We start from the raw sequence: 499,745 nt of genomic DNA, 5'->3' as shown, positions 1-499,745 counted from the left end.
ACGTTCAATATTTATAGATAGATTAATTTTGTAATGACAACGCGTTTACTTTAACAAATAATTACCCTGTCAATTATTACTTTTCTTACGTAATTGCACATTTTTAGATAAAATTTATGTTGTATACATTTTTCATCTATCTCTTTTGAATGTTGTTATTTTTCATAGCCATAACGGTAATAATAAATAAATAAAATTCATGAAACAAATCTTATTTGAAAGAAGACTAGGATCATATCTTACGTACATTCCCCCATCAATTTCAATAATTCAATATACATATTCCATAAAAAGTAAGATGGATTGATTGTATACGGTATACCCTACTCGATCATAAAGATTTAAATAGTAGGGACGTGACGGAGCATGGAAAGAGATGAGAAGCCATCGGAGAAGTTATTCATACATATAGGAGATACATAAGTTGAGGTACGAACAAGGAGACGTTCGTTAGAAGCTTCCTCGATAAACATCTCACGATGGCGTTTCCTCCAAACGTGTGTACGCGTAACTCGCGTTAAGCTTGTCAGAAAATTAGTAATTCTAAGCGGCGCATTCTTTCTCAATTGAACGACTGTGTCATCTGTACATACGCACTACGTTTACACACGTGTCCAACATACGCACGGATGCTAATTACTCGGCGCCGATCGTACCTATTTAAACTTCTTTTATTCTTTTCTTTCATTTTATTCTTTTCTTTTTATCAAATGTATGTATATATATTCACTTAATTATATGTAATATATAGTAATACATTTTTGAGAGTTGTATAAGAAAAAATCCTATAGATCAGTGGTGTCAAACTCATATATGATTATAGATTACCAAATTTAATTTAAGAAAGTATTTGACACTACTACTATACGTTTCGTAAGTTGATTCGTAGAATCGTTTTAGTTTAATTAAAGGTACCTATTACAGTAGTTAATGAAACAACAAAGATCTTTTTGTCCCTTAGAATGATATAATCAAGCAGTATACTTATACATATATGCATATCATGTACGTACAATCTACATCGAAGCAATCGTATTAGATGGAACAGAGCAACTTCCTAATAATCACCTTTCTTCCATCGATACGTGCCAAGAATGTCTCTTCTTCCATCAAGTTTCCATGAAAGTTCCTTCGTTCGTCGTCCACGAAATCAGTCGATTCATCGAGCGATTTGCGTACGCATTTTTACAGTCCTCGAATGACTCGTAGTTACGTTTAATAAAAATACAAAAATTTCTTGTGGTGGAAGAAAGAAGAAGACAAGCGCGCGACTTCAAGCAGGTGGTACCCGCATTGTTCGCCAAAGTGGAGGAAAAAAGAACAAAATGGAGAAAAATATAAAATTAAATGCATTAAAGAGGAACAGGAACGAAGGGTAGCGTCGATTTATAACAAAGAAGGGTTATACTTTTTTTTCTTATACTTACTTTAGATAAGCAAATTGGTATAATTATCTAGTAACCTTCACACAGTAACAGAGACTTGAACAGTCGATGTTACGATATTTCGTAATATAATGCACGATTCTTCTTAAGTATTTTCGTGCTAATTGGCTACGTACCGTGTTTCGATTAATTAGCTACCTTTTCACATTAAAACGTATCAATAAAAACGCCGATCGACATTTATTTTAAATTTATATAATCGTTTATAAATTCTCACTTAAAAGTGCTAAATCGAAGGATCCGAGTCAAATGAGTTCTTTCGTTTATAAGCTTTTTTTTTCTTTTCTTTTTTTTTTTTTTTTATAACGTCGTTCAATGTTGTTACAAATAAAGAAGATAAAGTGTAAAAAAGCCAAAGGAAAGGCATCGGTTGAGTCGGTTATATTTTTTCAACGTTCTCGAGGATGACGAAGTAACAATATTCACATAACCGGTCTATAGCTTTTATACTCAGCACAGGTACTTCTGTGTATCACTTTCCGCGCATTGCAATGCGCTATCCTCGCATAACATCTTGTTCATTAGCGCTCGCGCGTCATTCGAAAAAGCTTGAAAACCTCGGGCCCGCCGATGAAGAGATGATTCGACGTTTCTTCTTCTTCTTCCTTCTGCGAAGAAGAATATGAAGGAGTAGAGTAGAAGGAAACGCGCGGTGAGAAGAACCGAAGCGATTAACGAAGTTACCGCCATCTTCAAAGCCCGTATGCCCATTCGAACACATCTCGCATCTGTACTTAAGACAAATTAAATGTATCTACCCCTGAGCGCTGATACTACTTTACATGAAAGAAAAAATATATCGTGAGAACTGTTTGATAAATTACATTTTGTGTTTTATTCATTCCAATGAAATAAGAACACTGAATATTAATAATAGTAACGTTTTGATCGAATTTAAATTGAAATTCTTTAACAGATTATTATTTACATTCATATTACATATATAAAAATTACAATGGGTCTTTAATCTAAATCTAACGATTAAAAATAAATAATATTATATTTGATAAATAAAGAATTCGTTCGAAAGCTGGAAATTATGTTAGACAATTAACTCTTCCTTCTTCTCGCGAGCAACTTCCGGGCGTTAAACTTAAGTTACGTTTTCGTTAGAAGACTCGATAGATCCGGTCGCGTGCGACGATTCTCGTAAAACCGCATCGTTTTAGCGAGATTGATCGTAGTGAGGAGTCACGCGAAGGGAAGTCTCTAATCGTTGATTATCGCGACGAGAAGTCTCCTCTTTGAACATGTGGAAAGAGAACGTATATTTCCGACTATACGTTTTCAAGAACGATTCGTGGACTTGCACCTGCGTTGTCAGTAAGCGCACCTGGAAATTCGTGGCCGACATCCCGTAAATCGTTTTAGTCTTTCCTCCTCATCGACTCGTTTCCATTCCCATACAAAACAAGTTTTTAATATTTTATTTTTTTTTTTTTAACATTAGCATATAACAAAAATGATACATGTATTATATTATATTATATTTATAAATTTTTAGATTTATAATAGATTCATCTTGTAAATGATGTCAAATTTTCCAGAAATCTAAAATACGTATATAAAGAAATAATAAACTATTTGATCGTACTCTATCTAAAAGCTTTTGCATGCAAAGCAGTCATAACGTCAGTGGTTCGTTCGTATACAATTCTTTGTTCAGTCGTTTAGACTGTATCTACATAAAATAATAAAATATCAAAGATCATGGAAATAATTAAATAATTTAATTTACTTTAATAATACAAGTTTTTGTTTTGAAAACAATAATTGATAATGAAAATTTCCAAATAATAATATTATTATCTATAATTTTATAATTTGTTAATACCAAATATAACATTAATTTCTTTTTTTTTCAGATCACTATTGCTATTGTATGCTGTCGTGTCTTTTTTATCTACAACAACGTTGACCTACCTCATTTTAAATCTACTATAGATCGACCTACCTCAATTTCAACCTACAGCACAGACAAGTGTTTTGGAGTCGTCAAAGAACTACCGAAGTGGTAAGTGAACAAATCCATGTTTTTCTAAAACTCATTATGTCGAAAATGAAAGGTATAAATACTATTTTTTTATTTAATTGTTTTAATAACGCCAAATTTATCCAGCGGCATTCGTATCGATTGAATCTTTGAAATCGATCATTTTCTTATAAATTTGAAGAAACCGGTAATGTAATTCTTTTAAATTTTTTAGTTAAATACCGGTTACGTAGTTTTACGCCATTTCAAAATCTCCGCATAAATGTTGATAACATAGTCCTTCACCATTAAATATTGAATTTTTATTGCTAATTTATTTGTTCAATTTTGTTTGATTGTTTTTTTTTAAACTTATTACATTGTAGTATTATCGTTCAATTTAAAAATATATTGAATAATATATTTATAATATTAAATATTTAAAAAAATAAAAAATAAATTTTACATTCATCAAAAATAACATAACTAAATCATAACTTATTATTTTATCTAATCTAATACTTTGACTTTAACAATTTTAATTTTACTGACGTTCGTAAACTTTAGCGAGTATCGTAAGAACGCGTTCAAGTCAAGGGCCCTAAATAAAATTAATTGATAACGTGCGGGCGAAGAAAGAACGTGTAATCAAAAGGTCAGGTTCAATCAAGGAGCAAAGAGCAATTATGAATCGTAAGGGTCGATTCAGGTGAAAGAGAGAAAAATTAAAAGACAGTCGATTTTATTTCCTTACGATCTTTCACTTTCTCTCTCTCTCTCTCTCTCTCTCTCTCTTTCTCACTTTTATTTTCATTTCAGTAAGCATATTTAATTTAATCCTTTATAAAAATCATATAAATAGTTAATCTTATTATTAATAAGTTTTCTTATAGTAATTCGATCGATAGACAAAAACGTAGATTTATGTCATGAAAAAGTAAGAATTATAAAAGCATTCGCTTTATAGTATATTTTATATACATTCGTTTTCGCCAAGCCAGAGATGCGTATCGCCAGTGTTTCCGGTCTAAGGTGGGTCAACGTTGTTTACCTCAGAGTCTCCTCTTCGTTTCGTTTCTTTGCTCGCTCGTGCAGTACACGAATTACCTTGTTCTTTTGCTACCCCATAATTCGAGTCTCACGAGCACCTTTGTGCGGTTCGCTTTGGGTTTGCGTGTACGCCAACTGTCGTTTACCCCAAAGATTCTGCGCGGAACCGTTTATCGTTTGACTGTGAAAGAGAAAAGAGAGAAAGAAAGACGAAGAACAAGTTGGTGTACTCAAACCAAAACATTGATGTAAAACAGAGATATATAAATATTACATATACGACTGTTTTAAAAGAAACAATTAATTTTCCTCCTTATACATTATTTAACATTTGCGAAATAACAACTGTTTTTTATAATTTTATCGACCTGTCGTCGGTAAATATTAATTTGCAACCATAAATTACTAATGAAAAATGTTTGTCTTTTGAAAATTGATCTATTACTAGGTGTATCTAGTTCGTTCATATGTGAAAAAAGGAATGTATTTATTTTTAATGATAGAAGAAACAAAAATAATTATGATTTCTCTAATATACGATTGCTTTTATTTGTAATAAGTATTATAAATTTTATTGACTTTTTAAATTAAGCTCTTTTTAACCATTTTTCGTCATCAAAAAACGAAAAAAAAATGCGTTAATTCGATGCGAAGTATATTCATGACAATTAAAATGGAGAAAATATCGCAAAAATTCATATTCGTTATTCGTATCTAAATTTTAAGGAAGATCAATCGTGATACTTTGCCCTAGCACTCTTCAAATGCTTACATACGTTTCTTTATAAATATGGATATTATTAACTGTTATGTCTTCGAGAGGTCGCTACTCGTTCGTAAGGAAATAAAAGGAATGAATATTTATTCGAAAAGTATGAAAGGCGCCGGTCTTTTATCCTTTAAATTTCCTTCTTCTGTTTTTTTTTCCTATACCTACCTTTGTAAGAACCCTTTTTTATTCGCGAACGTTGCGTTCATATACTGTAAAGAAGACACAAGAATCGTGACTGGTAAAAATATTTTTCCATTCTCTTTCTTTTTTACTAAATTTCCTTCCTAATTATACTTTATCCTTTTCTTTTTAATTTACTATGACTAATATGACTTTTTAACTGCAACATTTAAATACAAATATTTGTTAACGCACAAAAGATAGAAATAGAAATATATTATTATGAATTTAGAAGATTAATAAAAATATAATATATATATATATCATATTTTTATTGTAAATAATATACGTGAAATAATTTCTAAATTTGAAAATACATATAGAAAATAATATGGGCAAAGAATAGGGGAAGAAATGAAAGGATTATCCCTCAAGAGTATTATTATGATTTTGTACTGTACCTATGCACAGGATAATGCAATGCGAGCTCGTGGTTGAAAGAAGAAGAAGAAAAAGAAGAAGGAGGAGGAAAGTTCTTGGGTGCATGGTTCATTAAGAGCGAGAGAGAGAGAGGAGAAGAGCGGGTCGAAAGCTTCGTTCTGTTTCGTTCGTAAAGGAAGATCGCGAATTCGCAGCTGTCGCTCTCAGCACCTGCCTGGCTCCGTCGCGATCAATCCCTCCTTGCTCCTTCTTTCTTATATACTTCGTTCTTTCCTTCGTCCATGTATACACAGGTTAGTCGTTTGTGCGGGTGTTAGTACCGAAGGATTTGAGTGTGCTTACCTGCAGCCTGCATCCTTGCACGCACCTACCTACGATTTACCGACATGTGCCGTCGTAAGAAAAAAAAAAAAAAAAAAATAAAGAAAATTATACTCAGAGTTGTAGAAAATATTTTTTATTACATATTTATTACATGTAATGTGTGCCTGTGTGCAATCAACTCATTTTATGATTTATATTCTTATCCAATCTTATGCAATGATATTTTTCTTTATGTGCATTTTTATGCAATCAATGTATAAACATATGAATAGTATATTATTTTTAATACTAATTTTTTATTCTTAAAATTATTAACGCGTACATTATTTTGATTATAAAAATATTATATATGTATATCTATAGGTATAATGACTTTATAAAAATCTATAAATCGTTAGTTATTGTGTCGAGGGGAAATTTTGACTAATAAATCATAACAAACAAAAGAATTAAACAATACCGACAATCATGAATACGTAGAAAAGATCGTGGTAAGCGAATTGGTTCTCAAAGTTATACTGTACACGACAACCCTCGGTGAAGGTTCTTTTAATGATGCATCAGTGAAGAGGAGTCGGGGCAGGAAATCTTTAATCGTTGAGTCACCCTACGCGGAAGAAGATGACGATGGGGCGACGCAAAATTTGCACGAACTTTTTTCGTATTCGGAAGCTGATTTCCCCTTCTGTCTTTCATTATACGATTGCGTGATACGCATAAAATATATTCGTACTTATCGAAATCTATCGAAGGGTCCACCTCTTTTCGCTACTTTCTTTTGTCTTCCCTTTCGATTAAAAAATTCGTATTTTATAACATTCACGACTATCAAGGAATAATTACATTTATATTCTTTTATTCGTTCAACGTACCAGTCTACGAGTCAAGTCATTCATTTTTCCAAACGACTTACTCGTTACATAACGTTTTCTTCCCTCGAAGCATCACGATTCTCAAAACTTTTCCGCTTCGTTCTCCCGTACGACATTTCATCGATTTGCATTCTTATTTGGCAAACATCCGGTTCGCATTTTCGTGAGTTCGCCAAATCGAGAACGGTCGAAGAAAAGCTGGAGACTCCTTAAAAATTGCTTCCTATTTTTGGTCCTACAGGATTTGTCTACCTTTCGAGCAATTTACCAAAATTTATTATCTTCTAGAACAAATATTTGATATCAAGGATTATTTGAAAAAATTCGATAATAGATTTAGTAAATCGAAGTATCGCCGATATGCAACTCGATATCGAATAATTTTATATATATTGATCTGTTATTTTATTATAGTTATAACAAATATTACGTAATATCTTAATGTTTATAAGGCTTATCAGTATCACTGAATACAAGCTCTCATTTCTACTAGAAAATATTCGAGGAATTCAAGTTCAAACGATATCACTTCTATTTGAAATCATTACAACACTCTTATCACAATAAACATCATTTCAATTACGTATTTCCAATGATTTTGCGAGTACACGTGTACTTAACATGTAATGACATTTTTAATGCATGTTTCTCGATAAAAGAATTTATTTCATAGTATCATGAAGATATAACATTTTCATTAGATCTATTTTTGTTTAGTCTATATATTTGTTATGTATATATATATATATAGGCAGAGTATCTCTATTATGTATTCAAGACGTTGTTTGGTCAACATGGCTATTTCTTATCTAAACCATAAATATTTTGTAAAATAAATAATACTGCAAGAAGTAAATACACAAAACTGATATCCTCGCCTAAAAATAGTTATGTAGATATAGGATCGGATACACAAAGATAAAGCCCTCAGTCCCTTTTGTGCAGTTACTGTGAACAGATCAAATCGGAAACAGAAAAACCAACATGTAGGTACATCGTGTCCTGAACTCGCAGCTCAAAATGGAAGCACGTATACTTCACCAACGAAAAATAATTTCATATTTGTAATTGATACTGTTGTTTGATAATAAACCATGTCAATACTAATACATAATATCAATAATAATTTTTAATACATGTTTTTTTATTGTCTGTTTTATCTCTATAAATTTAAGCATTTAATATTAAATAAATGAAACAATATATTTTTTTTTTCGAAAAACCGCATTATTAAGCTTCAATTAGTTTTTTTTTTAAATTTACAATATCTTAATTTTTCAAAAAGTTACGATTTTGTGAGTAAATTACTGTTTTTCTACCGAGTTGTTCCATTTGTTTAAAAAAAAAAAAAATATATGCACAAATAAATTTTTTGACAATTAAATAATTGATATGTCAAGTTAAATTGTTCGAAAATATGTGTGTGAATTTTAAAAAAAATTTTTTGAGTACATTAAAAGGGCGAAAAAAGGGATAAACGTTAAAGATTCACGTATAGTGTCAGATGGTACCAAAAAAACGTCTAGCAATTAAGAATTAATAATATTATTTATAATTAATCACGTTTACAATCGTTAATTGTTTCATTATTTCCCTTGTAGACATATATATGTTTAAAAAAATACAAATTATATAAATAAAAATGTTTAAATATAAAAAAATATACAAATATATTATAATATAATTTCATTATATATATATGTATATATATTTCTACACGTGCCATTATATTTATTGACATTATTTTTCTTCTCCGTAATTTTGTTGGCGTCGAAACACACACGTATATGATTTCCTTTCTTTAATAAATATTTTCCCTTCTTCTTTCTTCCTCCCTTTAGCTCTCTTTCTTGCTCTTTCTTTCTTTTATGATAAAAGCAAGCATAAGAAAATTGTTGCGCACATGTCGTGCGACAAGGCGCGAGCGGGATGTCGTTCACCTTTTTTCCTTGCGTGAATCAGTCCAGCAAAAGCTGGAGGTAAGGTGGCGAACCATCTGCCTTTTGGATCGTGGCTCTCTTCGGGCCGAAAAGAGGGACGTATAAAAATCAGGTCCGAAAGCATTACCCAGCTGGCACGCGTCTACCTCGCAGCCATTATCGTTAAACAGGATCACAACGCGAGGAGTCTCCGCAGGACTCTTCTCCTTCTTCTCCTTCTTCCTTTGCTTCTTCTTCGACTTTCTTACCCTCTTCTCTCTCTCTCTCTCTCACACTCTCTCCTTCTTACTCCTCCTTTTCCTCTTTTTCTGTTCTTCCAGCTCGTGCTCGTTTTGTTGGGAAGAAGCACCTGCCACCACCATTGTGTCCCGGTATTTTCATCCCAACGCGATGCGCCTTCGGCAAGACAAACATTTTGTATTCAACATATTCGAAAATCTGAGGATCAACGATCTTCCGAGTTTTATATTTATTTTCTTTTTTGTTTCTTGTATTACATTGACATTTTTCGAATTAGTCAAATTTGTTTCTTTTTTTTTTTTTGCTTTTTAAGTACAAATGAGTTTAAAACAGATTTTGGAAAAAGGATTAAAGAGTTTTAGTAATGATTCGTGATAATATTTCAATAATAATTGTAACGAACGTTTTGTATTTTTGTTACATTCTTTTTTTTATTATTATTTTCTTTATTTTTTTTTGGGGAGGGGGGGGTTCATTATGTATTCTTAGTTCGTTTCTCCAAACGATCGACAGATCGTTAGACGAGAAAGATAACTACGATGTCTAGTCGCATCGTTCCGAACAGATGCTCCCGACTGATCACCACACGGAAAGCTAGTCGATGTAATAATAACGGCTCGCCTAATTGGAATATCGTTAATCTTCATTGTGTATCGTAGCTAGACCGTTGTGCGTACAAGTAGATGGAGTCGAGTAATAAGAACGAATTTCAAGGAGCTACTCTTCTTTGCATATATGTGTGTGCATGTATGTTTGCTAGGAATCTAATCCTTCCTTCCTTCCTTCCTTCCTTCCTTCTATTCGTGGCCTAAATCCTGCTAATGATTTCGCGTGAATATCTTAAAAAGAAAAAGAAAAGATTCGAAGAAGCTGTTCTAGCGCCACTAATGACACAAACACACACACACACACACATAAACAGGACCCTTCTTCTTTCCCTTTCTATATTTCTTTTATTCTTATTTATTCGAAAAGAACGAGACACGATTTCTTTCTGTGAGGTGCAAGCCGACAAAAAAATTGCGGTTCGGTATGGACCCAACTCTTCTCGAAATCTCCGATTAACGACGAGTTTACCCTTTTCTCTTTCTCTCTCTCTTATTCTCTGTGATTATGTGAGCGAAAGAGTAAAAGAAAGAGAAAGAGAGAATGAAAAATAAGCAGGTGAGAAAGTTCGTATTTTCGTGGCATGCATGTTTTTTCTTTTTTTTTTTTCTTTTTCTCTCTTTCTCTCTCTTTTTTTCATTCGTTCTCCTTTCATCGACTTCCTTTTATTTTTTTCTCTTTCGGATACAGATATAAGTACCCGTAGGGCGGAGTATATCGTTCTCGTAGGAACTCTCTCTCTCTCTCTCTCCAAGTGGACATCTGCATGCACAACGAGAAATTCAAGAGACGGGCGATCGCTTCTCTAAGGAAATTTGCGAGTCGAGCTACGAGTTTTACCAGGCAACTTTTTTTATCCTCCCTATTCCTTTCTTCTAACTTCTCGAGTACGTAACGAGCGTATATAACTTCACGAGAATGTATCGTTTGTAAGGAGTATCGTTGCGAGCCAACAACCGCACGATGCTCTTACAACCCTCGAGACACTTTTTTAAAGATTATTTAATAACTCTCGTTACTTTCCTATCATTATTTTTCAATATGGAAAATGGTTTTCTTTTTTATCGATTTCTCTTATCTTTTTCTTTTTTTTTCTTCTTTCTTTCTTTCATTTCTTATTCATATCGCATCTTCTTCGATAACCTTTCTTGCTAGATTTATTTTATAAAATGAAGATAAAAAGAAAAAAAGAGAGACATCTCGTTTATCTGTGGACCGTCTGATTTAGTTAGAAATCTTTGGTGGTACTTCAGTGAAAGAAAGAGAGAGAGAGAAATACGAAGGTCATAAATTTAACAATTCTAATAGCTTAAATCCAAATGCAGTGGAGTATGTTAGTGACTTTAGGGATACTCGTGAAGCAAAAGAAATAGGGATGAAGAATGGAGAAAAAGTTTGAAGAGCAGCTTAAGGGTAAGACAAGGGATGCCGTACGAGAGAAGTACCTTATTTTCGTATGCTCTCGCAATCAGTTAATTTCCTTCTTTTTATTTTTTTCGAATGACCATTACCCTCATCATTACTTCTACTTTCATTTTTCACTCCACTTGGAAAATCTTGCAAACATTTAAAACCATTTTCTCGACAAAAGAAATTTATAATTACGAAACATTTAACGTAACCAAGTCATTAAGGTAATATAACATTTTAAAATGTATTTTTTTTTTTTTTTTAATCATAAGATATTCAATATTTACATCTAGTCAACACACATTTTCATTTTAACAAAACAAGATGGTAATGTCTTCGGGGTTGGGTATGTTACACACAGATCAGATTTCTATTTAATTTTATTGGAATACAGAATTGACTTTAAACATAACACACGGAAGGTGTAATTTCCGACACGTATTTCCACCGGAAACGAGGTTCAGAATCATAAGTAGCAATCGTCTTCGCACCAAGTTCGTCGATTCTTCTTCCCTTTCTTTTTATTCTCTCTCTCTCTATCCTCATTTGTTTTGCTCCTTTCCTTGATGAATGACTTATCATTTTATAGATTTTTTATTGAATCATATTAGTTAAGAGTGTGTTTATTTTTAATAAAAAAAAAAAAAAAAAATTTACTCTCATCGGTTTATAAATCTACAAACAAAGATAAGAGAGATATCACTTAAAATTAGTTTGAAGTAAGCGGAACCTTTGCTACTTTTCAATAACAGGATGCATCGTCATTTTTCATCTTTCCATGTTTAAACAAGATCATTCCTTCGACAAATTTCGTCCTATTTATACATTTAGTTAGATACCCAACTTTACGCAGGTAAATTCATTCGACGTTTCCTGGCGTTAAGATAAACTTTATCTGAACTTCTAAATCATATGATAGAAGAAAGTCAATAAATATTTCTTCTCTTTATCTTCAAACAAACGATAATACAAGAGAAATCGTCATCTTTTCCATAGAAATCATACAACGCGATGGATTATTAGATATTTAGATAGAAGTGCGAAATATCGTAGAAAATTCGCGGTATAGATTATCGTCAAGTAAGTATGTTAGTTGAAAATGTAAATAATAAAATCACCCAATAATCTCGAACAAACAGTAAATCAAGAAGTTCTGCTTACATTGCGAATATTGAATTTGTATGTTACATTTATCATTATTTCATTTTTTATTAACAAAGATTAGTAATCGCAATGAAGTCATAACATTTATATAAGTTTAATTTCTGCTTAAAAGAAAAAAGTTCTTTATATTTTTTTTTTTTTTTTTTTTAAGAGAAAAAAATAAGACGAACGGAAAAATAAAAGAGGAAAATGAGGACGAAAAGAAGCATTTAAAATGGATCGATATCAATTTTCTTTAGCCGAGAGAACCCCTAACGTAAACACCGATTCGCCTTCTCGATGTTCTCCATTTCTTATCTCGTTCCCATGGGGAGAAGATTTCTCACAGTGACGTGATTTCTTTTTACACGGAGAGATTTTTTTTTTTTTTGCTGTCTCCTAGGGGCCACCAGATAGAAGACCAACCAGTCGCAGTGTTTATTTGTTTGCGGGTAAACAATTCGTACTTACCGGTAAAACGCGGTAAAATCTTACACAGATCATGAATAAAATAATAATTGGAAATCTAAAGAGAATTACAAGGCGGCGTATATCGAGAAGTTACTTGATAAGAGAGATTAAAACGATCAATATGATTAGTTTAATAGTTTATATAATGCAGATAGTGATGCGGTTATCCGTCTATCTTCTAACTACTCAAGATTAAAGAGCCAGCATAACGGCGGGTAATCAACTTTTTCTTGACGGAATAAACGCCATCTATTTCTAAGGCTAACCATTCAAGAAAATTAATGCACCAATCAAATAGCACCGACCGGTTTATTTTCTTCTTCTTCTTCTTTCTTTTTTTTTTTTTTCTTTTTCGATCACTCGACTTTATGTACATTTTGTTTTATATGTAAAACCATGTACCGAGTCCAGTTAAAAAAAAAAAGAGAAAAAAAAACGATTATGAAAAAGAATTTTTTTTACCCCCCCCCCAGACAAAGAAAAGGTAATATTCAAGCGTTCCTTTTTTAAGACTTCTACAGAATTTTGACAAGAACGAGGCAGACAAGTAATATGAAGAAAAATTATTCCGTTATTTTCTTCGCTCGGCATCATCGGCACGATATTGCATTATTCAAGAGTAGACGTAAGGGAGAAATTTTTCCCGTGGAAGTCTATGAAAGCAAAACTCTACGTTCGTTCGTTTATTGTTATTTGACGAAAAAAAAAAGAAAAAAAAATAGAAAATAAACCAAATTCTTCGTTTACCCATGAATCGAGCTAAATCTACATTTGTACAGGTGATCCAGAAGAATCGAATAGAAGCTTATTTTTTGTATCAAAAAAAGATAGATAATCGAAAAAAGAAAAAGGGTATATAAGAATGAAAAAGGAAGGGATCTATCTCATTTTTTCAAATGAGTTTATAATATTAGCATAACAAAGTTACCGATCGCTTTGACAAACAGCTTCGTTTCGTTGCTCGGCAATGGTCACATAACGAGGTGCAAAAGAAGGAAGATACGTTCCGCTTGAAATTTATTTTTAAAGATCAAAATGGGTTGATTCTCCTATCCGGAGAGTATCACCCGTGTCTTTGGTAAAAAAAAAAAAAAAAAAAAAAAAAAATACTGCTATTACTGACCACTTTCACAGAGAAATGTTACTACGATTTATTTTTCAATTCTAATTGTTTCATCGAGGATAATAAAAAAAAGAAAAAGAGATATCGCAAAAAGTTGTTCGACAAAAAACGTTGAGACCGCGAGAAGGATTTTTATTTTGCAAATTTTTCTAGACTATTTTTTATTCCTTCGAATATTTTTTACCGCTTAGAAAATAATATGAAGATTGATCACACACGTCTAATTGTAAGATCCATCAAGGAAGGTTATGAATTATAATAGATAATCAAGATCCCTAAGCAATTAATGTTTCTTCTTTTGTTCTACCTAGGCGTAGCAGCACGAAATGAAAAGAAAGAAGTATTTCTTGCTTGAAATTCATCGCTCATCTTTCCTCGAAAATATCCCCGAGAGATAAAGCTTGAGAAAATGCCGCAATTAGTGGTCACGAATGCTTGAGAATTAGTAAAGAACAAATCGGATTCTTTTTCGGTCCACGCCTTAAAAATATTTTCATAGCTTCTAACGTAAGAAAAACAGACGCTGTGTGTGTGTGTGTGCTGTGCTGTGCTGTGCTGTGCTGTCCTTTTACAATAAGTATCCACTTCAACTTACATTTAAAACGCCTGTATTCTATTTAGTCACGATAATGTTTACCATTTAAGAAAAAGTGGGAAAAAAATAGAAAAATGGAATTACTTGGAAATGCAAAAAATAAAAGATAAATTATTTCCCTTAAGTAAATTGCATTTTATTTATTCGTCAGAAAATTTAATATCACGGTAAACGATGATAGAAAATTTTCTAAAAATGTTTAATCTATTTTTACATTCTAGTCGACGACTATGGATAAAAATCATTCTTTAGTAATAAAAAAAAAAAAACAGAAACAGGACGGAAACGATTTAGTTAAAGGTCATGAATTTTAAATTAACGTTCACGTTAATAAGTACTCATATTCTCGTAACGTTTTCCTTTGTCTTCTATTAAACGTTCGACAAACTAAGCCGGATATCGGTCGTTCCTATCCCGCGTACGGAAGCTAAAAGCTGGCAATACCGAGGGTTCGAACTTTTTGGCAAGGAAAACTGCAGCGAAGCGCAAACGCCATCGTCGTCGTCGTCGTCGTCGTCGGTACGACGACGGTCCTTCCCCTTGAATCTCCGCAACTGGTGCAACGTGTGACGCAACGTGGCGCAACGTGGTGCAACACCCTCGTGACCGCGACCTGTCTCAAACTCTTCTTCTTCGATCGATGCCCAACCAAGCATCGCACGATTTCCAACTCCGAAAGGAAATACGATTTACCTTATTGTTAGTGTTCTTTTTTTCGTTGTTTTCGTTTTCTCTTTTTCTTTGTTACATCGTTTGCCGTAAAAAAATGCAACTAAAGCACCTGTTCTTATTGCGAGAAATTGTGCAAGCATTGTTGCAGCCAATTGCGTTCCCTCTAAACTGGAGAATAACGTTCGGCTAGTTACGTCGCAATTGCGAGTCATTTTACTTCCTCTATCTGTTTCTTTCTCTTTCTATCATTCTCTCAATCTCTGCCTCGCTCGTGTACAGTGCCTTACTGCTACCGATTACGTCAAATTGAGACACGAGAGAACCGTAAAGCCCGCAATATCTGCCCTCGAAGCTCTCGATTACTATCGACCCTAGTGAAATACGAGTCTGCGAATAAGTATACCGTGCGCAGGAGTTTAATGAATCTTAGGAAAGTTTCCACGACGAAGAAACCCTCCCATAGTGATTCAAGATTGGATAGACGTTCGTGATTTTCAACTATTTAGCGACAAAACTTATTATAACGATTCGAGCACAAATGATAGGTACAACAATAGTGCGAGTAAAGGAAGTTTCGCGCAAGATTTGTTTGGATACGTTGCGAGGACTTGAATACAATCGAGAACTTCAAATCCAATGAGCGGTTTTGATGGCAAATAGAAATGAGAATCTTGTTTGTAATAGGGGGATGAAACTTCGACGGAAACTATGAAAGCGTATACCCTTGTATTCATAAATATCATTAGTATAATTATCATCATATTAACTATGTTCGATTGCAATTTATTATTCATACTTTTTTTTAATGCTTAATAAAATGTATATATTTTCATAAGAATTAAATAAAAAAAAAAAAAAAAAAAAAAAAACAGAAATACGAAGAATAAATTCGAACGAATCAGTGAGTGTTACTTTTTTTTAAGTAGTTTGGTCTGTAGAGTGAAACACGTTTTATCGCGAATCTCGGCTATCGGTTTGTCCCGTAATACCTTTAACGTGGATATGTGATCCAGTATATCCGATGGCGTGTCATGGCTTTTCCCACGGGTCACCGTACACATTCTGTCGACAGGCGTACTTTATTCGTTGACTAGATTTTCTGCTTTTACATGGTTCTCTATCACGCGTTCTACTTCATTTTCTTTCTTTCCAATAAGAGAAAACTGATTTGATAAAAAGCTTTAAGAATTTTTTAATCAATTTTTCGCAAATCTTTCTATTTATAAATCCCCTTTTCCTTTGTTAATGTACTTTTTGTTTGATATTTAATGATTTTCGAAGTTCTTTTGCTTCGTTTCTGCTGCTTCTGAGTATTTTCGATTTTTTGAAACTTTTGGTAATCCTTTAAATCAATAGAAAAAATATTTCCTAAGATAGGTATGATCGATCAGTTAAGGCCAGTGCATCTTAAAAATATCTTTGAAACAATGTACATATTCCGAACATCATGCATACAAAACTAGACACGCCCAAAATCAATGGGAAATCAATCCTTCCCTTTCCTCGCCATTCCATTGCAAACAGCAAAACATCTTTCAGTTAATTAGTTACATTTGTGAGCTCATTAAAAACAGTCGATTATTGTTACATCTTTTTGATTTTTATTTTGAAATAATTGATCTTAATCAATACATACAAGCCCATGTTGGCCCGAACCAGTGTACTTACTTACCATACACATTATTCAGATCATCTGTTGATGATAAAGTTAAATAATCATAAGTATCCTAAATCGTAATAAGTACACGATTGTTTGAGTAACTAATTGAGTGCCTGTTGCACGCATACAAATCGTTGAAAATTGTATTGAATAAATCTACGGACTATTTTTGATAAAAACCCTTGTTTATAGTCTTTACTAATTCTATTTATAAAATGGTATTCCAAAGAGCATAACCAGTTCTCATAAGAAAAAAGGTTATAAATTGTATATTTTATCTTTTTAAAACTACATATTCCTTGGAAACAAAAAAAAGAAGAAAAAGGAAATAATATATCAGACATTAAAGTTAGACAAACATATGAGTAATTCAAAATTAAACATATTTATCTTAAAATCGTACAATACAACATGAGTACGTAACGTAAATTGACTATCCTCGTGAAAATGATTGTAGTTTGGTAGACGTACCAGCGAGATTAGTTCTCCCTCGCTCTAAGAAATTTCGCTACCCTTCACGAACATCGATCGGAGTTTCTCTGGAGAAGGAGCTAAGACCCTTTCGCTACCCTCTCAACAAAAATGGAACGACGCGTAAGAATAAACGAAAGAAAGTAAGAAAAAAAGTAAGAAGGAAAGAAAGAATTGGATGAAATTTACTTCGATATTCGTAGACCGATGTTATTGGTATGATATGTAAAAATTCGTGAATCTTTAAAGAGGGGGAAAAAAAAGGATGATGGTTTTTGACAAATGAGTCGGGAGTTGGGGAAAAGAGGCGAGTGTCGCGAAAGGACGATGTTGGAACGACCTTCGAGACAGGGATAAAGGAACGAAAGTGAAGTCGAAGCTTTCGCCGGGACAGGGACGAAGGAGCAACGGAGCTTCATGGGGAAATATCTCGGGGAATAAAGGTATGGGGACGTCTGTCTCCATGGTGATTCCATCGAGCGGTTTCGAGCACGCTGCAGAGCGGGAAAACGCCCTTCGGACTGCCTCCGTCGCATCCTGCGCGCCAAACGAAGGGTCAAGAAGCCTCTTCTCCCGTTCTTGCTGATCTTCGAATAGATAGATACTCGTATATGTATATATATGTATATACATGGGCACGAACGTAAATGTATATTCTCGGTTACACGAGTATCCACATTCCTGTATTTTTGGTCGAAAGGAAAAAAGGAAACTCGGAATGAACGACCTAACGTATCTGTTTATTTTCTTTCAGAAATCAAACAAATGGAAACGATTATATTATTATTCGCACAAATTGAATTTCTTTCATATTATTTAATTATTTTATTTTTGTTTTGTATCTTCTATATTCTTTTTCTTTTTTTCGTTTTCTTCTCTTTCTTATTCTTTTCTTGTCACTTTATATATTTCATTAGCTTTCATATATAATGAATTTCAATCTTCGATCAGATGAAACCCTGCGAATGATGTGATACGTACTCAAGGAATATTGGAAGAAGTTGGGGTAATTTTATTTTCTTCGTGTTGGTCCGATAATCAAATTTTCAACTACGTATATCTACTCACACGAACGAAATTACAATGGAAGAAAATTAAAATATAATAAAACGATCGAGATAGTTAATGACAACGTTAAATCTATTGTAATGCGATTCTCGTGAATTTTGTTCATCTGGCAAATTAGTACGAAAATATTGAACGATGGAACACGCCCTTCGTCTTTTAACGCCATTACAAATGGTCACGCAATCTGTCTATGCGTGGAATCATTATATCTCCAAATGTAATTTTGACTCTGTTCAAATTTCTTATCACGATCTTATTTTAAATGTAATTTCTTTGCTAACACGTGAAATACTTTTAAATAGATAACGAGAAAAGGGAAAATTGTAAAATTTCCCTTCAGGAATGTCTTTACTCTTCATTCCAGTTTTGAACTTTTTAATTAAGCATAAGCTAATGGTACACGGGGTAAAAATACTCACGCACCGTTTGGTCTTTCATTGAATTTGAGCGACATAATCGCAGATGGAATTTATCGAATCGAACTTTTTATCGAAGTCAGAATTGAATTTTCCCCTGTTATTTCCTTCCTCTAACAACGATTTCAATGACGCAAGAATTAAACAAAGAAAAATAAACGGTCAAAGTTCTTTCAATGATTATTATTCGAGGGACCCGACCCGGAGAATTTAGGACCCAAATAAAAAGAGTTCAATTAATTGAGCTCGCTTGATTATATGAGTCATATTCTTCGCCAAATATAAGTACGTACTTTCTTTCGAATATGCTGGTACACATTTATATACACGACTGACCTTTTGTACGTTATACTTACTGACGACCATTAATTAGTATCCTGATCATTAACGTATGCGCGTGAATAAGCTCTATTTACCAGCACGTGTACCGACATAACCATCCTTACTCTTTTTCAAATTCACTACATCGCCATCATCCTTTTTCATTTGATTCTTCTCCTCTTAAGTATACACTTTCATTACCTCGTCATATTTCTTCTTTTACTTTATATTTTTGGTTAATATTCTTAAAATTCAAAGTTACCCTTTTTTATCTTATTATTCTTTGAACAATAAAATCTCTTTTGTTCGTTACCTTTTAATGAATATTCAATAAACTACTCTGTATGAAATGAAATATCAATTATTTACGTATGATACCAACGAAAATATCGTTTGTTACTTTATGGTAAGACAAAAGGATCGACTTCTTCAGTCAAGTTTTTAAGATACATCGCTTTAAAGCTTTTACAGAAAGAAATATTCTCATTCTAGAACCAAGTTTCTAACACGTTCACTAATATCATAACCTTTCTTGTTTCCAATTTCATTCTTTTCATATCTCAGTAGAATCTATATTATATACTTGTTCGTACTGAAAATTAACGTAAAGACTAAAATTGTAAGTATGAGAATACTTAATCGTGTGTCTATTCGAAAATATAATGATTCTAACGTTGTTTAACAAGACATTAATTAGTGTGTAACTCGTGTGAGCGACTGACCATGGTAATATTTACAGCTCTTAACTAACTCACATACATCCGGAATACATTATTCTTACTAAAAAATATTACTCCGGATTACATTTGACTACCTCTTTGTTACTTGTTATTCACCCTTTTTGTTTTCAAAATTTATATGGATTACTTGAGGAGCCATGTTTTCGATGATCAAAACGGAAGTTGAAAGTTTCGTTTTATTGAGAAAACAGCAACAAAATAATATGAAAATCAAACGTCTGTGTAACGTAAAAAACGTAGCAAAAAAATTTTTTATTTTCTTAATCTTAATTTAAAATTAAAAAAAAAAGAGATCAATTTTATTCGTAAGCACCTCTGACACACAAAATTTCAAATCTAAATTATACGTTCGTACTTTTTGTACGATCTCTTGACACTAATACTTCTCCCTCTCTCTCTCTCTCTCTCTATCTTTCAAAAATGGTAAGCATGTTCGTTCGCAAGGGCTATCTTATTACAGTTAAAGGGTAGAGATCACGTACGGTGCACGTGGCAAACACCTGTCGTACTCTCGGAGGAAAGCAACGCTCGTAATGAAAGAGGCGGAGAAATGGAATATATGGAGAAAAAGAAGGAGATATGAAACATTCGTTGATGAGACAGGCACGAACAGGGTAGGTAAAGAATAAAGAAGTGAGAGAGAGAGAGAGAGAGAGACTGACAGAGAAAGACAGAAACAGAGACAAAGACAAAGACAGATGTATTGAAGAAAGTAACGTTTAAACATGGTTCGAATGGACGAAATAGCATTAAATAAAGAATGAATAAGTTCATCGAAGGTAACCATTGTGACCCATGTGTTGATTTTAAATCCAATTCCCTTTCTGATGGCAATTTTTTTAGGAACTGTTATAAATTAAGTACACTATCTCTCATTGACCTGTCAAACATTTGAAAAGTAAAAAAGAAAAAAGAATAAAGGAAAAAGGGAAATAGAAATTCATTTGAAAAATAAAAAGAACAAAAATATGGGAAAAAGAGAAATCAAAATTGATTTGAAAAGAAACTTTTTTATGAAAAACAAATGGAAACATATGGGGAGGGAAAAGGACAGGGAGAGAAAATGACAATGAGAGAAAGCGTGACGAATAAGGATCGAACAACATGACTATTGTTTTCATACTTTTTCGAACATGTGTCTCCTGAATTTTGTACAATACGTCTAAGGTAAAGGACACTGTGTGACCTCTCTCTCTTTCTCTCTCTCTCTCTCTTTCATTTTCTTTCTCTCTTTTTAACTTATTCGTCAGCTCGTTTGGTTCGCAGGATCGCAATACGTTCTCACGAAAGGGGAGATCTCAGTTTTATTCGTTCGCATAATTAAGTGGATCCATACGAAATCCCGTAATTAAGCGTATGAATATATAAAAAAAAAAAAAATTTGATTCGAAAATTTTTGATTGTCTGTCAGTCGAGCTTCTCGTTGGATTTTGAAAGAATTCTTTTTGATTGTTACCTTGACGGTTAATCATGACTATGATATTTTCTTTTTCTTTCTTGGTTATTAATAATACGACCATCTTGAAAATTCGATTTCTTTCGTATCGGAGTAATAGTTCTTAACGTTTGTCGTTACTCAAAAATTTATGTAAAACCGTGACGCATCTCGGCCATTATATATGTATGTATACCAATAGCAACACGGTAAAGGAGGCACGAGTCATCAATAATTTTTATGCGTGCTAGCCGAGGTCGTAATAAAACGACACGATGAAAGATCGAAATAAAATTGCTTAGTAAAACGAGACGCCATTGGTCACGCGATCGTATTGTCAGTTTTAGAGTTGTCGATACCGCTGGAAAACCTGTCGTCTTGAGTTGAACGAACGAGATAATGGATAAGAATAAATTGAGTAATAACCATAGGAAAACGACCACTACAAAGATACGTAAAAAATAGAAAAAACTGGATAATGCAATATTTTCGATATAACATTAAAAAAAAATTCATGTGAGAATAGACTAATAAAAGACAAATAAATGTATTTGTATAAATGTATAAATTTGTATAAATACGTATGGATATTAAGTATATATGTTGCAACTATTATACATTATATTACATTAATACTTATATCGAAGGTCTAAACAGCTGCTATATATATATATATATATATATATACTTGGTGATTTTAACCTCGAAAATCCTCCTTCTGTGATATTATCGAACGATCATTAGCTTTTCGTAATTCGATCCCGTCGAGTCGCATATTCAACCACACAAAAACGGATCGTTCAATGTTTCATTTATACCTTTAAAAATGTCGCTTCACGTCACACACATACACACGTATTGTTTCGCTCGAGCGTGACCCGTTATTCCACGCTCCTCCCTCTGCATATATCGTGATACTTCTCGCTGTTAATTAAGCGCTTTCAGAGACAATGACTATGTCATCGTAGCGGTAATTAATGCGTTTCAAATCTATTCGCCTTTCTCATTTGGCAAATTGGAAGCGAGGGCGTTTTGATTTCGTTTTCAAACAATGACTTTTGGTACGAGTACGCATCGTTGCAATAATAATTGGCAATAAATGCTAATGAAAAATAAAATTATTATATTGAGTTGCATTGTCAACTTTGTCGGAGTGAGGTAAAAGATAAATGAATTTATTTTATTTAGTGTTACATTGTCCTTTTTTTTAAGGTAAAAAATAAATCATCTTATTGAAATTCACGTTGAATATCATTAAAATTATTAATGTACAAGGAGGATAAAATTCGACATCGTTAACGAGTGAAATTCCTTGTCCCATCAAAGAGAATCGGCTTGTTCTTTGAAGATGTTCCGAGGTTACGACATTCCTGAGAATGGGTTAACCTGGACACCACCATGGCGAAACAAAGGGAGGCGCCTACGAGGACGAAGATGGCCCTTTTCAAGAGAAGAGAAGAGAAGGGAAGAAAGAGAAGATGAACGGTCGAGGAAAGAGATGAGGATACTCGAAAATTGCTGTTGCAGGCCAACCTGTCTGCGAAAAATAGAGAACTCTTTGACCGAGAGAGACCCAACGAAAAACGAAGAAGGGAATAAAAGGAGAGAACGGAAAAGGAGGTTCTACCTGGTCAGGACCGAGCCACCGAGTAGTGTCGACTGGTTAGGAACCGATGGGTGTTTGAGAAAAAAAAAAAGATTTCATTGAGTAACTCATTCGTGTAAAACACTTGCTCGTAAAAGGACAACTTTTTTTTTACATTGATATAACATCATCGTTTAAATTTACTTTTTTTTTTCTTCACTAAGTGTGTAAGTTCATAGTTCATTTCTAAATAATGAAAACAAATTGAGTAAGTTTTAAAATTAAAGCTTAATGCATTAATATGTGTAACTGTTTAACAATATTTTATATCAAGTAATAAAATGGTTTCGATTACTGTAAAAAGACGGCGGGTAAAGAATAAGAACGTTGTTGAACGTGCTTTCTTCGATCGAAGAGGGGACGTATCTATCTCGAAGGCAGATGTCCTCGTTCGTGGAGGATGTCGTGTAGAGAAAATGGCAAGGAGGATGACGAGATGGTTAAAGAGCCAGGTGCATTCGCGTTTCCGGAATGATTCGAGTCTCAATTCGAAGCTCTCTCGTACTAAGGAGGCCTTAGATTGGAACGCGGTCTCGTGGCAGAAGATAATTGGTACGACTAGCATGGACACAACTTCTTTTTGTTGTTGTTGTTGTTGTTGTATTGGTCAGGCCTGTCGCTTGTCAACCGGGTTCGATATGTAATCCAAGAAACCGAACCGACGATGAACCACGAAGCGTGCTTTCGTTCGGCCCAACTCTCCCTTCTCCTTCTCCTCCTCCTCCACCACCTCATCTCATTTCCTCTCGCGATACTGGTTTAACTCGCTGTCTCAACTCAACGAGAAAAATCCACGATCAGGTTTCTAATTTTGCTTCCTTTTTTCCTCTTTTTTTTCTTCTTTAACCACGCTTATATTCTAAGATCACGGTTTCACTCGCAATCATTATAAATTACAAGGACCGGATCTGGACTTGTCGAATGATCGTTATCTCAAGGATAAAGATATTAGAGAAAAAAAAAAGAAGTTCAATAGAATTCTTTTCTATTACAGTTATTGGAAGATAGTCCTCTGGTTGCAACCACGAAAAATATATAATAAATATATTTTACGTATAGACTTGGAATTATTATCAATTGTGTTTTAATTAAAATTATAAATGAATATCACCCCGAAAAGAGAGGAAAGGTTCTAAGAAGAAGGGAGATAGAAGATAAGATAGGTAAGATCAAGTTGCCGGTTACTGTGGGTGGAAGCTCGAGTGAAAAATTCAAAGTACCCTTATCCCTTTGTTTGCATTAGGATAAGACCGGATGCATTTATCAAATCGGCAGATAAGAAACGCGCTATGTAAGTCTCCGTTCTCTCTTTTTCTCTCTCTCTTTTTTCGTTTTCTTTGGATTTCTCGTATTTACAATATTTGAAGTGCCGGTTTCTGGGTACCAAGCGAAGTAAAGCACGCTATCGAAAACGCAGACGGTCGTTCTCGGCTATACGAAAAAAAGAGACCCAAAGGATCCTCGAAGGATCTCAGGTAGACAGGACTACCATTCATACTCTTTCTATCTCTCCTTCTCTCTCTCTTTATTTTTTTTTTTCTTATTTTTCTTCTCCCACCGACGCGTTCTACGCCACGATAGAAAGCATCGAGCACGAACAGGAAACGCAGAAGGCTCTCAGAGATCTTTAATGCTATTTAGGTCTCTTCAAACGAGGGCTAGTTGCTTCCGAAGGTCAACCATCTTTTTTTTCTTCTTTTCTTTGTTGTCTCACTACCACTATCTGTTTCGATCACAAACACAAAAGAAAGATTCTCGGATTCTTCTTTGATTTCAATGTTATTTAAATTTTGGGCTATTTTTCGAAATAAAACTTTTAACATTACAATATCTACAAAATTTGATGAAATGACTAAATTAAAACAAACGAAGCACTTTAAACGATTGTTTACTAAAAGTACCGTCTATAAGTTCAAAATACTATCCTCTTTAAAATACACCGTTATACTTGCTCATTGTTCTTTATGAAAGTTCTTTTATTGATTGTTGTTTATATTAATTTCCGTAAGAATAAATTCTATTTATTTTAAATATTTTCTATTCCCGTTATGCATATGTATCCTTCGAAAAGTCATATAAACAATAATCGATAAAAGAACTTTCATAAAGAACAATGAGCCAGTTTAATGAAGGATTTCGAAGAGAAAGGTACGTCGATTTTATACTCTGTGCTTTTATTTTTTCTCAATTAATTAACAATCATTTAAGGTATATATCGAATACTCTCATTTACTTTATTAATATCTTGAATTGTTTAAACTAAACTACATTTATTTGAACTTTCTAAGCTAGTGATGATGACTTTGAGTTAAAAGTTTTCATTTAATAAAATATGAAATTGTTTAATATTCGAAGTATATTAATAGATACATTATTTTGAAACAAATGTACTTTGTATTATTTTTACTTTAATGAATATTAAATTGATTCTAATACTAAAAGATATTTAAATAACAATAAAAGCAAAGAATAACCAATTGTTAGGTATGACAAAGTCGAATATTCCCGTGTTTTTATATTTATACGAATATTTACGATTTTAAGATATGGGCGTTTCTTATACATTATTTTCTTATTTGTTTATTTCACTTATTATCAATTATCATCAATAAGGACTTCAAGATAAACTCATTAAATATATAAAAAGATATACTAATGTACTTATTTCTAAATTTTCTTTAACCTAAACATGTACCCTATATTAATAGTTTTTTAAATATTTAGTAAGCCTAACAATTATCGATTTTAAGAAACATTCACTTTATACATGAATCAATTGAATATTAAATCACATGATAATACGAGTTTAACTTTTATCGCACGTTTGAGGCAACTCACATTTTTTCTTGTTTAAATATTTTCACGTAATCGTGGGAAATTTTATGTGCAAACTTTACCACGTATTTAATTGTTTCCTCGTGAAAGAGGAAAGCTATCATTAATCATATTCTAATCAAGATACTATCGTTGTTTTTCCATCAAGAGGGTTCGGTGACGAGTTTGAAAAATAGTAGAATAATGAGAAGGGAAGAAAAAACGTTGTAACAAGCACATAACCTCGATTTTTCTAATAATATAATATATTTTTGTTATTCCAAATGGTATATACGCTCGATTAATCGTAAACGATTTCTAACCATTTTCTTCGTATCTCTTGACACTCCTGATATATTCACATTACTTTCGAACGATTTAAAAAGAATTAAAATAGCTATCACGAAGTAATACCTATTATTGATATTCACTAAGATCGTATCAAATTATACGTTACACGTTTTTTCAATGAAAAAAAAAAAAAAAAAAAAAATCTAGAGTACTGATATGAAAATGGAACTGGAAAATCAAGCTCTGTACGTTTTCATTTTGTCATCGTTTCTTTTTAGTCTGGATCTTCAAGAAAACAGCAAATTCTGATGATCTATTCCTTTTCTTGCTTTATAAAATATTCAATTTACGATCAATGAGCAATTTATCGATAGAAATTTACAAACCTATTTGCGAAGCATTCATCTAAACACCTTAATAGAATTGTATATCTTAATCAATCATACGTTGACTAATAGAAAGAAGAAAAATAGACAAAAGTAAACTAGAAAGAAAGATAGTAGAAATGTGTGGTAGGATGGGGGATTATAGGAAGATTGGAAAATCTTCCGTGATTTCTTCTCAAATAACGATGATCTAAGTACTTAACTGATTCTCGATACACGAATAGGCGTCTGTACTCGTTCACGTTCAATAATGTACCACCGAATTCCGATTATCAATCACAAGGAAGTCGGCCATACGCGAAAGCTACTGATTTATTACGCTTCTTCTCTTTCCCCACCATCTCTCTGGCATCTTCAAAATGGTATCCATCTTCTTCTTCATCATCATCTTCTTCTTCTTCTTCTTCTTCATCGTTGTCGTCGTTGTCGTGCTGTTCGCTTAACTCCTTATGAGGTAATCTTCGTCGTCCTGACTTCGAGGAACAAAGATGAACCATAATAAAAAAGAAGATTCACTGATTTTATAAATTAGAATGAAACGTCTGAAGGAATTCGTGATATCTAATACATACTTATTCGAATCTTAACAAACGATCTAAACCGTTTGATTAATATAACGAGTTTAAAAAATGTGCCCATTAAAGGTCGTATTGCGTAATTAGATTTAAATTATTCTTCGTCATCGCCAGGTGTCTGACCAATTTCAATATCTACTTATTAAAATAATCAACTGCTATGAAAAATTGTTGCCTTGAAGAGTATATTAATTGCTCTTGTTTGTGTAACGTACTTCCGACATAATCATTTCTAATTTTATTTATCTTTCATTTCGAAATTTGTTCGTGTGATCTCTTTTTTTCTTACAATAGTTTATTCTACTCGTACTTTCTTCTTAGATCTCATTGATACAAAAGATTAATATTTGGATGTTTATTTTAATAATAATAAAAAGAAAAAAATATATATTTATATAATAGTTTTAAATTGATGAAGATAAATTACATAATAATTTGCTATAATGCTTGCTGCTGGTTAGTAGTCCAAAAATAAATCAACCATCTCGAAAAGGTGGGAAACCGGATAGAATTCTAAAAGTATATTGACCCGGGTCTTTGCGATCTGGAGCATAGATCTCTTTTTCTTTCGCACACATATCTACTTCCACGTTGTAGGTGGTCCATAGTATCAACGTCGATGACACGCATACATATAAATCAAATGTAGTATAAATATCAGACGTGTAGTACCGTTTAAAAGTTAAACGAATTGTAGTTTGCATCTACATGTTAACGCGCTTGTTCACACAGACATTTAAATATGTGATGACCTCGAGAAATACGTGGCCGATCCGCGCGACTCGTTCTCTTACTTCCCCTTTTCTCTTCCTCTTCCTATTCAGCATCTTTTCCCTTTCCCGTTATATTCTCCTTCTTCTTCTTCTTCTTCTTCTTCTTCTTCTTCTCCTTCTTCTTCTTTTTCTTCTTCCTATTCCCTTTTTCCTCGCTAATTCTAAACGTCTACTTTATCGATCAATTCATTCTTCGGCACGTTCCATTTAATTTCAATTAAAATCGCTTCAAGAAATTTCATTTTGTTATTTAAAAAAAAAAAAAAGAAGAGTATATATTATATTCCAAATAATTGGATCGTTTTTTGTTTTAATATAAATGTACATTTTATCAAAGTTATATTCGATTATGTCAGTCACGTTATAGCCGTAAACTTGATGTATGTTAAGTATTCAAAACGGTTTTATAACACGGTCCATGTTTAAGGTAAAAAGTAACTTTTAAAAGAATCGATCAAAAACGTTTAACCGTACGTTAGAGCTTATTTTTCTGATTTATAGATCAAGGAACCACAGCATTCGAGCATCCTAATCCGAACTATGCGATAGCGGACCCTTCATCTTCTAGATTGGAGCATGTGATTAGAACCAATATCGTTAAAAGTAACCTTTCATCAGAAGTACTTGCTAAAACTGCACGATCTTATGCACGAATATAGTTAGTAGATCGTGGAATAAGATAATTTACATAATTAGGAATAATCATACGAGAACGAGCGAACGGACCGAGGGCTATCGATTCGAGACGTATCTTCGTTAACATAACTGCAAGAATTTTAAATTCTTTAAGAATCGAATTATCACTAAGGATAGGAATTGAAATGCTTTATTAATCAGTTTTAAATTGATTACCTGGTTAAAGGACAAAACTATGACTATGGAGGAAAGTACTATATCAAATTTATTTTTTATATCAACGATCACATTTTTTTCAAGCGATAAATTAGAAATGTCAAAAAGTACTTTCAATTTCAATTATGCTATTAATTATTATATAATCTAATTTATGTTTCGTGTCATTTATTATACACGATTAATTATTTATATAATTTATTAATATTTAATATATATAGAATTTATTTTATTATTTAATTTTATAGAGAATTTAATTTTATAGAAAATGATTTATATTTGACAAAAGTTAATTTCAGCATATGACCTAGGAATTTTGTTTCAGGTGAAAAAGGGTGATTAAATAGATATTTGTAGGATATTGATTGAATTACTCAAAAAAAAAAAATTAATTTACTGATTTATTTAATATAAAATACAAATAACAGTAATATTATATGTATAAATCGTAAAAATCAATATTTGTTTTTCATTTTTCAATTCAGTCAGTGAACTGTCATAATTATCGACGCATATATGAGTGCGTAAATGGCGTCATAGACATTTACGTATCATAAATAATAGAAATTAATGTTTATTATCTAATTAAATGATCGAACAATAAATTCAATTAAACTAATAGATAACTAGATCAATACAAACAAACAAAACAAAAACAAAAACAAAAACAAAATAAGTGAAATAAAAATAAAATCATTCTAACACATGATCATGTTAGAGTTCGTGGCAAAGAAGATTACAGTAAAAAGATTCATCATCGTCTTTCTCGCGCGGGCAAATAAAAAAGACGTAAAGAAAAAAGGAAGAAGAGAAAGCACAAGGAGGATCCCAACCGTCGAGAAATTCGACGTCGCCGGTTCACGGACGAAACTTTCCCACTGTCTGCTGAACAAGCGAGCGTGGTGGTATCGAACGGGAGGAAAGCGGCAAGAGACGCGCGCGGTTATACACGCTGAAACTGCGAGAACGCGCGCGCGCATGCGCGCGTGCGCTCACTCGCGCGATCTGCCCTTCGTCGCGACGAATTGAAAGAAAGGAGACCCTAAAAAAACTGGTTCTTTCTTTCCCCCTCGTAGGTTTTCGGGGCCGCACCTGGCCGTACCGCCGGTTCTTTTGCGAGTACGCGAGATGAAAAGAGAAAGAAGGGTGGTAGGGGGAAGTGTGGAGGGGGGAGGGAGGAGTTGGAATAAGGGAGAGAGAGAGAGAAAAAGAGAGAGAGAAAATGAAAAAAGGGAGCTTCGATTGGATCTGACCAACCAGCCAGGACGTCGATCTTCGAACCGAAAATTAATCGGCGATTAGTTCAAACGATAACGTCCTACTCTATTTGTAACACCAAAATCAAAAAGTATCTGTTTGCAGGAGTCTCTTCTTTCATCAAAAAAGATATCTTTGTCTAAAAGATTACTCTATTGATGATTGGATGAATTTGTTTCGTATTTTCTTTGTTTAATGATCCAATTCGAGCAACTTAATATTCATTTGGTTTGAATTTTGTGTAAAAATATAAACGATAGTATAATTTCCCTCTGTAGTGGGAAGTTTTCAAGTGATTCTTGACAAATTACAATAGGAATAGTAAAGAGTTCTAATTCTTAAGTTAAGTCTAACAAAGTAGAATAATTCTAGCATCGTAGGAGTTTCCAACCGATAAAGGGTCGAGGTGTTAACTTTGAGTGCTAAATAGTGGACCCCAATTCCCTCTCTTCCTCTCTCTCTCTCTCTTTCTCTTTCTCTTTCTCTTCCTTCCTACGACTCTTTAAGAGTCTTGAAGTGCTTAAGTAAAGGGTTGGGAGAGGGGGATCGATTATATGGCGTTGAGTTAAATAGTACTAAATTCCGTTTCGCTCTCGAAGCTCAAAAGATTTCCGGGGTGCTAAAGTCTACGGCTTTCGAGTGTTCGCGGCTCTTTGCACGTGCACGTTCGATGCTTAGCAGTATATACCTTTCTTTATAAAGAAGCCGACTCGCCCTCTATATTTTTTCCTCTTACGGGGAACCTTCAAGTTGAAAAAAGAAAAACTTTGGTTAGAGAAAGAGAGAAAGGAAGAGAGGATCGAGGCCTTGCATGAGGTGTCGCGCTACCCTCTCGTGACTTTTTCCCTTTTGCTTTCTCGTTTCTATCTAGTATGAATATATACCTACTATATGTATATATATATGTCACTTTGCACCTACGACCGGATTCAGATTTAAAGGAGAACTCGCTTCTACTCGAGAAAGTCTAAACTAAATTAACTCAGGTAGAAACGACTTTCTATTGATTAAGAATAAGAAAACCATTATCGACATTGACGATCGTGAAAGGTGAAAAAAAGAATAAAAGAAAAACGGAATATCGACATCGAGATCTTGTGCAAGTCGGGTAATTATCATTTTTCGTATGCTTACGATCATTAAAGGATACAATTTGCATGCGAAAAGCGTGATAAACTGTTGTGTGGCGAAACGATGATTAAATAAAACTATACTAGTAATGTTGGAAAAAGACAATACAACGAAAGCAAGTCGATGAGGGTCTCGAAAAAATGAGCTGAGACGCAGAAGCGAATACAAAACGGCATCGGCGAAGGATCAAAGGTCAAGAACCTCGAAGACCCTTTGCCACTCGATTAGCGACTCGTCGTATTCTTGGATGTGTGGTCTCCTCTTTTTTTATTTTTTCGTTTCTCTTTCTCTTGGTGTGGGTCCAGAGGGAGGGAAACTTCCGGACGACGCAGTAGCTTCGCTCGCATATAGGTCCAGGCCTCTTTTTTTTTTTGGCGTCTCCTCTCTCGCGTATATCATGGCTGCATACGAAATACGAAAAAGGACAGAAGCTCGCACCGGAGGCTCGCGTGCGTTCATCCGTTCTTTCGCTCTCTCTTTCTCTCATACTCTTTCTCTTCTGTTCCGTGCGTGCGTAAGAGTACGTGCAACGTATTTTTGCAGGATACACTCCTCCTTCCTCCCTCATTCCCTTCTTCCTCTTCTTCTTCTTCTTCTTTATCGTCCTTCTTCCTTCTTTTTTCGATCGACGTGTTTTACTCTCTTTCTTTCTCACTCTTTCTCTCACTCTCTCTCTCTCTCTTTCTCTTTTTCTTCCCCCTTTTTTTTCTCTCCTTGAACTGTGTCCGTAGTTTCTTCTTTCTCTCTCTCTCTCTCTTACTCGTTTTTTCGATCATCCCATCTTTATCCTTCAAAGAGGACCGCTTCTCCTTTTTATCCCTTATCCTTTATTCTTTATCCTTTATATCCCGGTGCTAGGTAGACAAACGTCCAGAACGCACCGCTCCCGAATGGCATAATGCATCTCGAACTGGTTTTCTACCGACGAACAGCTACGAAGAACAGCTACGACGAAAACGTCGAGCGAGTGGCACGTCGTCTCATTTTTCCCATTACTCCCGAATTGCGCCACTCTTTTGGCCCTTCCTTCCTTCCTTCCTTCTTTCTCTTCTCTTCTCTCTTCTTCCTTTCCAACCTCTCTCTTCGTTCTTTCCCTCCTTCTCTCTTTCTTTTTCTAACTCACTCTTTCGTTCGACCTATTATCCTTAGCTCGTTTTCTTTCATTCTTTCTTTCTTTCTCCTTCTTTTTTCCATATTTCTCTTTCTCTCTCTCTCTCTCTCTCTCTCTCTTTCTCTCTCATAAGCGCGTTCTCTCACTCATCCAACCCTTTTTTTTCTTTTCTCTTCTCTTCTCCGTTAAAAGAGTCTAGACCGACACCTGTGTGCCCAGGAGAACCAGATTCCCTCTCCGTCCTCCTCATATCCCCTCTCTTTCTCTCTCTTACTCCTTTTCTTATGTTCAGTACATTCGCCTCTTTCCCCCCTATCCTTCTTACACCCTATTTTGTTTTCCTCTCGTTTACTACCTTCGTGGAGGGTGAACCGGAGATGACGCCCGTCTCCATCGATTTTACACACTCAACCCGGAACTGAATTTTCGTAACACCTCCCTCTCCCCTCTCTCATTCTTTGCTACGAAAGAACAAGAAAAAGGAAGTGGATACAAGGATCTTAAGAATATTATTACCTCGTAAACGGAAGTAAAAAAAAAGAAAAAAAAGGTTATACAATATTATTCGAAATCCTTTGTATATATACTTATTTTTAGTACACATTTACTTCAGTAATAATAAATCTTCTTTGGCAGTAGGTCAGAATCAAATTGTAAATATTGTATTTATCAATTACTTGATAATTATGTCAACTGATAATGAGTAATTTAAAATATATAAGTAAATTCTTATTAAAAATTTTTAATTAATCTATAATAATAATAAATGTGAAATAAAAATAAGAAAATTTACAGAAAATAATTCGAGTGTTTTGATAGAATAATAACATCTTTTTAATAAATATGACAATTAAACTTTAACATTTTTCTGTATCTATCTTTTTTATATGTAGTAATTTAACAAGATATTATACGCGAAAGAAAATATTTGTTCAATAAAAAAAAAAAAAAAAATTTTGCATAATTAAGAAAATTTGGAAAACGTTGAAAGTAAATTAAAAAACAAATATTTATTTTATTCTATAATTACTTGTGTATGTGTAATTCTTATGCCTAAAATAATAATTAAGACAGAAATAATATATAATATTAATACTACTTTCCTTGTCGATATGAATCGTTTTAAATAATCTTGTCATAAAAGAGTTCACTTATATAATAAATAAAATTAAAAAAAAAAAAAAAAAAGAAAAGCATGGAAATAGTAAGATCACTCTATCAGAAACCCTAATGACAGGGTCGACGTCACAAAAATCGATAGAATCGACCCTGAACCATCAGGAAATGTTTAAAAAGCTCCTCCTCCTTGACCTCCTATCCTTTTTTTCCTTTTGGTATAGCATTCGTACGCTTGGTGTGCTCGCGCGAATCATGTCCTTTAACGAAGCGCGGCAGGATGCACCAAAGATCAAGATCGCTGCGGACTTAATTGGCTAATTAATAAAGGCCCCTAATTACGGCGTAAGTAACGCGCCGTCGTTTTTAGGCGCGCCCCTCGTTATAATGTGCGCGCGCAGGTCGCGCTCGGTTGCGCTTTCTTTTCTCTCCTTCTCCCCCATTTATTCTCTTCTTATACGGCCCTCACGCTGCTAACCTTTATTTTTTTTTCTAGTCACTTTCTTCCTTTCCTTACGCATATTCTACCCGCGCAACTTTCCTGCTCGGATTAATGATTCCGTTTGTAGTTTTTGTGCCGGTAACTATGAATCTACCGCTTTAGACTTTTGTAACAACTGATTCTTAAGTCTTTTTCTTTTTCTTTCTTTTTTATTATTATTTTTTTTTTCTAACGAAATTTAAATACTAATTAAAATTAACATTACAGTAAGGAGAATAGAAAAATGTTATTTTATTTTATATTTTAATTACAATTATGTTATTTTTTATTTTATCATATACTTAATTTCTACTATTGAAATCTACGTTAAGATATATAATGTTATTATCTAATCTAGTTTATCCCGATGTTAACTAAATAAGTTTATAAACTTAATTGTGTCGATTGAAATTCATTCGCACTTTGTCACGTCAATGATCTTCGTTTGTAAATCGAAACAATACGATGGTAGGGTATTATTAAAACTGTTCGGATCTGGTTTATATTGTATGGTTCTACTACGTCCTCTCTCGAAATTCCGAGCCAGGTAGAATTCCTTTGTGCGGAATTCCTGGCGTCCTTATTCGGATATAAAACCAGCCGGACTTCTGCTTGTTTTGGATCCATTTATTTTCATTTGCTGACCGCTGTGTTGCCTCTGCGTGATAATTAAGGCATAAATTTTAGTCTGTCTCCTAAAACTAATAAGACTTTCGATTAGATATGTCAAACGCATTATTTTTCAATTAGAAAAAACAATCATTTTCCAATCCTAAATGTTATATGAATATCATGTAACAATTATGTGAGATTTTATATTTGTTCAAAAGGTTTTTCATGTCTAATAACTTTAAGATTGTTAATTTCTCGAGAAAACGTCAACGTTAGATAATTACTGCAACTAATTACGACGATTTGTATTTTCTTTTCGCTTTGGTAATTTTATAAGTTTTTGACGTTCGTATAAGCTTTTGCTGACTAATGGTAAAACACAAGGTCATTAAAGTGACAGGTGATGGTTTCTAATTAACTTCTGATTGCACGCGTTTCTTCAATATTTTCTCGAAACATTTTTCTGTTTAATTTACGGTTTACTTTTTATTGTAGACTTTTTGATCATAACATTTCATGCACGCGCAATAATTCTTGACCGTATGATGACTCTATCAACCGTTTATTAACTCGATAGCAAATAACACAGAAAGCAATTAATTCAAGAGATCATTAACTAAATCATCAATCTCTGATTAATTTCCATTTCATCGTACGCGTAATGCACACAATTTCTCGTGGTATTTAATTTCAAATCAATAAAAAATGAAAGTGAACAATTTCGGTGACAATTTATCAATCGAATTTACGTTATTCTCTTATCGCAAGCGCATGCTTTTTTAAATATAAAATCGTGCGCAATTCGTGAAAGTTCGTACGACTCTTGACTCTCAAACGATAAAAGAAATCTCAAATTTTAATAAGATGATTTCACAATTAATCGTATCGCTTGCCAAAGGAAAAAAGTAATCATTTTAAAAGATAACATATATATCATTGAGCTCCATTATAGGATCATCGTTTTATTGAACACGAATTAATACTTCTAATGTATAAGTAATAGTACGTGTGTCCTATCAAATTTCGATCTTTCATAAACGATAAGCAGACGCCACGATTTCGAGGTAAGACATAGTAAATTCTTTTTGCTTATCGATCAGATTCAATATACTTATCCGTATCTATTGGCAAGTTTTTATTTACGAAAAATCACAAAAGTATCATTTCGTCGAATGATCAAGCATAGACGATTAATTTGAACATTTCTCCACACAACTATATTATTGATAACATTAATAAATCAAAATATATGATTTAAATCTTTTCATTTGGTTGACGAAATAGTATATGTTCGTTAAAAGACATATGAAATCTAACCTTCGCAAACGTTATCAAGAATAGGACTACAGAATAATTTTACATTTGAGAACGATAAAAATTTCGAGATCGAGAGTGGATGTTATCTAATGTACCTAAATTATAGTAATATTAGGCATTGCTTGGCTTCATATAACGATGATAACGACAGAAAACGAGATCGAGTTTAACCATTGGCCCCATTTTCTTATCATACCGTGCTCCGGTCACGTGAAATATTCTCAAGGTATCAAAAATGAAAGACAGTTGATCATTACGGACTTTTAAACAGTTAACGATTAAATTTCAATAATTAAGACATATGTAAGTAAACGTTCCTAATTTTTGTTTGAGAGATCATTGAGATGACGATAAGAAACAAAATAGTGATTAACATTTAATCAATTCGATTTATTACATTGAAAACCTATATGATTGCAATAAAAGTAGATAAGATAACTAACATAAATAAGACTTACATAATTACTAAAGATATGTAATAATGTACAAAAATAGGACTTTTTTTCATTGTATTTCAAAATCACTATAGATATCAAAAAACTTTCTATCTCTGACAATTGGTATAATACAAAGCCACATCAAGTAGTATTACATATGTAGCAGTATAATGTATGTTCACTTTTATGTCACATTTCTTAAGAGATCGTACTTTTATGTTCTAAAAGTGACAGTTATTGTTAGTGCGTTATCATTAAAATCAACAAATAGTATTGAATTTATGTTCGCATTAAGTTTATCTGCAAAAGTAATGCATCATATTTGAAACGAATTGATCGTTTACTTCGTGTACCTAATTCTATCCATTTAAATACTATCTTTCTTAATTTTTTAGAAGATTTTTCCTAAAAGAAGTCACTATTTATGAAAATCCGAGAAATATTTATGACATAGGATCGTAAAGAAACGATTTTTTTGGGGGGATTTTTCGATACACCCTCTTAAAAGTTCAGGATAATGTTTTGGCCCACCCCTAACAACAAGGACATCAGCCTTCCTTCCCTTCCTCGAATGATGTCCGTCGAGATCGAAACGTATATATACATATATACGGTTCGCTTGGTAAAATAGCAAAGAACCTTGGCCACGATGTTGGCGTCTCTGAAGCAATTTATGACTTAATAGAACGAAGGTCAACACCTAGAAAGAAATAAAAAGAGAAATAAAGATGTAATACCCTGTACACGTAATATAATAAAATAAATGGTTTCAAAAGCTGTTTATTGGACAATAGAATTTAGAAAGAAATAAAAAAAAAAAAGAAACAATTTTTAAACTACTAAAAAAAGGAGAAAGAACTTTTTTTTAAATTATTAAAAAATATTTGTACAATCAGCCATTGAAAAAGGAAAAAGAAATACAGAAGAATGATCTTTACAAGCCAAAAGAATACTAGATAAGATAGGTGTCCAAAAACCCCGAAATTCTGAGTGACTGTTTAATCAGCTTATCTTAGACTATCTCGAACTATGAGCATTCTTTACTAACTGTGTTAAGTTATAGTGTGTAAACTGTGTAAAACAATTAAATATAGAGATAGAATGGAATCTTTGACGAAAACGTATGCACACACACACACATATATTGCATTTTGTATATATGAATAAACTTTCAATAAATATATGTATATATTTAAAAGGAATAAGTGATAAAGGCAAAAAATAAGAAAAAAAAAATAATTATCTTGAAATCACGAGAAATAACGTTTATTTTATTTATTTTATACGTAATCATCTTCAATTAGATCAATCACAATATCCACAAGTAACATCAATCTACAATCAATTTAAAAGATATATACATGTGTATATTACATGTATATATTAATCAACATTCGTTAGTTTATTTTCGTTTTCGTTAAAATCGAGAAACCTTTTACCGAGAAATGAATTTCTCGTACGACCTCCTCCGAACTTCAATAGATTCCTCTCACCTTTTCTCTATTTCTTCATTCGGTCATCACATAACGTCGTTAAGTAAGTCACAGTAAAAATGAATAATTTAAAGACCCTTAACTCCTATGAACGATTTAGAAATCATTAAGAAGTTACATAGCCGTGTGGTTGCGTAAATAAGGTGACTTTATCGCAGGCATCGCAGGCATCGCAGTAAAACTCGCGATAAATTTGCTTCTACGATCGTTTAGAGAGATTGTCTCGCTCGGCTTTTCCATATACTCCTTTCAAGTTTAAATACTATCTCTTAAAACATATTCTTGATAGAAATAAGGACAAGAAGAGAAAAAAAGAGAAAAAGAGAAAGAGAGAGAGAGAGAGAGAGACGGAAAGTTTTGACCACGATATTCTCTTGTGTTGATTTCGTTTAGGTGGATCATTGCGTAATATTGAAACCTCCTTTTTAATAAGTATTCCTAAGACAAGGAATCCTTTCTACAATAGTAACATCCCAATTTCGGGATCTCCTTGGCTACCTGATTAATCTCTCTTCTTTCCACAACAAGAAGAAGAGACCATCATCGAGTTTCAATGGACCTGTTAGCGATTATTTCGAGATTTACGAGACGACATGTGGCTCCACTTCAAGGAAAAAGAGAGAGAAAGATAATAAAAAAAAAGAAAAAGAGGAAGAAAGGAAACGATGGCTTGTGGCCTTTCTCTTTTTATTTCTTTATTCTCGTATTCTCTCTCTCTCTCTCTCTCTCTCTCTCTCTCTCCCTCTTATTCTCTCTCTCTCTCTCTCTCTCTCCCTCTTATTCTCTCTTTCTTTTTTTCTTTCTTGTCCTTTCCTTCTTTCTTTCTTTCCACAGTGGATGGAAATTCTAAAGTGATACTTTAGGGCGTAGCTCGAAACTCTCGTGAACCTCATGCCTGGTTCCTTTCCATTTCTTTCCTTTTTTCCTTTTCTTCCTCTTCTTCCTCTTTTTCATTCTTTTTTTGCTTTTTAAAGCAAAAACAGACTATTCGAAAGAAAAAGAAAAGTCGACAGAGCGGCAAATAGAGAAAGTCCCCACCACATGTCGTTTATATGGTCGAAATCGTGCTTTTAACTTGACTCTGTAGCTTAGATGAGAAAGCAAAATAGTTAGAATAAGAAAGAAGACATTTTCTTCTTGATGATTTTTTGGATAAAGATGAAATCTTATCTTTTTTACCTAATCATCTAACGAAAACTTATTGCGAGTAATCGTGAAGGGTGCTATTATCTTATGAACACACATATACACTTACATATATATATAAATATAGGTATATGTGTAGATGTAATATTCGAAGTCAAGGACAAACGACAACACAATGACGAAAACGATGTGACGCTCGTAGTTTTTATATCGGTTAAAATAAATATGAATATAAAGTGGACGTTAAGTAAATCATTGACAAAAAGTACAGCTGTGAGACGCCATGACGGCGGTGGCGGTGGCGGTGGCGGTGGTGTTGGTAGTGGCAATACTATTATCGAAAAGACGACAGACAGACAAGAGAATCGTGGCCCGTTCGATTGTAAAAGCATGTGATTAAAATTACCTTGAGAACCCGGCAACCGATAATGATCGTGCTCGCGTAACGATACCAACCATAATGTGCTCACGCGATTCGTTTACTTTTCTTTTTTTTCTTCTTTTTTCTTTACAAATATAGATTTGTATTATGTAATATGAAATTGTGTGAATTGTAAATGAGATTTTTTTTTTATTATCATCAATTTTATATTAAACGACGACGGACAATTTACTATACTTGAATTTGTTTTTGTTTTTTTTTTATTTATCTAGATGAAAACAAAAAACAAATGAAAATGACATTTGTTTTTAAGGTTTCATCGTAAAAACAAGTGTTAATTCGAACTTCAATTTCTTACGGACATTTTTTAAAAGAAAAAATTTCCCAAATGAACTGGACTCCATAATTCTTCTCGACAAAAGAGACAGCAAAGGACACATGCTGTGTTCGTTCAGAAAAAGGAAGTGTTGCAAATGTTACCGTCCGCTACTGCCCAATACCGAGGTAGTAAAAGGATTTATTGCGGATGTGCTGTCGGCATCTGATACCGTTAGGGATCAATACGGACAAGGAAAACAGGCTGTTGCTTAGCTTAGAAAATAAAGGTTTCTAGGTATATTCTTTCCGAAGGTTTCGAAAGGACCTAACTTTAAAACCCAAATTTTCCCAATTTCATAATACTAAACTAAACATTCGACTACATTCCACATTATTTTTCTGACAGAATTTGATTTTAAACAACAACAAAAACAACAAAGAGTTCTTTTAAAGGTAAAAATGTATAAAAATTCAAGAATTTTAAGTTTAAAAAAAAAAAAACGATTCAACGAGCACTGTCTAAATATACATTATACTGTATAGAAAATAACTATAGTATTTTTAACCATAGCTTGTCTGATTGTGAGTAGATACTTTAAAAAAAAAAAATAAAATAAAATAAAATTGAAAAAAATTTATAAAATACGTGATTTTTTATTACAGTGATGTTAATGTTCATTCGTGGAAAGGTAAAATTAAAAGGATATATGATAAAAAAAATGTATCATTTTCAAAAGTTAAAACTTAAATGAATAAAAGTTTGTAGAATATGAACGTAAATTGTGTCTAAAGATATTAGAAACGACAAATTTTCTTCCAACTGAGGTAGACGCTTGTTGACCTTGCGTTCGCGGTCATCCGCCATCAGGTTATTCACACGGTAGTGACGAATAAGAGGAACACAGAGATGGAGAAGGGCGTGGAGACGCGCATGCTTGAATCAACTTTGCTACCTCTTTCGTTTCCATCTTTTCCTATTCATCTTCTTTTTAATAGACCAACGTATCTATCGCTGTCAGCAAGATCGCGAATCAAAGAAAAGATCTAACATTACTAATTTCTAACATCGTAAGTAAAGAGAGCTGAAATAATCATGTTTTTTGTAGAATAATATACAGTGATTACGAAAAATTTTTGGTCATTGCAATATACCTAATTTCACGGATTCATATTTCAGTTGTTTGCAAAGCAATTGTTCCAATTATTATTTTTAGCAATAAGTCATTTATATCTTAGTTAACAAATATAATTTATTTTAAAAATTGATACATATATCGCGCGATTGAGAAAATTTATTAAAAGAAAATAAAATGTAAAGCTTACAAAAATAAATATATATATATATATGTGCTTTGTATTAAAAATAGCTTACAATAGCGTACAGAATTACTTTTGCAAACAAAAAAAGAACAGAAGAAACACAAAAGCAATGTTATCATATCGTTTCTTTCCTTATCGCTATAATTTAAAAGAAAACTCAACAAAAAATTTGTCAGTCATATTGCACTTTGTTCAATCAAAACTCGACGGATGTCGTTAGTTTCTCACCGTGATCGAGTTACATAGGAAATCAAGAGCAATAAAATCGATTGGTCACTCGTAGACGCATAGAAATACGTTATTTGAAAAGTCTTGCTTTCGTTATTAAATGCAGATAAAAGGATCGATTTTTCTCTCTCTCTCTCTCTCTCTCTCTCAAGAAACTTTTAACGAAAATATTAAATTCCCCCGTATGGGTACTCATATTAAAGAATGATTCATTCATCATTCTTCATCAATCTTATTTTCATTGATGCTTATAACGAGTTGTTCTTCCGATTAATGTTATCGATTCATTGTCCATGTTCTTTTCAAATTGAAAAATTAGTACTAGGGAGAGAGAACAATGGTCGTTTTTTTTTTCCTAGTACGTTGAACAACAATGGAGGAGTAAGACAAGTGAAAAGAGGAGGAGGAGGAGGAGGAGGAAATAGTGGTGGAAAGGAGAGGAAAAAAGCAAAAAATACTTCTGTCTCTCTAGGATCCATTGCTAGGTCTGACCACGTCTTTACGAAACTGTCAAAGACGCGTTTCGAATAATCCATCAACCAATCCAGATTCTATCTCTTTCTTTCTTTCTTTCTACTACTTCTCATATACTACCACCACTGTCAACTATTATTACTACTACCTATTTTCCTCATAAGCTTGTCAAGATTTACCATCAAATGGTTCCCTTCGGCACCGCAAAAAGGGATGTAATCCTTTGGGATTTATCCTCTTGGCCCAACTCTCTTTGAACACGTTCATAGTCCTTTCTAAGGATAGTCGAGAAAAAAGTATATTATGTATTACATACCGAATAATAATAAATTTTCGTTCTTTGAATCACAAAAATTTTTTTTATTTTTTTTTAACGTTTGTTACTTGTAACGAGAAGAAAAATGAAAATAGAAAGAGAGGTAAGAATTGACTAATGAAACGCCGATTTTTAACTCAAACCTTTTTCCTCGTTGGTAGAATATCGTATTTCCGGGCAGAAGAACGAACTGAGTCTCGCCCTTGAGAAGGCAAGAATGTAAATACGTTGCTAAAAATATATACGAAAGTCTTCCTTCGTTGAAGTCTCTTCCCATAACGATTACCACGAGTAGCACGTTCGTATGTATATACGTATGTACATATGTACACCTGTTTAAATGTACAAGCGATATTACGAAATTAAGTCGTATCGTCAATTGATACTTTAACCTCGTTTTTATTCTTTTGTTCATTCTCTCATTTCTTCTTTTTCTTTACAATTTTTTCTTACTTCTTCTTTTTTCTTTTTATTTTTACTTTTCGCTTGTCATTTCTCTTACAATCTTCTTTTAAACAACCTTCAAGAATATTTACTCTTCCAACCCAGAGAATATACGAAGAAAGTTTCAACAATGGGGCCAACCTCAAATAACCAATACGAACAGCTGATCCTTTCGAGTTTAGTTTTCACAGGTGCAATTTTCGAAAAGATTAAGAGAGTTCCGGTCGATTTTCGAAAATCCTTACAATCGGCCTCGACCGTCATTAATTGTCTTTTCTATTGGAAACTTTGAGGAATTAGGACAAGAAATTGAAAGAGATAAATTAAAAATACTCTCATTTATTTTATTATATCTTTCAATAAAAACTAACATTTTTTTTTTTTTTAATATTATTTTTCATTGATTTCAAATTTTGCAATAATAATTGAACAATAAAGAAAATTCAGGTTTTGTTAAAAAAAAAAAAAAGAAAGAAAAAAAATCAAAGATTAATAGTTATTGAACGTTTATAGCATCTCGATATCTCGTGGCTGTTCAGTTTAAAGCTGATTCTTGTGAAACAAGGAGAAACATTTAACTCGTGAAAAAAGCCGAAAAATTATCGTCGTACGTAACTTACTTGCTAGGAGTCAGATTTATAGGAGATTAGCGATAAAAGATTCGTGAATGCTTGTCAGGAGGGAACAAGCGTTTCGCGACCTTTGAAACTGGATCGATCTCCAACGCTATCAAGTTTCAAACTGACTTTTTAGGACCAGAATGCGCCGCGCGGTGCTTCCGAACGAGCTAGCCGAGTGTGAACTGTCAGGGGTGATCTGCCTCCGCAAGTTTTCCTTCGACTTCTCGTAACTTTACTACCGTAAATCGTCTTATTCTATCTATCTCTCTCTCTCTCTCTCTCTCTCTCTCTTTCTCTCTCTCTTTCTCTCTTTTTCCCGCTTTCTATTTCTTTGCTTTTCTCCTAGTCTTTTGTTATGTCATACACGAAGGATTCGGGCCGAAGATTTAGCTCGTTTGTTTCGACATTTGCTAGCCCTTAGAATTTTCCAGGTAGAAAAAAACACATTCCATTCTCGATAGATTTACATTCTTGTTTTTGCCAAATGTTACTTTTTCTATCCAGTTTTATACTTAAGTTTTTAGTAAATAAACTTTGTTGAAAATATGACAAATTATTTCTTTACTATTTGTTCATGTTAAATTTATTTATTTATTTATTTATTGATGAAATCTTTACGCGAGAAAACTCTACTACGATGTACTTAGGATTGAACAAATTTTCTTAGTAATTTAGATGAATACAAATTCTTGTCTTTTTCATAGAAATATTTGTGAAGAAATAAAAAAAAAAAAGACCCCTTCGAAAATTACACAATTTTAACCACAAGCAACGGAGATCAAAAGATCGACCGTCGAGCAGCGTCCTATTTGACCTCCCAATGCTTATCGACTCCGCAGTAGACCCCTTTTTTCCTCTCTTCCTGGGCCCACAATATTATACTACAGCCCTTTTTTTCACCGTGGTATCTACTATCCGTGCATAACTAATCTAATGGTCTACAAGATACAAGCGAACTGCGATCGCACGATCGGCTATGAAAAAATATAGCTATCTTTACTGCTTTCATATTTTTAACTTAAGTCATTTATCATCGTCGATAAAATTTTTTAATTGCAAAAAGTATTTAAACAATATATTTTCAAAACTCGGTATACGGTGTTCCTTTGTACGATTAGAAATTCTTTAAATTATAGTATAAATTATCAAGAACACTAATTGGTTTTGTTATAACATTAAATGATATTCTATCTTAATTTATATTTCTATCTTATTTTCATTTTCTAATTATCTGTTTGAATTTTGTAAAAAGTACAAATGATCTATCTATTAAATATCAATTAATAATTTATTATACAAAATCTCATTAATAAATAGATATAAATTAATTAAAAGATAACATTATTTTAGTACTATACTATATGATTATTTAATAATTTATATTATTGTATAATAATAAATATCTAGCGGCAATAATATCAAATAATGATTTATGACAATTTAAACTATTATCGTTATTTATACATTATTGAAATAATTTTCCGAGTAAGATTAATGATGTCAAAACTATTTTGAAAAGATTTAAATAGAATTCTCTTGAAAATATTTGAAATGGAAAATGTCGGAAGGTTTTGTACTTTACTTCATTGTCAACTGATGCATTAAAAATTATTTAAAAATGAAGAAGAAAAAAATAAAAAAAAAGGGAAAAAGAAATAATCATCGTTCTATGTCAGAACATGTAGGAGATTCGATTTCGCAACATGTCGTAGTCCGCCGTTTTCCTGTGGGCGTGAAGCACACGCGTTGTTAAATTGTTCAGTGGCGCCTCTTTCGCGCGTCACTCGAACCCGTCGCTTTGACGCGCAAGCGAACCGCAGTGCGCTTGACGCTGCTTCAGAAAAATAGTCCCGTATATTAAATGAAAACGAAAAATCTCTTGAAGTACACCAAGACATTCGCCGATATAACTTCCTATGATTTCCTTCTAGCACCCACTAATACACGAACATTCATTTTTCATTCGCGTTAACATAATTTTTGTAAAAACTCGAACATTATGGAAGAGAACTCTGGCGGGCGCGGCCCCCTTAGAATACAGGGCCGTAGCATACCCCTACAAAATAGAGTACCTCAGTAGATCATTTTTAATATTTCAAAGAAAACTTATTTATTCAATGATCAAATTTATTCATTTTATTAATAAAACGATTAAATGATAGTCTATTGATCTGTTTTATTTATTTTATGATAAATTATTAGTATTATCTTATAGAATAGAATACATGCACTTCTTGATGCGCTACGGAGGCCGTATAATAGTTGAGTGGTCGTTAAGAGAATGATAGTATATGTATGCGAGTATTCGCAATATTACAACATCGACTGCAACACGCTCAGGGTACAACAGACACCTGACATATTAGAAATAAGTGACATGGAATATCACTCAGTTGTATGTGACGTACTGACAGTGTTTCGGCTTTAAAGAATTTTCATTAACATTTAATCCTCTTAACGTCAAAGTATTATATAATTAATATACAAGTAAGTACAGATATACATTAATAAACGTTATAATTTTGATATGTTGCATCATTTGTATAAGTTGTAACAGTTAGTACGTAAATGGTTGATTTTTTTAACGAAATCTGGAAAAATATTTCTTATACATTCACACACATATATCTATCTCTATATTATATGCAGATTAGAAGAAGACGATAGAAGTGACATAACGTTGAGGCTATCTCAACGCGCGCTTTCCGCGTCGATTCGGTTGCACAATGTTATGTGTCAAGGGCTAAGCCGTTCGCGCGCGTACATTTATAAAAAAAAAATGATAACTAACATTAATGGATTGTTATGTGTGTGCGTGTGAATTCACGATAAAAATACGATGTTAGTATAGTATTTAAATATAGATGACATTAATCAATTTCTTTGACTTTTTTCATTTAAAAGAAGAAATTCTTAGATTAATAAGTAGTATTAGACTATATATTTAGTTTATATTCAGTCAATTTGATTCTAATGCCATAGTCTACGTCGTGATGATTCGATGGAAGTCGTGGCATCCGAGCAACCCTCTAGCGTCACTCGGCTGACGACGAGTCGGTCATTGACGTGCGACGAATCGATGCTTTGAGTCTAGTATCTGTTAACGTGTTTAGCGTGCCTCCTCCGTTGAAGATTCTGCTCTGGTAAGCTCTCTCCTCTGCGGTACGGCACGTTTTTGATCGATCGAAGCAAACACGCGTTTACTATAACATCCATACATACAAATCATACACATAAATATATACACACACTATTGATATATTCATAATATCATATAATCTTTTGCTACGTGTTTTCAAAGTGAATAAAGATAAAGAGACTACTATACCATTGGCCAAGTCCTAGACTGTGCCAAGATTTTAATTACAAACTCAAAGGTTTATATACAAAAGAGTGGATGTCTTTCAAGTAAACCGCGTTTATTACAAAAACGATAGGCTAGCTTGTCTCGTTTGAAAATTAAAAGGTCCCCGTGTTTGGTAAAGAAAGAACGATAGAAAACAAGAGAGAGAAAGAGAGAGAACAAAGTAGGAGGCGTAAGAAGTTATCGGCGTGTAAATTTATCCGGATAAACGCGATCGAGGAGTATAGACGTTGTGGGAGCATGATGATATCAGGAGGGTAAGGCATAATACATTTGCTCGCAAGTATTAAATCCGTACAGGTTCCGACAGGTTGCCAACCGCAAGCTCTCGCACCACATGTGGCCTCCACGTTTCTCCCATGACAAACTTACGCGAGACGGCGTACATCAAACCATAACATATTCCAGAGGACGAATGCCTTTCTCGTAAAAGGATGTTCGCAATATTCGAGTTTCATCGTACGAACGAAATATTAACGATTATTCGTTCGATCGATGATCGTAAATAATGTATATGTATTTAAGATTGTAATTTATTTAAAATAAATAATGGAAAAAAAAACGAAAAAAAAAAACAAGAAATAAGGATAAAATATGAAGAGAAATTGGATGGATGGTAAGGACGGGGTTCAAAATTGGAGCGATACGCTTGTGGCGCCGGGTCCCGTAGCAGTGGATATAGTCGCGGAAGATGGGAGGAAAGCGCACGGGATCGCACGGTTCAGTCGCCTTTTACCGGCCTTACCGAGAGGATCGGATTGCTGTTAATAAACGTGCGCGTACGTACGACTCCCTTCGAGAGTTAAAACAGTGAGAGAGGTTGACAATACGTATTAAAAGACGTACAAAGAGATACGACAAATAGAGAAAGATAAAAAGAGAGATAGAAAAACAATAAATTGATAGAAAGAAGTTTAAAGGCTTACCACCTTAAAAAGCCTTGTGCGGATCACTTTAAGAATGAAATTCTTCCTCTGCCTGGTCGAAGAAGGCAGCGGTAGTAGATGTTCTATAAAATATATTCGAAGTAACTCTATTGATTGTAAAAGAAAACGACAAGGGAGTTTGTGTCGAAATGCTAGTAGTACACGTTGCTTCAAAGCTTAAAAAAAATAAGATCCCTTTGTAAGCTGATTTTCTTATTCTCTCTTGTATCCCCTGGAGAGAAAGAAAGAAAGAAAGAAAGAAAGGAAGAGGCGTAAGATTACGCGTCGTTTAAAAGCAGTGCATGTGAAAGAGAAAGAGAGAGCGTTTAAAGAGAAAGATTACGTTTCTCTCATACCGGTGAGCGTGTCAAACGAGGTATCGTAAGATTCCTCGTTTATCTACGAATTTCGTAATCAGTGTTAATACTATTACTATTACTACACTACACTACTACGGTATCTCTCTCTTTCTCTTCAATAAAACCGCGAAATTCGAATTCGCGCCAAAGTGCGTTCCACAGTGGATACTATCTCGCATTTGGATTACAACACGAAGTGGTGGCTGTCAGGTATGTGAACATATCCCGGCTTTTTTACTACAATTATTATATTATACTATACTATACAATACAATACTATACTATACTATACTATACAATACAATACAATACTATACTATACTATAATTTTCTATATATCGTAACTACTTAGACTGTCACTTTAATATTCTATTTTTTGTTTCTTTTTTCTTTTTATTATATCTATTTCTTTTTCTATACTATTATAACTTATCTTTGTCACATAGTCACATATTTTATACTAGTGTGAGATATTAGTATAGTAAAGTATAGTAAAACATAGTATAGTATACTAGTAGATTTTGTAGAGAGTAAGATTAAATAAAGAGAGATAGAGAGAGAAAGAAAGAAAGAAAGAAAAGGAAAGAAAGAAAGAAAGAGACGGGAGCGTCTAAAATTTATCTATAGCTTCGTCTACGTCCTATATCTGTCTTTATCTATTTATCACACGTTTCTTTCTCTTCTAGTTCATCTCTTCATTTATCTCTTATCTCGTATTTGACACCTCGTTCCTTTTACTTTCGTTTTCTTCTATCTCATGTTAGGGTCTTTCCTAGTCTCTCTTTCTTTCTCTCTCTCTCTCTCTCTCTCTCTCTCTCTCTCTCTCTCTTTCTCTTTAATATCACCATTGAGAAGAAAAGAGGGAGAGAAAGTTGTGGGTAGAAAATCGATACACGAAACAAGCCCTTCTAACTCTAACCAAAATATTTCTTTCATAGAAATAGGCTCTATGGGAAAAGTTATAATTTCTCTTGGTCGATTCAAAGTTGTTATATATATAAACTTATGTACATACTATATATCTTATATATATATATATATATATATATATATATATATATATATATATATATATATATACGTGTGTGATATATACGATGAGAATTGCCGTAGGTTACGGACTGTCCGAAAAGCGTGAATATTTAAACGCGGTAGAAAGCGCGAGATTCTCGCCGGTCGCCCACGCTTTTAGCTAATTTCACGCGGCGTGCACGTTCTACGGCATAACTATATATATATATATCTATATATATATATATATATATATATATATATATTTTATATATGTTTGCATACGTATATGTAAGGTACTCTAAAAGTGCTATTATTTCGGAGTCGCGATGAGTATTTTAAACCGAATGGGAACATTTCAGCTTTATTCGAATTGACTGTCAAGTTTATCATCAATCATATTTATTCTTTTTTTTTTTAATTTTAAGTTCTTTATATCAAATTATATATATATATATATATAAATAAATACATGCCAATATATTTATAGATCTCAAAAACAAAAAAAAAGAAAGAAACTCTGATCTTGAAATAGATATCGTGATCCCATTGTTTTTCTACGTGTAGAGTAGCATATGTACGCTCGCGCAGGTGTGTGTGTGTATATGTGTGTTTATATGCATATGTATCGATTTCACGGGAGCGGAAACTAGCTTCGAATTTTGTCGTTAGAATATCGTTCTTTTACTTTCGTGTCTCCTCTTGCACCTCCTAAGAATGGTAATAGATAAAGTATTTTATTGAATTATGCATTCATCGAGTTGTTTATTATAAAAGACGCGTTTTTTTTTTTAGTTTACTTATTACGCTCGGAAGGACTCTCGCTTATTTCACGAGTTCTTTACAGTTAACTTAAACTTTGGACTCAAAGACTTGACCCTTATACCTGAAAAAATTATACAGAAAGGTATAATAAATTTGTGAAGGCCGATCCTAAATAAATACCGTTATCATTTGAAAGATCGCATTGATTTGATTGGTGCCGAAGCGGAGACGTTTAGGCTGAAAGGTTTAGAAACATGAATCGTTATTGGTGGCATCATAAACAAATACACCGAGTTCTTCATCCCTTTTGCAAAGGAATTTGAAAAACCATTCAGAGAGATAAAAGAAGAGAAAGTTAAGAAGGCAGAGAGGGGGGAAGAAGGGAAAAAGAAGGGAAGGAAGAATTGCCGCTTCTGTATTTTACAAAAGAATGCCACGCCTATTTAGGCCCTAAAATTTTTCCACTTGTTATACTACACCCCCCCATCCCTACTATTTTTCAGCTCTGTACCTGATTTCACTGAAGTTTCTTTTAGTTTCCCAGTTTTACTGAATTCATTCATCTATCCATCTTCGAGAAGTAAAGTCACTTCTAGAGATAGGTGCCACTTAGTTACAAAATTTTAGTTTATACTTTTTGAGCTACAGTAGTAATGTTCTTTTAATTTGTTCATTCGTTAGTGCTGTTCAATTAGTGTTCAGTTCAGTGTTCAGTTACTGATATTCAGTCAATATTTAATAATGTGTTCTTTAATTGCGCCTGATAATAATACGGAGCTGAGTCCATTCTATGATCGTAAGCATTAACAAATTTTATTAAACATTACTCTGTTCTATATATTACTAGTTATCGTTAAATTCGTCAATAACTCGCTGTTATTTTAAATTTTATTGTTTATAGAAAATATTTGAATTTAACAACAATCAAACATATGTTTCCATAATTATGAAAGTGCTGTAATTGTAAGTCGTATATTCGTTGTTTCGAGATATTTAAAGAATTACATTTGAACGCAACATTTTATTTCTTCTCGTCTTAGCAATTAGATTCGTTGACAAAAAATGGTTGAAATTTTTTTATATAAGCAAAGCTTGCCGACTATTTCATTGTGTACATTTGTATTTATTCTGTTATGTAAGAAATTTCTCTAAAAACGAGTAAACATTAGAAAAACTGACGCTATTTGCGTTCTCCGTGCTCTTCAAAATATTCATGATCGTATTTATCGTACGTAGTTAAACAACATAGTGTTTTCTGCAAGTGTTCTTCTCTTACTCTCAGTAATTTTTTTTTTGTTGGTTATATAGTTATAAGTTGCTTCGAAGATATAATCTTGGTTCGCTAGGATGCAAAACTGACCTGAGCATCATCGGTTCTTATTGTCCCGGTTAAGGTTAGGCTCCCCAGAGGCCAGAAAAATAAAAAAGGATTCTTTTGCTTTTTTTCCTTTTCTAAGCTGCTTTTTTTTCGATGGTCATTTTACCTACCATCTACCCATGCTCTTTTGTTCGACATTCTTAGCACTGTTAAGAATAAAAAGAAATAAAGAGAGACAGAATTTAGGTCATGTATTTGTTTCGTTTAGTAAAATTCTTCAGAAACGAACAAGTGGACGGATATTTTGACAAAGGAAAAAGGAACGGACTCATTCAGTGAGCCTTCGTTTCAATAAAAAGAAATTCCTTTTCTAACGAACTATTTTTGGATTTTTCGATATTTTTTATCGTTTCTCTCAATCAATCAAAAATCCTCAGTTGACGAAGTTTTTATTAAACCGATATTTTTAATAGACGGTCATTATAATATCTATACAATTTCTTAGGTATCTTTGAAGCTGTGTTACCTCTTATTCTCATATTTTTGTCTTCATACAAATAAATTTAGATGGTTAAGAATATATCGTTGTAAGTGTCATCATGTAAAAACATTCAAAACATATACATTAGGCATATTCTTATCGTGTTTAGTTTGCTTTAACAAACAATAGGGAAAAAAAAACGTTATGATAGAGAAAGAAAAAGAGAAAGAGAGAGAGAGAGAGAGAGAGAGAGAGAGAGAGAGAAAAGTTAGGAGAGGTTGACAAAAATAGAAAGTTTACTTGAAAAAGAAAACATTGGACCATAAGATAAGATAAATATTCTAACTATATTAGTAAGATAACAAATACATTAAGGGTAGTACAAGATAAGAATGTTGTTGTCAAAATTAACCTGTTATTTTGTAATATTATTTTCTAATAGTCAAAAAAATAAAAAAAAAGCTAATATTCAGTTTGTTGTACGATTTGAATCATCTTGGTTGTCAACGGTAGAGGTCTCTACCTTTAGAGAGATTCGATAAGGAGGGCGTTTCCTTCCTGAAAATCAAGGTCCGTGGGTGCGCGCGCGCGCTCGCAATTTCGTCGGACAGACGCCAAGAAAAAGAGCGGAGATGTAACGACGAAAGGGGGGTGTGGTATGGAGGCGAAAAAAAGGGATGATGGTAGTATGTAGTAGCATAATAGCATAGCGAATAGAACCAAATAGCAGAAGTTTATTATTGTCGTGCGATAAAAATTCGTTAAGTTGTTTCTTCTTCTTTCATCTTGTTTCTTCATTATTATTTCTCTTTCTCTTACTTTCTCTCTCTCTCTCTCTCTTTCTTTTTCTCGTAATAAATAATTACAGTAGACGAAACGATAAGGTCTCGTGGAATTCCTTCATTGATCATGAGTCATACATGTAAGCTCCTTACTAGTATGATCATAACTCGATATTCTCTATTTCTAGCCGAACGGCTTCTTTTTTACTCATGTAAAACCCAAACCATTGGAATTCCAGAATATAGGAATAGAAAAGAAGGATAGAAGGATGAAAGAATGTAAGAATGAAAATATGTAAGAATGAAGAAGACAAATGATGTTTCAGGAATTTTTTGTAGCCGATCAAGTTTCTCTTAGTCTATTTAAATTGAATTCCTCTTTTTTCCTTTTCTTAATTTTTCTTTTTATTTTTCTTTGGATTTGCTAGACTTTTGTTACAACCTTGGAGGTCCCTTCCTATTATTCCTAGATAGATTAAGAAAATCGTAGAAAATAAAATAGAAAAGAATTTTTAGGAAAATCTATTTTATTTTATTTATTTTTTTTTATTTTCTTAACTTTCCTTTCTTTTTTTAGGAAACCCCCGACACAGGATTTTCTTTAAATATGAAAGAATAAATCCTTTTAAATAATAGCTGTCCCTTTTTCCTTTTCTTTACGTTGAAGTGATTTATGATTTATGACCGTTTCCCTATTATCCATGTATTTTTTATTGTTTGTAGAAGAAATTCTTTGCTTTGTAGAAGACAAGAAATTTTCTATAATAAAAAGAATAACATATGGAAAGAATTATTTGAAACATTTGGTCTACCTGAAAGTTCTGTACGTTCTGACAAACACCGATTCAATTTTTTCATTTCTAATGGATAAGATATTTTTTAAAAATAAGATATACAAATGATCATCATGCTGTAGTAAGAAGTTATAAACAATGATAATAATTATATTATTCAATTCAAGAGATATGAAAATTTATTATTCTTGTTTTATTCTGAACACGAATAAAAATTTTCCGGTAGACTTAATAATATTAAGAATCGTTCTAATTAGCTTATGTTTAAGATTGCGACGAAAAATTTTCTTCTATGATATCTGATCAAATGTAAATGTGTAACTATCGTAAAATCCATCACACCTGTCGATCGATCGATCGTTGCGAAAAAATAATAAGACTTTTAATCTTCTCTATTCATTTTTCTTTAAACGCATGACATGTTCTTGACGCCACTTGCATTTTTTCTCAGAATTTATTACGGAAGAAAATAAGTGACTTATTTGCAATTTAAGCGAATATGTATATAATATGTCGCGATATTTCATATATACATATATCTAATACACATACATATGTTTACGTAAATACATACATCGGCCGAGCCGTCCACGACGAAGGTCATCTAATTTTACCGCTAATATGCAAGGTTAATACGCGACCTCCATTCACATGTTCGATGTAAGTTGTTGATCTTCGCGATAATACATCAATGTGTTGCGGCACGTGGCGTAAAGTAAACCGTTAAACATGTTCTCACGATATATACGCGTAACGTTACATTACAACAATTTTTATTACACGATTTTTATCAAAAACAATGAAATAGTTTCTAATCGTGATTATTTATATTGTATTAAAGATAAGAAAAATAGGATAGTGCAAATAATCGATTAATAATCAGATCAATAAATAATTTTATTAAATTCGAATTATATGTATCATTTAAAATGAATAAAAATTGATAAAGTAAATAAATATTTGTTTTTCATTTGTTATACAGCCAGAATGCCAGTGCCATGGGAAGATGAGGACATGGATCCTGTAGACCGCTCCTTGGATACAGTGAGCGTCGTTTCAGAGGATATCTGGAAGAAATTTGATGTGGATTATTCAATAAATACCTATTACAACAAAATAAACGAAGATTCCGTTTTATTAGAAGACGTTTCGGGACTAATTAGTTGGAGTAAGCAATCTCGAGAGATTCGTCATCATGATTGCATGTGGGCCGGCTTATGTATAAGTCAAGAGCACAATAGAACTTTGCCTGCCACCAGAAGTTCTCAGTCGCAAGATATACCAATACCAGCTGGTAGAAGTGTGCTAATATCACGAAAACATCAATTATTACATCATTGTCGTGAAAGAAATTCAACAAGCGATGGAAATTTCTTAAGACCGGACACGCCACCAACAGATGAAGTTCCTGTATTTAGACACGATCAGATCGATATACACGAAAAGCTATCAGAATCCATGTCTGACATGATAACCAGGTCAGTCCCGGTAAGCGCGGTTACGAATCAGTTTGTCAGACGACGTAAAAAGAAGAGAGAAGAAGAAATCAGTGAGCAAGAGAATTTGATGAGAACTACCCTTAGCGATCATAGCTATCATCTAAATCATTCTGATCATAAGAAGAAGATTGAGTCCCTCGGCATACAAACACCTTCAGAATCCGGTAAGTTTTTTCTTTGTTTTTTTCTTTGTTTTTTTCTTTTTTTCTATTTAATTGCATGATATCCTCTATAATATTAGGGGGACCGAGAAAAGTAATCAAAATTTTTCTTTGCTGGCGGAAAATATTTATTTATTAAATAAATTTTAAATACTAATCAACACAAAATTTGTTTATCATTTTCTAACACTTTTTGCCTTATGCAAAGGAAATTGTTTAATTACATTTTTAAAAAGTCCTTCGATTTTTCATTGATATAAACTGAATCTGAGTGTACTCATCGAAGATATTTTGATTACTTTTCGGTACCCCTAATATATGTATATATGGACATATTTTTGAGAAATATTACAAACAAGTTAATTTAACAGCATGTCATAAAGCATGTCATAAAGCATGTCATAAAGCATGTCATAAAGAAGAAATTCTTGCTTTTTTTTATTTATTATAATTTGTTGATAATAAGTTTTGTTAATTTAATTGGGCGCGAATATTGAGCTAAACCATTGGCATGCTTTCGAATTATCGATTTTAAAAAGCCGTTTTACGAGGAATCCCAAGGTCGCTCGTAATTCGGGGAGATCGATGGTAAAATATCACGCGTATCTCTTGAATTTGGTACCCGCATGAGTATGCTAATTCCATGAGGTTATTCGTCATCGTTGAAGCACGAGTAGCGTTCAACCCAAGGAGGAAACCCGTTTCAAAGAAGAGAAAGACCGCGAGAGAATGAGAGAGAGAGAGAGAGAGAGAGAGAGAGAGTCGGAGGTCTGTACACTAACGTCCTCGGGCAAGTTATTTATTACAAGACAGAATCCCGTGAGAATTTCGTACCGTCGTGAAATTAATTCGTCGGTTCTCTATTTCTCTCTCTCTCTCTCTCTTTCTCTCTCTTTCTCTCTCTTTCTCTCTCTTTCTCTACTTAATCTTTGTATTATCGATTCGAAAGATATATAATAGCATTTTCATATTTTTCTTTCCCCAGTCCCGTCATGTGTTGTCAAAGAAAACGTTCTTACAGAGATTAAAAAAGGTAGGCAAAGTAATCTTTTTTTTTTTATTTAATTTTTATTATTTTTTTTTTTATTTTTTTTTCTTATTTAAAAAATCTCCTTACGCTCATATTGCTTTTCTCTAGAAGGCAATAATTTTTGAGTAATATCTATTTATGCATGTATAAACTAATATGTAACATTGCATGCCGGAACTTTAAATGCGATCGAGGTCACGTCAATCATTGCGTTAAAGTAAATAATGAAATGTAACGAGAGATAAGAGAAGCTACTACAACGAGTTTTCTTACCTACAGTGCTTTATCGCAGAAACTTCAAATTACTCGATGAGAGAGAATAACTTTCCTGATAAAGAAACGTCGCATTTAGCACGTAAAGATATTTTTCTAGACGTTAATGTAAATCACGATAATTGTAGTACCATATTGCAACACGGAATGAACAAACTATTTTCGGGAAGTTTCAATTGACCAATATTTTATATTGGTTGATTGTACAGTACCCACATCTAGCAATAGCCTAAAGAGAAAAGACCCCTTTTCAGAAGAGTCTTACTATAAAATTCCCCCTAAACTTCCAATCTCACACTCTCCCCATTTCCATTTTGCCTTTACTAGAAACTTCCTTAACTATTCACTGCGTTCGATACTTTCAAAAAAATTTATTGATTTAGAGATATTATTAAATTCATTTCTTTTCTATTTTTGCTATCAGGAGTAATTAACGCTTGCATATCAAACAACACTCGAATGTTATTACTTCCTACATTCCATTTTTTCAAGTCGATCAATAAATTATTCGTTTGTTGTCCTTTTTTTTCATTTTTTATTTTTTATTTTTTTCATTTTTTTTTTTTTTTTATACGAGAGCAACGATGATGACTTTGTCAAGTTATCGAAGAAATGATTATACTTGAATTATATTTTATATATATGCAGTTCATAAACTTGTGTATGTTGGTATTCAAGGTTATAGAAAAATAGATGAGTTACATACATATATATGTAAGTGCATACTTCTTAAAGGAAAATCAAGTATATTTACAGTTTTCTTCAACGTTGATAGTTATCTTCGATTAAAATATTGTTTTGTAATCGCAAACTAGGAACGATAATTCAACGTTAGAAGGATTCACGATTATCATCATCATTTGCTTCTTCTTCTTGACGGTAGATTTCTGCGAATATTTCCATGAGACGATCGTCGATCTAAGAAAATTTATATTCTTTCACTTTTCAAATAACATTAATTTACGAAATCGATACTCGTACACCGTTAAAGAACAAATACATATACCGTAGGATTGTAACATTCGAGGAAAATCATAATACCGTTGATTTACTATAACTATATTGCACCATATGTCGACATTGCTCGTGCACTGTTTTTTTATGCAAATATTACACGCTTACATATGTATGTCAATAGGTCGCGGTTGTAATGACGGTCGGTTGTCTATTATTAGCTTCTATCTTGGTATCTTTTATGCAGTTGCATCTTATCATTTTCATACCGGAACACTTCTGATTTAAATAGCAACAGTATCGATTTAAAAAGATAATACAAAAGTATATACACGTATGTATATATGTATGTTGTTGTTACTTTTTGAAATTTGTTAATTCGCGAAATGATCAGCTTAACCCTTAAAATAATTATACTGACCTATTTTAATGTAAAAAAAAAAGCAGAAATGCAGTATGCATGAAAAACATACTTCAACTAACGATAAGTAACATATGAATTTTAATAGATGAATAGTTATGATATGAGATTGAAATTTGATCCTAAATATAAGAAAAATATTTTGTTATTTTATTTCAATATTTATCTATAATACTGCATTGTTAGTACATCTAGAGACAAAAAATATTTATTTCTTCGTTTTCATGCGAAGGTTATCTAATCTCAAGATAAAGTGTTTCTCTATTGATTTAATGGATTAAATTAAATTTCTTTCGTAAACTACAAAAACGAAAATCAGATAAACGCGAATGATGAATTCTTTTAGATTCTTTCTTTTTTTCTTTCTGTCCTTTGAAAATTGGCTTTTTAATTAATCGTGTTATTATATTGACCTTTTAACTACATTCGCTTCTTGTAATAAATTCATATATAATTCTTCTTATTTCCTAAAACTACTAGTTTTACAACTAGTGTATAATAAAAATCTTCTGTTTTATATGCTTTCCTCGAAACGCTTAGTTATTTCGGTTACGTAAGTCAGGATTTGTACGATTTGACATATAACAATATAACGCTGACATATATACATAAATATCGTAATCGATATAAAACAAAAAGGGACGATCTTTTTCTATTGTTATTTGTTTATTCAAGTTTTTTTTTTTTTTCGAGAAAATCGTAGGAGTGTGGACGTAGCTTTTTTTTCGAGATAACAAAATGAGCCGATGACTGTGAGATTTTTCTGAAGAAGAATAAGCGAGATAGCGCCGGTGACGGCGACCTCGTGTAGGTAGACTTCACGTGCACGTATATAAGATAGAGGAGGGAGAGAGAGAAATAAAAGAGTAAAGGAGTAAGAGTGTAAAAGATATATAGAGAGAGAAGAGAATATGCGATGAAAGGAAAGAAAGAAAAAGAGAGAAGTAGTGACAGAGAGAGAGAGAGAGAGAGTACTCTTCTAGAGACAACGCACGTGTGTTGCGGCTCTTACGCGCGCACGTGACCTAGGCACGTACGTTGCGCCTTGTAACTTGATTACTTTACCGTCTTTTGCCTCTTAGAAGGTGCCACTTCGGCTGCTTGAAAGTTTCATTTCAAAGTGTTCGTGTATATACACGGGGGGCTGACTTAGTATTCGGTAGGTTGTAAAGACGCGTCTCGATCTCATTCCTTCGCGCGAGAAAAAAAAGAAGGGGGGGTGGTCCGAACCTGTCCCTTCTCTCAAACAGGAGGAGGAACCTTTTTGCCATAGCTGCCAGCAACTCGCGAATAACGAATATTCGCCGCTTGTTCTTTTAAAAATTAAATGATATATTTAAATAGTTTTAGGTATATAAATTTATACTTTTGTATTCTTCCTTTTTGAATTGAAAATATTTGTAGTGTCCCGTAGACGAGATGAATTTGTTTTTTATTTTTTAACTCTAATTTATTTATTTTATTCGTCTTATCGCGTATATATTTCTTAAAAAGACGCGCAAAACGACGAGAAATTGAAATTCCAAGTGACGACTATTATCGTTAAGAAGGATTCCTTTACTTCCTCTTCTTGCTCCAACTCTAAACGACCTTGATGAATTTCTATATTTCTGTAATGGTTCAATCTTGTGAAGCTTAAAGCGAGATAATATTGCGCGATCTTGGAAAAATGAACAATTTATTTTCATCGAAGATAAGAAGATGTGTTCTCCTTCTTCCTTTCTTTTTCTTTGCCATTTAGAATCTAAATCAGTATAGACGGAACTCTCTAGATGTTATAATAGAAGAGAGGAGGGGAGAGACATTAGAAGGGTCTCAAAATGTATACGCTTTTCGTCCTCGTTACGTCGGCTCTCTCTTAATAGGTCGTGAAGAAGCTCGACGATACCGTGCGACCGGACACACTGCAAATTTGATCTTGGCGCAGTCGGATCTCTACGTAATTGGTAATTGCTTGAATCACGACTTCTAAATCGCTACTTTTGACGCTCTACCGCCGCCTCAGGATATATAACTCGATGTTTGACGTTTAAAAGGCGAAGAAAGCTTTTCTCCTCTCCATGTTGCACGGTGTATCTTCGACAAAATGGCGAAACTGATATCGTAACAATTATTTTCGATAATATCTTCATTCAAACAAGCTTAAATAGAATTTCAATAATTAGATGAACTCTCTTTCTCTATTTGATCGATTTATTTAATTGGAAATTAATACGAACTTTTATGCAATTTTTATGTTATTGATTAAAACGAAAACAAATTCTTGTTTATTTTTATCGTTCTAAAACTCACTTTGCTTCTTTTCCTTTTTTTTTCTTGTTTTTTCTTTTTCTTTTTTTCCGATATATTTCCGAATATTCTGCGCAGATCGAGATGACCTCTGTTTCTCCTCTCCGTTCGTTGTCCTCGCTGATTAATCGGCTCCGATATTCCTTTTATTCTCCTTTTATTTCGCGCCAGTGGGCCGACCGAAAAAGGTAGATGCGAAAAGATCGAAAGAGCGGCATGGTATGTATATATATATATATCTATATATGTATATAGATACACATATACATAGACGTACGCATACATAAGAGAACCTCTTACATAAGTATTGCAAAGTTATATGAAATCGTTCGGAGTGAATTGAATCAAGATAGTAGAAATGTCTACTACTCTACAACTATATCAAATAAGAAATCATTTCTATCATTTTATATAAAGATTTATATTATAACGACCAGTACAATTAAAGGATGTGGGAGAAAGTTATTAGGGGGATAGGGGGGAAGGGGAAATATAAGAAAATTAAATAAATAAAATGATAAGAAAACTTATAAGACTTCTAAAGGAATAGAGACATTTGGAAGTGTCTGCGCATGCGCGTCTTGGTCGCGCGGGAACTCGAAGGTCACGCGGTACCGCGTGACGTCAGTCGATAGCCGGTCGCCGCTTGCGGTCAGGCGTGGGACCTCGCCGTGGCGGTTTAAATGGTCGCCGGAATGCGGTTAAGCCTTTTTGCCATTCGCGCGCAGTCGCGCTCCGGGCGGTGAGGGATGCTCAGTGCTGTCTGCTGCGGGTACCACGCCCCTTCGGTATTCTCTTTTGCGAATCTTCCTTATTATTGCTTTTTTTTTTGTTATAATTCATTCGAAATTTTACGTAATATATTATATTATTTATCTTTTCGTATTATATTAGACTTTTGTGCTTTAAATAATAGTAATATTTCATTCAATATCTTCATATAAATGTAAGAATTATACTTGATAAATCGATAAATGTATTCAATATATATATATATATATATATATATTTAATATGATTTTTTTTATTCGGTGAAACTAAGGTTCTAGATATTTTAAAATGTCTTCGGTGGTCGAGATAAACGAGATTTATCATAACTGTATTTCTTACATATTAAGTGTAACGATATTATTACTTTATATCGTTAGCTGTGTAACGTTATCGCGCCTATGTCTTTTTTCTTACTATCGATTCGACCTACGCTCCGTACAACGATCTCGATAGAAAAATTTTCCTATGAAGCCGCAACATCCGCGTTGTATCTACATATGTATGTTTCCTCGTCTAAAGGATGGCGCCAATCTAACGCTTTTCTCGAACGTCACACTACTACTGAGAGATTACTTAGTGCGAATAAATTTGTTCCTGTTTTTATGAGAATCTTTTTAATTTTATTTACTTTGTGAAAATGAAAGTTATAAAGAACAAAATATTTTTGTAAAAGATAATCGTAGAATTCCTTGAAATAGATCCTTCCCCTTCCATACTCTCTCTCTCTCTTCTTCTTATTTTATCCAGTAGATTAATCATCCTGACAGAATCCAGAGAAGGTTAAACGGTTATTATAAAAAACCGATGCACTTTGTTCGCCGAATATACATATATATATATATATATATATTATTTTTTTCCTGATACAGGTACATGTAACACACTTACCTACAGTCGACGGTAGATTACGATGACGCTTCAAAAAAAATATTTTCCCGGTTCGTTTAATATTGCGAAATATATCGTGCCAATACTTACATGATCTGCAGTATAAACAAAATAGAAATAATTACAATTTTAATTGTTTGTTAGAGATCAATTCGTAGTATTGGGTGCATTGTGTTTAAGAAATAGAAATTATACCTTGACCTTTTGCATTTACTTTGTTAGTTCAGATATATCCTCATTTAAATGAATTTCTCGTAGCTGGGTTTGAATGAGCTTATTCTTCGTGTAGGTATTCTTATTCTTATTTCTTCTTTGAAAAGAAAAGAGGATGTTGGTAATAGAGTTGGTGGTAGGGGCGAAATGGTGATTCCCACTCCACATGCAAATTATTCGGTTAGCTTCCAGGAAAATCGTTGTGGAACGCGTCGGTCAGCACCGCGAAGGTGTGCTCGGTCGTTCGTTCATTCGCTCGCGTCCGCATGAAAATGCATACGATGTCGTCGTTCCGCTTCGTTCGTCCGTGCTACACGTTTCTGGAATTCGGTGGGTGCAGTTACGTGCTCGGCGTTTCGACCAAAAGTATAATTTTTCGATCGTGTGACATCAATTTGTTCCTTTCATTTGTTTCTTTTTTTTTTTCATTTGTTTAGAAAAACTTATATTAGTAAATTTTTGTTATTTTCATTTTTTCCTCATGCTATTATAAGCTTGCAACTTACTATTACATAACTATATATGTCCCGCAAATATTTTGAAAGAATGACTGATATTGTGATAATTATATAAGTCAGGTAAGGACGGGGGAGGGGGAGGGAGGTTGATAGATAATGTAAGAGAAAATTAATAAAAAATAGAAAAGAAGGTAATGACGAAATTCTCGATAATTTAGGCTTTCAAATCGAGAAAAGGGAAGATTTAAATGTAAGAATTTATTAGCGATAAGCATTGTGTTCGCAGAAACAAACTTACAATTAGTGATTGTTTATGTTAATATATAAAATTTATTATTTATTTTGTTAGGTGGATAGTTTATAATTACATCATTTTATTCTATATCCTGTTCAATTCTTTCGTATTTATGTATATGTTACCGCCAAAACTCGACATTACACATATGTAAAATGCTGCTAAGATATGCTACTATTATTCTTGAGTCGTTATAAATATTTAACGAACGTGAAAACAATCGAGGTTTATTCAAGTTGACTGTCAATTATATAACAATCATATTTATTCAATTTTTTGTAATCTAAACTTCTTTAAATGTTCTATATACTATATATAGAACTTGAAAAAGAAAGAATAAATCTGGTTAAAAGAAGAAACTATGATTGTGAAATCGATATCGTAATGTCATTATTTTTTGTTTCGGTTTTTTTTTTTCTAATGTCTACACGCTTCACGTGTGTATGTGTATATGCATATATGCATCGATTTTACGAGAGCGGAAATTAGCTTCGAGCTTTGACGTTAGAATATCGCTCTTCAACACCGTCATTTTTCCTCTTACACCTCCTCGGAATGCTAATAAATAGTAATTTTGCTGAATCACGCATTCGTCGTGTCGACGATTACAAAAGACGCGTTTTTTGAATTAAAGACCTGAATCGTCGTCTTTGGCGCCACAATTTTAAATCGTCGACTGCGAGATAAGCATCCCTTTCGTGCGCGCAATTTGAAAACCATTGAAAGAGAAAAAGAGAAAGTAAGAAAGAGTTAAGAGGAAGGGAAGGGAAGGGAAGGGAAGGGAAGGAAAGGTTTTCCCACTTCTGCATTTTACAATACAAGGTCATGCCTATTTCGAACTTAGATTTTTTTTTCCTTTTTACAACCCTATTTTTATTATTTTCTGTTTTTACCTAATTTTGTTGAAAGTTTCTTTAGTTTATAAATTTTCTTTAACAATTCAGTCTTTCAAATGTCTTCTAAACTGAAGTTGCATTTTAGTAATGAGTGCTAAAATCACAGTCTTGAGAATAAATATGTATATTGTAGTTTTTTTTATTTTTTTTTTAATAATATTTCTTGATTTGTTCATGTGTTAGTTTATTCTTCAGAAATGCAAACGTTTCCTTTCGTTAAGTTTTGATAAAAGTTAACAAATTTTGTTAAAAATTATCCTTTTCTACGTATTACAAGTTTATCGTTTAATTCGTGACGTGCTCGATATTGTTTGAAATTTGTTGTTAATGAAAAATCTCGGTTCTTGTTTTATCGATGATATTTAGATTTCTTTTTATTTTATTTTTTATATCAAATTGACATTTTTTATCATTCGATCTTCAAGAAAATATTTGCACGTATGGCGTGTGACATTGTATTTCTCCTCGTCCGTAGTAATTAGATCCGTGGAAAAAAATGATTGGAATTTTTTCATATAAGTAAAATTTTGCTGACTATTATTTTTTCATTGTGTTCGTATGTATTTATTTTGCTACATAAGAAATTTCTCTAAAAACGAGTAAACATTAGAAAAACTGACACTATGTGTGTTCCCTGTATTTTTCAAAATACTCGTATCGTGTTCATCGAACGAAGCTAAAACAGCATATAAATGTCTCTTTACCACATTTTCTTCTCTTATTCTGTACTATTTATTTAGTTGTATCGTTATGGGTTGCTTAAAAGACGATGTTAGCAAGTTTAACAAATCTGAACATCGTTCCTCTGTTTTTTTCCCCCCTTTTGTTATCTCCATTACGAGAAAAAGAAAAAGATACGCTTGCTTTTTTGTTTTGTTCAAAGACCCTTTCTTTGTGTTAATTCTATTTTGTTCGACTAAATGGAGTAAAATTTCCAAGCAAAAGAAATATTACAAGAAAATGAATAATGTAAGGAAATAAAAAGCAACTTTTTTTATATTCGTATATGAGCTGTTTATTTTGAAAATGGCCTAACTCTCCATTTATGTTTGAATCGAGATATTGATGATGGGTTTGCGTTTCAATGCAATTAAAAATATAAGTTACAGGATAGTAACGAGTCATACTGCTTAAGTGTATCTAAGGGTGTTCAATTTATAGTTGCTATTAAAACAGTGGCAATTATTAAGTGAATGATATGCGTTTTCTTACCAAGAATGGAGTTAGGCCACTTTTAAAATAAACGGCTCATATATTTTTCAGGTAGACAAGTTGTTCATAATCGGACAATCGGATATCTTCACAAAGGTTTGCTCAGTTTCTATTTTTCTTCATCACCCTTTAACTTCGTGTGACACAAATCATGATATCAAAAGTGATATCAAACTCAAATATTGAAAATCGTTGATTCAAATTTCGTTTAAATTTCTTAGATATCTTTCAAGCTGTTATTACTCTTTCTTCTTAGATTTTTGTTTCTCTACAAATAAGATTAAATAAGCGATGGTAAATAAAATTTCATAAAAATCGCTATGAAAAGTAATCAAAACGTATATCATATACATATCCTTTCGTGTTAGATTGCTTTACAAACAATACGAAAGAGAACACGTTTTTACTAGTTATTTTCTAATCTTTTGTGATTTTCTTACTGCTTATTTTATCATTGATTGTGAGAAAGATTTACTCGTGATATTTAAAATATCATTCTTAAAAAATTAAAACAACAATTTGCAAATAATAATCTTTAATAATTTCAAACACACCATTAATGGATAAAAAGGATAATTTTATTTCTTATTTATTATTAAATGTAATTTATATTACTTTTCGCTAAATTAATTACTAGTCAACCTTATATTATTTATTAACTGTAGGAAAATTATTTAAATGATTCATGCATTAAGGAAAACAGAAAACGCATTGTACTTGCGTCCTGTTATCGAGATGTAAAGTCTAGAGAACAACGTGAGCGGTATCCTAATTTCATTGAAATGCAGTTTCACCGCGAACGTAACTCGTTCCTTCTGGTTGTTATTGCAAAACTATTCTCTTTCGTAGAATCGATCGCAAGTGGGTTTAATACATCTCGATGTCTCTTTCTCTTTCTATCTTGTTGTATTACGAAGGTAAGAGTTAAAGCTTCTAGGTATTCTAGGAGTGTAAGAACGAGTCTTTTCTTTCTCTTTTCTTCCTATTTCTTTCTCTTTCTTTCTTTCTTTATTTTCCCTCTCTTTCTCTCTTTCTTTTGCCGGTTTCTCCGCTTAGTCGGTCTCCGGTTTGCTTTGGCTATAATTACGCTTTTCCTTTACTAACAAGTGGGCGCCTATTTTTGTGGAGAGGTTGTGAACGTAAAAGCGCATCTCCTTGATGACGTGACTCGTTCATTCATTATACACATCACAGCTGCGTAGGAGGGTCGATCGGATATAAACATCGAACGTAAAATTATCATGACCACCACTCTTATTCTAAAGATCCTTTTATATATGTATTTTTATCTACATGAATATATATTTTCGATCATAGAGGAAATTTTTGTTTGAAACGTCATAACGTTTTTTTTTCTTTTTTTTTTTCATCGACTTAAAGAAACAAAAATTAAATCAATCAACTTGACATTCTAGTCAGAAAAAATAATGTCGTAGTAACGGTAACACTTGTTCTTTAAAAATAAACTCGCGGAAACCGGTTTCCATAAATTGTTCTAAATGGTATAATATATTATATTAGATGTTGCAGTTGATTCGATCCCATTTTTTAACAAATTTAGTATTTATTTACAAAATAATTATACGTTTGTTAATTGTTTAAAATAATTCCTATTATTTTTGATGATTTTAGGTCCATCTTTCGGGTAACCCATCAGCGAATAGAAGTCAAAAAACATTTTCATTTTCATTTATTCGTTTCTCGCGAATAGTGTTTTCTTTTAACATGACGTATCTCAAATAAATTAAAAAAGAAACATTTAACTTTTTTATATCAACTTTCCACGAAATACTTTTAAGATTATCTAGGCGACTTTTTTCAGTGTCAGACAATCCCATGTTTAAAATTGGTAGTTTGTTTTCGAAAAATTAAAAAAGAACAAATATTTATTATATTTAAATATACATAAAGCATCTTCTTTTTTTTTTTTGTTTTGTTAAATAAGAGTTTTATATTTGGTTATCTGATCGAGCAGAATTTTCTCGAATTTGACAACGTCAAAATATGTTCAATTTAATATAAATTGAAAGTTTTATTCACTTTGTTTTTATTTGTTGCATCTCTTTCTCTTTCTCTTTCTCTTTGAAGACTTTGAAATCATTCGTTTATATAAATATATCGAAAACGTACATAGGACACGCATTCAGCTAGTTAACTTTGCACGAAATTGATCGGAACTAATTCCACGGCGGTGAGTTGTAAGTATCCGTCCAACTGAAATGAACGAGGCCGACAACTTTCTCCCTTTGGCGCTTAAGAAAACGGTTCGATGCTCGAAACGCGATCGTTCGAGAGCGGTCTCGGCGGCGGTGGACTCTTTCACCGTTTCGTCGGACATTTTATATATATATATATATACATTGTTTTTTATTTATTTCTTTTGCAAATTCTTACGCTCAATATCATTTAATTATCTTGGAAGGAAAGAAAGAAAGCATAAAAAAAAGATATAATAATAATAATAATAATTGTAATTATTAGAGAAAAATAACAAAATTGAAAGATTAATAAATAAAAATCAATCATCCGAGTGAAAGTCCTTTAGAAATACTATCAGATTTCTTGAGACGTTTTAAATAAATGAAAGTAACGTTTTGTTCGCGACAGAAAAGTAAAATTACTCGGATTAATCGTCGAATACTTGACCGAGAGAGAGAAAGAGAGAGAGAGAGAGAAGAGGAAAGAAGAACGATGAAGGAGACGCACGCGTGCGCATCAGGATTGCAAGGACCTTTCTTTCTTCTTCTTCTTCTTCTTCTTCTTCTTCTCCTCTTTCTTCTCTCTCTTTCTCTCTCTCTCTCTCCCACCCATCTTTTCTTCTTTTTCCTTCTCCTTCTCTGCATCGCGAAAGAGGAGGCTATTCCTTTCGTCTCCCCGATTAGTCGGCTAACGTCCTTTCTTTTCTTATTGCATTTCTCGTTCGAACCAGCTTGCCAGTTCGCTCGCCTAACCACCCTGCTATCGAACGGACGGAGAAACGCAACCGATGTGAGCGCGCGCGCGCGCGCGCATGGTACAGTGTGAGAAAAGAGAAAGAGAAAGATCGAACACCACTCGCAAAACTATTGGCATTTTCCATGAGTCAATCAGACGATGATGCACTGTTGTCCTCGTCTTCGTCTTCGTCTTCGTCTTCGTCTTCGTCGTAGTTGTAGTCGTAGTTATAGTCACAATCGTAGTCACCCTTTCTCTATTTTTCTCACTCTCTCGTTCTGCCCGGATGACGTTAGCGCATCTCATTTTGTGGGCGGATACCGCCTAGCGTGTGGGCCGCGGTTTCTCTCTAATGCCGTCTGCTAAACTGGGACGCTTCCTGGGTGTTATCCTCTCTATTCGTTCAACCCGTCTCGCAGCTTAGTCAAATCTTCTTCTATCTCTTTCTCTCTTTATCTTTCTTTCTTTTTTTTTTGTTTTCTATCCTCGTAAAATTTCGCGACACCGATTGTTTAAATCCTTCCTTTTTCGTTTCTTTTTGTTTTCTATTTCATATTCTTACACTATTTTATAACATAAAGTAGTTAATTTTTCTTTTGCATAATGTACTTATTTTGCTTGAAAATTTATGTTTTTTATTTAAAATTAAGTCCTTTAATTTTAAATCTTTTTGACTGATTTTATGTAACTGGTACAATGATCCAATTAAATGTAGATAACTTTTTACTAGATTAATTAATAAATAAAAATTTTTTAATAATTACAATTTTCGTAAAGTCTAATGAAACAAAGTAAATAATATAGAATTGTAGAATTCAAATGAATAATTTATAATTCATCATTTTTTATCAGTTTGAATATATTATTATTTTCTTTCCTGATTTGTTCCTTTTTACTTTCTATTTCTTCGTACGCATCGCAACGTGTACTCAAACGGAATTTGCCTATACTTAAAGATATTTTAGGTTTTTTTTTATTTTAATATTGTTAAGAGTAAAACACGACAACTAGCCGATAAACTTGTTCACGCGAATAGATACGGATATATTTGACCTCGTTCGTATATATAATTTTCGAGTTTTAAATCTTTTGCCATAGATAACTGTCAATGAATCGAGAGCATTCGACGATTCGATCTGGAAATACACGTAACATATCTAGCTTATTATTTTTTACTAGATATTCTCTTATCCTAATTTTAATTCGCTTTTCCTTTTCTTTTGACATCAATTAATGAATCGATAAAATACAATATTTAATGAGCATTTATATCTTATCTATTACGTGTTCATTCATCAGGGCTACTTCGGAACATCTGTAGGAAGTTTATAATCTATTCTAAATCATATAGAAATATATTATTGCAATGTTTTTATTTTAAGAACGAGATTTGTTAAGTATCTCAACTAGCTGGTAAATCTAGTTCGACTCTCTCGATCCGTTGATTTTGCGTCAATTCGACCGATCGCTTTCGTAACTGGATCGGTCGGTGATGATGGTAAAACACACAGACATATAAACACACGTATAAGAGTTTGAAGGCAGAGAGAGAAGAGAGAGAGAGAGAGAGAGAGAAAGAGAGAAAGAGAGAAGTATCACGAGGCTCGACTAAGTTGAGATTTATGGCTTCGTCTTATATTATATACTTGTGTATATATGTACGTACTTACTTACCGAGTGACTAGGAAGAGAAACGTGTGTCGTCACCTGCAACGCATTGCTCGGAGTAAAAGTATCATCGTCATTGGACGAATACCTTAAACCGTGGGATCCCGTTGCTCCTATACTCATTTATTTACAATCTTATTACAAATTCTATTCAATTATACCTTTTAACGTGTTATACGTCGGACTGATTTTCGTTGATTTCTTATTTGAACTTTGTGGGCAAAAATCTCAATTAACCTAAATAGAGAGTTCAAAGTGGAACGTATACGATCCATGCGATACGGAACGTGTAAAACTATTTTTTTTGTTTTGTTTTGTTTTTCTTTTTCCATCTTTCACCTTTTTTGCAACTTCGTAGAAATTGATTTCTCGGTGGACTTTAAAATAGACGATCCAGAGAAGAAGTTCGCACAGGTCACGGATATGCGAGCAAACTCGTCTCTACCGTAGATTTCTAGGCGGACTCAACACGGATTTCTCTGGTGGTATCTTTTCGATTTATCGCTTTGGCAACGGGTCGTCGAGCGGCGAAGAACCTCGCTCTCTCGTTATCGTTTCTCGTTGCTTGAAACTTGGCTCGTTGAAAATTTCATCGTTTGGTGCTTATCAAACGGAGTAATCATTCTTTTTCTTTCTCTCTCTCGCGTTGTTTCACGCGAATGATATTTCTTAAATTTTGTCTTTTTTTTTTTTTTTAGACATATAATTTATTTCTAGGGCAGTAATCATAAAAAAGTCGTTATAAAAAAAGTTTGACAAAATAAAAATGATTGTAAAAAGTTCTTGAAAATTATTCGCAAAAAAAATCATTATAGAAAATTATCTCGAAAAATCATCAAAAAATATAACACAGAGAGGTAAATCGCGAATATGATTATTATCATTCAGAAAAATCAATGAAAATTCGCTAATACAATTCGGTTATAAAACACATAATACAAATACTGTTACTTTAATTTGTAGGAATTTAAAGAAATAATGGAATGTGTATATCACGTGGAAGAAAGTAGAATGAAAAAGTGGTCGCGATCGTGAAAGGACGTTTACTGTGTAGTAGGGTGCGTCGACACCGAGTGAAGGGCGTCATAGTTGCGTCGCGACGACTCGGGCCGAGGGCGCGTTGCCCTGCTCGGATCCGACGCGCTCGATATTTGGCGAAAAGCTTCGTCCTCCTCTTCTTCCTCCTATTCCTCTTCTCACTTCATCTCATTCCATCCTACTCTACCCCACCTCAACTCAACTCAACTCACCCTCACCTCACCACACCACATCACACCACACTTCACCTAGCTCTTTAGGTTGCCTATCTCAACACGAGAGACAGAAAGAGAGAGAGAGAGAGAGGAAGAGAGAAAAGGACAGAAGGGGAAAAGAGAGAGAGGAGTGGGAGGGAGAGGGAGGTGATCGGATCGATATGCGTCGACGTACTACTATGGCCTGCTTTACAACGCGAGAGCACTGACCTCCAAGGTCGCTCTTACGCGGCTGCATGTGCCGTCGTCGTTCCAATCCCTCTCTCCTTTCCTCTCCTCTCTTGTGTACTCTTCTGCCACTTCTCTCCCCTCCTCTCCACTGTTCGTACGAAGGCAGCTTCCCCTCGAGCGCTTTTTGCGCGGGCATGAAAAAGAGATGGAGAGTGGGTTAAAGAGGATGAGAAAGAAAGGAGAGAGAGGAAGAAAGAGAGTGAGAGAGAGGGAGAGAGGATAGTGGTCCAGACTCTTCGTAGCCATGCCGCCGACCCTTCCGCAGCCTCCCGTCGTTATACCCGCGTTCCATGCAAGTGTATTCTACGTAGTGTTATTAAAGTTCAACAGTCGAAGGATTTACTATCAAACACAATCGATAATACGATTATTTAATTTTTATAAAAAATAATTATTCTTTTTTTTTTTTATTAATTAAATTAGCGATTTATTTCAATACGTTCATATGCCGTGAAATACGAAATATGAATGTTTAATTAATTAATAATAAATTAAGTAGTGTGTGTGTTATACAAAATGATTGTGATAATCCAATGGAATTTTATTTAAATTTTCCAATATCTTTTCTTCTTACGACTTCTTCAAAATGATTAGTTTAGTTTTATATATATATATAATAACTTCTTTTTTACATGCTTTTAATCGTGAGAATATTACGATCAAGGTTTTCTCTTTATCAATACATTACGCAAGTGAGCACGCAATACATTTGAAACGACATAAAATTTTTCATGATATTATATTAACTCTTATCATTGAGAAAAAGAACAGTAGTTGTAAAAAAGAAAAAGAAAAAGAAAAAAAAGAAAAATATCAAATAAAACGAGAAAGAAATATTACTGCGTGCCAGTGACTCTCTGAGTGAATGATTGTATGATCGACCGACAAGTATAATGTCATATGGGGCAAGGTCAATCGCGATCGATCAATTTCCGCGTTCTGTTTTACTTACTTGAACGTTTTCTTATACTTTTAATTAGAAATTAAATAATAAAAAAAAAAAGGTAAAAAACAGAGAAAAGAAAAATAGATAAATAGTGTGACCGATGCTAACAAGGACACGGCAATCATGTACAATCTCTGATTATTGTCAAACTTTTCACACTTGGTAGTGGTTCATGATGAATGTGCATTATGTGTCCTTGTTATAAAATTAATATAACATAGGTAATTCAGAAAAATAAACAAAATAAAAATAAAGTGAATTATAATTATACTTTATACAATAATAAACATGAGAAATAATGAAATAAATAAAAATATTTACTTCGTCGCAGATTCGATCCAGCGATATTAGGAATACACGACCGTGCCGCACTCGTTATGCTACCGAAGCAAACAAATATAAATAAACGTAAAAATTTATATAATATTTCTATCACTTTTTTTTCACAATTTTTAAAGGGTGCAATGTATATTCCTTCATAAATCACTAGAAGTGTGGAAAAAGTTTGACAAAAATCAGAGTTTGTACATAATTACCAGTGCTCTCTTATAAGACTAAAATGTTTCTCGCTGAAGATTTTTGAAGAAGCGAGAAGGAAGAAGGAAATTCGAGATGGGTTGGTTGGTTGTACGGTTGGTCGGTTGGTCGGTTGGTTGGTTAGTTAGTTGGTTCGTTCATTCGTTCGTTCGCTCGCTCGTTGTTTGCTAGAGTAGCAAACACGAAGGTGTTGGAGCATGTTAAATGGCGGAATTCGGGCGGAACGTGCGGTTTCTTCGTTGAAATTATAAAGAATGATGATGACACACGTGGCGCCTATGAAAAGCCGGCGCTAGTCTCGTAAGAAAGAAAGAGAAGAAAGAATAATAGAAAGAGGAAGGTTGATGGAGAGGGAGGGGTGTTCTGAGATATAGAATGAAAGAGGGAGAGTGTTACGGATAGATATCGAGAGCCGGCCGGTTCCTAATTCGGATATAGGTGTGTAATGATGTTATTTTTAGAAGTTTAGCGCCTTTTCACTCTCCGCTTGCTTTGGCCGAACGCCAGTAACGCTCGCGCGCCCGAACGGAGGCCATGCGAAACACGTGGAAGCATTGTGGGTCTTTTACGCATGCGCTTGCTCTGTCTCTTCATTTATACTCATCTTTCTTTCTCCTTTTTTCCCTCTCTCTCTCTCTCTCTCTTTCTTTTCTTTTCTTTTTTTTTATTATTTTTTTTATTTTCTTTTTTCTTATTTTTCCTCCCACCGGTAGTCTGTGAATTTAAGCGCGTCGACTAAGCGTTGGCGCCTTCCTCGTTCCTTTTTGCTTTTTCTGCTAATAAGAGTCGAACAGTTTCTTCGTGTATATGAAGTTCCTTGAGGACAACGAGTTTTTAAAAGTTTCATACTTTTTTCTTCTTCTATATCATCGGTTTTATGTCTTTTTTTTTGTTTTTGTTTTTGTTTTTTTTTTTTTTTTTTTTTTTATTGATTCACGCACGTGTTTCTTGATATATAATTGGAGTGATACATTTATCGAGACAAGTAATAAACGATTTCTAAACGTCGTGAAAAAACATTATACGCTCGTGAAAAATATGTTTATTTAATCGATACTTCTACGTTTTATTGTATCTAAACAACTAAACTTTAATGAATGTGCATATTATTAAATGAGTCCGCCGGTATAATTGATTTTTATCAAAAGCTTATAATTATAGTTAGACGTGATAGTTGTAATCCGATTAGAATAAATAAAGCGTGAATCGACGAGGCAAATCGTCGACACCTCGGTTTGTTTCCGTTCACACGAAATTCGTCGCGTTTACTTCGTCATTTCTTTTTTTTTCTTTCAGAATTCTCTGTTTTACGTAATGCTTTGGGTCAAAGTGGTCAGGGTGAGCGAAAATATAATATTGAATCGTGTATGCAAATCAATGCAAGTAGTTTCAATATTAAACACTATACTGTCCTAGTGTTAAATACAACGTGCACGTGTAAATAATCTCTTTTACATAAATATGATTTGAAAATTGAAGATTTAAAAATGTATTATCTTATTAATCGAATCATCGATCTTTTTACTTTAGATTACTGTCTAATTTGTATTTTTAGTCGGAAGTAGTTGATAAGACTTTTCTTAATGAAAAGAGGCCGAATATGAGTATCTGCGGAAGTAGAGAAAAGGATATGATTAGAGGAACGTACTTTGGTTTTGGCCTTGACAAAAGTCATCATTGTTCGTATCCGGGTTTGTCAAAGAGAGAAAAAGGAAAGAAGGAAGAGAGATGAAGAGAGTAATCTGGAGCAACCGGATTTCCAGCGATTGCGCGGAACGTCAGACGAGTACAGAAACAGTGTACGCCTACATATTCTCTATCTTCCTCTCTCTCTTCCTCTCTCTCTCTCTCTCTCCCATTGTCTTTCCTTATTCTTTGATCAGCACGTGGTATCGTTCGCCTTGTCAAAGGGTGTCCTTGCTTCTAACGGTTTGGTTCGTGACTCGTCTTGAACTCGAAAGAGTCGATTATGCGTTTGCCCTTGTAAACGACAGGAGTCTTCAGATAAAACATTATCGAACATCCGCCAAAAGACGATTAAGGCGCCATGTACTGGCCCGGACGTTGCTCAAAGTCTCATTTTTGGCTGTGCCAAGTAGTTCTCTCGTTGAGAAAGAATAAGAGAAGGAAAGCGAACGGTCAAACGATCGTTTCCGCTGTTTGCAGCTGACCTTCGCCTTGATCGTAAGAAGGGTCGAGGGAAGTGACTTGGCCAGTCAATTAACGGGCTTGACTGCGGTCTCTGAACTGCGGTTCAGTGATAATGACTTTTCGAAGTATTTTGAGTCGATCGCTTCGCACTTTAAAGAGTTTTTCGTTCATCGAGCGCTAAACAAATAATTATTTATTCATCAAAAGATTTCAATCGAATTAATATCATTTTATTTCTAAATTAAAATTGTTTGATCGTTGAAAATATTAACCCTTTTGCACTCCGCTGCCTCACCGTATTTATGAGACATCGTGATTCTAGTCTATCACTCCGATGTCTCAACGTATGAGACATTAAAGTTTATTAGTGATTACGGGGAATTGAGTTATTTCAGCACAACTTTTGGAGACATGCATGTTTTCCTGATGTTTTCTCTCAAAATAGCACAAGACATCGAATCAAAATATAGTAAAATAACAAAGATATATAAAAAAAAATGTCAGCGGGTTTTGTGTTCTAAGAGAATGCGAGACACGGTGCTCACGACGGTCCGAGAACTTTTTGGCGAAATTTGAGAAGAGCGATAAGAAGAATTTGTAGAAGAAAGGTTTTTATAGAAGCATATCTCGCATTTTATAGTGAGATTTATAATGCACAAAGAAATATTATTAAATAGCATCACATTTCAAATACAATGGAACACGCTCGCTTTTTTTTTTCAATGCAACGCTATTACACGCATAAATTCTCTTGGTAAATAAGTTCTTTTGGTAAAAGTTCTGTAGGTAAATATGTTCCTTGATGTCTACAGATTAATATAGGTCCAATATCATTAGAATCCGTTACTTGGTTCCAAAGTTATACTAAATAATACGAGAGTCTGTAAATGTGCCGTTTCTGCCGTGAAGTCGCGCGGAGTTGCTGCTACCCAGCATCGAAAGTAGTGCGGAGTGCAAAGGGTTAACTCTTTGCGGCACAAAATTTCAGATAATAAAATAACCCTATGTTGCATAGAGAAATTTGATTACGTTTTAAATTAAACAAAATTAGTATATTTTTTATAAAGGTATTACATAATGTAATAATGTAAAAATATAAAAAAAATAGTTAATAACCAATTGCTTTGCGTAGATAAGACGAAATATAAACTTATGAGCATGTGTAGCTATTGCAATAATATTTCGAGGTGGGACTAAAAATGTCCCGTACACCGTGCATTATGGTGTATCAAAAAGGTGTGGGACACTTTTAATCCCACCGAGCCACAAAGAATTAAAGGACACAACTAGTGGTGACCGTCTGAAAAAAAGATGATTTTAGAGAATTTTTTTTTTTTAAAGAAAACTACTACTTGAAATGTTTTAATGTTTGAAGGATATATTTATAGGATATTTAATAAATACGTGATAAAATTTTTGTGGACGTTTATTGGAAATTTTGCGTTTAAAGTTTAAGTTATTGATTTATAACGAATATATAATACTAATTATCTTATTGCTTTTCTGTTACAGAAGAAGATGAAGAAGTAGAAGTAGAAGCAGTTGAAGAAGAAGAAGAAGAAGAAGAAGTAGAAGAAGAAGAAGAAGAAGAAGATGAAGATGAAGATGAAGATGAAGATGAAGATGAAGATGAAGATGAAGAGGTCGACGTAGAGACGTATGAGAAGCCTAGTCAAGATGAACAAAAGCAGAAGAATCACTACAACTCATATTTACAACGATCACCGAACCCTAAAGAAAAGAAAAATACGATGGTAACAAATTGTAAACAAAAGAAAAGTATGGTGGTAACGACAACTCATGCACCGAAGCCACGAGGCAGGCCACCGACGAGTGCAAAACGAAAACGAAAAGCTACATCGAACGCTGTTTCAACAAATAACAAAAGAAAATGTACGAGAAACACTACTAGAGGAAGAATGACGAAAAATAATAAAGATGGCGCTCTTTCGAAAAATTCGACTGACGATGAGGCAGATAAGGACAAGCGACATATACATAATAACATGGAAAGACAGAGACGAGTCCAACTTAAGGATTATTTTGAAGGTCTTCGTAGTGCAGTACCTTCGCTTGAAAACAAGGAAAGAGCTGCTAAAGTGGTGATTCTTAATAGTGCTAAGCAATACGTTCAATATCTAAACAGTGAATTAAAAATTAAAAATAAAATGTTAGAAAGGTTAAGATATGAACAAGAGATGTTGATGAACCGTCTCAAATTCCTTAGATCTAATTTCGTTAGGATTCATCACGCAGATTAAATGGCAAAATAAAAGAAAAAGTGTCCAATCACTTACAAATTTCCATGTTACAAGTTCGCCTATATAAACATACATATATACATGTATGTATTTACATTTTCGTCACTACATGTTAACATTTATCAACATAGAAATGCAATTCGGTTAGACATGAAGATTAGAACGAAGAAGAGGACGACAACTATGATGAATTTTTCAGTTTTCCGACATGAAAGAGTTTTTGTTAAACTTTTTCATTTATTCCTGATTATTTATTGAGGAAGGAGATCGTCATGAATTGACAATGAATACTACGATTGGATACTAGTAAAGGTTTATGACAAACCACCACGACTACGCGCCTGCAATTTTTGTGGAGAAACAAAAGTACATGGAGAAAACATCTTTTTTTCTTTTTATTAAAAGAAAAAATGCGAACGTTGAAAGATCCAGAAGAAGATGTCTTCACAAGAAGTTTTCGCTTCATTTTTATTATTTGGAAAATAGTTATAAAAAATAATCGCGAAATAGATAGGAAAACACGAGAAATGTAATGGATGAAGGTTAACGATAGGCAAAGCACATCCAAGAATTTACATGATTTAGACGTATTTTGTACTTTTTTATTTATAACTTTGCTTCGCGTATCGTTCCTTATGAAAACAAAAATCGACATAAAGGTAGATAGATAGAGTAGAAAAAGTGAGAAAGAGATAAGTAGGATAGATAGATAGAGATAGAGAGAGAGAGAGAAAGAGAGAAAGAGAGAGAACGTGAGCATGAGCGAGAGCGAGAAAGAAAAAGAAAGATAAAGATAAAGATGTACGTGAATACGATTAATCCGCATCTCGATGTTCCTCGTTGGGAGTGTCTTGTTCATTTTTAAAAAAGGCGCTACGTTTGTTAACTTTTTTCTCTGAAAACATTCTGCTCACCCACAGACTCCACAATTTTATACTATATTCGCCGGACTAATAAATACAACAGTTGGTACGTATGCCATCCTCTCGGTAAGTCCGCGAATATTTTTTTAACACGTGCGCCAAAACGTGATCCCAAACAAAAAAAAAAACAAAAAGAGGAAAAAACAAAATAGAAGAAGAAGCGAAGAGGAATAAAATCTTTCGTCTAATGATCAAGATGATAAGGGAACATATTTGTGCATTACGATGCGGTCTTGCACACAGGCGTGTATTTTAAAATGCCAATATTGATGAACGTCACTTTATGCGACTAGTTTTAATTTCCCTAGTTTAACGACGTAGGTAAAGCGTACAGTTTAGGAGTACGAAGAGAACGAGGAGACTTATTAGGATTGTTATTAGTCAAACGTTTCTTACCGGTTAATTTCTTCCCTTTTAATTTCATCGTTTCTTTACTCCTCGTAATTGGAGTTGTGATACGTCGAATTTATCTATTAAGTGTATACAAATATGAATACAAATCGATTTTAGTCAGCTCTAGCTTTTATTCTGCTGATATTAGAGAATTTTGATTATTTATGGGAAGGGACAATCCGGTTAAGAAATTTTCATACTACTTTATTAATCCTCTTTAAGTTGTTCGAAATAAAATCTCGAATATATTATTATCATTACTTTTTTTTTTTCATTGATTTATTTATCTTTGCAAATAAATAAATCTTTGTCTTTATTCTCTTCATAATAGGAGATTCATATTGTTCTATAAAAAAAAAGATTTTCACTCATATCCAAGATGCTAAACACGTAATCATTATCCTCGTTCTCTTTGACAATTAAGAAAAGTCAAAAAAAAAAAAATAAACGCAAATAGTAAATCGATCTTCTATCAATGACTTTTTCAAGATGATGTGTGATTTAGATGTGTTATTTATTTTTAGAGGAAAAAGTATAAGAGAATTAGGGAAGGTCAAAGTAAAATATCGTTTCATAGATAAAAATTAGATTTCTGCACTTAATTAATTCATATCATCTCGACGGATTTTCAATTTTTTCACTCTTTTTCTTTTTTTTTTTCTTTTTTTATCTTAGTTGTTATTTTTCACTCGATGGACCATCCGAAATCTTTACTGGAACACCACCCACACATCATACGTTTCTTATTTTACACTTGTTCTATATTTTTTTTTTTTTTATGCAATATCATCTCTTCTGAAAAAAGTTCAGAAAAAAAAAAGGAAGAAAGATGGATAAAGACATTTTTATAAATATAATTGTCTTATGCATACACACTGATAGATACAAACACACATATACAATATATATCTCGATCGATGTTTTTTGTAAGGGTGCAATAAAGTTAACAACAAATTGGAGATTCCAAACGAGAACTAACTGGATCCTATTTGTTTATGTTATTCTATATTAGCAATTTTAGGAATTAATTGTTATAACGATCGAGGTATATGTACTGATGGGTGTCGTAACCAGGATCGGAGATGGAAACGGGATCAAACGATTTTTTTTCTACACTTGGTCCCGTTCGCAAAATGAGTATCATTATCTTGATTTTGATTCCGTTGGGATGATATATATCCGTATGTGAAATGAATTTCTTTCACAAATTTTTGTAGTTACTTCTTTATCGTTTATTTTTGTTTTTTTCTTCGTAAAGTACATAAATAACGCGAAAAAGGAAATTTATTACAATTAGAAAGATATTTCGAATAATATTAAAGTACGCTTTTTAACGTATATATATATATATATATATGTATATATATATATGTATATACATACATTGTATATATATACACATTACATATAAATAACACGTGTAATATACATAGAAAGATTTCTAAACAAAAAATACATGTATATTAACATAAATTACTTTCATATATAAATATATATATGTTAGTATATATATCCATATATACTATCGTACGTAGATAAAAATATATATGCCTATATATATACGTATGTAGAATAGATTCTTAAGTGTGAATGTCGCAAAAAGAGATAGAGAGAGAGAGAGAGAGAGAGAAAGAGAGTGAAAGAGAAAGAAAGAATAGTGTGTGAGAGAAAGTAAAGAAAGATACATTAACTATTGACATCAATTATTAGTTCGCGGTATGCATTAATTAATATTATCATTATTATCGGTTTTTAGTTAATTATTTTGTTCATCATGCTATCGCTAATTATATCAATACGATTATTATTTACTACTAATTATCGAGTCATGGTGGTATAAGCGATTGTGCTAATCCTATAAGATTTTCAGGGGAGAAAAATATATAATATTAATATGTTTATCGTATTAGATATTAAGAATTAACACGGTAAAAAAAACACACATAGTGAACACACAAAAATGTACAGACTTATGCACACACACATACCACACACCCCATATAGGTACATTCACACAGAAAAACAAACCGACAATTTATACACAACGATAGTAGATAAATTTGAAAAATGGAAGAGAGCGTGATTCCCTTTTCAAAAGGGAAGGAGAAGATGCAACATAATGTGTTCATTACATTGTAGGTGACAGTATTTCTATATATATAATATATATATCTATATATATACAATACATATATTCATAAGCTTTTTACAAGAAATAAAAAAAATAAATAAAAAGAAATAAGGAAAGAAACGAGGAAAAGGACGACTGATTGTTTTCGGGGAAAGCTAACGTAATGTACGATATAAAAATAGGTATATTTACACATGTGCGCACACACACACACACACACACATACGTACACATACAGATAATATACATCAATCCTTATTACGCATACATATAGGCGATAGAATAAAAAAGAAAGAGAGGCATAGATAAATAATAAAGAAAAGGCCAGGTGTAGACTGGAATAAATAATGTTAGTGCTGTTAATGACTCGGAAAAGGATTAAAATTTAAGATGATGAAGGGTAATCGAGAATAGTTTCTTGGTGTGTTAAGGGACGGATGAATAGCAATAGAAAGAGAAGGACAAGGAGAAACGATTCGAGTGTGCACGTGCGTCATTAAATAAAGTCTCGAAAACTTTTGACATTAGTGACGTTTCATACATATGCTTACTACAATTACACATATACACACGGGTATACGTAAATTATGGGCTAATTATTGGTAGAAAACGAATTGCGACCTAAGTGCTTCGGATATTATACTAAAATACATACATACACATATACATACATATATATGTTACCGTTAAAACATGAAATCCGTTAGTTCGTAAAATAACCATCCAAATCATGAAATAACTATTCTAACTAGTTAAAGTATGAAAGAATTCAGAATTACATACTTCGGCTATGTAGTATAAGAATTCACGAGAGACCAGATTAGTTAAATTATGAAATCGAAATTAGATCCTTAGATTAGATTCGGTAGAACAGCACGACTAAATGAACATTGGTTTTTAAAGTATAGGAACAAATAAGAAGTAGATAATTATGAGAATTGTTGGAATAATAAAAATAGACTTTAACATTTAAATCGCTGCGTTATCCACAAACGTTTTGAACATACCTCGTAACCCGTACATGGGTAATGCTTAATATTGACTTCCTACCAAAAATTATTAATAGGTAATAAAAGGATATTTCATATAATATATAATAGGTCTCTGTGTGTTGAATCATTTTAAAAGAAATATAAAAACATGTTTTTTTTTTATTTTATTTTTTTTTTTTTTAAGAAAATTATTTTAAATAGAAAATTTCAAAATAGTCTATACACGAATTTGTGATTCTTCATTTTCTCTCAACTTTGATCAATTTAAATGACGTCTCTTGTTTGAGTAAAATAATGTACATGTGCATTTAAATCTTATTAAAGAAGCATTATTTCGAACGGTAATAGTATGCTTAAAACTTGTAGAATAAGATTTTGTTGACAATTGAAATTCCCAAAAAAAAAAGATTTAATAAGTTTGTTCTTTATTATTACTAGTTTATTATACTAATAAACGCCTTCGTTTTTTTTTTTCGACATTGCCAAAAATTTGGGGAAAATTTTTAACATATATATATATCACTCGTTATTACAGCATCCCATATAGTTTTTTTTTTGTTTTTTTTTTTTTAAACACAAAGAATACATTTTTAAATCTTAGATGTTTCACCCTCGACTACTGATTTTCACTTGAGTGTGTAAATCTCTCTGTGAATTTTGTTATGTATTTATTACAAGACTTCTTACACACTAAGAATAGATAGAAAGAAGGTGCAATATTTATTCACTAGAAGGGATATCATAATCTTATTGTTATAAGTCCACTTTTTATATAGCATTCCGAATCACTAAACGCGTTGCCTGACGAATATTTTCTTGTTTTTTCGCGTGATGGCTTAAATATCAATTTCATACTTTAATTATTCCCCTCTCATGAATTTATATATATATATATATATATATTACTTGTGGATATTTCATGAATAACCCGAATTATACATTTTAACGATAACATATATATATATGTATAAAATATATATATATATATATAACTTATACAGGACAAGTGTTTTTAATGGGCTGGCGGTTACAGCTTATAACAAGGGACGTAAAATGACGATAAAATAATTTGTTGCCGGGAAAAGGAATAAAAAAGAGGGTCTTTAAAATAATAAGTACCAAGCATTTACATAGAGTATATGATAAATAGATGCAGTTTGAATTTCGAAGGTAATATTTGAAAGAATCGCACCGACGCTTTTCATAAGCCGCGATCATTTTTTTCGCGGTCACTTGCACTTCGCTATATTTTTGAAAGACTATTGTACTTTATTCCACGTTAGAATGAAGAATTGTTGAGCTTTTTTAGAGAACAAGATAGAGGATCAGATTTGTATAATAAACATTGGATCTCACTCAGGATAATATTACGCGCCTTAAATCCGTATCTGTTCTTATTGTCGGTGAAATAAAAAGACAGAGAGGGAGAAAAAGAAAAATAAAAAAAAAAGCATACAAACACACACACACACAGACAGACACACGAGAAACTGTGGATATGAAAAAAAAGTAAGTTATAGTAGGTACACGTTATAATAGTTCGATTGCGTAGAAAAGAATATGACGTTTTAAGATGGAAATTCTAATGATAATGGGAAATGATCACTAAATTATCTTTCCACTAAATAGTAATTAATAATGTCGAAACGATTCGAAAGAGCAGCTTTGCAGTTTAAAGCTTCGCAGTAGCAATTCGTTGGCATCTTTCCCTTATTTTTTTCTTACTTTGGAAAACAAGATGAATCCTACCCTTTTTGTATCTGTGCCAGCAGCGATATTATCCACTTCTTCGCTAAGATTTTCATCGTAGCGCGCTAGGAAATGATATATCGGTCGTTCGAGAATTTTTATTACAATGTACTACTGGTATCTAGATAGATAGATAAATAGAAAGAAAGAAAGAAAGAAAGAAAGAAAATAATAGTTATCGTCTCGCGAAAGCTTCGAAAGATATTAATCAGTTTCACAATATAATTCTTCGAAGTAATTTATTTTATATTCTCTTACATTCGCTTTGCATTCTAAAGTGTTTTATATATATATATATATATATATATATATATATATATATATATATATATATATACATATAAAAGAAAGTAACAATAATTGCTCTGCGTCCATCTTTCTCGTTTCTTCTTCCACAAGTTCCACGCGTAAACGATGGTTTTTGCTATACAACTATTTCTGCTGACAAATTCCTCTCATCTAACTTTTCTTAAATCAACGAATAAAATCTTTTCATTATTTTAAATAAAGCAAAAGATTTTGTTCTTTACATGAAAATTACGAATATACATACATACATACATACATACATACATACATACACTTACTGCGCGCACACCACACACAAAGAGACACACATAACGTACATAGAGAGAGAGAGAGAGAGAGAGAGAGATAGAGAGAGAGATACACACACATGCTGTAATATATGTACATACGTGCATATAAACATATATAAATAAATATATATATATATAAGATATATATATATAGGATACGACTACAGGAAACTCGACTATGTATACCTCGCAATAGTGGTCGTCTATTATTTTTTTTTTTTTTTTTTTTTTTTTTGTAGATATAGATAAACCCTTAACGTTTATTTTCGTTTCGGTGATGCCCTTTCTTTCTTTGCTCCTTATTTTCTTCTTACATTTTTTTCCTCGTCTTTTTCCTTTTCTTCACTCGCTCGTGTGTTCGGCCTGTGAGTTCTCTGTATCGTGCCAAATCACGGGAGAAAGGAAGGCGAAGTAAAAGGGATATATGAAAGGGACGAGAGTTCGTTGTATATTGTCGGGTGTATTTTTCTCTCTTCCCTTCTTTGTTCTTCCTCTTCTTTTTCCTCTTATTCTTATTCTTCTTATTATTATTATTATTAATATTATTATTAATATTATTATTATTATTATTATTATAATTATAATTATAATTATTATTATTATTATTGGTCCCTTTTTCTTTATTTTTTTAATCGACTGGAGTTTTAGGCCTTCTCTTAGCAAAAACTTCTTCAACGGATTTTGCTCAGAGAGAAAGAGAGAAAGAAAGGGAGTGAATGAGAGAATGAAGTAATGTGAGAGAGAAAGAGAGAGAGAGAGAGAGAGGTAATGTAAGAGAGGGAGAGTGAGTGAGTTTATCCTGGCGGATTTTGGGGGATGTTTTATCATTATTTCATTTTTCTTTCTTTTTTTTTTTTTGCTTTTGACAACACAATTAATGTATAAACATATATATACATATATATATATATATATATATGTATCTATTCTTCTTTTCTCTCTCTTTGATAACAATTTAAATTTTAATTAGTGATCATCGATGCGTCCACATGATTTATTCGTGGAACTGATTAAATGTTCTCCTTTTTTAATATTTCAGTAAAAAAAATGAAGAAAAAAAAATGAAAAAAAAAAAGAAAAAAAATGAAAAAAATGAAAAAAAAAAATAATAATGATAATAAAAATGCATAAAATAGTTTATATGACTATTTTATTCGTGGACGCGTCGATAGATTTCCTAAGTGATTATAATCGTATCGATAAGGATTTTCGTATTGTTCAATTTATCTTAAAATAAATTACATACAAGGTTTATTATTACGTATATAAATTAGCAAAAAAAAAAAAAAAAGAAAAGCGAATGTGATGATTTTGTTTATAAATCTTTCTGTTTTTGTTTTTTTTTTTTTATATATATATATAAAATATAATAAAAATTGTAATAATCGTTCTTTCTTTTGATAGAAATTGAAACGTTGTTGATAAAATTGTATAATGTAAAAGAGTACAACGTTAAGAGTAACGTGAAACCGTTTCCGTTTCTTCGCTCTATAATTTTCACGCATTATCTTTTTTTTTTTTTTTGACCGATTCGATTTTTAAAACGATATAATGGAAAATGTGTAAACAATTATACAAAACTTGTTAAAAAAACATCATCAATTTTGTCATACCTCAGGATATGGATCCCCTTGATCCGCTGGTGTCTTGAACGAATAAAAAACGTACCTGCTAGTTATATAGACATTTTAAATATTAATAATAATAGATTATTGTAATGAGAGACGGAGGCGGTAAGAAAGTGAAGGCGCGTTTGAACAACGACGTGTGAATATTGGTTTAGAATTAATATCAGATATCGATAAAGGGGAAATTATCATTGCCATTAGCGATTAAAAGTAATAATAAATAACTGCAATGATCTTTTCCACAATTTCGATGAATTATAATATAATTATATATGTTATAGATACGATTCTATGATAGATATCTATCTATCATACATGATTCGTTAGGATTCGTTTCCATCGTAACTTATGATTACTTTTTATTTTCGTTTGTCGTTTTTGAATTTTTTACCAATCGTATATCTAACAAGACACGAGGCTAATCCGGCCTTTAATTTATTTTTATTTTTTTTCTTTACGTTATCTCCATTGACTTATTTCCTACTTACCGGATGCATTATCTACCAACTGAGAAAATTGTCTTCTCCTTTAAAGAAGTTAAACGTAAATCCTTTCCACTTTATCGTTGATTTTTTAGTTTTTTTTTCTTTTTCTTTTTTTCGTAGCTTCTTTTCGAGAAAATTGAAAATTTTTAGTTGAAACGACATTATTAAACTTGTGGAAACGAATCGTACGATTATTTTCTTTTTTTTTTTTTTTGTTGTTGTTGTATAAAAACGTGTATAATACACAAAATACATACATACATACATACATACATACATACATACATATGCATCTATGTATATCCCGTTACTCTCGGCCCGCGTAAGTCGTTGGCGGATATTATTCTTCATCTTCTTTTTTACTTGTTTTCAATTAAGAAAGCAGAGGTGAATGGTTATGATGATTAGCCTTCGCACGAGGGCTAATAAGAAATTAAACGACAAAAAAAAAAAAAGAAAGAAAAAAGAATAATAAAATAAAACATAAAACATTTTTAAGAATGATAGAGTTTTATAAAAAGTGTATATAAATAAATATATAGTTTGCTATACGAAACTGTGTATAGTTGTTCTGGACATTAATTAAAGTTAAAACGATGAAGGAACGTGAGAGAGAAGTAATAGTGGAAAAATAGGGTTGGAATGCAAATAAAAAAAAATTATTAGTCGTCGAGCAAACAAATTTCTGGATTTTGCGAAGGAACGCTCGATATTCGATTAATGACGATTGTTCACGTAACATTAGGTTTTTTATTCAGAGCAAAACAATATTTTTTATTTGTCCCTTTATTTTTATATGACGTTGCTACTGAGATAAATTGTAAGCGATAAATAAATAAACGAAAAGAAAAAAAAAAAAGAAAAAAAAAGAAGAAAATAAAATAGATAAAAAGAAATCAAGAAAAAATAGAACTTTTCTACGATGAAAAATAGTTGAGTATTTAATATATGACATCAAACACACACAATGAAAAACTTTTAAGGAAAAGCGTGAAATACCGATAAACAGAGAAAGAAAATAATGAGTGAGTGTGTGTGAGAGAGAGAGAGAGAGAGAGAGCGAGAGCGAGTACGAATTTACTTCTGAAGTGGGTGTTAAATTTCGAATAATTAAATAATAATAACAAATAATAACGTTATAGCGTACTATTACCCAGGCACATGGATTTTTTAACTGCGATATACGTGTATATGTATTATATACATACAGGTAGATCGATAGAATCTCTTATTTTTGCAAGAAAAAAACCCGTTTTAAAAATGAAAAATGCAAAAAATATATTGACGTTCACTCGACGACGAGAAATTACACGAAATAAAAATTGTCAACCGTTTTACTTATTCATTTTTCTTTCCTCATTATCATAATCAACGCTTGCTTATTCGCAAAACGTATTTTTCGGCTATTCCGAATTATTTTCTTTCCCTTTTCCTTTTGTTTTTTTTTTCTTCGCTTTAATGCAGTAACTCGTATTCATGATCGATCGGCGTACGAAGAAGAAGAAGCCGTGTGATTTTTTGTCGTGAGGAAAAAAAAAGCACCACTAAGAGACTTAGCCGCTTTAAATAAAAAGGGATCGTGTCGTTTCGTTTGCGCCTCGTTAGTCTATTAAAGTAAAGAAAAAGAATTTCTCATTCGAATATTACCGAACTGCTAAATCATGTATTGCCGCTTTAATAACCATTTTACAATATATTTCTCCTTTGTATATTTTTTTTTTTTTTTTTTAACTTTTCGACAATGGCGCACGGCGTAGGACTTTCGAGAGGGCTCGAACGCGTCGATCCCGTATTCATTGTACCTATATCTCGAACATTGTTAAATTAAAAATTAAAAATAAAATTTAATATGATTCCACTGAAAATCGTTTCTCGATTTATTCCAATCGAAATAACCAAGGATTGTTACTTTTTTTTTTTTTTTAAATTGTTTTTATCTATTTTTTCTTCTTTTCACGATAAACTTGCAAAAATTTGTGTTCGTTTGGAGTATTTCGAGCGGAGGTTTTAAAAACAGCCTAAAAAGTCATCCTTGTACAATTGCTACCGATATTATATACATAACTAATGATAATAATAATCTAATAAATAGGCACAAGCGCAAACAGATTAAATGGAATCGGTCGGTTGAGGCACAGTTCATAATTGCTGAGAGTATAAATAATTATATATGTATAACTATATGTATATATATATATGTATGTATATGTCTATGTATACATGTATATATACATACAGTTATAGTAAATGGAGAAGTAATATTTATGCAAGAAGTTAATAATATTTAGAAGTAATATTTATATCTCTACACTCACTATATCTACATTATATACAGCCCTCGCCGTTTTTTGTAGGATGGATTAGAAAAATGTATAGGTCGAATGATGATTAATTAAAAAGAAGATAAAAGCGAGAGGAAACATGGGAAATAATATTGCTTGTTTGTTGTACCATAATATTATAATAAGCTAAAAACTGAATGAAAGACATATGACAATTCTGTTGTACTTACATGTAAAACAAAACAAAACAAAACAAAAAAAGAAAAGAGAAAGAAATAAAGGAATTTTTTTCGTTGTTATATCGACGTTCCTCGTTATATAATATAGCGTGCGACAATGCATACAAAAAAAAAAAAAAAACAACTTCAAAATTCGTTTTAAAGAAAAATCGCGGATAAACCAAAAAGAAAAGAGGCGTGAATAAATTATTAAAAAAAACATATATATATATATATATATATATATATATATATATATCGTTTTTTGTTTATGCAAAATCAAATTTTATATTAAGATTGGGGTTGAAGGAATTGTATGGCCGTTCGTTTATTCGCTGACCTTTTTGATGATCTTGTAACGCGATCTTTTTTTGACGAAAAATCTGTTAAAAAGGATGTTCAATTATTATTACTACTATAATCACTATTATAAATTTCGTTTAAAAATCAGAAAGCGTAAGGAGTGAGAGAGAACGAGAGAGAGAGAGAGATAGAAAGAGAGAGACAGAGAAAAAGCAAGATTCTATAATTTGACTTTTTTTCTGGAAAGAGAGTAAGACAGTTCCTTCATGTTTATATTTCAAATTACCTTATTATATAAATAAAGTACTATATCATTTAATTTGCATTATCTCATAATTATTTGTTTTACCAACGTTACATAACCTTACATCGATCCCCATGTAATTAATATTATTGTTATTTCAGGAAATACATCGATCATGTGACATAATATGTATATAAGTAAATATTATTAATAACAGTCTACAATTCATTTATCAATAGTTGATTGAATTTTATCGTAATTCGTCTTGTTTTAATGTAAATATATTATGATGTATAGGTCAATGTTAAATTATATAATTCAGTTTAATTGTGGAAATTCAAGGTTTTACTGAAAATAACTAGACATTTTAAAGAGAAAAAAGAAAAACATATAATAAAAAGAAATTTATATTATATACTAAAATTAGTAGTTTTTAAAAATAACGATATTACATATATATTTAAAATAGGCGAGTGGGATTAAAGTATGAGATTGAAATTTGATCCATCTTTAAAGTCTGCTATTCTTTTTACATCAATGCTCATAATTATCCGTTTTTATCTTTTTCCGTACTTTAAGAACTAATGTTCTGTTAGTCATGCTGTTCTATCGGATCTAATCTATGGATGTCGGAACAAGTCAGTATAGTTATTTCGGGCTTTAGCTAGTCATTTCACGAATTAGCGGATTTCATAAAGTAACGCTGACATATCTATGTATAATACTTACGTAGGAGTATGGGCGTAGGTCCTCATTTAAGAATATTTAGTTATGACGTTTCGCAGTAAGATCAACGACCCAACGAGCCTTTATTTCGGCGGTTAAATTAATTCTACATCGTAAAGACCGATGTAACACTGCCTGTGGATGCAACGAGCGTAATATTGAAGTGCCTGACCAACGAGAGAACTTTAATGACGGTTTGTATAATGAGTAGGATGATATTGTAGATAATAAAAGTAATATACGATAATCAACGAGACAAAGAATTGACGATTAAACTGAAATTATCGCTCTTGAATTTTCAAATAAATTTCATTGATTTATTTTATTTTATTTTTTTTTTTTATCGTTCTTCTTCTTTTCCATTTTATATTTGATTTTATTTTCTGTTTATCTACTACATTTCGTGTGTCCTCGTAGAAGTTCTTTAATTCGGTTCGTACCGCGATTAGGCGATTAAATGTGAAAATTATGGAAAACAGTGGGCTAGGCCATCGTTATTTCGTCATTGCTAGTAAAATTGAACGACGAGCATCACACATCTCCCGAGTACTTCTATATTTACGTACATACATTTCTTCGATGGGATCGAGCAACGACGCAACCTTTGTTAGGCGTAAATTTAGCACACGAAGACTGTCACGATCGTTCATCGTCTTACGATCTATTACGAACCTTGTCTGATTTGCATCTTGTAAATGTCTTGCCAAATTATTTTAAACGTACTATCAAATTATTTTCGAATAAATTTGTGACAAATGATGGTAACTTTTGTAAAAGTTGTCTCGTATTATCATTATAATTATTATTATTATTGTTATTGTTATTATTATTATTATTATTATTATTATTATAATTATTATAAAGAATAAATTTATTTTTAGTCGTTATTATAAAGAAATATTTTTTTATCATCATTAGAAAGTTGAAGGATAGAAGGACAGAAACAAATAGTAAAATCGTTTCACGCTTCGATTACTGACCTGAATAAAGATAAAGGAAAACATCTATCTTATCTAAGAAAAGTTGCGAAAGATGCTGAATAGATAGCCTTCATCGACTTCGGTAAGAGATAATTCGATAGATCAGAGATACGCCAATGAGATTTCGAAAGTACGAGGGCAATGACTGATAGAATAATCAGTCCGTTACGTGGCACTTGCAATTGCGTCGGCTTTTCTTATCTCATCGTTCACTAATCCAAATGTTTTTAGCGGTAGAATCTTATGCCATTCACGGATTTCTTTGACCCTGACTTTTAATAACATGTTATGTTACGTGACATTTTAAATCCCTATATCGTTCTATATATATATATTATCTTTATATTATAATCAATTTATATACGTATATATAAAATTGTGTTTATATTGTATGTGTGTGTGTGTATTTTTATATTATTATGTAATTATTATATTTACTATATTCGATGTAATGTAAATCACATTTTTTTTTTGTAAATTGCATAATTAATTCAAGTCAATTAGAAAAATATTCGACCAATTTATTACTTCATAGTTTTAACTTGTTCATTTATTCAGGTAGTAGAAAACTCATTAGAATCACGATTGATAGTTCGAGGAAAAAAGGAAGAGAGACGTGAAAGAAATAGTTGCAAACATGAGGGGTTCGTTATCATTCCACCATCGCGTTGTACTTCGGAGATATGCCGAGTTTGTCTTCGTTCATGTCAAAACTTTACGAAAAGTATAACTTTTATCGAGGGAACTTTTATGAAAGCTGTTTTAACCGAACGATCCGTTAGTACACGAGGGCGACATTTTGATCAGTAAAATATTAAACGCCGAATATTTTACTAGTAGGAGGATAATTGATATTCAGCTCGCGTGACTAAAAGTGCGATGATAATTAAAACGTCTTGCATAAAGCGTCCGGCCGACGGTTTCGTTCATGGCGGAACGAATTCACGATTATTTCGATCACGTTCCCTTCCTCTCGAAATACATGTATATACATATATCCTATGAACGTATTTTTGTACGCTCCATGGTAACTGATTCACTCAGGGCTCTCTATAATTAAATTACGCCACATCGTTCGCGAGAAAATCGGTAAAATCGGAAATCGATCATTTATCCTTCGAACGAATGTAAATCAGTTTATAACTACGTTGCAAATGTTTTGACACGTTGCCAAGAAATTTAGTACGATTTGTTGTATCCCATAACAATGCTGTAAAAATTCATTGGATTTTCCCTCGAACAATTTTTTCGAACAGATAAAATCGTTAAACGTTAGTCGTTAATCGTGATGTAATCTGACGATAATTTCGAGATGTAATTCAAATTCGTTTAAATTGTTTGCCGGCATTTATCGATTCATTTATTTATTATCGAAGGCGAGAAAAAAACATATGAGTGAATAATAAAATACATATCGAAATGCAATTTGTAATATTGTGTTAACGATGAGATTGTGTCTGGCAATATTTTATAAAAGTTAAATAAAGATTTATTTTAAAATATGTGCTCGTTTTATTCTTTATATATATCACGCATTCATATAAATATGTACAAACAAGTTATCGATAAAATATGAGCTTTTGATGACTTCGAGTAAATGCATGCAACTGACCTCTAAGATCATTTATCCTGGATTTGAATAGTATGAGAGAGATAAAGGTAAAAATAAGCATAAACATACACATACATATAGGCATAGACATAATCATAGACAGATAATTTGCAAGCAAAGTCATCGATGACGTGGCATGAGAATGTGTTAAATCTAGTTTATTTCTGAAACGAATCGTTTCAATCACGATATATGCTTTTTTTAAAGAGTATATTAGAATAACCATAGATTTTCGACTAATTATTATAAATAACTTTCAACATTTTTATAATAATGAAACGACGAAATTTGTAAAAACAAATTATGATTGATAATAACCCTAGTAGCACAAAATATTGAATACATGTGTATTTAATATTAAAAAGACATTGAATCTCTATTTAATATTAAATACATAGGTATTCAATATTTTTCAATATTTTGTGCTATTAGGGAAGTTTCATGTATAATATAATAAGAAATTTTTTATTTCGTACGTGATGAAATAAAAGAGTTAATTTGTATTTGTTTATACGAATTACATCCTTAATATCGAGCATTGTATCATAGAAATTGATCTAGCATTTATCGTAAGAGGTGTGCTAAACTTGTCGCTTTTGTAATTCCCGTGGGTGTTAATAACATGAGCCGAGATACGTGTATACTGTATATACATACGTAATATAATGTAACGTCATTTTATAGGAATGTAAAATTCACTTTATCATATAATCAAAATTTGTTAAAAGTCTTGTTATACTTCTATTCAATATTATATTTTTATTTTATTATTCATTTACGTAACATTTTTCTGTTGTTCGCATATAAACTTAATGGTCCGTTTAATTTAATAATTGAAAAATTTTAATATTGAAGCTATAAAAAGAATTTTTTTAAATATTATAAATTATCATTTAACATAATATGGTTAATTAAAAACTTAAATAATTGTCAAATTTATATGAATAAAAAATATTTTGAATTAAAAATTAATTGAATTAATAATATTCATTGAAATGTTCTTTAAAATATTAATGTTTCTATTTGAAATTTACTGAATTGAATAAATGAATAAAAATGTTGTACTATTATGTATTATACGATGAATCTTTTATTTTGTTGATCTCTTTACTTAGCAAAAATATGATATATAATAATTATGACCATAATATAACTTTAAAATACGTAAATACGTGGGACAATGTTATACATGAATTTGAAAAGAAGCGCGCTTGATAATCGCGTGCCATCGAGAGTTTCGAATAAACGGAACGACCGGAATTGTATGGAGCGCTGGTCTGTAGACGCGCATGCGCAGTGAGTAAGATAGAAGATGTACAAGGCAGTAAACGAAAATGTCGCGAGTGCCGATATTAGTGATTTTGGGTTCAACTGGTTCAGGAAAATCTAAACTTGGAATTGAATTGGCTCGAAGATTCGGTGGAGAAATTATTTCGGCGGATAGTATGCAAGTAAGTGATTAAATATTTTCTTTTTCGACAATGCAATTCGACGACTGCATAGCAAGGTTATGTTTCTCCTGTAATTCGTTTCTTTGAGATTTTTGTTATCTTATTTTCTCATCTTTTCTCATTTTCTTCTCGTCGAACTAAGCTGCATTTTAAAAAGTAAGAAGTACTCTCATAAGAAATCCGAAATTGCTACTGTAATTTTGATTAGTAGGAACAACATTCTCCTCGTGAAGTAACAAGCGCGTGTCGATGACCGGAAACATATATAAATATGCGTGTGTGTATGCGTGTGCCTATATATGATAAGATACACGTTATGTGCGTATAAATATGAACGCGCTTTGATTTTTTTACCGTGTTGACATTCACATTTTGTTAGTTATGATATTATGCACTTACGATAATCTCCTTTTTTCCATTACTGTTTTTTTTTTTTGTATTTTTGTATTTTTTACTTTTCATTATTGCAAGGTAATAGTATTCGTGAGTGGGTTGAAATTTTTCTACGTTAAATTATTTGTGAATAAATTAGTTAGTACGACTGTTAAAATGTCATTTCTCATTATAATTTATTATCTTTAGATAGTTATCTATTATGAATTTTTATCTTACGACAATGTGAATGTTGTTGTTTGTTTTATCATGTTCGCATTATTGTTTTGTTGGTTGAGAAAATTTCGGATTTTTCCTAAATCCTACAAAAGGTTACTTTCTAATCTTAAGTTATTATAATCTCTCATAGATTTCTTTGCTTTGCTTTCGTTTCATCTTTTGAGGATACTCAAGCGTAACGTTTTCCGTTATTTGCTTGTGTGTTTAGGCACAGCCATGCGGAAGTGGCTCACTTGTAATTAGAAGTTAGTTCAAAAGACGTTTCTTCTCGTGAAACAAATGGTTGCTTGGATTAAACGTACGACTGCTTCTTGGCTTACCTAAACGTCTCTTAATGCGGAGTTTATTAATAATCACCATAAGAGTACTTCTACAGTTGTCATAACGTTCTTCGAGCTCATAAAGCTTTGAATATAATATTCATAAGCGGGCTTTAACTATTATTAGCTTACCTGGATAATAATCGCTTTTATGGGCTGATGTACTTAGAATAAATAATTTATTATTGAACGATATAGACGGATGATTTAAATATCAAACGTACGAGAGAACAGTCCTGAATAAAATATTAAAAAAGGAAAAGGTTGCTGTTAATTTGCATTGTTTATTAGTTTCTGATTTTTCGTTTTAAGGAGTTAAAGTTCATTTGAAATTAATGCTTATCTCATTTACAATTAATGTAGCAATAACGGCATTTTCTTTTTTCGTTATTTGTATTTACGTATATTATTAAAATCATGTATTTATGCATAATTATTTTTATTATTAATTTATAAATATGTAACTATTTGTTTCTTTTTCAATTTACAAACATTGTTTTGATTTGTATGGTAATCGTGCTATAACATTTTTCATTATTTCATTTTATTTTTAATTTTATAATATTTGAATCCTTCAATGTATGACAAATGATATGAATTCTACTAACATTTACGGTATTTAAAGAATAGAAATCATTGTCTATGTATATGCGTTTTAGTAGAACAATGATTTTTCTCGCGGAGCACGCACACCAGTAGCGAAGAATTTTGTTAAACATGTTACTTTTCGGTTTTCGTAACGTCACGAGACATCATACGCTCGAAGAATGTTTAATACCGTTTACGCCACACGTCTTTGAGAATTCTGACATGAAAGGACGCGAATACGTTGAAAACAGAATGGAATTTAGCCGTGAACTTGGTCGGTCGTTCGTCTTTTATTTTTCCTTCTCTTTTGACTCGCCTTTGTCAGCATTCGCATATCGCTGAAACGTCCAAATTGTTTGTACTTACTTCGATCGAGACCAAAATGTCAAGAGAAAAAACGAGAGAGAAAGAGAGAAAGAACAAACAAGGTCACACGTGGGAGTGTATGGATGATTCTCATTTTATTTATTTATTTATTTTTTTTTTTTTTTAATACCTTCAGATCTTTTTTGTTTATTTTCTTACAGAATTTCATTATGAGTAAAAGATAAAATTTGTTTGAAGTGCAAATACTTTTAAAGTATAGAAATAATAGAAAATATTTATTACTTTTTTTTTACAAATGATTTTTCCTAATTACATACACAAAAATGGATCTTATATTTTTGTTTAGTTAATTATGTCAGATTGATGCAAAAGTAATTGCGAATTTTTAGGTATTGAAGCTTATATTAAAGACATTATATCTGTTGAATGATTAACATAAAGAGCTCTTTTGCAACGTTTCGAGTTGTTTGACGTTTGTTTACTTCGATAATATTATTTAATTAATTAATTACAGAGTTAAGGAGACGTTCGCGATAATTCTCATCTTTAACCCTTTTGTTTTTATGAAATATTTATAATTAATGCTCAATTGTATTCCTTTCAATTGCATCTTTGTTAAAAACATAATTTACATTTTGATTTGTTTCTACTGTTGTTTACGTCCAAATTTCAAGACATATAATAAAATAGCGCGAATTTGTTTTTTTTTCTTTTTTTGTCAATAAAAAAAAGTTTCTAGTACTGATTTGGTTCTTTACATGATGTATTAACATGACCAGAATTAGATAATCTAGAATTAGATAGAATAATATAGATATATATATATATATATATATATATATATATATATATATATATATATATATAAACCTTAATTATTTTTCCAATATATATATAATTTTATTTTAAATTAGAAATAAATTAGTAGTAATTATTAAAAATATACAAGAAATCAAAACACGTGCTCATATGTTTCACCAAAAAAAATTAAACGTACAAATGTGTCTTATGTTTTTACAAGGGATTAATTTCTGTTCTCCTTTTTTTTTTTTTTTTTAATGTGATACTTTAAGTATCCTCGTATCGGATTTACTTCATTTTCAAGACGAACAGAAAGGTTGCGGATGAAATTCTTGTCAGAGTAGAAATTTTTCTTGATCGTTGGATATTTGTGAAACATAATACTTTAATTTTTCCACGTACGGTATCACTTTCACTGGAGGCATTTGAAAGGTTTCTAGCTCGTCTCTACCAAATCGTCTTCGAGTTCTCTCATATTCCTTCCACTTGTTATTTTACGAACTGTCGACACGTAACACAAGTACCGATGCTTGTACAGTACTAGAAAACTATCCTAATGAACGTTTTAGCAAAGTTGGTAATATATTTTAAAACTTATCTTTAACTAGTATCATGTAAGAGTTACATGTACGTTATCAAAGTTACGTTCGTAATTTGTCAATTCCATGAACGTTAGATTATATACGTGTGATAATAAAACATTCACATTTTATTTATTTATCTATCGTAGATAGAAGGTCACGATCATTTTTTTTTTTTTTGAATATATAAAACATATGCAGATAATAATGAAAAAATCTTTTAAATAAGAATTATTTCTAATTTTGATTTATTTAAACGATGTAAATGAAATCAAATCTTTGATTAGAAGTTAGTTAAACATTATTTACATTTTATTATTTTAATCATCTTTCAGAAATAATGTATTCCAGATAATATTAGAAAAATATGTATATAAACGTCTCATTTAGGTGTAAATGTTTTTTTCTTTACAATAATTTTTGGGTCATTCACCTGATCAGCGCAGGATTCTAACGTACGAGTTTATTCGCGTGCATAAATCACACTTTCTTTCCAAACCAGAAGAGCATTTTTGCGCAGTAGTCGATTTTTTTTTTGGTGCGACCATATGATTGCTCTTCTTCTTCTTCTTCTCCTTCTTCTTCTGATCGTATGCGCATACATAATTATAACGAGGAGGAGTAAATGGAGGAGGCCACGTGTACTCTTTTCGTCTGCCCACACGCGTGCCGAAAAAAGATATCTCTACAAATTTCCACGCGGACATAACGCCACGCCTGAAAACCTTCCCTTCTATTTCTTTCTTCTTTTTTTTTTTTTCTTTATTATTTTTCTCTTTTTTACTTTTTTTCTTCCACACAAAGAAAGATTTTGAACATACAGTAATAATCATATGGAAAATTTAACTTGACCAAATTGTCAAATAATTATGAATCCATACATTTTTTCGATATTACGATATATATATAGACTATCCTGAAAGATCATGACCAAACTTATACGATGTGTTAATGAGTGCTAAAGTAGGTCCAGGAAGTTTATAGAAATATTATGTCAGAAAATACTTTATTACAAGATTTTCAGAAAAGTGAAAGAAAGTGATGAATATCCATATGCAACCCTAACTTTGCATGTACTGTATCAAATTTTTTAATAAATTTATAAGTTAAGATCCGAAGCGACAAATTAATAGCAATTAATAAAAATTCTTACAGGATTTCATTTGTTTTACGAAAATGTGTTAGAAACTGAAATTCAATTTTGGGAATGCATTCAAAATATATTAAAATATAAACATTCTGTAGATGTACCTATTTTTGTTATATTATGATCATGAAAAGACCATTTCATATTATATTATCTGTTACAACTAATTACCCATATAAATATTATCTATTGAACATAAATTTTTCTTACATAATATGATCCACTTGTAAATTCGTTCTGAAATGTAATAATGTTATCATTTTCTTCAATACTTTTTTCTTATTTTATTTTCATATTTCCTTTTTTTTTTATTCTCATGGGAGACACGTTTCTGGCAAGACACCAGACGCCCCTGACAAGAATCTCTCATGGGGATGCTTCAACTGTCAAAATTTGATTTTGCGAGCGATGATTAATTGAATTACGTTTTATCTCTCTAAAAAAAAAAAAAAAAGAAAGAAAGAAAGAAAGAAAAAAACTTCATACGTTTGAGACATCTTGCGAATTAATTTCTTGCGATAAAAAGGACAGGAATTCGACATGGAAAGCATATAATTTATACGTCAGTTAGAGATGAGTATCGTGAAAGAATAGTCTTGTCAGTTTGAACAGAGTCTTTTCTCTTCGGGAGAACTCGTGAGATAGTATTTTATCCGACTTTAGCCAGCAGGCTATAAACGGTTAAGCGTTGTACGCATAGAATATTCAACGTGTAGAATTTTAATGTCGCGCTGAAGTTTCCTAGAAAATCGTATAACGTCATGGTTACTATTTTTCTCAAGAGAAGAATTTTTCTTTCGTCATTTTAATTCATCCATTTGTTCATTATCTACGATGTAAATTCCATATTTTAACGTATCTTTTTCCCAAACATTTGCTTTCTTTTTAATCGACTTATATTAAAATTCGAATCTTCAAATGATAATACTCAAGATATTCTGTTCTAATAAATTTACAGGATTATGGTTATGATATTATTAGATGGTGTACTTAAAAATGTTTTAAACGTTACTGATTTTCTACATTATACATATTTATCGTACACATTATATTCTCGAAATGACAATTATGAAATTTGTTAAATTTACTTAAGGAAAATTATATACGTCTAATGTAAAGTTGAATAAGATTATGAGGGAATAAGTAAGATAAAAAGAGAGAAGGTTAGAGGGGTGGGGGTGGGGAATAAATAGACACGAGAAAGTGAATGTTTTGCGCGAAACCTTCCATTAAACACGCGCCACAGGAGTTTAGCGGTGTTCGCGTAAGGGAGCATGAAAAGATAACAATTAGTTAACAATTTGTGGAACGGCCAAGCGTCTCGTAGTTCGCATAGTGGTATCTCGTTTTCTTGCTGGTACTGACAGAAAGGGTAATTGCTAACGGTTATAATATTAACCAGTAAGGATCTCTTTTACACTGGCTCTCCACGTGGAAAATGGAGCGTCACGATTAGATACTCGATCTTTAATAGATATTCTGCATACATGACGGGATAGATACTAATAGCTTGAAAAAGCAAGAAAATCGAAGAGAAGGAAAGCTGCTGCTGCTGCTGTTGCTGCTGGGTGATAACGATCCAATAAACTCTAACATTCTTTTTGTTTCATGTAATAGGTCGACTCGAACACCCACGTCGAGAAAATAGTTTTTATTTTTATGATAATCCCTTATCGTAAAAATGTATTTTATATTATAGATGCAATCAACTGAGGAAAAAGGAAAGATATAAGTTGATCGAATAAACTTTAATACTTATTAATAGTTATAGACTTTGTTAGGTAACTTAAACGTGGATAACATAAGTTAATTTAATTCGAAGATTTAGATACAAGAAAAATATTATCTTCATATTTATTCGATATTTTGTTACATTTTATATTTTCTAGTTGTTTTACAATGTGTTTTTAATGATTTATTTAACAGTAACAACTAGTATGATTAATATTATTTTATATTTTCTTTAATTTGTAAATCTAAAATGAAACCATGATATTTGGTAGTTTTATGTTAGGTAAATTATATGGTGTATTTAACTAATTGTTTGAGTACATATACTAATGTACATTAAAATTAAAGATTTTCATATTAAATAGAATATTTTTGGTTAGGTTGTTAGTTAAAAAATAATTAGATTATGAAGTGTTAAATTTATTAATGTTTGGGGAGAATCGATAAGGTGATGATTCATTTAATGTTTCATTTTTGAACATGTAATTGAAATTTTTGTTTCTTCTTATTTTTCGAGCGAGGCAAAAAAAGCAACTGAAATTTTCTTGTCGGCAAAGTATTCTTCTTTGACCTTAGTTTAATGACGCGTACCAAGAGAAAATATTTGATTATGAAAATTTGCCGACATTAATGTCCCGTTCCGAAACGTTTTGTGTACTTACTAGCCACGTTCTATGTTCAGGTCTAATGTCGAGAGCTGTAAATTAACGTGCACGCATACTTTTTAGTCATTTTATCGATACGAGAGTGTCATTCTCATATGTCTCTTTCAACATTATTTTTCATTAATCGATCAATATTACTTCTAAAAACAGTATTTTATAAGAAGATTAATAATAAAAATAAAAGGAAAAAAGAAACAACAGTTGAACAGTGAATCCTTCATTATTTATATTTTTTTTCATTTAAAAAATAATTATAAATAATGTAAAACTATACAAATGGTAATTTATATTTAGTATATACAGTAGAACCTTCAGTATCCGAATTAATAGGGGGACATAAAACTGTGTTCGAATGAAGTTATGTTTGTATGATAGAACAATATTTTTTATCATTAATGTGAATTTGTATTTAGAAAAAATTGATGTAATAATAATTCAAACAAGTTATACAACAATGAAATGTTTTTAATATAATTAATAAGAAATTTATTACAAATAAATAAGAAAGATAGAATATTATGCAAATAGTGGAGTATGCGAGTAGTAAAAGGTTCAAATACCAGATCTTTGGTTACTGGGAGTTCCACTATATCAAATTTGACATGAAACAGAAATTAATTTAATGAAATAAAAAAAAATAATAAAAAAATAAGATAGACGTATGAACATGCAACCGCGAAGTTGCATGCCATTATAAAAGATTAAAAATGAATTAACGTATAATAATATAATAAATCGAGTAATGATTATTTTCTTTCTTTCAATTTAATCAAATGTGTTAGTGATTTGAAAATAGATCTGTAGTATCGAGAAAACGTATAATTCATTGCAATTTTAAATAAACAGACAGACCTATATATCTATTGCACAATTAAGAAAATGAGTACGTGTCATTCTCGTTTTCGATTGACGAAGCGGTTTAAAACGAGGAATAGAAATAGTACGAATGTTGAAAACAACAAAATAAATATACCCGTTCGCGTGCGCGCGCGCGCGCGCGCGCGTATGCATACACACATCGGTCCTTTCTTTGCCCTTTAAATTCTCGTCTATCCAGGGGCGTGCCAATGTAATAGTGGAATGTTGAAGAACCCTGAAGGTACGCAACAACACGGCAAACACCTACTATTACTGTTGTTTCTATTTCTCTATTTCGTTTCTATTCGTTCTTGAATCAAGATGAAAAAATTTGATAGTCCTCGAATTCAAAATAACCAATTAAAATTTATCGAACGATTTGTTATACGAAATTTAACTATTACTAGTATTCACACATCGAACGAAAGTTATAATTTACATAGATTTTTGTTTTAATATACATATGTATACATGAGAGTAGATATATTTTTAATAGACATGCATTAATCAAATTTCATTCATTGTAATTATTTAGATTTATGTATGTTATGTCTAACATACATTTATGCATTTATTAACATATTTAATCTAATATGCTTTATAATAATAATAAATCACTATCTAATAAATTTAATATATTTGAAGTGTTAATTATATTTCACATTTATAGCGAGTGTCTCATAAAATTATACACCGTTATGTTTATTAGAATTTTGCTAGAAAACTATTGATATAATAGTATGTTACCGATTAATTATATATTTCATAAATTTAACTTGAAAGCTTTATTTATAACAAGCGAATTAAACATAACTATATATATTATATAGAAGATGTTTGTATCTTAAAATCATAAATGTTGATATAAGTGGTTGAAATTTAGGTTTCTTCAAACGATGCTCCGAAGGTCAACCATCCTTTTTTTTCTTCTTTTTTTTTTTTTTTGCTTTCTCGCAACTAATATCTATTTCGATCATAAATAGTGAAAGAGGATCCGCGCATCCTTCTTTGATTCTAACGTTATTTGAATTTTCGGTAATTTTTTGAAATAAAATTTCTAAAACGACGATAATTACAAAATTTTATAAAACGAAATGAAAAGAGACTAAGCATATATAGATACGGAGAGAAAAAGGGAGACTAAATTAGAACACACAATGTTCGACATACTTTAAACGATTGTTAAATAATCGAAAAAAATTATTTTGTTATCTAAAAGTACGGTGTATAAGCTCAAAACACCATTCTCTTTGAAATACACCGTTATACCAGGTCATTGTTCTTTATGAAAGTTCTTTTATTGATTGTTGTTTACATTAATTTCTGTAAGAATAAATTTCATTTATTTTGAATATTGTTTATCCTCGTTTTATATATACACATATGTATCCTTACAAGAAAGTAATATAAACAACAATTAATAAAAGAATTTTCATAAAAGACAAGGAGCCAGTTTAATGAAGGATTTCGAAGAGAAAAGGTACGTCGATTTTATACTTTGTACTTTTAGTCTACAATATATACATTTTTGTTTTCGATTAATTAAATATCATTTAATGTATATTTAATATATTGCTGTATTCTAATAATATTTAAGATTGTTTATAAATTAAACTATATTTGTTTTAACTTTCTAGGCCAGTGATGAATTTGAGTTAACAATTTTCATTTAATAAAATATGAAATTGTTTAATATTCGAAGTATATTAATAGATATGTAATTTTTAAATAAATGTATTTTGTTTTATTCTCATTTTAACAGGTATTCAACTGATTCTAATAAATACTGCTATTTTGTATCGCGTTTGCTCGAATTACGGTAAAAATCGAACTCAGCTGGTCACAGGAGAGGTTGGTACTCCGAAGTAACCGGTTTTAAATCCACGCTTCGATGACGGGAATTTACGATCTTCTTCGTCGACGTGGTCCTTAAGAGACTCGACTCAAATGCTATGCCAGACTTGCTGACTCGTTTCGATCATGTATTTTAAAAGGAAGATGTAGTTAGACTTCAATGTATTTTTTTTATTATTTACAATATAGAAAATATCGCTATACGATTATTATTTACGAATTTTCTTGATTTTTCAACGTTGATTAAATTAAATTCGAAATTTAAATCGTTTTCAAGTTATATCCATGATATGATGGAAAAAAATAGTTTACTCACCTTGACTTAAGAAAAATGATTTATTACAGTTTTTCTAACGAGAAAATCGAAGGAGAATAATTACATCCTTGTTTATCGGAATAGCAAAAGATACATATTCATTGATTCGACAGATATTCTCTTTATTATTATTGGTAAATAAAAACGATTTAAACATCGATTGTTATATTGATTTAAATATAGATAATTTTTTCTTTTCACGCAATAAATAATTCTTATTATGTAATCATAGTGTTAAAGGGCGAGGAAATATAATAAAAGGTGTTTACAAGACAAATTCTCAGATGTGTTAATTTTTACTTCTTCTCGTTTCAAACGATCTGCATTTTGCATAAGGAAACTTCAACGAATGTGCATAAATGTTTCTTAAGAAGTATACATGATACATAGGAAAATTACAAGTATATACGGAAAAAACGTTTCTTGAGATTTTCAATTATAGAATACATAATCTGTTCGATCGCATTTGGAATATAACTATATATTTATATTTTATTGAATATGACGTGTAATTATGTTAGGGGAATTTTATATTCTTAATATCTTTTTCTTGATATCAGTTCCGTGATAAGCTCGTTGAGTTTAAATAATTTAACATACCAGACAAGTATTGTTATTGCAATTCTAATGATGTAATAATGTAATCTAAGAAATAATAGATTTTAACCTTCATTTATGCATGAATGTATATATTCTTACTTGTCAAAAAACATGACTCTTCTTGACTCCAATGTTTCTAATTTTATAATATTTTTGTAAACGTTCCAAATATCAGTATATGCATTCACAGTTTTATAACTTTTGAATACTGTTGATATTATGCTATTCAAACAAGAGAAATTACCATTTACTTACATCTTAATTTGTTTTTAATCATGATGATTTACATTATACTTAAATCTGTTTTTGTGTAGGTGAATAAGGACCGCATAAAATAAATCTTACATAGAATACAAATTCCAAATTTCACGATGTAATTAGAAATTGAATTGAGTTCTTCTTGGTCACTAGTAGAAGATCTGTTACATAATTCATAATATTACTATCACTTACATTTTCAATAATATGGTAATAAAGTTGAGACGTTTTCTCGATTGAATTTCTATTAATTACACATTACGCAAATCTTACGGTAAAATAATCTTCGAAATATTTTATTTTTTATTATTTTTTATTTATATTATGCATTTTGATGAATATTTTTTAATATACTTCATACAAAAAGATCGAGAAAACAAGGAACGAATAAAAACAGGTTTGAGTGTATATCTTATTTTTTCTTACTATTTAATTATTTCAATCTGAATTTGTTCGATTTAAAAATAGATCAATTAATCTAATATGTTAATTGTAAATATTACAGTTAGTAAAACGATTCGTAATTATATTTCCTAAGATATGCAATTTCAAGAGAGTCTCTCGATGTTAATTGCATCGGTTAAAAGGAAACGAGAAAAACGCGTCATCGTTTTGATATCACATCGTTTTCCGAGAAGAGCTTATCGTACACTTATGATTAACGGCATAACGAGTCCTAATTCATTCTTACTTCGACGAGCCTAATGGCGGTTTTTTTTTTATCGCGTCTCACGGTTAGAATGTCGACTTATATAAGTCCGCAAATCTCAACTGTTATGTGATAATGTAATAACACATATAATCAAAGTGACTCTTTTGAGTTCTCGTGAAAAAGATTGCGTGAAGTTGAACAAAGTACAATCATTTCTCTCTCTCTCTTTTGTACGTTCTGTTACGCTCTCGTTATGTTGTGCTGAGATAAGTAACCGTGCTGATTCATCAGTAATAGCAATCACTTGGCGCCGGCTCTCATCTCGTGGTTTTTCCGTAACGATAGAAGACGTAAGAGCTTCGAGGAATGTACAAATGCTAATTTGATCTTCCTTGAAACATCGTTAAACCTTGCTTACGCGCGAATCTTACAGCCTTTTTTTTTTTTATAAAACTACTTGTACGATATGCATTTTTTATTTTTCACGATAAAAAAGAAATATAATAAATATTATTAAATGTTAAATAATGAACATTACATAATTAGCATGTGCAATACGTTACTTGTGTAATTTATTTTTATTCCGAATTTCAATTGCATAAACGATATATAAGGAAATGTAATTAAAAAAGATCCTGAGAAATATAGAATTAGATATATATATATATATATATATAGAATTTTGTTTACATTAATAAATTATATTTGTAGGTAGAGATAGGTAAATAGATTTGTATTCGAAGCAATGAAAAATTCAAAATCATTTAATCCAATAATTATTTAAGTCGATTGAGTCATTTATCTTATTCAATCTTTCTTATCTAATTGTGAAGCGGTAATCACGGGAAATAAGTCGAATCGAGTCAGGTTACCCGGACAGAACTATTTCTATCCGCTACGGAATCGATCCCATTCCACGAGGCGAAAACTTCAGTGGCAAGTATTTAGTTCAGTGTTGTTAGTACCGGTGCAACGAGAAAGTGGAAAGACGTTAATGAGAGTTCTTTTCTGGCATTTGCAAGCAAGTCTTTTCTCTTTTAGTGGTAATTTTGATGGCAACGTCGATGGTATTATTTAATGGGAGTGTGGGCGAGAACGAGTTAAATGCTTGAAGACTGAAATACGCATGGTTTTCGAGAGGTCATCGAACGTTCTAAAGCTTGAAACTTTTTTTTTTTTTTTTTCGAAACGCTGACTAATGGCAAATGTCGTTTTCTTTCGGTAGACAAACCGTCACACTTCCGTTAGATAATTTTTGACGAAGATCGATACCCCATTAATTACGATTTTTACCAGTTGAGTTTTTTTGCTTCGTTTTTCTTTCCTTTCCTTCTTGTCTCTCTTTTATTTATTTTTATTTTGCTTTTTTTTTTATTTTTGTTCTAATATCGTTCATCATTTTTATATATCAACGTTTTCTAGTTCTAATTTTTAACATTGTTCGAGCATCTCACATCGTCGGGGGATATTAAAAGAATACATTTTTATACATAATTTTAGAAAAGAAGAAAATAACTCGTTAATCTTCTAGGGATTTCGAAAGTAATAAATACTGTCTTTACCGTGTAATCATGTAAGGTATAATATTTTGAAAAGAATTAGTTTTGGAATAAATACTAAATTTGATTGCCTCATGGTATATATTGCAGAGAAGAGAATAGATATTGAAAATTGAATTTATAGTAAAAAGGATCGTTGTCCATGACAAAAAAAAAAAAGAGAGAGAGGTGGAAAAAGGAAATAATTAAATTAATTTCAAAAAAATATTTATTCATCTACTAGATGTTAGATATTTAATATATTTAATTAAACACATTAAATAGGATTTGAGATAGAAATAAGGATAAAATTATAATTAGAGATAAAAGAGAAAACAAAGAAAGAAAGAAAGAAGGTGAATGAAAGAATAATAAAGAGTAAAGAAAAATGTTGAATTTATCAAAGCATAGATCAGGATGTTGTATCCCGGAATTCGGAGTGGAAAACAATCGTCGTTACTCGATCATTGGCCGATCGTTGGCATTTGGATCGAGCACGTGAACGGGATTTCGAAGTGTTTCGTGATCAACGCGAAAGGATCACGTAGTCGATGACCTCTCTTCGGTGATTGCTCGCGCAATTGACACATCAAGGTCGCGCTCTTTCGGCCACCCAAGGTTATCTCTCTCGAGTAGTAATCTTTTTAATTCTCCTTGTTCGATCGAATAATTTTACACCTGCTAACTTTATATCTTGTCACACCTACGCTGTTTTTTTTTCTTCTTCTTTCTTTATTTTATGATCCTGTTAGTGCTCGTTACGTACGTGCGAGATTTTTTTTTTTTTTTTTTTCTTCTTTTTTAATTTTATTTTACAACTTTTAATCAAGTTTCTTTTATGTCATAATATAATAAGATCGTTAATTATTTATGGTATGCGAATTTTAATAATAATATAAGATAATTGAACGAATGATTCGTATAATCGTCTTTATTAATTTATTCATTCCTTCGAGACGGCGAAACACGAGTCTCGTGCGAGAGCAATTTAAATAAAACCCCTTTCGTGTACTGCTTTCCCACGTTCATCTCGTCTTTTTCATCTTCGTTTTTTTATTCAGTTCTATCGATTCTGTTTGAAGAAAAGATCCGATATGAGAATTTGAAAAGATTTTCTTTCGATAAATTTCCTCCGTACCTTTTATTTTTTTTTCTTTTTTTTTTTTTTAAGTTCATCGTAAGTAAACACGAATGAACGTCTATCGGCATGAATTATCCATATGTAATGGAACACGATTGGTACTTTTTCTCTGTATATGTTTGCACTTACGTCGATGTGATTCTCAAACTACTCTGTGGTGGCTAGCTTCGCAAATATGATTTAACGATGATTAATATTCATGTATCTAATAATAACTACGTACACACGCATACCACGCGTACGCGTTTTTAGAGATGAACGATGACAGCTTAATTCTTCTATATGGTTCGTGAATATTACGAGTTATGATTTAATAATTTAGTTCTTTTGTTGTCCTTACAACATATTATTATTATTCGATAGTTATTTTTTGTTGTACGATATTAAAATATTGTTATTCTGTTCTTTTTTTTTTTTTTCAATTTGACGAAGAACGTCTTTCCAAGAAGCTTGAACCGTAATGAATAAGTCATCATTTTTCTCGTTAATGTACGATGATTCGTCTTGCTATTTTTGCAATTAGCTTACTGTTAGTAAAGAAATATTCACGATGATACGGTGATTTTGTTGATGACAATATCATCTATGACATTTAACCACTTGGGTGGGCTAGTAAAGATCATTTTATATTCGTTAATAATGCTTCTTACGATCATTTTCTTATTTTTGAATAGATTTCGATTGATCGTATAGTCAGATAAATTAATATACATGAAAATATAAAGGACACGTTGTAGAAATGTTTATTTATTTCTTTTTTTTTTTTTTTCTTCACTTTATGTAATAGTTAGAAAAATGTTATTATTTGATTAACGATCAATTTATGCATTTAGTTAAAATCTGATTCTTACGAGACACGAAATTTCATCATATTTCAATTTCTATTTTGACGTTTATTACTCCTTTTGCTACAAAATAAGAATTTTTACGAGCAATTTAAGATTGAAAAGTTTGTCACTTAATTGGTGAGTATGAATCGAGTTGATCAGATACCAGCTTTAGAAGCTGGTAAAATGAAAAAAAAAAAAAAAAGAAAATAAAAAATTCGGATCGAATTGCATAACAGAAACTAGTGTCAGGAGGTCCGTCAAGGAGAACTGGGTTCGATGATAACCTTCTTGTGAAGTTTTAATTATGCTGATAGAATGAATGCGTGCTCACGACTACTATTTATTATTAATACCATTACTACTACTATTTTATTATTACCATAGTTTATACAAAAATCATGCGATTGATTTGTAAAAAAAATTCATTATAAAATATATAAATAATATTTTACAACTGATTCCATGGAGCAAAATAGAGTACGAAGATCCAAATATATTTTTGAAGTTATCTCATTTAAAGATCAGTGAATTTTCAATGTACGTAACGTGTGCAGGAGATATTTCAAGCGAGCGGCTTTCTCTTTGAGTGCTACTTCAATATCAGCCTCATTAGCAAGAATGAAAGGATAAGAAAAAAAAAAAAAAGAGAGAAAAAAGCGTCATTTGCTCCAGATAAATAATTTTTCGTACGATAAATAGATGGAGTGTTATAAAAAAATATATATATATATATATATTTGACGACACTTTTTCAAATAGGAAAATTTTGGTTTGCTTCCAAACGCCTTCACGTGACATCATCATCGTACTCGCCAACGAAGGTTTTTCGTACCGTCACATTTATATACATAGTAAATGGTAATTCTTAATGAGCCGTGCCAACGAAATTGATCGGTACACGAGGTTACCCACACGAGAAGCGATAAAACTGACGCAAATTCGAATTTGTTGTTTCGATGGCGATCTCCTGATTGGCCGATCTATCCGAGTTGATCCGACCCAATTAATGATTCGGTTAATTAGCTATTACGGCATCGAACGTTGTTCGAACGATTTGCTTGGATTTATCAATGAGTCCTAGTTTCATTCTCTCTCTTTCTCTTTCTCTTCCTCTTACAAACACACACACACACACATATATACGCGTGTATGAACGTAACACACTCGATCTCCAAAATTGGGCTCTCTTTTGCTCTGATTTAATACAAAATTGATTATCGTTCAATGCGATTACTCTTTCACCTTTCCACATAAATTTAATATCGATGATCTAAATTTATTCTTTAAATAAATTTTCTGCGTTATCTTAAATGACTAAATTATAGGATAGTTTTGTATACTTTAAACGTACGTTTCGATTTATTTTTTTTTTCTTAAGTTGATTTTATAAGAGAAAATTCGAATTGATTTTATTATAAAATAAAATGTTACATTTAAATATAATAAAACACGAATAATATGACATTGAAAGTTTGTAGAATAGAAAAAAATGTTTAAAAAAAAAAAATTCGATTTCGTCTTTGTTAGATAAGTATCGTTGATTTATAATTTCAACGAGACACGTCTCTTTAATTCTTTGGATATTTAAATACTCGCGGTGGAAGTAATCCACGTGGACGGCACGCGTCTAGTGTTTGTGATCATTGTGAATGAAATACTTTTCTTTTTTATCTAATGTGAATAACTTCTGGGATGGCCAACTTTATTATACATGCGATTGATCTTTTTCTGTCCTAAAAATGTGTCGCAAGATATCTATTTAACTTATTACCCGCCAAAGGTCTTTTTTAGGACGCAATTTCAATTTTTTTTTTTTTTTTTAATAAACTGAATTTTCAGAACGAAATAAATTAATATCATGAGATCATACCTCGTGGTTCATGAAAATATTAAAAATTCTCCGTATTTTATTTTAAATCAATAATTAATGATATAAAATAATTTTTATATTTAAATACAAAAAATATTATACAATTAATTTAATTCTTTTTTTTGCATTTTCGTATTGTGGCGAGTAACGGGTTAACCATGTGTCTTGCGTACTAATAGGTGATAATAGAGAGGGGGTATTAAATCAACATGATATTTTATTAATGTTTATTAATTAAAAAGTTGCTACAGAAAAAATACAAATTAAATTATAAATTTTTAATAATAAAATTAGTGGGATGTCTGAAATTGCATATTTTCATCCAAGCGTTCGTAATTTGATGTGTATCCAGACAAAAATAATGATAATGAATTTTTAGTGTGGTAATCAGTAAGTAGGGCACGTTGTTTAGTCTTCGTTAACTTTCAATATGAAATAGTCGATTTACATAAGTATGTAGATCAATAAGTATGGATTAAATAAAAGAAGAAAAGAAAAGAATCTCAAGGAACGATGAAAATTGAAACAATTGAAACAATTGCATACGTCACATACGTGCACATATGCGTTCTTAGTTTAAAAACAAATAAGATAAAAAATATATTTTTCAAAGTATACAAAATTTATAATATTTTTTTATATATAAATTATACATTTATTTAATCGTGTTATTGTTAGAGAGTCGTTCATGCAGTTGTGGAATATTGCTTATGTAGAATTTGTCGTTATCAAAGAAATATCATATATCAAATTAAAATGAAAGAAAACTGGTGTCGACGTTAAGACAAAATTTTCAAAAATATTTATCTGTTAGCAGCATGAAGTTCGACTTCGCGAGGACTAAATGAGAAACGCACTTCACTTTCACGCTAATTAGCATCGATTTAACTTCGCTAATGATCTCTTTTCTCTTTTTCTATTTTTTTTTTCGCCTTGTCTCGTTTCATATTATCAATTATACTGACGAACGTAAAACATTATTTTCTCTTGTTGAGATGATTTAAACGAAAGAGTCAAAAACGTGTAAAATTTACGCCGCCAACTTTTTATTATTATTAATGAACGTATAAAAAGAATATTCAAGGATTAATAAAATCACACGAGATCATACATTTTAATCGCGTTATATACACGATTTCGAATAAAGAATAAATTAAATAAGAGGATAATATAAATATTGCGTGTTGAAAGCTCATCTAACGAGATAACTAGCCTATACAATGTATTATTGTAATGAAGCATACACCTATGCTTTGAAATGATTACTTCTTTTATTCTTTTCCTTTTTTTTTTTTCATACTTTGATGAATATCGACAGTGATCGTCTTCTTCCGGTGCACTCGAATTGCACGCAATGAGAGTTGATAGAGATCTCTCGAGGACTCTTCTCGTAGATCCTTTGTCCCGATTCTTCGTAACATTTCGAAGCACCCTTCTTAAAGCAGTGCCTCTTATCCTTCACCGATCTCTTATCAGATCGCATTACTTTGACAAGTGAAACACTAATTCGTTCTTTTCTTTTCCGAATCACGTAGAAAATTATCATCTCGATTTTGACGCTTGCTTTCTTTCTGATCGATAAGAAGAGGTGTATAAACATAACAACAACAAAATACTAACAATAATAATAATGATAACGATGAGAAATTGTACGATCCGTACATATTTGATATTAAGTGCATAAAACGAAACAGCAAATGAAAGAGTTATAAATTATATACTTTTCTTATCGTTTTTGTCAAAGGAAAATTATGAGATATCACATAGTCTCTTTTATGTGTATTTAATAAGAGGTATATGTAAATATATATGTATACATATTACTACTTAAATCATATCTTTGACGTTTTGATTTTAGTATCATATCAATAATGACTTAGGTTATAGGTGATACGATTTACATTAGGAATTTGATTCCTTAGACGTGTAATTTTCATTTATCACTTTCTGTTATCTGTAAAAGGGTATAAATATTTCAAACTTCATTAAAATGAATGAAATTAATGTTAAATTCATGAAAATTACAAAAATCTTTTGTTTATATATATATAAAATTACATATTTTATATGCTTCTTTTTTTTCTAAGGGATATCATTTGAGTAACCTTACAATAGATATTTTTGTAGTTAAGAAAAAATACATAGAAGTAGAAGTATGTTGAAAAGAAAAAAGAGAGAGGGAGGAAGAGGAGGAAGAGGAGGAAGAGGAGGAGAAGGAGGAGGAGGAGGAGGAGGACCGGTTCTTCGAGTTGATAAGAGGATGACGTGAGAAACTCGAATACGATACGACGAAGGGTTGCGATTCTACCGGCGGATAAAGCGAGACGGGTAATCAACGGTGGAAAAAGGAAGGATAATCATGATGAGCGTATACTCAAGAGAAAGAGTGAGAAGGAGAGATCGTTTATATGCAACATCCCGTTCCTGGACCAGTTTTCGTACGCGCAGGTATCCTAAAACTATAGAGCGGCTGAAGCCACCAAGTTAGGTGGAATACTTAAAGAAAAGGTAGAGAAGTGCACCTTCTTCTCTCTTTAGGAGATCATCTTGTACTAACGTGCCACGGATTAATTTGCTTCTTTACCCAAAAGTTACCGCGCTGTTGGCTACTATTCCAGATATCATCCAAATTGTTGTTTTTTTTCCCCTCTCTTTTCGAAATGCGAAAAAGGGTGAATGGGCTTTGACCGGTCGTTAAGATAATTCTTCTTCGTGTAGATATTCTACTTGTTTTTTTTTTTCTTTTAGTTTAAGAATTTTCTGACGAATAAGCTGAGTTTTGTAATACAAAGGAAACGATTATAATTGCATCGTGAATATTATTATTCGAATGTAATGCCTATGAACGTATTTATGGATTAATTTGCTTAAAATTTGAATTTTAAAAATGAAGAATACGCTTATGATGTTTCAAAGATTGTACATTTATTTCTTCGTTTTATACGGTATAGCAAATGAATTTATTCTATTTTATTAATTTCATTGCAAGAAGATTAAATATATTTTTGTATTCTTTTCTTTTTATGTTTTTTTTTTTTTTTTTTTTTTGTGAAATATCATTATCTTAATCTTTCTTTTACGAGGAAACTCAGCATCGTAGCAATGCAAGATATGTATTCACGTAGCTGTGAATAATTACTTTAACGATCCCTCACTTAACTAACTTATCTTTTGATTAATCACAGATGCATGTCTATTCGTGCAATCGTCTCTGTCGCATTTATAGTCAACTTTCTTGCGTTCTGGTTTTTTTTTTCTCTGAGTTCGAGGTCGAGAAGATCGATCGATCTTAAACGACGTGATTCTCGATCAATTTGAAGTCTTTATCTATCTTTTTCTTTCCTTTCCATTTCTTTTTTTTTTTTTTTTTTCATACGGTCGTTAAAGCACTTTGGAAAACGTACGTACCGACAAAGGAAAGTCCGCATCATCGAGGATCTTCTTCAGCAGGCTTTCCAAGGAAGGCCTCCGAAATCTTTTCGTTATTTGCTCTGCAAGCTGGTTTTAAGAGTTTTTCGGTGCTCTTCACGGAGGTACTTCTTTCTTTCTTTCTTCCATCACGTCTTCGAATATTTTTTTCTTTTTTTTTTTTTTTAAATCTCTTTCTACAAACACAAAAATGAATTATATGACAAGCGTAAAATTATAAATTGCTAAAAAATATTTTTGTTAATTGTAAAAATTGAAATAGAATAATAAAAGCATATATTTAAGTACATACATATTTATCATTTCTATAATATATATTATGGAAATGATTAATATTCTATATATAATTATATTATTACTTATATATATATATATATATATATATATATATATATTCGGTAAAGTGTTTTCATATAAATAGTAAAACTTTAATAGTTCCTTTTTTTTTTTTTACAATCGTATTAAAAAACTTTATAGGAAAAAGTTGCAGTACTGCAGGGCATTGAGAGATCTAATGATTGTTAGAATTTTTTTTTTAAGATCATATTTTTTACAAGATTTGTAGGTCAACGTTGTTTTTTTTTTTTTTTTTTTTTAATGTAACTGTGTATATTTTTGTTTGCGATATTCTTATATAATGTGAAAAAAAAAACAAATAAAAACTATCTTCACGATCATATCATTCTAAACATATAATATTTATATTATGTATTTAAATATTCTTATAGACGTACGAGTTTTTTCTTGTTTATTTATTATTATAAAACATCAATCATATTTAATTTTTTTTTTTTCGAACATGGTTATTAAGCGATATTACGATTTAATCGAAAGCAAAAAGAAGAATTTGGAAGGGGAAATACATTGAAAATCTTAAAAGAACGAGTTGTAAGATTATAAATTGCTTTTTTTCGAGAGTTAGATCATCATTTCAAGTTTGGTAGAGCATAATGTACTTTCGATGAATATTAACACGTTGATGTACACTATTTTTTTTTTTTTCTTTAAAACTTCTTTAGAAACAATTTTTTCTTTTTAGTATTCTGTCGTTGAAGAAGTTAAATGTAATATAATAGTATTTATAATAGTAATTTAATACTAAATTAATATAAAATAAATCATAAAAATGTGACAGTTAGTTGGATCAACGTGTTAATAAATAAAATTGGACGTAAGATTGTAACGGGTCTTATAAAGATTCGCTAGAAAGAAACAAGAATCGGCTTTCCTTTGGATATCGTTGCTCCGGAAATCGCTGGATACACTTCGCAAGGCGTTCTTCGTAACATCTTGCGCGAGCTCGTTCCATTCCTTCGGCTAAATGTCCAGCGTTATTCGTGCCTAACATACTTATATCAACGTTTCCTGGTATAAGCTATTCTACCGTAAGAGTCTCTAACCAATTCTAATGCCTTAGCACCGATGAAGCCTCTCTACGCATAGCTATGCGTACCACCAAGTTTTCTACTGATTAAGCATTCAACGTGAATTTTTTTGGCTAATTTATTAGACCCCCTTCTCCTTTGTTCGTTTAACCTCGCTCATTCGGACTTTTGCCGAGTGAAACCGAAATGGTAAGCCGAATTAAGTAACTTTGGACTGAGAGAGACCCGAACGCTCCTAAATTTGACTTAATTTAAGTGCCGAGAATTCTAATCGATAGTTAGATACAAAAAGACTCGTCAGCTTAACCTCGCTTCGCCGGACGTTCGTCGAATGAAACCGAAATGGAAACCTGAATTTAGTAACTCTTATACTGGAAATCGAACGTTCACAAATTTGATTAAATTAAAATCCCGAGATTCGACTCGTTATTTCGATTTAAATCAATTTGTTAATCGTACAATTGATGTTTTTAATCATCATTTTCTATTTTCCCAAATATTCTTTCACAGATCTTACCGATGAGTGAACGTGTTAAAAGAAAATACGTCTAAAGATTTATCGTTTCTTCAAGAGAGATAAAAGCTTTCAGTTTCTATGAAATAAACACTTAACTTCTTTTATCGTTCGGTTTACTGTTACTTCTAATCAAGAAGGAGTTCACCGAGTGGAACGCTACTTCCAGCAGGAACGTTTCTTTTTAAATCTCTGCATCTTGCTAAATGTTACTCGCACTTTCTATTAATCACGTGCTTGATTTGTATCTCCTTTTATTTTCAGAAAATTAATTATACTCTTAACACTTCTAAAGCAACGATAATGTTATTCTAATCGGCAATCTTTAGTTTATTATCATATATTAGCATTAGTATTAATTAGTATTTAGATATTTTTTTCTTTACTACTCTTTCCCCCCCCCTTTTTTTTTATTATTATTTTGTGTATTCGACATTCGTACTTAATCGATAAAATAAATCGTTCGAGTTATGCTTTGTCTAGCGTAATGCCGCTTCTAATGATATAAGCAGGATAATCCTGGTATCATTATATCGTAAATCCTTGACGGAAAACGATTGGCATTGATGTATGTAACAAATGTCATCCGGACACGGTAACTTGCTAATCATAATCTATACTCTATCGTATTATGACCGATTAGAAAACATACGACGGAGTTGCTTGTTCGCGTGTGGAGGTCAGAAGATATCACGTAAAAAGAGGGGAGGGGGGAGAGGAAGAGATTAGAAGGAAGAAGTTGTACGATGTTTTCCGACAATATCCTAAGTCTTATAAATCATTTCTTTCAGCTATATTAAAGATTATTGATAATATTTAATATGGTATATAAATTGAAGACAGAATTGATATACAAAGTATCCCAAAAGTTATCTTATCGAACTAAAAAATTAACAATTATTTTCCAATGATATTTGGAATAGCGAAACCCTTTTTTAAACAATACTAATATATTAAAATGAAAATAAATATATTATAATTTTATTAATAAATATTGTCAGCTTCTTGGGTGATCGACCGTTTGTTATTTTTTTTTTTTATTATAGAAGATTACAGGACAGTTTATTATGTGTATCGATGTAAGATAGAAAAATCCTAGCATTGATCAAAAGTGTGCGTTTGTTCGTGTCCAGTTGGGATCAAGTAATTGACAGTCGAGAAAAGTATGGAAGATTCTACAGTTTGCTGTGTGTTTATGTATGTGTGAAATACGTAGTCATTTTGACGACGATGTGCATTTGTTTATAGAAGTGTGTATATATTAAGGGCCCAAATGGGAAATTACGGAAGTTGAATTCTTATAAAACGCGTGAAAGAATAAATGACTAAAGTTTTAGATTTTAAATTGTTTACAATATTGGTTTTTAATTTTGTTTTATTTCCTCGATATAAAAAGGTTCCTTTTCGGACGTATTATATGTAACTTTATTTCATTGTCTAATAATTTATTTTTCTTATTTTCATGAATTTTGTTCATTTGAAATCTCAATTATATGAAATTTTATAGACATAAAATGATTGAATAAAAATACAGTTTATCATTATTCGAAATCATAAATTTACTTTTATTAATTACTTGTCAGATATATAGTATTTTTTCTTCGTGCGAATAAACAAAGTTGAATGAACGTAGAAAATGACAGAGAAAGACATTCGATATTTTTCAATTTCTACAGTCCTATTATTTATTATTCCTTGCTGTAAGTTGAATCAAAACAAGTTAGAAGATATATAAGAGCGATTATTAAGTAGATTTAAGTAATGACGTTAAGCCAAAAAGAGATTACATTTTGCGTAATTGCCTCACCGATGTGCCGGTGGTTTTGATAATTGCTTCTTCTAACAGTGGGAGGTCTCCTTCACTCGGAGTTCCTTTAAGCGTTACAAATAAATCATCGTGCAGGATATTCTAAACGGGTGAACTTCCATCCTCTTTCATGGACCGTTAGAACAGCACGTTTCTCTATTTTATCTTTGATTGGACGGCTTGCCTTTCTTTTCCTAGTCGCCTAGTCCTTACTATTCTCTGTTCTCCTTTTCTTTCCTTTCACCTTTCCTCCCTCCCCGACCACACTTCCTCATCTTCTTCTTTTGCTTTTCTCTACATTACTCTCTGAGGCGACCTTGAGTCTGGGAAACGATTAGAGTCAAGCCTTCCTTCTCACCGTCTATTTTTAGTATCACGAATTAGGTCTCTCGCATAGTTTCGTACCGGCTTCTATCGTTCGGAATTTACGTATAATTACAAATTTTCTACGTGAAATGTCGGAATCGTATATAATGCAAATAATTATCTTTCTTCGTAATATTATTTATTTTTTTAACTGTAGAAACAGTAATGTATTTCGTCTATCTAACATTTATTCTTTATTATTTCATTAGAATGATTCAACGATTTATGGGTAACATTTGAACACGTTAATGAGAGAACCGATGTGTATCGATGCGAAATACATTTACAAGTTTTCTCAGGGAAAAAGGAACTTGGCGAAAGTTCGGTTATGACATTCGTTAAAAAAATGACTTCGTTAATTAATTATTTTTTAAACGACTATTTCGAAATATTTTCACACATATAGGCATAAGCATATCAGATATATACACACAGAGCTTATATATGGAAGTCTTTCGAGGGATACTTTATCGTTGGAAAGGAAAGTTAGTTGGTAAGGAAGGAAAGCTTTTCGATAGCCGTGAAACGATAATTCGCGAGTAAGAGAATCGTGGTTGAAATGGACTGCCTTGAGGTGATCGTCACGGAAGAGGGTCGACAACGTTCGCGTGCGTTTTCTTGAAAGTTAATATATTAGTTACGGGTGCGATAGTCCAACCACGACGACGACGACGACGACGACGACGACGACGACAACGACGACAACGACGACAGACAAACGTGTTAATAAATAACGTTCCTGACAGATCGGCTTACGGAATAGTGAAATATCGTAAGTCGATGATTAAATAAACTTATGCCATGCTCGAATGCTATTACACGAATGGGATAAGTTAGATACTTTTTTAGATCACTGACTTATTTATTAGATTGCCTTATCTTTTTCTCTCTCTTTTTCTCTCGTTATCTTTAACTATCGATTTTTCTTTTCGATTTTTGTTGTTGTTGTTATTTTTAAATCTCTCTTCTCTTCCTTTTGGAAATACAAGTTTTCATCTTACGGTCTGGAGACGCCGATTAAAATTTTGTCAACTTTTTTTTTCTTCCTTTAAGGGGTCTACCATAATTAGAATTTTCAAAAAATCGATTTTTTTTTTTTTTTTACATTTTTCGAAAGTATACATATTTACAAATATCATACTAAAATTTTATAAAGATCGAACCAGTGTAACTGTACTTTTTTGCGAGCTTTACCTTACTCCGCTCGGTTAGATACCGCGCGCTTTCTTGTTCACCGAAGAAGCTGCTATTTATCGTCCCTATTGTGGGGGTGGTTTCAGACAGAGAAAGAAATATATATATATATATACCTAACTGAAGATGATATAATATAGTTTATTAAATTATGATGATGTGATATTTCATAAATATTATCATAAAATCTCAACTGATAGCAACCCTCAGTATTCGTACTGTTCCGACTCTTGGTGCAAGTACAAGAAAGCTGTAAGAGACAAGACAGTTAAAAGTTTCAAACATCCTCCTGCTCTTGCAAGAGATGTTCAAGAAATTCTAAAACCATTCTACGAAGATTTAACAAAGCAAGAATTACTGACTTAATATTTATTAATATTTTTGTTAATATTTTTATTTTATCATTGTAAAAATCACACAATATCATTCGTCTTGCTAATTTATTATACAGTTTATGTATGTGTGTGTGTGTGTTTTTTTTTAATCAATTTATACCGTGCGATCGAACCATTTAAGGTAGGTAACGCTTTTGGATTTTGACTTTCACGAACTGAAGACTTTTTATTCACGATCAGGGAAAGTTTGTGCACGGTTTTCACAAGTTTGTCCTATCGCGATCGATAACTATGCAGAAACAAATGAAACAAACGATTCTGATTAAATTCATTAATTAATATATTTGATTAAAAATAAAATACGATAAGATAGATAAAGTGTTAAGGTTATACAACTAACTATTCTTAAGTGTTTGTTCAATTTGAGTATATTTTTAAGCATGTATATTTGATATACCTACAATAGATAAGACGAAGATGTAAATGAGAAAGTTATGGAAATGGTTAAGCTACGTGTCATAATGATTTATAATAGTATATATCTATCAAATTATCGATAAAAAAAAATGATAATATTCAATACCTCCTTTAACATGTCTAGATAAGTCAAAAGATCTGATACATTGGAATAAAATATCGTTCAGATAAATAATAGATCGATTGGGTGTAAAGTATAACGATATATATATATATATATACTACCAATTGGCAAACCTATCATTTCTATTGCGAAATTTTCTAATCCAATCTATAATGTATAATACTGATGTACAATGACGTCACAATTAGAAACGAATTCCCGGGCCTAGGCCGATGAGAAGAGGAGAAGTTTCTACATAGTGAAACGAAGTCGGGGACGTGTAAAGTAAAAGTCAAGGAACGGTTCTATTGTTGGAGATCGCTCGAGATCTTTCAACGTTGAGAGAGTACGAGCGACCCAGAGAGAATTCGGAGCGAGTGCGAGCCGGCTTCTCGTTGCGTTCCGTTAGCTGAACGAGTGCGCGAATATATATACACACACGCACACATATACATACATATATATATATGAGGTGAGCCAGCCAGTCGTATATACATACATACATACATACATACGTATAGTCGGTGGATGGAACAGGTTTTGAGAGAGGCTTTCGCTCCTCTCGCAGAAAAGGTGCCCTCAATGGTCTCACCGCCATCCTCTTCGATCTTTGCCACTTCTTCTATTCATTCACCGTTTTCACTCGACGTCTTATGATCGACGATGATCACCAAGATATCTTCGTCCTTGTGATAAATTTATCAAAAGCAACGTTACGTGTGGTATATAGCTAGTTCTGGACCTACTCTAAAGTTTCTTATTTAATATTTGATTTCTTTTGCTGAGATATACGTTTGGTTAGATTAATGTTGGCATGATCTATTAGAAATAGCTTGGCTATGTTGATGGAGAAAGACTGACATGATTAATTTTTTTTTCTTCTTTTTTTTTTTTTGTTTACCTATGTTAAGAATTTACTTATTTTAAACGAAAATTTATTATTTTATCTTGTATTTTCATTGTGCTTATAATAAATCCGACAAAAGTATGCATTATTTAAGATTAACATTTTTTTTTTAATAATTGTTACATTAAATAAGTATTGACACGAATTATTACAGATTTTTGCATTAGTAGTAAAAAAAAAAAAAAAGGCAATTGATATAACATACAATTACGATAAATTCGATAAAATGAATATTTTATTTCATTATATAATATTACATTCTTTTTATAGACGCTTAATGATAATATTACATAAATATTATTATTGATTAATAATCTGTCGTCGATAATTTATCTATGATATATACGTTTACGATTAAAAATAAAGATTTATGTAATCGATTATTAATTTTGTATATGAAAAGTTTCTTATGTCTCATATATAAGTAAAAATCTCTCTCTCTCTCTCTTATTTTCACCGTTTGGCGAACATACTTTGTAAAGAGATCCTGCGGATCGATTTAAGGTTCAATAGCGAACCGGTGGAATGCGGTCTCTCGAGTTCGGCGCGCGTGGAACGAGCTGGTCGCTCGTACTTCTTCTTCTTTTTCTTTCTTCTTCTTCTTCTTCTTCTTCTTCTTCCTCTTCTTCTTCTTCTTCCTCTTCTTCTTCTTCTTCTTCTTTGTATACCTTTACCGGCAGAAAATAAGAGTAACAGAGACTTATAGATGTGACTATATATAAAGGGTCGAAATTTCAGGTAAGGAAAATAAGAATAGTTTTGTTTTTGGGGGTTCAAACTGCGTTTGAGTTCATTCGCACGAAATCGTTTTCGTACTTTATTCTAGTCACAAAAGCTATGAAAAAGTATAAAGATCGAAGCGGAACGAAGGTTGAAGACCGCTTTAGAACGTCGGAAACCTGTTCAAAGATCGAAGACACGGCCGTTCCGGCTACATCTGGCGGCCGGATCGGAACGTTGAAAACCTGTTCCACACCGAGCTATGTCGTGTGTACGTAATGGAATGTTGAGTGTAAAGTCGAAATTCTCGTAATCGGAAACGTTCTTGGATTCTCGTTTATCCGTCTTAGTGATGCGCATCGAACTTGAACGGACGGAAGAGAAGGAAAGCTCTTCTTACCCTTTTTCTTTTTCCCCTCTTCTTCTTCTTCTTCTTCTTCTTCTTTTCTGATACATTTATGTTTTGCTTTTTTTCTATACCTTCGTAAACACCCGATCTGATGTTTTGATCCAAACGGAAAAATGTAATGTCGGAAATGAATGTTTCTTTTTTCTCATTTTTTATAATCAATTACTATTTATATTATACAGATTTTGGGCTATGTGGAAAATCTATGTGAAATATGTAAATGGGGGAGTCTATGTGAAAAGATTGAAATTACATTTTTTCGTACAAAGTTTCGTTCCTAAATATAAATCGTTGTTTAGGATTAATTTTTTCTTTTTTTTTTTAATGTTTTAGTATAATTTATTCATATTAACCTAATATCTAAGGTTTTCATTTGTTGTAAAGCTGTCGGATGTAGGGCTGTCGTTCAACATAGATGATATTTTAATAATGATAGAAATAGGTCCTCACTTTATTTGTATCTTGAGGCCATCGTCGCAAGATAAATATGATTGAGTGGAAAGATTTGACAGATGATTTATGATTCTATATACTGTCTTAGATAGATAAAAATATTTGTAATTGAAATAGTGATATTTAATACGATCTTTTTATTTACAAAAATCCAAATTATGTACATAAGATCGAGTTGGATACAATTATGTACGTAAGATGGTATGGACCAAATTCATATCAGAAAACTCTACCCTCTGTATTGATACAAGTGTTTATTTATTTTTGCACAGTCACTCGTAAGATTTCGAGATGTACGGTTCAAAGTTCTTTTACATTAATATTTTCTTAAACTTTAATAGTATCCAAAAATATACATATTATTATTTAGTATTAAATTTTGAAATTCAAACAGATTCAATTCAAACAGAGGTTGAAGTTATTCCAGAAATAACTATTTCAAATTGTTATATACCAATTTTGAATGAAGCTTTTACAAACGTCAATAAAAAGGTTTATAACTTGATGATTATAATCGTTCTCGTCTATATTTATTTTAATGTCGGTTCTTTAAAATCGATAGTATAATATAAAAATATTTTGGTTCTCTTAACCATACCGAAAACTCAAATCAACATAATAAGTATTTTCAACCCCTAGTTATGAATATAATCAAGTACCGAAGAAACCAAAATAAAAAAACAAGAGCAGACAAATATGAACTAAAGAGAGTTTCCATAAAAATAATGATAATAATAATAATAATAATCTTGAATTTTTCATTAAAACAAACGAGTTCGTTTTATCTACTTTCCATTGATTTCGATTTCATTATTTTGTTGATTATTATCATCACCAATTTAGCTTTTTGAAAACTCATAACTATATCGGATGTTTCGGTTAATTAGGTGATTTATCGAAACGGCCTTAACTCACTCATTCGCTGTCTTACACGTCGAAGGCGCACGCGCGTAACCTAATTAATAAAATTTACGCGGTAAGTAGCGAGGAGAAAATGAGATAGTAGTAATGTATATTATATATACCTTTATATCCTTCTATCCATAATATTTTCTACCCTCCGTCATTATCTTTTCAATTACGATAATCTAGACTTCATGTTAATCTGCAGGTGTATAAGTATCTGGATATCGTTACCGCCAAGGTGACCAAGGAAGAAAGGCAAATGGCGGTTCATCACATGCTGGACGTCGTTGATCCTCTCACCTATTTTTCCGTCATCGATTTCAGGGACAAGGCGCTACCAATTGTAATGAATTTATATTATCACATTATTTCTTATATTTTATTTTTATCCTTAAGATTAAGCAAAGCTTTAGATAATTAATTTGTTTTTCTTATTAATCTTTTTAACAATACGATCGCACGTCTACAAAATTTTGTTTTCTTAACCACTCGTTTTTTACCCGCTTGTATGGCATCGTAGATAAACTTATCTGAACGAAGCCGAGTTCTTTTTATTTATTTTTTTTGCAGTAGTAGCAGCAGCAGCAATCGTTTTATGAAAGACCTTGATATTTTTGCACCAATAAATTAGCCATGGTCTTTCTTGATGAAATACATAGCAATGACATAATCATTATTTTTTTATTTGTTATAAGTATTATTTATTTTTGATTTAAATAAGCTATTTAAATTATCGTATTGAAATAAATTATATCGTTAAAAGTAGACTGAAAATATTAAAGATTAATTATGTATGCTATTTTACAAATGAATTAACAATTTTAACCCTTTATGAGCCGAATTTTTATGATAAATAAAAGAACATTGTTGGAACTCAAAATCATCGATTATTAACTTATATATGCAAATGAAAAAAAAAATTTCCGGTTTAAACAATTTCATTACAATAAATTAAATATGTTACTTTCAGGTAACAACGGCCCATAAGGTCTTTCTTCACTTCTGCCTAGAAAAACTTAAGCATGAAATTCTACGAAGCAGTTTTCACTTGAAGTCAAATATAAATGTATTTTCTACTTTGAACATTTTATTTTCGGAATTTTTTTACAACCCGGTTTTTGTGCAGCGTCCTCTTTTGTCCGAAAAAAATTGGCCAATGTGCTACTTCATTTTTTAATGTAAGTACAGTACTTGGTCTTTTTTTATATTTTTTTGTAATTGTTTATCTACATTGGTGAAAACAGGACCTTCTTTTCTTTTTTTACGTATTCCTTGGTACTTCTAATATAAACAGGATGCAATTTTCATTTTAAATATCAATAATTTATATTGATTCTTGAGACTTATAGAATGCAATGAACAATCTCATTTATATAACAGCCAAGCTTTACACCACCGGTGTAAACTAAGTAAATATCTATGTTTTTCGTAAAAATCTATCCTTCTGGTATCTTTGAATCTTTTCCGCAAACAAAACTGATAAAAATGGTCAGGAATTGTTTGCTGCAACAAATTCCTCAACTTCTTCCACTATTCGATGATTGTTCAAACATTCGATACAAGTTTTATCCTAAATATACAGAAGATTCCTTTATGGGCCACTGTTACTTCAAAGTAACAGAACTTTATTATAAAAAAAAAAGAAGTAATAAAATGATATTTGAATTAAAAAAAAAATAAGTTTTTATAGATATTCAAACACAGAACTACTATATAGATAATTTTTTATTCGGTAAATATCGACAGAAATAAAAATAAAATAAAAAAAAGGTTTTGCTTGCTTTTACTGCTGACAGTTTATACAACATTTAGTTTGTTATTTTATGTTGATTATACTAGCGCAACTATCATGAATATGGTTCTAGTTGTTTCGGAGACATTATAAAATTTATTTGGTAAAATTTCGTAAAAAGAAATATGTTACCTGCAAGTAACATTGGCTCATAGAGGGTTAATAACTTGACAGATGTAGTAAAACTAATCATTAATTCATTCCTTGTATTAATCAACATTTTAATTAACTTTATTTTCCATATTTTTTACGATTAATACATTGAGTGCGGTGTCCCAATTTTGATATATTTTCAAAAAGATGATCACCAAGAGACAATCAGTATGCTTGAATGGAAAGTTTACTGTCAGTCTCTGGAGACTGACACATAGCACTCAACGTGTTAAAAGAGACGTAGCTTTGTTTTGTTTTGTTTTTTTTTTATAATTGAGTGTTTCGATTATTACACTTATTAAATAGATTACGAATCAATTTTTCTTTCGATCGATATAGGTGGAGAATTTAATATCAAATAAGAAGATCCCGATTATCGTCGGTGGTACGAATTATTACATAGAGTCATTACTTTGGAAAATACTTGTACCGAATTTGAAGGAGAAAAAGGATCAAGAGAGTAAGATTTTAAGTGACAATGACAGCAATAATGAAGATAGTGATGGCAACACTCAGCCAATGTTGGAAATAAGCAAATCGAAAGACGAATCTTCGTCTGAAAAGATCGACAGAAGGATGAGTACAAGTGAGGAGACGAAGGAGGAGACGAAGGAGGAGACGAAAGAGGAAACGAGAGTGGAGGAGATGAACAAGCAGACGAACGAGGTACTATATCGTAGATTGGTCGAAATTGATCCGGAAATGGCGCGAAGACTTCATCCTAATAATAGAAGGAAGATTATAAGGTGAGTGACATTTCGGTCTACTTCGTGTAACATCGTTTTTATCGATATTTCTTTCGAGTAGGTACATAGTTCACAGATCGACGTAAATATGGTTAAACAAAATTAGAGCTAAATGTATTAGTATTGATAATGACAAGAAAAATTCTTGTAATCTCTTAATTATCTTTTTTCCAACGTTTTGAAAAAATAACTTAAAGTAAATATTCTTTTTTTCTGTTTTCTTTTTTTTTCCCCCATTCGATTTGAACTTCACTTCGATAGCCAAGATTATGTAATGATTTTTTTTTTAACTGCGTCTTTTTTTTATTTTATTATTATTTTTTTTTTTACGTAAAGTGAAGAAGCCACGTGCGAGAATTTATAATATCGATATGTAAGAAATATATGTGTTTACTGGATTGATAACATACTCTGAGACACTTGAATTTCTATTATTTACATCTCGGTGATAGTAATGTCTCTGCTATTCGATTTTTATGAAAACTTCATAAATAAATGTACATTTCGTATTGTTCATTATATTAAAATGTAAAATCTTATTTTTTATTCAATTATTTGTTATTCTATCTATTTTGTTTCTTTTTTTAAATTATCGAAAATAATTTATTACGGTAGAATATTATTTTACTTCGATCGTTGTTCAACGTTTGAAGTAATACGTATTTTGTTATTTGTTAATTTATAACATTATTACGACGATTGAAAGAGGAATTGATCTATTTATTACGAAATTATCGTAATTAACAAAATAAATCGAGTATTGTCCTTGATATAGAAAAGTAGGGCCTGTGAACTGGTTAATTCCATGCCCTATTGTTCCACCTATTTGAATAATTAATCGGACGATTTCTATTGTGAAAGAAAACTTGTATCCAATAGAACTATAAGCTTATATTAACGATATCGAAGTCATTGCGTTTCTACATATCTTTAAATATTTATAGTTTCGAATCGGCTGTTAAATCAAGTATGAAAATAGACCAGATGAAATAGCAATAATTTGATCCTCAAAATATATTCTTTATATGCATATGTATGCATTAATATAGTTCAATTGCATGATTTTTCGATCAAAATGTATTGTTAAATACCTCGAACGACGAATTTACTTTAATTTTCTTATCGATTTCAAATCTACTCTAAATTTTTGGAGGATAATGATAACAGAACAAGTTAAACAATTGTATCAATCGAACCAGTCAATCTCCAATCAATACAGACAACGCATCTTATCTTTTCATAATATTTTATTGTAGTTCTTATTGAAATCGTTTTTTTTTTCATTCGTAAGCTTATCTCGAGATATCTATTTGAACGATCAAACTCGTAGACGAATTATTAGCAAATATCTGTTATCTCTCGTTTATAGATTAGTAGATTTTTACGTTAGATCGAGTATAGAAACGTTCCTACTATATATTATATGTGACTATTCTCGTTTGTCGAATAAAAAGATTTTTCATGGACTAATAATTCTTTTATTCGATAAACTACTTTGATATATGTATATACTTATTTACATGTCTTCTTCGTGCATGTTTGGTAAATGAACATAAACGTCATTAAATGGGCGAAAGTATCTTTCGTGTAATAGTCTCTCGCACGATCACACGTAAGATGCATGCTTCTTGATAACCATCGTGCTTTACGATAATGATCGACCATGGCCGAAGTGTCGAACTTCTCCTTCGATATACATTCGTAACGGGATAGAAACGAGGTCGATTATTTTATTTTACTCTTGGGAAACGTACCAATTTTGCGATTCATCTGCAGGCTAAGTTTCGAATTATACGATATAGAGAACGTGCGGATTAATTGTCGACTGTCGGCAGTCGGTAAATATCGCTTTCTTCTTATCTAAGTATATACGTGTTTCATATTCGATATTTGATAGACTCTAGATAGACATAATTGATACATCACGATAATGTTACGTTTTATTATAATAGAAACTTTCTTATTTCCTCGAAAGCTTAGAAAATATATTAGGTTGGCAACTAAGTCATTGCGGATTTTGTTTTACACCTAATTGTTTTTTGATCTTGAGCAAAGATCAGAAATTGAATGTACGTGGCATTACGACACTGCTTGACCGATAGCAAAAGGCCATCAACAACAAATGGACAACAAATATATATATATATATATATATTTCGTAATTATTTTATTCTGTTTGTATATTCATTTTACATCAACGAAGTAGATACTTGCATTATTTGTAAAATAGATTTTTGTGTTTTAAATTTACGTATACGTGTATATATGTAGGAGAGTTTTAAGTGTAGAAGAATAAACATAGATAAGCGGGTAGGCGACGAAAGAATAAAGGACAAAGGAACTGATAGTCGAAATAAAGAAAGACGGTGTGTGTGGTCTGTTCTTTGTAAGTTGTGTAAGTTAGTGATATCAATGCTATGTATATTGCATCGAATCGGACGTTGGGAAAATTCGAGAACGATGCGGATGGATATAAAGGGACGGGGATTGAATCGAAGGGCTGTTAGTAGATCAGTGGTAGTCCGTAGTAAGTCACAGTTGTATTAGAAATCGTCATCAGTCGTTATTAAGTTGCAAGAGTGCAGTTGCTTATCTCAATTGTTATCTTTGAAAGATTGTGAAGCTACTATTGTACTTTTTCTAATACCTATTGTAAATATATCTTATTAGTAGGATTAAACTGGGTGTATGTACACCTCGCACCTCTAACCTAAAACAAAAATCCCTACATATATATATATATATATATTGAAGTAGTTTCGTTAGGTGAAATAATGTATAAAATATTATATATTTATTATATATCTATGTTAAAAATGTTGTTATTGTTGTTGTTTTCGTTATTACGAAACGTATTTAAAATATTACCTTACAAATGTGTACAAGCAGCTTTCTTTTAAATTGAAAAGATAAAATAAGAGAGCAAATGAAAGAGTAACTCTTCCGAATTTGATCGATGAAAGTTTTTAAGTAAAATCGATTGTGGTGATGCTCGACGCTAACCAATTAGGCCGTCGAGAGGAAGAAGCCGATCGTTGCATTTCGACGTGGGCCACGCGCTTTCACAATACGATTTTGTGGTTTCCTTATGCAGCTGACTTCTCCAGGTTATATATATTCACGTGCACCGAAGGTAGTAGGAGCTTTTTATTCTCGTCTTGTATAATAGAAGAGATGTCGACCGAGTCGAAGAATAATCAATAGTCTCGACTAAACTTGGTATAGGTCATGAAAAAGATCCTTCCGTGTAAACGAGAAAGCGAAAGGACTAGGCAGCCAGCTGCGAGAACCTTTTCTTCTTTTATTAGTATTTCCTTCTTCATTCTTATTTCTACATATGTATATGTGTATATATATATGTACACACACATAAACTTTTGTTCGACAGATGTATACTAAAGCTTCGTTTCTTTTCTATATATTATGAAAAATGCGCTCTATTACAGTTGCTTCTAATTTTATCTTCACTTCGATCATCGTACAAGAAAATGTTACAATTGTTAAAGAAATTTTTTTTTTTTTTTTCTGAATATTTTCTTCTCTTTTTTCTTCTTCTATTCTTCGTAAGATAAATCTGTTTTTTTTTGCCTGCCTGTCGTTCTATTCTTCACGGCCCGTTGCGATTTTGTAAAAATTCTAGAATAGATCGCTAGTGAAATGTTTTGCGATATTTTAGAACATTTTTCTTTTTCTTTTATACACGCAAAGATACAAATTATGATAGATTATTGCGTTTTACAAGAATTGGATAGTTTAAACTATTATATAATAGAAGAGAGTGAAAAATCGTGTGGATAAATGTTTCTTTTCAGACGATCGTCCACGAAATGGTGCAATGTCGTGCATAATATTCGCGTGAGTACGCGATTAATATACTTTTTTGCGCTTTTTCCGCCCAAGATATGTAACAAATAATTTATTATCACGAGTAAATGGTTTGCATAAATACCATTCTTTTATTATAAAAAGTTTAGAGAAATCAACGAATATTTCTTATATTTTCATATTGTTGATATTTCTTTGCGTATTTCAACCCTTTGTGCTTTACGAACTTTTTTCTTATATATTAGATCGATTAATAATTCCATGCTATTTTGATTGTTTATTTGCTTAAAAAAAAAACCGCATGGAATTGTTAATCAACCTAATAGATAAATATACAAGTTTTATATAGTTATATAAAAAATAATAAAAATTATCTAATAAATTATTTAATTTGATTTATAAGTATTATTTTAATATACGTTTATTAAATATGGTCAGTCATTGGAATATTCGTAGCCGTTTCTACTATAAATTTAAAATAATTGATATTTGCTTGTAATGCAAAATTTTTATACATTTAAAGTTAATTTTAAGATTATTTACATATAGACATTTTGACATTTTAATTCAGGATACCCCCTTTAAGTCGATTATATAATTAATATACGTCAAACTTCGAATTAAACGTATTTCTACGTCGCATATTGAACGATAAATTCTAACTATAGCGAATTATTATTTTTGCACATATCAAATGACGATAGATTTATTTAGATATATGACTATTTAAGTACGTAAAATACGAATAAAATAGGTACTTTCCAATATATAATAAATTTTTCTTGAAACGAATAAAGTTTCGAATTTTAAGCACGAACTTTTTCACCGCTAAGTGTACCTTCTTTTATCGTACGTACATATGTACGTATGTATGTACATACAAACTGTATGTACGGAAGGTAATTTCATTCGTGGTTTGTAAACGAGTGTCGATATACTCAGGAAGAATGAAAAAATACATTACTTGAGTTGCTTTCACCACGATGGAAACGCAAAGTCATAACGTTAGCCTCGCCTCGCCCAGTTCATAAAAAATAATGCGTTAAAAGATGTGCATTATCAACAGCAAAACAAAAACTTGGCTGACTGTCAAGACGTAAAAATATTTGTAAGCTCTTTTACAAGATGACTTTTAAAATTGATCGAATATATTCAAGCGACTTGCTAAATGTATAATTAATAATGATGAGTTATTACATATGTATAAATAGTTATACATTAAATGTAACAACCCATTTGGTATGGAATAGGTGTTAATTAGAAAGATTTATATATAAATATCAATGCAAGTAAGTATAAGTTATTTTAAGTTACAAAGATGGAAAGCTATTTTAAAGGAACTAGATTATGTTTATTAATATCGATGTTAATTGTTATTGATGGAGGTTTGAGGGATGAAGACGTACAGGTGACATATAAACTTTTATAATTCGTAATCTTAATCTTTTCCATTTCTTTGTCATTTTTATTTGGTTATTTGTTTCCTTTGTTTTAGTTTTTTAAATAAATCTTTTATTTTTATATTTTCATTTTAGTTGATCACGTTAATCAATTCGATAAACCTTGTCAGGTAAATATTTCAATGGTGGACAGTGTTAAGGGAATTTTTATGGTCATTAATCTTCGAGAATATATTGAGCACCCAATGGCATCAATTTGTTTTATTAATTTTTCTTTTTGACTTTTGAAATAATTACATTTACGAAAAGTTATATTTTCATTTTATTTTTATGAAAGTTTTTAAATTCTTCTCCTATAAAGTAATTCATCCTTGGAATCTAAATACTTATTCAGAAGAAAGAACTTTTTGATAGATCTAATATAATATTCATTCGTTTTTTCATCGTCTGATTTTAGTAATATTTTACAATTGCGTGTAACAAAAAACCTAGAAAATAATGGAAGTTCATTGGTAGTCATAAATCATGGAGGAATTTGTAAAAATTACATTTCATTGTTTTTCCTTTTTTTATAGATTCGTTTAATTATTCTACTAAAAAATGTATTAGTTATATGCAGATATAAGAGAAATATATATGGACAAAAAAAAAGACTAAAAAATATGATTTTAATTTATATATATATATACTTTCAAAGGGCAATCTTTCTTAATTTTCTTCTTCATGCGTCGAAACCATTCACACAAAGTATAAGGCAAAGAAAGGAGGAAGCTTCTTCATATTTGGAGTTTTACTTTGTCGTCTCTTTGACCTCGAAGGCAACTTGTATACTATACAATAACGTTGACAACGATAAAGCAGATTATGAAGAAGACGAACGAGGGGTTTACTCGTATTATGTGTTTACACGCATTTCCTACTTTTCTTCTCTACGGCCTCTCTTCGTGCTTCATTACATTTTTCATAGTATCGTATATTCGTGAGCCACGTGGATATTCGAATATTGTGTTATATAGCAATACTATGTCACGACTTCCTGGCGCCTTAGGGGCGTGTCCTTCCGGAAACGCTACTCTCCTTGTGTTTTGATAATCACTTGAATTTCGTCGACTTCTATGTATATGTATATGTACTACATACATATCTAAGCCATTAGACTACCTCGATTAGACTATTCGATAGACCAAAATAAGGTTTCTATGTATGTTTAATGCAATTTCCGATGATTGTTCTAATCGTTTTGCAATGTTACATATATGTACGTATTGGAGAATTATATCTGTGTATGGGTTTCTTTTATGTTTTATTAATGAATTCAATTGATATTGAATAATAATATCTTATATGATTTTCATTCTATTAGATTGATTTAATGAAATTAGACCAAAGTACTTTACATTCAGATAGGTTAGATCGAAATCGATGGGTGTTTTAAACTTTAGATGAGAAAATCTATATTATTATAGTTCTCACGATATTTTGGATAGATATAAAATTGATATAACATCGAAGATGTCAGAATAATGGACAAAAAGCAAGACAAATGTGATCCCTCTGGTATCGATTGTAGAATGTCCCCCTATTTAGATAATTATTAATGAACGTGAAGGCAATCAAAATGAATGGTGTACATTAGCTATGATTATAGTGCAATAAATCTTATGTTAGAAACTTGTGGAATGTAAGATATTTATGGTCTTTCTTATTACAAAGAACGACGACTAGAAAAAGGAAATTCTCATAGATATTTTTCGATAATATTTGTTATATAATTTTGTGTCATATAATCATTTCTTTAATAGTGATTAATTATTTATGTAATATAATGAAATATATAGTTTTCATTTTAATTATTGTTTATTTAAAATTTATTTTTTTTTTAAAACAAATTTAACGGATGACAAATTTTAATTTTGAATTGATTGAGAATGGGCACGAGTATTAAATCATTCGAGATTGAAAAATTCCGGAAAGTATCGGGAAGATTTGGAGAAATCATTAATCATCGAACTTATGGTCAATGACAAGTTTTACCTTGGCCTATTTTTTTACTATCTTACTCGCTTTCCATGCTCTCTAAATTCCTACATAACGATAATCATTCTCCATTTCACATTGCTTTCGTCTCATTGATTTATAATGATTTTCATTGGTTACATTGGTAGACATATTTGTGCCCATAATTATGAAAGTGATCTAAGTCCATATATCTCTTGTTTCGAGATATTTAAAGATTTATACTTGAACACTATATGAATTCTATACAATATTGAAATAACAAACATTATCTAACGATTAATTTTTGATAATATCGTGAAAATTACATTGAATTTACTTAATTTTTAATAATGTAGTACGTAATAACTGATAAACTCATTTTTTATTAATTTTGACTTAGACTACTTTTATAATAATGGGCACATTAGTACTTAGGCTCTTAATCGAAAGTAATTTTCAATTTTACGATTATTTTCTGAGAGATAAACATGTTTATGGATCCTGGATGTAACAATAAATCAGTGTCATTCGAGTGTCTGTCTGTGCTTTACAATGAATTTATTTACCACCAATTTTGATCGGCATTTAGGTGATTCGTTGCGCTCGTTAACTTCTGTTCATGAAATAAATATCTTTGTAAACTGTGTCATAATATTATTTCAGAAGATTTACTCGTGATGTAACGAATAACTGTTGTAGATTCATCTGACTGATTCTGTTTTTTTTTCTTTTCTTTTTTTTCTTTTTCAATTAACAATCAATCATTTATAGAAAAAAAAACGATCGGAGAACGCGCAGGTAACCCCTTATTGATATATACTAATTTTAGTGAATCAGCCCTAGCGAGATAAGCCGAGACGTGGGTAATGATTTATAATCGTTTCTAAACAAATTATGTAGATCGTGATATTTGATTAGTACGGTATTGGCACGACTGGAGAAGTAACGAAGTCTACAGCTGAAAAATGTTTGATAAAAAAGGAAAGAAAAGTAAGAGGGAGTAATATGATCCTATCTTTACACACATATGTGTATATGTTCACATTACCACTTGTCGAGTAAGAATACTTTCATATTTCATTATTTTTATTTCATATTTTTTATCGATAATTACGACAATGTATTAAGTCAACAAATTAAAATACAAATAGTCTTTATTATTTACTATATATTACAAATTATTAATATTAGAAAATAAATTATTAATTAGTAGTAGCTACTAATAGTAATCTAACTAAAGTAGCAATAAAATCATTAATTAGGTAGTCGTGAATAACCCAGATGGTAGCGATGCACTATCCCATCACGACTACTAACCATCATAGGATCGAGTCCCAGCAGAGTGTAGAGACTATCCTTCATTGACTTTGACCATGGGTGAAGTCATGAGGCCGAAGTTGTGGATAACATCCTAACGTCGCACTTGACGTCAATCTGGGCTCTCATAGCGTTTAGCTCGTTACGCTGCATGTATTATTATTGGTGCAAATAATGAGTAACAAAAGAAAAGTAAGAATAAAGTTATTAAACTTGTTCTGAAAAGAAAAAGTAATTGTCTCCACTCAGTGGAAAAACAAACCAGATAAAGAGTAAGGTTTTTGTTAATCCATTGATCAACTGCTAAGAACGACTCTTCAGTAAGGCTTAAACAGGTTGATCCTACCCCCCTCCCCTTTCTCTTAACCCAAACACGTTTATTCCCTGCTCTTCATATTAAATGGTGTTGTTGTTGTTGTGTAAAGCTTGAGAATGTGATGAAATAATAATAACTGATGCTTCTTCTCCTTTTTTTTATTTTTCTTTCTTAGGAGAGATTCGAACTCCCGATTTGTTGTGGTTGTTAAGAATTTAAGATCACTAGTCGAACACCTTGCACTCTTCGCAAACACTCAGCCCATTTATATTAATTAGTAGTAGCTACTAATTAGATGGTTTGGGTTGAAAAAAAAATGTTTCGAGTTTTGATAAAAAATAAACTTTTACTTCTTTTTTTTTTTTTTTTTTTTTTGAAATAAAAGTAAGTTTAACATTTTTTATTAACGATTTTTAAACCTACCACCCGTAATCATTTTTCTTTCAATTCTTTGACTTTTTGTCCATTATCATAATTACACGCATATTGAATTTCTTTCTTATATTCTTGGTAAGAAATATTTCTGCTTTTGAATTATTGAATGCAACACTTACGTCATTAAGATTGATAATCATTCGTTTGTAGAGACATATTGTTAGTCATTCGAGTATCTTGCGATGAAAAAAAATAAAAAGTATTTAAAGGAGAGAGCTCTCGTCGACATTATCGCTCTCAATATACACCGTTTGACCCCGTCTGCTTAATAAAGCATCCGCTTTTCGACTCGGACCGCTCGGACACGCCCAACGATCCTTTCACGCTCCTTTCCCAGCATCTTTCTTTCTCTCTTTCTCTCTCTCTCTCTCTCTCTCGCAGTTCTTTTTCTTTCTCTTTCGGTCTCTTCTTGCATATTCGACCGCCTTCCGCGAAATGTTTTCGTAAGTAAGTTTACCTGCCTTTCTCTGAAGGACTCTCAATGTTTCGGTTTTGGGTTTCTCTGATTATTTGAAATCCTATTAGTCAGGATATGAAAGGTAAGATTAAAATGAATAATAACGATAATAGAGAAAAACGATTAAGAAAATGATAAAGATAGATTTGTAATAAGAAATGTAAAATACAAATACTGAATAAATATTTATTGTATAAAGTAATAATTGTATTAAGAGGTGAAGGGTAGTCAGAATTTTCAAAAGAGAGGGGGTCTAAAATAAATTTTGTCTATTTTTGGAAAATTTGATGAAGTCAAATTGAATCATTATATAATAACTCTATATTATATTTTAGGTTTATAAAATAAATTAAATTATTGCCTCTAAAGAAAATGATAAAAAACATTTATTTTTTCATACCTCCAACTCTCTACACCTAACTCCTTAATGTGTAAGCATTAATAAAATCTTATAATATCGGAAGGATTTATGAAAAATTAATCTTACTTCTGCAGATGTTAAACGAAAAAAAGATGGTCAAAATTTATTCCAATGTGAATCTCGTGAAAAATGTTTGTAGTTTTTTCGTTCTTTTTTTTTTTTTTTTCTAACAAAAATAAAGTAAAATTGGCAAAGTTGGCGAATCGGATGAAACCCCGAATTGCTGAGTTTTGGCAAAAATCGTGATCGATCGGTTAGAAAAAAAAAAAAAAAGAAGGATGATAAAAACGAAGAAGAGAATAATTTGCAGAAGTGCAGACAGATTCAAGTTTTTCATGGCTTTCGGTAGTTTTTTTCCTAGACGGTCGGATTAGTTGTTCCTTTTGTCTTTCTATCATTGAACGAAGGATGATATATTTTGAGGTAGTTCACGAGACTGCGCACAAAGAGTATTAGCCGAGAGTCTGTTGCGTGCTGTACTTGCGTTTACTGCGACATGTATGATTGATAATGCGGTGCTCTATAACCGACAGATACTTTAAATCTTCAAGATAGTATCGCGAATCACTGAGAACGATGTTGTCCGGTTTAAAATTGATCTTTACACGCCTTTTTCTATCTTTATCGATAGACCTGTCGAGTATTTTCCATTTTTTTTTTCTTTTCTTTGCGAATCAGACTTTGTAAATGAAAATAAAACTAAATCAAATTTTCTTGTTAAATACAAAAGAACGAATACAATAAATTATCTTAGCTAGTTTATAACGCGATTATCTTTGAGTTTGAAATAAAATATAAGATTATAATGAGAATTATTAAATAAATTAAAAACAAATTTAGGTCAAACGGCGGATGGTTTTCAATATGTATGCAATTAAACCAAACGATTTTAAATATAACCCATGAATGTTTTATACCATCAAGGAATTTTCGGACTTTCCAATATTAAATGGAAAATGTAATAAAAAATTATCTATCTATACTAATAGCATAATAAAGATAATTTTTAAGAAATTCTATATCTTAATGTTTCATTAAACGATAATAGAACAACTATATCATAACGTTTTATTGCTGCAAGGAACGATAAGATTCAGTGTAGTTTCGAACGATCATCATCGGAAGATTTCGAATCCCACGTGAGAAGAATTACGATCGGACAGATTGTAACATTGTTTCGATGTGGAGAGCGCGTATATCAAAGAAGGACATTATTCATAGCGGAGAGTTGGCCGTAAGGAGAACGATAAAATCGTGGAAAGTACATATCGTTGATGGTAGACGATAAAATGAGAGAGAGAAAGAGAGAAGGAGTAGGCGAATGAGGGGTGAAGTAGGGGGAGAAAACATAAGGCTGCTTTCGAAGTCTATCGAGTCAAATTTCTTGTCTTTGGAGTTTCAAAGCTTACCAACATAGAGACAAACGTACGAATAAAGTCGTTAAATCTTAGTTCAGAGCCATTCATCTTTGGCCGATTCGATCTCTTTCTCAGTGCATATTTCTCTATTGCATTCCGCTCGCTCACTCGCAGATAGGAAGCATTTAACGCAGGGAGGAAGCTCGTGATCGATAACGCGTTGGTATCCGAATAATGTGAAACTCGAAATAGGGTACTGCTAAAGTTTTCGAACCGTTAAAAAAAAGGGAATCGATAAGAACGTAAAGGAAAGGGGAGGGTAAAAAGGGGGAGAAAAGGATTCAATTAAATGGACATACCATTCGATTATTTCTATCGCGATAATAAATTTAAATGTAATATTAATAAGTAATTAATTAATAATAATAATGACGATACGCACACAAATATAGCAGCTAGAATAATACACAAATGAATTGTGATTTAATGGAAAATTGGATAAAATAATAATGTATTATATATTATAAAGATATATCAACAATTATCATCAAAAATGAAATATATAAACTCTATTAGAATATATCAATACACACAAACGAAAATAAAATAAAAGGCTGAAGATTTTATTGGATAAATGGAAACTGACTGCTCTGTCAGTATCAAATCATCATTTGCAAGTTGGACACTTAAGCAATACAAGGTAGAGTGTTATTGGGTCAGACGATTTTGGATGGACAACATTAATGATCATGAGGACAAGTTAAATCAAGAAACGGGATACTTATGAATAAAAAACTCTTGAAAAGTTCATGTATCGTCTTTTAAAAAAAATGTAATTTGAAATTGTTGACATTGCCAATTACGTGTAATTGATGATGGGAACTTTAGATTGAAACGTTTCCTCCATGGTTGGATTTAAATTGCACCGGCACGACTTTTATATAATTCGTACAGCTCTCAGTTCTCTTTACCGGGTACGATGCTCAACGTTCTTTGTATTAATTGTATAAAGATAAAAAGAGATACTTTTCATCTCGTTTTGCTTATCATTTTGTTCAACTACCTTTACAGTTATTACAAGAAGAACGTATAAACGGCGAATGACCTTTCACGGTTCGATTGAAACGCGGAACGAAGTTCTCCGTTTACGTCCAAAAAGATTCTGGCTCTCTCTCTCTCTCTCTCTTTCTCTCGTTCTTTCATTTTAAATGCATTATATCCCTCCTCGTGGAAGCTGTTTTGTAGTCAAAGAAACCGCCGTTTGTAATACGCCCTGAATTCTTTGGCTTCTGTTGTTCACTATCTAACAGTCTAAACCATGCTCTTGCTAACGTGTTCCCTTTCGTGATGTATTTATTTCTTTACATTACTTTATTTCCTCACCGCTCTACTTCCTTTCGATAGATACCATACCCTCGTTATTTTTTATCCATCTAATATAAATACAGATATCTAGTTCACGTTATTTCGCATTTTGGTCAACCGATAATATCGTCCTCTTGTGCTGTAATAAATAAATAAATTCTATTCTATTTCGAACTGTGAGTGATTTTTGTTCGAATGAATCACACTATCTAATTTTTCAGTATGCTGAATCATTTTGATATTTATTTTATCAATTCAGTATTCTCGAAATATAATATCTTATATTTAAGTTTATTAATTAAAAATGTACAATTCCATTTAATAAAATCTAACAATTATCTTCGAATAACAAACAATCATTGTTAGAAACGTTCCCTTATCTGATACATATCTATGATTATTTCAACAAAAAGATAAGACATTCTTTTCCTTTCTCCGATCCATTTATTTATCACAGTTTATTCACAATTTATATCCATTTTCGAGAATACCTGAGAGGAAGTGTAGGTAAAACGGATTTGATTTTCGAAGAAGAAGAAGAAGAAGGAAGAAAAAGAAACGGTAGTTTACGCCATACAAATCGTCACTGAATATTTCTTTTCTGAACAAGGAAGGACTCGTACACACATAGAAACAAAATGACTTGAGAAGGGTAAAGGAAACGTAAAGAAAAAAGAAAAAAAAGGAAAAAGGACGAGATCGTCGGATGTAGCGCTGAGTGGAAGAAATAAAATGTCCAGACGCTTGAGAAAGTAAGAAGGGAAAAGTAAGGAGAAAATATTCCGAATGCGCAACGCTGAGACAGGCCCTCGCAATCACTGTTTGAATCTTTGCCAAGTACGGCACTACCCCCACCCTTAAAATCTACACAAATATACGAGCGAACGGGCGCGCATGCACACACACACACACACACACACACACACACACACACACACACACACACAGATGAACACATATACAAAGAGACTTTCATCGATTTGGAACTACCCCCTTTCCGTGCACTTCTACAGTCGCCGTCTAGCATTTCTCTTTTCCTCTTGTACATACCCAGAATCGGCAGTTTTCCTAAACACGAGACGATTTCACGAGACATAACCGCCAATAATATTTGACGAATATATCCAGTTTCTTTATCCGGTCTAGACGACATTAAGCCGTCGTAAAGCATAAATGCACATAAGTTCAAATTCCAGAACACAGTTAACTAGACCACGTTTCTCACGTTCGATTTACTCGAATCTAGGCACTCCTTTTTTGGCCGATATACAATACACACTTCACAGGGGTGGAATGGATTAAGTGATTATTCTTCTTTCTTTTTTCTTTTTCTCTTTCTAGTACCTTTTTTTTTTTTTAACGTTAATTCGTTCCTGTTCCCGAGATGAGAGGGTGTCTTTTTCCTGTTCTCGTTCAGTATTGTTGGGGGTTGTTTAATTAGTTTTTTCCTTTTTCCTTCTCCCTTTTTTCTTTCTTTTTCTTTCTCTCTCTCTCTCTTTCTCTCTTTCTTTCTCATTTTTCTCGTTTGTTGAAGAGTTCGTTCGATACCAGGCTAATTGCTTAAGATCGAATTCATTTTGTCGATCTAGTTATCGGAGGGTAAGAGTTTTGAAAAGAGGGAGGGCAAAGGGGAAAGAAATCTCGAATTGTTTTCGAAGGTTCTTTTTCTCTCTATTTTGTGTTTATTAATCCGTTAAGTGAATTCATAAACTTTACTGAATAAACATCGATAAACGTTATTGCACTCTTTATGATTGTTTTGCTTTCAACTTCATTAAGTGCGATTGAATATCTACATTATCAAAAGTAACTTTAGATAGGAGAAATCGGTACTCGAGTATCTGTTTCATTGGCGATAAAATTAAACGATCTGCAAACTCGAGCACGATTGTGCTAATGTTGCAATTCCATGACTTCTTACATCACTATTATCATTATCAGCTGCTACTTCAATTTCATCATTATTATTATATTTTCATTCTTATGTTTCTATTTTTTTTTCTTTGTTCAATCCCATTTGGTTACAATAGATCATCATAACAAACAATCAATTTAATGTACACTATCGGTAGGGTATGATCAAATAATCGAAGAAGAATCGAGATTTAAAGTCGACGATCGGATCGATAGTATTAAGCACGTGGCCTTGTTCTTCTTTTCGATCATCGCTTTTTAAATCGTATGTTACAAACGTAACAGTATTGCTGTCATCGACCTTAAGTTTTTTATTTTATTTTATTTTTTGTTTCGACGAACTTTCTCATATCCACAGCAAGAGATATGTTTTTTAAGGGCGCTCGGAATATTTTCGTCGAATAAAAACGCGTGGGGTATACCACGTGTAACGATCAACGAGAAAACGTTCTGCAAATGAGTTCGATTTATACTATAATCATTCAGATCATTTGTGTGGTTAGATTTTTATTAATATTTTCAATCATCAAAAAGAACTTTCAAAAATAAATCTAATAAAGACATGTATTTTACTTTATATATATATATATTTTTTTTTTTAAAGAAAGTTATTTATTCCTGAAGTAACTAGCTCTCTAGTTTGTGTTACGATCGATGTATTCGAACATTGAAACGATTGAACTCATTGGAACGCCAGATAACCATAATGCGTAATATTTCCTGCAATTCCGTTACATAATCCTTTAGGTATATAATACTTATGTGTAAATATCTATCTATATATATATATGAATTGTATATCGAGTGAATTTTACTTTGCCACTAGCTCGATCATTATCGAACAACGGTGATCATTCACGTCGTTAAATAATAGGCGACATGTCTCGATAGAGTAGACTTATCGGTAAATTAATACATTTTCCGTTCAATAGAATTCAAACACATCATACTGTTTTCTAAGTTGTTTAAAACATATTATCATTTTTTCTCTCATTCTTTATTTTTCTTTTTCTTTTTTTTTTGTATTTTCCATTCGTTACTCGCTCGTATCGGACACTTATGTATATATTTATTCACATGGTCTTATAAACTATTATTCAATCGGATAAAAATAGTATAAAGAATATAATTAGAACTTGGATGATTTTTTGGAAAATGTTTATACAAAGTGGAACGTTTTATCGTGTTATGTCAGAAAAAAATATATCTGATTTGTTATCACTGATGACATCGATTATGATAATAAGAATATAAAGATGATATAATGAGGTAAATGCAAAGACAAAAATAAGGGAAATCACCGTTAACCGTTTTTAGTTGGAAATCTATTGTCGAGGTACGAGTGGGTGTTGCAACATGACGTGTGCATGTACATATATGTTTGTATATACAATATATATAAATATATATATATATATATAGATGTATGACACAGAACGGAATATACTGTTTAAACGTTCCAGGAGAAACACGAAGAACTACATCGCGCATAGCACCGTTACGTAACGTTCGGGTAGGGCGTGTTCCAGCTGATAAATTCCATAACGATTGGAGTATGCGATAAGTAGGATTTAAGATTGAGAGTGTCGATTTGATTTTCTCGAAGAAAAATTTTTGAGGATGATGAGATTGAATTTATTCTATACTTGGATCGATTATACATAATTAAATAGATTAGAAAAAGTGTTTTATTTTTTTTTTTATTTAAGAATTAAATAATCATACATTTGTGTTTATTTTCGAAACTGATATGATTTGTTGACAAAAATTTATTTAATTATTATTTTGTAATGTTACATATCAATTGAAAAAAAAAACCAGGATACTTGTAGGAATGATTAATTATTAATTTTAATTATATTGTCTATTTTTAATTGAATTTAATAATAATGATAAATATTCGATTATCATTATTTACAAAGTTACGTGAAGAAAATAATATTTTTCAAGTTATAAATATCATCTATATGATATTATATCCGTGCTTTCTTGTATGTACTGTCTTATCTTTATTTCTTTCTTTTTTTTTTTTTTTGTACATTATAAAAATAACTATTTGCGAAGAAAAACGTCAGAAGTCGAAGTTTTCATACGGAAATGATTCGTATTATACGTATCGCTTGTTTTTTCGCTTGATTTCTTTTTTAATCACTTTTTTCACGTCACTGCTGACCCATAAAAATGATACTTTCGTGCGTCAAGGTTCGCACAGTTATCAGATAACTTGGCTTATACTTCGTAGGATAAAGTTAACACGCAAGGTGATCTTTTTGCGAGTCGCGACATTACACGCGAAACGTCAATGAAATCGTCGATCTATATTGCATCGATATACACGTTATTTCAATTTAATGTTATTTTTACGATTGTACGTATGTGTATTTACGTATCTAGAGAAGAGAAAAATTTTTTATTATTTAATTTTATTCGAATAACTTTCTTGTGATAATTTTCAACTAGTCGATTGCGCAGGTGTTGAAAAACTATGACGAAGTTGTGTTAACATGAGTATAATAAAAACATGTTAAATACAAGAAGATAGGATAATAACTATTAAATAATGTATGATAAATTATGTGATCGTTTGATTGTAGAAGAAAATAATTGTACCCGCATAATGTGATCAGAAAAGGGTAATAAAAAGCAGCTGTTGACTCTAAAAAACCCTTCCAATGTATGTATACTAGTATGTATATGTATAAGTATGAAATTGCATTGAAACGAAAAAATTTGGTCGATTAATTTGAACGAGTATAGTAAAAGTAAGCAAAGCAATATAGTAGGACCCTGTCTTTGATTGGAGTGAAAATAAAATTTTATTCATTTCCATTTAACGCGAGTAAGCATGCGTAACAAGCAAGCGGCTGTGCGAACAGGGCCCTGGCTGACCCACAAAAGCCATGCTTTCAGGTCTCTGGAGTGAATGGATCGTCCAATAATTCCATTGGTTTGTAACCTACACATACATAGACGAAAATTTTGCGACGTTGAAAGAATTCGATCTCGCATTGATAATAATGGTTTCTGTAACTATAAAACAGATCATTTATATAAAAGGGCACATATCTTTTAATAACTTTGTTCGAGTTCTTTCGTTCGGCTTTTGATCAACGTATTTTGCCAAGTCATCAAAGTGTATTTCAATTGGTTTTTTTTTTTTTTACTTTTCTTCATCTTAGTATCTCGAAGGTAACTCAATCGTATTTCTACTAGATCTTTTTATAATATAAATGTGTCTATATAGGTATTATAATTTAAAAATCATTTTCTTTGTACAGTTACTCGAGTAATAATAATCGCTTACCAGATTTTGTCAGCTTGATTCATAAAGTAGATTGTTGGCTTCGCTATTTAATTATCGCGACAAATAACGTCGTCGATATAATTTATGACATTTTCTGTTCCTATCTCGTAGTAAGACACATAAAGATCTTTTCTAGTCCTGATTTGATCATAGAGAATCGATCTAACCGTTCACATCAAAAGTGATTAAATTCATCGAAACGATCATTTTACTACTATGATCGCATTTACGCGAGTTTGCAAATTTTTTTTCTTTTCTCAATAATTAATATATGCATTTAATGGAGAATAGGTTCGTGTCATTTTTCTTCATCTGATATTTTAATGATGGTATATTATTTATGTACTATATCATGGATACTTTATTTAACGATACCACGATCATTTCTATCGTATGTTAAACCCTTGTCTATGTTATATAATCATTTGTCTGTTAGTTTTCTAATGGATAGTAGTCATTTAGAAAATTGTGTCTTAAGTGTTAAAATAGTAAAACATTTATAGTCACTCAAAAATAATATTATATGAACAACAATTGTTGTTTCTCTTTTTCTCATTTTCTTGCGTCTGTTCTAGAATCTTTATCGATAATAACGAATTTTTCGAAGAATATGAAATCACGTGGGAGGAATTCTCATCGACAATTTTAAAAGCTGTTGTTTCGAGTATCGATCGCGATATTCGACAATTCTTAAAATTTACTAAACTGTTCGATAAATTATTTTGCAGGATTATCATTGATTTGGAAATGATTCTTTCCTACTACGAAAATGTTACATCAAAATTTAACGAAGTTTTTACTTTATGGACAACGAAGAAAAATGTCACTTATATAATTCATAAAGATAAAAAAAAAAAAAATAAACGATTAGGTGAAAAATGAATAATCGGTGAACGGTATCGAAATGATACACTATGCAGTGAGCTCCCTAACGATAACTGTGCAAACCTTGTTCGATTCTCTCTCGGTGATTCGTTGTATATCGTATTTTGTGTATGTGTATGTGTATATGGATATGTGTGTGTGTCGATTTCTTGCGACGCACGGTCTGAGAAGCATAATGCCGTTAACACAAAATATGCAAGGAGAACGTACGCGGCAGATAATACGAGATTAGGATTTTACGAGCGGCTCCGTGCAAAAGGCCACTTTCCACTCGACTTTTTTTTTACAGGTGAACACTCGTTGCGATAAATCCTTCCTATTGCCGTGTACGTACAACGTGTTCATGAGTTTGCGATAACCATTCGCAGAAAGAAAGAAAAAGAGAGTAATGAGGGAGAGAAAGGGATAACATTTGTTTAAGGTCTTTCATTGTGAATATTTTTGTGTTTAGATATTGTTTTAATTTCTTTTTTTTTGTTTTGTTTGATTTGATGTAAAACTATTTTTTCTCTTTGATTTTGTGATTCAATAGTTATTAGATCTTGATACATCTTGTATATATATATTTCACGTACAAATTGATACATGATGAGTACAAATAATACAATAATTTAAAAAATCTGAAAGAAATCTAAAATATTTGTACAATTTTATATGCATTATAATATCTTTAAAGGTCCGTTCCTATTTAACAAACAAAAATATATAACAATTTATGGATCATAAGCCACCGGAAAATTAGTTTCTAAAGTACATCATAAATTAATTATTCTATATTTTAAACAAAATATTTATAAATTTTATGAGACAATAGATAAAATAAAAATAAATTTTAATAAAATAAACTACCAATATACATTAAAATATAAAACAAAAAATAAAATTACATTAATAGTAATACCACTGATTAATAATCGTTTATTTTTACTTTATCTATTGTCTCATAAAATTTAGAAATATTTTGTTTAAAATATAGAATAATTAATTTATGATATACTTTAGAAACTAATTTTATAGTATATCGTACGTATAGGCGACGATCCAGATTTTCTAGCTAGCGGTGCTATTTCGCTAGAAGTACTGCTATCTATTTTGAACGTTCTATGATAGTTAGGATGGCATTTTCTAAAAATATAAAGTCTAGATAATTTGTCGAGTGGTTGAAACGAACTATTCGTTTCTTTGTTACTCTTGCTCTTGTTGAATGATATTTGCTGCTACTAATGCTTTGTCCTAATATTAAATTATAATTTTTATTAATAACTTCATTATTCTACGTATAAAAAGGAGAAGAAACATTTTCTAAACTTGATAAGTATGTAGCGAGTTGAAAATTAAAATAGACAAGTAGCGCCATAGAAAAGATGAAGAAATAAAGAAGAGCGTAGAGATAGAAGAAAGATCTCTGTGTCATCAATTTCAAACTGTATGAAATAATAAAAATGTGAATTTACAAAAATACACTGTCATCTGTTGTCCTTCAACTCGACTCCTACGCGTTCAAGTCAAATAAGCTATAATATGTAATAATTTATGGACAAGTAAAAAGTAGAGAAAAGTAGGATGATAAAAAGATAAAAATAAAAGAAAAAGAAAAGAAAAAAAGAAATGGCGTTGTCTCGAGGGTTTTCCAAAGCCTATGTGCCGGTGGCATTTGCTATCGCAAGAAGGAAATCGGTACACCTTGAAAAAAAAGAAAAGAAAAAAATGAAACTTGGAAAGAGCAGTGGCCTCTCAGAGGAAGGCAGACTCCACGTGGCAATGACAGGAGTACCTGCTTGGCCAAGGTTGAGCCAAGACGAGAAAGCGTCGTGGCTAAAATCTATCTTCCCTTCTGAGTGATCCTGGATTGATGCCAAAGAAACCGGCAGACGTTAGTCATCCCGCGGGAGCTAGAATTGTGGGAAGAAAGTCGAACACCGAGGGAGAGAGAGAAAAGAATTGACTTGGTTCGTCTTCGTCGACTTCCTCGTTGCTCGGTGGAGCGACCGCGGTTGGCTAATAAAAGACAAGGGTAACGTAATTCCACCCGCACTCCAATAATAGTACCAACGTTAAACGATGCTTCCGTGGTTGGTATGCTGGTCGCAGACACTTTCCTCTAACGAAGATGTGCGTACATTCTCGTCACATAATTATTAACTTTGTCTTCTACTGCTTCGTATATATATATATACGCTTTTGTTCAAACTTTTGTTCAAATAATTTATTTATATATCTTTTCATAGTAGCGACGTTAAAAAGTATCTGTAAAAGAAGATCATTGATTTATTTTAAATAATATATTTGTAATATTTCAATTTTGATAAATTCACTTTTGAGGTACACTCTTGCTATGATCTGTAATTAGTATATTTAGAAAACAGTAAATAAATGATAACAAATGTATTTAAAAAAGGGACCCCATTGCGAGAAATGGGATCGATTTATGATGAATTTTTTCTCCATATATATATATATATATATATATATTCAGAGAAGAAATAAAGTAAGTAATACGTTGGAATTAGTCATGGTGTAAAATAAAAGCGTTTGATGCGTCAAATGGCAAATTCGATGAGACAAGAAGTCCTTTTTTATCATTATTGGCAGAAAATCAGCAACTGGACTGTCGTGGGAGGAATACGTTAAAAAGACGTGTATTCGTGGATTAAGTTGTCCGAGAGAAAGTCGACTTTTCCATTCACTTGGCATAGCCCTCCCACCTCGCGCCTTTTCCAATTCCTACCGATTACACGGCCACTGAGAGAGATTACACAACAACGTTGTTGGACGACTTGTAGCTCGAAGGAGAGAAAGAACGAACGAATGAATGTATGAACGAACGAACGAACGAACGAACGAACGAACGAACGAACGAACGAACGAACGAACGAACGAACGAACGAACGAAACGAGGACCTGGGGATATCGATATGGGTCAGAATCGATGATAAAGTTGCCTTCAAAGAGTTCGAGTTTAGAGATACCGATATTTTTCTTCTCGACATTTCGCAAGAGTCAGCGTTTAATTAATCAAAAACCATCCGAACGAGAGCGTTTTTGGAAATTGCGTGTTTGCCAAACTAACACGTTTCTCTATACTATTTATTTTCTCATTACTCGAGTCGATTAAATTTAAGATGTGTAATTAATTCATTGAAAACGTTGCTTAAGATTAACCATTTCGTTATAATACGTTTCTAATTAAATTTCTTACGAATCATTACAAATAAACGAAATATTTGGTTAATGATCGACACATCATTGAATTTTTTTGTTATTTAATTTTTTAATGAATATAACACGATCTATAATAATATATTTGTAGAAATATTATTGTAATATTACAATAATTATATTGTAATAATACAATAATTATATGTAATAATATTACAATAAATTGAAGGTATTCAATTTTATCGAATACTCAACTTTATTTGTATTAGTATTTATACATTTACGTATTAATTATAAAACATTTTTGTAAAAGACAAAATTTTTCGATTTGGAAGAAAGATAGAACACTCAGGACAGATGTTTAGGTTATCAATTTTCTAATCATCATGATGTAAATAATGTTGAAAATAGAATAAATTATCGAATCTTGTATAAACGAGAAGATACTTTTGACAAGACAGTTTCTTCACTTTAGATATCACAGAAGAAGTTAAAAAGAATGAATTATAAATGTATTAACATTCAAAATGTACATAGAAATTCGTTGAATATCTAATTTTGATTAGAAATGTTCCTTAAATAAGTAATGGGAAAGAAATAAAAAAGAAATAAAAAAGAAATAAATAAGAAAAAAAGAACGTTTTTTTTCTTTTTTGAAAAAAAAAAGCAAAGAGAGAAACATGCGAAGGTAGAAGCAACGTGAGATCGAAGAAACGCTTTCGAAAAATTCCTATAACGTGGCTCCTTTTGCTTGTCGCTGGCGGATTCCAGCAGCTGATCGGATTTCGTTGATGTCGATCGGTGAGCGGACGACACGCGACTCGTACGACGACTCTCAAGGAGGACTCCCAAGGAGTCGATTCTTGACGACAGCTGAAATCGAGGACGACTTGATCTCAGAGTCCAACCAAACAACCTTCGAATTTTTCGGAGTAACTCGAGGCGGAAGACTTTCTTTCCAACGTTCATGGGAACGAAAGAGAGCCCAAAAATGAATGTTTCCTTATACGTTGAAAATATCTCTCCAACTGAATTCAATTTTCATCTGCTGCATGACCCAATAAATTTATCTTTTTCTTTATTTTTCATTACTCTTTCTTAATTTCATTAATATCAAACATAAGTAAAGAAAGAAAGAAAAAAAAAAGCAAGAGTTTTATCTCGTTTTTTCAAAATACTCTATGACGAATAAAATATAATCTATAATCGACTTTTGAAAATTTTTTCGCTTATTTCTCGAATATCCTACATGCAGGGTAGTATTATGGTAGGAAAACAAACTCGGAAATTTCCAACCGGTTGAAATGAGATGAAACGACGCGGTTTTTTTTACTGAGTATCCTACTTTAACAGAGAAATGAGACTAAAATGTGCACGAGGAGAGAAAGAGACGTTGCTATTATCGATGATGTCAGAGAACGTACGATTTCCAAAGCGAAGGAGGAGGAGGAGGAGGAGGGGGGAGGAGGAGGGGGAGGAGGAGGAGGAGGAGGTCTCTATAACCTAGGCCAATAAATTTAGGAGGATTGACGCTGGTCGGTCGTTTACCCGTTCCATTTCATTCGGGTCGGATCGTTAAATGGGTTCTCTCCTTTTTCATTGCCTTTTCTTTTTTTTTTTACATTTGTTTTTCTGTAAAATGTTGAAAGTCTGTATTTTGAATCTTCACAAAAATAGAAAAAAGGGCAATGTTTTGAACTATTGATGGTACATAATTCTTTATCCGAGGTAGAAATTAGACGATGTATAGTAGATGATTTAGGCAGCCAGGTCGCGAAAGGACAGAGTCGCTAATTTTGGCTTAAGACTCCGTCAGCTCCCATTTCCAATGCTTATCTTTTATTAAACGTGAAACGGAAAATAGTTCACCATTTCGAACGTCGAAATTAGATCTTACTTTTAAATGAGAATGTCTTATTTTTGAGAAATAAATGAAAATGAGTTCTTTTGTAGAAATTTTTCATATAAGTGTCCTTATGAAATATTACGTTACCCTTAAATAATTATAATTGACGAGAACGATTTTTATTCATTTTCAAATCTTACGCGTATTTTTTCTCCTTTTTATTTTATACTTCTTTGTTTTTATTAATTTTCTTACAGATCTTTGGAAGTTTTCGAGCAATGCGGAATAACGCATAGCGAAATTTTAAAAAAACAACGAATGGAAGGTGGCTCAGGTTTAGGAGGTCCCTTGCGTTATCCTAATGCGATTATTTTATTGCTACGATGCGATAAGGTAAGTTATTTTTTTTTTTTATCATTCGAATCTATTTCATATTAAAAAATTTCATGTTAATGTGTTAATATTAACGTTCTCTAATATTCGAGTAACTTTTTGATTAACGATTAATAGGAATGATTTAATATAAATTTAAATGTAGAGTAACAAAGAGAAGAAAATTGAAAAGAATTGGAGCGCTTTCACTCTGAAACAAAATAAATCCTTTTTCAGAGAGCATCGATCCTTCTTCTTGATAAACGTAGCTTTCCGCTATAATCTATACTCTATTTGGGAAGACATTCGCGTAATCGATAGTAAAGCAATGTCCAAAGTGTCTTCGTAAATATTTCAAACTCGGTGTCCTAGATTTTCTACACGTTACAAATTCAAAATCCACGAAAGCTAGAAATTATTCGGGCTCTTTCGCTTCCGAGATTTCAAGATCGAAAAGTCTATTCTTTTACTGTTCGCTGATAGTTCTGAAGATACATCTTGAAGCGAACCTTTATTGAAGTGAAAACTTCTTTAGAATGGGAGTGATCTGAAAAGTGAATAAACGGAAACGGAGCTATGTAACAAAGCTATGAAACGGCTGCCATACTACATAATGAGAGAAAAAGAGACAAACATAGGACTTGTGGTTTAAACTACTTAGTGGTTTTGGTACTACATACAAGGTACTTAGAGGTTTTTTCCGAAAAGTAGTGAGGTTTTTTCCGAAAAGTAGTGAGGTTTTTTCCGAAAAGTAGTGAGGTTTTTACTAGACTAACAGAGGTGTTTTGTTACCATGCATTTTTAAGTTATCAAAAGCAACTTGTCTTATTTTTTTGAATTGAGAACTTGCTTGCTGTGTAATATGTTATCTATTTATATATGTTTTCAATAAAACGTATAATAATTTTTGAATGTGATAGCAATAATATAATAATAATAATATAACAAATAAACCCAACAATTGTCCTACTCCTGATATTCTGCAGTCGTCTCTTTCTCTCGAAACTTAGTTTTTCGAAGGTTTCACTTCTAACACGTGTGATCTCCCTACATGATATTTTTTTTACTTTCCTTTTTTTCTTCTTTTCATACGACAGGGAACTTCCACTAGGGGGACCATTACATCGAACGTTGTATAATCGGAAGAAGAACAAGTATTACATTTTACAAACAAACACTATTCGCAACCGGATGAATACGATTCATTTCTAGTAATGAATTTTTAATATCTAATCTTTAATTATATCTTTTTATGTAAAATTCGTAATTTATTTAAATCTACTGCAAATAGCCCAATAATATCATTTTCATACTAAAAACATTTACACACAATATATAATTAAGAATTTAACCATTTTTTCATTAATTATACACTAGTTAATATTATTATTAAAACTATTCAATTATTAATAGGACTAGAAAAAAAGAAATTAAGTATCTCCAAAGACGTATCTATGAAGTATATCTTTTGAAAATTAAATACCAGGAATGATATTTATGTGTGTTTATATAGTGTAGACAGGAAATCGTTCACGCTTGTAGATATTATAAATATATAAATGAATAAATATCACACTTAGGTTGCACACGTGTAGCTCTGATTACAAGACAGCCTATATAAAGTTACCGAATCTAATGCTCATACTGCTGTTTTACGCTAACTTGAGAAACAAGTAGGTGCTGCGTACGCAAGATCATATTGTTGTTACTTCATCGAGAACATTAAAGGTAGCCGCTATGCAGGATAAACTCGCAACCGGAAGTTTTAATTACAGCAAAGTACCATAATAACGATCTCTCGTATTCGTTTATTCGAATGCAGTATATTTAAAATCGATTTTTGTCATTCTTCTCTCCTTCTAACGATTAAATGTACCCTGGAGAAATTGGACGATTTTTATTCCTCTAGTTTTCGTTTTATTTTGTTTTTCGTATTTAATTCCTCTCAATTTTGTACGTTAATACATTTGTATGTATTCGTTCATTTGTTATAATTTACGGTTAAATCGTTTTCGATCTTCTCGGTGAAACTAAAAACGTAATCGTTCGCGTTTAATTCTCCTCTTTCTTTTCATTTTTATTTCTCTTTGTATTCGTTCGTTATTCCCATCATCGTAATCTTGGTAGTGCGGTATTATTAGACATGAAAGTTTAATGGGTTACGAGCAAAGTTTATATCCATCTGGCATGTACGTTCTCATGAATCACGAGAATCGACACTTTTTAATTACGACAACGATCGTATTCCACGGATGTAATAATTGAACTTGATGCGAAATATTTTCTTCCAGATAAATCTTTGCTTTTGTTATTGTGGGATATTTCGACATAAACGTTTTATGTTCCTATCCAATATTTTACTCGTAATACGATATAAAACATTTAAATAGCTATTAAAAGAATTTATCAAACTATCCTATGCATTAAAATAAAATAACTAAAAAGAATTATAAGGATGTAATACTAATTAATAGTAATAATAGTTAATTTATTTCTTTCGATGTCCCAAGTTAAGTATGAATTAAAATTTTCTACGTTCGCGTATAATAAAATAATTAATAAATAAATAGGGGGGAAATAAAAGAAATAAATAAAGATTGGAAATCGAAATCAAATTATTGACGAAAGAGTAAGCACAAGTGCCCAAAGGTTTTGCCAGTATAGAGGCGGTGGCGGCGGCAGCAATTGAAACAGCAGCGTTATTCTGACAAAAGTGCCGTTACTTAACGCCACGTCGGTTTCAGGGAAAGTTCGAAGTAGTCGAGTTGGTCGTTCGATCGCATGCTCGTTCGATCTTACGTAGATTTCCACGGGGCACTCGCTCGGAAAGAAATTCTCCAACGGTTCAAACGTTCTTAGGCTACTTTACCTCCGGAGGCTGTAAACGAGGCTGACAAGGCCGACTACGATCGACCACTACTACTTACTTCCGATTTCGAAAGGTTCTCGCGGTTCGACGACTAGGTGGTATCGATCGGTTGGCCGGCCACGTTGAGGTATTTGTGTCGGTGCCCCGTGGATTTTAATTCCTCCATGGAACTCGGATAGATTTCGATCGGATAATTGGACCTTACTTTCGTGCGTTTGTACCTGCCTTTCGTTTCGTTTAGTTTCGTTTCGTTTACCCTTCGCTTGAGGTTAAACAGGTATCGTGTTGTGTTTCGAACATGCTTTGAAAAATGGTACCAATGGACCGACAATCTAAATAGCCTTATACTATTATATTTTCGAACAATTTCTATTTAAAAAATAATCTCATTTTTCATTAAATCTCTTGCCGTCTTATCGAAATCATACTAAATGATAAGAAATTATTAATATTAACGATGGCTTATTTCGAGTATTTAATAATTTCTGTTTCTTGTTTTGTATATTTATTTTAAAGATTGTTTAATGATATATATTACAAAATTTAATATTTGATATCAAACCTAGGTAGAGAGAATATGTATTATATATTTATTAAACAGCATAGATGATATTTATAAAATTTCGACACACAATTGTTTTCTATTTCTATGAAGATATACATTTTGTTAGAATAATGAATTTATTTTATGCGACCATATTTACTAGACAAAATTTATTATTCATTTATAATAATTTATAAATAATATGTAAAATCGAAAATAGAACCAATTTTATTTATATCCATATATTAATAAACGTTTATAGATAGATCAATTTTCAAACGAATATTATAAGAAATGTAAGAGATTTTTAAACTATACTTTTTTATAATTGCTTTGTACTTTCATTTCTGTGCTAAATCGGGTCGTAGTTTGTGCGAGCGATTTCTTGTTGACAAGCGGCATTTGTGTCGCGAAGAAAGAGAAATGGGTCGAGTTAAAATATTAGTCGTTGAAGTAATTTCACCCACGTCGTTGACGTGGCTTGGTGTAGTGCGACGAACCCTCTTGAAGTATCTCAAAGAAAAATGACTTCTTCCTCTATTCCGTTATCGCCTGTAATTTAAGATAAATCGTCTAATTTCGTTATTTTTTTTCTTCTCTTTATTTTAACGATGATTTCTATCTCTTTCTCTTTCATTCCTATTCCTATTCCCTTTCTTTTCTCGCTAATTATAACGGCGAAACGAATGCATTCAATTCTGATAAATTCGAGATATCACCGTTTCGTTGAATTTAAGTAAAAAAAACATGTTCATTTATTAAGTGGATTCAATTCTTTTATTGTTTTTCCTTTTTTTTTTTTTTTTTAATGATACTTTCTACCAAGTATATTTTTGTTATTATTGAAATTTATTTATTTGATTTATAGATTTGTCTTTTTCTTTTCTTTAAAGGAACGTCTTTAAATGTTTTCTTTTCTTTTATAAAAAAATTCCTTTCTGAGTAGACTATTTCTTTTCATCAATTATGGCTCGTCGATCATTTTACACCTTACCTCTTTTTCCTCTCCTTCGTTCTCTCTTTCCTTTGCTTCATTTTCTCTCCTCAATGCAATATCAACTCAAAGTTCCACTTAAAAATCTAAATTTATAATGGGAAAAAGAAAAATATAAATTTATGATGGGAAAAAGACCACTATCTTCTTCTTTCTCTCTCTCTCTCTTTTTCTTATGAATAACCAAGACGATTGAGTGTTAAAACGATTTATGGAAAGATAAGAAGAAAAAGGGAGGAGGTGGGGAAGGAAAAGCAAAAAAAGCAAAAAAAACGTGTTCTGTGATAAAAAAAAAAAAAGAAAAAAGAAATAAGGAGACATGATCGTTAATTTATTGAGCGGATACTAATTATTATCGGAGTCATAAGTCCGTGGTAGACTTGCGTGAAACGTCGAGTTGATCTTCTAAGAAAAATTCTATCTGATCAGGTCGAAAATCTCGTTTGCAATTATTTTCCAATGATCGAACCCTGTATCTTGTTTAATTTTACTTCCATATTTATATGTGGAATATTATCTATGATTGACGTTATTTTTAGAAGTTCTCGTACGTGCTTATTCGTTCTGAACGTTTTTAGCACGTACTCTTAACGTGATCGTTCGAGCCAAGTTCCTTGTACCGTTGTTTTGTAAAGTTCAAGGTTACGTTGAGATACTACTCAGTAAAGCAATCTGTCCAATTACTGTCAAGTCCGATCTTTATCCAGTGAGTCAGTCGGTCCTTCTGTGTTTATTAAATAATTCTCTATTGATATCTATAAAAATGTGATAATCATTGATATGAACGATTGGACGTTCTTCTACGAAATTCTTTTGTATTTATTTAAAACAATTTTTTTATCGAAGAAATTATTAAATAGAATCAATAAGAGTAACAATTGTTTATTATATAATGAAAATTTGTAATTTTAATAATCACGGTTTTCTCAGATGATAGATACGTCTTTCTTCGCCGCTCATATTTTAACACTTATCGCGTAGCCACGCGGGTCCAAATAAAATTATGCAAATTCTATGAAGAATTAAATCGTTTCATAAAGATAGTTTATTACTATGAAACATATTCAACGATATAACTATTATTAATTTAGTTTTTAAACAAAAAACTTTTTCACATAAAACTTCTTAAATCATTCTCTTTTTTACCATATATTCCTCTTTATACATTTTCTTATAAAATTAGATATATAATTTTTACGAAGAAATTATGTGGAAGTTAAAAATACCAAACGATCTAATTATAAAATAAAATAAATGTTTATTTTACAGTAACTAGTTTCCAATTATAAATACACATATATATTATAAATAGCATAAATTATCTTACTTTTTTATCAATTGAATAATACACATGTATATTGTTTTCGATAACTTATATAATTTACATTTATATTATTATTATTATATGTTTTTGATATTTACAGATCATTAAAAAAATAATGAAAATTTATGTGAAAAAAAAAATAAAACATCATAGAAAAGAAGAAGGAAAGTTCGATTAGAGTCGAATCATTAACATTGGACGCTTCCTTCCTCTTGCCAATCCATATACAAATAACATCGGATGTAGTTACATGAAAAATACACCGATACACATACATACATATATACACATATACTCTTAGTCAGGCAGTGCATCCGTCCATGAATTTTTATGTTTTTACGCGCTACAATCGTACGCAAGGCTCGTAGTAGTAACTCGTTCTCTTCTCTTTCAAAGGCGAGCTCCGAATGCGACTCGTAGTAGTAGTAGACGCGTTCGCGTGCGCCGACCGCGTTATTTTTATGAATGACTCGCCGGCAACGTAATCCCAACGTGTGCACCTACTGCCTCGGTGGCGTGGCACGGCGCTGTGTAATCTCAGGGACGCATTTACGATCTTTCTCCATATTCAAACCATCTTTTACGATCATTCAGATTTTTAAATCGTTATAAATGTGTACGAGAAACATTTTTCAATGTGATTAATCATTATTCTCTTTCATAAGTCGATTCTATTTTCTATTTCATTTTTAATTCGTTAATTTAATAGATTTCTACATTTTCTATACAAAAGTGTACAAGCGGAAATAATAAAAAGATTACATTATTATAATTGCCTTTTTTTTTTTTTTCTAAATTTTAGTCCAATTCGTATTTCAAGTTATAGTCAATTTATTAATATGTAATATAATTTTGCAAGTACTCATAAACTTTGGAGCGTTTAATTAATTGACATTTTACTACTAATAATATAATGACTACTGTGTGTATGAAATTATTAGTGTTATTTGTAGTTCTTGTGCGTCAGCATGAATGCATAGAATTGATTGTGATTCATCATAGAATTGCATGAACTCTATTGTTTCGTGGAATCTATTCATATGATATACTTGAACATCCCTCTTGTCGTTCTCAAATAATATAGTTATTGAGTAGCATACATGAGAAGTACTTTTCTCATTCAATGTCTGAGAAACGATTACCGATCGATTTTCGTAGATTATCAAGAATAATAGCTTCGCTGTTCGTCGATGTTTGCACGACTAGATTACATAGACGAGCGATACGACTTCTTTACATGAATTCTTTCTCTCTCTCTCTCTCTCTCTCTTCCATACTTATCACCGTTGCAAATCTACACTTATCCGTTTAAAGTTTTATTTTAACAACATTTAGGATATTGTGTTTGATTTTAGCACACGTGGTCCTAAGACAAATTTTATTACGACACAGAATTAAGAACATGGTCAACGTTCTTAGAAACAATTGATATTCCATGAAAGAAGCCTGCTGTCTTAGAACGTTAAACCTAATTTTCATACGGATACCCTGACACCCTTTAAAGGAATAGACAAAACCGGATGTAGGCTTATATTTATTAGATATTACAATTCCATATGTTGTCTGTCGGAAGAGTGTTAGCATGTATTAGATTCGACCAAGATAGAAGTAATATGAAATTTGTCAATGATAAAAGAGAAAGAATTATAAATAAAGGAGGGTCAAGATCGAATGAGTCGACTTCCTGTTATTCACTCGATTCTCGCCTATTCATCGACTCAAGAAGAATAAGAAGAAGAAGAAGAAGAAGAAAGAAGTGGAGAAGGAGGAGGAAAAGAAGAAGAAGAAGAAAAGAGAAGAGAGGGAAAAGAAACGCGAAAGGGTCGTACGTTCTTCGGAAAAAGGGGGGCATCAAGTGGCCCTGAGCTCGGGGTCATTCGTCTCGGAGGATGTCTGGACGTTAATTAAAATGTGCCGCGCATCTGGCGACTCCGCACGACCGGCAGTCGCCTCCTTTTCCTTTCTCCTTTCGCGAACCCTTCTCCTCCTCCTCCTCCATCACCTCCACCCCCCACCCTTCTTCTTCTTCTGCTTCTTCTTCTTCTTCTTCTCCTTCTTCTTCACCTCCTCTTACTACTCGTTCAAGTCGGCATAACTTTTTCCTTCCTCTTAGACCGAGTATCGCGTTTTTCTTTGCTTTCTTTCTTACTTACATTGTTCCCTTTCTTTCTCTTTCTCGTTTGCGATAGCGTGCGTGCGTGCGTGCGTGCGTGCGTGCGTGCGTGCGATCGCACGCAACGGGAATCGCAAAGTTTAAAGTCTCTACGCGGGAGAATGCCACTTGGCCGACAGCTGCCGTTTTGTACGCTCAAGTCGGACACACCGTCTCGAAGATAAACGTCGTCGGATATGTCGTCACTTCCTGCCAACGACGACGACAACAACAACGACGACGACGACGACGACGACGACGACGACGACGACGATGATGATGATGATGATGATGATGGTGATGATGGTGATGATGAGGAGGAGGATGAGGAGGAGGTGGAGGACGATAGAGCCCTTCCGAGTTCAAAACCCATTCGCGTTTGAGTTTTTCGTTTCGTGTAAATGACCATCATACGTAGACCATCACTTTCCACGATTCTTTCTCAAGGACGTTTATGTTTTCTTTATTAACTTCTTTTTTCTAAGCCTCTATTCTCAATTGGTTTATTTTGTAGTGTCGAATCGTACTAATACTAGAGAGAACTTTTTCTTAAAGAAATTTATTTGAATATTCTGTAATATTATTTACCTTCAGTAAATATCATGTAAATTTCATTTTGCGATCAGAAAATTGATCCTTACTTTATGTTTGAAGTTTTTCATGTTTTTTAAGTACGCGCTATACATAATATATACTAAATATATACTATAACATTTACATTATGTAATTTAAATTCTCTACTTTAAATATGGAAAAAATAAAGTTTTAAAAGGTTAATATGTTGAATACCATGAATACTTAATTTCTGAAGCCTTATTTAAAATATTTTTTGGATGCTTTTTATGACATTTAAAATATTCCAATCATACTTTCTAATATCAGTAAAGTTATACATACAAAAATTATGACAATTAAATTTTTGCAATAATTTTTTTGAGAATTATTAGATATGTATATTATGTTGAATTTGTTTGACGTGTTAGCATTTGAAAAAAGAAAAAAAAATAATAAAAGAAGAATTTATACGTCAAGATCGAACACAGTTAACTCTTGTTCAAGAATCCTTCTTGAAGAAGTTAATTTCTTTGAAATGTTTCAACGATATTTTGGGGATCGCGGAGCATTTTCTTAAATAAACTCTCTATAAGCGGAATGTCGTTTTTGATATGTAAAAATATGGTTTGCTGTTAATTTGAATGAATCATTCATTCAGAAATACATTTGTGGTCGCGGCAGGATCTTTACTCTATCGTTTGCTTATCTGGGTTTCAAGAAAATCATCAAGGAAGTCCAAAAGTCGGTCCAATCGTACCTCAGAATCCAGGAAGTTGTTTGTTGATAGGGAAAACCGTACATAGCTACTTAATTATTCAAACTGTATTCAAAAGATATTGAAACAATTAACGACAACGAACAATCTTTGCTGATATGTAAAAAAAGGAGATAAAAAACGACATTGTGGGGGTGGGGTCGAGGAAGTGGTGAAAGGAGCTTATAGAGTAAGAGAGTTGTTATTTAAAATTAGATCATGCCTCCCACGACTCAAAAGCGTAGAACACTTTTTAAGACGTACGAGAGTATGAGCCAGTGTTATTATTAGAGCAATTAAAAGGGCTTTGCCCGCGAGAAGCGAGCTGCGTCGCCCGGAAAACTCCAAGCGGAAGGTGAACTGACAGAGCGTGGAGCGATTCTTCTTTGTGATGTTGCGTTATTTCTCTTCTCTTTATTGTTTTTCTCTTCTACCATCTTGACCGTATCGATAATTAAAAATTATTATTATTATTCTCTTAATTTTCGAGCGTATTTATATTATTCTACAATAGTAAATTATTTTATGCAAAAATATTAATAATTAACCGATACAAAACAATCATTTTCTTCTATTTTTATTATATATGTATATTAATATAATCTTTAAAATTTTAATATGGTCGAGTAAAAAAAAAAACAAATAATATTCCAATGATTTATTTTTAATAAAAAGTTCATAAATAAGCGAACCATGATTTCTTTTTTTTTTTTTCAGTAGCATGAAACATATTGTAAGACATGATTAAATTGCAAGGATAGCTTTGGAAAGTTTCATAATCATTTCTATGGATGCTTCCTTTACAATTTGGAATAGAATTTCAATCTCCGAATGATAAAAGATTGATATAACGACATCATCGAAAATATTCGAGCGAGTTTAATACGCGAGTAAACGAGCAAAGCAAAGCAAAGTAAAGTTAGTCGGCGTTCGAGTGAGCTGGTTAGAACCGGCGTCAGTTTTTTTCTGTCGTCTATCCTTCCTCTCCCGGGCATATCGGTTTCCTTTTTTATTGGTTGCATTTCGCATACGGATCTAACTGTCGGTGGTTTTAGAGAGTGCGGCACGCACGGCATTTCCGGCAACTCGCACCCGAGAATCAACCAACGGAGGAATATAGAATGAGAGAAAGAGAGACAAATATAGAGATGGTGGAGGTGGGACGTTTGCTGTGCGCTAGTAGGATGGCGGAAGAAGAGGAAATGAAAGAAAACAGAGAGAGAGAAAGAGAGAAAGAGAGGAGATGATGCGAGAGTTTTTTATTCGACTGAATTTGCTGTAAGCGCGAACAAGCACATGGCGCACGTGATATGTCGTGTCGAGAGATGAGAGCTTATAATCTTTCTCTCTCTCTCTCTTCTCTTTTCGCCTCGAGAAATTCCTGCCGTTTAGAAAAGACATGGACGTGGAAAATAAGCATCATTACGCGTTCGCCCGTGTTCGTTAACTTTCACTCCAAAATAATTACTTTCTCTTTCTCTCTTCTCTATCCATCTTCTTTTCAAATTTCATTCCGAAAAAAAAACCGTCATATGTTATCTTTTCAATTAACACTTTAACGTTTGTAACGTGAATAAAATATAGGTATAAAACGTAGGTAATGCAAAAGTTAACACTTTACGGCATATAACTGTACGGATCTGATTTTTTTTTTTTTTAAATGAGAAAAGAATTGAATGAGATTTATTGATAATCGGCCCAAAAAGCGTATAATTTTTCATAGAATATGGGAATAAAAGATATTTCGTAAAGACGGCGGGCGTCCTTTACGGAAATTTACGAGCTTGTTTTACGAGCGAGTTTACCAAAGCGTGCTTGCTCTTAAACGGATTAATAGGATCGTTCTTTTTAGAAGTTGAAATGACCGTATTGCTACGCGGAACTTTATATTTTACTTCGGTAAGTAACGAATAAGAAGAAGGACAGGAAGGGAGAGAAACAATTTCATTAGAAAATATAATTCCTTCGAAACATTTAACAACTTGTTTAATTTTATAAAAAGTTTTTAACGAATTAGCACGTTGTTTATTTCTTTCAAAATTATAAAAACTGTACCAACGTGAAGTTTAAGATGATAGCCAAAAATGAATACATTTATAGTATGAGAAGTTTTTACATAAGTAGTTTGGCATGAGTGAAGGAAGTTCTTTCAAAATTTTCAAAATATCGATTGATTTTTATTTTACAGTTAGGACTTATTTTGTATTACATCATATTCTTGTTTATTATAATATATTGTCGATAATCTTTTCTATCGTCGAGTACAAAAACATTTGAATAGTCATGAAAAATCATTTATTTTTTATTTTGTTTTTTTTTTTCATCTTTTGCAAGTAGTTTTTTTTTTCCTTATACCGAAGATAGGAAATCATGTAAGAGAACATTCATGACGCAACTGATTTCAAAAAAATCTGTCGACGAGATCCTTCTCAGAAAAACGATTCGTAGGAGGTACGGGATCGTAACACTTTTGTGCCTTTGCCTTTTTAAGTCGAATCTTCTATTTCTCTCTCATTCTCTCTTATCTTTTAGGTTCTCATTCTCTATCTTTTTCTTTAACACCTCCCGCCGATCAAGAAATTATACCTAGAGGCTTCGTAACGAGTTACCCGGCAAAAATAAAGAAGCTAAAAGTTCTCTTTGATGAGAATACGGCATAAGATTCCCGAGGCGTAACCCCACTCGCTTAACACGCGGTCTTTCTTATCTTTCTGACTGTTAGTCAGAAAGTTTTCTTCCTTTTTGTGTTTTCTTTGATACAGAGTTTTTTCAACTAACAGATTTGCTCTTGAGACTTTTCATTTTCGATGTTGCAAAATGTTTGAATCAAGGAAAAGCTTATTTTTCCTCTAAAAATATTCTTTACTTTGCACATTTTAATCAATAATCCTCTCTAATGCAATGTCGTATGAGGCTCACACAATAAAAGGATTATATATAATAAAATATATTATGTATATTAAAACTTATACGTGTGACAAACATTAATATTAAAGTATTAAATAAATTATAGCAAACAAAATAAAAGGATTAATTTATTTTATTTATTTCATTTGTGCAATTTATTTTAAGTGAATGTTTCTATCTGAACAGAATTGGTACAATCACATCCGCATTTTTATATTGTTATTCTTTTTATCTTTTTATTTGATTTTGTTCATTTACAATTCTGTAGCACTAAAAGTCGTAAAAAATCACCGAATTTTTACAAAGAATAATGTAGTTCTCCAACGGCACGTTTCATTATTAGATAAAGCTATTCATATAAGCTGTAGGCAAGAGAAACCAGGGTTCTCTTTTGATTTGCTCGTGTGTAGAGCAAAAACAAAATATCTCACGGAATACGGCCTTTCTCGGACTTCACTAAATATTTCAGAAGTAATATGATTCATACATTCATATGTACGTACACACGTAGAGAAGTCTTATAATTTAAATTGATCGAAAAAGATGATTAGATCTCGTAGGTAGTAATTATCTTAATACTAAAAATATCGTTAGTTATTCATTATGTTATATGATAGAACGAAAAAAAAGTAAAAATCAGGTACCTATTATTTAACATTCTCTTCTAAGATCCTTAATTCTCTAATTGAAAATATTTCCTTGTTAGATAAAGTAATGATTGAGAACACAAATTTAAATTTCTATCATATGTATATAATACACGTTTGCATAGAAATTTATGTCTACCATTCGTTGATTAGAGATTCGATATATACCTAACATAGGTATATATAACATAGGTTTATCTAATTTATTTAATACTTCAATATTAATGTTTGTCACGTATAGATTTTAATATACATATATTCCTTTAATTGAATCTCACACAACATTGCATTATAGAGGATTATTGATTTAATATTCGATAAAATCTTATCTAAAAGTTCATTATATCTTTATATAATGATTATCCTTTTTGGCGACAATCTAAAAAAGAAGAAAAGAATAAAAAAAAATAAAAAAGAACCATTAATAAGAAATTCCAAAGTTTCGTGTTCGCTAACAATAACGATAACTCGCTCGATTTCGAGGAAATAACCGAGACTCGTCGTCCCGTTTACAACAAGATCTAATCGTAGTAGTTTTCAGTGTTGTGTTGCTCTTAACACACGTTTACGTAGCTACGCACGAACTCACGCACGCGCGTGCACTTGCCAAACCGCGCCTTTGACTTTTTCACCTCCAGACGGGATCATTGATTCGGCCGAAGGTCGTTCTGTCCATTTGCAGTGGAAAAAGTGGGTAGCTTGGGTACAACGTTCGTGTAAGTAGATACAGGACACCCACGATACGACTACGACGACAGAACATAGACTACGCGAACGTTTATAATCGTAACAGGACATCGGAATATCATCGGGACGCATAGGGGACAACGATGACACCACCGTTCTCGACGAACAAATTATGCGTGTCAGTTTGTATAATTAGTTCAGCCGGTTCTGTTACGTAGCTTGATTAGTCTATCGAATATTATTCATTTTGGTTATTATTTTTTTTTCTTTTTATATTATGACAAGTTTGATTCCATTCAACGATTAACGATTTATACAATTAAATATTGAAGTAAATCTTGAAGGTGAGAGTCTTCTTTCTAATTAGAAATCGTGTCCATAGATTTTCTACTTGTCCTTATATTTTATTATTTGATATGATTTTGAAAAAATCGAAAGTGTCATTTATCCTTGATACAATTAAAATTCTCTAAATATATAAGTGAAGGAATCATACTTGGTATTTTATATATATTATTAAATTGGTCCAGATCAAACGTAATTTAATTGATTATCGAACCGAACGTCACATCCATCGATAATTGAGCGGTCATAGTAAATGGACGGTTATTAATGAGCTTTAATCCTATCTATTTTAGTTCGCCAATTACCTTATACTTTTTCATTGAAATACAATTTTTCATTAAAATATGTCTTTTGTTAATATAAAATTGAAATAGGACGATAAAAATTGTATTATTATTTCTCGAGACCTAATTTCGTCCTTATGAGAGAAACCTTCTGTACGTACCTCTATAAAAAAAAAAAGGTCGATTGGACTTATGACTCGCAAGTTATAGTAAATGGGGTCGTGAAAAGTTACACGTGTCTTTCTCTTGTTGTTCTTTTTCTCTAATTTATATTCTTACTCTTTTATTTTCACTTCTACGTTTACTTCTCCTTCTACTTCTACTTCTATTTCTACTTTTACTTCTACTTCTACTACTTCGATGTCTTTTTCTTCTTCTTCTTCTTCTTCTTCATACTAAGAGACCTTGGCCTGATTTTGTATCCACGAATTTAGTAAAAGAAGAAGAAGAAGAAGAAGGCTTTCTATAATAGTTTTTTATTTCATAACGTTTTCTTATATGACTCTTTTTTAGTTATAGTAAATTGTATGATCTTCGTTAGTTACGTAAAAAAGTTTTACGTGTCGTTTCACCGGATAGCGGTCGAAGAATTATACAACGACTAATTTGACGTTTATTTTATCTAATGACAAGTATATAATAAAAGAAAAGAGAAAGAAACTAAGTTAGAGGGGGTGGAAAAAAGGGAATGAGAGAATCGAAGAAAAGAGGAGTTAACGAACGACTTTTCCAGCTCCTCTGTCTATTACTGGCTCCATTAGAGGCGTACTTTCGAACGGTCGTAGAGCTCTTAAGCGACCCGCTATATGCAACTATTAAAAAGATATAATTAGAACTACTGGATATACCTTTGTGCTACACCGACAATGTGTCACAAACTGCTTGTCTTTAAGTACCAGGATGCATTCTTATTATAAAATGCATTATACATTTCTGCTAAGGTATCTTCTCTATTATTGAAGTACTCATTAAACTTATAAAGTTTATTCCCTTTTTTATTAGTTATCATATAAAATTTCATAGGAAATCCTAATTAATTAGTGTACTCGTATAATAAGTATACAGAGGAGTCATCTTTAATTGAATTATCTAAGTTAACCTCTTAATTGCGCGTGGTCATGAATGATAAAGTTATTAATATTTAACGTAGTTTTATGCACGATGTAAAATACTTGTAACGAATTAGATTTTCATTAAATTTTGTCAAACATTTATAATAACGTAATTTTCATATTATTTTTCTTTTAATATTTACTTAATAACCGCAATATAGATAATAATTTTGTTTTACGAATTTGTAAAAAAAAAAATTATAATTTTTTAATTCAAATGTTAAAATATCTTTGAGAAGGTTATAAATTAATATTTATAATTTTATTTAATGTCGAATGTGTATATCTTAAATAACTTATATGACAGTCCCTATTGCTTCTTAATTGACGAGCGAATTTCTTTTAAAGAAAAATAAAAGTATTGGAAACGATTGAAACTCATCGAACTCGTTCAAATTTGGCGCCATGTAAGTCTTCAATGGTGTGCAGTTCTTGCGATGAAATCAAAAGGTCCTTTATCCTTGATAGATCCTGCCTCTTTACAATAGTCATCGTTAGCGGGGCTCGTCAATCATCGTGCGTCGACGTTTTGCATTTTGTGTATCGATCGAAAGATGTTTTAGCTCTGCGTAATAAGAAATGTAAATGCGTATATACTACTTGAGACGATCGTAAAACGTTTGCCTCATAATCCTTGAATGTATGGAAAAAGGCGTGAAAGTGGAGAGATAAAATTAATCTGTGATTATATATTCTATAAAAAAAAATAACATTAGTAATACGATCACGGTTTATATTCAAATGATATTATATATATATATAATTTAAATAATAATTTAATTATATAATTTAATAATTAAAATCTATTATACCTATATGATATAAATTAATAAATAATTGTTTAACTTTGACTATAATAGTTTCTCTAATGTCATTCTAATACCATAAATATTTCTTTAAAAGTTTTATCTTATAGATGAGAGAAGTTAGCAAATAGAAAGGAATAGAGAGAAAAAGGAATTTATGTTAGTAAGTACATATATATATATATATATATATATATATATATATATGTATAAAATTATGTCATACATCCAGATAGCTCGCATATACATATATATAAGTACACATATACATCAAGACGGTCATCAAATACTAACTTTGGACAGCTTGCGTCATCACTTGCGATAGCTGCTAGGGAATGAGGTGGTATGTGCTGTTCGATCATGAATGAATGCGTGAAAGAGAGTGTGAGTTGAAGCAGGAGAGAAAGAGAGAGTGTGTGTGTGCGTGCGCGCGCGCTCACGAGCACGGCCACGCGTGTAGGATCGACAGGCCGGCATTTAAATACAATTTAAAGTGAACATAGCCGAAACGGGTTGCGGAGGTCGCGTTTTAACCGTGAACGAGCGTGAGAACGATTCTCAGCTCTCGCCTTACTATTCCGTCCTTCGTTGACTCTTTTCGTGCCCTTTCGCCTGCCCTTTAGCCATTCGAACGTATGTTCCCCTTATGATTCTATTTTATGTTTGAATCAAATATATTTGAGGTTAGACTTTTTACATTTTTTGTTTCTAATAAATGAAATTAGAAATGCTTACCATATTTTTCTATTTTTAATTTTGTTAAATTGCGAATAAAAATATAAACATTGTTTTCTTCGTTATAATGTTATATATTAAAAGATAAGAAAATCAATCGTAAATTATTTCGATTTCAATAATATCGGCGTTGTAAATGTTTCAAATGGTCAAACGAGAAAGTATCCTTCAACAATTTTGCTATTCAAATATGTAAACAATTAAACATCGATTTCTTTTTTGAAACTTCAAACTCTAATCCTTTAAATTACTTCTACTGAAACTCTTTATTTCAACGGTTTTTTTTGTCATTGAAATTTTGTCAATCTTTTTCCATCGGCAATAATTTTAAATCTATAATTGAAATGAGTGAATAATGGATTGTTGAGTAATGGGTCAACTGTTAATGTTATTAACGTATCAATGATAAAAACACGGGGTAGATACTTTGCAGATATTTTAATCGTACAATCTTGATATTTATTCCTCGAAGCAATTAACCCTTCGTTTTTTGTTTGTTCACAAATTGGAATTAAGTCATGTGACATAACGACACGGCGGATGTCGTTTATACATAGTAATTCCTTTTTTAGAATTCTGCCCGTAGAACATCAAGATCGCACAGCTATAAATATCAAGCCCGCGTTAACGAGGAATGCGGCAGTGTCCTCTGTATATAATGAGAGAGATAGAGATAGAAAGAGAGAAAGAGGAAAAAGAAAGAAAGAGAAAGAGAGAAGAAAGAGAGAAGAAAGAGAGAAAGAAAAAAAACTAAATATAGAACGGTATTTATCCTAAGCATGACTCTGCTAACTTTTAGATACACATAAACGCGACACACGCGTGCAAACTCGCTTTCTATGCTTTGTTTGCACGCTTTGCGTTTGTATTTGACGAAAGCCTTCGCTTCCAGCTCACTTTCTAACGTTCTTTCGTCTTACTCGTACACTCTAGGACGTTCTGTCACGATCCGTTTGAAATAGTTTAGCGATTGAACACCATGACACAAACGATTTTTCGATCGATGATGGTTCTCTACTTTTAGTAGTAGTAGTCGAATTCTGACATCGTAGAAAATCTTCTTTATATTCGCAATTCGACGAAGTGATGTTGATAGTTTTTGGTGGTAACAAATAAAACGGATTTGTAAATCTAAGCACGCTGGAGTGATGTATCGCTTGTGTAAAATTTACACATATATATATATACTCGCACATATTTACACATTTACAACTTCTTCGATCGACGACACGCTCGACCGAGCAGGAATTTTACACTTGACAATTTCGAGGACACGTTTCTAACGTGCCTTTGCTATTAGCAAGGTCGTATAGCTTAGAGAAATAATTGTAAAACTCTTTGAAAACCATCGAGGCCGTTAGTTTTCTTTTCTCTTCTAATACTTACTTTTTTTTTCGTTTTTTTTCTTTCTTTCTTTTTTTTATTCTTTTATTTATTTTTTAGAGAAGAGTAAGAAAAAAGCAGAAATGACCATCTAAATATATCTTCACTGTCATATACATTTGTAATTGATATAGAGGGTACTTTTCTTAAATAATGTTGTTATATCATTGCTGCTTGAGTCATGTTTGTTATCGATATCGTTGTTAAACATCTCTATTTTATCGAGTTATTACTACCCACGCTTATCGGATTATCATGAACTCTTCACTAAGAGATCGTAGTATTTCTATTATTCATTTATGCATAAAAAAATAGCAAAGTAAATATCCGTGATTTTCATAAAATCTTGAATAATGACGAATTGAATATCATTCATTATTTGCGATTTTGTCGTTGTCCACATTGAAGAATAAACACTGTCGATTAAAATTTATTTGCCAGCACGTTTAATTAATTCGAAAATTTAATCGTCTATCATAAATCGTTATTTGTTGTATTGATCGTCGAAAGAGACGAGGTGGGATGAAATAAATCGGAATATTTGATAAGGAAAAGGAAAATAAAAAAAAAAATACCGTCGTGTTTACTTAGATTTAAAATTCATTAATATTTAAAAGATTTTATAATAGCCCAATGGAATTTTCATTAATAAATTATATTTGTTTAATAAAAAAGTGATTAATAATATGAGTTTCTTATTTTTTGGAAATTCTTACAGGAGATTCTTAATGAGCGGTTAAATAGAAGAGTCGACGCCATGATGCAAGATGGTCTGATCAACGAGTTACTTGAATTTCATCGTAAATACAACGAAGATAGGATTAAGACCAATTTGTGAGTATACGAATTAATAAAATATAACAATTCATATTGAATGATAGGTAATAAACAACGAAGAGATTCTTCTTCATTTTATAATTCGGAAATTAGCAAATTCTTTTAAGATTTTTTCATAATATTTATAAACATTTATAGACAATATATATAAAGCATCCGGGCTCGCGTACTCACACACATACAAACACGTTAAAAATTGTTAACGTTTATACATAAAAATATATATTATAAAAAGTTTTTTTTTCCAATTGCTCGTCGATACGTTTAGTATTAGATACTTGAACAAATTCCTTTCATAATAATTATTTTTGAAGAATAGCAACGGTTAGAATGGACTGCGGTAGAGAAGAGGCTCTTTTAAAGGCCTTCGAGTGTGTCGGGACTTAATTATCGTTCGTGCGCGGTCGAATAACCTCGGTCACGATAACATGCCCGCATATGCGAATGATTTCTTTGATCGAACCGGTCATGCCAGTTGGTGCATCGTTAAGACACGTGCTCTTTTTTTCCAACTTTTAGTATAGTCACACATACATGTCTACATTATATATTATATATACAACAGACAAAATTTTAAAAAGTTGCGGAAAAGGATTAAAGACAGGATTCCTTGAAACGCTACGTTAATGTACTCCTTCTTCTTAACGACAAACACATTTTGTTACTTGGAAGCGAGATTAAGAAGTTGAAATGACATTAGATTATTCTTAATATTGCTAATCCAAGAAGACTCGTTTCATTCTCCAATTTTATTTCATACGAAAAATACGGTGAGATCAAATTTACTTCATATGTTTTAGATTTAAAAATTGTTATCGTATTATAAATATATTTTCTTTTTTTAAATTTTAAAGAGCGTACAGGTATTTAATTATACATTTTTATAGACTTGGAAAAAAATCGTTTCGAAATTCGATGATAGCAATTATGAGTTTCGCGGTGATATTTCTATCAAAAACCCAATAAATTCTAAATAACCTGTTACGATGCCAATATGAAGCTTTTAAAAGGACCCGGTGTGTTCGACCGTTCTAACGACACTCGTTAACTATTATTAACATTTTAGAAAGTTGACAGCGTGTATCTATTTTACAAGCCATGTTTGTGCGTTACATTCTAACGCATGTTACGAGAAAACTTCAGCTTCCTATACGTCCATTAAACTTTTTTCGTATTTTTTCTTTTTTCGTTCAATACACCGTGTGCTCGCTAAATATGATAAATCGATATATACGGAAGTTACTAAAAATAGTTATTTTAATACTACTGTTATTTAATTATTTACTTTCTATCATATTATAAATGCAAAAATTTTTCAATGTTTTCCCTTATTGTGCAATAAATTATAAATCTATACAATATTAATCATACCTTAAAAAAAAACCTACTATGTAATTTTATGTTATTTAATATTACATTTGATTACATAATTATTACTTAAATTATTTTAATTCCAATTGGGGTGTAATTTTTGTAAATATTTTTAATGAAATCTATCTAGTGTGTGTAGATATTTCAATAGAATTAATCTTTTGATCTATCAATTATTAATAACTTTGATTTTCGATATAGATGATAATCGAATAAGTCGTACTCCAGTGGGTGAGGCCATTTTCCTTCTCTCTCTCTCTCTCTCTCTCTCTCTCTCTCTCTTATTCTGTATTGCACGTATACAGGTATTACATACGCCTTCGTTTATGAGGCATGTTGCACGATCGAAAAGTTATTCGGAGGCGTGGGAGTTGGTGGAGGCGCGCTCGTGCAAATCATTTCTTCGAAGTCACGAGAGCGTGCCACTTGGCGTACCGACGAGGGGAGCACGTGAGCTGCGATTTGTATACGACCGACGTTAGTGCTGCTTCGTGAATGGAGAAAGAAAAAGAGAGAGAAAGAAAGACGGAGACTCCTCACCTTACTCGTTTCCGGAAATTGCGAGCGTACGCTAGCAACCGGATGTCGGACAGAAAATAAAGGAGGTAGGCGTTCGCAAAGAATGGCTACTATTACTACTGCTTATACTACTACTACTACTACTATGACTACTACTACTACTACTACTACTACTGCTACTACTATTAAAACACTTTTTCAATATTATGTGTAAAACTTATACGAGTTTTGTTAATGGAGAGATACGAGAGAGATGAAACAATTCATTGATTCTCCTTTATCTATTTATCAATGATATTCATTGTTAATTTAAGTTATTTACCTTATTATATTTATTTATTATGAAATATACACTTGCAGTACTGTATTTAAAAATATTTGATAGTTTTAGTTTGAAATTTTTATTTTATTTTATATTATTCTATGTAGTCAACGGCCTAGCTACGTAGGATTATTAGTTTCCGGTCGATCATTTAAAGTTAAGTAACGTAGGCACGGTAGTAAGATGGATGAGTGACCCGTCCGAAGAAACAAAAGACAAAAACCGTGTGCCGTTAATTCCAGAAAGGTGGTAAAAAGCGACCTTTTTGATAGTATTGAATAGGCGTGAGAAGGCGTTAATAGAAAAGTGATTCTCATTCATAAAAAGGAGAGTAAAAAGACAAGAATATGTTATTCTACATAATTTTTGATTTTCTTTTATATTCTCGTTTTTATTCATTAATCGAGTCGCGATTTTTGAAACGTTTCTTGTGAATATTTTCTTCCAAGGTATAATAGATCAATAATTTGTTTATATCTTGCGTTAGATAGAATCTAATGAAAATGTAATTCCACCTATAAGACATTTTTACTCTATTAACATAATTTGTTCGGGAAATAGAATGAGATAAAAAGTGAGAAAGAGAAAGAACAAATAAAAAAGGTAATTTGAATAAAGAAATATAGGAAATATACTCGACTCGTGCTTGGCCTCGTAAACAATCAAGGTGTACCACTGGAAATATCTCTCAATAATATTTATTTTACCCTTTGCGTTGTTGGCTCGCTTAGAAAATCGTTTGTATTATGAGAAATTTATTGCACTCGTTTTCTGCATACTCGCTGCAAAGAAAATTTCTTTTACGTCGTTTTGTACCGGACACCTTTTCTTTTTTTTTTTCTCCTTTGTTTGTTAGCAGATACAAGTGGTTGATAAAAATTAAATTAACAAGCGCGCTCGCGCACCCATTTTATATGGTTGTATATAGATATACTTGTGTCTATACACTAACACAATAAGAGATATTCGCACGATACCGTCTACATGGCGTTTCCGAGAAATTAAACTTCTCTTAACGAGTTAGAATTACTTTATTTTCTATTGTTCTTCAGAGATTGTTCAAAAAAATGAAATTTACGTCAAGGGGTATTATTGTTTATATAATCATACTGAAAGATATTTTTTTTTTTAAATACTTTTCATTGTCAAATTTCATCGTAAAATTACTATCGGTAATAACGAGCTAAATTAATATTTACGTTAGTGAAAAATGTTCTGTAAAAATACATCCAGGTTGCTTTCTATTTAATTTAAAGGAAATTACAAACTTATTATCTTCTTTCTATTTATAAAGATATTTAAAATATGCCTTATACTATGTGCATTTCGTAGTTATTCAAAGATTTAAGTAAAATATGTCAATATTTAAATTATTTATAATATTAGAACATTTTTATATTTGAAAACTTATTTCTGTTACTTATTATAAAGATAAAAAATTGATTCGTTTATTTACGATTGAGAAATGTAAGGAAAGATCGGTGTTCTGGTAGCATGGTGTTCACACCGCGTCATCGAATTCCACGAGAATCAGATAACAACGCGAAACGTCTCACTTGTCGTTCCTACAATTTTTCGTGAACCTTGCAGCACGAGTGAAGTACCTACTAACGAATACCAAGAAGATACTTCTACGAAAAATATACGATTTTTCATTCCTTAAACGATGCTTTTCTCACTTTGTGAGTGGAAAGGAAGAACAATGTCTACATTGTGTTTGAACTTCCACATTTAGCTTTACATCGTCTTGCTATTCAACAGCTCGTTGATTCATCACACACAAGTTAACATTGTATGAATCAATACGAATGTTAAATATTTATTATCTTTTCTTTTCATTTTTCATAAAAGTCAAATAACGTATAAAATCAATCAGTATATGCGCTTTAATAAAATCGTAACTTTTGACACACAAATTCGTTGACAAATCTAATATATGTACATATTTGTAATAAAATTAGTAAAGTCAAATATCCACATGACATGTTTTGAATTGGTAACTTCTCCGATAATAAGAGCTACATATAATACTTTTCATACATTTTTGAATGCTTCAGAGTCACATGAAATATAACCGTAAAGTCACTTCAAATAGCAGTTTAAAAATACAATATTTTGGGTTGACATAGTTACATATGTCATACATGTATTAATTCATGAATCGAAGATTCTATTTTTAAAATTATCATCCTATTTATTTCTGAAAATAAAAAGAAAAGTATACGATCCCACTGATCGGCCAAAGGTCATACAAAAATTCTACATTCTCTCTTGAGTTTTCTTATCTCGCAGATAAAAGTAAGATCTATTTTTATGGTTAAATCTCCGATAAAACTCACGAATTGTTGGAGCAAATCTGTGTATGACTCTGTTTTGAATGCGATTAGTAACACAAGGAGTGTTCTAGTTGGCAATGTCCGATCCATTCTGAGGAAACGAAGAATCAACTTAAGTAGATCTAATGTTTAACATTAAGTGAATTATGAATAGCCTTTAGTAGGTTATTGTGATAGATATCGAGTTTGATTTAATGCAATACCTTACGTTATAAGAATAAAAGAAAAAAAAAAGGAAAAGGAAAACAAAGTATAATCATCGATAACCGATCAGAAAGATCTAGGCCAACTATTTTTATTATTCTCTTATTTTCTATTCTTTTTTTTCTTCTTTACGTTCTCACTGTTCATTCAGAGTACCGAATGAGACTCTTTGTTATTAGGCAAGCAATAATAAGAACGATAAAGCAGAGCAATGCAAATAGTCGGGTCCCAGACTTTGAGTTCGTGTTTATTGCTGGACTGTCGCTTGTATCTTATCCGTGTGTATACAGGGTGATCGTAAATGCCGGCCAACGAGGTAAAGTTTACAGCTCGCATGGCACACTGGGAGAGTGGAAGATATCTCTCATGTTAGAGAAAATTTCGACCGCCCGCAAACGATGAAAGAGAAAAAAACGAACGGATATTATATAATATAATGTTCTTTGCGTTCTCTTCTCTCATTTATTCAGTCGACTTTATTCAATGACGTTGTTGTATACATCTTTTTTAATCTTTTACTTTTTTTCCCCAAGTATTTAACAGAAATACTTTTAAAAAATGTAAATTAAACAAGTAACAACATACTTATACAACATAAAAAAGAAAAAGTAAAAATATGAAAAGTATATCTATTTTTTCTTGATTTTGTTTTAATTTTTAATTTTTAATTTTTAATTTTTTTTATTTTTTACTTTAGTTTCATAGGTGACACACACACAGACAGACACTTGATACACACACTTGATAATCCAGCCGTTACGATTTGTCGTTGTTCGCTTCGTTGAGTTTTCTTTTTTTTCTTGAAGGGACGGCAAAGAGATTAGAAAGAATAGAGACAAAAAAAGAAACGGGAATCGGTTACCTCTTTCGTCTTTGTACACCGATAAGAGAACGTTATCGGTAACTTGGACTTTCCGGTTAGTAGATCGATGTTTACGTTAGTGCCACCGACCATTATCACTAATTATTGTCGCGGATATTCTACTACTATCTCCTACATGTTCTCCATAGATATATACATATGTATATAGGATATATCTGTTTGTATACGTGAGAGTGAACGAGTTTCAATGTATATGTTCGTAGCAGCGTACGCTTATACGCATCCGTAGAACTGCATCGCGCTGCACTGGGTATGCAAATTGGCGCCAGTGCAATTTCCAGACGGTGTGCTCTTGGCACGTGCAGTGCTACGCATAACGACTGCTTTCGATATCTCAAACTACATATATACATATGTATATACTTATATACACATACGTGTATGCAATGATTTTAGGCGAATTAAACCGTACGAGTCTCGTTCCCTTTTAGCATCCTTCCTTTGATAGCCGATCATCTGTCATTAATTCGAGTAACGGCCGAGTTTCATTAACACGTAGAGTGGAGTTAATGGTGATTGGCATTCCGCTTCGTAGACTTCGTTTACAATGAATGTTCGTAAGATTTAATTTCTACTATACTTTGTGGTATATCTTTTCCAAGAACATTGACATATTATATGCCGTATAATTTCTTTTCTTTTCTCAATAATTCAAATATTCATTACAGGTATGTAGATGTTATTTACTTTTAAAATATTTTCTAATTTATTTCATTGTTATTATTTTAAAATCAATTGAAACTAGACAAAAAATTAGATATTATGTTATTCTAATAAATGTCATCCCTAATGATAACATTTATTATGAGATAGAGGTTTATACAGTTTCGTGTTTAGTATCTTTATTAGTGTTTATTCATTCATAGTGGCGAGTCCAAAGGACTCTTGAAATTTATTGCAAATAGGGAGAATCGACAAAGTCCAAGAAACGAATATGGCCAAAGGAGAAAGTAGATATGTAATCAACGCTAATTTTCCACGTTAAAGTCGTCGGAGGTGTGTCAGATACCGCTTATTATGGCCGCAATCTTAGATTCGCCATTTTCTATTATTACCGGGTAATAAATTTCACAAACAATCGTTCACGTCATAGAGAACGAAGGTGACCATGCGAGAAAGGAGCTAGACGAAGATTACCGATGCGGAATGCAGATAAATCCACAAGAATAACTGCAATTGGCATAATAACTAATTATCGATCGATATTCTCGGATAATATTTTCCCAGAATGAAAAGGGTTAGTGAGGCAAGGCGAATGAATAAAAATAATAACATGAATTTTCAATTTGAAAAAAATAAAAGAATCGTGACTTATTTTTACATTGATGTATACATTATTGACCACAATTTTGGAAGCACTTGCTGATTTCCATAAAAACCTATTACATATACAGATAAATTTGAAACGATTTTCATAAATATTCAGTTGAATTATGTTTTAAAAGATTTCAGCATTTTTTTAAATCTTTATAATGCTTTCTTATACAGAATTTATAAATTCAGTTTAAAGTAATGCTAGGAATGAACCAGGCTTTCATTCAAAATAAAAACGATTTTTCGATAAAAGAACAAAACGAGAAAATATACTCATTATTTGATAAAAAAAAAAATAATAATACAAAATATAATACATACTAATAAAAAATTTTGATAAAAAATAAATCTGTCTCTGGTTCTTTATTTGAATTGAAGTAGTATCAATTTCAAACTTGTGTAAGTAAAATGAGTTACGAGAGTATTTTCATACCACTACTGCAAATTTATATAATGCATGTATATATATCCTTTTAAATATAAAATCAAACGACATGAAATATAATTGATGCATGATTAAATCAAAAATAATCCTGCCGGCACCCATTGTCCGGTGCATTGTCCGCTATGTAAATGGACAATGAGTACCGGTGTGCCAGTCAACGTGTTAATGAAAGATAAGTATATTATTAATGCGACGTTAGTCAAAGAAAAAAGTAGGACGAAACGAAAGAGACATATGTGAGCAATCTGGCGATACAAACCGGACGGTATTAACGTTACGATTTCGTAAAGCTTCGATAAGCACGTGTCTTATCATTTGCTTTCGCCTCGGATTAAGAACCAATCCCATCAATTTTATCAATACACTCCAACGTAGGTATTATAAGTGTGAATTAGTGATTTAGATGCAACATATTTTATAATACATATGTGTGTGTGTATATATGTATTCATACGTTTATATGGAACTAGTAGGAACTGGGAAAATAATAACGATGTCGAAGAATTTTAAATCCGCTCGCTCATTTTCTTAAATTTTCTTCCATTTTTTTCCCTTTTCCGTTTCTTTACGACGACGCATCGAGTTACTCCCACCCTTTCCTGCCGCCTGTTTCCTAGCCATTTATACCCTCTTATATTCGCCACATTTCTGCAAGAAGCGTGTCTCGTATTATGCAAATTTCCGTCATTGCTTTGACTTGCTCTCTTCTACCTGCTCGAATTATACCGGATATGACGTCATAGCGTGAAGCATTAAACCTACCGCATGGTGGACAGTATAATTAATATATGCCGTGCAGATCGTAGGTACTAGCAATTAGTTTAATGCCGCATTTACTGTCGCGACGTAACTTAATATAGACTTGATCAATATTGGCCAGATATTTTTATCGTTTTACTTTTTATATTTATGATTGATTGTACAAAATTGCTTGCTTTCTTTCTCTCTCTCTCTCTCTCTCTTTCTTCTCTTTTTTTAATTCATATTTGTTGATTTCCATTCTCAAAATAATTCTTTCAAAATTTGATTAATTCGTAACGAGCGAGCGAGGACGAAAGGAAGTGAAAAAAATAATCAATGACTTCTCGAGTAGAATAGATAACCTAGTAAATTTTGTTCATTTACGGGAGGGGGAGACAAATCATGACAATTTTGAACGATAACCCAAGTCTTTTGATTATTATTGGGTCAATCGATGAAGAGAGAGAAAAAAAAGAGAAAGAAATTCTTCCTTATATCTTTTATCCAACGAGACACCTTTCGTTGTTGCCTATAATGTACAGTCGTTAATTACAATCTTCTCGACGATCAAGATAAGATGTCGATAAAAAACTGACACGTGGAGATTACGAACTCGTTTGTCTGTCTTTCTCTTTCTTTCTTCTATCTTTTATTAGATCTCTCTTATAAATGTGGATCGGCTATGTGGATCGTAAACCAGATCAATACGAACAAAAACGTCACAAAACATTAAAAATTAATTTATACTCGTATTTATATAATACTAGATAAATATATATATATATTACTGTAAAGGACTGAAATTAAAAAATGTCAAGATTTATAGGGTCTCTTGATATATTTCCGAAATATTAATCTATAAAAATAAACCCGCGAGTTTTCCGTTTATCATCGATATATTTGGTATATATTGACATTTAACCATGTGAATCTAGATATTTTTCAATATCCGATCTTTCACTGCAACATATACATTTATCTTTCGATTATTAGATAAAATACGTATTTTTAGAAGAATGTTCAATGAAAATCGCTACGATTATTGAAGGAAAATCATTCTTTGCTTTTCGATAATAAATTTTACAATTTTATTTAACGCTTTGACAGAAGTGTTAGATCGGCTTAAGTTAGGTGTTAATAAAAAATGAAGGAGAATAATATGTTATTTCATAATCGTGGCTGACCATGCGATAACTCGCAAAAATATTTCACGATTTCAAGAAAAAGAAAAAGTAAATAACATTGGGTTTACGTATCACACAGGGATCGCCTGGCAACAAGTAGTAAAATTATTTTAGAACAGTTACGTATTCGTTCCACTGGTTAGTGTATGACACGGTTATCTTAATTACTACTACTAATACCACTGTCACGACTACAACATAATCAATCTTACTACTACCATTACTATTTATTACTACTATTGTTATTATCACTCTTGCCATTGATAATGTTATTGCAAAGATGTGTCAGGGTTATCGCTTGCAACATTGCCGCGAATTTTTAACCCGCCAAAAGAAGGCTAACTCGAAAGATTATGGGAACTCGATGAGAGTGAGATGATTAAAGTCAGAAAGAATTGTTAAATCACTTTTCTTTTTTCTTTTATTCAATAATATGATTAAATAAGAATAATATATTTATGTAACCTTTACACGAATTTTCACGGTTTTCTAAGCAATACTTCTATTACAAACTCTCTCTCTCTCATCTTTTTCTTTCTTTTTATTTCTTTATTTTTTCTATATCCTTAATTCTCAAAAAATGAAAGATCTAATTTATTCCAGCATAGGAATATTTACTTCATATTAATGTGTATATGGACAAGTGAGTAGAGACTACGTGTTAGCATCGGGTTTTCTCGCCACGTAAGCTAGACGTATACACAACGTGACCTCGAGCTCACTATCACTATCGTACCGTGATAAGCCGACGACCGTGCAAAATGCAATCCCTCTTTTTTGAAATGGTTGCCTCAACGGTGAGTTGATACGAGTTCATCGCGTATAACTGTATCCATAACTTCTTTTCCTCTTTTAAATCCGTTAACTTGTATAATCATTTCTTTGAACTATAATAATAACAATATTAATAATAATAATAATAATCATAATCATCATCATCATTTCATTGATTCGACGATTCGTCGTGTTGGATATTATTCCTAAAAAAATATACGTTCACTGGTGTCTTAATGAAAGAATTTCGTTGACAGTTTTAATCATAGACATAACATATCGAGCAACGGGAAATATTTTACATACACACACCACACCATTACACACCACACATGTAATATAAACTTATATATATTAGATTACTCGTATCATGATTAGCATAGATTTGCTTAAATTGCATCGGTGTTAGAAAAATAGGTTTGAAAGAATGTATGAGAAAGTTGTTTAAATTTATCATTATCATTTGTGATATTTAATGCACAATTAAATAAAAGTTTAATGTAAGACAAAATATTATTTCATCGAAATAGTTACACTAATAATAAGAAAAAATATAAACGATCATTGGCATGAGAATAAAAATTGACTCTGACTCGTTTGCTGTAAATCGTCTTATTCGTTTGTACACATTTATTAACAAATAATGGGACAAACTATAGCGCGCGAAGAGTTTATTACTTAAGTTTTAATTTCATAATGAAAAACAATAAAAAGAGAAAAAAATAATGAACAGGATCAAAGTGAATGTTTACATTCCAGGTCACCTGATTACACGAAAGGCATCTTCCAGAGCATCGGCTTCAAAGAGTTTCATGATTACCTCATCTTACCAGAAGAGGAGAGGGAAAGCAAGAAGGTAAGTAAAAGACGTTGGCGTCCATATCTTCATCAACGCGATGTCCGTTGCAGCTGCTCAACTGCCGGCCACTACGTATAATCATGCGTGATTCTCGCTTTATGTGCCGTCATCGAAAAATTCATCCGGGTTGTTTTTGATGATAAGTAGTAGTAGTATTATTACTGGTAGTAAGGCTGGTAGGCAGCTGCTACTTCTTTCTTGAATATTTCCTTAATAAAGACCTTATTTTATTTTTCTTTCTTTCTCTTTGTTTCTACCTCGAAAAATTCACTCGAGAACATCTTGTTACAACAACGCCCTTTGTAATTCTATCGCATATTTGTTTTAGGGAAAAGATCTACTTAAAGAAGGTCTTGACTGTTTGAAATTGGTTACGAGAAGATATGCTAAGATCCAACAGAAATGGATCAGGAATCGTTTCCTACGTCGAGCCGATAGACAGGTAGCTACACCGTATTATGTATATTTTATGTATTTAGTTATTTTTTTTTTATTTTCTTTATACTTATATCATTATTCATGTACCTTCATGTATGTTTTCGAATATATCAGGTTCCACCGTTGTATGAATTGGACTGCACTGATTTGACTCAATGGGAGACTAATGTTTATGGTAAGGCAGTCTCGATAATATCTGCAATATTACATGGCGAGAAACCCGAAGAAAGACCTATCAATGAGATTATCCTGAATCAGAAAACTACTGATAGCAGTAATGAAGTGCAAAATTATTGCGAGGTAAGTAGTCAGCTTGAAATTTTATTAACGTCTTGATTACTTAACGTTTCTTTTTCATTTATTTCAGATTTGTGATAGAATATTCATTGGTGAGTTGCAATGGGAAGCGCATATAAAAGGATTTAAGCATTACAAACATGTACAACGTAAAAAAAGAATGGAAAACCAAAATTCGGCAGAAAAGGCAAAATCGTCATAGATTAATACCAAATTTAAATAATAGGATATTATATATATATGATGTTCTAAAACCATTATTCAATATTTATACGGTACATAAAACACATTTATATTAAGTTGATAAAAAGATTTCATTAAATATAGGTCAAAAAGTCAACCATTTCTGATATATCAATATTTTTTGTTTAGTATCATGAATATATTAAGAATATGTCAAGAGTTTATGGAAGTGGAAGGAGGACATGTAAAATACTCTTCTATAAATCGAAAAGCTAATTATGACTCAATTATAACACTAAGGCTTTTTTACTAAGTACAATATACGTAATTATAAATATGCATTTTATAAATATTGAATGTATTTTTTTTATAACATCCTGTATATATATCTCAATAAGTGTATATTTAAGACTTTAAAGATAAGAAGTTTATATTTTTTCTAATGAAAGTGTTCAACAACGGTCGATAAATTAGATTGTTATCTTATCGATATTTAATAATGTAATTTTATTTTGTATGTTTTCGTATCATACGATGCTCATGCAGAGATTAGCCCGGTTTAATAATTTTAAATGAAAAATTGCAATGCAAATATAGTAAAAAAAATAATAGTGGAAATAATTATCGAGAGAGATTATGTATCTACGGTCGGTAAAATTTCCTCTGATGATAACAACTTAATAATCTTTTAAGAATTAGATGATACTTTGACGGTCATTATAAATCAATTTTTAAAAAATGATTCAATGATATTAATATTTACAATCATTTCACAATAATTTCAGTTGAAAAATTTGTTTTTTTAGGTTTCTTTTTCATTGAATAGTTATAAATATTAATGAAACTTTTATTTGTAACGGAAAAGATACCTTATTTTGAATAAATAATTACTTATCCTTTTTTTTAAAATTTATTGGTATTAATATACATTGTTTTTTTCAAATTTTTCATTGACTTTTAATTATACCTTTTTTATGTACCTTCATACAGTTAATATTTTATTTGACATTTTTTCTCTATATTTTTTATATGATATACAATTTCAAACGTTTCGTATGCACGCCTAATACGAAGTTTAATTACAGAGGCACAGGTGTGCAGCGCTCAACCACTTTACTATTTCAATTAACGTAAATTCGCAGTTTCCATTGCCTTTGAAACTGTTTTCAGTTTCTGTGGAAAAGGTCGGATCCTAATAGCGAATCTACGATGAATTGAAATTCACAACACATTTCGAACATGTTCCGCATGTTCTCGTTCTATTCACTATTGTCTGTATCCCTATGGACTATAGAATATTTGCCAATGTTCTGTTTCGTAGCAATTTGGATTAATAAGCAAAAAAATACATTTATCTAATGTTTCAATAACTTTTAATGGTCTAAAGTTGGATCAATGTTACTGAATCGTCTTGTCTACTATGTTTATGTAAGGAATTTTGCTATTTTTTCTTTCTTGTTTAACCACTTGCCCTACAAAGACGTGCCACGCACGTCGAGATGCTTTTGTTTCAAAACTGCGAGCGACGTGTACACCACGTCGATAGACGTTTATCACAAAAATAAAAATGACGTGGTCTACACATCGCATAACAATCAGATTGTTTATTTCTCGAGCTAAAGCTTCAGAGTGTAATAGATTTATATTATTTTAGAAACATTCCAAAATGTTTTAAAATTTACCATACAAAAGTAGAAGATTATTAATTAATAAAATATTATTGTTATCGTGAGTATTCATTCATATCCGTGAAAAGTTCTTTATGGAGGAGTCTACAACGCGCTGAGGCGCTGCTTAAGGATAAACACCACTCTAGAATTTTCAAAGAATTGATTTTTTTTTGTAACAAAGTATATTTTAGATGTCTAAAAACAATATGCACTTGGTTCCGAAGCAAAAAAAGATTTTAACCATGTCAAAATTTTGGTTTTATTGACGCGCTTTGAAGCGGCGTGAATGTTTAGCGCTTGTTATATTGTAGCGCACGGCACAGCAACCGTGAAGTTAAATCGTTGCGCAAGTGGTTAAATATATGGCATGATGATTTTTAAATGAATTGAATTATTAAATTAAAAAGCAAAAGACCAGATTTTTAGTCCTAATTTAGTCAATCTAATGGCCCAATTTTTTTATCAATTCTCCATTATTATTATTATATTACAGATATATTGATACATTTAATATATGACGTTGAATGTTTTTTTTAATGATAATTCTTAGAAAATAAACGTGGTATATAATAGTGTGGTACGATCATTCATCTATGAGTGGTACTTTTTTGATGTCAGACTCAATTTTGTACAATTCATTGAAATACTGGAAACAAAAAAGTCAATGTTAAAATAACGCTTGTTATTGATTTTTTTTTAAAGTGATTGAAATTATACAGAGTGAGGCACTAATTATTGCCACCTAAATTATTTTTGTGTGTTTATAATTTTGTGTATATTGCGGTAATAGAAAATAAAATTTATTCAATATACACGTAATAGTGTGATATTCTTGCGTATATACAGCATCAGAAATACATTATTGCGTAAATATTAATAATATGACATCATAACAGCATGGTGGGTAAAATCCAAAGAACAGTATTATATCAATTCAATTGAATTCGACAACTTAGAACCATTGGAACGATCTTTAGGCATAGAGCAAGGCTTACGATTCGCGAAACTCGATAATAATGACAAAGAGATTATTATGCATATATTGTTTGAATTCACATCAATGTGCATTCGATTCACAAGCAGTCGACTGTGTTAACATGCATGGTTGTTAATAATCCTCGAATTTCGTGTGATATGAATATAATCATTCTGAATCGGACGTATAAAGTTTATCAGAGAAATCAGATTTATAGAGTTTCTCAAAGGAATAATTAAAACCTTAACGCGATCAAAATAGTCGATGTTCGTTTAATATTGAAATTTGTCCGTAGGAAATTTTTCAATGATCGATCGATCGAATTTATAAGTATGTCTCGATGTCGCAAGTCGATACGTTTTACTGTCACTTTCTAAGGTCGTTGGTTTATTATTCTTCCGAACGTCCGAAACACGCCTCATTAAATGCCGAATATTTTTCGATTTCCTCACGTGAACTCTTTGGTAATTTGATTCATAGTAAATAGGCGTGGTAATTTATTCAAGGGTTTAATATGTCCATGAAATTTGACAGCAATGACTGGTAAATTTAGTCGCTTCTCGTATGATTCGTTAAAACGACTTTTAAATGGATTGTAAAAAATATTTCTTTCTAAATTTTATTGTATAATTTTTGTTCCTTCATTTTTTCTTAAGCAGATGTTTCTAATAAACTTTAATAAAGAAATTTTTCAAATAAATATTTTCCAACATATCTCTTTAATAGATATAATAAACGTATTGTTTCAATGTTGGAAAAACAAACACATGTCATTAATTACTCGATTCGCTAATTCATTTTAATTATATTTCTTATCTATATGGGGGGGGGGGGCGATAGTATTACACAGAGAGAAAATTGTTTCCAAGTGTCTGTCGCAATCATACGTTTGCGTGGGATCGATCGAAGCGTACCCTTGCACTTACTGTGTCGCGGTAACTCGAATGCCAAAGTTCATCGTTCGAACGTAAAGATGAATGGACGGGGTCGGATGAATGAACGAACGTGGCTAGCGAGAAAGAGAGATAGAAAGTTGAAGGAGTGGAAAGACGGGTTTGTTTCTCATTGCGGGGTGACGTTTATCGCCATGTAAACGAATGAAAGAAGAGGAAACCGCTTTTATCGCTACGAAACCGTCACGTCCGCTTTCGATGTGCCAATCATTCCTATCGTTTAACGCGAATCCTCCTCCGGTTATGACTAATTCGTTAACATTTGTTTTCCGATAAAGATATTGGATTTAAAAAATTTTTTTTTATTCAATAATTGATTGATTGAATTAAATGATTAAAATTATACAAATATTAGATATATTTTATTAGTTTAAAAATGGTTATAGGAAAGTATTATTGATATGATTAGTAATTTTATAGAACATTTTATTTTCATTATGAATCTTATGTGCTTAGTTAGGTCAAGTTCAGTTGTTATTAAAATGCAATATAAGTTCTAACAATAAATAATTCGAGAAAATTGTTTATTAAAAATGTATACTTTTATTGTAATTAATCCGTAAAGGTAAGTTTTTAGGAGTTAGGAACTGGTTTTCGAAAAAATGGAAAACCCAAGAAAGGAAGCGATTTATTTTAAAGAATTGATAGGTTATAATAAAAGAATCTATAAACGAAATTTAAAGAGATTTTTTAATAGCAATCGCAAATAATCCACAAATTAGCTTCGAGTAAATTGCACGTGATTGCTGTATATACAATCAAGTGTCTTACGTATTTTTTATTAAAATCGTTTTCATCCCTATCACGTTTCACTACTCCAAGAACCTTATGGTAATATTTACATTTTCATAATCGTGCAGTATCTTGTGAATAGGTGTTGAAACAAATAGAATGTGATGATTTATTTGTCGATGTGCAATGCTCTTTAAGAACGAATCGACATTTATCTATTGTTTCGTAATTTACGTATTGTGTCGTAATGACATGTGATATAAACATGACAGTTTTCCAGTACATTATGCAATAGCAGCGCGAGAAGTATTTAATAGTAAATTTCCTGTAGATTGGATCGATCGTGGCGGTGTAATCAGTTAGTCATTTCACTGTCCCGATCTTATTTGATTTATTAATGAGCAAATTTTTCTTAATTTTTTACACGAGTATATTGTGACTGATAAACGCCATCTTAAACATTATTTTAATTTAGATAAATTATGTTTTTTTCTTAATGTTCCTTAGGTTCTGACTAAATAAAATATATTTGTTATGGTGTTTGCCAAATTTGTCTGGGTATACGTAAAAAGATATAGATGTAAAATAATAATAAATTTATTTAAAAAAAAAGCTGTAGGTAATCTTAAAAATTCTGAAAAAAGACCGGCAAAAGATTTGGTACAATCATCTTAAGCTCTGTTTGAAACATGTCACATTAATCAACAAAATTTTTGTTAAAACAACTAGCGACGAAATGATCTATGATGACTATATATTTCGTGGTTCATCCTATGTATAAATTTAAAGGTTAATTAGAAATTCAAAATTAGATAATGGAAAGATTTATATAGTTTATTTGTTAATAATATAACATCAAATAAAAGATAGTTTTGGTGCCTACAAATGAATACATTTGAAATAATATTTTTTAATATTCGTATCATATTTTTCTTCGAGAAAATTTCTTTGAGTGTGCCGAGAAGATCCAAGTTACATATATATATTGCGTGAAAGATAATGCTAAAAAAGATCAACTCTGATTACGTATTCAATATCTGACTTTATTTCTTACTGTCCCCCCATCGTTTAAAATCAATCCTTCAGGTTTAATGCACCTTGAATTTAAAATTAAATAAAGCGCAGCGATGTGTATTAATCCGAAATGTCAGAATGGATACCGAGATCAAAGAGAGATCAAAGTATCAACAATCTCTTTTTAGAAATTCTATACGTGGATCGTAATCTTTCGTCAATTGCTAAAGAAAGAAATTAAAAAGATTAATGTTTCAATTTTGGCGAAGAAATATTGCAACATATGTAATACAATCTTTAATATAATATAAGTATTTATAAATAAATAATTTTCTTTCAATTTACATAGACTATATAAATAATAAGTCTCATTTTCCTGTTCAATTAAAAATAGTATATATGAAGATTCACATAATGAAATGTCAACGCAGATTAAAAATACGTCGATGAAAGACCGAATATTTGAATTTATTTTAATACAATTATATTTCTGACATGCACCAAGCGATTATGTTAATTTTAACATTCTCTAATTTCGATCCTTTACTGTAACACATATGCTAACTTAATACGAGACACAAGTACAAAGAGAACTAAATGAATATCGAGAAATATTGAGTATAATATTATTTTGTTGTAGTTGCAAAATCGTAATTTTCCCTATGTGCTGCAGATAATAGGGAAAAAATTGGAAAATCAGAAAAAGGAAGTCACAGGAGATGTTCGACGATGGAGAGGTATGCTTACGAGATATAGTACAACAAGATAAAAAGAGAAAGAAAGAGAGAAGATGTTAGAAAGAGATAAGGTATCGATAGTAGTCGCGAGATGGCGACGCACTGGCCGACGTCGGGCGTCGTTTGGGCGGCAGTCGCGCGTACGACGCCGTCGTCGCCACGTGGGGAGGGAATTTGAATCGGGCGCCACACGGGGACCGGAGGCCGGTACACGAGCGCGAGAAAGTAAGTGCCGGGACGTATCGCGAGAAATCGAGAAGGAAAGAGACAGAGATAGAGGTAGAGAAAAAGAGACAGATAGAGAGAGAGAGAGAGAGAGAGAGAGAGAGAGAGAGAGAGAGAGATAGGTGCTCTGTAGCATACCAGAGTGTAAAAGAGAGAGAAAGAGATAGAAAGAGAAGGACATACAACGAGCTTAGCCATCTCGAGCGCCGTGCGATCATTCGCACTTGCCGGCTCGCGTTTCCATCGTACAGATAAAGAGTTGTCGTGCGTCTGCTCAGAATTTTCCCCTAAAAAATATTACGTTAAAATTACGATTTATTTAAAGAAATAAAAAAAAAAAAATAAAAAAATACATGTATATATATTTATATTAGTATAAAGAACAAGAGAAATATATATACATACATATATACATAAGGAAGGGAAGAAGAGAGAGAGAGAGAGAGAGAGAGAGAGAGAGAGAGGGATAGAGGAAAATAAAGAAAGAAAGAAGGCAAGAGTGACGAAAGAGAAGCCGTTGTCAGTGAGTGGCGAACCGTGGGACGGATTGGACACGGACTGCACAAGTCCTTCCGCGAGTCCTTGAACTTCAATTCGTCGATCGATTCGATCGTTCAAGGAAAGGTCGAGAATCGAGGCTAATCGAGGTGTACGTTTAAGGACTACGAAAGCTTGACCTCTCTTATAGACAAGAGCCGACCTTGGATATCAGTGTCGCCACCGTCGCTTTTCATTATATTCACAATTTCTTTCTATTTTTTTCTCAAATTATTTATCTTCTTTTTTTTCCGGCATTTACTCTCGACCCTATTTATACAATTGACATTCGTTATTTATCGTTCAGAGCCATTCGAGATATCGACAGAAAATTATTTTTTCTTTGTTTTGTGCTCGTGTGAGTGATCGCAAAGAAAAAGAAGAAGAAGAAGAAGAGGTGGTAGAAAGAAGTATACGATATTAACCACTTATCACGCTGATGGAATGACTCAAAATGTGGCCTAGGTAAGTGCAATTAAGAATGAGAGAGGAAGAGAAAGAGAAACAGAGTGCGCATGATACGTGTGTATCTGTACGAAAGAAGAGAGAATGAGAGAATGAGAGAAAGAGAGAGAAAGAGAAAGAGTAGTTTACAGCATGCGGTCGAGAGCAGTCGAGGGTGGTAATTGGAGGGAGACGAATTAAAGGGGTTAAACGTTGGCGAGGGTGAGTGAGCTACAGGTAGCTCCCTCCGGAAGTTTACAAGACACCGGCCGGTGAATCTTCATTCATCAGATGTATCATTTTCTTGTACTATTCATAGTACCATTCATCATACCGTCATAATGAGTAACTCGACAAATAGAAGTTCCATTTAGAATCGATTTTCCTTGTTTTCTATTCTATTCACCTACATAATCGATTATATAATAAATCGAATTACACGTTAAGACATGCAAATACTATAGAATTTGCTTTCAGAGAGGAAATTGGTACTGCGAATAAACCGATTTGAGATCGTTTACTCGAAAAGCATTCGAACGCTTCGTCTCAATATGGAAATTCCTTGGTAAATTGTGTTATCGGTCAAAGCAACGTTATCTCTCCCTCTCTCTCTTTCTATTTTTCACCCCCTATCTATCTCCCGTCTCTTTCGAACTTACTATGCTCGATTCGATTCCACGAAGAGAAGAACGTTTAGGAGAGATTCAAAGTAGTAGACGGTATTAATCTCCGGAATGGAGAAAGGGGATTCGTACGCACGATGCACTTCGCTTATCGGTATGTTTCTACGTATAACATAAGTGCTTACATACGTACATACCAAAGGATAGATACATGGATACATGGGTACTTTATACCTTCCTTTTACATGGACCAGTAGTGGTGGTTAGTAATGCAGGAAGATGGTAAAGGGAGGATGGGAAGGGTTGAAACCGGCGCCATTAGCGGTTAAACGTTCTCCGAAACTACCTTTGTAATAGCATTTAATTAACAAAGATGTGACTTTATCGATTTTAGACCGGTCGATTAATTTTATTGTGTAATAACGCCTGATTGTAAGAGAGCCGAAGGCTCTTCTTTCGTTCTATCACGATTCATCTTGAAAGCTTCCATAAATTTCTAACGATATCGTAATACATGCCTTTCTTCTTTCCTCTCTCTCTCTCTCTCTCTCTCTCTCTCTCGTTTAACCTTTCTTAATCTCCTCTTCTTTTTCTTTTTTCTTGTAATAATAAGAAACGTTTATCGTATTTTATTATTTCTTTTTTAATAAAAATCTACAAAGAGATGCACCTACTTACTTTTTGTCTTCTTTTAAGCTTTAATTAGATATCCAATTTCTCATAATATTATGTCAGATTTTTCTCAAGAACGCGATAAGCTCGGATCTTATGAGATTCGTTTTGTATTTCGGGTTACGGTCGAGTTTATTTGAAGAACTGCCTTTTTTCACACGTACGCTGGAACACTTTTATAAAGAGTCGGATTACAAAGAATGAAACAATATGACATACCTATTGTATGACGTTGATAGTAGATATATATATATATATATATATATATATATATTTTATGAATTTCAATTCCTGAATTTCCAATTAAGTTTCGTAAGATATTTTTATTAAAACATGATAAGCTATTATGACATAGCTATAATTCTTCAAATTTTTTATCGATTATTCATAAAATCAACATTTTTTTCGAATAAATTACTATCTTTCGTTATATGTTTGTGTGTGTGTGTGTGTGTGAACCATATTAACTCTTAATTCGTCTTGTCAATTAAAAAGAAATTTGATTTATGGCAAGGTATGAATATCTCTCGATACCCAAAGTTAAAGTTCCTCTTGGCTTTTCAATTTATCTTCAAATCTCAGAAACGACTGGTTATTTGCTCGAATATATCTGTCGAAAGTAGTTGCGAGAACGTCGAAGAGAGATCTCGATCTTTGGTATCCGGAAAAGTTTAACCGCTAAGATTACTTTCTGGTATTGACAGAATGTTTGTTACGTTATATGGACGTCTCTAGTGGAAAACAGGTAAAGGAGTGAGGACAAATGTGTGTGCGAGAGAGAGCGAGAGAGAGAGAGAGAGAGAAAAGTACGAGAAAATTCCGTTATCAACTTGGATAGAACAAATATCTTGTTGTTTAAAAGCACGTCTTTTTGTTTTCTTCGAATAGAGTTAAACCCTAATATCAATTGACCAGTTCGCTAGTTTCGCATTTCCTCTCGTAAGATAAATAGAAGTGATAGAGAAAAAGAGAGAGAGAGAGAGAGAGAAAGAGAGAGAGGGGAATAAAAACGATTGGCGATAGAAACGTTGTCATTACCGGTCAAACTCGGAACTATATTGGAAGATCGACTTTCTACGGCCGGAAACACAACTGTTGCGCGTTTAACGTTTTATATTGGCCGCTATCGAGCTAACAAACACGTTCTGTTCGATCAAACCACGGAAACGCTATGACAAAAGTGTATACGTGGATACATAGTAATCAAATTTAAATTGTACATAGAAGTGTGAATAAGGAAAGTAAAGCCAAATATTTTGATAGTATTTTTAATTAAATTATTTGCTTTGTTTTATATATATATTATATTATATTCTTATATGTATATTTGTTACTTTGAATAAAACTATGCAAAAAAAAAACCGATAAAAAATCGTATTAGATAAATCTAGAAAGGAGAGAATATCCTTTGATAATATCACGGTATAAAAAAAGGATAAAACTTTTCTTGTAGTAATATATACAAGGGCTAGATTGAGGGTCAAACGAGGGATTTCAACGTCGATAAAAAAAAAAAAAAAGAAAATGTAGAAAAAAAGGGAAAAGAAAATAAAGATCTGAACTTATAGCCGATCGACATAAAGTAAACAAAGATAAAAAAGGAAAATAAAGAAAATGAAAAATCAACTCTAGCTTTGCATTTCTCTCGTTGATAAAAGTAAAATTACGTTGTTTTTATCCTTTAGCACTTGGAAACATACTAGACCATTTCAGAGTAGAGAAAAACGAAGTGAAACACGCGTGCCATGTGACGACCCCACGTTAATCCTGTACAGATCGTATTTACGAGTCGGTGGGCTTGTACGGACGGACGGTATTCGGTGCACGTGTTCTCTCGTGTCATCCACGCACACTATCGTTTAAAAGAGTATATGTGTGAGCCGAGTACGCGCACGGGGTTATGAAAACAACACACGTACATTGAAACGGGTGGATAGGCCACCCCCGTGGTCCTCGGAGCACGTGGCTTGTTCGAAACGACGCTCGTAAACGAATCTTGGAATTTCGCAATGCACGTATTGTCGTCGAAGTCGACGAAATCGTAGATAAAATTTTCTCTTGCGGTGAGTGTGAGGAAAGGGTGAGAGAAAATGAAAAATTGAGAGGTAGAAAATGGAAGAGTATAAGTGAGAGAATAAGAGAGAGAAAGAAAGAATGATAACAACGACGAGGGATGGAGAGAGACGAAGAAAGAACGATAAAGAGAGAAAGAGAAAAGGTGAAAAAATCGCAGCAAAATGAAAAGCGATAAATACTTCACTAACAACTCGCGCGGAAAAGGGGTTGTAAAACTTTGCGAGTTATCGTCGATTGTACCTTTTTTTTCCAATTTTTGCAAACTGCCACAAGTGTATGGATAGTAAATATCGGTTTATGATACCCGATCATAAATCTCTCTAGTATTATATATGTAATGTTTACTTGATATTTTGTTTTGATTATCTTTTTTCGTAAGTAAGAAAATATTCTTTATTTTATATATATATATTTAATTTTCTATGAGATTTGCATTAATTCTAGTTATCCGCGATAATGATATCTCGCGTTTTATATGTTTAAAAAGAATTTCGCAGATGGATTTTTGAAGAATTAAAACGTTTTCGTGCTTCACAAAGGTGGACAATTTATTTACTGGATAATTATTTTGTAAAGTTCAAATTTGTTCCTTTAATTAAAATGATGCTGTTGTATACGAGTTACGTGGGTGTTAAGGTTACGTAATATCAATGCATATGTATCTCTTTGTTTCTTCTCCTCTTTCTCTTTCATCTTTTATCTTACTCGTAAACGCAGTACTGGCGTAAAATACGAAAAATACGTTCGAAGTACGGCAACTCATTTCGTCCTCTTCAAATATTCCCTCTTTCGAGCTGAAATTCTTTACAACCGCGCGTCTCACTAAAGAAAAAAGTTATTTACTTAAAAAAGATGTTTCCTTCGGCGTGAACTTCGCTCTTTTCACCATACTACCGACGACTTTACGATGCCGTTATCGTAAATTCTCAGATATGTCGACGATCCACTTTCCTTTATCATCCAAAAGAAAGATCCTCATGTTGCTATTGTTATTATTATTCATTATGACATGTTACTTAAATAAGATGTTAAGATAACTTTTGTGAGATCAAGCAAGTACCCAACGATTTGTTCTAAAAACATCAAGAGAAATATTCCATTTGTGATAATCATTTATTTTTGGAGTTAAAAATTAAGTTCAGTTTTAAAATAATAATCTAATTAATGACTACTACTATTAAGTATATTTTTATTTATTAATATTTAAATTATTTATTTCACTAATCTAATTTATTATTTCCATTATTACTATTGGATACTATTCATAATATTTGAGACATAAAATTGAAATCAATTCGATGCTTCAATGTTATTTTAATTGTTAATGAAAAATGAATAGATAATTGTTTTTTAAGTAATTAATTTGTTCGCGGAAACAGTTTTATTTTTCGAAGAAAGATCATAATCATAATCGTTGTTCAATCGACGAAATACAAAACGATCTTCGATTTGCTTATATTATATGGAACCGAATGGCTTTTTCGAATCTTGATACCATATAATGTACATGGAGAACCTTTGTAAAAACCGGTCTTAAAATTGCAGGATGGTATAATAACAAATGAAAACAAATGGAAGGCTAGAGCCTTTCCAATGTTTGCATTATCTTTCGTTGTAAGTTTTCCCACGTACATATACGATGCATTCTTAATTTTATATTTATGCATTCATGTGTTTTCAATTACTTAACACGCAAATATTCGTAGATGGAGAAACTCCAACATTTTTTGGGATCGTTATTCATTAAAATTCTCTTTAAATACATTAGTATGTGAATATGATCTAATTAAAATTAGAATTTTTATTTTAAACAATTTATAATACTTTATTATTTATTTCTTTATTTATTTTTCTCTTTTATTTAATATTGAAATAATTCAAATCGAAGATTCGACCGTTTAAATAATTTTTTATTTTTATTCTAAAGTTCGTATCTATTAAAGATAATACGAAATTTTCCTAGCAAATAGTACTCTCTACATTTCCAAAAATAAATTATTCTTGTAACTACTCTCGCACTCTCTATGAATTATGTACCATTGTAGATTCCAGTAATAGAAAGGAGCCGAATGCGTTCCTCTCGCGGAAAGACCTATGGATGTCTTGCGTGCCACTATAAATTTACTTGAACTCTTGCGTTTGTACTTAAGTCTCTTAACATACCAGTCTAAATAATTCGTTCATCTAATCTAAGATAGTGCTCGTTGAGTTTCAAGAAAATATTGAACATCTATAACGTAAAAAAAATATCATTTTTCATTTAACATTATCGATCGATTCTAGAGATTCTCATCTTGTTACTGGAGATCCGTCCAAATTGAGAGATAATTTTTTTCGTTCCTTCTCTTTTTTTTCCCTTAGTTGATTTTAATTCTGAAAACTATTGGAATAGCAAGCGATAAAATATAAAAGCTCTTTTAAGGAAGTTTTTACGAGAAAAAGCAAAGAGACGGGTGGTGGTCGAGAGAAAGTAATTAACGAAAGATCTACGCGCTCGAATGCACTACGTTAGTTTTCTTACGTTAGTTCACCGGGACTTCGGCAACCTCTGCTACGAGATAATTAGACCGCATGCGTGTCTAATAAGAAAATATCGCTTCTCCGGGGAAATTTTCGTTAAAGCGTACCCACCATTAGCAAAGACTTTAATTTTCTTTCCGTTAATACGTGATCTTAAATATTTTGCTATTTATATTTTCTATAAGCGTAAAATCTTTAATAAGAATAGCAAATATATTAGCTACGAAAATTTCAATATTTATTTCACCCATTTGCATCAAAGCGCGGAATATTCCGTGAACCGCGACTATCTACTATCACCGAGCGTGGAATAATCTGCATAAGGAGCATTTGTTTTTCTATCTGTAAAGATTTGAACGGTGATAGCGGGTCAGTCGTAAGTTGAATGTCGTGGATCTTTGTACAATGAAGATTAATTTTAATCATGATGCAAATGGGTTTATCCTCGAAATCTATCGTATTATATCTCTAAGCAATTTTTTTTAAATATTTTAAAAAAATTCGTTATATTGCTTATTTATATAGTATATAAGTTTATTTTAATTATATTTTTTCTTCCTGTTCAATTTCTATAATAATGTATGAGTGTCCAATAAATATCGATAATTGATTAATTATTCATATTAGATTTTTTTGGTGAAATATTCATAATATTATTTTCGAGTGTCCTTCTTTTTCGCGTATATAATTTTGTCGCCTTATTATTTGAAAACTGTAACGGGCAACGCCCTATTTTTCATCGACCTGGGTAACGCGCCCTTCCATCCACGCCTAGTTAAATAACTATGTATTTACAATTTCAGTACGTCAAATAAAGAAAGCTTATTTACGATTGTCCTTTCAGAGATAATGGACCTTCGGATGACTCACTTTAATGTCTAAATAACAATGGAAGGACATACGTCATGAAAAAACGCACATAATTTGGATTTACATTATTCGTAAATACTAGCACGTTGTTTATCTTCGTAAAAAAATTATTCTCTATACTGGACGGTTCTAATAATGTGTAAGAAGTTGTCTTTTCTTTTCAAAATTTGCGAAAGTTTTATTTTTTTATAAATAATTAGTTCATGAAAAACTAAAGAAATTATGAATATTGTTATTGAAGTTAATTCCTTTCTTTATGATATATTATTCTTCTTATTACTATTATCATTATTAAAAATAAAACGAAAAGTCCGTTTTTCGATGTTTTAATACTTTCATCTGACTTTTCCAGTAAACACGTGCGTTCTTGCTTAATTATCTTGGCGATACCAACAAGTTCGTCGGTTGAAGTTTAACATTTCCAGCACGAAACGTAGAACCTTCGAACCGGAATGTCCGTTCTTCCGGAACGACGTTCACTCGTTTCATTGCTTTTACCCCTTCTACCAAGCATGAGAATTCGAATCAAACGTTTGGATACCTCTTCCTAAAACAAGTTCCCATCTCCGTCTCCAAAACACACTTCTGTGTGCGGCCTAACATGGCAAATTTCTATCTTTCCGTTTCTCTTGCACTCGCTCTATTTGTTGAATTGTTGGCAACTCTCCACGTTTCATTGTCGGCATTTGTACGCGTGCCTCTTCTTACATCTGTGACTTGAAATTCGTAGCAGGTGTCTCGATAAACGTGGATGCTGCGGAGATCCTCTCAGTTTCTCTTTCTTTTTCTCTCTCTTATTCTATTTCTGTCTGTTTATCTCTCTTTTTCTCTCTTTCTGTCGTTCCAGGTTCTCTTTCGACCACTTCCATTTCGTTTTTCCTTTTTCCTTTTCTCATGCTGTTTCTCTCCAGACTCTCAGAACGAATTTGGCTTGGACGACGATAATGAGTGAGAACGTATGAACAATCACGCCCTCGGTAAATTCTGCTAATTAAACCTGCTCGCGCAACCGTACGAATTTTACTTTTGTAATGTATGATTGTCTGTTATATAATTTATGATTTCTACGAAACTACCTACTACGAAAAAATAAATAATAAAATCTACAAGTAAATGCGAGTTACATACATATATATATATATATATACTTATATTAATTGTCGTTATTAAAAATGATAACTTCATTCGCTGTCTAAATTAAATACTTTCATTAATGATATATTATTATCATTTGACGTACATTTGAGATTAGTTTTAATTAACAGTTATTTTCATTAAATTTATGTTGAGTTTTTCAGTATTTATAAGATTTTAACCTAATTATAAAAATTTAAAAAAATGATGTAATCTACTTTTCGTATTAAATTACATTTAATAGACAGTCCTTTTCAAGTTTCAGTTTACATATCTACGTCTCGTCAATGGACGGTGTACAGTTCAGTAACTATAAGTACAATTGGTATATGAAACACCGGTTACGTAATTAATAGAAAAGCAATGCACCGAACGGCAAAGGTCGACAATGCGAGGTGTCGCACCCACAATTTCATTATTCTCACGAAATACGAATCGTGTCCTGTAGTCCCATCCTTCTCTTCTCTTCTCTTCAATTCGAACCAACGAGAAATTTCGTCGTCGTCGTCGACGAGAACGTTAATGAAACGAGCTTTTGTAAGGTTCAACAATTTTCGACGACGTTTCATCCTAGCGAACACGGAGAATCGTGGATTGGCAATTAATACGCTAATTGGCGGCCTAGCACGCTTATTAATATAACCGTAACAATGTTCTTTTACCATTACCATGAAATAACACATATACATTTACCTATATCATATATGGGGTTTGCATTCACTAGCGAACAAATGAAATTTATCAACTCGAGAAATATTCTTTCAATGCTTTATTTTAAACCAACTACTTTAAGTGAAATTTTCTATTTGTCTTTTGAAATATTTTTAACTTAATTATAAAGTCTTTCAATTATCATGTTTTTCTATTAACTAGTAAACCGATAAAGGTAAACGTTATAAGCATTTAACGTTTCTCACGATAAAAGAATGTTTTTAGAATGTTTTTTTTATTTCTATTAAAAAAGCATTATAATTTAAATTATTTTTCATTTAACGATTCATTAATTTATCTAAAGTTTTTTTGTTCACATTCATATCGCTTTGTATTTTTAATAAGAATTTAATTAAATTTCATACATGCTCGTTCATCGATTAAAAATCTTAGCGGTTAACAGAGTAAATTTCCGATAGTCGGCGTTTCTCGTTTGATAAGAATTTTCTAACTACAATATAATTAATATTCGTAAATATATTAGCGATCTGAAATACTTACTTGTATGATTTCTAATAGAAATGAGATCTGAAGATTTTTCTCCATAACTATATATATATATATATATAAATCAGACATTTTTAAAGAAAATATAAGTAATTTCATGGAATACTGAGATTTTATTAATTTCTTAATAAAATATCCGGAATTTTATTATTTTTTTAAATATTTTAATTTGACAGCAAAATAATTAGAAAATATCTAATGATATTTATTCGTAAGTTTATTCGCGTACAGAAATATAATGTTATTTTTACGTTAGAAACATAGGAATGACAGTTTAACATTCATGATGATATTTATTTCTTTCGTCGTTCGTTTTAATGGTCATTGTTCTTGGAACGTTAAAGTCATTTCAGATTTCGCCGAGAGGCACGTGGACCTACTAAACATCTGTTTATAGATAGCTTCGTATAGTAGGACCGACTAACGTGCGAGTTCCGCGTTCAACTTGCGACCCGCTCTTTGAATTATCACCCTTGCGAGTTATGCTTCCGTAGACCGACCTCCAATACTAGTTGCTCACTTTGGATAGTCTCCAAACTCTTCTTCAATATTCATTAACTATATCGGTTACAAATCGAGAGTAAGTTATGGAGATATGAAAAATCAATTTTTAGAATGTAATATTTTATGATCTATCTTAATGAAATTTTTCGAATATCTGCATCATTTGGTTTTTATATTAAACTTATACAGTTCTGTAAATATTAAAAATATCGTTTTAATCCAATTCACAGAATTAGATACGTGCTTGTTTATTCTTAGTTCTCTGACATATGATATTAAATATCATATCATTTCTGTACCCTTTGATGTTGTATTATTTATTATCCGTACGGATAAAAAATGAGAATTTTTTCCTCTTCAGAGATTCGCTTTGATCATCGGTACCAAACGACAGTCTTTAAGATTTTTTTCTTTTCTTAGTTTCTTTTTTACTCTTCATTCATATCCATGTAATTTTTCAGCGATATTAATCTTCTACTTACGCTTCGCTCGCTTTTTACAAGTATAATAAAGGTGTTGAATTTTAAACTTGTAACATATATTATACGTTCATCTACGTACCCTTGCAACGACAACTGCGAGCATAAACTTTTTAACGATTTTATAATATCAGCGCTATGAGGATTTAGTTTAATTAAACCAAGTTCGGAAGATGTTGGGTATTAAGTCGAAGTTCGAACGAATTAACTGGAATTACGAGAGCTTATGTAAGTTTTGAAAACTCTTTTGGATCCTCGGAATCTTCTGTAGAGCTTTAATTACGTGAGTCTGTATCAGACTGTGTAAGACTATTCGACTTATTATCTTCGTAGCTAGAAAATCTAGAAGCTATCTGACATTTATCTCATGTTAGCTTTAACTAGTGTTTACGTTCTTAAGTTATCTAATGAACACTGTCACGTTTTATTTTTGGAATCGTATTAAAAAACATTTATTACAGTTTATTAATTTAACTTGTCTCGTTTAATTGACTTTATCAAAAAAATTAGGAATAAAATTGTCTTTTAAAAAGTATTATTAGCTCATTAGAAAAGAAGTATTTTAATTCTTAAAAAATCAAGTTTCACAAATCTACGCATTTCGATTGTTACTTTATCTTACAAAGTAGTAACATAAAATGGTCTTCTAATAAAATCCATAGTATTATCGGTTTATTGACTCCCCCATGGTACCATGCATTTGTCGGGGCGACATTAGTTATTTATTCAAGCGGACTTGGCCAAATGAAACAAGCTCGATAACAGAGGGCTGAGATTGAAAATATGCATACAATGGATGCTACCGGTTGGGTCTACGCCACGGATTTACAATTTATCATTTTCAAAGTGGTCATTCGTATTCAGGATTATCAGAGCAGTTGCCTTTAATGGATATCGGATTAATCATTGAAACGAACTTCAGTTGTTCTTTTTTCTTCTTTTTCTTTGCTTTTGTTATCGTATAGTATACGTAGAAAGTAATAGGAAAATATTTTTGTCATCGTCTTTTAGAAACTTTTATTAAAACTTAGCATTTTTTTTTTTTTGGTGGGGTGGAGAGGCTGTCAATTTGTCCTTACGAAAGTTAAAATAAAATTTCTCTTTTGTTGAATACTTTTTCTTTTTCTCTTAATTTGTTTTTTCTTTCGTTTTCTTTTTTCATCCATTCGAAGTCGTTTCTTTCTTTACGGATTTTGTGGTCTTGCCACTGTTGATCTCGCGGTAACTACGACGAAACGTAAATCGTTGCGGTAGCTTCCGCCTCTTCGAGATTTATGGTTACGCAAATGAAAAAGTGCGGAGAATGTGCTAATTGTATCCGTTGATTAACCGCTTGTACCACTAATCTCTTGGCTTGTTCTCTCTGACATTAACCGCAAACGAACTTGGACTCCAAATTTTTCTTTTGGATTTTGTTAAATGTTTTATCGCAAAAATTCTTATTTACTTTTTCTACAGAAAAAGAAAACATTAAAAAATACAAATTTTCATAGATGTTAACTTCAAATTTGACTCGTATAATTTCAAATATCAAAATGTTAATCGTAATTGAAGTTTTTATAATATTGCTTTTTCAAATTGTCAGTAACATTTAAAAATCTATTCCATACTAAGAAATGAATCAGCTATCCTGTGGAAGGCGTAAACTATAGTTTAACCACTAACATCCGTTTCAAGATAATAATTGATAAGTTAAATTCGTTCTAATCGTCTGTTAACGATCTTTCGAACAATACGATACGAGACAAGAATAGAACTCTCAATAGAGTAGCATCTCTTAATCGATTATAATAGGTTGAACATTCTTCGTGCACCCATCAAGAACCATAAATACATATTTTTTCATCGTCAATGATTCATACTGACGTAATTCTCGTATTAAATAAATTACGCCGATCGATTGTACGTAGTACACTTATTCGAAGGTTATGATTACGTTCTCAAGAATACATATTGAGAAATTTATTATGGTAATAAATAATTGAAACAATGTTCTCAATTACAAATCTATTATTCAAGTTTTCCACTAACACGTCAGCATGTTAAGAATACTTGAGATTTTATCGATAATTCCTTCTATGGATCTCTTGGACAATTTTTTTTTACAAATCTAAATACATATATGTATTTATAATGAATTACATAAGTACATAGTACTTCAACATACATATGGATATGATTTACATAATAAACAAATATATTTTACATATCTATATATAGTTAACATACTTAAGCACGATATTATTGAACGTTAAGTAATATTTCATCGGAAAATTTTAGTTTGTATGATTACAAATCGGATGCTAAAGAGAAGAAAAGAAAGGAACTTCGTTAAAGAGCTATTCTAATAAAAGACGCATAAACTGTAAGTTATCGTTTTTTCGAACATCATAGTCGTTGCTCTTAATTATTCCTATAATTGGAAATAGTAGAGTGTGCAGTAACGGCGTTTGGGATATTCCTTGCATTCTTTTAATTTTCCTTTTATGGGTGATATTCCAAAGTAGTTGGTTAATAGGGTGTCGTCCTTGCTCGTTATCATTAGCATCGATGCTGTGGCAAGCGGTCAGACGATGTACATTCTCATTTCGCGAATCGTTTCTCGTTAAATACCCAGGACGACGACGAGGTTGAGATCTTCCGAGCACGCTACGTTGGCTTAACTTACGATGCTATTATTTTGTCGCGATGATTATCGTGATTGTGTCTGATTTTGAATGGAAAACAAAAGCAAGCTTTGTAATTCTTCTATGAAAATCATTTCCCATCTTTCCCTCGGTTCTTCATCATTTTTCTCATACTTGCCATTATTTTTAAAAGATCTTGAATACATACTTTTACCTTACTTTTGACAGCTTATATTTCTTGAGAATATTCTATTTACATTTCTTATCTTTTTCCATCTTTAATGTTTCAGAAATGATTTTTAATATTTACAGAAGAAAAAATATTCGTATTCAAACTAATTTCAATCTCCGCGAATCAGCTAAGAAAACGTAGGGAAAGAAGTTAAACGACTCGGTCAGAATGAAAAACGAATACGAATGTCGTTCGCATAAGAATGTTCGTAATACCTAGAAGACGTACTGTTACTTGTTGGGAACAGAATGTTCGATCAATCAAAGTTCGATAAATTTTTCTTAACAAAGATTTTTTTTTGTTTAACGAATGAAAAATATGACTATTTCATGTATATTCTTTGTACACGCATTATTGTAAATGCGTGACAAGAATTTCAGATAAATGTTTGATATTCTGAAATCACGTATTTTGCGAATTTATCATATTAACGAATTCCTGACATGAATAAAATTTAATTTTATCGATGTACATTTTACACGAAAATAGTTTAAAACGATCTTTTTACGATTATTATTGTTCCGGTTTTCGAGTTTTCATCAAAAGTGTTATATAATATTGTTAGAAATAATGTAAACGTTGTTTCCAATCGATTGACGAAAATCGATGTTGGTACATGGGCTTGGCCGTACTCGTGCGTGCAGTTAGATATTGGCGTCTATGTATTACACGCATTACGTAAGGCCGGAATTCTCGATCGTGATTCACGTTCGACATCTATTGGCAAACGCCCACGCAGTTCGCAGGACAACGCTGTTCTACGTATAAAGAGACTTCTGTACGTGTCACGGTTATCGATGGGAATATCTCTCGTACTAGTGACCTCTTGAAGAACAAAATATATATATTTTATACATCTGTGTATATATATACATATATATCGTATATCGACTATTCATGTCGAAGTTATCGAAGTCACAAATCACCTTAAATTATCTTCTATTAAATTCATTTTTTTTTTTTTTAATGAAAAATTCGTCTGCTTAATCAAATTCCATCAGAGTTAATAAATTCTATTATAGTTATTCTATTATATGTGTAAATTTGTATATATGTCTTTATATTGCATATTTCAATTAAATCGTGGAAATTTTAGATTTGATCCAAAATAACTAGGCATTTTTAGGAAAGAATATAACAATAATTTTATTATACGTTAGTTGTAAAATTGATAGTTTTAAGAAATTACCTCGGACTAACGAAAAATCAGTTTTAAAAAGACAGAAAGAAATAAAAACGGATATTCCTTGCATTCATTGTTCGCATTTATTTTATTTTCGTTTTCATAGTTTTCGAATGAAATCTAAATTGATTCTTTAAATTAATAGAGAAATTCTATCTCTCGAGATTTGATATCCTTTGAAGACCTTAAAATGAAGAAATACATATCCTGATTTACAACAGTACAGTATAGGCAGGTATTGAAACTAAATCAAAGACTACTTTTCCTATACTTGGGAGAATCATATTTCAATCCTATATACCTTAACTACTCGCCTCTTGTAAATTCATATATTATTCACATCAGTTGAAATATCTATGTAATTCTGCTTTCTTTCATATTTAAACATATCAGTACAGTTATTTGAGAGTTTAGCTGATCATTCCATGAATTAACGGATTTCACAAAGTAACAGTAACATATACAATTACATTCGTTCCATACACATATTTACATATATAAACAAAAATAATTATACTCGAATTCAAAGACTTTCAAATTCTTATTTTTAGGTTTAATTTCGATTTTTTTTTTTTTTTTTCATATTAATATCCCGTAAAAAGAGGAATTTCATGTCAATGTGAATTTCAACGATCAAAACAAAGGCTACTAATTATAAAAAAATTAAGAACGTAAAAATTTTCATTATACTAATGAAAAACAAATAAAAAATACAACTAAACAACTAAAAAAGAAAACGATGCAACGTTTTCGAAGAGATGTGAAAAATATACTGACATGATTTTGTAAAGAAAAAAAACATTGAAGCCAATAGGTATTATGTTGAATATTTTTATGCCCAGAGCTGTATCTAAATATCCAATGTATTTATGCTTCAACGCATTGTTCGCCTGAAGAAACAACGTCGGTGTTTCGATTCGTTTTAACGCTAATTTCATGCTTTTCTTCCGCGAGATCACGTAGCTTCTCTATTGCCGCTGTTATCCTCCAACAGCAGAAGGTGGAGAAAGAGGTGGAAGAGGTGGAGAAGGAAGAGGAGGAGAAATTGTAGGAGGATGAGCAAGCCTCTCTGCTTTCGTTTTAATCGTTACCATCTTCCGCTTTTGCCCTCTTATCCTAAATACCCTCCCCACTTTTGGCCATTTTCCTTTTCTTCTCTGTTCCACTTCTTCCATAATTAGTATTACCTTTTTCCTATCTTCCCTGAAGCTTTTCTTTTCTTTTCTAGTCTGAGAATGATAAAAAAGAAAAAAAGAAGATGAGAACGTTGATAATGATAAGAACGAAAAAATTAGTTCGATCCAACACAACGCGTGTATTGAGGTTTCTTACATATTCTTACAAAATCTGTTATTTATATTTAATCAGAACAGAGAATCAGTTTGTTTCTTTATTAGTTTTTAACATTGTCTACTTGGAAATAACAAATTTACAATTTTTTTTTTTTTTAAATAAAATAATACATTTGCAGTATATTTATATTATTTATCTATTAATTTGACATTTTTTTAATCGAATAAAATTGTTTTCAGAATATTGCCGCTGATCTTCCTCGTTCTCAGAACGATTCCCGGACGATCGGATTTCTTTGGAGAGAAAAGGGGTAAGCGAAAAAGAAAAGTGATTCAAGTGTTACCAATTGGATGAATATTTCTCGCTAGATAAAACTTTTCTAGGATATTATACCTTTCGTTCTCTATGTCGTTCCATGTTCACGAAGTTCGAGGGACTTCTCTGCGATATAAATCGTTCTCCATTTTTACGCTGTCCGAATACGACGGCGATTCTCCTCGGGATACACAAAATATTTTCTCGTTTCGTAGGATAGCTCTTGACCATATAAATCGGATAGTTTACTTCGAGCGATCCTGCTGGAATAGATTTCACTCTTGACTTTTCAATTCGAGCCTTTCCGTTAGTCTTTAGATTTAAGACATCTATCTATGTCAGCGTTTTCTAAAAGATCAAGACAAACGTTTCTTTCTTATCGAAAATTTATTGGAATAATAATAGTATTTGATTTCTCTACAAATAACATCGAAAAATAATGGATTATATTATCGTTTTTTTTTTTCAATTTTTTTTCGCGAAAAAAGCATCTATTTTAAAAAATTAAATACAAGCTATAACTAATATATATTATAATGAAGTTTAACGTAGATGAGATAAGAACGATATCATAACTCGGAAATCATCTTGTTTAGATTGCTTCGTTTATAGAAACGGTTGAGTAATAGGCGTTTATTCAAAGATAACAAAACGTGAATGACACTACGTTTCAATTGTAAAATAACAAGAGATCTGTCTCCGATGAGACATCTACCAATGAGAACAGAACAAAATAAACATCTTACCTATATTATTTATATTAATTTAGAAGACGTAACATTAAAAACGATTTAAATAGAATGGTAAAAAAATCTATAAACATTTCAAATATTGTAGAAGTCAAATAATTAGTTTTCAAAAATTAAACCTGTTTGATCTCTTAAAAGTATACTAAGGAACTTCACGAATATTCGATAAAACTGTTTTGTTAGTAAGAACCACAGATGATTAATCTATGTGTATTTTAATTCCGAAAATTTCGTATAACAAAACGATAATAAACAAATATTTTTTCAATACCGTAAAAAAAAAGAGAAAATAAAGAGTAAAGATAAGAGTAATTTATTAAGAAATATTCTGTAAATCAAAAGATATAACGAACGATGGGACACGTATCACACCGGAGTTGGCTTAAATCGTGAATGTCAAAATTAGACTGCTCTTCGTCGTCTTAGTTCTGTCGACGGCAGTATAAACAAAAAACGTCTCCACTCCTACGTACAAATGTCTCCGTTTTAGCCGCAGTACTAAATAATTTGATAAGATAGTCACCTAATAAATCCTACAATAAGTTTCATATAAATATATCGTTGTATTTTATACATTTGTATAATTCAGGTAAACAATGTGTTTCGATAAGTATTTACTATATAAAAGCATTATCGGCATACTACTTCATATTTATAAATTTTTCTTTCATTATATCCATAACGTAGCCAATTGAAAGAAATATGAAAAAGTTGGATGATCGAAGTTAGAAAAGTTAATAAAATTCTTATGAAATCCGATCATATCAGAAATAATTTCAAAAGCAAGCGGCTAATTCGAATGGATGATTAATCGAGATTAATTATACTAGGCTTCGTTTCATTTTGCGTAGAAAAATATTTCAGAAAATGAAAAAGCATGCGAGAGACAAGAAGGAACGTAATCCGGTTCGCGTCGCACGTCGCCAAGCTCAATTCCACGATTTTCTATTTCCTTTTGCGGCTATTGCAGTTTGTAGAGCAGAGAAGTAGGGAGGACAGGGAGGGCTTGAAAAGGGATAGAAAAGTCCGCTTTCGCGTCAGTGGGATACTTAAAATCCAGAGAGCGGATTTCCAGCCCTCGTCACGCCTCGGTCTAATCTGCCAGTTTTATAAGGATACCCTACCGCGATATTCCTGTGGGAATCCGCCGAGAGGATTTTTCATCTCTTCGCTAACCTCACCGCAGTGACCTTAGCCATGCGCTAGCAAAGCGTTCGCAAGCCACGCGTAACGTTTCACTCGAACGGCATAGTAGTGAAAGTCGACATATGCTCCGACGAGTACATAAACGTATTCTACGATCCTCTAATCTCTTTCAACAAATCTCTTTTTCGTTAGAATTATTCGAGACTGCTCATGTAGTATCTCGAATTCAAACGCATTTTTTGTTCTTTTTTTTCGCATGTCTAATTTTTTTCTCTTCTTGTCTTTATATGTCGTATTAAAATCAATGTTACCATATAACTTACTTTGTGGTGTTACGTTTTTCGTTATAATATTCTCCTTCAAGGAATTTCTTTTTTGTTGGAATTATTCAATTAAGATTTCTGTTATCTTATTATTCTTATTACTTATTAATTTTGTAAAATTCTTTTTTTTTGATAGTTTACTATAAGAAACGGAGTCAAAATGAAATCTTAACTTTTACTTTTGTGAAACAGTCACGCTTTAAAAGTATTTCTCAAATTTCGTCCGAGTTGAGTAGTAGCCGCGTTAAATTAGTTTCCTTTAAGAACATCTTTCGTTCGCACGACTTTCTCTTGCACCAAAGCGCGTGCAAATTTCAACAGAACAATGAAGGAATGAATTCGTCTTGCCCGTTTTCTGTTTCCCCTCCCTCGTCCCCTTATTTCATTTTATTTTATTATACATTCATTTTACCTCGAGAAGTTGTGGAGTTTTGCGTCGAACCCCCGTGAATGCCGAGGGTTTTAAATAGAACTGTTTGAAGGTAGAAAGGGGCGGAGTTAATAAAGAAAAGTCCTTTGAGGATAATGACGAGAATGCTCCTTTTCTCTTGAAAGGCTGTGATCATTGGAGGATGGTGAGGGATGCCTTTTCTTTATTTTCAAGAAACTCGTAATCGAGCTCATTACAATGAAAAGAATATTTTCATATCGTGGATCCGGTGACGAAGGAATTTCGTAATTATTCTAAAAAAACGTGAAGAAACTAAAAAAAAATAACAAAGAATCCTGTTAAATTAATTCAAAATTATACTATAAGTAAAGTAGAAAATCACTTTACCATTACTAATGACAAAATGTTAACATTTATAAATAATTTTCTTTTCAAGGTAGAATAGCATAATTTTTCGAGAGAAAAAGATATAGATTTAATCGCTTTTTACTTGATCTTCAGTTCGCTTATCACAAATGTAAAGGGATCGATGATACCGGGGATTTAGCTAAACGACGCACAGAAGGGACCGGATGTATAGCTCCCGCAGGATGCAAGATAACGCGTCTCTCTTCCCCGAAGCTCATTTGTATCAAACCTGTTCTGGTGCTTGCAGAAACAACTGCTTTTTGTGCTATCATTTACCTCGTCAATATTTAATAGTTAACCCGTGATCAATTCGAATTAATTTTTTCCTGTAAATTTTTGCGAAAATTTGCAGTTAAATTTGAAAATATAAAAGAATTAAAATATATTTTAATTTACAGTTCTGTTTAATTAATAAAGGTATTTGTTAAGAAAAGATACTTTGAAATTGATCCAATTAATGATTTCTCGATCTTTCTTACTTTAAGATCACATTTATGTAACTTTTATTATTATGATTATTCGATCGATAAAACTTGGTACTTTTTGCGATCATTTTGAAAGAGTTTCGCGTGTATGAGTTCGACGTATTATCGTTAGAGGATTTACTGTTCGTTGTAAGAGGCTCTCTTTAAAATGATAATAATATCATAAATTTTAATAAGAAAATATTCATATCTTTGAGCTTTTCCCTCGCTGCTTTTCTAAAGATTAATTTTCAACTGTGAATTAAATTTAATATCCCACCGTTGGGTGGCATTCACTTTCCGGTGCTTTCTAAAATCTGTAATTCTAAATCTGTCCTATGTTCCGTGGAAAAATTTGAGTATGAAAAAGTTGATAAGAGAAAATCGAGAAATTTGGAGACATAGACATGCCCTGATTTATTGTTATACAATTTGGATGTACGAGTGAACAGTAACATTTTATTGTCAACGATTGTGAATGACGTTTCGCAATAAACTGTTCAATATGCCGTTTGATGACGGATCGGAACGAGTGTTCCGGTGATTTTCACGAAATAAACCGAAATCGTGCGAGGTAATAGAATTAAAAATGATGACGGGTAACTTTCTAAACTGCTATCTTACCTTTACTTTATCGTTTTAGCGATAACATAATGAAACTTTATATTTTTCTTACTATTTCATATAACACATCGATTATATGTAATCTGATATAACGTAGAAAGATAAGAAAAAGAGATAGAAAGATAAATAAAGATAGACAAAGACATAGAAGAATCTCAGCGCGAATTCTCGAAAAATCCTTTTCCCTTATTTCTTGTTGTCCGTAATCTCTGGAACAGAGATTCTTTCATTTCTTCGTGATCGTCGACCTTACCTTCCACTCATCCTGATTTAAGGGAGCGCACTCCATTAAAGCAAGAGTGGGAAAATAGAGTCTCGCTATGAGGAAGAAGTGTTTGTCGACACGAAATGATTCAACGATTTTCTTCATTTTCTACATTGAAAAACTCATTATTCGATTTATCGTATTCTTATATCTTTTCTTTCAGTTTTTTCTTTTTTTTTTTATAGCAACTAGAATTGAAACAAGAAAAAAAAATATCATGTGGGCAGATCACACGTGCTAGAAGTGAGACCTTCGATAAGTCTTTCCGATAAGTCCGTAGGGTCTTTCCGATAAGTCCGTAGGGTCTTTCCGATAAGTCCGTAGGGTCTTTCCGATAAGTCCGTAGGGTCTTTCCGATAAGTCCGTAGGGTCTTTTCGATAAGTCCGTATTTTTAGTTAGGCCTAGTAGAGGTGTCTTGTAAACAAGCCTCGTAAAGAAGTCTCGTAAACGAGTTTCTTTTATTAAAAAACTTTTCTATTTTATTGAAAAATTTGTATAAATTTCCTAAATGCCTAAATATTATAATTAAAGAACATGTTTTTGTATATTTATGAGAAAAATATTCTAGAATGTTGTCTACTTCTTTTTTTCTGATAATGATCTTTTGATTGATTTGAATTGATTTTTGTGTTTTGTAAAATATTGCAGACAATACAATTGTTATATTCTATATATTTTATAGTTAGGAATTAAAATATTTGCGAAATAAATAATTGAATAATAATTTTTCAATAAAATAGAAACATTTTTAAATAGAAAATAAATGACACGTTTGGTAAAAAAAAACAGATCACGCATCTTCTTTCTTTATTTCGACCGTCCGTTGGTTTGGACCTTATACTTTTGTCGCATACCTACGTGCTTATCTCTGTTTATTCTTCTACCCTTCTATCGCTCCTACCTACAAACATTTCGAGTATCGGAAGAATACGTGTCCATGCTTTGTAGTATGCAGTCGCACACAACACACACATATACAACCAGGAGTGATAACTACGAAGCATAGCATAAAGAGGAGACCGAGAATAGGAAAAACTGTATAGCTATATTTCGTCTCATTCTCTCGCTGGCTCAATCCTATATGTTTGTCTCTTTTTCTGTCATTATTTAGTATAGCAGCCGTTTCATAGCTCCGTTTCCTGACCGACTGAGTTTATTTACTTTTTAGATCACTCCCATTCTAAAGAAGTTTTCACTTCAAAAAGAGAAATATCGATACACCCAGTCTACATTAAAGACATCGTTTCACTAAATATTTTCTTACTATCCTCCACTCAGTAAGATTTAAAAGAATTTGAAGATATTTCTAGCCCGCATAGTAAGAGAGAAGGAAATAGATCGTTAAGAATAAAAATTGATACGAAGGGAGACGTAGAGCATCCCAACCATCGTCGGACTAATAGAAGGAAAATATTGAGTTTAAAATTATGGAATATAAAGAAATGCAAGATGGTGTGCGTTTCCGCTCTCGTCGTAACAACAACCACCGATGAAGTAATTTTCTAAAAACAGACGAGCTCTCGACTCGATTAAAATTTATGAACCATTCTTGTCCTATTATCGTTCTATCGGGAAAGAAGAAAAGTCCTTACAAAATCTATTTATAGTTTCTTCATAATAATGAAAGTAGACAGAATTAATATAAAAAATAAAAAATAAAAGCATAAACAAGATAAAGAAAAAGTTTGAAATTGGATTAAATTCGAGAAAGTATATTGCGCGATACGATCTTGTGCTTTTTTCTTTGCATAAACATTTATATAACAATATAATTAGAACTCGCAAATAAATATGTTCTTAAATGGAGTAAGATCACTATACGTATGTATACGTATACATATTACAAAAATCTTAGAAAATAGATTTAAAAAAAAAGAAGAAAGTTGAGGCTTCAAAAGTTCGTGCTAAAAAATTCGACTATAATAATTTTTGGACTATTTTTGTTTTGACTATAAGATTCAAAGGAGAGACGACTGCTCGTAATTAATATACATCAGCCTATCCTCCTTCGCTCCTCGTACTTTAAAAATATTCGTGGTGCCAAAGATAAAAATACGTTTAACATATATTACATCGGTCGTGTATATACGTAAAAGAAAAGATAGAAAAAAAAAGAAACACACACAGGACAGACAGGAACGTTAAAGAAGCGGCACGATGAAAAACGTTACGACGTTGTTACGCATCTTTACGTATTCTTTTTGGGACACTCTTATGTGCTCCGGATGTGGGCGATGATTGGTCGAAAGCGTACCGTAACCGTGTTTGTACCAAATAATTCGTCATGACTCATCGATCATTCTGTTCCTTTGACTCGACATGAATACGAATGGGTGGAGGAAAAGTACATAGACTTTCGATATGCTTCACGACATTGTCGTTACGCGCTGTCAAATGTTAATTAAAGATTAATGACGAATCTTTATGAAATTATTATCGTTATTGAAAATAAATGAAAGAACGACGACGATGAAAAAAATCATATAGTACCGTTTACGCGTGAAATTTTTTTCCTTAAGAGAAAGATTTTTAAAACTTAAAGAAAAATGTAGGTAAAACGAACCTCTTATACGTTCATGCTCTCTATTCTCATAAATAATTTCTTTCTTCTTATTATAAATTTGTTCCTTTGCAGACGTTTATCGTGGTACGTTAGATACGAAATATAGGTATAGTTGCTAAAGAAAAAGAAAGAAAGAAAACAAGAAAGAGAGAGACAGCCAAAAAGAGAGAAAGAGAGAAAGAGAGAGAGAGAGAGAGAGAGAGAGTAAATGCAAAGATCGAATGCAAAAACCATAGAAAATCGTGGAGACGTGATACAGTCGGTGGTTGCCCAAGGCAGACATATTGGTCCCGGCGCGTGCTCGGAAAGTGTAAAATATTTCAAGACTCCCTAACCTTCTCTTTCCCTCTCATTCCATGTTTTTCTACTACACTTTCCTCTTTCCCTATCTCTCCAGCTTTTTCTTTCCCTATGGATAACTCACCTTATAATATATATTGTCTGGTTGTACCACGTCCCATACAATCCCTCGCCTCTCTCCTGCGCATAATTCTGCGGTTTATCAGCCAGTGAATCACCATTCATATGCCTCCGAACATTCATATCCTTACTGCAACAATGATTTTCTATTTCTCAATGTCTATTCTCGTTTTGGGTCATCTTTCAACAAAATTTTGTAAGCTTCTCATGTTGAAGTATCGAAAGCTTATTGGATTCTGTTCTTTACAAAAATTTGACTTTATAAATATATATTTGTATTTTTTATTTTTCTCAATGAATGTTCTTTTGACATGCATATACATTTATATTACATTCTTACATACCAATTGTCGATCAATTTCGAATTACAAATGTTTATATTCTATTGTATTTCATTCCATCATTGTAGAAAGATAGAGTCAAAGAAACTTGCTTTATTCGAAAGGTGGAATCGCGTGGTTACGTTCGATTTGTGGGACTTTTGTACAGTTGTTGCGAAAAAGGGTACAAGATGTTTCACCGTTACACGATGGAAAGTTGTACAAGTATAATAAAAGAATAAAGGAAGGAAAATGCAATAGCTGGGGTGAAGGAGTGTGGGAAAAAAGAAGAGAAAGAACGAAAAATAGATAGGTAGGAACGTGGAAAAAAGTTTGGCGGGTAGAAAGTATGCGAAGAGGGAGGCTCGTTGTTGGTTAAAAAAAGAATAAAAAGAAAGAAATAAAAAATAAACAACGCTCTCGTTTTCGGACGAACGCACTCGTAAAACAAGCTGGACGTATCTCGTGCGAAATAAAACACGCTCGCAGCCGGCCATCTTTTTCTACCTGCTCCACCCTCCCCCCCCTCTTTATTCATCTATCTCTCTTTCTCTTACTAGTTTTTCCACCATGCCTTTTTTTTTCTTTTATTCAGAAGTGAATCCTAGCAATATGGTCATTTTCGATCTTTCATGTTTCTTACTCAAAAGATTATTTCAACGTATCATATAGTTTGTACATACATTTTATTACTTTCAATATTTTGTTATTTTTTTGGTCTGTTTAAAATTATTACATTCGTTTTTACTTGTAAACATTTCATTTGATAAGTAAAATTAATAAAATTCAATCAAAAATATTTTATTCTTTATTTTTAACTTATTTTCTTGCATATAGAATCATCCTCAATTCAATTATACAACCCGTCCAGATTATATTAATCTATATATAGAAAAACGTATATTATGATATACATTATAATGTAAATTATAATATATAATACATATATATATATATAATATTTTTTCAAAAAAGATTTATATTTACTACCGTGCTTAATTATTTTGAATAATGAAATATAATATATCACTGTGGCGTCTAGTTTTTCTGTTGGTTGTTTCAATGAAATAAGGTCCCCATTTACAAGTGATATTTTTTACAACTTACTAAAGTTAAATTGCAAATTAAAAGCATCTTTTTTCTCCTAAAGATGAAAAATGTGTTTTAGATCTTTATTCAAGATTTTCATTAAATTCATTTCTTCACGTTAAATTAAAGTTACTTTATGGTTTGGAGTATCGGAAAATTCGATAAAATAAAATCGTTGGTGTGATGTAGCACTGTGGACCAATAACCTCTCGATCGAGTAAACTAATTGCTTTGTTAGGATTATCACAGTCGTAGCAAGCGAACGAATTAATTAACAAAACAAATCAATCGATCCATTCGACTTTCGTTGTTAAGAGTTGCATAAAAATTTGAAACGATTATCATTTTCTTAATTAAATAAATGTTAATGCGATGGGTCCTAACGAAAGAATATAAAGAAAAAAAAGAATAATTTAAAGTGAATAATAGTATAAAAGGAAAGTTAGAACGTAGTAACGAGAATTGGTATCAGAGGTATAATCAAGCTGTTCCAGTGAAAATTCTAAACCGAAAAAAGCTCGCAAAGACAAACGAGGGGTAATCAGGTGGGTAAAGTGGGAAGATAGAGAGAAGAAAATAAGACAAGAAGAAGACAAGATGGAGGGTGAAGAGTATAAGAAAGAGAAAAAGAGGAAAAAAAAGAGAGAGAGAGGGAGGAAGTAAGAGACAACCTTTTCTGGGTGTCTAACTTTACGGTTGGGCTTCGACACTTAAAAAGCGTGACACTTTCGAGTATTTCCGGGTAACTTTGTTTCGTACCGCTTGTTCGTCACTGCTTATAGCCACACATACGCGAAAGTACGTAGAGAAATTGCACTCTTGAGTACGAATATCTAAAAGTAGGCGAGAGTAAGAGAGGTGAAGTAGATAAAAAGAGAGAAAAAGACAAAGATGATAGAAAGAGAAAAGAGACATAGGGAGAAGTCGAAGAAGAAGTGGGGCTTTAGGATGGATGCCGAGTGGATAAGGAAAAAGATATATAAAAAGAGAGAAGTTTTTCACCTAGTCGAGCGAAAAGCTTTTCGCGTGACGAGTGCCACATAACGAATGATCGTTACTCCTCGAGCGAGACAAAAGGCTCGTAAACAAAACAGGCTTGACTCGGTGGGCACTCTTACAGTCTTTTCTTTCTATCTCCTTCTATCCAACCCTTCAACCGAGTATACAGCCCGTGGCTGTTACCGACAGCTCTCGCTTTTTGGCTTCCGCACGTTTAAAGTCGTTGAGAAGGAAATCCTTCTCCTCCTCCTCCTCCTCCTCCTTCTACTCCTCTACTTTCCGTTCGAAGTCAAACTTGGTGGCCTAATTATTACTCGTACCTCCCTACAAATTAATTCGTTCGCATTCAAAGTCTTTCTTCTAAGGAGTTCAAGCTTTGCGTAGTTTCTTTCTGCCTTCATTTTCTTGTCTCATTATTACTCGTTTGATCTCTTAACGAGTTGTTCACCTGTCGATGACAAGAAATTACGCTGTTGCTTCTTCGCCTTTAAAAAAAAACTTTGAAATTAAGATTCAATTTAAAAGATATATTTTGTTTTTCTTTTTTTTTTTTTTTACATAAAATGTCTTACAGTATTAATTAAAATGAGCAGAAACAAGAATGTACAGTAATTTTTTTTTTTTTGATTCGTTATAAAAATTTGAACTTTTTTAACGATCCTATCGAATACTTTTAATTATTATATCTGATTAAACATAAAATTGTATAAAAAAATTTTCGTAACAATTATTTGCGATAATAGATTGTATTCGCTTTATAATTAAGGTATTCACGACGTGATTACGCTTTATCAAAAACTCGATGAAGTGGAACATGTGCGACGAAAAGAGTGCACTGCTTTTATATAGTAGTATACGTACTTTGCATCAGATATATCAGAAAGCTTGGTGCTCGCGTGTTTGACCTTCTTCTTGCTTTTTTTTTACATATCTTTTCACCTCTTTCTTTTTTATTCCTTATTCACTCATCCTCTTTTCCGATGCTCGCCACGTCTTCGTCCCATCCTTATGTATTACACATACGACGCACACGAGTAATCCATTTTTTATATTTATTTATATTTACATTTTTTTTCGCTCCCTTGCTTTGATAATTATTTTTAAATTTTTGGATATATCAAAATTACCCTCTGATAAGTTGTTTCACGAAATTTATAGTAAACATTAACTAAATTTAAAAATATTCGACGTTATGAATAATAATAAGAAACAAGCGAGTTGTATATACATAAGTGTCCTAATTTAAGTGACTTTGTATAAAATGTATAAAAAATTTATATCATATATAAAAATGAATCAATTCAATTTATATCAAAATGAATTGCCAAATCAATATTAACACTTATACAGATATACAGATAACAATTTGTTACTATTTTAAATATAATAGTATAAATTATTAAGTATAATTAGTATTTATAAAAGAGATAGAGTTGTGTCAGGGTCACGTCAGGATCACGTCAAGGTTCTTTACTGATAGTTTTTATATTTTTCGGTATAATACCAAATATTTATATTACACATTGATATTAGATCTAAAATACTAAGTAAAAATTTTGAAAAATATTGATTTAATAAGTAATTACTAAATAATTATATTACATAACCAGGAGATTAAAATTTTGTGACGTTAGTTTCGTCTCCCACGATGATTTCTTTTATTTTTTTTTTCTGCAACGCATACTAGCGAGTAAAACGGATCCGACATGCCGTTCGAAATCGTTCGTTTTATTCACACATTTTCTCTTTGTCCTCCTACAAGGAAGACTCGAAACGAGTCTCTCGCGGCAGGAGGGCCGTTTGAGTTTCAGCTGGAAAACGCGAGCATGTTTAAGAGAAAGAGAGAAGGAGAGAGAGAGAGAGAAACTTCGAAACTTTTGTCCCAGCGATGATCAATAAATCCCTCGAGTTTCATAGTACAAAACGTTATCGGAACACTCAAATTTAGAAACGGAAATATATAGAACGGCTTCACGCTGTTCAATAAGATTTTTAAACTGTCGAAAGAAATTATAAACATATCTCACTGCAAATTTTCATGAATAAAATTATTATCTCTTCAAAAATGTGTCATACCAATTTACCTTGAAATATTTTGCAAGTCTAATTTGAACTAATAAGATTTATTATTTCTATATAGATTTTATATTGATATGATGAATATTTATTTCTTATTAAAGAGAAATTATTCAATGTTTATTTATGATAATTATAATTTAATTGTGCGATACAATGACTATTATTACCTAAAATATCTCCGTTATTTTTTGTTTATATATTAACAGAAAAAATATATACATATATACATTTTTGTTCATTGTAATTTAATTATTTTTTCGCTCCTGCGCATATGACAACCTCTAGGGTAAAATTGTCCTGTAATATAGGTAAAGTGTATTATGATAGTAAAATAATAGTTAATTAATCGATGGAAGTATCTATTGTTGTCTAAAAGCTCGAAGTATATGATCTATGTATCGTCTTCCTCGAAATTCACCTTCAGACTGAGTCATTGTCCTCTATGAAAATACTTTTATGCAATATTGTTTATGACTTTCCAAATGTAGGGCATGTGTGCAACGGTAATAATTTTCCAAATAAGGAGAATTTTAGATTATAACGTTCTAATTTTAGCATTTTTTTCATTCTAATGTAATTTATTTTATTACTCTTACGCAGTGATGATTTCGTGGGTTAAATTTTCTTGCAAACAGTAAATTATTTCTTTTTATTACATTTCTGCCAAGCCAAAATCTCTATCAGTACAAGTTACCATAGGCAACAGGAAAATAATAATTGACAAATTGATTTAGGCCACTTTCAAAATAAACGGCTCATATATTATATATATATATATATATATATTATATATTTTATACATATGCTTATAATTATATCTTTATTTACGGTAGAATAACGATAAACAATATTTAAAATAATCGAGATAGTTAACTGTTAAGCTCATTCGCACGTGCTGCGTGATATCGTTGCACGTGTGGTTCAACTCAGGGACAGCTAAAAAAAATAGAAAAAAGGAGAGAGAGAGAGAGAGAGTGAGAGAGAAAGAAAAGTACCCATTTTGTTTGAACTGATCGTAGCCGCCTGTTCAGCATCATAAACTTGATCCTAAACTTATTTCGAGCCCTCAGGATGACCACCCCACTATTTTTATCGACGATTTTTTATTCGTACTATGTTGAGCTTTCATTCATACCTTATAATACCTAGTTTTATGAACGTTTCGATCCATATATTTTTCGATATTCTTTTGTTCGTTTTTGACAGGTTCTCAACGTAAAGTGTTCATTTAATTTTTATGATTTATGATAAATATTTTTGTGTGATGGATATTAGTGTATATGTAGAACATTCGATTAAATTTATAAAACGTTTAATTATTTTCTTACGGCAAATTTACTCGTCCAAATCTCACGATAAGATAATAAACTTAATTTACATTTAAATTGAATTTCTGAATGAGATCTATATATTTTACAAAAATTATATATTTTGTTTCTTTCTTGTTGTTTTAATCGACAATTGTATCGAATGTCTTTTATGTACACATGGAAAGTTTGATGTCTTTGTTTCATAATTAATTGTTACATTCAATTTATACATACTGACAATTCACGAAGCATTTAACTTACGTTTTAAATGACGTCGTTTCTTCAATCATGATAAAGAAAAAATTCGTGGAACAAAATAGGACATGAAGAGAGATGCAAGCGTATTTAAAGCAACGTTCATTAATATTAATTGAAATTAATCGTATAAATGAGACGAACAGAAAGAGAAGATTAAATCACGAGAGGAACGTGCCTTTCCGATGATGGTTAACGACGCGACACGATAAATCGTTCAATTATCATCTTTATCATTCTTTTATTCTATTAAGCGCCACGCCACGTCAAGGCTACGAAAGAGGATAAAAGAAAGAGAAATCACGAATTTACAAAAAGATCCAAAGTTTGGAGAGACTTTTTTTTTCTACTTCTATGTTTACATGCTCGACAGATGCGAACTTACAGTTGTGTATCTTTTTTTACCATTTCTTCTTTCTTATCTTCTTTTTCTTTTCTTTTTCTTTCTTTGTTTTCGTCGACCACAGTTGAAACAGGTTTTATCGAAAAAGACAAGTTGAAGAATGTAAAGAAGGGAAGAAGGAGAATAGGAGAACATATGTGGACCGACCAATCCTGAGACAAGCTGAAAGCATGGAAGCAAACGTTACCATATGTCATAATTAATTCATCATTGAAACAACTCATGATAATCATGAACAGATCTTTTTTATTATTTTCCTGACCTATGTGACTCTCTGCGTGGAACGTTATTAAACCAAACAATATTTTACGGTAAATCAATATTTTGATATAACAAATACATAACGAATCAATATTTACCGTAATATTGTGTTTTGTTTACTATTCATTTGTTTTCTTTTTAAAGTGAAATTTTTTATACGACGGTAACGATAAAATTTTATGAAGCAACATGGAAAGAGAGGTACAATATGGTTTGGGAGAGAAAGAAAAAGTAAGATAGAATCTACAATCGATCAACAGTTGAATGAAATTGTAAAAGGTTCTACATTAGTTGTGTATATGTATGTATGAGATACAACGATCAATTGCGAGATGCGTTTCTCTATAGAAGGATCTTGAGAATGTTAGATATACCTTAAATAATTATTAATTAATCAAAAAAATATGTATATATTGTAGTCTAAAAGCACGAAGTATAAAATCAGCGTACCTTTCTCTTCAAAATTCACAGTTAGACTGTCTCGTTGTCCTCTATGAAAGTATTTTATAATTCTTGTATTGATTTTTGCTTATAACGTCATGTATATAACTTTCAGAAGAATAAATTCTATTTATTTTAAATATCATTTCGTTACGCATATGTATCCTTTAGAAAGTCATAAATACAACAATCAATAAAATAACTTTCATAGAGGACAACGAGCCAGTCTAACGATGGATTTCAAAGAGGAAAATACCTCAATCTTATACTTCGTTCTTTTAGATAATAATATACATTTTCTTCGATTAATTAACAATCATTTAAGGTATGTCCAATATTCTAATGTACTCTAAATATATTTAGGATTGTTTTATCACATTGATTTAAACATTACATAACTATTACCGTACTTTAAATATAAAATAATTTTTATACGTTTTTATATGAATGTTTTAAATTCGATAGTTATATCAACATATACGATTTTAAAGGACATCATTTTTGATTATTATTACATATTTTTGATGATTATTATTCTTATTGTAATTGATTATTTTGCATATGATAATATGAGTTTCACTTCTATCATGCGTGGAGTCTACACACATTCTTTTTCTTCAAATTTTGTTTCCTTTGCAAATATGAGATACGTAGAGGTAATATCATTTTTTTTTTTTTATTTGATGAATATACGAGGCTAGCTTTATTGCGTTTGCATACAAATCTTTTATTCAATCGGATGTTTCGCTTTTTCTGTAAAGCCAAGTTTCTCGACGGCTAACCTTGTCTTTTCTCGTTCTGTTTTCTTTTTCAACGTTGGCTTACTCGGAAAGCTCAAACCGAACTAGTCAAAGAGATTCTCGAGAAAAGAGAAATGCTAGAAAACTGGTTTTCATGGTTTGGACGTAGCGAGCAAACGATTTATCATTTTCCCAAATATTTCATTCGAAATTCGAACGATATTTAAGCATTAAATAATGTTACGGAAAAGTTCTTTATTTTTCAAATATTAGAAAAATCTTTTTATTGATTAAACATGTATTAGAAAAACGCATTTTGATTATGTTTTAATAAGTTTCTCGATTGTTTAAGAACGCATAGAAATATAATATACATACATCGTTTACAATCACGCTAGCAAATCTCATGAGTTCAATGTGATACAATTTTGTAGTTACGTAAGAACTGTAGACGATAGGAGGTTGCTCGTTGGAGGAAATCCACTTTTCCAGACAGCTGTTCGGGTAAATAGATGAAATTCTAACAAACTGGGAGCTCGATCACATGGTTGTCTTCTGGCAAGGTAAGCGATACTTGTTTGCTTAGGGAATACTAGACAGAAATTGGATATACTTCTACCTTTAGTTTTAGTATTTTATTTTTCATCTCACAGAGGTTGGTTTTAGCTTTCCTTGTCTCATAAAAAATAATTCTTTATCATTTTGCCAAGTTTGATTAATTTTTTACTTTCTCATCTACTCGGATCCTCGTCATTTTCTATTTTCACGTAATCCATCCTTTACAACTTTGCTTCTTTACATCGTAACCAGTCTTCTACTTTTCTTTTTCTCTTTCCCTCTCTGTCTCACTTTTTTTCTCTCTCTCTCTTTCTCTCTCTCTCGTCTCATTTTTGTGCTTCGTTTTTCTATTTCCTTGGAATCTTTCCAATGTTTTTTTCTTTCAGTTCGTAGTCTTCCAATCTTTATTTACCTTTTTCTACTTCCGAACTCTCAATGAAACTTCGTCTTCACTATCTTGACAAATTCATTACAACTCTAATTTCTTCTTTTCTTATGAACTATCGTACAAACAATAGTATTTCGAGATTAAGCGACCGAATCTTCTATTGACATCCGATATGTGGACGTTTTAATCTCATGTGGGCTTGTGAGTAATGAGAATATTCTTTCTCTCTCTCTCTCTCTTTCTTTCTCTCTCTTATTGGGTAGGATAGAACGAATGAATAGGAATAGAAAGGACAAAGATATCCCAACCGTATTCGAGAGGATACGCTCGAGTTCCGATAAGCAGATTACATCGATGGTGTCGTCGTATTTATAGAGACGTCGAACGAGTTCCGCTTTCGACATAAATCCATTGACGATAAATAATTGATAGTCAAGTAACCGCGGTCTTTCTATCGAGATCGGTTGAAATTTATAGAAAGCGAGCTGCGATATATAAAAGTTTTTTTTTTCTCTAATCGATTATTATTTTATCAATTCTTTGTATTTTTCAACTCTTTTTCCAAAGCTATATTGAAATTAGAGTTTATCTATTTTTATTAACTCTTCTAAGAGCCGCGTTGTACATTTCTACAACATACCAACCAATCATACTAATTGTAATTACTAATCGTAATTTGAAGGTATTATTTATTGCATGTCTATGTTAGAATTTATTGGTCTGAAAATATCGGCTGTGCTAATAAACTAAATGTTACTTTTCTTTAACACATATGAATTTTTATAAAAAAAGCTTCAAACCTTTTTTTCCCCGGTATCTGTGCATTTTTTACTATATGCTACTGAAATCAATTAGTAATTAGCGTTCTTTTTTCGTAAAAGGTTAATACTACGAGAAAGGAACGTTCGTCGCTTGTTCAGATTAGCTAACGATTTCATTAAAAACTATTATTATAGATGCTTTAAAATTTTTAGATTTATTTATAATTCTTTTTATCTTCTTTGAATCATTTAAAAGTAGTGATAGTATAAAACGATAGATAAAAGTCCTCCGGTTTATCCGGGAAGATAGGATCGAATAGCGAATATATTCCACAGGAGAATTAATGTAAAAAAATATGAAAAATGTTGAAAAATTTTGCTTAGAAATTGTAATTTGATTGTTGCAAAAGTAATTCAATTTTTTAAATATTTTTATTTCGTCGATTGAAAACTTTTGATATTTTTTATGAAATTTTCTTGATAATTAAAATCATAATTAACATTTCCGATAATTTGTTTGAATCAACTGTAAGATTAAAAGTCCTTACGTTGTATTTTCTTATCACGTAACTTTTGAGAAAGATCGGAAAGAGCAGTATTACTTTCATCGAGATTTTGATTGAGAAGTAAAGAAAAGGAAAGATAAGATGAGAAGAGAAGAATAGAAACCTGACATTCCTGGACGTACACGTATATGTATGTATGTGTCTATACAAAGATGGGCTAATTTTCTGATTCCACGAAACCAATTAAAAGAGCTTTCCTGGTGTGTTGCCTGGCCGGTAGAAAATGTCGTTTCCCTGTGGCTGTATCTGGCCAAGCAATTTCCTGCGTGTCTGAGGAGAAGCTGACACAATATGCAGCTATTTGGAGGGCAGCCAAATGAAACCGAAAAATTACGAGGCGGACAAAACGCACGGTCCATATTCCCAGTGCATACCATACACTGCACGGGATAGTGTCGCTTCGTTTATGTCGAGCGGCACCTTCGGCCGTGCCCATATAACATTCACCTATTTCTATGTTCTATGTTCTATATCCATGTGTGTCTCTCTACGTATCTATTCTACGTAACTAGCCCTTCTATGTACTATATGTTTTGCATGTATGTATGTATGTTTATATATCGGTAGCTACCTACATATATATATATATATATCCAACCTCTAAATTCCCGTGGATGAAAATTACTATGGCCAGGAGCGGTGTACGACGACGGACCGTAAAATCGGACGAGTGCCAGAAGTAAATTGCTGGGAATTATTCGCGCCCTCAAAAACTATATTAATTCGTTACCCGTTATGTCGACAAGTCTTTTCTTTCTTTTCCCCTCTCTCTCCACCTTTCTCTCTTTTATTCTTTTTCATTTTAGTTCTTTTCTCATTCGACGAGAAATTCAGATTTAATGGGAAACAAAAATCTCTAACATGATGTATATAAGGAATATAAAAAAAGATTTGAAGTCTAATTAGAAAATATAAGAGATATTTTTCTTCGCATTATGAAATAATTTAATCGGTTTTAGTTAGCTTTTACCTGCTACTGCATTACAAATGAACCATCCCTTCGATCAATGGCCCTGTCAATCGACGTGAAATATTTACGAGCAAATCAAATAAAATGACTGTATTTTTAGTTAAAAAACGGACTACATCTCTCCTTATTACTGTCTAATCCAACTAAAAATTCATACTCCTTTTGTTTTCTTTGTGTCGTTTATAAGATAGGGAACAGATCCAGTTGGAGGAAAAAGAAATTAGACGAAAGAAAACAAAAAGAAGAAGAAGAAGAAGACGAAAAAGAAGAAGAATAAAAGGGGGAAAGGACGATCGTATCTGCTTTAATTTTGCAGACTTAAAGTCTCGCGAACTCTTGCAATCACTCCTGTCGTACGAGTACGAAAGAACCTGAGGAAATTCGATTTTGAAATAGATAAGCGAGTCCGGCATTTCTCATTCTTTTTTTTTTTTTTTTTTTTAACTGTACTGATATAAAACGAATTATGTAAAATAATATAAAATTTCATTGTTTGGTTATACACAAAGTTCTGAAATAAATGATGGCAACACATCCGAGTGCACGGATAGAAATCGGATAAAGTTCTGATCGGAAAGGAAGAAAAGGTTTAGTCGAAAACGAAATCGATGTTTTCCAAAGGGAATCGATCAAATCCGTATCGACAGTTGTAACTTTTTTTTCTCTTGGTTTATTTCAATAACGAATATTCGGTATAGTCAACAATAATTCTTTCTCTCTCTCTTTTTACATTTGTATAATAATTATGAAAACGAAACAAATATATTATACAAAAAAATGTGTATTTTTTTAATATTCATTTTTTAAATAATTTATGATAAGAATATATAAAAAAGAAATGTAATGGATCGTTTGAAAGTAATGTTGTAACTTTTAAAACCATTCATGATGAGATAATTTTTTCTATTTGTTAGAAAGAACGCATATATCTCAGTGATAGAACGAAATCGCGGGAGATTCCATTTCACGCACGGTAGCTTCGCGGTTGAGGTTTGGACTATTTGTCAAAGCGTGGAAAAAAGAGTAGAGTGACTGGCATTCAAACGCGTCTCGGGTTTTCGTTGAATGACGAAAGCATCTTTATCGCGGTGTATTTTTTATTTGTCATGAGCGTTCACTTGGAAATTGGACGAGATGCGAACGAAAACTAGGTTAGAACGTTTTCCATGAGTATTTTAAAATAACCGTCCATCGCATGTGTTTATATTGAGAAAAGAATTTTCTGTAAGTTTTACAAAAATAGATCTTTTTGTTTTGAAATTACAATAAAAAGAAATAAAATATGACAAAGCTTTTAACAATTACAAATTGTATAAAAGTAATATTTATATGAGTAGAAGTAAAAACTTCAGAGGGGGTAGTTATTACCTGTTCTCCCATTAATCCACCCTCCTTCCTCCCTGTTAGGACGTAACAATGAAAAGAATAAATGTGAAAAAAATAGGACTATCTCTATAAAATTTTTCTTAAAAAATATAGCCACTGTATTTGTAGTCGTGCTTCGAGCATCGAAGAAACCATAGATATGAGAAAAAAAAAGTTAGGGAAGGGCTGGTACTAGTGATAGCGGTGGTTGTGGGATGAAATAGTCGCACCCTCCCAGACACTTCGGAAAGATAATCGGAAAGTTTGAATACGATTCTTTCCCCCTCTTTTCCTCTCCTTCCCCGCCCATCCCACAGTTAGAGCCCGATCGAGAATATCCGTGAGATATTACAGCATCGTTTGTTCGAGGGGTTGCCTTTTCTCCCTCGTTCAGTTTTTCTCTAGCACGGAAAGCTGAGCTCCAATCGATGCTTCCCTTTCCCCTTCCCTGCTTCTAACATTTTTGCTCCTTTCTCTTGCAACTCTCGTTTTATCACCCTCGTTATCCGTCTTTCACTGATCCTATTTGTTTTTTTTTCCTACACTTTGATAAGACTCCAGACCTGTGGCAAGTGTCGAAGTTAAATTTGTCACACCTTCATATCTCAGCGTACTGAACCAGGATCGAATGGAATCGGATGTTGTCCTTATGAAACGTATCATATCGTATCCCAGATTTTCAGAAACGAAATTCCAACTTTAGTATTTTTTGATATACCGAGTTTATAAAACTCTTTTATCTGTTTTCTTGCTTATTTTAAATATATATTAAATGAATAATTGTTAAAATAATCTTACGTAAGATATAATTTAATGTAAAAATACTTATTAAATGTGTAAATTATGAATAAAATAATTTCCTTGACCTATCATTAAGGAACTACAATGAGTATTAATTGTCGAATAATTATCAATTAAATTGAAATTGATAATTTTATAAAACCAAGCATATAGCTACCAGTTCAGTCGGTTACGTTGCGCTCTTTGAAGAATAAACCAGCCGAAAAGCAAGGACTCTAATTATTATTCAACCGTCGTTTACTCGACGTAACACTTTTCTCTCAGGCCGTTTAATTAACGGCACTGTCGTAAAATCGCGAAATAACGATCTTCAGAGTCGTCCGTTCCTTTCCTTACTTACATTAGTGAACTTTAAAACGCCATTGCCTCGTACTTTATTAACTTTCTTCGTTTCTCAAAATATAGAGAAGACGTTCGCTATATGTACAGAAATTTTACTACAAACAATAAGCTTTTTGTAGACAAAACTTAAAATGTATGTGCAAAGAATAAAATAGATTGAAAAAAAAAACCCGATCAGATCATCGACCGAAAATAAGAGAGAAAAAGAAAGATTATCTTCAAATTCTTCAAGTTTCTCGCCTAAAAGCTTTAAAATGTTATTTATTTTTACTTAATTTGCTTTGTTTTTTAAGTGAAAACTTCTTTAGAATGGGTGTGATTTGAAAAAATGTAACGGAGCAGTAGACGCCAATATAGCGGAGCGGTAGGCGGCGGAGTAACACAGCAGCGGGCGTCTATGAACGGCTGAGATACTAAATAAAAAGATAAAAAGAGAGAAAGAGAGAGAGAAAGAGAGAGGAGAAAAGAGACAAACATGTGGAATTAGGCCTGCGAGAGAATGAGACAGAATATAGCTATATAGTTTTTCTCGCTCGTTTAAAAGGCTCTTTTACAAGGCTCTTTTACGAGGATCGTTTACGAGGCTCGTTTACGAGATTCTCTTTTACGAGGCTCGATTACAAGGCTCGTCTACGAAGCTCTTTTACGAGACTCTTTTACGAGGCTCGTTTACGAGGCTCTTTTAATAGGCTCTTTTACGAGGCTCTTTCACGAGGCTCTTTCAAGAGGCTTGTTTACGAGGCTCTTTTACGAGGCACTTTTACGAGGCTCGATTACGAGGCTCGTCATACCATACATATTTTAATTACCATAAGCAACCCATTTAACATAAAAACTTTCTAAAAACTTTTTAAAACATTTCTTGAAAAGCTTTAAACCTTTCAAAAATGTTACTAAAAAATCTTTTTACTAGGTGAAAATGTCATCGTTAAGAGACTTGCAAAAGATTACTCTATCAGTAAAATATTTTAGAAATGTTTTTAAAATATTTATGTAAAATCTTTTATGAATCTTTTTCAAAATATTTTATAATGATGCCTACAAGGTTTCTAAAAGATTTTTTGAAAATATTTAACGAAACTTTAGCTGAAAGATTTTAAAACTTATCGTGTTATGTGGGAACTCATCTCATTTCTTTAAATTGAATTTGCTTACTGTGTAATATGTTATGTATTATATGTTAATAAAACTTAAAGTCATTTTTGAATCTGGTAACAATATAATAATTATAATATTATAACAAATAAATCTTACAATTATCCTACACCTGATATTCTGCATTCGTCTCATTCTCTCGAAACTTAGTTTTTTGAAGGTTTCACTTCTACCACGTGTGATCTGCAAACATGTTGTTTTTTTTTTTTCTCATAAAAAATATTTGTAAGAAAAATTTTTCTTAACAATAAATTTGTTGTAGATAAGAAAAATGTCAAAAAATGATGTTGATCGAAAGTAAAGAAAGAGAGAAAGAAAGAAGGAGAGAGAAAAAGTAAGATTATTTCAAAGTTCTTGGAGATGCTGTTTTTTCGTAAGAACTTGAGAATAATCTCGGTAATATTTAATCGGCAGAGCCCTTACCTTCATCCAGCTCAAGGCGAGTAAAGACCTTAACGCCATCGTTCCTATGCTATCTTATTCCCACCCGTTGTTCTATCTCCTTGATTCTCTCTCTCTCTCTCTCTCTCTCTCTCTCTCTCACCCTCCCTTTCTCTTTTGCGCGCATACTCATCTAAACCGAGCTCAAACACGTTCAAGATTTTGCCCTTTCCACAGTCTGTTTCTGCTTTTCTCCTCCTTATTCCTTTCTCATCACTTCATCTTTCTCACTTTCAAGTCCCATCTTCGCGTTCGCGCATAATGCACCTGATTTAGTAGAAAAGCCTTTTGCCCTCGATTATTTATACCTTTACATTATACATCCAAAGTATACCGCACCTTGACATAGTCATTGTTGCTTCGTTCTCAAGACTCTATGGTTTGGTTTTAATTGAAACTAATTAAAATAATTTTACTATAATCGTTTTTATTGTTATTAATTTATTTTTAAGTATTTTTCAAATTTTAACTTGTTATTAATAACTGTTATTTATATTTGTAATATCAGGGCGAAGAAAAAATTGTTCAAACGAAATGAAAAAAGAACTTATCTCATATTGTCTATGTTCAGTCCCTAAGTCACTAATTACACTTTTGCTCTTAAATAAGTTATAAAGCTTATACTATTTTTTAAAATGGCTTTTTAAAATTTACTAGTCATTACTTTATAAATAGCATCAATAATAATATATGAAAGCATTAACAAAAAGTATACTTCTCGTAAACCGGATTTTTCACAAATCTGTTTGACGAACAATAATTTAGATTTGCATAAATGTTAGTGATTTTTATCTGAATATAAACGATAAAAATTCGATTGATCAAAATAAAAATATCATAAAATAAAAATCACGTCATGGATACGATTGACGTGTTGTCTATATTTTCAATTGATTAGTATTTGACGCGAGCTTGTCAATCGCTTACGACAGTTACGACACGAGAGTGAGAAAGAGAAAATAGAGAAAGTGGAAGAGAAAAATAGAGGAATCGTTTTTTATTTCGAAATATCCTCGCGGTAATCCTCAGTCCGTGGGCGGACAGATAACGAATAAAGGGGTGCACTTTTTGCATAATTCTTCGGGCATTCGTGACAAGCAATTTTGACATCTCCCGCTGAGATTTAAGCGATTCTAACGAAAGTTTAAGGTGAAAAGGGGGCGGCTACTCCGATCCTACTAATGAAGAATCTTTCTCTCTTTTTATCTTTCTGTACGTGTGCGTATATATATATATGTGTGTGTGTGTGGGTGAGTGTGGCGTGCGTGTGTTTCTACTCTTTTTCTTTTATTTTACAGGAGTGGAAAACTTTCCGTCGTCCAAATTATTCGCAGAGAGTAGATAAAAGCGATCCGGGGGGTAAAAGTCACGTCTATGAGTAAAGAAAAGTCTAAAAGTGATCTCGTAAATATGACCACTGTGATTCTCTAGTTCTTTCTTTCTTTCTCTCTCTCTCTCTCTCTTTTTTATTAGATAAGAAGAAGTTATCAGAATCGGTAAAATGAACGCTATGAGAAATTTTTTAATCGATGTTAATTTTTTTTTTTTCAAGAAATTTAAATCATCGAACTTTGTATAATCGTTAAATATATCGATACAAAGTTACGATCGTTAATAATATATGATTTGTGTATTGGTTTTCTATAAAAATAAAAAATATCTTGTAATACATAGATCTTGGCGATTTCTCTGCAGTTATTCATCTTCGCTGCTCGCAATTTCTCAACGGAAGTATATATGTATTATATATATGTATATATCTCCCGTCTCCTTTTTAATGCTATCTAGGGATTCGAAGTTACAAGAAAGAGAGAAAAGATCGGTTCCATTATCATGAAATATACCACGCATAATTCAGCCTTGAAAATTCGATTAATGTTGTACTTAAAGTAACAAAAGACGTCCACGACAAAGGATACCGATTGAAATTCGCGATAATCATGATCACCATCTACTCCAATGCCTGAAGAAGCTTTGTATTTCGTGTATTTCGTTCGTTATTTCTTTTTCATTTTCTCTTTTCTCCCAATTACGATGGTCTTTGTTGTTGTGCTTGTTGTTGTTTAACCAATTCCTCATCTGACTATAATTAAGTTAGATGTCCGTTTGGTCAGAAAATTATATAGAATTTTGAATTATTTTCTCTCGCATACAATTTACGTTTCTAATTTCTGAATTTTCTCCTTCTCTTATTTTCATATGTATATATGTATGTACTTTCATCTTTTGTCTTTTCTATATCCACGCTTGTCGTATTCCCACAGCGACACGAGTATAAAATATTAATATATTATATCGCGACGAGCTGTGGGACACGTTTAATTTGCCAGAATCGTTTCACGCCTCGCTTCTTCTTTCTACTCTTTCCTTCCTTCCTTCCTTTCTTCCTTCCTTCCTTCCTTCCTTCCTTCTTTTTTATATCACCATCTACTTTCAACTCAACGTCCTCACCACACGTCATACTCGCTGGTTCTTAAAACGATGAATATTTTCACATTTTCTTTTATTCACGGTAAGTGTGATCATATTTAATGTGGAACATTTAATGAGATTTCTTAGTACATAAAAGTTTGAATTATCTTTTATACAAAAAAATTATTACAAAATTTTCAAAAAGAGGCACGTAATTAAGAAATTTATAGAGATCATTATTTGCAAACACATTGAAAATTTATTCCATTAATTTATTTCAAATTAATTATAAAACTAGAGATTGTTATAGTTACGAGAAATTAAGCAGAAATAGAAAAGAAATGTGTTAATGATAAAGAAAAAAAAATTGTTAGCAATAGAACCGAAAAATATAATTGAAAATGAAGGTATGGGACACATCAATCTCTTTCTAATTTTCTCTTTCACTTTGTCTCTCTCTCTCTCTCTCTCTCTCTCTCTCGCAAACAAAAACCGGACGTTATCGTTCACAGTTATCGTCGAAGTTTGCCGACGTTTCTTTGAATAATTTAAAAGGCACTACCGCAGCGAAAATGTAGCGGGCAAATCCCCGGGAATCTCGGGACGTTTCAACGCGACGATCGAACGAACGGGACGCGTCTGGATTTTTGGGACAAATAGGTCAGGATGATCGAGATACCAGGGTGAAAAGCGAAGACAGAACACTAAGCTTTTGTTCTTGGAAATTCTTCGATACCTACCTTACGAATAATCGAATAACAACAAGTTCTCCGCCTATTCTATCCGATTCTATCGTACGTCGTGGATGTTTTCAATTCATGCATGTATTATATGTATATATGTATATATGTATGTATAATGTAAATCTACTGGTATGTATATTTATGTATGTATGTAATTGGAACTCGATAGCAGACCGTAACGATATTCGATAATTTCGTTGAGGGGAAAAGCCAAGTTCTCACGGATTAATCGAACTCGTTCACTTCACTCTCGATTTATAACGTTAACGGTAACAATGAAAGGCTTGATTAAACGAGACAATAAATGGCGAAATTGCAACGTGGACAAATTAATTATTAAATAAATCGAATAGTAAGGATTATTTTCTTTTCGATTTAGTGTATACATATATATATATATATGTCCATACACGTAAACGTACAACGATGTATATATGTTGTAAATAATGGACGGTAAAATCAAAATTTGAAATACCTTTTCTTTATTATATTCTTTTCTCGTTATATAACGAAAATTACAAGTTGCAAAATTCTGAGGTTTCCCTTTTATTGTGCAATAATTTAATAAATTTTGATTTAATGTGCTTTCATTATTTTCCTCTTTCACAACGAGCAAATCGGGTGAAAGGAAGAGACGCTTGAAAGACTTCCTTTAATTCATATTTAAGCTTCCCTCATGTACTTAGCAATTTTGTTTTATATGCTTGTGAATTTCGAAATAGTTTGCTGAGAAATTAGTGGAACATAATTAGACGAGAAATCAGATTAACTGAACTATCGCTCAATCATTTGTTCGTTTCATCAAAAGGTATTCATTGCTAAATCTCTTTTGTCTTTTATCTCTTATTGTTAGAATATCATTTTGATTTGCTATCTTTACGAATTAAATATGTCGCGTACCGGTGCCTTGATCGGTTCTATGGTATTAATATATCGCAAGAATGTCTTAATACAATGTGAATCGATTGTTGTTGCGTTATTGATTGTTGTTACGTTGATGCTCGTTGTTGCGTTCTTATTTAATGATTGCGTTGCTTTTAGATTAATGATCTGCTACTATGCTGCTTATGCTTCTTTTTGCGATTATACAGCTTCGTCGGGAGCCAATGCGTTCTTCAATTTTATGCTGATGCTTGAATAGCGGCGAATAGACGTGAATCGTGAGTTGTAGTGAAAATAACGATGATGCTGGTTTTTCGACGGCTTTTATAGTAAAAAAATCAGTTTTCGAAATCCCTTCTCCAAGTTGGTTAACCAATGGTAGAAGGGTCCACCACCATAGTTCACCTATGGATGAGCTTATGTTTTTAGTAAAGGTTGTCTGGACTTTGTCTGGAATAAGGGATATCTTTTCCCTTTTTGATATCCTATGTGTTTACATAACAATCCGAGACCTCTCGAAGGGCCCGACAATGCACTAAGGTTTCGTCGCACCGATATCTCTCGATAATGTCTGCGTTTGTTTAGGAGTATTATGGCTTTCGAGAATGGTTTAAAATATTCCTCGGAGTTTTTGAGTGGAGTTTGAACGGTTCGAAAATATGCTGGAAAATATGCTGGAATATATGCTGGAAAATATGCTTTATGATTCATGCCTTACGTTGGGCGCTACGCAACAAACTGTTACTTACTACAAACAAATTGATACTTAATATCGAAAAGAAATGGATACGACTATAATTGAACTTATCTTTCATTGAATTGAAGAAGCTTCGAGATAATTCATTCATATCATGACAAATTTTATTCGATATTTGTGGAAAAAAACTAGAAATAAAGATATGATTTTTAATCTGACTTAGAAAAATATATTATAGATGTTCATGAAAACGACATTTAAAAAACATTTAATACTTTAGCACAGAGTCAGATATGGTTATAGATATTTCATAGAATTTTACAGGCAGACAAATGCATTACGACGAGTTAATTTCGCATTTTCTTCTGGACTCATTTGTATTGTTCTTAGAAAGTTACTTTCATTCTCTTACTTTACATTTTCTTGTTTCTCAAACTCTTCCCGTTTTCCAGATGGAAACATCCATTGCGTGGCTCTCTTCGACAATTCTATGTACGGGTATAGAAGTCTCTTGAAAGTTTTACATGCTTCCAAGGATTTTAGATTGCAACGTTTCGTTTTTAAAAAGCTATACCATTTCTTTTAAAATCGTCAATGCATTTAATAAGATTTTGTTTTATGAAAAAAAAATATATATATATACATATATCCTCATATTTAGGATACTAACGTAGACACGTAAATACATATACATACATTTGACTTCCCTGATATGTTGGTGGATCATAAAGCTGATAATGTAATTCTAAATACGATTTTTACTATTTAAAAAAGAAATTATTTTATCAAGATCGATATTTTTTTCTTGTCATATTAATAAATATGATAATATTTTTATTAAAACTATTATGATTACATTTTATTTGTTTTTTTTTTATTAATATAAGTCGAATGATTCATTTAATAAGAATTCCCTATTGATTTTATTGCTTATTAAGTATAATTATCTAAAAAGAAGAATAATTTAAGTTCCGACGGAGATACTTATGTTATCGTAATAATTAATGTTTCCTTTCTCGATCGGTTACGGTGTCTCAAGAGAAATGCTTTCTCAGCATCTTCTCTGTCTTATTATTTAAGAGAACACAGCAATATTCGACGTAGTTCATTTGCATAATATACACAAATTATCTTAAATTCTACTTTAAATATACTTTTCGATTTTATCTAATTTGTTTTCAACAAACATAATTTTTTATTCTTACTGTAAATAATTGTAAATGAATATTGCAGAATGTTATACAAAATTGTATATGATTGAGAGCACAAAATTGATAAAATTTTCAATAGTATCTTGGATTATACAACATTTTAAATAAAATTCTTTTATTTAAGTGCTATAATTTAAAAAAAATTTCTATCATGAAAGTAATATATTGAACACTTTTTACATTTTTCTGTTCTTTTTCTCTTTAATGGAGAAAAAAGAGAAAAAAATGAATTTTCTAGTACCTATTTGGTCGAATACGCTCTTGGAAAAATGGCGGGAGCGTTGACGAGGGACGAATGTACGAGCTAATCGGATTCTACTAATTGGCTTACTCATAGAACAATTAAGAGGATTACAGTTTTTCGATAGCATGTACCGTTGCCTCGCTCAGAATATTGCTACGTTACACACTCGACTCTGGTGTGTATTTACTACGCGTAAATCAAGTCGAATCGTGTGGGAGCGTCTACCAGTGTTCTCTCCCTTTTTCCATCTCTCACTCTCTCTCTTTTTCACTCACTCTCCTATGGGAATTTATCATCGTTAAAAATTCTCTTTCTCGATAAATGAAAATTTTCCGAAAGGATCAGAAACTTGTTTCAGAAGTTTTCCTTATCATTATTATGAAACACGATACGTTAACTTTAAGAACTTATTTTTCATATAATTTTACAGGAGAGAAGAGAGAGGAAAGGATCCGATCTTTTCCGATTTTCAGCCCCACCTCAAGTGATATTGAAGGCCAATAAGATTCATATATTTCTTTTCCCTCTCTAAAAGATTGGAGGTGGGCCTGAAAATCGGAAAGGATCGGACCCTTTTCGGAAACGGCAGTCTTTTATCGTCTGCATCGTCTTTTGGTGAATGGTATAGCTAAAGGTTTCTTTTAAATAAACGATACTTTTTTACCTATTACCTATCGAATAGCAAGATATTTTATTTTATATTTTTAAAATTAAATATAAAAGGAAAAGAAACTAAACATAAGACTTATCATCAACAATGTAAATAAGTTTTCTATCAAATAAATCGTAAACTTAATTTTTACGATTTTTTTTTACTTACAATTACTCCACTATCATAATTATAGATACATATACTAAATAATATCGAAAATGTTATTAGGAATCCTAGTTCGGACAACGAGATTTTAAATACTCAAAGAATAAAAAAAAAAAATAATGTAGATCTCGAAGAAAGAGAGGTCCAATTTTCCGCGACATTTGTATCGCAAATATCTTGTCTAAGATGCAGAAAAGCGAAGAGGAATTCAAATTCTGAGATGGTATAGAGAAGGTTTGCATGACTCCGCCTAGACTCGATTCGTTTTCATCGTCGATGCTCGACGATGGTTCCGCACATCTCGAAAAATAGAACGAGAGATAGAGAGAGAAAAAGAGAGAGAGAGAGAGAGAGAGATCAGAGAATAATACTTTTTACTCGTATGCAGGACGCGCGAATGCACATTCGAATCCTTCTAGATGCAGCAAGCCTTCTCTACTCCTCCTTTCGATTTTTCGAACCGGAAGATACTGGTACCACCGTAAGTCACGTTGAGAATGCAGTGACCTATCAAAGAAGTTTCTTACGATAAACAATGTTGGCAGCCATGCTAGAATAAACAGATGCGGTGAGAATGAGAAACTAGGATCACTTGTGATTGAGATACTTTCCTGATTAATAGAATTTTCTTATTTTAATGATGAAATATCATTTTTTACATGAATATTTTCGCGCGGAAGAACTTTATAAATAAATTTTATATTTAAACTAATGAATGCAACTATTTCGTCCATAAGAAAATAAATCAAATTCATTAGTTTAGAAATAATGATTTTATTTAATAGTTTGTTTTTTTTTTGCTTAATTATTTGATTATTTGATTATTCGATTATTACTACTACTTATTTTTTAATTTACATAGTTATTTCTGTAGTATCTATGTCTTAAAGATAATTCACACGCACAGCTTTGATTATTAGATTTCTTTCTCTCTTTCTCTATCTCTATCTCTATTTTTTTTCAGAGTTTCACTCCTCCTCCATCGTTTACTTTTGTCTTACGGACTATCCTTCCAGATATCTTCGTATTTACTCGAGCGTTTTTTCTTTTCTTTTGATCGTTCCAAATATCGTCAAGAAAAAGAAGAAACTGCGAACGAGCTTGCAGAACGTCAATCGTACATCTCTGAGTACTGAACCCATCGAACAGTATCGATTAATTAATTTTTTTTTCCTCTTTTTTTTTTTAGCTCTCTCACAAATATCTCATCATTGTAATTAACATCATAATAATATTTTTAAAATATCGTCTACCATAATTTTATAAAAAAGTTGTGATCTCTAATTTTTTTTCGTATAACTTACATAAAACTTTCATCAGCGAGATCGTTTTAAGATGAAATTTTATTCGAAATTTATGGTCTATTCTGCTTTATCGACATATTCAAAATTTGATTGAAAATTTAGATTTATTTTTATTCGCATATCGAAATAATGGATCAAATTAACCTTACGGCTTTTGCATCCTCGGATGACGAATTTTCAAACTTGCTATAAGTCAAGTTTCGCTGTTTACGAAGTTTAAGCGCATAAACACACGATTTGTATTTAAGCTTTAAACTTCCTCGTTGATCTGTATTGCTAAGTAGGCCAAAAGCTTTTAGCTAGGTCAAAATACTTTAGGTTATTGTAAAGCTTAATTCATTTTTTTGTTCTTTTTGAAATGTTTAATACTAATTTTTTTCCAATTATAAAACTACAGGCTTTAAAATCTTTTGCAATTTATGTAGAATTATTTTTTAACTAAATTAAATTACTTTACTGATTACGTTATGATATCTTTGAACAATTATCAATATTTCTGGACATTAATTACAAATAGATACTTATGTTAATTTCATTAAAATATCAATTAATAATAATGACTTTCACATTTTTGTTTCAAAGTTTTTTTGTATTCTTTCGTTCTTTCAAAATTATTGACACCTTCTTAAAATAATGCTAACGAAACACTACAGAAATAAAACGTACTTTAAATAACGAAAAAGTCGAACAGATTTAAAAGTTAACTAAACATGTATCGTACGTTCATGCTCAGTGAATAATAGATGAAATGAATGAATAATAAGCTGAAATGAAAGTGGACTGTCCTTTTACGTGTCGGACAATCGTAAATATATCTTACCGATGCAACTTAATATCGATTCAATGCAGATTCGTTCTACGTTATTAGAAATTAGTGTCACGAGTGAGAAAAAACTTTTTTTAAACTCGATGCGTTATTAATCGTAAAACGTGTTAAAAATTTCAACAAAAAACCAAAAATGAGAGAATGAGAGAGAGAGAGAGAGAGAGTAAGGGGGAGTGAGTATGAGGGTAAAACAAAAAGAGGGGAAGAGAAACGAAATGGAAGTAGGGAGAAATTCATTGGCGATTTATTAGCTCGGCGTAGCAGTAGAATCTCAGTGTTGGCAGCCGCATAACGAGTTTATTAAATATTTTATAACGGTTGAAAGAGAGAGTAAAAGAGATGCAAGGGGTGAGAATATGAGAGAGAAGAGAAAGATGCCGGGCAGGAAAACACGAGAAGGCTATGTGGAAGGGAAGAGGAAAACAGCTGTGGAAAAAGGTAGCGAAGTGAAGAGGAGGTGGCAAGCACGGATGGCCAGAATATATCGCTTAAAAGGGGTTCTCCCCTTTTATGATTCGGTGCTTTTATACCACACTCCTCGATCTTCGAGAGGTAAAGAGAAAGATAGGGAGAAATGAATAAGGCAAGCATGCGTTGCGAACATATAACTTGTTCATGATTGCGACACCATCAGAATAATCTTTTCTATATTTTATGTATCATTATTGTTCAAAGAGTTTATTAAACATCCCCATATTTGTACCGTACTACTTTCATTTTAATATAGAATGAGAAAGAGATAATAAAAAAAGAATAATTGAAACTGTTGCGTGTTATGAATATGATTACTTTTCAAATTTTCCTACCTTCTTTTTGATATTTTATATTCCTCTCGACGAACTGATTTTTCGTATATATTTATTATGTAATTTTTGTTTAAATAATTTATTGCATATATTTGTAAAGAAAATTCGGTAAATTCAAGACACGAATAGACCTTTTATATATATTTAAATAGTTTATTATTATTGTATAATTTATTTAAAGTATTATTCCTTATATATTTAATATTAATACGTAATACAAGCGATCAAGAAAATTAGTCACTTGAAAAGAGAAGAAATAAAATCGATATGGTGGAACCATGGAAAGGGACGTTTCTTTTCATGTTCGTAGGATTTAATTTTCAGGCGACGTCGAAAGGATGACGATTAAAGAGAAAGATACGACATGACTTGCTATGACGACGAGGACGACGACGTTGGATGTGAACAGAGAAAATGGAAAAATGAAGACCAGAGTGGCGAGAAAAGGAAAATGATAGAAAAGATGAGAATGAGAGAGAGAAAGAGGGAGAGAACATTGTATTGGGTCATCTGCTAGTTTTCGCTTCGGAGCACGTAGTTTTCAAAAGATCGCTACAATAGTTGATTACTCTACGCCAAATATTAACCTATCACGGGATAAAAAGAAAAAGAGAAAAGGAAGAAAATCTTAAATGACTCACAGTACCGAGAAAATGATCGATTTTTGTTACTCTCAAACGCTCGAACATGTTCATTTCTTTTTCATTCCTACTCATCTATTTTTATTTTTATTTATCTGTATACTACTTTAATTTTTCCTATTTTATTCGATGATATTTCAATATTTACACGATCTTAAATAATAAAATAACTTGGAAAATGTGATTTTCCAACATTTACTTTTTCATTGAATAAAAAAAAAAAAATTAAAGAACAAAATAAATTCGAAGAAACTAATTTTATCTTTTTACTCTGTTTTTTACGGCTTCGAGACACTTCTTTATTAACATTTTCTAACCTTTATTAAATATTATCAAAAACGTCGCGTCTTTTTTCGCTTCTGTTGAGTCAAAAGCACACGGTTTTTGTCTTTTGCTTCTCCGGATGGGTCACACATTCATACATGTTACTAACCGTGCCTACGTGAGTTGACTTTACTTATCGTGCTGGGAACTAATAATCCTACGTGGCTAGGCCGTTAATTAAATTCGATGAAACTATTAAACACGAAAGTTCGAAATTAATTTCAGAAGTTACAATCGATAAATACACATACACACACACATACATATTCCCACTCTTTCTCTCTTTCTTCTTCTTTTTCTTTTTCTTTTTTTTTTTTTTTTTCTTATTCTTTCACTCTTACTTTCACTATAAAGACTTTCGTCGAGCAAAACCGATCGCTCAACAACCAAGAGAGAGTTCAAAGCTCGATGGATATTTCATGTCTGCCTCTTTACGAGTACCTTTAAGCATTTCACTTTCGAATAACACAATTTTCCGGGACCTTTAGCGAAGTTAATTGCTTCCAATCGAGTGAGAACACTTTTCGCTAATACAAATCGCTACCTATATTAAAGAAGAAGATGAAGAAGAGAAAGAGTGAGTGAGAGAGAGAGAGAGAGAGAGAGAGAGAGAAAATCTGCGACAAGAAAAGAGAGAGAAAATTACGTACGTCGACGTAATTATAATCACGTTCGAATTGGTTTTCAGACAAGTCTGAGCTTTGTCCATCAGAAATTTATCGAAATTAAAATAGTTTCCTCCCTCTCTCCCCTCCCACCGACTCGGCATGCTGCTGATCGAAGTCGTCACGCTGTCAGGGTGCTTGCTACTTCGGTCAAGCCGAGTTTCCTATGCGCGTTTTGCATAATTTTCAAACCACTGTTCGCCGACCTCAACTCAATATAGGAATCCTAACTTAACTAACTTCTAAAGCTACGTTATAAATTAATAAAAAATTTGATGATGCTTATGTATAAATATAAATTTGTTTCAGGTAATGTACGTTTTATTTGAATACATTTATGTTAGATCTAATCAATCATTTTTATTTCATACAAATCTATATTTTCTTCTGTATACGTTGACATTTATTTCAACAAAATTTGTCGAGGGAGAGAAATATAAATAATAATAAATTGTTATAGTATATTCATTAATAATTGTTAAATAATTAACAAAATATAATATATTTTTAATTTTATTAAGTCATTTAATTTATTCGTTATTGATAATTACTAATCATTGATTTTTAAATAGAGTCTTATTTGTTAGTATTTGTTTTGAAAATAAAAGTTCTCGATTTTTATTTGTTCTCTTTAATTTTAATGGTAACGAGTTTTACATGTCGTTATTAGAATTGAAATAGAAAAACTAGGAGGAAAAAATAAAATCGGTTAGTAGAAAAAATGGAAGAGAGGGTGCGGTAGAATAGAACGTAGTCGTCGACATCGATTCTGTATTAAGCCTCTGAAATTACACAGAGAACGTTTGCGGAGGGACTATGAGGTGATTCTACTTTGCTCTATCATTTACTTCGGTCTTAGCGACTCCACTAAGATACCATAAATTGGCTCACGAGTGTCGAGAATCGGTGTGTCTAACGATAATTGAGTTTCTTGCACGTTTTACTCTTACTATATCTGTTCTAACATTTTTACGTGGCTCATTACAATAGAATATTAAGCTGTCAAATTTGAATTAAGTAATAATGAAAAATAACATTTTTATTTTAAATAAAAATATTATATTTGTTAATTTTTTCTCAAGTATTATAAAGAAATATTATACAAATAATTGTTACGAAATGTTATTTACATATGATTAAATGTTCACATGGTCATTAAGCTTTAAGATCTGTGATAGAAAATTGTTGAGATCTTCGTTATCTTTTCTACTCTTTTGTTAATATCTCATGATACAATAACGTATACACGTATGATTAAAAGAAAATTCAGAAATTTTCATTTTAGAATTTTTATACCTGTCCGAAAGATCGCAACTTGTCTATCCAATTTATTTTTTAAGAATGGTGAACTTCCGTAAAAATGGTGAACTAGCACGGTCTTTAAAATCGCAGTTTGATAAATTTACGTTTACGACTGTCCCGTTGTTCGAGGACCCATAAAACCAATGTCCGTCTTCGACCCCACACAGGGATGGAAAACGTTCGTTCCTGAGAATAGGAAGGAGGGGCTCGTTAAATTTACTCGAGCGTAAGAAATTTTGTTAAATTGAAAAATATGAGCTTTTCGAGGTCGACTTCTCTTCTCGGTCGATAAAGTTACGATTATTACGCGTGTAACGGAGTGATTCTTTGAGTAAAACTAAATGGAATTAACAGACGTATATATTATTTTTTTCATATTTAATTATTGAAAAAATTAAAAACCGTTTATATTTAGTAAATGTTAATTTTACTTCAAATTTAGAAATCTCTTATATCATCGATATTCTTTTAATAATATTAAACCAAAAAAAAAAAAATATATATGCGTGGCTTCTACGCCACTCAATGTCATTAGTTAGCATTTTATCGTAAATTTTTGTTTAAAATATCCGAAATATAAGGGGAGTGTATTTGATTAAATTTTCTAGAATTAACATAATAATATTTTTTATCGATTAATTTGTATTCAAAATTATTGCTAAAAAAAATGATTTAAATCTGATTTTCTCTTTTCCTTAATTTTGAAAATATTTCAATATTAAAATTTTGAATACATCTCGTATACTTATTATTTGAAATCGACGTTCTATCCAATCATCAAGGATACACACGTGATATGATAGTAGGAGGGGAGAATACAGCACACGAGGATACCTTCGGGCTAGCCCTCGGACTACAATACCAAGAACGCGTCGAGACAAACCACTCAGACTTTGCCCCAGGGTACCTGTAATAAAGAATATGAACTCTTAGCTGCACCTTTTGTGTGCCATCCGATGCTTCTCGGGGTCGTTTCTAGCCTTCCTCGAGGACGGAGGGCACCGGTGCCATCGCCTACGGCATCATCGACATTCTACGTGCAACTTTGCTATCAACTACGAAAGGGAAAATCAAATTTTACAATAACCGAGTAGATTCTATTTGATAACAACGAATTTCATCTCTTAGAATAATGTCATTGCCCGAATTTTTTTTTATTCAATAAAAATATATATATATATATATATAATTTTTATGATGCTTCTAGTCAATCTTATTGGAAATTTGATAGAAAATGAAACGATTTATTTTACTATTTAATTGATAATTTATTAATATAATTAAACAAAAATTATTCTGAAAAAAAATAAGAATATTTTTCATCATCATAAATAGTTATTCTTCTATTAGAAATTCAATCGTTTTCGTTTAAATAAATAATTAGGTATATCTTAATTTACAAGTACTTAGTAATTCTAATGAATAAATAAATCCATTTATGAATCTCTCTACAACTTTCTCATTGTATCTCCTATAAGTATTATCCTGATTCCTCACGAATGATTTCCTTCAATATAACATGATATGACATTATGTCTCTGATATTCGGAATACTGCATGGAGGATCAATGTACTATTATTGACTCCTTACTTGATACGAGTAAAGTCGAACGTAATCCACATTTTTCGATGTTTCTCCTATTGGCTATTTTGATTAATACATTGTTTTAATATTATGTATTAATTTTATTTTATTTAATTATAAGTGACTATTATTATAATTGAAATTGTTTTCTTATAAAAATATGTTTCTTTTTACTTAAAAATATAATTGATATTTATTTTTTTGTAAGTTTTCGATGAAATTAAATGATTTAAGATCATACAAAGAGGTAACCGTGTTGATGTTTTGTAAGTACCTAAATAGAGAAACAATGAAAATTAACGATTAAACTTTTGAAAAGAAGTAAGAAAGTGTTTCTGTTGAATTGAGTATCTAATAACGCGAATTTCTCGAAATGGAAGGAAGAGAAGCTTTGCGAACGACAGCAATGTGCTGGTGTAAACGAGCCTCTCGCGGAAGGTGTTAATTGGAGAACGAGCACGTTTTCTATCGCTCTCCTTAACTAAGGAGAAACCAAGCGTTGTCTAATAGGCTTGCACCTAATTTTCCTTGCCGTTAGTCTGATGCAAAGGACTCTTAAGATTCGTGTTTTACTTGCCATGCGAACATGGCGGCATAATATCGACAAACAAAGCGTCTCTCAAAGCGAACTCTGAATAAGTTGTTCGAATCTTCAAAGGAAACTCTATTTTTTTGTTTTTTGTTTTCTCAAGTAAAAGAAATTTCTTCGCAACATTTTACGCTAAAAACAAATTAATAAATATTTAAATATTGTTTGTTAATACGTTTAACGTTTCCATTTTCAAATTAATTCAACTGATTTTTTTATCGGACAGTTGGTATAAACGTATTATAAGTTAAAAGGATGTAATATCAGAAATAAATAAAATAAGAATAAAATAAAAAGAATTAAATTATTCATTTTATTTACACCTATTAAATTTTTAATAGACATATGTAATTACACTGTTTTTTATTTTAAAAAAATTTTTTTGTTCATTATAATGCTATATCTATTTTATAACATAAGTTTCGAATTCAGGTTGTCCTCGTTTTATGTATTAATAAAAAACTATGAAATTTCGACGGTGAGTATTCTTTTGACGTGCGACAAAATTGGCTGCATCCTCTCTCTTTCTCTGCCTCTGTCTGTCTGTCTGTCTGTCTGTCTCTCTCTCTCTCTCTCTCTCTCTCTTTCACACTCTCTTTCGTTGTTCGGTTTTTCCCTTGAGAGGTATCAGTATTGCGTTCGCTGTGCTCGCGTGTCACACGAAATTCTTCTCGGAAGACAAGACAAAAGGTACGTTATAAAACGTGAAAACGTACGAGGGCTCCCACCTTTGACTCCGATCCTTTTTTTTCTCTTTTTACTGTCCCTTTTTTTTCTTTTACTTCTTTTAGTTCACCCTCACCCTTCGAAAAGTACTGATTTACGAGCAAACTTCGAGATGAGCAACCTCCTATTCTCCTCTCTCCATCTCCTGCCAAATTTGCCTGTGTCTTTGAAACATATTGCGAATCGAGCACGAAGTTCATAAAGTCCGTTTTGCGTGCTTCAAATCTTCTCTCTTCTTTATGCCAAGGATGGATTATATACTTTTGATCTTCCCAACATTTTTTTCACTCCCCGTTTCGTGATATTACTGTTTCAACCTTTTCTTTTCATTCGTGTTCAATATTTTTATTGAAAATTCTTTCATTTCATTGGTATTTAAATTTATTCCTATTCTCTTATCTTCCATCCCCTTAAAAATATATTTTCACGTTAAAAAAGATATCCGATTAAAAGAGAAAAATCGTTGATACGTTTCACTGTTAAATGTTGAAAAAGAAACTATAGTCAATTTATAATGTATGCAAAATTTTTTTTATTCTTATTTTTACTCCGATTTTTCTCATTTTCTGTTATTAGAATTCCGTCAGCTTGTGCGATTATACGATGGAACATCCAAACGTAAAGTCCCTGACAATAGCTTTGCCAAAATAGTGTTCTCTTTCGTCGTAAAATTCTCTTCGTTTCTTCTTTGAAAAATGGGGTACGGATGAGAAAGGAAGCTGCATTTCGAGAAAAGTCGGGCGAACCGAAAAAAGGCAACCGTCTATTCTTTCCAAGTTTTTTTGATTAAATCCGTTCTTTGTTTTTCACTTAAAGAAGGAACGATAGTAAAGAAAATGGATAGGTGAAAAAGGGAAAACAATAAAAAAAAGTAGAAAGAATGGTTAGAAAATGCCAACATATTCATTTAAATCGGATTCGAAATTGGGCCACATAGAATTTCAAAATAAATGTAGAAAATAGTTACTTTTTCACGTGTATTGTGTTATGTCGATATTTCGGAATATAGTTCCCTTTAAACTTTTCGTTTAATAAATCCAACAATTATGGCAAGTATTACGTTATAAAAAATAATAATAATAATTTTAATTTGAAATTTAATATATTATTTAATTATCAAAATTAAATACTTAAAATTATATAAAAGTTTGAGAATTCTTAAAGAGAAAACAAAAAGAAAAAAGACTGAACAACGATGAAAAACGTTGTAAAAATAATACGATATTATTTATTTTTTCTCCTCGTAAAATTCTCTCTTGAAAAAAGCACTGGCAAAAGACAGAAATAAAACTTCCGGCGTGTTGGCTACAACTTTTCAACGTACTTTACTGTACCAACGAGGACGACTACTATCTTGAAAATCCTCTTTTGCCTTGAAGCGGGTGGTACGCGCGCGCACACGTTTAAGATCCTCCTGCTATGATTCTTTTTGGCGGTGCCCATTTATCATCGGCGAGTATCGAGGCGAGAGGCTTTGTGTCGTTTCGTTCGTAAGAAGCAAGCCGAACAATGGACCAGGGGAAAATAATTGCGAGGATATCGTTGGAGCCACGATGTCGGTCGCCGATATCATCCTGATTGGCTGTATTACTTGCCTTCCATTCGAGGATTTTCTTTATCAAATAAATTTTCTTTTTACAATCTATATTAACTACCGAAATATTATAATGTACATATCAATTAATTGTAAGATATCTCGTGTTAAAATATATTAATTATTTATTTAATAGAAACTTTTAATGAATTTAATATTAAAATTTGTAACTATTTCTTACACTTGTTTTAAACAGAATTGTTTGTCTATTTGTTGTAAAGAAAAAGTATTAGAAGTAATTGATAATTATATTAAGAAGGTGAATAATTGAATTAAGTAAATATGTATTACTTTTAATTATATCTTTTTTCAAATAAACTTATCTGATTATTTTAAGATATGAAAGATCGAAGATGACTTTAGAACTTTATCATGAATGCAAAATGTTGTTTCATCGCCTCGAATATCCATGTTAAGGTAACGATGCTTCAGGCAAGGATGAAACGTAATTTTAGAATATATAGGTATATACTATATTCTTGATATGTATGTACAGTAGCGAAGACATCATCAATATCAAATTTAACAGAATTTGTAAGATTATATAGCATTCCTTATAGTCAGATATATGCAAAAAGGAATTTTCATTTTACCAACTGTTTGATTTACTTGAAATAGATTTTAAAGTAATGTTATTAAATTAAAAAGAAAACGAAAAAAAAGTATAGTCCGGTAATTTTACTTTTATTTTTTTGAAACGTGGTATTACAAGAGATCAAGCGATACTTGTTTATAATACATTTTATACGTCAATCGAAGTATTCCCTTAAGGCTGTTCTAGTAGCATAATTCAGTATCGCACATAATGTAGTAGGACGATGACAGATATCTCACGTAAAGCTAGATTTATACTCTTTCTCGTGTGCTCATGGGACACTTTCAAAGATCTTCATATAGCTACGAGGTGTGAAAATGAAAAGGACTTGAAATTTGTAAACGTTAACGATGCACCTTTCGATTTCATTTCTTCATACATAAATGCGTAAAAAACACATTTTTTGTCTCGACAGCGCATAATTAAAAAAGAAAAAAAAGTAGAAAGTAAAATCTTTTCAATCTTAGAAAGATTTCACATCTAACGAGAAACCACTCCAATTACGAACTTTCAATTAATATCACGTACGTTTCCTTTAGGACACTTCTTTGCAAGGACGAATTAAGTGTCAGGCTTACTCGAAATTTCGTCTTTTTCTTTTTCTTTCTTCTTCTCTCCTTATTCTTCTCGTGCCGTTGTCGAGTAGAGAAAATGACAAAAGCCGGCCTAAATCAACGAGAAGTTTTACCCAGGAGGCCCTCCAGGGGATTTACACAACGGTCCTCGCGCCCTTTTAGGACTCAAGAAGCCTTCTCTTCTCTTCTCTTCTATTCTCTTCTCTTCTCTTCTTTTCTCTTCTCTTCTCTTCTCTTTCTTTCTTTCATTCTTTTTCTTTCTCGCGTACCTGCCGTCTCATAAGTCCGACGGTTGCCTACTCCTCAGTCGAGAGTACGAGTAAATAAAGGTCTGTTCATGCGTGAAATGCCTTGAGGGGAAGGCACCCTATCCCAACCGCGAAATACATGGAAACTCGTGTAACGTGAGACGAAATTGAAGCTACTGTCTCGGATAATACTACTACAAGCATCGACCACTATACCACTATCCTCATTCTCCCTTTTCATCGTTATCGAACTTTGTTCGTCCAAGCGCGAAAGTAAACTCTTTTCTTAACTTGTCTTTTACCAGATAAGTATTCCCCCGAGAGAATCGGAAGAATATGTTTATGTTACACTGTTTTCATTCGTCCTGCGTCATTTATCTTTAGTTCGAATATTATTTCCTTTTTTGAGAGATCCTACCAATAAAATTCTTTTTTTACAAGATACCAAGTGTTGCCATTTATTTTTTATTTTTTATTAAATATAACACGTTGCTTTACATGTGAAAACATTATTTTTTATTGATTTAAATAAAAGATATATATATATATATATATATATATATATATATATATATATAATTAATTAAATAGGGTAGTTTTACTCCTTATTAATTTTTTCATTGCTTCAAAAGGTACCTACGTAATTATTAAAAACCACTCAAGCGTACTCGTTTCATAAGAAACCCGTATGAACTTTGATTCCGAGACACGTTTAATTGTAGTTCCGTTGCCAATTAACGCTCTCGCGCCATCACAGCTACTTCGATCTAGATTCGAGGAACAATGTGAGAGAAAGAAGGACAGACAGAGTCGAGTTCTGAAACAATTAACGTAACTTTTCGAGTAAATAAAAGTCTACAGCAGCATCTGTCTGCTAGCTTTGAAGCTGGACGAAGTTTCTTCTGCTTGCGGAAGCCTTTCCTCGAATTTGTCTTGTTCTTTCTCTTTCTGTCTCTTGTCAGACACAACAAAGACCATGGAAGCGGATGCAAGTTTGTTGAAACAGGATAACGTTGAGGGGATTATAAGAAGAGTGATAAGGAAAGATGAGCCCGACAAGGTGGATAATACAAAGTAAAATGTAACGTGGATCATGGAAGAAACTTTACATCACTAAGACATGTCTCCTTTCTTCTGTAAAATAACATTCTCTCCTGTTTTCATCGTTCCGCTAATAGATCGATCTTTATAACGAGAACTACTCTTGAAATTCACTATATTTAGCAATTATTGATCTTCGTTATTGTTTATATTGAATATATTCGTTAATTCTACATGATATATCTACGCCATTGTTAAACATTGTTTAATCGTAAAATATAAGAAATGGAACATTGATCCAGGTAAATGCAATCAATAATATTCGATAAAATTATATTTCTGATCGAAAATTTGTTAGATTTATATATATACATATATAGAATATGAAATATTGTATAGAAGAGAGACGGAAGCAGAAAGAATCCTTCAAGCGCGTTATTGGCCGAATAGAATAGTAAAGTAGGATACGGTGGGTAACTGGGCAGACGAGACGATCTTTCTGGCGCCATCTGTAAGCGAAAACTTGAAGCAAAAGCAGTGCCTGGTAAAAACGCTCGATTACTACTCACAATCAGACTGAAAATTCCGCGCACGTCACAGGGCGGCAGCTTTTAAAGAAGAAACAGAACTCCCACCCTTTCTCCTTTTTCCCTCTCTCTCTCTCTCTCTCTTTCTCACCCTATCGTAAACGGTAGTTCGAAGAAAAATTCCTACCAAACTCGATTTTAGCTAACTCTCTCCGTCGTATTCAAGCCTTGCATCTGTTTTTCTTTCCACCTAAGAACATTTTCTCGACGATTACTCGTGGCCCTTTTCGAAGCAAAACTCCAACCGCAATCTCTCCTAATCTGATTTCGTTTACAGCTTTTACCATCTTCTCGCTAGCTTGTTCCTTCGCGACTTTTCAAAGCATACTTTCGACTTTTCTCCTCCAGCTCTCGTTCATCCTTATTTCTTTTGCTATTCAACTTTTATTCTCTTATTTCGTTCGAAGAGAATTTACGGAAAACCTTTGGAAAACGCGTGTACTTTCAAAAATTGAAAAGAGTTGTTTTGAAGGTAAAAGGTAACACAATTTTCCATTATAATGATTAGTAGTGTATTTTGATATTTTCTGGAAATAATCACGATATTGGTATAGAGCACAATCATAATTGTATAATTTTAATTTTACTAACAGTACAATTATAAAAGTAATAAAAGTAAAAATATAAGCTTACGATAATGATTGAATTCTGTATCTTATAATAAGATGAAGAATATAATGAGTATTCGAAGTTTTCACCAATCAGTCAACTTTACAATACAATACAAATTACAACATAAATTTATAAGTACTAAGGAGGATTACACTTATAACATGAAATAAGAAATAGTGAATGCAAGTGTAGCTTCAGCCTTATAAAAATGTGTCTGACAATGTTGTTAGTCGAGAAAAAGTATGAATAAATAGGGTGACAGATGTTGTCAGTAGTTTTTACTACTTGCCTCATATGTTACTACTTTCTTATAATGAAAGAAAACGTACGTAAGTGGGACTGCATAGAATATAAGATAGTAAATTCGTGGGAAATTATTTCCTATGGGTTTTCAACGTTGATAAAAATTTACGTTAGTAGTTTCCACGATTGATGAATTGTATAATATTTCTTTTATAGATTTCACATACTATCTGTAGAAATGAAAATTTGAATCTTTCTTCGAAACTTTTGTGATTTTTCAAAAGTAACGATGAGCCTCAAGAATCAGAATTCTCTAAGGTGTTGCACTTCTCGGAATGATAACAAACGATTCGGTAAATAAGAGAAAAAGTTAGAGTCGTTGATGTGGCAGTACCAATTTCGTATCTACTCAATGCTTTCAAACTTTTTGATGGAAAAATCTTTTTTTTTCCTTATATCTCTTCATTTTTCTCTATCATTGTTTGCTTGTTCTTTATAGGAAGAACTTTCTATCGCAGTTTTCGTACTTTGAAATTTCATAATATTAAATATAAGAAAAATGAAAAAATCCCTTAACTTGAAACGTCAATCTAACATTTTGTTCTTTTTTATGAAACTGTCGAAGAAGGCGAATAAATTAAAAATAGATCATGAAATATAACAAAATGACAATACGATAAAAAGTTTTCTCATTGGACGAACGATTTGAATAAATAAAAAACATATTTCAAAATGATCTCCTCTACTTTCTTTATTTAACCTTGAATGATAATTCCTAATAAAATAATTAAAAATAAGAAATAAATATCAATGAGTTCAATTATCTATATAATATTATATGCACTTCATATCTATATCTATTTTGTTTTGTCATAAATTCACTTTTTCCAAATCAAAATGTGATTTTAATTTGAAATGCTTCGGAATGAAGTGAGTTTTCTTTGATCTTAGAAAACAGTCGAGTTGCATGAAACGTTCTTATTCGTTGCATACAGTTGATCTATCGAATTAAAATGTACGACGATCGATTTGCCGTCGTGGAAACGAGTCTCCCGTGGAAATTGTGCAAAAGCGCTGCCTCGCTGAACCGAAGAAAAGCTCGGTCCCACGGGAAAGCTCTGGAAACTTGCTGAAACGGAAGAGTGCTTCCTACCGTCGGCGTCGGTATCCTATTATCCTATTTTGCCTGCGTAACGGACGTACATATAATATGTATAGCTGAATTGCATCGAGAGTACATGTAAAACGTCGTTTCCATGATTTTGCAAAATTTTGGAATATTAACGCAAAAGTATGTACTTTTTGCTTGGTGAAAAGTTAAAATGAATTCTCGGAATGACAATTTGCATTAGCGTTCAACGGACCAGATTTGATTTCATTTATTTTAAACGCTACCGAACAAAGAATACATTTTTTTCTCCTTTTTTCTCCTTTTTTTCTCCTGTGTAACTGTAATTTTTAATATGCTTTGTACGTCTTGCGTATGACAAATTTGAGAACACTTTGTAATAAAATATAATGTTATCGAAAAATTACACAAGAATTTTTTATTTTTTTTTATATATATGTATATTATAGAATTTATACGAAATACGTACGTATATATATATACACGTATGTAACAGACCATTAAAAAAAAATTCATATACTTGTGGTGTGTATATATGATGTTTTTTGGATTTAGTCATGTTGTATTCGCTTGTGTAAATCACTTTCCGCATACATCAAACTTTGGATGTAACATATTGTTCTGAAATGTGGAGAAACGAGACGTGCTCAACATGCAATACGATATTCCGAAGTGAATAATTATTCGGAAAGTGTGTGTTCTTGTTTAGTATCCCTTCCTCCCTTTTCCTACCCCCTAACTTCGATTTTGTTTCTTAACGAGTAATATTAATATAGGCAATACTGATGACAAAAGAAAATGAGCAAAACATAGTAAAACAAATAAGTATACACTTTGTGTTCGTATTTGATGACAAAATAAATAGATGATAAGGATGAAGATATGGTAGAAGATGAATAATATAAGTAAAGAAAAGAAATATAATAGGAGAGAAAAAGAAAGAAGATTCGTTTTCTGTCGATTGTTTATTTTTAACAATAAACAGAAATTTACACATGATAGCACTTGTCGATAAAATATCAAATTGTGATGATATATAAAAAATGATAAAAAATGAAGATTCAAAAGAAAATAATTTTTTAGTTAGATTTATTAGTAAAATTACAAATTAACATTTGTTTGATATTTTCAAGACGGTTACATTCATAAATTCGTATACTTTGATTTAATTTCTTAAAAATATAGTTTAACTTGATTATAGGATTTAGAAACGATGCCTTTCTTCGCGGTAATTTCAATATGACATAGAGAACAAGATCAGGGAAGTATATAAGTCGTGGAGTTCACAAACCTTGTTTGTGCCAGCGATCAAATCTCCGGTACGACAATGAACTCGTCAAGCATTGAAATCTTTGATTTCTTTACACAAATTTCAATAAATATGTAATTAATACATTTTAGATAAGTTGTAACTTTAAATATATACGTATTTATAAATTTTAAATACATCTACTATGGTATATAACATAATGGAGATGTATATTTGTATAGAAGTTAAAAATTTTTGTCACTTTAAGAATATTATTAATTTAAGAACATGAAAAAGAAATTAAGTCAAGTCTTTTTTCGTTTATTTTGATCTTATCTATGTTTTATTTCTTGATAGATAACAAATTAATGAAAGCAAATAATTGAAAATCAAAAATAAATAAAAAATAAATTACTTTTAGCTATCTTAAATTTTTTAAAAGTACTTTCTAATTGAACGTGTAGGTCGGGCTTACTACGAGGTAATAAATATCGATTATCGGTGCTCTCGCATACGTAGTTGTGTATCGCGTGACACAAGTGCGTATGATATATGACATAAAATGGCGAGCTCTCTGTATGTCCGCTAAATTATTAAATACCAAATCATCGAGGGAACGTTATATTTCATCATTATAGATCGTCATTGGCGTTAAATAACACGTCATTTTACGTATGTACAATGGATGTCAAAATAATTGAGATATTCGATACCACAAAATGTTCAAAAACCTTTGCGCGAATAGTACTACGACTTATATGCAATAATTAATAGAGATAGTAGCAACATCCGTTTTAATTAGCCAATAGTAAGAATATTATCACGAGAAAGTTTTAATCAGTTATTACTTTACTTTCCCGTGGATTATTAATACAAATTTGGATATTTTAGCAGAAATACCCATAGGTACTTAATACTTCGATATAAAATGATAGGGATGTTCAAGAATTCCTTATGGAGTATTCAAACTAATTGAATGTTTCTCTAAAATAATATTCTATCTACCTTTGGCTTTAAGTGTGTTTTACAAAGTTTCCTCAAGGTATATCCACTTGAATTTGAGTATCCTCATTGATGCGCGGTTACGATACGGGAATAAGTTGCAAATTGTCGCAGTAAAATAATGTGCCTAGTCTACCGCTTGGATTGGTATAGTTACGTTGATATATTATTCGCGGTGTTTCAAACTACCTTCAAACAATTTACGTGAAATAAACGTGACGTAAATTTTACTATTTTCGATACCGCATAAGTTCAAACGAAACATTTATTTCAAAGAAATTTTCATTGAAATAATGTTGAAATTAAAATACGTAATGAGATCGATCGGTCATATTAACGATCTGTAATAAAAAATAAATGATTTCAATTTACTGTAGAAACAGTATTTACAAAGTAACATTGGGAAAGAGAACGAAATAATTAACGTTGAATGTCAATATCGAAATATGTTATCTTTCTGTATTTGATTGCCTTTCTTTAACGATTATTAATTAAAATGATATCAACATAACAAATTTTCATATTAATTTATAAAACTACTTATACTAATATGTAATCATATATTTCAGAAGCTGTTTACGATCTACTGGTAACTTCTGTGACGTCGACGGACGATCAGAATTTTTATATCGACGATGGCCTCGACGGATTTCCGGCTTTTGGTTTCCGACCTGGGTCTGAAGTAAAACAACCCTATAGACTTTATCTTCCTGAGAAGTTGCCAGCCGAGTTTACCCTAGTGGCTATCTTTAAGCCAATATCCTTCAGGACTAGCTACCTCTTTGCAGTTCTCAATCCCTTCGAAACTGTTGTACAATTGGGCATTCGAATTTCGGTAACTAAATAACTATATAGTGAGATTTTATGTTGTTTTTAATTTTTGTAGTATTTTATCGTTGAATTATTAGTATAAGATTTTAAAGAACTTAATAAACCTAATTAACACGTTGTTTGTCGCAATACTAATTTTTTATCAAACAGATTGAAATAGATTGAAATAAAAAACTTTATCTACACTCGTATGATTAAAGAATGTTTTACTTTGGTGTCAAAGCATATATGAATAGCCTGTCACATCAGGTTAGTAGAAAAATAACATTTGATTACGTCCCGCTAGCGGGTCACATACCAATCAACGTGTTAATTATACTTAAAATTGTAAACTTTTGTTTTAATCTATAAACAAAAAATTGATAATATTCTTTTTCGTTTTGTTTTTTTAAAGGATGGTCCAGGCTCTAATCAGAACATTTCACTGGTTTACACAAATTCCGATGAGCATTCCCTTTCAGAAGAAGTTGCCAAATTCACTGTGCCAAAATTAACGAAGAAATGGTCTAAAATCGTCATTAAAGTATCTACCACCGATGTCACCTTATATTTAAATTGTCATGAAATGGCCAAACAAAGGGTAACTAGGATTCCTTTGGAATTAGTCTTCGATACTGCTAGTACACTTTACATGGCTCAAGCTGGACCACATATTCAGGAGAGATACGACGTAAGTTATTTAAATATTATTATCAAATTATTTATTATTAAAATTGATTATAAAACTTTTATGTTATGATTTTAACTGTCTTTAAAATTCACGAGTCTCGTTTGAACGCGGGTATCTAAAAAGAAATAGATTCATATTGACTATGATCTACAATGGAAAGAAAATGAAACTTCGTATGTGAAGATAAAGTGAGAGAACTCCAGACAAGGAATATTTAAATTTTTATAGAACATCTCATTTAAAAAAAGATGTGCATAAAGAAATAAGAACGTAGAAAAAAAACTCATAATTTTTGCTTGTACGAGTGCACAGTTATACTCACTTATTATAATTTTATTAATCCATCTGCTTAATGTCTAATGTTAATATTAATTTAAGAACATTTGAATCGAATTTTAAACGAAAAATAAAAGTCTGACTTAACAACGTCGTCCATCAGGCTCCTTGAGATTCGTGATAAAATACAAGTATTCAGGAACTTGAAATTCTACTTAAAGTCTTGTCTTGTCAAAAGTTGAATGATCGATGAATGAAGATTATCGATTTTATTGTGTCGAACAAACCTCAAGAACTTTCGTTAACGTATTTGCATTTGACATTATCGTTGATTATGTGCTATATATGTGCTATATATATATATCAATTTTATCCTATATATATATTTAATTAATAAAATGTATCTATCAATTTGAAATAAAATATCTTTTATTTTACTTTCATTTTGGTAATGCATATAATAATTACATTCCTATTGCCGTTATTTTTTATTAATTTAACTTGAAAATTGATGTAACCGTACAAAAATTAAAAGTAAAATATCACGAGGGGATTGAAATATTATGTAATACATTAAAAATGCATAAAATATATGGTAAATAATAATCATATGTAAAATATTTTGTAGAGTAACGATTAATCGTTAAATGTAACTTCATTGGCTTTGTTGAGTGTCACGAAGCTATCCACGATGATTTAATCCATACAATAGTCGATAGGAAACACGTTAATGGCTACGGTAACGCCGCGAATTATCTACCTATGACAATTAGTTTCTATTTGAGACGCATTGTGATTCTCGAGTAAATGGCCACGCTTTAAACAGTGTACGGGCTCAGTCGTACAAATGATTCATGTGAAACCTTTGTTAATTAGTTGCCACTGGTAATTGTTGCAACGTGGCTCTGGTCAACATTTTGTTATAATTACATTACGTTCTATTGGTACGACGAAATGCTGTAGTAGTGACACTATAATTAATAGGATACGTTCGCACGACGAATTTAACCAAACTTCCCATATTTTAGTCTGCGAATCGATTATTTCTTTCGTCCACGTATTAACATTAAATCCAGAGCACCTGTGTTTAGAGATGCCAAAAAGCGGAATTAATTTTCCACCATTTCTTATCGAAAATATTAATCTTCGTTTAATCGATCTCGTTATTATGAATCGTTTCCGTGTAATATATTTTATAGGAAAGAGATGAAAACAGAATTGTCAGCATTTGTCAATTTGTTTATTCGAGTACAAATGGATAAATGCATGAGGGTGAGCTTATTAGTAAAACATCCAGTTCAACGACGTCGGTATATTAATGTTTATCGTTATTCGATTTAGTAAGAAATCTAATTATAAATTTCTTTCATTATTATTGTTATTATTACTTTTTTCATTTTTGGTCATTCGGTTTACTCGATTTTACCCCATTCATATAGGTTTTTTTTTAAGTTAAATAAGAATTGGTTATCCTACTTACGTCGGTGGATCAATTATTCGATTTTAATTGTTTCTATTTTTGTCGTTATGTTGAAACAGTGCATGACATATTCATCCATGTCGTTTGTCCATTTCATGTATTGTCTTAATTTTCCGTTCTTAGGGAAGCTCAGAAAACGTTTTCTTTTTTTTTTATTTTTCTCTACTTTTTCTCGGTTTTTCCTTTTAGTCATCTCTTACCAGTAAGGATTATTAAGAGGATACTTTGATCCCGCTCTTCTATAGGGTTTATTTTTATTATTATTATTATTATTATTATTATTATTATTAGTATGTTGCTTTTCTAATAATTCTTAAAGATGTTAATATTGGTTATACGATCAGAAATAAAAATGACTTTTTAAGATGATACATTTCTTACTATCGATTTTGAACGAGCAGCTATGGGAATATTTGAGAAAAGATCAGATTATCATTTTCAGTATTGCATGTATTCTTTTAAAATACAAGTTAATGGTTTATTTAAAATTCCATTTTTTATCATCCACAATAAATTTTCCAAGACCTCTTTTTGTTTTTTTTTTGTTTCTTCTTTTATAAAACACGAGCAATTAAAAAGGTAAAATTTGTTTAAGCTTTTGAGCTTTGTAATTGTGTGAAATGAAAGCTGAAAAAAAAAGAAAAAACATCTAAATACCAGTTCGCAGCCAAAATTTAACGCATTTTGGGCAAATTTAAAAATATTTGATTAAAATTGTTGATTCATATAAAAATCGGCTGTTTTTTACTCTAACCACGTATGTTGTGTTTTATTGCAATAAAATCCAATAAAATTTACAAGCCGTGCAATCGTTTATAAAAGTAATGAGACAAAAATACATGAGAAAACAATATAAAAAATTAAAAATGATAGCATTGATACTTTGATTCTCATTCAAGATTTAACGTTATATCACCCATTTTAAATAACTCACACCTATCTTTTTGTTTTCTTTGTTATTTCGTATTGTATATATATTTTCGCTTTTGTTTCGCTTTTTTATAAGAAAAGATTAATGTCATTGCAAGGATTGTTTTCACAAAGTTCGTGAAAACGTATTAAATGTAGATTCAAGAAAGCTTTTTTCCTTGTTTTTTTTTTTCATTTCTCTCTCTCTTTTTCTTTCTCTTTCTCTTTCGCAAGATTTAAGATCATAAAGATTATAGCTTACGAAAAAAGACTAAAGAATGAAATTATTCAAAAGGTACAAACGCAAGAAACTCAAAATGGTCATTTCAACGTATCCTTTAGTGTCACAATTCGTTCATACAGTGAACGTATCGACGTATCAACAGGAATATCGTTCAATTTGTGGCGGATTATTTGAGCGAATAAATCGGCCGAGCGTACCGATTAATTTCACTCGTTGGAATTGATATTTTCGCCATGGCTCTGACGCTTTTAATTTACCTACCTTCATGTATATCGAAGTACATACTTCGTTTTATCCGATTTTCCATTATCTTGCTTTTTTTTCACAATAATAATAAAAGAAAAAAGGACCGGAAGAATATCGTGATTGTTGTCACTAGATAGCAAAAATAAATAAAATTATAAATAAAAAAAGGTATGTGTTAGTACGATTGATATTGTTCTACTATTTCACTTTTTCGTTTTCCTTTTTTTTTCTTTTTTAAAATGAATATAGTGTTGTATGTTTTGTTTTCAATATTTAAAATCGTGACATCAAGCGTGTTAAATTCATAAATTCATTTTTTTCTTTCCACTAGACATCAAGCGAATAATGTTGTTCCTTTGAGATTATGTCATCGGTTGTTTGCCGATGTTTCCATCTCGTAGCTTCTCTTTTTTCGTCTATTTGACTTTTACAATTAGTTATTCTTTTTCTTCTTTTCCTTTCATGGCTTATTTCTTGATATCTTTTCGGAATAACAGTGAAACACTGGGGAGAAAAGTTTGATAGTCGTTCAAGCTCGCACGAATCGCAACTTCTTTCTCTTTGTGGATTAATCTCTATAAATTGAGAGAACGCGTCACCATCGAAAGGAAGGAAGGAAGGAAGGAAGGAAGGAAGGAAGGAAGGAAGGAAGGAAGGAAGGAAGGAAATGGAAGAAAAAGAATAAGGACTTCGAACGACAGAATGACAATAAGCAGAGCGTGCATATTTTATATTTGACGTCGCTGAGTTCACCTGGCCGAGTTTCATGAAATTTAACTTTCTTTGTCTGTTTTTTTTTTTAATCAAATGTTGAGTCATTTGCATTTGCATCTATGTATCCTTATATATAGGCAAACTGGTGATAATATAAACAGCTAATTTTTAGATTTTGTTTAATATTAAAACAAAAAATAATATAATCAATGTTATATTATATATTTTAAAATTATAATGTAAAACACGAAACACTTTCTGAGAATGCTACAACAAGAAATTATTTTAATTGGTAAAATTAATTAGTAGAAGTAATTCCTTATTCAAATACTTTTTCACGCTATCACGATTTATCGATTAAACTTGAGACTAGAGTAAATACATATCTTGTTCATTTAAAAAAGCGAATGTGGCTGTTTGTGAAATTCAATGAATAGACGACGTGCTATGGAAGAAGGTGAGGATTAAATAAAGAACGAGAGACCGGATGCGATTCATGCTTCACCACTATCCTTACAACTACTATCAGCATTACCAAAGCTGCCTTACCACGTACGCGCTATACCGAATCACACTTTACTTCCTCGCTGTTTCTCTTTTCTCAAGTTAAGCGTTTCTGCTTTTTAATAAGCACTCCTACGCTCGAAATTACGAGCACGTTTCAGACCATAAATCAACGACGACACGGTGTACCTTACTTTCTAATCCTTACTCTTTTTTTTTTTTTTGGTTTTCTTTTTTTCCTTTCCTTCCTTCCTTTTTTTTTTCAACTCTCGAAATATACACTTAAGCGAGTCGAGAGGGAGAACCAAGCTTCTTTCTCGAAGTTTAACGAGGCAATATTTGCAGTAAGGAAAGTATCCTACAAACGAGATACCCATTGTATCCCCGAAGCAAACGACATATAATAAATTTTCTCGTTGAAAGCTAGCTATTCGAGTGTGTAGTATAATTTATTCGAGGCGACAACTGAGAGAAAGAGAGAAAGAGAGAGAGAGAGAGAGAGAGAGAAAAAGGATGAGAGAATTAAAGAGAATTTTCTCTTTCTCTCTGTTTCACCGTTTCATGACTTTCTCCCTTCGTTCGAGTTTCCCCTCTCTTTTAAAGTCATTTAAATTCTCGCCTTCGATCTATCTAATTCTTGGCATCGTACCATTATTTCAAGAGTACCGTCATTGATGTCAAGATAGGGAGTCGTACGAGAGTTCTCTTTGTGCTTTTCCGTGCGTTGAATCGAGAACCGCATCAATTAATTTACGAGTGTGATTTCCATTATCCGTCGTACGATCGAACGAACTTCGCAATCAACCCCCTCTGAGCTTTTCTATCATTTTACTTATCTAACTTCCATTTAGATAAAGAACGATTATCTAACCGGTAGTCATTTATAGCAGCGAATCATTGCCATTTACATTAAAAAATAAACAAAAATTTAAGATATTTTATTATATATTACATAAAGTAAAGTACTTCGAAAAGTAAGCGGTATAAAACGCGATGAGGAAACAAATGAAGAAAAAAGAATTACATAACGTATAATTACGCCAATTTTACAGTAATCTGGATGTTAATCATAAAATCTCGTCGATTCAGATGGGCAGTTCACGTGGTGCGTATTGATAAGAATCAAGCCGCATCTAAAATACTAAATGATAAACCTAATGGGAAGAGTATTGTTTGAATCAAGAAATAGGTGGGAAAACAATATTAGAATAGGTCTTAGCAAAATGGAGTAAGAGGGTAGCAAATGGAGAAATCTTGAATAGGGGCAGTAACATTGGAGGGGTTTGATATTTGCAACAATGAAATTTCGAGTTCTTAAAGTTACCTAGTAATAAAAATAAATTTCCATTACATATAAATATTTTATACACGGATAAAAATATCGTCTATAGTAAAATTTCCTACAAATGTTGTTGGAATTGAATTAAAATTGAATACATAATAAAGTCTATAGGATCATTTCCTATCCTATCGATGGCTCTAATCGTTCTTTGGTTTATTTATCTTTTTACATTTACGGTTTCGAAAAATACGAAAAGAAAGTTTATCGAAAATCCGATACAATTGATTGTTTTCTATTTTATTGAATTTCCTTTAATTACCTTTTCCCTTATCGATATCAACTTTACAATTTTCTATTCCAGTTACATGAATTAATTGAAGTTTCAAGAAGTTTTGTCGATTCTCAAAGTATTTGAAGAAACTCTAGAAGAAGATAAGAACAGGGGAAAGAAAAAGAGAAAAAGAGAAGAACGTTTCGTCTTTACGATGCGAATCTCGCGATAAGAACAGTCCGAAAGATTTCGTCTGGGGAAACGTAAGTAGAGCGTAGGGGTCTTGGTTTCGTAACAGAAATACCTTTACTTGTTGGAAAGGTAAAGAGGATGATATGGATATGCACATCGTGTTCTCGCGTCAGAAAACGCGGAATGTGCTATAAAAGTGCGGAAAAGGTGGCGAAGTTTCAGTTATGACGCGAATAAAAGCACCGATGTTCTTTCGACGATTCTCGATATGTGTGTGTACGTGTATTTTACTTTTTTCTTCTCTCTCTCTCTCTCTTTTTTCTTTTATACAGGTGTAAGAGAAAAATACAGATTACTTCGTTTGCAACATTTAGACGTTTTTTTTACGTAATTTTATTACGGTAGACATCGATTTTAACATGTACATACATACAATCGAAAGTAAGTACATGTAAATTTTACGATCCTCTTTTTTCTCGGCAAAATGTATTATACTGGTTAGCAAATTTTTAGTAGATATAATACTCTCTCTCTCTCTCTCGATTTTCGTTTATTTTTTGGTTTTTATTGTCTAAGATATGTAAGTTGATTTGTTCTTTTTACGATGTGCTTAAGATTTAAAGCATAGTTTAATTATCAATAGCATTTGTTTAATTATCAATAATTCAGTAATAATTAAATCATTTATTATACAATCATACAACTTCGATATAATATAATATTATAATACTTATACAGTTAATGTATATGCATAATATATTCATATTGTTATATCTATTATTAGGATGGAATATTCGATAGCAATAACCTTTTACATAATACACTGTAAATGAATATCTATCGTAGACATTAGACTGTCGATTAAGAAGAGAGGCAATTTCACCCTTTACACGCTCCACGCGGCGTGCAAGCTTACAATAAAATTATATGACTACCGCAACGAGACGCGAAGAGATTACGTCATTGCGTGAAATTAGCAGTTTTTTTAAAGGGTTACTTTACGAAGCTTTTACATTAAGTAATTACTTTATGAAATAAAAAATATATAGAGACGCAGTAAGAAAAAGTATAGTAGTTTGGCCAACAATGAGTATTCTATAAAATGATCGTTCTAATATTTCCAGAAGAGTTGGGAATTTTGTCGAGCCCCGAGAATTTTGTTCCTACGTAGCTTTACTCGTCGTCGTAGAAATTTTCTTTCTTTCTTACTCTCTCGACGCTTCTTAGTAATGTTCGTCTCTCTTTTTCTTCATCTTCTTTCTTTTTCATCTTCTTGTATTTTTCTCAGCTCTATTCCTATACTTTCTTTTTCTCTCTTTCTCTCTCTCTCTCTCTCTCTTTCTTTATTTTTCTCTCTTTTTTTCTCCTTCTTTCTTTTCTTTCTCTATCTTTCATTCTTTTTATCTACTTGTGTTTTCCTCTGTTCCACTCTTACACCTTCTATCTTTTTCTTTCTTTCTATCTTTTTGTTTTCTCTGTCCAGCTTATATGGTTTCTCTTTAACTTTCTTCTTCTTCTTTCCCTATCTTTCTTGTTTTTTCTTCATTGTCTTTCCCCATAGCGGATTCTTTGTAGTTCTTTTAGTGCTTAGTATTGTACCTGTGATCCTCCAGGCCGTGTCTCGCGTGCACTCGCCATTGCATCAGATTCTTTTCTTTATTTTCTTTACCCGAGAGGGTTTTTTCCCGTCCACTTTGTTTGTATACGTGTTCTTTCATGTATTTGTACATACATTTGTTTTTATGCATGTGTATATATATATGTATTACATATCTACCTACATATATATTTCTGAAAATAATTTGGCCTAAGAACAGTACGATTTTTAGAAGGATTGCAATGGAATTTTAAGCTCGACGAACGACTGCCCTTATCGTCTTTGAGCCGTTGTTGCTTAAGGAAAAGAAAATTCGTGATGGAATTTTCACAGACGATCGAGCACGCTTCTCTTATACGTTTTCTTCGTATATTCGAAGTTTAATCTTGACCATAACATTCTTTTAGATATATTAATATTATTTTTATTTATTTCTATAATACTCCAAACTTTCCAAATCTTTTCAATTATATTTATAAATATGAGAATCTCAGTAGTATTATGTTACTTTTTTTACTTTTAAAAATACATTTTCATTTTCAATCTTGTTGTCGTTATGTGTGTGTGTGTGTGCGTATGTGTAAAATTCATAAATATAATATAGTTTTTCGAACGACTGTTTCATTGTATTTAAAAATAAAACTAAATAAATAATTACGATAATAAAATGATGAACGTTCTTTAACAAGTTTCGATACTTATATAAGTCGTCTTGTATAAATAATCTTGATTGCATCACTTCAACGTGCTCGTTTATTTCCCGGAACATCCAATGGAATAAATTATCTGAAATTCTTGGCAATTCGTTGTACTCTCCAGTACACGTGTCTATAGCCGTTTAATTAACGTCTAATTGGAGGAAAAAAATTGACTTCGTTTAATAATCAACGATCAAAATTGGAAATTCATATGTTTAACTATTTGTCAGGATAAAACTTAGAAAAAGGGCAATCTGTAATCGCGAGTACAAAGATTCATGTCAGTGAAGAGACAATCACGTAATCATCTTTCATCAGAGGAACCTACCGCCCCTATTTCAGAACCACCTTGATCCGAAGTTTTTCCCTATAAAAATTAAGACGATAATACTGTTCATACTGCGAATGGCTATACCACCAAAGTATTCACCTTCATATATCAGAAATTGACAATAATCGAAAAGATATGTAAGTCCGAGATGATTGAAATTGATTAACCACCATGTCATCTTCCTGTACACTCTCGAGCAATTAAAAGATAATCTGTTTACTGAAGTAAAGGAAATTTATCATAATTATCCCTATCTTGTCATATTATTGCCGTCATTTAATTCCTGGAAAAGGGAACCTTTCTGGTCCTTGCTAACTTCGGTGAATACGGAATAGTTAAAACCAGCTAAACAACCTTTCTAAAATCCTCCCTGTCAGTTGAAAAGAGAACATAAAAGTACGTTTTTCTTTTTACATTACCTACTATAAATATTTAATGTGATTGATTTATTTAAATGAACAAAGTTTAAAGCTGCAATTAAAAATTTATTTTTGATTTACTGGGTCACTTTAAAAGATCGATCACGTCCTTTTCCGAGACATATCATTCTTCTATACGGAATCCTTTTTATTTTCATTTATTATATTATTTAATAAAGATCATAGAAAGAAATAAGTTTCGAAGGCAATACCATGCTCCCGTTTGTTTTCCTCTTCGACGAACTCATTTAAATACTGATGGACGCGGATTATTTTCTTGCCGCAACCGTTTTGCATTTTCACTCATACCATCTCGCTTCGCACTTTCGTTATTTTTTTTCTATCTCTCTCTCTCTCTCTCTGTCTCTCTCTCTCTCTCATGTGTCTTTCTTTTTCACTCTTTTTCACTTTGGCTACCCCTCATTTTCTCTCTGTTGTTCGACTTCTCCATCCGCTTTTCTCTCTGTCACGTGACGTCGGCAGTGTTGTTCCGAACGACGGATAGTAAATTGATTATCGATTCCGAATAAATTCTGTTGAACTCGTGATAGCTCGATCAGGGGTCTCTTAGCTTTCTTCTTTAAAGGAACTATCGAAGAATCTCACCTCTATCAAATTCCATAGGAAGTATGTTCATACTTGGATACTTCTATAATTGCCCAAATTTTAATTCTATTTTGATTGAAAAAGAAAAAAAAGGAGGAAAAACAAAGAGCCCTGTTAATGTTGGAACGCGATACGAATTTCGAATAAAGTGTCACGTACGGATCGAACGATGTAGCATTTAATCCGGAGAATAATATTATGCCAGCTTTTCTGAAACGATTAAAACCATTTCTGCGATATCGAATATGCTCGTAACGATTTACCATTGACCGATAATACTGTATTACTTCTAAATCTTCTCGAAATTCGTTCAAATTAATGCTGCTTTTAGTATCCTGTTTTTATTGCGTTAATTACTTCTTCATAGTATATCGGGAATATTTGAAATGTTAATCGTTGTTTACTTTTTAGAATAGCGAGTATTCGTGAATAAAATTCGAAATGATTAAAAGATAAAGTAAGAATAAAATAAATTTATTTTTTAGAAAGAGAGAAAAAAGAAAAAGAAAAACAATTTTGAGAAGACACTATTTCTAATGTTTTTTTACACCTTTTGGCAATTTATCATGGAAAAAACACTCTTTCCGTTAGGAACTGCGCCAAGGGAATAACTATTGGGTGCAGATAAAATAAAAAAAGAAAAAGAAGAGAAAGGAAGGAAGAAAGAAAACAAGGGAAAACAAAAACAAAAGCTAAGAGATAGAAGAAGGTAAGAAAAAGCAAAAAGGAGGCGCGAGGACGAGCCCTGAGCGTACATTCGCGACGTTGATCTTTGAGTTCCAAAGCACGAACGCGAGAGTGGAAACTTTCCTTTCTCGTGCACAGCTTACAAAGTTCTCCAAGAAATCTTGAGGCGAGCGGTAAACCGGAAGCGATGCGAAAGTAATTATCCGGCTACTTAGAAATTTAACACCGTACCTTCGACGGTAAAAGAGTTTTCTACCTTATCCCATTTTTCTTCCTTCTAGTCAACCCTTTTTCACAAGGACATAGTCCTACTATTTCTAACGCCCTAATTACATCAACGTTAGTTCTCGATTGAGCGAGAAATGCTATGCTCGTTCGAATGGAAAATAATAATAGGATGACCTATCAAAAGCTGGCTACTTTGTAATTTCATGTCGCCATCGAGCAGATATGATTGTTTTATAATCAATCTTTACTGTTTTCTTCTAAGTTAATAAAATATCTGATTTTTTTGTTTAATTATTTATTTATTTAAATATTTCCAATATTATTACGTAATGAATAATATAATATAATTTAATTTAAGAATAAATGAATGAATTAAATAAGAATCGCGATATTTATATTAATATAATTTAATCAATACAAATTTGTTTTAAAATTCATTAAGTCTTATCCAAATTTATATTATTATTCAAATAATAGAGTTTGAAATTAATAAAATTACGATTTTTTGTGTTTATTATTAAATTTATTATGAAGAAGATAAGCAAGAAGTTTTTAAATTAGAAAATGAAATTATATTCTTTTCTCGATAACAAAGTAATGTTTGGTATTTTGAGAAGAAAAAAAAGTTAATTTAATTACAAGCGGTAGCTTAAGTTTTATATTTATCTCAAAATAAAGCAGACAATTTTTGTCGTTGGAAGATAAAATTTATTATAAAATCTCACATCCGTAGCGTGAAAAACTACTACGGAAACTTACGCTAATGATAAAGCTGAAGTTTTCTTTGATGTAGTACGTTAGTAATGTTAGCAACGTCATGCTCACTTTTATTTCATAGTTTTGTTTATAAAAAGAGAAAGAGATTCATTTTGTCTTGGAACGATTCTCGTGACTACTTAACGTTACAATTGAAATTAAGATAAAGAAGATACTCGAGAGGAAGATCGGAAAATTTAAAATACGAAAGGAAATAAGAAGCGCGATATTTATCGTAAGGCTTTTTCATATTTTTATTACATCATGACGACAAAGAAAACAATTGCGATTTTGTAGGATAAACATACAAAGTAACTTCCTTTCTAACGAGGACAAGCCTTGTCACGCTATACCATTATGTGTTTTAACAACATAAGAAAAACGTAAGGAAGATAGGTACGTATGTGTTTAAGACACGAAACATAGGTTAGTCAATATCGAAAGATTCTGCCAAGAAAGAAATAGCTTATCGATCCAACTTTTCAATAGTGTCATGGAAAATTTATCGTATAAGATTATCAATTGGTTTTCTATTTTCAAATGATCGATTATTGGATAATTCTATTACAATATATTAAATATGTATATATATAGTAAATATAATGACGTATCGATCATTTTAACCACCAAAAATTAGGATCGTTTTGCGAACGTGTTTATTAAAATTTAAATACAAATATGTGATTAAAGAATTACATTTAATTTAACATGTTTATGTATAATTTAATGTGTACGCAATAATGCAATCTTCGTTAAATTTCATAAAAAAAAAATAATGAATATAATACAGTCTTTTGTTATTATTTTAATTGTAATATTAATTTAATAGGTAATATAATATTAATAAATTAATATAAAATGATATTTAAATTTAATCGCGTATTTCGTATTGATATAGTTTCCTTTAATTATCACTTGAGTAATTGAAACGATCGATATAGAATTCTCGGAAATTTTCGGAAAAACGAGAAATATTGTTCAAAGTAGTTCGGTAACGTGGTCGGCAACGAAGCAATCGAATAAATAACGATTAATAAATAACTATACAACGTCGTCTCTTCGATGCGAATTCATGGATAATCGAACGAATACCGTCACGGCCAGCAGCTTCGTCCACTCTCGAAATTTGCCAACAAATCCTGCCTTTCAACGTGAATACTCCAAACGCAATGGTAGACACTCGAAATGCAATCGAGTCTCGACTGATTAAAACGCGATCGACGTGCCACCGAATTAGCATAAACAAATTCTTCGTAGCATTTTTTTCTCTACCCAAACCATTCGTCGTTCCAAACCATTCCCCCTAAACCACCTTCTCTCACCATTTTCATCGTTTGCTTCAGGCATGTTTGTCCCATCGCTTTACATGAATTCCCTCACTCGGAACAGTTTTAATCGTTGTTGTTTGTCGCGTAAAAACAATGGACAACGATTTGCAAGTAGATGCAATTAATTTTCCTAGGCTGTTTTCTTCTTCGATCATCGTTAATTGTTCTCTTTTGTTTTTCCTCCTTTTTTTACGATTTGTTTTACATACGTTGATTATTGTAATGATTTTTTTCCGATATTAATATATTTTTCATTGAATTTAACTATTATAATAGAATCTTAACTATCATTACCAGGTAGCTTATCACTCATGTTCGTGAATCACGTATGTATGTGGACGTGTTTAAAAAAATGTGAAACGGTTCTTTCTATTTATAATCTTTGTTTCTTTTTTTTAAATCTTTTTTATAGCTTTCAACCACGAACCTTAAGTAGTCATATAGTACGTTAGTACTGTACTTTAGTTCTTTATCAGATTTTGTAGGAAAAACATGTAAGCAATCTGATTCAATTTACCATTTTTAATGTACTATCTATATAATAATATATATATAAATCGTAGATAATTTTAGTTCTTTTTATTCATGAATATTGACGAATCTTTGTCACTATTTACGGATCTCGAAACAAAATGAATAAAGAATGAGTTAATCAGTCAAGCTATCTTTGTCTATAGAATTATACAAATGAATCAGCAAAGACGAATTTTGCCCAAAATTGGAACTTCCTGAATCTTGAAAATTACATTACATCTAACTTTAGAGAGAGATCTATTCTTTATATTATAAAATAAACGTGTAATCTATAGGAACATATTATATGTGAGTAATATATGTATTTCGATCAGACGTCAGTAATACAATGACACGACGACGTTGAAAATCGATAGACAAGAAAATATCGTAAAACCTTGCTGTCTTTCATATTCCAGTTTCTTCGTACGATCTTATATCCCGAGACAGAGTGAATACACGCAAAGGAAAATATCGATCGTTCCGATCGAGTAAACTGTAAAAGAAATTTTGTGGTATGTATGTTTTCAGTGTGACGGCAGTTTCTTATGGCAGCGATATTACACACGGTCAGCCATGGCAGCTAGCAACGTTTATCTAGCTTCAAACCCTGTATCCCATGAATCCCCAGGTGGTACCTCACAACACCGATTCCGATATACGTTCGATAACGCTAAGGCGAAAGAACTCAGTAAAATGGCGTTTCCCGCGCTATGCGTACCTTCTGTATTTACTATTTCTAAGGTATAGCTCGATTCTGGGGCAACGTTTCCAGCACGAAATTTGTTACTACCCAGCTTTCGTTTTATCGGCCAACAAAAAGCAACCCCTTTTCTTTCTTTCTCTCTCTCTCGCTCTCTTTTTTTCCCTCGGATCGGATCGGTGACATAACTTCTACAGTTTCTTGTTCACTATTGCAATCGAGAACTTCTGAAATACGACTTATTCGAACATTTACAATTTATCAGATGTTACTAACGCTAGGGATTAGAAACTATAATCAATGAAATTTTATTAAGGCACAATATGGTCCACTACATTTTTATATTATTTTTTTTTTGTATCTTATAAAAATTGAAACTTCAATCTTTTATTCATCAATAAATATGTAAGAATGACAACGAGATTATGATGTTATTTTCATTACAGATGATTGATAAAACAATAATTATTATATATGCCACTTGCTGCGTTTCCTTTCTTTGATACTGATTCTACTGTATCGTCAGGAACTAATGCGATTTCGAGTAGTTGTTCTTCGTGATATTAAGTGAATCGAATAGTGATGATGATCGAGTGAATATGATCAATTTATAGCACATATAACAATAAAAGTTCTATTGTTAAACTATTTTAAATATTAAACAACCATTATAGCGTTGACTATTATAAGCCAATTTACATTTAAATTTATTCTTCATAGTTATTACAAGAACAAAATACTACACATTAATTGTTGAAATTGTTAAAGTGCAAAAAAAAAAAAAGAAGAGAAAACATTCTTAATCCTTTTCCTAATCAGGAAAAGATACGCTTGGATAAACCAAAGTACTATATTCAGAGTCTAATTTGAGAGAATTCCAAGATCCTCTCATTCTCGCCTCGTTGAAAACCACTAATTCGTTCCGCAATATCTGTCTTTCTCTCCGCAATCTCTGTGTAACACCATTACTTCTTTGAATCTGCAGGCGTGACCATTCTATAATCTTTCTTGACGAGCTTCGACGATATCCACTTTGAAAAAGGTACGAATGAAGACAATAAATAATCCTTTTTTTGCTCTCACCACATTTTCTTTATTTTCTTTTTTCTTTTTGTTTTTAAATCGATCGCTATTCGAATTTATCTTTTCCGATGTATTTCCAATGTATTTTCCGAGAAAAAAATAAAATAAATGTTTTAAGAAAACAAGAGACGAATGCAGTAACGTAAACCCTTTGAGTGTTGAATATTCCCTAGGAAAACAATCCGCAAACGGATAGTAAAACGCGCCTAGCAGTTACGATCGTTGAAGATGAAACACTTCTTTTGCTAATGTAAACTATGTTGATTGAATTTAAAACAAATATAGTATGTATATGCGTCTTTAATATATACAGATAGCTTTCGCTGAACGCATGTATTACATATAAAATATATTTTTTCTAAAATATAAATTAAAAATATATAAACTATATAAATGGCAAAAATTATCTCTGATATATAAATTATATATTCTATTTAATATAATCGAAAAAAAAATCAGGAATGTCAAATTTTAAGTAAAATCCTGCGCATTTGCGTATCGTATTACGTCAATAATTTTGTTCCCGGGATACTCAACGATCTCGTTTTCATCGTCTGCTAGCACGCTTACGAATCGGCCTGTTAGTTGATAGGCTAACTCAAATAAAGAATGGAAAGTTTTATCGGACATACGGAAATTCCGTTGGATGAGCGCGGGATATTGCATCGAACACGTTGTCGATGTATTTTGTTCATAACGCGACGAGCGGAAATTTCGAATCAAAAGATGGAATCACCTGTGTGTCGACGATGATAGGAAACACGTTGTTGTTTCCGAAAGAATGCACGTTTTGCGATGCTTCCGTCGATAGCTGTCGCGTTGTGGCTGCTGTATAAATTGGAAAAATACACTTTTTGAATTGACGCTTTCCTCCCTTTCATTTATATTCTTTCTTGTTTGTTCTCTTTTTTTTGATAGTATATCGGTATCAACACATATATTTATATTCAGCTTTATATTTTAGTTATTATATACAGTATAGACTGTTCATGTAACTAAAAAGTTTTCAATTACTTTAAAAATAGGACATGTTTAAAGTTAAAAAAAGGAAAAAAATCTGTATAAAAAGTTTACTAACGGTAATTATTAGAATTTTTAATTTATTATATTAGAAGTTGTTTACCTCTTGACTGTATCATTTTAATTTGGTCAGAAAAACTTCATGAGACGTGTAACTAACTCCTTGTAATTCATTTTTAAAATTTGCTTAACTTTTCAAGCGCAAATAGAGTTACACTCGTAGAATCTTTTGTTAAAGTACATGCATATTAAATACGATTAAAGATTGGTTAAAATCATTAAGAGCGCTTGTTATGTTCCATTTTATCATCAATATTATTATCACTATTATAATTGTATATAATTGCATAATATAATTATTTTTATGTGCATATAGAAGAAATCTACTACTTTAACTCTAGTTTTCCTAATCATAAAGCACAATTCCAATTGCTACCACTTGCATGAAATAGAAGACGTAATAGTGATAATATATTAATAAATCTCACTAAACATCACTTTTAATATTTTTGTCAATTTTGGATCATTAACACAACTGCAAGACAAGTATTGCTCGCTTAATCAATTTCTCGTCACGATAACCGACATAATACAGTTACAATGACTAGTAAAAAATATTCCATTCGACGCGTTGACGTATTTTCGACGTTGAGAGTATCATAAAAGGTGAAAAAATATGCTATAATAAATTCGTTAAATTACGTTGGGTCGCGTATTTATAAATGCTGTTTTACCTATTAGTTTGGGAGAACATAAACTTGCAGATAAAACTTCAATTAAACTAAACACAACAAAAACACAAAATAAAAATAAAATTAGAAATAAAAGAGAGAATAGAACAAAATATATAGAAAAAAGTATTGGAAAAGGAAATAGAAGGAGAAGAATAAATGATTATTTTTTCGTCTAGATTAGAAGCGATATTTTGTTGCATGTGGACGAAAATATTTCTGGCATGTGTGTCAACTGTGACTTATAAAACCCGAGAGAACAGCAATAGTTACTTTCCGATGGCGATGTATAGAGTATTTTTTGTGCGATCTATTATAAATACCATAAAAATGAAAAATTAATGTCCGGAGAGCTAGAACCATTTTTGTTATAGATATTGGACTAATCAACAAATTTCATAGTAATATTGGAGTCTTATTGTGACTCATTTAGTAACCACAGTTTACGTTTTCGCTGAAGAACTAAATATTTAATGTGAGTAAATTGGAAGAAGATAAAATGTTTTTGACTTCTTGAGAGTTTAAAGAAACAGCAAAATCTGCTATGTTAAGTTTACTGTCAACAAAATTCAAGAAGCGATACTTGAGCATATATATAAATATGATTTAATAAGCGATGTAAAAGCATGAAGACTTCGGTTATTAAAGAAAAAATTCTTATAGCATATTTTTCAAAAAAAAAAAAAAAAAGAAGGAATTTAAGTCATTAAGATGAACCAATAAATATATTAATTTCGTTTAATAATTTTGAAAAAAAGAATATATACTACAATCTAATTTTTATTTTTTTGTATATTGTTCATAATAAACGAAAATTATCTCCAAAAAAAAAAACAGTATAAAAAATATTACTTTCTTCATAGATCGTATAAGAAAATATATATATATATATATATATATATAAGTATATATAAAATATATTTAGCATTATACAGACGATTTTTTGTGCTTTAATCAAATTATTTTATTAATGTAATATAATGTAAACATTATATTACTATTTTGTCCGAGCCAAATGTATTATGAAGGGAAGAAAGTAAATGGTTTTGGTGTGGTAGGTATCCGTTACAGTGTACATAATTCTTCTACTTTTGCCTTTCTCTCTCTCTCTTTTATTCTTTCTTTCGTTATGTAACATTCCGTTAATTACTTTAACGTGAGAGATACCTGCGTTATGTTCATTTAGCGTGAATAACCCTCATTGTCTTTCCATTGTAAGTACTACAACACTTTCTCGAATCAATATTGCTTCTCAATTCGTTATATATGTATAACACTCGCGTAGGAGTCTTTTAAACTATGATCAAACAGTCTAGTTGAATCGAGCATTCGTATCGTTTTCCGAATCGTCGAAAGAGTTTCCGATGTTTCCCTATTAGCTAATTTTCTTAATTATCTCTCCTAGAACTTGTAGGTAATAAGCGTTTTAGTTTATATATACTAACATTATGAGCATAGAACGTTCGCTATATTAACTATGTTAATCCCTTTTAATAAGACCTCTAGTAAATGTACGCTAACATCATCAACATGTGATTTTCCGAAGCATGTGCCATGTTATAATATGCTAATGAACGATCTATGATAACCGTATAGAGAGTAGCGAATAAATGAATTATTATATTTTCGATAAAATTTTGGTATTAATATTAAATCATAGATAAATGTATGAGAAATATTTTCAATGGTAGTTTTCTTTCATAAATTTTTAATTTATTAGTTAAAGAGAAAACGTAGTGTTATGTACTAAATAATCGGATTAATTAATAAAGCTGATGAGAAACAACACAAATAATTTAAAAACGAATATAAACGAAGTAACATGAACAATAATACATATTATTCGTTTGAAAAAGCAGAACTCTTTGAACAATCATTGATATGGATTCAACTATTCAAAAATATTTTTGACATACAATTTCACTGAATTCTACAATAACGTCAATTTTGTTTCCTCTTTATTCTATTTTTGTATATAATACTATCTTATATACAAAAATATATATATATATATTAAAAGATATTCCGATGTTAAAGTCTTTCGACGTTTCGCGTTTCTTTCCAGCAAAAGCATTTTACTCTTGGCTATTGAAAATTTCACGATTATGGATCGTGGTAATAATTTCTCTCACATTTCCACCCCCGGTTCTTCCTCGTACGTTTTCTCCTATGAAATGCTCTACTTCGAAGGAAAACGTATCGTCGCGCATCGTTGAATTTTTCTCACTATTTATATGTACGTATATATAACAATATATATATATATATATACGTATACTTCATGCATACATATACATAAACGTACACATTATATACTATATACCTACATGTAGCGGGGAACATCGAAACCTCGGCAATAGCAAATAAATAGGCGATACAGAGAAACGGAGGAGGAGAGTTAAAAAAGGAGAGACATTACGTTAGCTCTCTTTCTCTCTCCTTCTTTCTTCTTCTCGTTCTCTTTTTCAATGGCATTTCCAACAGCAGGGAAAACCGTGGGAGGAAGAGGAAGCGTAAAGCGAGACGGCAGATTTAGAGAGGTTTAATTTTCCAAAAAGCTGGATTTGCGGTCCAGGCGACGGCCGCGTTGTCGATTTATCGCCAGGGCTGCATTCGAGAAAATTCCACCGACCGATAAAGGGAGATTTTTCTTACCAGGAGCGAGCGTTGAAAAATAAGTAACCGTAGGAAGAACGACGTGTTTCAAATTTTCATCCTATTTTGTTTTTGTTTTTGTTTTATTATTTATCTTTCAGAAATTAAATTCATTTCATTTCATTTAACGTATCTCTTTTAGAGAAATTATTTGTTATAATTAGTTTCTCTAAAGGTTAGTTAGTGAGAAACAATTTTTTTTTTCGATTAAAGAAATTTGACGATATCATATATGAGAATTCATTCTCAATGAGCCGAGTATCACGTACAGAACATGTATGTTTCTTCTTTTCAATTATCTTAGTCCGTTCGATACCTCGAAGAAAATTTCAACGCTATAATGTTTTACCTGATTTGCAATGCAAAGCAAATTGATCCGAGTTTCTGATGATGTAGCGTAAACGATTATTTAAGGGATCTCGTTCTACTTCTCTTTCTTCATCTTGAACACAAGAACGGATATGATAGAGAAGCGAGAGCGTTTGTAAAAAGCTTCGCAATTTCTTCCAAAGAAATTACATTTTAAATTATATTTCATTATTCTTTTATGTTCTTTGAATTGTAGTTATTTCGAAATATAAATGAACTTTTTATATGTAAACGTCTCCTATCTTTCACTAGATTGATTAAAATAAATCCTTTGTTATTATATAATAAGAAAGAACTTAACGATTTCTAAATGAGATAACTAATTGACGAGAAAAAGAAAGGAAACGGATATGAAATTTCACTACTTTTACAAAGAACATTAATACCTAGCCCTCTAGTTGTACGATGGTATAGTTCAACAAGTAGAAGAAAGAAGAAATTGAGCGATAAAGAATTCAAGGAATCTACAAAAGACTTTAGCTTCGAATTACATTCTTCCGTATAACTCTCATTCGTTTCTACATCCTTTATCCGGGGATAAGACTCAAGAAAGACTTGCGAACGAAGCTCGAAATAACCGAATCGATGCGACGACGATGTGGAAGGAAACACTTGCAGATAGAATTAACCGGTAAGATAAACTTTCGGCCCGTAAATTTGCAAGGTGACGTTACTGATCGAATTAAAAAGTTTTTCCCGCCGTAGAAGGGTTGTTTCTGTGCTTTGTTTAAGGCTGAAAGAAGTTACTTGTCCAAGGCACGAACTGAAAACAAAATATCCATTAAATTTTATCCATCCCTGTGAGTAGACATAGCGCGAAATAAAAGTTTATATAACGGTCTCTTCTTTATTTCTTTTATTCGTTTTCACCCTTCGGCAAGGGTTTCTTTTGCGTTTCGTTTCACACGACCGATCGAACTTGAACTAGCAGGTATCGTATTATATACTGAGAGTGTACGCCCTTTCTTTTTTTTCTCCATTCATTGTGTCTACGGCGTAGATAAAGAAGTCCCACCCTTTTCCTTTTCTCCCGGACTAATTCCAGTGCCTTCTAATTTCGTTCGGGATCCGATAGCTGGCTGGATATAAATCGTATTTTCTCGGTAAAACGAATAAAACCAAGCTCGCCTCGTTGCTTTTCTATAATCGAGTGATAATGAATTATTTTTGACAAAAATTTGTTGTTTTTCTTATTTCTTTTTTCTCTTACCTCGAGTCGAGATCGTTAAGAATAAATCTTGATTTGATTCTAGGAAAGTTATTTGATAAGTAAAGGGAAAAGAAAAACATTCTATACGATTTCTTTTCATCTTCTTCTTTTGCTTTTATTTCTATAAAAGAGAAATTGAATAATCAACGAAGAGATGACGTGTGCGTTACTCACGAAATGAGCTCTTTACATAACTATAATATAACTATATATACAGACTCTCATATTAAGTACCTTAGTCTAATTACTCGCGATCATAGCAATTTACGTGAATACGGTATTGTTCGTCGGTCAGAAAAGCTGCAGCATCAACAGTAGTTATCTAGCAACCCAGAGATAACGGATGAATAATTTTCATAATCGCGTATATGTTGATATGGGCACGTACGTACGCATATTGCACATATATTTTTGTGTTTATAATCTTTTGCTTCACCTTGTTTGTTCACACAATTTCTATAGACTTACATTTTGTATCTCATTTACTCTCTTTCTTCTTTTCGTTTTCTTTTTATTTGAAAAAAAAAAAAAAAAATACTTTTTGTAAGAGAAAAAGGAAGGATGAAAATTACGAAAGAATGTTAAGGAATCGCAATCGTACATGGATCACTGCAATTTAATCTAGTTTGCTAGTGGTCAAAGTTTCCTCTTTAAGGATTGGACTAGCCTCTGGTTCACGAAACTTCTAAAGGTGCATTTTATGGAGGCGTAACCCGAGTAAAAGTTGGTGGTAGTTGGAGACGATTCGTAAGGAACGAAGGCGGAAGATAAACAGATAGAAAAGAGAAGAAAGAGAGAAGCACTCTCGATGGGGAGTGAAAGGGCGGGAAGAAAGTGGGACTGGAAAAAAGGGATGACCGGAAAATTGGACTCGCTCGGTTTTCCAAAGTGGAAAGGGTGGCCACTCGACACTGCCGATTCCGAGGCGAATTGGAGCCCCAGTTATCTTGATCTGGACCCTCGTATAAATCCCCGCAATCAAAAGATGACCATCTAAACAGTCACATTTCCGTGCCGTGGATCCTCGAGAACCAGACAAAGTATTGACCCTCCTTCTTTCTCTTGGCTCTAAAAGAAAATCATGCAATATCTCAAATTTAACTTTTAAAGCGTTGATATTTTTTTCGAAAAACTCTACCTTCGTAAATTTTGTTCATTAAAAGTATATCAATAAAGTAGTTCAATTAAATTAAATATTGTCAGGGTTCGTTAATATATTAATATATTTCGAACTAAAATAAAATAATATCAATAAAAGTAAATAACCGTGAGAAATCATATAAAATTATTTTCGTTTGTCGAGTAAAATTAGAAATAAAAGTTATAAAAAGTCTTCCTCTTGAAAACTAGATATCTTTCAAAAATGATAGCTGAAAATAAATAGTAATCATTCGAAACTCCACTTGTATGACTATTTCTTGATATGATCGCTTAAACGTTAAGAGATATTTCTCTTTGAAGTTTTTCAAGAACGCAATAAGAAGTTAAACTGTTCCGTTATCGCACGTTCAGCTAGCTTATCTATATAGTTACGTTTAATAGAGAGAAAGAATATTTGAAATAAAAATGCAGCTCGTGGAAAATTTTCACTTGCCTTATAGTTTGCTGCTCCCCTTAACACCGTTTCATAGACGTGCCTTCAAAGATCGATTTTCGTTTCTCACCTCGTTTGTTCGATTCACTCAAACGGAAACGAACGGAAAGTCCTTGGCCATGTTAGAACGCAGCAGAAGTGAAAATTGATAATTCAATCGGGAGGGTCCTTCGACACGGCGAATTAACTGCTGCGAATCCTCTTAATGGACCGATTGCAACTAACAAGGTTAACGAATTCCGCAAATACGAGGGGCAGATCTGAGAGTCAAACTCTAACTAACAACTTTCTGCGAAACTTCGAAATTATCTTAGCATGGAGCGTTTTGTGGAACGTTTGCCACGCAAAAATTTCGAACTATATACAAAATACTGTTTTGTTTTTTCTATTTTCATAGCTTCGTTTTTGAATACTTTTACTATCGAATTTTCAATTTCGATACATTGATATATCAGTTTGACTAAAAATATTTCGAACATACGAGTCCGATATCAGCTTATCGCGGAGTCGTTCGTTAAAATTCATGGAAAACTCGTTTCGTAAAAGATCAATGAGAATTAATGTCTGAATGCTACTGCATATATTATCTTGCCAGCTAAATTGAAATGGATCTAATCAAGCATTCGATTGATAGACTACTTTGTTTCACCAAATATTTACGTTTCACCAAATTTTGAAAGCTTCCCATTAGTCTGATCGATGTTTTCATAATAAATATAATATATAAGATTCCCCCATTATATTTGAAACAAATTACTTCATATCAATTAATATAAATCAATATATAAAATATCGTATTTATAAGAAATACACGATTATTTTATGTTTAAAATTTATCTATTATTAGGCCAAGAGAAAATATTCTTGATATTTAAAATATTTAGTTTTATCAAAATATCGAAAAATATAAAATACCTCTTAAAATATTCATTTCAATCATTATTACAAATTTAATTAAAATTCCTAGATTCGTTTCGTATATGTGTTAGCTGAATAAGAGTAGATGCGAATCTTATTTATTTTATCGGATAGGTTGTCGACAAATATCGGGCAATCTGACTTTCCAATAGATGCTGTTTCTTATCCGTAGTTCGACAGATTGGCATTAACGAATTTCCCTTCCTATCGACAAATCTGACGACGATTCTGCCACTGCATTCCACGCGTTTACTAACAAACTAGAACTGACTTTTTCGAAACGAACGAAATGAAACGAAAGAAATGAATTCAAGGTGAATCGAATTTTACGTCGATAATGATAGTCAATAATCGATATATAGGTACTGCAACGACTGAGAGCTTTTCTCGTAGAAATTCATCAAATGTCTCTACTGTATTTTCATTTAAACTTGTCAATAATTCAGCATTTTCTTTAATTAAAGTTAATACTTTAAGAATTCAATATTTTCATTTATAAATAGAGAAAGTACATTGAAACTATGATTAACTTTTTACCATTTAAAAATGTTGTTAATTACAAAATAGGAAGTATTACATTACACAATTTCATTCGTTATAAAAATATGTTAGAATTAATTAGATATTTCCATTGATACTGGTATTCTATTATATCATAAAAGGTTTCGATAATTTCACACGTAGAATTCGATAGATTTTACAATAGTTCAGTGATAATTACTTTGGATAAAAATCAATTCAATCAGATTCTTCTATCGTAACGTCACACCTCGCTAAAGATGAATGAAAGCATCTCTGTCTTTCGACGTAGCAAATAATCTTCTAATGGAACTTCTGACAGTACGACAAAGATGCGGTCTGTTCTATCAGGAGCTCCTAACGTACATTTACTAAAGAACAGTGAGAGAAAGAGGAAGAGAGAAGGGAGAAGAGAGAAAGAGGGAGGACTTCGACAAGGTTTCTCTTCTGAAAGCTTTACGCAGAAGCGGTAGCTTAGGCTGCACTCAGGGACACAAGGCAAAGCTTTATTATCTTGCTTTATCGCCGGAAGTGACACAATTTCAGGTCCTCCGAATGGGACTTAAGAAAGAAAGAAAAAAAAATTCTCTTCTATCCTCTTGTGCTTCTTGTTATTTTTTTTTGTCCCTTTGTAAGTAGAACGATACAAAAAGAATTATTGAAAATCCTTTCTTTCTTTTTCTTTGAAAACACGATCAAATATTTCGTACAGGTAACGAATCTAGATAAATATTAAAGGACATATATTTGTATAGGGAAATCATTTAATATTTATATTCGTATATTTTGCACATATCGAATAAATTAATTTATAATGTTTGTATACAATTTTTTCCTTATCGTTAATAATTTTCCAAATTTTCGAATATTTATTTTATCCAAAGCGTTGACAATTTTTATCGATATGTCGACGCGTTAAATTTAAATCTAATATCACGGATAGCCCTACAATACACTAGTTTTGAATTAAAGAAAATTTATATGTAAAGAACACGAAATAGACGAACCTTTTTTCTGCGTAAGAGAAAGAGAGAGAGAGAGAGAGAGAGAGAGAGAGAATATGATCTGCGGTTTTGCTACGGGTAAGCTTTATCGTTGAATGTGACATATTTCGTTCGACTTATGCTCGCTTCCTCTATGTTTCATCTTTTCTAGGATACGACAGAAAAGTAGTATACACCGGCAAAACGGTGAAAACTATATAAAATGTCTCTCTTTCACGATTAAAGAGAACTTCAAAAATCTACTTTAAGACATGAATGTTACGTTTATATTTATATAATACTTATGAAAAGGAAGTAATATTCTCTCTATTTTTATTTTCAAGAAAAAGGAAAAATTTAATCCTTTTCATACGCTATTTGCGATAGACTATTTTATACGTGATTTAATAAAAAGAACGAATTATGATTATTTTTTAGTGGATTAATTCTCGATAAAAAGTTTCCTATCTTCGATAGTTTATCGATAAGTAACGTAATTCTTTGAATTACTAGTTTTATACTTCTATCTTTAAATTCGTCACAATGAAATATCGAAACCTTTTCAAGGGTCGAATCTAATACGGACAATAGTTTTCCGTTTGATAAAAGAGTGTACCTGCAGATAAGATAAGATAGTGTATATATGTATGTATGTGTGAGAAAAAAGAAGATACAAATAAAAAATCCTTATGACTTTTAATACGTTATCGTTTCTAAGGATCTTTCAAAAATGATTCAAAAGGATAAAGAGAATATCTAGGGTGAATAGGAACAAATTATTTTTGCTTATACGGGTCATCGAAAGTAGAATTGTTTCTATAAAGTAGGATATTATATATCCGAGTATTGGAAAAGAAGCGTACCTTCCAGGACGAATTATCCTAAATTATCGTCACCAAACTAAAGCCACGACGCAACGTTCCGAGATTGTCTTCTGGCTTAATGAAATTAATGGTACAATCAATGACTCACGACATTTTTAAGTGCACTAGGAAGAAATATTGATTACGTGAGCGTTACCATAAAATATTTTTGTTTTTCTTTCCTTCTTTCTTTATCAAGATAAATTACACGATATCGATCATCTCCATCGTTCCGACTTATGGCGAGGAAAATAACAGGTGATATTTTATTGGATTCCTTCAGAAGAAAAGAAATAGAGAAAGAAAGAAAGAGAGAGAGAGAGAGAGAGCGAAAGGATGAAGAAAAAGAAAGAGATATATACATATGTTTGGATCTTTTTATTATGTTCACACTAGGTATCAAGACATCATGCATTTGTTTCGCCGGTTATTAAGGAAAGACAAATTTAAAAAATATACGTATTTTACGTTCCTCTATTTTAAACTATTATTTTTTTCATTTTGTTTTTGTTATTTATATTTCCTTATTATAAACTCTTTCAGTATCTTTATTTTTATAGTTATTCGATAAGTTAGTATGCGCATTGTATTTTAATTAAAGTTTTAGAAACAAGATGTAAGAATTACCATATATTTTTATAAATTTTAGATATACACGTTACTTTATATGTATAAAGTATATAGTTTAATTATTGTTGAATGAAAGTAACGTTACAGGAAAAAGAGATTGGTATTAAAAAACTCGTATAAAAAATACGCTGGCGAAAACTTGAAGATAAATTTTTAATAAGAGAAGCAAAGAGAAGAAAGAGATATTTTTACCGATTATTTTTTCTATCGCATTAATAATAAATACATTAGTAATCATGACACATATATAAATATTTATAACTTCTAAAAATTCACCTTATCATTATCCTAATTTTTTACTTATAGACAGTGTAAAAATGAGAAATTTTGTTTAGAAATTTTCTGCGTATTTCGTGATACTAATTATACAATGGATATTAAGTAAGGCTGATTACCGCAACGTAGTTAGACAAGATCACATACAGAGAAACTTGGCATTTTCCTCTGTTCATTTAGCCACGTTGTCTAACGACGTCATAGAAACGAGAACACCAGAACGACTTTTTCGTTTAAGTTCTAGTTTATATTTCGCGGTAGTAGAATTTTTGCAAAATTTGATAAAAGCATATGTACAATTTTTTGTTTTGTTATTTGAAAACAAAAAAATATTAACACAAGATGATTTTAAATAAATTTTTTTTTGTTTAAAAAAACTTGAAACTTGGAACGACGAAAATTATTTCGTCTATCATAAATTTATTTAATAAATCTTAATAATATATTATTATTTATAATCTTAAATAATGCATTTTACAAATGACAAACGTCTCTTTATTTCTTTCAATTTCTCTTAGATAAAACTATCTGAAAACAATCGTTTTTATTTAAAAAAAAAAAAAAAAAAAAACTTCGAAGATAAGTAGAAAGGATCATTTGGTATTTCATAGATTTATTGAATTTATTAGAAATTTTTACATTTTACGAATGGACCCTCATTCACGTCCAGTCATCGTCGATCATCCTAAGGTGTATGTGCGTATGTGTGTGTGTCCTCTTGTTATATATGACAGTATAAAATATCGCCCTTGAGGAGGAATTATCGTGACACTGTCCCAAGGGTGAGATTATTGCTTGAGAGAGCACGATGAGATTGCGACTAGGCTTAGCGATTTCTTTTTTACTTATTCGCCAACTTTCTTAGAGACATCAAGATTGAAGCTGCCACCCTTCGTGTTCTTCTTCTGTTTGCGAAGATTCTCGAAAGTCAGGATAAAATAAGAAATATTTTCTTTCTTTCTTTTTATTCCTTCGATACTACTAAAATACGTAGAGAAGTAAAAGGTATCGTAATTTTCTTTTAAATATATCGAAGTTAAAATTTAATTCGACAAATTCTCAAATAAATTTTATTTTTCTCAAATAATTTATTTTTCGAATAAGGATAATGTTCATTAATAATAAGAAGTACGTCTGTTTATTAATAAAAATTGATTATGAATAGAATAAATAAGTAAATAAATTTATCTATTATTATCATACTAAAATAAAATCTAATTATCTTATAATAAAATATATTTTTTGTATTCTTTGAATTATTATCACTTTTGCCTATTTTTATATCGAAATTAAGAAATCATCTGAATGTGTGATTATTATTTTTATTTAAAAAATGTTCTATTGTGAGAATTATCCAGGAGTATCGATGTAAGGAAAAAGAAGAATTTAAAAACATCGTGTCGATTCTTTTGTTGAAATACTGACCACGACGTCGTTCGTGCTCAGTTAACATCGTAGAAAACTCTTTTTTTTGCGGGTAGCCATCGTCGCTGCTGCAGTGAGAAACTTTATTCGCAAAACTTTTTTAGGTCGTCTGAATATAAGGGAGAATTTGTAAAAAGACGCCACAGGCGAGATGAATTGGTTCAAACATAGTAGGATACTTTTTCTTGAAAAGAAATGTATCCACGTGAGATTTACGTGATTAAATGCCTTCGTTAACCCTTTATAGTCTGTATTACTTTCACATACATTGATTTTATTATCATTTTTTACGATTAATTTAAATTCAATATAAAATCTACAACGAATTAATATCCTTTACTATTTCATGAGACAACGATCGATATAAATTCACTCTTCTATATCGCTTGTGTTGTCAGATATTTTATTATTTATCGATGAAATTAACAATAAAAAATATTTAACAAATGTAGATATAACATCAGGTTTAATTAAAAGGAAATAAATATACGGACAATTCAGATAACAGTGCATAAGCATATGTTAATACCTCAAATATTGGACTATGGTAAAATAAAATAAATTCGTTTTAATCGAGGAACATTATGTATACGATAAATATAATATATCAATAATATTTGATTTGTAATTATACAAAATTTCGGATCAGACTTTAATAATTAAAATGCGTGAAATTATTTAAACGATAAAATGGCAAAATCTGACAAATGTTGAACGAACGAGAAAAGATAGAAGTGGCAATTAAACTCGATTCCGTGGATTTTATTTTTTTCTCGAGATTTTATTAAAAAAAAAAAAAAAAAAAAAAAAAAAAAAAGAACAGAGAGAGAAAGAGAAAGAAAAAACAAAGATTCTGAAATGAAAGAATCACGACGAACGCAAACTTGATTAGATAAGAAAATAAAAATCTTTTCTCTCTTCTCTTTCTCTCTCTTTCTTTCTCTCTCTTTCTTTTTCTTTCAGTAACGGCTCATTTCCTTTTTTTTCTTTCTCTCTTTCTTGCGATTGCACATCGAAAGTAAGTACAATGATATTAATTAAAGCTATCAAAAGTTTACTTCCTTCTTTGGTTTGAGATAGTTCGGTTCCTTTCAACGTCGTACCTACGCAAGAGAAGGAACTTTTCTACCGTTCAGAATTCAACGAGCTAGAAAGGATTCATCGGATGATGCGGTTGACAAGCACCCAATGTTTAAAGGGTGCATGCATAGCTCGTGAGCGTGTCGCCGCCAGTCGTTCCTAACTTTCGAGTTTGTGATAGTTAACTCCTGCTAGGTGAAACGCTTAAATCTTAATAGGCGAGCAATTCTTCACAATAAGAAACAAAAGATGCTGAATGCACACGATTTTGTCGTTTTTATTTTAAATAAATGTTAAGGAAACAAATTAAAGAAAATCAAATTGTCTTTTAAGAAAATTTAATTTTTAGTGGCTTGAAAAGTATAAGAGATTAAGAATTAGTTTCGCTGTTCAGGACCCGATTTTTGATTTGAGATCTGATGCTCGATTTACAGTATAATACTTTTTCATCTTGTTTTATTTTTAAATTTGTAATTTGAGTAAACAACGCATTTCTGAATAAATGAGAATATATGTAGTATATGTAATTCTAAAGATTCAAATAACCTTATACATTCTATAATAATAATGCTTTCGTTCCTGCTTATGCATTTTGTTTTGTTTATGAATTCTTAAGGTATGTACAAACATTGCGCAGCAACCTTGTGTATTTGAAATGTGCAACAGTTATATTTCCTTCCTTAATTGGAAATAACACAATATTATTTCATACGTTATATTATTTAATTTTCCTTGCTTAAAAATGTTTATATAATTAATAATCTAATATAATTAAATGAAATTTAGCAATAAAATAATTTTAACAAAAAAATTCCTACAATCAAATGTTATCTTTTCAATAGCTTATCTTTGTCTTGAATATTTTTTTGTAAAATAAAATTTACAAAATTATTTCAGTTAGTAACGGTTATTGATTCACTTTTATACACTGTTTTCAGAAGATTCTAGAAATAGCTTCGGTCTTGTATGAAATATTCGTATAAATTGCTCTATCGAAGAGCAATCGATAATTCGAGAATCGAAAAGTGTAAAAGGTGAACGGAAACAAAGGAAGTATATAAAAATTTTGTAGAATACTTTTACCTATCGAAATAGTATCTGTGTAACTTCCGTAGCATTTCGTTCTAGTGGTTCATCTCATTCAAATTTATAGTTTTGGGAATACAACGGTTCGTTTAATGGAATCCCGATAAATTAACTCAAACGAGTTGGAATAAAAGAGTAAATAAATAATTTCATTTTTAAGAATGTATAATTTAATCAGTTCGATTTTGCTATCAATTCCCTTTTACGTTATATTCTATTATTTGAGATAAATATTTTCTTTAAAAGTATAAATGGAAATTTTTCGACATGTTTTCACGCTGCTCTTTCTTCATGCGAATTTAGTACTCCTGAGAGAATTATGAATCCATGTTGATAAATGACAGAGAGTTTGAGCGAACAAATACGTAGGTTAAATGGATTTACATTTTGTCGTAACCGTAAGTGACCCACATTCACTCAAACAATTGGCTAACGTTATTATTGTACATGCATCTCAATTGGAAACTAGAAACGCTTCGTGAATTTGTTCTTCCATCTAGTGAGCGAAACGCATGATAAATATGCTAAAAGCATACTCTTCCCTTTTCGAATGATCCTTTGTATACGTTTTACGACATAAATTCCACAAAATGATATCTCTATCGTGGACTATCATTAAATAAGAAAAATAAAAATATGATAATTACGTTGAAAAATTAAAACATTCATTCAAAAACATATATTCTCTTTCATCTTTGCATAATCACATAAATAAATTTAAAAAATTATCCAATATTATTAAACAATGTTTAATATAAATGAAATATATATTAATGAAATAAATTAAGTTTTATTTATAATGTATTGTAATTCTATATCTATAGATTATAAATTCCTCGGAGATATATTTGAATGCATAGTATGACATATTGAACTTATTTAAAATAATCCTTCTAGAGCACAAATAGAACACCTTCAAACTTCTTGAATCTTAAGTTGAAACTAACATTAAGCCGACACTTGAGTTGAAGATTCAAACCAAAACAAAGATTGTTGTTAGATGCTATACGAACGTTCACTGTGTCTCTTGTCTTTGCTTTTATCGATGTCTCTTGACTAAAATAATATATGCTATATTATTTCTATCATCATTATAATAATCTTAATTTAACAAAGCTCTATCTAATACCACACACGAAATATAATTTAATTATTTAAATGAATATATATATAAGAGATTACACCATCGTCTTGATTTCTGAAAAAAATAGATGTAGATATTTTGTTTATAATATTATAATGAATATTTTAAAAAGTTCTCACATTATTTTAAGAAATATTAAATATTATTAGATTTTCAGTAAATGCAATTGTAAGATTGCTAATCGATTATTGACTAATTTAAAATGAAATAGTGAATGATAAAACAAAGCAGATTTGAAATGATCCTAACATCGAATGAGAAAAGGTTGTAGTATGATAAAGTAGAGATTACTATACCGAGAGATACGCCGTAGAGAATGCGTCGTGGTTATGGAAGAGCGAAATGGGACATGATGGGACGCTATGATACGCGCTGGGTTACGATGGTACGGTTGAAATGGAAGAACGCTAGCGATGGTTCCCGTTCTAAATGAGAAGACATGAGACACGATAAAGGTAAGAAAACGCGTTGAGATGCCTCCGGAGAAGTGCGTTTAACAATATTTTTCCTTTTTTTCTTTTCTCGATCCTCGATTAAAGGATGAACCTAATGTGAAAAAGGTCGACGAGATCTTTATTTATTTATTTTTTCTTTTTTGTAGCTATTTCACGTGATGAGATTTCAACGATATTTATACAAATATTGTATTTTATTTGTAAATAGTATGTATTATTTATTTATTTGAAATATTTATAGTTATTGTAAGAAAATAAATTGTTATAAAAGTAATTATTATATAAATTATATTTTCTTCAATTCATTAATACATTGTATACTTTTTATATGCGATGGAAATATTACTTCTATAAATAATTCATTTTATAAAATTCAATTTTTCCTCATCTTATTTAAAAATTATTCATGATTGGAGAAAAGTAACTATTACGTATATTCATGGTAAAGATAGAGTTTTATTTCCACTTTTTGTCTATAACAATGATTATTTTTGAATAAGGAAGGTTAATAATTTAGATGACTTTATCGGTAATAGATAGAATAGAATAGATACCTGTAAAACATTAAATGAATATGTTACCTAATATAATCATTCAAATTAAATATATTCAAGGAGAAAAAGAAGGAGTATAAGAAAAATATGAAAAAAAAGGGAACAGTAAAGTTTTTTCCACAGAGGTTGATATCTAGTGACACAAATTTTCCTTTTCCATACACGTTTCGAAAAAAAAAGTGGAATAGCGAATCGAAGAACGTGGGTGTCGGGTAAAAGGATTGAGAAAGCTCTTCGTAGAAAGAATTTGGTAGGATCGTCTGGGGGTATATCACATTCGGTAAAAAAGCATCGGTTCAAGACACGAAAAGCAAATCGAACTGGCCCGTCTTCCGTGGAATATTGCTTTTTATTGCCACGGGTACCATTGTACGAATCTCAAGACGCTCATTGTATCATTCTAGCGTTCTTTTCCATTTTATTTTCTCGATGTTCAAGAAAAGTTCGCAAGCTGCGCCGACATTCTCTATATTCCTTCTTTTTTGTTTCTTTTTGTTGGTTTTGTTTTTGTTTTTTGCTTTTCAAAGAAATCGTGTCTGGAATAATAACGACCACATTTCGCATTTTTCCGTTCTTTTAACGTACGTTTGACTTAAGCACTTAGCGTGTAATTGAAATATAAAAGTTCAGTGAAACTGTATTACAGAGAATGGTCGGAGTTTGTGTTTTATCAAACAAGCCGTATGGTTATCTCCTTGTGTTTTTTTTATTCTATGTTTTAACATTTGCCTTCTCTCCTACACGTTTATGGCTCCCCTTATTCGCGATAAGCATTCTATTGTTCCTAGATTATTTTATTACGATGTATTTGATGATTTCGTTCGTTGAGTTATTCTTTTAAAACTTTATGAGCTTGCTTTATTTCTATTTCATGGTACAATGATGTAGGTTATTCTTACTCACGTGACTCGATTGTGTGAGAATAACAGCATATAAACAGCATAGAAAGCAAAAATATCGATTGAGTTATCGAATATTATTTTTTACAACTTTACATCGGTAAGCACTTTGACGTTTATTCAACGAGTGAAATTGTTTTAAAAGAAAATACTTTCTGTTTACTCGGACAAGTAGCTACAATACATTTACGGTTAGTTATCAACATCGAAATTCGATATTTAATTTCGCAGGAGAACGAGTGAACGATTCGATTCCCGTTGTCTTCTTTGCATTTTAAGTTTAATTCTTTCTCAGAGAATTCCATTCTATCGAATATATACAAGAAATTCGAAGGTTGGGTACTATTCGATGCAACGAAAACACAATTGTTCGATTTTAAGAAAATATATTCTTTAAACGGTTTGTGTTCAATATTGGAATGATATTTTTCTTTGTACCATTAGAATGAATAACAATTTCTAATAAAGAATAGAACTGTAAGAAATTTTAAAATTTTATCGTTAAGCTTTTGAGTGCTATGGGCGCATATATGCATTATGATTCTTTTCTTTTTTTTTTAAATTCAATTTAAATAGTTCATATTTCCAAAATAAGTGTTCCGTCACATATTCACCATTCAAAGGGTTAATATGTTATAATAGCACAATCTCTAAATAATTCTTTTATAAGTAATATATTGAAAGAAGAATTATTATCATTCTTAATGTGTTCCCCTTTGACTCTTTATAACTACTTAGCTTACAATTAAAATAATTGAAATGTATGATTTAAAATATCTGGTTTCATTAGTAAAACCATTTAATGAATTTAATTACTAAACGTAATGAATAATCATTGAAATGTAGAACTTATTAGCATAGAATAATCACAATTTGTTCTTAGGATCAGTTTACATTATTTAGTTTAATTATCAGTGTAATAATAATATCTCTTTATAATATCGAAATTATAATTAATTAGTCTTGTTATCTAATCAAAATTATTACTTTATACCATCCACAGATTAAACTAATACATAACAACATCATAGTTGTTCTTGAGAATTGTATAAAATATAATATACATATATATATAATAACAATGTGTCTTCGGATAAATAAATATAAAAGTATTTTTATTTGATGATCGAAGTTACTGCGAATGATCAAGAAACGAAATAAAATAGGAAAAATGTGTATACTTGATCAAACAACTGAACACAGTTTCTAGCGGATATAAATAAACGCGATATACGGTTTCGCGATATAGATACGATCAAATCTGAAGCTCAGCTTTTATAGTTATTCATATTTCGCTCGAATGCTTTCTAAATCGTACATTCGATTTAAACTTAAGTTTTTCTCCGACTCACCTTACTTCCACCTTTTGGTTCATACTTTTATCAGATAAGTAAGAAATCCAATAAGAAGAACGATTTAAAATGAAATGAAAAAGAAATAAGAAAATATTCATACACAAAAATATGATATAAAATCATTGACAATTTCTAACCGATTTTTCATTCACGTAGCAGCAAATTCGAAGATCGCAACAAAAATTCGAACGAATTCGATAATTCTGTCACGTCTCCGCTCGCTCGTCGAAGGTTTGCGTTAGCACAAAATCACATTTACACGCGGAAACCAACCAGCAACACCTGTCTCGGTAGTACTCGACTTTCCTGCACGAATAAAGACGATCGGATTTTTCCTTGTTGTCTCGTAGACCAATCGAATGAGATCGTTTCTTTACGATTGAGAGAGAAAGAGAAAGGAATAAGAGATCTCTTCTTCTTCGTCCTTTTACACATTTCTTCGGTGGAAGAAAACACAACTTGTAGAAAGTTTCGAGAAACGACTAAAGACAGATGGACGTGTATACGTGGCCTGAAAAACAACGTACAAAAGGAAAAGAATTAAATCTAAACAGAAGTATGAAAAAGAAACACACTAACATAAGAAGTTTATTCTTTTTCAATATACTTTGTCAGTTATTTATTTTTCTTTATAAATATAGTAATATTTAATAAAGCAAATCAGTGATATCAAGTAAACGCTGCGCAAAACTCAAGAATGCGGCCTTGCGTTTTGAAGCTTGAAAAGTAGATGTGATATAAAAGATGATGAGATTTTCTCAGTAAAATTCTTTTGTCCGCGACCTGCAGAAAACTCTCGTTAATTAAATTTCATATAACTCGTGTTTATATATAATAATTAAATTATATAATATATAAATGCCTTTCATTGAGTTTATCATAGCATTACTCTATCAAAGAAAAAAATATCACGTACGTGTTTAGGAAAGTAATGTGTGTGGGTGCGTAGAGTATGAAGGAGAAAAATACGTCGTTCGATGGGGCAAACAAGTGTCGTACACTAAAGTGTCCTCGAGAGAATACTCGTACCGGACCTAAGTTTCATTCTAGCGTACTCCCTAACGTTGGGATGGTAGCCAATAGTAGCAGTAGTAGCAAGCCAACCAGCATCCTATCGTCTCTTTTCGTTTTTCACTGACACCCACAGGCAACCGCACACACTTCGTAAGTTCGTGTTGCGGAAAAGGGAGGACCACCAGCAGTCGTTGTGACCTCGCATCAACTCGAGTGTGAAAAATTCAGGCGTGAACTTTTCGAAGGAACGAACGTACCTCGCGGAATCACGAGGTTCTTTTTCACCATCTACACCGACAACGAGGAAGTGGCCGCGAAACTCACCCGACTTCTTATTGTTAGCACCCTGATTTCTCTCTTTTTCCTTTCTTTCTTTCATCCTTTCTTTTCTTTTCTCGTTTTTTTTTCTTTTTTCTTTCTTTCTTTCTTTCTTTCTTCTTTCTTTCTTTCTTTCTTTCTTTCTTTCTTTCTTTCTTTCTTTTTCCGAGCAGAGATCTCGAGCGTAAAGTGTGAAAGTAGATACGCTTTTCCTTCTCGGTAAAGTATACGAGTCACTTTGAAAAAAAGAAAGAATGTTTCAAATATTTTAGTAGTCTCAAATTTTCTTCTTTCCTCTATTCTTCTTTATTAGTTCTATTTATATTTTATAAATATAATACTGTATTTGTAGGTATTGATACGATCATATTGATTAATTCATGTCCAATAAGGAAACAAACTCATTCATCGACTATCAATCCGAATTGTAACGGATTACCAACGAATGGATTGTTATCGGATCAGATGAAAGGAAGCCCTGCATATGTATATATATATATATATATATACACGTATATCGACGAATATAACGAGATGCATTATTCGTGTTAAGTAGACACTTCCTGTGTGAATAAAATATCGCTTGCGTAGCGTTTAGAAACGAACTATGATAATCGTCGATGTGAATACCGATCGTTTATCCTTCTTGTTCCTATCGTTCGGTCGTTCGTACGTTCAGGAAGTTTTCGAGGCGTGAGTATTTTTCATTTCAAGCCAATAAATGTCAGTGATAATTCGAAAGCACCAGTTTTATCGTTGAAAACGTTATTTACGATCATACCAGATTAATCGAATCGAACGAAAGCATAAAGAAAAAAAAACTGCTGGCTGTTGTTGCTATCGTTGTTGCTTTTTGCAGGTAGGACTTACGATCAGTGACGAAGGCCATTTTCGTTTCGTAGCATTTCCTACAAATATATCGCCTTTGTTCTTGTTCTCTAACCCGTCCATCATTTCTAAGACTCTACGGCTAACATAACGTGTTTTCCTACGATCAAAATACCTTTCTTGAAATTGTACCGTTATTTTTTTATAACGATTCAAACCGGACGCTTGACTAAGACGAACTGCAATACAACTTGCATTTCTTGTTATCTTAATCCTTGCTCACCGTATCCGATTAAATCGTCCACTTGGACCATCTTTGCTTCAGTTTCTCCGACACGCTTGCCAACAATGTTCTTCCTGAAAGCGATTGATCTATATAGTACTTACTTCAATTTTTTTTAAGCTTTTTTGCGTTTTATAAAAAATAAATAATATTTATAGGCTTATGGGATACGATCTTTTATAAATTTTCTTGTGATACCTTACTTCTAAAAAAATATAACACATTTGTTATTTATAAAATAATATTTAATTAGATTATTTTTTAAAATAAACATTTCTTTAAATATACTTTTAAACGCATCGAAGATTCTGGTATGATACTAATATTTCATAATAACTAATTAATTTACTTTTTTCATTTATATTGAATTAAAATATACAATTAAGATCAATCCAAACATTTCCAATGTTCGATGAATTATTCTCACGAATATAAGCATTCTACCACCTGTCTATACATATTCATATCGATTATTGATTTAAACCCGTTCATCATTGAAAGGTGTGTATGTACATACCAACACATCTACGTATGATGTAATTGACCCAATATTAGAATATTACGTTACGGAATCATACGGGCTATATATCGTATTAAAACCTGAGTGCAGAGCTTGTACGTCGTAGAATAGAATTATTTCGTCAAGAAAATTTTCACGCAAATTTTCAAGCCTTGTTTGATTTCTTTATAAGTTTAATAATAATCTCTTCACCGAACTTTAAATGAAGAAAGAAGATATATCTCAAGAAATAATTTCACCTTAAGCTCGAAATTTTTCAACTTTCCGTCATTTTCAGTTCCGATAAACAGAAAGTAAAGGGGGGGGGGGGGAAAGAGAAAAAAATCGTGTTCAACGAGTAGGAAAAAGATTATATGAGTTTCAAAGTCGTATTTTAAAATCCTTTTGTTCTTTCAGAACGATCGATAAGTTGTCCTAGCAAATTCTTCCTTACAATCAAACTCGATTTGGCTCGTTTACTTTCGATGCTTCACTGATCATTGGATAAGAAAGAAACTTTTAAGAAAAATATCCTATCGTGTGAGAGATCATCGAATCAATTGTGCAGTTGATTTCGTTCACGATAATCGAAATTTCAACATCTCTCCATAATCCCTAATGGTAACGTCGATTATGCCTCCCACTCTTATCGGGTAGGATTATTACTCCAGGAAAATCGAATGTAGAACTCTATACTAACAGAACTAGAACAAGTTACGTTATTGCTTTGATTTTGTGGAGAGATCGCGTCATCTGGCTCTCACAAATAGAGAAAAATACAACAGGAGAGTGTCGTACGTTTGATACGTAATTTTAACTTCTCTCTTCCTCTCTCTTCCTCTCTCACCTAACGCTAGCAAAAGAAAAATAGAGAGAGAGATAGAGAGGGAGAGAGAAGAAAAAGAAAAAGAGAATGTGTGTAGAGACATCGAATCGTCGGGATGAAAGCTGTAACATCCATGTCGAACAAAAAACAGAAAGTTTACTTTCCTGTACCAAATTAAAGCTCCAGAAATGTATTGGTTAGGGTGGAATATGGTGCCGTCATTTGATGCACTAGTCAAAGAGTGAAATTATTCTGCTGTTAATCGCTTCTTTTGACACGTTGGATTTGTTAGAAAAAAATAGGAAGTATAAAAAAAAAGAAATAAAAAAAAGAAGAAAGAGTAAAAAGAAAAAGGGAAGAATGTAAAAGAAAAGAAAAAAATATCAAGATGACGACGATACAAAGGACAAAGGACTCTGCTTTTGAAAGGAGACAACGTGCGAAAATGAAGCAGGGAAGGTTGATAGAAACGACTACGAAGATTTGTAGATAGACGAATGTATACGTTGAGATATATCTCTTTATTCTGAATAAATAGTTTAAGAAAAGAAAAGAGAGAGAAAGATAGAGAGAAAGAAAGAGGAAGAGGAAAATATATCCACTTGGAGAAAAAAATAGGTCAATTGTGTTTTTTTTTTGCATTTATTAGAACAGAGATCGAATAGTTTTCCATTGAATTATTTTTCCTCTACAAAGAACTATCTCCACGTACCTAAATGGTTCAAATGTGTTTTCGAAAGCTTGTTCGAGGTTCATAGGCAAGTCTTTGATACGTCGAAACGAATAGCCCGTATGAGTCCTTTATCGTATGTGTCTAAGGCCCGGATCGTATGAAGAGAATTCTGGATGGTTTCACGAGTATGAGTTATTGTTTGAAGTTTGAATTTCGAATCTCTCTCTCTCTCTTCTCTTTTTCTAGAATGCCGTGAATGAGTTGCCAGGATTTAAAAAATTAACTTTATATGATCCAGTGGGAGAATGTCTATTTTTCTTTCTTTCTCTCGTTAAATTCTTTGACGAGTTCGTTTGATCGCACACAACGATCATATAAAAAATTTAATCATTCTTTTGACGTATTTTGATGTAATTCCAATTATTCAAACTTTTCTCAGACAGTTATCAAATAGTATGGAATGTCTACAAAAGTTTTTGCTCTTATTGAAAAACGATTGATACGTCTAACAATTTGATAATAGCTTTTATTTTGCTTTTTAAAAAAAAAAGAAAACAATATTGGTGCCTGCTACAAAAATTATTAAGTATATCTACCCCCAGTAGTTAAGTATAAATATATTTAATTACTTATTATTTGAATAAAATTAGGAAAGTTGAAAAAAGTCTAAAGAAAAAAAGAAAAGAGAGAGAGAGAGTAAAAAATAGAAGTAGAAGAGATATAAGAGAAACACAAATCACCGAAAAATTTTTCATACTTCCATTTGCGTATATGACTATTTTTACTTATGGCATTACACAAGATAGGATTTTTGCCTTGTGCATGACAAGCTCATAGAACGTTTCGCATACATATATACGTACATATGTACATACGTATGACATCTAATTTTCGGATAAAATAGGGTCCTCAACGAGATGAACGTTTGTCAAGCGTGATTGAGCAGGGCGGATGAGTAGAACAAGACTTTATGCGTCCACAGAATGATTCTTCTAGTTCTTCGATCAAATTATTTTCGTATTTCAGTATTTTTAGATTCATCTGCTATGGAAAAAAAAACATAAAACAAAAAAAAGATTTTACTGACTATTATATTCTTTCTCTTCGTTAGAAGGATTTTATTTAATTGGTGAGCTTAAATTAGGCGTAACGTCTCCTGCTCTTTTGACTGCAAGTAAAATAATGACACAGTTAGTACATATAAATCCTCTTATCTCTGTGTGACAACAAGCTCGAAAAGAGTTTCTTTTTGTATTTGAAATATGCGTAAATCGAAAAGCGATGTAAGGGATTTGGAATATATGGATATGTAAAATATTTAATCGATCTGCCTTCGTTTAAAAAGAGATTCGTGGTATCAAAAGGATTTCGATATCTTTAATAAATGCACATTTTAAGTGAGAACGTTCATAAAAAAGAAATGAATATGTGAAGATCCAGGAAATCTATTTATAATTGACCTATTTTTTAAATGAATAAATCTTTCACAATGTATAATACTCTTTAAAATTATAATATTTTAATTTTCTAACAAAGTATGCATAATTTTATAATAATTATAACACGTCTATAGGACAGTTATGATAATAATAATAATTAAATTAAAATTATAATGATAATTATTATTATTTGTCATAGTCGTGCTAAGAAAATTAGCTAATATGAGAGCATATATTTGCAAGTATAAAAATGTCGTTTAAGAAGAAAAATAGCTAGGCAAGATTTGACATGAAAGATTACGTCAATGCTAATTTATTCGACATCAACCGCACGTGCTCTACTTCTGTCGGTTCTTTAATGAAACATTGAGAAGAAATATCGTGAATTAGTCTTTCTTTTTGATAATAAAAACACGGTAATAGGATTATTTATATAAATAAGAATAATAATAATGTATATTGATACGTAGAAAAGTTCATTCATAAGACGATTAGGTTTTTTGTTAATAGATCAAAAAAAGTCGAATATATTGATAATTTTGCATATGTATTGATGCAATTGAAAATGATCGCGTTTTTTATAATGACTCGATAAAAATATTAGGTACAATTCAAAACAGAGAACACGATTACCTGGCGGAACTTGCAAGTTCGTGACACTCGACAAGTTTGAAAGCACTAATGCTTACACGAAGGCAACGGATGGAATGGTTTTGTTTTTATTTCAAAAAAGGAAGGAAATATCGTCATGGAATACGCCTAAAAGCATAAAATAGATCTAACCCAGATCTAAACTCGTGGACGATCTACAACTTAAGATATCTCCTTTTATCAGCGACCATCTTTTGGAAAACTGTCGTCGACGATACAGAATGACGACGAAGTTGGAGTCGTAAAACGATGAGAGGAACGTCGTTTCACCTCACTATCGTATTCTACGAAAGCTTTTCTCTCGCTTTTTCTCTTTTTCTTTCTCGTTGAAAGAGCACACACAAGTGCAAGTGTACAGGTAATACTACACGCGTAACCGATACGTTAGAATATTTTTCAACTCAAGACATCGTCCACTAAACTATCTTATTTTTTTGCGCGATATCAAAAATTAATATTAAGTGCTTGATGAAGATAGTATACGTATAATACGACCTTTAAATTGCCATATTATTAATGGTCGTAATGCTAAGATAAGTAGCAGTGCAAAGCACATGTTACAAAAAGTAGTAATATCGATCATTTCTTCGACGTTCGACATCCCGCTAACATCTAGCTGATGTTAGATGAAATAGCCAAGAAAATACGATGAAATTTTCAATTAAATGTATTACAAGCTTTACCTAGTAGAAAATAAAACTAACAATGATTGAGAAAAAAATGTTTTAATGTATACATATACTAATATATAAATCTATATTCTCCGTTTGTATATCTAATTTCTTTTTTCATAATTTTGTTAAAAATATTAATTTTTTTCACCGCTAATCTCAAATTTGACATTTTTGAAATTTTCATTTGTCTGCTTGTATGTCCGTTTATAACACAATAATGACTTGACCAATTTTGATAGAAATTGGTTTACGGAAAGAATTTGTCATTGCGCAAAAAATAGACAATAAAAATTGCCAATAAAAACCCCGACGAAACTCTGGAAAAAAACATGATGCAACTTAGGCACAATTTCTGATGTAACCTTTTTTTTATATGATAGGAGGAAAATCTTCAAAAGACATTCCAAGTTCGAATTCCTAAGATAGTGTCAAATTTGATTCGTCTAAGATTTCTTTCTACACAATGGATAATCCCCTGGTTTGACTCAGTATGGGCCGCCTACTAACTAAAAATCTTCCATGTTTAAAAATTAATCATATCAGTGGGAAGGGAAATACCCTTAATGTTAAACACTCCCTTTCACCAATTGCGACGCAATAGCTGTCCTCATACGATTACCTGGTGTCCCTGAATTTAATAATCTAACTTTTGATCAATACATGCAGCAATATTTCTTCTCTTAATAAAAGCTTCGAGCATAACCCTGGTGCGTAGAGGAACGGGTTCCCATATGATACTGACAGCTCTGTACGTCTCTTGAAGGGGGAGAGGGGCAAATAGTAAAGCGGGATAATTCCCGTCACCATCGTCACGGTATGGAAGGATGTTGTTCTATAGACACGGCACACCCTGATCGCAATTTTGCACTGCAGGCCTCGAACAGCCTTTAATATCCTATGATCCTCTACAGCAGCGCGCCACTATACCGGAACTCTATGTAGGAGTACTGAGTGGATTTTGCGGCTGTAACGGTGACGTTTCTTTTCCCCCGGGACGTGCAGATTCGGAAATATCCTGCTAATGGCCCAGAGAATTTTTTCGACTCTGTAAGGTTTAAAAGACTACGCTGAATCTAATATATAATTTAGGTATTTAAGCCTGGATCTAATATCTATCATAATCACCCAATCCAAACCTGAGAGGAGGAGAGGGGTTAAACTCTCATGCATTTACATAAGGCAATTGCCTACGTTTTATAAGCTGCCACTTTAAGACATAATTTCTCAATAGCCTGTATTAGGACCTAGATCACTATCCAATGCTAAATGGGCATAACAGATTACGCGAGATCCTCCCGACATTGAGATTCTCAAAACACTTTTATAAGCTATGTTCAATAGTGATTAGGCCAAAGATAGAATTTTGTGGAATCCCGTAAGAAACGCGCCTCTGTATCACTTGCCTTTATTTCCTGGAACAGAAGCAAGCGATTGTTGATGTAACACTGGCGTTTACCTTAGTGCAACTAAGAATGAAGCAAGGTTTCATCGAAATATTTTCTGGAAAAAAATGTTAGAGGATGTAAGATGCAAGAAAATGTGTAGAAGAAGGAGAAAATAACGCAGAGGGGAAAAGGAGACAAAAAGTTTCAGATAAAGACCCTATGAAAACTAAATGAAGGGTGCACTGTGAAGGTGAGCTGCACCGAATGATAAATATGCTATCAGATCGTATCGGCTTGGTAGTAGCCCCCGGAGTCTGGACGAACGTCCGCACTCGCCCGCCCCCTTTTCCTAATCTTTCTATCCAATTTTTCTCTCTCTTATTGTTTATTTCGCTATTGAAATTAAAATAACTTGTTTATAGAAAAAGTCGAATAAAAATACAGCTACTATAAAAAAATTTAACAAAAAACTTTTTTTAATTCGAAACATTCAATACAATATTTATTAACAATTATTAATCTTGGCATACGTTATTCTAAATTATTAGTAACTAAAACAAACTCTTACAAAGACTTTTTTCTTATCAAACATTACTGAAACACATTTCAACATTTTGTGTTACTAGTACAAAGGTATATAAAGAAAAAGGAACGAAATAAACGAGATTAGTAGAATTAACTCGTAGCTATTAGAAACACCCCGTATAGTAAAAGTACGCGTTCTTTCATAAAGGACATAAAGTATAGGTAGTAGTAGTAGTAGTAGTAGTAGTAGTGATAGTTGATAGTGGTGGGAGAAGAGAAAGAGCGAGGGTAGAAATCTAGCCCCCACTCGGCGTCGGCGTCGGCGTCGGAGACGCGACTGTACTCTTCCTCGGTTGTGCTGGAAGCGCAGTGTTTAGTACATTCGTCGTCCGCGAAGTGGCACCAGCTGCCTCTCGAAAAAGCTCGCCCCTTCACCTCCCAACGAGTTTACTTCACCACCAGCATCATCGTCTGTTTCTCTCTTTCTTTCTCTCTCCCTCTCTCTACTTACTCACTCAGTTATACTCTCTCTCACCCTCCCCCTCTCTCTCTCTCTCTCTCTCTCTCTCTCACTAACACATATCGTCTAGTTGGGCTTTCGAGCGAGCGCGCATCGAGGAGGATTCGTCCTCCTCCTCTTCCTCAGTCGGCCCGAAGGATCGACGAAAATCAGCGCGGCAGGCGCGCTCAAATGCCGGTCGGACTACTGACAGTAGTAAAGACGCCATGCTCGCGCGCGCAAACATCGAGCGTGATCGAGGATCTCGTCGTGATCGACGTTGATTATTCCGTCTTCACAAAGACGGAAGGTGGGACGAGCGTTTTAAAGGATAGAGCATGGCAGGAAGAAAGGAGAGAGAGGGAAAGAAAACACCAAATAAAATAATCACTCCTTAAAATTAAGGATAATCAAGGTTGGACTTGAATTTTCGATAAAAATCGAAATATCATTAAATCGAATTGTTCTTTTTTCTTCCTTCCTTCTTTCCTTTCTTCCTTCCTTTCTTTCTTTCTTTCTTTCTTCCTCTTTTCATGCTCGAATTTCATTTTATTCCGGTGGTAACGCGATATGCGATAACGGTTATCGTGATCTCCGATTTTTATCATCGAAAGTGATAGACTCATACAAGTGTTACGACAGTTAGAGTGAGATTTCATGATCCTTCGTTGATTCGAATGGATATATACGTATATATATAAATCTATAATATATCTTGTGTTGAATGGTGCTAATTTATTGGATGGAACGAAAAAGAAAATTTTTCAACGAAGAAGACACAAGATTTAATACTTCTACGGTGGTTTAGGTTTATGTGATTCTACGAAGGTGGGTTTACAAACATCTCGTTAGGTGACTCTCTCGGTATGTGTCCCGTGTTCGTGGACGATGAATGGTGCTAAAAGCAAAGCATACATTATTAATATCCTAGTCATTTCATTTTATCTAAAAAAACGTAGAAACTTTTTCTTTTGGTTTTCTTCTTGTTTCCTTTCTTTCAAACAAAAAAAAAAAAATCGAAAAAAAATCGAAAATAAAATAAAACATCACTAACTTTGATTTGCTTTTTTTTTTGTTTTCAAATTTTTTCTATTTCGTTTAAAATGTATTCCCAGAAAAGTACAGAAAAACGTATATAGAAATATTTTTCTCTGTATACTTTCCCTTATAAATCTTTTTCGTATTCGCACAATGCGCAAAAGAAATTACTCCGTATCAATGTTACCGCGTCGTTTTAATCCAGCTCATTTCGCGTAATGCATGAAATGAAGAAGAAAGAAAAAGGATCGTTAGTAAAAGAAAGATGAATGAACACATTTGAAAAGACGCAAAAAATCGAATAAGAGGAAGGGAGAAAGAACGTGTGTGCGTGTTCACAGAAAAAGGATTCCCTTAGGCGAAATAAACCCTTTTGTTTCTTTTCCTTCTCTTTCTCTCTCCGTTCCTCTCTCACATTTTCCCGTTTTTTCCAACCATTCTTCCGAAAAAATGTTCCCCTTGTTTTTATCGTTGTCGTAATATGACACCGCCGCCATTCGGTCGAACTAACTTCGAAGTAGCGCGTGCACGAAGTGGCTCACGCTCCATGCTGCCGTAGGGCGCCAGAAAACAACAAAGGCAATGTTTCACACTTGCTAGAATATCACGGTTTTAAGGTTGCCCTACTGTTTTTTTACTTAACTTTTCGATATTTTCGATGCTTTGTTCCAACCATTATCATAAAAGATACGACCTTGATAAGAGGGAAAATTCGCTTTATGTAACATGAATAATAATAATGATAACAAACAATGCTTTATAAAAAAAAATAGATAAAAGGAAAATTATTATCCGTTACTAATAAAATCAATTATAATATCCGTTGAAAGGAGGTTCGTTCAGTAGAATTAATGATTGCTATCATCGTACTCTTTCTCTCTCTCTCTTTTTCTCTTTCCATGCTTAATTATTGACAATCATGTGATCGATCCTTTTAAAAATGCACATTATTAATTCGCTAATTATTTCGATTTATTTGCATATCGTGTTAATTAAAACTAAGCTCATTTTTTGGTTTCTTATATTATATTTCCTTTGATGCATTATTAACGAAAATATGTACGTTACAAATGAAATTTCATCTATTCTCTCCCATTTTCTATCTCTAGCTCATAATTTCTACATAAATATACACGAAAGGGGTAAACAAGTATCTTGATATCGCAAGGAAGTTCCGCGAAGATGGCAGACGAGGAATGCTTTCGAAGATTCGTGGAATGACTTTAGTCTACGTTAGTCGTCGCACGACTCCTTCAAACTTCTCTAGGAAGTGATACCAAAATGTTTCCAGCTCATGCATACTGCATAGACAAGGATGATGATCAGTTTGAAGGTAAACATTGCCTCCAATCTATAGTTTGGAGTCGACATGGTGTGAATGTTAATAACGGCATAGTTATAGGAGAAGAGAAAGAGAAAGAGAAAGAGAAAGAGAAAGAGAAAGAGAAAGAGAAAGAGAAAGAGAAAGAGACAGAGAAAATCATGTTTAACGAATGAATGTTCGATACCGAGTTAAATTTCTTTGGTAGCGAGTATACGAGTATCGAAAACACAACTGAATTACTTTCGAAATAGTCGTAGCGCTGTGAATCGTATGCAGCAATACCGTTGACGTTTCGTTGGTCTCTGAAATATTTTGATTAAAATTTAAAATAGAGCAACAGTGAGATAAGATCAATACGTTTTATATTTCTCCTGCTCTCATTTGTTTTTACGTAATATACAATCAATCTCTACCTCTGTGATATTTAAAAAAAAAAGAGCCAAAACCTATTTAATAGACAATTTCGTTGTACCACTTGTACCACTATAAAATGACCGGTATTTATATAGAAACTGTTCTAATATATGTATTAGAACAGTTTATTTGTAGTTCGGATAATTTTAGAAGATAAATGATTATTTCCTTCTAAACGAATACTACGTTTAGCATCGTACGTATATAAAAATAGCTTTTTCTTCTACGAAAAAATGTGTATGGTTAATCTTAAGCGGTGATTTGAATTTAAGCTACTTCAAAAATAAGATCACAAGATCTATCTGACATAGAGCGGACGTGCACTTTAGCCTTCGACATGCGGTTGATAGTCGATTTGGTTTTTTGAGCATTTCTCTATCTTATGCTTATCTATATATTATATATACGTATATATTCACATACATCTATACAACATAGTATGTGCAAACGTGTACGCATGCACGAGTCTGCGAATGACGTAAAGCCGAGGAACGAAACGTACTCGAGCTTTTGACTTATCGGCTCGTTATGCCGCGTGTTTTCTTTTCCCGCTCTTTCTTTTTCTAAAGCAGGCCACTAGCCTACGCTCCAACCTTTTCTACCCCATTATAGTATTCCCCCCTTTCTTCCACCCTCCCCTTTCTCACTCTTTCTTTCTGCCTTTTTTCCTTCGCTCGACCGATTCCGAACGAAAAAATATTTTCCCTCAGGTGTTGTTAACTTGCTTTTCTCCTTCCTAAACTTTTTCTTTGCTGTTCGGTAACCCTCGAATTTCATTGATTACACTAATTGGCTAATACTACGAGCTTACTTTGAATAAATAAAATCCCACGTTCGTTTAATATATTTCGATATTTCATATTGTTTTTTTTTTTTGTCTTTTTCGATATAATTGGGTCTATGTGCTGCTTTTATATCATTGTTCAATTTAATCTCAGATTTATGCGAGGAGATACATATATTATTAGATGTATTATTTAAATGTTTAAACATATTATCTTTTGATTTTTTTTTAACGGAAAATGTAATATATATATATACATATAATCGATACATTATTATTAATGGTGTTAGTATGTATATGGGACATGATATTGGTTGAAAAGAACTTTTCATAACTTAAAATAGAACGTGTTTTGTAGTTAATATGACAATGAAGCACAACATCAGGCTGACTGTATTTGTATCGTCTGAATGTTAACGAGACGTTCTACTTAAAGTAAATGGTATCTATCTCGTGTGACGTTCTTTAGAATACAATGGACGTTTATTATTTCTGAAATTTCTAATATAGGAACGTAACGAAGTTATGAAAGAGGACTTTGACGGTTGTCATAAAAGTAAAACGTCGCGTTCGTTTAAATTGAACCCCAAGAATATTTTCTACTTTGCATTGAAATCTATATTCGAAGAAACTTTAAGATGTTTCAACTTTGAAGGACTTGATTCGAAAATATATTTACTTACCTATCTATTCGATTAATTAATATCCCAAACATTTTAATATTGAATTTTCTAACGATATCTCTCATAAAATTACATGAAATATTACGAAGCTCGTTATACTCGAATCGTGAGTACAGAAGCATCGCATTCTTACGATTATTTCTATCGTGGAAAAAGAAATATAAAATTTTTAACGAAGTCACTCGAGATGAAATATGCCGGATTTTTCGAGCACTATGAGATAAATTGGAAAGCGTAGGTAAATTTTATGGAACTAAGAAATTTATATACAATTTGTAATAACTCTTTACGTAGATGGATGTAGGTATGTACATAGAAGTTAACACAAAGAGAGATAGGAAATAAAGAGAAAATAAAAAAAGAAAATTATAAGTTCTAAGAAAATTCCAACTAAAGATCTTCTAGATATTCTATCCTTATTTCTTTCAAATAGGGAACTCATATATATATATAAAACTCTGGAAAATGCGAAAAAGATAGAAATAAAATATTCTCGGTTTCCTTTTGGCTTTGTCGATGGACTAAGATAACAAACACGTCAGAGTAGTAGAAAGAATCAGAAATCGAGAAAAGAGTAAGGAATAAGTTCAGCTGTCTATGCTCTCCTTTATACTCGAGCATTCCAAAATTTTCTTTTCTTCTATTTTCTTTCGTTCTTTTGAGTTTTTATTTTCTTTACGTCAGTTTAACTATCTTTTTCAATTGATTTTCTATCATCAAATGGTATAAACTTACTACTTCCATTCGATAATCCTACAACTAAATTGGAATTAAATAATGATTTGTATTTGTTTCGAATTATTTCCAAGTGTAACAATATCGTTAGAATTTTATATAAAGAATTGTATAATATTAAATTATCTTTGCAATCAGAAATTCTATATCAATTTTTTTTCATATTGACAAGCATCATATAATATAACATATTGCAATGTTTGTGATGCAAGAAAGAATGGGACTGAAAATAATTCGACGTCGGATTGCATTTTATAACTGCGACAATAAATTGAAATAAAATTTATCACATTTGAGTAAACATGTTTACATAATATTTTCTTTTACCTGTCATAAAAATATGTCGTTTGACGACTGTATTGCTATAAAACTCGTTATTTGAAATAATTATGAAAGTTCAATAATGAAATTGTAGACGATAGTTTTCTGCATCAATACGAAAAAGATCTTTTATTGTGATATCCATCAAAAGAGCCGACGTTGCTGGTAGTCGACTTCCCTAATATCTTGTAGAAGCGTCCCTTTCGTGTTTTAACGTATAGCAAGCAGCGAGTTTACGAGCGAAAGACGACGTCAGCCTGCAGCGACAGCTGTCATGTGCGGGAAATTTGCTTGCAAGAACGATTTCTCTTTAATGTCAAACTCTAAACGTTCCTCACCTCGTACGTAGCCATTTCCTGAGTTCGTGACACCTTCGGTAAAGCGATCTCTTTTTCGCTTTCGAAGCAGGATCGATATCTGGGCCGCAATTCGATCCAGTTTATTACTCGCATAGATACTACACGGATAAACTAATAAAAATTCCGTCAAACTAGTCGTTTAAACGATTTCTTTTCTTTTTTGACATATCTTTTTGTTATATTTATATTTATATTTTTATCATTTATAGCGCGTTTATTTATAAGGTTTTTCTCATTAATTCAATTTTATTTTAAATCTCGAAAAATTCAATACTTTTTTTTCCCCTCAATTGATTAAAATCTTCATGTTAAATTAATAAACAATATTATTATAAAAGTGTCACGAACGCTTAAATTTCTTTTATTATACTTTAATATAAATAATTAATTATTTTTTTTTGTGTTTCCAGATAATTGGGGTTTCAAAGTTATCGGGTGTAATTTATTAAATAATATTTCTTATCAATAAAAATCCATCACCAATTGGACTTCTTTTTCTTTTGTATTATTTCCCAATTCATCTTTCGAAATACCTATTACGATGTATTACATCGTTTATATTCTATCATTTTCTACACTTCCACGGTTTTATGCTCTCTCGTTCTTGTTCTTTCTTTCTTCATTCTTGCGGCATATCGAATTTTGTTTGCGCCTTGTCGAAATCGATATACCGCAAATTTTCATTCATTCAGAACGTAACAAGCGAAAATGTTCTCTCGTAAAAATCCATGTATCATTTTACTGTTCTGAATGTTTCTGGCAGTATAGTAGAAAGACTTTTAGACAATCAAGCTTTGACCATTTGTGTCTTTATTTATTTCTTTTTATTCAGATACTATGTAATTGCAAAAATATATAGCACGAAAATTTTTATGAAAACAAGCACTAAAAAAAATTTAATTTATATTTTGTATATTTGGATGCAGATAATAACCAATTTTTTACTTACTTAAATAATTTTAATATAATCAGAACAAAAAATACTAATAATTATAATTAAATTATATGATCGTAATGTGAATTGAAGAAAAGCAATAATACTGAGCATCATTTTTAATTAAAATTTAAATAACCGGTCATATGTGATCGCCGTCGTTTAATGTTTAATTCTACAATTAATAGTGCTTTCAAAAAATATTTTTAATCATAGATAAAGAAAATTCGATCGCGAGTTAGAATAAAATAATTTATTAAATATATTATAAATCAGAATTTCTTTATTATTTCAAATATTATTTAAAATGAGCTCGGTAACAATAAGAATTTTGATAAAAGGATTATATTAAAATTACACGTTTTAAATATGAAAACCAATTCTGATAAAATGAATAATTATTTATTAATAAAGATGAGATTGGGAAGAATATTATTAACATTATTATTATTGTTATTACTATTATTATTATTTTTATTATTCATATTCTTATTATTATTATTAATATTATTATTATTGTTATGAATGAGAAAAGGTATTGAAGAGAAAGGAATAGAAGAAAAGAATGAGTATCAAATAATTAATTATGACACAACAATAGGGTCGAGAGTAGCTTTCCGTGGAAAACTAGCTTTCAACAACGATACGGATTCATAGCGTGTCCACGTTTGTTGGTGAACTCGAAACGTAACCCAAGTTCTATCGCTATATACCACACTTTTCCAAAGTTGAAACGTGTTAAGTCTTGTTGTGCCATTGCAGCTCGACTTTCGCAAAGTTTCTTAAGGTTGCATCGCATCGGTATGAAAAAAATGTCATTACTGATATAAATAATATTTAAAAGTTACACATTCGTCAAACTTTATAAATTATTCGTAAGATATATTCCATTATTTTTCGTATAAAATAAAATAACAATATTCAAGTTTAAGATTTAATATTTTCATTATTGTAACTATTTTTTACTTATTCTTATATAGGAGTTAATTACTTAATTACATAAATAATATATGTTGTATCACATTGAAATGTTGCTTTAAGGATAATAATCACTTTCGAGCTAGGAGTTTGCAAAAAGTTAGTTTACATTCTCTCTCCGTTCTCATATTGTATGTTATTATAATATTTGCCTTGTGATAAGCTATTAATAAATTTTTACAAAAATATATACATACATACATATAGGATAACTAAAATATTTGTAATACATAACACCTGATTTTAAAAGCTTGCCAAATGTAGAAATATTTTATTTCAATGAATTGCTTTGAAACATGATAAAATTCAAAAAGTATTTAACTTCGTAAAAGTTTAAGTGTCATGAAGTTATGTTAAAAAAATAGAAAAAAAATTTTAAAATAACGAGTTAAAAATGTGAATATAGAACATTTTGTCTATGGTCTTAACAATGAGAACACGCATGCGGCTTGTCAATTATACACTTAAGAATATTCTCTAATAGTATTCTATATCCTAAATTTTTTTAAAATAAGATGATACTATAGACTAAATACTAAAAGTTGATTTTACAGAAAAAGATTAATTTAATTTTCAAATTTAAGTATTAGTTGATGGGTCATTTTTAACTTCTTTCGTAAGAATACTATAAACTCTTCATGTTCTGGTTCTTTTTTTTTATCACCCTGTAAAATATATCTAGAATCATCGTAATTTTTTTTAGATCTCATTGACTTAGCATAAAAATGTATCTATGCGATTTCATTTGTTAGTACAGGCATACAACAATAAATACAAATTGTAGGATGTTATCTGATAAAAGGAAACTCGATGAAGGATGTATAATATATACAACGTTACTGTTCTCTGTGAAAAAAACATTTGATATCGCAGATATTATCGAGTAGCCCGAATGGAATTTCGTTTTTCTCGCTTCGGTACGATCAGCAGTAAATTCTTTTTCGAATAAACACATTTCACTAAATATAGGTATTCTCGGTTTTATCGGGTGTAAATTACTTCGAATCATTGCTCGACACGTTGCTTTTCGTCGATCGTTGAATTAAACGAACAAATAATGAACATCATATATTTATTTCTTATACGAATTTTATAAAAGATAAATTATAATGTTGATAGCTGCATAATAACAAAAAGAAAAGAAATTTTATCAAATTTAATCATGCTTATAAAATATACAAGTATAATACAAATTAAAATAATATATAATTAAGTAATTTACTAATAAGTAGTGTCATCAATTGTAATGAATACGACACAAATTTCGTAATTCTCTGTAGTGTAGTATTTTTCGTGTGAGATCTCGAATAGAAAAAAATCTATTAGGTAGATACACGTAGAATAGTTTCCTCAATCTCTCTACCGATGTTTTTTCGATAATGTGACTTGTGCTTCTCTCGTTTGAACTTTTCAATTTCCGGTCTTCTCTGATGCTTTCGACAACTTTTTCTCTCAAAAAAATCAGGGGAGTGGAGAGATAGTAACAGAGATATGAATAGATTGGTTAGAAAAGGAAACGAAGAAAGTAGAAGTAGAAATTCGACGAGAATGAGGTGAAAATTCCTAGTCCTCTAAATGTGCGTATCTATACATACATATTTATACAGTAAACATATAATAGTATCTTAGAATTCTTAATAGTGACGAACTAAAAACGAACGGGAAATTCGTTGACGGTCGTGGGTCCATTAGAATATAAATAGCGGATGGAAAGAAATTACTTTGCATTTGAAACAAGATGGAAACAAAAAAAAACTAGCCGATAATGTAAAAAAAGAAAAAAACTATTAGATTAACTAATAAAACATCATACAAAGTCGATTTAAATAGTTCACAACGCTAAATTTCAATATTCCTAATATTTCGACAATCTGTCGTATAGTATAATCTGTATTATTTTAAATAGTAGTAGTAATTTGATGATTAGAAATCTCGATGAACTTTACAGAAGGTTTATTATTATCGATAAGACTAAAATTTCCAGACCGAAACTTTTCGAACTATCTGTGTACAATTCTTTCATTCACACCACCATTATCATCGACATCAGAAATTTATTTTGCTATCATATTTGTTAAAGTAAAAAAAAATATAATCGTATGAAAATACACTTTCTCGTCGTTCATCTTTAAATCTAAATAAATACGAGAATTCGATTTTTCCACATTTAACTTGTTTTAAAACAAATATTTAATATGACAAGACTAATACTTAAACGTTAAAAGGATTAATGCAAAGTATTTCTTTCTTTTCTTGTACGCTACGAAAGTTGTCAACTGTTTCATGCTTCTTCCGTAGTAACTGCCCGTCAAATTTTCTAAACGACGAAAGAAAAAAAAAGTTTTACCGAACGGCATCACCGAACATCTTTCACGATTTCCTAATTAATTTTTATCCAAGCGTTTTCAGTCTTGCCTACCCCCTTTCTTCATCCAATTCACCTTTGATCACGAAGCATAGATAGGACGTCGTAATTACTTAAGTTTCGAGTTGGATACGAATTTCTATTTGATTTTGCTGTCTTAACTTTTCACGGAAATTGATGTAACAGTCCTTTTATCTTCTTTCTTTTGCCAATAAAACGTACCCGATTACTACTCGTCAATTCTAGTGAGATACATTTTTATCTTTTGCGTCAAAAGGTACTATAAGCCCAGAAACATTTTGTCAAAATCGAAATCTCACATATGAGAATGTGAATATCGTAGAAAAATTTGTTTAATTTTCCTTGAAAAACAAAATAAATACAATAAAATAAAATAGAAACAAGAGATAACAACTCTTTTCCTGTGCATCTATATAAATACGTATAATAATAATATACATGATTTTCTATTAAATTAATACTTATTAATTTTTGATAGAGTATTTTCGTAGTAATTTAATGAAACTTGGAAAAACGAGATTTATCATCTCTTACAATTGATTTATTTCGAACGAAGCAAAGAATGACTGAAAAAAATAAAAGAAAGATAGGGAAGGAAAGCGAAAGGATTGAAATAATATGATAAATTTTAAAAACTTCGATTAACTTTTAACGTGAATTTGGGGAGAAAAACGATGAACTAGGAAGAAGAAGAAGAAGAAGAAGAAGAAGAAGAAGAAAAAGTAGAAAAAGAAGAAGAAAATGAAGTGGAGAAAAGCAAGGCGTGAACTTCCAGTCTTCGTTTTCACTGATCTCAGATTCTACTGAACTGCTTTAATTAAAGTAGACATTAGCCTGCGTTAACTGTAATTATATCGTTTCACGAAAGAAAAACTGTGACTTTTTACACGACAATTTTATTTCAAGACAATTAAATCGACCAATCTATGGTGTTACTGTTCTTTATCTCCTTTTTTCCTCTCTATTCTCATTAAAATATTTCCTTAAAAATTACGATTTCGTTTCTAGTAAAATACTCTCATTATTTTCGAATTCATTCCTATTCTTTCACGATTTAGTCGGCTTTACACAGGTTAATCTCTTAAAGCTCGAAAGTAGTTATTTGTTTCGAAGGACTCTAAACTTTTCTTTTCTTTTCTTTTCTTTTCTTTCGCTCGCCTATCCTTCTCATTTACTCCAGCATGTTTTTATGACTTTAATAACACCGAAAGCATCACTTATCATTATCTCTGTGAGGAAATTTTTCGAAAAGCATAGAAATTGTAATATATAATTAAGTTCCTTTCATCTACTGTTGACTTTTCGAATTAATTATACTAAATAAGAAAAGATGAAAACTTTTTTATTCGTTTTTATAAAAAATCATTTATATAATAATACATATTATTAAATATTTAAAATAGAAAAATAAAAAATTTACTATTTTATTCGTTTCTGTAAACAACATGCAAACACATGAGTATAACATAGTTTATTTTGTTTGAAATACGATACATTTTCGAATTTTATTACCATTCATCACGAATCTCTTAAATGTCGAGTAGAATCTGAAGAACAATTTTGAAAATATAATATAAACGAAATGTAATCTTCATGAAAATAAACCTAATGGTTGATTATAACTATATATAATAACAACAATAATAATAATAATAACGACGATAATTATCAAGAGCTTTTATACTTTGGTAATTTATTTGCAATAATAATGCTTATATAATCTATCAGAGAAATATATATTGAAATCTGTTAAAATTCGATAGACGATTAAAACTAATAACGAAGCTAGTTAAAAAAGAAAAAAAAGAAAGGAATAAATTTTAATGGGAAAAGATTTAGAAATATCGAATGAAATACGTTTCTGGATAAGCGTTTACGCTCGCCGATAAAATATCTTCATTTAGTATATACCAAAGAGAAGGTAGAAGAAATAGGTATAGTATAAAGAAGATGGTATAACGATAAAAGAGATAGTATGAACGTGCCGAGAATAGTGTTTGGCGTGAAATTGGAGCAACGACGTCATAATTTGAAATCTTAGGAACGTCCGGGAGGAACCAAAAGATCATTTAAAAAGTGGAACATTCGAGATGTTTGAAATGACCTTATAAATGGCCAGCAAAACTTTTCGTTCCCTTGATTCGTATGACTTTCTTTTTTTCCTTTTTCTTATTCTTCCACTCATTTCGTAAGGAAATCTTGAAAATATCGTAAGAAAAAGATTCGCGAGAGGGCGAGAAAAATATGCTGAATGATAGCATTTCTACGAATGCAAAAGAAAAAAAGGATGTAGTAAAAACTAGAAGAAAATACAAATTTCTCGTCATGCGAGATGTATCTTGTCGAGAGTCTTGAGTATAAACGAAACGCACTCATCTGCGTACGGCTTCGCAAGCGTGCTCGCGTTTTGAATTTTTCAACTTTCGAAACAAATTCCAGCAGCACTTCCGCTTGAGAGGAAAACTCGTGATCCGGAAGTTTTGCTTCTTAGTTTCTCTATCTCTTTCTTTCTTTTATTCTCTGTTACTAGGATCTTGAGACGTTTCGAAAAGCGAAACGTTTCTGATGCTATAATCTTTTACTAAATTTCCTTTTTGTGCAAATTCATGTTGAATACAATTGAAATGCGAATCAAATGATAATATATAAAATTAATTTTTAAGAAAATAAAATTGAAATCGTGCGTTAAACCAATGAAACTATTTTAGCCCTGATAAATTTCTTGCGAATTCTATACCTCTTTTTTTTTGTTATATCAGCGTCTAAATAAAGATAGATCAGGTGCAAAACCAATACCTACGGCGATCATCAATTTTAATCAATATTCTCTGAGTTTATATATGATTCAGCACTACTTAAATAATATAACTCTTTAGAAAGGAACAAAGTTTAAAATAACATTAACGGAAATAGATTTTACTCATCCTTGTTTATTTTGATGCATTTGGAAAGTTAATTCGATAGAAGAATTTTTGAAATTTAGTACTTCACATTCACTTTCTTCGTACAAAATTAATTTTAATAAATCAGACCATGTATGTAGTGTGCTTGTATTTGCGTCAAAAACTGAACGGCAATTGATTATCATGTTACATTCTAAAGAGATAAAAAGCAAAGAAGAAACAAGAAAAATTCGAAGATGAAACGATAGTAAGTGACTTGGCAAGGAAACGAATGGAATGAAATTGATTTGACTCCTTTAAGAACAGCCAGCCACTAGTCTTGCCTCAACTCGATCCTTCCTTACTCGACAGGGTTAGAGTTTATGTTGTCGCTACATCAAACACTTCTTCTCGTTCGACTGGCACTCCTTCTCGTTCTTTGGCAAGTGTACATCTACGAGAAGAGCACTCGGTACGACAACGTTCAATTTTCTTGAAAATTCCCAGAACGCCATCATATAGTTTGACTGTGTATGGTTATATGACGAGTATCTTAAGAACTTTCGTACCTCAACATAGACTCGTTTTCTCTTTACTCTATCTTTGTTATACTATAAAAATAAATATTCTCTTTATGATTTCTGATACTGATTAAATGTATACAAAATGAATATTTAGAAGTATCACAGAAAATTGTTTGTTTGGTCTTTTTTTTTTCATTTTTTCGTCAAACGCTATTACTAAAAAAACCACAATTCTTTCCTAAGTCTTACCATTAAAATATATTACTTTTTATTTTAGAAAATAACACGAAAATAAGGGAAATAAATCAATTAATTATATTAAAAGGTATATTTCTCTTGAGACATTTTTTTAAAAGTTAATTTTATATAATTCTGGCGAAATTTTTAAGTTACTTATTAGAGATTTTTTTTTTAACGAACGATGCCTCAGAACTAATAAGTAATATATCTTTATGAAAGTCGATTAACTACAATTTATCGACGCGGAGATATACCTACTCGAAATATGGACAACGAAATCCATCCCTTTTGTTGTCGGTTTTTCTACTATGTCCATAGATCGACTATACGTCATTGTTTAATCGTGAAAAAGAGCTTTTGGCGCGCCTCTTCTGTCGATGGACGGCATAGAAAAAATCAACGACTCGACAGCTATCCGTTTTCGTAACGAATGCGTTAGAATTATTGTACGATCAAATCCTCCTTTAGGTGAAAGAAAGAAATTTCAATTTTGATCTATCGATCAATTGAACTATCGAACTATCGATCTATCGAACTATCAATATATCGATATATCAAACTTTCGATCTATCGATCTAACAAACAATCGATCTATCGAACAATCGATATATCGATCTATCGAACTTTCGTTATATCGATCTATTGAACTATCGATATATCGAACTATCGATCAACTTTTTGTTTTATGGAGTTAATTCATTGTTTCTATCAATAACATGAATAATAACTGCTATAGATATGCTCTTAAAATTAGAACCATCGGAGTGTCCACAAAGTGGTCATCATATCAATGTCCCGACAATATACATTACATTCACAAGTTCAGTATTGCTATCAGTATAGCTGTCCCTATAGCAGTTGATCCTTAAACAAATGTATATGTCCTTATATCATCCCTTATAAACTGGTCTCATATCATACAATACATAATAAATTGTGAAAAAAGTCCATTAAAAACCCATAGTTGACGGAGATATTAATGTAGTTTAATCTATAATGATATTTTCTACTGTTTTCTGCTACTTAAACAGGTTTCCATTTTCTGTCCCCAAAACAGCCAATCGACATATATATATATATATATTAATACTAACAAATATTAATACATTGTGTATTGAAACTCGACGTATTTGACAAAATGAATATAACTTTGATTTTATAAACTTCTGAAATAACGATTTTGATTGATCGACAGACCTCGGCCGAATGCGTTTTCTGGCAATTAAAATTTCCAGTCTCTCGACGTAACTCACGACACTTGGTATCGATCCGAAGCTTCCGTAAAATAAATGCAATCTATCAAAGCCGCGTTTCTCGTTATCTCGTTCGTTTCTATCTCCCTCAAGCCCATTTCCTCACCACCCACTTCCTCACGCTCTCACAACGTCAGGTCCTTCGAAGTGCGATTAATTAATTACTGATTAATTTTACGAATTATGCTACACGAAAATTTCACCAAATTCGACCAATTAATTAATGAAAATTATTACAAATTTTAATCAAAAATGATATATGTGTATTTAATTCTCATTCGAATATTCGATCTCATTCAACTCGACGCTTAATTAGCATTATTTTGATGAGTTTTAGCACCTACTAAAAGTCAATCAAAACTTTATTTCGCATATTATTTAAAATTTATCAATATTGCTAACAAGTTATTCGTTTTGTTTTTCCTTCTATCAAGAAAGATATATTATGATCTTAATGAATAAGAAAAACATAAGTGGTACGAAAAAACAAACTAAACAAATTCGAGAAACTCGGTAGAAATTGAATGAAGTCGGCTTTATTACTCTCGCAAACGTGCTTCGCTTTGCTCATTCATCGCTGACGAACTACGCAAAGAAGAAAAGTTAGAACTATATTTCTTGTAGGTCGTACATCGTCGTGTGGCGGCTATAGTAACGTTATTGTTGATCCTTCAGACGACTTTATCGTGACTCGTTATTGTTGTCTATACACTCGCGCCTATATATGTGTTTTTATGTAAGTGCAAGTACACCTGCTGTTATTGTAAAACGATTAATTTTATAAATGAAATAAGGAAAAATCGGGCTATAGAAACGAAAAGCAAAGAGTTAAAATTTTGAAATGATTCAAATTAGAATAAAAATTGATCTCTCTCTTATTCTTTTGCATTAATTTTAAGAGGATCATAATTGGACCAAAAAAAGTGACGAGAGAAGAAGAGAGAAAGAAAAGTTCTAAACAAATTCGTTTCCCCTCTCTTCACGAACTCTTTTCTCAACGAAATTTTCGAAAACTTCGAGAAACATTCATATCCTCGCATATCAATAGTCAAAATTTGCAGTGAATCGGCCGCTCGAGAACATTGCGGTTATCTAAGGAGAAGAAAAGAAATAGGAAAAGTGGGAATACTCTTTTCTTCGTCAACGACGTAAAAAGAAGACGGAATAAAGAAAGAAGGACTTAAGAAAGAAAAAAAAGAAAACAAACAAAATAATAAAAAGAAGAAGAAGAAGAAGAAGAAGAGAAAAGGGAAGAAAGAAGGATGAAGAAATAAACGAATCAATCTCGCGTATTTTCTCTTCGAATGGTGGAAAAAAAGGTATACGAAATAGAGGACAAAATTCTTCCGTATCTTTAGTAAAATCATATCAAATGAGCGTCTTTGGATAAGGATCGAAGCCATTTTCCCTTTTCGATATCGATTCGGGCGCGGTCGATTCACTGCCAGATGACTTTACGAAGGGTCCACAAAGATTCACCCGACGTTTTGTCTTCAATATTTGAGTACGAAGACGTAATAAAATTATAATAATTGACGGATGGTCCTGCGATGAGAATAATATATTATTATATTTACACATCCTTACCCTGGCCCTCCATACAGAGATATTCATATACATAGATATATTATATACATATAGATACAAACAGAGAGAGGATATATTAAAAGGATATACGAATGTTTTGCGACCACTTTAATAGAGCAGTGGTCGTTATTGTTTGTTGAGTGTACTGTTCATTGATAAGAATAGAGAAAGAGAAAGAGAGAGAGAGAGAGAGAAAGAGAGAGAAGGATAGAAAAGGTGCATATAGAGAGAGCACCGATATCGAAGGAAAAATGGCGATGGTAATATCACCCCGTAGCAAAATCGTCACATTAACCTTGTTGATTGGTATTATAACGCTCGTCGCTTTGATCATAACCGGCGTGATCGGATTTTGGCACAAAACTGAGAAAGCACCGAACAACGGAACGAAGATGGTCAGCAGCAGACTTCAACAATTCACCGGCTACACTGCTACGAAGCACGTGAGTAAACCGATATGAAACTTTATTAGTTTTTTATTATTAATAAATACTATTATATTACTATTATCATAGGATAAGTAAGTACGCACACATTTTGTCAACACAGGTGTAGCTTTTCAAGAGATGCTGCTGCGATTTAATATATGCTCAAACGCGTTTTGATTTACATACGAATAGATGTATAACGTAATTACGCGCATCCTATATAAATTTACATATATCGAGAGTTAGAAAAACGAAAACTTCAATAGTCTAATGAGAATTATAGTTTGAGTGAGTCTAACGCTCGTATTCGCCTGACCCTTCACACGTATGTAATAATACGAAGTTGATAACACACCTAGAGTTTACAGCTTTAGCTTCCTCTCTCCCATTTTCGAGTCTCTCGTATCGAATAACGTTAATCCCTCTTGATCCTCGTTATTCTGTAGAATCGATAACACTTATTCCGTTCCATGAAATTTCGTTTCATTTCCGAACTATCCTCTACCTCTATCTGGTATTCCGCGTTTACCTTTTCAAGAAGACTGGATTAAACTCGATAGATATCCGTTAAATATTACCACAATGAAATTCGTTCGAGGTTGACAAATCTATGGGATTTGTTTAACTTACCAAGTAAACGGGATCGGAAGAAAAATAAAATGAGTCGACACGTTAACAAATTTATGAAAGTAGTTATGCAATGATTCTTATTTTTTATTAACGTTTTTATGTTTTCCGTTGAACTTTCTCAACCACCTTAAAGCCATCGTAACATTAGAAAACAGTAAAGGTTTAAAAGGTAAAAGTCTGACTGACGACGAATCGGATTCTTCGCATAGCTTGCTTCGACATTCGCATTCCAGGATGAAGTTTTCGGTGGTACTCTTCGTGTATGTGCATCACAGCATCGCGATTCGAGCGTGAACAGTCTACTCGTTCCGATGAACCTCATTGCAAAGGCGTAGACGTTTACAATATATTGTTTTCTCTTTAATTTAATTCTATAAATAACAATAAAATCAATACTCTTTAGATTCCCCATAACTTTCGAATTGATTAGAAATATTAGATCAAGTTAGCAAGTATTTAAGCTAAAAAATAAACGCAACTTCTTTCAATATCCATATCTCTACAATTTTTATAATTAATTGAACGATTGTTAAGCTCTTTCTTAATGATTTTTTACTTCTTATTTTATTTGTAAAAACGTTTAACTTATAGGCGAGTGAACAAATCTGTGAAAAATTTCTTCTTTCTGAGTATATTTAAAATGCTTGAAGTTCTACGCCATTGTTCGGTATAGATTAGTTCCGAAGCGTTCGGTCCGGTAAAGTTCTCCAACTGCGTTTAGATCATCAACTGACTTCGTGCTTACCGACAAACCTCCGATCGTATTTAAAGTATGCACACACGCTTGAATTATCGATCCTTACTTAAATTTACTCACGTAACGCTCACGAATAGATACCAACGTAGTTTTGCTTGCGTGATTTTATTTTTCGATCTTTTTATTTATATCCAATCCTGATAGATCGTCAGAAAAACAAGCCGGAAAACGAACTCCACAATAAATTGCATCTAGCTCGACCTGTCACGTAAACGTTAACAAAAAAAAAAATAAAATACAAAAGTAAATAAAACTTTTGTAAAGAACTTATTTAACTCTTGACACATTTTTAATATACCTAAACGTTCGAATATCAAACTATGCATCTAGAATCGAACCGTTTCCTACATACAAGTTTATCTTCTAATTCTGCATGCATATTAATACTCGATGTAAATCAAGATGACTATACATATGTACATGTGTACGTTACGGTCGAAATTCAACGACGCGTTGCGTTGCCACAGCCAACGACGACAACGACGACGGCGACGACGACGTGAGAGAAGCTCGTTTAACTCGAGTTTGCTTGGAAATAATCCACAGGTGGATCGAAAGTTCCACAAATTGGTAAATCCAATGCCTTGGTATAACGCTCTGCACTGATTCACTAAAGCTGGAATCTACCCTTAAATGCTTTCTCAAAGTGATTCTCAATCGTTGAACTCGCGAAGATAAAATAATCTTAAGCATTTACAAATTTTTTTGTTTATATACTCAATTAATTGGAAATATTCTTTCTGTTTATATATATATACATGAAATATATATATATATATATATATATATATATATATATATATATATTTGAATATCCAGACAATATGATCGAATTGGATCGGAAATTTAATTAAAATATCATGCCAATTAAACTTATTTAATTACTATATTTCTAATAACTTTTCTTCAATTTAATTTGTTTGGAGAAGCGGAACGTTACTCATGTCAAATCTCTATGGCACGCATCATATTATTAAAACGTTATTCACGCAAATAATGCGAGAAATCTCGTTTGGCTCTCACCGGTCGTGTCACGAAATCGTTGCGTGTTTGAAGCAAAGAGAGTTGCTCGACGTGTGCAACGAGTAATTACGGCTATCCGCACGAAACACGAAGAGATTTACGGCGTTTATAAAATTGAAGTAAAATTTCAAATGAATAGACTGTTCCAGAGCGGTGACGTAAAAACCTTCGAGTTGATTAATCTCGTTTCGATATTACAAACAAAATATACAAGAAAAACCCGTAGAGAATATAATATGTTTACTTGAAATTCTCTAGACATTTTCATCGCGATTCATTCGAATATATTAATTGTGCGATCGACGAATTGGAATAAAACTAACATACCCCTTCTTTCTCAATATTAACGCATCTGTATACTTATATACTCAGCTAAATTTTTAACAATGATATGTAATTCCATTTGGAGAAGGATTCTCAAAAAAGCTTTTAAACATTGCAACTTAAAGTAGAAGTAAAAGCATATACAGATATACAGGGTGAAACATTTAAATTGAAATCCTCGAGTGCTATAGCTTCTCATAGACGTAGATATAAAAATACTTTGTGGAAGAAAGTTTATTATCTTCGCTTGTGTAATAAACGTGGTAATAAAAAAATAATCAGAACTTTCAAGATTTTTCTTATGCATTCATAAGGAAGAAAAACTTTGAAATATTCACATTAAAATGTCCCATTCTATATATGTATAAAAACTCTATATATATAAAAGATGTATTCAGATGGGTGATATAACTCGACGGAAGGTGATTATAAATTTTAAAAATAAGTCAAAAAAGTAGTCAGAAAGGAGCAACATTTTTTTCGTTGGAGGTCCCGTTGTTAAGAAATTGTTTTCGAAAATTCTAAATATGAGACCTGCTACTATCATATTGGTAATAATCATGCAAGAAACTTTATTCAGTTAATTTCTGCTCTATCCACTTAATCATCCTTCCATCTATCTGTGACGATTTGAAAATCGTTATCCATAATATTCAGCAGCTGTTGCCGCGTCGACGTCAAAATTCGATTGATAGAGAAAGACTAAACGTATAAGAAATAAATCATTCGGCTAGAGACACAATATAAACGTTACACAGGACAATAAATATAAAAGCCTAAGCAAAAAAATATTTATAATTGATATGTTACTAGAAATATACTTCGGTATACAAATATTTTTCAAAAGTTCACAACACAATATTTCGAAAATAGAGCTTTAAAACGGAAAAACATGATTCTTTCTTTTGGTTTATTTTTACATGTAAAATCGCTTTTATGTTAGCAAAAATCTATTGTACATACGGATACACCATGTATACATATAAACTAACTTATTCGTAAAAGTAACAAAACAAAAAAGTAATTAAACCTTTGTCACGACGCTTTTTTTCTCTCTTTTCGTTTTAATATTAATTTTAATTTGTAGATAAATAATGCGAACTTGCAAGAAAAGTTACATTGCATGTTGATTTATTAAATGTTATCTTTTTATGTGACTTTTAATTCGAACTTATATACGAGTCATTCATTTGACAAATCAATTAACTTCATAAAACAGAAGGCAAATAAAATTTCTAAAGTAATATATTCATATGTACATCGTTGGATTATTTATTTTTGAACAACAATAAAAATTGTTTTTATTTAGTGATGTTCAATTTAATTATTGAAGAATTTTGTTTCAAATATATACAAATTAAGTATCGATCAAATGTTTCAATAATAATATTTTTAAAAATTCGAAAAGTAGAGTTAATCGTTTTGGTCTATGAACGACTCACATGTACATAGATCTCGGAAAATAGATAATATACTTCTGTACATTTTGTAATTTCTACCAGTAAGTTTGTATTTAATACAGTATAAAGAGAGATAGTACTGAATAGCGGTGTATTTCTATAGAAAATTCAGTCATCATTGTATTTAGCTCGAGGCATTTTCGCGCGAAATACATTCGAGCTTCAGCGAGTACAACACCCGCAGAGGATTTTCCGAAAACGTCCGTCCGTTTGCGGTTAGATGCTCGAACGGACGAACCGCATAATATGAGCTCCGGAATAGGTAATCCAGATCGCTTTAGGAAAACGATACGACCAACTTGATAATATATCCGATTTTCTACGAGCCTTTGGAAAACGACTTTCCTTTTCGCGTAGGACGATATACTTACTATCGTTTTCCTTTATTCTTACCACCTTACTTCGAAATCTTATTGAACGAAACGATCTACGTTAACGACCCTCGTTGTTTTCTTGATTTACTGACGGTATGGATAAACCCATGCGTCGATTTCAAATCCGAAGCTACGGCTTTGAGTATTACATATACACGCACAAACACACAGAGTATACATTTTCCATTCAACCTTTACGGGAACACTTTTTCATTATATTTTCTTTTTTTCACGATTTATTTTATTTGAAATTATATTTATTTTATTTAACAACATTCAAGTGAAACATTTAATCGAATTCATATCAATTTCAAATTCATACCAAAATAAATGTTATTTTGCAAATTTTCATAATTTACGTATACTATTTCTATATGCGCATCGCGGACATAATTTTCAAAAGTATCGGTCGTAAAGCCAAATGCAAAATGTATCTCTTTCATTTTGGAATATATACTGTTAAATTAGCATTTTATACATTTCTATCCATTCTATTTATAAACAAACAATGTATTTATTCCTATAAATAATGTTTCCCTCTCATATACACGAACACTTCATTCTTTAGATCTTCTTATGAGATATTTTTAGAATAACTTTGAAACTATAATATTTAACAAACATTCGACTACGAGTTGTTTACTTAACTAAAATATTCCTGCTGAACGTAATTCTGATGAGTCGGTAGCGTTGCAAAACAGCTTCTCGTTTACCATCAACGATACTGCTGGGTTCTCACACGACTACGCTAAATCTTCGTTTTCCAAAATGAAACAACGCACGATATCGCGATATTTCTGACTAATTAAACCTGCAATGCAATTACGAGGAAACTCTCTCAACGTTAGACGAACGTGATAGGCAAGAAGCTCTATGATTCTACGTAAATAGGTATACGTACAGATATCGTAGAAAACGTATACCTATATTATGTACAAATATCAAGAACTCAAAGGAAACATATTCCACACTCAAAGTACAAACTTACATAAATGTCATGGCTTCTATAATTGCTCATAGTTAAAACAATTGTAGCTTATTTATTAAAAAGGGTAATCCACTCTTCGAAAATATACGTAAGTATATTTTACAATAAACTTTTCTTTTTATACAGTATAGATAATACATATATATATTTCCACGATTATATCGAATTTTTTTATTTTAAGCGTACACGGATGCGTTTGTATATAATAGAAAAAAAATTAACGAATTCATTAAAATACATTTTCTCGTTCAAAGCGAAAGAGAATGAGTGAGGAAGAGAGAGAGAGAGAGAGAGAGAGAGTAAGAGAAAAAAACGAAAGTAATTACTCGTAGCATGTATAACTAGAAAAACAAGAGCTATTTTCGCGAATCGATGCGATAATACGATTCTTTCGAATAAGAACAGAAAAGGAAAATGTTAAGGCGAGCAGAAAAACAGAAATGAAAGAAATAAGAAGATAGAAAGGTAGGAAGGTAGGAAAATAGCTTTAATGCGATGTTAGAAAAACCTGTTAGAACTTTGATGAGATCGAATCTTCTCAACTGTAAAACTTGAAGAGAGTCTGAATTATATTACGAAAAATTCGTCTAGTTTATAGACAATGCGCGCTATTGGTGGTCCAATCTATGGAAATGCTATGTAAGATCTAAAAAAAAAAAAAATATGTATTTTTTCATTAGCATTAAAGGTAATAATAATATTTTAGAAAATATAAAGAATATATATACATATATATATTATTATATAAAGACATATATTAGGAAATATGTTTTTTTCGCAATCGTAAAGAAGATAAAACTACAAAAAATTAATTCTTTTTATTTGTTACTTTTTACTTTGTTTTTCTCATTTCGCTAGAAATTGTTAATTTCTATGTATCGTGAACGTTATTAAGTTAAGTTTAACACTTAACCTGCGGGTTAATTATGCTTGCACTTTTTGCGTAATGCGAGCAACTTTTTTTTTGCTTAGGTTAGAAAAAATTTAATTGTATTTTAATAAAATGTTTATAGCATTTTTAATATATGAATTTAAATTATTATTTTCCCATACAATGCTTGAATTAAGCTTTAAATACGAAATAATCTGTAATTCACTGCTATTGCATAAACATTTAAAAAAGGAATATTTCATTATCCAGAGATAATACGTAAAACAAAAGAAAAACGAAATTTTCTATGACCTGTAGATGAAATATTAAGTCAAAAGTTTAAAAATTAATTTATGTAAAAATATTATTTCAATATGAACATATTGGATAATACTGGATAGTATCATTGCAATAGAATGTTTTGCTTTATTTAATAGGATTACATCCAGTTAAATTCACTCGATTGCCTATACCCTCTATATGAATGAGTATATTCATACAAAATAAATAATTGTAGAGGATTGGTAATATTCGAGAAAATTTCACGTTTTGGTTAGTGAAAATATTTTATGTAATTCAAATATTACATGTAATACTGATATAGATACCTATTTAAGTATGTAATATACATAGAACAGATTTTGCACAACCGTTGCCTTGATCGGTACTATACTATTTATTTATCGCTGAAATGCCCTTGTAGTTTGTGATATCGATTGTTATTGCGTTGTTGATTATTAAATGATGCTCTGACCATGCGATACTTAATGAATATGTTACATGTTGATATGCGATTTGCTGCTATGATCCTTGCCTTTATTTTCTTGATACTGGTTCTGCTCCGTCGTCAGGAACTGATGCAATTTTGAATAGTTGTTCTTCGTGATGCTAAGTAAATCGAGTAATGATACTGATCGAAGTGAATCCTTGTGATCGAATGATGATGATGGTGTTGCTTCATGGATTTTTGTTGGAAGAAGATGATTGTCATCTTTTTTCCTAGATTATAACGAGCAAAATGGAATGCCTAACCTGATACCTATAGATAAATGCCCAAAAAATCATTGGATGTTTGTCGACCGAATGTACCCCGTTGTAAACTAAGTAAATATCATGTATCCTTTCAGTGAAAATGTATCCTCAGATATCTTCGTCGCTGGTCAGCACGATCAGGAATTTTCCGTTGCTACAAATTCCTCAACTTGTTCTGACAAAAGACGGAACAGACTGTCCAATAGCAGGAAAGTCCACCCCCATAGTTCGCTGATACAGAAAGTTAACGTTTTTTAGTGAATGTGATAGTGGAAACTATGCAACGGAAGAAACTTATTTGGGATAAAAGACATCGTTTCTATAGCTAGGAACTTATGTGTTTGCTTAGTAAGTCGACACAATTTGAAGGGTCTGTCGACCAAATATTTCGTTGCACCGACACTTCTCGAATAATCTCCGGGTTTGTTTCCCAGTTTTATGGCTTTCAGGAATGCGCCATGATTCTTCTTCCGCATCTTCGGCTGCAATTCTCACGATTCTTAAGGTATTGAAAAATATGCTGCCCGATTCTTTTTTTATTTTACATTGTTACGTAACAATAAAAAATTAGTAAATTAAAAAAGAGGCAAAAATGTATGATAATAAATTAAACGATAAGCATCTTTAAAAATGAAAATAATTTATATCTATTTAATATTATAATTTAATATATGTATAAGCACTAATTGTAAGTACGAAGACTTTAATATCTTGAAAAAAATCAAGAAAAGATGAGCTCAAAGTAAAAGTTCTTTTTTCATATAACTCTCTATTTAAAACCATTAATATTATGTCATTAAAATATTGTTTCTATTTAAAAAAAAAAAAAAATGCATAAAAAAGAAATATTTAGATAACCTGCTTTAATTGGGACATACCGTATATAGCATGTCTACTTCACGCCCTAATATCCAGGTGCCCTTAACAATTCAATTTCCTATCTACTTCTACCAACTCCTACATCACGTAATAATGAAATATAATTTAAACGCGTGACTCTGCGCCATGCCGTATAATTATAAATATACCATTATTAAAAAAAAAAAAATTTATATGACTATATACTAAACCTCGTAAATATGTGTATAAGGAGAAAATATATGAATTGTTTTATTTCATCTTTTTATACAGTAATTATTACAATTAAAATTGATAAAAATTAAATGTTGTAAAGCTACTAAACAAAAAGACTAGTTACGGTAATATTAATGACGATGAATTAAATTTCTAAATTGAATAATAAGTAACTAACAATATTTATAAGTATTTTTTATCGTTACTAATAACTTATACATTTTTTTTGCTAGACAATTTAGCCACGTACTTTACGTACCAAGAAAATGACATGATGAATTATCTGTACTTGTAATAATTATTATTGATGAGAAAAAATGACAACATAGTAAATTTATGATGTAATAAGACTATGTGAAATTTTCTAAGAGTACAGCATGTTATAAGCCGTTGAAAAATGACTCGTTGTCAATGATACGCTATAGTTTATGAAGGATTCTTCGCTATAAAAGCTTTTTTTATTTAGTACCTTAAACCACTTTGTTTAATAGTTCTTTACGGGTGACGTATTAGAAAAAATTCCGTAAAAATATGCTAAATATAACAAACAGAAGAAAGAATTATTTTTCTATAACCGCATGTTACTTTTTTCATCTTACAATTATGTCTTACAATTTTGTCTAACACTCTTATCTTACACGTTAAACGATTTCATCTTACGCGTCTCATGATCGGCATCTTTGTCTATTGTTTTACTTCTTTCGCGTCACGTGCATCGCATTGCCCACGTTTTATATTAGCGGATCAAAACTGGATCCGTCATTTTCTTTTTCGGATATCCTAGCAACGCTATTTGGTTCAGTACCACGCATGACCCTACGTTTCTTTGCACACGTATTCACAAAATGCTTTCTTTTATTTCTCCTTGATTTGGCACACGTATTTTCTAAGAAAAAACAAATAAATAAAAGAAATTATTATACGGTTAATTGTATGAATTATTCAGTATTCAAGATGATTAAATATTTTGTATGTAAAAATAATCTCGTGTTTTTAAATAATTAAAATTTTCACGTAACGATGGGCAGCTACAAGTTAATCTGAAACAAGAATTATTCACGATTGTGCTTATATTTAAAATTGATTTTAAAAATTACAAGTACGCTGAGTTTTTTTCGTAAATCTATATACAAGCGTATACTTACACATGCTTCTAAGATTTCATTTAAATTATTTTTCTTAATTCTTTTACATTCATTGACTGACTATTATGAAAAGTATTCATACATTTTTATAACAATAAATAACTGTATAAACTAAAAAATAAATATCTTTGAATTTTTGTCCGTTATGATAACTGTTTTTGAAAACTATATAGAAAAATGTCATTATATTTTTCCTTCTTTTTTTTGGCGAAGCCAATTTGTTGCAATAGTTGAAAAGTTAAGCCATGTACACAGTCATACACAGTCACACACAATCCCACATTGATACACTTATTCCGTTTTCTTTCACGCCTCTCAGAGTAACTCGACTCTTGAGCGAGGTTAGAAGAGCAACATTCTCATCTACTACTTGCGACCTACAAAACTCTTCTGGTCTGGACGGAACTACCCCTCATTTTCTATCGTATCCACAAACCCACTCACAGACACATACACACGCATGAACACGAATTCATAGACGGCATCTCAGCATCCTCTATCCTCATCATTGGCAACAGCAGCTTTGCCAGTGGGTCCGCATTTTCAACGACCGTCTCTCGAGAATTGCGACGCAAGACGATCATGCGAGTGGTTTTTCTCGTGAAAGTACATACGAGAACGCTGCGAATACCGCGATCCCACCGAACTTCTATTGAATTCGATTGAATGTCCCGCGAATCCTCTTTTCAAGCCATGCACTACATTAGGATCGTGGGTATTCGTCCGCAATTTGCTCTACGAATATTTGAATAAAACCTATATGGCCCTTACTGATCGGTGAAACAAATAAAAAGGAGAGAAATAGTTATTTTTGTTATTTTTTATTTTATTCTATTTTCTTTTTGTGAAATAGAAAGTTGTGGAAAAAATAATAATGAAAAAGATTGTTATTTATAGAAAGTTAATAATAATAGTAAATTGTAAATTACAAAATTGATTGTGTGAATTTCCTATTTTTTATACACCGTACACTCTGTTCTTTCTAAATCCCGCAAGATATTTCTTAAATTAGAAGAATATATTTTGAATTACGAGTTAATTATTTTGAAAAATATTTTTCTCACTTGCGCATTAAGGTTTCATGGACTCGTTTAAATTTCATTGTGTCTCGCGTGTTGCATATGTATTCCATTGTACAAATTATTATTTAAAGTTAATGTAGATTTTTTTTACGTAAGCGAGTCGAGAATAGAAAGATCTTATTCTCGTGCTTTAGCTTAGCTTGTTAAGGAGATACATTAAATCGTATTATTATGCTGTGTAACCTTTGTGAAAATCTCACAGGTGAATTCCTTTATGGTAAGTTATACTCATCCGGGATTAAGGACCGACAACAGTGTAGCGTAAAAGCGTCAAAATCTAACGCTCGTTGACGAGTTTAATTTTCTGATCCTGTGGGACACCAAGAACACGTTAGCGAATATAGCAGGAGACCCCCTTCGGTTCTTTAAAAGCTATTCTCACCGTCTCACATTTTTGAGCTCACCATGAAACTCAAAATTTACATCCTTTTCACATTAAAAAGTCCGAGGAACAGCTTAGCGTTATGTTCTGGATTTCAACTTCTCTCTATTTTACTTTATTTTGTGTGTATGTGTGTGTGTATGTTATTTTTTTTTCTTTTTTCTTGTTCGTCTTCTTTTTCTCTGACTACTAATTTTCCTCCTTTTCAGAGTTTTCCAGTGACCAACGAAATATAAAATGTACTTTCATAATCAGTGGTACACAACCATTCACGAATACTAAAAGACACGTTACAAATTTCAAACTTATCTCGCACGAAATAAGATCACAAATGTACTAGTAAGTTAAATTTCTTAAAACTAATAGTAAGAGTTGAATTTAAAATTCGAAATCGCATTTATCACTATGAATCTTTTTGCATTTTCCTTCTCCCAAGCGAGACGTCGTTCAGGATGCTAGCGACAATTTTCTGACTCGTTAAATCTTCTTCAAATAACGGAACTCGTTGTCGTCGTCGTCGTCGTCGCCGTCGTCGTCGTCGTCGTCGTCGTCGTAGGAAAAAGTTATTGTGGCAAAAATGCAAGTGTGGTCGGTAAATTTCTTCCGAGACAATATTCTAAATAGTACGGTGAAAAAATGCCGAGAGAGTTTTTTTTTGTTGTTTTCCTTATTTTTCTTTTTTCTTTTTCTTTTTATATATAAAGAGGGTAAAATTCTTGACTAGAAATGTTTTCATCGTTCGTCGCCGACGCAGAGAAGGAAGATAAAAAGAATCTGTCATCACGGTCGAGTACAAAAATTTCACGTTGGTGATGCACTTGAGGTAACCATTTTACAAACTCATCGAATCTTTACTCTGTCAAATATTTTGCGAGTATCATACGTGTAACATATATTATATACATAAAAACGTATTATTCTTTTCTTTTTTTTTATCCATTTTGCAGTAAATAAAATTCGCTTAACTCGATGTTTCTTTGATAAGCATAAAATGTTCTTTGACAAGAATTAATTAAACGATCATAGAAAGCAAAAAATTCAAAATTTATCTTTTTGAATTTATTGGAAAACTATTTCTAGATGGATTGATGCAATATAATTATATGGATATTGTTTATATGTTGGCATTACTTTGTAAAATCATTTAATTCGTAAAATAACTAGTTAAACCCTAAAATAACTGTACTAATCTTTTTAAATATGAAAGAAGGCAGAATTACATATTTAAACTAGATAACACATGAATTTACAAATTGCATGTAGTTAAGGTATGAAATTAAAACTTGATCCGTAGATTAGATCTGATAGAACAGCACAACTAACAGACTTTGGTTTTTGATCAGTGTTACATGTGATTTAAGTTTATTATATATTTACTTACTACGATAAAATGCACTTCTATTTATGCTGACATATGCATATATTTATGCTAACTTATTTTGCAATTACTTAAGTTTTTATAGAGAAAAAATAAATATTCGTATTGACCTTTTAATCCGTCTAGAGATGCTTTATAAAACTCTATTTCGTGGAATAACTTAACTTTTCATTAAATCATCGTAACTTTTCATCAAATCAACGTGTAGTGTGAAATAAAAGAAGAAAAAATAATGACCTAAAAATGAGGTCAGGTTTTTTTATGAAGATACTTTCATATTATATAATGACTTCCAATGGAACAAATTAATCCTTTTTTTCTTTTTTTGAGGAAAAAGTCAAGAATGGATTCAACGTATATTTGGTATGGAATGATCTAACACAAAATGAGACAAAAATATTTTCATTATGCGTGCATTATTTTTAATTATTTAATTAATTATTATTAACTCCGTTGATTATATTTAAAAAAGTATATATTTCATTTATTTGTCTCTTTTACATATATATAACTACATTACAATTAAATTATAAGTAATATAACTGAAATAACATATATTTTCTAATAAAATTATTAAAAGGTATACCAAAGTATTTTACACATGTATCAATTTGCCACCCGGTAAGATAAATTGATACATTTAGATTTTATAAAATTAATATTTTCTCGTTTATTTTGTATGTATTTTCTCATAAGTTCCCCTTAGTATATGTAAACTGGAAAAGTTAAAATATACTTTAGCAACTTTTTCATATGCACTATATAATTACAATAAAAATTACAAACATTAAAATCTAAAAACGTAGCAACCTGCTCTGGTTTTCCCCTTAATACTACTAAATTATAAATTTTAAATTTAACGATGCGAAATACTTTAGGATTTAAAAAATTTCCTCTGTTTTTATTTTTTCTAGAAAATAAATTCAACAAAAAGATTCGTCGATATTTGTAAATATTAACCAACAACGGTATCACGTTTTATTCAAAAAAAAAAAAAAAAAAAGAAAACACCGAGCAAAAGTTTCAAAGTATTATAGTACGAATATCATACAACATATAGAATACATTGAAACACGCGTAACATCAAGAAGATACATATCATAAACGCGTATGCGTTGCATTTTCGTGGTACGCGTTGACAGAATTACCAACACCACTAGCAACTAGAACAAGGTGTAACAGAACGACGAGGAGGAGACCACGTTGACGCCAGCTGTCTAGTTTCGCGCTTACTCGTCGACTCACGACTAAGCAGTAGGTGCATTAGGTAAAGTTAGTTGAGAAAGAGCATAGATCCTCGACTACTGCGAGTAAAAATGAAGTTTCTTAATAAATTGACATTACGTGCTCGCAAAGCAGCTATTCTTTGTCTGGCATTTCTGTAAGTTTCTAAAATTTCGAGAAAGAAAAAGAGATAACAGGAAAATTTATTTTATTATTTTCTTCGCTATGAAATATTAATAATTGTTATCCATCGTCGTATATATTATTAAAATTATGAAAAGAACGTGATCTACATTTGAAAAAAATATAGACGTTTTTATATTTGAAACATTTCGATTGGCATCTCAGATATTATCGATTATCAATGTGTATTGTCTCGAGGTTACATCGTAGGGTTTCCCATTTAGCTTAGTGCTCGAGACAGGTTTGCTAACGGTTAATAGTAAGTGTATGAAAGCGTCGATCATCATCAATTCCACAAGGAGCGTAGAACGTAAAGGAGACATGCATACGTCAAAAGCAGACGATTCAATTCGGCATGATTTCGTCTGCTATGAGGAAGAAAATTTAAATATTCTATTCGTTCCTGAATACATCTATGTTAGCTATGTACACATTATTATTTACTTTGATTCACTCGCCGTTGTTTCAGTAGTTATCACAGACTGTACTTTTTGTAAGATTTAATAACACCTGAAAAATTACAAATTTAATTTGAATAAATAAATTCACTAACACGATAAGACTATAGTATTTATTTATTTCGTGACGATATGAATTAGTACATTCCAAGTTGCCACTTTAGTCGATGAAGGGTCGAATAACTTAGTTAAGGCGTACACGTTCTATACGGAACATCGAATTAGAAGGGTGGTATTACATTGACATTAAGAGGTAATTGCGTTGTTGATAACAAGGGAAATAGACCAAATGGAGGGCACTCTGAGATATCCATGAAAGCAAGATTCGTGTTTGTCTAAGAGGACTATTCCTGTCTTACCTGTACCTATGCCAGGAATATTCCTGTTCAATTAGAAGCGTACAAGGAACCTTACAGAAGACAATCTTGTTCGAGTTATAGAACCGTATGTAGAACGAATCCGTCATGTTGAATAATTTCTAAATTGAGATCGATGGGATAGAAACGAGATCATTATCCAAAATAGATCTTTCAAATAATTCAATCTAAAATAAAAATGATTAAATTTTTTATTTCTAGTGTTTTTCTACATTCGATTAGTTTAAAAACGATCCCTAAGAAAAATAATTTAAGTTTGTAAATAAATTAAGTTTAACAATAATTATTAATTAGAAAGCACTCGAAATAAAAATGAATGGACAAAAAAATTTTCTAATACATTTCAACGAGAGAATACTTGATTTATGTCATTTTGCATAGAATACTAGACAGAACGATTTAAATCATTTTCCCTGTTTTTCTCAGAAAATAACGTCAGATGACTGTTATCTATTTCATGAGAAACGCTAGTAACTCTATGTAAAACATATATACATATATGTTTGTATGTATGTATGCGTGTATGTACGTATATATATAGTAGATGTGATTGTAACAAATAGATATGCCGTAGGCGATGTTACTCCGTAGAGGAAAAAAGCTCTCTGAATTGTTACAACACGAGCTTGTAAATTAATACTCGATATTCCATATACAACTCTATCGAGAACGTTACTATAGAGAATGAAAAAAAGAAGTATGTCAAAGAGAAACATACAAAGGGTATAAAATACTCTAGGCAGGTAGTTAAAAAATTGACTAACGTTGTTCGACTTTACGATATTAGTTGACGACATGTGAAGCTTAAAAGTAAAAAAAAAAAAACAAGATAAAAATGAAAAATCTTTTGCCATCTCTGCGATATAGTATTTATCTTCGATCAGTTCACCCTTGTAACCTCGGAAAATTGAACGGTTCACAGGAAAGTGAATGCGTTTGGGTTGGAAATACTGTTCGTCGAGCAATCGCGAGTCCAACAGGCTCTACGAATGAAACAATAGACAATGCTGTCCTCGAAGGACTCACGTATAGACAATATGTAACTATACACGCATACATATACAGATACATTGGAAAAGCAATAGTAGGGCAGCGACTAGTAACATGGCTGGCTTCACTTCACTTCGGTACGACGAAATCCAGTTATATCGTCGCGCTATTATAATAATTGTATGCAGGGGACTTGGCGCAATTATAATACGACGTGGGGGTAGCCACGTGTATATGAATGTGCATGAATATACGTGACGAAGAGAGGGAGAGAAAGAGAGAAAGAGAGGGAGGGACACCGAAGTCGAAGCTGTCCCATGAGAGAACATCCGGAATTTCGAGAAAGGAATTTCTCGCGCGAGTGCAATTTCACGACTGCAGTCAAGCATGCGCGTATGTATATGTATGTTCCTTTGTGAACAACGACAACGGATGAGAAGAAGGGAAATCGGAGCTGCTCTCGTTTCGAATACTTCTCTCTTTCTCTTTTTCTTTCTTCTCTTCTTCACATCGATATTGACTTTCCCGCGTCCCCAGCAAACGAAGAAAACGAATGGAGTTATGTAAAAGTCGATTAACCACCACCGTATCGGAATGCTTCCGTCTTCGGTTTAAGCGGTACGATTTGTAATTCGAATATTTCGTTTAGAAAGACAATTTTTCGTTTCGATGAATACTTACTTTACGTGATTATTATATTATATTTTTTCCTAAAGTATTTATTTTCCAAGACATCGTTATAGCGAATTTCATGCTTATTGAACTTCACATTTTCACGATTCTCATAAGTTCGTCAAATCAATCGTGTGATATTAAAATTTGTTCGCGTATATTTGCGGGATGAAACGAGGCGTGATTCGAATCGACTATAAAAGAATGCTCGTGAAATGAATAAATTACGCGTTTAACGATCAATTATATGTCCTCTCGAATTGACTTTACGCCTGTGAACGTCGAATAATGAGCAATTGTGTGAGGTGACGTTTGCCGTGCTGGAGAAGTACGTTTATGAATGACTAGAGTGAAATTTATCAATCTTTTATGCATACATAGGTAGAATATAGTAATTTTTCTTTATTTAATTTTGTCTTTTTTTTTATCTTATCCGTAAATATCATAATCGGTCTTACATACTCGATAGAATAACCTCTCAAGTGAATATTTTAATTTTCATGACATTTATTATACTACGAGAATGATTAATTTTTTCTTATTTTCTGGTGAATTACAAATGATCTCGATTACTAAGAGCATTAAATCGCATTAGAATATCGAAAATAAAATTATGCAACGACAACGTTAACATTTTATTCTTATTTCGAAGAAATAGAAAAATTCTAATTCGTTTTATTTAATGTCACAACCGTTGAAGATTTCATTCAAGAAAAAGATAGAGTATGATGATGCTTCTTGTTGCGAGATCTAAATCCGTAGTAATACCGAGAAATGACGAACGAGCTTAAATCTAGTCGACGTTTGATTCCACTGCATATTCAGGCGACTAAGATTTATATCCCCGTTTCATCTCTTCCTCCCACCTATCTCTCTTTTCTTCCTCATACCATCACGCAAGTTGTGAAGATCGATCAAGCTTTCGAATGATACCCCCTGCGTTAAAATATTTAAATGTAACATATATCGGGCAAGATGAATAACGCGGTTGGAATAAAATTTTCCCGATATTCGAGAGGATTTCCTTGTGACTTTCGTTCAGAGAATCCGAAGATCGTTGCACGTGCGAATTAAGTCGAAATATGTACATATATATATTTATATATTTATGAATGTATAAGTATGTTTACATATGCGTACGTGATATGTGTACATATAGCTGCATGTATATATGTATCGACAACTCGATTTGGCAGGATTCAACGAAGATTCGGCATCGGGAAGACGTATGTATATTCCGTATGCGCTTTCCGCATAATAGCACGTGTGTTACCACGTGTTTTAAAGAGCTTTGCGATAGCTTCGAAATTCTCCTTCCACAGTATCACTGGCGCGGACTTGCCGCCTAGCCCGATTTCCATGTATGTTAGCATAATTTATTCTTGTGACGTATGCGCGCGTTATGCACCGACTGAAATTAATGATCCCTGTTTACCGCGAATAAATTGCTATAATTATCGGTGCGGCCAAATGAATTGTACTTGCGGCGCATACGGTGCAGTACCAACATGTTCCCACCTCCTAAAGCGTGTTCTACGTACTTCGATAGTACTTACAACTTGCAAGACGATTAAATATTCCTCGGTTTCTGTTAGATCGAGATATAACGTGCGAAATATAAATTAAAGAATTTATTACAACGTATATCAAATATGTTTTCGTAATTAGTATGTTTTATTCAAAAATACGTATAAGATATTTCATTATAAAAGTTTCCTAAAAGGCGTTTATAAAATCGACATTTTATACAATCTTTTCTAACATGATAAAATTTTACATGCTACCTACATTCTGCAATCTTTTTCAAAATTCTATAAAACTATAAAAAAAAAGTATCAACTATTTGTTGCTTTTTATATTTCATTATCTCTCTCTCTCTCAATATTTTTACTTACTTTCTCGCAATCATGTGCACATGTGTCTATATAGATATAACATCCATTATTTTTAAACAAAAATCTTTTTTAGCATTATATTTTATCGCAATTTTAAACACATCTACGAACGTTCTTTATTAGGTATCAGCGAAATACTTATAATTAATTTCAAATTATTTTATAATTACAAAGTTTATAGAATTCAATTCTCTTCGTAAATTCAAGACATTTCTACGATAACGAACGATAATTAAAAAACCTTATAAGATAATAGAAATTATTTGTTTCTAAAAGATTGCTTAATTTTTAAAGAAGGTGTATTTTCGTTTCTCCTTTCTCTTTTATCATTGAATTATTAACGTTTTACATAGCGTCATTAATGAGATAATAGTGATGCGCGTGTGCGAAAAATCTCATGACAATAAGTAAAGTAAAAGAAAAAAAAGCTAGAAAAGAGAATAGTAATATATTTATATTTTTGGTGTCGTCAGAATAGAAATCGTCAGTGCCGCGAACTTCTCAAAGAGATTTTTCTAAAGCCTGCACAGAGCCGCTCGTATATTTATTACAAGATGCTAATTGGGTCCCCTGTTTCTCCGTCCACCTTACACATCATCCACCGTAGAGAAGAGATCAGCTTGCTGGTAAACCACATTATCTCTACGTGTTCTGTTTGCACTTTAAATTTTTCTCTCTTTTTCTAGTTTTTATTACTCTACCTTTTTTTCTTTTTCCTTTTATATACTTATTTATTTATTACTCAAAAAACTAAATGCATATAGACAAAAACTAAAAAAAATTAGATGAATAGTCAGAAAACTAGACATAAAATTTTACGGTATTATTAACATATAAATAATACAAATTATATTATTTCCAAAAGTAGTTCACTTTTTTCAAGAAATTTTTTATTTCTTATTGAGTAAAAAAGACCAATTTATATTAATCGAACAAAATGTTTGGTTATAAAACTATGTTTTTATAAATTGATTTTAATTATGCAACAAAAAGTTGAACTTTCATATTTCTCAGTACAAGCAAAAAAAATATATCATATTTATATATGAAAGATTTTATATTTTCCGGTGTTCAAATTGACCAACGCAAATCGAATAATAGCAGTATTACATTTTTCCTATCGCTGAAATTTTTATTAGGAAATCTTTCCCAGCGTGCATGGTCCCCTATCAAAATTGCATCCTCACCGATATAGGCTTTCTTGTTCAGCACATTTCGAACTCGCTGAATTAACGAATAAAAGAAACTCGAGTGCTCGAGGACCAAAACTCGGACGAAAAAAAACAGCAGAAAAATAATGGAACTTTTATTATTGAAACCGACGCGCTGTTGGTAAGTAGGTTTTTTCAATTTCCTGACTTATTAGACTAGCGTTTTAAATTCTCTTCAGGGATGCGATCGATCTTATGATGGAGCATGATGATGACGTCGACGAAACGAATGAGAATATCCAAAAAGTTGAAAAAAAAGTAATGTTAAAAAATAGAAAAATGAGAAAAAAGAAGAAATGAAACGAAAAAAAAAAAAATAAATAAAGAAAACATATTTCCTTGGAAAATGAATCGAATGAAGACTGATGGAATTCTCGGCACGTAAACAACCCTTTTTCGCAGTGGAATAGTTGAAAAGCTTGTACGAGAAAAAGAGAGAGAGAAAGATTGCTAAGGTTATTTCGAGAAAGGACGATCTCGCTCGTACTCACAAGCGTGTTACTTGTGCGCTTCTACGAGCCATCGTAAAATGCTAACTGCCATGTGTCGCTTGTAATTGTACAAAGAGATGTACGTGTCGTCAATATATCAAAGTAACGAGCCGAGGCATACGTCACGCAATCTCGACTATAACACGATTTTCGAGCCTGGTTTAACCACAATTTTATATCCTTTCTCTTTTTACCCCTTTTGCTTTCAACAAAGATTCACGGATAAATGGTTGCTGGCGTTAATGTATTGCCCTCAGATCGTAACAAAAGACATCGTTCAATGTTCTATTTAGAAAGGTCGACAAATATGTGACATGTTTTCGATATCATTCAATACGTCAATCAAATATTTCATGTTCTCCTTTTCGTTATCGATACAATCGAAATACTCGAATTATGAAAAATCATATTAATGTTTAAGTATCTCTCGACATTCATAAAATACAGTAAAAAATTCATTATATTTTGAGAAGGAAATTAATTTGGAGAAATAACTGATTTTAAATAAATTTACATTTTTATTTTAAACATTGTTTTTATTTCCGTCAATTTTATGGTTGATATTCTACTTCGTAAAATAATTCTTCTTTTTATAGCAAAGAGAGAGAGAGAGAGAGATAGAGAGAGAAAGAGAGAAAGAAAGAGAGAAAGAAAGAAAGAAAAATAGAAAAATAAAGTAAATTTTTCAATGAAAATATCAGAGAAAATACGTACGAGATATAAATTCTTCTAATGGAACGACATCGAATCGAAAAGTTGTCCCACCTCGTGTGCGACTCGTTCGATTTATATCGTCGAAGAGTGAAAAATCGTGAAAGGGAACAGAGAGCGGTTAAAACGGGCCACGTTTAAATTTTACTTCGACTATGGAACGACCACAGAGATAAAGGGTGAATAAAAAATCGAATAGAGGAACTTTAATCTTCGATATTTAAAATTTCCGCGAAATTTACATAATATCCGCTAACACAAATAAAAACAAATATCTTCAACAAGTTCGATTAGATTTTAATGTAAAATGAAAAGAAAATATATGTAAAAGGAAAGAGGAATGTTCGTGTTCGTATAACTGGAAAAGCAAGGGGTATTTTGAGGGGTTGCGTTTAGCAGAAAGAAAGAGTAAGAGAAGGAGAGAGAAAGGTAAAGATAGATGAATGAAGAGGAGGAAGCTTTCGACGCGTTCAAAGTTGAAACAGCTCGTTAGCTCGAGGGTGCGCGGGTTCACGATCGACGAAGCACTCGGCCAAAACTATAACCAACCGTCACTAAGCAAACGGTAAGCAGCTGTCAGTGAGTTGTCAGAACTACTAGATTCGAAACTGTTGATTTCTCTCTCTCTCTCTCTCTCTCTCTCTCTCTTTCTCTCCCTCTCTCACTCATTCTCTGACATGTTTAAAAGCACGCACAGTGTATGCACCATAGTTACTAATGTCTATAAAACCGATTACGTTATATACATGAATATGCATATATTTACGCTTATATTGGATTAAATATTTTTTGTCCTATAAAGTTTCATCTCTTTTATTACCTTTTTTTCTCTCTTTAATTCTAAAAAAAAAAAAAAAGAAGATAAGAATTACTAAATAAAAAAAAAAGAAAATAAACGTTTCCCGTGTGCCAGTTTGGTAAAAACGTTTCAGTAACAAACAATGAAAACGTTATTGCATTTTTTTCAGCGACTAGCCTTGCCTTTCGTCAATCAATACTTGAAAACGAATTTTAAACGCGTAACTACGTTTCCGAAGCCAAAAAACTCTCACCGTGGAATATAATTTTCGTTTTATTCTTTCTTTCCCTCTTTCTTTCTCTTTTTCTTTCTTTTTGTGTACTTTTCCGAACGCGAAAACATATCAAATATTGTCCGATTCTTCGACCTAAAAATATTTTAATATTCTGTGATACACAGAGAGAGAGTCAATATATAAAATATTGCTCGACCTCGATACGACTTACGAACAACGACTATGTACACATGCAAGTATATAAATACGCATATAAATAAAAAATATCATACAAACAAAAAATACATTCATATTCCGACCTACCACAACTCGATTTATTTACGTTTAAAATTCTTTATTGTGTCACGTTTAGTCAAATCGAATCAAAATGAATTATTACTTAATGACAGCTCGTAACGTCTAAGTTTAATAAAGGTTCGCTTAAAAAAATTGTTTCCTCGAGGAAATTTAACTATTCGCTTATCCGTTTCTACATAAATTATAGATGGATTTACCTCCGGAAGGCCTAGGATTCTCATTTACTGCACGCTTTTTCGATAAAGTTATGATCGCACGATTGCGATCTAATGACCGAGTAGTACGCCCTGAAACTGTTAACTAAACTGCTTTTTTTTTCTTATCATTAAAACATAAATTACCGATAGATTAGCAGGAAAAGGTTAGCATTCTCATTTGCCATGAGCAATTTCGATCAAAATTCCCTACGGAAGAAAAAAGAAAAATGATAATTCACTATCGTGAGTACACACACGCACGCGTGCGTACTATGTATACTGTATAGTCGATAATAACTGCTATAAACGATAGCAAAGTAACCGATAACCGAGTTCGAAACATGTTCATTTCCCTATTTTCAGTACGCTGACAGAAGATCGTTAAACGAACTTTTTCATTTCTGCAAAACATAGAACAAAAGGGGAAATGCTAAACCTTTAAACGCTCGTTCTGCATATCGAAAGTTTTAAAAGCTTTTATAGAAAACAAAAAAAAATATTATTGTGCTTGTCGTAAATTTAACTAATTTTCCGGACGAAAAATAAGTTGCGGTATCAAAAACCATTCGCTGAAAGATAACGAGGTTATCAACCAAGTATCTTTCGGTTCAAACAACCGTTTTTTACCGGCCATGAATTTCGATAGAAGATTTTCTAGATATGTTATTATCTCAATAATTGATCGTAAATGTTTCGACCTCTGCCACATAGATAAAATGAAAAGAAATACATATAAATGTGGAATATTAAAACGAACTTTTCTCAGCAAGAAAATATCTATCTTACAAAAATGCGAACGAGAAACTGCATAGCGAAGTAAAACCGAAAAGTAATTCAACGGGGATAGAAGTAGATACCTTGGAAACGTGTTCATTTTAAAAATAACGTAAAGCCTGAGTGTTAAACGAGCTTCTTTCTTGCGTGCAATTTTTTAAATAGCAATTAAAACTTTCGAGCGCGTGAAAAACATTTTAAGTATAAGAAAACAATAAAGATTTCCTTAAATATCACGTGAAACGAGTAATATTAAATGTTAACTTATAATAAATGTAAATATTTCAAAATATTTGTAAAAGTAAATACGAGAGAATAATTATTTAACTTTGAGAATTTAATATCAGCTCAAATATTTCATTCTAAAGAAATTTATTAGAAATATACTTATCAATATGGCAAAATATCCACTTTTATTTTTCAACCTTAAAAGCCATCAAATTTTGATCTCCTTCTTCCTATGAGAATTTTATTTTATTCTAATTAAATATTATTTATAATCAATATTGTTACGTCCTGTAATAAATCAAAAGATAATCAGTTTTTCGTCATATCGTAAAGCCCTTGTCAAGAACAAACATGAATTTATATTATATGCACTGATTTCAAATTTAGACTTGTTTGTTTATCACCACTTTTACAAAATGTAAAATACAGATTTAACAACTAATGATAGACTTTTTAATTAATTTGTAACTGACGAATACGGAATGTGTTTTTTGACTGACTAACTTATTCTAATTACTTTTCCTAATTTCCATCCTTTTTACTATTCTTAATTCATTATATGCTGAGATTTTACGTAAGATTTAGTTTCTAGTCTAAAGAAATAGTTTCTTAAAAACACTAACTTTAGTTCTAAAATATGATCTTCAATTAATTCAGCACGATGCATACGTGATTACTTCCCAGAGGATACTTACCTCTTTTTCTCTTTCAAGCACTTATGTTTTTATCTTATTTTGTTTATCTTTTACTTTACCAGATATTGTATCATTCATAGACGCCCAAATTGAAACGTTCCTCTTGTTCTCTTATTGCGCACACACATACACATGTACACCATAGACGCATATTAAACTATAAAACTTTATTCTAATAATAAATAACAAAAGGCAATCTATTTTTAAATCTTACACTATTTTAAAATAATATCACCATTTATGATTTTAGTTGATTTTACAATTTAATGAATGACACAGAAATCGTAGAATTGGGTTTAATGTATTTTTAATAACAAAAAAATTGGGAATCATTTCGAATAACGTCTTCAAAAATTAGTTAGAAAATTGATAAGTAATAGATTGTCGATAACAGTACGATAAAAAAGAGAGCATATAATTAATGCTAAAAATGATCTCGATTTTGTCTTAAGTGAATCTTGAAGTTTCTGACCATTATCGAAGAAAAAAGTTAAAGAAGGAAAAAAGAAATTAACGTCAGCAGAACGTAAAAATACAAATAATAATTTTGTTTAACTTTGATATAGAATAATAATAAACCATTTTATTGCAGTCTTTTGATTTTATTGATTTTGTAAATGAACCAAATATATATTGAAATAAAATTTCACCTATGCTAGAATTAAAACCCGATTTCCTTTGACGATAGAATTGGAAAATTAAATTAACATTACGAGAGATCGATATATGATCCTGGATATTTCTTTTTTTTTCTTTCTTTTTAAAAAAAATATAACTATACAGAAGTATACAGCTACGTGACCGGAATATGCCTTAAATAAGGAATTTGACAAGACGAAAAACCATGTAGGATTAAATAGTCTAAGAGAAATAGTCTTCGTTCTCGTCATTTTTCACGATCAATCTCGACTTTTACTCGCGTCACCTCGAACTTACGAATTGTATTCGCAAGGGAAAAGTTTATTGAGAAGCTCGATGGAAACGGCAAAGTTCGTACACTTGACTTTTAAAATGGTCTATAATTGACCGATAGAAATATATATATATATATATGTAGTATACTATTTATAACGATACATTTGAAAAGATTTAACTATATGTTTACCTATATAACTACTTATTTTTATAAGCGAACGAATGAAATTTTAACAAGATAGCTTACATATCTTACACAGTTTTCTCAATACTTCAAAAGTTTTCATGAAATTTATGGAGTAAGACGTTTTATTTAACGCGTTACAAGTCTAACTGACGTCTCTGTATTATTAGCCCCATAAATCGTCGTACACTAACACGTTTCTTGACTATAATACCGTTCTTGTTTACGAAGCATTAAGTTATTAACTATTCACACTGATATACTAATAAGATTTGATCTTAAATACGAAAGAAAATTGTTATTATTTTTTTAACGAGAAAGAAAAATATTCTTTTTTCTTTTCATTTCATCGTCATGACACATATTACATCACAAATACTAACCGAAATTAATTATCGTGCCAATTCGTGTAATTTTGGTACATTTTTTGCTACCTCAATATGCCAATTTCAAAATATCCTTTTCTTTATAAATCAGAATTTTATATCGATTTACATGTATTAAATACAGTTAAGATAAAAATCGATTAATTTGACACACCATTATACATGTGTTTATATATCTATGTATAAAATTTTTGTCATAATTCATATAAAAAAGTAACAAAATGATATGATATAATATATTTTTCACGAGATTTCAATGAAATTCTAAGCATTGAAATTTGATCTAAAATATTTATTCGATTTAATTCATAGAAAAATTTAAATTCGAACAACTATTAATCGTTTGTATGTATCATGCATTTGTGAAATTCTATCGTATTTTGCAAACTCGTGAATACTCTCTCTCTCTCTCTCTCTCTCTTTTTCTCTTTCTCTCTTTATCTCTCTCTCAAGTTGAATACTACCATCAAAATCGTATTTTCTCCATCGAAAGAAGGATAGGTAGTAGTAATATTAGTAGTGGTAGTAATAGTCGTAGTAGTTGTTGTTTACGAGGACGAAACAATTTCGTTTCGGAAACGCCGAGTTGAATACGTATTTTACAGCGCGTTAGGCACTACTGCCGAAAATTGTATGTCGGTACCATGTAACGAAGCTAATGGCAAATTTTGTCGATATACAAGCAAGAGAAAGAGAGAATAGTGAATTACCTATTCCAAGTACGATTCCAAGCACGCACGAATCGAACGAGAGACTCATGTACATATATATATAATGTATACTTTGCTATTTATTTGTATTTATATTTATATAATTTTTTCGAACATAAAATCCTTAGTTTTATCCTTGTTTATGTCCTTTTTCTGGTTCACTAATGTAAATCTATACTTGTATTTATACATATACATATATGCATTTAAGTAATTACATTCACGATATAAGTTAATTCGGATAAATGCACGTATTCATATGCGAATGTATTTATCAATATACATCTTTTCTTATTTGAGCAAATTTTTCTACATTATTTTTCTTCACGATTTGTCTTGAAGCTCAATGTCAATCAACTTTATTCGCGACCCCATCACGTTGAGAATACTTCACGAACGTTCCTGTAGAGATATTCTTCAGAAGTAAATTAAATACCTCGATCTTACTACAAGATAAATTGCGCAAAATATAAACAGAAGTTGTAGGATTTTCTTATAGCATCATTTGGACTGGAAAAAAAAGATAAATAGAAGAGAGAAAGAAGGTTAAAAGGAAAGTTAGGAAACAAAAAATGTTTACATTTGCATTTAGATACTTCATCGGAATAAATTTCTTCTTCGAAATATGTATAATATATAAAAGGTGTCCAAAAAGTTAGGATCAAAATTAAACAAAATATTACTAAAGTCAAATAAATGAAAAGAATTGATATAAATTTATGTTCAAAAATTCTTTATTGAAAATATATATGTTTTGATAGATATTTATATTTTATCGAGTCAGTTAAGAGAAATATTTGAAAATTTCTCCTTTTATTAGAATGCAGGCTTCCCTTCGACGAAGTAGTGATTGCCCAATTCTTTCAAATGTACTAACTGTACTGAAAATAATAGTAAATGCATTTTGAATACTTTCCCAAAGTTCATCTTCTGTTTCAATTGTATTTTTACAAAACAACTTTTTTATGTGACCTCATAAATAGAAGTCCAGAGGCATTAAATCAGATGACCTTTTGTATGACTATATAAACTTTTTTCATCTATTTGACCTCAGTATACGTTTGACCATAGTATATGTATGGTCCCAACCTTTTTAGATACTCTGTATATATAAAATTCGTATATTGTATATATAAAATTCGAGAACAGTATAAAAACAAATTTATTGCTCTTTTTATTTTCACTGATTCTAATATTCTCTTGATATTGTTATTACGTTAGTTAATAACATTGTGTATTAATAGCGTCCAAATATCACGATGATCTCATTTTAGTCAGCAAAAATTTCCAAAACATCAAAATATCGTTTCATCTTATCTCTACGAGATTCCAATCATAATTATAATTCGTTTACGACCAAATTAAAAATAATAAGATGGAAGAATTATTGAAGAAAAACAATTATTACAATCAATTCTAAAAAAAAAAAAAAGATCGAAAATACTTATTCAAAATTGAGTTACTGATTATATCATCTTAAAGTAGTTTAAAAATCAATAAAAATAATAAATAAAAATCAATGAGAAGATGAAGATATAGGTAATATCTTTAAACGTAGGTTTTAAAAATAGAAAAACTATAAAAAACTTTATAAATGAAAACAAGGCGATGTCAAACACCGAGTAATTTCGTTGGTAAATTTAATAGAAATACGAATTAATTATAAAGTTGATAAAGTAAATCAATGTGCTTGAGAGTTTAAGTGACGTTTGCTAGTAAGTGCAATTAAAACGAAAGTCAACCATAAAAGTATACGTATGCATCAATCTATCAAATACCTATAGATGCATATATATATATATATATATATATATATATAACATAGACTGGGTCAGTACTCCTTTCGCCCGATATCTGCTTTTGTTCGGCACACTTTATACGTGCAGAAACTACTCGTCGTCACGTCTAAACGTCACCACCGTCAATGCTGTCTCCGCTGCAATTTAACGCGTGACGTTATGTTTTGTCGTGGTTCATAAAAAATCGGACGGGATCACCAAAAAGGCCAAAGTTAAAAAATTGAGAGTAAAAAATATACGTATGAAAAACAATAAGAAGAAAACAATTTACGATATCGACGAGAGTATGTACAAAGTGAAGTAACAATATCATTAAGTTTTAAACTATTTTGTTAAATTAATCGAAATAAAAATTTCAATTTTTTTTTTAATTCAGAATGACCATTTCATTTTTACTGGATTGATTAAAAGTATGAAGAAAAACTTATAACCTATGAAAATATAATAAATCTTATTATAATGATTATTATTATTATTATTATTATATTTAATGGTATAGAGTAATACTTTCTTGAAGAATAATATTCATAATGAAAATTATCGAATTACGTTTACATTGAGGAATAACTTGGAAATCATAATTAAATCACACACTTCCGAAGAGTCAATCTTCAAAATTTATTTCCAATGATCCTATTAAATCTATAAAAAAAATCTCCAAATTCAATTCGTAAATTTTATTAAAAGAATATTCTTATTAAATTAATTTATATGAATTATAAAGACATTATTTTCAACGATATTTTAAAAATAGTTTTATTAAAAAAAATTTAACAGCGAAAGATATGAAATCTAAATTCTATGGATCTCTTAATGTTTAAAATTTACAAGAATCTTGTATTTCTTTTATAAATTGTATGAATTTTAAATATACATTATTTTGGACGTAGGAAATTTTAAGAAAAAACATGTTATAATAATTAATTTAAAAAAAAAAAGAATTACAAATATTAGATATCATCTGATACGATAATTGGTCATCATTTTTGGGAAAATTGATCATTATTTCCAGACTAATTTTCGTGCTTGTACGACCCAACGTATCGGCAAATGATTAATGATTAAAAAGGTTGACGTCATCATAGAACAACACATGTTCTTCACCATGAGAACAGCGATTGGATCCCTGCTCTACCATTTTTTGATATTTATTTTGCTATTTCTCTGTCTCTTTCTCTCTCCCTTTCTAAAATAAATCGATCGGATTATTGTACAAAAACGAAAAATCAAATTGAAAATATAGTCAATTCGACATCAATAAAAGGATTGTTATTTCTAATAATGAAATTATATATCTTCTTTATAATAAGTTAGAAAAATTGTCTTATCGAAAAAGTATTATCGGAATCTAATTTGAAAGTTTTTCGTAAACGACAAGAGACAGAGAAGTAGGATTGTTTTTCCGATTTTCAACTTTCCAGAATTTTCTTTCAAAATATGAATTTCCACAATTTTATTATCCATATTTTTCAAATTTTACGTTTATTTCTATCATATCGTTTAGAAAAGATTATATCGGGGAACAAAAGCAAAATAAAAATTTGAATATCGATTGAATTCGTTAGGCTATTGAAAAGTCAATAGATTTTTGAGCAGTTTAATCAGTACGATACTATCGGATTTCTTATACGTTTCTGAATTTGAAACTAAAACCGCTCTTGTTTTCTCTCTCTCTCTCTCTCCCTCTCTCTTCCTCTTTCTCTTTCGAACCGTTTTAACTCGGACTCGGTTAACATACTCACCAAACTATCTTTGACCCCAATCGAGCAGTCGAACTCGACACACTCGGATAGGAAGTTTGTTCGTCATTAAGTGTCCAACCATTTAGAGCGCTTCAGGTCTAACTTCGAATATGTCTATATATTAAGAATAAATATTTATGAACTTTAGGGATGATTGTGCAACTAGAAAATTAAAAAGTACGTTCATAAGTTACTTTATTTTACGCATAATAAAGTAAAATATCTTAGGGAAGAGATTAAATAAATACCTATGTAATTTATATATCAGAAATTATATATATATATTTTTTTTAATTTATATTTTGAAAAATATATTTGATATATACATATATACGTTAATACATTATAAAAGCTATCTATTTGGACTAAGGACGTATATATGCGTTTTTCAATTACTTTGACTTCCCTCGAGCTTGATCCTCTTTCCTTTTTTTTTTTATTTAATTAACATAGTACACATTAGCAAAAAAAATATTCCATTTCCAACGATCGTAACCGCTAGGCGCATGCCGTTCAATAGTATTCACCACTTAAAGAGTTAATATAATGTCATATTGTCGAATTAGTTTTTAAGTAAATATTGTTAATTTCAATACACACACACATACGAAAAAAAATGTCTCCATTAATTAAATGATGTCCGTTATAAAAGATAAAAAATTTGATAAAACGAATCAGCAGCCATACTCGATGGAATTAACAAACATTAAACAAGATTATCAATTAATCTCTCACTTTTCGCATCGCTGAAATAAATTTTAATAACGAGAATTTAACATTGGTATATTCATATTTTTTTTACCAATACTGATTTCCTCTCTATCTGGTTTCTACTATATTCACGCTTAACGATCAAAACAAACTTCCGAATTATTACGAAAAAAAATTATTTGATGAAATATATAATTCTCTTCAATTATTGTGTTATTTTAATTAAAACATCATTGATTTTTTAATAAAGATAAAAATAAAAGAAACTAAGATAGTTTTACGATAACGAATATCATTACATTGTAAAAATATTTTTAACTGATCAATATTTTGCTTCTAATATTTTTTTAAAATAGCCTTAGAGTTCATAACCCCATACTGAGCAATTTGTAAAGTAGAGCTTTACATAAACTAACTGACTAATATTTTATGATCTAAAAGTGATCTAAAATTTTTGTTTTTTTTTAAAAGATGCACGCATAATTATATCCCAACAAAGACTCCAATTTTTTTCTCTTTCAAGCGCTCTTGTTTTTCTATTTTTATCTATTATTTCTTTCTTAACGTTATCATTCTCCCCACCCTTATGCATATTATGAGAAAATTTGTTCTCTATCCATTTTTTCTTGGTTTAACAATGAGATCGCCTTACATAAAGAAACCACCTATAATCTCCTGTTAGACTGTTACCTTAAGCAAACTTAATGTCATTCATCAACTTGAAACATTTTTCTTGTGTTCTTATTGCTCATACACATACATACGCAAGACATAGACACTATAAATGCATACTACGATATGAACTCTTATTATAATGAAAAATAAAAAGCGATCGGTTTTTAAGCCTTACCACATTGTGCATACAAATATAAAAAATCTGTGAATATTTCAGGATGAGAAATGAATGAAAGATTATGATCAATAAAATAACTAATGATAAAAGTAACACGTATAAAAGGAAACAGAGTTAAACGGAGTTAATAAAAATTTGAAAGAAGGGATCTAAAGAAGAATCTATCGATTCAATGATACTATAATTGAGAGAAAGAGAGAGAGAGAGAGTAAAGAAATGGCGTCTTAACTCAGCGGTTTACGTACCTTTATTTTTACGATTACGCTCGCGTAAAATCAAAGTTTCATATAAACCCCGTGGGATCTTCGAAGAAAAAGGAAGGATCGAAGCATTATCAGGAAAAATCTTCGAGGGACAAAGTTGATGAATAAGAGGACGTAGAAGAAAAGCAGGGGGGGGGAGAGAAAAAAAGAGAGATGAAACCTAAGCTTGAAGTAGAGCTCGAATGCATAAAGTTAAATACCCGCGGGCATAACTTACTCTTCAACAAGCGAATATCCGGACTAAGCTACCCCTTTTTTACCCCAGTCACCCTCTCGACATCTCCAATACAAATATCTTGTTTTTTACTGTCATAATACGAAGATGCCTCCTTCTGCATCTTTTTTCACTTCTACTTCCCCTTTTTTTCTTACTCTTTTTCTCTCTATTTCTTCAGTGTACTAATTTTTTCTTTTTCTTTTGCGATGAGAGAGAAAGAGAGGCGTCGTTGTTGGATTTACTACTTCGTTGAAGTCTTAATGCCTAAACTCAGAAATACAGTCTGGGGATGGATCGAGTGTCGTGACGGAATTATCCAACATTAAATAAGTCTCGTGTCAAGTTCGGCTTTGACCTGTTTTATAACAGTGTATTTCTCTTATTTTATTTTCCTTCTTTTCCTTCTCATTCTTCTTCTTCTTCTTCTTCTTCTTCTTCTTCTTCTTCTTCTTCTTCTTCTTCTTTAATATCAGAACTTGAGAAAGAATTAAATGTTATTTGGATAACGTGCAAAAAGTTAAGGTATGATAACAGTAGTTGATATTTAATATATATCATTTCTTATAAAAGTTTATAAAATAGTAAGGTAATTTTGTAAGTGCACCAAAAAAGACACTCAGGTAATTAACTCGAAGTAATTTGTACAGTGTTATATGCATTGTGTTATCGTGTGCATACAATCAAAAATTATTATATCATAAGTAATGTCGATTTTTCACCCGAACGTTATATTACGTATTAAATACCATATTTGGGAGAATCGATAATTATTAATCGATAAAATATTTATTGAAACGATATCGAAAATTTAAGCTTAAAAATGGGTAATCTTAAAAATATTTGCGAGCAAATATAATTTAAAAAATCAAATTATTGGTTAAATATTGTTTTAATTTCTCCTATATATGCGAATCCAGTGGATGAAATACGATAAATAAATATATCGAAAGTAAATATTCAGAAATATAAAAGCTAAATTGTTGGAATTAATTTGATTACTAAGAGAAAGTAAAAGAAATGTTACAAAACAAAGAAAATGATAAGTAACAAGAAAAATTGATAGAAAAAAGAAAAAAAGAAATGACTATGTAAATAATCAAAATAAAAGTAAAAGAATACGTCCTCAAATATCTTATGATACTTCAAAAGATTTTCTATTATATCCTTTTTGTTTTATCTCAAGAGCTACTACAATTTTTTTTAGTTGAAGCTTATCATTAGCGAACTTCAAATACGATATATTTTATGAGGTTAAATTTTAATAAGCGTTCTGCAAACAATCTTATCATTAAAATAACAAGGATTTTGTTAAATGTAATTCAATAAAATCTTCAATTTAAACTAAAGTAGATACCTGTTGGATCCTGACGAATGAGAAAGTAAATTTAAAATATTTAAATGAATATTAAGTATTTTTCTACAAACGCGAGAATCTTATGTTGATTTTTGATTTTATACGTTAATAATTATAAATAAATCTAAGATGACAGATGTGACTTTTCTTTTTATAACTTATATAAATATTGATTCGATTACAATACGTTTCTTAATAATATTCTATAGATTTGTGGTGAGGTAATATAGTCGATAAATCTAAAGTGGTAAGTTTTCTAAAGGATGGGAAAATTTGCGAGATAAAGAAGGAGAGAAAGAGAAAGAGAGATAGATAGAGAGAGAGAGAGAGAGAGAGAGAGAGAGAAAATATAGAGAGAGAGAAATAGAGAGGGAGAGAGAAAATAGAGAGGGAGAGAGAGAACGCACAAATCACCTGTTATCGTTGAAACATCTAGAACAGAGAACCCGCGGCCATTCGTAACGAAACGAAGGTGCGATTCCAGCCACTTACAGGACTACGATAACTTTGTCACCCTGGCGATGTGCTACGAAAGCGGTTTCGTATTTTCCGCAAGCTGTAACGATATCTATGGCTGGTGATAAATTTTACCATCTATTAAGATTTATTATACGATGTAAAACGAGTCCATTAAAAGCTGCTTCATTTAATGATCATTTAACAAAGACGACAGTGGTAATAAAATAATGCAATATAATTATTCATTTGAAACGTTTCAAGTTGCACAATATGAGAACATTGGTCGTTAAACTGAATAAAACAGGAAACGGAAATACAATAGTTACATTTAAGAATTATTATTTTCTGTTCAATGAAATTCTTAACGAAGCGAAATCTTGATAACATCTTTTATTTGAGAATGACAAGAGAGTTATATTAAATTAATGAAGATATCAGAAAGGAGAAACATTAATGAAACAAGACTTAGATCCAGACAGACAGCACAAGCTGTAGTAACGAGACTGTAGTAACGAGGTCCTGATGTTTACTGAAGGTCCTTACACTTTGGTGTCCTACCAACTGACTACCGGATTACAGTGTGCAAACTAAAACAAGGTAAACTTACCTCGGTCAAGATGTTTACAGTAATACTCATCTAACGAGCTGTTTTTTTTTTACCTTGACTTTATTTACTTTAATTGAATCAATATTTTCATAGGTATGTACATTTTAATTTTTTATTTACTATTTATTTAAATTATAGACGATATATAAACTACTTATCGTCCATCCAGATAGGTGTTTATTTTTAAAAGATATGAAAAAAATTATTTAATCGTGAAAAATTCACGAATAAAAGATAAATAAAACTGATAGCAATAATTCTCCAGTAAAAATGATGATAAATCGATTGGACGGTTTACGAGTGATCGGCAAGCACAATTGCCATGATTGCCTCTTTTCAAGCTAGTAAGACGATTTGTACCGGACAAATATATCTACTGAAAGGTAAAAGGATGAAACTACCCATGCCTCGCACTAACAGTAAATAAGTACCCAATATCGTTGGAGCATCAAAAAGTCGATGATCGATCTGAGGTTTTAGATAGGAAAAAAGAAAGAGAAAAAGAAAAAAGAAAAATGGTTGAAAAAAAAAAGTAAGAGAATAAATGAAAGAAAGAAGAAGCCGGTGATCCTCGAACGGATTGTCGCGTTTCTAAAGCGTGAAAAAGAAGAGTAGGAAGGGGTGGAAGGAGTTTTTGGCGATAGTGGGAGAAGTGTGAAAGAGAGTGGGAGGGAAAAATGCCGATGGCTTCTGCAAGCTCATTACCTTCTTTAGAATCGTGAAACTGGAAATGGTATCAGCATCGATCGATGAAAAGTAGAAACCGGTTCTCATTATCAGCGTCGACGAGAGCTTTCCGGTAGCTGGTGCTGGCACTTGGAAAGAAAAGTGGGTAAATAGAGGTCGGAGACGATTGAAAGGGACGAAGGGCGCACGGTTTGCTTGCTAAAAGAAGAATACAATTCGAAGATGAAGGAAAGGTCGAAAAGAAGTAGGACCAAATCGAAAAGGAATAAAGAGTGTTAGATAGCTTGTGTGTTTATATGTGATATAGAAAGATAGAAAATGACACAAAGAGAAAGAAAAAGATAGAAAGAAAGAGTGAGAGAGTGATTGAGTGGACTAACTTTATTTCGAACCCAGTCGATACGAATCGCTACCGAATGCTTTTTCATTTTCTTCTTTTACCGCCTTTGTACTATGGGCTATGCGTTCTCGTTAATTAGAACCACTGTGCATTGACTTTCCAGAACACTCTAATACTACCCTTTTTTCTCTGACGAAACGACAATACTTTTCACATCTTCTAGATGAGCCAGGGCTATTGTTCCAGGGAATAACGTGCTGCGTTCTTCTTTTCCTCCTCTCGCCCTTCTTACCTCTCAAATGAGAAAATCCAGTGAATTCTAAGAGCCAAAGAGAATTGGCTGGACCATGGAAGGAAACATAAAGAGAAATTGATAACGTTCTTCTCCCGAAACGAAAACGATTCAACCTCTTCTTTTCTTTTTCATTCTTTCACTTTTCTTTTCACCTACTCTCGTCGACGCTTATTAATCTTATCTTTACTATAATATTATACTTCTATTCATTCGTTTTATTTTATAAAATATGCATTTTTTAATTTCATTCTCAAAAAACTTTTTATCAATATTATTACTTTAAATTAAATATTAAACTTTTAAATAAATAAATAAATATATATATATGTATGTATGTATGTGTGTGTGTGTGTCTAAACAACAAATAAAAATACAAAATAATTTATAACATAAAATTAAATATGAACTGAAAATTAATTTAATTATAACTTACTAAAATTATAGCTCGTTAATTATATAATGCATTCAGAGACATACTGAATGTGCGTAAATCTTGCTAGATGTTTCCGGAATATATTTGAAGTTGGAGATGCCCGAATAAGATTACAGCTTCTCGGTCAATCTTTGGTGTACTGGAAAGGTAAATCATGGATATGCATATACGCAAACAAATCGAGATGCAGAACGCTAATTAGAAGGTAATCCTATAAAAGCAGCCTTCTGATGTTGATCTATAAATGAAGAAAACGTTGTATTACCCAAATAAAGCAACATCAAAATATAATAGCATATTTTATCTCGATATTACAGATAGTCTTTTATTTAATCCGATTTATAAAAATTAATTAAATTCGTTTATTTTCTTGAAGAATGGTTAGGATTTCTTTTTATCTTTTTCTTTTACTATTTCTTTTGGGTTAACTATTATCATATATTTTTTCATATATATTAGATTTCAATTATTTTCTATTTATTATTTCTATATAACCTGTTCTCGATGAATATAAAAAACCAAGATCATCATTTTAAAATACCAATAAAAATTATACGAAATCCTTGCGTTTATTTTTATCTGCAATCATTTCAATAGTCTGATGCTAAGCTAGTTTTAGGCACGAAAATAAATAATCAATTTTAAATCAAGATATTTCATAAAATCGACGACTCTCATGAAATCGATTTACCCTATTTATAATACGTACGAGATTCAACGTATGAAAAAAATTTGAAAGAATTTTACGCTTTTCAATTTTTTTTTATCAGTTTCCTGAAAAAACGTTAATATAAAAATCAACGAACGTGGCTAGTTTTGTGAAAGAGCTATTGTCTTCCTGTCCATTTTTAAAAACCAAAAACATATACGCTAGCCATTCTGCCTGAAAAAAAAAAAACTAAAAACGAAATTCAGCTCGATATCTTTAACCACCTTTTTGAATACGTTCTATTGTAGCTTTAAAGTCACTCGTATCTACACGACATCGCCATTACATTGCCATTAGACAGTAGTTTTCGCAAAATAAAGAAATGTAGGATAGAGGAAATGTAAAAATCTCTACTGGACCGTTTTCCACGTTACATTCTAGAAGACCATAGCAAACACATATACACGCACACTGACAAACTCGATCATATTTTTTCGCTCACGTGTTAAAAGCATACGCCGTCTTTCGTACATTTTCCAACTTCTTTGAAAATTCGAATTTCACGGAAAACCTCATATGAGAGTTTAACAATAAACCATTCTAGGTGTGAAAACGATTCGCGAAATTCGTTGACCCAATATCTTTCTGAGATTCGTGAGAACTCGAAGCTGTTACATTTCTTCCTCTTAATCATTTTGCATATAAAATGTTTTTTGAAATGCCTAAACAGTAATTTCACGTTTTAAATTCAAAAATAATTATATTATGCTCCATTACCATATTGGTTCTCTGTTTTGTTGAATATAATTTATTACATTTTATTTGTGTGTGGATGTGTGGGTGTGTGTGCGTGTGCGTGTATGTGCTTCCTAAATATTTAATTTAATCCCAGGATAATGCAGACTTTTATGATATAATATTATGGAAATAATATGATGCAAATAATCCGAACACAAAGGATATTATGAATTTTTTAATATACTTATCGCTGAAAGAATTATAATTATCAAATTACATGCGTCCTTTATCTGCAGTTTTAAAGTAGTATTTAAATAACGAAATCTATATCGAATTGATAATACTGTATATTTTTTACAGTCAATGGAAATAATAATTCGATATCTTTATTAAGTATGGCTTCTATGAGATATGTAATTAATGTTTTTTCTATTGTAACATAGTATTAATTATTATATTAATTACAAATTAATAATTTATTGCAACTTGGTTATTCTATTAAAATATCAAAGCCGAATAAGGTTGATTATTTATAAATTATTATGCTAATTATTTTGTTTCTACTCATGAAAAATTGATCGATACTTATTTTAGAATACGTAAAAATTCTCAAGGGATTAGATGGAAAAAAGAAAAATAAATCTTACTGTTCTAGTAGAAAAGTTAAAAATATGTATGACAAATTGACAAATTACTCTTACTTAATATTTGACGTACGTTGTTAGATTTAATTTCAAAGAAAATAATCAGAATAGTGACAGTACTTGAAGACCAAAAAATTCTTTTATCTAACGTAATATTTATTTTACCAACACATCAGAATCTCATATTCATAGTCGATGCAATTTAATGCTTTCAGAAAATTTCATAACAATGAATATATTAAAAGAAATGTGGTCGAGGAAATATAATTGTTTTCATTCGTTAATTGTTTACAGAAAAGTTTCCACTTTCGATAATGGAAGGTTAGAAAAGTTGGACTATGACCAAAGTCTCGAGTTTTTCTTAAAGAAGAAAGACGTGTTGTGAACGTTAAAATAATATTGGCGCCTGTTGCATTGTTTTTGTAGAAGTTCGTGTGAGAAGAAATTATGGGAACCTGTGGAACGCTTGTGAGAAAGGCTTGCAAAAAGGGTTACTATACGTATTACGTATAGTTAACAATATGAAAAAAAGGGACGAGAGAGAGAGAGAATAAAAAAAACGCTACTAATCCGCCCTGTTTTCCTTTGTAATTGGACAGTGTCACGCAAGAGAGAATTTTACGTCGTTTAAAGCACAGCTTGACATGGTTTCGCACTTCGAAGAGGACATACAGTCCTCGTGTGAACAGTCGAAAGAATTCGCGATACCGATCACTATTTTTAACATTTGTCGTGAAATATCTGCTTTACCTTTGCCCTTTATCCTTTATCTATCCATACAAAGATACCTACAAATTGTAATTTCTTTACAATTTTTATTCAATATTATTTAAATATTAATTGTAAAATAATAATATACTAGAAAAATAGATAATTTAGTTTGAAAACAAAATAATGTTTCTTATTTATAATTGTTTTTTTATTTTTGATTTCCTAAAGACTCGACTGTTGCAACTGATTAAATATGAAATTTCAGAACGGAAAAAGACGCTTCAAAGAGATTTTCTGCAAGTCATAGCATACCTAATTTTTCTTTCCTTCTTCTTTATGCACAAGAATGCCAACGGCAATAAAATTAATTTCGAGAAATAAACTCTCAGAGACTTGAAAACTTCAAGAAAGATGCCTCCTAGCAACGAAAGAAATGTAGGACAGGACGTGATCCTATCGAGAAATCTGTGCTAGTGAAAGAACCATCCTGATATACAGGCGAATGTCGTTATTCGAAAAGTTTTCTCGCTCGTTAATTTTCTTTTGGACTTATTCTTCGACATTCTATGAATGTCGTGATCTCAACAAACGATAAAAAGATTGAACACTCGATTAAACGGAATAAAGATTCAATTAAATCGATCACCTGTGGTTTCCGTAATTATTTTTCGATATTTTATTCCAAGTATAACACAATGAATTCATATATATAAATATAAATATTATAAACTTATAAACGTTAAAATTTTTTTCTATAATTTTTATTTTTATTTTGTGTAAGAAAAGAAAAGAAAAGAAATGATCCATCAAGATCAGAAAAAGCATTACTACTTCTAAAGGTGTTTCTGATAATCACCGAGAAAACTAATTTCACGTTGATGTCACCCGTTTGGTTGTATTTCCAAAATGTAAAGAGATGCTGAATGAGGTTGAGAAGAAAAACAAGAAAAACAGCACCTAGTATAGAGAACGAAAGAAAGAGAAAAGAGAGAGAAAAAAAAGAAATGTAGAGAGAGAGAGTGAGAGGAAGAGCTTTTGTTTGCGTTGCGATGCTGTCAGAACAATGCAAATCCATTAAGAGCCGCCATTCGTTTGCTGTAAAATTATGCGTTTACGGGGTCGAGCACACGATGCTATATCTCCGGGATGCAGCCAAGAATTACACGTAGCAATTGCACAGGTTAACGGAAGAAGCATTAATACTTTGCTTTCCGTAATCTAATTTCTTTTCTCTTTTCTTCCCTTTTCTCATTCATTAAATAACATTTGTAAAGGATTCTTCTCATTAATTCATTATTTCTACTAAATACGAAAATATTGAACTAAATCTCAATTATGCATTATTCTTATCATAGCTAATAAGAAAAAAATTATTGAGAGAAAAGTAAGATAAGATTTCAGATAAATTAGGATATTTATCGCAGTAGCAAAGGGTCGTAAAGGGTAACGTTCCCTTGAGAATATATCTCGTAATCATTGGGCGACTTTTAAGTACCGGGACAGTAGGAAAATGTATGATATAATTAGTCCGACGGAATGGCACATAAAAGAGGTCGTGATGTCGTAACTGCCTGGATGGCACGTGTTAAACCACGTAGTACTCGTGAGTAACGTCAGACTATTTCATTGAATTATGAAGATAATTATTTAGAAAGCCGAAATATTTATATGCACAGATATGTATACACGGTTGTTCAAATAACTGTTATAAGCTATTTTCTTAGAAACTCATGAAAATAACCACTTTATGTTCGCAGTAATTGAACAGTACAAGAGGGGTAAGCTAATCTTTTAACGAACTAGATATTTTTTCGAGAAAAAAGCAAAGCCACTTAGTTTTGTAATAAATGGAAAATGGTATTAATTTTTTTTTTTTTTATATAGATAGCACTCTCATTAAACTTCATTAATTTCATGGAAAACAATTTGTAAAATTTCATTTGAGTCACCATGTATGTCCACATCAAAATCTCGTACACAAAATCTTGAGAGTCTTTTTACGGTTACTTTGTTTTCAAATTCAAGAGACATGATTTATATACGGTTTTATACAAAGTACTTTCGAAGGAAAAGCTAGTAGATCTGTCTTACAATGAAAATTTTCAAGGTTCCCCGCCAACCGACTGACTGCCTGCATGCCTGCTTGTCTACTAGTAGTAGTTCTTTGAAGTGGCCAGCTGTACGAAAAAGAAGATCTATATATAAAACTCGATCAGGATAGGAAGTTTATATGCGGCGAAAATACTTGTAAATATTTGATCAAACCGTTCGTTCCAGATTCAAAGACTCTATGTCGAGGGAAAACTCATAGTACGCACGAACTCGCTCACATACTTTCGAACGAACCACTCCGACTATTTCTCGTGCTCTAATAACGCTACGAAAATTAAACTGGCTCCCTTATTTTCATGGCTTTCTCGAATTCGTTCGTTTTATCTACGCGAAAGAATAAATTTGTCTAGCTTTGCTAGAATCTTCTTTCCTACCCTCTGTTTTTGCACGAACGAAACAATGGCGAGGTCGTCTTATAACGAAGTGAAAGAAAGCTCTACTGCTAAAAGGGGCAAAAAAGGGAAAGGAAGAATAGGAACATAGAAAGTTGGATTAAACTTTCAAACAAATGCGGCTTATCGCTTATCACTACGACATTTTTCATAAATTATAATCCTTTCTTCTCGAGCATAAAAAATAATTAAAAAAGTAAAAGAAAGAGAGAAAAAAAGGAAAGAATTCTAAAGTATCCGAAGATGACATATGTCTGACTTGATGGAGCGTGCATTGCGATAAAAAAAAATATGACGGATGATTTTCGTTTGTGAATAAGGCCTTGCAGCACGCACACAAGTATACTTATACGAAACACGTTTAAGATTGACCTGAGCGAGCAGGAATAGGACCCACAAGGTGAATACTCCCCTCTCTTCTCACGCATCTATATTTTATAGCCCTTGACTTCCAATCCGGCTAACGTATTATAAGACAGTCATCCGCAGTCATCTCTAACCGAACGATCGTTTTAAAGATGACTGAATTTAAATCTATTCGTCGTGTATTTTCGACTCGATTGTAATTGATCCTGTAACTTAACTCTCGTTTCATAATTCAGTGAGCATTTTTTTCTACAACGATTTAATTTAACTTTATTTTAATTAATTCGTAATATTTTGTACAATAACTTTAATTAGAATGTCAAAATGAAAGTGCTAATTAATATGAAATCTTCATCGAATAATTACGTCTCGTAAAATGTTAAAACATTCTAAAGTTTCTTTATATCTTTTAAATGAGATATACCATAATTCTATTATACATTAATGCGAAGTATTAATATATATACGAAGCCATAAATATTCACGTCTTAAATTTTTTCCCTTAAAAGTTATACGATCTTTTCAAAAACTTTTTGAAAATCGGTATATGGAGGAATATATAACGGACAAGCGATATCAAAAAATTATTCATTCGTTTCAATTTGGCATTGCTTATAAATGATGAGAATACGTCGATCGATCATGGAGCTTACATAATCTGTGGCTAGAATTACAAACATCCGATCACCATTGTCCACGATATTGAATCAATGTTATTCTTTATTATGGGTAATACGTTACGAAAATGATAAAGATGTTCAGTATTTTTTTCATAAAACAAAACTAAAAACCCCATACAATTAATTGTGTCTTTTCATTATCCTTTTTAAGAATTCCAGTCACTTCTCTACGAATCTTTTTTACATCTCTCCAATACTAATAAAGATGTTGCGTTTTTTCTCGCCTCTCTGAAGTGAAAACAACACACGGTTTCTATTTTTTTTCTGCACGGATCACCCATCCATTCTGCTCACGTTGCTTGACTTTAGTGATATAGAATTAGTTAATTCAGCGTGGTTGGGTCGTTCATTTAAAGTGAAGATTAATAAAATATTTAAACAAATAGATACTCTTTATTTAGGATATTAAGATATTAAAGATACATCTAATTAAGAAAAAATAAAAAAAAGGACCATATATAGGCAAAAGGAGAATTAGAAACAAAAAATAAAACATATAAAATATATATATCGAGCTAGTCGATGTCATAAAGAATTCGCACGGTACTATGCGATACTATAATTAATCTGAATACAAGTAGTACTTATACTCTCATTCTTTCATCTTTCATTCTCTCTTTCTCTCTCCCTCTCTCTCCCTCTCCCTCTCTTTCTATCTATCTATCTATCTATCTCACTTTCTTTCATACTCTTTCTGTGAATGTGTACTTTGCTTGTAAAATAACGACTGCAACGGGAAACAGATTTACCCGGGACGAATGAGAACAACTTTTCAGTTGTACAAATCCGTAGCAAGCGAGTTTTCCGGGTGAAAAAAATCACGGCTATACTTTGTTACTACCACACGACAACAACAACAACAACAACAACAACAACAACAACAACAATAACAATAACACAACAACACAACAACAACAGAGTAAAAGATTCGTGTGCGCGCGCAATGGTACTACCAGCCCCCAACATGGAAACGGACGACCGACGGAAACGCTTGCATCAAGAGAAAACTGTAAAATGCACCGTAAAGCACGTTTCTGCGGGCCATTTGGGAAGATCGATCGATCCCACGAACACTTTCAGAATGATCGATGCCCCGTTCTGGCACATGCCCGTTTCTTCGTCTTCTTCTCCTATTCCTTCCTTTTTTATATCCCCTTTTTCGTTATATTTTTTTACTATTTTCGTTTTTCTTTTTTCGAAAAATAAAGGGACAAAAATGTTGACTGGCATTAAAGATAAATCAACTTTTTTCTCACTAATATTATAATATAATGAATATTCATTTACAAGAACGAAGGAAAAAATTTATTTTCTTTTTTTGTTCTCTTAATTTGCAGAAAAGAAAATATTTAAAAGATATTCGCTAAATTGATCAGGACTATTATTTTATTTATCTCTTTTGTGATCTGAAAATTAAATTATATACGTATTTAACGAGCTTGAAGTTTCAACTAACGTTTCGTTTAATTACGGTAATTAAATAAAAATTAGATTTATGTATATCACTTACGATACGTTACGATGGAATCGATCCTCTCCATTGTAAGCTAGCATCGAAAGACACGACTACCAGCACACGTGAACTTTTCTCTTTTCGTTTCTCTCGTTAAAAGGAGTTCGATAGCGAAACGGAAAATTGAATGATAGTGCATGATTGATCGACTTGGTTAAAGGAAAACAATTAAGCGACAATCGAGCACCGCTCGAGCGCAAAATCAACGCACGAAGGTTTTTATTTTTTCTTTCGTTCGTTCGTTCGTTCGTTCGTTTTCATTCATTGGAACCTTTAACTTTTACAGCTTGAAAATTGATGACTCGTGAGAACCGAATATACAGCTACCGGCATTCGTTTGTATAACTTCGAACAATTTCTAAAAGAAAAGGAAATAACGAGACTCGTGAACAAACATAAAAGAAAGACAGTTAAAATGACGAATCCGATTTTACGAGTTATTTTTTATTATTTTCTAATCATCTATTTAAAGGGTCTACTACAATCTCTAAAACTCTATTCTGGACATCCACCGGATCTGGTGAAGTGCACAGCTGAATTTAACGTAAGTACACTTATAATTTTAAATATATATTCGAGAAATGTGCCTTAAGGAAAAAATTTCTTCTCTCCCAATAAGGTAATAAGCTATTTAGTAAAGGTATAATCGTAATAAATATTCGGTTGACTCATAAATATATAAACGCCGTTATAATAATAAATAAAATAACATATTTTTAATATATGTCCTTGTTATCATATGTAATAATAAATAATTACTTATATATAACAATAACAAGTTTTTTGGGATACAAATTTCGAATTTCATCATTTTGCATAACAAATATATATTATATTGTAAATAATTTCTGATTCTTATAAAAGCGCTTACTTATGAATGAAACTAGTAAAAATAAAGCGATACAATAACATATCAACGAGAGTTTAATGAAAATACACTTGGTTGGTCTATTGAAATTCATCAAATTTGATTTCCCATATCGTACGTCAATTCGTCGGTTATTCTCGACTTCCTATGAGAGCAAGTCGTAGCTACTCTCTCGTGGTCGAGGCTTTACCTGTTCGCTTACAGCCTCGCGGGCAGCAATCGCGCTTTGAACGGATCGCGGTGAGTCAGCAACGATAAATCGAGCAATTTATGAAGCGGCACGGGCAACGACCATCCTCGAGGAATAATGTCGTGATCGGTATATAATACTAGAATACATGTATATGTATATGCATTTGTCTAGTACTACGACCTGTGTACATCTATATCAGTATGTATATATATATTATATGTGTATATACATTTACTCATACATGTATAATATACATACTAGACAAAGGTACTCGGTTGAGGAACACAGGTCGTCGAATCGAAGAATCATCTATGAGATAGGAAATTCACTTCGCTAATCTGGAGAAGATGTTCTTCTACACTCATCAGAATATTTTTGCAATTGTTTGATTAATTTATCCCACGAGCTTATTCGCCGAATTAACTTGTATCGTCGTGAATAAATTTGTCCAGCTGGTACGAAACATTAATTCCTATCTTTCGAATGGAATCGGTTCAATAATTTATTATAGGCTAAATTACTGACCGGACGAAATTTGGTAAACGTATGCCCGCGGAAAGTAGAGGTACCGAATAAATCGAGGAAAGTACCGAGAGAGAAATAGAATGAGTGGGAGCTGAGGATTAAATCAACGATAATGAGACTCGATTGAATAGTAGCAACGATCTACGGGCTTTCCACTGGTCCCTCGATGCAATAATAATGAAGTTTCGTATGTGCAATGCCTTTATAGAATAGTTATGAATGATAAATAACAATAATCGTCATTCTTACCTATCTTGCTAACTTTGTATTTATTTCTATCTTCAAAAACTTTACTCAAACATAAATTACATTACATTACGTTTTTTAGTTGCATAAGCGTCTAGAAAATATAAATGTCTAATGATAGAATTAATTAATAAAATTAATTGAACGATTGTTTGTTATTAAATGAGTTATATTCCAATCGGTGTTCGTAGAAACATTCGTAGTATTGATAGGCGTTGAAAACATGCCTCGATTAGATTGCATTTTGATCGAAATTAATTCATATAATGATTATTGGACATTGACAACGACTGAAATGTACGATTATCAAGAACAATTTTCAACGAGCTCGTATTAAGGTCCACCTATATATGAAAAGATTATTTATTTCTATGAGATTATTTTTACATTCATGTATTCGTAAATATGTAATCACACAAAATGTTTAATAAATGAATTGAACCTCTTTTAATACGTAGTATTAAAAATTCGTGTGATCTATCGTTCAACGGAAACACTTATGGAATTTTTAAACATAGAAATCGTATGATAAATAGAAAAAAAATACAAAAGAAGGTGCTTGGAATCCTTAATATTCTATTCGTACGTATGCTCGTGATACATGTTATCGAAATATCAGCAAGTGTGGCGGCCATTAACGATATTGTAGGATCGCATTGGGATGCTTCTACGATAAGGAATAATAATAATAACAATAACAACAATAGCAAGAACTAGATGCGATGACTGTGATTTATAAACAATACGCTCAGTACCTGAATTGCAACGGGAAATTGCCAATAAAAACAAATAGTCCATGACGGTGTGATTATCCTGCCAGCAAAAGGTAATGCTATATTTTTTAATGGCTGATATAGGAAGGAAGATAGAGAATTACTTTTTTTCGCGGACACACCGTATTAGATTCTATTATCGCTATGCGCTAGGGATATTGCTGGAAAAGAAAAGTTTAGAGGAGAAAAAATTTCGACCGTCGGTGTTCTCATAACAACGACATTAATTTCATAATAAGAATTAATTGCACCGTGTCATGTTAAAAACATATCTGTTTCTCGCGTAAATTTTACTCAGTACGAAGCGTCAAATTCATTCGTGTATATAATTCACGAAAATAATTATCGACTGGTTAAATTTGTGGTTTTATGTGTCTATAGAGTAAACATAAATTGGTATTATTGTGAACAATAAAATATCGCGTGCAAACAACATTATCATTAATGTATGTGTTTTATATGTTACGAGACAATATTACGATCGTTCGTGTGTTAACGTTTATAAATTAAAATTATGGATTTTTTGATCTTTTGCAGAATAAAAAAAAAAACGATCGATAATCTTCTTCCTACTTATAATTTCGGTCTTCTTCAAGCTTTTTTTAAGAAGGATCGAATAACACGACAAGTTGAATTTTTTATTACAAATTGTCGAAACGTTTTTGGTGAACAATAATTCATTCATTTTTATTTCTCTCGTTACGAACGCTTCCTCTACGATATCGAAGATACAGTCGTAAAGCGTAATAAATGGAGCGTGCAAAAAGTGGAAGAGAAAGAGAAAGAGAGAGAGAAAAGTGTGGCCAATCGTATCGATGTATTTCCTAAGCGCAAACAAGAGGAAAGAGAATTATACGAAATGAAGAAAATAGATCGATAGAAATAACGTTAATTCTAACACTATAAATCGTTCTACAAGAAGGCAGAAAAATGTCACAAACGTCACGGTACTTTTTGTCTCCCATCGATAACCTTCTTTTGGTGGTTAATCAAAGAATTGTAAAGTCAACAAAAGCTTTTCTCGATGTGTACAATTTTCTTGAGAAAATGATTTAACAATCTTATTGAAAAAAGTTAAGATAATAATTACATTTAATTCTGTTATAAATTGAAATCTATTGAACTATAAAAAAAGATCAGCAAATCAATCAGATTTTAGGTCCAAAGAGACCGTTAATTACGCACTCTAATAATTTAAACATTCGGAATACATCAGTTTATAATTCCAATAGCATCTCACTCAAAATATAGGCTAATACTAGTCACGAAAGAGGGAGATGGGAAGATATATATTGTAAATAGGGAGAGAGTGGTTTGTAATTGGAGAAGTTAATCAAGTGAAGAAGAAAAATCTCTAAAATCCGATTGGCCTAGATAGGTGAAACGTTTCTCGCTTTTGTTTGAACATTTACATTGACCATGTAAATTCACGATCTAGATGTATTCACGTATACGCGTGCTTATGAATGTTAGTGAAAATCGAGCCATAGACCGCAGTTATATCGTGAACGATACTCATCCATGCATTTCGAATGGCAATTCGAAACATCAAAGCCGAAGTACGAACGCATGCAGCAATCGGCTTGAATCTGAAATGACTAACTCGAAACTCACCCTTCTATTTGTTCTTGTACGATAGCTATATGTGCGAATACAACGAAAGCATGTCAGTTTATCGCTTAGAGAAAGATAGAGAGAATGAATCGTAGATCCTTACATAAGGGCAACTCCTACGGGAAATTCATCGTACGTGATAAAACTCGATCCTATGTCGTCGACATTTCGACGATGTCCCCTACGACCAATAAACTCTTTTTAAAAAAAGGACTCTTGTAATTACTATTGCACGATTGATTCATTATTTCAAAATGTTACTTTATGTAATATAAAATATGTTCTATATTAGATACTTGAATATATAATCGCTTCTTTTATATCTATTTCAATTGATTTGATCTTTTCCATTTCTCAATATTGTTCTTGCTAATATAATCTTGATAAATCACTAATATCGAATCAATTTAAAAATAGAATGGTTCATCTTTTAATATTATAGATTACTGTTTATGTATCATAAATATTCGATGAATGATTCATCGTCCTATTAATCTCGTTATGTAACTTAAAGGTTACCTATTCTTCACTCTTTTAACATAGCAAAACCTACTGCTTGGAAAACACAGTAGATCTAGTTCTCAACCCTAATGGTAGCATATTTCAATGTTCCACATATTAATGAGAATTTTTAGTTAATTGCGTGTTAAATAGAATCATACATGAAATCATGAAAACGATATTATCATAAAAGCATTGTTCTCACAAATTTCCAATTCAATAACTTTTCCGAATCATAAACGAAAAATGTATGATGAAACCAGAGAAAAATATATATTTTCGAGAGGTCAACGTATAATTTCACGAAAATTTTACAATCAAAATAAAAATATCAAACAATTACAATACTCTACAATGACAATTAAACTCGAATATTTTTAATCTATTACACTTGTTACAATTATAAAGAATAATTTCAATATAACTTTTTATATTATTTTTATTTTATTCGTCAGAAAAATGCCAACGGTACTTCAATCGCTCACGAGATTTTCATTTGAATGATATAAATTTGAAATTTGCATGTAGATTCGGTACGCGTGCAATACTCGTCCGCATTATGAGAAATCGGAGGAAGATGCGCTACAACACATCGTAATGCAAGCGAAGATAGAAGAGAGAGAAAGAGAGAGAGAGAGAGAGAGAGAAAATGAATTTTCCTTCGGGAGAACCACGCTACGTGATGGAAATCGGAATAAGAACCAAAGATGATCGAGTTACTTGCAAAGATCGATAAGGTTATAAATTTTTCTCTCTCTTCTGTTCATACGCTATTTTTTTACATTTTTCGTCTCTTTGTACCAAATTCGTGGCTAAATTCGAGTTCATTCATATACGAAGAATTATTTGAAAAGTCAAACATAAATAACAAGTTGGCACAGGACATGTTCAATATTATGGAAATACAACATTTCCATAAATTCGTCAAATTGAACGAGAATCATAATATTCGACTTTTACACTTAATTATGCACATAGTTAACAAATAATAACCAGTCGCGTCATGATTTTAATAAGATTAGTATAGAGAGACAAGATTCAATTATATAAAGGAAATATCGTGTTTTGGTTCTCACGGATATCTTTCTACTATTAAATTGAATAACATTTCTAATATCTCAAAGGCGGCTAATTAAGGGCTTTGTAATTATTATTTTTAATAACCGCTAGAGAGATCGGGTTAAGCGTTTGAAGGCAAAGGACAGAGCCGTGCGGCTTTTGAAAGGTGCTGTTAATCACGTGATCCGCCCCAAAGTTTGCTTAGTCTAACTCCCGATTAGCTGAAGAGGTTAGACCAATATATGGGGCACCCTGACACGTGATCGTTAAGGTTTCAGACGGGATGTGCCGTGTTTTCCAAGTTGTAGGTCGAGCAATTATCTAGCTTGACAGAGCCTACGTGTTGCCAGACAGTATCATTAACTCTACCAAGGAAACTATGCACACGTCTATCCTCATCAAGTCGATCAAAACGTAACCGATACAAACTTCTATTTTTCTCTTTTTTCATTGCATTTATTTTTTCTACGTTTATATATTATTTTATGTTTTTCTTTTTTTCTTTATATTTGTTGCGAATATCGAATAAAATATCGCCATGATAAAAACGGTTTGAATACAATGCAAATACAATAGAATGATTTAATTATAATTAAAAATATTCACCGATACACAAACGTGCTTTGTGCAAAATTTGTAATTTTATAATTTCGCGTTTGACGTTATATGAAACTCAAAGTTGATATCAATAGAGGTCAAACGTTCAATGAACTCAATGTATTAATTAAATCAATTAAGTGACTTTACTATTGAAACAGTTGACCAATTGAAGATACATCATTTTATGAACATTTGAGCTCGTTCTTTTTCTTTTCCTTTATTTTAAATTTCGTTAAATATATCAGAAATATTTGATAGAAGTTATGTGAGTTATATCGAACGATTTTATCTATTAATTTCAACACGCCTTTTTATACAAATTATCGATGCATTAAACATTTTAAAACGATGTAACTTTGAGTCGAGAAGATATCTTGAAGATTTTCATTTTTTTTTTCTCGCAAAAGCATTACCTTTCGAGAATTATTCTTAGAAAGCATGAAAAGAAAATTATTTATATCGGTCAATTTTTTAAGACAAAGGGAAATTCTACGATTAATAATTCCACTCTTCTGGCCAACAACATTTGCGGCTTGAGAATTCTACCGTCGTTCCGTGCTTTGTACCGATAAAAAGCGAGATACGGTTCGGTTTATGAAGGAGAAAGGAAGATAGAGAGCTAATGAAAGTTGCGAGCATCGTGGAAGGAAGAGTTATGATTGTGGCGGAGCTCCAATTTCATGAAATTTTGCCGAAGTTTTGACGATACAGGACACGCAAGTATATGTAGATGTAGACTATTTGCTTTTAAAGAAAACAAATGAAACGTAACTGTTATGGCATTTTTTCTTCTTTTCATAAATAAGAAAAAGGAAGATGAACAAAATGAGAAAACGAGTGAGAACGTGATTATACATAAACATATCTATCTATAATAAAATATACGATATTATACAATTTTTTCAAGTAAAATTCCTAATAAATAATAATAGCGAGTTTAACGAAAAATATTGTATTCACGGTTTCTTTTTATACTTTGTTCTCTTTCAATTTAAAAAATAACTCAAATACATTCAATGTCTCGATTAAATTATTAGGAGGATCAAAAAATAAACCATTATTTTCAGATGGTTTAGGTTTAATTTATTAATTTATCTGTATCCATACACGGTGGAATAAAAATCTTTGTGAGATATTTTCTTTTCTAAAACTGTTTATATATTTTTTGTATACATTACCTTAATATTTTTTCTATTTAAAAACATTTAAAATAGAACACACGAATTTATACTATACATATTTTTAACGTAGTAGAAATACTCTAAATACGATTGAAAATGAGTTTGTATTTTGGTCCATCGTGTGCCGTCACATAGACTACATAGTGACACAGTGAGGATACGAGAAGAACGAAAAAGCTGAAGTTAACGCTAAAATGACTTTGTTAAAATGGTGAATCCACGGTATTGTCGTTGACGTTTTAATTATCGCATGACACTGCAATGGAAAAACGCAAAATTTAACTTTAAAATCAAAATTGAATTTGTGAATGAAAAAAAAAAAATGAAAAAATAAAAACAAAAGAAAAATTGACGTATCTTCGTGAATATTTTCTTTAATATCAAACGGAGTTCAAGCAAAATTCTCGTAACAATCTTTAGATACTGCGGTATTTATATGGCATGTAAAGAAAGTTTGGCATGTATATCAAACGCATAGAGTATTTAGAATACGTAACTAGTACGTGATGCAAACTAAACTATTAATTTGCAATGTATATAACCGGAGGTTTATACTATGTACACATATACAAGATGGAATGTTTGTGGTGACCAGGCCAATGTTTTCAAAAATAACATGAAAAATAAACAAAATGGTTTTAAAGAAAAGTATTAGAACTTTTACGTAGGCAGAAGATATCGTTATGAAATTTCTGTTCATATAACTCAATTGTTAATATTAAAAATCATGTATTACATCGCATCCATCAAAAATGGGATTACACAAAAAATTCGAATTAAAATGAAGATACAGTTCATTACCTGATCAAGATTATTGTTGATTTTCCTTTTTTTCTCTGAATAAAGGATCGAATGTAAATTATTGAATGCTCGAATTACAAAGCGCGATGGACATGCCAATAACGATGGGGTTTTCGTCTCTAGAATTGGGTGAAATTCGAGACCAATCTGACCGGTTCATCGAGCTATTGGATGCGAAAAAGAAGGAGAGATAATAAGAGATAGAGAGAGAGTTAAAAAGGTAATACAAAATGCTTGAAACAGGAGGAAAGAAGAGCCCGTTTCAACAAAACTACAGGGATCGTATGTCGGACGATGATATGTTCAAGAGTGATCAAAAGTTTCGTGGAGATGTAACGTGAAAATTTCACATAACCTCTTATATCTTATATCGATTACAGAAGGCACAAAAATCTTAAGATCGAATTACTCGTCTAACTCTTCGGAAATAATGATTCCTAATTTATCGAAAATTTTTTTTATCTTTAGTTACTAACGCTCTGTAATCGGTAAGATAAAAACGTTGAAACAATGGAATCACTTCAGAAAAGTTATATATGGAAATTTCCATGCCATTTGTGATTCGTTTCCTGTGATGTCGCTAGAGGCAAGAACGAGACATAGTTGGAACGTTTTATGAAAATTCATGCTAATAACAATAATCCAAATTCAGGTCTGAGCCAGCGGCACGTCGTTCTCGACATGGCCGACTTGTAATTTGCTTTAAACGAAAAAAAAAATCCACATTAGAGAATCGTTATAACTAGAATCAGCACAAACGTGAAAAATGAAATGATTTTAAAAAAGAAAACAACGAGAGTTTAATTTAAAAGTAAAATATCACAGTAAAAATATACAGTGAGTATTACATAAAACTGTTCGCAAATATTCTTACTAGATATTTGCTTGAGAACTATTGATATAATGTGTTTAGGATTAACAGAATTTCGAAATAACTAAAAAACCATCATTAAAATCGAGCGTTTGATATTCCAGCGATTATAAAAATACATCAAAACGGTGCTATGATTTATATGATAAATAATTATTAAAATATTAAATGATATTCATACGTCAAAATCTAGCAGATCACTGACAGGTAAATAATAAAATCACCGATGCATGTTTTGTTTAAATTTTGGCCTAATGACGGAATCGAGTTTAAAACATTCATATATGTAAAGACATATAAAATAACAACATATTAAAATTATTTTATATTCAAAGTACGTTAACAGGTATGTAATATTATAACCAATGTTTATGTGTTTAAACAATCTTAAATATAAGTAGAATGCATCAAAGTATTGGATTTACCTCAAATAATTGTTAATTAATCGGAGAAAATGTATATTGTAATCTAGAAGCACAGAGTATATGATCGACCTTACCTCCCTCTTCGAAATCCATCGTTAGACTGGCTCGTTATCCTCTATGAAAGTTCTATTATTAATTATTGTTTTTATGACTTTCTAAAGGATACACATGTATAACGAGAATAATATTCGAAATAAATAGAATTTATATTTTCCTAAAGTCATATAGGTAGACAAGAAATCAATAAAAGATTTTTAACTGATTTTCATGAGATAGTCGAACGGTGAATTTTGAAGAGGAGGTACGTCGATACTTCGTGCTTTAAACTACAATATACATATTTTTTCGACTAATTAACAATCATTTAAGGTATATCTAATACTCTAATATATTCTTCTACTATTTAGAACTATTTAAACTAAAATGAATTTGTTTTAACGTTTCTGACCAGTGATGATTTTAGTTGAAAATTTTCATCTAATAAAATATCAGATCGAAATTGTTTAATATTCAAAGTATATTAATAAATATGTAATGTTTAAACAATTATGATATTGCAAAAACATTTACAACACAATTATATTACGCGAATATTGTATCTTATGTAAAGAATTGGAAAATAATTATTTAAAGCTTACTTTTACAGAAGAGAATATTTCAACGTTTTAAGCTTGCCCCCATACGAAATAATAAAGTTTCAATATATTTCGATTTTACGTGATAATCACTGTAAATATATGATAAATATATAATATAATTTGTCAAATACATTAAAATAACTACACAAACGAATTGAAATAAACTGAAAAAAATCATGTGTGTAGATCACACGTGTTAGAATTGAAACCTTCAAAAAACTAAATTTCGAGAAAATGAGACGAATGCACAGTTTCAAGAGTAAGAAAATTATAGGGTTTATCTATTATAATATTATTACCATATATAACAAAGGTCACCGGTATGGTCACTGAGTGGAATAGCTGATAAAAAGTACAGTTCCATATTCAAGCAATATAAATTGATGAATGCGATAGTCATAGATAGACACAAAAATCGTAGGATGTTTATCGAGGGAAATAATTCACACACACACACACACACACAAAGCTTAGTAGCCAGGAGTGAGGACTACGAATCAAAGACCGAGAATAGGAAAAACTGTATAACTATATTCTGTCTCATTCTCTCGCAGACCTATATGTTTGTCTCTTTTTCTCTTCTTACTAAATATCGTGGCTGTTACTAGCCGCCCGCCGCTCCGTTACATCGCCGCCACGTTTCATTTTTTTCAAATTACTCCCTATTTTAAAGAAGTTTTCACTTCAATATTATTATAAATATATAGGAGTATAATAAGCAAAAGTTTCGATTATTTAAGTCACTCAAAACAAAGAAACGTCGTAATAAAACTTTTTAAACTTGCAGCATACCTCACGAAATTCGCATGCATCTTTCTCGTACGTGATTCTACTAACTAATGCAATATATGCGAAGCTCACGTACTTCTTTCACGACATACATACGTTCTTCTATCAAAATTGATACAAACCATGTACCATTATATGCCTCTTCGTTGTATTTCTAATTATAAGTGAAAAATATTGAAATAATTTCCGACTCACGATATTTAACGATTCATGGTCGGCGAGAAATGAAACTTTTTCACGAGCTTAGCCGGTGCGTAGTTTCATAACGTGCTGTTCTGCGGACGATTCAATTAGAACAATTATAATTTGTCCTACTTTCTTTGGCAAATGGAGGTCGTTGTTTAACTCGACCTTTTCGCTGCATTTTTTTCATGTAACTTTATAATAAAGCTCGTTACAACCAGCGACGTATAAAAAAGGAGGATTCGAATAAGAAGGAAGAAGCAAGCGTTCGAGACGGAATATAACATACGTCACTTGCGATTTTTTTCTTTTTTCTTTTTTTTTTTAAGAGAAATAAAAAAGAAAAGAAAAAGAAAGATATTCTTCGAAGTCATTGCGAGAGAACAGCTGGAAGAGAGAAATTTCGCGCTTCTCATTCTCTCAAAGGTGTCAAGGGTTCTAATTTCATGGGACGTTAAATACGTTTCTGCTTGTGAACAAAAAAAAAGGAAAAGAAAAGAAGAGCAGAACGGAAATGAAGAAAGGGTCTTTGAAAAAGAAGAGGGAAGTATAAAAAGAAAAACCGAAACGTTATATGAACGTTGAAAGAATCATAACGTCCGTTAAGCGACGTCCTAATCCTTTATAACCGTAATCTCAAAAGCTTATATATCCTTTCTAAAGATCTCTTGATACAATTAAAATCTGCGTTATTTCGACAATGACATTTCCAAATAAAATCTCGTAAGTATACCAACACATATACTATATAATACAAACGCACATATAGAACCAAGAAAATAAAATTGAAGTTTTCGAATATCGATTTGTAAAAATTCGAGTAAATATATGCGAAATAATATATAGCACTGCTTATAACACGTTCGTGTTCCAATAAAATTCGAGTCTCTATCCCCCCCTACCACCTCTCTCTCTCTCCTTCCTTTTCCCCCCTCTCTCCTTTTCTCTCTTGCTGGATTTCGAATATACGATAAGAATAATCTGATTTTTTTTTTCATCCGATACAACGACAGCTGACATAAATCTCTTTCAATCGTCTGTATCTACAGAAAATCCAAACTGTGCCAACAAAAATTCATTGTTTCATGTAACACCACACACATACACGACCACGATAAATCCATGGTATTTCGCCAGAAAAAAAAATAATAGGACACAGTATACGCGTGCCTACAGTTTAAAAATGATTTAAAAAAAAACATATTTTTCAACACAACGTAACATTCTGGTTGATAAGACTAAATACATAAAATGAACTGCGGTAAATGTTAAAAAAGTTTAGGAACTTCAAAAATATATATAATGTGTAAGAGTGTTAACGTGTTGCAAAAGATAGCATGACGTCATTATCAAAACTTAAACATTTTCCAAGGATGAATTACATTAAAAAAAAAAAAATAAAATAAAAAAAGATCAACTCTGTCATTTTCTCTCTAAATTTTTGTACAAAGATAATGATTTTTAAAGTAATGTTAATGGAAAAAAAATTGAAAAAAAAAAACAATAAAATGAAGATAATTAGCTGTACAATAAAATATAAAGATAATCACTTTACCAAGTTAACGCACATTTAAGAGATAAAGTTCCATTAAACATTTAAAAACTACGTATCTGAATTTCAGGTAAAACAGTCGAGTTAATTTCTCGGTTTGCTTAACTGCTTTTAAGCAGTTTTAATTGTAACTGTAAAGACTTTTTTAACTCTTTCGTATAAGTAATGTTGTCATCATAATCATCATCATCACCATTATTATTATTATCATCATTATAACAATCGTATGTACTGATTACTTTAATTTATTCTCATTTTCAAAATCATGGTTTCATACACTTTTGCATTTCACCCACGCTGCATCTCCTTCTTCGCATCGTTACATTAAAAAAGCGTGAGATTATTTAATTAAACTTTTTCCACGACGTAGCTTTGACTTTCGAGTTCATATCTGACGATCGTGTTCCAATTGAACCCAAAAAAAAGAAAATACTGGAACCGAAAGGTATCTCGTTTTAAACGAGCGTCGTTCACGGAAAGACATTATTTAGATCTGAAAATTAATTTTAATTATCCGTTAACTATCTTATGATCTTCTTTCGGAAAGTTTTTGATCGTTTGACGTTTCGTCGTACGCCTTCCGTAAGGATACCATAGAATATTGCAATTTTCGTCTCATCATTAATCTCCTTTGTTTTAGTCTCTCGCGTTTTTCTTTACGTCGGTGAACAAAGTAATTTCATCGGAGTAAGTAATTTATTAGATTGCCGACGTATCGTAATTAATTTAGTAAAGCGTTAATCTCGAAGAAGTGGGAATAAAGAAAAAGATAAGAATAAAGGAGGTTGATTATGAAAATGGTAAAAAAAAACGAAGTTCAAATCTTCAAATTGAAAAACAAGCGTATGGTCAACTCATATATTCGAATTTAAGATCGATTTGAAAAGATTTTATGAATTGCTTTTACTTTATTTCACTGACACAACACAAAAGGTAGATCAATGAATATCATTCACGAAAGAGAAGAAGATCGATTGTACATGCAAACTTTCTTAATGTCTCAGCTATCGTAGGATTTGTCGAACTTCTCGTTTAAATTAAAGCGCAATTAGTAAGAAGTTTTTTTTATTATTTCTATGCGATTATCTTCGTAAATAATAAAAAACCAGCTACTCTTTGATAACGTGAACAATACAATAACTAAAATTATTATTATTATAAAGTTATAGTTAGTAACATTTATATTTTATGTTATCTTTAAAAAAATAAATTATTTTTCAATAACGTTAACAAGTCAGTCAAAAGTAAATCTTCAAGTAATTACGTACTCACGTTTTGCAAAGTTTAGCTTTCGAAATGTGCAGAGGATCTCCTCTTCATGAAGCGATGCAAGCAGAGAATTTGAATAATTGAGAGGAACACGTGCCAAATCAGAAATCACTGGAATGCGATAAAGTTTAACTCGATTCCATTGCATACACACAACCAGAAAGCATATGCGATATTTCCTCGTGATCATATTAATATACTACGGAGTGGTCTACGAATGAATATCTCTACGAGTAGTATGCGTTAGTGTTTGGCTCCGTTATACCACTAATTTTTAAATAAATTTCGACGAAATTTAATATATCAGTTACCGCGAGAATGTAATATTCTGCGCTATTGCATTACTCTTTAAATTATAAATCTATTACATAAAGAACGAAACGTGTAATTTGTATGAAAACCAGAACAAGGTAATACAGGGACAAGTTGGTATAATACCTTGAAATTATCTGAACACTGTATTTGTAGCTCGATTAAATTTAATTTTTAATTTTTTTTATTACTATAAAGTGTACGTCTGTGTACATTGACAATAGCAATTGTTAATGTAAGTTACTTTTAGTTGAAACTTAATTAATTATTCTATTTAATATATTTAAGAGTTCCTCACATTGCTAATATTTGTTCAAGCCAGTTACATATTCCTCACTTATAATACTACAATTAATGATATAAACAAAAAAATATAAAGATGAAACTTTAGAGAATATATAAATACTATTAGATCTATATTGTAATACAAACAGCTCGAAAATGTACGATCTAGAAACGTAGCAATTAGTAACACTGCATAATTACCATTTAATACTGCAAACAGAAATAGAATGGAATTATCATAAGTGAAATAATCGGTTAGACAGACGAATATCCTGCAAGAAACGTAGGAACAACGAGGCTTTCTCGTATAATACGAATTTGATAATTCAGTAGGGTTAAGCCAAAGATCGTAAACTTGGAAGTATCCAATTTTCGACAACACTATGGCCAACTTTATGTTCAAGAACGCATTAACTTCACCAGCTGTATCTCAGCTGTGCAGAATGCAATCTAATACAACAAACATCTACGACATACACGAACGATTTATCGTCTAATTTAATGAGCTACTACATCGCGCGATATCGAAGAATTTCAAAGTTATGAAACTATAATTAGGATGTTGCACGAAGAGAAACGGGACAAGCAGTTATAATGGCGATTGTTACATTATTTTGAAAATGGCTAATGTAAAATTCTCTTTATAGTTTCCTTCAGATGAACAATTTGGATCCGGCGATCAAGATGTCAATTCATTTGATGTCATAGGAGAATTTGGCTTAGAGAAGGTAGACAAGAGTCCAACGTTCTTTTTCTTTTTGTTTTACTAAACAAAACTCACATCTTTTAATTTTAAAATGTTCGTACTAACCCAAAATTTTTTATAGCTTTTTATGTTGTGTGCCGTTTTTTCACTAACGAAAATAATTTTTTAATCGGACAAATAACTATTCGTTGTGATCCTAATTGTCGAAAAAATTGCAATGATTATTAAATTAAAAAGAATTTAAAATTGCTTCGCTTTTAATTTGTTTAAATCATGCTGCACCAATTTATCGAAATGAAGCTTTCAACTTGGATAGTCAAATAATAATCCTCAAAGAAGAACGACATCCTACTAAGGACCTGGTCTTTAGACTTTTCAAAAGGATGTCGATCGTTTCGTATGAGACAGAGAAATCTAGGAATTGGGTTATGAAGATAATCTCGTAAATACTGAAAGGATAATCTTCGAATGCTGTTAGGATTTCGCAATGGCGACTTTACTACGGATCTCATGCTTCACTATCCACCTCAGTCATTATGGAGTTTGACTTAATCCAAGCGAAGTTTACAGATCTCTATCACATCTACCAAAATCTACTAACTAAATTCAAAAAGAAGTATTAATCCGTTCAATTTTTTCATGTCGATTTTGTCCATAAAATTTAAGAATAACTAATTATTTATATTCTTATTTTACATCTTGCATCTTCCCTTAGACAAATCCTTTTCGTAAGTTGAACGTCCATTACTCTAAAATGAATTAACTCTACAAGAAATTAGCAAGAGTCTAGTTCCTTACTACTCGGAACTAATATTTAACTATAATTCTACTCATAATCAGACAGTCGATCTCGTGTGCAGGGTTTCCTTCTTCAGCTATGATAATTTAATAACGTAAGGTCACCACAACAGATTCCAGGTTGATCTCTATACCGACCGCTATCACGTGCATTCTGCGGAATAAGGACAATTTAATTTACTGGGCATCAAGACGAGCAATTTGGAATCCGTAAGGTAAATTTCGAGTAAACAAGATAACGTCATCTAATTATTGCTTCTTGTAGTAACCACAAAACAAGATACCTTCATATTATTATATTCTATCGAGTTTAAGACAGTATAAATCTATTTTTTCTTATGTTTTTGTAAAACTGGGGTCTTAGATGAATCAAATCAATATGGTTTAACGTTCCAAATTATATTAACTATTTCAATTTCGAATTCAGGCAAATTGAATAATGAAATTATTTCTATATGTATAAATCTATAAATTATCATAATGAACATTATTCTCAGATCGTAATTAAATATTCGATGTGACGTTCAAATATATATGATAAAATAAATCTTCCTATTCCCATTTAAAATTTTCACTCATTGTCAGTCCCACAAATTTTCAAATAAAATCTTCCTGCAGCCGATGCCACGTGCATTCATTTTTATGTGCATTCAATTGCTCGCTTTACGAAGTCGATTGTAACACCATGTGCCATCTGATGCAACGCGTACGGAATTAAGGGCTCGTTTAAAACGACTGACGATAAGAATGCGAATGTTATATTCGCATGTAGAAATTTTTATTTTTACGACAGTATTTTGGCATATAATAAATTTTTAATAATTATTTCATGACAGTGTATCGATTAATCAAAGAAATTGTGCGTTAAATAATTTTTATTGTTTACTGATTTAATTATTTCCTTGATTATATAAATATAAAAACACATACTTTGAATGATTTATAATTCAAAGATTAATTAACAAACACAACTCACAAATATATCAAAGTAAAATAATATATATTTAATTATTTCAAATAGTTAAGTGAATCAAATAATTATCTTATCTACAATTAATTATTTTATTTATCTTACGCTTAACCAGAAGAATTTCAACGATTTTAAAACTAAAGTAATAACTATTCATAGAAGTTAGCATGTTTGCGTATTTTCATTGAAAGTGAAGCGATAGATTCCGTCACTAAAATCAGAACAGAACATGGTGCGAAACGTCTTAGACCAATAGCGATTTGATGAACCCGTCTTCGGTTCGACCCACTTTCGAAACTCGCAGCTGCGCGGTAAATTCATTAAGCCAATCCAATTTCACTAGACGCCGATAGGAATGGAGGCATTTCTTCGTACGACAGATTGGAAGATGGTTTGCGGTTACCTTCGTAAGATACGTTCTCTTCATTCTGACTGCTACTATCTACGAAACGTTTCTCAAATGTCCTGTTAACGACCATCACGACACGATGTTCGAGGATCAATGAAGCTAACAGGATGAGCTCTATTAATGTTAACTGATAGACAAAGACACAACACACTCTTTTTATCCCGTCATACTCTTTAACTTTTTAAGTCGATAAATAAAGTTAAGAATGAGAAAAAACGTTTCGATAGATCCTGAGAGAAAATTTTCTGTAACTTTCCGTACGTTTAGAAGTTACCTTTGACTTTGTAATTGTATTTCATCTTTGTGTTGAACGATATTCTGTCTCTTCGGATTATTTCTTCTCTCGTTCTGATAAAGATTCAATTGATATAAAAATAATTGTATACGAAGTCTATATTCTACTCCAAAGAAACGAATAAATTTTGGAATACAAACTGCAAAATAAAATGGAAGAATTTTTTTGTTCGAGTGTCCTTTCTCTATACATATACTATTCAAACATGTATATTTACATACGTTAGTCTAGCACGTAGGAAAACACGAAATTAACAATGACAACAGAACTCGTGCAACGAAAATATTTACTCCTGATAGTCGAAGAAGAAAATCAAACGAATGATGAATTGCAGACCAGATTGCTGGTCTATTATAATGACGAGGTTAATTATTACTAATTTAATAAATTACAAAGGTAAAGAAGAAATTATGCGTATTAATTTATGATTATCTGTGATCGTAATTTAAAATAATTTTAACTATAACTGTAAATTTACATTCTAGACCTTCCATCATGAAATACAATTCTAATTAATTATTTTTAGAATAGTTTCATGATTTATTTTTTATATGAGATTTTTAAAAAGATGTTGCTCGTTAAGCGTTCTGCTGGAATGCTGATGATTTGAAGAACGGCAATGCGGCATTGCGGTACAGCAAATACGTGAGTTGCTGGGAAGAAGAATGCTTTGGATGCTTGGCATGGTCATGACTTGAACTGTCCGGTTAGGAATCCTTTCTAGAAGCTTCATTTCCTTTTTTTTTATAAACTCATAGTTACCGTAGAGGAAAAAAGAACTAATATAAATATAAAGCATTTCTTCACTACAAATTTGAGCATGTGAATTTGCATTAGACACTAACCTTAGCAAAATCTAACTTAAATTATAGAAGAATATAAGACTATTATTGATGGCGAACATATTCCAGTAAACTTACGTAATAAATTTTTTGTTAATCCTACTCATCATTCATGGTCCGGTTTAAAAAAAAATATATATGAACGATTAAATTCGTTCAATCATCAATATTTTCCCAATAATGCGAACGTCCGTCGATCACGGAAAAATGTCGAACGAAGGATGACTACCCCCTTCGATAAAACCGCGCCATTACTAATAATTATCGGAAAACACTTAGGGCAGGTGTCGTGTGTCCTAACCGTACAGTCAACCGCCTGATTTGCCTGAAACTTCATTAATCACCGTCAGTGTCTAATATTATATGCTCGCTTTAAAAGCATCCATCGAGTGGGAACCTCAGCGAAAATACGATCTGCAGTCTTCACTACTTTATAATAAACCGATGTGCTTTTTAACGTTTTCAAATAGCTTATTTTTTTAACAATACGAATGAATATTTTGTATGGGAATCATTTATATCAGAGTCTAACAAAATCTACTAATCAAACAAATTTTTAAAATAATATATACGCTTAATTAATATATAATGCTATAATCGTTTTAACGGCTAATTGTTATTACATATCTGTATGTATATACATAAGTACATAGATTGATGCTTAAAATGAAATTAAAACGAGCAACCATAAAAATTGTTCAATTCGAGATCTTCTTTCAATGATGATAAAACGCATGCACATATATTTACGTTATCGATTTTTCTCTGTTATTCCTTTGCAGATCGATCGAGAGTACGACGAAGATAAAAATGAAGAAAGCAACCCACCACCGTTCATCACGCCTCCTCCTCCCAACCCAGACTGTGAGTAATAGCATTTACATAAAGCCGCAGCTATATCTTTCTGTGAAATAATATCTTTCGTAAGAAATTCAAAAGACGAAACAATGCTCGAATTTCGCAGATTCGTGGACGATGTTTCGATTAAAAATATGAAACTAAAAAATCTCTTTTGTTTTAGATAAAGGTCCAAAAGGTGAGAAGGGTGACAAAGGAGATAAAGGCGAGAGCGTTCGAGGACCACCAGGTCCTCCCGGACCACCTGGACCTGGATATGATTCAAACGACGAGGTATCAAATGTTATTTAATAATTCTGTTAAGAAAAAACTATACTTGAGGGACGTTTCTTCTAAGACGATAATTTTCAAACAATACGATAGAATCAATAAAAAATTGAATCTTATCATATTTTGATCAAACATATTTGTAAAAAATTTATACAAAATTAAGTATTAATAAGACACATATATTTTTTACACCCTGTAGATATTGTGATAAAACTCTCTTGAAATTTTGCCAAAAAACTTCGGATTCACCGAGTTCGCGTTCAACCTATAGTCTTTTTTAATACCTTTTATAAAACCTTGATTTATATACTTTTAACCGGGAGATAACATGAGTGATAAATTAAATAAAAAACTACACCTTAATTCATGAACCTAAAATAAGTGAAAATGATTAAACGTATCCCTTCGTAAATGTCAACAATAACTTCATTCCATTGAAGCCTTATGGTCATGACGTTATATAAGTCATTGCAACGTCGATAATACGTGATGTTCGTATTTACGGTACACGGATATGACACGATCGCATCCGCGATCAGTCATTCATCTGGTTATTCGAGCGAATTGATTTAGCGTGAGAATATCGAATCGCATATCAGGAAACACTGTGCATAGCACTCACATCGGCATCATAACTATTCGGTATGTGAATACGTTCCATTTTCCATTGAATTCACTTGAAAATTGAAATTAAGAATTTCTAATGCAAATTGATTACCTTTTCGTTATTTTAACATTCTTCATTTTGTCAGGATTGGCCAGTAAAAATACCACAAGGTCCACCAGGTCCTAAAGGAGAACCAGGAAAATGTGCATGCAATGCAACAGCCTTGATGACATCCTTCACGATGCCAAAAATGATCGAAGGACCGAAGGGCGAACCAGGTGTCCCTGGAAAGGAAGGAAAGCAAGGGCAGATGGGTCTCACTGTAAGCAGAATAATTTTTTTAATTATAAGTAATAAAGTAATAATGACTAATTTTCTTTACAAAAGGATAAAGCAATTCAATTACTTAATGATTATTTTTGGTAAAGGGTGCAGCAGGACCACCCGGAGAAAGGGGATTACAAGGTCCACCTGGAGCAAGAGGTGAAAAAGGAGATATAGGAGTACTTGGACCCGAAGGTCCTCAAGGACAGAAAGGTGAACCAGGTAGAGATGGAATACCAGGTGAAAAGGGAGCTCAAGGACCTCCTGGACCACCTGGAAAGGGTGAATTCTCCGGCTACGATGTAAGTTGACGTACTTTTCATAAGTTCTTATCGTGATGATTAAAGAGGGGATAAAAAATGAAATGATCTAAAGAAAAAGAACAATACATTAAATTCATTCATAGAAAGGAGTATAAACATATTGTTTATAAATGAAAAACCATTTAAAAAAAAATATTATCTCAAAGATCATGGATTTCTTTAAAATTCCAAGAATGTGTATCATTGACAACAATATACCTAACTCTTATTTAGTCGATTCGTAGATATACTCGCGAAACACGCAAACATTTAGCTGAACGTGTCTTTCGTCCTTTTATACGACAACCTTTTCATGAGATACATACTCCCTCAGCTACTTTCATTCCTCTTTGAGCACTGTCTTTCACCTAGTCGGTCAAACGTTTGGTCGGTTGGACGATCGCGGTGCAGTAGGCAACCTAGAAATTGGTTTCTGTATTCCTCGGGGAAATCGAGCTTCTCACGATGCGAACTCACGTAAGATAACCGTAGCACACACGATACGCGAGTCGAACACACAGAAGAAGAGAAGGATGAGAAAGGTGGTACTCGAATTCCCTGACAACGAAGTCGTCCTCCTACAAGTGATCTGAAATCGAGATACCATGAAATTCGACTTTTTCAAATGTACTTTATTTTATGTAAGAAAATTGTTTATCTTTCCTAAAAATAATTATGTTCGTTTTCACATGATAATAAATAAAACCAATTATCTCTTTATGAATCCCGTTGAAATAATCTAGATAAAGAAAAGAAAAAAAAGAATTTAGAAAGAGGTTAAAAAGATTAGATGAATATATTACTTCTCAACCGTTATTGAATGAAAGCTCCCCCACGATGATATATATCTTGACATCTTTCTTCGCGTACAATTTATGATTTTCGATTACTCGACTCAAATATGATTTCATCAAAGAGACGAATAGTCGACTTTAACAACCATGTCTCAATGTCATGATACGATTCATCGATTTCAAAAGTACTGTACATTGTGATAACGTGTGATGCTTCACATTCTCAGTATTTTGTAGCTCTTTCCTTATCATTCTCTCTCTCTCTCTCTCTCTCTCTCTCTCTTCTCTCCCTCTATCTTTTCTCTTTCTTTCTTTCTCTTTTGCTCTTCACTCATCCTCTTTTCCGAGAATCTCAACTCTTATATGTGCCCTAACGAACTCACCATTTCTGTTGTGCGACTCTTCAGGCTCTAGACTTCAGACAGACACAAACTCGACGAATTTCTAAGCAGACTACTCCTATTGTCATCTCCTCTCTAGCTCTTTCTATCTTTTTCTTTCTTATTGTGACTTCTCAGGCTGGGAGTAACGCTTAATTCGGTAGTTTTCTTCTATAAGACGAGTGCGCGGATCGAGCTTAAATATTTTAAACGTGAGCGTCTGCCGGGTCGTCCTTGTTGCTTTTAGCTTTTATTTTAACGAGAAGGAGGGATCGTCAGCGACCCTTCTACCTCGATCTTAATCAAGCTCCTTGGTAAGGTACAACGACCGGGAACATTGACTAGACGTTGATTCTTTCTTTTATATTTCAATTTGCTTTTTTAAAATAAAATATTTAAATTTACTTTTTTTAATAAGTTTGTTCATTAAAAGTATCTTATTATTAAATAGAAAAAAGCATATCCTTTCGAGATAATATTAAATTTAAATATACGATATAATGTAAAATAAGAAAAACAAATTATAAATTATTAAATAGTGTGTGTACGGTTTACTATAATATTTAATTTTAATTTGAAATACTATAAAATGTAATGTCAAAAATAATACGCGAAGAAATAAAATTGTTTAGAAAAAGTGCATGATCTTTATATATCGTTCGAAACGCAATCTCGAAATGCAACTTGCGACTTCACGCTCGTGAATACGTCGGTTCTTCGTGTTTCTGACATTTGCTGGAAAGGAGATGTGAATGGACGAGAGAAAAGGAACATGAGTAAAACGTTAGAACGAATAAAGTGAGAAAAGGGTGAGTAAAATGTTGCCTGAAATTCACTCGTTATCGCATAGACCATTATTTATTCCCCGTGGTGCGATACGCGTTCTATTTCTATTCAAAGATTTTCTTTTTAGCTATACATATAGGCGATTAGAAGTGGAACGGAACAGATCATTCTTCTCAAATAAAGGATTTATTCAAAGAATACCAGAACTGATATGATAAAATATCGGTTTTAATCGACATTATTTAGAGATGATACATTTCCTATAATTAATAATCGATAATGGACTTTCATATAATTGAATATATTATATTTTTATTACTCTATATTAACATTTTCTACCTAGAAAAAATATTTCTTTCTTAATACTTTTTTTATATATATTACTGCAATAAAAGTTAACATTCGCTTACTACAAAAACACACATTTATCCAATTAATCCAATTAATCTTTAATTTAATTAAACTTCTATGTTTATTGCATTTATACAGAATAAGTTGAATGCAATCTTAGTTATTTATACATAAGACAGAAAAAAAACGAAGAATGAAATTCACTTTTCACATATTAGAGGAAAAAGATAAATATCGAGTAACACATTTTGCAGTATAATTACTAATTACTCCAAGTACCATAATAGGATTACCTTGAACATAACGTTCAAGGAGATTCTTAAAGACTACTTAATTTCACGTTAGGAAGACTTTGAAATAGCGCAGAACTGAGTCTTCGGAGATTTTTCCAAAAAATTCGGAGTTCTTTCAGAAAGTATAAGAATAAATTCACGAGGAACAACAGACTAGGAAAGAGAAGAGTAAAAGGAGTAAAGATAAAGAGAAAAAAGAAAGTTCTTTGATAAAGCAGAAATTGCTTGGAAGTTTGGAACTTCTCAAAAAAAGAAACCACACATCGAAAAGTGACAAATTAATGAGACAAATTTTGACATTGAAATATAGGCAAACTTTAAAAAGTAACGAGACTACGCGAATCTCGATTATAAAAATCATTTAGAACGATAATATATAATCATTTCTTTGTTAGTATTAAATAAGCATGTATTTTCGTAAATAATCAAAAAAAACCTTCTTACATCATCCATAATCTTCACGAAAACATAATCTTCTTAAATTAACATATTAACTATTATTATACTATTAATAACTTTTTTTAAATTAAAAAAATAATAGAATCATTATTTCAGACTTGAAATATTATAGATAAGTATACTTAAAAAGGACATTTTCTAAACGTTTCAAATGAAACTGTCGCAATTAACTAATAAAAATATTTAATGTATTTTTGTAAAAAAAAAAAAATAATATTCCATTTCCATTTTTAATCTTCTCATTTATATTATATACGTGATTAAATTATCATAACAAAATTGATAGATTCGATTATCAAAGGATTATAATCATTCGTCGGTAACATTAGATTGAGATGAAAGCGAAGTGTGCATTTCACGACAAATGTGCATGCTTTGCGACCTTATTCCCATGATTAAACACAGAAATTTCGTCTGTTATGCGCATGCAGCCCAGTTGGAAGCCGCGAGGCATTTTCAGGGTGAGTACTAGTTGGCGTGCCTCGAGTGCTTGTACCGTAAGGGCGCTTCTATCCTAAATCTATGCTACAGATATGCCGTTTATTTAATAAGACATGCGCGTAATTAAGATAACATTGTAGCGAAAATGATACTATATTATTACGAACCTTCAAGAATAAATTGAAGCGTTTGTCCTCGCGTCTACACGATGTTTTCCTTCGTTAAAACGTATATCAAAGATTAAGTTGTTCTCAGCAGCGACCTCTTGGGATGTTACATTTATATCATATTAATCTTTCTAGAAATTCATTAAACAACCTAACAAAGATACTAAATCATTTTTATATATTTGATTCTTTGTTTAAATTATACGCCTAAATTTTTATGCTTTATACAAAACATTTAAACAGGAACACCTGTATGTCTTATGTTGTTTAATTAAAGTTTAACATTTATCTATCTTGTATCTTTATTTAAAAAACTTCGAATTTTTTACTAAAAATACTATCATATATATATATTAGTGAGATAATTGGTATATAAAAGCCATTTAAAAGCAGGCAATTCAAGTGTTTCTATTTAAATGTTCCACCCTGTATAAGTATAAAATAAAAGAAACTATAGGTTTTTATCAGTATATAAAATTAAATAAATAATTTTATACGAAAAAATGAAATTCAAAGATTCTTAGATAACATAACATAATTTAAATCATTTGATTTATTCTTTTGTATTAATTAAAATATCAAATATAGAACGAAAATTGTTTTATTTAGACCGAAGGTATCACAATGAGACCAGGTCTACCAGGACAAAAAGGTGAATCAGGAACACCTGGGAATCCTGGTCCTAAGGGAGAAGCAGGAATTCCTGGTGGAAAGGGTGTTAAAGGCGAGCCTGGTCACAAGGGTGGAAAAGGAGAACACGGAAAGGAAGGGCCAAGAGGAATACAAGGCTTTAAAGGAGAACCAGGTGCTCCAGGAGCTCCAGGACTTCCTGGTGCACCAGGAGAAAATGGAAGACCAGCCGAAAAAGGTGACAAGGGAGATTCTGGACCCGAAGGGAAACCAGGTCTACCTGGTCCACCAGGACCACCAGGAACCAATACTCCAGGAGTTTTAAACGTTGGAGAAACAGGTGAACTTTCTCATAATTGATTCATTAAAATTCTTTTAAAAAATCCTTTAAATAAATTTTGTCTTGCTCTTATCTTATTCCCATAAAAAAATTCTCAAAAATAAGCTATTTTCCCTAGCATTAGAATGGTGCTATCCGTTCAGATTCAAATGAAATTTTGAATAATTATCAATAAGTTTTTAATAATAAAATTGATTAATTTATATTGATTTTAATGTGTAAAGACTATCGATAAAATTGCTAGAATATAATGAAATTTTAAAATATTCGCAAACATTGTTTTGTTCTCTGTGATCTATTTTACTTCCAACTCTTACTACACGATTATTCGTCTATCAACAGCTGGGAAAATAACTTGATATAGTATTCGTTAACTAAATTCACCGAATGCAAATTCTACTAATTGTAAGCGTAAATAGTTCCGTACCACTATTTTACTACCAAATATCTTGAAACTCAACAAACTTCCTTCGTTTAAAATATTTTGTTTCTTATAATTAAAATGCAAGTCTTAATTGAAATACTTTCATTCATTCATTTTATAGGATTGTACCGTTTTCAATTTTCCTTACATTTTCATCGTAATCTAGTATCTCTAACGATTAGAAAAGCAATTTGTAACAATTAATTCTTTAACTATTTTTATTAAAATATTGTCAATTTTTGATGAATGAAATATTTGTTAATACTTAACACGATATAGTTCACAGAATTGGTGCTAATAAAAAATCGGTCGATAAGTAAAATAATAGGTTTAGTAATCATTATTTTTGTATAGTTATAACAATTCAAAACTAACTCTATCCATAAACTGATTTATGAAATTCGTGTAAAGGATTAGAAGAGAAGGGTGAAAAGGGTGAATCTGGGCCACGTGGTTACAAAGGCGATCAAGGAACTAAAGGCGAAAAAGGGGATAAAGGGGAATATGGACCAGCCGGTATACCGGGTGTAAACGGAATTCAAGGACCGCAAGGAGATAAAGGCGAACCCGGTAAGGACGGAGTTCCCGGAACTTCTGGAATTCCGGGTTTGAAAGGAGAAAGGGGTGAAAGGGGTCCTCCTGGTGTCACCGCTATCGCCAATTCCGGTGACTATATCACCATCAAAGGTGAAAAAGGTGCAGAAGGTAAAAGAGGAAGAAGAGGTCGTCCTGGACCACCAGGTCCTGTCGGACCACCCGGAAAACCAGGAGTAATGGGAGAAATTGGTCTACCAGGATGGATGGTAAGAATATAATACATATTTCTTGCAGAATCGTTTGATTTATGTCTACTTAAATAAATTATTTGTTTCATATTTGAAATTATAATATCCAATAAATGCACGCGTATTTTACTTTTAATGCTGCATGTAGAATACAAAGGTAAGAAGAAAATAAAAAAGAAAGAAATGAAAAATATCAAATATAAATTTATTCTAAGAGTAGATATGATTCGTGTTTATTCGAGTTTCCATAATTATAACTTGTTTTACGAATTTGTATAGGGTCGTCCTGGATCACCAGGAGGTCCTGGCCCAACTGGACCGAAAGGACAGAAAGGAGAACAAGGAGTTAGTGTCAGATTCTTAAATTAAAATTTTGAAATATAAAAAAGATAAAATACTCACACATATACGACATCGTTTATTATAGATGATAGGTGAGAAAGGAGATGATGGAATGCCAGGAATTCCCGGACAACATGGAAGAGACGGACAACGAGGACCTCCGGGACCACCAGGACCACCTGGCCCAGCTTCTCAAGGAAACTACATTCCTGTACCAGGACCTCCAGGTCCCCCAGGACCACCAGGACCACCAGGACTCTCTTTGATAGGACAAAAAGGTGAACCAGGAATTGGCAGAAGTCACATTTTCGGAAAGGAAGATTATTATGGAATAAGACAAGGTAAAATATCATGCATAATTAAAAATAACAAAATAGCATCGGCGTACAAGTAATAACGTTTGTAGAAATATGTATTTCCCACGAGAACATTTTCTAATAATTTAAATATAAATTTGCTTACGTACATATCGCAAGGACCCAGAAGCAGTTTGGACGAATTAAAGGCACTTCGCGAGTTAAAGCAGCTGAAAGAATTAAAGGAACATTTAGGTATTCCGATAACATTTTTTGTATTAAAAATGAAGAAAGAATTTATAAAATCTTTGTTAGGAGTTTAATTCTAAATTATATAAATAAGGTTAATTATTATCAGTAAACTAATATCGTTTTATCAAGGTACTGCTACTGTTGCTACAAGAGGTCCTTTGGAAAGTACAACAAAAATAGTTCCAGGAGCAGTAACGTTTCAAAATACGGAAGCTATGACAAAGGTAATGACACTATTATCCTGTTTATATTAAAGTAATATTTTTCGAAAATCCCTCTCTATGTATCAACAGCTTTTTCTTCGATATTTTAGATGTCTAGTGTCAGTCCTGTTGGAACTTTGGCATATATCATAGACGAACAAGCCTTGCTTGTAAGAGTTAACAATGGATGGCAATACATAGCGGTTAGTTAATATAACAATTTGAAATATGTATTCGATAGCGTTACATACTTATCATGTATCCTTTAGCTCGGTTCACTTCTTCCAATAACAACCCCTGCGCCACCAACAACGGCACCACCTCCGGCAAATCCACCTTTCGAAGCTTCAAACCTGATAAATCAGATACCAGTGAAGGCTGACGGTACAGGAGTAAGTTATCCTTATTTCATATTTTTCGTAGCAAAATCTAAATAAATTTATTCGATGTTAAAGTCAAAATAATATTTTCTTTTTGTTATCAAGTGGTATCCTAAAATGGTAAGATGAATTATATCATTATTTAAAATATATTATAAATAATTAATATCATTATTGTATAGATATACATATAGAATTGCAATGTTATATACATTTCATAATTTTTAGTTAAGAATGGCAGCATTAAATGAGCCGTTTACTGGTGACATGCATGGTGTAAGAGGTGCAGATTACGCTTGCTATCGTCAAGCAAAAAGAGCAGGTTTAAGAGGTACCTTCCGTGCATTCCTAAGCTCCAGAGTGCAAAACGTTGACAGCATCGTCAGACTTGGAGATCGTGATCTTCCAATCGTTAACATCAAGGTAAATCCAGCAACAATAAAAAATCTATTATATTACTATTGTAGAATATTATATAGATAATTAAACGTATATCCAATATACATATATTCCCGTTTTCGCGAAAATGATAATATTTTTTTTAATTAAGTTGAAATTATCATTGTATAATTGAATAATATTGGTAATATTAAGGAAAAGTAACAGTAAACTCGTCCTCGATCGTCCTATTTTAATTGTCTGTTTGACGCGTTTACTTTCCGTCGTGTCTTTCGTCTATGATTCGGTTATCTTCTCTCCTTTTCTACACCTCTTTATTTTTTCTATTCTTCTATCGTCTATTCGTCTATACTCTTCTAAATTCGTTTACTTTCGTCTAACATCTACTTCTACCGTTTAAATTCGATTCTGATCGTCTAAAAACTATCGTTGACTACAACTTCCTTTTCCTTTTGTCGCCCAGCGTCTAATATCTTTTGTCGTCATTTCTTTAAGTTACGTGATCTTTCACGAACCAGTCATGCATCAATTAACAAATCAATTGCACGCATATGCACATCAATCCTCTTTTTCATACACTTATTCGTCTCGACATTTTCATCATTTTGTATTATTAAAACAATAAATAAAAAAATGATTTGAACATTTCCAGGGTGACGTTCTTTTCAATTCGTGGAAGGAAATGTTCAATGGCAATGGAGCCTACTTTTCCCAAAATCCTAGAATCTATAGTTTTAATGGGAAAAATATTCTCACTGACTTTGCCTGGTAAGTAGGAGTAATTTTATAAATAACAGTGATTAATGCTATACAAAATTAAGATTATTATTAATCAATTGCATTTATTCTCAATAATTGTTTATTTTATAATTATGTTTACGTAAATGTTAAGGACGGTACTTGCCAAGCTTCGTCGATAATGCTACTTGCAAGCGTTATCTATCAGGGAGAAATCTTTTTTAACCCTGTTGATAAGCAAGATTTTATTCAAGCAAAATTAGAGGAAGGATTCATTTAATAAGAATAATACCTTCAGATGTCACATCCGGTGTTAATGATACCGACTTATATTCATTATCGATAAATCACCTAATGAAACTAGGTGCCACATTTAAGTAATTATAGAAAATGAATGATTAATAATAATCTTTAATCAAACAATGAATATGTAATTTTTATCATCAAAATCTTATAAGATCGAACTCTATATTTTATTTTCTTAATTAAATAAAAATTGTATTATAAATTATATATTATTTTAGGCCGGAAAAAGTAGCATGGCATGGTTCCCACAAACTGGGAGACCGAGCGATGGACACTTACTGCGATGCCTGGCATTCTAGTAGCTCTGATCGTTACGGATTAGGATCACCTCTTACAGGAGGTCGACTTTTGGAGCAAATTCGTTATTCTTGCGATAACAAGTTTGCCCTACTTTGCATAGAAGTAACCAGCGAAGCTACGAGGAGACGAAGAAGCAGTCCTTCTGCAGAAGATGAAGTAGAAATGACAGAGAGCGAGTATAAAAGACACTTGGAAGCATTAATGAAAAATTGAAGGCTCTTGTTAAATATAAATATTTACAAACCGTTATGTAAATAGAAATCGAGATGTATTGACCGTAAATATTACTGAATCGAATAAACGAAAAAATATAGCTTTATTCGTGTTAAAAGAAAAAATAACACGAGTGACATACCAAAAACAAAAACGTTACATTGAACATAAACGAATTGTGAAAAGAATGGAAACGGTCGTTTCATCTCGTTTCTCTTATCTTGGAATGCTACTATCCTCTACTTCCAAAGTTATAACTCATAAGCAAAGCCCTTATTATCGCTTCAAAGAAGTTTCTGTTTATCTCTTAAAAAGAAGACTGATCGTCTAGACATACTACGTTTGTCAACGTTTCATATCGATCATCATACCGTAATATTAATGAAAACGTCAAATTGAGCGGATAAGTTTTGAAAAAAAAAAAATTAAAAAAAAGAATCTCATAGCTTTCAGTATCTCAAAGCGTCTTCTATCTCGTGCGAATAATTTAAGCGTTCCCTTGAAAATTTATCTACATCCAGCGCTAAACTTCCTTCTCTTTGCTTAACGTCCTAATAAGAGAGGAAGACTCCGAATAGGAGAATTTCTAAGGCACGCACGAATAACGATTTGATGTTTAGATCGTAAACTACTGCTCTTTAAAAACCTAAATAAATCTAAACGGAGATCATATCCGCGCATCGAGACGCGTTTACATTTTAGCTGATACATATGAGTGTGTATGTTAGATGTAAGAAAAACATCGATTAAGAATTCTATATGACGAGTCGCTGTTCGTTTCAAATGAAGACAAGATTTATGCTCTACGCGATATGCAAGTTACATTAGTTGTCTTATGATCGTATAGTGTTGTTTTCTGATCGAGAACTATGCGAGTTAATGGTTTCATAAGAATCGCCAAAACTTCGTAAAACTGCCCTATTAACGAATAACAATATCTTCATAAATTTATTTGAGAAGATTACTCGTCCACTTTGTATTCTCTTCTCTTTCAGGAAACGAACATTTCTTCCATCTTGTCATTACTGCTTTACATCACGAGCATGAATCGAATCAATGTTGTCTGTAACTTGAGAATATATTACAATTAACATTAACCTAATTTATTACAGTTATGTAGAGAAAAAGAAAAAAAAACCGTTATGAATCTATATATTTAGGTTGTCAACATGCTTGTCGGCGAATACAACGTAAATAAATGGAACTTTCTAATGTAATTTAGATCGCGGCGCCCAAAAAAAAACAATATGTATAACTAATTATCTTTCAGTATAGTTTGCACTGACATTTTATTTTCAAATTTTATATTATTTGTACACTTTATTATATCATCTTTCTAAATAAAAGCAGAAAGTGCATTTTTTACACCTCCAATCATTCACCCTTATATATATGTAGTAACTCATTGACGTGACTCCACGATAAAAATTATTTATTTATTTATCAGTCGTCACATAATTGTATTTTATTCTATTGTATATTACAATATTAGACTTAACTAAATATTAATTCGATTTATACAAAATTAAAAAATTATCTTTTAAGTCTTTAAAATGCTCGCTGCTTCTGTATACTTTAGTCCTTCGAGAATATAAATTAAATTTTCAACAGATGCATCCTCATCCTCTTCTGCCCAAATTTCTAACATATTTTTACATTGTTCATATGGAGTTGGTTTGCTTTGGAAAAATGCAATCTGCAAAAATTATAAATTGTATAAAACATAAAATTCTAATTCTATTTTATTATGAACCAAATAAGAAAATAGAAAATTACTTCGTCATTAGTATAACCTAATTTAATTGCTAATTTTTTCCAATCTCCTTTAAGCAATTCTGATAATTTTGCTACCATTTCGGGTATAACTTTGTTTAGTTTATTTTCTATTCCTTTTGCATCAGCATTTTCATTATCAGTTTGATCGCTTTCTTGCTTTAATACCTCTGTATATTCTTGATCATTAGAATCAGGTGGGGGAGTATCTTCTGTTTCCACCTTTACATCGGATTGAGCTTGCTGTAATTGTAATTATATACTTATAGTTATGTTTTTAAAGAAAATATTGTATTTCTAGGAAAACATTGAAATTGATATAAACACTCACTGGTCGATCTTTAGCAATCTTTTTAATCATAGTTTCCAGATATTCTGGAAGTCTATTTATTGGATAATTTCCATGGACGAAAAAGTGTGGACTTCTTCTAGCCAATAACCTCAATGCTCTCCATCCAAAATTACCATCATTTACTTTCCTACGAAAATATAACATTATAGTTCAATATTAAATATTCGATATTGTTATTTTTTACAAAGAAAGCGTATCTTACTTATATTCTTCTTCCACCATGGCACTCGGATCTAATTGCATTATAGCTTCTTCGAAATATGTCTCTAATGATGGAAGAAAATCTCTATCTTTTGATTTGCATGCCTCTAAGTTATTTGGACAAAGATTCCATAGTTTGGTAAGCTCCGGACTATAAAAGATGAACTAATGTTATATATTTTTTGCTAACATAATTTTAAATAATATATTTTACACGATAGCGAAAAATAAAATGACTTACTTTCCCATATGATATTTGCCAACAGTTTGAGCATCTTTGATAATTTCACCAATTCTTCTTTTCGATCTTTTAATTTTTTTACATCGTCATCAGTTTCTGTAGTGATTTCAGTTGCAGGCCTTTTAAAAGGTGGACAACCCTCATTTTTCCACGAATTCCAGTGCTCTTCTCTTTTAAGAATATTTTTTACAGTTTCTGTAAAATATGGACCATCAGGTGGTGTCTCTGTTAACAAGGTATAAACTTGTTCCGTTGTTGCTTTAACCCATTCCACTTGATCTGGCTTCAATTCATGCGTCTCGCTTAAATATGAAACATATCATTGAGATACAGTGAAGTAAAAATCATAATGTTGAATTTAATAAAAGCAGACCTTCTCTCATAGCCACTGGCAAGGAAGCTTTGGAAAACAAAGATCGTTTTATGACTTTCTAAAGCTTTTACTAAATGCTTAAGAGAACTTTACTACGTTATTATGACTTTAGATATTTTCAAAATCAAATATTAAGGAATTATCTTATACAAATTTCTACTTACGCCTTAAATTTAACAGTGCTATTTAAATACTGGAAAAGTATCAAAAATTGCAACAGTAGGAATCTTCTAAAATTAGAATCAGAAAGTTGCAATTCCAGCAATTTCTGATTAGTAAGATATTTTGCGAAGTAATGAGTTTCTTTATGGGAATCTTCCATCGCAGAATCTAATTTCACACAAATAGTTGGATAACTACGTTGTTCTTCTAATTTGAATGAAGAGAATGCTGATAAGACATTAGATGCGTGCTATAAAAAAGAAGAAAATAATAAAATGTTAATAAAAAAAAAATTCAATTTTATAAATTCAATTAATAATATCATAATGGATCTATTTACCGCTGAGAAGACTTTCCAATGCATTTTATTATAGCATTGATTAGGATTTCTAAAAAAATCTTGCAAAGCCCAAAACTTTCTGTACAAACTATAATCTATGGGTATTTTATTTTCAGTTTTATCTTCATCTTTTATTATTGGTTCCAAAACATCTTCTGCTTTTTCAGTGCCAAATTCTGTTAGATTTTCTAAGTTAAATTCACTAACAATGTTAAGTCCAGATCTCTCTGAGAATGGAAAGAACTTTGCAAGAAATAATAGAATTCTACCACAAAATACAGTTTGCTGAGAACGAGACAAGCGTCTAAGCAAATCATTACACATTCTTAATAAATTATTTTTACAAAGACTAAAAAAGAGATCTTCTTTCCAAACTACCACATTATTTTCAACGTATGTGAAGAGCTCTTCACATTTATCCAATGTCATTGAATCAAATATGTCTCCAAGTAACATGACTGGCATACTACCAGTCGCTAAATCTTTTCTACATAATTCAATACAAAATGTGATATAAGATTCAAGAGGTTTAACACTTTCAGATGTCTTATGTATCAATATATGAAGTAATGTATCTCTGAGAGCTTGATCTACAGCAAATTTTCGTTCAGTATCATTAGCACACTGTTCAATACATTTCCTTTGAAATGTAGTCACATCATTTATCTTGTAACATTGTTGCAAATAATCCTACAAATAAACATAACAATTTTTATTCTATAAACATGTATTGCACTCGTGGTAAAATCATTTAAAACGATACTTACGCTGTAGTCTTTTCTCAATATTTCGAACATAGCCATAATGCCAGATTTTTTTAGTTATATTACACATAAAACTTTATTTTCTTGTTTATTTTTTATGTCAACAAAACACTGTATGATATCATTGAGAAAAACTAAATTCTTATAAAAATATAAAAATATTATATATACTATACACAGAAGGAACGACCAATTTCATTTCAATGTTTAGATATGAAAGTGTTGCTTCAGGTTAACCTGTACCGTCTCAACTACTTCCCGATAGTGACGACAGGCGGCAGCACGGACACCAACCAGCGTGTGGTGCTCAACGATACTTCCTGCTAGGGATGTGTCTTCAAAGTTCTATTCAATTAAAAAAATTAAAGTATACATATATTATTATGGAGGGTAGAGGTAAGGAGTAAAATCTTTTATGGAAGAAAATGTGAAAAAGTGTCCAGCGTTTTCTGTCAATAACAGTTCAAAAACCTTCCGGAATGGCGCTGATGTAGACACTTGGTATGGTATGAATGTAGCAATTGTAAATGTATTGTAATTGTTTATTTCTCAATGCTACTCTAATAATATTTGGCGCTTTCTTTAAAATTTACCATGATGCTAATGTGGCGCCACCTCAATTGATTCGATTTCGACGGACACTTTTCATATACAGAGATGTTACTCCAGGATGTATATGTATAAATATCCTTACTATTTTGTTTTTGTTTTATTTTATGTATTATTAATTTAATAATTTGCTAGTTAATTTACTTTTGTATAGTTTTGCCCACTATTCTGCTTCTTTTTATCATTCTTTGAAAATATATATTAAATTCGCTAAATATTACAACTTTAATTGTCTTGTAACTTAAATTTTTAATTAATAATTATTATAATAAATAATTATAAAATAAAAGCTATCAACAGGTCAGTAAAACTAAAATATATTACCAAATAATACAGAAGTAAATAAAAGCTCACAAATCCACGTTTTTTCTAACCAAATTCATCTTAATTACTACCGTAACCACCAGTGGGCGATAGTAGATACTTAACGCGATAACGCTATAATACTATCAATGTATGGTGCAATATTATATACTATCAAAGAATACTACTACTATACTATTATATATACGGTATATTTTGTTGAATAAAAAGGAGCAGTGCGATCGCGACGATCGGCATTACTCGCAGGATAAATGAACGAAGCGAATGAAATATCGCGTTGTATGACACAATCCAACACAAATTTTGAACCCAAATCCCTGACACTAAAATGGTTAAATAGAAGATATAAGATGGAATTTAAAACAACGGAGAATTATAATTACAAAGTCTTATCACTTATTTTTCTTGTTAATAATGTGTTGCATTAATCAGAGTTTGCATTGATTTTTATTTTTTAAATTGCCAAAATATAATTTTATGCATACAGGGTTATCGTATTTTAATTTTTTCAACTTATGCGTAGAAATACTATAATATTAAATTTCTTTATGAAAACAAAAGAGTTATGAACAATTTTTGCAACAAATTAACCAAATATGCAGAAAATCGTTTCAAATTGCTGATTCGCCCGAGCGAAAAATATCTCAAGTACAAAGGGTTAACAATATACTATACTCAATAATTTAGATTCATTCATATTTACTAAAGAAAAATTAGAATTCAATACTTCGTAGAGTATCCAGAATTACGTATTATTGAAATTATCTACTTTGAAAATCATTTAAAAAGTTTTTGTTTCTTTTCTCAATTTCTCAATGGGTTGTTAGTCATCATTACGGACCGCACGTTGCATCCAGGTGGTCGGAAGATTCCTAAGTTTTTACAAAAACAATGAAAGATTGGTGAAAATCTGGTAAACTTGGTAAACTTAATCCCTATTGAGTCATATGCCTGATGTTTTTACGAACAAAATATAAAGCAAAATGAAATAACAAAAATGTACGGAGAAAATCGATTTAGATTTCAGATTATTAGAAATTTCTTGTTTCTTTTTATTAAAATTTAATAATTAAAATTTTCACTCTAAAATTAATTTTTAACTTTCGTTTAACTTTTACTTTTTATTGAAAAGTAATGTAAGAAAAATTGTCTTCATTCATGTAGAAAATCGAAAAATAAAAAAATAATACATGACATACAAAATCATTTATTCATATAAAAGGACACTTTACACTAGCACGTACTGTGAAAACTAACCTAACATATCCGTACAGTTGGAAATATTCGAAATATTCACGGCTCGATTGTTTTCTTCATTTATCACATACATATTATAATTATACGCAGCAGGATGACAGTAGTTTATACTGCAAAGAAAGGGACAATTGTCATTAGCGATCACACAATGGAATATAATAAATTTTCGAGAATTTTATCAAGATATTGAGTATACATATTGGTGTACTGAGTATCGCGTTTATTTTTTATGCTTAGAGTAATCATTTTTAGTCTGCTAAAATTCATTTTATTTACGTGAAAGTATAATGAAGCATATTGTTCAAATTAGCAATTAACGCCAAAAATTTTAGAAAAATATAAAACTTCTCTATAACATTAAAACTATTTTATACAGCATGTAAGTAGAAAAACGTGTAATAACATCTAATTTTACACAAGCAGACATAAATTGGTCAGTCTGTATACAAATATTATATTATTTTTATGTGTACATTTACTGTGTATATAAAGCCGGCTACGTCACGATGGAGGAAGAGCGTTGTTTTTGACGATAATGAGTCATTAAATCTTTTAGCCAGCCATCAAAGCTGTATAATTAATTATGTATACAGTCTAAGTATTCGCCGTAGTCATATGCCTTACATTATAATTATGTGTATATTATCATTAGCTTATCATATATTCGATACTCATTATACTTTCAGTATATTATCGCTATGAATGCGAAAAATGTCAAGATAAATACTAGGCTAGAATAATCGCTAAGAAAGTTGGCTTGGACAAAATTTATTTGACTTCCACGAATATCAAGTTACAATCGAAGTGGCAATGCATTCAAATCGTTAACTCGATATGCATGGTAGTCTCTCGTAAATTATTTAGTATTAAAATAAGATAAAGTATACCTCAAAATGATATGAATTGATTATCAATCCTTTCACAATATGCTAATAGTTAATTCGGTAATCGAAAATGGAAATTAAAGCTGGGTATTTTATTCGTATTTGAATTTGTTTGTGGAAACTGGATTTTGATGTAATCGAAAATGAAATGATATCTATTGAAAAATGTTCGGGCATTTTTATTATACTAAATACAGATAAATGAACGTTTTAGATAGCTTCGAATAACTATGGTATTGCAACTTTCTTTCTTCCTTTTTTCTTTTCCTTTTCCTTTACAGAGTCACTACTTGTACGGTTTATAGTTGTGTTTCTCACTTAGCAAGTGTGTCTCGTGCGAAAGAAACTTTCCGTAAAATGAAAGCGTTCTAAACGTCTATCGATAGCTTTTTCTTGTTCTGTAATAATGACGTTAGTCAATATGGCCATTTATATCACGTATGAGCTATCGTAGAAGCTCTATGAATACGCTGTCGATGTTTGTTGCATTGTTTGATTTCAACAGAGAGATTCGTTTACGTATAAAAAAGCTTTCATAAAAGTCTTTCGCTAGACGCTTTTCCCCCATTCCTATTTTGTTTTTTTTTTCGTTTTTTTTTATTTTTTATTTTTCTTTTCATTATTTCTTTTCAAGAGACGAACTTAATCGATAAACGAGTACAAGTACTATGAGCTATTTTCATGCCAGTAAGATGGGATACCGACTTATAGTCGTTAATTATAATTATCAGTATAAATATAGACAGTATACGCAGTATTTATGCGACGATATAGCGTTTTTCTTCTATTATTATACGATAACCAGCGTTCCGAAGTCTCAAAGCATGACGATTATATCGTTCTCGTATACCATCGATTTCTTATTGCCAGTTATTGGCCAGTTATTAAAGAGGAATAAGTAATTGACTTGATTCTTCCTCGTAAAACGGAGGAACGATATTATGATAGAATGAGATAACCGTGGCCTTACTTTCAAGAGACATAAGTATGTTTCTCGCATAAAATAAACTTTGTTCTCACGCGACACTTTGAGACTGGAGAACAATGGGAGATCATCTCGCCATAGAGGAGTATTAATTATAGTTTCGTACAAAGGTGTAGAACATTGTGTTATAGTTAAATATTAAAAGAATTATAGTGTATATAAAGAATCATATAAATGTATATATGTATATATGCATATATATATGTATATATTATATGTATATACTATACATATATATATATATATATGTATATATATGTATATATATATATGTATAATGCCAGCTCGCCGGAGAAGCAAATCTTCAATCGGTCCTCCGCGCGAGCTGCTTGTTTAAGCTTTGAGTTTGCACGTAACTTCCGTCTACCTTTTGTGCGCTATTTTTTCCATTTTTTTATTATTTAATATACATATATACACATATACATATACACGCGTGTATGTATATATATATATGTACCAACTGATCACACACACACGCACGTATCTGCACGCACAATAGGATACGTAAGAAAATGGCACCGTTCTTTCGAATCTTTACTTTTTTCATTATTTTCTTTCTTTTTTACAAGATAAGAAATTTTCACTTTGTTTTTTTAATATATAAAGATTATTTTTTTTTATAAGTGCCATTTCCAGCGTATTCAAATGTTCGTAGACGTTCGCATACATGAGTATATGTGGACCAATCATTTGAGCACGACACGCGGCAGCCAAAACTCGATAAAGATTTTTTCATCGATCGCGAATAGTTCACACCATCTTTAATCGCTAAAGTTTTAACTTCTTACAATGGTATTACAAGAGCGACGTGCGCGGCAAAAAAACGTTTAACGCTTATATTTTCGATTTTTCGATCTCACGCGGACGAATCGTACGAGGAATATTATGCCCTGTGCGACTATGTGTATAAAAGTGATTACGACTTTGCTTTCGAACGTATTCATTAGTTAAAAACGAATTGAGAGCATAAAAAAATATTCATCTTACGATTCCAGTGTATATTATAAAGTCACTGTACGAAGTTCGTTTATTCAAATTAAAAATATTCTGTTTCTTCTATTCGTTCACCGCTAGTACCCTATCATCAATTGATGTTGTTAGGATTCTTCGGAGAATGATGCTAATGATTTTCACTAATGTTGCTGTTCCGCAGTTGCCCCGCTATAAATGAAAATAATGTCGCTCTCGACGACACTGACGAAGGCACAGTCGTAAATTTTAATGGTTTTTTCTATTTTTTTTTCTCTTTCTTAAGTAATTTTTGTTTTACGATTTTTTTTCTCCTTTCTTTTTTTTTTTTTTGTAAGAAATGGCAGGAGACGTAGAATGAAATATGAGTATGGAACCAACACGAAAGTGGTGTTTCTTAAAATATTATCCTTTTCCTTTATCCAGTTTTTCCCTGTTTCGTTGAAACTTCCTCCTTCGTGAGTACATTTTTCATCCGCCACGTTTTTGGCACCGGAAACGCGCCTCACTACGTTAATTAAAATCCTCTATTTGTCCTTTTTGACTTCATCCCATCTGCTCTTGTCTGTCTTTCATTTCTCTTTTTGCTTTTTTTTTATATATATATTTATATATATATAACATAATATAATATTATTATATAATATAAATGTTTACGTTTTGGCCACTCGGTTCGTGAACGTCGAAGCACGTTATTGTCTGTGTTCTGCGACGTTTAGGTATATTTTAGTTTAGAATAATTTTAATTCACTTTTATACAACACTTTCTTCATGGCTCCCTCGTATTCGTTTCTTCGTCGGGATAGATCCAGGGGACCATTACGAACGGCTCATCTCCTTCTCCTGGCTGTAGCCGCAGCTATCATTTGCCTCAACATTGGTTCCGGAGAACATACTCGTGGGTCGCACTTCATGTTGCCGTCACCTCCGCAACTGAAAAATAAAATAGGAAAGATAAATCAATAAAAGTTTAGAAAAACATTGATTATAAATGTTTGTTTAATAATACTTACGTGCAATGAAGGCATGGACCGGACGCAGATTTAATTGTTTCGCCTACGCTATATGCTTGACCACGAATTTGACATCCGTTTCGTTTCGCAGCACCTTTGTAGGCGTGCGTTAAAAAGTGTGGGGGTAATGTCGTCGTAGTTGTAGTTGTAGTTGTGGTAATGTTAAGAGACGTAGCCATCGATACGGGACACTCGTATCGAGGACAACAGAAACCACTGATAGGTTCCTCGTGACATCCTGGTATCGGTGGTGGACAACTTTGCTGGAGACAGATAATATCACTTCTAAAGCAGAAGCAGAAATCACATGGGTCATCTCTTGGTATTTGTTGAGCAGACATGTAAACTTTTCCACCATATCTACAAGTGCCTGGACCATAAATCGCCTGATCATCTTCATCGTAATCTTCATCAGGATTAAGGTAACTACCACCGTGCATAGGGAAGTGAGGATTATCTTCACCGGACACAGATGGTTCAGGATATTCTGCGCCTGTTTGAGGTGCTATAGTGCTAGTGCTTGTCACATGATGCTCCTCCAAAATTTGCTTGTCAGGTTCTTCAGCAGTTTCAGTGGTATGATTGACCGGTTGTAAATGTTCTTCACTCGATCCGATAGTTAACTGGCCCTCGGATTCATCTGTCTGTGGAATCTGTGAAGAAGATTCGAATTCAGTAATACCGACGTGTGGCTGTACTTCTTCTTGACCTTCTTCGTGATCTTTTTCTAAAATTTCTTCAGAAGTTTCAACTAATGATGCTTCAGTAGATATAGGCTGTAACTTTGTAACGAGTCCTTCGATTGGCAATTGTGTTGTCTCCGGTACTTTTTCTGGCAAAATTTCTGGTTCGTGTTGCTCTGTTACAACTGTTTCGTGCTGCTCTGTTACAACTGGTTCGTGTTGCTCTGTTACAACTAGTTCGTGCTGCTCTGTTACAACTGGTTCGTGTTGCTCTGTTACAACTGGTTCGTGTTGCTCTGTTACAACTGGTTCGTGTTGCTCTGTTACAACTGGTTCTCCTGTTATATTTTCTTCAGGTTCTTCCGTTATCGAGCTAAGACTTGTTGATATGTGTTCTTCTTCTGGAACAGTGGATTCCGTGATTTTTTCCTCACCCTTTTGTGCTTCTTCTGATTTAGTTATTGATTCTTCAGATACAGGCTCAGTTGTAGACTGCTCTTGAACCGAAATTTCGCTAGATACTTCTTCTGGTTGAAGTTTTGTCACTGCTGATTCTATTTCACCTTTGGAAGGAGCTTCTTCAGTAGTTACAGGTGCTTCTGTATGTTGAACTGTTTCAGTGTGTATACTTGATATCGTTGTTGCTTTTTCTTCAAATATAGTATGATCTGTTACAGCGGTTTCTTCTGATGGTACTTGTTCTGTTATCAAAATACTTTCCGTACTTTCTGGTGTTTCTAATTTTTCTTCTTTGATTGGAGTTACAGAATGTTCTTCTGCTTCACCGACAGTTTGTTCTTCAATGGGACCTATCTGAATTGTTTCAGTCATTTCACTAACTTCAGAAATTTCAGTTGTCTGTTCTTTATGCACTTCTTCTTCACCTTTAGGCTTTTGTTCTTCAGCTTGCTCAACCTGTTCTGTTACATCAGATGTTGATTCTGGTCTTTCTGTGGAAGAAACTGTATCGCCAAGAGAAGCTTCTTCGACTGGATGCTGCTCCGTTGTTTCGCTTAGAGGTAAGGTAGGTTGTGCTTCGGTAATACTTGCAGAGGTTGTTGCTTCTGTTTCGAGAGGCTTCTGAGTGATCTCCTCATGTTGTTGTTGGCCCTCTTCAACATGAGTTGTTGACATGCCTGGTGAAATAGTTTGTTCTTCTGGAATGGCGCTTTGACTTATTTCTTCAGTTGTTTTTTCTTCCGTTTGTTCTCTTTCAATTGGAATACTTTCACTAGTATTTTCTTTTCCCAATGTAGTGATTTCAGATACTTCCTCTTCTAGCGAAGAAGTTGATAGAGTTGTTTGTTCTTGTCCTTTAGTTGGTTCTTCCTCAGATTTGGTAGTCTGTTCTTCTATTGTCGTTACATGTTTTTCTATAGTAGCTGTAGTAAGATCTATCGAAGGCATACTCTGTTCTGTTATGGCAGCTTCGGTAGGTTCAGAAGCTTCCTTTTTCGTTGTAACTTCTAATGGTTTTTCTTCTTCCTGTGCTGACTCAGATTTCTCGGTTATTCCTTCATTTTCTTCATGTTTTTCAAACGTTGATGTTTGAGTTTCTACTGAAATTATTGATTCTGTAGTTTCTTCTATGGGAGGTACAGAAGTTTCGCTTTCTGCAGTAACACTAGGTTCGATAGGTCCTGCCTTTGTCGAAGTACTGCTTTCTGTTTCTTCTGATATTTCTGGTTTCGGTGTTTCTTCTGTTTGTACAACTGCTTGTGTTTCGGATTCTATAGGAACATCAGTTTGATCTTTAGGTTGTTGTGTCGGTGTTTCGGTAGAGTCAAGAATAGATTTTGTAGTCTGCTCTAACGTTTTGTCTTTGTCTTCGTGTGAAATCTCACCTTCTGGAATTTCCGTAGAGTGACTGCTCTCACTAGTAGGTGTAGTTATTCTTTCGTCACTTGATACAGATTTACTTTCAGTTGTAGTTGCAGTTTCAGAAATATCGGTTTGTTCGTCTGTATTGAGTGATTGACTTTCCGTAGAAGTTTCTACAGTGGATTCTGATGTATTTATATTTGAAGTTTCGCTTTCAGTCTCTACTGTCTTATGTTCAATTGGCTTAGTTTCTATTTCTTCAGATACTTGAGGAGTTATTTCACTTGTTGTTATTAATTTATTAATATCTGTAGATTCTTGTTCAGCTGGACGTTCAGATGTTACTTCAGTTTGTTCTTCTGGCTTTTTCTCTTCAGTTGATTCTATTTCTGTTTCTGTTTGTCCTTCAATTTCTGTACTTTGTGTTATTTCTTCTTCAATAGCAGTAATGCCATGTTCAGTAGACGTGCTTACTTCTTGAACATCTCCAGGTTTTTCAGATTCTTCAAATTGTCCTTTTGTTACTTCATTAGATGGTTCAGAGACACTAGGTACGGAAGATTCGCTTATGGTTTCTTCCTGTTCAGTTGTTTCTTTTGGTAAAGTAGGTATAATTGTTTCCTGTTTCTCTTCAGGTATTTTTTCAGATTCTTCCACTGAAACAGTAGTTTCCGTTTCTACAGTAACAGGAGCTGATGTATGTGTTACAATTTCTGTATCATGTACATTTTCAACAGTGAAACTTGATGACTCTTTTTCTGTAGTTTGTTCTACAATTGATTCATCGGTAGAAGGAAGAAGTTTAACTATTCCTTTTTCTTGTTCAGTAACTTCCTCAATTTTTTGTGTAGTAGTTGATAATGTAGATACTGTAAATTGTTCATCTGGAGTTACGTCAGAAGTTTCTTTTGACGGAACTTCTTCTGATGTTTTATGTTCTTCAGTAATTGTGGATTCTTCACTAATAGATGTTATTGGTTTATCAGTTACCTGTTCTTCTACTGGTGGCATTTCTTTTCTTGTTTCACTTTCATTATCTGGTACAATATGTGGAGGTGGTACATGTTCTTGGCCTTCTTCTTCAACTGTATGATCGCTAGGTGCTGATGGAATCTCTGTAACCTTGGGGATTAAAGTTGTATGCTTTGGCTCTTCTTCTTCTTCATACTTCAGAGTTTGATGTTCAATTATATGATTGTCTGCTTCTAATTCCACTGTAGGAGTTGAGTCACATGTATATATTGGGCAACATGTAGATCCACTTGCATGTACTGGCATACAGTTAGACAGATGAGTTGGAGGTGGTGAACACTGCATAAGTTCACATTGTATGATACTACTTATGCATTGACAACTTAATTGACAAGGATTCACGGGAGGTATTGCCGAATTATTACTATAAGATTGCCCATCAACAAGACAATTACCTTCACCAGGTATATCTGGATGTGTAGGTTTGGATTCTTCTGATTCAGTTATTTCATTTGTTGGCATCACTTCTGTAACATTTGTAAACTCTTGTTCAGTTGAATGTTCAATCGGTTTTTTGGATGGTACCTCAGTTTCTGCCGATGGTGGGGATGTTAATTCTACTGCAGTTGTTTCCTCTTCGTAAGGCGTAATTGTTGATTGTTTTTCATGTGTTTCGATAGGTTCTGTAGTTGCTTTCTCTTCGTCAATTTTTATTGTTGTTTCGTGAAGTTTTTCTTCCGTCTCAAGTATTTCTGACGTTTCTTTTACTGCTGGTACTTCCGTCGATGTCTCAACAGAACTGGGCAATTCATGTTTCTCCTCTTCACTTGGTTTTTCTTCAAAAATGCCTTTGGTGTGTTCTTCAATGTCTTGTTCTTTGGTTGTTGTAAATGATTCAACAGCAGTCACAGCCTCGGTTGGTTCCACAGATGATTCTTCTGGTTGCGGCGTAGTTTCACTGACGTCACCAGATATTTTAATAGTACTTGAGATTTCTTTTGGTTCTTCAGAAATTGGTTCAATGGACGTAGACTCATCCTGCTGTATTGGAGTTTCAGTAGATAATTCTTTTGTCACTGAAATGATTTCTGTATGTTGTTCTTCTTCAGTTTGAGGTTTCGTTGGCACTTCCAATTCACTTACAGGATGTACTGTTTCGCTAATAAATTCAGTAGTTGATTCGCTTATTATAGGATGTTCGAAAGATTTTTCTGTTGTTTTATCTTCAGAAACATTTTGCTCAGCTGTTGAAATCACAGTAGATACTTCAGGTTGTTCAGTAATTGAAATTTGTGTTGTTATTTTCTCAGTAATAACCTTTGTCACTTCTTTTTCTTCTTCGACAGTAGCTTCAGTAGATATTTTTTCTTCAAAGGATGGCTTTTGAATTTCCTCTTCACCACCTTCGCTTATAGTTTCAGTTGATTGATTACTAAGATCTTCTACACCTTTGCCTATTACAGTTGAAGTTTCTGTTACGTATTTGTCAGTAACGGAAGATTTAGTCTCCGTTTCTTCCTTTGATTCTTCTTCAGTGATTGATTTTTCGGTCATTTGTGTTTCTATTAATGTTCCCTCTGTAATTTCTTCTTCTTTTGTGGGTATCTTTTCAGATTTGTTCTCTTCTTCAGATATTTGAGTCGAAGTTTCTTCAGGAATAATAGTCGATTTATGTTCCGTTTCAACTAATGAAGGGATTTCTGTTGATTTTTCTGTTATGGAAGGTTCTTCTTCGATTATAGAAGGTACCGATGTCTGTACTTCCATTTGTTCAACACTTTCTGTTGGTTTGTTGTCTGGAATAACCGATTGTTCTGGAATGGTACTTTCAGTAATTTCAGGTACTTCAGGAATGTGTTTTTCTGTCGAGGCTTCTTCCGTTTTCTTTGTTGTACTTTCCTCACTCGGAGTTTCTGAAGCAATAGTTTCTTCTTCACTTACAGCAGTTTGTTCGGTTGTTTTCACCGTTTGCACTTCTTCTGGAGCTTCTGTTACAGGTACTTCAACTGAAGTATCTGTAACACTTGCAGTTTGTATTACACTTGGCTCACTTACTTCAGAAGTTTCTGTAGATTCTTTTTGTTCCGTTTCTTTGATAGTAACTTGTGTTTCTTCTGTACTAGACATTGTATGACGGCTTGTTGACTCTTGTTCAGAAATAGAACTTTCGGTCGAGATTTCTTCAGAAGATGGTTTATGTAATTTATCTTCGCTTTCACCTTCTTCTTCATTAAATTGTTCTTTTCCTGCTTCTTCACTGTCACTAGAGATGTCAGAAGTTTCTTCTTCCGAAGAAGTTTCTCCAGAATCTATTATAGTAAGACCTTTGGCTGGTAATTCTTCAACGGTAGTTATTTTTTCAGTCGATGGAACTTCAGGACTCAATGTGCCCGTGCTATAATCTTCAGGTACGATTGATTTTTCAGTATATTGAAGTTCTTCTTGTATAGTTTGTGATTCTGTAGGAATCTGAGGTTCACTAGTTTTAGTATCTGAAGAAACGGAAGTAATCTCAACAGCAGATACTTCTTCTTGACCAGGTGTCACTTCGTGAAGAATAGGTTCTTCTGTTTTTATTTCAGTTGTTACTTTATTTTCTGCGTATTCAGTAGACGTCTCACTTTGAGGAATCAAATCTGTTTCAGACTTAAACACTTTCTCTGGAATTTCCGTTACAAGACTTTCAGGGACATGCATTTCTGGTTTCTTAGTATCAATGTTACTTTCTGAATAGATTTCCGGAATAGATTCCTTATCTTCTGCTTTATATCCTGGAGTAATTTCAGAAATTCCTTTGTCTTTTTCTGTTTCATGCTGTTCTTCGATAGCAGTCTGTTGATTAATTTCATCTTTAGATAGGCCAAAATCATCTTTTTTAGGAGCAAGAGGTGGGAGTTTATCTTTCAACCCTAATTCTGGTTCTGAAATTTCAGGATTTTTCTCTGTACCGGCTTCTGAAGATGGATATTGTTGTTCAGTTTCTTGAGCCTGTGGTAAATTGGTAGTAACTTCGGCAGGTTTAAGTTCTTCTGATTCGCTAACTTCAACAGATTTTTCAGATGTAACGAGTTTCACTTCTGAAGAAGCTGGTGTAGTTATTTCTTCAGTTGGAATTTCTTCTAGTTTTGATGTAGTAGTTTCTTCTGGTTTCGATGTAGCAGCTTCTTCTGGTTTCGATGTACTAGCTACTTCTGGTTTCGATGTACTAGCTTCCTCTGATTTCGATAAAGTAGCTTCTTCTGATTTCAATAAAGTAGCTTCTTCTGGTTTCAATGTAGTAGCTTCTTCTGGTTTCGATGGACTAGCTTCTTCTGGTGTCAATGTACTAGTTTCTTCTGGTTTCGATGCAATAGCTTCTTCTGATTTCGATGAAGTAGCTTCTTCTGGTTTTGGTGTAGCAGCTTCTTCTGGTTTCGATGTAGAAGCTTCTTCTGGTTTCAATGTAGAAGCTTCTTCTGGTTTCAATGTAGAAGCTTCTTCTGGTGTCAATGTACTAGCTTCTTCTGGTTTCGATGGACTAGCTTCTTCTGGTGTCAATGTACTAGCTTCTTCTGGTTTTAATGTACTTGCCTCTTCTGGTTTCGATGTACTAGCTTCTTCTGATTTCAATGAAGTAGCTTCTTCTGATTTTGATGTAGTTGCTTCTTCTGGTTTCAATGTAGTAGCTTCTTCTTGTTTCGATGAACTAGCTTCTTCTGGTTTCGATGTACTAGCTTCTTCTGATTTCGATAAAGTAGTTTCTTCTGATTTTGATGTAGTAAATTCTTCTAGTTTTGATGTAGCAGCTTCTTCTGGTTTCAATGTAGAAGCTTCCTCTGGTTTCAATGTAGTAGCTTCTTCTGGTTTTAATGTTGAAGCTTCTTCTGGTTTCTTTTCAGTAGCTTCTTCTGGTTTTAATGTAGAAGCTTCTTCTGCTTTTAATGTACTTGCTTCTTCTGGTTTCGATGGACTAGCTTCTTCTGATTTCAATGTAGAAGCTTCCTCTGGTTTCAATGTAGAAGCTTCTTCTGGTTTCAATGTAGTAGCTTCTTCTGGTTTCGATGGACTAGCTTCTTCTGGTGACAATGTACTAGTTTCTTCTGGTTTCGATGCAATAACTTCTTCTGATTTCGATGAAGTAGCTTCTTCTGGTTTTGGTGCAGCAGCTTCTTCTGGTTTCGATGTAGAAGCTTCTTCTGGTTTCAATGTAGAAGCTTCTTCTGGTTTCAATGTACTAGCTTCTTCTGGTTTCGATGCAATAGCTTCTTCTGATTTTGATGTAGTAGCTTCTTCTAGTTTTAATGTAGTAGCTTCTTCTGATTTTGATGTAGTAAATTCTTCTAGTTTTGATGTAGTGACTTCTTGCGGAACTCCGGTTTCTTTCGTCTCAAGAATTGCTTGTTCTTTGTTTTCAACTGGTTTAGTTTTTATACTTTCGTCTTGGTCAATTGTTTCCATAGTTTTCTCCGACACTTCTTCAGTAGATACTATTGTCTCGGTTGATTTTCCAGATTCTTCAATTGGTTCCTGAGCATCGGTCGTTTCTTTCGGTGGTACAGATTCATATGAACTCTCAGTATGTTCTTGTTCACTAATTGAAGATTCAGTTAATTCATCTGTTTTCACTAGACCTTCAGTCGTTATTGGTTGTTCTTCTTCAGTGACACTTTCTTTGGTACTTTCCGGTTGTTCAATTTCTTGTTCTGCCGTTGAAGTTTCTGTTTCTATGTTTAATCCTTCTACAGACGATTGGGATGTTGGGATGTTCTCGGTTACCGAAACCTCAGCTGGTTCTTGTTCACCTTCGAATGATTTAACGGACGAACTTTCTGATTGTTCTATAATAATAGGAACTTCAGTTTCTTTTCCAGTAACGGATGGTTCAGTTTTTTCAATGGTGGTAACGTTTTCGGTATTTTCTGGAACAAAAGATATTTCGGATGTGTCCGTATAGCTAGGCACTATAATCTTTTCTGTTGAAAGAGGCGTCTCAGTTTGTTCAATCGAAGTATGTTCTTCAGTTTCTTTTATCAAGGTAGGCGTCTCTGTTTTTTGATCCTGGTAAATTTGTGTTTCCTCAGTTGGCTTAATTTCTATACTAGGCACATCTACAGGAGTCGGTTTCGTTTCGTGTTCTCCGGGAATAGTTATTTCTTCTGAACCATGGGTCATTTCAGATTCAGGAATATCATTTTTCTCTGTTGCCTCCGCAGATTTATCAGCTTTAACAGGCTCTTCAGTTTGTTCTACTTTAATTTCATGATCTTGTGGAATTGCGTTGTCGGCACCAATGAATGATTCACTCGTAACTTCGTGTTCTTGCTTCTCTGCCGCTTCAATATTCTCCGGAATGGTTACCATTGGTTGTACTTGACTAATTTCAGAAGTTTGTTCCATACCTTCTGGTATGGTTATTATTCCTTTAAGACCATCGTCTTCTATAACAAAGTAATAGATAAAATGGTATTGTATAAAGACAGACATCATATCATTAATATTGTTGTTTATATTAGAATTTTTATAAGCCATTCATGAAAGTAATTTGTATACAAGTATTGTTCTTACCACACTGATACGTGGTCGGACAACATTCTCCTTCTGGCGGAGGAAGAGCAGTGCAGTTCTTTCCATGCGTTTTCATTGGTGTTCCACAGTCTTGAACGGCGCAAGCAATATCGCCACGGAAGCAGTAGCAGTGTTGGCAAGGTTGTGTCGAGTAAATCAAGTCGCCGTCCTCGTAAACTTTACCTTCGTAATAACACTGTGGTGCTGCACCAGGAGCAATTGTAGTAGTCATGATGAGGCCAGGTCCAACCGTAGTTTCAAGTCCTTCGTCGTATTCTGTTAATGTTAATTGTAGTAAATTATCATCTATTATTCATGATCTATATTATTATATCCGAAAGAGAAAAACGGGTCGAGTTATATTCGTTGACAGCTAACAAATATGTTCTTTGTTTAATATCAAATTATGTTCATATATATGTGACCGTGTAAAAGGAACAGGAACGTAAAGAAAAGATAAATAAAAAGTTAAGTTTAAACGACGTGTATACAGACTTGTACATCACGCTTGTCCGGAATGTCACATTAGATAGAATACGTGTTAACAAATAATGAGAGCCATTAAACGCGATACAAGAAAGGCTACTCACATGAACGTACAGTATGCAAATGGAACTTACCGCAGTCGTACTTAACCGGACAACATACACCCGGTTTGTAGACAGGTCTGCATCCTGCCACACGTAGTGTGCACTGCTGTATAACGCAAGCGGTTCTGTTCCTAATACAGTAGCAAAGCTCGCAAGGATTCGATTGATAATCGATTGGTAATTGGGCACCATCTGGATAAAATCGATCATCCATTTTGCATCCATAATTATCATGGAAGCCAACTTCCGTTGAGTCAGATAATGCTGGAGTATTGGTAGTCGATGTAAGCAATTGCACCGGTACTTCCGGACAAGTGATTACAGGGCAACATTGATCAGGTCTTTTTTCTACCGTACAGTCTTGTCCAATGGCTTTCGAGAAGGGACAAACTCTCAAATAGCACATCAACATTCGATTATGACATGTACAGTTCAGGCATGGCTCGTTCGTTATGATTCTGTCACCTTCCTGGTAATGTTGAAAGTTGTAATAACAGCCGGTTGCACCTGCGAATTTCATTGATTCTTATACAGTTATCATATCGCGATTATGTGTTACTCAGCTTTTTGAGCTACCAATGAATAAACATTAATTAGTATTTGATTTGTTAAGTTCATGAGTCGCATCGAACGTTGTTTTTATTTTTTCGAGCGAACATTAATTCAAGAACTTAATTAAGTCGATTAGAATCGTAGAACGAAGCAGTGCGTGTTGCCAACATATTCAGTGCGCTTCAATTAAAATGTTTATGTCTATGACTTAGCGCGAATCGGCTGATTAGAAACAGTAAAAGTCAAGCGAATATATGTATAGGTATATCTATTTACGTACCTCCATCGTACTCTGCAACTTGTGTGGTATCCTGATCGTATACTGGAGCTGTAACAAAATCAGTACAGATTTCATTGACACGGTCGTTTGTATCAGTATTATATTTACATAATCTAATTTGATTTGATTAACATTAATATCTCGATTTGTAGCGAAGAAATTTGTTTGTGCGTATAGTATAAAATTAAAGACGAATAGGTTAAAAGAATCGCAAAAATTTTGATTATAGATCGTTGTTGATTAGGTTACGAAATGGGTATGTTTTCTTTGGACAATGCAATTCCAGTTAAGATCTTATCTGTTTCCGCGTGGAGAGATTTTCATTGGTAAAAATGTAACTGCAGCAAAGAACAAATAATCTCGGGAACTTGAGCTTTCGTATATGGTGAATCCTGTAGGGAGACGAATGCAGCTCTGGTGCTTGCAGTTTATCATAATAATTACTAGGCGGCGGGAGGCGTTTGTCTGGAGGGTGAACAAGGCTTTAACAACGGAGTGAGTCAAAGCGTCATATGGCACGAGCGTACGTGGGCGAATTCTCGTTAACACCCTCGCCCCGGTCGTACGAATTGTATGCCGAGTGTACGCGGAATACAAAATTCTCTTTCTTCTCTTTCCTCTTTATCCTTTTATCCTTTTCGTACTCTCTACCTACGTTCTGTACGTTTTTCACGCGCGTTGCTTTTACAATTTCCTTGGTATTAAAGTTCCGCGAGCGGAACTCGTCTTCGATTGTCCCTAAAATACGACAAAACAATCTCCTTGACGTCAATTGGCGAGCTAGTTTTCTGATTATTTCGAGAGTAGTTAGTTATCCACGGATCCATCTATCCATTTCTTTAGTTTACGGCTTTTAGGAAATTGTTTTTTTTTTTTTTCATAAGAGAGAGAAATTAAATGAAAACTAAACTAGTTTTGCATTGAATTCTACGGTCAACGACCACTATTATAAAACGATGCCACTATTTTTATATTAGGCATCCCTGGCACAATATCAACGCGAAATTGAAGTAAAAAGGACCTTTTTACACAATGTCACAGATATTCTTCATTCTAAAAAAGTAGACGTTACTCTTTTAAAATGCATGAAGCGTTTCTGCGGAGGCTACGTGCATCGCGAGTCGAAGGATTAGTATCCCTTGTATCGCTCTTTCATTGAACAATACGTTCCTGGTAAAAGAATGTGACAACGGTTTTAAGCTATTTCTGATTGAAACATTTCGATTCTTTTGTAGTTTATTTATCGATTCTCTGATTTTTCATGCAAAGACTTCATCGTACCGTGGGATTTCGTTTTAACGTATGCGAATACAATTGATCAAATTTGTATTGATAATATTGAGAAAATCTTGCTAAAAATAAATGATATAAAATATTAAGTCTCGGAAATAATAACATTAGCATTCTATTCTGATCGCCGTTTTGCTTGTCGCGGAATCCGAAGCTGGCAGTTTCCAGCGAATTGAATTGTACTGGGAATTACTAGCGGGTCTGTGAATGGGACTCCCATTGCGAGTCCCACGAACTGGGTATCCGCGTGCCTCCACGCATACGCGACAGACGCATGGGGCCCAGCACGTACGAGTCTCTTGTATATATATATATATATATATATATATATTGTTCGTATATATCTACCTACTCGTATGTTGCTCCACCTAAATTATTATTATATGAAGAAATATCGCTAAAGACGAGTATAACATTCAGCAATTTTTCTATTTAATGTGATCCAATATCGTATTATTCTGATTTTGTTATCATGTGAGAAAATCATTTGATATCTATTTGTAAATGTTAATTGATGACTTTTTTACAAGAATAATGATACGTCAAAAGTTACTGCATTAATACATTACACTTTTTTTTTTTATATTCCTCGTGTATTTGATTGACGATGATAAATTTTCTTTTTCTTTTTCTATTTATTTCTATCTTTCTTTTTTCTTTTAAACAAATTGCGGACTATGAGGGACGATAAAAAGACAAATCGTTTCATGCGAGACTTCTCTACCTTCTAGTAGCGAATATATTAACGAGAATGATGTTGCGTTATTTTATGAGCATCTCCATTTTGAAAAACACACGAAAAATTGCAATTTTGTTCCGTCATTAATGCAATAGAGAAAGACGAATAAGGATAGGTAATTATATTTTCTATTTGATAAAAATAATGAAAATAATTTTTTTGTGAAAAAATATGAGGAAATGACAAGAAAAAGTAAGTTCTTATATTTTTTCAAAAATTTGTTCGGTTATAAGTCGAACATTAAGGTATCAACGGATTATGTAACGGCACGTTCAATGTCGAAGCGTGATTCAGCGAGATCTTAATAAAATCAGCAATTTTTGTTTAAATATAATGAATCGACAGGATTTAAAAGTAAATGTTGAAAAAAAGAAAACTAATTATTTTTCTAAAAAAAAAAAAAAAATGCATGGAAAATCCTATTTATCACATAATTTATCGGAAGGAAATATTACGTAAATTATGCAAATCAATGTACGTTATTTTCCTCTTAAATTTTTTATATTTTTTCCTTCTCCATTTCCATTATCGTTCCTTTCTGTCATACATCTTCTATAACTTTGCATCAGTTTTTTTTTATTCCGTTTCGCTTCCTTTTACATTAAGGGACATGTACGGGTGCTCAATGCTGATATTATATATCACGGGTGTGAGTGCATGATACGGATTGAAAGAAAAAGAGAATAAAAGAAAGAGAGAGAGAGAGAGAGAGAGATGGAAGAACCCATTACGCACATTATGAGATCATTCCCGACGGCCTTACCTCACGAAAGTTCATTACCATCAAGCATACATGGTCGGATGAATACCTGGCTATAATTCTCGACGTATCGCGTGCATGAATTTCTGCACCAGATGTCGCTTTCAAGGTCACGGTTTCCCTTGTCATACTTCGAAACGAGGACGCTGTGTAATATGGAAGAGAAAAGTTACGATATCGATACTTTATTTTAATAACGAATCGAATTGATTAGCTAAATTGGAAAGATCTTTGATTATCTTCAAAGAATCGAAGAACGATCAAACGAGGTCGTTATGTTTTTACAAAACCTGTCTTATTTTGTTTTATTATAGATCATGTAATTCACGGATAAAATAACATTACAATCGAGTAAGTTTTCGGATTTCGATGTACACACTTTGATAACGATAAGCTCCAGCTTCATTGGTACATGTAAATATATATAGAACGGCTCGGGAATCAGGTGCGTCAGAACATGAACTGTATGTGGGCAACGTGGTGTGGTACGAGCGGTCAGTGACATTTCCCCCAGAGCCTTAAGAGGTGGCTCTTCGAAGGCTACAGGTTTGACCAGAATTCTTGTTGCATCGTACGGATGTAGACGCGAGGGTAGAAACCGCTATATAGCGTAGTTGTCTTCCTATTGCCTTCTTTTTTCGATTGTTATTGAACATTAAATCAGTACATCTTAAGTATTCCAAAGTTAATCTTTTCTTTTTTGCAGTGTGGAGTTAGGGATTATAGTTTTTTGTCTCGTTACGTTTATTTATACCAATGTAAATTATATATAGAAAAGTATAAGTATATAGAAGAAAAGTTATCGTGCATATTTGAATAGGAAGCGTAATGAATAACTGACAAACAAGATCACCTAGTGATCTCGCTTTGAAAGATGAAAAGAATCGGTTTCGCTGAAAAGATTTCTCCCCACTTGCTTTCATTCACTTGCTTCTTCATTTTAGCGCAACCGATTGACGAGAAGAAACAAGAAACAAGAACGACTCATCTTAAATCATTACTAATGCAACATTTTTACAAATTGTAGTGATATTTTTCGTACTACTTTGTGTTTCTTCTAAAATGATTGTGAAATAAAATAGGCCACTCTATCTGCTTTTTTTTTACGATTACGTAGAGAAATGTTTTTAAAAAGATAAGAATCATGATATTGAGAATCTCAATCGAGAGAAATTAGTATTGATAGATCGATAAATCGTATGACGTAAACGAAAGAAGAAATTCATAATATTGCAACATCGGAAGAAATAAAATGGAATCTGATATCTGAATGGAATAATCATAAATTAGAAACTAACCGAGAACTAGTAGAGAGTAGTTTGGGTCCACGGGAAAGCACCTTGACCAGCGACTTGGTCAAAGCCAGGGTTAAATACTATGAGGTAAGATATCTATGGACGAAGAGAAAGGAGCGCTAAGAGGTTCGACGGCCTGTTAGCTCGTTCCTTCGGACCTTGGCCTTGTATACTTATGTGTCTGCGCACGTATGAGCACGTACACCAACGTTAACTCGTGCGGAAAGTGTTGAAATTATTAAAATTAATTGGTGTTTATTTAAATATGGGAAACTCTCAAAGTAACACGAAATTTATAGATAGTTCTTGAATTGTATTTATTACTCGAGGGGAAACAGAAGTCGAAATAAGATGTATTGCTCGTTTGTCTCGAATGAATCCGAAGTGTCGGAGCAAAATGGTGATGGACAGAAAGAAAGCGAGAAAGAGAGACAGATAGACATAAAAAGGAGAGAAAGAACAAGAATTCGAAAAAAAGCAATGTATGTTTCTTCAAAGCGAGATGAATTTTTATTGTATATTAAGCTAAAACTTACCAGAATGGGTAGATTGCGAGACCAGGAAGATCACCAAGCAAAGAATTATTCCAGGTCTATAAGAGCTGGTACTCAACGCCGACATGTCGGAACTTATCTTCCGTCCTCTGTAAGATATGAAGAAAAACGATCGTTAGATTTTGTAAGAGTTATTTATGTCTTTAGACTAAAAAAATAAATTGTATTTAATCACGTTATAATTTCTATAATAAAATACGACGATTAGAAAAGTAGATAAAATGTAAAACATTTAAAATATAGAATGATTATACGATGCGATACTTGTAAGTTAATTAAAATAGTCAGTTTTAATACGGACAGTATAAAAGGCATAAAGCAATCTTAAAAATATTCATTCGTAAGACAGATAAGAGACTCGTTCAGTCACGTTTCGTTCTATCGGAACTGCCAAGCTAGTTTTCTTTGACAGGTGGACGTGTAATAGCAGATTCTTGGGAACAAGCCAATCGCATACCTTCGCACTTTGACTGAACAGTTCTCGTGAGCGAGTTATGAGTTGTATGCGAATGAATCTCGGAAATGCTTCGAAGTACATAGTACACGTATCGATGAAAGTGTGAAAATCCGTAACGCCTGCCATCGACGTTTGTAGAATCCATAAACAATGCGATGCAATTAAATGCGTTTGCATTCGTTCGTGTAGATATGTGTACACACTGCTTGACTACGGTATCGTGACTTCGGAAGGTTTAACTGCGTGGGAATAACTGCTTTTTTGTTTGAACGCTTTTAACAGGTTTAGAAGTCTCTTTCGTATTGGCGCAGGTATTTGTTAAGAACGAACGTGTTTCGATGATGGTAGTAGAATTTGTATGCCTTCGATTGAGGTTGTTCGAGGAAAAAGGAACTCTACCGAATACCTGTGCGAATATGTGAGTATATATATATATATACATACACAGGGATGTTGAGTCATTGCGAAATCGTTGAGTTCACGGAACGATTAGACGAGGGTAATCATGAAGAAGAGAACGGTCAAGAAGAAATCGAAAAGGCGAGGGAACTTTGTAGAACTCGACGCATTCCAGCCACGACAGCATGCTCAATACAAAGTAGTATCGAGATAAAAGAGCGTGGGTTGTTACTCGTCTGCATGACGACTTCTTTTCTATGTTCGTGACCTCTTCCTTTTTCTCAGCCGACACTTCATTGTAACATAGAGAAGCAACGCGAGACGTCTAAGTACTCTAAACGATTTCTATGTACTTGTGCACGCTCGGTAACGATGCTGTATATATGCTTTTCTTTCTCGCATACCGTCGTAAAATTATTTTTATCTTTTTCTTTTACTTCGAAAATCAATAAATATTCACAAATATACCAATAGAAAATATTCATTTAGATAATAAAAATTAGATACAAAAAATGTGTTAATTGAAACGATTCTTCTAAATAATTTGAAATCGTCGGGATTTCCACAACATACGCTTTGCCTTATTTTTTATACAGTTCGAACAGCTCTCTGTGAACTCCGTAAACCGTACTGGAAGTTAATCGCGACCTTACGTCATTGCGTATTCACGGTACGGCCCATTGAACAGGGGAATTCGGTGAATGGGTATTCCAGCGTACATCGAGGACGCGAGTTCGCATGATTGCTTTGTGTTTGAACAATTCGAGAAAGAATGGCGTTTAATTTTGTGTTTAATTTATAAGCTAACCCATTGTCGAAAGAACTCGATTTATTTAGCTAATTTATTAATTTTACGATCATAAAGTTTCATTTCTCGTAATTAAAAACGTTCCTTTGATATTGGTTTAACGGAAATAAAGAGAACAAGAAAAAAAAAAGAAGAAAGATAAGTATGGAGATTGTAAGAGAAGTTAAACACGATGTATCGTCTTTCGAATTCTACAACGAGGCAGGTCACTCTCGTAGCACGTTACACACGTATTGTTGTATTAATGGTAATCAGGAAACAACTCAGGAGAGTCGCATGAATGGAATAGATGCGAGCACATGTCGCGCCCACGCTCCGTTTTTCCCTCTCCCTTTCCTTCTTCTTTTCCTTGTCAGATCTTTTATCTTTCTCTTCTTTCTTTTTCTTTTTTTCTCGGTCCATCCTGATTCGTTGCAGTTCTGTATTACTTTCAATCTTGCTCGCAGGACCAGGTTGTAGCTTGTAATCACTGAACCAAGACTAATTTCACTTACGCTCTCGATACGCAAGACACCGTGTCCGTGTAACAGCTGGGAACACGGAATTGTTTTACAAGGTAGAAAACTAGTTCTTTTCATTCTACGATTTAGCGAATAATAGACTTTATTTTTCTATTGACTTTAGTTTTTACTCAGTTCATTCGACGGATACATGTCTGTTCCTATCGAACAAGCAATGTTCAACGTAATTTTAGAAACCGTTAGACATCTATTTTCTTTTCTCTCTTTACTATCACCGTACCGATAATTTACCGATCGATAACAGCTGGTACGTGCTTGGTTCAAAGGTTAAACACAATAATTTCGTTTCTCTTCTTTTCCTTCCTTCGTGACAGCTGGTCCAGTGATAATTACAGTGACATAAAAATTTCTTTCCGTGAGTCCGATGTTAAAAAACGAGTCGCCTATGAATGCACCCACGGCTTCGACAGAACCAGGCTGCTACCTGCTCTCAAGTATTCCGTTACAGCCCGGAGGCTGCATTCGTTCGCTATTATCGTGGAATGCGGAATATGATTACCCTTCACTTGAAAACTTAAGAGATTCGACGTCGCATCTTTTGGTTAAAGAAGACCGTAGGGGTTGTTTTGTCTCGATACTGTGAATCGAACATGAAATTCATAGTACTTACAAATCTTTAAACAGTATTGATTAATTGTAATTGAATATGGTAATCAGATAGAAAATAGATTAATTATTATATTTAACTAGTATACACGTGAAACATTTTATAATTAATACGTAATAATATCTCATGCAAGTATCTCAAAGTAATCAGAATAATCAATTGACAGTTAAACTCAGTAGCTACATATACAGAAAGTCGGAACATATTATGAACAGGAAATTATCGTATGCATGCATGTTAAATAGACACGTTTGAGAATAGTCAACATCCGTTGTGCCACACATATGCGCGGATCATGAACAGCTCCCTGTGCATCCGTTTTATTGGTGAGACGTACAGTTATCAAGAGGTATACTATAGCTAGAAAGTTTCTGACCACCCATGGTAATCGTATGGAACTCTGTGTTCCTTATCCCTCTTTCTCTACATTTTTTTTTATCTCATAAGAATCGTCGGAAGGAGTATCCTAAACGTAGGAGAAAAGATTGATGGTCGTTGAAGAGTATCCAAACGTCAGAGCTCGAGATGGAACCTCGAAAGGGATCTCCAATGGCATCGTGACGCAATAGAAAACGGTTATTTCCGACAAGATACGACTGCGAAGAGGTTTCCAAGCATAGTCGTCGAGAATGACTAACGGGCTTGTTCGTCTTTCGTAACAGGTGAATTCAATAGCCGTGCGCTCTGGTACTCGCTGCTTCATCTCCTACTCTCTTTGCGGGCTATGTGCGTTTCGACGACTAAAACTCGATAATTGACAGCTATCCGTGCGGGGAGATCTCGAGTGCTTCATTTTTTCAGGATAACAGTTTTCTTTTTTAAGTGCTTCGCCACCACTTTCGATGTGATCCTTAAAACGTGCTTCATTTTTTCTTTATTTCGTTCACTTTCTCTCTCTTTTCGTTCTCATTTTTTGGTATTTTTTTTCTGGCAATTTTTTTTTAGATTTATCAATGAATTCGTGCCTTATGCATCACATAATTTTTAATTGTTCTTATTTTAAATTTCATTTATTTAGATAATTATTCGAACCTCCATTACTAGATATACTTTTTAGTTAGAGAACATTATTTATTCTTCTTTTTATTTTATTTTTTCTTAATTTAAATATCAATCGAACGAAGTATTTAGTATAAAAATATCAACATAAAATTTTCGTCTTTTCAACAAACAACCATAGAATCGTAAAAGTAATGTGGTTTCGATATTGTCAAGAGAAGACTTTTTCGAATATCGTAAAATGAGTTACTACTTATATCTGATTGTCCGATAATTCTTAACGAGACGAGGTAAATCGAGTTGTAATGCAGACTGAAAGAGGTCGGGTTGGATTTAGCGTGAGTTTGTAGATGCAGAATGTAACAGGGTCAGAGATCACAAGATCAATGCGGAGGTGGAGTTGTGGAGGCGGTTAAATGAAGTTATGCAAATTACGAAGAATAAACGGATAAAGTTCCGTGAGGCTGCTATGATTAACCGAAGAGATCAACCACCGATGTTTCTCCCAAGCGTCTGAACCTGGGAACTCTTCCACGGTTAATTATGACAATTAGCAAGTGCTGCTGTTTCTATCTCCGCTTCCTTAATCTCTCCCTCGCTCTACCTCTCTTAGACCTATACAGGTGTGCACGCGTACAGAGTTATACACATATTCTTCTCTTCTTAATGCATAAAGTGTTTGGCCCTCGGTAGAGGGAAGCTCTTGTTCTTTCACCTTCAAAGACTCTGACTTCCGCGTGTCACGTTGCGAACACACTTCTAGACTGGTCCTGGCTAGTAAACGCGGGATAGGCTGACAGGAAGACAGGCTCGTTACACGATCGTCAAGCAGCGATCTCGATTCGAAAAGACCTTCTTGTTTCTTGTAATTACGCCTGTGAAATGTTTACTCATGCTCGTGAGCTTTTTTATTCACGGTATTGATTTTAAAATATTACCGATGTACATTTCTACATATAATACATTCCCGTGTGTACAATAAATTTCTAGTAGTCAATTCATTGCTATCGAGTTGTTTAATTAAGAATCGATCGAACAAATCTAGCGAATTTACAAAATATACTCGATAAATCTCTAAGAAACGCCGAAAAGTAGGAAAACGAAGATATAATAAATACTCATTATCTCTTTTTTTCTCTTTCGATAAAGTGGGAATTATTGAAGTAAAGTCCGTTGAGACGAAAACTGCGTTAGGAGCTTTTTTAGGTCGATTATAAGGAGGGTTAAGAGACTATCGAGTATTCATTATGTCTAATGACCTCTCCGAACGGCAAGTGCTTTTAGGCACGAACGATGGAACGTGAGGTGGCATCGGAGGCAGTACCGACGGTGCGGCGAAGGTACTCGAAACAATGGGCTTCGATTACTCAGGGCCTCGATGTTCATATGAGGGTGCTCGAGCAACAGGTCGGCAACACGTACATGCTCTCTATTTATAAACCTATCTAAGCTAGAATTACGTGTGTTCGAAGATAAACCGACTTCGTATTCCCTTAGATACGGTTGTCTTTCTTTATCTTTTTTTTAACTCTAACCAAGAGAGAGAGAGAGAGAGAGAGAGAGAGAGAGAGAGAAAGAAAGAAAAAAAGGTAAGTAAAATTCTTTCAAGATTAACCAAGATGAAGAGTCTCGAGGCGTCAACAAGCTCGTTGTATCGCTTGAAACCAATCTTCGTAACGTGATTCTAGCCGCTACATGATAGTTATCGATTTTGTTGATAAGCTATCGGAAACTCGCTTTTTCCTTCATTACTTTCGCATCGATCTTATTAATCATCGTTTCTTCCTTCGTTCCGGGTTGGTGTTTCAGGAAGCACGCGATCATTTCGTGTTGGAATGAAAAGGAAAGGAATTTCCATGGCAATAGGACGGTGTAACATTTGCCTCTTGTTCTTTCTTTTTCTCTCTCTATCTATCTCTTTACGATTGAAACGTCCTCGCAATCGATGTTGATCAATTCTTCGATCGGATAGCTCGCTTGATCGTTCGGCAGCACGTAATAACGCATATTACTGCGATGTGCGGCAATTCTCCTGATGTAGATATTGTAATACCTTGTTGAAAGATTTCATCGTATCTTGTCTGTGCATAGCACAGTGAGATACACATCTGCTGTCTTGTTTCTTCTTCTTTTCCGTCTAATTTTTTGTATGTACTTTTAGTGATCTATTTATGTAGCTATCTTCACCGCTTTTTCAATTTTTCTATCCACCTTTTTTCTCTTTCTTTCTCTCGATGGTTCTACACGCACTTTTATAGGCAAGCGCACACCGCGAATTTCCAACACACAATAACGACAGGGTATAATGATCGTTCTTTTATCCTTAATCACGAGCTCACACTGAACGTTCGCCTCATGGAGTACGTACTACCTTGCGCCACCATACAATTAACTCGATATTACTATCGAGCATACAACTCGACCCTAAGTCGCTTGCATTCTTCGCATTCGCCCTACCCGACCGCGTGTATCTCCTGTATCTATCAGGAAAAGGGTAATAAACGTGTAATCTTGCCTTCCGTTTTCTCCCTCTCTCTTTCTCTCTTTCATTCTTTTTATCTTCTCTTTCCTTTTTTTTCCTTTTAAATTCGTTCGTATATTCTTTACAAGCATGAAGAATGTACTTGGGATTCTTAACAATTTTACTCTTTCGTAATTCCTTCCGGTCCATATTATCTTATGAATGAGAAAAATATTTTGTTTGGATTTGTACATTTTTTCTTTTTTTCTTTTTCACTCTCTTTTTCTCTCTCTCTCTCTCTCTCCCTCTTTCCTTTCGTATATCTTTTGAGATTCAAAAAGAGATTTACATTAGAAAATTGTATAATCCGCGTAGATTTACCAAAGTTCACAGGCGGATAATAAAAGAGGAATTCTTTTTTATTTGTACTATTCTGTACTACTTTTTTTTTCACCGTGGCTTTTGATCTTACACGTTCTTTATTTACATTTTCTAGCTGTTCTTTCTTCGTCCCCTTCTTTTTACATAGGACGTTATAAAGGGAAGGACAAGCATTCTGGTTTAGAGTTTACGTCAAGAGAAATACTAAGCACGTATAAACATTCAACATGGTGTTCGCCAGAGCTTACTGTTTTGATTTTCAATATATTCAATGAAATATTCGAGTTCTCTAAAAGGATATACGAAATCCATTCGTTTCGATTTTCGTTAGAAAAGAAGAAAAGTATAATATTTAATATGGCGGAAGTGCTTAGAATAATAATTATCTAAACAAAAAACTTTCTTTGATGAACTATTGATTTTTAGTTTAGATAAAAAAGCATTATTATCATGATATTTAAAAAAATGTTGTTTTCATTTATTTTCTTGTTATCTTACGGTAGATGATAATGAGGCGTTGTCGATATGTTAAAGTACTCTCACCTATAATCGGAAACTTCGGGTGCGTTCCAGAATCGATCGTTGCTATTCGTGCGTAATAACAGGAAGAACCGTCGTTCGATCATGATAATTAAAACACGGCACGCTGTAATCTTCAGCCTATTAAAGGCCATCAATTACACGTGGCTCGTCTCATGGTGGGCAGCATCCTCGAGCTGAATCTTGTCTGCGAAGTGCATAATTTAGGATGTGGCCACTGCCATCACGTTCGATAATGGTCGACGGGATTTTCGAACGAATCGATACGCTTCTCGGAAGGGTCGACGATTTAAGAAGAGTGGAGCCACTTTCAAAGAATTTCGATGAAGTTTCAGAGGTCCTTGATTAGAATATCTTTTTTTTAATTCTTTTGCCAAGCTTGTATTCGCATCTTTCCTTTAGACCATCTTCTCCCTTCTTTTCCTTTTTTTTTTTTACGGACATGTGCCTGATCGAGGGCTAAGAAAGATTGGAGGGTCGATCGGATTTTTCTTTCTCCGAGAAGATGGATCTTCGTTTTGTGTTAATACTTATATTTTCTTTTTTCGTTCGGAACTTCGATGAAATCACTCGAATAGGTTATCCACCAGTTTTCGCATTTCGTACCTAACGAATTCGTCTTATGTTAGTAATAGAAGTGCACAAAAACTTGAAAATGTGGGGTTGAGAATTTTTATCGGGATAAGATCGGGTTTCTAAAAGTATCTCGATATTTGAGAATATTGGGATTCTCAAGTATCTCAAGATCCATGAATCATATTTCGAGACTAACTTAAAAAGCGTTTTCAATAATATTACTTTTCATATTATTTCTGACAATAATTTCCAATTTCGCGAAATAAATTTTATTGATTAACTTTAATATAAAATAATAAATAAAAATTGTCATTCGAATTTTCGACCTATCTCAAGCATCGGATTCTCGAAATTTTCGCGTTTTCGCATACCTCTACTTGGTAATTGTTTTTGTTATTGTTTGCTTGATCACTTGTTGAGAAATAGCGAAAAACAAAATATCATTTTCGAAGGAATGCATAGAAGAACAATGAATGATACACCACCAACAATAAAAAGAACCAGTCGGTCTGCTATAATAGATACTCACTCTAACATAAAAACTTGATATACCGGACCTACGGCACTTTGCGGCGCAAACCTCTTTCTTTTCTATTTCACATGTATGACCTCCACCAAGCAAAGTCGCGTTAGGCAAATGCTCTCTTAACACGGTAACCTTCTCCCTACTTAAACCTTTTGTTATTCCCCAAATCTCTTACATCTATTTGTCATTTCATTTGATTTATTTTCTTTTTTAAACGCTAAATGCGATCGTAATGACATTTGATTGCAAAAAAAAAATAAATCTTCTAAGTTTCTTTCTACTTTTTTGATTGGCATCGTAATAAACGTTAAAATAAATGAATTTCTCTATATCGTTTTCTCCAATAATCAAAGGTAAAATTCGTCGATTATCCTTGCGAGGAAATACTTCTACGTTTCTCTATAGTATCTTATTGATCTCTTGTATGTACCATGGTCGAGCTGGATGAACGCAAAGTAGAAACTGAGAAAGAGAGAGAGAAAGAGTAAGAGTGAAGAAAATTATCTGTTACGGAGGGAACAGCAACTACCAGCGGCAACAGCAGCAACACCGGGACTGGTGATTAATTATCATGCAAAGTAGCGGTATCAACGTTCTTCGTCCTTTAAAAGCGCTCGTAAGCAAGAATCGATGCGTGCGGTGGCGGCAGCATATTAGCGGCATATTGCCGACATGTTTCTACTATATTTCAGCCCACGATATATATCTTTACATTTAATGTTATTAACTATAACGTATATACTTCAGTATAATATCTACATAGAAAAACATACGTTGAAGGAAAAATTACATGTCGATTAATTGCGCTATATTCCCCGTTTACGAATTCTTTAGTAGTTACGTAATCAATCTGTTTTTTGGGACAAATAATTTTTTCAATGGACAAATTTATTTTTCGTTGAAATTCTTGCCTTTCAACGAAATAAAATGGTTCGAAGATTTTATCTAAGGGAAAAATTTGAAAAGACTTTGTTCGTGAAGGGTTTTCTCAAATTTTAGGATTTTATTAATATCCACGTTGTTCATTGCTTTTTAGCGTTTTAACGTTTCACATTAAGAGCATGTTTTATTTTTTTGTTACTTTTGACTTACTTAAATATTCAAAATATTTTATAATAGTTCAAACTATTGGAATTTAAAAGTCAAATAATTATTAATTTTTCAAAATAAGAGTAAGCAAAGTTATATACTCTATCAATTGATATAAAGCGTAATTGAGAAGCGTGATTCCAGTAGAAATTTTACAAAGGAGCGGTGTATTTCTGGAAGAGCAAATGCAGAAGCTAAGGTATACGCTAGTATTCATCGAAAGCGGAATGTCGATTGTTCGTACGGCATATACGAAGGATTACCGAGCGTGTATAGATCTAGCAAAGGAAGGTGATGAGCTCTTGGGGAAGAAGAGAACAATCATTGAATACACGCGCACGCGTACGCAAAAATCTTAACAAATGGCAATAAAAAAATAGTTGCATTTTTGCAGGCAATAAATACAATTTAAAATAAAATTTTGTCAGACGCATATTTTCACGATTCTTGTTGTTCTTTTGTTGTGGGTGACTTTTGTGTCAGTTAACAAAAGGAAAAATTCATGTACTTTTACTTTAAGGCGTACGAAGGACAATGACTACGACGAACAATAAGGAATTATCGAAGAACTTGGAATTCACATTTCTTCGTCCTCCTTATTTTCTTTTTTCTTTTTGAAACATTTTGCTTTTTTTGATGTTTCATTTGATATATTCGTAATCTTTGAGGAATGTGCTACACTAATGTTACTTTCATTAATGTTCATTTTCCTCCCGAAAATATGTTAGTAAAACTAATTCTACCCTAAATGTAATATTAGATTTCAAAATTCATTGTATATTCATATCACAACATGTTTAAGTGATTGCGATAAACATTAATAATGTTGCGAAAAAGGACTGTTCAACGAAAGAGGACATTACTGATATCTATCGTCTTCATTTCTTTCTTTCTCTCTCTGTCTTTCCATTGCTATTTAATCGCACGGAGGTAATTCTTATAATCGTTTCCTTTAGCAAAGGAAGAATCGATGATATCTTCGCTTGACTCGGAACAATCCGCTAGAAAATACGTTAGAATACTAGTTTTGCGATATTAGTTTTGCAACTAGTTTTCCTATAAAGATTTTGCGAAGAATATTTTACGTCGGAAGAAAATTTCGAAGAAATTTGAACATAAGATTATTTGAGGTATAATTAATTAATGAAATAACTTTTTACGATGTTTAACGTACATATGTTTAAGAGTTCGAGTAATTAGGAGATGCTAATGATAGTAGCAAGAGAAAGAACGCATTCATCTTTTCATAAGAAAGCCATCGAAAAGATACGCACACCCAAAGGGAAGTTTTCTTTCGTCCCCTTTGAGTCGTGTGTTTACACGTCTCAGAGAAAGTCTCGAAGTTGGTGGTGTCCCATGAACGCGCGTGCGCACAGTAATGTTATTTACCCCACGTTTACACGGAAAACCTGAAATAGTAAGTTTGCTTTGGGCGCGGTACCCCTTGGCGGCTCGTTACTTTCTTCTCCCTTCTCGTTTTATTTTTTACTCACACTCTCCTTAAAGCATTCGTATTCCTACGACGAGTCCTCCATCTTCGACTCGTCTTTGTGAGCCACTTAGCGAGGAATCGAGGAGGGCAAACATGGTCTTCTTGGAGTCCTAAGTAAGGTTTTCTCGATTTTACGTGGGAAAAGGATACATCCGAGCGTTTATTAAGATTCTTTTATTTTCTTCGAGTACACATTTGCCTCTCAGCAAATGGCTACCTTGGCAAAGAATTATTTTAAGATCCGTCTAATATATGAGAGTAGAAACGATAGACAGAGTAGAAGAGAGTGGAGGAAGAAAGAGAGAGACAAAGCAACGGCGTTGTCTTCCACGCACGATTCTTTGTAAGGTCGAGGTGAAGGGACCTTAATGACTGTATACCGAGGGACGAGTACGGAGTTTAAAGAAACAGCGGATCCTGTTCTCTCCCGAGAAGAAGGCATGCGCACCTGTATCGACCTTTATCGAAGTAACGCGGTTTAATTCCTTACAGAGTCATAATGCTCTTTTTACGCGAGGTTTTCAGATCAACGCGACATCTCGACTAGGAAACCAGTATAAGGAAGGACAGGGTTAATAGTTGGAAAAGTCCGTGCTCCTAAGAAGCACCTACGATGAACGTAAAAGCAATTCTATGAAATTAAATGCAAGACATGAGTACCAGTAATTCTCAGCAAGCGTTACGGTATCTTGTTAACTTGAGAAAAGGTTATATAGGGATTTTTCCTGTTTTACTTGGAAAATATGGATTCATTTGATGACGAAGATGACTATGTTACTTTAAAAATCATAATATAGTAGCAAAGCGATTAAGTTCCTGGTATTACGACGAACAAGTGATTAAAATCAAAACGAATCAGCCGGTTACAATAATAGATGTTCACCGAAATCGACCATCCGGAAGAGTAGGTGAGAGATAAAGAGATAGATAGAGAGAGAGAGAGAAAGATCCAGTGGTAGCATCCTCATCGTATAATAAAATGCTCGAGCCACGGAGTCTGTCTCGGTCCCCTTCGTTTCGTCATACATCCGGCTACGGATTGGTAGAGCCGAATAATAATTCCGCGACGTTCGGATCTACCCGGCGACGAAGCAGGAGATAAAAAAGAGAGAGAAAAAGAGAGAGAGAGAGATAAAGAGAGAGATGGTCAGGACGTTGTTAACACGTCGGCGAGGAATAATAAAGAGTAAATAGAGTAGAACGGGTTCGATCGTGCCGTAGCCACATAACGACTAGAGATTGTTCTGGTGGTGAGCCAGGTGCCAGGCCACCCTTGTGTACCCCTATAAATAGCACATCGAGAAAAGAGGTGCATCCTCGTCGTCTATCTTCTACCACGACGACGAAGAAAGAAGAACGGTGTCGAATACACTCGAGTTGCTCCTGGTTGCGAAGAGATACAAGCCATCGGGTTCAGGATGGCAAACCGGATGCGAGAGAGTTTGCGACTTCGAAGAGGACCTCTGCCACCCAATGAAAAGAGAAAGAAAGAGAAAGAAAGAGAGACAGAGCGAGCGTTAGTCCTACTACCCTCTTCGTATGTAAGATTAAAGATACAATCTCTCGACCGACTTCTGACTCGAAGGTGCAGGTTCGTTCTATTCTCCACGACAAGACCTGCCGACGACGTTTAAGCGCCGTCAGCCTTGAAATGATGTTAATCGCTCGCGCGAACACCCACGTTACGAGACGTCGTTAACCCTCCGACGACACACTGTTCATGCGACGACGATGTCTCTTTTTGCTCGAGGACTCCATTTTATCTTTTTTTCATTCTTTTTTTTTTCTCTATCATCTCTGGATCGAGGTCATCGCGTGATCTGAAAGAACAAGAGGATCCAGCAATTTTCATTCTTCGTATCTCTTTGCTTAGCCTTGCTCGAGATCGTTTTTTTTGGGAAACTCTTTCGCTTCTCTTGATAATACAAATTACTGAGAGAAAGAGAACAAGGGGGAAAGTTTCTTTCGATGAAAACTCTCGATTACACTTGTTGTTATCGTAATTTCATGGATATTCGTCGAAAGATTAAAGTAACGTCAACCGAGAACAAGAGCAGAGGAAATAGAAGAATAAAGGAGAAAAAGGGGGGAGAAACAACAACTGCTTGTAGCTACTCGCTATGGAACAGTCATGAAAAGGATCCGTATTCTGTTACTATCTTATTACGAGCCTCCGCAAATGGTCTTCATCGAGGTAAGAGAGCGTGTTCCAGCAGGACTGATATTTCCTCTACCATCCTTTCTATCATCTAATACTTATTTTTATTTTCTTTTCCTAGCTCTTGCAAGTATGTCTTAGAAGTTGATGGTAGTAGTGGGTGGGAAGCAACGGTGTTCGGTGTTGGTGGCGGTGGAGGATGTTATTAATCTCAGAATGGACGTCACGCGCTATCGAGGACGTAGCTTATGGGGATAGATGGATAGTAGAAAGAGAAAGAGAAAGAAAGAAAGAAAGAGAGAGAGAGAGAGAGAGAGAGAAAGACAGACAGACAGATAGACAAACAGATAGAGACATACAGAGAAAGAGAAAGGTAGAGGAAGAGAAAGATACAGCATAGCTTGAAAAGGTGAGGGTGGAGGTAGAAGAACACCGATGTTTCCGAGAGTTCATTCTTCATGGTCGAGCGACTTTTTCGTATGTACCCAATGCCGGACGATTAACGATCACGCTCGGCGTCGTGCTCGTTAAGCGATAGTTTCTTTTACTCTTGTGTACGATGTCCAGTGGAGGCGAGAGAGATCATCCCTCCTCGAGTCGAAGACGAATGGCTACCTTTGCCTGCTCCATTATCAGAGCGTGACGACAACGATGACGACTAGGGGCTATCGAGTTTATCGATGCGTTCTTGAATCGAATTTGTATGCTTTGTTTTTTAAGTTACTATGCAAAGTCAAATGCGCTTTTAATGAGAACAAATCGATTTCTTTTAGAAAATATTATTGCTTTGTGTTTGAGAACAATAAAATATTGCAGATGCTCAAGTACTTATTGTTATATAACGATCACGAACCTTCACAAGGATAGATAAAAAAAAAAAAATAACATAATATCCCTGCGACTCGAGAATTTTTCTTATGAGAAAGAAACAAAATGGAAGGTAGTGAATGTCGAGGTCTTCTATTCTCTTACATAATTCCCGATTATCTTGTATTACCTCGAGATTTGTTAATTTTTCCTCTTCTTTTCTATCCGTGCTCGCATAATTGTGTGAATATTGTGCGAGAAGAACAATTGTAGGAAGTTGAGACGGTAGATGGGTATATCGACGAGCTTTGAATACTTCTGAGAGTTTTCTTTGCTAATTCTCGTAGGTATTGCCTATTGTTGTTTTGCTTCATTTTTTGTTGTCTTTTCGGAAATGAAGATAATAACAAGAAGGATGAATCCAAATTCTTTTCGAAATTTGTTTGATTCTTCCTCTTTGCTCATGTTTTTATGTACACATTATTATTCTATCACAAATATGCTTTTATTTGTTTAATTGTAAACGAAGTATACTTAACATTTAGAACTAATCTTTGATTTACTAAACATTCGTTTTTTCGAAATGAAATTAAGAAAATTAAGGAAGTAAAGTCGCTTTAATGATTTATACTCTTTTTTAATTATTACTCGTATAATATAATGAAAAGTAATTTAGAAAAGTTATTGTATTGTTACGACTTTAAAATTAACTTTTACGACAATATGATTTTCGATGGAAATTAATTCGCGATCATAACAATGCTTACCTCTTTCTTTTCTCTCTCTTTTTTTTTATTTATCTATTAAGCTATCTTTAAATTGAAGCCTCTTTTGGAATGAAAGAACGATTGTGAGACATAGAACATTCTAATGTTGTTCTTGTAACAATAATACAACACATACATATATAAATTGTAAAGTATACAGAGCATATATATTCTACATATCTATGCATGTCTTGCAAAAGTTATCGTTCCATCTCTAATGTCTCGTATTCCTCGCTATGTACTCGATCGAGAAAGAAATGTGTTAGAATACCGCTAGAATCGCACTAGAAAATACATTTTAACCTCGTGACAGTGATTTTGGTAAATACAATAAGAAGTAGAACGCTATACGGGATCCGATTTACGATCGAGAGAGAGTACTTGTCTCGGTTAGTAATGCCATGAGAGCTTTACTCGATGTAATCCACTTATATTTCTACGCTACGAATTTACTTTATTATTTATCATAATTTTTTGTTTCTCATAGAAAAACAAAATATAATATTTAAATGAAAATACACGAAGATTAATTCAAGTAAACGAAAATGAATAAAAATTATTAAATTAATTTGATCATTTTTTATTCAGATTTTATCTCATCCTTTTCATATTTGCGAGCAATATTTTGAGGTCGTTAATCTGTAGAGTACGTCGATCCTTCGAAGAGAACTGGTTGTTCATGGTATTCAGTGGGTTGGAACATCGAATTCGACAACACGTTCCTCTGCGAGGAGAATTTCGTCGAAATGCTCGTTCGGAAGGATATTCTTACTTCGTACACCGGATGTTACTTTTCAAAGACCGATAGCACAAACTGGTAGGATCGATCGGTTAGATGTATGTAGATATACATATACATATGTATACCTATGTATATACAGGGTGTGTCTTCGTTTTCGATATCGTTTCTACGAATGAAATTATCTTTCGTAATATTCTTCATAAAAGACTACATCGTAGTTAGTTCCGTGTTAGAATCTCTCATTAATTTTAAGTTAGAACCGGTTTTTCTCTCGCTCAAAGATATTTCAGATATCAAATGTATTCGGCTGTATGATGTCATACAAAAAGTTATAGAAGAAAAAAGTGATATGACGTCAGGTTATTGCACGACTGTTCGATGTCAGAATAACAAGAAAAAGAAATTTAAAAAATATTAAGTAGAAACGTTCGAAGAAGGAAAGAAGAAGAAGAAGAAGAAGAAACGACGACGATCGGATCGCTCATCGGAGGATGACCGTCGACCTCTTCTAGCGTCTAGCTCACGAACTCAGATACCGTACGAAAGCGTTTTCGCATCAACTCCGAGCGCTCTTTATTGCCCTTCTCTATTTCTTCGCGCGATCCTGCTCAGTTCCATCTTCCTCCGTGGCTTCTGCTTACGGTACTTGTTTTCTCAGAAGACTGCTACGCGTACCATACAAAATCCTCCTACTAACTCGTTCCCTTTCATTAGCAACTATAATAAGACGCCTTCCTTCTCGAATTTACCGAATATGGAATATCTATACCTTTCTGGTTAGCTAGAGCTACTATAGTAGAAAAAACGTAATTTAAGACTATAATCGAACGTCTCGCATGATTCTTCAAGAAAAATAAAAATTTCGAAAAGCTGCCCTTTGCCTTATGCTCAACGACTCTACATTTGTGATTTTATTGACTATATTCGCGAAATGACCGGTAATTAATTAATTCTTCGCTTGATTACGCGAAATTGTTTTAGAATATATGTTTGTATGTATGTTTATTATATATTTTTTTGTATCTCCATGCAGAATTTAAAGAAAGAACGAGAAACTGAAAAAAAAATTAGTACGAGTTGAAAAGAAAAGAAAAATGAAGTACGGTAACCAGTATCATGACCGGTCGTCAATAACGATTCTTCCTCTCTCTTTCTTCTGGTGAGACCACTTGAAACGCGTATTTCGTTATTACCAGAAGTAGGCCAATAGTGCAGGTTTGTTAGACCCACTGGTCTACATTTTGTTACGCTTAGACGAGAACAAGACCGTCTCAAAAACGGTTTAGACTACTCGACTTGACCGGTTGACCGAATTCGGTGAGTTCAGTAAGTAAGGTCAGGCTTATTTATCGTGTCTGATATACATGTGAGTAAATCGAGGTACCTTTGCAACATAAGATACACCTTCGAGGATTACCAAAATCGATAATCTTGTTAACTCGTAAAATGGATCATTGAGAACAATCGAAAAAGGTGAACCGAAGATAAGAGTTTATTAACGTACTTAAAAGTGTTCGACGTGAGCTCGTGCAGTTACGTGCGAGGGATCTCAAGCCGGCCGCGTGGCAGACAAACGTACGGAATCATGCGCGCATTGAAATTCCCTCCTATCTCTTTGTAGCGAGTAGCTGATTTTTATCGAGTACATGACCGGTTACCGGGCGAAGAGTTTATAAACCGCATTCGACATCGAGGTACGGGCAAACACGCAAGGAATACGAATGGTAACGCACTTTCCAGAAGATTAAGAGTACCGTGAGCGACTCAGTTCTTTTCTCATACAATTAAATGTTAATGGATTTACTTTCGATACATTTGTTCCTAAAGAAATTAAGTAATCGAAAGAAATTTCAAAACAATCATCAATGAGATATTATATTATATATATAGTATTAATATATTAAGGATTATTAGTACGTAGGAAAAAATATAATTAACATCGTTTTTTGGTCGTCGATTATAACGAAACTCAGAGTGAAATAAAAAATAAATTTTCATTGATACATTGTCGATAGTTTTAGAGCAAGAAAACGTTTATCTACGTTAAAAAAATATTCATAGAATTTTAAGTAATCTAGATAAATATAATTTTATTTTGAGTTATCGTGTGAACTTAAACGTTCGTTTGATTATAAATAGGGGCATGAAAATTACGTGATTGTTTCGGGTAAGCAATTCACTATAACGTGAACATTTGATAATCAGCGAGAAGCGTGAAATATTTCGATTACTTTTTGATTTTTGTTCTGTTATAAAAGATCCACGAGGTAAAAGCTGAAAGAAGGTCATTTAAACGGGTCACATTTGTCATGCAGATCGGGTATCCATTGATCACATCATTGTGTGTAATTCTTATACGAAAAAGAGCTCAGCTATAACTCAAAAAATAGAATGATGTCGTGGCTAGAAAATTCTTTCACGTGTAGTAGAAATTTTTTAGGACGTTTTTTTTTCCCTATTTAAAATTCACTTTAAATAAAAATTCAACTATTAACCACATCTCAAATATTACACTATCTAACGACGTGACGACAATTTGTTAATTTCTTCTTATTATAATAGATTCACGTGAACCATGAAACTCAGTCTTTTACGTTGAAAAAAGTATAAAGTCTAAAGAATGTTTTTTACCAGTCTCGCTAGGTCCCTCTTTCTATCTCTTTTACGCGTATATATCTTCGTGTCAGGTCAACGTCCGTTTCGTTGAAAAAATTTCGTCGCGAAGGAGACGCGACCGACTCATTCGTATTCACGCCTCGTAATTTCGGAGCATATCCAAATTCTGCAATAATCGTCGCGGAGCACGTTCGTGATTGTGTTAGAGTGATGTACGAAATTTCCTAATCGAGATATTTTGAGAGCTGACGGTGAGAAACAATTTCGATATTTTCAAGAGATAAAGATTAAAGCAAAAAAGAACACAAGAAATATTGATGACCGTAGATTTTCTAGATCGTTGAATAAAATCGAATGAATCCCGTGTTTTTCTATAACCGACGACACTGAACTCTCCTGTTTTCTTTTTTCAAAAAACGTTCGAGGTTCTACGATGGGCAACGACGTCGTTCGATCTATCGAACACTTCGACAGTCGTCAAACGGTTCGATTGCTTTGAGAATTACGTGATCGGCTGACCGACCGTCAGCCTCAAACACAGCATCGTTCTTTCTTCCCGCGCACGAGCGTTTCTTTTGAAGACGATGAACGAACAAGTGTCGACATCATCTCTGTCTCACTCTTTATGGCTTTTACCGTTCGGTATACTTGTACAAGCACACTCGCCTGTTCACTCATTCCTATCTATATGTAGTCTACTCTACATGATTGAAACGCTTGTTCAGGCGAAGATCGACCACGTCCATAACTTCATAAAATATCCATGTTTTCTTTACGTAAGGTTGTACAGTTTAACAGCGCATCCGCTTTGTTAATACGTTGGATGGTGCACCGTGTAAAAAGTTATTGTTACGGAAGCGATAAAATAAATAAAAAAAGAAAATGGAGAGTGAAAAAGTACGCGTCGAAAATTGATCGAAAACAGCTCTTTGAGATTTTATTAGCGATTTTGACTTTCAATCTAGACAAGACAGATTTTATTTGTCCTTTAACTAAAATTCGATCAAGATCTCTCTCTCTCTCTCTCTCTTATTCTCTCACAGCTCGGAAGGACCACGTTAGGCTTTCATTCGTTACGGTTATTGCCCCTCTCGGATCGCGTGAGCACAATCGCTTCTTACTCACACCCCATTACTTCATTTTATTTTCGTCGCTGTACCTAACGAGCGGCAAAACCGGAATCGTGCGCTGCCCATCCACGATACGGGCAAAAGGCGGTTTCGGTAATTAGCTTCTGATAATTAGTTATTAGTCATTGGTCACGTAAGAAGCATTCTGCCTTGGATGTGCTATCAACTTTAAATTCTTAACGTGGATCTATCGTCAGTGAGTTGCACGAACTCTTTCAATTTCTCGTCGTCTTTACTTTCATACACTTTATTATATAATGATCACTATTAATAATGTGTTATAGGAGATAAAAATAATACTTTATTATTTTAAGTTGAAAAACGTAGACAATATTTTGTTTATAAATAGAAAAATGGTACAAAAGTGATTCCCGTTTTAAATAACGTTAATTATGATCTTGTCTTTCAAATGTGAGAAACTGGCATCTTTTAAACTGGCTTATATATTCTTCGATGGAATAAACTATTTATCAGCTAGATTTCTATAGATGATTTAAAAAAATGGGTTTTATTTAAAATAATGAGAGATCCTCAATCGTTAAATCTGTACAGCAATAAATTATTCGAGGAATAGGACATATTACTTTTGTTCCGCTTACCGACATCTATTATCTTTCAAATCGAATCAGCTGTTTAAATTAGTAATCTATTCAATATTAAAGTTATTTTAAAGATATCTTTGAAAATATTACCATAAACATTTTTTCTCATATCATTGGTAGAATAAATATTTAACGCTTTTCATGCTACTATTTTGTCTAATTATTATTGAGTCAGGCAACATAAATAAATATAAGACGATATATTGTGCAAAATTTTAGGATGCATCTTCGTTGGTTTCGTTCTACTCGTCGTCATCGTTATCGTCTACTCACGGCATTAAGAGAATTCGATTCATCACAGGAATTCCTTTTATTCACGCGCGTTTCTCTCCATTATCGTCGGAAGAGAAGCTAAAGCAGTCCTGGCCGACGGATACAAAGGGGTCTGTAGGACCCCATAGATTCTCCTAGTTTACATTTTTCGTTTTTGTTACTACGTCGCTTGGCAGCTAATAGGATCTTATTATGCTGATCTTTGGAATTTGTTTAACTCATTATACCAGAGTAAGAACCCTATTCGATATTTTTTTCGAATGCTGCCGCGCACGAATCGATCGATTTTTCGAGATTCAAATCGATTCGCTCGAAATTTTTTTTTCTCGTTCGATCTTATTTGTTCCTCAAAAAAATGTTTTCATTAGAAATGAATAAATTGCGGACAATATTGGAAATGTTAAAAAGTGACAATTGTTAAATTTTTATGTTCTTTCATATTTATCCGTTCTGTGACGAAAAAGACCCTTGATATTTACTAGAGAATGATATTTGTTTCGATATTCAAATATCGTATCTGTATTGTAAGAGGTGTTAGTGTACATCCGACTTTCCTTCGGGGCCTACAAGATATATAGAGTATTATAATATTATCCACTATTACATGCTAGTTTGAATCATTTAGGTATAAATTTCTTTGAATTGAAACAGTCGAATTTCGTGTTATTGATCTAAAAGAGAATTCGCGACTCGTGCATTTTCGAAATTCTACTATATTGCAGTGAATTTCGATTGCAAGTTTGCTGAAAGAGTATCCAAATAAAGAATGTCGCGTGCATACAATGCTCTAGGTTTGTGGGTTCTCGCGATATGCAGCGATTCACTTTCTAACTTGATCGAGCATCTTCTTTCAAGGCAGGATTCACACGGCCTAAGTGCATCGAAATTTGGCTTGCCTCGTTTGTCGCTCTCACGAAAGGAACTCGCACATCTCCGCTGAGATCATTGTAGCGAGCCGGAGGTGTCTCAACGCACATGGGAAATTTAATCCGTAGGAATGTCCACGAAGAGGATGAGAAAGAAGTAGACGACGACAACTACGATGACGACGACGATGACGATGACGACGAAGATGACGAATAAAAACGATCACTGATCTTGATCACTCGTTGTCACCAATACGATAAGACTCGACCCATCTTTGGTGATCGACGCGTGCTCACTTTTGCATATTCCGTTCATCGGAACTTTCACTAATTATTTCCCACGTTAATACGGACTTACCTATCGAGGACGGTCGTCGGGGTTCTTCGAAGAAGAGCCTTACGAGATGCGGCAATCACTCGAGGATGCTTCTTACGTCTTCTTCTCTCACACAAGGCACGATATCTTGAAATTTCGCGCGAAAACTCGAATACTTAAGCGCGTATTGCCAATTAGTTCACCCTATTTCTTACTTATTTTACTTTTCTTCGGATAAGGGAAATAGGACTAAGTATAATATATAAAGTGGCACGAACGAACAAACGAACTAACTACGGTGGGTGATTCTCGTTTTTGAGGGGCCGACCGAAACGCTCTCGCACCCTTCGGCGAATTGGTACGAGACAGAAGGCCTACTCACTACTACTCTCTCTCTCTCTCTCCCCCCTGTTTTTTTCTCTTTCTCTCTTTCACACTCTCCCTCTCTCAAACATACATGCTCTCTCGCTCTCTCTTTTTCTCTCTCTTTCTCTCTTTCTATTCTGTCTCCTCAAAATCACCGCGACACCGCACCGAACAGAAGTGAACTACTCGTGCGCCGCCGGTTCACGGTACCTTAAATACCTTGGCAGCCGTGCCGCCACCACCGCAACCGCCGCAGTCGTCGCCGCCGTCGAGAATCGTGCGGCCCCTACCTTCAAAGCCGCCCCACGTCGCATACCGGGATTGGCGGGGGAGCAAGCAGGAACGATGCTCGCCGTACTCGCCGGATACAGAAGAGCATCCTCCGCCATCCCTTCTAACCCCTTTCTGCCCCATCTGCCACCTCTTCCTCCTCCTCCACCACCTCCTGCACCACCTCCGCCTCCTCCTCCTCCTCTTCTTCCTCCTCCTCCTCCACTTCTTCCTCCTTCTCCTCCTTTTCCAGCGTTTATTCGCTTCTCTCCTACTCCAGTACCAAGCAAGGTATAACGGCCTCTCGCTCTCTTTCTACGTGCTCCGCACGCACACACAACGGTGGCAGTTGCATGAGAAAAGGAGAAGACATCCCGATACTCGAGCGATTCCCTCGCCATTCCATTCGCGTCTTCGCGCGCGTTTGTAACTACCTTTAGAAGCTGATCTTTTCTTCGATTTTCGTATTACGTATCCTTACATTCTCTTTTATTTTGCTTCTATTCGCGCGAGATTCGATATGTCACTTCGATATCGGCCGGTTTGTTGAATTGTTAAGATCGTAGTATCCTTTTAAGAGTTTTTATTTGACAGTTGTAAGATGACTTAAGTAGAAAAAAGAATAAACAAAAATTTTTTTTTAGAATTAACGGAAAGACGAGGAGCGACGCTAAGGGCTTTACTTCCCTCTTCGCGCATGCGTAATTTTATGAGACGGGGGAGTCTGCGCCCGGCGAATTCTCATTCGCACTTTGCATCTCGATACGTGCGAAACGTGTCCCCTCCCCATATCTGACATAGCGTTGATTTTCAAAGATACGTGTGTTACCATCATTCTTACTGGCAATATTATTCCAGCCCCCCATGGAATTTCAAGCGCTCGCGGATGGCAGCGGCGCGTTAATCGCACGTTCCGTTTCTTTTTCACGAGCGTGTCCTTGCACGTTTACACGCGTGCTTTCAAGTGGCTCGCGTGTACTTACTCGAAGGAGCGTTTTTCCATGAGTGTTCCGCGTTGCTTTTCATAATTAGCCGCCCATGTTCTACGCACGATAAAGTGGGACCCTCCGTTGAGTGGTTCAAGCGAACGAGATGAAAGCTCTTCCCTTTTTCTCTCTTCTATGTATTACGTTGATGATGTTCAAGGGCAGATCTTTCTCGTTTTTAAAAGATGAGAAATATATAGTCAATGTACATATTATTTCTTTCTCATTTTCAATTGTTCATTAATAAGGAAAAATTTCATATTCCATCATATAATGTAGTCATTTTTCCTGAAACTGTTTTTCTCTAACGTTTTACACCTACTACGTTATTCTATTTGCATGCATAACTACGTCTTCATTCATAAACAATTATAACATATATCTCGTCTAATAATTTTATTCATATCGATTACAACAGAATTACTTGAAATCTCGTGAATTCCAAGAATCACGGTTTCAAATTGTGCTAAACTTTATCCGGGAATTTGTTTCCGAGCGTAAACTGTAAGGATTGGTCAACGCTATTGGAAATTCAGCTTTGCTGACTCACTATCTGACCGATCTATCTAGGAACGATCGAGAGAAGGGACACCCCATAAATTATGTGCGGGTTTTGAACGTTCGCAGAAGATCAATTCGACAAAGCAGATTCTTTCTTAATTAATTTTCCTGTTGACTCACTCTTTCCCTTTCTCTTTCTTTCTTCTTCTTTATATTTTTTTTTATTTTCGTTATATCGTATATTTTTCGTAAATTTAATTATTCTCCGTTTCTTAGAAAGATGTATATAAAAAAAAATATAAACGTTACTTTTAAATGACTTCTAGCTTTTAATGACAAAATCCTTCGATTTGATTCTATCAAGTCATTAAGAACAGTTGATTAATGACTAAGATTTAATATTTCGACTTATTTTGTTTCCTTCATTACTTAAGAATAGCAAAAATATAACATTTAATTCGTAATAACTTAAATCATATTGAGATTATACCAATAACGGACCAGGCTTTTTATTTGATTAACTGTTCATGTGGCCCTCTGCTTAACTTGCAGAGTCTGCGCGCGAACTGTTTCTTTCGTTTTCTTTATCTCATATATGTACGAAAAAAGAACACGATCGAGAAGACGAGGATAACACATTACAATTTAATTGGTATTCTAATAAGACATTCACGTATTCGAGAATAAACATGACCATTTGACGTCGTATCATCTAAAAACTCAAAAATGTAATCCTTTTTATTTAAAGAAAACTTGAAATTTATGGTCAAACGTTTAGCACACCATAAATTTTATCTTTTATTATTCAAAATATCAATTGATAAGTATTGCCATTTCCACAATTTATTTTCTTTTTTTCCTCTTTGTAAAATACACTTACTGTTAAATTGAATTCCTAAAGCTAACATCGACTATGCGTAATGAGAAGAAGATTATTTTTTCGTGGAAAAAAAGAATTCTATCCTTAGAACTTTTGTACTTACCTAGACAAGCTAAAGATATAATGAAATATTTATAAGTACAGGTTAATAACGTTGATAATCATCAGAAACGTAAGCACGTTGTTCGCTTTAACGGACGGGTGTAATAAGAAGATGTAAAAACCGTAAAGAAAGTAATAAAGAAGAAACATGTAGTAAAGTTATTTCTAGGTAGTCTATGTTGTAACTCATCAGAACAGAAGGGGAATTCGGTTCAGCGAACTAAACGCATCTCGATTCGTAATTCTCGAGCTTCCATATCTACCCACGTTTCTCCATGGTTGGCGAGATCGTTGCCACTGACACTGACATAATATCGTTATTCGAGAAAGAGAGTCTCCTTCTTTGACGGTCACAGTCACGACAAGATGGTGAAATTGCTCGAATGATGTAATATCTCTTGCATAAGTGCTACGTGAATGAGAAAGAAAGAAAAAGAGAGAGAGAGAGAGAGAGAGAAAGAGAGAGAAGAAAGATACGATAGAAAGTGAAGTGCGACCGAGAGAAGGAGATAGAGTCGTCGAGCAGACAGCGAACTTGACCTGAATCCTCGAGCAGCGAGAAAGAATCATCGTCGGAGTCTCTTATAGAAAGGAGAAAGGGGGGGAGCTGCGGTGAAAGAGCTAAGAGATAGAGTGAGACGCAAAAGAGGAAATTACTTTCGATTTCGAGCTCCTTCAGATCAGTTACACTTTCTCTATCGCTTTCCTCTTCTTTTCTTAGCTTCCTTCTTATTTTTCCTTTTTTCTTATTTCATTAACTATTTTATATTACTCTTTCACCTGGGAAATCGACGACAAGATCTATTATCACGATTGAATATACTTACATCAGTGGTCGCTTTTTAATTGAAACGATCTGTTCTGAAGATAGTTCTACAGGCTCGTGAATGTAGTAAGGGAGTAAGGAATACGAAACTGATGTTAACAAAATATATTTGTTAGAAAGGAACTGTTCGAATGTCCGTTTGTTAGGGAATCGTAAATCAAATTGAATCGTCTCTGTTTGCTTTAGCGTACGTGACATGTTCGGTTTTATCGTGTCTTGTCTTAATCCAGTGGGTTTTTTAATACGTTATTTTTTATTGATTTTTATCTAATGTTCCATGTTTATGTCATATTTATACAATCTTGTAAAATTTTGACATATAAATTTATCAATTTTCGAACTTAAGGCCTGGGTTATTACAATAAATTTCTCATTAGCGTTATAACTGAGATGGTATATTTATCCATCATTGTAGCTTGATCAACTGACGATTGCTTGGCATTCATGAAATAATACGTGAATCATTCTTAATCGTACTATGACTTCTTGAGCGAAATACGTACATATTTCATTCTCTTCCGGTACCTATGATTTTATTTTGTATTATTATTATATATAGGGAATAATGTGTGGATTGATAAACGATTGAAATATTTCATCTTTTGTATGGTTCTTTTAATCGTTTCTGGTTAAATCTTATACGTAATTCTCGCCCACGCGTTTAATGAATACGTTGATGTATACAAGAGTATGTATGATGTATACTGTACACTGTTGAGAAGAACAGCTGCAGGTAGACACAGGGGTAAGAGGTAAGGATCGCTTGATCTACTTATCCCCACTTTTTACACTTCTTTTGAAAATGCAATCTTTTTGTCAGACCAATCCACTATACGTGGATTTTTTAATAGTTTTCGAGTTTTATAATTATGTCACTTTGTAAGAACACGATGCATTTAAAAAAGTATTAAGTCGTTCAAAAAAGTTTCTTAATTTTAAATAAAAAATATCGTGCATATAAAACTTAATAAGAGAAAACAAGAAACTTTTAAGAATATCTAATCTTTTTAATATTACTTGATTAGAAAATTTTGCTCAACGTTTTTTATCGCGCGTCATCTTCTTTGAATTTATGAACCAGTAGCTACGATAATCGAATGAACTCAACAGAAGTTAAAAGTTTTTATGAGGGAATATTTAAAGAAGGATCGTATTCATGGTAGTAAGATTATTAGCTCGCTATATTTACAAATAGGATAGACTGTAGTATTTGAACCTCTGACTTCAGTCTTTCTTTATATCTTCGTTACATCCGGTGCAATGAGATGATGTCGTTCCTATGACAATATTTATCTCGTCGACTCTGATTGTGAGTCGAGTAGAAGACTTTCAGTGTATTTAAACTCAGTCCTCTTTCACACATCTATTTGAACCACCTGTACTGAATGCTGGCATTATACACGTTTGAAGAAGAGTTGAATTTAACATTAAGACGATTTATGGCCAATTACATGTATGTAACGGTTAAATTAAAGACTATTTCAAGTATCGAGTTTAAATCGAGTCTAAGTAAGTTATTCTTAAAGTTATCCTACAAATAGCATGCTTTTTATAAAAAAAAAAGATTTTCCTCATTTATTTTTCAAATTTCTATTAAATATAATAAATTTTATACAGTAAATTCAATTCGAATCATTGTATTCTAGGTAAAGAAAGAAATGTTTTCCTTTGAATTATCCATAGAATTTGTCATTATTTCCTTCTTATACTTTTTCCTCTTGTTCTCTTGTTCTCTTGTAGAACGTTTTGTTAATACTATTAAACGTAACACTTGTCTTGTAAATTAAAGCAGTCGTGAGGAGTTCTCATCGTCGCGCCGACAAATGTAGATATTATGCGGACTTTCTGGCTCGAACGATATCGACCTCGTGAAAAATCCTCTCAGGTGTGATAGAGAGCAAGAGGAGAGAGGGTGAGTTCTCGATCGTCCGGTTTTCCGGTACTCGCCTGTCTCTGCGTGCTAAACCACGCGAAATATGTGTACGGTAGAAAAGGCACGCGCGTGCACACATACACGTGTCGATCGACCGTAAACATTCGTTTTTATGTGCTCTAACGAATCCAATTTTTAATCTAATGTATATGTATTTGTCGTACTTATACATATTTACCTTCTTATATAAATATCCACGATCTTGAAATTATGTGATCGCACAAGATAGTACAAGATAGTACGATAAACGAAGGATATTCAAATCAGAGTTATTGATATTCCGGGTGCTTCGATACATTTTCGACTTGCCGCGCGGAAAACTCATTGCATCGAGAGATCGTTTCCTATTTTAATTTTTCGAATCTTATAGATATTGAAGTTTTATTAAATAATGGTAATTACATTTCTTAATCCCTTAGAATATCAATTTACGATAACGATTTTTATAACTCGTTAAGCAACTTTATATACTTTATTTTCATGGAATATTCTTCATGTCGACCTCCGTAAGGTTACTTCTTTTCATTTGTTTATCGAGGTCGATGCTCTTATACTCATATATGCTCTCCTATATCTATACACATTTCCGTATATAAGTAAAAAAGAGAAAGGTTTGCAGTAAGCTGAATCGGCAATCTATAATTTTTCATTCGTTTCATATTTTAAGTTTCTTTGATGGTTTTCCAGATATATATTTATATGTATCTACTATATTATAGCATAAATAATAGGATATCATGAGTAATATTGACTAATGATCAAATTTACATGAATTACTTATCTTATTTTGTTTACTTTAAGGTATGAATCATCTTGTTGGGGATTTCCTGCTTGATGATAGAGACGACAAGGACAACATCTCGATCTCTTCTTCGAGTCGTAGAATGGCTTTTTCACGAAAGAAGTGAACTCTCTGTGAGATAGTTCTCGCTCAAGGGGGAACGAAGGAAATCAATAGCGTTGCTAGGGTTGCCACGGAGCAGAAAGAGAGAGAGAGAGAGAGAAAATAACGTTTATTGCACTAGGGAGACTCCGTAAGTATGTATATATACAAAAGGAACAAAGCAATATAGGTATATCTAACGGTAAGTTCAAGTAAGTACAAGGAGAGAGAAAGAGCAAGAGAGCACAGGACGTTGATGCTTTTAAAGGCCAAGTAAGTATTCAGGGATTCAAGTGTTCGTAGAAACCATTAAACGAATTCAAGGATACATCCTTCTTAAATTTTCATTAGGGAAATTTCATTAGTTTAATCATATACACAGACAAGATACTACTCCGCGAGAATATTTTTAAATATCCGATATATTCGATAAATAATTTGTACGTCGTATTAAGCGTTTATTTCTGTTTTTCTATAATTTTTAACTTTATTTAGAAAACGTAAATGAAATTTAATATTTGCAAGAACGAGAAAAGTTAAAAGTAAATGGGCAATATGTACTATATATGCTAGAATATGAGTTTTAATGAAACATACCATTTGGATTCGTCAGCGTGGTATCTTCCTTTTTAAATTCCATTGTAAATATTTTTTATTCATACAATACACGAAGTATTAAAATATCACAAATGTTATTGTTAAATTATTCGTAAATATTTGTTATTCCTTTCACACATTGGAGTGTTAGATCTTATACTGGATCATATTACACAGCTCAACAAGGTATTTCTTGAATTTTCTAAGTGCTATTCCCGAGATATGATCACTTATGGTAATAAAGAGAAATTTCATACTCCAATTGTCATCGTAATTGGAATCGTAATCCATATGCTTTTGTCTGTCTTCTCCAGGACGTTTTACATTTTTCGTATCCAAAGAATCATCCCTGAATGATAAATTGCTTTAATCTCAAGCCTAGTTGTAGAGTTAGGGGTTGACTCGTATGTCACGTACACGAGGGCTCTCTAAAAAAAGTGCGATCAATGTAGAGGGATGGTCGACGTTTGACGATGTTGACTTTTTATGATCCTACCCATCTATGGGTATTTATCATTAAATAATATATTCCGTTATTGAACGGCATCCATCTCTTTTTTTTTTTTTTTTTAACAATATTTCTCTTATTTCAAATATGTTATTATATACGTATTTTTCAAGAGAACAAAATAACAGCATTGAGATAATGATTTTATTACATTCATCAATCAACGTCCTCCTTTCAATCATCATTTACGTACCTATTATTATTATACATAAACACAATTATTAATTATCATCAATGGATTTTTCGATCTGATGTTCGATATAATAACATAATCCTTATATAATGATTATACCTAGTTACGAACATTAACGTAACGAACAAAGAAAAAGAACACAAATGTTTTTGCTTTGAATCCGTTATATGGTGCAGGGTCGATTCCATTTAGATTCGCAGCTGTCCCATCGACTGATTGTTTCGATTAATTCGCAGAGGAAGAATCACAAAGGATGACGCACGCGCGTAGGTGTTGAGGAATAGGGTAGGTATATGATGTATATACTAAGGGAAAAGGACCGATGCATTCATTCCAAAATCCTGGATCGAGGGGTTGTAAAAGGGAGATGGGAGAATATGGATACAAAAGTGGATACAGAAGAGAACACATTTTGCGAAAATGAGAATGAACGATCTTTGTGAACGTATAAACCAAGTGCTTATAATTCGATCTCATGAAATTTTTCTTTTTGTCATCTTAATTCTCTGATTAATAGATTTTTATAAATAGATATCGTACTAAGTAAGTTTGTAAAATTATATAGACTTAATAGAGTTATATATAAGTCTCATGATGGAGTTTCCTCAATGTGAATATCTTTAAAGGCATCGCTTCTGTAAGGGCAAACCCCACATCCATTTCTAATAAAGTAGGCATTTGTGGAAAGGTCGACTTAAAGGGCTAGATAGTTTGGTGGTTCAAAGCAATTGACCGGAAAGCAAAAGACCTGAATTTAAATACCGCTTTTGACCATTTAAGCTTTCAATTTTCTTCATGAATCACACAGTTGGTTTCTGATTTTCATTTGATTGTTTCTTTTTATTTCATATATTTCGTACCATTTTATTATCGTGTACTTTTGTTCTTAAACTAATATAACATTAATAATTAATTAGTATGTCACAAAATTCCAAAATTATAAGTCATTTTTGTCAGAAAGGTGTCGAGCGATAAACATTTATTAAATTCTCGTGTTAAACTTTCCTTTCATTCTTATCCTTAAAGAAATCTTCTAAAAGGAACAAGGTGATCTCGGTAAATACTTGAAAGATTTGATATTTCATCGAGAGAAGTACTAGCAAACTTCAATCAGTGGATCTTTTATGAATCAGTTTTTTTCTCATAAAATTGATTTTTTTTTTTGGAGGGTGATTTCGCTTATAAAGGATAAAAGAAACCAAGGGTTGATTACTACTTTTAGCAATGAGTAGTAAGGGTACTGAAGAGAGCGTAATATCGAAGAAAATGGAAGTAGAGAAATGGAAAGGGTAAAAGGGACGTCACCTTTTGACGTTAAATGGTTCTTTCAGAAGAGGATCTTGTATTTCTATTGCATTTGTCCACATGGTTCATGGATTTAATCGTTTTTTTAAATTACTCTCGCTTCTCTTTCGAGTCCTCACACCGAAGTTCGAGCTCGTCATTTAATTTCTACGAGTTTCTATCTCGTTTTTGCTTGACTTTTGTGTTACGCTCGAAGCACACAAAGGCTTGATTCGAAGGGAGTAACTGTTAGGGATAACGAAGGACTACGAAAAGAAGAGGAAGATGAGGAAAAAGCGAAGCTCAAATTTAGGGGTGCTACTCTTCCATGACGGTTTCAAATCTGCTGCTAAACATGACTCTACACAATTCCTACGTAATGTTCGTACTGTTTGTACAGGCCAAACAATGATACTTTCTCTTACTCCCGTTCCTTCCCTTTTTCCGCAACATTTGTTTTAAAGGGAACGGATTGAAACTTGTCACAGAATTTAAAATAACCTTGTGAAATTATTTTCAAACACTATAAAATCATTAATTAGATACTTGGAAAATAAACGTAAATAAAATTTTAATTTTTTTCTTTTCGAATATTGTTTTATTTTATTTCCAAATTTTTGTATTCGATTATTATTAATAGATAATATTTTTTTTTTTTGTTGAATTCAGTCTTATAGACTGAAATATTCATCCTAAAAATCCGTTAAATATTATCTCCTTCTTCCGAATTCCGAATATCTCGGACAGTGCGTAATTTCCTATGGTGGTTTCGATTGTCAGAAAAATCTAATAATATATTGTAATACATAGTATTTGTGAGTAATCAAAAAATAATGGATATTCCATCGTTCTTGATGTCATCATGTATATAATTAGAACCTTGCTCAATGTTTTGCATATTATATGTGTGAACTGTTTTGAAAAAATCATTTGTTCGTTAAATAAATAAAAATTATAGATAATAGCACTTAAAGCTGGTCATCTATGCGTGTTAAATGAATGGTGAAAATACTTGGTTTGAACATTCGCATCAACAAATTCAATTCCCGAAACGTCTAGAATTATTATATTTTGATCGATAAATCAATTTCCACGAATAAATTGATTGTTTCGATGAATTCGAAATTACAGACAACTAAATACGTAATGCAGGTGCGAAATGCAATTTTATAATAAATATAATTTTCAGAGTTAATAACCGTTAAACTGACAGACTTCAACTGACAATTATGGCACAATGCGTAATTTTGCATTATTATGAGCACCTAATTGGATAGTAACGAACATAAAGAAAAAAGATAATCAATTTTCAGTCTGTACGATGCAATTTTATGGAAACAAATTGGAAGTTCTAACATTTCATTAATCTTTTATATTATTTGAAACAAAATTTTTTGAATTTTAATGGCGAAACATACGAGAGCGAATCAATATTCGACTGAATTATTTATTTGATGTATGTTTTAAAATTCCATATCGTACTCATGAATGTAATTCTATTATAAAATTTGAATAGAGATATAAATAAAGTTTCATTTCTGCATTATTTTCATTGAAATAAAACCAATAAAGTTTTTAATTAAATGTTTCGCCAAAATCTGAGCATTCGTAATCTTTGAGAATAGGCAAAAATATCGGTGCACGTTAAACACATCTCATGCCATTATATCAAAATTTTAATCCATTTCTTTGTTGCAGCACCATAACTAATTTACAAGCTTAAAGAAATTACTTCCCATTGTATAATTTGTGTAGCCAAGGCCGCGACTTGAGAAATTCTCATCATCCTGTATGATAAGAATCCTTTTTCGCTGTTATAATGATGCGACTGATTTAAACGACTCATGGTTCTTTAAATGATCATATCAGGATCCGATAACGGGATAAGTGCCGTCATATTTCTTTATTCAATTTGTTTTGCCAGAATGGAATGTCTCTATTCTTTACCATTACAGGTATAATAATATGCATCGATTTAGATGATAAATTGGAATCGAGGTTGTCGTAATCTTGATCTAGATTTAGATCTAAAAATGAAGAAAGGCAATATCGTTAGGAGCTCGACGATCTGCCTAATAATTATCTCTTGATGTTCATTAACATCTTTATCAGTTAGAAAGACGAGGAAAAAATAGAGTAAAAAGCAAAAAAAGAAGGTTGGAGTAACGTATAATAAAGATCATTCGGGTGAACTCGCTAATGAGCGGTCTCATCGATCAGACTAGTGCTAGAGGTTGCGATGGAAGGGAGAAACGATCTTTACGAATGAAAAATAGGGAGAGAGAAAGAAAGAGCAAGAGGGAGATGAGAGGGAAGAAGAAAAGTACCTCTTTCGTGATTCACGCAAATCGGACTTGCAGCTTCTGCGGTTTTAAATCGGTAATTTCCTACTTGGTGAAGAAGCGTCATCGAAGAAGTGAGAAATACCCAGGTTTGATTTTCCTTCATCGTATCGATAAACGAAAAGAAAGCAAATGAAAAAGCGAAAGAGAAAAAGAAAGGAAGAGAAAGAGAAAGAGAAAGAGAAAGAAAGAGAGAGAAAGAGAGAAAGAGTTCAACAGACCTCGGCCGAGCTTCTCACGTAACGTCATTACGAGAAACGCGATCTCTCTGCCACGAAGAAAATTACTGGGAATTTTTTCAGGTACTTCGGAGAGCACGAAAGTACTATGTTACGTCTGCTCGCACACTGAATCAGATTTAAAATGTAAGTGTAAGCGTTCGTACGTGCATGTACGCGCTCTTTGAGTTTTCCTACTCAGAATCACGTGTATGTAACGCTCGTTCATATTGTGTTTACATCAAATTGATGGAATGAAATACATAAATTACATGCATGCTCGTTTACTTTTAAAATACTCAGAGGGATACGGATTATCACGCATGAGATATCAAAATATTGAAAGATTTGAAGTTCAAAGAGTGATAGAAAATTTAACTAGTTTTTAATTAAATAAAGAAAACCAAAATTGATATTATTTAAATTGATTTTTAACGAATATTTCATTTTATTAGGATAAATTGAAACATTGTGATTTTTTCTATAGTAATTTATTACGGTGTCTAATTTTAGTATAAATCAAATCATATTTTTATTTTGCTTTCTATCATCCCCTTTCATAAAATCCAAAGAGGTTGTTTCTTTCGCTCTCTCTTTCTCTTTATGGATACATTTTACATGAATTAAGCAATTACGCTTGATACCCCATGGGGTCTCAAAAGATTACCAATCCAGTCGCATGTCTTGTTCGTTTGAAAGAGTTCACCAAACGGATATTCTCGATGTCCTTGGAGAGAGCTCGTCTATTCGTTCGTCGATATCCAAAAAGAGTTTCGATCAGTTACGGACGTTACCCTCGAGGATCGTGTACGAATAGAATTTTATTTTTCAGGTGACCGAGCATCGGGTGATTCGTATTCGCTCTTCGTGCATGTATGGTAACGGTCCTTCCAATGGAATATTCGCCTTGGAATTTTCACATTATTTTCAAATGTCTCATAGCATCGCTCGATTCGAGGCACATCGATTTATACGTAAATATCCTTTAAATACGTTTAACTCGTCTACGTTGAGAAATTGTGCTTCATTATTAAGTTCATATCGAGATAACGTACACGATTCAATTCGATCATCCGATCAATCGAGAGATCATAAACGGAGGAAAGAAACAACTTGACCATTATGGTACATTATATATTTTGTTACATGGCTTTACAAGGAAACTTTGGACTCGCATCGTTAGATGTACGGCTACGTGAGGATCAGTAACGACCCTCTTTTAACAACACTGCTTTGTTTTGATTACTTTTAACGTGATTTGAACTTTATATTAAGATTAAGTGCTGAACTTTAAAGATGACTTTTTTAAATTTATTTTAAACCGAATGGGATTAGTGCACTTGTCAAATGCAAAATAACGATCACTTTTAAATGCACACATTTATTCTTATCGTATAATTCGAATGAGACCTTTTTTTTTAATACATTGATGGATTGACAAGAATCAGTATTGATTTAATACTTGAAAATTAAGAAATTTTATCGTATTGCAGAAAATTTATCGATACGAAACGTGAAACGTGATCGGTAGACCGTTGGTATATGAACAACAAAAAGGTTTTATCGCTGAGATACGATAGAGCGTGAGTAATTACGAAGATAACCTGATTAAATGTTCAGAATCCAAATATGCATACCACTTAATTTTTTTCTTTATATTTAATGTATATTAGAATTGTTAAATACTGAAAGAAGCACATTAGCTGCGCGCATGTTATCTCACTTCTTTTTTCTTTTTCTCTCTTTCGAGGACGAACGTTCGCATTTGCGAGCCTGGACATTTCAAGGTTCTCCGAAGATGTCTTCGTATCTTTTATTTCTTTTTATATATGCTCGTTTGGTCATGCTTTTTCATATAATTCTTATCGATTAATAAGCATACAACTATACGAATTTGAAGAAGATTTTAGTCATCGACGAATTTAAAAGGATTTCTTTTAAATGAGTATTTATATTCATAATCACGAATTATGTTAATGTAGAAACTTTGAATAAAATTCTATAAAATAGAATATTTTTTTACTTTCAAACGGATGATGGTACCGCAGTATCCATGCAGAAACAGGACAGGACCTAGGACAAGGAGGAGGGTGCGTTCGGTATTGATTTTAGGGCTACCAACGGCTCTTCCATAGGTTCGATATATACACACATATTCTCTATATCTCTTTCTCTGTCTTCATATAACCCAGGGCCAGGACACATGTTCTCAAACAAGGACGATATATCCGCTTTGTTCCATAGAGAGAAACGGACTTTAATCCTGCCCATGTGCGCTTCCAAAACGAATCCCTGATTGAATTCATCATGAAAGCCACTCAGGAGAGAGATTTCAAGAAAAAAGACGAGAAAAAAAGAAAAAAGAGGAAAATGGAGGAAGCAAAAGGTATAAATCTTGTATACGTCGGGCCGAGTTGCTTATTAAATTTTAAAAGATCCTTCAACGATTTTGACAGGTCGATCATCTATCTTTTTATAAGGGCTTGTCAACGTGAATTCTCATGAAATTAGCAATCTTTACACTTTATCATTTTTTCGTTTTAATTCCACACAAACATATTCTATTATATGTATATTATAATATATTAATATGTAAATAAGCGTATGCAAAAATTAATTTTGGTTAAGAGAAAATTCGAGAATCTGACAGTGATTAGTCACTAATAGTCAATAAATTAATCCTTTCTATTGGAAAAATAAGTATTTATAGTAATATTAACAATAGCAATAAAATCAATAACCCTGAACTTGGTTCAAAATGATTGTACTGTAACATTTTGCTAATCCTCATATCGTTCATGTATATGCATTCCAACAATTTTAATCGGATTAGATGCACCGTTGGCGAGCGTGCGATGTGTCTTGCATATTTACTTTATGCTTGACTGATCTTCTGACTTTGTAGCGCCACCCGCGCAAATTTACTCTTATCTTTCCTTCTTTTCCTTCTTTTTTACTCTCCCCTCATACACAAGCTTATTTTTTTGTTCTTCATTTGCCATTTAACTTGTTTAAATTACGAACGTACCGATCTTAAGTGGGAGAAAAACAAACAACTATTTCTATGATAATGACAGAGATTAATTTAAATTCGAATCTTCCTTGATTTCATCGTTTCTTTTTCTTCGAGAAATAAATTTACTCCGTTAATGAGGAAATTAAAGAAACTAAATTATTTCTTATATACTCTCGAAAGAGAAAAAAAATAGTCGATTTACAAGTTTTAAATTAGCACGTTCAACGCCTTTTGATAGATACCATCTTTTGGTGGAGTATATTGTCTCGTTTAATTCGTAATTCGTTAGGTGCTTTTTAATATGCTGCCGATGATTTACTCACGCTTCTTCATGAGTTAATGCTTAACAAGAATATCCCATTTCGAGTATGGAAATATGTCTTTACGAAACGTCATTTTTTTTCGCAGTTACGATCACGTGAACGTAAAGAGACGTAGGTGTAAAGACGGACCACCTTGGTGAATAAAATGTCACATATGTCATCAAAAAACCTATAGCAGCGGGTGAGCTTTAAGAGCTGTGAGCTTATATTGACGAATAAATCATTATATCGTCTTTCTCTCCCCCTCTTTCCTTTTCTCTTTTGCTCTTTATTTTTCTTCTCTTTTAAAAGACGTACGTATTACAAAGATGAAAGTAGTGACAAAGTTAGTTATTTATAAATATTATTGTTCTAGGTCATAAGAATGCGAAGGTTTGTTTCTAATAGTAGTCTTTAACGAGAGTTTGAAAAGTAAAGATGTGGTATACGTTAATTGAGATGATTTTACCAATTCGTAATCGAAATCTGTTCTTTTTCTTTATCATTTATATTTGTTCTTATTTCTCTTTTGTAATAAATCTTTCTTACGTTTATACGTTCATACCTCCGTTATTCCAATATATCTCTAACAAGAAGGGGAATGAAGATAGAGATTAGATTAGAAATGAAGGATATCACGAGTCCCTTATTTCTAATGTTAGGTTCCCCCTTTTTTTATTCTAGCTTTGATCCTGTCAGGTTCTTTAAATGTGGGTAATACGATCTTGAGTAAATGAAAAGAGATCTGCATAGTATATTAGGTTGATGATATTTTCTTCTTTGAAATGGCCGATCGATATTAGTAGATTAATCTCAACGTAGAAGAGATTTGTTATTACGAAAGAATGAGGAAGAGGAAGAAAAGATAAAGAGTGAAAGAAGAGAGATATCTTTTATTGGAATTTTAAAAGTATCAAAGTATCAGAGTATCAAAGTATTGAACCTCTTGTTGTTCGATGGAAAAAAGTCGATTGGAAACGTCTACGAATTGATTCGATATCCCCTAAGCTTTTTATCCAAGTGCTAAAGCGTTCTGCGTAATGAACGATGCCTCGTTCATTCTTGACTCGTTTTTTATAACTTCTTCGTCTTTGAAAAGTACCGTTATGAATCGACACGAGGACCTCCAACTGTACGGAGCGAGGGAGAAGATTACCGGTGCTTGCCAAGTGGACGAACTCAATTTCGTCGACTAGCAAGCCTACTTTCTGCAAAACTACTTCGCGTCTTTTCAAACGATGCAATATGTAGTCGTTCACCGAGTCTCCAATGTATCTTAGTCAAGGTTGAGTAGCGTCGTTTCTTTCTTCGTCACGCTTCAAGACGCTTCTTCCCCAATTCCGTTTTTGCCGTTTCTTTGTGTTCCATGCTCAACTGTTCCTCGGGAACAGGTGCTGATATTTCAAAGGAGTTATCGAAGACACGTTTAATTTTAAAATTCCTTCATCAAAAATTAGTCAAAACGGTTGACTTCAATTTGAGAAATAATAAAATTCACAAGTCATTAATAAGAAATTAATTCGTTTAGATCGATTCAAATAGTTATGGATTGTGCTTGGCTGGTAAATATCGAAGCTAACATAATTTAAAATAGAAAAAGAAAATACATTTGATTGTGTTGATGATTTTTCTGGTTAGACTCGAAATGAAATTTTTACCACAATGGAAGAAGAATTTTTCATGAAACTTTTTCCCTAGACATCTAGATATCGATTCGCTAGAAAGGTGGTAAAAAGAGAAAAACTAAGAATTCTCTTCCTTAGGATTGTGGCGAATAGTAGATTGCATTTTTTGTGGCTTTGTAATGTAATAATGCAATTGTTTCTTTTGATGCAGCTCGGTTGACTCGCTATAAGATCTCGAACGATGGAAATTTCTCAAAAAGAAAGAAAGAGAAATATAATAGCGTGAATGAAATAAAATTAAAGTATACTTTCTCAATAGTAATGTTGATAACATACCTACCACATCCGCCAAGCTAACTCGATTTTACCATTAGTGTGTTTTACTTTTTCAAATTTTTACGAAAATCGTTTCATAGAATTAACAAACTCGTTCGAATGAATGAATCATACAGGGAAGATGCTCGATAATAGATTTGAGGTTTCTCCCAATCGTTTCGCAGAATAGCTTGGAATTTTTATTGTGATGTTCTTCCTTAGAGTATTTCAATTTCAATGGTGTACTTGATTCAAATAATCCTTTTTTCTTCGCGTCTTTTTATATACATAATATATGGCGTATATGTACTAAAAGTTTATCTTTAAATAGAATATATTTCTTATATGTTCAATATATTACACAGATTAGATAGAGGATTATATTCTTCATATTTTTTCCAAATACTCGCATCAGAATTATATTACTATTTGTATATTCAAATTACAAAACGAATACTTTTCAAAACTATTTTCCTAATGCCGCGTATGTGGACATCTAAACACACGCATAGCACGGATAAATTGATCGATTAAAATATGGAAAATGCGTGGGTGCACTTTCATCCATTTCTATTAATTCTTCAAAGATATGGTATCTCTTACCTGTCTAAATAATAAGTTGGAAAAAAAGGAAACGTACTAATGATATTCAATTTGAATTTTTAACCGGCAGTGCGATATTCTGGTGAATAGTTAATAGTTTGAAAAAAATAAATACTATGTAAACTTAATGAGGAACGATACGTTTAATTCTAAACCAGTTTTTCTAGGAGTCTCGGTAGAGAGTATCACCAATACAAAAATTTCCTATATATGTATATCTAACTATATTTATATATATAGAAACTCGAATGGGATAAAGATCGAAATGGTTTTATTTAATTCTCCCGTGCGATCGAACTAATGGTAATTCCCCTTACGATGATCGAAATGGCGCCAAGTATCACGTACGATCATCACTTCCACGGACTGACTCGTCCATTAGATCGCATAACCAGGGGAAGGAACGTTATTTAATGCCAAGACACAAGACGACTTTGCTTTCAATAATTACACAGGCAAACCGACAATGGCACGAGGCGATAAACTTGACTCTATAGTGGATTAGACGATGACTATGTTAATTTACATCACGTACGATGTACTACGATGGTCCATTAGCACGTCTCCTTGAAAAAGATCTTCGTGCGGTGAGAGTAAAAAAAAAAGAAAAAAAAACAGAAAAGTCATAAAGAAAGAGAGAGAGAGAGAGAGAGAGGTGCAACTCGAATTTAAATGAAATCGAATCTACTTTCTTTGTTTCTTACTTACTAATTGTAATAGAGACTTTTTTCCAATTTTGTTTATTTGTTATTGTTTCTTTAATGTAATTAGGTATATACTATGCAACTTTTGTGTATTAATGTTATTTATATTTTTCTTGTATTTGAAATTAATATTGATTGGGATATAATTATTTATTTAATCATAAATTATATTATTTTAATAATAAAGATTGAATAAGATTGTGTATTAAGATTTTTGTAAAAAAATTTCCTTCTACGAAGCAATTAAATTTAAATTATTTTCGTCTATTTTTTTTTTTTTTTTGTAAATTTTCTAATCGCACGGGTTAAATGAAACACAAGAATATTGCCAGGAGAGGAAGTATCGTATATATCATATATAAGGGAAAATAACGTACAATGTTGAAGGTGTTAAAACGCGTACATGTGATGTGCTTACAATGAACTAACTGTAACCAGTAGGAAGGTTTCCACGCTTCTCATTTTTTCTCCACGTCTTTCTTGACGCGTTAAAGACGTGTGTATATACTTACATCCTTTTTTTAACACTCCCCTTAGACGATCTTTCCTTCATTCCTCTCATTCCACACATCATCGTTTTTCTTCAGTAGGAGGTAAAAGTAAATCTTTCTATTTTCGAAAACACAAATTTGATTACGTTGCTATGTTTGAAATATATAAAATAGCTACACAAAGATGTCGATTAATATAAATAATTTTCAGTTTAAATTTTTTGTTAACGATGAATAATTCCCTGCAATAATTTGCGTTTTTCAATAAAGAATTTTCTAAACCGTTTATTGTAAGAGACAATAAAAAGATAAAGAAAAGAAAGGAAAAAATGGGCAAGGGGAGAAATCAGGGTCGTAATAATAATAGAAAACTTGTCATTCTCATTGAATAGAAAATCGAGTAGGTTAGAAAATGAAACCTAGAAAAACGTTCGATGAATTTAACGATTTTCAGAAGACAGGAGAAGGTGTAGTGCCCAGTAGTAGAAAGAAGTAGTAGAAGAAGAAGAACATGAAGAAGAGGAAGAAAAAGAAGAAGAAGAAAAAGGAGAAGAAAAAGAAGAAGAAAAAGAAGAAGAAAAAGAAGAAGTAGAAGAAGAAGAAGTAGAAGAAGGAGTAGAAGAAGAGAAGAACTTTCCTGACGACCCAACGTATTCGCTGAGTCTTTGATTCGCGGTGATGTGGTATAACTAGAAACCTGCTCCCTCTGCAACTCAAACGACTTCGTTCTGAGAGAAAGAGAGAGATGAGGAGAGAGATCTCTCTCTCTTTCTCTTGCTTCTGGCCGAGGCAACCTGTTATTTCAGGATTGCGAATCGTTGGATGTTTTTGCGAGTCTCGCGGCCCACGGCACTATAAATATCGAAGAAGTCCCTTTTAACCGCGGTTGCTTCTTCAGCAACGTCGAACGTCATTGAAGTAGGGAAAGAAAGAAAGAAAGAAAGAAAAAAGTCGGGCCCTTCGTCTTCTTCCCAGAAAAGCGAGAAGGCGCCTCCTCTTCACGGCATCTGTCGCATGACGTCGTCTTCGACGGTGACCGCGACTACGACGACGACGACGACGACGACGACGACGACGACGACGACGACGCCGTGGACAACCAGAACGTGCAGCTCACGATTAGATAGGATCGCCACCATTTCCTCTCCATTTTCTTCTCCTTCTTTCCGCAGAGTTTGCGTCTGTTGATGGAGAAAACAGGGACGTGCTTCTCTCATCTCCACCCTTTTCTCCCATGGGTCCCCGAGTCATGACGGACACCTTCGCCTTCAGAGAAAAGACGATGTTTTTGCTTAATTCTCTAGATTATCCGGTTTTTGAAATTTTTTCAACTTTTTAAATGCATCATCTTCACTTCCGGGCAAAACATTCAATTCTACTCACGTACCTTTAATTATCACAAATGTACTACGAATAATTGATGTATAATACATTACAAGTTCTATTCCGTTACAAATATTACCTCTATTAATTTCTATTGTGTTCATACAAACATACAAAATTCTATTCACGTCGAAAAAAACGATGACGGCAATTAGTCACTTTCGTAAGGTTAGCTGTGAAATCAAGGGTACCTACTCAACTCGTTTCGGTAACTAATCGCTTTAACAGTGAACTTGTCCTCGAAGAGCAAGACGATATAGAGACTACATTGGTATTCCAACAGTAACTTCTTGAGTAGCCCTGATTCTAGACGTAATGCATGGAATTCTCCTTTCGAACGGAGAGTCTCTCTATTCCTACGTACCGAATGCATTCCTGATTAGTTCTTGGTATATACACGAAAATTCCAAGAACGTAGACTTCCTATATAGATTTCCCCTCTTTAGTCTGTCGGATTCCTTAAATTCGTCTGAAACCACTTGCGTCGTTACCAATAAATGAAAGATACTTACACGGATATAAAGCATACATACACATTTTTGATGAATACCTAGCATAAATATTATTCATACACGCGTGTACTCTTTATTTACAAATTTTATTTTTAAAATAATATTTGTTCATTTTTATTTTTTAGTGTATAATTATATTTTTATTTATTTGTTCTATTTCTTTAAATATAATAGAAACAATTTTTATTTAATTTATCCATTTCCTTTTCAGAAAATCTTTCCTATCGTCATAATATATTCTTGAATAAAATAAAGTAATTAAAAAAGTAGTGAGCTAATTAGCTCACGTACGTCATTTAATCGCGATTTTTGCTGCAAACATCGAGCTAAAAAATTGATCATCATCTCTGTTATTCTGTACATATCCTGTCTGTCAGAATACATGTCTCAGCAAGGAGATTAATCGGGTTTCTTTATCTTTTAAACGAACAACATATTACTCCTAGATAACATTTACTGATAAAACAATGAGGGATTAGTTTTTCTTTCTTATAAGCATTCTTATCAAGATTTTCTCATAAAATAGATTTTTTCTCCCGTCATATATATATAATGTATATGTACTCTTATGTAGGTATGCATTCGTACATATGTTTAGCTTTTTTTCGAACACAGGGCTTGTTCCAGTCATTAAAATTGATTTATTTAGTTCGTAGAATACATGGCGACAGGTTTTGAGGACGACATTGTCTTGCAGAAGAATCGTTGCTTGTAGTCGGTGTACAGCAAGCTCGAGACCGATGGCACGCGCTATAACGCGCTTCAAGAAGAAAGAAGAAAAGAGAGCAAAGTAAGAAAGAAGAGAGAAAGAGAGAGAAAACCGCTAGACCGGTGGGCCCCTATCTAACTAGTCCATCGTTTTCGAACGAACCGTTCGCTAGATTCCACGCAAGATCGCGTTTATCCTCTCCCCCTCCCCTCCCCCTCTTCTCTTTATCCATCGCACGAGCAAGGCTACTCTGGCTACTCTGTCTAGTAGCTATAGCATTGACCATGGACGTCATTGGCTGCGGCTGTCTAAGTGCGAGTGCCTTGTAACTCGCACTTCCGGTACCGAGTCGCAGAGAACGAGTCGCTCCCACGGTCAAGGTCAACTCGGAGGCTCGAGGGGACGATAATAGCTCCCTCCGATATATCTCGCTTCTTCCTCTCTCTTTAGGTCATCGCCCTGTTTATCGTTCTGTATATCTTATGGGGTTTTTTTATTCAATTAATATGCCGTAATTTCCAAAATAATAATATGAATATGCTCTCTTAACACATCCGAGACCGTTAACGTAATCTTACGTCATATTTAAAGTTTGTAGTTCTGTTTAGATCATCGCTTTGTTTATTTTTCTGTGTATTTTATGATTTACCCAATCAATATTTTTGTTGTAATTTTCATAATAAGAATATACGAGTATGAATATTTTGTAACACACTCGAAACCGATAACATAGTTTTACGTCGTTTTATAGCCTATAGCTAAATGTTGGTAACGAAGTCCCACACTATTAAATATTTATTTTTAATTGTTTATTCTTATTATATTATGTTGTTAAACTTGTTGAAGTATAATATTATTTCTTAATTTAGTAGAATGAGTTTTATGTTTTTTAAATTATTATATGCGCTATTCTGTTAAACGTTCTGTTCTAATAACACCGATCGAATAACACTTGTTTAATATATAGAAATGGAAAAGATAAAAGACATTCATAAAATGAAAAATATAACTATTATATAATTTCTATGCGACGACTATTCGCTTCAACTGCAACACATCGACTGCATGCACGCCATACGGAGACTAAAACAACAAATAAAAGAAATTTAATCTTCCTATGTTGCGTGCGTTCTGGCTAAATATTTTTCTAGTAATATTAGGATGTTAGAGATAAAAAAAAAATAATCATTTAACCTCCTAGTAACACGATTAAATCTTCCTACACATATCCAATTCTCTCGGTAATAGCATGTCTTGTAAATTTAAGATAATATTTAAATGTGTCTTTATCGTAATTAATTTTTATTATTAGAAATAAATAATATGATAAGTCACAGAAAATGATAAATCATTAAATGATTACGCTTAAATGAAGTGCGATTTAATTTTATAGATAAAATTGAATCTCACGTAAAACGAGACAAGACGAGACAAGGTTACTTGCTTTTCTCGTAGCGAATTTACGTAGAACATCGAGTCGGCCTCGGAAACGTCCACGTCTTGGAAAACGCGATCAATCTACGATCAGAATAAAAATGTTAAGAGTGCGGGAAGGAAGGAGTTAAAAACTGGAAGTGGAGCTAAAAATAGATGGACGGAAATAGCGATTAAATATAGCGAAGAGGAGTCGGAAATAGAAGCAAAAGAAGATTGAAGACGAGTATAAGGGCTAGTATGAGGACGAGGATGAGAACAAGGATGAGAACGAGAATGAAGACGATGGTAGGAACTAAAAGGGGATCTGATGCGAGAGAAGAAGATGAGAAACGTAGCCCGTTTGAGCTGGTGCATCGCGGCAACTTATCACATCGTTGCTCTCTTAGCTTTTATTCGCAAAATACTTCGCAACAGGATCGCCTCATTCGTTTTATTTTTCGTCTGTCGCACGCTATGGGATCATATAACCATGAGAGATGAATTGTATGAAGTTAGACATCGGACATCGCCGTTCCGACGGCGTGCCAAGCGAATATCCATCCCACTTTTCACCCCTTCTTTTCTTTCATTATACACGCCCTTTCGAAGAGACAGAGAAAGAGGAAGAAGAAGAAGAAGAGAATCCTAAAGAGGATCGAGTAGTACGTATACCTATGAGAAAACGATATTACCGAATTTTGAAATTTAATCCTATCGTCTTCAACATTCGTGTCAGTTGGAAACAGATTGAACATTTAAGAATGATGATCATAATATAAAAAATTAACGAAAAATTTGTTCTTTGTTTTTAGTACATTCCATGTCAAATCGATTTTCGGTAATTTTCCGTAATGCAGCCTATATGACTTTGTCATTTTATCAAGATTTGTGTTCATAACATCTTTCTTTAAGTGATAAATAATAAATTTAGTTTTTTGTAGAATAATGTGTTTGAATATTGACCAATTTCCTGTAAAACGTGAGACTGCCGGTGGTGCTAACAACCTTTAAATATTTTTTCCTTAGTAATGCGCATTGTTTCTATATTTTTTTTTCATTCGTGGGAAAAATCACGCAGGAAGAGAAGTCCTTGCTTTTGTAATTAGGTAATTATCAGACCGTGGGTTTCTCGAGAATTTGATAATTTCCATTCGTTCGTTCAACGGTGCCTGCCTTTACCGTTTTTCGTACGTCAAATCGATGAATTTGTGTGGTGGAATCAAGCAAGTAACGACGAGAAGAGACAATTGCAGAATAAGTTAAGAGACCGTGGAAGAAAACAATTGAGTATAGCCACTTACCGTCACAACACTTTCTATCTCAGTGCTCGATAAAGATTTAAAGGAAGAAACGAAGACACGCATAATCGAAGCTTCTTATCGAATGTTCATAGGAAAAAGAGAATAGGAAAAGTAAACTTTTCCTTTTATCGAGCATACGGTAACGAAGGAGTCGTCTTAAAGAGCTTAATGAGCTAATAATTTGAATAATACGTGGCCCATTGCTGGGCCCATTAATCGGCCAATGATCAACTACCATTAATGGGCCGATGATAACTGCCGGTAATAGGCCGATAATAACTGCCATTAATGGGCCGATAATAACTGCCGGTAATGGGCCGATAATAAATGCCGGTAATGGGCCGATAATAAATGCCGGTAATGGGCCGATAATAAATGCCGGTAATGGGCCAGTAATAAATGCCGGTAATGGGCCAGTAATAAATGCCGGTAATGGGCCAGTAATAAATGCCGGTAATGGGCCGATAATAAATGCCGGTAATGGGCCAGTAATAAATGCCGGTAATGGGCCGATAATAAATGCCGGTAATGGGCCGATAATAAATACCGGTAATGGGCCGATAATAAATGCCGGTAATGGGCCGATAATAAATGCCGGTAATGGGCCGATAATAAATGCCGGTAATGGGCCAGTAATAAATGCCGGTAATGGGCCAGTAATAAATGCCGGTAATGGGCCAGTAATAAATGCCGGTAATGGGCCAGTAATAAATGCCGGTAATGGGCCAGTAATAAATGCCGGTAATGGGCCAGTAATAAATGCCGGTAATGGGCCAGTAATAAATGCCGGTAATGGGCCAGTAATAAATGCCGGTAATGGGCCGATAATAAATGCCGGTAATGGGCCGATAATAAATGCCGGTAATGGGCCGATAATAAATGCCGGTAATGGGCCGATAATAAATGCCGGTAATGGGCCAGTAATAAATGCCGGTAATGGGCCAGTAATAAATGCCGGTAATGGGCCAGTAATAAATGCCGGTAATGGGCCAGTAATAAATGCCGGTAATGGGCCAGTAATAAATGCCGGTAATGGGCCAGTAATAAATGCCGGTAATGGGCCGATAATAAATGCCGGTAATGGGCCGATAATAAATGCCGGTAATGGGCCGATATTAAATGCCGGTAATGGGCTGATATTAAATGCCGGTAATGGGCCGATAATAAATGCCGGTAATGGGCCGATAATAAATGCCGGTAATGGGCCGATAATAAATGCCGGTAATGGGCCGATAATAAATGCCGGTAATGGGCCGATATTAAATGCCGGTAATGGGCCGATATTAAATGCCGGTAATGGGCCGATAATAAATGCCGGTAATGGGCCGATAATAAATGCCGGTAATGGGCCGATAATAAATGCCGGTAATGGGCCGATAATAAATGCCGGTAATGGGCCGATAATAAATGCCGGTAATGGGCCGATAATAAATGCCGGTAATGGGCCGATATTAAATGCCGGTAATGGGCCGATTACTATTATTAATCGGCCAATGATTAATTACCATTAATGGGCCGGGGTTATCATTTGGATATTGAGCCCTCTATGGGCTATTAGAAAACGTCAATGATCGGCCGTTAGTTGTCATCCTTTGCCCGGCGATTGGCCATCCAAGGGCCTGTTTTCAAACTTTGTATGGGGAATTATTAATATCACTCGACTTGAAAAAAAAAATAAATAAATAAAAGAATAACTCCACCCCAACTTTTCACCTTTACCAACCCCTACCCCAACTTCTTCTTCATATTCTTCTTCTTCCTCTTTCTTTTCCGCGTTGTGTTTACACTTCCCTTATTATTTTCATTTCAATTCTCATTCTAATATCTTCGACAAGGAAACATTTTTATTTCATAAAAAGAAAAAGAAATGAGAAATGTTTAATTGATCATTGAAGTTGAATTTTATAAACTAACAGATTCCCATGTTCTCAACCCTTTTCAAAGTTTGTTTGCATTTTAATTTATTTTCATTTCAACTTGTTCGTACACTTTCGACGGAGACTGTATCTTTCTTTACAAATAGAAAGGGATCATAATATCTCACGATTCATAAAAAAAAAAAAAAGATAATAATAATTACCATACGTGTTCCATCGACTGGTGTAAGTACCTCAAAACTAAGGCACTGAAGCAAAAATACAAGCATCCTCCGGCACTTTCTAAAGATGTACAGAAAGTGCTAAAGCCTATTTATGAGGATCTGACTAAGACAGAACTGCTGGAAAGATGTTTAGGTAGACATACGCAGAATAATAATGAAAGCTTTAATAACTGCGTATGGAACATGGCACCTAAACACCTGTTTAACGGCAAAAAAGTTGTTGAAATTGCGTGCAAAGTTTCAGCATGTATCTTTAACGAAGGATTTCAAACAGTGATGAAGATAATGGAAACGATGGGCATGAAACTTGGGCCAGGAGCGATCGACTTTGCTAAAAGACGCGACGACCGACGTATCGAATCTGCGAACCGTCGAAGCTCTGAGTGCTCAAAAGATACCAGATCAAAGTGGAAGAAGGCAAGACTGGAAGAAATTGAAGAATATGAACAAGAAGAAGGTCTATTGTACGGTCCAGGCATCGCAGATTAAGTTTAGGTAAGAATTTTTAACGATTTTGAGTAGAAAAAAAAAACTTTAAACGCGTTTATCTCGAAACTATGTTTTGAAATACTAGCTCCATCGTATCTCACGAACCAGTAAACCGATTCTTATAAAATTTAATCCACATATTCTACATATGAGCTGTAACAAAGTGACGGAGAGTTTTTTCTTATATTTTAATTTTTACTATTTATTTTTAGTCAAAAACAATAAAAAAAAGGTCAAATTTACGTTTTTTTTGTAAATTGTCCACCATTTTTTTATTTATTGATAAAATTTTTATATAAAACTGTCACTTTGTAGCTGAAGTCATACAGAATATAAAACCATTTTACTTTTATGTTTCAGGTAAGCCATTCTCAAGTTCTGATGGAGCTACCAAAGCACTAAAGTTTTAAGGTGTTTTTTTATACTACTGTTTCTGCAATAAAAAATTAATTAAAATGAAAAAATAAAAATTCATTTATATAGTTTAAGACTCAATTTAACAAACCCAACAACTTTTAGATCGATATCTTTTATAGTTTTCTTGGAAAAAATTCGCGAAAATAGCCTTTTTTTTAGGTGCTCAGAGTAGAAGGCCCCCTTAATGCACGGTAGACGGATACGCAAAGCAAATAAATTGGAAATAGTGAGAGAAAAAGGAAGAACGAATAACGAGAGAAATAGAAGGCGTAGTTTTCAATTTTATCAACATTTAGGCTGATGTTCACGTATCCTTTTTGTGAAAAGAGTGGGAAAAGGAAGTAGAAAAAAAAGAAAGAAAAAATAACAGGGTGACTTTATTGCAGGCCCTCTGATGCTTGAAAATTAACTTACGGTTTATTACATTTTTTACTTTTAGTCGACGCGCCTTTTATCTCCTTGAGATTTTGTGTGACTTGGAAAGAAATATTTTTCTTTCGTTCTGTCTGTCATACCTATTCAAAAGTAGTCAAACGTAGAAAAGTATACTGACGTACAGGAAGAGCACAGAACGTCTAAAAAAACGTAGGGACTCGAAAGAAAAGTCAAGATGGATGGAAATGGTTGTGAAAAATCATAGGAAAAAGATAGAGGGATGCGGAGAACTCCGTAGGATTATTAATGAAATTGCTCTTCGAATCAGGCGTTACACCGTTTTAACGGAAATGACGTTCGCAACAGCCACTCAACACCTTTTTACGCTATTTCATCGGCATCGCTCGCTAAGCATGGCGTTATAAATACTTCGGGAAGTTGCATTAGCAGCATGACTTATTATTATAACGTCCATTATCGGTATAATTAAGATTGACGGAGTCGTAACGTGCAATTTAATGTTTCACCGAGTCCTCGCGAGAGGATCGTAATTTCAATGGGATCACAACGACTAACTCGAAAAAATTTGACAAGGCTTTCTTTTACTTCACCGTGATTCGTTCGCGATGCCTCCTCCTCCTCCTCTAGAAAGAGGAGAAACAACATGAAAGGAAGAAAAGCGGTCGACAATAAGTGCAAAATAAGGAAACAACTCAACGGTTTACAGGTTTCGAAGACAATGTCAAGATTTTATTGCTCCGAGCACGAGCTCGACGCTTTTTTTATCATTTATTTTTTAACTGCTTACGTTAACAGTTCGATAATTATAAGCTTTGACATCAGTGATATAATAGGATGTCTTTGACGTTTTGAGATTTGCGATATAATTACCGTGAAAGATTTTATTTCAATCGATTTCTTTTAGATAATGTCTCTATCAAGTCTATGGGCAACAACTTTTTCAACATTATGAATGGTATTTAATGATTTGTTTTTTTTAAACAAATCGTTTAACAAGAAAGAAGTTGTCGTATTAGTCGTACTAGGCATTTACCTGGCCTTCTTTTTACGATCGTTATTCTTTTTATAATTCTACATAGGTACAGGTATTCCAATATATGTAAGTACCATATACAGTTATAATAACTTTCGCTCAATTATACACGAGACAAGATGAAAACCGTCTAGCCAGCACTAATAATCATACTCGAAAGTGTATTACCGTTTGGTTTGCTATTAAATAAATGATTAAAAACTATTTACAAAGATATTTAGTGATAATGTATTGTTAATCTTTGTTTACAGTGTATTCTATTTAAAAAAGGTCGCTTTAAATAATTCTTATAATTTTTAGTAATTTAAATTTTTAGGATGAAATTTGTACGATAAAAATGATTACATACTCGAATCATTCATGTTTCAAATTTTCGCATGAATAATGTAAAGGAATTATATAATATTATATAATCGCGTAAACATATACGCGTCAAGGAATTTACGAGAAAATGATTGGAATTTGATTGATCGAAACTATTAGCAAGTTTCATTATCAAAGTTAAATTTTTCCGTTTTAGAACTTGTCAGATTTCTAACTCTTTCTTTTTGAATTTTGCTTCGTTCGGCAAAGACGAGTTCCTTTTCAAAGGTGTTTCAGGCTCGACGACCATGACCGTTCACATCTGAGAAGAGGATCCTCTTCTCACGTTTAGTTATCCTCCCAACAGACGAAAGAGAAAAAAAAGGAAGAGAAGGTGGTGGAGGAGAGGAAGGAAGGAAAAGGGGAAAGAAAAAGAAAACGAGAAAGGAAGATCGCAATCGTGTTTCTGTCATGACAACGAATTTTAAGGGAGAACTCGCCAGTCGAAGAAGCCATTCCCGTTGAATTGACCACTGATTTAGGTATGTGATGTCACTCGAGTCTGTATTTCCGTTTTGAAAAAGGATACCATCTCTTTCTCTCTTTTTGCCCATTTACGATCTTTATTTTTTTCTTTCTCGAGTTTCACGAACTCGTTTATGAGTCAATGTGCAGCGTGCGATCCATGACATAAGCTTAGCTATTTATTTGTTTTTTTTTGTTTTTTTTTTTTCAAATATACAGATTCTTATAGATAATAGCGACAATCGATGATAATCTAATAATTTATACATCCTGCAGAATGCTGTTACAAAACTGAATATTCATTTAAACGTTTCAATTTATTATCGCATCTTTCCTTATATATATATATATATTTTTTTTTATTCATCATATATTATTATCGACGCGAATTTTTCTGAAATTTTTTACTCAGTAGAAAGAAGAAGCTCTTAACAAGAATAAAATAATTTTTTACGCTTGCATTCTTCTTGTCTTAAGAAACCACGTAAACGTTAGTAAAATGTAGCATCGTCGTAAGACCTTGACTTTGTCCGTAGCAGACAATGTCTTCGCTGTCTTTCCCTTCGTCGTTGATGAGAAGGACAACGAAAATGCCATGCGCTAGGAAAAAATAAACAACGAGAAAGGGACGACATCCGGTCCCGGAGCGCTCGCGTGTCATTCAACTCTGATTATCTCATAGAAAAAGAAACAACCATCTCTCTCGTATTTTCTCGCGCGAATCGTCTCTTTTAGTAATGATAACAACTAATTAACAACTTTAACGTAATAAGTTATACGCGAAGGAATATCTCAATCTCAACGTTATCTTTTGAAAAATTAATTTTCTTTTTTTTAATATATAATGATATATTGCAACGAGTAATGATATATTATATAATAACATCCTCGATAAATATGTTTCCCATTCGTTTCATTTTCCTACATTAATTTTACAACCTATCTAGGAAGAGATTTCAATTAATCATCAGATCATTCTCAGATAATATTCTAGATTGTTAAACATGTATATATATATATCTCCATTTGTTGCGATTAGTCAATTAAAAGTTTATGCGAATGATTTGAACCACAAGAAAAATCATTTTTAATTCAAGAAACAAAAGATAAGTCAGACGCAAATTATAGATATGACTTAGAGAAAAAATGGAAGAGAAAAATATGTGGAAAGGTTAGAAGAATAAAGAAGCGAGACGAAAGGATGGATGAGTGAGAAAGTGAAAAGAATAACGCACACAATGCACATGCACAGCTTATCGCAATATGTAGTAGTGTAATTTTTTCTTACTCTTTCTATCCCTGACATTCTATCTTTCTCTTACGCTTAAGAAAAATAATAAAACTCAGCTCATCCTTTACTGTACTCTTTTTCTTTTTATTTCTGTATACCTCCTTTCTTTTTCATTTTATTTTCATTTCACTTTCGTTTCAACTCTCATTACAAAAATTTCACTTACAAAAAATATGATATTTATAGTAAAAGTGCTTCGAAAATTTATAATTATCAAATTAAAAATATCTATTTTAATAAGACAGTTCTGCATTCCTTTTTTTGCCATAGTGCCTTAGCAATGATTAATATAATTGATTGATGGTGTAAGAAACGACGGCCTTGATGAAGGAAAAAAATTTAGTTATTTCGATGATGACATCCTTCGAAAAAGATTAAAAAATATCACATACGAACCTCTTGGATACATAATTATTTATTTTTTCTTCTCTTTTGTTACATCAAAATATTTAATAATAATTATAAGAATAAATATAATATCCATTCTTAGAAAATGGACATTTATGACAAAATAAACATTTTTATTTACTTATAAATATTGTATATTACTACATTAAACCATTGCGGGATACAGCAATAAAGAAATGATACAAAAGTGTTCCCTCATTTAATTTCAAATAACTAAAAATTATAAACATAGTATTTTCCATGAAATGTTCAGAAATGATTTAAAATTAAGAAAAGAATCAAACAAAAAATCTTAACAGTCGAAGCTTATTAGTGGTCCGTAAAGGTCTGGATTCGAATTTCGATTCTCACAACCCGAGGGTCCAGAATTTTTTGTGAATCTTAGATAATTCAGAAATGATGAACGATCGAAAATATACAAGTATTATCATAGATGAAATAAAAACGATTATCTCTGTCTTCCTTTTTTTTCTTCTCTTTTCCTTACTCCTTCTTCGAGGAAACATTCGATAGAATTTTGTAGGGTTGAAAGGAAAGGCAACGTTCACGTAGCGGCAATCTTTGAAGATTGCCGGCTTTCATGGGTGCCAGACGGTCGAGAGTCATTAAACTAGCGAGAATCACATGGGTAGCTCTTATTTTGCCGAAAAAGGAGAACGCCCCGTCTGTTTTGCGTTATGATCCTTCCATGAATATCGTCGGCATCCTGCTTTTCTCTTTCTTTCTCTATTTCTCTCTCTCTCTCTCTCTCTCTCTCTCTTTCTTATTTAGTCGTGTCCTTGATTCATCGTACCATCTTCGCCTTAGCACCCAGAGATAAGAATTAGAAATAAACGAGGCGTAAATTAAAAGGGACTTGTTAATTAATATCAGTTATTCTAACGAAATTAATTTTCGAGCTTAATCTCGGAAATTGTCTGATATAATTACAGTTTTTTGTTAATCACTTCCTTAAAGATAAATACTAAAATAATAATATAAAAACTACCATCATTTCATTCATTAATATACTCTTAATGAGTATTCGTCATATAAGTATAATAATACAAAGAAATATTGTGTTATAGAAGACCAACATTTGTTCTATCATATGCGTTGTCATATTTCTTATTAGACAGGCCAGTAAAATTGTTTTCATTTAGTGGTGTTTAAGCTTAAATTATTATTGAAAATTTATTTCCAATATAAAAATATAAACATTGATCGAGTGCTTGGATAATGAAATTGTTAAAAATTCTAAAAGTGAATTTATAATCATTTTGGCCCTTATGAGCGACCCAATTACCAATCTTGAAAATTACCAACTTTATTCGAAAGTGATATCCTTGAATTATAATTGGAAGAAAACGATGAGAAACTGTTGATGTTTTCAGCTTTTTCCCGTAATAAGCGAGCAACATTTCTAATTACTGTATGCGCTAAAATAATAGACAACAAAGGCTAATTAACCGAGATTTCTTTTCGATGCAAGAGAGATCGATCGGTTGCGAAGTTATGGGTGAATTTTCAACAAAGCAACGCATGCCTATTGTTTCCTTGCATACGATCTATGCTATCAAATTTCGAAGCTTGTTATCCGAAATAATGTAATCGTATACCTATGCAAATATATATACTTACGTACCTAGTTTTACTTACAAAATTTATCGACGAACATGAGTCAAAAATAAAATTATTATCTCTTTCATATTATTTTATCAATTAATTAGAAATTTTATTATGCGTATTACGCCTATGGCATATTGAGAAATATTTAATCTATATGCATTATACGATAATAGGAAAAATATACCGATAAAACAACATTTATTGTTATTAAATCAAAATACTTAATATTATATAATAATATTTGAAGACGTAATTTGACTACTATTCGTTCAATATTATGGACTAATGATGCAAGTTAATTGAAAAGAGATACAAATTAATTTGCAATATTTCATGCCAATGTTTTAAATTAATCTGATAAAGTTCAATCGAACTCCCTTGATAGAAGCCTTTCCATTCGACGATTAACGCATCTCTTTCTTTCTCCCTCTCTCTCTCCGTAGAAAATACGCTTAACATTAGATATTTTCTATCCTTTTCTATCGCTAGAAGAACCTGAGTCGTCATTTTCATCGTTGTCGTTGTCGTGCCAGGAGATTGAAGCAGGTAGCGGATCATCCTCCGTGAATAACGACGTCCTTGCCCGAGGCCATACGAGTATTTATAGACGATGATACCTCAGACTCATCTTGTTCCTTTCCTTTTTTCTACTCCTCATCCGTCGACGATACGTCGAGAACTTCCGCCTTTCTCGTCTTTCCTACCTTTCCTTCCAAACTCACATTTTCATTAATCGTAATTCTCTTTTTTGGTTTGTTATAATCCTGCAAATCATTAGATTCTCTTTTATTTTCGCTAAATCTCGCGTGTTGTACACGAATAAATATTATTTGTCTTTTTCCTCAACAAATATCCTAGGGATCGTAAAAATCATTTGAACTTAGGTCACTTTCATTCGCGTGGAAAAAGAAAAGGAAACAAAGAAATATTATAGTTGTTGCGGTAATTTCGTGATTCATCATCATCGTACTAAAACTATACTCTCTGTTGAGCTTCAAGTTATTTCTTTCTTTTTCTTTTTTCTAACTAATATGTATATAATGACTACCTAATCACGATTGACTTCAATCCTAACGGATACTCCTTATATTAATTATACCTGTCGCTACTTGTGGTCTTTGTAATGCCTCGAGTTATTTGATTGTTACGGTTGATTATGTGTCTTTTTGCTACCGCAGATTGATTAAAGAATCAAATACACAGTTTGTTTTTATTTTTTTAAATTGCTCAGTATAAATATTTAACCACGCGACTGGTAAATAAGAGAATTTTTTATTCGAGTCTATCTCATCGCTAATAAAAGATTCATAATCCACAGATTTGAAATATAGATATTTATTTTTTACAACAATTACAAGTACATCTATCTATATTTATTATATATATATATACATATCTTATGATACTTTTATTGAATAAATTTTATCAATAAAAACTTTAGTAAATTGAATTTCACACGATTAACTTGATGCTAAACAAGTGGTACTTACTTACACTACAAAGTGTGAAATGTTTGTTTCTTAACACGAAATTTTTTTTTATTTGCCGGAAGATAGCTGTGCACCTCTTGTAAAGTAACCATACAAGTACAACCTAACCGGCAAATAGCGTTAACCGTTTATGGATAGCTTTCCTGTGAAAATCTAATCCATATAATCATGTGATGAACGCAGGGTGAAGACCGTTATTATTTTTTATTTATAGATCGTTACTTAATTAAAGCGCTAGCCGGATGAATATAAAAACGTAAACATTAATTCTTCTAGTCGAGAAGGAGGAAAAAAATGCGAAAAGAACAATCTTTCAGTCATCATTGTGAGAACAATTTACAGTTTAAGATATTACATTTTATTCGTACGTTCAGATAAAAAGATACAATTCTTATAAATTGCAAATGCGTCAATATTTGCATATATTAATATACAGAATTGGTATTTACGTACATTCCGATTTCATAACGGATCATCTCTATTTGTTTTTTATTTAATTATTTAATCCTGTAAAAGATATCGCTACGAATTCTTGGGAGAAATATGTGTATGCGTATCGTTTGTTTGAATATTCATCATTTAATTATTATTATTATTATTTGAAAGACATACGAGGAGCAGCGTAGAAAAGATATGAATCGCAGTAATATATTAAAAAGAGACGAGAGAAAGATATAGCGGAAATAAGGGCCAATGACGTTGAAGAATCGAACATCATTCTTCTTCTTTTTTTCCCGTTTACCGATTTACCGAATCGAGATGGTCGATCCATTGACGGATACTCTTTCAAGAAGAGTAACGTGCTTGAGAAAGAAAAAGTGGTCTCTGGGCAAATCGATAAACACGTTCCGACTGTTCAAGCGAGAAGACATTGAAGGCGATCAAACGATTATGTCGTTTACAGTTTCAGTTCATGCTTTTAAACTTTCTGCTTATTTATTTCAATCATCTCAAATTGGTAGTATTATTTGTATTTCGATAAATTTCATATTTCGTTATTGAAATTAATTAACTTCTTGAGTACTGAATTATTTGAAGATTTTTATACATATATAATGGATTTAATTTGTTACTATATAGATTAATCTGTAAAAGTAATACATTTTATTTGGAATATATTTATGTCGATAATGTAAATATATTTTTGCAACAACATTTCAATTACAAAATATAAATAAATATATCAATGAAACAAAATAGAAATATTTATATATTTTATATATTTATATAAGCTTCTTAAATTCAGATGACGAGTCTGACTCGTCCACCGTAATTTCGCCCAAGTAAACAGATGACGAGTCTCATTTGTCAAATGTACCAAAAGGGTTAAAACGAATTTCTTCCAAACAAAAAAATATCACATTAGATTAAATAAAATTTGATTTATTCGTTAAAAGTTGGTATTCCTAATAACCAAGTTATAACACTCGCGTGGGTGATTATATTCTTTCTTTCTTTCTCTCTTTCATACTTTAATATAACGCAGTAAAGTTTAACTACACCTTGCTAAGAAAAAGAAGAAAAAAAGAAGGGGAAAGAGAAAATACTTCCATGTGAATGACGGTTACAGCTGTTTGCACGAAAATACTTTTCTATGCTCTTCATATCTATTATACAATAGTAACGTTATGGAAAGCAAAGATAGAAAAAGTGAGAAAGAGAAAAAGAGAGTGAGGGAGAGTGAGAAACAGAGGGAAAGAAAAAGAGAAGGTCAACGATCGTTTGAGTTCTTGAGGAGCCCAATATTGTTCTGTCTATTGACCCGTGCCTTCCTCCCATTTTTCGTCCAATACTTAAGACACAACATAGTATGTATATATATATGCTTACATGTGTCCATTCTCATCTTCGAACATAAGAGAAAAAAAAAAAGAGCAGTCCCGGTACAGTTGCGTAATCGTTTCAATACTGGATTTCCATAGGCAAACGAATTCCACGAATGCCTCCCCATTACTTCTGTTTGCCTTTTAGTCGATTCTTTGAAAACGAGTTTCGAGTCGAAGCTCTTTCTCTCCTTTCACTAGCTTGTTTTGATTTTCGCTAGTCATCGAAGTTTTCCACGTTGGTCTTTGATAAACATACATCATGGAACATTGTAGTTCGTGGAAAAGATAGTAAAATGTAAAAAAAAAAAACAAAACATGTTAGACATATTTTTATATAGTTAACGTTACTTTTCTATTTTACTTTTCCTTACAAATTTTGTTCAAATGTACATAAAATCTAAATTACATCAGAATGAAATAATTTCGATATGTAATAATATGGAAATTTATAATTACTTTCAAGAACTATATCGCGATATATAAGAGCTAAATAAAGTTCGATGAAATTGCTTTCGTCCTTTCGTTCATTGGGTTTATAGCATCCTTTGAAAAATGTCTATGATTTCTTCTTGCGTTTTACTAAAGGAAGTAATCGGGTAAGAATTCCTTTGAAAGAGCATCGAGTGGACGGTTATTTAAACGATGTCGAGTTCCAGACGGGAAACGAAGCTCTTTCGTGAATGCACGCTCAGAAGGTGTGGATGGGAGGAAACATGAAAGGTCGACGACGTCATTCAGGAACCGTTAAACGACGATGCTTCTTCTGAGCAACGGATCGAGTTTCGAGAATTCCTTTTTCGTGACGACTCGCGCCATTTTACACATTTTGTCTTTTTACACTGAATTTTTATAATTCTATAAAATTTAATAGATCTATTTCTCTTTTCAATTCGTCAAATTCTCATGTTTCTCCTTTCTTATCTTTTATTGTCAAAGCTTAATACATGAGATCATTTGATTAGCAAATTATTACAGTAATAACAAAAATAATAACTTTATAACTTATTGTTAGATACTTCGAATAAAATTACTATATATAAACATGAGTTCAAAATTATAATATATGTTATATGTATACTAAGATGCTCCGACCACGCGTTGCTGTGAATTTATTATAAAATGTTGATTTAATATAATTCTAAACTATTCAGTAAATTATAATAACACACAAAATAATACTAAGATTAGAATGGAATACATAAAATAATAATACACGAAAAAATATAAAAAGCAAAGTAAGTTATGTCATGTGTAAATCTGAAAAAAATGTATGACGTAAATATATCTAAATAATTGAATTATGATACAGCGCTATCTACTGAAAACTTAGAGTTTCTAGATAAATTTTAAATAACAAATCCTTAAATTAACAATAAAAAATAAAAATAATCGCAATAAAAACTATCCTATGTGCTAAGTTGAAAAAAATCACACGAAATAAAAGAAATTTCATTAAGATCGATTCAGGAGTTTCGAAGTTCATTGGAAACTAACAATGTGACACTGAATTTAGGGATAATTTATGTTATAGAAATACCTAATTCCCTCTTAGATGATGAAAAAGTCGACTTTTTTTCTCCTTTAAAGAGGATTTTTCTTTTCACGAAGGATATCTTGGAAGTGAAGGAAGCATCAGCAGTATCTACTTCCTCTCACCCATGGGAGTACGCAGAGAGAGAAAGAGAAAGAAAGAAAAAGAGAGAGAGAGAGAATTGTCAAGGAGATCAAAAGAACCCTCGCGTCGTGCATCGTGACGCATGCAGAGACACATGAAGAGAAGGAAAAAGTTACTAATCTTTCTTTTTCTAGTTACAGTCTTGAACGTTGTACTTGATCACAAAAATGGTGATTACTATAATTGTAATTTTTTTCCCAAAGATTATATATGGTCCTTTTATTAGTTCGTGCTCTATTTTCGACTATTTCGAGATAATACTTTGAATTTTTTTTATAAATAAAGCAAAAATCGTGATTTTAGATCTTGAGTAAATTTGTAAATCTATAAAGGACATTGGCGTCGTTTAATATCACGATATTCATTTTTCACTAATTTAATGAAACTCGAGATTATTTAAATAATACAGACAACGTAAAACCAATATCTAAAGTAGAAATAATATATCGAGTCAGCTGAAAAGTTTTTGTTGATTTTGAGAACAGAATGTGAGAGTATTCATATATTAAAAACATTAATTCAATGTACATTTAATATATAATTAGTACGAATTTTTTGGTTAGGTTGTAAAATTAAAATTACTGTTTAGTGAGGAGATAAACGTTGTTAATGTCATTTGTAATGCTATTAAAGTAACGATTTTAAATAAATTCTTTTTTTATTCAATGACTTTCGAAGATTCTCTTGTTCATAATCCTGCAGTTGGTAGCCAAATAATCCGAGAATTTCCATTCTCAAAATAAATCGATGATGGAGCTTGGGAAGGTTTAACGATCAGGTTAATTCGGGCATTAGATTTCAAAAGGAGAACACGATATTTGTCAGTAAATTTGGTAAAACGGTTATTATTGCAATTTCAACCGATCAAGATTCAAGTCGAAGATGGCACTTTCGGTACGGCGGATTCGTTAGTTTTCACGATCGCTCGTTTGTTGCATGGAAACGGTGGATTTCGTGAAAGTCTGAGATCCTCTGTAGTTTCAACAATTTTTATATACATATATATATATATACATATATATCTTACAATTTATTTTATTCAAGAGACCGAGTCCTCGAGAGGGACCAGTTATCTCCGAATGTAGAATCAAAGAGCGACCATACGAATGTAAACTGCAGTTTAAATGGCGATTCAACCCGATGGTTAAAAAATATGTTCTCTCTTTTCGAGAAAAAGAAAAAAAAGTAAGAAAAGAAGTGACTAATTCTTTTTTTTTGTGTGGGAATTGTAGCTATAACGCGTAAGTAAGTAGTGAGAGTACTGGAGAACTTTGTTCTTTTCTTACCTTCTTGTTTTTTATTTTTTTTTTTTAAATAATGTTAAATCGTTAGTAGAATCTTAAGAGAAATAAGGTTGGATACTTGCATTAAGAAATAACAAAAGTGGCTTCGTTTGTTAATTTTTCTGTTTGGAAGGAACATTTGTAAATAACTCATTATTATTCCTACGTTTGGAAGAAAAAAATATAAAGAGATAGATAAATTGATTGATAAAGAGGGAAAGAGAAAAAGAGAGAGAGAGAGAGAACAAAATAAAAACAAAGCAATTGGATGCATTGGTCCATAGGAAGTTACGTCGACTCGACGATACTTTTCTATTTTACCGTTTAGTCGAGCGATTCCGCGCATAACTGGTTCAAGTGTTGCGTGTTTGCGCCTACGCAAAACAAAACTCGTTTCCTCGTTCAGCACCACTAGTACAAGAACATGAAAGAACTAAAAAGGAAGCGAAGGTAAATTGGCGACCACATCTTGCATTTTACCATAAGATCAAACGTATGAGGAAACGATGTATATACATATGTACTCGCTTAGTTACGTACACGGAGGAAGAGAGGGAGCCATATAATTTGAAAACTTAAATCGATTCGTGAGCGAGTCGATTAATTGAAGAGCTTCCATTAATTCCACGATAGGATGAAAGCAAGAAAAAAAGAGAGACAGGGAGAGAGAGAGAGAGAGAGAGAGATATAGGGGGAGAGAGAGAGAGAAAAAGAGTGGTACAAAGATATTCTTCGTCTCTCGGAGATGCGCGTAGTTATTTCAAAATTACGAGACTTCACCAGTTGATAATATATCTTATTGTAGTTGCACTAAAAGGGTTAATTATCACGAGATTCTTATACTCAACGGTTTTCCGAATCCTCTATCGTCGTTCCACCCGCGGCTTGTATATTTTTCCTTATTCTCTTTCTCTACTTTCTATGGGAAGCAAGCTACGTATAGGTACGTAGGAAGTTCGTTGTTACATTGTCGGCGAATTCTCAACTTAATTGGAAGCTCGATTCGCGAACGGTGTGTCTCTGCAATTCCGTAAATTCATCGGGCGTCTTGAAGAGACCGCGCGAGAGAGAGAGAGAGAGAGAGAGAGAGAGATAGAAAGGGCAACTGTAGGATACCAATGGAACGCGGCTGATCATGCACAGGGAAAAAGAGCGTAGTAGACATGAGGACGAACCGACGTAGCCAACGTAGTCGACGTAGTCGACGTGAGCCTCGATGTACGGCCAATGTCGAACGAAAGGAATGCACAGCACCGAAGCAGGGCTTTGGACCTACTAACTATACAGTAGTCCCGCATGCGTTGTCCCGCGAAGATCGAAGGAATTTAATGCAATCTAATGGTTATGGCTTTGAAGTTAAAGATAGGAGGAAGGCGAGAGAGAGAAAGAGAGAGATAGCCTATACTCGATTCGTTTAAAAGACTAATACTGTAAGCTGTTATTTGAACGCAACTATACCGTTATATGTGACCCAAACTGGATCGATCTTTCCTACATCTATCTTTTCTATGACTAGAAAAATTGAAATAAACTAGTTCGACTTTGTTTGAGATTTTAACAACGATTTTAATGTTGCTTGGTTTTATCTTTTTTTTTTTCTGATGATTTCGATTAATAATTTTTCTAGATATTAATATTATTTATAAAGTGTTTTATTAAATTCACAAAAATAATGAATTAAAGTAAAAAATGATGTAAGTTAAAAATTCTAATTCTATTAGTATAGTATCTTTTTCGATCGTTTTCTACATTCTCAGGCACAATTATATTATCAACTCGGTTGATCGGGACGGTATTTTGAGACTCCTATCAAAGATACGGAGCACGATTGTCATCAAGATCGCGAACTAACAGAAAGTGGGCGCCTTTCGATTCCTGGCTGTCTGCCAGTTAAATCGCGATCCCACAGCTGAGGACTTCCAGGAGATGTGTCACTTGAAAGAAGTCACTACTATCGATCCCTCGAAGTAGTATGCTGCGATAGCACTGAACGAGTATGTGCAAATATGTGGGAGAATATATATTGCAAGTATTTAGCGCCACATTGACGCATGCAAGTCGATAAGTGCGTCGTGGTCACGATTTCGAAACAACGCAGCCTTTGCCGTTCAAGAAAATAACTGTCCATTCTGTTCTTCCTGGTAACCCCCGATTCGGATAATAGATAAATCCTTTAACATTTTTTTTTCTCTTGTTTTTAACCTGTTCACGATTCAACCGATTTTCCACCACCAATGTTTCTCACCATTTTTTCATTCTTATTTTCTTTTTTATTTAATCGATCACGTAGATAAATTTAATCTTAACCTGTTAAACCCTACTAAATTTCAAAAACGAGCATTTCGTGTAACAATCAAAAATCATTGCTTAAACGTCTACAGGATTTTCAAAGATATGCCTATGAATTTTAACATAACTAATAATAACATTTTACCATAAACTATAATAAGTTACAGATCTAATTGTAAGATATTTTTATATTATATAAATTTAGATATTATATTGTAATGAAATTTGAGAAAATATGGAAAATTAAAAAGATTTAAAACATCTAATATCAGCCAGAGACAAACGTAAACTTGATTAATATGAAGTTTCGAGAAATTGTAAGGATTCTACGTCTTGTATCATTACATTTGTAAAAAAAAAAAAAAAAATATACGTGTATCTTATCTCTCACTCTCTCTTTCTCTCCTCTCTTTATCTCTCGTTAATTTTCCTTTGTCTATTTATTCTAATCGAGCGTCGCAATCACGTATTTATTAAGTCTTGTATAAAACCGGACTTGAAATTCACATCAGTGAGAAAAGAGGGGAAAGGAGAGGGGGAGGGAGGGGGATAGAAAGAAAGAGAAAAGATGCTTCTTCTCTTAGAGTGAGTCATCGAGTGTGTTCTTATCATCGTCATCTTGGTCGTCATTGTCCCAGTCCTTGCGCGTTGACCCGCTAACATGCGCTAATCTTTAATCTGCCTTATCTCTCAGTAAGTACAACGCTTTTACTCTCACTACGTAGAAGAAGGACGACGCAATCGTTTATAAATAATCACCGAATCGAACTAATCGTACGGGTACGTCACGTATATCTAGCGATCTTCTCGTCTTCAAGGAGGAAAGTTTCGATGTTTTTCTGTCTTGATGGTGGATGCCGATATCTCTCGATCAAAAACGAACATCTTCCTTTTCAACATACTAAACATTTTTTATTTATTTATTTATATATTTTTAAAATGCCAATTATCTTTCAAGGAAACGTAAAGATATACGTATCTCTTCGCGAATTCATTTATGATTATTAAAAAAGCAAGATTCATCTTGTGTTTTACGAAGCACGGAATATATCGAAGATGCGAAATATCTTCACGCAGTAATGTTAAAACACGTTATAAAGTGCGTTTTATACGCTTTTGCGAAGACTTTAAAGACGGCATAAAGAGGATCGTTTATTTTTCAAAGCAATTTTTCAATGTCAATGCTTTCGGCTTCGTCTTTCGTTATTTCTGTTTTTTTTCTCTCCTTTCTCAACAGGTTAACGTCGGATTTACAGTGATTCCACAAGATTCTAATTATAATGATTAAAGTACTGCGGCACGTATCAATCGTGTGTAATGCAACAAGGCAAGTAGGACTTTAAATGGATATCGCTCTTACGGCAACCTCGATATATCAGTTGAAACACTTATAAACTGTGAGCTGTCAGATTGCAAGGATGACGTCTTGTAGCGAAAGCAAGTGTATCGGATTGATAGCAAAGCTCGAAGTTACACCCCTTGCCAGTTGGACTCGTCCTAGCTCGATAATTTCAGAGTTACATTTGACGTTGTCCTTGCAATGTTTCTAAGAGATTAGCAAATGGAAAACTAAAAGGATCAAAGCGTTGAACTGAAATATACATGTAAGAGTGTTTCTTGAAGAAATAAATACATACATTATACTACGCATAAAATTATTTTATATTATGTATTACAAAATATCTACTTTATATTTCCAATTTATATGTAAAAAAAAATCTAATATTTTACATTATATACTGTAAAGCAATTATTTATTATATTGAAATTTAAATACAAAGTCAGAGCCGAAGAAAGTATTTTTATTTTTATCAAAACATCTTGTAGGTATACTTATAGCCTAATAGAAAAATCTAGATAAAAATGTAAAAGATGCCACAGGATAGAATCTAATCTTAGGGTGTCGTTGATGCAATTTTGTAAAAAAGTATTTCATATTTCTCGCGGCGTAGTCTTTCGCGAAGGCAGCTGTCGACGAAGGGAACAAGAAAAACGAGTTTCCTTCACGACGCTTTATCCTCGAGGACAAGCGGGCTCTATCTAGGCGATGCATCGTTCTCTATTTTAGTTAGGTTGAATATTTCGAAGAGCTCACATTAAAGAAAGTCAAGGATCGAGACATTATAGTGGTGGGTAGATTTCTCTATTTTTTTTATTTCTTTCGATTCCCTTGTCTTTCATAGAGACGTAAAAAGGAATAGAAGGGCAAAAAAGAATAAATGAGAGAAGAACTTGAGATAAATTGAGAGTATGTAACACACGTAAGACGTATCACGGTATAATTGCGTTATCGTCCATTAATCACGTGACTTGCTCTTCGTACGTTCTCCTCTCTCTGTCTATCTTTTTCTTTCTGTTATTATACAGAGATTTTTTTTTTTAATATAAGCTATCTAAATATTTCCTCTATCCATGAAGATATGAAAAATATTTCATAAGAAATTGAAATGATTTAAAGCTTAACATTTTATTTATACTTTGAGATTATATTAAATTGTATTTCTATTACGAGATTGCTAAAGGTGACATATAAAGCCATTAGTACAACGACCGGAACCTATTTCCACCGTTAATCATTCGACGAAGTCAACTTGACGATTTACAATAGGTCGGACGTCTTTAATAAAATTATAACTTAAGATTTAACAGTAAGATGCTGATGAGAGTTGGGGGTATGTTAAAGGCTTACCGCATATGTAGCAATGTACTAACGCTAGGAACAAGCCTTGAGAGTAGATGCGGGGATCGTTCGTTGTCCTTTTGCTTTTGAGAATGACTCGGAGAAATGTGCTCGCGTAACAAGAAGATAGGATATAGGCCCATGGAGTAAAATAGAATAGCTGTTAGATATATGCTACGCAGAATACGAACCAACGTCAATAGATCAAGTCTGAATATCCTTCTTCCTAGGAGGAAATCTATTATTCTTCAAATTATATCGTCTTTCAAAGTTGTATATATAGGTAAATCTCCAATACAGTAAGTCTTTACGTTGATTATTTATAAGCGCTATAGATTTCATCGTACGGAAAACGTCAAAATATAGGTAGGTATTATCCTTGAACCTTAACGCAACGGGCCCGCCTTGCGTATGCCTCGAGATAATAATTCACAATATTATAATAGTAAAAATGTGGGACAAAACGAAAAATAATTATCTTGTAGTAAAATGTTCGACATGACTTAGCAAAAAGGTTGAAGAAAATCGTGCAACGTTCGTAATCGACTCGCAAATTCACTGTTAAAGAGCTCGAAGATTTCTAAGAGACGATACTTTCGCGGAAGCTGTTAGTAGTTGAAGCTGTTCATGGAAGTTAAGTTGAAGGAGTCTCGTTGAACAACTTTTTATCGTTCATTATTAAGCACCACGTACGATGACGTCCGCTTATTAGAACGAAATTTGTTGCTCTTTATCCAAGGAAGCAGAGCAAACTCGTTCGTTCATCTTATTCGATAAGAGCTCATTATTAGTCGAAAGTATTTTTCAGCACGTGCCAATCGTACCGACCTAGACACCCATTTGCAAAGTGATACTTTTCATCCGTATACCCATCGACACTCTCTGACTATTCATGCATGAAGATTAACATCTACATTTACATTTGATTGAAGAAGAATCTATCGCATTCATCGAAACTAATCATAAACGATCTGTAGTAATGAAAAATAAAAAACACGAAAGAAAAAAAAGTGAAAAAGAAAGCGAGAAAAATGTTTGTTTCTTTGCGTATCTCGTAAGTTAACAAATTCGTTTGTTTATTACACTTCTTATTTTTTATTTAATTACACCCCAAAATAAACAAAATTGACCTTTTGTTTTCATACAAATTTAACGGCACCAGCTTTCCTATTGTAAATTCCGATCATAGACGTCGAGTTCGATCGCTCTATATTTAGATGAGATAGGTGATGCATAAAGTGTCTAGCAGCATCGTAGAATGCAATCGGAGTTTATCGAACCATGACCGGCATCAGCTTATCCATCCTTACTTCTTCGTGTTTCTTTATTACCTTCCTCTTTCTCACTTTGGGTGGAGAATTTACAAAAGAACTTTCAATGATAGGATCCACACTACGCATCTAGAAGCGAGAACGTATCTTTGCTACCGGATATCTTCTTAGGAAGAAAAAAAGAAACAGGAAGATGTATCTTCCGATCGAGGTAAATCACGACATCGATGGGAATCATCGTTATTACGCGAAAATAAAGTCTACCTGGAACATCAAAGTGATTTAAAATGGAAGTAGTAATATATTACAACATATGTATGTAAATTACAAACGCCGAAGGAAGATTTCACGGTTCACAAAACAATCATATAGGGCAGGGGTGAGCAACCCGCTCAGATAAAAGTCAATTAAAAAGTTACTTGAGTGATTTTTTTTATAAAGAGTTGGATAGATAAATATATTATAATATCTTTATAGAATTTAGAAAAATGGATAATATTGCCACAAAGTAAATTGACCTGTTAAAGTAATCTTCATGTAATGCAGAAGCGTCTATAGGCGTTAATATTTCGAAATAGTCTATAATAAAGATTATTCGACACGGCTAAACAGGAAACCAGCAATAAGATAATAATTGTTACAGTCATCTTGATACACCTAAAAAAATTTCTATTAATTTATTAATTTATCTTATCATCAATACAATAAAATAGTATTGCAATTTAATTATTTATCTAATCACCAGCAACTAATCCGTATAATACTCGAGATAAATGATCGGTGACGCGTTCTATTGACCAAGGATCGAAGAGGAAGAACTGATCGGTGGATATTGTACAGTGGAAGAAGCTGCCAGAGAAGCAGGACCGTTTGGAATCTCACGATGGGTGTAACGAAGCAGGATGAGATCTTTCTCTCTCTTTCTCTCTTTCTCTAACTCACTCTCTCTTTCTCTTCCTCTTTCTCTATATCGTGTGAGCATGAGATCAGCGTATCTTCCGTTAAAACGGCTCTCCGCGGGCTCCTTATCGAAGCCGGTTTACGAGCGACGTCCGAATCGAATTTTTGTGGATGCTGCTGCGATTGTAGGATCGTTGGATCACACGCGCCGGTTTAACCAGTTTCGATAAGATCTTTCCCATGCTAAATATACCGTCGATCTGGCTAAATTCGTATCGCGATTCGATGAATTAATTGCGTGGACAAGTAAACGCATTGCCGCTGGTCTTTCGTTGTAAAGAGGATTAAAATAAAAAGAAGATAATAAGAGAGAGAGAGAAAGGGGGAAAGAGAGAAAGAGAGAGAGAGAGAGAGAGAGAGAAATGGGGAAAGAGAGAAAGAGAGAGAGAAAGAAAGAAAAAGAAATGTTTAAAATGAGGAAAAAGAGAGAGAAAGGGAGAAAGAGAAAGAAGAAGAGCCGTTAGTGATAGTCTCGAACTCATAGGAGATGTACGAGAATGCAGCGTGCGCGTGAGTCTTCGTTGGTATAAGAAAACCACTCTTTTCTTTTTGCGCGACGTGTGCCGTTAGACGTCCCTGATTTGCTTGTTTTTCGTGTAGTGGTACACGCACACGCATATACGTACACACATAGAAACGAACTCTTTTCTTTCTGGTAATGATACGCGCCTCTCGATCGTTTATCCTTACCCTCCCTTAGCGTGTTTCTTTCTTAATGGGATTTTCTTATCACAACTTATCGGCCGGGTCATCGCTGTGCCTCGTTTCACTTGATTTCCGAGCAGGTGGTAGAACGACTCATTCCAATTGCATTAAATAGTTCGAGAGAGCAGGAATATTGATCGTGTTCCTTTCGACACGTTCACTTGTTGATCACTTTTATTTCACTCGATCATAAATTAAATATATTTTTGATCGTAAGATAAGAAAATGATCTATCTTAACGATTAAAGATTTCATTCATTTTTAAGAATAACATTTTTATATTTTCTATTTCTTCATATTTCTTTTTTTATCTCTTTAATAATTTTACTTAAAATATTTAAGGATAGTTGCTTCTGAATAATAGAATCATAATATATCTATGTGCGTTAAAACTAACGAATTGATCAAAAAGATCAGATCTCTAGATTATAGTCGTTACAAGAATTGTATTATGATTTACAAGATTATCTAGATCAATGGATCCATAGATTGATATGATTGTATATAATTTGTTATAAATTTCGTCAGAATTAAACATTACGAGTACTGTATATTTCACTTAAAAGAGTAAGAAAATAATATTACAATGAAAATCGAGAGATAATCATAGATTTTCATTATTATATAATAGATATTAGTTCAAATAATTTGTATTCAAGTTCATATGGACTATCTCAAAATTTACGAGACATTTAGGTAACTAATAGTTATTAGCTCGGTTGGTATATATATTAGAAAAAGATGCGTGTTCAAGTAAATCGGTGATCGCACGATTAGTTTGTAAAAGCCCGTTAGACGAGTTTGAGGCTACTTTGGATACGGAAAAGGAGAAAATAGAAAATGTTACGAAGGACCCGTTATATACGTCCTCTTCAGACCATTACAGAAAAAGCATACAGTAAATGCTAAACTGCTAACATTAGGTAAACTTTTCGAGGCTGCATTTATTTCTCGCAATCATCTCGACATTCTGGCCATTGAACGGTGCATTCGATCGATCGACTCGATTCGTTACAATCTGGTTTGAAAGGAGAATGTAGAGATATACCAAGTATGAACATACACGTAGGACAGTAACTTCGTTGGTAATCGTCGTGAGGCATAACTTTAAAGAAGATGAGAATAATTGGCAACGGATGAACATGGATTTTAACGACAGGATCGTCGGAAGGAACGAGTGGCTTTTTCGGTTCGTTAACCGGATGGCGTAAGAAAGACGCAGTAGAGATCTATGGTGATAAGAGAGCTCTTGGATCAGGGGTTAGAGGTGTATGATGGAGATGTAGAAGAAGAAAAAGAAAAAGAGTAAACAAAGGCGAGTACTCTCACACGCGTGACAATGAACCTGGAAGCCCTTAGGTTAGCCTAACAGATTTCCTCAAGACACCGGCAGACACGAGCAAGACGTTTCACGCGAACGTGATCTTTTAATTATGCGAATCCCGTAGACGAACTGTCTCTCTATCACGCATCACGCTTTGCTTCTTCTCGCTTCGATTCCTTACTCTCGTGAAGTCATTATAGTAGCAGCCTATGCTTTTGCGGTAGAAAGGACGTAAACAAGGAGTCATGCTCGTACAGGCGACAAACGTCGTAATGCCGTCGGGACGCGTCGTCTATACAAGACAACGTGATTGCCAATTTATATTCGATTTTCAGAGAGCACCGAACTTCCTTGCCGACGCGTACTTACTACGTGCCTTGATTTTCTTCAATATACTCGATTACTCTTGAAGGATGCTGCACCTCTATACTCATCTGTTATTTTATAAAGAAAAGTTGTAGTACATACTCATGGATAAATCTTATCTATCTGTTATAATATATATATATTATATACTTTGTCCTATTTTCCTATATCAATATAACATAAATTAAACATTTTTTTCCGTTGAGATTCATGATTTTATTCATATGATGCGCAATAATTTACTAATTTAAATAATATATCACTTCACAAAACGAATTAACTATTATCAATACTTGTTGCACAATTTTAATTACTTTTTAAATTACCAATTAATCGTTCTCGAATAGATTAATCGGAACTCTAGTAACTAGGATTGTTCTCCAAAAGAGAACACGGCATTCTATTTCAGAGTCTCGGTTCAGACCGATTTCCTGACCAATACATTCAGCGTTTACTCTCCATTGTATTGGCGGGTCACATATAGCAATATGGTTATCATTTATCGACGATATAACAGTACTCTTGAGAAGACTGCTAGAATAGTCGCCGTAGTCATACTAGGTACACCTATATATGTAACTATGTATATATCTGCCTCCTTTCTCGATTCTATCGTCGCCATAGTGAGTAGTACCTGCTGATATTTTACTGTCAACCTATGCTTCCGAAGCGTTGTCCCAAGATCAGATTGCTTACCGACATCGACTACTGAGAATCAACGATGATATGAGGGAACCTCTCTCTTTCCACTTATTCCTATCATCTCTTCTCATCATCTGCTCCTTCCTATTTCTCGTTGAATCTTTCATCAAGAGTCACTCTATGGTATATCATTTCCTATAAAGCTGAACTGATCTTACTAGCAAATATTTTTTACTTGGTTTACGAAGAAAAACACGTTTTGTATTGATCACATACGACAATAATGTCGTACAGAAAGTAGTGGATTTCTACACAGGCAGTATAAAGGAGGAGATTATTTACTAAAGTATATAAAATTATGTTAAGCAAGGTAAAATGGTATAAGAGGATCGTTTTTAAAGTTGAAGTTATTTAATGTAGTAAATAATATACTAAATAATCTTGTAGAATATTAAATTATTTACAAATATTTTTCATATACATAGTTTACTTTGTAATATCTTAATAACACACATATATCACATAATACTTATGTATTTATAATATATAGTGGGATACAGCATCTCCGTTTCACATAATTAAAAGGAAGTTGTAGAGAGATCAACCAAAGGGCTTTGGATAATGAACGTTTAATGGATTAAAGTATCTGCTCGGAAAACGGGAGCTTCAGGGTCAAATTCTCGCTAAAACTAACGATAGAACTAACTTTTTAAATAAATGTTGCAATAGTATTTAATATTCTAAAAATGGAAAAATATGACACTATCAAATATTGAAAAGTATTGTTTTCATTGAGCTTGAATTTAACCAAATTTTGTAAATGGCAATAAGCAAAGATTACTTGATCGATGAAGAAAATGGAAAAAAGCTTTTGTGGTTTTCTGTCTCGAGACGTAGACGGACGATCCCTTTACCTTAGATAATCCCTCCGGCGATCAGCCGTTATGACGTCTTAATGAGCACAGCTTATGAGTTAGGGTCATTATCGGTATGCGCATATGATGCGATCTTACTTCTTGACTCCAGCCGTGTGCCGATCATTACCACGAGACTTGACTTGATTTACTATCCATTTTTAATAGTAAATATTCGTTTTCTGTCCTAATATGTTATTTAATACCAGGCTTGCATATAAAGCATATATTAATACTGAGAATTAATGTTTAATGTTAAGAGTATGTTCGGCCTTGAATACTCGAATACGGTCGTAGTAAATCTTTCTTGAAAAATATTAATCCAATGATTGGTTTTATTCGAAAACGATCATAGCTATTATACAAAATGGATTAATAAACTCAAGACTTTCGTAAGAATTAAATCGATTTCAAGTAATATCGAAAATATTGTGTGTGCGTGTTTTTACGAGATAAGAAGATTATAGACAATTCAAATTTTTCTCATTGTCAGTTTTCTTTTGCTTATTGTTAGATATACTGTATAGACGACCTTCGTTTATAAAGTCAATTAATTTCATCACATCGCAAAAAGATTACGAATGGGTAAAAGAAGCTGCTCATTAAGATCATCGGACTTTCTGTCTTTTTCATTCATTCCTTTATTTCTGTTTGTCTTATTTTAACGACAACGCCAGAAGTAAGATGGTTTTCTCTCTGGTTGCTTAATGACTACTCCCAATTGCAGCCGGTATATTAAGAAGAAACTAAATGTACAAACAGCTCAAGTCCGTTGCTTAACAACAATGTCATTCTTTTATATTTCTCCCTCTGGCTTTCTCCCTTTCTCATTCAATCTCTTTTCCTTTGTCTTTGTCACTAATTTTTTCTAAAGTGTGAAAGAAGGGAGAGAATGAGAGAGAAAAGAGACAGCAAGAGCAGGTGGCAATGTGCGAGTTTCTTCTGCGAGACAAATGCGAGGGTCCACAGGAAATGACGTATTTCCTGTCCGCCTTATTCGATTCATTCTGCTACTACAACGTCCAACGCGTTCGGCTACATTTAATTCATGTAGTAGAGGGTATTATAATACATACATGTACATTTATTTCTCACTTCATAATTTATCGACTTTATCATTTTTATGATTTTTCTTCAAGTAGTTATATGCGTGTATGCGTATTTGTCTATATGTATATATGTACCTACGTGATTGAAAACCTAGAAACGGCAGAACATTTAAGAAAGCATGTGGGCCATGGTCCTTTCGACCAATGTTTGCCTCAAACATTGGAGATCCTCTTTATTATCTTATTTAATCACCACCTCTCTTTCACTTCTCCTTTTGTCGTTTCTCTATTTTTTTTTATATTCTCAGCGTGAAACGAAAACGAGAGGAAGAAGAAAAAGAAGAATAAGTAAGAAACTGGAAATATATTTTGCGAAGATAAAAATTGGATGATGAATGGTCTAATTGGATGATAAACTCGATACTTTTTGTAAATACAGGAGTTGAATCAATAAGTTGTGTTGATTTTTTGATTAGTATATCGAGAATGGTATACAAATACAGAAAGGTACTTTTTATATTTTGTAGATTTTGAGTAACATAGGAGGTTTTATTAAACGATATGCAATCAGTCTTTTATCGTTAGTGAGAAAAATAAAAAGATAGGATTTAATCTAATCATAAGACGTTTATTATTTGTATATTATATATAGTACGAATAAAACCGAGCAGCCAGGTTCAATCTTTGGCTTATGGATTCCCAATTGTAGACAATATCGATCTAGATCAAGTGCAATGCTTAGAATGTGCGTGTATAATACGTTGCGTACTCTAGCAGAACGTAAACTGCTCTTTACGACCTGCCAAGACCTTGCTTCACCTCAATCATCCGGTTACCGGTAATTACGTTCGTCGATCGTCCGGAACCAATTACTTCGGCATTTCTTACCGATAATTCGATCGCCACGAGGAGAATCCGTGCACAGTGCGTGACCAATAACCGTAGGTACTAAAGTTACATTACAACTTTTGCGTTGTTGCTTTTCCTCGCCCATTCTCTCTTTCCACACCCACCCACCCCCCGTCTTTTTCTCAATCTCTTTTATTCTCAACAATCATATTTTTCGTCAATAAAACGAAAAGTCAGGGACGAAGACAAGAGAGCATGAATTTGCAATTTACCAAAGAACTTTCTTATCGCGTTTGAAAGGTTAAACGCGAATAGCGTCGAATGATGCTACAATGTTGAAGACCAGTTTAAACTTCTTTTCATCTCTTGGAGTACCACAATACTATCCTTTTACAGTTAAGGACGAAGGAGTTATTGTTCTCTTACTTGGAAGCTTTGACGAAGGCACGTCCTACGCGTGGATCTACTTTGTTCCATTCCGACGCTTCAACTTTTCCATCTCTTTCTTTCTTTCTTTCTCATCTTCCTAGAGCCTCTTCAATACCATGAGAGTCAGCAATACCAAAGAGCATTAGGTATGATAAAACGATTCTTTGCCTGCATACGAGACCGGATGCTTGAGCATAGGAATCTTTATTCATTTAATAGAAAAGAAAAAGAATTACGTAGATCCGTTACTGGGAAGTGCAAACGATTAATTCTCTGCTTTTGAATTTCACTTTCCTCTTGATATATACCCGTACAACGTTTCGTAGGAAAATGAAATTAATAAAGAGAGAAGTTGGTGGATTCATTGAAAGGTCGAAATGAAGTGTATATAACTATTGGCAAGAGAAGAATGGATAAGGTAAAGCAATGAAGAAAATAAGAGGAAAATGTGGCGCACGTGTAGGTAAGTAGGTATTTTGAAGGATAATGGGCCAACAGCGTGAGAATAGCCGGAGGACACGTGATCCTTTCGAAAGCTGCACGTTGCACCAATCTTTCCTAGATGATCCTGCTTAGAATCTCATAACTACTTTAAAGAGGGTCAATGACATTCGCACGAAACGCGGTGGCTATTTCAAGATTCGCTGACCTACGCTGATTTGCGGGAGTCGTAGTGTAGTAACGATCGAGGTGACCTTTGGTAATCACATTAAAGACTTCTTCGTCTTCTTTCAGGGTGAAAAGTCAAGACTCTAGTACTGGCCGACGACAGATAGTGCACCGTTAAACCGTTCTCAGATAATAAGTGATTATTACAGAGGGATCCTTCGATCTTCAAAGACCATTCACCTCTTCTTCAACTTTTCCTCTTTCGTTTCTACTCTATTCAACCTCTGAAAATGTAATCCTACTGATTGATACAAGCGATCATAACTTATATGATTCTGCTTGAAACTAATATGGAGAAAAGATTCCGCTTTTGTTTTGTTAACGTAAAGGTATAGAATGTACATAATACTTACGTATAACTAAGTGAATTAAATTAGTTTTCTAAAATTATTTACAATTAAAACAAAAAAGCTGCATTTCCATTAATGATTTGCCAGAAAATTTTAAGAGATTATCTAGGAAATATTTTTAAAAACAGTGCGTATAAATTTGTCGAATTATCTCTATTTTCTATTCGTGTGTGTACGTGTGAAATAAGTTACTTTGATAAATATACGATACACATAACACATTTTAATTAAAATCGCGTATTCACGATAAAAATGGTAATGTTGGAAGATAGAAAATTTCGAAATAAACGGGATTTAGCCCATGCTTCTAGGAAATTTTCGCATTTACAGCACAAATGTAGGTGCGCTCGCGCGCTTAGTGCATACTCGTGAGCTTCGAAAAGAAGAAGACGCATAAACGAGCGCAAGAAACACTCCAATGACTCGTAATCGTTATGGGAAGACAACGGGGACGTCCGTTATCTTTACGACTCGATCTTCGCGTGGTGGCGGCAGTGGATAGAAGTAGAGAAAAGGTGAAAAAGGTGGAAGAAGAGGGAGGGGTGCTTTGGATCGGTGAACGATAAGAGATAACGGAGTTGGGATTCGAAGCGAGCTCGAGCTTATCGAAGAGACGCTGCTCTGCAACGTGGCATCCCGGAAGAAAAGGACTTTACTTGGATTTAAAATTTCCATTTATTGCTCTTTCTCTTTCCCTTTTCCCCCTTTTGCCATTTTTTCCTGACAAATCTGCGTTCCCGAAGAAAAAATTATAAGGAAAGAGAACCTTTTTGCTGATTCACGGTCACGTTTCATTCGTTAAAAAGGAACATTCGTTTCTTTCGATTTTCTTTTTTGGTATATTGAAATTATCATATCTTACATCCTGATATATAAGGGGATGGAATCACCCGTTGCCTTAATGATAATCATTTTTTACTTCACTGATATGTTTCTATTAATGACAATCATTTCAACGATAACGTTTTCATCAATATTTATAATTAGTTCTATTGACAATATTTATATCCACTAGTATTTGCTTTATTATTATACGTTATATTTTCAGATGTGTTGCATCAGAATAATGCGTCAGGATTTCGTCGAAATTGATGTGTAAATATTATCGGTGAAATGATTGTCGATAAAGTATGATAAGTAACCCAAGGGGATACTTGATAGTCCGTGAGGATAAAGAGAGAGAGAAAATAAATGTAATATTAGATCGAAGGGTAGAAAAATTGAAGAAATATAATAACAACCTATTCTATAAAAATAAATAAAAATCTGATACGAAAATTGTATTGATTTTATTTCAAATAAATAAAAAAAAAAACATTTCTTTGTATCGCATTACATAAAAGTAATGTAAAATAACTAATAACAATAATATGAAATTAATTTGTATCTCATAAAAATAATTATATTATCCATTTATTCATTTATTTGATAATCAAATATCATTGAGTACTCCAATTTGTTATCAGAAATAATAAAATAAAAATAAAATATGTAATATATTTCTTGAAATCAATCATTTCCAGAAGCAGTCGTTCTATATCTATTATTATCGATCGAAAGCTCACGTTCCTCTCGACTCACTCTCGACGTCCGTTCGAGAGCCAAAGCTTCAGCAGATAAATTCCTTTCATTTAACGCGTGCATTCGAGGCACGTACATATACGGCGTGTATCGATTTTTCCATGTGTACGTAAGTTTCCTGTATTGCATTCAAGAGAGAGAGAGAGAGAGAGAGAAAGAGAGAGAGAGAGAGATCCAGGACTGGATTCGTGGAAAATCGAGGCGTTCTCCAAGCTTCGATGGAAGGAGAGAAGAGGCAACGTCGACATCTCGCTCTCGAGAAATATGAGATTTATGCTGCATCCATCCAAGAGTGAAAGAAGGAAAAGAAAGGAACTCGAACTATTCGTTTCCCTTTTCACCGAACAATCAACATTCCTGATCATGAGAATAATTAGCAAGGAATTCCGAGATCATAGAAAAATTAAAGAGGGTTAGATGAGAGCTTTTGAATTTTTTATATTATTTTCTTTTTTTTTTCTTATACTATTTTAATCCTATTAAAAAAGCCATTTGGATCTTGAAGTGAAGGTTGACATAAATAACGAGCGTAGAAATGACGTAGTAAGCCTTGAACGATTTTACAGCTTTCATGAAAAAAAAAAAAAAAAAAAAAAAATCTAAGATGAGATATAATAAATCGCTGGTACTAATGACATTAAGTGGTTTGATTTTTATTTTATTTTATTTTTTTTTTATATTACCTTTTCTTCATTTCTTCTTTTACTCGTAATAATAATCGTCGAAGAATATATTTCAACGCAAGACAATTTTGAGAGCAAAAGGAAATTGATAGATGGGAAAAAAAGAAAAACTAAAAACAATGAAATTTCATAAGTCTATAAAATGATCTCGCGCGTTTAAAAATAACAATTATTAAAAAGCAAATCTTGCGAGATACGAGATTATCAAAGATATCATAATTCCTCGATAAAATTTAACTTTCTTATCGATAACCTTTGGCTCGTGTTTTACTTATAGAAATTTATTTATATTATGTACCTACACGTCATATGATTTTACATTGCTTTGGTGAACCTCTATCGACCTTTTCCTTTTCCTTTTCGGTATCTTCTTTCTCGTTAGTCATCACTCATCGGTATGCGGGCTCGACGTCGTGCAGCTTTAGAATCGATCGAAGCTCAGAGTAGAAAAGTAAGGAAACTGAGAGGGTTGGGACGGGATAGCTTTTGGATATGCACTTGTGACTGTATCGGTGTGTCTGAGATAAAAAGAGAGAATGATTCGCAGTCTAGCAGAGTGTTTACTGTTCGGTTGGGTTGTAGATCGCCCCTATCTTTGATCTAGTCTCTCTTCTTCTGCGCTAGCCGAGAGGCTGAATGCAAAGAGAAATGAGCAAACGGTGAAGATCTTCGTGTCAACGTAGAGTAGCCGCCGCTACTCACTCGACAATTTACAAGCACCTAGCTGTTCATCCTTTATTGGTGTCATTCGCCTTACATAGATCGAAAATTTCAAGAAGACGAGAAAATCGACGGCCCTCCATTATGGGAGACACGCGAACTGTGACTAGGAGCGTAAAATACGAACGATGAAAAGAAGATTTTTTGTACCGATTTATACGAATTTCTTCGAGCCGTATTTGCTCTAGATCGAAATCAATAGTTCGATGTAAATTATGTCAATTGGTAATCATTTTTTTCATGGATTTTCATCGTTACACATATTTCAAACGTTTCGAAAGAAAAATTATTATTAAAGGGACGGTGAATAAAATTTTATTTTGTAGTTTATTGGAAATTAGAAGGTCTAGTTGTAATAGTATTTTGCTACTACTTGCATTATAGCGCTACTACATGCACTACAACTAGTTGCAGTAATTATTAAAATTGTTCACGAGAAAGACAGGTAGATAACTAATCGATCAATCAATTGATCGATGATTATATAATAGTTTCTTTTCTCGAAGAAGGAAACGGTAATAATCGGAACGTAAAAGATCAATTCGCGGACTCTAAAAGATCCTTTTTCTTCGACACCTTCAGCATTCTCTCTTATCCGAATATCTACGTACGTAATAACGAGCGCTCTCGTCGAACACGCGGCATTATTCAACACACGGAACACCCACGGACGCGTGGGCGATCCGGACACCGTGCGAGATCCTCTCCTTTCTAAAAAGTCTTCTCTTTATCGGTCTTCGCTATTCAACTTGTCCGTCGTGTATCCTCGATGTTCTCGTCTTCCTTCTCTTCTTTTTCCTCTTTTTTTCTTCTTCCTCTTCTTCTACTTCTTCTTCTTCTTCTTCCTTTGACTTCGACAGACAGAGAAAAAGAATATCAGGACGAAACTGCTAGGTAGTCGGAACTCCGTTATGCACACTTCGCAAAGTGTACTTCGATCTTCATTCTTTGAAGGGGTGCCAAAGCTCGCGACTTCGGGTCAACAAACTTTTTCAACCACTTCCCAGAAACTGCTCCGTTAGTATATAAATTTGAGTATAATACTCGTGAGTTTATCGATCTACCTAAGATGACGACTAATTTAAGCAAAGACGAGATCAAATAATTTATCTTCGATATTTTACTATCTGAAAGACGACACGTTCCTTCGAATTCGCTAAAAATTCAATGGTTCATCGTTCACTGAGTGAACAGGGCTAACGGTACGCCTTATCATATACAAATAAACCTTGTCAACTCATACATTTTTTTTTTCCTAAAACATGATCTAATAGATTATTTTTTGAAGAATCTAAATCTGTCTATCTTATACGAAATTTTCCTATATATTTTCACTTATAAAGATATTTCTTAATTAATTATTATTATTATTTACTTAACGATTAACAAATTAAATAGAGAGAAATTTTAAAAAATGACAATATGACCTTTGACCTTACATTAATATTTCTCATAATTGTAAATTCATAAATATGATAAGATACCACCGATACTCGTTCTATGCATGTACGCATATAATACGCAGGTACATTGAAAATTTATAAAACACGGGTGGTCATTATGAGTCAAAGTGTTGCACGCTTGCGAAAAAATATTTAAAAAGCATAATCTTCGGGCAAGGGCGTAGTTTTACTCGTCGAGAATATATACGAGGCGCGGCGGGCGTCGTCAAAACGGGCGATACAAGCGTTATTAATCTCTCGCCATGATGGGACGAATTTAAAAGAAGGAGGGACGACGCTTCTTCTTCGATTCGAAAGTATCGCGTGAAGAAGAATAAGAAGATAGCGAACTGGCCCAGCTGGTGGTGGTGATGCTGATGTTAAAGATGATACTGATGATAAAGCTGATGCTGTTGCTGATGCTGATGTTGATGCTGATGCTGATGTTGATGTTGGTGCTGATGCTGGTGCTGATGCTGATGTTGATGCTGATGGTTACGATGCTGGTGTACTAGTGTGATGTGAGTACGAGAGACTCACTCTCGAATTCTTTATTCTTCGTCCGATGTAAATGTACTCGCTGTCCTCTTGCAATGCTCTTGCTAGAACTACGAAAGAAGAAGGATCACCGGTGATCGGCTGGTTAAACGCACGCATATATGTTTGTCTTTCGTGGAAGCGAATGGAGAAAGAGAAGCGGACATGTTATGGCGCATCGGTATGTAAGGCTAAGATCGCGTGCAGGACCATTCGAGCCTGGAGGTCCTGTCCGCTCTTGGTTGGACTTGCGCTGCATGCTCTGCTTCTTAACAGCGAGCGCGAACTCATCGCGCTAAGGAGAAGAAGAAAAAGAAGAAGAACAAGGACAAAAAGAAGATGGAGAAATTCTTTGGCAAATTGAATCTCCATGCCCCTCTTGGTTTTTTCCTCCTTGAGCACCCAGGGCTCGTCGACTCGATAACTACAAGAGACTCTTGGCACAGTAAGAAAGAGAGAGAAAGAAAGGGCTACTCTTGACTTAGAAACTTAAGACGTTCAATGTTTTACACGATTAGATAGTTACAAAGATCGCACTGAGTTTTCATCTCGTATAAACGATCTTCTCTGTTTTCATCAACATTATTTTCATTATATTTATTCTCTCTCACTCTCTTAACAAAATCGTACACTTTATTTACATCTTTAAAATCGGTTTTTACAGTACAATTAGAGAGTATTACTTTATTATTATTGTTTCTTTTTTTTTAGAAAATCGACTTCTTGTAGGTAATAATACACGATACATAAATTACATAAACTATATATTATGAAATTTTCAATGCAAATAGGCCTAGCTCTAATTCTAGGTTTGTCTATTTTTTTAAGTATTTGAAAGGAATTTTCTCTAGATGTTGGTTACGCTATATAATTTATTGATTTTTCGAATTCTTTAAAGACGAGACTGGACGGTCAAGATTGTTGTACATCTTAAATCGAGCGAAAGAAAAAGATAATAAAAAGAGAGGTATTTAATGGATCGATTTTACCTACGAAATCAAACGATCATTAATGGTAACCTTTCGTAGAGACGGTGTAATCCACTGGTGGTTCGTCATAACTTATTGCGTCGATGGAGTAACGATAATAGCACAAATATTTTATCGATTGTGAGGTATGATCGATAGAAAAAACGAGGAGAAGAAAATAAAGAATAAGAAGAAGAAGAAGTAGAAAAAAAAAGAAGAAAAAGGGTAAGCGTTGCTACATCGAATTGACCTTAACCCTTTCTTCGAATCTTATACACGTATAGGTACATATGATCAGCAATAAATCATTAGTCATGAGTCTACCTCCTTTGCCGATTAACTACGGATTCGTAAGAAATAATAAGGTAAATAACTGTACGTGTAAGCTTCATTGACATTAAACGTTCTATTTATAATTTTAAACGCATCGAAGAACTATGATCCATGGGTACACATAGTTACGTATAGATAGAAAGGAGAAAATAGATAATCGCTATATGTCTCCGTTTGATGGTTTCAATAAAGAATATCAACTATTTCGTAAAGATGATATAAACAAATTTTCGCAGAACAAGTGACTACGTCAGTTTTATTAATGACTTTTCACTCCAATCAACATAAAAATTTGATTTTTCTCTTTCGACTATACTTACTTAGATTTCTATGGACACGATTAGGTGAGTTTAAAAAAAAGATGAAAATAAAGAGAGAAGAAGAAAGAGAGGCAAGAAAGAAAAAAGGGGATACTTACGAAGAGAAAGAGAAAAGAGAAAACACAAGAAATCGCATGAGCAAGCTTTAATGCTCGTCTAAGTAAGCTAAATAACTTCCCCGCGTGTATTAGCGCACGAATAAACACACGTTACGTATATATCATACTTAGGCTATCATCAATACGTCATTCGTATGTGTATAGTAGATACTTAACGGATTACATGACGATTAATCGATTGGCAATCACTATGAAGAAGACCGATGCCCTCGAGTTAGCAAAAACGTTAGTAGAAATTTCGAATTGCTTATTTTAAAATTAAAAAATCGCCTTGAAAATAATTTGGCGTCTTCTATGATTTAGTGAAATTATTTAAAACGAACGTCCTTGGTTGCCTTTGGCAGTACAATCATTCGATTTTACCATTATTGATTTGCCTTTTTTTTTTTATTACGTTTGTACGAGTTGATCTTCAATTCGCTGATATACGAGTTCGCTTTTAAATTTTCATGGACATCAAACGTAAAATTTACAATATGAGTCATGCAATCGATATAATCGAGCATCACCGATTTATGAAAAATCTTCGTCTTCCGACATTATTGCGTAGCCGTTGGTAAGATACAAAAAGAAGGCAAGTACCGTAACAATGAGCCTTGATGAGAAAAGTTCGTCGTCTGACGTCATCACTCGAGACTCTAAGTACCTTCGAGCGGTTATCCTGACACGGTTTTAGCTTGATTCATCGTCAACCGGGAACGTTATTTACCATCAGTAAACGATCGGATCTCTTCCGTCGTATTTCTACGCCATGCGATGTTTTATGAACTCACGAAAAGTCTTTATCTTCGGGCGAGAATGAAGAAAGATTTTTCGTCCTACTAAAAGAGATTATCTCAAGTGGATGCTACTTGTACGTTAAAAATGAAAGAAATCAAGTTTATTTCGACGATAAGTCATTTTATGCAGGTTTTTATTTTTTTATTTTAGCGAAGTTAACTAAATCGTTCGAAACGATTAAACTTTTAAATTATTCTCATTCTTTCACGCGTCCGTGATTTTTTCTTTTTTTTTTTTCTAATATAAGAAAGTTTCAGTCACCTGATATATAATTTCAACAACAACAACAAAAAAACAAGGCGAATTAACGTGAAATAGGTTCGTCTGAGATGCTAAATAGCACTGTTTCTCGCAACTACTACTAAAAACAAGACAAAAAGAAGAGGAAAAAGAGCTAAAGTCGTGTTTTTTTAATTCTTTGATCAGAAGGTACGAAAGGGATCGTAGACATAGTTCCGGGTAGATCGAAGGGACGGCCCTGACATTTTGGCGAGTAGTGCTGCTAATGAGATTCCTTTATGCTAATCGCTCGCGTGCTCGCTCGAGTCCGCTCGTCTCATGAATTTTATCGCGAGCCTTCATCATTCTCTTCTTCGGCTTGGAACTGCGATTGAGTCGTCAGCACGAGCGAGTAAACGAGAAATATATATGTATATATATACATAAATGAGAAAGAAAGAGAGAGAGAGAGAGAGAGAGAGAGAGAGAGAGAGAGAGAGAGAGAGAGAGAGAGTACGGAAAACGTGGAAAAGGGAAAAATTATGAAAGAAGTTAACGAAAAGAAAACGGAAAAGTAATAAGAATCAACGTAAAAAAGGTATCATAAAACTAAAAGTCAACATCTTTTGCTTACAACCCACGAACACGAAGATCCAGATTGTAAGAGTCGTGGAATATTAAGAGCGTGTACTACGTTTGATGTTACGATGATTTGCTACAACTAATTTTTCTGCAAGCTGCATCGCTTGTAAATAGAAGATCTCGCCTGAGCAAGGAAAAAACGTGCGAGTTCGGGCTGTCACAGAACTACATATCTGGCTAAGCATCATGCCATTATTAATTGAGTACGATAGTATGCTTAACGAGGCGTGCTGTTGATACTTGAAGTACTGTTAAACGGAAATAATCATGATTAACAAGTACTACTAACGTTGTCTCGAAAAAAAAGAGAATCGAAACACCGATTTGATCCTTTTTTTACGTTAATATTATTTAATTATACATTTATGCGTTGATAACAAATTTGTTTTATTTTCAAAAAAGATCTATCGAAAAACTCGTTTCATTTAAATTAAAATATCGAGCAAATTTCTGAAAGCTAAACGAATGAATAATATAGATTATTTAAAGTAATTTTATTTAACTTTATTATTATTCTAGAAATTGTTCATCGATATAATGATTACGATCAAATGATAATTGATATATCTTTTTTACGATTACTAAAAATAAAGACGAAGTTTTGCTTTCGAAGAACTTGACCTTCAAGTAACGAGCTGCAGCAAGAAGGTGAGAGTCACGACCCGCCATGAGAAAATTAATTGATATACGATTTTATTCGTTTTTGCTCGATACTTGCATACGAAATAACATAAGAAAGAGAGAGAGAGAGAAATAGAGCTATGTTATAGAGGCTACCAAAAGAACGATATGATATTATCAGTAAATATATCATAACCAAGGAAAGTAACGTTCACTTCGACGAAAGAAACGATAAGAAGACGAGAAAAACTAAATGGTTAGAAGCAGAGAGAAAGAGAGAGAGTAGAGAGTAGTGTAAGAAAACTGCGGGAGGTCCTATCACCGCGAAACTCGGTATAATGTCCGTAACGAATGGCGAAGCTTTGTAACTGTTGTTGTAATAATAAAGTGATAGATGCTGCAATCGTCTTTACGCTCGATTAATATCGATTATACGCGATTAAGCGGCAGCAATTATCCTTTGGTAACAGTTCGTTTTGTTTATATGGGAATTCGTCCTTGCAAGGAGAAAAGACTTTGACGCAACGGAATACTTTTTATACACTTACACGCTACCACTTGTATAATAACGTCGACGTAAACCTTTCTATAAAACATAGAAAATCTTGTAGAATTATACAATAATTCGAAAATATCAAAACTAATTGATTGATTACTGATGCGATTCTAATTATAGAATTAATTTTATTAAATCATAATTTTATTATGAATACTGACTTATCTTTCTCATTTTTCAATTTAATTTAATACTGTCAAATTAATTATAAGATCCTTGTTTTTTTTTTTTTTTTATTTGCTGGTACGTTAAAAGAAACAAGATTTGTGTTTGGTCAAAGATTCAAGGATTTATAAAAAAAAAAAAAAGAGAGGTAAACTTGTAGGCTACTAATAGCAAAATTTGCATAATAAAAACGGACGAAATATAAGAGCCGTTTTTGTCTGATAGAATCATCGAAGTGATGACACAAGTTTATTTTTCGTTTTCATCGAATATTTCTGAGGGAAAGAAAAAAAGAAAAAAATTGTAAAAAGAAATCCCGGAAGTTAAAGAATCAACGATCGTTCGGTAATAGCAATTTTTCTTTACGCTCAAACCGTTCTTCATCGGTCTCGATCAGCAAGTAAACGCATTACCTTGGAGGAAGCGTATTTCACGTTGAAATTTGTACCCACGTGATCGATCGTTAAAAGCCAGGATAGTGCGTGTGTGTGCCTGAATAATGAGTCGTGTTGGAACACCTGTAACTGCGACACGAATGAGTTATATATGTACATGCATATATGCCCGTGCATATGTATGTTTGGGTATTTATATGCGATCGTTTGATTTGCGTTCTCTGTCTGTCTGTCTATCTTTCTCTTTCTCTCTCTCTTTCTTTCTCCTAACCATGATCATCTATTTCCTCTGTCCGTTCGATTAAATCCAATGACACATCTCGCGAATAGATCGAAGACTCGCGCGTTCATCGATCACAAGCAATACAGTGATCTATCGATTTGTCCGTGGAGAACGAGCCATCGATAGAAAAGGCATCGCATGCTACGTTCTACGGAATGAAAATGTATCGTATGACTTTGTAAAATTACGAATGTGAGAAAAAATATACTTTTTGGCGTATTAGGTATGAAGAAAAAAAAAACGAGGCTATAGGTAAAAATAAAAAAAAAATGTTCGTAGTGTATAATAACGCGCAGGTGTGTTCCAGATCGATCGATTGACTCTAATTATTTCTTTATTCGCTAAACCAATCATGTAGAAAAAGAAATGTCTTATTTAGCTCGAATTTTGTTTCCCATTTTTTGCCGTTTATAGAATACAGTGACACTTTGATTAATAGTTCATCAATGAATGAAATCGAAATGACTTTAACGAGTAAAACTATTTAGCTTGTGGTAATATTAATACGACATTCATGTCCAAAGAAGCTATATCTGACAACGTTTTCTGAAAAATTATCCTTTAAAGACATTTTCAACATCCGTCAGATTGATTCTATTAAATAGGAAATTCCGCGGAATCGCAAAATGTTTACAATATCATTATCTGTATTATTATTTTATTTGATCATTCTATCCCTAACTATTAATAAAATTCTTATTTTTCTATCAAAATGGATATCTCCAAGCTTTGTAAATTTTTATCGTTCTTTCATCTTTCTCTTCTTAAATCATTATCAGTTTTTCCTTAACAAAAGTGGAAAATTAGTGTGAAACGTATACCACGGTGATGCAATCATTAATTGCATCATTAATAAAGAAGAATCATTAGTGCGAACTATAATCATATGTAATGTATATATCAAAATTTAATTAGGATAAAACTAACACAAAAGTTTACCTACACGTTTTTATGGAAACGAAAATTAAAATATGCCCAATCATTATAAAAATGTTTCCACCTGTGGGTCGGACAGGCCAATAATTACAGTCGTATAACAAAATAATATCGTAAATAAGTATAATATCTACACGACATAGTATTATTTGAAAATTCCAAAAGTATAAACACTCTCATCGAGGTTAAAGTTTGCAATCGAGAAACGTCTGACGATCAGTATGATTTTTCAACGCATATAGATACGTGATATTTTATGCACAGATGTATAAGCAATTAAATTTGCATATGAGTGAGCTTCTCTCAACGATGTTACGATATTGGAATTTTTTAGGAAAAATTTATAATAACTTTAGCAAAGATAAAAGTACGTCTTTGTCCTGTCGTACGTATACGTCGCTCCTTCTGCAGGAGCTCTTTTCATAAATTTATGACGTTGACTATGCGAGTAGTATATAAAGTTTTAATGAAATTCTCGCGACTATCCGTGAGTATAGTCGGTATTCATTAACGAAGTCGCATCAATTTAATAAGTCTTTATGATCTTGTCCCTGAGAGATTATAATTATTTTTCACCTTTGAGACGATACGAAGACGATAGATCGAAGGTCTTTGGGGAAAATCAGTTAATACGAGTAGTATAACTCGTAAGCTTATAGATTTGAAAGAAATAAAATAAAAAAATTATTCGATATATAGCGTAGAGGTATGTCATATTAAAATCATTTAAATGTCATTTGTTACATTAAAAAAATCAAAGTTGTTTCTTCATTTTTTTTTCAAATCAATAATCGTTTTAAGAACCTATGTAAGTAAATGTAGTTAATAGTGAAACACTTAATTGTTATTTTGAAAAATCAACATTTAACATGTTACATTATTCACTTTTTATATATCATTATGTTAATTATTGCGAAACATACCGAACATTCCTATCTAAACATCGAC

At 32.3% G+C, this 499,745-nt stretch overlaps 6 protein-coding genes and 1 long non-coding RNA gene across 12 annotated transcripts; 5 read left to right on the top strand and 2 right to left on the bottom strand.

Annotated features, from left to right (window-relative positions):
- The first annotated feature begins 46,962 nt into the window (after positions 1-46,962).
- Positions 46,963-78,622, top strand: Myc (bHLH transcription factor Myc). Its single transcript, XM_089178027.1, has 3 exons — positions 46,963-47,705; positions 53,629-54,309; positions 75,239-78,622. The coding sequence occupies exons 2-3, from the start codon at positions 53,634-53,636 to the stop codon at positions 75,985-75,987; spliced, it is 1,425 nt and encodes a 474-aa protein (XP_089034153.1). The 5' UTR covers positions 46,963-47,705; positions 53,629-53,633; the 3' UTR covers positions 75,988-78,622.
- A 13,929-nt stretch (positions 78,623-92,551) lies between these two features.
- LOC107064185 (tRNA dimethylallyltransferase) lies at positions 92,552-182,507 on the top strand. 2 transcript variants are annotated; one of them, XR_016178402.1, is made up of 10 exons: positions 92,552-92,703; positions 122,603-122,740; positions 124,682-125,088; positions 149,346-149,481; positions 168,277-168,392; positions 179,248-179,344; positions 179,676-179,789; positions 179,900-180,085; positions 180,153-180,357; positions 180,455-182,507. XR_016178402.1 is itself a non-coding variant. In XM_015316595.2 (9 exons), exons 1-9 carry the CDS (start codon positions 92,587-92,589, stop codon positions 180,282-180,284), a joined length of 1,443 nt encoding a protein of 480 aa, XP_015172081.1. In that variant the 5' UTR covers positions 92,552-92,586; the 3' UTR covers positions 180,285-182,507. The 2 variants fall into 2 exon arrangements, 1 of the variants encoding a protein (XP_015172081.1); XM_015316595.2 differs by having other exon boundaries at positions 180,153-182,507.
- A 3,990-nt stretch (positions 182,508-186,497) lies between these two features.
- Positions 186,498-388,784, top strand: Mp (collagen XV/XVIII-type protein multiplexin). 2 transcript variants are annotated; one of them, XM_015316487.2, is made up of 24 exons: positions 186,498-187,574; positions 203,224-203,294; positions 251,116-251,381; positions 251,772-252,047; positions 357,554-357,625; positions 372,414-372,494; positions 376,569-376,650; positions 376,808-376,917; positions 377,667-377,843; positions 377,950-378,147; positions 381,642-381,671; positions 382,428-382,788; positions 383,624-384,015; positions 384,146-384,154; positions 384,277-384,342; positions 384,425-384,680; positions 384,816-384,890; positions 385,017-385,111; positions 385,201-385,293; positions 385,360-385,482; positions 385,576-385,590; positions 385,699-385,893; positions 386,522-386,637; positions 387,132-388,784. In XM_015316487.2, exons 1-24 carry the CDS (start codon positions 187,564-187,566, stop codon positions 387,424-387,426), a joined length of 3,465 nt encoding a protein of 1,154 aa, XP_015171973.2. In that variant the 5' UTR covers positions 186,498-187,563; the 3' UTR covers positions 387,427-388,784. The 2 variants fall into 2 exon arrangements, with proteins under 2 accessions (XP_015171973.2, XP_015171974.2); XM_015316488.2 differs by lacking the exon at positions 384,146-384,154.
- Positions 388,785-388,841: 57 nt separating this feature from the next.
- Positions 388,842-391,932, bottom strand: Hpr1 (THO complex 1-like protein Hpr1). Its single transcript, XM_015316485.2, is given in 10 exon segments — positions 388,842-389,122; positions 389,203-389,442; positions 389,531-389,678; positions 389,754-389,903; positions 389,994-390,075; positions 390,078-390,295; positions 390,367-390,393; positions 390,531-390,778; positions 390,869-391,558; positions 391,636-391,932. Coding segments are annotated over 10 exon segments (1,995 nt in total). The 5' UTR covers positions 391,672-391,932; the 3' UTR covers positions 388,842-388,966.
- A 1,824-nt stretch (positions 391,933-393,756) lies between these two features.
- Positions 393,757-434,460, bottom strand: LOC107064112 (uncharacterized). The gene is made up of 7 exons (XM_015316444.2): positions 433,932-434,460; positions 412,739-412,845; positions 408,119-408,166; positions 407,317-407,793; positions 406,697-406,972; positions 397,677-406,569; positions 393,757-397,596 (listed from the first exon to the last, which is right to left on the bottom strand). Exons 2-7 carry the CDS (start codon positions 412,821-412,823, stop codon positions 397,494-397,496), a joined length of 9,882 nt encoding a protein of 3,293 aa, XP_015171930.2. The 5' UTR covers positions 412,824-412,845; positions 433,932-434,460; the 3' UTR covers positions 393,757-397,493.
- Positions 434,461-442,010: 7,550 nt separating this feature from the next.
- LOC149030653 (uncharacterized) lies at positions 442,011-448,559 on the top strand. Of its 4 annotated transcripts, none has more exons than XR_016178406.1 (5): positions 442,011-445,925; positions 447,272-447,361; positions 447,827-447,868; positions 447,971-448,164; positions 448,214-448,559. It is a non-coding gene; the product is annotated as an uncharacterized LOC149030653 (long non-coding RNA). The 4 variants fall into 4 exon arrangements; XR_016178405.1 differs by having other exon boundaries at positions 447,827-447,913; positions 448,023-448,164; positions 448,235-448,559; XR_016178403.1 differs by having other exon boundaries at positions 447,827-447,913; positions 448,023-448,164.
- Positions 448,560-459,532: 10,973 nt separating this feature from the next.
- Positions 459,533-461,349, top strand: LOC149030652 (uncharacterized). The gene is made up of 2 exons (XM_089178157.1): positions 459,533-460,751; positions 461,106-461,349. Exon 1 carries the CDS (start codon positions 460,440-460,442, stop codon positions 460,743-460,745), a length of 306 nt encoding a protein of 101 aa, XP_089034283.1. The 5' UTR covers positions 459,533-460,439; the 3' UTR covers positions 460,746-460,751; positions 461,106-461,349.
- Positions 461,350-499,745: the final 38,396 nt, after the last annotated feature.

Source organism: Polistes dominula, unplaced genomic scaffold (assembly GCF_049000335.1).
Source record: "Polistes dominula isolate Pdom_NZ unplaced genomic scaffold, Pdom_raw_medaka contig_77, whole genome shotgun sequence".
Taxonomy (NCBI): Eukaryota; Metazoa; Arthropoda; class Insecta; order Hymenoptera; family Vespidae; genus Polistes; species Polistes dominula.
The sequence above is the reverse complement of the archived record's forward strand: the minus strand, read 5'-3'. Positions and strand labels throughout refer to the sequence as shown.

Coding starts and splice junctions, on each gene's coding strand:
- Myc (XM_089178027.1), top strand. CDS start 53,634: ATGCCAGTGCCATGGGAAGATGAGGACATGGATCCTGTAGACCGCTCC. Junction 54,310..75,238: donor ACAAACACCTTCAGAATCCG/GTAAGTTTTTTC, acceptor TTTCTGTTACAG/AAGAAGATGAAGAAGTAGAA.
- LOC107064185 (XM_015316595.2), top strand. CDS start 92,587: ATGTCGCGAGTGCCGATATTAGTGATTTTGGGTTCAACTGGTTCAGGA. Junction 122,741..124,681: donor GGGACAAGGCGCTACCAATT/GTAATGAATTTA, acceptor CGATCGATATAG/GTGGAGAATTTAATATCAAA. Junction 125,089..149,345: donor AATAGAAGGAAGATTATAAG/GTGAGTGACATT, acceptor ATTTTCTTACAG/ATCTTTGGAAGTTTTCGAGC.
- Mp (XM_015316487.2), top strand. Junction 372,495..376,568: donor GAGAATTTGGCTTAGAGAAG/GTAGACAAGAGT, acceptor ATTCCTTTGCAG/ATCGATCGAGAGTACGACGA. Junction 376,651..376,807: donor TCCTCCTCCCAACCCAGACT/GTGAGTAATAGC, acceptor CTTTTGTTTTAG/ATAAAGGTCCAAAAGGTGAG.
- LOC107064112 (XM_015316444.2), bottom strand. CDS start 412,823: ATGTCGGCGTTGAGTACCAGCTCTTATAGACCTGGAATAATTCTTTGC. Junction 406,973..407,316: donor TCCGGTTAAGTACGACTGCG/GTAAGTTCCATT, acceptor TAACATTAACAG/AATACGACGAAGGACTTGAA. Junction 397,597..397,676: donor GGTCCATGCCTTCATTGCAC/GTAAGTATTATT, acceptor TTTATTTTTCAG/TTGCGGAGGTGACGGCAACA.
- LOC149030652 (XM_089178157.1), top strand. CDS start 460,440: ATGGCACCTAAACACCTGTTTAACGGCAAAAAAGTTGTTGAAATTGCG.